The sequence below is a fragment of the Acomys russatus genome, chromosome 20, assembly GCF_903995435.1.
Source record: "Acomys russatus chromosome 20, mAcoRus1.1, whole genome shotgun sequence".
NCBI lineage: Eukaryota > Metazoa > Chordata > Mammalia > Rodentia > Muridae > Acomys > Acomys russatus.
In genome coordinates, this window is record NC_067156.1 from 27,432,073 (window position 1) to 28,008,788 (window position 576,716).

The 576,716-nt window shown below is 43.2% G+C and overlaps 2 protein-coding genes and 1 non-coding gene across 10 annotated transcripts; 2 read left to right on the top strand and 1 right to left on the bottom strand.

Moving 5' to 3' along the window:
* The first annotated feature begins 6,674 nt into the window (after positions 1–6,674).
* Arhgap26 (Rho GTPase activating protein 26) lies at positions 6,675–389,622 on the top strand. 2 transcript variants are annotated; one of them, XM_051163712.1, is made up of 23 exons: positions 6,675–7,176; positions 112,831–112,926; positions 114,729–114,790; positions 118,285–118,356; positions 126,480–126,581; positions 127,897–128,007; positions 132,982–133,086; positions 134,517–134,646; positions 137,777–137,877; positions 143,691–143,785; positions 160,741–160,819; positions 216,523–216,559; positions 235,028–235,093; positions 238,113–238,187; positions 251,346–251,433; positions 253,139–253,197; positions 254,695–254,800; positions 299,336–299,495; positions 310,802–310,940; positions 322,735–322,885; positions 374,784–374,894; positions 380,285–380,376; positions 388,636–389,622. In XM_051163712.1, exons 1-23 carry the CDS (start codon positions 7,023–7,025, stop codon positions 388,722–388,724), a joined length of 2,280 nt encoding a protein of 759 aa, XP_051019669.1. In that variant the 5' UTR covers positions 6,675–7,022; the 3' UTR covers positions 388,725–389,622. The 2 variants fall into 2 exon arrangements, with proteins under 2 accessions (XP_051019669.1, XP_051019670.1); XM_051163713.1 differs by lacking the exon at positions 374,784–374,894.
* Positions 389,623–429,720: 40,098 nt separating this feature from the next.
* Positions 429,721–554,921, bottom strand: Nr3c1 (nuclear receptor subfamily 3 group C member 1). Of its 7 annotated transcripts, none has more exons than XM_051163815.1 (9): positions 554,685–554,921; positions 522,903–524,114; positions 454,567–454,733; positions 447,440–447,556; positions 444,747–445,022; positions 443,724–443,868; positions 439,607–439,737; positions 431,721–431,878; positions 429,721–430,563 (listed from the first exon to the last, which is right to left on the bottom strand). In XM_051163815.1, the coding sequence occupies exons 2-9, from the start codon at positions 524,099–524,101 to the stop codon at positions 430,411–430,413; spliced, it is 2,346 nt and encodes a 781-aa protein (XP_051019772.1). In that variant the 5' UTR covers positions 524,102–524,114; positions 554,685–554,921; the 3' UTR covers positions 429,721–430,410. The 7 variants fall into 7 exon arrangements, with proteins under 7 accessions (XP_051019772.1, XP_051019770.1, XP_051019771.1 ...); XM_051163813.1 differs by lacking the exon at positions 554,685–554,921 and adding an exon at positions 527,475–527,559; XM_051163814.1 differs by lacking the exon at positions 554,685–554,921 and adding an exon at positions 527,123–527,241.
* On the top strand, positions 472,800–472,905 carry LOC127204863 (U6 spliceosomal RNA). The gene has a single exon (XR_007832550.1). It is a non-coding gene; the product is annotated as a U6 spliceosomal RNA (small nuclear RNA).
* Positions 554,922–576,716: the final 21,795 nt, after the last annotated feature.

Here is a 576,716-nt window from a genome sequence, read left to right on the forward strand (position 1 = left end):
AGTTTGCTGGCTACTGGCCTGGTCTGAGAAGCTGTCCTGGTTTCTTGCTCTTTCTGATGCAGATCACAGGGCAGAGGCAGCCTGACCGCTTCTTACACTTTTGCATCAAGATTAAAACAAAGAACAAATAAAGTTGGCTTGACATATAATATTAATGCTGATTTTTAGTACTAATTATTCTGAAGAAATTTTAAAGATGTGTGTGTGTGTGTGTGTGTGTGTGTGTATGCGTATGCCATATGTGCGTGGGTGCTGGCTGGAGTCAGAAGAGGATATTGGCTCTCCTGAGGAAGCTGGAGTTATGGGTTGTGGTGAGCTGCCTGATGTGGGTACTAGAAACTGAACGTGGGTCCTCTGAAAGAGCTGGAAACACTCTTCATGGATCATGAATCTTAATGAATCATCTCTCCAGTCCCTAAAGAGAAAACATTAAAACTAGCTACTTTCTTTATTCATCATTTTACTTTAAAAGGGGTGTGTTTGCTAATGCCAAACACATGGACATCCCCAAATAAAACCAAAACCCCAAACTCTTACAAATGGAATATACTTCGTTTCATGAAGAAGTCATCATACTGTCATTATTTTTCTCTTTTCACCAGAATCAAAGCAAACTCCTTTCTGGACTGGCTCAGCACATCGGAGCAACCCTGGGAAGATGAAACAAAACACAAAACAAAGGGGAGGGGAAGCAAAATGAAAAATGAACAAGCAAGAAAAAAATAGGCCAAAATGTTTTTAATATTAGCTTGTAAGTTGGAAAAAAAGGTATGTTGGTGGTGGAATGCTTTAGCATGAAAATATAAGAAACATAATGATGATGCCTAGGCATGGTGGCGCATGGCTGTAATCTCAGCACTTGAGAGGCTGATGCAGGTGGATCATCAGGAGCTTGAAGCCAGCCGGGGTGGCATAGGTCAGTGGCTTCTACCATCTCTAACGCTGTGACCCTCATGTTGTGGTAATCCCAACCATAATTTTTGTTGTTACTTCATAACTGTAATTCTGCTAATTTTATGTATTGTAATGTAAATAGTTTTGGGATAAGAAGTTTGCCAAAGGGTTCGAGACCCCTTTGAGAGCCACTAACATAGATGGTTCAAAGACAGCTAGGGCTATATTGCAAGACCCTATCACAAAAAGGAAAGAGAAAAAGAAAAGCAAACAACAAGGTAAAAGGAAATGGAACCATGGGACATACTGGAAAAGAGATTCAAAGAGAAGTAAGGTCACAAATCAAAGAAGTTCATCACAGCTGCTTCTCCCCTGGCAGACATATGCCATTTGCTGGGTGTGTAGACACAGGACAGTTATTTTACTACTGTTCTTTCATGTTATACTTCTCCAGAGGCAAAATGGATCAAACACTACTTCATCTCTTGAAGTATTGCCCTATTTTCTTCCAACCACGGATTTTTCAATAAACCTGGGTAATCCCTTGTTGTGTGACTTTTCCTGGTGACTCTGAAAAAAAAAAAGTCTATTTCACTCTAGACAAGGTCACAACACACCAAAAACTGATTCCACCAAGTCCAATTTCATGAACCAGTAAGTTTATCGGGGTTACTTATAGAAGAATGGTCAGGAAAGAGACATAAGAGCTCTTTTATGCTTTAAAAGCCTGAGCTAATTAATTCTTTATCTGGACACATCAGCATTCTGTGATTAACACGCAGTGTGAGCTTGACTCCCAGTGACAATCTGCGTTCTGCCACTCAGCTGTCAGGTGACTCTCAGCGGTGCAGCTCAGTGCCCTCTATAAAACAAAGATAAATGGTAATCGTGTTGGTAAGAGACTGGGTTAATATTTATTTTTAAGTATCTAGAAGTGTGCGTAGTTCCTAGCTGGAGTGTATGAGTGCTTTCTCAATCAATGATTGATGGAGGGTAGGCAGGAGGTAACATGCATGCTCCATATAGTATGAATCATTAATTTCTCAAGGAAAAAATGGTATATAAATGTTTGTTGCTTCACTTAAAGAACTATGAGCCAATAGCATTATCAAAATGGATTTAACTTCTTTCTTTCCAGGAAAGTGAAGGCTTCATGTTTGCTGTAAGCAGTTGCTTTTATACAAATTGTAAGGCCCCAGACTTAAAGAGTAAGCAGAGCTATATGTAAATTTTGATATGTCTGAGGTATAATACAAAATCAATTCTGGAAAGACCTGCTGTGTGACAAAAATTTTCCTGGGGGAGATGCCACACGCATAGACTCACCTCAGATAGGGAGCCCATGACAAACCAAAGTACGAAGACCTTCCAAGCTCAACCTGGTGAACTAGTGAGTTTCATTGGGTTACTTGAAAGAATGTGGGTGAAGGGTTACTTACAGGAGCAGAAATGACTCAGGGAGAGCTGCATCACGATGCCCACCCCAGCATGGGTGACAGCTCACAAAAGCTGGGAATCTTTGAGTATGCTTCGTAGCCTGTAGGCAGCTCAACAGGTTGGAGAGTGTCTCTTCAAGACGGTCAGTTGGCCTCATGCTCTTGGAAGCAGCACAGCTGGCCTCTGCTTCTTGCAGGCAGCTCCCAGGCAGCTCTGTCTGGTCTCAGAGTCTCCTTTGCAGCTTGGCCTGTCTGAGAGTGACTCAGCAGCTTTTTTGTTCATTATGAGAAGGAGGGGCCTAGAGAATCTGGTCAATTTCAGGGACTTCCTGAAGCTGTTTTGAATTGTTCTCTCTGTTTAGAGAGCCTCCCCGAAGGATGGAATGTTTCAGTCTTGAAGGAAATTGTTATGCGACACACATATCAAGGTGTGATACCTTTGTTACAGGTATCTGTATGGAAATATGCTATTTAAAAAAAATTTTTTTTTAGAGATATGCTCTAAGCCTAGCTGTACTAGTAAGCTATGAAAACTTAGATACCTATTTCTCCAAGCTTCAGTTACCTTGTCTATAAAATGGCAATAGGTCCTCAGTTTCCCTTATCTGTAAAATAGTGATAATAACAGTATCTACTTTCCAGCATTGTAACGGATGTTAAATAAAATGTAATGAAGTATTTGAACCTCCTTCTACTAGACAATAGATACTCAATAAATCTCAACAAGTCACTGTAATTTAAAAATTCTTTAAGGAGGTATATTTTAAGTATAATAAGGTGGTCCCCAAAATGTTAACAAATACTATGCTTATGTGACCATCACCACAACTGAGATACAGAACACGTACACCAACGAATAATCATAATTAAAAAAAAAAAATCGGAACACTGGTGTCGTACTCTACAATGGCAGAGAGGAGTCACCGTGTGAAGTGACATACAGTATCAGCTGTAAAACAGTGAGCGAGTGAGTGAGAACTAGAATCCCGGAACCATGAGGATGCAGCCACAGGAGAGTCGCTGTGCAGGGCTGATGAAGGGTCGAGGGTGCTGCACACCACGGCATCTGCATGTCCAGCCTCAAGCCCCTCGTCTCCAGCAGCAGCACCTTGCTTAGCTTTGGTAGGGGCACCTCCCCAGTGCTCCATGTATCTGGGGGGGGGCGGTCTTGTTCTATCCTGGGCTTCTATCTTCTCACATCTACTGCTGTCTTAGAAAACTCTCTCACGGCTAATTCTTTTCTTTCTTTCTTTCTTTTCTTTTTCTTTTTGTAGTAGTAGTAGTAAAGACAGACGAGGTCAGGACCTTAAAATGTGCGAGACAAGTACTCTACCAAGGAGTTGCAGCCTCCAGCCCTTCATTCTCCTTTTGAAAATTTGAGACAAGGCCTTCAGTAATTTACTTAAGTTGTCCTTGGCCCATTTCGGCGCTCAGGCAGGCCTGGAACTCCAGATCATCCTCTCTCAGCCTACTGAATAGCTGGGATTATAGGCCTCTCCACTTAAAGCTAGGTTCTTTCTTTCTTTCTTGCTTTCTTTCTTTCTTTCTTTCTTTTTTTCTGAATACAAATTGAAGCTGACAGGGCCCATAGATAATGTAGCCACACAGTGGCTGGGGAGAACTCAGTGGGAAGTGCTTGCTTAGGGTGATGGAGAGGCTGTGTTCCATCCCCAGCACCAGCTGGACACCATTACCACCACCACCACCACCATAACCACCAAAACATAAACAAATGAGCCAACCAAATAAACCCCACAGCAACAGAAGTCCAGCTTTAGGATTAGAGACACACTATGCTGGTGTCATTTCTTTTTCGTATGAAAGTCATTGCTGACCTTAACATCATCCAGCTGTTTTCATTTATTTATTACCTGTGCACCTTTCCTGTTGGCAAAACTGCATCTTTGGAGTTCCCTTCCTCGTGGGCCTTACTTTCTAAGAAAGACACAGGCACACCCTCTCACGCGCGAAACTTTGTATTCAATATTGCTGCACTCTAAGTCTCCTTTCCTCAGAACACTGCCAAAAGAGTGGTAAGTCATTTGCCAGGACTCTAGGTTGGATTTACAAGGCTCTTATCCAGTATCTACACACTTACATATTTGTGAATGGTTGTAACAAGGACTTAGGAGCTGCTTCTCCTGCAAGTACCAGCTCTTTATTTGGGCATGCAGATGCCCGGAGGTGCCCCCTGGGTAAGTGTAACAGGGTAACAAGTTAATCATCACCTCTGCTTCCACCTAGCACCTGTTCCCTTGCTGCTGATCACTCTGCAGTCTAGTAGCTAGGACCAACAGGTCTGATGATGGCTTAACTATTTTGTCATAAGAGTTGTGGATGCCTCTCAGGCAACAGCAATTTACTTAATGCCCGAGATAATGATCAAGTAGATCACAGTTCATTCAAGGCTGATTGTTTAAGTATGTATGCTTCCTGCCTTCTGCCTCTGGCTCTTTTCTACGTCATCTGGGAGTTCATGTCAGGACCTCTGAAGACAGGATTGGCTCTTCTTTGTTTCTTCTGGTTATAGCTACACATACTGATTAAAATTTCTTTCGTTCTTTCTTTCTTCCTTGGCTTCCCCCTTATCATTTTCCCTATTTATTTATTTGTGTGTGTGTGTGGGGGGGAGTATTGTAGGGAGGGAGCTGACTTGCTAGGACCTGCGTTAGACCTGTATGTAGCCTAAGACCCCAGTAACATGGCCATAGTAATTTACGTACTTGTGAATATATTTGTGCCACACAGTTGGCTAGCTACATAACCTGGTTCAAGTTACATAGCACACTGTAGACATTAATTACATGTCAAAAAAGTATGGGTATCCAGCACAAATTCAACAAATGACAGTGTATGTATTATTTATTCATTATCCATCCATGTACTGCCACTGTGCATATTTACACCACATTCCTCAACAAGATTGAATAAATAATAACGAGTCTCATTTTGTTTCATTTGTTTAATATTTATTGGCTACTACATGATATGCCAGGCCTACTGTGGCCAAATGTGTGCTTCAGAAATGGTCAGGACAGTATTTTCTGTTCATGTTATTCTCCTATCTACAGGTACAGTTGGAGTCTGAAACGTCTCCGTTTGGTTTCCAAGCATCTAGGGCTTCCATCCTAACGTCAAGCCCCAATCTTTCAGAACAGAAGCAGACAAGTTGCAAGTTCTTTCTTGTGCTCCTGGTTCTATCCGGAGTCTGGTCCTCTGTCTACAGTAGCAGACCGATTGAAAATATAAACACCTCCCCCAAATTGTTGTTAGTTACTGGACATAGAAATAATTTAGGTAAGGACAGACCCTGGTCTTTAGTTCACCACTCAGTTCTAGACACTGGGACCCAGCCTATCAAACGCACAGAGTTAGCTGTCTGTCCTGACTCCTGTAAATTGATCAGAGGGAGGGTGGTCACCCTGGAAGGTGGAGAGAGATGCATTCCTCGGCTACACAGTACTTTATCAGGTCCTGCCGTCCACAGTGCACATTATCTGTTCTTAAATACTAGTCGCTGTTCTAGCTGCTGGGACTGCAACACCTGACCAGAGAGCTGTGGCGGCACGTGCCCTCCCCCGAACATATTCCCCCGCCCCGTGAAGCTGTGCAGCAGTGAAGGATAACAGACATTGGACAGAATTGTGTAAAACGGTGCTAGGAGCCCAGCAGGAAAATGAGGCGGCCGAATTCTTGTTAAGTACATGAAAACCACCTTCCTGGGGGCAGCGGTGGGCGCGTTTTGAGCAGGAGCAGCCAGGAGTGGGACTGACAGTAGGGGGCGAGAGGACTGCAGGCAAGGAGAGTTGGTGATTAAAAGAAGCAAACACGTTCTGCTTGGCTGGAAGCGGGGTGTGTCAGAGCGCTTGGAGTTCTCCTGGGTAAGGGGATGTATTTTGAGTGCAAGATCGACTGCTCAGTAGTGTCGGGTGGGCTGCGGCGAACAGCATTCTGGATTTTATTTATTTTTATTTTTTATTTTTTGCGTGGCACTCCGAGGCTCTTTGGTTCCTTAGATCAGCAGAAGTCTCATTTCAGGCTCCGGTTAGGGCCGCACGGGGTGGGCCAGGTTCAGGGTCGCGGGGGCGCACCCATCACAGAATGCAACACCGGGCTCCAGTTCAGCAACCACCGCTGAGCGAGAGGGGGCGGGGCTTGCTCTGCGGACTTGGTGGTGGTGTGGGCTCCGCCTCTCAGTCCAGGCCCCGCCTCTAGAACGATATGATTGGATTAGAACCGCGGAAAGGCAGGGCGTCCTCGGGCGTCCCCGGGGGTCGGGCTGAGGCAAGTACGGTGATTGGCCCTGCAGGGGATTAGGTCATCGCTAGCAGGTTCGGGCGGCCCGGACGCCGGCGGGGCGGCCGAGGCTTCTGTGAGAAGGCGCTCGAGGCTGCTCGAGGCTGCTGAGGAGAGAGCCCGCAGAGGAGGCGGGGAAGCGGTGGCCGCGTTCGTTCCCTTCCCGGCGCCGCCAAGGGTCCGCCACCGCACCTCCTGCTGGCGTGCCGCTCGGTGGCTCTCCGCTGGAGCACCCGCCGTCCGTCCGTGTCTCGGCTGCCGTCCAGAGTTTCCTGCTCCCGCTGACCCCGCGCGGGGCTAGCCGGCGCCACCCACACCTGTGGATCGGCAGTCGTCGCGGGTGTCGGCCGAGCAGCGCGCGAGGCGCATCCCTCTCAGCCCGGGTCCACGGGCAGCATGGGGCTCCCGGCGCTCGAGTTCAGCGACTGCTGCCTCGACAGCCCGCACTTCCGAGAGACGCTCAAGTCACACGAAGCGGAGCTGGACAAGACCAACAAATTCATCAAGGATCTCATCAAGGACGGGAAGTCGCTCATCAGCGCGCTCAAGAGTAAGTGCCCGGAGCGGCGCAGGAGGGCTCCGGGCGTCGTCGCTCAGCTCCGGGTTCCCGGCGCGCTACCGGCTTTTAATCCCCCCCCCCGCCCCCGTACCCTACCGTGTCACCCCCCCCCCCGCCAGGCGCAGAGTGACGGTTGTCCATGCTCACGCGAGGCAAGAAGGATACGTGAAAAGAGCGAGTCATTGCCTCAGAGGAGTCTGGTGGCCCAGCCCTCCGTATTCGGGGACCGCCGGGAGGTGGTCATCCGGGTGGCACTCTGGGTTGGGTGGGTGTGTGAGACACAGGTGTCTCTGGCATGAAGCCAGAGCGCCCAGCCTGCAGCAACCTGCCCGGGAACCCATGGCTTCCCGCTTGCAAGGCTCGGTACCCTTAAGGGGCGAGTAGTTCATTTCGGTGCCCAGCCTTGGCAATGAAGCATTCGGAGGGGGGCACTGCCCATTTCTGTGAAGAGGAGGGTGGTGACTGCTTTGAGCCCTGCAGGAGCGAGCCCTGCACGCAGCTCTAGCCTAGTCGGGACTGTCGGATTCTCTGCGTTGGAGTGGTTGGTTAGCTGCCTTCCTGGGGGCATTGACAATCATCCCTAGACGTATAGATCAGTGCGGTGTACATGTGCAGGTTTTGATTTTCGTGCACAGCAGAAGGTGACAGGGGTGGGAGTAGAGAACCAGAATGTTCCTTTACTCTAAACTGTGGGCGAAGGTTTAAAAATAGAACCAACACATCCGTCTCTCTCCTTCTCCCGCTCCCTTGCTCCATCCCACCCTCCCCTTTGGATATCCTTGGAAATTGCAAAAGCTGAGAGGCGACGTCCTTAGCCCTCACTCAGAAAAAGAGAAGTTTAAGCTCATCTAAAAGGTTCTCTGAGCTTCTGTGAAGCCATTTTTTTTTTTTTTTTTTTTTTTTTTTTTTTTTGCTACTCAGCGCCCCCCAACCCCTCCTCATCTTGGTACAGGGTGTGTGTGTGTGTGTGTTAAAATATGCATGCTGCATAACTTTTGCCCAGAGTTTCTCCCTGTGGCCAAATGAGAACATTCTAGGATTGAGCACCAAGAAGGATTCCTTTTCATTGGGTTCATTTAAAAATAGTTGAGGTGACCTTTTCATTTTGATACTCAGGAAGTAGAGGCAGATAATGGAATTGTGTTAGACTCCTTCAACTTCTCCTGTCTCTGTGATGGGTTTCCTAATAGATGGTATCTCCCAGCTAAGAATGGTTGCCTCACCGAGAGTAAGACCCTAGCTGTGAGAAGGGTCCCCAGGCTTCTTTAAAGAAAGACTTAAAAGACTGAGATGTCATGTAGTAAGCCTGTTGGCTTTTAAAGTGGAAGAGTGAGAAGATGAAATGTCAAGGGTAGCAAGTGCCAGCCTTCTTGGGGGTGAAATAAAAGCTCCGGACAGATGTCAGGAGGCTTTCCAGGGCAGGCTCTGCAGGAGCCTGTGACTTACCTGAAAGGGGGCAGGGTGGACAGATTCTTCAGGCAAAGACCAGGGCCTGTCTTGTTTCAGGGAACAATTGACGTCCAGTTTTAAGTAACGTTGGGGCCCACTTAGAAGTCAGGTCTGGAAATTTTGGTTGACTTTTATGCCTATTTTCTTTCTTTAATGGAAACAGGGTTTCCTGGTACTGCAGGCTCACCTAGAACAGGTGATCTTCCTGCCTCAGCTTCCCAGGAGTGCTGTGATTAAGGCAGGCACCATACCAGCACGGCTGACCTCAGGCCAGCTTTAATTGATCCTCTGTTTCGCTCAGAAAACATAAGAAGTGCCTGCTGTCTCCTGGGCATTACACTGCATACTACAGATGTCCAGGGACAGTTGGCTGCCCCTATGGCTACAGAGGTACAACAAATACTCTGTGGCAGCCTTGGTTTTATTTGCTTGTTAATCTCATGTATCGCTTTTGATTTTGCAAATGAGAGCACAGGCTTGGGAATCATTAGCCCAGAGTCACACAGCTTTATTCACTGGCCTGGATTTTTTGAATCTGTGTGGTCTGAAATAGAAATATAATTCTTGCCAACACAGAACTCTCAGTCCTGTCATATCCTTCTTGTCCAGAATGGAGCCTGCAGGACTGAACTTGCTAGCATTTGGACTTGCACTTTGTATTTGACCATTGAACCTGAGGAAGGTGTTCTGGGTGACTGGCAATTTGCCTTCCCCTGTTTCTGAGAAGCATGAACTCTTCAGATAGGGAGAATCTTTACAGTGTTGGGATTCAAACGTTACCTTCTGATGGATTAGTTCTGTGACTTGGAGAGACTGATAGTGACCTAAGTATGCTTGGCTCTCTGCATCCAACTCCACCCCACTGCTACTACTAAGTACTGCTTTAACAGAGCATTTAATTGATATGACCTTTTTTCACCCTTTAAAACAAGTTTTCACTGGTTTCTTTCCATTTTAGGTATTGTGTTATTGTGAAGTGCCTGCTGCATTGTATTCTGTATAAATTTATACTAAATTTCTCAATCAGATCATCTTTTAAAATTTTTTTATTTTTATTTTTTGTTTTTTTGAGACAGGGCTTCTCTGTGTAGCCGTGGCTGTCCTAGACTCGTCTGGTAGACCAGGCTGGCCTTGAACTCACAGTGATCTGCTTGCCTCTCCCTCCCAAGTGCGGGTTTTAAGGCGTGCACCACCATGCCCGGCTCCTCCAGATCATCTTGATCATTACTGTTAATGAAAAGCCAGTGCTTAAAAATAAACACATGGACGCCGGGCATGGTGGCGCACTCAGGAGGCAGAAGCAGGCGGATCGCTGTGAGTTCATGGCCAGCCTGTTCTACAAAGTAAGTCTAGGATAGCCAAGGCTACACAGAGAAACCCTGTCTCAAAAAACTAAACAAAATAAAAACAAACTACATGGCTATGTGTGCTTAAATAGGTGGCAGTGGTTTTGTTTTGTAACTAGTACAAATCTGAGTTCAGATTTCCTTTGTTTGTGAGTGAGAGGTAGTAAGAATGCCCTCCAGTGGCTGCCAGAGTTTAGCTACACCATTTTAGCATTACTTCTACTCAGTCAATGATGACACCAAGCAGCTAAGAACTTAGTCACCTGCCCAAGGGTCAAGGTATTCAAATACAAGTTGACAAATTCCAAAGATATTGACTTAATCCCAAAGCAACATTGTCATCTGGGTTAGCCTAAAACAGAGCTTCTCTTGTGTATAGCTTTTGAATCTGCCAAAAATCTTCATAAAATGACTTCATAAAAACAAGCCCCCTAAACTCTATATGGTTTCTCTGCCCCTGATACAGAGCATTAACAACATGAGCCTGGTTAATTCCCAGCTACTGTTGGTGGTCACTTGTTCTGTTTTTGAGTGGTACTCAGTCACCCAGGACCCCTTCTTCTCAGTGGCTGATTATTCTTTCAGCCAATATGATTTTGTGGGCTTAGGGTCTTGGTTTTTTTTTTTTTTTTTTTAATTTTTAAAAAAATGTATCCTGTAGAAGTGATAGGTGATGAGTGATCTTGGAGTTTCCTGGGTTCAAATCTTGACTCCAGTGTTTACTAATTGTTTAGTAAGCCAGAGCTCCTCCTCTGTAAAACGGAAATAGTCACTCTGATTTCTCAGAGACTGAGAGACACAGTGAATGCTAAAACAACAAGACCAAACCACACCCATCCCCCCACCCCCCAACAGCAACATCAGGAGCATGTCCCTTGGCAGCTCTCCGTTAGTGGTCACTAATGCTACTGTATGCCAGCATTCAAGGTTGTCAGGACATGGTGCTTCTGAAAACAAAAGGGACAGAGGTATATGTTGTCAGCTCTTGAGAACTCCAGTAGTTGTGTGTGTCAGCCACTGATGGATGCAATTATAGAATTCTGGTAATAGTGTTTGCAACAAGTTGTGTTTGATAAACAAACAAACAAACCAAAACGAAACAACAACAAAAAAACAAAACAAAAAACAAACCTCCCACAACTTTGTTTTTAGTTGTGCTAAAAAGAAAAGTGCCACAGGTTGAAAGGGAACAAAATCTGTAAGTCTCTCAATGTGTCTTCTGTTCCTGTTAACTTGTTGTTATGTGGGGTTTCCCTGTCAGAGGACCAGGCTGTCTGCCTCCCTGTCTACATAACAGGCTTGCAGAATGCGCTGGTCTTACGTGTGACTCTTGGGCACTCGACATAATGAATGTGGTTTCATAGACACGAAAAGCCATTTGTCTGAGGGGATTGGGCTTTGGGGGAACCATGTTTCTTCACAAGTTGACAGTTGATTTCTGCATTTGTCGCTGGGGAATACACCTTGGAATTCGACTTTTGCTTTCTGAGATAGAGAATCCTTATTCTGACAGACAAAGTGCGCAAAAAATGCAGTTTTTAAGGTAGTGGTATCCCTGAGATGCAATTCACGTTATCTTATATAGTTTACATGTTAAAAGCATCTAATGCAGTGGTTTAGTACCTGCTCATGGTTTGTGCAACCATCATCCACAGTCACAGAGCATTTTTGTCATCTCCAAGTGAGCCAATTGTCTATTATTTCATCCTGACCTCTGCAGTTCTGTCTAAGCACTGAGTTTTCTGCCTCTGTAGAGTTGCCTAGTCTGGGCGTTACAAGTGTGCGCAAGCCTGCAGCCACCCAGGTGGCAGTAATTGCCTCTAGGCACCTAGCGCATTTCATGTGGGAGATGCTGAGTCAATTTATTCTTTACAAGATAGGGGTTTAAATAGAGGTGAGGGCATGTTGATTTACATCCAAGGGCCGGGAGAGTGTGTTCTAGTGTTTTCAGTCTGTAGGAAGGGTATGGATTCTACCTGGTTTCATGGATGCAGAACTACTAAAGCAAAACTAAGACTCCAGCCCCTCCAGCCAGGTTAGGATGGCTATGTAATAGTGAACGAAGCCATTTTTCAGGTTGCTCTTCTGCGGAGTGATAGGTTTTTACTAAATGAAATGAATGCTTTTATGTTACACTAGCTGACCCCATACTTTTTATGGTCCTCATTGGGAACAATGGGCCTTTTTCATCGCATTCTCAGCTATTTCTGATGTTGTGATCCCTTTTCTTTCTCTTCTATCCTATTCTCAAGGTGAATTTAACACAAACAAATAGCCCAATAAGAAAGTCAGTATATTTCATTTTATTGAGCATTTAGTAAATGCCAGTTCCTGTGCCAGGGACCGCAGATTGTACCATGCTACCATTCTGTAAGATGAATGTAGTTGTCTCTCTGTATTTATGGGGGTTTGTGGATACCCAAATCCTCAGATGCTCAACTCTCTCTTTTATTGTTTACATGTAACCTGCACATATCTTTCTGAATACTTTAGGCAGCTTTAGGTGGCGGCTAATGCATACCATAATGCATACCATAATGCAAATGCTAGGGACATAATTGTTACATGCTGTATTGTTTATGCAATAATGACAGAGACGTGTTTGCATGTGTTAGGCACAGATACAGATCTTTGCCCGCCCTACATATTTTCCATACTGGTTGGTGGAAACTGCAGATATGCTGGACTAGCTGCCCTGTCCTGTTTCTGCATTTCTGGGCTAACTTGTCAAAATTCACGCAGCGAGGAAATCGTGTCACCAAGTTTTGAACCTGGCAGTGGTCTGCTGGTCTTCCTCTCAATAAAAATGCTGGTAGTGAAGATGCAGAGTTTCCATAGATCCATCTTGCAGTAGGGGAAACACAGCAGGTGCTAGGCCAATTGAGAAGAGCATACTAGCACTTTATAGATCCCCAGCCCTGAGTAGCCGGGGCTAACTGATATTTTGTATTGTACTTTGAGATTTTTCTCACCCTAATAGTCTTAAAAAGAGCCTTGAAGGCTGGAAGGGTAGATTAAAAGGGCAGCCTTTTCTGACTTGTCTTTGTAAAACATCACTTTCTTTTTGGGGACTACAGGTGATTAGCAGTGATTTTTTTTTTTTTTTTTCTTTTTCGAGATAGGGTCGTCTGTGTTAGCCTTGGCTGTCCTGGACTCACTTTGTAGACCAGGCTGGCCTCGAACTCACAGCGATCGGCTGGTCAGTGATTCATTTTTTAATGGAGTAATAGAGCATTGAACAGGGAGGCCACAAACCGATTCTTGGTCTGAATTGTTAAAGTGAATGATTCGTCTTCTTTATTCATTAGAACAACAGTAGAATAATTACCAAATGTGTGTATTTTAAGACCAGTTCAGGCTGGAGAGATGGCTCAGAGGTTAAGAGCACTGCCTGCTCTTCCAAAAGTCCTGAGTTCAATTCCCAGAAGCCACATGGTGGTTCACAACCATCTAAAATGAGACCTGGTGCCCTCTTCTGGAGTGCAGGCACACATACAGTCAAAACATTGTATATGAAGTAAATAAATAGAAAGATTTATTAAAAAAAAAAAAAAAAAAAAAAGACCAGTTAACCTTTCTCAATTCATTAGCAATTTTTTCCATGGTGAGAATGAGCCGTGTGTGTGTGTGTGTGTGTGTGTGTGTGTGTGTGTGTGTGTGTGTTGTATATGCATGTGTGCAGTTGTGTGTACCTGTGCCTGTGGTGCACATCATGTGTCTGCTCTATCAGCTCTGACTTACTCGGGGCCTTTCACTGAACCCAGAGCTCACCAGGCTGACTAACCTCAGGTGCTCCTATCTCTGTTCTCTGTAGCGCTGAGGTTACAGCTCCACATGTGGCCACACTGGATTTTTAGGAGGTTCTGGGGATCTAAACTCGGGCCCTCATGATTGGCAGCAAGAGCTCGCACCTGCTGAACCCCCTCCCTTAGCTCCAAGAACAAACTGTTTCTGAATGGCGTACACTCTCAAAAGATGTCCAGTGCCACTTCGATTTGCTTAGCAGTAATTATGTTACTCACAAAAAACCTTAATGGGGCAAATAAATATGGATCCAGGTAGCAAAAAAATGTTCCAGTTCCTTTGGTTTACTTAGCAACTTGTGAAGAAAAGGGGGAAAATGACTTTCCTAATTATTTGTAAGTGGTGGTAATTTGTGATACTGACATTTGGAGTATTACTCATACAAATATAAACAACAGTAACGCTAGCTCTAAAAACATCTGTGCATGTTTCTCTATTTGAGGTTGCATGGGATAAATACATCTAATCTCCAATCTTCAACCCTCTACCTGTGGCTTAGAACCATCTAACCCTGTTAAATAAGGAATAGACTTTGCTCTTTAACTGGCCTTGAGGTTTATAGAACATTTGAGTAGAATATATACAAGGTTCCCATCATAGCTTAGAATGTCTGTTCCTTCTGGTTTCTCCTTATTTAAAAAAAAACTCTCAAAATTCTGCTACGTCTGTTATTGCTGATTAACCAATATTAATTTAATATTGATTCTATTTTAGCTTCGTGGTGTTGGAGGTTGAAGCTAAGGCCTTGCACATGAGAGTACACTCTATACCCCTGGCCCCTGATAGACTATTTAATGAAAGTTTCCTGGTGGTGCACAGTGGATGGACATTGACAGGGTACAATGGCTTGGACCCATTGCAATGCCATTATAGTTTCACTGTCTTCTGTTCTATCATATGCCTTTTCTCTATCGCCTACCAACCGTGGATCTTTCTCATTGTCTTTCCACTTTTGCCCTTTTCCAGACTGTTAGATACTGAGAACCAGTCTGTAGCCTTTTCACTTAGTAATGAGCACTGAAGGTTCTTTCGTGTCTCAGTAACTATTGGGTCTTCTTGTTGAGTGCCAATATTTGTTTTCGTCTTTCATCTAGTGAAGGGCTCCTTGATCACTTCAAGTCTGGACAATGATGAATGAAGCCAGCAATCATTTTGTGCACAGGCACGAGTTTTTTGCTCATTTGGGTAAAGTCCAGGAATGTGATTGTTGGCTCATATGGTACGAGTGTGTGTTGTTTTATAAGAAATAATCAAACTGTCTTCCAAAATGGCTCCAGCAAAGAGAGAGGGACCCTGCTGCTCTGTACGTGGCAATGCCACTGTTTGCATGTTAAGCATCTAAGATGTGGAGGAACTCATAATTAGCCCCACTCTCCCAATTTTCTGGTGACATATGCTATTGAATAGTTTTCACAGTCTTATTTACCATTTGTGTATCTTCTGTGGTGGGATGTCTGTTCACATTTTATTTTTTGCTCATTTTTCAAGACAGGCTTTTAAAATTATTATGGTAAAATATACATGGCACAAAATTTACTACTTTAATAGCTTTTAAATACTTTTGTACACCTCAGTGGCATTGAGCATATTCACAGTGTTATGTAACTGTCTGTGTGCTCTAATTTCAGAACTTTACTGGCATCCCAAGCTGAAATTGTACCATAAAATAAGGACTCCTCACTCCAGTCCTGCTCTCGACCCTGATAATCTTTATTTGGTTGTCCTAGGCATTTTTAGAATCATACAGAAGTTATCATTTGTATGTGGACTATTTTATATGGCATGATGTTTTCAGGCTTCATCTATGTTATACCAGATACTGAGTTTGATTTCTTTTTATGGCTGTGTGTCTTAAATGTTAATTACTAGCATCCACCACAGAGAAGCACTATTCTTTCTCCAGTGAAGTCATGGAAATAATTTTCCTCGCTTTTTTTTTTTCTTTCCCTACAGAATGAGCAGACGCACCTGTATTTGATAGGCCAGGTTATCAGCTGTCTCCCAAGAACAGTCCATCAGGGTTCTTTTCAGAGTAACCATTTGTTTCAGGCCAGCATGCTTTGGGGGAGTAGTTTTTTGTTTTTAAAGTTTCAATGTTAATAATTTACTTGACAAAGAATTCAGCCGTTTTAAGTGGCTTATGGAACAATGACCAGAATCCAGTTGATGAAAATTATTGTCACTCTGAAAGCTTCCTCATACCTGTTTGCAAGTGCCTTCCCTTCTCAAGCCATAGACAGCTATGGACTCCCTCCCCTTTCTCTAAGAGTCATTGCTGAGAATTGGAGCTAAGTTGAGTCACATATTACGTAGTCTTTTGTATCCAGGCTCTTCTACTTAGCATGTTGATTTAAGGCTGGTCTGTGTTCTCGCTTTTATTAGTAGAGTGTTCCTTTTTATTGCTGGAGAGTATTCTGTTTTGTAAACTCTGAGTTGAGTTCCGGTTGTTAGCTTTTTTGAATGATGCTACTAGCAATGTTTACATATGAGCCTTTGTGTGGGTCTGCTTTCAGTTCTAACTTCATGTATTACCTCGGAGGAGGATTGTTGAGAAACTTAGCTTAGTACAATTTTGATTTAAACTCAGGTTTAAGGGAAACTTAGGTTTAACTTTTAAAAGCCTGACAAATCGCTTTCCACAGCAGAAGCACCGTATTACCCGTCAACAGTGTATGAGCCTCACCGACACTTCCTATTATCTCTTCTTGGTGGTAAAAAAACTACTGGAGTGATGTATCTCATTTGGTTCTAATTTGGATTTCACTGAATGCTAATGATGCAGAGCTGCTTTTGTTTGTGCATTCATTGGCTGTGGGGTCACGTTATTTGCTGACATGTGCATTTATACACATACCGTCCTCTTCTTTGTCCCATAAAACTTTTGATGATGAAGTGAACAGTACTTAATTAATTTTGTCCATTTGTCTTCTTTTGGAGACTCTTTGTTTCCATTTGCAGTCCTCTCACGTGTATGTCAGGACCTAAGGACCTAGGAGATTGGTTTTTAGCGGGGCAGTGGTTCAGCTGTCTGCTCTATCTACATAGGCATCTCTCATAGTGGGTCTCATAGGCAGGCAGGCATTCTAGGCTTAAGACAATGACCCAACCCCTCCCTGAGCTGACAAAGTTTGAATGATGTTAGGACCACAGAGGTATTAGAGAAAGCAATTTCTGAAGGCTATTATCCTATCAAGGCCATAGCATTTCTAAAAATTAGCCAAAGGAGGGTTACCATTATAGACCTAATAGTTAAAGCAGTTATTTTAGATTCACATTAATGATTGGCTTTGTTTTTAATTTTGAAAATTACAACTCAATCTATTTCAACTGATAGACCTTTTTACCAGGAAAGAAAACTTTCATGGACAAATTGAGAGCTCATACTCAGCTTTTGTCATGTACTTTAAAGCCCTGGACTACACTAAGGACTCGAGGGGGTGAGGGAACAGGTGTAGAAGCCAAGGGAAGATGCGTTAGTGAGACCATTTGTTACTGGAGCACAGTGGAGAGGAGTGAATGGGGTGAGGGTGCGGGGGGTGGGGGGTGGGGGGGGAGGGGTCTAGCACCTAGGTCAGAACTCTTGAGTACTTACTTGAAAGGACATCCATCCTCACTGTGATGGATGGCCATGAGAGGTTGTTACGCGATTCAGTTTATGTTTTAAAAAGATTATGTGGATCAGGCAAGCCTTTAATCCAAACACTTGAAAGGTGGAGGCAGACAGGAGGATAAGAAGTTCAAAGTCGTTTCTGCTGCATAGGGAGTTCAAGGCCAGCAGGGTTATGTGAGACAAGACAGTGGCATGAGATGGAACAAGGAGCCAATTAGGAGGCTGTTGGGATAGAAATAAGAGCATGGCACCTTGGACCGGGATAATGACATCAGAGGCTGGGCGCTTTATCAGTAGAGCTAGCATGGTTTGCTGCTTAATTGAATAGGACTGTTAGAGAAAAGAGAGAAATCAGGAATAACTCAGAGGTTTTTGACCTGAGCTATTATGTGAATGATATTATGTGAAATGAATGATTTGTCTGAAATAGAGACGAACGGAGGAAGATGAGGTATAGGGAGAAAATTCACAGTGTGAATGGATTACCTGGCTCAAAGGCAAATTAAAATGACACTGACGCATGCAACTCATGAGAATGTACTCAGAGAAGTATACAGAAAAAAAGGCTTTCTCTCTCTTCTTCTTCCTCTTCTTCCTCTTCTTCCTCCTTCCACCCTGCCCCAATTTTCTCTTTTTCCTTCCCCCTTTCTCTTTTTCTTTCTCATTCTTAGTTCTGGAGATCAAACTCAGTGTTTCACATGATAGACTAGGTGCCCTACCACTTAGTCACACACGCAGCCCCAAGACTCTTTCACTCACATTGGAACACTGTTTTCTGTGCATTATGTTTTCAAAATGGAATTTTACTACATACATTTTTGTTTTACTTTCCCCATGGCTCCTGTATCTTACTTTCTCTACGTCAGCAGCACATGTATATACTGAATACCTTTTTATTAATTCAGAGGGTTGATGATTGGGTCATCTCAGTGTTTCAGTTAGAGAAGGAGCCGCAGTGATCACTCCCATGTCTGCCTTGGTGTGTGGGTCCCAATACCTGAAATATTTGGGTCTGTTGTGGACACCAGCATCTCTAGGGTTTGCAACAGCCGTTATTCAGGTCTTTTCTTTTCCTGTAGCTAGTTGGTTTGGCGCTTCTGAATACGTGCTAGATTATGTTTCTGGAGCTTAGCTTAGTTTAATTGGAAGCATTCTGAACAGGCTGCCTTTTGAGGCACGGATACTGATACTGAAAGAAGGAGGTGCCCCCACCCCGCCCCACCCTGTGTTATGCTAGGGTGAGAAATACAGGTTTCCTTATTAGTCTTAGTCCTGTCTAATATCTTTTCTGAGCCATAGATTCCTACAGTACAGTGTGAGATGAACTGTACTTTGCTCATATCGAAGAGACTCTTCCAAACTCAAACTGTGGGCCTAGCAGGAAAAGCTGGTTTGTTAAGCTGAGAACAAAACAGCATTAGTAGCTAAAGGACTTTTTATAAATTAGAGTCACTGGGGTTTCCACATTTTGTAGAAACCCAGAGTGGAGAAAGAGAGGAAATAGTAAGGAAAACAGCTTTGCAGTGGGGGCCAGAAGCTGTCACAGCATGTTTATGTCTGGCTCATTTCACCTTGGTTGGAAGGCACAGAATGCTGCAGAGGGTGAGTTTGGAAACTGGGCAGTTGCCTACTATATTTAGAAAGAGGAGATTCCTGGGGTTGGGTGGGGTGTGCATGTACATGTGTGTGTTTTCTTTGCCAGATGGACAAAGGTTTGGGGCTTGAGAATTCTGGATCAACCCTTGTTAGCTAGCCAGGCTCTCAGGGCCAACTCAGTAGCTATGCTTTGACTCCTGCTGCCACACAGGAAAAGCCAAAATAAACTGTTTTGTATGGTTTGTAAAGACACCACAGGTAGGTTTTAAAGCTCATTTGATCTCGCTGTCGTATTGGCATTTATGTTTACTGCAGGCTTGTTGGGACACTTTGAAAATATGACCTGGCATATCCCAAGTAGCTTCAGCATGATTTCCAGGCAGCCGAGTTGAACTTTGGCTGTTTCTATGTCAGGGTCACTGTTGAGCAGATAAGACCCAAACTGCAGCAGAGTTCTGGCTGTGTATCTCATTGTTACACTTGTGGGTCAGCTGTGGACAAAGAAAAATGCAATTAAAGTAGCATATTTTCTTTTACTCATGTCTGTTTCTTTGTCAGAGCAGATCTAACTAGTTAATATCTATAAATGGTACACAGAACAGAAGGCAAAAAGGACTGTGAGTGTTCTTCCAACCGTGGGACTTGATCTTCAATTCCACTGAAAACAACATTTCAGTATTGTTTTGGATACTTTTAAAATGAAATATATGAACGTGTCAGTAAATATGTGTGTGTATTCTTTGTGCACTTATATATGCTTATTCATTTAGAATAACTCCACATGTATTGTTATGTACCTAATTGTGATTTATTTTACATGTTCTGCATGTGTACATACATTCCATCATATGGATGAAACTTAAAAAAAAATTCCCCAATTACACAATTAGATTACTTCAGATCTTTGGGCTGGAGGTGTAACTCAGTTGATAGAGTGCTTGCCTAACATGTATGAAGCCCTGAGTTTGATCCTCAGTTATGTATAAAACTGGATATCAGGACATATGTCTATGATCACAGCATTGGGAGGGTGCAGGTAGGATGACCAGAAGGCCAAAGTTATTCTTAACTATAGGGAGTTCCAGGCTAGCCCCTGGACTACCTGAGACTTTGTATACACACACATACACATGCATGCATGTATAAAAACATATGTATACACAATCATATATAAACATGTATATGTACACACAAATGTATAAATAGTTATGCATTCATATAGATGTATATAAACATGTGTGTACACATGCATTTAAACATGTTTATGCACATGCATGCACATGTATATAAACAACATGTGCACACACATATGCTTCGAGGTGTATACCTCTGGGATGGGACAAAGTAGTGATCAGATCTGTAGGATGAGTTCCTACTCTGGAACTGCCCAGCTAAAAGCACTATATATGCGTATTTTTCACTGTCATAGATATGCTGGGAATTTGTAAAAGAAGTTCTGAGTGAGCTGGATTTCCTGAGCCATGATTTTTAGAGTAGGAAGTCAGCTTCTTTACTATTTAGAAGAGCTTCTGTAATATAAAACTTGGAATTTTCTTCGGACTTGTATGTATTGTTCATCTTAGGATTAAAAGCTATAGTGAAAATTTGTCCCTAGAATGTCATATAGCTGTGTCTTAGAGTCACCCAAATACAAGGCCTAGTCTTATATTCTAGTGTGCTGTTGTTGAGTATTCATCTGGGATAGTATGTGCTCTATTCAGGAGGGTTGCCTGGTGCTGAATCTCCTGAAAAGCTTTGGTGATTGGAGGTAGTGACTTTGGGCATGTTTTATGTACAGTCTCCCCCATGGTGACTCTTCCTACAGATTTTAGCACGTCTTTGGTATTTAGAACAGCGCCTATTGGTCTATAGCAGTGGTTCTCAACCTGTGCGTCATGACCCTTTGAGGTTGAATGACTGTTTCCCAGGGGTCACCTAAGACCACCGGAAAATACAGATATTTGTATTATAATTCATATCAGTAGCAAAATTATAGATATAAGATAGCAACAAAAACAGTTTGTGATTGGGCGTCACCACAGCATGAGGAACTGTAGAAAAGAGTCTCAGCATTAGGAAGGGTGAGGAGCATTGGTGTAGAAGAATGTGCTGGTGGAATCTGTCAAGAGTGGACCAGGCACTTGCACACACCCCCCCCCCCCCCCAGTGTTCAGCATCTAGAAAGGAGGCAGGGGAATCACAGTCACACGCAGTGGCCCCAGGGCCAAGTACTGATAGTTTGGAGGAGTGCTGGGGGAGGGAGCTGAGACCTTTGGGAAAGGCTAGTTAAGGCTTATCAGGTCCAAGGAGGCCTGTGTTACTTATCTCCCATTTGTAGGTCACCTCTGCTAATTTTGCCTCACCTTCATCATTCTTTATTAACTTTGAAAAAGGTCTATTCCAAATCTCAAATTTTATTTTAGAAGGGAGGTTTATAGCAATAATAAGTCACAAGTTTGGTGTGCTTAGCTACTTTGTGTTATAAAAAGAATTGTTATCATTAAATTAAAAAGTACTTGTCATTGTATTACTTAAAATAGCCTCATGTTTCAGCAGTAAGGTAAAAATCCACTGTTTACTTAACACTGTCCCAAGGTAGACACATTGGAGAGAATGGATAGCCGTCTTACATGGTGCCCAGCAAGAAGAGTAGAGGGGTGAAGGGCTTCACAGTCTAGGATACCATTGTCCCCAAGTGGGAGGCTCTGTGCTAAGGAGGCCAGAGAGAAGCACACTCCTTCAGAAATCTGCCTGACTTAGTGGAGTGGCTAATTCAGAGGTGTGGAGAGGAACACAGGGACGGTTCTGTGCAGTTTTGCAGAGGAAATGCACTGATGCAAATGAAAAGGAGAATGCACACTCATCTGTATGTGGATGGAGAAGAGAAGAGATGAAGGCACGGGAGAGGGCGGGGCTTGGGTGCCTCCAAGGTGTCTGTTAGGTCCTAGCTGCTGACTAAACCCCATACTCCTACCATAGATCTGTGGGGTGTGATGGAGACATGGAGTTGAGTGATGCTGGTCTTTGTAGAGCTGTCCTCACGGGCATGCAGATGGAGTAGAGTGGAGTACTGGCTTGGAGCTCTGGGCGAGACTGGGGTGCTTTGGAGTTCCCCAGGTGGTATTTGAAGTCTTGGAACGAGTAAATTCATAATGACGAGACCAGTGCAACAGTTCTTGGCCTCTGGTACCCTTTGGAGCTGGCAGATACCCCGGAGATTTTGATGTAGTATGTCTAGGCTGGGAATTGTAAGTATCCACAGGTGGTCCTAGTGGGTGGTAGAGACCCTAAGAGAAGAGAGTAGAGGCTGAAGCCATAGGCTGTATCAACTCGTAGCAGGGAGGTAGAGGAGGCTTAGAGTGAGTCTGAATTGATGGCTAGGGATTTTGTCCTGGACATTTCACGTGAGAACATTCCCAGAGGCTTTTGGATTTGGCCTTTGGAGGAGAAACTGAAGAAAGCAGCCTAAATGCAAAGGGGACAGTTACTATATCACTATGAAAATAGATGAGAATTATAGACATTGAGCTTAGTGCCATCAATGCAACCTAAGTGAACTATAAATGGAAACTGTTTTCTTCATTATCTGATTGTCCTGTCCTCAAGGCAGTGATTTTACCAGTTCAGCTTGCCATGACTGTAGCCATCTTGAGTTGTTCCTGCCAGACTTTCCCAGGAGAAACCTTTGTGGATGTTTTCTGCATACATTTTTGTTGCTGTTGTTTTGGTTTTTGACAGGGTCTCACTCTGTAGCTCTGCCTGTCCTCTAACTCACTGTGTAGACCAGGCTGGCATCAAACTCACAGTGATGTTCCTGCCTCTGCATTCCATGTACTGGAATTAAAGGCGTGTACCACCATGCCCGGCCTTCTGAGTACATTCTTCAAAGAGAGAATAATGGAAGATGTTCTTGGACTTTTGACCTAGGCTTTTGATGCAAGGAGATTCTGATTCTTGAGCTCAGTGGCAGGCCTGGAAATCTGTGTGGCCCATAGCTTACTTTCCTTTCTTCTTAGTGATTTGCATGTGTGTGTGTGTGTGTGTGTGTGTGTGTGTGTGTGTGTGTGTCTGCAAGGGCGCGCAGGGGCAGGAATGTGTATGTGGGTGTCAGACCACACAGGAAGTCAAAATAGGCCAGAAGAGAGTCTATATAAACCTTGTCCTTATGTCATCTTTCCCCCTTAATGTGCCCTGTTGAACTGCCCAGCCTTACCTTGGGACAGCTCAAGTATCTGCAAGGTGCCCTTCAGCACTAATACAGGTCAGAGGATGATAGAGTGCTCCAAAACTGTAAATGTTTCAGTAACCGTGATGTCTTTGCCAGTGTGGCTTCATACCTGGCATCCCATTGTTCCTCAGCTCTGCCACCTGGGAGCCCGCTGGGACCCTCTGAGCATTGGGGATGTGGGTGGGCATGGAGAGCATCTGAAAGGAAACTTTATATTCCCGAGCAATCATGGGGCCATCAGGGTTAAAGGCAGTTGGGGTCAGAGCCTGTAATTATGTTGGACTTTTTTGTTTTTCTTTGAAAACACTCGGGAAGCACAGTGAGCTGGCTGAGCTGCTGCAGAGGGACTGCCTGGTGGCTGAAGCTTGAGGTACCCCAAACCCAGTGAGAGCTCATCTGCCCCTCCTCTCACTGCAGTACCCCCAGGCCACTCATTTCTGGCAAGGGCTACTTCCTCCTTGGGTGCCTATCTCTGTTCTGATCTCTGCAGGGCTGGGTGGAGAAGACAGCAGCTGCTGTGGGTGAGATCCCAAGATGGCACTATGAAGAAATCAGTGTTGCTTTTTGCTCTGCTGTTTGCTTAGGAGAATCTGCATGCTGTTCTTCCAGAGACAGGACTTTCCTGCTTCAGTGTCTGAGTCTCACAAAGATGCCCGAGACAGACCTTAACCCTGGGCAGCTTATCCAGTGGCTCATCAGCTGCATGCCTCCTCCTGTGGACATTATGGCTTTGTGGGAAGCTGAAGGCCAGGCAGGCCCCAGAGGTGCTCCCTTGGCATCCTCGGGCTTCAGCTCCCAGATGTTTGCCCAGGATCTGCATCTGCCAGCCAGGCTGTGAGGCTGTTCGCTGGCTCTCTCACCAAAGCTGCCTGAGTAGTGTGCAAGGTCAGCGAGTTACCATGTGCCTAGTCTCATTAGAGCAGCAACATGGTTCTTTTTGGAAAGAAATCCCTTTTCCTTTTTATGAAGCCAGCACACTTTTAATAAGTTCCCCAGCAGGGATGCTCTGCTCCGCTGCATAGGAAATTGGAGTGGAACCGATCGCTTTTGGCCTGGCTTGTCTTCTGGGAGATGTCTTTGGCTTGTGTCCTCACTCCCTCACCTCATTTGGGCAGCATCACTTCATACCATCACAGCAACACAGAGCCTAGGGGTTTGTGCTTGAAGCAGCCTAAACTCATGTAGGAAGGTGATCAGCAGCTAAAGAGTATATAAAGCATGCTTGGTTTTACAAGGCTTAGTTCTAAATGTTGGGTTATCTTCTGTAACCCCAAACCGGAGTCTCTTTTAAGAAACAAAAGTTTGCTTTTTTTTAAATGGTTATTTTACATGAGAGACTCACCAAATGCCAGCTAGAGAAGTATGAGTCATCTCTGTACATGCCATCTCAGTCAGTGAGTTCCTGGTGTGCAGTGTGGTAGGAGGCAGTGACAAGCAAAGGCCTTGGGAGTTCTTCTGAGGCTTTAGAAAGTGGCCTTATTAAACTATAGCTCACATACCACATGATTCTTTGATTTATATTATAGCACATGGTTCTATGGTTACTGCAGATCTTGTGTGTTTCTGCAGTTGTTTGGGAGAACACTCTTGTCATCTCTCTACACTGCTTACATATCCGTCTCCTTCCCACACCCTTGGCTATAGGCAAGTTCTTCCTTGGGACTTTTAGCCTTGTGTGGCTGCTGAGCATGCTGTGATGTCACTGGCTGGGTGTAGGGACCTGGCATTATTTTATCTTGTCAGCAGATGTCATTCACACTCAAGCCTGATAGTGCCTGGAGGCCTTCAGTTAGCCCCTTTTATCCTGTTTCTGCCTGGGTGCTGAGTTTGCTTTACTGGGTAACTTCCTGGCTGAGAGCAGGCAGGAAGAACTCACAACCTAGGGTGGAAATCAAGAAAGGAACTGTCAGGCTTTTTAGTTCTTTCTTACTTCTGGTACTAGGAAATGAACCTAAGAGTTTGTGAATTGTAGGCAAATGAGCTGTATATCCCCATCCTGAGGAACTTGTCTTCACAGCAGAGAACATTTCCAGCGATACTCGATTTGGATAGTCCTATTTGGAGGGCATCAGCTTTAAATAATTCTGAAACTGTCTAAACAGATGTCTCAAGTCACTGATGTGGGATGTTTGGGAGGATGTGTATGCTCTCTTTTCTCACTTAAGGCTTTCCAGTAGAGAATGTTTGCTGGCCCCGCCGGCTTGCCTGTTGCCCTTATGTTCACCCTTCTCTTTGGGTCACTTCTCTCCACCGCACTTTCTTTCACTGCGACTGCCCAGCAGAGCGTCTTCCTAAAAGGCCAAAGATGCGAGCCTTTGATATCGTGATGATGAGGAAGACAAAGCCCTCTTTAAAAGGGAGTGACCTAGGCAAATTCTGGAGTAACAGTGGTGGCTGGAAGACTGTGGAGCCCAGAAGTCTCTGCCACTAGCTTTCAGGACTGTAAATACCACCATGTAGGGCCCCTTTCCTGTTCAAGTTCCTGTGTGATGTCCAGAGGTGAGTGGACCTCAGAACCAGCGTGGGTACAGAATGTCCCGCTTCCGTGCCCTGCTTGCTTGCTTGCTGTGACTTAAGGTTCTTATTTTTGCTTCTCCAGAGGGACTAGACAAGCCTCGTTTCCCTTTTTTATCATTGGGCTGGAGCAGTGCTGTTAAAATCATCTTGAATCAAGGAGGCCATTACGTGTATTTCAGGAAATAAAAATGAGGTTAAGGAATGAGAGCATTATTTAGGTTAGTTGAACAGCTCCAGATATAATTAAGTATTTATAATGCCGCCCAGAAAACCTAGAAACCTATTTAGGACAAGTCAGGAGACTGGACATGAGACCTGATTCTCTGTGGATACTGCATTTAGAAATTTCAGGGGTGACACACATCAGACATATATAGATAAGTCCTGGATAAGATGGACAGTGGATGTCTCTCTCCCTGGAACTGTCAGCCCCACACTTCACAGAGCCATCCACAGGAATATAACAGGCTACCCCTCCTGTTTTCCCTGGAGGCTTTTGTTGCTTCTTTTTCTTCCCACGGGTCAGTTGTTAAAAATTCCAGATCAGCATTTTCTTCTGATGGTACAAATAATACATATTATTATGTGTAGTGTATTTAGAAATTAAAATTAAAGATGTAGAAAATGCAAATGATATCAGTAGCGCCAACTAGGCTTAGTCAGTTAGGTTTTATCATCTTTATGCTCAATACCTCCTGACTGTCTTTCTGGATTACTACCACTCTCTAGCTGTGCTGTGTAAGACTTCTAGGACTGATGGACTTTTGCACCGTTAGGGTTAGGCCTTGTGACTCTTTCCTTTCATGAGAATTACACAATCCTTAATTCATGTTCTTGTAAATGGGCCGCATGTCCCCTTTAGATAAATTCACAAGGCTGATCTTACCTCTTTTCTGGTTCATTACCAATCTCTTTCCTGGTATTTTTATCCCTCTGCTTTTTGCTTCTGGTTAAGCAGAATTTTGGAGGCAAAGATAGTTTTTTTCAGAGACCCACATGTTGAAAAGCATGGTGTTAGACTGACTTGAGCTGTAGTAATACTAATGGGTTATCTGCTATCATTTAAATGCTTACATCATATCTCTCAAGTATTTTATAAACCTAACTTATTTTTCAGGGTCAGGGTTTAATCTAGAGCTGTACGCATATGACATAAATGCTCTACTATTGAGCCACACCCAGACCAAACTTGAAGTTTATTTTTCTGAGTGTTTATGACAGTTTCTGAGATATGCCCAGCTATAACCCCAGAAGATTGCTTGGGGAGAGAAAGGGCAGGGGGAGACAGACAGGGATTCAGAGAGAGAGAGAGAGATAGAAAAAGAGAGAGGGGGAGAGAGGAGGGGGGAAGAGAGAGAGAGAGAGAGAGCGGGCGGAGGAGGGAGAAAGTAAGTATGTTGGGATCAGGATTTGAACATTATCAAGGCTAACCCCTTTGGCCTTGACACTGCTGACCACCCAGCTCCTTTTCTCCTTTAAAAAATGAGACCAGTAGTATTAAGAACATTTTAAAGATTAACAGGTACTATATGCAGTACCTGGTATTAATTCATAGCAGCTGTCTCTTTTAATGACTAATTTTTGGCCTCCTCACTGAAGATGAAATCTTTTTTTTTTTTTTTCCTTTTTTCTTCTCTCAAGACAGAGTTTCTCTATGTAACAGAGCCCTGGCTGTCCGAAACTCACTTTGAATACTAGGCTAGCCTTGAACTCACAGAGATCCTCTTTCTTCCCAAGTGCTGGGATTAAAAGCGTGCACCACGGCTTATTCGTATGTGAAGAATTACCTCTGGGAATCAGGCTGAAGCTTATGCTCTGACTATATAATACTGACCTTAATCTAGATGTTTTTGTTTTAAATATGCTTGGTCACAAAGAGTCTATAACATCCCAAGAGGTCGAGATACTGACTTCTCAAAAATCCTAAGTACCTAAATATGTAGTTAAAGTCTAGTTACAGGATCCACACATCACATGAAAGGTTTCTGTTGCAGCCTACCCTTGTCTACTGGCCAGAGGTGGACACCCTTAGTGGGAACTGATCCAGTTACTCTCTGGATTCATCATAGGTGCCTGTTGTGGTACTTAATGCAAAAAGGGTGTCCTGCTTAACAGTGTAATTATAAGCCCCCTTCTCCAATTATAGCCTCCACATTCCCCCACTTCCCCCTTCAATCGACTTGCATCCTGCTATTCCCCTCTCTAGTGGCCCACCCCACCCCACCCCCATCATCTGTTTTTACTTTCCTGTTTTCTGTGGTGACTTGATGTTGTATATTCACATCTACAGAGTTGGAGTTAGAAGTTGCATGTCAGTTAGAATGCGCAGCATCAGCCTCTCCATCTTTTAGGAACCTTGTCTTGATAAGCAGGATTTAGGAATAAGAGCCAGTATCCCCACCCCTCCCAGTCTCTGTGTATTTATGGAGCACTACCGTTCTTAGCTATTTAAGGGAGAAGGAAGAGAGAGTATCACCTCTTTCTAATCTGCAAACATAGTACCCTGTTTAATGACATCTGAAGTGCTGGGGACTTACTGACCTACATAGTGTAAAGGGATTTAATGCTACAGTACTTCAAAAACGTGTGGCCACACAGCTCTGTCTCCATTGACTTCTCAGTGCTGGAAATAAGCTCTGACCTAGAACAGTACAGTGGCTGGGCTTTAGAGTGGGACGTAGCTGGAGAAAGAATAGCAGCAGGGGACCCAGGAAGTCCTGGGCCTGAAACACAGGCTGTCCTGCTCTCCTGCTGTGCATTTGCCTTCTTCTCTGCTGATTTCTAGTATCCTACTAAAGAATAAAATTAAATCTGTTTTCTCTATTTTCCTACCATACTGTTTTTCAAAGCCTTAATCATCTGATTGGGGACCATCTGTAGCTGGTGCTCATTGGAGACAGAAAGGAACTTTGACCAGGGTGGGAATGAAGGAAACCTTTGGAAAATCTGGAGCTGTCAGATGCTCTGTCTGCTGTGTCCTTCCAGGTTTGTAGGAAGAATGGACCCATCTCTGCCCGCGAACTATGAGGTCATATGCAGGGCCTGCTGTATGGCCTTGAGATCTGACATTCAGTCTCTTGTCCACTGGAGTGGTCAGGTCCAGGTTGATGGCTGTGAAACCATGGAACTAATAGAAGCAGGGGATTCACTCTGAGCCCTTTGCCTTCTGTTTTCTCCTCTCTTAGAGGTTTGAGAGGTAACAGTTGTGGGTGGGTTGTGGATGAAGGACTCTGATGTAAAATACTGTCTAATGGTTTCAGCTCGAATCAGATAATGTGCTATTAAATTAGAAGCCCCTGGCATCTCCAAGAGCTTCATGTTCCTGGAACTGGTGGATGGAAGAGCAGTGAATTCCTTTTGGTCTCAATGGGAAGTATGTTATTGATGATCCACCATGAAGTAGCTGCTGTTGTCACTATCATCTTGTCAGTGTCAGCAATGTGCATGTATAGATGTGGTGCTTCCGCTCTGGCCGCAACAGCCGGAGTGTTTAACATTATGAAGGAGAGAAGACCAAGCAAGAAACTTAGTCAAAATGCGTTTGCTGTGGTGTGTAGCTAGAAATTCCAGGGCTGCTCTGATTTCACATCCCATAGGGTCCTGTAGCTCCAAAGGGTGGCTTCAGACCTGCTTTCCCTTTGTCACCCATCTCCACATTCATCTGGGCTAGCTCCATTCTCAGGTGGCCTCTTTCCTCATGTTGGCTACATGACTTATGGCCAGAAGTTCAGACCGAAGTCTGAGCTTGGATTTTGTTGCTTTATTCTTGAGTTATGTGTTCATTTTCGAGATAACCTTTGAAACTGGCCTGAACCCAGAGTAGAGTAACTGCATGTGAAATAAATGTTCTGAAAGCCAGGGATGGATGGTTTCCCCAGAGGAGTATTAGGGTGCTATAAATACAGGCGAAGTGAGGATAGTAGCCAAGGCAACCACAATTCTCCACACTGGGCCTAAGTAAATGAGCAAGGTCATCCAGGGAAGGGGAAGAGCTTTCCCTCCCAGATAGATCCTGGCTCTTATTTATGTTTAGAGAAAATAATTTGGGCTATCAACCTGTGGTTTAAAAGGTAATCTGGGATATTCAGATTTAGAGGAGGAGAAATGAGATAGTTTTGAAATATTGCACACCACTACATCTGGATAGACAGAGTAGTCTAAAAAATGTCCAAGAGCCTCATGAGTAGGGGTAGGGGGACGGGGAGCATGAAAACCAAATGCTTTAAGGGGCTGGGAAATAGTGTAACAGAGTTCCATAAGCCACAGTCTGCCATGACTGTCTTCTTGCCTAGCCAGCATAGTCTCCATAGAGATAGTTTTTCCTTAGGATGATATTTACAGTTGGGGAAACAAAATGAATCCAGTAAATTGTGTTTGGAATCTGCTGGTGGCTACTGGAGTAGATTTGACCATAGGTGTTGGCAAACTTTCTGTAAAGGGCCAAATACTAAATAAGCATTTTGGTTTTGTGGTCCACGTAGGGTCTCTGTTGTTAGTTTATTTTATTTTGTAAACATTGGTACCAGGAATTGAACCTAGGATGTCATGTATACTACCCACGTGCTCTAAATACTAATACGTTTTTGCTTGAGAAAGTAAATGATTTCTAGTTCTTTAATAATATAAAAGACATTCTTTGGTCACAAGTTAAAAGAGAGGCCAGGTGCTGAAATTGCCCCAGGCCTGGAGTGAGTTTGGAGGCAGATAGACCTGGGCTCTAGTTCTTGTTATGTTGTTTGTAAACCGTGTGGAAGTTTTAAGCTTTAAGACTTTCAGTTTTCAGGGCTGGGGAGATGGCTCAGTGGTTGAGAGCATTATCTGCTCTTCCAGAGGACCAGGATTCAACTCCCAGCAAGCACATGGCAACTCACAACTGTCTGTAACTCTAGTTCTAGGGTAGATATCTGACCCTCTCACACAGACGTACTTGCAGGCAAGATACCACTGAACATAAAGTTAAAAACAAAACAAAACAAAACAAAAACGTGTATCATTTAAAAATGGGCTTAAAAAAGACCTTTTACTTCCTTATCTGCAAGCAGCCTCTGGAAGCACTGGTCATTACCTCGGGATCAATTATTGTGAGAGTGCTCAGACAGTGGCTGCTCTGTGGAATTAGGACGTTGACCCTTATGCCTATACATGCTCTGAGAAAGAACAGTGAAGCAGTGCTCTAGGAATTTTTGCGTTACGTTGCTCTTCCTCTTTTGATACTCCCCCTTTGTCTCTCCTGGGTAATTATTCAGCAGGTTTTGGGATGTTGGTGCCAGTCTTAGTTTCATTTCTGGTATTTTCAGGAAATGATCCACATTTTAATTCATATTTTGCAGAAACTAAAATAAATTGGCTTGAGCCGTTATCAGAACGCAGATATGTACTTGTCATGCTTCCAGCCAAAAATGTCCCCCTTTTCCATTTTTATTGCATCTTAATACACTAGCCTATGTTTATTAAAACCAGGAGGCCCCACCCTCCTACACATTTTGTCAGGAGAAACATTACAGTGTGAATTTTTATTTGTTGAAATTGTTTGGTGAGTAGATGCCAGGAAGTTTGGAAGCGGGTTAGCCATGTTGCCTGCTGATCTGTACAGGTAAATTATAATGAAGAGGGTAGAAATGAGGTGATCGGGCCAGTCCTCAACATCTCTCAGCATCTTGCATACACCTGTCTTAAATCCTCCTCACGTTACTTCCTCAGAGATGGCTACCCTGATAGCTCCCTCCACCGATCCACTTCTCCTGTTCACTGCTCCTTTTCTATAGTACTAATATTGTTCTGACACAACATGTAATTTATTTATTATGCTTCTTTGTTGGGGGCAGGGACTGTCTGTCCTTATTAGACTGAAAACTCCGTATTGCCAAAGGTGTTTGGTCCTTGTTTATGCCCGACTTAGAATGCCATCTGGTACTCAGGTAAATATTTGTTGAGTGAATGAATGGGTTCTTTAGTTCTTAGATTTACTACATTCTATTTTCTTTTGAATATCGACTCTGCCACAAATTGCCTCAGTCTTTGAGCAAATCATTTAATCTCTCAAGACTATAGTTCTCTCATCTTTAAAATAAGGGGTTAGAGTATGTGATTGCAAAAATTCCTACTAGGTCTGTAGTTCTATGATTATAATCTCTGATTAAAAGAGATCATGGACTACTATTAAAATTCCCACAGATAGTTTTAAAAATTATTTTGAATTTCATTGATGGGCAGTGTGGATTGAAAGAGAGCTTGTAGGAAGTAAGTCTTTGTAGGTACCTTCTGCATTCATCAAAACGGTTCTTAATAAGTTTGTTCTAAAGAACATCTTCACTATCCTTTTTAGGATAAAGTCTAGACACGTCAGGCTTCTGGAACCCCAAGGGCTCTGAACCCTCCTTCTTCCTCTTTCTGTGAATGTGTTGACACTCTGTTGACACTTTGGAACATGCTTTGGTATGTCCAGTAGGTGACGGATTTCCTAGCTCTAGTTCACTGAATCAATCCTGTCTTTCTTTCCTCTGCCCCTGTCTCTTACTCCCTTGACCAGTTGCTAATGTGTTGGGCAAGAACTGTGACTGGCCTGGTTTGGCTGGCATATATATGCCATAAAGACACAAAGGTTGTTGGCATTAGATGATGGGAGATTTGAGGACCACAGTGATGAGTCAGCCTTATATCCTAGATACTAAGAAGCCACTTAAAATAAAATAGTTAAATTAATTAAATTAAATTAAAATAAATATTAATTAAATTAAAAATGTATTACTGTTTTAAAATTATCTGTATGCACGTGGGTATGTGTACTTCAGTGTGAGTGCCCATGGAGGCTAGAAGTATCAGGTTCCTCTGGAGTTAGATTTGTAGGTGGTGGTTGTGTGCTGCTTAGTGTGGGTGCTGGGGCTTGATTTGGTCCATTGCAAGAGCAGTATACTGAGCCATCTTTCTAGCCCCCATATACATGTTTTTGAGCAGCACAGTAATATAATTAAATCTTTACGAGATACATTATGAAGATACACTGTAGTGAGTATGGAAGGCATCATTTTCCCAGTCCCCAAAGCATTGTTGAGGGATAGATGTTAGGACTCCTGTTCAGTAGATGCGACAAGGCTGGGACACATATGGATTAAAGAACTTATTTTTGGCGTCACAAAAAGCCATGCTTTGAGCTAATGGTGTTTTTATAATTAGATGGGATTGTGATTTGCAGGTTTGATGAGTGTTGCATTTTTGAGTGAGTAGCAGTTTGACCAATTGTGTTGAACTTTACGAGACTGATCATTAAAGTTGACTGACTCTCAAATGCTTCTGGAAGCTTTGGCTGTCTAGGCTCACTCTGCATATTTGCTTATATGGTGGCAATCTGGGCCAGATCTCAGGCTGTAATTTCCCCTCCAAGCTAGTGTAGGAAGAAAGTTTTCTCATGGCAAGCCTCACCTATGAGGCTACCATACTTAAACTTTAAGGCAAATTCTTCTTTTGCTGCTTCATTGCAGACTTTGGATGAAAATGTAAAACCCTGTGGCGTGAGCAATGATCTCAGCTGCTGTTGAGCCAGAGCAGTGATTTGGAATGGTTCTCTATTACCTGTGGGGTCTTTTCCCAGTAAAGGCCCTGAGGCTGGAGTGTAGCTCAGTAGTAGGGTGTTTGTTTGCCTGGCATGCATAACGCCTTAGGTTCTAATTCCAGACACCCAAAACAAAACAAACAAAATCAAACAACCCCCCCCAAAGCCCCAAGTTCCCCAAACCCATTTTTCCCTTAGGCTCTGGCTGATGCCAGTGCCTCTGAGTTCATGTGCTATACTGAGCTTTTTTCATCCCTGTCTCTCCCTCCCTACCCCATCCCCCACTCATCCTTTTAAAACGTCTTTTTTGTTCTAGCATATCTCTTTCTATCCCTGGATTCCCCACACTCTGTCTTTCTGGAGTTCCCTTCAGAAAAGTGTCCCCATTTCGTGACTGCTAGTGTTTAACATCAGAACACACTGATTCGTTTATATGTCTGTGCTTTACACATGAAAACATTGTCATGGTACTATATCCCTCAGAGCCCGTTGGTGGCCTCCCACCCTTTTAGAACTTATCCCCAGCCATGCTTTGACTGCCCAGACTGTGGCCACTTCCAGCTTCATCTTGTATCATCTTTGCATAGCCCTGCCTCAGTGGCCCTTTTCTGCTCCCTTGGGTATCATGTGCCTCCCTCCCCCAGAGTCCTACCTCTGCACTTGCTTCTGAAGCTGCACTCTTTTACCCTTTCACCTTGCTACTCTTACTTAAATCTCTCCTGGGGTGTCTCTGGGGGCAGGCACTCTCAATCTGGAGACCTTCTGTCCTGGCCAGGTTTTTCATATCTTTGGGTTTAACAGCAGGGAAATGGGCTTGGGAGGCATTGCGGGGGTGGGGAGGATGGGAGCATTTTGGTTGTTGGGTTCCGTGCTCCCCAATCAACACTGCAGTGTTTTAGGAAGTCGTAGATTGCTCAAGAGCTGACTTAAAAGCCCCCTCTTCCTGGAAGGGTGGTGATGGTGAAAGTGTGTAGGAGAAAGAGGAAGAGCAAAGAGCTTCCACCAGGGACTGTGTCATACCACCTAAAATTGGTTTCTGAGGTTGTTTAGTACTTGGTGAATGGTCTGTGCTCCTTATCCGCTTCTCTTTTTTCTATTGTAATTTTGTAAGTGCAGAAACTATACCCCAGAGGAAGGAATTGCCTAGTTAGGGCCTATAAGATGTATGGCTGAACTAAGAACAGAGCAGGTCTGATTGTAAATTGTAGCCCCTTCTCCCAGCACATCACACCGATCCAGCTGTTGAGTGGTCTCCTTCAAGAACTGCCAGATGTTTAGCAACTTCCTTGATAGAACAGACCAGTTTAGGCAACGCCATCCCTAACCAGATGAGAAGGAATACCGTGACTGTGTTCATCACATCTAACAAACTCCACAAATTAGCCCACCTGCTAGTGTTCAGCCTTAAAAGAAATGAAGCACTCTCAATACAGAAGTACAGCTACTATTTAAACATATTTCTATTCCATTTTAGTGTGTGCTTGTGTGTACTTGTGTGCCGACATGTAGAGGTTAGATGACAACTTTGTTGCTTCTCTCTTCCACTCGGGTGTCAGACTTTGAGGCAGGCATCTTTATAGCTGAGCATGCCCATACCCAGCTATGGCTTTTTTTTTTCTCCTTATTTTGAGAACAGGTTTTTCTGTGTAGCCCTGGCTGTCCTGGAACTTACTCTGTAGACTAGGCTGGCCTTGAACTGAGAGATCAGCCTGCCTCTGCCTCCTGAGTGCTGGCATTAAATGGGTGTGTCACCGCACCTGACTTAAATGTCTGATTCATCATATATTTATTTTTGCAGATGGGATTGAACTCAGGGCCTTGCACATGCTAGTCCGATGCTCTACCACTGAGCTACATCGCCAGCACCAGCTTTGGCTTTCTAGAGGTGCTCCTTGATGTCTCTTCTTTTCTTCCTAAACGTATTCTTTGTATTTTGATTATTGAAACCTTACTAGATGCTAAGAGAGCACAGTCCACTACTGTAGCTTCAATGGTCTACATGACATAATAGCCTTCGAAGAATGCTTACCCTGAGAAATGCCATAGCTTTTGTTACGCTAGCACGTTTGCCTCCTATGGATGATCTCAGGCCAAGGGTATTTGTACCTGTGAATTCCTCAGCAAGATTTAGTCTGTAAGCTAGAGGGTAATGGCTGGACCTGCCGTCTTAGCTACTTGTTTACTTGCCTGATTCACTGGCCTGATGCCATGGGATGCTGTGATAAGTGAACAGCCTTGACCCATGCACAGGGGAAGATTGGAAAATGGTCCATTTGTTTCCATCTTATCCTTAAATGCAAGTTCTGAGAGAGCCATAATTATCTTCCATTGTCTGTGATGATGATCCAGAAAGTGCCAACTGCAAACAAGTAACTAAAAAATACGCGGGCTAAGTGGCTGCACAATGAGTGTGTTTGTCCTAACTTAAAGAGTAGAGTGTGGAGCTAGGGTGGGCTAGAGAGGTGCAGCCGGTTACAGTTGCTCTCTTTTGTGATGCCTTGGAGCTGGAGGTCCCTCTACCCCTTGCTCCTGTTAGATTAAACTGCTGAAGAAGGCTATGCTCTTTTTCTTGTCTGTTTCCATTGTGTCAGCTTTGGTGTAGATCAGCTTGCTTGTGGAGCTTTCTAACTCCCTGACTCCTGCCAAGAACCTGGCAGTGTGTTCTTCATGTGCAGTTTGAACCTCAGGGTGTGAGGCATCAGTAGGCAAACTGGAAGTCCTTAGCTTAAGGGCGGAGGAAAGCTGGGGCTGAGGCACAGAGTGGCAGAAGCGACACCAGCTTCACTTCTTGTTTCAGTCTGAGGAACTGTCCAAATCTGTATATGGAATGGCTTCTGTCCACCCTGGTGGGGAACAGTGGGCCCCAGCAGTGCCCCTGGACAGCAGCATGTATCTTATTTGTGTGAATTCCCAGCTCATGCAAGCGCTGTTTCTTGTCCTAAGGCATCTTTAATTGCATGATGGTGGCTGAGTGGTTTAGTTTATCAGGGACACTAAGTTGATTGCTTTTTTTTTTCCTTTTGAACTTTTTTTCTGGCATATGCTCTTAGGGGATAGAGCTGTGGTACTTTTATAGGAGCCTCTTGCATTTCAGTCAGTATATCATCCAGCTCTACCTCTGTACTGGCTGGTTTTGTGTCAACTTGACAAAAGCTAGAGTCACCAGACAGGAAGGAGCCTCAGTAGAGGAAATGTCTCTATGGGACCCAGCTGTAAGGCATTTTCTCAATTAGTGATCAATGGGGGAGTGCCCAGCCCTGGGCTGGTGGTCCTGGGTGCTCTGTAAGAAGACAGGCTGAGCAAGCCAGGGGGAGCAAGCCAGTAAGCAGCACCCCTCCACGGCCTTTGCACCATCTCCTGCCCCTAGGTTACCGCCCTGCTTCAGTTCCTGTCCTGACTTCTTTTGGAGATGAACAGCCATGTGCGTGTATAAGCTGAATAAACCCTTTCCTCCCCAGCTTGCTTTTTGGCCACCATGTTTCATTACAATAGAAACCCTGACTCAGACAACCTCCTATCATCTCGAAGTGAATGTCTGTGCTCTCATGTTATAGATTATTATTAATATTTAATACTGATTCATATAATTAAGGTGGCATTTGCTCCTTAACCTGCTGTTATATAAATAAATGACACAGAAACCTGCTAGATTTTTGATAAGCCTTAATGCACTGAGGCTGGGCAGATATTAACTCTTTAAGCTATCTTGTCTACTCCCTAGCCAAATACCCATGAATACTTGCACATGTTCCATTTGGGCTGCTGCTTTCCATCATGCCCGTCCTTAGAGCAACCTCCTGGCTATGTGCTTTTAGCTCACTCTAACTCATGGTGACTGACTTTTCCTTTCTCCTTCCTCTCTCCTGTCTCTCTCTGACCCCCAAAGCCCAAGAACGTTGGCTCCACATTCCTCTCTTCTGTCCAGTTCAGGCTGTGGGCAACTTTATTTAGCCAATCAGGGATAATTTGGGAGGCAATATTTATACCACGTTATTTTCGATATGTGAGAGTTTGCTCATAAGGGTCTTGGGGGGCAAGCAGTTAACATTTGACTACATAGAAGCTCCAGATCAGCCCGCAACAATCTAGTGCTACACTAAGGGTCAGTGAGAGAGAAGTCCTAGCTAATGGCTGTTGGCGATGCCCTGTGTACCAGCCCTTCAAACCCTGCACACGTTCTCATTCAGTTCTCCTCAGAAAACTGGGCATGATGGTGTATACTTGTAATCACAGCCCTTGAGAGGGAACACAGGAGGGACAGGCATTCAAGTCAGCCTGTACTCCATGAGAGCGTGTCTCAGAAAGTCAAACCCAAAGCTAGATATGGTAGAACACACCTTTAATCCCAGCACTGGAGGCAGACAGAGATCTGTAAATTCCAGGACACCCTGGTCTACTAGTTTCAGGATATCCAGTGATATATAGAGATACCCAGAACGAGACACACACACACACACACACACACACACACACACACACACACACCACAATAACAACAAAAACAAATCAGAGCCACCCCAAACCTAATACTCCAATAAAATCAAACAAACAACTAAACCTGACTCAGTCACACTAAACCAAAACACCAAAATAAAAACCAACTAGATCAAAACCAACCCCTGATACCATCACCATTGCCACCATCTCTTATTTTTTAGATCAATAACTATGAGGCTCATATAAAAGACTGAATGCCCCTTTTCAGGAAAAAATGAACAAAACAAGCTACATCCATAAAGTCTCACCACTGTGCCTGCCTAAGCATGAGCAGAATACTATAGAGAAAGCATAGGAGACCTCACCTCTACACATAGGCAACCCTACACAGGCAACCAAGGAATGCTGTGGGTGAGAGAAATAGTCTTCCCCAGGGAAGAGCACACCAATTGGTTATCTATTAAGTACCAAGTGGCCAGCCCTGAAAACACACATACAAAAATAACATTATTCAGGCTGAGCAGGCAGTATTTACGTATTTAGGGATATATACACATACAAGTATATGGGTATATATACATATACACATAACCATATGTGTATACATAGACATATATACATATATCCCCAGCTATATAACAATATATATCCCTATATATAACAACAATGACAAAGGAGACCATGAACAAGAGCAAGGAAGGCTTATATAGGAGGGCTTGTAGTAAGGAAAGGGAAGGGGAAATAATGTTACTATATTATAATCTTAAAAATGTAAAGAAATCATTAAAAAGGAAAACAAAAGCCAGCCCTCACCTCCACCGCAAGCATCCTGTAAGAACAAGAAATGGTTGGTTACCTTACCCAAAGGATGAGTATTTTCTAGGCTGCCTGTTAAGGTATAAGTTTTAGTAGAAGTGTCATTCCCCCTCCTTCCTTTTTTCTTTTTTAGAACTGTTACCAAGGAGATGGATTGCTTTTCAAAGGCAAACATGATAAAGAATACCTCGCCCCCTGCCTTTGGCTCCTCTTGTGTTTGATGAATGTTGCCATACCCAGCTATTTTCCTCAGGCAGTCAGGGAATGAAAATGCTGGTCCTGTGCTCCCGTGGCTGGAGAAGCTCGCACTACTGAGCAACAGTATGTCTTCAGCATATTAATTTAAGTAGAGGCTAGTCATGTTTGTCTTCAGTGTCATTAGTGTGTCTGTGTGGCAGGACACACCGTCCCTGTGTTTTGGTGAGACCAGCCAGTAAACAGGTCAGATTTAGTAATCTTGAGGAGTAAGGGCAAAACCTGGAGCAGTAAAGCACACCAAAGAGAATCTGTTCCCACTCTTTTTTTTTTTCTTAGTAATCTTTTTTTAAAATCTTTAAATATATTTTATTAATTTATTCATATTACATCTCAATTGTTATCCCATCCCTTGTATCCTCCCATTCCTCCCTCCCTCCCTCCCTCCCTCCCATTTTCCTCTTACTCCCCTCCCCTATGACTGTGACTGAGGGGGACCTCCTCCCTTTGTATATGCTCATAGGGTATCACTCTTAATGCCTGGCTGCTCCAAAGGCTGAGATGAAAGGAGAAAAGCTGTTCTGTAGTATTTTCTATATGAATGAGCTATTTGTTTACAACACGTGTCCAGAGTTTTGTTTTTAAAGTGGTGACTACAATTTTGTCAATTTTAGCACAGCCGGGTTACCATTGGTGATGGAGGCTGTAAATGAATGTGCTGAAGTCGGCATTGTTCCGATTTAATCTTGATTTTAATGTTAGGTCCTAGCCACCCTTTAACAGAGCTGTATGCAGTTAGCAGGTTATTGCCCGTTTAAAGTTTGGTTGTCTTTCATTTTGCTTTTGTCCTTGATTTTAGTGGAAATGACAATTATGAATTTGATTAGATGAGGCAGAAATGGAAGAGAAAAGTGAATTATGGTTGTCAGCTGGCACGGCTTTGGAGTATTTTGTGGATTAAAGTTTCAATCATACAGAGGCATTGGAAAGGAAAACTTACTGGCTTTTTTGAATTAGCTATCAGAGTGGACAGTAGGTCTCTATTTGGGGCTCTGGGGAGAGACCTCTAGCGTAATTTTTATTCAGATTGAGAGACTTGAGCCTTGGGTCTTCTCTGTCTCCATTTCTTTATCTGTAAAACAGAGATAACAATGTTTAGGTTCACTACAGTGGTGAAGTCAAGGGAGCAGTGAGTTACACGATCCTGCAGAGCCAGCCCAACGTGATCGTCAGTGCATAGTGACTCATAAAAGCTCTCACAAACTTTGGATATCCTATTTCTCTGGTTATCATAGTTTTTCTTTTGTGGCTTAAGAATAGTTATTTGAAATGAAAATATTTGTCTTATGTTTGGGAAATAAAAAGTGATCTGTATAACAGATTAAATCTGGGTTTGCCAGACAAGCTAAAAGACACCCAGTTAATTTGAACTTACGATAAGCCATGGCCATTTTTTAGTGTATCTTCAGATATTCATTGTTTACCTCAAATTTACATGACAGTTCTATGTTTTTATTTGTGAAATATGGCATCTTTAGTGTTTCCACAGTCTTTTAGCTACTTTTCTGAACTCTACAAAGGAACTGAGGAATTTCACACAGAATACAGGAATATAATTTTCTTTGCATCTGCTCATAGCTCCTGTTGTTTGTTGTTGCAGGTAGAAACCTGAGCTTTTGTAGATAGCCCATCCATCCATCCAAACACTGGTTACCTAACAGCCAAACATCTTTGTTGAGAAAGGAGCCAGAAGGAAATCTCTCTAATGATACTTCCTTCTATTTCATTGGATTGTTGTTATGTGTACATCCATGGAGAGGATGCTGCTGCTGGGAATGGAATCATAAGAAGCTTCCCACAGCAGTGTCTGGAGTTCACAGAGGAGAAGTTAGTGGTCCTTGGGTAGGATTCTCTGGTGGCCTCTGAGGAAGCGTTCAGAGGTTTTAGCAGTCAATATGGAGCCTCACCTATGGACAGGACATGTCCACATGCTGAGGGAGCACATAGGTACAAAGATGTGAAAGACCTGGCCCTGATAACTGGGAATTTCATCAAGAGAGGACCAGTGTGTGTTAGTAATTGTTATAATTCACACAATACTTCCTTTGTGACTTTTCATCAGCCTTGGTAGGTGCTTTCCACAGAATATCACTGTAAGCCCACAGCAGCCTTTAGCAAGATTCTGAAATCACCCCATTCCCATATGATGGATTGGAACTTGACTGTGCTAGAGCTTAGTGCCACTTAAGGCCTGCCAGTGTCTGCTCTACGTTGAGTCATTTGAAATGATCATTATGTAAGAATTTCTACCTATAAAACACTATAATTTCATTGAGTTCTAACATAATCCAGAGTATTAGACCCACTGCTTGTATTTACGTAAGTAGATATTATATAACAGTTATGCATAACTTTCCGAGGCTGACCGTCAAGAGACATGGACCTGGCTGAGGGTTACCAGAGAGGCCTTTGGGAAATTCACCCATCCACTTCCTCATGGACCCACTCACTAAACAGAAAACACTATACTGTGCCAACATCTTAATAAAGCAAATCAAAGAAAATTTTTATTATGAAAAATTTCTTTCCTGCTCATTTGTCTTGTTCTTTTCTCCAGGCTACCCAATAATCTGTCTATATACGCATAGTCTGTGCTGGCCTGGTTTGGAAATTTCATATTAATGGAATCATATTGTGTGGTATTTTTGTCTCTGGCTTCTTTCACATAGTTTAATATCTTTTCCAAGTTTAAATGTTGTGTCTTATATTTACTAGTTCATTCCTCTATATTACTGATTAGTATTTCATTATGATTCATGCCACATTTTGTTCTCTAACTTTTCCTTTATAGAAACTTAGGTCATTTCTATTGCATTTTTTACATTTATTGATTTATTAATTGTGTGTGTGTTTTCTTATGCACATGCCGTGCATGGCACATTCTTCTTCCATCATGTGGGTCCCAGGGATCAAAATCAGGTCGTCAGGCTTGGTAACAAGTGCCTTTCCCGGCTGAGCCATCTCACTGACCTATTCATTTTCATTAGTTAGAGTGTTTTCTGCAAGTTTTTGTGTGGAAGTGCTTTTATTTCTCTCAAGTGAATAGATGTGGAATTCCTGTGCAGCATAGTATATTAGTTACCTTTGTGTTTTTGTGGCCAAAATGCCTAACAGAAAAAAATTAAGGGAAGAAGGACTTATTTTGGTCCACAATTTGTCAAGATCTCAGTCCCGCATAACAGGAAGGGCAATTATGGCAAGGTGTAGCAGAGGCTCCTCACAGGGTAGCTGACCAGAAAGCAGAGAGTGCATTTGAAAGGGGCTAAGCACAATCTCCAAAGGTTTCTTCCCCACTGATCTACTCTGCCAGCTATGCCTTCCTCTAAAGGCTCCACAGCCCCTGAGACAGCCCCCCAGCTGGAGAACAAGCACTGTAAACACAGGCCTGTGGGGTGCATTTCACATCTAAACCACAGCATATGGGAAGCTTATGTTTAATTTGAGCAAGTTTTCTAAGAGGGAGTGTGACCAATGGGTTTGTCTGAAGACAGCAAAGGTGAGGTTTGCATCAGCCAACAATGCAAGTGTCACCCAGGGAGACGAGCCTGACAGATATGAGACTTTAATATCATGGCAGAGCAACTGGAGTTATACCAGGCTATCCTGCTGTCCAGCCTTTGCTCCTGCATATTCTGCTCTGCATATTCAATGGGTGCATCCATGAGGCAGGGGGTGGCCGTGAGGCTGGGGGTGGGGCTGAAGGCTTCTATTTCTGTGACAGTCTCTGGACACAAGAATTGAAATGACATTTTGGAACTATCCAGTGATATAATCCAGGTGGGAAAGTAGCAGTTCTCCTCTCTACACCCATCAGTTTTCCAGTTCTCTTTGGGGAGAAAATAGACTGATATATAATGAGCTTTCCATAAAGCCAAGCTTATTTGCAATCATAGACGTCTATATCTTATTCTGATACTGCATGTTTTTTTATTTTGAAGTAGATAAGACTGCTTGTTAAATTTTTGCCTTATTTTTAATTTGTGTCTGTGTGAATGTTCTGTATGTGTGTAGTGTACCTATGTGCATGAGTATACATAAAAGCACAAAGTGAAGGTCATTTCAGATTCAAACCATCACATACGGTAAGTTTAAGTTTAATGAGCAGGTTTTCTAGGCAAGAGAATGACCAATGAGTTATTTGAAGATACAGCAGTGGGACTGAGCCTTGATTGTGCTCTACCTTTAGATTTTGAGACAGGATCTCTCCTCTTCTTGAACCTGAGGACCACTGATTTGGCCAGGTTGGCTAACCCCAGGGATCCACTTACTTTTCACCCCTAAACTTTGTTTCACAGGCACATGGCACCATGCCCTACTTTTTACATGGATTATAAGATCTGAATTCAGATCCACATGCTTGCTTAACCAATCCCTAGCCCGCAATGAGGTGCCTCAATAGGGGAGGGATCTTCCTGCTAAGCCTGATAGCCTGAATTTGATCCCCAAGGACTATGTGGTGAAAAGAGAGAGCTGACTTTTTGGGTTGCCCTCTGACCTCCCCATGTACACCATGGCATGCCCATGTATACACAGACATTCAAATAAATAACTGATAACAAATAAAAATTAAGTGACAATGATACACATTTTTTATGGTTGTACATGGCATAATGAATTACAGGTATGCAAATCATACATGTTGTATGCATGTGAGGGTGTGTTTTTAAGTTGGTTATTGAAGTTCCCTTTAGTCAAAGAGCAGTGCTACAGAGGCTTGTGGGGGCGGGGGGCTTGGTTGGATCCTTGGGTTTTTGTCTCCATTCTTATTTTCTTATATTATCGTAGAGTGTGGACACCATGGGGATGCATACAACTTAAGTAAAAAATATTGGAATTAAGGAAATGTACTCCCAAGTACGTTGCTCCATTTCCTGGACAGCTGATCCTGCATAAACACATGCATTTTATGGACACATGTCATCTTGTAGCCCCTTTGGGAAGCCTGGGAAACCAAAAGCAGGCTGAGGCCAGGTTTCTTGTGCATGTTTTGGACTAACCAGCAGTTGGATCTGCTCAGCGTAAGCGATTGTTTTCTTTGGGTGGTTATTGGCTGAGGTTGGAGGCAATGGAGACGTGGCCATGATGGAGAAATGGCAGCGAGGGGAGAGTTTGGGGATGAGCTGGCGTATGGAATCAGAAGCAGGAAGAGTATTACCATAGCTCCCCCCCCCCCCCCCCCCCCCCGTTCTCTATGTTGAGACAAGCAAGTGGAAGTTTTCTCTAACATGAACCTCAAGTAGGCTTAGCAGCTTCCTCCAATTAGTAATGATGTCAGCAGTAGTGATCTGCTTGGAATCGCTAACCCTGAGATTTCCTAAGCTAACACTGGGCAGGCTTTTCAGCCTGCTGCCATTTGGCTGTAGTAGCATCTCTGTTGGCTAGGTGTGCTTGTCCTAGTTTTGTGTGAGGCAGCTTTGGGTCAGGAGTATGTAACAACTTGATAACTGAACTGGTCATCTAATGAGAGGCGCTGAGCCCACTGCCAGTGAAGGGGCAAACTCATTCTCCTCTGTAAACCAGGCTGAGTGTCTCATATCGGCAGTTTCTCCCACAGATCTTATTCTAGAGGCCCAGTATTCTGTAGAGCAGCAGAGGCTTGGCGTATGACAAGGGAGCTGGGAACAGATTGCACAGACCTTGTTGAAAAATGTCCCCAGGGCAGCTGGCAAGGCTAGACTGGCTGTGTCTTACACAGTCTATTTGCTGCCCTCTGTCTACAGCTGGCTCTATTGATTTAGCTTTGGGAAGGCTTTGCCTTGGCTGCCCTCCACACCCTTCTGTTGGTAGATCCCGGGAATGTTCAAGTTTATACTGTGTTACAACCTTGGCTCTTGAGCCTGATGTGTGTGAGAGCCCCTTGCCTTGGTGTTCATGGATGTCAATGCAACAGAAGATAGAGGACTGTGTAGATCGATTGCATGCTGGTGGCTTCCTCCTGCCCTGCCCTTGGGAAAGAACAGGGGACTTTTTACCTGCCTTCAGCAGTTCTCACAGGGTGCTTGAAATGCTATGTCATATCCTAGTGAGGGCTATGAGTAGAAAAAGAGGAGCTAGCAGCCTTTCTCTATTTCTCTTTTTAAGTTTCACAAGTGTTTTAGGAGACCATTGAACTGAGTGAGGCTTTGAACCTCTTTTTGCTTCTTAAATATTCTGTCCAAGTTTCTGGAAGTGAAATGCTGTTCATCTGACTGGTATCAAGTTCCGACTAGTGATAGTTAAACACAACCATTTGACTAAATGATGGGAGGTGCTGTGCTGCAAGAAGTGCATCAATAGGCAATTTTGTCATTGTGGGAACATTGTAGCATGACCTTACACAGACCTAGCTGGACTAGCTTAGCATATATTGTTTTGTTTGTGGCCCATCTATGACCAAACTGCTGTTCTATGGCACATGACTATAAGGTCTCTCCACTGATACTCTCACTTTCCTCTCTTTCCATTTTCTCCTCCTTATGCACTTTGACATTTGCCCCCGTTTATCCTTCTCTCTCTCTATGAGATGTAGCTAGTATTCCTCAATTTTGGTAAAATAAGTTACCAAGGCATGAAATGGTTCCATGAGTTGCGAGGTCTAGATGGGATCTAAACTTTAGGCTTTTTGCTTACTAGCTCAGCAGCTTTGTTCCCATCGTGTAAAGCATGCTGGTCATTAATGATGAGACTTGAATCTGGAGAGAATCAGCTCTTGTGGATGATGGGTAAACCAATTGGAATGTGGTCCATGTGTTTGGGAGTAGAGCTCTGGGGTAGACCAACTAGCTTTCCCTCCATCTTGTAGGGAGCGTCTCCTGGGCTTTTCAGCTGCTCTACAAGTTCAGCTGTGAAGGACAGATGCAGCTTTTCTTCTTGGGGATGAACTGGAGAATATGCACTCTAAATATATGGCTACTGGCTTATTAATAAGCTCATAGCTCTTATGCTTTCCTAATACTGGCTCCTCACCCATCAGATAGCTGCCCCCTTTTATGAGATAAGTGCCTGGTGGCCAGTGTTATGATTTTAACTCCCGAGGATTGACTCTTATCACAGACTTTACTGTTTGTTCTTCAAAGGACATGGTGAACTGAAATTGCATGAAATGACAGTGTTAAATTTTGTAATGTGTAAATGTAAAAATGTAACTACAAATTAATGCCTTCTCAGTATCTTTTTAAAATAATCTTGTATGTATTTTGTCAGTCTGCTGTGTATTTTTATTATTTCGGTAATCTATCTTCATCAAGAATGATTTAAAAATGCAGATAAGAGAAGAGAAAAAAATAAGGAAAAGAAAGGAAAAAAGACCCAACAAATAAAAGTCCCTTGAGAGAGAAGCCAAGCTGTGAAGGACTTTGAACTTAGCAGGAGGGAGCCCTTCAATCAGCTGATGCAGGTCAGCATTGCCAGGCTCGCTCTGCTCCTTTGTTTCAGCACAAAGTTGGTGTGTATGAGCAAGTCCTGGAGAGCAGTCAGGTGGTGTTTACTGTGCTGACCTATGAGCTCCGATGGTTTTGAGTTTGAAGGTCCTCCTGTGAGTCTGTAGCCTGAAAAGGGTAGATCTGGGAAGGGGAAATAATCCTCAGGGTAAGGCCTCTTTCTTTATATAGTCATCATTCTTAAGCAGGAAGGGAAACACAATCTCTCAGTCATTCACTTACTCCTGACTGCACCATCTCCATGTGTCCACCCATCCAGTCTACCTACTCCATCCATTCATCTTATTCATTCAATACTAGTTTGCTGTGTCTCTTTGGCTCTGCAAATGCAGTGTAAGGAAAACAAGTCTCTGCTCTCATAGAGCTTGTCCTAGGCTAGTGTGGGCTGGGCTGTGGTTTCCTCACTCCCGCTTTCTTTTTCTTTTCTTTTTTTAAATTGTGAATCTTAGACTATCATTCACTCATTTTAAATTAATGTACAAAGTATGAGAGTGAATGACCACCCCCCCTCCCATACACACACCTTAAGACAAGATATCAAGTATTCCAGGCTGGCTTTAACTGTAGGGCTGAGAATGAATTTGAATTTAGGATTCCTTATCTCCCAAGTGCTGGGATTACAGGTATGTGCCATCACACCACCTTTGTGCAGCACTGGGGATCCGACCCATGGCTCCCTGAAGGCGCTCTACCAATGGGTAGATTCTCATCTCCATTGCTTCCGTTTCGGCCTTTCCTCCCCTCGCATCCATATATAAAATAGAGTGAATTTGTGAATGAAAGTGTTTAATCTCTCCCACTTTGTTCTGTCCTAGAACTCAGCCTTACTCTTATATCCACAGGCTACCCGCACCTCAATAGTTTCCAGCAGGGAAGTTGAGGAGGAGGCAACACAGAGCTGAGGGAATTCTCAGAATGTGCCTTTGCTTTTGACTGGGAGAGGCTCCTGCTTTATCAGAGAGAGAGAGAGAGAGAGAGAGAGAGAGAGAGAGAGAGAGAGAGAGAGAGAATGTCTCATTGTTTGTTATTGTTGGAACAAGTTCCAGAGACCTCAGTGCACTTCTTTGGACGGGGCTGAGCTGAGCTGCCATCTCAGAAGAATGGAGTGAGACTGAGGGTAGTGTCTAAGGGAGCTCTGTGTCCCTGCGCTCTCCAGGCAGAGGGCAGGGCTTCGGCTTGAGGCCAAGGCCTGGTGTCAACAACACGGCATTTTTGTGAACATGCCTTTTGTGTTTGTACGTCCGCCCTTCCTCCTCCCTCTGCATCTCTCCCTCTAGTGTGTAGTCATCTATTAAAACATTTTGGCGGAAAATTTAGAAAATGTAGTGTCTGAAAACTCCCTTCCTTTTGAACTGTGACACACCTGGGTGGATTTGGGAGTTGCAAGGATGGGGAGGGTTGCTACATAAAGCTGAGAGAGTTCCAGGAAACCAGTGTTTTCCCACCTTTAATCACCTCCATCATTTTCTGCCACATGGATGCACATAACACCTACTGTTTTGTTTACCTAATATTGTTCTAAGTTGGAAGTCTTTGATCTTTTTTCAAAGGATATTCTTGGTTTCCTAAAGAGCCAGTCTGATTTGCCCAAATAGAAAGTTAAGTGAAAATTTGTTATGTAAACTCCATTGTCTGCGGGTCACCTCTGGTGGCTCGAGGCACCACCAAGCTGAGTTGTAGACTGTAGCATCTTGATTTAGCACATTGCAGGAGGGTCAGGAGACTATACCTGCCCCTTCTAACACTTTGCCCCTCTGTTTTCCCATCCATAGTGTGAATTAGTGGCTGTATCCCAGGCTGGTATGCAAGGTGCTTCCGGGAGTGTTGCAGAACAAGTAAGAGCATCCTTGGCTGCTCCGTGCTCTGTGTGTGTCTGGGCGGCCCCTTTCTTGTTCTTCGTAAGCATCAGACCCTGAAACAGTATAGAGCAGATCACCGTTCCGTGTATTGTGGGTGCCACTATCTCCAAATCAGGTGACTTTGCTCCCATTTCTCTAGCAAGCTGTCTCCACTCTGCAGGGTAGAAAGCAGAAGCCACGGGGATGGGTTCTCCAGAAAGATCAACTACCTAGACTCCAGCCCTTGGCCTGTTTCTTTTATGGCAGCTACTTGTTTTTTCATTCATCTAACAAGCATTGGGTGCTTATGAGTCAGCCTCTGCTTATAGGCTCTTGAGGTAGTCTAGAGAGGAAAATAGGAAGTAGGAGGTTGGGGGTCTGTTAGCCTAAGCAGAGCTTATATTCATCTCTTAAGTGGAAGTAGAAACAGACTTATCAGCTGTGGTTTCTGTGAGGCGTACACGAGCTAGTGCATATGGAGTTCACTGAACACTGCACCTGACTCATAGCCACTGCTTGATGACTGCTGCCTGTTTGCTTAGGATGCCCACACATTGAGCATTTCTCCAGGGGTGCAACTCACTCTGACCATTTCACTCCTGCTTTAGCTTGAGAAGCAGCTAGCTGACACCTCCTCTTTGCCTCTCTTGGCTGTTAGTTATTCTGGAAACGTCCCAGCCTCTTGGAATCTCTCACGGCCTGCAGCCTCCTCACCTGATCATGGGATTCTCAAAAGGAAAGTCACTGCTGAGATCCTACTCACGCATCCCTCAGCTGCCTAGTCCAGCCGGCGTTCTCATCTCCCACGTCACGTTGCTCAGAAAGGGTCTTCTGTGGTAGAGTTCCTCGTCTCCTGCCTTGCCTGCTTCGTGCTTCTTCCTTCCTTCCTTGGCGTGAGGGTTATTTGGGCAGACATCCTGACATGACAGTTGCTTAGAGCATTTGTTTAACAGTTATTTACAGGAAAAGCCCACCACAACTCTGTCTGAAACACATTTTCAAACCCAAGTGCTTGTTTATGGAGAAGTTTAATTGTGTTTTAACTTCATTCACTTTTTAAGAGAAATAGTCTATTTATCACAACTGCCTATCTATAATTCCAGCTGTAGGAGATCCAAGAACACACACAAACACACACATACAATTTATTCAGAGGCTAGAATGTCAAGGTGTTGGCAGGGGCATTTATTATTTATTTATTTATTTATTTATTTTTTCAAGGGAGGGCCACACTGGCCAGTTTATTGCAGTTAAATACTGCTTTCTCTATTTTTGTCCATTTTCCATAAAAAAAAATTAAAACACACACACACACACACACACACACACACACACACACACACACACACACACACACACACACACCAAGAAGGGAGCAGGGATCCAGAAACAAGAGGGGTGGGGGACATGGCCTCCCTGCACAGGTCCAGGCCCTAGGGCCACCTCTACCCTGAAGCTCCCTCCTTCCCATGAGCACCCTGTCTCAGTACCTCTAGAGACCAAGGAGACAGCGGGCAGCAGGGCCTCTGCCCTTCTCCTTTGCTCCCCCTGGTGAGCCCACTAGACATGATGGGCATTTTTTTAAACCACTGTTTCTCTTTGCCTTGAGGGTGAGCACCTTCTCTCAGAGGCTTCACATTTTCTTTCCTTTACACATATTTCTGTCTTGATTTTCTTATGAAGTGACTGGTCATGTTATATTAAAGTCTACCTGCATGACTGCAGTTTATCTTTATTACTTTCTTAAAGGCTTTGTTTCCAGACACAGCTATAGTTAGCATTATGAATTTTAGGTGACAAAATTGAGCCTATAGCAGCATGACTCAAGAATGCTGTTGTAAAGCACTGACTTTACCCCAGGACCTTGAGTTGGTCAAGCCGATCTTTGAGGACAAAATGGGAGGACTTGGCTGGCTTTGAACTTGGGTGTGGACACAAGGCATAATGAAGTCTCGTTGGTGATTCAGGGCAGTGGACTGGTCCTCAGGAGGGTTGGCAAGGCTGGAGGTAGGTGGACAGTTGTATGCACAGCCAGCATGCTAGCTCCGTTTGTTTCTGTGTCCTCCCTTCTTCCAGGCAGGACTTGAGGGAGGGGAGGAGTGGTCGTTGGAAGGACTGCTGGCAGTGAAAGTGTGATACTGTCCTCCAGAGAAAACTCAGAAATGTGTCAAGAGCTGGAAAGGCCAGAGCTACAGCTTCCCAGTGACCTGTGCCCCCACTTTCCGGTTCAGTGTACTGCAAGACAGCTTTGGAGTCTGTTGACTTTGGCTGTGAGGCTGTGATGTACTTTAAGGAGATTCATCAGTTTCCAGTTCCTGGTCTCTCAGGACACTGAGTATTGCCATGACCTGGAAGACTGATCTTTATTCAAATTGGAGGAAGAGTTGGGCTGTTTTGGGGGAGACATGGAAGGGCGGGAACAGATAGCAGCAGTTCCCCGCCGCATCCCTCCTGAGATGATCTCTGACTTGCACGGTAGGTGCTCAGTGCCTTAGAGCCTTGGCAGGGCAAGGCCCGCTAAGTAAGTGAACAGGAACTGTGAAGTAGTGGCAGGGCAGCCCTGTGATGCACTGGAGGGTAATGGTCAAGGTTGCGGGTTGTACTGTCCCAATGACTTGGCTAGTACCTGCCTTTGTTCCTCCTCACATGGGTAAAATTATCCCAGTTTTACATGTATGCTTCAGGTTTATTTTTTATTTTTTAAGAACTACATTTATGCCAGCTGTGGTGATAGTTCCGGCACTCAGGAGGCAGAGGCAAACAGATCTCTGAGTTTGAGGCAAGCCTTGTCTACAAAGGGAGTTTTAGGACAGCCAGGGATACACAGTGAAACCCTGCCTCAAAACAAACAAACAAACAAAAACAAGGGGAAAAAAAAGAACTACATTTTGTTATCAGGTGTGGCGGCACATTCTTTTAATTCAAGCACTCCAAGGCAGAGGCAGCTAGATCTTTGTGAGCTTGATCTATGTAGTGAGTTCCAGGCCAGCCAGGGCTACAAAGTGGGACCCTGTCTCAAAAGAAACTTATGTTTGTTTATTTAGTGTGTGTGTTTCTGCACTCACATGCAAATATGTGTACATACCAAGCATATGGAAATCAGAGTACAATACAGGAGTCAGTTTTCTCCTTGTACCAGGTGGATCCTTGGGGATTAAACCTAGATTGCCAGGCTTGGTGGCAAGTAACCTTACTTACTGAATCACTTTCTAGTCCTGAGTTTTAACTTTTAAACAAATTTTGAAATAAAAAACATATCGGGATGTTTGAAAATCCAGTGAGGCCGTGATTGTAGCACCTTTCATTAATGCCCAGCAATTGGTAGCTTCTGTCCTTCTTACCAGGACAGGATAATTGACAATTGACAGGTCATTTCCCCATTCAGTTGCTAGCTTCTGGTTCAAGGTCAGATCGACATTGTGCAGCTTATGAAATTACATGATTTTTTACCAGGGTCCAACCCATTTGCTTTTCTATTGCTAGCAAGGAGAATGTATGTTAATTTTTTTTTTTTTTAAGAGAAGAACATTTACACCGAAAGAGAAAATTGTTTCAAGTGAGAAAGAAGGCTATTTTGAATTATAGTTAGTATGTTTTTTTCTTTTTTCTTTGGTAGATGTAAGATTGTTTAGTTTGATGGACAAACTCATTCCTTGTCTTTTAAATTTTTATTTATTTGTTTGTTTGTTTGTTTTTCGATCAGGGTTTCTCTGTGTGCCCTTGGCTGTCCTGGGCTTGTTTAGACCAGCATAGCCTCGAACTCACAGAGACCTGCCTTCCTCTGCCTCTCCAAGTGCTGGGATTACAGGTATGTGGCACTGTGCCCTTGTTTTAATTGAGATTTCCCTTTCACTATTCAGCATCGTTCCCTAGCTTTCTTTATTGTCTTTAGACATACTGTCCCTCTGCTTTTCCCTCAGGGTTTTTGCACAGGCTTTTCCAGGACCAGGAATCACTTTGCCACTTCTGTTCACTGCTGGCCTTTCAGGGTCATTCTAGCTATGTTTCCTCAATAGTCTTCCTGGTCCTTTTGTCCCAGTTCTCCCTAGGACCCTGATTTTTTTCTGTTATAGCACAGAGCTAGGTGTTGCCAGATACACACTTGGGTAAGGTTTGATTGACATTTATCTCTCCAAAAATGAGAAGCCCAGTGTTTTAGTTGTTTGTGTTGTTGTGGTAAAACATCTTGACCAAAACAAAACAAAACAAAAAACCCCCAAACAAAAAACAAAACAAAAACAGAAAACTTAGAGAATAAGGGGATTTATTTCAGCTTACAATTCCAGATTTCATTTCATCACTGTGGAGAAGTTAAGGCAGGAACTTCACATAGCCAGTCATATCCCATCCACAGTCTTGAGAAAAGAGAGATGAATACTTGTATTCACTTGCATACTTGCTTGTGCTCAGTTTGATTTCTCTGTTCATATAGTTCAGGATCACCTGCCTAGGGACTAGTGCCAACCACAGTAGGCCAGGTCTTTCCATGTCAGTTAGTTTAAGACAGTTTCCTACAGATGTGCCCACTGGCCAACCCACTGTAAAGAATCCCTTATTGAGACTTTCTTCTCACTTGAGTTTAGATTCTTTCAAGCTGATAATTAAAACTAATTACTCAGGGAGGTAAGAACTGTGCTTTTCTTTTTGGCTCCTTAGCATATGGTGAACACCTTGTAGCAGTATCATGGTGTACAGTAGATGCTGGGTATGTGTGTGTGTGCCGAGTCTATGGATATTGTTTAAGTGATGCATCAAGGGCAATGGAGAGTGCAGAAGTAAAGCACATGCAGTCCCCGCCCTAGGGATTTGCTACTCTCTAATAGAACACAGCTAAAATAGTGCCCTAAGAGAGGAAGCTTGCATGCCAGTAAGAGTCATTTTCTACTGTAGGAGAAACATAGGCATCTTTTAGGCATTGCTTTCTCTGTGTCTCATGGGACAGGAGAGAGAAGTACGTGTGTCAGGTTTGAAGACATGGGAGGAAAAGGCATGCAGGCTGGAATGAACTATGTGAGCAAGGGCTTGGAAAGTTCAGCGAGCTGCCAGGGAAGGGAATCATGTGATTTGGCTGGGGCCCAGCAGGCTTGCAGGGAAGTGGTGGGTAGGAAGTTAGAATGTACGTCAGAGCCAGGCGGTGGCAGCAGTCCAGTATCAGACGAGGACATAGGTTTGTCTTGAGCAGCTCAGTGATGGGAACATGCACATGGGAGGAAGAGTGGCAAAGTGGGATCCCAGGAGAGGCTATATAGTAAGAGAGGAGAAAACATTGATGGGACTTGAAGGGAGACAGAAAGGATGGTGGGATTTTGCATCCCTGGCACTCAAGAATATGAAAGGGCCCAGCATGGTGCTTGGCAAGTTCGGGATGTTCACTGACTGTCAATTCTCTTCTTTGTGCCAGAGCTCAGGTGGGCGGGGAGGGATAAGGATGGAGGTGCCAGCAGAGCATTCAGGTGCTGTGGTGCCGCAGGTGGCTGGAAGAATAGGAGCTGCCAAGGCAAAGTGTCACCTTCCTAGAGGCATTGTTGGAACAAGGAACTGAAGAGTGTGGGAAGAACAAGGTGGGTTGGGGTGAGGGGATGTCTTCCTTTGAGGTAAGATAATTGAAAAAGAGTCAAATGAAGTGGGCAGTATAGGGTTGGGGACATAGAAAGTATAGTGCTGTGAGAGCCTTAGTTCTTGATAGTGCCTTTGGATGGGCTTGGGTCTTGGGCTGGACTATCATATCAGCCTGGCATCTTTGTTCCTCCTGTTTCCTGACCCTGACTGCCCATCCCAGATAGCTCCGGCTAGTGCTGCCTCTCTAGAGGTGGTGTGGACAGATTAACCCCACCATGTGTGTTTGCCTCAGTGCTGGCCAAGAGGGCCACTTCATTCATGCCTGTCAGAGTACTTTTGTTTACTGCCTTGGCAGAGACAGTGGCAGGTGGATGTGTGAGCATTACTCTCTTAGGGTCAGTTGGCTGTACTAACACTGAAAGAAAGGCTCAGGTGCTGTGTACAAAACTCCTGACAAGGCTTGTGATCTCTTTGAACTTTAAGGGTCCCAGGCTTAAAGTTTCCTGTTAACTTGGGCAGGTCAGTTGTCTGCTCCAGGCTTCCAGTCTAACAGAGGGGTCCCAGGGATGTCAAAATGGGCTCTGAGGCTGTGGTTAAGGTTGCTTTCTTAACATACCATATAGTCACAACCCCTAGAATGGGGTTTCTTTGCCAGCATTTGTTAGGAGTTTTGACAGCTTGCCTCTTGGCAGACTCATTTAGTTCTGTCTGGCTTGCGAGTTAGTCTTCTCTTCTACCCGATGTGGGACCACAGAGGAGAAAGCCCTACAGGGACTACTGCTTAAAAAAAGTCACTCTAATTTAGTCTCCTGTCTGTGGTCTGGGCCCATGCCAGCTCCACAGGTTCTTGTTCTCGTCAGCCACTCCATGTCTTGTCAGGGTGGCAGAGTCTCAGCCTCTCTCCCCACACCTTTCTTTCTTGGTGCAGTGCCCATAGGCATGGTGCTGCTGGCTGGGGTCATGACCTAGCCCAGGAGGCAGGTTGCTCCTTGCTGAGGTAGAGATGCTCCTTTGGTGACTGCACTTCTGTCCACTTGTTTGTTTTGAGACAGAGTTTCGATGTATAGCCCAGGCTAGTCTGAAATTATGTTGTGTAGGTTGTCCTTCAACCTGAGGTGATTGTCCTGCCTCAGCCTCTTGAGGGTTTGGATTGAAGATGAGAGTGACCTTGTTGGGCTCAGTGGGTACCTTATGATGTCACACAGACACTAGGTTTCCTAGAGTTTGTTGTGGTTGTTGTCCGAGACTAGTAAGGCAAGGTAGCGTGATGCTTAAGAGCTCAAACTATAGGGTTTGGATCATATATTTCTTAGCTGTGCCACCATGACAGTCACTTAAAATTCTTGAGTTGTAGTGTCCTCAGGTATAAAATAAGGAAAAGAATACAGCCAAATCTGAGCTTTCAGGAATATGAAATGTGATCATTGTTAACATGATGTCTGTTAGCTGTGTTTGCCACCATTCTGACTCTTCCTGCCATCCGAAGGAGGGAGGATTTCAGGTTACTTTGAGTCAGCTCCTCTTTCTGGTACCTCTCACTAGGAGTAACACGGAGAGAGCTTCACTCGAAACCCCTTTTCCACCATAATCAATCTCTGTTCCTGCTCAGGGTATGTCTAGGAAGGATACCCATTTTGGTTCTAAGTTTAACTTTGCTTGGCCACCTGTGGTCCAGAACTGAACATCACAGTAGATTGCAGCTAGGGGTGATTTGGTAGCAAGGAGCAGTTACATGCTCAAACTGCTTGAAGCCCAGGGCAGGGAATGGAAAGTGGACCATGATGCATCACAAAGTCAGGGAGTACCCTGGTCTAGAACCAGGAGTCAGACAGTCAGGGACTCGGATTGTTGGTACTTTCTTCTGCTTCAGCATATGCATAAGACAAAAACAGACCCAGAAAACGCTGATTTTGTATGGTTAGCGTCAATCAACAAGCTCCTTTGGGCCCTAATTACAAATTCTTTGAAGAGAAGCAGACTGGCCCAGCTAGGCGGGCTGTCCACTCTGGTCCATAAAGTGAGAGGGTTGAGCTGGGAGGTGGGGTGAGCATGCCTTGTGGAGCAGAGAAATCCAGGTGTCTGGACATGTTACCATCTCTACCTGTGGCACAGGTCTTGTCTTTTCTGTAGGCTGTTCTACAAGGTATACACAGATGGAGGATACAAGCCAACTCTTATGGAGTCCTTTAGAATAGCCTCCACTCCATCCCATGCCATACATGCCCTTAAACTGTGGGCAACATCTTGCATGTGCTTACTGGTTTGCCTATATATATATATATATATTTTTTTTTTTTTTTTTCTTTCTTTCTTTCCTGGCTTGGGTAGACAGGTCTTTGCTTTAGCATTGGAACTTTCTGGGGGAACTTTATTAAAAATTGCAGTTCACTTCCTGAGCAGTTTTGATCTGGCATTTGGAATGGCAGCCATGAGTGTGCGTTTCAGCAGTGTTTAGGTGACAGGCCGTTCTTGGACCTCATGTTGAGCAGCATTACTTAGTTCAAAGACCTGCGTGTTGAGAATCCAGTTCTGACCTGTTCCAACATTCTTAGCATATTTTTGGATCCTGATACCATGTTCTTGTCAAGAGCTTCTGAGATACTTGGACATAATGTTGTCAGATAAATTTGGATTGCAAATTATTAGGAGATTCTTATTAAGGTGGTTCTCTTTTCTCTGGACAGCTATATTGTGTTTGGCTTTGGCCCTTTTGTCCAACATGTTAAAAAAGAACAATATGAGACTCAGGAGCTGGAAGGCTTGAATGATCTTAAATCTGACGTTAGAGAAAAACTTGCCTGACCACAGTGGCTGTTAAAAGGCAATCACTACACAGAGAAATCCTGCCTCCAAAAACCAAAACAATAACAACAACAACAAACAACAACGGCAGTCAGAGGGAGGTGGAGAAATGGCTTAGTGGTTAAGAGCACCTACCATTTGTTATCCAGGTCCAGGATATCTGACCCCCTCTTCTGGCCTCTGCAGGCACTGCATACACATGGCGTGTAGACACATTTGCAGGCAAAACACCTAGACACATAAAAATAAGTATCTTTTCAAAAGGCAGCGAGGGACATTTGTGGGCAGCAGTAGAGGCCACCAATATGGTTCTCAGCCAGCAGACATTAGATACGCGTGGCAGGAGGACAGACAGAATTGGGCTTGGCCCTTCAATTGAGAAACGAAAGAAACCTTTCTTCTGAATGGTTCTTGGTTGCTTCACCTCCATAAAGGTGTAATGATAAAAACGTAACTAGACTTCAAAGTCCCAGGTATAACATGTATACATTTTCATCTTCCCTGGATCTATGAAACAGAGTCTGTTCGTAACAGGACCCTCAAGCATAACTAACACGAGAGCTGTCATGGCTGGTGTTCTGCCCTTAGGTCTAGACTAGACTTGATGTTTCCATGGAAGGCTGTGCCAGGACATGGTGGGTTTGAGCAGCCTCTGTTTGCCTACGACAAACAGGAAGCTATTAATAGAAAGTGAGATTCATTGTGATGGAGCTCAAGCCCAAAATGAGAGAACGGTATGTTGGAGCCAAAGTTCAGAGTTGTGTTGTTCTCTGCCCATTTAGCCCCTCTCTCACCTTCAAGGGGTCCCCTATGTTACTATGGACCAAAGGCAAGAAGAGATGGTGAACAGCTTACATGTTCGTCAGAGCGGCCAAAGGCAGATATCCCTCCACTTTCCCCTTCCATCCTATGGGGTTGGCAGTAGTTCATGCCAGACTTCTTAAGGCAGAGCTCATCAGTGTGGAATTCATGCTTCTCTCATATCCTTCAGTGCCCTGTAGTAGAATTGGAAAGTTCATGTGTCTGAACCCACACCTGAAAATGCATAATTGTATTTTCTTGGGTAGTCTAGCCCCTGGTTCCCACTCTGTTCCTGGAGCCATCAGTCACTCTGAATAGTTGCCTCACAAGAAGGGAATGTTCCATCACTAGACTGTGGCTAGATGGTCAGGGTTTCTTTGCTTTCCAAAGTATGGCTCATGGACCAGCAGCATCAGCACCACCTGGGGGATTTGTTAAGAATGTAGTCATGGGCTCCATCTGGTCCTTACAGAATTGGAGGCTTACCAAGATCCCCAGGTGATTTGCCTGAACATTAAAATCTGAGACACACTTGGTCTGATTAACTGTCCCCATCTGGAGAGTCTGTTTCCAAAGCATCTCTGTGCTAAGAATTTTAAAGAAAAGCCATATTTCCTCATAGCCCTATTTAGAAAACAGGGTACTTCTAAGTAGAATATTTCTTGTTTTTTCTTCTACATATTGGTGCTCAGCAGATCATAAATTGAGTCATACCTAGATAAAGGGATTTTGACCTACGTGAGTTAGCTATTAGGTTAACCATACACTGGCAGCTGACCTAACCCTTTGAGGGAAATACAAAGTTGGAGGTGATAAAACATTATCTGTCAAACACGCCCTGCTTCCCCTTGCCCAGTATAGTATTCTGTTGAGAGTTTTATTTGATGGTAAATGATGGCTGTGACTTCTCAGCTGATTGTGGTTATCTTGGAGAGGTCTTTGCTGGTCTTCTATGTCTCTCTCTTCTTCTCTTCGCGCCGAGTTGGCTCATGCTTCATCATACTGCACTAACTTTTTTGATGAATTGTCAACAATGGGGCCCTTTAGTCACACATTTACCCGGAGAGTTGCTGATGACTCATCCTCACAGTTAATGAGTGCAGTCAGCTGGGTGTTCATGTACTTTAGCTTTTGTGAGCCTATGTTTTCTGGCTACTTACACACTGACTCTGTTCATCTCGGAAGGGGTAGGCTGCTTTCATTTTGTTGCGTATTTATCTGACAGCTCCTCCAGCTAGTGCTGAACTTTAACCCATTTTTGAACATTAACTCTCTGTGTGTGGCAGGATTGAATCTCATTGTAAGGGAGCAGATGTAATGTAGTACTTGACACACATGCATGGATGCATAAGTGTACACACACACACACACACACACACACCCCACAGAGTTGTATTTGTACCATTTTGTTATATGTGGTTATGTGCTTAGACTTAGTCCACATCCTTAAGGGCCATATTGGTTACATGAGCATGTCACTATCAGATTGGGACTCGTTGCACACCTAACTTCCAGAATGGTGCTTAGCACACTGGGGAGAAATAAGTACTGATCAATGAACAAGTAAGCCATGTAGGGATCAGCCAGGGAACTGGCTTATGGGTGAGCTCTCATTTTATTGAAGTGTTGATGGCACTCACAGTGGCAGCTGTCATACTTTTGAGGGCCGCTTATGAGACATGCACTGTGCTTAGCACTTGACATTCTGTTGTTTATTTCTCTCAATGACTTTATGGAGCAGGTGGTGTCAGCCTTCTCAGTTTACCTTTGAGCAAACTTATAAAGTAACTTGACTGGTGCCATTCAGCCGGTAAAGGTGGAGCTCAGTTTTTAATCCTCGCTTAGACAAATTTAATGCTCGTGCTAAACACACAAGCATCTCATTCTCCTTGGGCCAGAGCACTGACCTTCAGGAAGCATTTGGGGGCTATGCAGAAGCTCCTCTCTTCTGAGCGTTTCTCTTCTCTGCAGCAGCAGAGGCACTGGCTGAGTTCACTCGCAGTTCTTCCAGTGTCTACCCTAAGGTCTGGCTGCAGGGACTTAGATGTTGCTCTTTTTGTATTAGGAATGAAGTGAGTCACTTTGCCATAATCAGTACTAACAAACTGATTTCAAAGGATTGGTCATAAATAAGTACATTGTGTATGGGTGGTGGTGGCGGTGGGTTTTGGAAATCCAGAACTGAGAGTCTTATTTGGAACATTATTTTAGGTTATTTTAAAAATTGGTGCTCTGAGGCCTTATTGTAATCAGAATGTCACGGTGTGCATGTTAGCATGAGCTTGACAGTGGTAATTGCTGTGACAGCTCATAGCTTGCTGGTGGTTATTTAAAGGCAGCCTTGCCTTAAGTTTCATCTCTTCATTTCTTTTGGCAAAATGATTTGTCCTTTCTTAAAGCTTGCCTTACCAGAATCTGTCTAAAAGTGGACACCTTCTTTGTAACCCTGAAAAACACTTTTCTTTTTGTAGTTTATACAGAACTTTCTTTTTTCTTTTTGGTATTGTAAATAGTCAGGGAGTATTTCACATAATTTCCTGTTGTTTTGTGCTGGGTGTGACTCACACACATTTTGGGACAAACTCCATGATTAATTTCATGTAGTTTTGTTTTTTTTGGAATGCTGCATAACACTTCAAGTGGTTTTGGCATATGCTGATTTTAGTTTGCCTTCTCTCTGGTCTTTCATAGCCGTATCCTGGCATGTTGGGAAGCCAGACTCCTGCAGTACATGCCATTGGTTATTGAACAAAGCTGTCTGCTGATTTGTTCAATATTTGCCAGAGTGGGAATGGAAATCCTCAGGTTGCCGAGCCTGGGGTAGTAGTCTCCCAAGCTCGTCCCTACCAAGCATCTGCCCTATGATAGGACAGGTTGGCAAGTGTAGGGGAACAGTGGTCCTAGTACCTGCTAACATAGCCAGCACCCCATGGGGATGCAGTCCTCACATTGGCAGCTGTGAAAAGCTCAGAGTGAGTGTTCCTGGGAGGAGAGCCGGACAGCTGAGTCCTTAAATCACCCACATGCAGAGCTAGAAGTGTGGAGCCCGGCAGGATTAGGAGACTGGTTCCCTAGTCAGCAAAGGTGGGAGGAGGCTACATGCTGTCTCTGCTTCACTGTTGAGACACCACAGCAAGTGGTCTTCATAACAGTGCCTTAGTGGGACTGCAGATCAAATAAACATGGATGATTCAAGAGCAATGCACTGACTGCAATAGGCTTTTGGAGACCTTGTTAGCTACCAGAACACCTGTGGACTCATGAAGTTAAGGATGACTTTGAACTGTTGAACCTCCTGCCTCCACTTCCTGAATTACAGCAATTGCAGGTGCCACACGTGGCTTATGTTCTGCATATCAAACTCAGGCTTTCTGTGCGCTAGGCAAGCACTGCTTTTTCTGAGCTGCACCCCCAGTCCACAGGAACTATATTTTAAGAGCTGGGGTGAATGTGGCAAATGTTAAGTAGTTACTGAGGGTTTCTATCCCCTGCAACTGCAGACAAAGAAATCAGCTAATTCTGTTACTGGTAAATAGTGAAAATGGGCTCTTTTCTCCCTTTATAATTCAGTGTCTCCTGCGAGTGAAGTCTGTGTTCCAGACGTCCTTGTGAGAACAAGACGCACCTATCCTCTCCAGCAAGCTCGGAAGTGGGCTCAGCCCAGGGAAGTAGTGGTGAAGAACCCTATTGTCCCTATTATCCGCGTGACTTTGGGGATTACAGTTCTTAAGGACTTAAATCAGTTAACATATGTTAGTGTTTCCAACAGTTTCCAGGACACAGCATCGACGAATTCTTGCTACTTTTACATCATGCTATTGACCAACAAGGGCTTGTTGCTCTTTCAGGGGGAGGCTCCTCACTGGCCCTTCTGATGGAGATGGGTGTGGTGGCATGGTGGTGGGCACAGAGATTTCCAGGGCTCTCATTGCCCGGCCCAGGAGGGGGCCTGTGTCAGTAGCCTCTCCCTGGAGACTGCCTGGCCTTTGCGAAAGGAGAGTTGGCTCCTGTGATTTAATTTCTCCCTGTCCACCAGCTACCTAACGTACAAAGGGTCATTATTTCTCTATTGTACTTCCTTAGTGGGATGCTATTTTCTCCCAGGACATAAAGGACTTGTTATGTTTGAAATAAAGGTAAATTGGCCACAGATGCTAAAGGATAAAGTAAGAAGTGCTGAGGGGCCTGTATTCTAGGAGGCGCTCTAAAAGACCTTTCTGTCCACATGAGATTCCTGAGCAGAGGAGGGAACTTCTTAGAGCCAGGAAGCGTCTGTTATCTGTGTCCTTGGCAGGGGCCGTGCTCAGACATGGTCAGTTGGTTATAAGTCTGCTGGCGACAGTGTTGCTTCTCCTCCTGCCTTCTGCTATGCTGGACCTTGAGGAATTCTATATATGCCTTATCTCCCCTGGCTGTAGAGATGGTGAGAAAATGGCCAGAGGATCTAGGTTACCATGGAATTGACACCCAGGAGAAGCCCTTCTGGTTTAACCTAGAAAATTAGAACAACACTTTCACAGGGCATTGAAGGCAGTGAGAGTATATTGAATTTAAGGATTAATTAGAGAGGAAGGGAGTGCAATATTTGGTGAATATATGTTTCATGCATTTGACAGGCCAATGCACAATTGCTTTTTCTGTTGTCAGAGAATGGGTTGTTGCATCCTAAGAGACATTTCTAGAAAACTGAATGCTGGCCATATGACTGCCTGGGGTAGCAAAGGTCTGAAAGATGAGGTTTACACCATTAACTCATTTAGTTCCACTACATAGGAATAATCACCACACCATTGGCAGAGCAAGATACGAACATTTAAGAAAACAGTCACTTATTTGGAGTGGCACTCATTTGTTGATGAGCTGCTTCCTGAGTGTGCACTGTGCATGGGCACCAGTGATGTCTTGGTGAGCAAACAAGACAGACAGGTTAGGTCCTCCAACCTCTTCAGGATGGTCTGCCTTCACACCATGTCCGTTCTCAGTGTTAGAAGTGGGAAGGACAGGGTTTCCTGGAGAACCCTGCTGTTTTGGCAGTTCCTTTGAGTCTCTGGCCACATTTCTAGGGATGGTGTAGCTTTTAGCCTAAAGCTCACATCATCCCTAGTCCTCTCTTTTTCTTTCCACCAGCACCTCTGTCTCCTGTGATTGCAATTGAAAAATAGTTGAAAAATTGTTAAATACTTGAGAAAAACTTTGAGTAAGCATCGAGCATGTACCTGCTTTTTTTTTTTTTAAAGATTTATTTATTTATTATGTATACAGTGTTTTGTCTGAATGTGTGCCCGCACACCAGATCTCATTATAGATGGTTGTGAGCAACCATGTGGTTGCTGGGAATAGAACTCAGGACCTTTGGAAAAGCAGTCAGTACTCTTAACTTCTGAGCCATCGCTCTAGCCCAACATACCTGCTTTTTAAAAACAGAGGAAGCTGCAGCAGAAGCCCACTCCTGTCCATGACTCAGGCCTCCTCTTAATTCCTCTTCTTACGCATCTCGTTGCTGTACTGTATCCTTTGTGTCTGTGCACGTTAGTGGTTCATCTTCTTCCTCTGTGTATCAGTTGTCACCTCATCTATGGTCACTGAGCTTCTTGCTAAGTGTTTCACTTTGCTTTCATCTGATGAGAGCAAGAAAACAGATTCTTGGGGTTTGTATTGTTTCTGCATTATGAAAAAGCAGGAAGTTGCTGGATAAGATCTGAGGAAGGCTTTGTCCCATCCCTGATGTAGCTGGCTTCCATTGTTGGTTGTGTGGTTAGTCCCATGTCCTGTGGTCATGATTTGATGACAACCCTGCTTTCTGCTGAGGGACTGAGGGCTCAGGTGCTCACATCCAGTATACACAGGCCCAGTCCTTTGTGGACTACTTTCAGTTTGGGATCTGAGTTAACCTCATATCTTTGGTACAGGACCCTTCTGTATGCGGTCTTAACTAGACGGCAGTAGTGCGATTGCACGTTTCTGTGGTTGGGCTCTGTGGGGCACAGGACCTACCTTCTCATTCACCAGCTGGCTCACTAATAAGGAGAGGAGAAATATACTATAGATTAATATCATGGGCACTGGCTTACTGTAGAGGTTCATTCATGGCCATGTCTGACTCTCTTGGAGACACAAGCTTAGAAGGTACTCCAGTTTTCTCAACTTCAAGTCGGGGATGATAATAGGGCCAGGTGAGGGCTAGATCAGCAAATGTACACAGGAATTCTAGAAGAAACTGGCACATACAAACACTCACACATGCTAGCTCGTCCTAGCTACTGGCTGCTGTAGCCTCCAGGAAGTGGTGTGGATATTCATTCTTTGCATGCTGTCATTTAGTTCACACTGTAGGCCTTGTCTAGGCGTGTTGGATTTCATGATCACATTTCCTAGGCTTCGTTTCCCTCCCATTTCTCAGTCTATCGAAGCCAGAAGTAGGACAGTGCATGGCTTACTCTGGAAAAAGCTACAGATCCTGCTGCAAGGGGCTAGGTGCTTAGCTTTGTGAGGTTCCCAGTCTTCCTCCTAGGCTCTGTTACCTGGCACAGCCTGGACCTCTCTGGGACTCTGTGGCCTGTTAAAAACATCAAAGCAAGTGGGAGTAGAGGGAAGGGAACAGTAACTAGAATATGTTGTATGAAAAAAATCTATTTTCAGTAAAACAAAAAAAGTTCTGTATATGAATTTCCATTTTTTAAAAGGAAAAACACCTTTTGAGGTTTATTTCTGTCCTTTGTCCTCGTCTACATTTACTCAAAAATTTTTTTACCATGTGTACCATGAAATGAGTCATTATGAATTGACAATTTATTCTCCTTTTGTTTCCTTACATCTAACAAGTAGATAATGAAATAGGATCCTTTCCAGTCAGTTTTGAAATGGTTGGAAATAATGAAATAAAAAGGAAAAGTATTGAAAAGGAAATTAACAAGTATATTATTTTTTCCCCAGGTTTTTATCTTCTTTTCCTTTTCCTGTTAACTTAGCCAAAATACTCTTGTCTATGGGAGAATTTAAGAAGGAAGATTTTTGTCCTTGTGAAGTATCAATCATATGATTGATAGTTACTGTGAGAAAGGGGATGGTTTGGTTTTGTGGGAACCTTTTATGTGAGGTACTGTTTCTGGGTTTGGGGGAGCTGGAACATCCCTTGGATGTTCTTCATCCTCAGGAAGAACCACTGCCTGCTCATTTGCTGAGGTGCCCAGATCTCTGGTCGTTGCTTCTCCTAAGTAAGATGTGGACCAGTGTGCTAGTTACTTGTTACAAGTCTCACAAGCCTAACCTTGACCTTGTCCAAAACAGCTAGAATGGCCACATGTGGGGTTTACCCAAGGAATGTCCCTGTGTGCCTGGTCTTTACTGCCAGTGTGTTACTGGAAGGTAGTTTCCGTGCTTCAGGAGAGAGGCCTGGTTTGATTTTATGGGCCAGTGCTGGTTGGGCATGTGCCTGTGCTGGGCCAGGGCTGCTAAAAGGAGGAGGCTCTGAGGCTCTTGAGACTAACTGTCCTCTAGATTTCTGGGGTTGCAGGTTGTTACGAGAGAGAAAAGGCCATATTCAACTTTATTGCCTGCAGAGTCTGTGCTAGAATGGCTTGGACATGTCATATGTGCTTCAATATGGTTATTGATCCTACTCATTTTTCCAAGAAAGCCCAGTTTGCATTTGGCCACTCCATCTATCGATCACATGAGTTTCTTTGATGCCTTGGTTAATGGAATGACCACAATCATCCTGTGTGAGGCTGCCTCCTCCACCATCTAAGTCAGAGGAAAGCATGGTTCTGTGGGAGCCATCACAATTGCCACCCTCATTCATCTAAAAACACCACAAGCCTGCAGAGCAGAGGGTACTTGAGATTGACTCCACTGTTGATATAGCCGATATAATGGTGTGCACTTGCTTGCCACAGAGGATTAGAAAAACAACGCAAAACAACAACAACAACAGAAAACAAAACAACAAACAACAACAAAACCAAAGACCCAAAAACAAAAAACAAAAACAAAAAAACCAAACCTTCAAAGTTAATTGGCTAACTTCAGATGTGATAATTTGGAAGAGAGCAAAACCTGAAGGAAGTAATGATGAACGAAGTAATGGTGATTGAAAAGGCAGTGTTTGTGTGACTAGCTGTTCAGTGGCCCTTGCTGCCTGCTGTATTGGCCTAACATTTTTAGTTCTTGACTTTACTGTGGTTTTATTCCTATCATCTAGAGGAGAAGTCAAGTCAGAGCATGATTCATTGTTCTAACCTCATCAGCTAGGAAGTGCAGAGGCACGGTGTAGGCTCAGGGATTTAGATATTTGTTACCTTGGGGATGGTTAGAAAGTGCATGTTTTTGATCTGATGAAGAATGGGAGGAAAGGTAATTGGTATGAGGAAATACTGGCCAGGGTGAATCTTTCCAAGTCTGAGAGTTAAGTCATTTCCCTAGAACGTTGGCTAAGCCTCCGGAACACAGCACGTGGGGGATGTTATTCATGTTCAATAAATGGCAAACAGTATTCACAGATTTATGGGTTTGTAAAAGCCAAAGGAACTGTTGTTATTGGGTTTTTGTTGCAAGCTCAGGATTTTTAACATTTTTTCCCTGAACATTCTAATAAAATTACTATCAAATATGATATAAATTGCTGGCTGAGAAAAAAATGAGGAATCTAACGGTGAGTATTTGAGTGACAGTGGCAGTGATTAAAAATGACTTTGTGCTGATTATGAATTGTGGTAGAAGATTAGAAGAGTGAGTGAAGGATTTTACTGCTCAGGCTTTTCGTTCTTCTCACGTTAACATCCCAGGTTTGGGCTATCACTGGGAGTATGCCACAGCAGCCATCCTGGTGGACCAGACTTGTGATGGCCTGAGTGAAGATCTGAGTGTGTAAGTTTATGATCTTGTGACCTCAGATTCTTTAGGCACTGCAGCTTCAGCCTTCAAAAAATGTTATCTACAGCAGCACCTATTTGTGCTGATGCTGACTGATGAGACTAACATGGCCTTTTGGATTTCTGCTAATTGGTTTTTGTAGAAGAAAAAGAAAAAGAGAAAGAGAGGGAGGCTCTAGAAATACGTGTGTGGGCTAGACAGACAAGGAGAGAGAGAATGATTGTGCATACATTAGGCGTCAAATCTGTTTGCTATCAGGAATACTTTGGCCACTGTGGCTGGTCACCCAGCCAGACTTTCATTTTTCTTGCTATCTGATTCCACCTACATGTCTGCTTTCATATCTCCATAGCTACACAAAATATACAAGAGAGGCTTCTATTGTCTCTCCCACAGGCAGATATGACCTTGTAGATGTGTTTCTTTAATTGCTAGCTTTTTCATGGAATGTCCTGAATATGTTTTCTATTAACTCCTACCATGGTGGGGTTCATGAGGAGTAAAGTTGATGATTCATATACAGTTCCTGTCATGATGATGGGCACACACAGATACTCAGCCAGACAGGGTCCATCTCTCTGTTACTTTTTTATTTCTTGCTTCGCTGTGGCCACCTGTTGATAGTTTTATTGAAGATCCCATTGGCCATATAGGCACCCAAAGCAAATGTTGAGCTGTGTGATGCCATGTGTCTCATAATGGTGCCAAACTGTCCTGGAAGCATTTCTGTCCTGTCGTTGCATTATCTCATTATCTTGATACTCCTCCCAGCTTTCTTGCCTTTTGATTTTATTATCTCTGGCCCACCCCAGCCAAAGAAGACAGTCTCAGTTTCTGTGACCACTTAAGATTTCTTGTTTACTTATATTGATAATAATTTGCCAAATTTCCTTCCTGGGATTACATGTATCTTTTTCCAGGTACCTGCTTACCACCTCTGCCTGGATGCCTCCTGGTAGCTCAGAGTTAACATTAATAGCAGCTACCCTTCTTTTGCTCACATCCTTGGGTCTTTGGCTGATGATGCTCTTCTTTGACTCTCCTTGTTTCTAATCTCAGCACTGCCTTTGTCTCTGCTTCCTGCCTCCATCACCCAGTCTGTGGCAGTTTCCTATGGACCAGACCTTGCTGATGCACCATGTACCTACTCTTTCTGGTTTCTCTATGCAACTGGCATCAGAGCTGTTTCTAACACCCAGCACCTAACAATTTGCTGACTTTCAGTAGCTTCTAACAGTAGTTCTCACCCCGGTTTCTCCATCTGGATCCTCACTTATTGCTTCCTCATTAATCTTACCAAAACAGGTCTGGCTAAATCATAGTCTTCCCTAAATCCTTTGTTGACTTTGTATTGTCCATAAAATTAGGAAGATACACTCGGACTTGGTATCTGTCCGTCAGTACCCTATTGGATGACACAAGATAGGTCATTGTTCTGTGGTATGTCAACTTGGTGACCCACAATTAATGTGAACATGGTTTCCTTCCATGCCCATATGTTGGAACCCCAGCCCTTTATGTGACCATAGCCTATTTAAATGTGAGTGAGGTTGAATGAGATCATATGACATGGTGGGATCAATATCCTTTTAAGGAGAGATGCATGAAAGCTCCATTTTCTCCTTGAATGTGCAAAGATGAGGTCCTATGAGCACACAATAGGAAGATGCCTCCTACAAGCCAGGAAGAGCAAGGTACTGTCTTATCAGACTCCCCGCCTTAAGTATGGTGAGAAGGTGAGTTCTGCTGTTTAAGCCTTCCAGTCTGTGGCATTTTGTCATGGCTTCCAGCCTGACTAACACAAATAACAGGTACTTATGTTGTGTCTTTTGTGTACTGGGCTTGGGGCATGTAGTGGGACATGGCATCTTGTAACACTGGAGTTAAGTAAGCCCTCCTATCCTCATCCTGATCCAACAACTTTCTGTCACGTGTAAGATGAAGACAGACACTGAGTCTACAAGGGTAAGTAATTCAGAATGTACGGTAAGAATTAGAAGTAGATTAACAACAGGTTGAATATCCCTTATGATAAATGCTTTGAGTAACTGTCTCAGATTTTGGAATATTTGCATATAGATAATAAAATTTCTTGGTCATGGGCATCAAGTTGAAACATGAAGTTTGTTTATTATCTCTATATACCTTGTATTTATAGCTTGAAGATAATTTTATGTAACATTATTGTGCATGAAACAAACTTTCATGGTCCAGATCTTTCTGTTTGTAGAATCACATCACTGTTTAAAAATTTTGGAGTTTAGATATTTTAGATTGGGAATGGCAAACCTATATGTAGCTAACTGATGATTTTTATCAAGGAATTTTAAGTAATGGACGAAGTTAGGTGTATAGGAAGAAAAAAAGAGTTATGCTTATCACGTCATTTTAACATTTTTTCAGGATTTTACTTTTTATTTCTGGCTATAAAAGTAAATTCACACACAAATCCACAGCCATGTACTCACACACACATCATATTGATGTCATTTTAAGTATCCAGAGGGTCCTAGAAATCTACAAGTAGAACAATATGATAGGCAGATTTGGGCCCAGGGGTCCCGCTCAAACTAAGGCACCAGCCAAGGACAATACAGGAGGTAAACTTTAAACCCCTTCCCAGATCTAGCCAATGGTCAGAATATTCTCCACAGTTGAGTGGAGAGTGTGATACGACTTTCTCACATACTCTGGTGCCTCACATTTGACCATGTCCCCTGGAGGGGGAGACCTGGTGGCACTCAGAGGAAGGACAGCAAGTAGCCAAGAAGAGACTTGATACCCTATGAGAATATATAGGGGGACGTAATCCCCCTCAGGAACAGTCATAGGGGAGGGGAATAATGGGAAAATGGGGGGGGAGGAATGGGAGGATACAAGGGATGGGATAAACATTGAGATGTAACAAGAATAAATTAATAAAAAAAAAAAAAAAAAAAAAAAAAAAAAAGTGTCTGTGTGCTACCTCTGCACCTTGTAGAAACTTCGGGATGTATAGAAAATTATGAAGCAATAGGATGAAGGAGAATTTATATTCTCTTTAAATCTTATTTTATTTTAGTTTTGAGACTTTTATTATATAACTGAAGTTGGCTTTCAACTTACGATGTATCCCAGGGTGACCTCAAACTCCCCATTCACCTGCCTCAGTCTCCCAGGTGCTGAGATGATAGGCATTATAGACGTGTGCTCCGGCTCCCTCCACCCCCACATTGCTTTAACAATTACGCCAAGGGCTGGTGAGATGACTCATTTCATGAAATGCTTACTGGACATGCAGAAGAGCCTGGCACCTACGTAAAAGATCTGCGTATGGAGACACGTTCCTGAGGATAGAGTACTTGTGTACTGTGGAAAAAAAAAATCTGGCAATCATGGTAGCCATCTTTAATCCCAGCACAGGGGAGGCAGAGACAGAAGAACCTCAAAGGGCTAGATGACTGTACAACCTCATCATATTGGTGGGTTCCAGGTTCAGTGAGAGACTGTATCTTAAAAGAAAAAAAAAAAAAGTGGGAAACAGTAGAGGAGAGCACCTGACCTTCCTTGACCCTTGGCTCCCACAACACATATGCATATACACACAAACCCACAAGCATGTACACACCCACACACTCACTCCCACACATCCTATTGATATCATTTTAAGTATCTGTATGCTACTCCTGTTTTATAGATGTAAAACTTTTTTTTTTTTCAAGACAGATTTTCTATGTAGCATTGGCTGTCCTGGACTCACTTTGTAGACCAGACTAGCCTCTGCCTCCCAGAGTGCTGAGACTAAAGGTGTGCACCACTGCATCTTGCATAAAACTTTTTTTTATATTAGCTCTTGAGAGAGAGAGAGAAAGAGAGAGAGAGAGAGAGAGAGAGAGAGAGAGAGTGTGTGTGTGTGTGTGTGTGTGTGTGTGTGTTTTGCATTTCTATCTCTCACTGAACCTGGAGTTCAGTGATTTTAAATAGTCTAGCTAGACAACTTGCCCCAGTAATTCTCTGTCCCCGCCTCCCGCCCCCCTGAGATTTCAGATGGCCATCATGCCTGCCTGGATTTTCCCGTGGCTTTATGGGCGTCTGAACTCTGGTCCTCAGGCTTGTACAGCAAGCACTTTATACCCTGTGCTGTCTCCCCAGTCTCCTAGTGTTCCTCCCTCCCTCCCTCCCTTCCTTCCTTCCTTCCTTCCTTCCTTTTAAATAACCATTTCAAAACTTTGATGTGTAGTTATGTACACATGCCTTTTTTCTCCATTTAAAATAATTTCCTTCAAACAGATACTTGAAGAGAAATTACTTGGTCAGAGGGCACAGGCATTTCAGAGACTTTGGGGGATGTTCTATCAACTACAGACATTTACTGAGCCCTTGTGTCCCTGAGCCAGTCTGTTTTGGCTTTGGTGCTGGGAGGGGGAGGTGGCACAGTGGCCACCTTCTGGGGTGTATGTGATCTAGCAAGGAACACACATCTGTGAGCATGGAAGCTTAGAAGACCACTTGCCTTGTGACTTATTTGCATAGTTTTTCTGAAATAACAAGAATATTTCAAACAGCACTTGAAACTTGTGTGACTTTCGCTCATTATCTCTTGGGTTGATTTAAAGGTAATGCTTTACCAACATGAGAACTTTCTGGAGTTGAAATAAATTCTCTCCCAAGCATGTGGTTCCTAGAAGAGCAGAGGTAGGAGTTATGGTATGGAAGCCTCTTCTCATTTTACCTGGTCATAACTCCAGTGTGGGAGGGTAGTCTGACCTTACCTGTCTGACCTTACTTCTGCATTCTACATTCTGTGTCAAATTGAAATATTCATTCTAATATAAAAGCTCTTTGACCCAAGGAGTCTAGAAGAAAATCCTCAGGAATACATGATTGGCAGTTGCCCAAAAAGATGCCTGTATAGTGATGAAGCTTTATTTTCTTTGACTTATCTTTTGCCCAGGTAACTTTTCAAAACTGGCAAACTGGTGTTTTGGATTTGGATTGCAATTTGATAATAGCAAGGAATAAGTTCCCTATGTTGAATGTTTCTTACGTGCAGAGAAGGCACTGGGCTTAGTTTTATATACATTGTCTCATAAGGTTTGGGGGAACAAATGTGGTTATTATGTATTGTGATGTAGTTAGCATATTTTAGGTATATAATAAAAGCTAAAATGTTTAGCTAGCAGCAGTAAGAGGCAGATAATAATAGCTTTCACTGATTTGATAACTTCATGAGATAAACTCTGTATTTATAATAAACCCTACATTTCCTCTCAAACCCTATAAGCTTCCTTCTAGCATTGAACCCATTTTATAGATCAGGCACAGAGAGTTGAACATAGTTCTGAGCTAGCAAATGGCAGAGGCAGGATTCAGACTCAGGTGAAGCCAATTGAGTCTAGGCCTTGGCACCCTTTCTTGGTTCTGAAGAGGGAAATCCTTATGAACATTGACATGGTGTCTGGATTGTTGAAGCCCAAAGGCAGGTTATCTGATCCTGTCCTAGAGTGCAGCTTTCTTCTATTGTTCACCCCAGGTGGGGGCTATGAACTTGCTTGGCCAAGTTGTTGCTTCCCTTGGCTAATGATCTCTCTGGGGCTTTGGCTTCTCAAGCCAAGGTTCATTCCTCCCCTCTGAAGAGAGGAGATGGCCTCCTTAAAGCCCAGCAGCTCTTTCCCCTGTGGTAAACCAGTCAGATAAATGATTTACAGCTTATTCTTTAGGGGGATATTCTTTTCTCCCCATGGTAGAATTCAGTGGACTCTGGAAGGCAGGAGCCCAGTGGCCTGGCGTGCCTTGTTAATTAGGCCACCTGCCCTCTCTGCTTCAGAGACTTGTGAGTCTCAGATGCTGTCTGAAGGAGTTGCCATGGTTTTTCTTGGCAGTGGGGGTAATTTCCACACGTCTCGAAGGCCTTTGTTGTTACAGAAGTTGGATGTAGGCTTCTGGGAAGAATTAAGATTGGAATAGAACTGTGGGTGCCCACATTTAATTTCCACACAGGGTAGCTGAAAGGAGTTTGAAACTATACAAATATAAATGAGACTTTGTGGCTTAGTTTTCACATGCCTTTTCTCCCAGTGCAGAAAAACTGGGTCAGATGCCATGGTCACATTTTACACCCAGTATTTTGTTTACCCTACACAAGAGTTGCCTGCGGATGGTGCCACGCTCCTTGTTCCATAAATGTGGAAACCAAAGGAGGATTTGCTAGCCCATCTTGGGCTGGGGCTAGCTCAGGTGAGCTGCTGCCAGGGCTCAGGGTCCCTGGTTAGACATCCTGTCCTTTTTCCTGTGTGGCCTACTACACGTACATGCCACACAGCCTTCGAATATACTTAAAATGTCTCACAAAACAAAATTTGAGGCTAAAGAGTTTTTTTGTCTTAAAATTTAGTTTGGGAACTCACCATAATGAGTGCTCTGTCTCCCCCTCTTTCTGTTTGTTCTCTGAGCTCCCAGTGAAGTAATGAAGTTTGGAGGCAAGAAGGCCTGGGATTAGGTTCCCTTTAAATTACTTGGCGAGAGAAAACAAAAAGGGCTACGTCATGAGAAAGTCTCCCATTGTATCTCGAAGCTCAGTGGAGGATACGGAAAGTTCTGTTCTTCCCACGAGAGGAATTAAGAAGGGGAAGAGAGGGCTTGGCAAAATTCTGTTTCTTCACCCTCTCACACAGAACAGCTCCAGCATTCTGCTCACTTCTTGCTCGCATTTTCCACCACCTATAGTACTTCTCATGCTAAGTCCATCCTTGTTAAGGGCTGTCTGGTTGCTCTCAGTTCTCACTTGGCCCTGACTTTGAGATGCTAAGAAGGCTTGCCATCCAGGTTGCAGTGCCTGGTGCGCCTCCTCCTCTGTCCTGTGCATCCCTTTGGCAGTGTGGAGCCAGGGAGTTGAGGGTTGAGCAGGGCTTGCCTTTGCTCTGCAGTAGAAGATAGTTTTGCATGTGAAATCACCACAAAGTATTTTCTCAGATCCCTGGTCCCTGTCATTCCTTTTTGGAACCTCTGAATTGTGGTGAGTTTTGGATTGGAAATCTTACTAAAGTTTGTTTATATTCCAGTTAACTTCCTATTTTTTTAAGATTAACTCTGGTGATACAAAACATTACAAATACTTGAAATGAAATCAGGTTTAAAGGATGTAAGTATTTTTGAGTGCTGAAGATAAAGCTCTGGGAAATGAGGACGATAGGAAAATACTTATAGCATTGAACTAAACCTTCAACCCAAGAATAATTTGTCATGTATGTAATTTTATGCTCAAACTCAGGACTTGCACTTTTCCATAAAGCAGTATCAGCATATAGAAATCTGAATTTAAAATGTCACAGGCAACATATTGGTACCTTCTGTAGCTTTGTCTGAGGTGCTAAGATGGAGACAGAAGTTAAGTTTTGCGTTTTCTTCATATTCAGTGGGAATTACCTACAGCCAGGCATTCACTATTGACACCTTTTGATTGGATAAAAATAAAAAAATTCAAAGGATGTGGGTTTCTACTATGATGGCCAGAGGCATAGTAATTGTAAGAGTAAGGTTGCGTCAGGTGAGCCTGGGATAGAATCCAAGCTCTTTATTTACTGGCTGTGTTAACCTCTCTGGCGTGGCTTTGTCATTTCCTGTAGTAATGCCTACACTTTGTTGTGAACATCAGAGTTAAGTGAATTAACACCTCAGTGCCTTGTAAGGTCTTAGTAAATGATAGCTCCTATTCTGTTTGCTTTAAACACTTAAAACAAGGCAGTCTGAGAAACTGGTGTCCAGTAGTCATGTTGTGGGATCAACTTTGGGAAAAGAGGGAGCCATGGGATTATCTGATCTGAGATAAAGAGAAGGGAATGGAGGCACAGAGGGGCATGTCAGAGCTGTAGGATGGGTTAGGGCAGAGCTGACACTTAGGCACAGTACCTTGCTGGCTTTTGAGTTATAGTCCTTCTATTGCAGCAGGACTGATTTGGTCCACATACTCATACCAGCATCTCTAGGGCAAGGTTTCCTGGAATCACCTGTGGAGGAAGGGAAGTGGGACCTTGGTTAGAAATGTAAATTCCTCAACTTGCCAGTGGATTAATGAATGAAATCTCAGAGGTATAGCCAGAGATTTACTTTTCGGTATTCTGATTTTGAATAGAATCTTACTTTGTTGCCCTAACTAGCTTGGACTTCCTTAGGTAGACCAGGATGATCTTGAGCTCTCAGAAATCCTCCTGCCTCAGTCTCCTGGGAGCTGGGATTAAAAGCATGCACCACCATGTCTGGTATGGAGTTGCACTTTTAAAACACCACAGATGATTTGTTAGATACCTTATGAACTTACGCTTAGTAGTTTTGAGATGAGCAATGAGTTGACTGTGGAATTGAGCCTCTTTTCCTTTTTGCTATACTTAAGAGTTGGTCTTCAGAGTCAGCCCAGAGGCATGACCTCAGCCATAAGAACAAAACCTAGTCTGGTGACGTTAGTAATTCTGTTGCTGAAGGTAGTTACGGCCTGTGGAATGCCTGTTATGTGCCAGGTGTGATCTGAGTACCCGTAGGTGTTTGAAATGGCCTAATACACACAAAGTGCTTCATAAGTGTTGTAATAACCCAGTTAATGGTCACAGCAATCCTTTGAGGGTTATTATCGGCTCTTTTATGGACACAGTGAATAATGTACTAAGAATTGTAATGACTTGCCCGTTGCTGCCCAGCCAGTAAGTGGCCGAGTTGCTACTTGAACTAATATGTGTCCGATGTTAAAATCCCTGTGTATAGTAGACATTGTGTGTGAAACATTTTTCAATAAATACTAAAAAATAGGGAATTTTCCTCATTAGATGAATATTCAAGGATTTTGTTGATCAGTCTGTTGAGATAGATCTCAGAGAAACCTCATGTGGGTAAATAATACCTGTTCTAGTTTATTCAAAACCAAAATGTTCTGGAGTGGTGCTTTCCTGACTATGAAGAAGTCAACACAGAGTTTGTTCAGGAGGGTCGCAGTCTCACTTTCCACATCAGGTGTACAAATAAAATAGATAATAGGGGGCAGAAGTGACAGCTGACAAAGAGCTAGATTCTGATGTTTCTTAAGTCTAAAGAGCACACACACTTGGAAGCTTGGCCAGTCTTGTGTGCGGTGTGACTTCCTAGTGTTTCTGCTGCTTGTTTTATGATGTTTATTGACCTGCAAGTTGGGGGTGGGCAATATATCCTGAGCTTGAGTGCTGCTCATAGGACTGAAGGTGAGGTGACTTTTACTGTAGTGGCTAGGCATTGCTCCAGTTTTCAGGGCTGAAAGCAGACTGCCTTGACACTTTGTGGGGTTTTAGGCAGCTTTGCTGTCGTCAGTGTGTGGTCTGTGCACGATATCATGATGAGCATCCCGTTTCTGCTTCTTTGGCTTCAGTTGGGGTTGCTGGAGGGTTGCAGTCCTTCCCAGCCTTGCACACTCTGAGCTTGCCTCTGGATTGAAAGGACTGAACAACTGGGAAAGGGAAAAAGTACAGTCTTTCCAGCATGGTGGCCTCACCATACAGGTGACTCCACTTCCAAAGTCATGGGTATGGGGAGGAATCACAGCCGCCATGTTGTCTCTCATGACCTAAGTGATTGCAGTGTCGCGTTCACCTTGCTCATTGTTTCAATTCCAGGTTCCAGGAGAGGGATCAGGGACATTGTGGTTGGTGGAGAAATGCCTATATACTTCATTTAGTATAGGAAGAGTGTGTTTGGTGGGATTAACATTGGCAGGGCTATTTGGGAACTGTAATCTTCTGCATGTGTTGATTTCTTTCCCACTAAATAGGCTTATTCCAGACCTAAGTATGTTATTGAGTCCCTTTATTCATAGTTTGTATGGTTTATGAATTTTCAGATGTTAAAAAGGATAGATTTAAATACATTTTTGGTAGAATCTGAGCTGTGTTTACTCAGGACCACGTAAATATATGAAGGGGAGTGGCTGGCAAACCCATACCTCACCACAGAATAATAATACACAGATTAATTTTTGTTTCAGAAGGAATAAATCTTTAGGCTTTGTCTGGAAGCTTAGGCAGTGGCACTGACGTGCACAATCATGCAAGGGTTGTTTGTTTATTTTTAATCTTTTTTGAAGGATGTTTAATGAGGTCAAAAGTATCCTTGAGGTTTATGATTAAGATAAACAGAGTCTTATTTATATGAAACTTGGAAAAGACAGACCCTGAATAAGAAAATGTTTAAAAGTATAGGTGGAAGTCAGGTAGCCATAGGTTCTTAAATCAAGGGATGGGGAGGGTCCATGGCGTGTGGCAGTGTCTGTGACACTATATGAGCTTCTGCACAGAATCATCAGGGGAGAGAAGTGAGCACTCCCACTTAGCCCTCCCATGTGCTGCTTCTGACCTGAAAGAACAGTCAGGAGAAACTGGGCTCCTTCTCAGCATCATTCCTTTTAAACAAACTTCAACAGAGGTAATGGAGGAAAAAAAGAAATGAGTATTGTATTTACTTATGTGGTGGGCAGTAAAGATAGGGGAGTTAATTTTCTTAGACCCAAAGTGTCAAAGAATATAAAAAGAAATCCTATGAATTCATAAAAACAAAAAGATTGTAACAGGTTATTTGGGGGTAAATTAGTAACATTAGAGTTTGTATTGTTTGAAACTGTATCAGGTCATTGTACATGATTTCCCCCTTTTATCATTACCCTGTCCACACAGTGAAAAACTGTGTATCTTCTTTGTAAATCAGCATATGGATTGGTGAAATAAAATAAAATAGTAACCAGGGTCTCTGTTTCATATAGATTAACTGTAAGTCCTAAAATGGCCAGGCAAGACATTCTGGGTAAGAGGACTTAATTATTTATGTATTTTAATTTAATTTTGAGCTTGGGTTAGACTCAGATTTACTATGTAGTTGAGGCTGGCCTTGAACTCCTGGTCTTCTTGCATAATTACCTTTCAAGTGCGAGGATTACAAGCATGTTCCACAGTGCCCTGTGGGACTGACTTTAAATGTGGTTTTAAGATAGTCTCAGAGGAGATGACCACACGTGCCAGATAACATAATGCTAAGTTAGAAAACTGTTCTGAAAGAAAGATGTGTAGGGTCAAATTGAGAACATCATTACCACGATGCTCATATTCTAATTGAGAGATGGATGACAACTGGGTGGGGGCAGGGGGATACCTTAAAGTTTAGCAAAATCTCTTTGTCCTGATTGTCTGTCCAGGTAGCCTGTTGACATTGAGGGCAGTTCTGCAAAGTTCTGCAGCCCCTGAGCCCTCCACCTGCTGAAGCTGGAAACTCTTGGCCCTGTTCGAAACACATCTATGACTGCTGAAGAGCAAGAGATAGCACAAGCCTGACTTCATCTTGGCTCCTATTTTGGTTGGATGGTAGTTGCTAAGCAACAGATCTCTCTGGCTAGAGCCAAGATGGCTGATTAAGAAGGGTGGAGGCAAGCAGACTTGTGTTTTAGGCCTCTTGAGTGATGACTTCTAGGAACAAAAACTCAACAGTTTATTTCAAAGGGAAATCCTAGTACAAATTTTCCCTTATTTGTTGTACTTGCCTCTTTCCACATCGATTTTGATTTCTGCTCCTGGATTTGGGTGCATAGATTTGTAGATTTTGTGTTGTGAATACTTTGAGGTCTGGCACTAATTTCTGGATCAAGGTGGCCTGGTGTATAATAGTGTACTTCCTCTTGTACAGCTCTTCAAGGAGGAAGAGTGTTTAAATGAGAACATTTGGTTCACATCTATTTTGATTTGTATTAATGGGTTGTTTCCAAAGTCATGTCTGGCTGTGGGAAATCTAATGGAGAACACTTGGAGGATGTTGTGTATTTTCAAGAGAGAGTTTGCTACATTCTTTGCTGGCCACCTTTATAGAATACTGTTCTTTAGGTATTCTAGTAACATTTTCAGAATTTTGATGTCTTTTATTCAAACTTGAAAAGAATGGGGCAGGGGAGTTCTAGAGTTATCGAGAGTTCTAGGTATGCCAGGCTGCGGAAATAAAGTTCATGAGCATTAATTATCCCGGTCTCCTTTTCTGTTAACATGCACCTTTCACATGCCTTGTCTCATGTGTGCTTCTGCCTTGTATATTCTAAGTGTAGCTGGCCCTAGGTTAGTGCACTTTGTCTTGGGCTCAGCACCCAGCATAACAAACCTTTTGGATCTACTGGAGAGGCCGTGGGTGTAATTTAGGTTATATAGTGCTTGGCTAGAATGCATGAAGTCCTGGGTTAAACCCTTAAGCACGCCATAAAATCAGTCATGTAATGTACATGCTGTAATCCCAACACTCAATAGGAGGAGGCAGGAGGATCAAAGTTCAAGGTCATCCTTGGTTTGTACAGAGTTTGAGGTCAGATCGTATTATATGAGATTCTACCTTAAAGGAAAAAAATAAAGGTAGACTGGAATAAATTAGTTCTCTTGCTTCTGAAAGGAGTAGGAGAAATGGTTGACCAAAAGTTTTAAGGCCAGAATTCACTAATCAATCTAAAACTAATAGAGCACGTGTCTCCTCTCAGCCCTGTAGCCCTGTATGCAACATTTCTGAGGCCAATTCCCAGCTAGGAAATGGGCCTGGGAACAATCTCAAGCACTATAAGAGACGACAACTGTAAGAAGCTTGGTACCTAGTATAGTTGTTAAATAGTTGCCGTCTATTATTACTAATGATTGGTGTCTGTGTGGCCTCCATAGATTATCCTAGAAATATGCAATTCTGGCTCTGAAGAGTAGGACAAACTCATGAGGAGGATAACTCCTCAAAAGATCTCACTTATTAGCTGGATTTCTTTTTGTTTTTGTTTTTCGAGACAGGGTCTCTCTGTGTAGCCTTGACTGTCCTGGACTCGCTTTGTAGACCAGGCTGCCCTCAAACTCACAGTGATCTGCCTGTCTCTGTCTCCCAGGTGCTGGGATTAAATTAGCTAGATTTCTTATAGGAATGAAGGGATTGTGCATCAGAGGTCCCCCAAACCTCCATTCTCCCTACAGCCTGGCCTACCCCACTAAGGTTTTTATCTCGTGGCCTACGGTGGACAACTCCTTGAATTATTCCCCCCCCGCTCCCCGCCCCCGTGGTTTCTTCCTAACTCTGGAGACACTTGCTATGAATGTTCTATACTCCTTATAATCACCTCGGAGGTTTCCAGGACCTCTCAACACCTCGGGTGATACTGGAGAGTTGGCGCTGGGACCCAGGCATGCACCCAAGTCTTGCTGGCAGCCGCTGCTGTTGGCTTCACAAGCATGCAGCTGAGAGGAAGAGCATGCTCATTCTTGGGAGCCAGAGAAACATCTCCCTCCTGGCAATGGAGCAGAGTTAAAGGATGCAGGGAGATGGGCCTCTCGGTGTAATTAGAGTGGAGTCACGGATGAAGGGTAATATTTTTGGACATGGTGTTTGACTAAACTCTGATTACAGTGATGCCTACTATTCATTCAATTTGTACTCCATGGCAGACATGGTCAGGCAAAGCCAATTCCTTTTCATGTTTTGCTTTGTCTTATATCATTTAATTTTAGTAGTGTACCCACGGAGTGGTGACTTAAAAGTCTCATTTTTTTATAGCAAAAAATTGAGGTACATTGTACTTACATACCCATTTACGGCTTTTTTCCTAATGTCTGCAACTTTCCTGAGTACTAGTTGCGGGAAGACGTGTGCAGAATATGTATGGTAGAAATGGGGTTTAACTAAGCCTAGGCTTTGGCCTCATATTCATGGGTTTTGGTGTTGGCTCTGCCATTTGCTAATATTTGCCTCTGAGCCTCAGTTTCCTTATCTGGGGATGCTATTTCCCTCCATTGCTGTAGGTACAGCCATTTTACTGTAGAGCACATGGCAGAGATAATAGAAATTTTATATTTTCTTTTCTCAGACATGATTGTTTCCCCTGAATGACTTTATAAAGTGGCCCTTCCCTTCCTGGTGAGGGTAGTGTCAAAAACTCTGCTGAATGGCCTATCGAAAGTCCTAGATTCTTTACCAAGAAAGTACATGCCAGTCAGCTGATTACAACTTGATTCCCAGGGTACCACTCTGTCTGATACAGGCTGGCTCTTAGTGGTGGCAAGCCATGTAGATGAGCCCTCCAGGAGGCCTGTCAGGATGCACTTCCTTTTTCCTCTTCCTCACTGGCAGGCAGTCTCCTGGTTAGTCTGGTGACTAGTCTGAGCAAGCACTAGGAAGGTCCTTTAGGAGCTGCGGCTCTTCAGAGACCAGAAGAACAAGGAAAGCAAGGCAGAGGGGGAGGGAGCAGCAGAGGCTTGGATTTCAGCAAAGACCAAGGTGCTTTGCATTCATGCTTTCTAACCTTTACAAGAATGCCATCAGGTGACTTCTGTTTTCCCCATTTCACAGATGAGCAAACCAAGAGGCAGGGAATTTGAGGAAGAATAGCAGGTGTTAAGGTGGGAACCGGTTCAAGCGTGTCTCAGATTGAAATGCTTTTGGTGCCTTTCTGTTTCTCAAGGTAGATTCAGATCTTGGGGAAAGAGTAGCTTCATGCCCTTTGCCTTTGGTAAAGGAAATGCCTTTCCTCCTAGTGGCCAGACTTCCGCAGCCACTGCCTTTGTTGTGTGTTCTAGATGGCCTCAGCGCCAAACTGCCGACTCCTGTATTTTCAGAAAAGGAAGAGACTTCTGTGTGTACTGTTTATATACAGGCACAGATTGGCTTCTGAATACTAGAGTCAGCTAAAGCCATTGTGTATTAGCCTGCTTGGTGCCTGTAAGCTGAGGGGACCTTTTTCTGTCTGGCTGTTGCTGTGCTGGGTTAGGCGTCTTAATTAGTAAAAACTAAGCTCATTGAGACCACAATAACGATTTGCTTCTACTTCCTCCTAAGTCTGAACTTGCCACCAGCACTGTTCCTGTTATATCAGCAGCTGCTCAAGCCATCACGACATTTCTGTACTTGCACTGCTCTCTTTATGTCTTCTCTCCCATCTCACTCAGATGCCTTCCCCACCCCCACGCTTTTAAGAACAACAACATTTTGAGTTCTCTTGTTCTGTGCACCGTGCCGCAACTGATAACTGGAAGTCTCTCTGCGCTGGTTGTTAGGAGTTCATGGGGCTAGGCTGCTGTGTACAGAAGGTAAGGGTTGCAGCGTTGAGGTTTCTGCTTTCTTCTTGCACAGCATCTGTACCGTTGTCACCTAGCTGCATTTGTAACCAACTGTTACCAAGTGCTTGCTTTATGCCAGACTCTGGCTGCACATATCAACCACTGAGTCCTTTCAGTAACACTGTGAACATGATTCTGTTATTGTCTGATAGGCCTGGGACCTTCCCAGGGCCATTGTGTTTATGGGGAGCTAAGGCTGCTGTGCCCTGAACAGGAGTCACCACAGCAGGGAGGAGGGTGTGGCATGCCAGCCTTTTTGCCTCCCCTTTTCTCCAAGACCATGCCCTTCAGTGCAGTGTAAGAGAGCCTGAATTTCAGGCCCTTTTGTGTATTAGTGTCTGTGACTGCCCTCCCTCTCTAACAAAGAGGATTTGGATGGGATTTTTGTCTTAGTGAGGGCTGCAGAACCGGGCGTGCTGCTTCTGTATTGTGCTGTGTCATTCCCCCTCACTCCTGGGCTGAGATTGCCTCCACTTTCTCTCTTTTGAGCCCTGGAAAGAAGGCTGGACTGCAGAGACATCTGGGAGAAAAAAAGACAGTAAAACTGCACTGTTCTGTGAGGCCCTGAATACAGGCTCTTGAGGAGCCATCTGGAAGACACATCCTGACCTTATTTTGGTGGTATAGCAGAGGTCTTTATTCTTTGTTTTCTTCATTTGTCCACTTGATACCTCTTGTGTAGCATGCTTGAGCACATGTACATGTGAATATCTCAGTAAGACCAGAAGAGCCAGTGTGCTATGGCTTCTCCAGTGCTGTCTCAGCATAACCCAGGGTGGGTAGAAAGCTAAAGAAAGGGATGGGCTATATGCAGTAGTGATCAAGGGAGGAAATGATGTTTGTTGCCAGATTAAGAACCTCAGCTCCGATGGTTGCAATATTGATAAATATGCCTCCACGTAACATATTTGTTATAAGGAAATTTATTATAGAGGGGAGGACGGGAGAAAAGAAAGAAAAGGGAGACAGAAAAAATCTGAGGAAGTGACAGAGAGGGGGGTCAAGGGTTGGGGTGGCAGGTGTGTTACATCCCACGTGCCTGGCACAGGTGATGACCCTAAAGGCTCCTGAGAGCAGGGTGGTTGAATTGCCTGCACACCAACATAACACTGATCCTTGTTTTCTGAATCTTGGGAAAATTATGGATTCTCTGGTTCTGTTTGTTCCTCTCTGAGACAGTGCCTACGCCACAGGATTCTGAAGGCCTGATGGGATATTATTCATGAAGTTCACAGCATTTCTGTTGTGTAGTAAGATCTCAATGCACAGTGGCTTATTTTCCTTTTCTCATTAGTAAGTGTTATCTCCACCCTTTGATAGCCGCAGAAACCAAGCCTGGGCCACCAAGCAAATGCTGCAGAGAATGGTGGTGCATGAGTTGCCATTAGGTGGAAGAAATAGAGTGTTATGAAGAGGCTCATGAAGACAACGCCTGCTTTGTGGGTGGAGACAGGTGCTTCAGGGTGGACGCCTGCCTGGATCACTGGAGACTGGGAAGCTGAGCATTGCTGGAGGAGGGAGCAGGAGCAGCAGCACAGGCAACAGTTAACAGGGGGCGTGGCTGAATTGGTTCTGACCTTGCTGTGTTCCCCAACTGGGAGGGGCACTACAAAGATTCATTGACTCTGTCACTGTGGGGTATGGGGCAAAGCTTTAGTTGTGAAGGTCACATGGGAGAAAGCAATTTTGAAGTGCAGTTGGGAAAGGCTTCAGAGCAGGACCTGGGCCTATGTGTTTCCATGCCAAAGGGCCATACCCTTACCTGTCTGAGACTGAATTAATTGGTTTTATCTGGGCTGTGAGTAACCTACTTCCTGAGCTGTTTGGTTCCCACTGCTAGCAGCGATAGATTCTAGGTCTGGATGACCATCTCTCCCCCATAGGATCACTTAAATTTGAGACCATAGAAGCTGAACCAAGCAGGTGCCTTTTAAAAGCAAATGTGTATGTGACCCTGTGCTTTCCCAGTCCCATTTCCAAGTTAAAATAGAATCACACCACTTTCTCCTGCTCTTTCTCTCTCCAACTTCTCCTAGGGACTCTCCCCGCAAACCCTCATGTACTTCCTAAGCCTCTCCCATGTGCCCTCAGATGGAAAAGCCTTTCTCTTTGATTATTATTGTTACATATATGTATATATATGCACAAATATATAAATACAACTTGCTGAGTCTATTTTTTTAATTGCATATGTATGATTTCAGGCCTGATCACTTGGTGGGTCTGGGTCACTTCACTCAATATCATCATTTTCAGGTCCATTCATTAACCTGCTAGTGATTTCATTTTTTACAGCTGAATATTATTATTTCATGTGTGTATGCACCACATCTTCACTAGCCATTCATCTCTTGATGAACTTGAGGTTGTTATAAAAACATCATACTATTATCTCAATAGATATAGATAAAGCCTTTAACAAAACCAAACATGCTTTCATGGTAAAACTCCTAGATAGAGGACTGGAGAGAACACACCTCAACAAAATAAAGGTTATACATGATAAACCCACAGCCAACGTTATCCAAAGTGGAGAAAAACTTGAATCAATCCATTAAATCAGAAACAGGACAGAGCTGCCCACTTTCATCAATCCTTTTCAGTATAGTACCACAAGCTCTAGCTCAAGAGTAAGGCAAGAGAAGAAAATTAAAGGGATATAAATGGGAAAAGAAGACATCAAATTATCTTGACTTGCAGATTATATGGTATTACTCATAAGAAATTCCTGAATACCACCAGAAATTAACAATTTCAGAAAAGTGTTAGAGTACAAAATCAACTTAGACAACCCAGTAACCTTTCTCTAATAAACAATAAACACACTGGTGAAAAGATCATGGATACACTGCCATTTATAATAGAATCAAAGACAATAAACTGTCTCGGATTAAACCTAACCAAGAAAGTGAAAGACTTCTACAATCAAAACTTCAGATCTCTGGAGAAAGTCTAGAAAATGGAAAGATACCATAATACTGTGAAAATGACCATCCTGCCAAAAGCTAGTCAGTGCAATCCCAGTTAAAATAACCCACAACATTCTAAACAACATCCTTAAATTCATATGGAACCGGAAGGCTCCAGGCAGCAAAAGCAAACCTGAGCAAAGAAAGACTACGGGAGGAATTTCTTTTTCAGAGTTCAAGTTATAATAGAACTACAGCAATAAAACCAATGTGGTCCTGGCACAACTATGGGCATGTAGATCAATGTAATAAAATAGAAGACCCAAACACGAGTTTTCATAACCACAACTACCTGACACTTCACAAAGGGGCAAAAACCAAACCAAACTAAACCAGGTCTCAGGACTGGAAGCCCCTTACAGTAAGGACCTGCTTCCTAGATTTGTGTTGCTCAGTTGTGGTTTGTGGGAATCAGCCAGTGGAATCAATCAATTCATGGGGCAGGCAACAGCTCATTCCCTCCTCTTTGGCAAATGTGCCTGTGTTAGCTATCCCAGAAGCAGTCTGTTATTTTTGCACAGCATTGTTTTTGTCTTAGAGGTGGTGATCCAAGGCATACGCTGTAAAGTCTCCATTGTGCTGGTTATTGGTTTCATGGTAATTCCCAACTCTAACTTCATTAAAAAAAGAAAATGCTTTCATCAGTCTTCCCTGAGTCTAATTGTGTATTACAAAAGCACAGCGGGATGGCTTGGTTGGTAAAATACTTGCCAAGAAGGCATGAGAATCTGAGTTCAATCCCTAACACCCATGGGTTGTGGTTTGAAAAATGATTTCGATGATTGAATCCCATTAAGATTTCAGGATAATTTTCTTACTAATCAAAGCAGTTGAATTTGGGTGTCATTGTGAGGTAGGTGTGGACTTTGTTTCCTTACCCTTGGATGAGATGGATTCTCATTTGAGAAAGCAAAAACTCCAGGAGGGTAAATAAGAAAACGCAGGACTTCAGAACAGATGAGGCAACTCTGCCATACCCTTCTTTCCCCTTTAAAGTGTGTCCCATTGTATCCTTCTTGTCTTTTAGAAAGGTGAATAGTGCTTGAGAAGATCTGTTGTTTTCAAACATTGCCTGCCAGGTGGCCTTTAAATATTATGTGCCATCCCTATGGACAGGAGGAGGGGTTTGTTTCCAGCTGTGCCTGGTAAGTAGCTGGAGCAGCCAGCTAGCTCCCAGCGCTGACCTCATGCCCCCTTCAGTGCCAGCCCTCTGACTTGGAATTCTTTTTGCCCCTCTGGACACTTGCACCATTTAGTGCCTCTGAACAGCACCCCATCCTCTCTGTGGCAAACATGCCGAAATATAAACAATCTTTAAAACAGAAAAAGTAAGCCAGATGCAACAAACGTCCCCTTTGTACCCCTCCCGTTGATGTACCTTCTGTGTCCCGGCTTCCTCAACAGTAGACTGCTATGCAGACTATCTCATCCTTATTGTCACTTCTCCTTTACCACCAAAACGCTTGTCATTTGTTGTACCCCCATTCCCCGGGTCTCTTCTGAACTTGCTGTCTCAAAGGCTCAAGGACTCTTCTGAACTTGCTGTCTCAAAGGCTCATTGACTGAGAGAAGGTTCCAGGCTTCCTTCATCTCTTCAGAACACACATCCTTGCAGTCCTGGTGGGTTTTTAATTTTATTTATTTATTTTAATCAACTTGACACAAACAATACTTATCTGGGAAGAGGAACCTCAATTAAGAACATACCTCTGCTTGTAGATAAGTCTGGAGGCGGGGTAGCATTTTATTGATTGCTAATTGAGATAAAGGACCCAACCCACTGTGGGTAGTGCATGTTCCTGGGCAAGTGGTCCTAGATGGTATAAAAAAGAAGGGTTGACCATGCCATAAGGAGCAAACCAGTAAGGAGTGCTCCTCTGTGGCCTCTGGCCCAGTTCTTTCCTTAGCTTCTCCTCATGGTGGACTCAACCTGTAAGTCAAATAAACCCATTTGTTCCCAAATTGTAATTGGTGATGATTTTTTTTTTTTTTTTAAATCAATAGACACTTCATTACATCTTGGTTCTGTGTGTCTTCCCAAGGCTTTTCCTTTTGCCTCTCCTCCTACACCAGGGTCTATCTCTTTTTGCTACTCATCTCTCCAGGCCCTGGCTTCTGCAAGCATATAGGTATCCCGCCCAGTTCTTTCTTTTCCTGCTGTACACAGGAGTCATGCCTTTATCTAGTGTCTCCATCTTGACCACTACCTTCAGTCTTCTAGCTTGCTAATAGTGTTGAGAATCAGACCTGTCCTAGACTACACACATTTGAAGTTATTAGGTGTGTAGCTAGAAACCATGGCATCCTTGAGCCTGCATTTCTCCACAAATTAGAGAAAATAGTATCTGTGTGATCTAGCTCTTGGGAGGTTTAAAGGAGACCATGCAAGTTGACTGTCTCTTGGGCTCTTACATCTTCCTCTGATCAGGACTGCTTGAATCCTCTCGTTTCTGTGTTGTGAAGACAGCTAACATAACGAGTAGCTATTAGATGAATATGCAGTAGGTTTGAAGGCCCCTTCAAGAGTGTTTATTATAACTGTTCCTTTAATGCAAGTGCCCAGTGTTAGAAAAGAGGGTAAGTATAGTGCATGGCATGCACCGCAGGGCAGATTTCCGCATCACATCAGAGGCATGAGTAGTTTGTTTATTTTATTTTATTTTTTAGAATTTCATTTCATTTTATTTATTTATTTTTGTTTGTTTTTAAATTTTTTTATTAATTTATTCTTGTTATATCTCAATGTTTATCCCATCCCTTGTATCCTCCCATTCTTCCCTCCCTCCCATTTTCCTATTATTCCCCTCCCCTATGACTGTTCCTGAGGGGGATTACCTCCCCTATATATGCTCATAGGGTATCAAGTCTCTTCTTGGTAACCTGCTGTCCTTCCTCTGAGTGCCACCAGGTCTCCCCCTCCAGGGGACATGGTCAAATGTGAGGCACCAGAGTACGTGAGAAAGTCATATCCCACTCTCCACTCAACTGTGGAGAATGTTCTGACCATTGGCTAGATCTGAGTAGGGGCTTAAAGTTTACGGCCTGTATTGTCCTTGGCTGGTGCCTTAGTTTGAGCGGGACCCTGGGCCCAAATCTGTCTATCATAATGTTCTACTTGTAGGTTTCTAGGACCCTCTGGATCCTTCTACTTTGCTATTCTCCCATGCTTCTCTCATCTAGAGTCCCAATAGGATGTCCTCCCCTCTGTCCCAGTTTAGATTAATCAGGGCACATTTGATGATGAGATAATTTAACTATTTCACACATGGGCAAATTTTGTATTTTTGTTGACATGGAAAATATATTTTGATGCTAGATAACATCAGCTATTAGGTTGTAATTAGAAACTATTCAACTATGGATGGGCTTGAGATTGCAGTTTGAGTAACTTGGCTTAGTTGTTCTATGGCCAGCCATTCAGCTTCTCACCCTTCATTAGGGCATAGAAAAGAACTGGTGGATTTTCCTCTAGAAACCAAAAGGTGACTCCAGCTTTTTGCTAGCTGTGGAGAATTGGTTGTGGCTCTGAAGGCCTTACGTGGGGCCCCTTTCTTTTATCTTATGCTGGCCCGTCCCCCTGCAATTCCTTTAGTATGGGGAGCTCTCCCATCTCCCCAGACTTCTTGAGAGGTCTAGAGCGATTAGAGGCTTGTCTGGGGCTCCAGAAGGTTGTTGAGGGAGTCTGTGATTCCAGAGCCTGAGTCTGTTCTACACACATACCCAGCCTTGGATTCACTTTGGCCAGAAATAGACATGAGAATGTTTCCTACCAGTTGGACTTGTTAGCCTTCTCAGTCCTTTGATGAAATAGTGATAGTTGTTTGCTATCATTAGAGATGCCAGACAGATAAGATGCTAGACAGGTAGATAAATGGACGCCTGATCGGTGCAGGAGGGCTCTCTGTGTTTTCTGTGAAGAGGCAGAAAATGCTGTGCAGGGAAGCATTCAGTCAGGGAACAGTCTGATGAGGGAAGTAGTGGGGCACCACTATGGGGAGATGGACTTGGAGCAGCCCGACACAGCATATAAGCAACACGTCCCACACGGGAGACTTTTAGCTTCTGAAGCTTCTGGTGTGGCCACACACGTCAGTGCTGTTGAGGGTACTTGTCCTCCTGGGATAAGAACTGGCTCTCATCCCATCCACTGCCCAGTGCAGCTGCTGGCCATTGCCTTTATCTAAAGGCATTCTTGGGAAAAGAAGCCAGTGTGGCAGGACCTAGATTTTTTTTTTTAAATAAATCTTTTGTAGCTCCTAGGAAATGCAAGAGTTTGAGTTCTTCAAGGAGGCTTTCTTGGAGCATATGTATTTCATTTTACTTTTCCTTAAATGACTCTGTAGAGAAGTAATGCTATTAATCTTGAAGCCTGTGTCTTGTAACAACAGGGATTTTTTTTTTCCTACCTCACATGTATTCTCACATAACCATGCATTTGGACTGCTTGCTGCCTGTGGACTGCTGGCAGTTGGATTGATCCTGCATGACTTGGCTTAGTGTCCAGGGCAGGGCAGTGGGGAGTTTACTTCATCTAAAGGAGGTGAACATTCCTCTGGTCCTCCATCTTCATTTAGAGCCGTGATCTTATTCAGGATGTTGGCATCTTATTTGGTTTTAAAAGACTAACAGCATAGAAAATATCCCCATCAGAGTATTGCATACAGCTTAGCCTAGAGGTTGGGATTCGGAGATTTTAGCTGCCGTCTCACCTTGTCTATTGGATATGTCTGAAGCCTTCTTTTGTCATGGGCAGATGTCAGAGTCTGTGCCTTACAGAGGTACTGCAGCATCGACACCTCTTTCCGTTGCCTTGTCACACCTTAGATCCGGGAAAGGTACCCTGAGGGGAGGCTCGGAATCTGGTCAGTCGAGAACAGTGCTGCTGCGTCTCAGAAGAGAACACTTAGACCATGAAGTAGCTTCTGGGGCAACTGATGCATAGCTGGACCTGATGGTGTTGGAGCTGGGACTTTAAAATGGTAAGTTAACAGAGTCAGGCTTTTGGATGTTGTCCCTGGCAATTTTCCCTTTTGTAGAGTTTAAACAATAGTGCCTACCTCCAAAGGGATTCGGAGAGAATTAAGTGACTAATATATTTAAAATTCTTAGACATTGGTCACACAGCAGACTTTCAATAAAGCTTATTTATCACATGGTTGAAATATTCTAACTATACATTCTGACATGCTGCAGTCTCTCTTGGAATGTAGACAGCTCTTCATTTAAAAAAAAAAAATCTGGGTCCACCTCTGTAGGAGGCTGCAAGCTCCAGGAGAGCTGGGTTGGGAGTATACGTGCATATGGTGTTATGAGGAACACAGATGGCACATTGTAGGTGCTTAATGCATTCTTCCCGAGCACATGGCATAGTAATAGAATGGTAGGGTGTGGGTTTGGTGAACTTTGTTGCTTTGTGACCTCAGGAACCTTCATCATTCAGGGGGGTCATTGGTGTCGGTAGCAAGATAGTGGGCAAATTATTTTTGGAAAGCTTATTGTCCACCATAAACCCTTTATGTAAGTATATAATCTGATAACACCTATGTGCAACTCTGAAGCTTGACCTGCAATATGAGGGGAGACTCAGTGCCTGTCTTTAATGTTTTTCCTCTCTCTGGAGTTGATATGCCATTTCCAATTTGGCCTGGATTTAGTTTTTCATGTCATTCTCTTGTAGCTTTTATTACTTTTCATTTGTTTGATTTTTTTCCCTCCCCTTTGATCACCCATGATGGCTTCACTTCTGTCTTCCCACTTCTCCCTCTTGAGGGCGTGCTGGGATTACAGGCATGTGACACCACCCTTGGCTTATATGTTAACCTTCGTGTCACTAATACTTTTGGTGTTTATAGTGTGACCATGTTGTGTCAGTACTAGGTTGTGGGTTTGGGGAACTCAGGGTTATGGCAGTTTTATTCATTGTTATATTCTTATTGCCTCCCACATTTTCTGACGTGTAGGAGGAGCTTAATAAAGAAGTATGGGATGAATCTATTTTCAGAATAAATAGGTTGTACACTATGGTGGGCCTGGGTTGTTCTTAGTGTAAGTTAATCGAATGTATCCCTCAAAAGTTCAAAGATTAGTCTTCAAATGTCTGTTATTTAAAGGTGAGCTTTTAAGGGTAGTTAGAGTCTGATGAGTACATGAAGCTTGGGCCCCCCAAAACTCTCTGCTGGCCTTGTAAGAGGAAAAGAGACTGAGCTTACACCTGAACTTGACCTCACAACATGTACTCTGCTATATTGTGACTCAGATTGGGGCCGTGCTCTTGAACTTCCCAGCCTCCAGTGCTATGAATGAACTTCAAAAAAAAAAAAAAAAAAAAAAAAAAAAAAAATAAAAATAATATTTTTTTTTTTTTTTTTTTTTTTTTTTTTTTTTTTTTTGAGACCAGGTCTCACTATGTAGCCCTGGCTCTGCCTGCCTGTGTTCTGAGTGCTGGGATTAAAGGCATGCACCGCCACACCCAGCAAACTTCTATTCTTGATAAATTATTCAGTATGTGTTATTCAGTTATAATGACCCAAAGAGGCTAAAACAAAAGGCCTTGTGGGATCTGAGTTATTTAAACTTTAATACTGATGTGTGAGATGAAGCAGATCCTAAAAATAGGACTCTAACATGACACAAGCCAGAGCCGAAGATAGGCATATGGAGACCTCCCCTGTCATTCTGGGAGGCGGCTGCTCTGTACAGAGTTAAGGGTTTCTGTTCCGGCTTTGGTCTTTTAATTGCAAACTGGTTTCCTATTGAGCTGCCATGCAAGGGGACTATAATTGGATATGCTGTTAGAAGGAGCCCAGATCCTTTTCTCCTCCAGCTTGTGGCTTTCCCCACCCTTGTCCAAACATATATGACAATAGAATGGCCAGAGTCTGCTTTAGTTCCCTAGAAGAAGCGTGGTGGCGCACGCCTTTAATCCCAGCACTCGGAAGGCAGAGGCAGGCGGATCGCTGTGAGTTCAAAGCCAGCCTGGTCTACAAAGTGAGTCCAGGATGGCCAAGGCTACACAGAGAAACCCTGTCTCGAAAAACCAAAAAAAAAAAAAAAAAAAAAAAAAAAAAAAAAGGAAGTAGATAAAGACTCATAAAAATGACAGTTAAAACCAACATGACCCTGCAGTGCTATGTGTTGTGCCTTTTGGGCATGAGGAAAGTCAAGATTTTAGAACAGTAAAGGCTCTCTGTGGTGGAGGACTGGCAAGACAGGCTTTTAAAAGCTCTGTGTAGAAAGAACAGGGAGGGATAGAGAATACTATAGTGTGTGTGTGTGTGTGTGTGTGTGTGTGTGTGTGTTGCTGAGTCTGTTTTTCTGCCCAGTGGTTACAGGTGAGGCAGGATGCAAGACTCATTTAGAGCCAGCCACTGCTTCTTTCAGATGCCAGAGCAGCTGGATATTCTGAGAGATGAGGTGGGTCGTGCACTTTGGTGTCTTTTGCACTTCCAGTCTGTGCTTTAAAGACATTCCACCCCAGGTGCTTTCATGTTTAGATATCCATCCATCTGTCATCTGTGCAATTGCCCATTACGTCTGAGGTACTCGTCCATCTGCCCATTCACCTACCCATCCTTGCATCCATCTGATCTGTACTTCTTCCTCCATCTACATCATCAAGTGTCTATATGTTATGCATTGTCTAGACATTAGAACTGTGCATTAGGTGGAATTTAGGAGGTAACAGGTTTCTGAGCAAGATTGTGCATTACATTCCAGAGGTTATTAATGAGTGACTTATATCCTCTACCTTCACTTGTAGTGCTATAAAGTCATAGGCTGCGTCTACTTCTTACCTGGCTTTGTTTCTCCTGGGGTTTATTTGCTTGATGGTGGGCACATAGATAAACAATACATCTTTTGAATGAGGAACTGAATAAATCAGTCATCTTTGTAGCAGTCCACTTGTTTAAAAGCAGTATTCTCATAGCTCTGAGAAGACTGTTTTTCTGGCCCAGGCATGAAGAATGAAAGACATTTGCATTGGCCTGTTCAGTTAGATTCACCTTTACTCCCATGGGCTGAGCTGTGGGGACAGCTAGCTGTGGCACTGTATGGGACTTCCCTGTCTGAGCTCTCTTGAAGCAGTCCACACTGAGGAAGTAGGGAAAGTTCAGGGAGAAATTCAACTGCCTCAAAGGCTTATCTGAGCTGGTGGAAGGGTGTTTGTGGCCGTGTTTGTGAAAGGACACCTTACAGGGTTTTCTGGAGGGAGCTGGGTTTGAGTAGTGTTCAAGTTGGAGAGAGGGCTTTCACATCCAGGAAGATCTTGTGTAGGCACTGGGAAGAAGTTAGGCCTCCAAGTGGAGAGCTGTGGCTAGGGCCTCCCTAGTATGAAGAGGTAGGGCTCCATACGAAACTGGCACACCTTCTGTGTGAAGACCATTGATTTCTTCCCCTTTATTGTTGCAGAATGGTTGGATTTGGTAACAATATGATGTTAAAGCCCAAATTTGTAAGAAAGGAGGTTTATTAATTTCTTAGGGCAACTGCAGCAAACTTCCACACCTTTATTCCCTTACATTCTAGGGACAGGAATCTGAAATCAGGGTGTGAGCTCGGACACATTTACCCTGAAGACTCCAGAGAAGATTGTTCCTCCCTACACTGTTCTAGGTTGTAGTGCTTTGACAGGCCCCCTAGTTTCTGCCCTTGCTCTCAGAGGGCATGCTTCTCCTTTCCTTCTTACATAGGGACACTAGTCATTAGACTAAGGGCCAACCTCCATCCTGTATGGCTGATTTTTAATTGATGACATCGTCAGAGACTTTCAAATTGGGTCATGAGGCAGGTTTTGGGTAAACACAGATTTTGGGAACTGTTGCTAAAATTCCGTCCCTAGGGGAGACATAAACAGTATCTATTTCTCCTCTTGAGGTCCCCGTAACAAAGCAAGGTATGATTCTACTAACGTCACCTGGGAGAGTCAATGAGTTATTAGACTCAGGCACAGAGCTCTGGGTAAGGACCCTGGAGCACAGGTGGAAGGTTTTCTCTCATCAGGGAAGATGGCTTCCTCATGACAGAGTTGATGGAACCTGCCCACTCCCAAATCTTTCCCTATATACTCTGGCCCCTCCTAGAGGCCCACAGAGCATGCACAATAGGACAGAGGGATGGCTGGACACTCAGTGAAGACCCCCTCCTTCTTGAGGGAGCATCAGTAGTCAATGAGCTCATCAGCCATGATGATGTGTGGTAGATAGTCCTATCATCTCAGGGTAGGAAATGGTCTTTTCGTTCTTCTGTTTCTGATGGGCGGGCATAGGGAGTCTGGCCAGGGCTAGGTGGATAGAGAATGGATACGGTACCAACAGCAGGAGTTCCTGACTGTGATCAGGGCACACGGGCACAGACTCCTTTCTTGCATACTCCAAGGCAGCTGTGAGAAAACGAAGAGAGGCCTGTCATGTTGACCCTGGCCTTCCTGCAGCAAGGGGAACACATCAAGATTTCTTCACCGTTCCAAGTGCACCTTGAGGTAGGAGGAAATGCCCATGAGAGTAAAATAGCTGAAATAATTAATGACCCAGCAAACAATGGCCTAGGGTTTTTCCATGCTCCTTCTTTTCTGTGGGAACAGCTTCCTGCTGCTATCTTGGAGGCGTGTTGCCAGGGACTTTCCAGGTCCACAGGAGGCCGTTGCTTTCCTTTTCTTATTTCCCTTCTTTCCCAGCTTCACCGTTGTTAGCTTCTTCCAGTTCTCTGGTATTTAGACTTGGGTGCAGTGTCTTCCTGGAAGTCCTTCAGTTCAAGCTGCTTAAGAATCATCTGGAGATGCTATTAAAAAGGCACAGCATAGATTTGGTTCTCAGACTTTCTTATTCATTAAGTTGGGATGACCTGCTTCAGGTGAACTGCCAAAGGCAAATTAAGAAACACTTACTCAAAGGGCATGCTTATGGGTGTGTTTTCTTCAAGCAGTGCATGGTGCATCAGGAATGATGGCTTCTCATTTACCTGATGCTAATTGGCACAGTTTGCCGCTATATTAGATATTTTAAAATCTAGCCTCATCTACTCCATTCACTCAGGTGCAAGTTTGCTCCCATCATTTGCTGTAGCCAAAGTGGTTTGAAAACAGAACTAGTGGTATCTTGAAGATATCAGAAGCATCTTGTTGGAGGAAGAGCAGGTGAGAGGGAAAAGCATGTTTTGTAATTTCAAGACTGAACCCAGGATATGGGTTCAAATTGCTTTGTGTGCCATGAAGGAATGAAACCTCTATTTCTGTACTCAACTTTCTCTTTCTTTTAAAAGATAAATACAGGGCTTGCCATTTTATTGAATGAACTTTTAAAAGTCAATATTCTTACGGTGTTAATCTGTTTAGACATTTAAAGGTATTGCTGGCCAACCAGAGAGGTGGCTCAGTAGGCAAAGGCACTTCCTGATAAGCCTGAGAACAGAGTTGTATCCCCAGGACCCACTTGGTGGGAAGTGAGAACTGATTCTTCCAGCTTCCACACATGGACCATGGTTCATTGCGCTCACATATGCATGTGCACTCACATACAAATAAATAAAATACAGGTAATGTTAGACAGTTAAAAGACATCATTGGGACCTGGGTGGAGGTGAGGAGAGCTGCAAGTAGAGGGAACAGGCCAGGCATGTGGCTGGAGGAGGGTTCATGGCACATTTAAGGATCAATATGAATGTTGACCAGGGACATCCAGGCACGGAGGGCAAGACTAGTAGGCCATGCAGACAGGATTTGTCTTGAAGGGAGTGGGAACGGTTACATTTGGAAAGGTTGGTGGGAACAGCGACAAGATCGGCTCTGCCTTAGGAAGCCCTTTCTGTGCCGGGGAGTGAGAAGTGGTCTGGATGGGAGGAAGATAACTGGGCAGATGGGAAGTGGCTGAAGATGGTGATGTCACAGAGGCGGTATTCCTTAACGTGCCCATTGGAGAGAAGGGGGGTTTATTTCAGTTATCAAAGGAATCCCAGGGCTGTGCTGAATAATCTTTGTGGCTCCTTGTTAAAAAATGCAGACATCAAAGCTATAAAAGATACGAAAATAGAAAGCTTCTTTCCTGTTGACTTGTGGTGTTTTAATTTGTAATGTAATGTTCTAAAAAGAGATGTTTAAATTATTTGTATGCATTTCCTGTTTGTCTTTACATTCTGCAGTGCCCATCTTGAGTGTAAGTTTAAATGACTCATATGCAGCATCACCAAAATGATACAGCCCATACTTTGTATGTCACGTGTGTGTAGTGCCAGTGACAATGGAAGTGCTGCTTGTCTTGATGCCTGCACATTCCCAGCATGCTTGCTCTTACTGACAAGTAAGGAGGGATTAAAAAGAAGGCACCATGCCTGGTCTTTCCTGTCCCCACTGTCCTTGTCTGCAGAAGTGCCTGGCCTATCTGGGGCGGGGGGACATGAGTAGAAAGACTCTGCTAATGTCCTAGGGTTGCCTGAGGCCCTTCAAATGCTGTTGCCTTCTTAGAGCAGGTGGTGTGGCCTTTCACTACTGGCAGTGTATTGCCTCCCCCTCCCCCTCAACGCTGCAGACCTATCCAGTGTCTTTAGTACTCATTTTGCTTTCCACACACCATGGGTTTCCCCAGAATTGTGGACATCAAAGCATTACATACCAGGAGTAACGTAACATTCTAGCTGTACATATCTGTGATCACCCATGTGCCCCACATCCTACTGAACTTCACTTACCAAATAGTTCAAAATCAAGATCATTTAAAGTTTTAAGACAGCTACCACAAAGCAGTGGACGTCAGAGCACAGGATTCTACACACTGCAGACACTACATGCCAGTGCCTCAGACTCTCCTCCCATCTCTCATCTGACCCGTGAGCCTCTTTCTTAGATTCATTTGGTCCTGTGTGTCAGAGGAAAGTGACAGGGACAGAGCCTGTACTGACAGCCCAACCAGGCCTTGTGGTTCAGGCATGCTTAGTTCCCCAGATGCTGAAGGCAGCTGTGCTTCTATGTGGGTTTCTGTGCAGCCAGCACTGAGTCATTTATCAGCTCCAGGTGCCATGTGCTGAGCTGTAGAAAGTGGGCACCAAACATGGCCATGGTCCTGCTGGCCTTCCAGTGAGACAATGAAGAACATTACTTATGAATTGATTGGTTAGTTGGTTATGTTTGTCATGTTTGCATGTGCCCACATGTGCCATAGCACATATATGAAGGCCAGAGGTCAACTTGTGGCAGTCAGTCCTCTTCCCACCATAGTATTCAGGCTTGGTGGCAAGGTTCTTTGCCTGCTGAGCTATCTGGCCAGGTCCTGGTGTGATTGTTTATTTCAGAATGTAGCTTTGGAATATGTGTGTTTTAACTTGAATCATATTCCCTCCTCCCACCTCTGCTGTTACCATGGTTTCTCTTGTCTTGAACATTCCTACTCTTGGAACACTTGGCAGACCTACTGTCAGATATTCAGTGAAGCGCTTGGCTTCAGGAGCTCCTCTCTAACCACCAACCATTCCTTTGTTGGTGCCTGGTACTACACGGTTTGAAGTTTTAGTTCATGGCAGTTCTTGAACTTTAGCAGGCATAAAACTGCTTAGTACCATAATGGCATGATAACCCCAAGGGTACAGTAGTGGTACACAGTACACTGGCAGTAACCAACAGCTTTCTAGTCGATCTTGAGCCCCATTCAGCCCTTTGTCAGGGAGACCTAGCCAGCTACCAGGGATAGTGAAGTAAACCACCACTTACTAAACCAACATAATCCCTAATTACATTCTAAATATTTGCCCTTATACCCTCAGATAAGTGTAGCTGTCTTTGAAATAGAGACCATTATTAAAAAACAACCTATTAAAACATAGAGTTAAGGAGCCCAGTCCCAAGGGATGCATCTCTAACACAATTACTGCCCCTGAGGCTCAGGGATCATTTTAGAAGAGGAGGGTGGAATGATTGTAAGAACCAGAAGAGCTGAGAATTTGCTGTGAGGTTTCTGTATCTGAGAAATACCAGAAGGCACAACTATGAAGTCTCATGAACATGACCCGAACAAGAATGTCACCACTGGACACGCTAGCGTGGATGGGGAAGCGCCAAGGGTCCTCAGCCCCACACAGAGAACTACAGGCAGCTAAGGGACGGGAGAGTGGGGCATGCATAACCCTCCTCAGGAGAGAGCCCACCAACTAACTGGTCATCCAACACCAAATGGTTAGCCCTGAAGACCGAGTACATATGGACACATGTACAAGTAACATACAGACTTAGCAGGTCATATTCACATATTTAGGAAAACACCCCCCACCCCCACCACCACCAACAACAATTACAACAATTGAAAAGAGGCTATGAATTTTAAATAGAGCAAGGTGTGTGTAGGTTCCTGGAGGAGTTTGGAGGGGAGAAAGAGAAGGGGGGAATGATGTAATTATATTATACTCTAAAAAAAATAAATTAAATAAAAGTTTGCCTGGGAAGCTCACTTATTGACAGCCCCTAGACCTTGTGATTGAGGTGGCTGAGTGGGCTCCCTAGGAAAGCCTAGTGGAGATGGCACAAGTTGGAGAAGCACTAATCTTTGGCCTCCTGTCCACCACACAGTCGGTGCTGGGGCAGAATGGGTTCTGTGTATAAGAAGAGGTTCGCCTCCTCTGAGTGAAGGGGATGTTTGCCCACCTGGGCCTCTCTGTTTTGTCACCAGAACACAAGTTTCCATTGAGCTACAGCAGCAGGGCATGGGATAAACGTCACTACTGAACAGGGGATAGAAGGAAGTGAAACCGATTTCTGAGACGGTTGTTAGGTGTGGCTCTGTTCTGAATTGCTGAGTGCCTTTTTTTTTTTTTTTTTTTTTTTCTTCCTCTTCAGGAAATGTTTATTGAATCCAGGAGGAGACAATGCTTTTTTTTTTTTTTTTTTTTCTTTTTAATTGAAGTCATTCTGGTGCTGGGGCGCTGTGGCCTGGTCTCCTGTGGAATGTGTTGAGAAGCACTTGAGCTGTGCGTGGGATTGGGTTGATGCAGGCTAGATCTTCATCCTACTGCAGGGAGCGTGAGGGAGGGAGGGCCAGAAGTCACCACGCTGCGACCACTTGCATGACGAGGAGGCAGCTGCGTGGCTGGCTGGACCTCTTTATGGACATAAATCTGCCTTGCGCTTTATTTATGACATCATTATACAAAGCTGTCTAATACTAATTCCTCTGGTTTATTGAGTGCTTACTGCAGGCCAGGCCCTGTGCTAAGCGCTTCCATGTGCCATTTCTCTTCTCAGAGGAACTTGGAGGTGTAGGTCTTCTTTCAGCTCCATTTCACACAGGTGGAAACTGAACAACTGTGTTGTGAGTGGTGGAGATGGGACTTTGCCTCCTGGGAGCCTGTTCCAAAGTACGAGCACAGACACGGCTAGTTGAAGACCTTAATTTACTTCCTGTGCTTTCCCTCGATTTCTTTCTTTCTTTCCCATTTAAATGTATTTATTCATTTATTTATGTAATTTATTCAGATTACATATTATTTGATATCCCCTCACTTGTATCTTCCCATTCTTCCTCCTCCCTCTTTTATCCTATTCCCCTCCCCTAAGTCTGTGACAGAAGGGGACCTTGTCCCCCACTATAAGATCACAGCCTCTCAGGTCTCTTCCTGGTAGCTTGCTTACTCTTCCTCTGAGTGTCACCAGGTCTCCCCACCAAGGGGAAGTGGTCAAATAGGGGGCAGCAGAGTTTATGGCTTTTGCTGTTACTGAGTAACTGCAGAGTGCTAGTTAGACTCTGATTCTTTGGGCAGGGTTATCTGCTCCCGCCCCCCCCAGCTTGTCCTTTGCTAGAAAAGCTTCAGAGGTGACAGGGAGGAGACTGCCCGTGGCATCACCGGTCCTGTTTTCCCAAGTGAGGTTCTTGCTTGTCTGGATTTGTTCAGTAGCAGGTGTGACTGCAGAGACCTGGGGGCATGGAAAGACAGATGACTGTTGGATTTGTAGATGCCGAGGTTTTCATTGCGAGCATAACTCCAATATAAAGACCTTGGACGGAAGGGTCCTTCCTAAGTTCTGGGGAGCCTTTACCAGCCTGAACCTGATCTTTTGCAGTCTTCCGCTTTGCCATTTAAAAGCTTTACTGTTATTTAGGTAAACCTCTCTGAAGAGGTCTCTGAGGTAGCAGTATTTGTTTTCCCTTTACACTATTCATGAAGGAAGGCACAGAAGGAGACAAGATGCCACTTCGTTGGTAGAGGTAACTGGCCTTCACTTGTGACGCTAATAGGCTGAGTTTGTACAGGGGGTCTGTTCTTGCAAGCCGGGGGGGGGGGGGGCAGGCAGAGCAGCACTGCTCCAGTTTTTCACCTGGACTTTTTTTCTGGCTCCATGTCCTGTCTTTAATTTATTGGCAAGGCTTTTCTTTTACTTGCAACCCTTTCCAGGAAGGTCTGGCTTTTGCTGGAAGTTTATCAGCATAATTTTTCAGATTGTACACGTCACCCTCTTAATCTAATTGAGCCAGCACATCATTGAGAAGACATCATTTTATTCGGCTGGATTTAGTTGCTATGGTTATTTGCCGAAACTAACGGAGTCTGTGTTCCCTCAGTCAGCTTTATGAAAACTGCTCTCACAGAACAACAAAGAGGTGTATGCCTTGCTGTAGGGGCATGCAGAAAATACTCCCACCACCAAGCAAAGAAGAAAACACAGAAAAGGTTCTTCAGTGGGATCTCTGAGCGCTGGTTCAGCCTGTGGTTTTCAAATGATTTCTTTTTAGCTGGGCATGTCAAGCGGCAACTCGCTCTGGATTCAGTGTGTGTGGTGGCTACTCAAGGTGCCTGCTATTTCTACTTCTGATACAGGTTCCATGATATTTGCAGCAGTTGACATTTTCTTGTGCATCTGTCCTTTCTGAGCCTGTTGGGATCATCATGCCATCGTTGTGCTACAAGGACAGGCAGCGTTGGTCTTTGCTCTCAGGTCGTAGGTGGGAGTCCAAACCCTAATGTAGAGAGTGTGGTGCTTGGAGCAGCACCATTGGCATCATCTGGGGCCTCATGCAGGCATATAGATTCTGGCTTGCAGGGATTCTGGATCAGAGTACACATTGACAAGATACGCTGGTGATTGTAGCACAGTAAATTTTGAGAAACCCTGTCCTGGAGGGAATGACTTTCTCTAATGAAAGACTGGTGACCCAAGCCAGGGCCCCATTCCTGCCACCTCCCGCTCTTGCTGGGCATCCCACAGTACTCCTGTGGCTCCGAGAGACAGAACTCTTTCACTCTCTCTGGTTTTCTTGGCATCTTCGTGGAATTCTCAGTCCTAGTTTGATTTGTTTACCTGCAGACCCCTGCTCTAACCTGTATGCTTTTATTTTTTCCCTTTGAGGCAATAACCCAGGCTGTCCTAGAACTTGTGATTTCCCTTGCCTCAGTCCTTAATTCCTCTTTTCCATTCTAAAACATAATCATCTCAGGACAGTTTGCAGAAAAGCCTGTCCTTCTCAAGAAGCCTAGCACGCTGGCTTTATATGTTGGCCTGGTCCTTTATTTGTCCAATCTGGGGCTGCAGCTGCCCCCATCCCAGGCAATAGACAAAGGGACTTGATGGCACCACCATTCCACCACACTTGCATTTAAAGATTCACTTGAACTATATTTGTTTTTTTTTTTTTTTAAATAATAAGCTTAGAAAAAAAAATCACAGTTTTTGAGGGAGGATGGCATGCTAGGTAGTTTTATGTTTAAAATTCTCTAAACATCTGAAGAAAACCTTTAAACTCCTAAATCAGTTTTTAGTAATTCATTGGAATAGTTATTTGATTACTTTGGTGGTCCAATGAGGCAAAAGAGTTTAATCATCATGCCACTTAATGCTCCTTTTTATTACCCTCTTCTTTCTAACCTGCTAGAGAAGTTCTGCTCCATCTCTGCTCCTGGGCAAGAAGGTCAATCAGCAGCTGCCCTGTGCGAGGCTCTCTCCACTTATATTCTCAGGACAGCTCTGGGAAGTGTATGTTGTCTTACAGGTTCATAGACTCTTGGAAAGGTTGAATAATTTGCCTGAAGGCGCAGAGCTAGGAAATGGGAGACCTGAGGCGTTTATCTCTATTTGTGAAATCCAAGCAAGTCAGACTCTTGAAGTGGAGACAGACAGACAGACAGACAGACAGACAGACAGACACACACACACACACACACACGGGGAGGGGGAATGTGTGTGTGAGAGAGAGAGAATATGAGAATTTGAGAGAAAATACCCTCTGTGTGTGTGTGTGTGTGTGTGTGTGTGTGTGTGTGCGCGCGCGCGCGCGCGTCCAGACCCTCACTGCGTTAGTTTTCAGATCACATTTCTTTGTTTTTAACTAACCAAATACCAGTTTTCCTTGAGGGGCTTTTAGGGGAAAAGTCACCTTATTTTTGCCTTACTGTACGTTATTGTGAATGTAACTCTCTAGGTACAGCACCCACTTCTTGTGTCCACTTCTTCATGGCTAGGCTCTTGCATCGTTGACCTGATACTGATTAAATCGCTTAATGCCTTGGTTGCAGCAACAGCTGATGTTTACTAAGCACTTTACGTAACATACTGTCTATTAACATGTTCTGGGCTGTGGGTATAGCTCAGTGACAGAGCTTGCATCTACATGTGTGTGGCCACAAACAAAGCAAACCCCCTAAACTCAACCCAGCATGCTCTTAACTTTCTCATGTAAAAGCCCGATCATGGAGCTGGAAAGATGGCTTAGTGGTTAAGACCACTGGCTGCTTTTGCAGAGGTCCTGAGTTCAGTTCCCAGCAACCACATAGTGGTTCACCACCATCTTTAATGAGATCTTGTGCCCTCTTGTGGTGTACATGTAGACAAAGTACTTATATAAAGTACATAAACTCAAAATAAATTACAAAAAATTAAATGGTCAGTCATTATCATTAAAACTCAAGGGTTGCTATGGGGATAAATTACTACTTATAAAATATAAAGTACACAGATAATGTAGAAATACAAACATATTTGTATAGATATGATAGCTCAACATGTTAAAGCATATACAAAGCCTAATAATACTTGGGAAATACAGATGCGTTTATATACATCATCTACATACATAATTCAGTGAGTCTAACGACTGTGCCTCTGATCATTCTCTAGAGGACTTGGGGTTTTCAGGAGGATGCAGAGCTTCTTTGGTGTCACCCACTGTCTTTACCGGCTGTCCAGGGATCTACACACACTGTCCATGTGAGGTGGCCTCTGTCAGTGGCTCTCCCTCACCTTGGTTTTATGATCTCATAGCACAGTGAGATATGTCAGTTAGAGTGGATGTCCTAAAACAGTTCTGGGCAGCTCCTTCTGAAAGACTTCATCAGGGTTGAAGCTAGTCTTGTTATGCGGAACTTGTTCCAGTTTCTGGGACAAAGTCAGGATCCCTTTGGTTAACATGGAAGCCCTTCTGGCTTTCCTTTGCAGTCTCAGAAAGACTATTTACCTGAAAATCAGTTTGTTTCTGGGTGGTCTCCCACCTTTGTTTTTGTTTTTTTTCCCCTCCATTTTTACTTCAGAATACCTTCCTGAGCCTGCCTCATGCTGTGTACCATGTACCTCTTGCTTCCTGCATATCCAAACAAGACTCAGCTCAAATGTCACATTCCTATTTTTCTCTTTGCCCTTTGTCCCTGTTTCTAGTGGTGGAAAGAATACCCCACTTGTACTTTTCTGTAGCTGTCCCCCATCTCTGATTGCTTTAGTGCATGCTAACTTAACTTAGAGTTTTGCATGCACAAATTGACCCTTCTACCCTGAATTCTCTTTACATGGAGCATGTATAAGCCATCCTTCTATTTCTCCAAATTCACTGACGTCACAGCCTCACATATTTGAGTATACCAGAGCAAAGAAGGAGCAGGTTGCTTATACTGTCAGATTGATTAACTTTGTGGCCCTCAGAAAGGTTAGGCCTTTCTGAGCCTCAGTCTCTCTAACTGCAAAATGGAGGCGGGGGGTGGGGGAGGAATGGGGAGGAGGCACAAAACAAAAACTCCTAATTTATAGGCGAACTGATCTGATCACCTGGTTCATGCTACACAGTTAGAGATCAGTAAGTGCACAGCTGTAGCTATTTTGATGTGTAGTAGTGTGATGTGAGATTCCTTTTCTTTAAGGGTATTTCTATGTAAGTAGAATTTAATGCAATTCCCTCATCTTGGGAAGAGTCACACCCTTCCCGTTCTACCTGATTTCATTTCTAGAATGAACCTTGGACATTTTGTTAGCATTAATACTCCAGTCCAAAAACTAGATTCTTCTGGCTTAGTGCTGGCTGTAGCCTCATTTAGGAAATACAGATTTAGGGGATAGCTTTAGGAGAAGCACACAGATGTATAACCAGAGTGCATGCCATTTAATGCAGTTGGCGATGTGCTTGGTGTGCCATCTTCTTTGGTGAGAGGGCAGGTGTTCCAGGTTGATGACAACTGGATCTGGAAGAATAAGAAGCCGTTCATGGTTGGCAGTGACTTTATAAACTATATCCTGTTTGGAATAGTCCAGATAGCATCTACCCTCTGAGTATCAGAGTATGTCTTCCCACTGGAGGCCAGGACCCTCCTAGAGTTAAGATCAAGCTTTCCTTTCAGGTTAGCAAGTCTTCATCAAAAGGGCCAGGACTTTTCCTAGGTACTGTCTTTATGTGGTTGGTCGCCACCTAGTGGTCGTAGGTAGCATCATGTTTGTGTCACACAATGAAGACAAATGTTTTCTTTCCTGACTGGTCTGAGATTCAACATAGTCTTCTTGCTGATGTCATAGAGGGATTCAGGCTGTAGAATGACATTTAGCAAAAACCCTATCATCTTTTCTATCTACAGCTAAGCACACTGTACTGGGTGTGCAATGTCATGTTTGGAGCCTGGGAACCCATCTTCAGTGTGATTTCTGTGAGGAGGGCTTTCTCACTCTGAGAACACTCACATTGTTGACTTGAGGCTTGGGGACATGTTGGGACTGGCATCTCGCTGCGAGTAGCTCTTAGTCTGCGCCTAGTTTATCTCTCCCAGGTCCTTGGTAGAAAGTTTTGTCTAATGCTCCTGCTGACAGTGGTTCTCCCTTCAGCCTTGTGAGAATTGTCCTTGTTGGCAGCATTAGAGGAGGTGGTCCCATGGTGGTGGTGAGCGCATCCTGTATACACCAGACTCCATTTAGGTTCTCATTGGTCAGAAAGCACCTACTGACTTAATCTTATTTTCCCTGATCTAACATGGAGTTGGGAGGTTCGCCTTTAGTGACTGCTGGTACATCTGTGGGGTACCCCACGTCTCCCTTCCATTGTTCCTTCTGTAACACATGTTCACAGCCAGGCCTGAGCTGAGTTTTGGAGAGAGAAGGGAGAGGCACCAGGGGGCACTATCCTGCTTGGGCAGATCTCACTACTTTAAGGCACATCACAGAGACATGAACTAACACGGAATTTCTATGATGGAAGATTTGCATAACAGTATTCAGGAAGTGGAAAATAAGGTCAGATTTGGATTGCTCAGAAAAGCCAATGAAGGCTTCTTGGAGGAAGGGACTTCAGATCTGTAGACAGAGTGGCAGGAACTGTCCAGGCCAGCTCATGAGGTGGCAGGTCACGTCCTTAGGGTCTCTGAAGCCTCAAGAGGGCCTCTAGTGTTCTCTCTAGCTATCACAAGGCTGAAACGGTTGGGTACAACATGCCAAGGGGATGGAAGTAGATATGGGGAGAGCTAAGAGGAGCCTGGGGCAACCATACAGGCAAATAATAATATTCATTTGGGATAGAGTGCATTGAAGACTGTGGGAGGAACTGTAAAACTTGAGAGCCACTCACCACAGGATAGACAGGCATAGTGCATGAGGTTGACAAGCAGGTGTCAACTTGTGTGGCAAGACAAGGAGGCCATTCCTTGCCCTTGGCTGATCTCAGATGAGGATGTATGGGGGGTGTTGAATTTGACTGTCTAGAGTTTCACTTGTAGGTGGAGATGAAGAGAAAATGGTAGTCTTTCAGGAACCATGTCTCTCTCTTTCAGTTCTCTCTCTCTGGGGACCTGTAAGCTGGCTTGTGTCACTGTGTCCAGACAAGGCAGCACAGCATATTTTGGAGGTGACTGCCTAGGGACCTTTGTATGATGTGAGATTAAACCACTCAGACAGTGGCTTAAGAATCATCCCAAGGAAACTAAACAACTCTCTGCTAAATGACACCTGGGTCAGGGAAGAAATAAAGAAAGAAATCAAGGAGTTTCTGAAATTAAATGAAAATGAAGGAACAACATACCCAAATTTGTGAGATACATTAAAAGCAGTGCTAAGAGGAAAATTCATAGCACTAAGTGCCTTTAAAAAGAAATTGGGAACATCGCACATAAGCATCTTAACGACACAACTGGAAGCCCTAGAAAAAAAAGAAGCAGAAACACCCAAGAGGAGTAGATGTCTGGAAATAATCAAACTCAGGGCTGAAATTAACAAATTAGAAACTAAGAAAACAGTACAAAGAATCAACAAAACCAAGAGCTGGTTCTTTGAGAAAATCAACAAGATAGACAGACCATTAGCCAAACTAACTAAAAGGCAGAGAGACAGTATTGAAATAAAAAAAAAAAAAATCAGAAATGAAAAGGGAGACATAACATCAGACACTGAAGAAATACAAAGAATCATAAGATCCTACTTTGAAGGCATATACGCCACAAAATTTGAAAATCTAAGGGAAATGGACGATTTTCTTGATCAATTTCACTTGCCAAAGTTGAGTGAAGAACAGATAAACAAGCTAAATAGTCCCATTTCCCCTACAGAAATAGAAGCAATCATCGATAGTCTCCCAACCAAAAAACGCCCAGGGCTAGATGGTTTCAGTGCAGAATTCTACCAGACCTTCAATGACGAGCTAATACCGATACTCTTCAAGCTACTCCAAAAGATAGAAATGGATGGAAAATTACCAAATTCATTCATGAGGCCATAGTCTCATTGATACCTAAACCTCACAAAGACTCAACAAAGAAAGAGAATTTCAGACCAATTTCTCTTAAGAACATCGATGCAAAAATACTAAATAAAATACTTGCCAAACGAATACAAGATCACATCAAAGATATCATTCATCATGACCAAGTAGGCTTCATTCCAGGCATGCAGGGATGGTTTAATATATGGAAATCCATCAATGTAATCCACCATATAAACAAACTGAAAATAAAAAACCACATGATCATCTCTTTAGATGCAGAGAAAGCATTTGATAAAATCCAACACCCATTCATGTTTAAAGTTTTAGAGAGATCGGGGATACAAGGCACTTTCCTCAACATAATAAAGGCTATATACAGCAAGCCAATAGCCAAAATCAAAGTAAATGGTGAGATACTCAAGGAAATTCCTCTAAAATCGGGAACAAGGCAAGGCTGCCCACTCTCTCCATATCTCTTCAATATAGTACTTTAAGTTCTAGCCAGAACAATAAGACAACAAAAGGAGATCAAGTGTATCCAAATGGGAAAGGAGGAAGTCAAATTATCCCTATTTGCAGATGATATGATAGTGTACATAAGTGACCCCCAAAATTCCACCAGAGAACTCCTACAGCTGATAAACACCTTCAGCAAATTAGCTGGATACAAAATTAACTCAAAAAAGTCTGTAGCCTTCCTATACACAAATGACAAGCTTGCAGAGGAAGAAATTAGGAAAACCACACCCTTCACATTAGCCACAAGCAATATAAAATATCTAGGAGTTACTCTAAGCAAGTGAAGGACTTGTTTGAAAAAAATTTCAAAACTCTGAAGAAAGAGATTGAAGATGACCTGAGAAGATGGAATGATCTTCCTTGCTCATGGATTGGGAGAATTAACAGTAAAAATGGCCATCTTACCAAAAGCAATCTACAGATTCAATGCAATCCCTATCAAAATACCTACACAATTTTTTAAAGACATTGAAAGTTCAATTCTGAACTTCATATAGAAAAGCAAAACACCCAGAATAGCTAAAACAATCTTGTACAATGAAAGGTGCTCTGGAGGAATCGCCATACCTGATCTCAAACTGTACTATAAAGCAATAGTAATTAAAACAGCATGGTACTGGCATAGCAACAGGCTGGTTGATCAGTGGAATCAAATCGAAGACCCAGATATGAATCCACACACATATGGTCACTTGATTTTTGACAAAGAAGCCAAATCCATTCAATGGAAAAAGGATAGCATCTTCAACAAATGGTGCTGGTCTAACTGGAGGTCTATGTGTAAAAAAATGCAACTGGACCCATATTTGTCACCTTGCACAAAACTCAAATCCAAATGGATTAAAGACCTCAACATAAAACCAGAGACACTAAGTCACTTAGAAGAAAAAGTGGGGAAGAGCCTGGAACATATTGGCACAGGAGACAACTTCCTGAACAGAACACCAACGGCCCAGGCCTTAATGTCAACCATTAATATATGTGACCTTATGAGGCTGAGAAGCTTCTGTAAGGCAGGAGACACTGACAAGAGAACAAAGCAACAGCCTACAGACTGGGAAAAGATCTTCACCAACCCTACATCTGACAAAGGTCTAATATCCAAAATTTATAAAGAATTCAAGAAATTAAACACCACCAAACCAAATAACTCAGTTGAGAAGTGGGGCTTGGAACTAAACAGAGAATTCTCCACAGAGGAATATCAAATGGCTGAGAAACACTTAAAGAAATGCTCAACCTCCTTAGTCATCAGGGAAATGCAAATCAAAACAACTCTGAGATTCCATCTTACACCCATCAGAATGGCTAAGATCAAAAATTCAAGCGACACCACATGCTGGCGAGGATGTGGGGAGAGAGGAACACTCCTTCATTGCTGGTGGGAAGTAGAGTACAGCTACTTTGGAAATCTATCTGGTGCTATCTTAGAAAAATGGGAATAGGGCTTCCTCAAGACCCAGCTATTCCACTCCTTGGAATATACCCAGAAGATGCTCCAGCACACAATAAGAAAATTTGCTCAACCATGTTCATAGCAGCCTTATTCATAATAGCCAGAACATGGAAACAGCCTAAGTGTCCCTCAGTAGAAGAATGGATAAAGAAACTGTGGTACATATGCACTATGGAATACTACTCAGCTATTAAAAACAAGAAATTCCTGAAATTTGTGGACAAATGGATTGAGCTAGAAATGATCATAATGAGTGAGTTAACCCAGAAGCAGAAAGAATCAAATGGTATATACTCACTTATATCTGCATACTAGCCCAAGGGGCATGTCCCACGAAAGCCTTCACTTACCAGGAAACTGGGACAGAGGGGAGGACATCCTATTGGGACTCTAAATGAGAGAAACAAGGGAGAATAGCAAAGTAGAAGGATCCAGAGGGTCCTAGAAACCTACAAGTAGAACATTATGATAGGCAGATTTGGGCCCAGGGGTCCCGCTCAAACTAAGGCACCAACCAAGGACAATACAAGAGGTAAACTTTAAACCCCTACCCAGATCTAGCCAACGGTCAGAACATTCTCCACAGTTGAGTGGAGAGTGGGATATGACTTTCTCACGTACTCTAGTGCCTCACATTTGACCATGTCCCCTGGATGGGGAGACCTGGTGGCACTCAGAGGAAGGACAGCAGGTTACCAAGAAGAGACTTGATACCCTATGAGCATATACAGCTGAAGTAATCCCCCTCAGGCACAGTCAGAGGGGAGGGGAATAATGGGAAAATGGGAGGGAGGGAAGAATGGGAGGATACAAGGGATGGGATAAACATTGAGATGTAACAAGAATAAATTAATAAAAAAATAAAAATAAAAAAAAGAATCATCCCAAATGCAGGATGATGAGGCAGAGGAGGGGGACCTTAGCAAGCAGGGCTTTGGTGTTCTTGAGCTTTCCCTGGCCAAGAGGCCAGTTCCTAGCCAGCTGTTATCTCAGGAGTCCACTTTGAGGAACTGCAATCCCTTTCTACATCTGGAGAGAAAGACGTGACTAAAGGAAATTCCTAAGGGTAGTTATATGCAATTAGAATAACTTTGAGGGCACAGAAGTGCAGTACATCTACCAAGATGAAATGCAATTATAAGGTTACCTGAGCTCTTCACTGTGTGGGTGTATACATGCATGCACAGTTACATTAAGTTTTATCCAAGAAGGGAGAATGGATCGACTGTGATATCATTGATAAAGATGTGTGAAATTAAGGTGGTTTTCTAAAGTGTTTGAAAAATGACAACACAAATGTTTTAAGGAAGCACCACACTTAGGTTCTATGCATAGGAGAATTGCTGAGGTGGAACTTGGTGTTCTCTGGAAGGGAAGGGCACTTCTGTGTGGCCCAAGTGAGTAGAAAGTTTTGGGAGCAATTTCTCAAGGTCCAGACTTGTAGCTGTTTCTATATCCTTATTTCCTTTGTCTCCTTGCGGGTCTTGTAGGCAGTGATCGTTTTGCCCTGCCCTGCCCTGCCAGCATCCTGCCTTTCTGCAACGACAGTTATGCAAAGTAAACATTACTGACTCCACTTTGCTCCTTGCTGGGTCTTGTGCTGCCTGAACATGATCCAGCGAGGTTATATGATTAGTGACCATGGTGCATGGCACTCACCCAGCCCTCGCACCAGCCTTCAGTCCTTCTCACTGGAACGTGTATGATTGAGTCTTGTTTACATGGAAGTGAAAGTTCCAACAGAGTGATGGTTTACATCAAGAATCATATTAAGAAGCAGTGATTTTTAAAAAATATTCTTACTTTATGTCTTCACCACTGTCCCAGATACCACAGGGGGACTGTATTAAGGAGGTGAGCAGTATGGACTTCACCCACATACTCCAGGGACCTCAGTCTAGAAGACTTATGGGTCATAAGTGTGCAAAAAATGCTTATATAGTAGGTCTCCCTCATCTGCGTGATGACCCCAGGCTCCATCCAATGGGTGACACTTTATGACTAATCTGGGGTCAGTAAACATGGCTAATAAGTAGGTAGCTTGGAACTTGTAGCCAGGATCCAAAGCTGGTTGCAGTGGAAGCCAGCGTTTGGGATTGATCGGTCTGTAACCAGTGTCTTATAGGAGGCAAATGGAAAAGGACAGTTTGCTTGAGGAAGCTGGAGAAGCTGCACTTCCGGCCAGGCACGGATGCCAAGCAAGGCAAATAGCAGGTGTCTACTGTAGTTTCCCTGACAGACTTCTCTTCTAGGTCCAAGGTACCTTCCCTTCCAGGTTCCAGAGTCTGGGATTCTCATTCCATTCAGCTGTCCTCCCTGGCTCAGAGCCCTGTGTTGACTGTGTTGCAGCTCATTACCTCATCTTCCACAAGGCCCAGATCTTGCCTCTCATCTGCTGTGGGCCACCAGGCAGTGAAATCGGGTTGCCTTCTGCCTGTAACCTGGCTGGGCAGCCTCCCGTAGAAGGCCCCACAGAGGCCCGGTTGTTTGTGACGAGCTGGTGCTTCATCTCAGTTGGCAGCTGCTGGCAGCACAGCCTTTCAGGTGCACCCTGGAAGCTTTCCCAAACTCAGTCTGCGTTTCACTTCTTTCTGCTTTGCTGAGGTGGTTGTCAGCATAACTCTTTCTTGTGCTGTGGGGGCGGCAGGGGACTGCCAGGCAGAAGGCAAAGGGACCCTAATCATACTCTTTGCCCAGGCCTTATTTTGTGAGTTCTGACTGAGGGCGCATTTGGACTAAAATGTGACTGTGTGCAGCCACACTCACACATTTGTTGTGCTTGTGTTTTGGGGCTCTTGGGAGCCTTCTCTTCCACTTTGAAATAACATCCTTTCTTTTTCCCCTCTTGCCTGTCTGGAGTCTTGAGTTTCCTTCCTCCCCACTGTGTTCCGACTTTCCGGCTTGCCAGGCATGGACTGTGTCCTGCAGGAGACTCTCTGCCCGAGAGGCCAGTTGTGAGAAAAGCCTGGTGGTTCCTTGCTGTCATGTCTGGATGATTTAGTTGACCCTTCCATGAAAGTGCCTGTACCAGGGAGGGATTTGAAATTGGATCCTGTGTTCTTTTCCACCCTAAGTGCCTCCTATTGTGCTGTGGAACAGAGTGTTTTGCTTAGGACCCATGTCATCTGAGCTGTGGGAAGATGGCCCGTAGTCTGTTCAGTAGCATGAGTTTCAGACCGAGAACAGCAGCACCTCCTGAGCCCAGCACCCTTTTATCAGCAGCCTGGCTCAGAGGGGACCTCAGGGACTGGATTTGTGTATCATGCCCCTTCATCATTTGTTCAACAAACCCTGAGCAGATTACACTGCATGTACCAAAAGAGATAAACCTAGTACAGTCTCGTGTGTGTGTGTGTGTGTGTGTATGTGCGCGCGCGCGCGCGCGCACGCATGCACATGCCCATGCCCCTATCCCTCAAACAAGCTAAAAAACAAAAACAAAAACAAAAACAAAAAACAAAACACACAAATCTACCACATGGACGCAGCTCTAACACTCCTTGGTCATAGGGTGAAGGGACCTGTCATCCTGTACTCCACAGATCCTTTCGCAGGCATGTTCACTGCTGCTCTCTTCCATAGTAGCTAAAGAATGGAAACAACCTAAATGACCTTCAGCTGAGGGAAGGGATGCTTTTATTTAGCAAGTCACGTTGATCTGGAAAGCCAGAACCTCCCATGTTATTAAATCCAGGCCTTGTTACCAGTTATGCCTCCTATTACCCTCCAGTGGGAGTTTGAACTTAATGCCATTTCCCTTCACTGAGGGAAGCCTGGATAGATGGTAATTTGAATGATTAGCTTAATCTGCAGGAAGGCTGCATGTGGAATTAAGTTAAGCCTTGTCTGTCAGAGGCCACTTAAAGGTACCTTGGTGATTTCATGCCCTGAACAGAAGCTGAGGGCTCAGGAAGGATCATTAGCTTTTATTACTGTCTTAAAGGAAAGTTTAGTTTTTAATTTTGACAAGGGCCCTGGAGAGTTGTCATTATAGATACCGTGTGTAGGGTTGGCTTCTTAAGAAAACCCCAGTACAAAACATTGCCAGGGCTCTATTCTTCTGATGACTATGGAAAATGGCTCAGATGGAAAGTTGTCAAGCTATGGGCTAATGAGAATATGTCTGAGAGGGTCTGAGAACTTGAGCCTTGTCTGTCTTTAGCTGGAAGAGGAAGCCAGGTATGCTTATGCCTTGAGGCAGGACAGCACAGGCTCTTCCTGCTTTCTCTTTTGGATCTACAGAGTGTATTACAGAATCATGCATGTAGGGTTTGACAGCATGGACCTGTAGCTATGGGAACTGATGTGGCTTCTGAGCCAGGCCGCTGCTTGGTGTCCTGAAGTGATGAGAGTTCCATGGGTCAAGTGGAGATGATAAGTCTTAGTGTGTGGTTGGAGGAAGCAGACGTGGGATGTATACATACATACATACATACATACATACATACATACATACATACATACATACATTGTGGTGCAGAGACTCAAACCCAGGACCTTGTGCATGCTAGGCTAGCACTTTACTACTGAACTTTATCTCTATCACATATAATTTGAGTTCTTAAAGCAACTGCAATAAAAATGTTAACTTGTAGAGCAAATCAATACTTTATGTAAACTATATAAGTATATAAAATATTGTTATAAACAAGTATTTATTATTTTGAGTTAACATTTCTTCTGTGAAATGATCTGAGGAACAAACCTTGCTAAATATACACTGAATGACTTAAAAAGAGCAACAACTAGGAAGGCCAATTTAACTTCAATAATTTGTGTTTTCCTCTTTTTCTCATTAGATTTGTCTTCAGCAAAGCGGAAGTTCGCAGATTCCTTAAATGAATTTAAATTTCAGTGTATAGGAGATGCGGAAACAGATGATGAGATGTGTATAGGTGAGTCATAACCTATGGAAGATAAAAACATTTGTTCATCTCAGCCTTTGCTTGGGCTAGGAAGCCCCTAAAACTGGTAAGGGTAGAAACCCAGCATGTAGTGGAAAAGCACAGATGTGCGGGGCAAGATGGGGCTTCTCCTGTGCTGGTCTCATTCACTGCTCAGTGGCAGAAGGAGACTGGGGTTCTTTAATAAGATGCTGCAGCCTTCCTCCCTTCAGTGTTCTTCTGGCTGATTGTGTGACACTCTCCTCCCCATCCCTCCACCCCTTAATTCAAGTACAGCACTAAGAACCTAGGGCAAGAGTGAATGCAGGTGATAAAGAAAATCGGATCAAGGTTGCGCAGTATTAGCTAATGGACTGATGCATAGTGCTACTATGGTTTAGTGGACTCAAAAACAAAACAAAACAAAAAACCAAACAGAGTTAACATGTAAACTGAACTTAGTTCAAGTTCTAGGCTTTTGTTTTGTTTTTGTTTTTCCCCCGAGACAGGGTCTCTCTGTGTAGCCTTGGCTGTCTTGGACTCACTTTGTAGACCAGACTGGCCTTGAACTCACAGTGATCCACCTGCCTCTGCCTCCCGAGTGCTGGGATTAAAGGCATGTGCCACCATGCCCAGCCATGTTTGTGTTTCTTTATCTTTTAAAATTTCACAGATTTGATCTAGTGGCCTTCCATTCTGGCCTGGTAACAGTTAGCTGGAGCCACGTAACTGTCACAACCCTCAGAGCAGGAACCAGGGCTCAGTGACTAGCTTCCTGTGTTCCCAGCTCTCCCTTCTTCCATTTCTTCACTGAGAAGTTGAGGGGCGCTCCTGCTACCCTGCTTTCTCCCGTAGGCAGTTCTGAGCACAGAGCACCGGCACAGTCAAGACGCATCACTTTGCTAAGGTCTTATATTCTAGTTTTTTTTTTTTTTCTTGCATCTTAGTTGATGCCGTGAAGGGAGAAGGGACTATGGAAAGCTGAGGCTGGGATTGTATGTAGCCCAGGAGTAGAGCATGTGCTCTGTGTATGTGAGGCTTGGGGTTCAGTTTCCAATACCAAAGAAATAGAAAGAATTGAGAGACATAGGGTTGTTATTAAGCCCATTAGATGTTTTTGAGCCCATTGTCAATCAGAACACCAGGATTTGGGTTTGGGCAAAGATAGCTGAGAAGTAGCCGAGAACAGTGAAAAAAAGCGTCCTCCTAAGTCATGATGCTTTTCCAGCACTGGCCAAGTGTTCTTATGCCCTCAGGGCTCCTCCATTAGGTGCCTGTTGCCGTCCTGAAAGATTTGGGCAAAGACCATCTGTGTTAGACTGCTGTGCCTCAGGCTGCATTCTGTTGACGAGAGGCTTCAGAACTCAGAAGAAGGAACCCAAGGGGATGGCGGTGATGTGGCTTCTGTTGCCCGCAGAGCTATTTGTTTAGTTGTCATTGCCAAAAGAAAGGTTGGATTCTGATGCAACCCAGCAACCAAGATTGAAGAGGTTAAATCCTGGACAGGAAATCCTTCAACTCCTTAGTGGAGCTCTGCCCCTTCCAGCCTCAGGGCTGGGAGCCTGCCAGCACCTCACCAGTCCTGGGAACTCTGAGGAGTAGGCGAGGCTTTCTTTTTCTTGGAGAAATCCTCTAGCTGATGTTCCAAATGCAATTATCCTGAATTTCTGTCTTTAGGGGTTAGTGGTTAAAAGATGAGGGAACCTGAAGCCAGCAACATCTGACTTAGGGCATCTGTTTGTATAAAAGGAATTTAAACCTGCAAGTTGCTCTTGCACACTGCTTTCACTTCATGGCCTCTTTCTTTCTTCCAGCGAGATCCTTGCAAGAATTTGCCAGTGTTCTCAGGAATCTTGAAGATGAGCGGAGTCGCATGGTGAGCATCTGGGGCTCTTCTCAGTCCCAGGCTGTCTGTACACTGAGGGAGTGAGGGATTTGCTGCCAAAGACCCAGGCTTAATCCTAGACTCTGCCTCTGGAGTGCTCGGAGGCTGTGAACCCTTGCAGCATTTGAAGCTTTCTGTGAGTGTTAAAAAACACCGGTGCACAACTAGAAGATCACCATTGTCCTCAAGAGCCACTGCAGGTCTAGGGCAGTGATCCAGTCACCAAGGCTGCATAAGCATCCCAGCGCCCATATTAAAGAGCTGGGTTGGTGGGGGCATGGCTGTCATCCCTACAGTTTGCTAGCCACTGGGTCTGGCCAAATTGGTGAGTTCCAGGTTCAGTAGAAGACTCTCAAAAAGTAAGTTGGAAAAGTGGACAGATAACTGTGGTATAACATTGATATCAATCTTTGGGACACATGTAGAAGCATGTACAAGCAGCACAACACACACACACACACACACACACACACACACACTCAATGCTTTTGACTGAGCTAACTTTGAAGAACTTGCTAGAAAGAGAAAGCATGTGTCACTGTGCCTTCTTAACCCTGTCCACAGCCGTCTGAGGGAAGACATCACTGCTTCTTCGCTCTACCTCTAATTCCAAGGCACCTGCCATGTAGATGCCACCCAGAAAATACAACCTGGCAAAGGAATGTAACTATGGGAGCTCCTCAGAGAGATATTCTGAAAATTCAGGAAGCAGATGCTCACTCACCTCTAGGTTCCAAAGCAGTGCTTTTAACTAGCATCTGTTGTGAAGTCGTTGATGGCTGGGGTCCCTCTGCATTCCCCGCATCCATCGGGTAGCAGGAGTGAGGTCTGAAAGAAGCCCACAGCAGGTTTCACGCTGGCTTGTCCCTGGGTTGGGCTATAGGGGCTCATTTCCAGGTTGCCCCAGAAGGATGCCAGAATTGGAGTGTTTTCCTTCTCTCTCTGTAGCAGTTGCTGATCTCCGAGTTACCAGACACTATACAGCCTGGGCCCCACCCTGTTGTCTGTAGCTCCTGTGATAACTCTGAAGTCCCACCCGTAGCATTTTCCAGATGAAGATACTGAGGTTTACCTGTCCAGGCTCACATGATTAATAGGCTGTTCAGTCTTGGTTCAAATCCACGTCACCATTAAACCAAAAGATGTGGGAATTTCTTTAAAGGCCCCTAGAGTACAGAAGCCTCCCAGTCTTTTCCTGGCAGAGACCCCACCCCCACCCCTCCTGCAGTTTGCTAGAAATGAAAGGGGAGCATCTGTGGCAGTGGCAGGTGTGGTGGTGGGTAGAAGGAGGTGAAAGCTTGAGTGTGCACATGCTAGTGCCCCAGAAAGGGAAATGGATCTTCTGAGTCTGATTCTTGGTCATGTCACTATTTGGGGGTGGGAGTGTGGTAAGCAGATCACCATGACTATCCTGCAACTTGCTGTAGCCTGCAGTAGGGAACGATGACCGGAGCATACTTCTTTCAACTTGCCTCTGCAATTTTATTATTACTCTATGCTGTCTACAGCGCAGTATCTTCCCACCCTGGGGCAGCTTTATCATTAGTTCAGCTTAGCTCACCAAAGCTGTGCCCTTTTGGGGGAGCCATGGTTCTCTGGGATATTTGGTCATCTGTTGTGTTATCTGAATATCCGGCTCATTCCTCAGATTCTGCATTTATCACATATGCCTGGACAATTACTGCGGGCATCTGTGTGGCTAGTAACTATGAGTCCCTTGAGGGCAGAGACTGGCCCTCTGTGCTGTGCCATTAGTCCTTACCGACTCCTTACTGTCTGCAGTGTCTCATTTGATCGACACTAGACAGGATAGTGCTAATCGCACTGGAAGGGGGACTTGGCTTGCTTCCCACATGAGCAGGCAAGGGCTAGCATATTCCAAGTCTCTTTAGGACTAGAGTCTCAGCATGGGCACCTGCTGGAATAACTCTGGGGACTTCACAGACACAGATGTGGTCTTGGGACCAGGACCAGAGATTGGTGGTCTAAAGTGTGGCCTGGCTACTGAGATTTGTAAAAGTCCCGCTGGGGAATCTCATGTGCAACTCAAGTTGGAAACCACTTATCAACTGGCTCAGTACACCTCTGTAAAGTTCAGAAACTTGCAGTTGGTTTATGGGAAAGACTTACATAAACTAATTAAACTATACCAGTTAGTTAATAAAATCAGGTAAGTTTAATACCATTGCCATGCTGTGGTGTTAATGTGCACTCTGCAGGGGTGAGTGATTTCAAAACGAGGAAACAGGTAAATGGGAGGAAAAAACTGAGACAGTGGGTTTTTTTTTTTTTTTTACTGTGTCCATCAAGAGCCTCAGGCGTTTACTGTGCTGTTGGCATTGTGAAGGGCATGCATATGATTTAGAGAAAATAATACGTTGTTGAAGTGGGATCCCTGAGATAATTAGTTGAGAGATGAGTGAGCAACAAAGATCGTAAAACAGTGTGCTGCTTTAGAAAAGACCTTAGAAGCTTAAAGAGCGGGAACACTTTAGCCCCCTCATTCTTTGGATTAGGAAATTAGAGCCCAGAGAATTGAAATGTTTTGTTCATGGTCACACGCTTGGCAGTTTGTCAAGAAGTCCCTCATTCACGCCTTTGGCCATTCAGAAGTATTTGAGTGTGCCTTTGTTCCTGATTTCTTCACTGCTTTGGGAGCACCAGGGGATGAGTGAGTATTTACAGGGTGGTGTGTGTCTGTAGATAGTGCTCAGCCAGAAAACTCCCCGGCACATGTGTTCTCAAGGGCTGGGTTTACAGACAGCTCCTCTGAACTATATTTTTGGAAGTCAGAGAGGGCCTCCACAGAGCGGTGACCTTTAAGCTGAAATCTTGATTATAACCTGTATAAGCACATCAATGGGAAAAGCCAAAGGCACAGGTCCTGAGGTAGGGCAGATCTGGTGCAGTTCAGGTCCATTGGTATGGCAGTGACTCAGAGTGTGGGAACTGATGGCTGAGCCCTGTAGAATGCATTTGGGAGGGCAGCCAGTGGTCAGGAGGCAGAAGTCTCAGCCCCAGTTAGTTCCTTAAGACAGCTCATCACTTGAAGGGTCTTTTCTATGGAAGATGCCCAAAGGTGTTTTGTTTTTAACCAAGACTCAGTACTGATGTACGTTGCCTGCAGCTTGGGTGAGTGGTGAACTTGAAGTGAATGGTCACTTGAAGCTTGAACCTTAGACTCCCTCTGGTACCAGGTCTCTACAACCTGTAAATGGTTGCCTGCCATCTGAATTCATGTTTTTAAGCCTTGGAAGGCTGGGGGTGAGAGGATTATATGTTCCAGGCTGTCCTGGGCTACACAGTGAGATATCTCTAGCAATAGCAAAGCTTACAGGAAGAAGGCCACATTGGGAGCTTGCACATGGATTCTGTCTTAAGGAGCTGTTATACAGTGACACATGGGCAGTGCTGGGAGACATTTTGTGGAAGAGCTGCTGTTATTCATTGCTAACTTGCCTCTGCCCTCTGCCCTTCTTCATCAGATTGAGAATGCCAGCGACGTGCTTATCACACCCTTGGAGAAGTTTCGGAAGGAACAGATCGGGGCCGCCAGGGTGAGGACTTTGCAGACTTTGTTCTTATGCGTTAGGGTGGAGGTCTGAAAACCGAAGAGTTTCCCTTAGAAAATCTGAGGAGTGCCTCAAGGAATGTTAAACTCAGCTGTCCTCCACAGACAAGAGCCCAGAGTCTCTGCACTTTGCACGAGGCTGAAGTGCAGCCATCTGTGGCCATCATTAACGGCCATCTTAGTGTGTTGTTACCTGATTGTTTGCTGCTGCTTTATAATCCACTTGAGGTAGAGGCATCGCCTCTTTGTGCTGGGTGACTGTGTACCTGGACAGCTGACTGACTAGTCAGTCTTCTCATTTTTGCGTCACTATGAGTGTGGAGGAAGGCCAAAATTGTGTTTAAGCAGAGTTATGAATTAGGCTTTGGGGCATAGGACTTCTCTAAGCCTCACTAAACAAAGTACATTTATGTGTGTATATGGGGACGGCATGCACAGTGCTCATGTGGAAGTCTGAGAAAACTGTCACTGTAAGGGTCCTGGCAACCGAATTCAGGTCAGCAAGATTAGTGGCCAGCACCTTTGAACAGCTGAGCTATCTTGCCAGCCTAGTCCATTTCTTGTTTTGTGTAGAAATGAGCCTGCTTTTGCTAGCATCTTTGATTCATCAAGAGAAACTGAAAAGTTAGAGACTAATGGGAGATTCCCATGGATAAGTATTTTTTCTCCATTTATTTGTTTTTTAATCACTTTATAGCCTGATTGAAGCGTTCTCCCCCTTCTCCTCCCAGTTCCTCCCTCACACCTCCTCCACTCCCCTTCTTCTCATAGAACGAGAGGCCCCTCATGGGTACCAACCTGCCGTAGCACTTGAACCTGCAGCAGGATTAAGCACGTCCTCTCCTACAAAGGCTAGACAGGACAGCCCAGCTAGGGGAAAGGGAGCCAAATGCAGGCAACGGAGTCTGAGACAGCCCCTGCTCCCATTGTTAGGGGACCCACATGATGACCAAGCTGCGCATCTGCTACATAGTCTAGGGTGTCTACATCCAGCCCATGCATGCTCTTTGGTTGGTGGTTTGGTCCCTGTGAACCCCCATGGGCCAAGATTAGTTTTCTCTGTAGGTTTTCTTGTGGTGTCCTTGACCCCTCTGCTCCTTTAATCCTTCCTTCCACTCTTTCACATGATTCCCCGAGCTCTGCCTATTGCTTGGCTGTGGATCTCCAAAGAGAATTCATGTCCTTACTCTAGGTAGGACTCGTAACTGCTGGCCTACTTTGGCCCAGAGGTCACCATTAGTTACCATTGACCTAGAGACACTGAGCCCAAACAGCCATTATATTCTGATCATGGTTTCCCTTGCCATAGCCCTTCCCAGATCCTTCCCACATCTCCACCTACCCAAATGCACACTCTTCCTTTCTCTCTCATTAAAAAGCAAGCAGGCAACTAGAGAAAGAATAACTACCCTAAACCCAAAAACAAACAAAACAGAATAGGACAAAACAAATAGGGGGAAAAAAAAAGAGCCAAAGAAAAAGCACATGGAACACAGGCAGAGACACATACACTTGCACTCTAAAATCCCATAAAACTCAAAATCTGAAACCCAGTTATATAAACAAGCTGTAAGGTAAAATAATGCCCAGAGAAAGCATTATGAGACCAAGAGGGGGGAGCACTATTGAGCTTCTTTTCTGTTGGCCTGCCCTTACGCATGGTTTGTATATATAGGGAGATCCTGTTGGAGGAGACTAACGTTTGTTATGTGTTACTGGAGAGGGCAGAGGGAAGCCTGCTTCCTCACCTTGACTTAAGTCACTAGCTATACTAGTTGGCTGACCCTCAGCAGAGTGTTAGAGGCTGCCTGCAGGGGAGATGTTTCTGTCATAACCAGTGGCAGCAAAAGGCTGTCTGTCCTCACTTCCTGATAGTCCAGAACTGTGGATGAAGTCAAACACATCCCCTTGCACCACCAGCAGTGGAGTTGAGGCCGTGCCACATGTACTGTAGATTCTACTTTGGAAACTTTCCTGGAGAACTCATTAAGAACATGCTTCTATTGGAGAATTGGGTCCAACTAAAGAGCATGTATGGACCGGATCTTGGCCCCCTACACACATATAGCTGATGGGCAGCTTGGTCTTCATGGGCGTCTCCTAGCAGGTGGAATGAGAGCTGTCTCTGACATGGACTCTGTTGCTTCTTGTAGATCACTTTATCCATAGCTGGGCTGTCTTGTCTGGCCTCAGTGGAAGAAGATGCTCTTAGCCCTGATGTGACTTGATGGCCTGGGGTGGGTTGGTATGGGAAGGGGGGCTCCTCTTTTCTGAGGAGGGGAAGGGGGTAGAGGATGGGAGGATGGGACCGGGAGGAGAGGATGGAAGGAGATGCAATTAGAATGTAAAGTGAATTTTTAAAAAAAAGAGCATGCTTCTTCCTCTCCCTGTGGCCTCCCTGCCTTCCTGCTCCCCCCTCTGCCTTCCAGTTGCGTTCTAGAAATAGACACGGTTACTGAAAGGACCATTCTTGGTCAAGGCTTTCAGATGGCTGTTCGGCCTTAGTGAAGGAAAGACCATGGAGGGACTTCTCTCCTGCTTTATAGCACATTTGTACCAATTTAAGTTTACATCTAGGAAGAAAGAACTGTGCATTGGTTTTGTTTCAGAGATGGAGGAACACATAATTTGAAGGAAGCCTGTTCTAAGATCTTGTCTAAGATCGACCCTCTGTGTGGTGATGTCTGAGACTGTATGGCCAAGGAGCTGCCTTCTCCTGAGTGGCCTGGGCCTGTGTTTTCCCATGCCCAGATACACATGGCAGAGAGTGCCTATGAGCTGTGGCGGGAGGGGGCCGAGTGAGTGTTTACAGGGGTGGTGTGCGTGTGCCTGTCTTCTTTACACTAGCTACTTCTCCTGAGCACGGACCCCCTCCCACTCGGACAGTTACCACAGTTACCAGGGAGGAGAAGCACAGCTCCCTCTGGGCTTAATATCACAGGATTCTATGACAGGAATACACACCTTTGCCTACAGGTGGGACACATGTCACTGCTCTAAGGTTCACCTGACGCCTACTGATTCTCTTAGTCACCAAATCATTAATAATTAATTTTGATACTTGGGGTGATTTCTCATCCCTCTCCCTTTGTTCTTTCTTGTTTTCTTTCCTGGTGTATATTCCACTCCACCCACCCATACATTTATATCACAATATTACATAACACAAACAAAGCTTAAAGGCAACCCAGGGAGCAGCCTCTGAGACACCCATGGAGCCCATAGGGCTCTATGTTTGTTTTGGGCAGTGGCTTGTTCATGAACTCTGCCTATTTGATGCTAAAATTGCATTACTTTTCCTGCTGCCTCTCTGCTGCTCTGGTTGCTATAACAACCTGTTGCACAGGGGTCCACGTGAAAGCTGCCAGGAAGGGGAGTCTGTCCTAGCTTCTTTGTTGTTGTTGTGACCAAACACCCTGACAAATGCAGCTTAAGGGAGAAAGGGTTCACTTCAGCTCACAGTTCCTGGGTACAGTGCATCCTGAGTCGCAGGGGTAAGAGCTTGAGGCACCCAGTCACACCATATTCACAGCCAAGAAACAGCAATGTATCCTGCCTCTCCTCCCCAGTCCTCGCTATACAATGCAGGATCCTGCTCTGACTGGTGCCTCCCACGGTGGGAGGGTCTTCCCCACTCAGTTAACATAATCAAGATAACCACCATAGTTAGGTTGAAGCCTGCCTTCCGCGTCATTCTAGATTCTGTCAAGTGGACAGCACTAACCATAACAGGGCCCTTGGGAATTCTTGTACTAGAAGCCATTCAAGAGTAAAGTGTGAGGCCAGATCTTGACATAACTGTGGCCCTTAGTTCATGTTTCTGAATTGAGCAAGCTGGCCTTTTCTGCACAGGAGATAGTGTAATACCGCCGTGCTCTGTAGTAAGTAGACTAGACATCTGAGAGTAGTGGTTAAGAGTTGGCCTAGGGTTAGGCTGCTTATTCCAAATGTCACTTCTGCAAAGTTGCCTGTGAACCTCCACATCTCCATTTCCTCATCTTTAAATGGGGATAATAAGACTTCACCCTGTAGAGTACTTATGAGTAAATGAGTGAATTCATATGAGGCACTTACAGTAGTATGTATCCTATAGCTATTTGAACAGAGGGACAGTGTTTGTAATTTTGTCATTCACCTGTGGTTATGACACGAGGTATATACAAACCGTTAAAGAGTATGTGAGAAGGGCAGAAGATATGACTCAGTGGATAAGTGTGTATTTTGCTTTTGCAGAAGATGTCAGTTTCATTCTAGGACCCATATTGGGTTGCTCACAATTATCTGTAATTCCATCTCCAGGGTATCTGATGCCCTCCTCTGGCCTTACATGTGTACCCCCCAAAATAAATAAATAAAAATAAAAAATAAAACAAAAGAACATATGTGAGAGTTGAGTAGTAAGGGCTGGTGAATAACAAGAGGGTATGGATAGAGAGGAAGGCATCAGACACAAAGCTATAGACAAGTCTCTTGTTTCAAATTGTGGTGCATGCTTAGTAGGGTTGCCGTCATCAAGCTAATCCTTGCAAGTCCAATGTTGCATTTGATGAAAAGGAAGTGGTTGAAGGTGGCAGATACCTTATACCAACATCATCACCATTACCACCGCTGTTAACATTATCATCATTACTGTCACCATCACCAGCGACAGCAGCAGCAGCAGCACTACCATCCAGGACCACCAGCATTATCAGTACCATTACTACAGTTACTACCATTGTGTCAGTTAGAGTTTCAGTTGCTGGGATAAAGCACCATGACCAAAAGCAACTTGAGGAAGAAAGGGCTTAGTTACCCTACACTTCAGAAGGTGTCACCAGAGGAAGTCAGCAGGAACCTGGAGGCAGGATGTGAAGTAGAAGCTGTGGAATAACATTGCTTACTGGCTTGTTCCTCATGACTTGCTCAACTTTCTTTTTTCGTTTTTAAAATATATTTTATTAATTTATTCATATTACATCTCAATTGTTATCCCATCCCCTCCCATTTTCCCCTTACTCCCTTCCCCTATGACTGTGACTGAGGGGGAACCTCCTCCCCCTGTATATGCTCTTAGGGTATCAAGTCTCTTCTTGGTAGCCTGCTATCCATCAACTTGCTTTCTTAACAATCCTAAGACCACCAGCTCGGGAGTGGCACCATCACCCACATAAATCAAGAAAATGCCCTACAGGCCAATATGGTGGGGGCATTTTCTCAGTTGAGGTTCTGTCTTCATAAATGGCTCTAGCTTGTGTCAAGTTGACACAAAATTTGCCAGCACAACCATTATCATCTCCACCAAGCATTACCACCACCACTATCACAAGTACCATCACAATTACGATGACAGTTCTACTACCACCAGCCCCATCAGTACCACCACCAGTACTACCAATGGCCTCTCTCATTGCCATTATCATAGCACCATCACTGTTGGCACCACAGCTATCACTCCTCACCATCATCACCACCAATGATATATGCTGAGAGCTCTCCATGCTTACTAAGTAGTGTATGTAGTTTAGCTCATTTAATCCAGGTAACTGTGAAGAGTGAGTACTCTTCCTTTATTGCAGAGTTGTGATCTGGAAGACAACACCTGAGCAATGGTCTCATCTACATCTACCCTGTGCTTGTAGATGAGAAAGCTGAGTCCTAGAAAGTGGTGGTAGTTCTTAGTCTTGCCACTCTAGAGTTTGAACTGTATTCCAGGATCCTGGCCGACCCTGTTCCTCTGGAAGGTAGAGACTGCCTTTAAGTCCTAAGTGCCCAGGTAACGTACCGCCCCACCTTGAGAATATTACCTTATTGTGGTGGTTAGTAGTGACTGATGCTGGCCTGACATGATGTCAAACCTCCAGAGAGGTGGTCCTCTGCACGTGCCTGGGAGGGGTTGCCTTGATTAGGTAGTTGAGGCAGGCACCATCCTAAATTGGGGCAGCAGCTCCTAGGCTACAGAAAAGGGAGAAAGATAGGCTTTGGATAAATGGTTTAGCATGTGCTGAACTTTGAGAGGACCCAGGTTCAGCTACTGGCACTCACGTTGGGCAGCTTATACCACCTCCAGCTCCAGAGGATCCAACTCAGATGCACATTTACATGGGAGTATGCACCCCTCCAAATAAAAAATACAACAAATCTTAAAAAGTAAAAGGGGCTGGAGAGATAGCTTATCAGTTAATAGGCTATATAGTGTTCTTCCAGAGGGCCAAAGTTCAGTTCCCAGCACCCATATCAGACAGTTCACAACAGCCTGTAACTCCAGTTCCAGGGCATTCCAAGGGCACCTGCACTCACTTGCACATATCCATATGCAAACACCCTGAGATGCACATAATAAAAACAGTTCTTTTAAAGAAGGAAAGGAAAAGCTGGCTGAGCGTCAGCACGCGTCTCCCTTTGCTTCACTGACTCTGCATGCAGGGTGGCCACCTGCCTTGGACTTCAGCACCACAGCTTCACTGCCGTGATGCGAGTGAGCCAGAATCCTCCCTTTCTTCCTGAGCTTGCACTTGTCAAGTATATCCTGATAGCAGTGAGACAGGGCACTGGCATACCATGTTTTAAGACTTTCCCTGTGAGCCCTGGCACTGTCTTGGCATAGAAGCAACTGCTTTTTCTTTCTCTCTTTCTCTGTGCTCTAATTATGGCTATCCATTGGCCATGGACTATGGAGGCACCAGTCGCCAGAAAGTTACAAAATGCCAGTGACTCATGTTCCCCAGTCTTTCCTAATCTCTGCAGTGGCACTGCCTGGCCCTAGGGTGCTCTGTGGGGTTGCTGGCCACTAGGCTGGTGAGAGTAGATGCCTGTGATGTGAACATTGAATGGAGCTGGAAATTGTGGGCTAATGAAGAAGAATTGCTGGGGCAGTGTTTCTACAAGCCTTGTCTTCAGTTGCGCTTGCTTGCTTCATGGCTGGAGTATGAGTAGGCTTTTTAGCCAGACTCAGAAGTGTAGGAATAGAGTCATGCCTGCTCAGAGGGTGTGTGGTCATCTTCTGCTCTCCTTGAGGCTGAGGATCTTGCTGTTAACCAGATAAATGCTGGAGTATGAGAGAACTCAGTGTTACACCCTAGGGCATTAACATTGCTGCCTCTCTTTTCTGGGAGTCCTCTGTCTCCTCAGGGGTTCAGGAGGTCTCAGTTTCCCTTTTTGTTTGTTTTGTTTTCTGTAGCCCTTGCAGTAGTAGTCTGTAATTACACTGCTTATTTGTTTCCTGGTTAATTTTGTTTCTCTTTCTGCTAGGGTACTCTCATCACAGTGGAGGAATCACTGCCCAAAGCAGAGCTGAGGGCAGAGTGGTTGCTCATCATGAACTTGTTAGATGAAAAGAGAGAGGGCTTCTTTATCTGACTGGAAAGAGCTTTCTCTTAGAGGCTTTAGAACTGCACACAGTATCTCCTCTGCGCCCCGGATGAGTCAAAAGCAGACTGACAAAGTTAGTGTACCTGAGTGTCCCTGTAGGACTGGAGCAGCTTCCTAGCCCCTTGACTTGCCCTGCCCACTGCAGTGTGGAGAGCAAGGTGACTGCAGGTGACTGCGTCCCCAGTGAGCAGAGCGTGGGCAGAGCATGCTAGCTTGATGTCAGCATTGTCTGTCGTTCTCAATGACATTTTGCAAATTGGCTTCCTTCTGAGATTTCTTACCTATAAAATGGGAAATAAAAATAGAACTTTGGTGACTCAATAGCTTGGTGGGAGAGCACAGGTTGATATGTATATTATGAAATTAATTTTTATTTTTAGACAGTAATTTAAGCTAATAGCAATTTCTCAGCATAAGGAAAGAATTTTTGTGTCCCATTTTCTCGACTCACGTTTACACGGGCCACACTAGGTTTGAACCGTGCCGTCTCTACATTCTAGTCTGTTACAATCCAGGCCTCTATCGTATAACATTTCCTGGGTGTCCTATGCTGTCACCATCACAGGTCCCATCCATGGGCAGCAGTGATGGTTCTGCTTTTGTTTTGTGAGTTGTCTGCCTCGATGGACATTGTCTGAAGAGCATTGATCACTGAGGGTAGAGGGAGCTGTCAACGTGAGCTCACTAAGGCCTCGGGGGATCCAGCTACCTTTCTCCTGTAACCTCTTGACTCTTTCTTTTCTCTGCCCTCGCCCCCAGGAAGCCAAAAAGAAGTATGACAAAGAGACAGAGAAGTATTGTGGCATCTTAGAAAAGCATTTGAATTTGTCTTCCAAAAAGAAGGAATCCCAGTTGCAGGAGGTAAGCCACCACAGAGCTCCTGCATGGTGTTAGTGTGTGCTCAGTGCTGGGGGTAAATGCTGGTTGCCATGTGTGAGTCAGGTCTTCTGGATGGAAGGAGACCTGAGTAAAGACTCAGTCCAGAAGCCTCCTCCAGGGCATGCCCCCCACCCCCGTCCTCCCACCACTTCCCTGGGCTCTTAACCTGCTAGTGGCCGAGGGGCACAGTGGTGCCCACTAAGCAGCCGAGCCTCTTTCTGGGTGTGCGTCTTCATTTCAAGCTGGGATTTGCCTTGCCCTTCTCTCACCCTCAGCCTTAATGTGGCATTGTTGCCCGTCCTTGGTAAGCTTGACATCCTGCCTCATGTCAGGACTGGCATCTGAAATACTTTAGTTATGTTTCCTTTATAATAACATTTCTTATAGTTTCAATACGGCATTCAATACTTATCCTTTTCTCTTTTTAGTTTTAACAGTATTTTACTGTCATACATGTATTTTGAACATTGTTAATCTTTTTTCTTTTTTTTTTTTTTTAAAAGAAAATATTCGGGTGGCAGAAACCTGTAATGCCAGCACTTACTAGGCCACTGAAGGAATATTATGAATTCAAGGCCAGCCTGGGCTACATAGGAAGAGACCCTGTCTCAAAATACAAGGAATTTGGGGTATAAGCTTAGTGGCAGAATGCACGGCATAGGTCGATCCCCAGCACCACCACAAAAAAAGAAAAAAATTTCCTGACCTGATCATGGTTTTCTTGGATTTGAATTTAAAAGATCATTATTGGAAATTCCTTTAAAAAGTGTTAATTTGGGAAGAAAAGTCAGTGTGGCATCCATGGAGCTACTACCATTTTCACTGTTTGTGGTGGAGCTTTGGGCCTTTAAGTCCATGGGGGAGAATGGCAGCATCATGGAGTAACGCTGCCACCTAGTGGATGGTGGCGATATTTTAAAAAGCAATGTGTTCTTCAAAGGCTAAGGAGTTTGCACCCAAAATAGTATTTGTTCTTCAACTAATATTTACTGGGTATTTCTATGAATGTTTGCTCAAGATAAGGCGTATTTTGTGGGAGTGAGATGAACTTATAGTTCTGGAGAAGCCTCTCTCAAGAAATGCAAAATAGTTGCTTGATAGGTCAAGCTGGAGTGGTGTGTCTGTCCGTCCGTCCCGTAGACAAAGTGTTTGGCATAGTGTCCAGTATCTTAACATTTTTCTTCCATATCATGCCATTTGATTTCTTTTAAAAACTCACCTCGGTCTATTTTCTCCTTGCTTACTATAGTCTTTAGGTAATGACTTGGTTCTCTGTTGAATTCTATCTTGTTTGCAGGCAGACAGCCAAGTGGACCTGGTTCGGCAGCACTTTTATGAAGTGTCCCTGGAGTATGTCTTTAAGGTTCAAGAAGTCCAAGAGAGAAAGATGTTTGAGTTTGTGGAGCCTGTGAGTAGCTGTTTACTTTCATCTGAACTAGCTGGCAGGTAATGGTACTTTCCACCCCACAGGAGGATGCTGAGCAGCCCCAGCCCAGAGCTGTGCTTTCTTCTGAGTGGCAGGGCCCTGGGAGTTTGACTCCCTGCACTCCTCCCAGCATGGGAGCATCACAACTTAGTGATGGAGATAGCACAGTCAGCATCCGCTCCTGCCTCTGGATGCCTGCGATTATACTATTTGATCTGCAAGAGCAATGTGCAAGTGGGAGTCCAGGGGGAGGGGCACCCATCTCGCTCGATAGGAAATAGTCACAGTCTAACAGTTCTACTTTGTCCCACTCTTCCATCAATAATCCAGATGTAGGAGTCATTCTAGGAAACAGTGGGATGTACGCTATAGTGTTCTCATTCTGTCTCTGGCTTCAGAGCCCTCTCTGCCCCATCGAGTTGTATGTAAGGTGACTTCTCAGTAGATTTGTCATAGGCTAATAGAGCAGCACAGAGATTCTACTCAGGGACCATGGATGGAATTCAGACGTGGCCAGTGTCCCATAGGGCATGAAAGTATGCCACATAGAAAGAAGTCTGACCTTTAGGTTGTACTGTCATTGTCATGGTTCCATTCAGCTGTGGCACCACTCTGCCTACGGTGGCATCTGAACATGGAATCCACAGCAGGAAGAATTTATGGAGGCTCCAGGCTAATAAGAGCCTTAGCTTAAAACCCATGAGCTCTTTGATGTTTTTAGCCATAATATGGCCTCTGATTTAGACTTAAACTTAGGGTCTCTGTATAGATAAAAGACCTGAGTTTTCCTGGTTGCCTATCGAAGACCCACACAAGGTCAAGCTCATCAATATTCCTGCATGGGGCCTCACATGCCCCACTGCCAGTTGAGAAGCTACAGGTAGTCAACAGTTGTAAGGGGAGAGAATGCTTTTTTCAGGCTGGGGCCCCTACTAGATTGCCCATGCTGCTGTGGACAACTCTGACTGACTCAGTTGGGTGTGCTTGTATGTGTAAGAGTGTGTATGAGTGAGTGTGCATATGTGAGTATATATGAATGTGCAAGTGTGAGTGTATATATGAGTGTTTGTGTGTGAGTGTATATATGAGTATGTTGTGTGTATGTGAGTGTGTACATGACTGTGTGTGTGTGTGTGTGTGTGTGTGTGTGTGTGAGAGAGAGAGAGAGAGAGAGAGAGAGACAGAGACAGACAGACAGACAGACAGACATGAAGTTGGGAAAAAGAGGAAGGGATGGGGAGAAGTTAGGGCAGAGCGGATTTGCCAAAATGCATTCATGTATGAGGAATTTCAAAAAACATTTAGCCATAAAAAAAAGACCTTTAAAATATAGAAAATAGTATTCTTAAGCAAATATGCTTTGATTTTTGGTGAATATTTTTCTAGCTGGCCCATCTGACTTTTGAGTTTGATCTTTCAGTAGACATGTTCATCAAATTAGATATTACACCTACTAGTTTGGGTTCAGTGACAATCACAAACCCATCACACAATAGATGCTTAGTTCAGACATGTTTGTCAGGCTTGGCGTGGCTCATCTGGCTGGGTTTTCCTCTCCCTCTTGTCCTTCCTCTACCTCCTCCTCTTCTTCTTCACCATCATTGCATTTTTGTTAAGAAATTTGCAGAGGTACTTTCATCTCTGCTACTTACTAGATGAGACCTTCTACAAGGTTACATCTAAATGTTTCTGTTTCTTTCTATGACAATGGGGATAAAACCAATACACCTCCCCAGATATATTAAGAACTGAATCCTATATTGAAAGTAGAGCAGAAGCATGGGGTTATTTCTTGTTGTCCTTCTGTACAACAAAGTTTCAACAGCACTATGCAGCACATTCTCCTGTGGCTCACTAAAATGCAGATTACAGGCCCTACCCTTCAATATCATGATCGGGATGCAACAGGACTATTGAGTGTCTGACACCTTGAAAACCACTCTGAGGAATGGAATGGCCTGGCTGTTCATTGTGAAATAGTGCATGATTGATTACAGGCAGAAAGGAAGCTACAAGAGTCCATTGAATGAGATTTCTGGGTCTGCAGGTGTCAGTCATTGGGCATTGTAGGGTCCCTGGAAGGCTGCCTTACATGCATATTGACCATGCTAATTTGTTTCTTAGAAAATAACTAAAATTAATGATGTATATTTATGGTTGGCTTTCAGGAAACAAACATAGGAGAGGCGGGATATAGCTCAGTTGATAAAGTGATTGCCTAGAATGCACAAGATCCTGGGCTTGATCCCAAGCACTGCAGAAGCCAGAAGTGGTGGCACGCACCTGCAGTTCTAGCATGTGGGAGGTAGAGGCGGGAGGCTCAGAAGTTCACAGTCATCCTCAGTTATATAGTGAGATCTACACCATGTGTCCCTCCCTTCCTCCCTTTTCCCCTCCCATTCTCCCATTCTTCCTTCCTTCCTTCCATCCGTCTACCCATCTGGTATGCATGCCTGAAGTCTTTATCTTTTTGCTCAGACATCACATGTTCTAGAAGTATGGAATGCAGATCTGATACCTTGACTTGATAAAGCTGAAGCCATGTTCCATCTATGCCTTCAGTTTTCATAAATGAAAGTCTCCTGGCTAGAGGAAGGCTGAGCCATGCTTCCTCTGAAGCCTTTTCCTTTCCTAACTCAAGTGATTGACCCACAATTCTTGGCATTCCATGATTACTTTTATATTTTATTTATTATTTTATATAAATTATTTTATATTTCCTATAAAAAATAAGAACAAAGTAAGTGAAAGGCAATATAAATCTTATCAATGCGCCCCTCTTTTGCCTCCACAGGATTTGGTGATGCCTAGATTGAGCTGTTTGGGAAAGTGTAGACACTCACAGTAAGATAGGGAGGGCTGATCCCACAGCAACAGCTTTAGGTTTAGTTGCTCATCTTGTGCATCGCTCTTACAAAGCAGCTGCATAGGGGCTGGAGACACGGCTCAGTGGATGAGAGCACTGGCTACTCTTCCAGAGGAACCAGGTTCCAGTCCCAGGACCCATGTAGAAAGCAGGTTTAAAGAAGTGCTGGGCCAACATTTCAGTTGCACATGGAGGGAGGAAGAAGAGGGAAGGACAGCCTTTCCTATGGGTACCCAGACTTCCGGGGAGCCCAGAGGAGTTGTCTGGAAGGAAGTGGGTGTTTGCCTTCTTCTCAGGAAGCTGTCATGTAGGAAGCCCTAAGGCTTTCATCATCTTTGAAGGAAAGAGTTCAGTACTGGCCTTTGATACTTTAGGGCTTTAATACTTACTGATTTGTGTCAGGGGTTTATGAGGCATATGCTACTGCTAGATGCTTTATAGACAGAGAGCCCTGCAGTGCCTACCCCTGACCTCTCATGAGAAATAGACAAACAGAGGGAGGTCAAGCTACTGTTTTAGAACAGTGTGGGTTTGATTTGACTTTCTGGAGCTGTTAGGGACAGAGCCTCCGTGCTATGTAGGTTTCTGACCTGTCCTCAGTATGCCGGTTAAAGAAAGGTAATTGCGAAAAGCAGAAAAATGAGATTTATTCAGTGTGGCAACACTGGGAATAGGAACAAATAAAGAGTTCTAGTGAACCTGCCAAGTTCATCTTTGAGGTTCCGAGATGAGGTTTAGATTTAAATAGAGGGTAAGAAGAAGGTGGACGTAATGCACAACTTAGGATTCTTGGTCAAGGTGTGATCCTGCCTGCATCTGTCTCAGCCTCTCCTGCACGGTGATTGGATGGACTGTCAGAACTGTATGAAACCTAGTCTCACAAAACAGCTTTGTCCTCCAGCTGGCCCTAGGTTTAAGAAACACCCACTCCTTCTTCCTGCATGAGATTCCTCTGGAAATTTGTTCTAGTAGTCTGGTAGCCAGACGGAGGGGTACAAGTGGTTCTTCCTAGAAAATACTCACTCTTGCCATTGTGGCTACACAGGTACAGAGTTCTCTGGTAGGCTGGGCTGGGCATGTGCACTCCTCCACTGGTACTAATCACTCCTGCCGGAAGGAAGCAGGTGCAGAGCACAAGGTACAATCCCTCCCCAGGCCTCAGAAGAACTGCCTCTGAAAAGCAGAGAGGGTGAACATACGCACAGGTGTGTTTGTTGAAAGGCTGAAGTGCTAAATACAACAGCTCAAGGGAAAACATATGCATTTCTGATGGGTGTGTGTGTGTGTGTGTGTGTAGCACAGGTCCTTCTCAGCTCTGTTCTTTTTTTTACCGCAGCCCCTTCTTCATGTCAAAACTGTGAATGCAGGAAAATCTGCAGAGGACTTGGGATGGGGCTGGGAATTTTGTCTCTCAGCCTTGTGAAGAAATATGCAGGAATGTTGTTGGTGGGTGGTTGTGGAGAATATGAAGGTGTTCATGTGAGACCTGTAGTGAGCAGGTGTTTTCACCTCTCAGCGTGTAGGAGATTTAAATGAGCATCAAGGGGCCTGGCATAACAGAGGCCAGCGAGGTCTGCAGACACTTCATAAAGGAGCTCTTAGAGTTTACTGTGGGGAAGCTGAAGAAGGCACAGACATGCCCCTCTGCTGAAGTCTATTCTGGGTGGTTTTCTGTGATCTGACTTCACTCATTAGATTACAGGCTCAGGGCACATCGCTCCTTATCACGTTCTTAGTCTGTGCGGCCACCTCATGTTGTTAATGTTCTAGAAGGCAGCCAAGGTATAATGCCAACGTTTAGTTCTGAAGAGGTGGTGTTCTTGGGCAGTGGTAGACATTGTGCCATGGAAAACAGTTTTCAATACCAGGTAACAGTCACTGAGCATTGAGGAGCAAATTAGTGTCTGGAGGTGCCTCCTCATTCCTAAGGGGGGTCCTATTAGCACTTAGGGTGATTGTGAGCTGTCAGTGCCACACACAGAGCTGTTCATGTGTGGTGGTGTTAGCACTGCCTGTGCTGCACTTTGCAGACAGCATTGAAGACTCATCCTTCCGTCTTGAGTTCTTCTGCCTTTCTTCCCTTTCTACAGCTACTGGCCTTCCTGCAAGGACTCTTCACTTTCTATCACCATGGTTACGAGCTGGCCAAGGATTTTGGTGACTTTAAGACACAGTTGACCATCAGCATACAAAATGTGAGTGGGGGCAGGGACAGAAGAGGGAAACTGGAGAGGGTGTGCTTGCTCCAGAGCTTCCCCTGGAGCATTGGGATGAGGTGTGTGAGGCAGGGTCCTGCCTGGGTTTAGAGGATAGCCGGGCCCTGATGTTTCTAGAATGCAAGATGGCCCAGATCCAAGCACTGTTTCTGTTCCCGGAAGTGTTGCTGCCGGCTTGGTGTGTTTTTCATAGCGAGCTCAGGATTTCCTTTGGCAGTGGAAATCCCAGCTCAGCCCAGCCCTGCCTAGCTGCCTTCTGTGCAAGCAGCTGCCTGGCCACTGTAGGCATTACGTGAGTGTCCAGGAGTGGGAAAGGGAGTTGGCCTTGAGCTCAAATAATGTGTTCTTATCAGGCTCTTAGGAAGACTGACAGGACATCTAAGTCAGTGCCATCAAAATGCAGCTACCTCTATGGCTTAAACATGGGGCCTTTGTGTGCAGGGTTGTTCAGGGTGCTTGGGTCATACATAAGCCACGGGACAAGCTCTCCTCTCAAACTCCCGAATCTCAAGGGATTCCTGTGTAGGAATTAGATCCAAGTTTTTCTGCATGGCTTGTACGGCATGGCCTTTAGAGGCCTGGAGCTCACATGGTTCCTTGTTGACTTAGAGAACAGGAAGTTAAAATATGTCAGAAATGGTTTCACAGAGCATACCCCTCCCCCCTCCATTTCACTCTGGGGATGAGACACAAGTCTTCATACATACTAGGCAAGCTGCACCCCGGTCCCAGAGTTCTTCTGAAGGCAGGCTTGAAACAGAGATTCTCTGTGTCTCTGAGAGGGTGAGCAGGGAGTGTGCTGGGCCACTGGGCCATGATGCAGCTGCAACTATAGCTGGAGGCTTCAGGCTGTGCTTTAGGGGTTCTGAGTGGGCTTGGGTAGAAGCCAGGGGTTTTACCCTGCTTTCGGTAAGTGAGTGACCTAGAAAGCCAAAGCACCCCTCTTAGGAGGGTGCCATCTGTGAGCCATCAGCAGGCTGTTTGCTGCAACTAGAGTGGTGAGGACCATGATCCTAAAGGTGTGTGGGCGACCATCTAAGTAGCGATATGCTGGCTGGTCTGGAATGCTCATTCAGACGCCCTCTCCTGCGCTTACATTCAGGGATTAGGCTGGGTGTTTGCATGCTTTCTAAATGTCCCAGGTGATCTTGGTGGTTGCTAGAGTTTGAGTCATCCATGTAGGGCTATAAAGCAAAGGTGTGCTTTTGTAAGCAAATATTTGCCCATTTCCTAGACCATTGAATGCCCTTTTGTGGCTCTTAGATGTAAGGTTTCTGCTTAGGCTGATCTTCTGAATTATCTAGAGGTTTCATTTTCTTTAAAAAAAAAAAAAAAAAAAAAAAAAAAAAATTTTTTTTTTTTTTTAAATTCTTCATTTGATCATTTGAGTAAAATTCCTTTCATCCCAGACAAGAAACCGCTTTGAAGGAACCAGGTCTGAAGTGGAATCTCTGATGAAGAAGATGAAGGAAAACCCCCTTGATCACAAGACCATCAGCCCCTACACCATGGAAGGGTACCTCTACGTGCAGGAGAAACGTAAGTGCGCTGCCTGGCGCATGGGGTGCACTCGCAGCCTTGGGCAGGCCTTGATTCTGGCAGTGCCTACTGATCTGTGTTCACAGTCTTTCCCACCTCCAACTGATAGGGTTTATTTTCTTTGTGCTAGGATTTCTCTGCACTTGTTCCTTTCTTCCTAGTGTCACTCCCTTTTGAACCTCCATGCCTTAGTGTGCTTTTCCTTTCTCAGCTTCTGTCACCACAATACTTGGATTTTATGGAAAGTAAAAACAAAAATGAGAGTCAGGGAGAAGGCCCATCTCCTTGTAATGCATCCAAGGGAAAAAATACCAGGGGCTGCTACTTGAATGCAGCGTTTAGTAAGTAAGGACTCAGAGTTCATACCTTAGGCCTTGGGGGAGGCTTAGAGGGTGTGCTGCCCGAGCAGCACCCTCAGGTGCCAGGAATAAGACATCTTGAACATTTTCTTTTCTTTAATGGTAGTCCAGGCTGGCCTTGAACTCACGATCACCCTGAGTTTTCCTTCTGAGTTCGAGAGTCACACATCTGAATGCCACCATGCACAGCCTTTTCTGTGGTGCTTTTTAGTAGGATGCACTCTGCTTCTCATTGGTGCTGGGTTTGTGTTCTCTGTGGTCCTCTCAGGCAGTGACTTCACTCCTGAAAGCTCCAGGTGGAGTAGGATAGAAAGAAACATGCTGTTTCAGTGATTATGTTCTTAGCTCTAATGCTCACGCAGACTCACTTGGGTTTAAAATTGTTCTCTTCTGACAGTGGGGACTGCAGTGGGGTTGGAAGCACTGGTTACAGGAGGGATTTTATATCCCTCATTCTTTCAGGAATGAGCTTGAGGAAGTTTACCGGAAGCGGAAGCCACTTCATTTGTGTGTTTTATTCCCTGAGCATGGTGTGATGCCCTCTTTGCCCCATGGATGGGCTCCCTAATCCCATCCCACTGTCCATGGTTGGAAAAGACAGAGAGGCAAACTCTCAGGAAGACAAGGGCAGGGTTCCCTCTGCCCCTGTAACACAAAGGCTGCTGTCACTCCTCAGACATGCCTGCACAATCATTTTTTTCACAGTTCTCTTCAAACATGTCACATGCTCTTTGACACTGAGATGTTGCTTTTTGTTAGAACTGCCTTTTGCTTTCCTAGCTCATTGCTTCAAGCATTTTATTAGCATATAGTATAGTTCTGGAACCCAATATTTTTAATAATTTCAAGCTTACAAAATAGTTGCAAGAATGGTATTAAGAAAACATGAATTTACCCAGATGCACGATTTCTCAACACTTTGCTTTAATCACCCACCTTTTTATTTCCTGTGTGTGGGTGAGGATATCTGCACTGCTATCCTGAACACCCAGTTTTCCTGAGCTATTCTGCTCCAATCATCACCGTGGAGCCCAACAGTTCCCTGACATGTTCATGTCCACCATCTCGTCAAAACGTGTGCAGCCTCCCCACTGTATGGTCATTATTTTCCCTTCATAACTAACTCGCATTCTATGGGAGTCACCTTACAACTGTGTTACTATCTTTCTCCTTGTCACACTCCTCTCCATAGACTTGTGATGTATTGCTCTTGCCTAGGCTGATCTGTACTGTGATGAAGACTTCCCACTTTTCCCGTGTTGCCATTTTTATTATTTTTTACTCATCCTGCTTATCCACCCATCTGCCCATCCCCATCTTTCCATTTTCACTAAAATCTCAAGATTCACGTCACTCTGGGGTTATAATATGTTACTTCATTTACCTTGACATCCACACTGTCTAAGAAAAAGCACTTTCTGGAATCTCTGTGTTGTGTTGTCACTGGAAGATCCTCCAAGCTCTGAGAATGTTTAGTGTTTTTAAAAATTACCTTCAATGACCCAATGTAAACACTACTGTATCGCTGTGTGTGTGTGTGTGTGTGTGTGTGTGTAAGGGGGGGTTGTATGCATACGTGTGTGTGTTCTTGTGGGTATATATGTGTTCCCGTACATGTGGTGGCCACAGATTAACCTCAGGTTTTGGTTCTTACGTGACATTCCCCTTGGACTTTTTTCCATGGCCTGACTAACAAACCTCAAAGATCTGCCTGTTCACCTTCCCAGCTGTGACCCACTAAACCTGGCCTTTCTCTAAACATTCAATTTTAATTGACTAATTAATTTCCATGTTGGTTTTGGGCATCTGACTGGGGTCCTTATGCTTGCAAGGCAAGTGCTGTATTAACTAAGACATGTCTCTCTACCCCCTATGTTGCATTTCCAGATTATTAAACAATATCCAATACTTACATTTGGCAACCATGCCAAACCATTAGTAGTTACTAAGTGGCTGCTTACTCTCTTTACATGGTGTTAATGTTCACCATTTCTATTGTGCGATCTTTGTAAACATCTAAAATTAGTATTGATTGAAGTCCTTGCAGGCTGATAATGTTTTTTCCCCTCTAATAGCACTTTGTTGTTGAAAATAAAGTGATTAGCCAGGCACCAGGTACAGTCAGAGGCTTTGGTGGGCCGTGGTGCTGTGCTGGGATTTTGAGACAGACCTCCTTAGATTGCATTTAGCTGTTGAGTCACTTCCAGTCCGCATCTCTGGTGTCTCTGAGGTTTCCATGTCTGCTTTTCAGATCTTTCTGAGTTCTGCTGAAGTAGAAATTAGAGGTTTGGAAGTAGGTCAGAACCCCCGAGGTTAGGCCCTGGGCAGCTGTGTGGGAGGCATGATGTCACCATCCCAGATGGAAATGGCAACTGACACTTCGAAGAACATTTCCTTGTTCTTCCCTCAGTCACGTCAGTCAGGGAAGAGGATGGGAATTTCAAGTGGAGACTGATGATGGGAACATTAGCTTGTTTCCCCAGGGAACCCGTGTTTCCCCTGTGTTTGAAGGCTCACTGGATATGGTGTTAGTGGGAGGTGGTGATTCTAACTGTGCGGGGAAAGCATTGTTTTGGTTTACTTTCAGCACATGGGATTAGATTTCTGTTTCCTTATAGCTATATAGGGAATGCATTACCCCCTGACACAGCATCAGGCCGGACAAGAGCATGGTGTCTGAGCATTGTGGCCTGTCTCTGTGTTATAGCAGTTAATGGTGTGCAGCACACAGTAGCTTGCGCAGATGCTCACTGGGCAATGTTCCCTTGCAGGTCACTTTGGAACTTCTTGGGTGAAGCACTACTGCACATACCAGCGGGATTCCAAACAAATCACCATGGTTCCATTTGACCAAAAGTCAGGAGGAAAGGGGGTGAGTACACTGTGGATGTTTCTTGCCTGGTTTGCTCAACTAACAGGTAATGATCACGATACGTGCCTCAGAGTCCAGTGTTTCACTGTAAAGCTCTCGAGTCTTGTGCAGTAATTCCAGGAGGCCTACTGCCCTGGAAATGGCTAGAATAACCATTGCTAGCCAAGTAACTATAATTCAGATGCTTTTGTTTTGCATGTACACATTAAATGTGTTAGAGTTACTGGACAGTCGGGGTTGATTGTCATTGTCCTGTGAAACTGATTTATGCCTCTCCTGCTCAATCCCTAGAGCTGCCAGTGGGCAAGTTGGATGAATCAGCTATTAATTTCTGTGTAACAGACTACCCCTAAACCTTGTAACTTTTCAAATCATACCAGCTATGTTAATATTCTGCATAGACTTTGTGGATCAGGAGTTCGGGGAACATTTGATGGGTAGGCTCAGTTTGGTCTGGTAGTAGCTAGAATGGAAGCAATATGGAGCTGAGGAATCTCAAGGCTTGTTAGACACAGCTCTCTTCCTCTTCTCACTTTCTCTCTCCATCCTCCAGCTCCACCCTTGCTCCATTGGCTGTGCTTTAGAAGAGACTGCCTGGTTAGGGCAGGCTCACTGGCGCCTCCTCCAGGGTTCATCCCTTTACAGGGCTGTTGCCTTTTGCCTGCCCTGACTGTTGTCTTTGCTTGTGCTGTCAGTAGTCAGCCATCTTCCCAGTAGAGGTGATCTGTGTCTCCCCTGGGCTGCCTTCCTACTCATTCTCCCCTTAGTCCTCTATATTTTATCATGCCGTAGCATGTTTTTTTTTTTTTAAAGTTGATTGCTTGGAAGTTTTTGTCCACCTTAGATTTAAGGTTTTACCTTAATTCAGAACTGGAAAAAATTCTCCAGTTATCAATTTTGAATTTTGCCTCCTCCTAATTCTGCTATTATTTCCTTGTGAATATGTTTAACTGTTTTCATAAGAATATTTATATTTTCCCTCTTCTGCCCATCCCTCTTTGTAGGACAGAGCCTCTCTTTGTAGCCTAGGCTGGCTTGGAACTCATGTGCAGTCAGGCTGCTCTCCATCACTAGGGTTCTTTTGCCTCTGCCTACATTCTCAGCCTGTATGGTTTCAATCTTTTTGAATGTCTGGAATATATTTTGAGAAATTTCTCTAGTTCTATCTTTGGTTTAAATAGTTTTTTTTCAGTTGTGTCTAATATTTTGGTAAGTTAGTACTTTGCTAACCCTCCATACTTGGCCTTCTATGGACATTTTTGTGCACCATGTTGAGCTAGTGTTTGGAGAACATTCAAGTGCAGAAGTGCAGAGAGCACAGGCTCTGAGGCTGGACCTGCCTGTACCAATACTGTGTAGTGCTGTGTGGTGCAGTGCTGTGCAATGCAGGGTTGCGCTGTGCAGTGCTATGTACTGCAGTGCTGGGCTGTGCTCTTTGCTCCCTTCAACTCCCAGCTTTTCTTCAGTGATAATAGTTTTATCAGCATCAGTAAGAAAGCCCCTTTGGTTTGGTTTTGTTTTTGACAGGTGGTTTTGACTTACAAATAATCTCAAGAAAACATACGTTAGCAGGCAGAGATAGAATAGAATATTAGAAATTATACCTGAGTCACTAGGTATGCCCTGGTCAGATTTGTTTGGATCGATCATAGTCCTTTCCTACCTGTCACTACTTGCAGAAACCAGCCAACAGATCCTTCTCCTCCACAGGCTTTGCTTCAGGACTCCATCTTGCATCTCTCCATGTCTTTGATGAACTCAGTTGTGTTTTTCAGTTCCTTTCTTATTACCTTTGCCAGCGAAGGGTAGAGATCCATACAGCGGCCAGTGTTTGAGCTTCTAAGGACTTCTGTGAGATCCTGCAGAGGACCTCACTGGGATGCTGAGCGCATGAGTGTGGGTCAGAGCCTGCTAAGGGCACCTTAGGAACGTGCTGCTGCAACAAGTCATTTTCCTAGTCATACCTGGTTATATTTATGCTCCATTTTGTAGTGGTCTGCACTCTTATCTTGTGTTGTGCTGTTTGATCTAGCTTTCACAAAGGGAGAAATTGATCATCAGAGACATCAATTTACTTCTGAGTTTATACACCTGAGTTCCAGAATGAGCATACCAAACCTTCAGTCTGGAGTTAGAACTTTCTGTTTTTGAAGCCAAATCTTTTTATGATGACACTGTTCTAAGTTTTCCAGCGGGGGTTGGGGAGATAGGAGAACAACTATCTATCTAGGAGTCTGAAGGCGATACCCTCGCAGGTGGGACAGTCACATGATAGGTCGGTAGTGTTGTTTATGCCTAGTGTAGTTAGTATGGAGCCTCTTAGGCCCAACATGATTCTTCCCCAACCTTTCTTGCCCTTTATGCTTCTTTCATTTGGATTGTTCACCTTTAAAAGTACTTATTCTCTTCTCTAACCCCGCCTCCCCTCAGCCTCAGGCTTGATTCTGTGAGCAGATTTCTTCCATCCACTTGGAGTCCAGGCTTCATGTGGGGTTAAGAATGTTTCTGACTCCAGGCCCACGGCTATAATCCCAGTACTGTGGGAGGCAGAGGCAGGTGAGTTCCTTGTGAGTTCCAGGCCAGCCTGGTCTACAAAGTGAGTACAGGATAGCCAAGGCTTTACAGAGAAATCCTGTCTCAAAAAAACCAACCAACCAAACAAACAAACAAAAAAAACAACCCCAAAACCAACCAAACAAACAAAAAGAATGTCTCTGAATTGAGGCACCCTTGAAGCCTGCAGTAGTTGTCAGACCTGGCTCTATCCTTGTCCTTGCTTGCAACCTTTCATTACTTTCCTGATCCTTACAGGATGAAGACTGTAATACTGCACCACTGGCTCCTGCTCTCTCTCAACCTCCTTCTCCTTTCTGCCTCTTACTGTGAACTTCTAGCAGTGCCTAGCTCTCCTCTGCTCCTCCCAGAATCCCTGGACCCTGACTATACTTAAGGAAGGAAGGAAGGGTTTCTTCTAGCTTATGCATCAGGAGACGTAGCCCACCATGGCAGGGCATGCAGGGCAGCAGAAGCAGGAGGCGCCTGGTCTCACTCTGCCCACAGCCAGGAAGCCGGCAGCCAGGAATGCTGACACTCACTTTCTTCTTTTTCTCCTGCAGAGGCCCCAGCCTATGGAATGGTTCCACCTATATTTAGGGTGGGTCACTCCAGTTTAGTTAATTTAACTGAGAAAATCCCTCAAGGGCATGCTTAGAGGACCGTGACAGGACCTAGGTGATTCTAGATTGTGTCAAGTTGACAGTATATAACCATCATAGTTGAGTCACAGTGTTTTAAAGTGATTACACTCCTGCCTTTTAAAACAGTAAGTAGTTCAGCAGATAATCTATAGTTTTTTTCTTGCATCCTCAGAACAAAATCTCATACTCCTCTTTTTAAAAATTATTTATATTTTCATTTAAAAATATTTTTTAAGTTTAAAAACAAGTTCTCACTCTGTAGACCTGGCTGGCCTGGAACTTGTTAAATAGAGCAGGCTGGCCTGGAACTCAACAGAAATCAGCCTGTCTGTGCATTCTGATTAAAGGAGTATTAATCTGCTGGCATTATAGGTGTGTGCCACTGTGCCCAGCCCTTTTTCCTTTTGTGCTTATGTCTGGTGGTCCTTTATAAATCTGTGCTACTCACTTTTTCCCTATGGCACTTCATCTAAACTTTCATAATAGAATCTGTCCCATAGTAGTTATTCAGTCTGAACTCTAGTGGAACACAAGGTCAGATTTCTTATGTTTGGGTGAGCATGCTTATCAAAGGACAGCCTTGGAACCATTTACTTGAAAGATGTTAACTGGCTTTATTTTCAATTCTAGAATTAAGCATAATTATTACACACAACAAAAACAAGTGTTGTGGTAAGGCAAGCAGTAAAAATTAAGTTTTAAGACAGAGGAAGGCTAAAGAATTTAGAAACAGCACAAAATAATTGGTCATTTCAAAGTGATTTCCCCTGGTCGGGGAGGGTAGCTCAGCCAAGAGCTCTTGCCTTCCTTGACAGTTGAGTAAGTCTGTTTGAGCAGTTGGGCAGTTCTGGTTTCTTTGAGACCAGATAAACAGCTTATTTTCCTGATGGGAAATATTTGTTTCATGTTTTTTTTTTTTCTAGACCCAATGTAGGACCAGTGTCCCCTTGTGATGTTGGATATTGAATCAAACACCTTGATTACAGAGGATTTGATTGTAGGCACTTTATTACAGAGCTAGACCCTTAGCCCTTTTTTTCTGAGGTAGGTTTGCTAAGTTGTCTAGTCTAACCTTGAACTCAGATGGCTCAGGCTGGCCTTGAGCTTACGGCACTCCTATATCAGCTTCCGAAGTAGCTGGGGTTACTAGGCAACCGTTTTTAGTTTTTATTTACTATACTTAGGCATCTTACAGAGTGCATACGGGTCAATTATCAATCTCAGGAACTAATCTGTGCTACCCAGTAAGTGGGTATAGATGTGAGACGCGTGAGCAAGAACGTCTCTTCCTAGAGCTGTGTTTGTGTGCTCTTCGGATTGTAGCGGGTGGTTACATCCACCTTCTGAAGCTGCATTTCATCTTACGTCATCAGGGCAGGCACATTTGTTAATTTCCCCTTTTATGAAAAAAGGAGGATTCCTCAGTGACAGAAAAATGTTGAGAGAGCCTGCTGTGTTTCTAGGCAGTAAGTACTGTGAGATTGTCACACCCCACGTACAGAGCGGTACAGCACATAGCAGGAAGAAGGAACAACTCTTGATATGCACGGTCTAGTTCTCAGTAGGAACCATAGACTACCATGCTTAGTGAATGAACTAGGTGCTTGCTATGCGCCTGCTTTGGGTCAGGTTATAGAACATGCAGGAAGCAGACCCAGTGGCTGCTTGGAGATGAACTAGGAGGTGAGTGCATCACCAAAGGGCATGAGAATATTTGGTAGGTGGAGCTTGGGAGTGATGGAAAAGTTTATCATAGATTTACTGATAGTTTCATGGGTCTCTACAGATCTCAATGGTTAAGAACACTGGCTGTTCTTCCAGAGGTTCTGAGTTCAATTCCCATCAACTACATGATGATCATAACCATCTGCAATGAGATCTGATGCCCTCTTTTGCCGTGTAGGTGTGCATACAGACAGAGCACTCATATATTTGGTAAATGCATAAATAAAATAAAATCTTAAAAAGATGTCACAGCTACAAATTGTATACATTAAACATACACAGTTTATCATATATTATATACCAGTAAAGCCATTATATGTTGAACTCCTTTCTATCCATGAGCCAAGTGGGCCCAGAAGAAACAATAATAGTAAGCAAAGACAAGTCTCTATTCGTAGAGTGCTTTCAGTCTTATAAAACCACACTTGATAGGAAGACTTTTTTTATTCCTCATCGACTTTTTGCTAAGTTTGGTACCATGGGGCTGGGGAGGTTTACTGTGCCATGTGAATGCATCTTAGGGATCTTTGCCTTGTTTGAGAAAAGTTCTTGAAGAAGTGATGACTAACCAAGGATCACAGATGCTCAGTTAGGAGAGGACTGTTATCTTCAACTCTTGTCACCTCTACATATCAAACCTGATTAAAACAGTAGGACCAGATGTGTGCTATGTAGCAGCAATCACGCTCTACCTAACTAAATATTAGGGTGTCAGATCTTAGCTATAGGAGATTTTTGTGTGAGAAGCTGTATGGTGAACATTCCCTCTCAGTAGGTTGTGAACACAGATTTGAGAAGTGAAGTAAGATTCCATTTATGTTCCATGTTCGTCCTGGAGGGGAGCAGACCTGCCTTCTGGCCTTGTCTTGACAGTCTGTGTGTTCCCGCTAGGGAGAAGATGAGTCTGTCACCCTCAAATCCTGCACGCGGCGGAAGACGGACTCCATCGAGAAGAGATTCTGCTTTGATGTGGAAGCAGTAGACAGGTGAGGGCTGAGGCATTCTCCTCAGGAACAAGTTAGTACTATATTTAGATTTGTTTCCTTTCCCTTCAGTCACAGTGCTTATACCCCTGCCCCCAACCCCACTTTTGGGTATCCAGTTTGAACTGGATGCTAGGTCATTGCGGAAGGTCAGTGCAGCCTCCAGTTGTTTAATTCAGGTCTGAATCACTAGGTTTGTTTGGCTTTACTTTAATGCTAGTCTTCAATGCTCAGGAATGTGTGCTATGTCTCCAGGAGGTGGGATAGATATTTAAAGAAAGTGGTCTGTTCAACAGGATTGTATCAGATGTTTGGTTATTTTTTTCTTTAAAAAAATTAATATAATGATTAAATAAGAATTGGGATGGAAAAAGTTTTACTCAAGTAATTTTTAAAAATTTGTAATTATTTTATGTGCATACTCAGAAAAGACACCAAGTCATTTGTTTAATCAACGCTTAGATAGATGATAGAGAGCTAGATAGATGATAGATGGTAAGTAGATGATAGGCAGATGATGATGATAGATGATAGATAATAGATGATAGGTAATAGATGATAGATAATAGATGATAGAAAGAAAGACAGATGGTAGATATAAAGGTAGGTAGGTAGGTAGGTAGATGATAGATAACTTGTACTGTCTTTCTTGAAATCTGTAGTGTCTCTCACTCGTACTAGGCTTGTTTCAACAGGATTCCAGGTCTTTGATACTGCATTTTCTTGGCAGTGGGTTCTTTCAGTGAAATCAACATGTGGAGCTTATATGAGCTGCCTGTTCCAAGTCTTCAGTGTTAGCACCAGGGCCCTTAAACTTCATTACAGTACCCATGCAATGCCTGGTAGTCTCTTCCTTAATTTTTAAAACGAAAATCCACAGCCTCTCACTAAGCTCCACTATGCTTTCTGAAGCTAAAGTGTCTACAGAAGACTCTCTAGAAAGCTGTAGGGAGTTACTTTGGGGACAGTTAAAATTCCTTCTGGTGCCTCTATCTCATGTCAACTCTTGATAACACATCTGTTAGCGTTCCTTTGTTTATCATGCTCAAAAACTTTTGCTAGCCAGGCATGAGAGTGCGCACCTATAATAACACCTTGTCAGGAGATGAGGCAGGAGGGATTTCTTGAGACTAAGAATTCAAGACAAGACTGAGTCTCTAGTGAGACTCTGTCTCCAAAACAGAAAAGAGAGGGAGGGGCCCTTGCAGGCTAGAATTCTGAGCCGAGAGTAAATGTTTCACACCCAGCCTACTGAGTAGATCTGGAGAGTCCATTTCTTCCCAGAGCCTGTCTGATTCATCAGTGGCATGACGCAGATGATGTTGGAATGGTCTAGAATGTGACTGTTGAGTCTTCACTGAGGAGCAGGGTAGGTTGGTAGGAGCATGAAGCCTTTCCTTTTAGTGTTCCTGGTGGACATCGTGGGTTAGGGCACAAGTTAGCATTGCTTTTTCCCCTCTTGTTTGACTCCAGTGTATTATAGATTGCTCACATACAAGAAGAGTTAGACTCTGTGAGGGGGAGCTGTGAAGAAACTGTCAGCATGATCAACATGACCAAAAAGGAAGATTTTTATTGTAGATGTAGACAGAGAATGGCCAGAGGTGTCTGGAAGAGCCTACAGAGTGGAGAGAAAAAGTAGACTGAGTACAACCAGCAGATTGGACATGGCCAGGGCTAGGGAAGTGGGAGACAGTGTGGAGACAGTGAGATGGTGAGACATGGAGAACAGAGCATGGTGAGAGCTAGATAATATATATGTATGTATATATATGTGTGTGTACATATACATATATATGATATATAGAGAGAGACAGGGAGACACACACACACACACACACACACACACACACACACACACCCCGGGGGGGGGGCGAAGAAGAAGAGGCAGACTCCTGAGAAGAGTGGGTTATAAGGAGGGTGAGTATCAGGGTGGGAGGCAGGAGACTAAGGTAGGGGCTTTAAAATGTCTCACATGTACTTGTGATACTAAGGGAGTTCCCCTACCCCTCCGGCCGTATAAGCTTTGCTATACAACCACAGGTAGCCTTTCTGCCCCGGAGGTAAGGGGAAATGACACCTCTTGACAGATGGGAACCAGTTTCACAAGTTCATGAGAACTTCTGGCTTTTATCTAACCACCAGAAATCCTCCTGTAGCCCAAGTTGAGCTCCTTTCTGTGTATTTGGACAGCCTGGGGCTTGACATTGGGCAAGAAGCAAAAGGCATTTCTGTATGCCAAGTGGCAGCTGCCTGGTGAGCTCTGCTGAGGTCCTTTCTCTGGAAGACTCCCACCATGTCCTTTTCACCAGTGCCCATCAGCGGGGAGTGGCTGGTGCTAGATACTGGTCTTCTGGACTTTGTCTTCCTCAGTCTCCATTGTCTCACTTGCTGTGCCACAGAGGCAGGGGTCAAAGGGCAAGTTAGCACCTAGGAAATGGTTATAGAAGAGGAAACAACAGAAGGGCTGAACTGTTCCCAGAATGTGTTGTGGGTAGATTAGATAAACTACTACATAAAAAATTGTGTAGTAGCTGCTAATGTGATGATTTATCAGGATACAAGTGTGATTTGTATTACTTAGACTATGAAAATATGGTGTGAAATATACCAGCTGTGTAATATGTGGTGTTAATGGTTAGTTGTAACTGTCAGCTTGACACATTCTAGAATCATCTGGGAAGAAAGCTTCAGTGAGGGGTGGTCTAGATGAAGTCGGCTTGCGAACATGTCTCTGGGGGAATGTCTTGCTGATGTCAACCGATGTGGGAAGACACAGCCTAAAAGTGGATTTGGATCCTTGACTGTATAAAAAGCAAGCAGAGTGAGCTGAACATAAGCAGGCATGCATTCAGGGCTCCTTGCTTCTGTACTCTGCATGCAGTGTGATAAAGTTTGTCTTGAGCCCTGTAGCTGTAATCTACCCTCAGCAGTGGAATGTAATCTAGAGCTGTGAGCTAAAACAAAGCCTGTCTCTCCTAAGTTGCTTTTGCTGAGGATATTTTATCACAATAACAGGAAAAGAAATCAAGATAGGCCCCAGTTCACCATAGCCAGCATCCTAGTCAGCAGGGAGTGACAGGTCTAGAGGCAGACACACATGTAGAGAAATGACCCATGACCGTGAAGACAGAGACTGGGGTGCCAGTGATCAAGCGAAGGAGCACCCTGACTGCTAGCAGTTCATCAGAGAGGAGGAAGGCATGGAGCAGATCCTGTGGACTTCAGGAGTCTACTTTGCCAACACCTTGCCATCCTACTGTGTGATCCAGCACAGTATTGGCAGGGAGGACCTGTGAGTGAGGTGGCAGCCCATCCCACCAAGGCCTTTTAAGCGGTGATCCAATACACACTCCTGCACCCTACTTTACAGAATAGACCATGTGTGTATCAGTCACCTTACTTTTTCTCCTGTCTTCTCCCTTCCTGCTTTTCCCATTCCTCCCTCCTTTTCCCCTTTCTTCATCAGTAGCTTCACGTTGGTTAATTGACTGGATTTAACTTTTTTTTTCTTGAAGTGGATCAACTGTGTTTTGTGACAGTTCAATGTAAACCTTTTGGGTTAAAAATGAGCATCATGGAAAAAACAGTCCTCGGTAGTCCTAGGTGGACCATTAATACTATCCAGGGTCTGTGTTCAGTCACTTGAATAATTAAATCCATCATGCACTGTCTTATGGAAATTACTGAGCAAATGTAGGGAAAATATTTGTTTAAGCTGAAGAATCACGGTGGTAGTTACTTGCCAGCATCCCTGGATTGGTTTGTTTTAAAGAAATGTCTCACAGATGTAAGTGATGCATAGACGATTTTCTCCCTAATGTCTTCCATGAGGGGCCACTAGACCATATGGGGAATAATAGAAATAGAAACTAAAGGATCCTTTTGATTCACTGAATCAGTGTAGTGGGGGTGGGTAATGTTTATACTGAGGGAAAGGAAACAATTAGACTGTTCTATTTTTCTTTTCTTTCTTTCTTTCTTTCTTTCTTTTTTTTTTTTTGAAGACTAGCTGACTCCAACAGAAACTCTGTCTGTGAAATGCCTCTCTCCAGCACTACCAAATCCAGAAGCGTGGCAAGGACAGCATCCTGAGATGTTGGAGGGTGGGGTCGGGTGGGGAATGGGGACCACAGGTGGAAGAGAGACACCTGCAGTCTTGAGTTCACTGTCTCCTGTCTCAGCCTTCCAAGTACATGCAATTACAGGCCTGAGCCACAGGCCTAGCTTAGGCTCTTCTGACAGATGTCCCATGTCGCAAGCTGTAGCAATCTAGTGGTTTTTCTTCTGTAAAAGCCTCACCTGATTTTTTTATGGCCATTTTGAAGTTCTCCTGTAAATATTGCACTAACAGTAGTAAGTTAGCTTTTCTGTTCCTTTCTCAGCGCTCTCTCTCTCTCTCTCTCTCTCTCTCTCTCTCTCTCTCTCTCTCTCTCTCTCTCTCTCACACACACACACACACACACACACACACACACACAGAAACACACATTGTCATTTCTGCTCTCTCCTTCTCCACAGGTACCCTGCATTAGCCTGGTAACACATTTTCTTTGAATTGGTTGGCTAGCTGTTCGGTTTGGAATGTTTTGTGCACTTCTGTTTAATCCTGTTTATCTCAGATGATTTGCTTTTAGAGGCAAAAAAGAAATCCATACTTTTTGTAGCCTTTAATATAGTATTATGTGTATATGATTGCTCAATCCTATTTTATATGATGAAGACAGCTTTAAATGTATATTAATTTTCTCTTTGGGAGTCTAGTGATGAGGCCAGAGAACATTAGTTAGCTGTTAATTAAGTTAAAACTCTAGCAAGTACACACATGACTTGCTGTTGTGTAGAGGGATGGTGGTATAGTTGAAGTCAGAGTAGCAGAGGCCAGGCATTTATGAAAGACCTGAAGAAACAAATCAGTACCCTCTAGTCAGTCAGCAGTCATCTTTCCAAGTTGTGTTTTCATAGAAGGTTGCATATTGTAGGTTAAATAAAGGATAGAAGGAGCTCTATATTTGGACATAGAGCCTGACCCTTACTAGCCGTAGGGCTGGTAGTACTAAGATGGGGCTGATCATGGCTGCCAGGATTGTTTTGAAGATGGGATATAGCACTATGGCTCTGTGATGGAGCCCCGTGAGTGCAACTGTTGTTTTTGTATGCTCCAACTCTGGGACCTAATTTTTCTTATGTTTTTATCTTTGCTAAGAACTCTTTTTACCTGCCTTGCTGTGAGCTAGCATCTTTTCCCATAGTGTTGTCGATTTATCTGTGATATGAGAGTGAGTACAGGCACAGAGAGGGTCCACGTGATGAGGCCCACTAGGGGGAGATTCTGTATGCAGTGCTGTGCTTCATAGCTTGATTCCCACAAAAGATAAAGACTTATGTCCGCATCCAGTTGATGCTCTCCCCAGGAAACCATGCTAATTTTAAATGAAGGTAGTTTGTGGTCTGGCTTGGTATGGGTGTGTGAGTGACTTGTTTTGTGTGTCTTTGTGAAATGGTGTGACTCTTGAGGGTTGTTTTCTGAGGAGAGTTGGTCTTATGTAACAGCCTGGTTGAACATTCGGCCTCTAGATGGCAGTTTTGTATACGCATTGGTTGTTCTCTGGTCCAGTTGAACAGCACTTGCCGTTTATACACTGGTAATTCGGAGCCGGCTGTGCCTGAGGGGTCTGTAGATGCGACCATTTATATAAGTATTAATACTTAAGGCAAAGAGTATTTTCAGTGACTCATTCTTTCTCTTGAAGCTCCTTCCTCTCACCCTTCGGAGGCTACTTCGTACCTACTCTCTGGCAACAGCTAGCTGGCCTGCCCACTTAGTCAGGCCTCTTTAAATCTTGCAGTTGAGTTGGCTGAACTAAGATGCTGGACTCTTCGCTTTGGGCAGCAGGTTTGTCCTTCTGTCCAGCCTGTGCTGAGAACCAAGCTTCTCCTTCCAGTTGCAGCCTTTATCTCACGTAGCAGATGAACTGTTTTTCCTGGTTCCAGGCTTCCCGCCCCTCCCCTTCTCACTGCTTTTTTTGAACTGCTGTTTGACTTTGCCTTCCTGCCCACTGGGTTGGAGTGCTGGTCTCAATGCCATTGACCTTTCAGGCAGGAAATGGCTTTTCCTTCCTTAGAGGGTGTTATGCTGCTCTGACTAGGTGGCTGGGGGTGGGGTGGGCAGTGGTGGAGGGTGCGTGCGTTGTTCTTTCTGAATTGCTTCCTGGCTCTTAGGGATAGGAAACTACCAGAGAAGTTCTCGGACTCTGGAGTTTGCTAAGTCAGAACTTACTGAAGGTTTGGGGAAGGGAGGTTTTGTTCTGGCTCCTGATTAAGAAAAGCCTTGGCTGTTTGAACCTGTTTTTAAGTAGGATTAGGTTTTGGGGGTTAGAGAAGTGGATGGGAGAGTGAACTAGCCAACCTGATTTCTATTCTCTAACCAGTGCAGTGAAATCTGTTGCTTTGTTGGTGAGTGCACACATTTATCTGCCAGTTTCTCAATATAGGATTAAAAAAAAACCCTCAACACCAAACATTTGCTGTTACATAAATCCCAAGAAAGAAAACAACCAGACCAGTAACTTCACTTGTTCTGTTCATTGTGAGACTGCAGAGTCCAAATGGTGAGAGGGGGTGGCAGATGAGCCTAAAGAGAGATTTGTCTTGCTTTGGCGTCAGTAGCAGTAACGAGAATTCACATTTACCTATCTCATGGACTAGTAATTCTTTCTCCTGATGCATTGTGGTAACTGTGGCTGGCACATGGTACACACTTGGAAGTCAGTATTAGTTACACTCATGGGTCATGCACTTTAGTATGCTAGAAATTCATCTGGTGTTTACGACTCAGATATCTTTTAAAATAACCCTGTACAAAATTATCTGACTGGGGTGGCAATATTTACTCTTTAGACCAATATTCTTGCTGGTGTCCTACTTATTCTGACACCTTTTCTCTCAAGAGTCAGTGCTGTAGGCTTTAGTTGGTTGTGTTCCATTCATTCATTAGTATCAGATTCTTTCTAAATCATTGATTAGAAGCTGCATAGGAAAACCTCTTGGGGTGTGTGCGGGAGGAACTTTACTCCCTTCCTCTTTCCAAGTTGACAGTCTTCGCAGATTCGAGGACCACTCACACTCATTATAGATTAGGTTGCTGCAGCATTATGTAGGCCTTGTTTTAGTCTCTGGCCCACCTGGAAACAATACTAGATTTAGTTCTTAACAGCAATGGGCTACCTTTCACGTTGAGAAAGAGCCCCAAAGGACTAGGAGTGTAGCTCAGTGATAAAAAGCTTGCCCAGCATGTCTGGGGTCCCAAGTTCAATCCTCAGCAACACAAATAAGCCAACTCAAAAACAAAAACCAAAAAACAAAACAAAACTAAAAACACTAACTAAGCAACTTAAGTAAGTTAAAGGAAGCCTAATAGTAGCACTTAATTCATGTGTTTATTGTGAGAAATAAAGTACAGTCTGGCATGGAATAAGCAGTAAATCTTAGCTAGATGTGGGAGCCACCAATTTGTGACCTCTGGTTTCTTTCACTTGTGGGGACCCCCCTGACAGGTGGCAGCTGCCTCTGTGACCTGAACTTACACTGCTGCTTCTTTACCCCTATGGCTCTATCCACAGTGAAAATGAAGAAGAGATAAACGGCTACAGGTTTTAGAGAGAGCAGCCCAAGTCTATTTTCCTTGGGGTAGTAAAGAGCTTCTTGCCCTTGGTTTGATTGCTTACCTGCTTTCTGTAAGCAGACATGGGTCGAATGCCATTCTGCAAGGCTGTTCTGCATGGCTTCGGGCATATCTGTGCAGATTTGAGCCCTTTTTATTATATAGAAAGTATCAAGAAGCAGTATTCCCAGCAGTGCTTCCTCTCTCTGGGATCTGACAAGCCCCTTTTACCCAGGAATAGAAAGCCCATTTCCCGAGCCTTCACTTTTTCAGCTTTAAGAGCACAGTAGGACACATTTCACACACAGGCTACCATAAGTTTCTGTGGGTTCCATAGTCCTTCTTTTGCCATTAACTAGACCCTTAAATGTACAGTGGTGTGGATGGGAGTCAGGAGTGAGCTGTCGCCAACGGGAGACTTAGTCTCATGAATGAGTGAGTAATCCCTAGATCTTTGGAGGTTGATTTAGAGAGAACACTACTGTGAAGTTCTGATTGTACTTCTCTCGGTGAGGTGGAGTCAGTCCTAGCATTTCCTTGTCCAATAGGAAGTAGGTCAATTGCCAAGCCACTGAGATCACTATTGTTGACTGATTCACGAGTAAGATTAGAAGCAGAAAGCTGTCTAGGAACCCCAGAATCTGCCCTGATTGTGGGTTTGATTGTTCTTGGCTGACGAGAGGACTGTGGATGACATTGGTGGTCCTGGCTTTCTGGATAGAATGCTCTCCTGGTTAGTGAGGTTGTTGGTTTGTTTGTCAGCTTGACATTGGCTACTGCTACCTGCGGAGAGTAACCTTAGTTGAGAAAACACGTCCATCAGATAGGCCAGTAGGCAAGTCTGTAGGGCATTTTCTGGATTAATGATGGATGTACGAGGGCCTAATCACCATGGATGGCGCCACCCTTGGCTGTGGATGGTGTGCAGAAGCAGGCTGAGCAAGCCCAGAGGAACAAACCACTAAGCATGTTTCCTTCATGATCTCTGCCTTAGGCCCTGTTACCATGTTTCTGCCTTGCTTTCCTACCTTGCCTTCTCCTGAGGGTGGAGTGGGACCTGTAAGAGAAACACTCCCTTTCTTCTCCATGTTCTTTGTCTCCCCAGTAGAAATGTAACTAGAACAACCACAAGAAGTTGTGTTGCTTTTCTGTGGGCTCTTTTCGGAAACCAGCATCGGAAGAGACGTAGGGATGACTAGCAGCGTGCCTTGAGATAAATGAAGATGATTTTCTCATTATTATTATTTTTTTAAAGAAAGTTTTCACACATACACACTTTGCATGCTGACTGTTCTCACGTCCCACTTCTCTACCACCCCTGTCTCCACTCTTCCCTCCCCATACATTTTTCTCTTGGTGTTCATTTCTATTCAAGTTGGATCACTATTTTCGGCGTCACTCTTAGGCTGTGAGTGTAGCAGTGTTGAGAAACCTGCAGATCCTCATTCATGCTCCACAGGCTGCCCCAGCTCCAGCACTAACAATGTATTCACAGCTAGGAAGCGCCAGCCTTTGAAGAGATGCATTTTAGGTCTGGGCTCTAGAAAGGAGCCCTCTCTAGAGCCTTCTCTAGAGTTGGTGCCCTCTCACATCTGGTGACTAGAGGGAACTTCTCCGAAGAGTTTCTAGAATTTGCTGAAGACTTCCTTTCCCTGTCCTTATCAGTTATCAGGCATTAGTTTTAAAAGGGAGTAGCAGTCCACTTGTGCTGGGGAGGGAAAAGGAAATAGCTATGATGTCAGACCTGGTGTTTTCCTTTAGCCTGGTGCTTGTGGTAGAAGTGTGATTTTCAGGGTGAGCATATTGCTGGTTAGATGGACCATAGCACCAGCAAGTCTCTTTCCCTTTCTAAACTATTCTTCTGCCCTTCTCTAGGCATTTCTTTGATGCTACCCCATACTTTCTATTGTCCCTCATTTGTCCTTGTGGTAATCACTAATTTTGGGGGCAGTATTTACCTTGTGTTTTACCACTTGGAAATGTGCAGTGCACTTCTTCAAGTTCGTGACATGGCCAAGGGTGCCGTACCAACCCCGAGAGAAAAGCAATTGAACTTCTCTGTTCTACTTTCCTGAAAGTGTAGGTCACACATGCAACAGAGAACAGCTACTGGTTCTCCAGAATCACACATCTGGAATAGTAGGGAGGCTCATGTGTTGACAAGAGATTGTAATTGTTGGTGTTTAAAACAAGTTCCTAATTGAGGTACCACTGTAAACATCTCAAGCCTATGTTTTGAGGACTTTTTATACATATATATGCACATGCACACACATACAAAGACCCTGATCAAGATGGACATTGTATCCTTGAAGTTTCCTTCATACTCCTTCCCAGATACTGCCATGCCCCTTCTTGGAGGTAGAATAACTTTTCTGACTTAAGAGTTTGAACACCATGGAACTGTAGTCAGTCAGACTGTAGGTCTTCATACCTAACTGCTGTTTCTAGTTGTTGTTGTATGCATGGTGCCCCAACATTTAGATCTACTACAATTTGTGTGTCCTCTTTTGTTAGACATTTTTAAAAAAAATTTTTATTAATTTATTCTTGTTACATCTTAATGTTTATCCCATCCCTTGTATCCTCCCATTCTTCCCTCCCTCCCATTTTCCCATTATTCCCCTCCCCTATGACTGTTCCTGAGGGGGATTACCTCCCCCTGTATATGCTCATAGGGTATCAAGTCTCTTCTTGGCAACCTGCTGTCCTTCCTCTGAGTGCCACCAGGTCTCCCCCTCCAGGGGACATGGTCAAATGTGAGGCACCAGAGTACGTGAGAAAGTCATATCCCACTCTCCACTCAACTGTGGAGAATGTTCTGACCATTGGCTAGATCTGGGTAGGTGTTTAAAGTTTACCTCCTGTATTGTCCTTGGCTGGTGCCTTAGTTTGAGCGGGACCCCTGGGCCCAAATCTGCCTATCATAATGTTCTACTTGTAGGTTTCTAGGACCCTCTGGATCCTTCTACTTTGCTATTCTCCCTTGTTTCTCTCATTTAGAGTCCCAATAGGATGTCCTCCCCTCTGTCCCAGTTTCCTGGTAAGTGAAGGCTTTCGTGGGACATGCCCCTTGGGCTAGTATGCAGATATAAGTGAGTATATACCATTTGAATCTTTCTGCTTCTGGGTTAACTCACTCATTATGATCATTTCTAGTTCAATCCATTTATCCACAAATTTCGGGAATTCCTTGTTTTTAATAGCTAAGTAGTATTCCATAGTGTATATGTACCACAGTTTCTTTATCCATTCTTCTACTGATGGACTTAAAGAAATGCTCAACCTCCTTAGTCTTCAGGGAAATGCAAATCAAAACAACTCTGAGATTCCATCTTACACCCATCAGAATGGCTAAGATCAAAAATTCAAGTGACACCACATGCTGGCGAGGATGTGGGGAGAGAGGAACACTCCTTCATTGCTGGTGGGAATGCAAACTAGTACAGCCACTTTGGAAATCTATCTGGTGCTATCTCAGAAAAATGGGAATAGGGCTTCCTCAAGACCCAGCTATTCCACTCCTTGGAATATACCCAGAAGATGCTCCAGCACACAATAAGAAAATTTGCTCAACCATGTTCATAGCAGCCTTATTCATAATAACCAGAACATGGAAACAGCCTAAGCGTAGAAGAATTGTCAGACATTTTTGCTGCTGTAGTTTTGGTTATTGTGAATAAAATGGCAAGTGTTCTTGTACGTGCCTTGTGGAGGACATAAGCACTCATCTTTCTTGGTGATATATATGGAAGTAGTATGGCTAAGTCACATATAGTGTTTAGTTCTAGTTGCTATTGAAAAAAAAAGTTCTTAATTTCTCACCAGCAAAGTCTGAAAAATCACATCACTAAATTATCAAGTAACCTTTTAATGTTCTTCATTCAGGAGGTGCTGGGTATACTCTGCTTTTAAATTACATCTCCTCAATGAATGATCATTTGATGTCTGTTTCTTATATTTGTTGGCCATTTGGGTCTCTGTTGTTCTTTGTCTGTCTGTCTGTCTCCGTCTCTGTCTCCCTCTCCCTTCCCCCCTCTCTTTCTGTGTCTCTGTGTGTGTGTGTGCGTGCAATGTTGTATGTGCCTTATTTAATATTTTAGTGCTGTGAAAAGACACCATGACTATGGCAACTCTTACAAAGGAAAGCATTTAATTGGGGCTGGCTGACAGTTCAGAGGTTTAGCAGTTATAGTCACGGTGAGAAGCATGGTGGCATATAGGCAGACATGGTGCTGGAGAAGGAGCTGAGAGTTCTATATCTTAATCTACAGGCAGTGAGAAGAGACAGTAAACCTCTAGGCCTAGCTTAAGCTGCTGAAACCTCAAAGCCTACCACGCAGTGACAGAGTTCCTCCAGCAAGCCACACCTCCTAATAGTGCCCGTCCCTATGGGTCTATGGGGGCATTTTCATTCAAACCACCATAGTATGTATGTGCCTACGAAGGCCAGAAGGGAGCAGTGGGTACTATGGAGTTGGCATTAAAGGTAGTTGTGAGCTGCCTGATGTAGCTGCCCAGAACTGGAGAACAGCAAGCTCCCTTAACCACTGAACCAACTCTCCAGCCTTCTATCCTCTTTTATGAAGTGCCTATTAAGATTTTTAATTGAATTTCATTGTTAATTTTCTCCTTGTTTGTTAACATTCCTCACATATCTGGAATATTGGCTTACAGGAGATGTATATCTTAAAAATACTTGCTCTCACTTTCATTCTCAATGTATTTTTGATTTGAGATTAGTTTTTTGAGACAGGGGCTCATGTAGCACAGGCTGTCCTTGAGGTCAGTGAAGATGACTTTAAGCTTCTGCTCCTCCTTCCTCTACCTTCCATATGGTAGAGCTGCAGATGTGTTCCATTCTGCCTGGTTTATATGGTGCTGGGATGCCAACTCAGAGCCTCATACATGCGGATACCTACTGACTCGGCTACACTCCTAGCCTCTGTGCTTTCATTCTCTTATTATTATCTTTTAATAAATGTGTCTTCTTTATTTTGGTGAGATCTAACGTACCAGTATTCATTTTCTTCTTTCCCTTCCCTCTAGCCCCTTTCATGTACAGCTCCCCCCTCCCCCCAGTTCATGGCCTCTTCCTCTTATTCTGTAGTTGTTACACATATGTGTATATATTCCCTAAATATATAAATGCAGTCTGCTCAGTCCATATAATAATGGTACTTGTATGTGTTTGATTTCAGGGCTGACCATTGGTATTGGATAACCAGCTGGGGGAGTCTTCCTGGGGAAGACTTTTCTTCCTTCCCACTGTCAGCGTTCCTTAGTTGCTTTTAGTTCTTTGTCTGTGGTTGGGGCCCTCTGAGGGTTACCCCATTACATGTTAGCATGATTGTTGTTCTTGCCCTGTTCAGGTCTTGGTTAGGCAGCCATGATGATGAGATTTCATGGATGTAGCTTCCATGGAAGTTTTAAGGGATACAACCTCACAGCAGACATCCCAGTTCTCTGGATCTCCGAGTCTTTCTGCCAGCAGCACCTGTTTTGTTCTATTTTTGAAGAAATCATTGCCTTTTCTTCACTCGCTGTTTTGAGGGAGGAAAATGTAAAAAAAAAACACACTGCTGTGGAAGTCAGTCCCAGTCATACATATAGGTATGACTGGGTTCTGGAGGGAGCAGCCTGGGAGACCCCTGGGGGAAGAAGAATATTTATGAAGCACTTTGGGTTTGTAGAGCCATTCATCATTCTGTCATGTTTATTCCATGCGGGAACTCTTAAAGGAGCTGTAGGAATTCTCGGTCAGTTTCTATGCCAGAGGAATTGGGTAGTACACACAAATTCCCTGGGGCTCTTTCTGGTGCCTCCACATTGGGATGGCATCATCTACCTGGGCTAGGAGTCGGATTGTGGTCATGTACTAGCTGTCCTGCTGACTGGCTGCAACCAGGGGAAAGTTCTTACCTCTCTGACTCCTGGTTTTCTTGTGGAGATAGTGAGAATGCACTCACCTCACATCTAGGCGTGAAGACTAGTTTGTAGAGTGCTCGGCACAGCAGGTGTGCTCCATGCTGGGCTAGACTGCTGCTCCCCATCACTGTGTTGTGTAGAACCAGGAAGATCTCCAGGCGTACGCCCCAGCTGCCTTTCACTGTCCTTAGCTCCCTTCTATGTCCCATGTCCCCTCTCTCTTCTCCTTTACTCTCTCATCTCTGTTATGGAAAACCAACACACACCCCAAACATGAAGTAAATAGACACACTGCAAGAGGAAATTTGAATTTGGCTGATATGGAAAGTATCACGTCACAGAATGTTTTTCTTATTTTGTTTAGACATATGTTGTTAATCTAGGAAACGAGACAGTAACTAGAGGTACAGTTTGATTCCAAAATAAGGTTGACCCTTTTATCTTGGTGTCATAGGAAAATAACACATAGGATTTATGTTAGTATTTTAATTTAATAAAGGAAAATTAAAAATATTTCTACCTAGAAAGTATAGTGCTGGATCTAGATGAGAAAATTGTCTGAATTTGGGGAATAGAATTACAACTAAATGTGTTGTATGTCATTCAGGGTGTGCCACCCCTCATACAAAAGTAGAAAGACTGCATGTGGGAAATAATTTGTATTTTATAGATCTATTTGAAGTGAAAACAGCTCATTTTGACTTCCCTAGTTACTAAGCCATCCACCCCTTTACAGCCTCTGAGTCTTTCTGAACTTCCTCTTGGTGGCTTTGGGTGGAAATATCACGCCATAGGCCACGAAGTTGATGTGACATCTGTGATACCTCTGCACTCTTGGTGTTTGGGCACCCCTTGTGTTTAAAATTGTTTTCTTGCAGGACAGGGATGGGGCATGTGTTGGCGGTGGAGCAGGTGGTTCAGGGCTTTTACTCTGATTTATCAGGCCCAGAAATTCAGTTTCAGTAGGGTGGGGTTGGGTTGGAATCTACAGTTTTCTTTTTCTTTTTCTTTTTTTTAAAGATGGATTGCTCAACTTAAACAGGTGGTACCAGCAAACCAAACAAGACAAGCAAATAACAGAAGCTATAGCTGCACCCTGAGAATGGAGGCTGGGCTCCTGTGGACTTGGCAGCTGGCTATAGCTTTTTCGACTTTTGATTTCAAAGCACCACGGTGCTCGGTTTTGTTTTGTTTTTTGTTTTAAATTTTAATTTTATTAATTTATTCAGATTACAACTCAATAGTTATCCCATCACTTGTATCTTCCCATTCCTCCCTTCCTCTCGCTTTTACCCTATTCCCCTCCCCTAGGTCTAAGACCAAGGGGACCTCCTCCACAACTATATGGTCATAGGCTATCAAGTCTCATCTTGGTGCTTGGTTTTGAAAGGAGGAAAGGGAGCACCGACTCTACACTGCCTCCAGACCACAGGCTCAGTTCTGAGCAGCCATGTCTGGGAGAGAAATGGTCATTTGGGTCTGAGAAGAGTAGGGAGCGATCTGGAAGAAGCAGTGGAAAGACTCAGCATTCTCGTGTGGTGCTAATACCCAGTGTGGCCTCAAGGAATGATGTCCTTTTCAGAAATCAGTGTCTTCCGTCCTCAACATACCCACCTCCTTTAAACCTTATATTCCTGTCTGCCCCAATGGAGATAGCCTTGTTGGGGCATCTCCTCTCCTCCCCTTTCTCTTTCACATCCCCTTCTCTTTCATATCCCCTCCCACCTCATGCTCCTTGCACCCCTGACCTCTGTACTCTTCACGTGAGGTGACTTTGCTTGCTGAGGTAGGAAGGTGGCTGGCAGGAGCAGAGTGTGGTGTCTCTCTCCAGCATCCTCTCCTTCTGAAAAGTGGGTATTTCTTAGATATTGTAATTACAGCTTTGAAAACTGTAGATGGAAGGCAGTGAGGGGGGATGGTGGGTGAAGAGGCACAGCTGTCTGCTTAAGCATATGTAAGTGTATCCTGTTGGTTGAACAGTGGACACTAGCCATGAACAGAGGTGACGGAGATTGGCATGAAGATGCTTCCTGTCTTGATCCCTGGTTTTGGGGGTTGTAGTACCACACTGAGGGGATGTGTGCACAAAGGGCAATTGCACTTTCGTTTTTGATCATTTGATCTCTCTTCCTGGCTTTCAGGATTTCTGAAATTTTGGAGATGAGGGCTTAAAAGAGCTATTCTTAAACTTAAAATTTTTTTTTTATTGTTTGAGGATTTTATACATTATATAATATGTTTTGATCAATTTCACCTTTGAGCCCTTCCTTTCCTTCTGGGTGCTTTCATGTCCCTCCATTCTATATCTCTGACAACTTCAGCATGCATTTTAAGCTCACTGAGTCCACTTAGTGCTGTCAGTGTGTGCATGGGTGTAGGCCTAAGCACTAGAATATGGGCAATTTGTCGGACCACCTCCTCCATGGGGAGGCACTCTTATCTTCCAGCGGCCAGCAGCTGCCAATAGCTTCTTAGCTAGAGGTGGGGTCCACTGGTGTTAGGATTTCTGAGGGTGGCTGCGCTCTTTATCAATTTCGTAGACAGTAAATTGTTGCAACAGAATGCACATATGTCTGGAGGGTAATGGTTTGTGGGCAACATGCGGCCAACACTGAGTAGGGAAACTCTGCCTTGAGCAGTGTGTGATATTCTCCTTGAGTCACTTTGCTGCCCAGTGTTTTCTGTAAAGGTCTGGTGTTTTCTGTGAGGCGTACCATCTGTAAAGGTCTGGTGCTGTGTGTACTGTTGGGAGAGCTTGTGCCCATTGTGAGTATCAAGTAGATTTCAACGGGAGCACGATAAGTGAATGCCTGTGCGGCACAGCTTCTGGCATGTGGGCAGTCATTAAAACAATTCACATGCATTTAATATAATTGTAATTGCGAAGCCTATCCACATCATCAAATTTCGTGACAAAAGCAGTTTAGGAGCATTGGAGTTGATACAAGAAATCCGAAGACGTCAACATGGGTATGTCTCTCTTCAGCCACAGTCGACTCAATTCACTTTAGAAAACACTTGACTTCATTCCCTCTTCAAGCAAAACACCCTATTAATTAAGCAAATTGGTCACAATCCAAGGAACAAACAAGCTCTAAAGTTAGTAATTTCTGTCCTTTACCTCTTGTCCCTGTGTGAGAGAAGAGCGCGCTGAGAAGGGCGTGAGGAGCTGGCTTTGCCCTCTGAGATGGGAGGGTGGCTAACAGGAGCCGGTGCTATGCCTCTCCTCATGCAGTTGGCTTCAGCACCCTCTCACTCTGATAAGTGAATATTTCTTAAATATTCTTTTAAAAAATCATCTAAGAATACTGCCAATGTCTCTTTGTATGGCACTGTGGTCACGTCTGTGTGTCTCCTTTCTCTGTAGGCCAGGGGTTATCACCATGCAGGCGTTGTCAGAGGAGGACCGTAGGCTCTGGATGGAAGCCATGGATGGCCGGGAACCTGTAAGTAACAATTCAGGGAAGTGGAACAATGCAGACCCCAGCGAGCAGTGTGCTGCTTCCCTGCAGAGAGGCTGCTGCTGCTCTAAAGCCCTGGGTCCTTGAAAGCAATGTCTCAGGGGTGTTTTTAATTTGTAGACTGATGTTTGTTAGTTACTACAGTCCCCCCCCCACCCCCCGTATGTATGTAGCTCCGTAAGGTAGAAATTCTTTGTGAAAGTACAGCAGCTTTGCCCCATTATAGACACAGGTGCATTGTTTCTGGGCATCTTGAAGAGGCAGAGTTGTCTGGATTGCTGGATGGCTATTGACCATATGTTGCCTCCACAGAGCCTGCTGCAGAGCCTTAGGCCGGCTGCTTTTAATGGGACATATAGTTGTAAAAGCATACATAGGCTTCGCAGCATCTTTATCATTGTCATCTGGCTAGGTTTCCCATTGCTATGGTGATTCACACCTCATGGTAAGCACTGGGACATTATCAGGGTAGATGGAAGCAGTTAAGCCTGGTGACGTGATCTGTGCTCCCATTTCAGAGATGCTGGCCTCAGCAGGGTTGTTGTGTGATCTTGTGGTTGTTATGCAATGTGTGATGTGTAAAGCCCATCTGAGAGCTCTGGGGTAAGTCCCCAAATAGGCCTTTTAATCTTGATTCTGAGAATCCCAACTGCAGTTTTACAGTAGTAAGGTCACAAAAATCCTAAGAGTAAAGTCTAGCTAAGTTCCATCATAAAAGATAAAACGACTCTACATGGATAAGGCCGTGATTCAGAGAGGGAAACGTGTACCTGAAAAGGCAGCTCATGGCTTCTGCTGCCTAGAGGACACTGTGACCTAAACCACTTCCCCTTGCAGATGAGCTCAGTGCGTCTGCGGCTTTTTCCAGGCTATGCTGGTTGGATGATCTGTCAGTATAGACGCATATGCTGCTGCACCCAGCTGCATGCTCTGTAAACACAGGACTCAATCTAGTTAACAAAACATAAGCAATAACTAGTGTTTGTATAACTTTTAATAATACAGATCCATATTTAAGCAGCTAGTTACAAGTTGGGCAAAGTTGGATAAACTATAATGAAACAGCTGTTTAATCTGAATTCTTTCCTTGGGCCAAAATATAATATAGTCTCAATTTTTCCTATGTACATTGTTATCTGTAGAAACACCCCTAACTGAGTACCGTGTGTGTGTGTGTGTGTGTGTGTGTGTGTGTGTGTGTGTTATACAAGATTTAACATTTTAAAATCTACTTGTTGTCTTACTGTCTTAGGAAATAGGTGTTGTTATTCAGTGTATAGATGAGAAAACAGTCTGAGAGAGATTAAATAACACACTGCCAGCTTCACAGATAATAAGTAGCTAGCTTTGTAGAGAACAAGCCGGTATGCTGTACAGTGCACGTGTGGATGTAAGTGTGTGTGCCTGTCAGAGCGCTCACTTGGGCCCACACCCAGACTCTGATACCCCAACCCATGGTTCCCTGGCTTGTTCTCTCAGTCCCCGGCTTCAGCTTGAAACTGGGCTTGGAAGCATCCTGGAAAAGCACTGTGAAGTACTGCTTCACAATGTGCTGCTTCCAATAGTCAACATGATGTGGCCATGCCTGCCCTCACATGAGGATGAAGAAATCCAGATGCACACAGGTGGCCACTGGCCTTGCTGGTCAGTTTCTAGTGCACTTCAGGGAGGAGGAGGACAAGAGGTGTCGTGAGCAGCTGCCAGGCTCCGCTGCAGTGGCACAGCTGAGGCCTGTCCCTGGGTGGACTAGGTCTCGTCTTTAATAGAGATACATTTTCAGCCTGTCTTTTAAAGCTTCATGCTTAGTTCCTTCTGCAGTACTGACTTTCTCTGGCTCTCTTGAGGTACTCCCCAAACTCAGAGAGTAGGAGATCCCCAGAGTGAAAAACCCTCTCATCGTGTGATAGTTTTGGTATGACTTTAAAAAAACCAAACCAAACCAAACCAACAACAAAAAACCCATCCCTCATGCCCCAGCTCAACTTCTGATTCTGTGGTAGCAGCATCTTAAGCCCCCTCCTCCACGCCTCCTCCCGCCACCTGATAGCGGTTCTGCATCTGTGTGTAGTTGGCCTCTTCCTAGCCGCTCCAGCCTTCCATAGGTCAACACCTGGCCTCTGCAGATGAGATGGAAAGTGTACTCTTGGAGGAAAAAAAAGCACATTTTTGCTCCAGAATGTACACATTAATAATAAGACTAAACATAAGACAGTTTTGTCTCTAAACATTCTATAAGCCTGTTGCCACAGAGGAACGTATAACTTGTGTTGGAAACTACACCTCTGTGTGCTTTTCAGTGTCCTAAAGGGAATATATAAATACAGACAAATGAGGACTGTGTAATTGACAGTAACGTGAGGTGTAATTTTGTCTCCCGCTGCTGAGGGCATAGTAGACAATTAGCAGCTCCATTTTAATCACCTTCTCCCTAATTAGTTAAATGTGTCCCCTTGGGAGTTTTGGTTTTCTCTGGTTGGCTTTTTCACAAGCTGATCTTAGAGTAATTTCTTAATATTGAGAGGTTTTCTTAGGGAGATATAAATATGGACACCTGCTGACCTACAATATTACTCAGTATTAGAATGTTTTTGGAGGTGGTACTGCAGAATTTTTTGTTGTTGTTCTTTAATTGTTCAGTAAATATTGAGGATGGCTTGCAGGGGGCATCTAAATAAACCACACCCTAGTTGATTTTATAACATGTTAATTATTATATAAACCACAGTTTTGGCCAATAGTCACATTGTAAAATAAATTGAATATTTTCATGGTATTGATGGATATGTGATAGAGGAAGAAATTGGAGCTGTGTTTCAACATTATACATTATGGATTTTATCCACATATCAGTGAGATCTTTCAATTCAAATGATGAAGCCCTAGTTCAGACTTGCTTGAGAAAGAGCAGTGTTTGTTGGATGGTGTAACTGAAAATGGCACAGGGTAGGTTTGTTTGTTTGTTTTTTGTGGCCCATTTGAATCAGTTACATAATGTTTGGAGCTGGCTGCTTTTCTGCTAGCTGTATTTTCACATACAGCAAGAGGCTTCCTAAGTATTCTAGGCTTATATCTTCTATCAGGTATGTATCATCATCATTACCATTATCATCATCTTTATCATCTTCATTTTCTGAGGTATTCTCACTGTGTATTTCAGGCTTGCCTCCAATTTGCAGTGTGTGTGTGTGTGTGTGTGTGTGTGTGTTTATACACAAGTGTACATGTACTCGAGTTTGAGCCAAGGGCCTTGAGCTTGCTATGCAAGTGTTCTGCCACTGGCCTGTATTTCTAATTCCTACATCTTATTAGGAATTTGTGCCAGTAAAATTTGTGAAACAGGCCAGATAGTATTTCAGACTTTGTGGGCCACATAGTGACTGTTACAGCTAATAAGGTTGCTATATTTGTTCAAAAGTAGTCAAAGACAGTATACCAACGAATGAATATGGCTGTCTTTCAGTGAGATTTTTGCTCACAAAACAAGTCAGTTGTATTTAGGTTAAGTTTTTGATCTGTACATACATTGGTAAGTTTTTTTCAAAATAATTTTAAAGGAATTTCATATTTGCATTTTATTAACATAAGCACTTTGTCCAGAGGATGCCATAGGTGAAGAGACCAGACTTGACATGTTCACTAAAACTATTAGTGATGAATATTGGCATCCTCTGAAGAAAAAGGAGGGCGGGGATGAGATTGGGAAAAGGAGTCATTTCTTTACTCTGAGACCCATCTTCTAAACCCTATCTTTTCTCTGGTCTCTGGTACTCGATCACGTGTCCAACACCAATGTCACACTTAGCATAAAAGACAAAATGCCTCCCCCAAGACAGGGACAGACATAGGCCTACCATTCATTCACCTGACCAGCCGACTAGCTGGTGTATGAAAGCAAGAAAATAATACAAAAGGGATATATTGGAAAGGAAGATGTAAAATTGCCACATTTTCATATAACATGATTATGCAGGAAATGTGAAATAGTCCAAAAACAAAACAGAACAACAAAACAAACCAAACAACCCCCCCCCCCCCAAATAGCCACTAGGAATTAGATGGTAAGTTCTCCAAGATGATGAGGTATTAGTGTCTCTCTCCACTCTATCATTGTACTTCCGTAACTTAGCAACAAGCAAATGGGATCCAAACTTGCAAACACATTGTAGTCACTTGCCTCCAAAATAATGCTTAAGTACAGATTTAAGTAAGCATTGGAGAGTGTCAGTGAAAACAGAGCTGAATAAATGGAGAAACCTACTGTACCAGTATATCTGGGGTTCAGCTTGTAAAGATGTCAGCTCTCTCCAGACTGATCCATAGGATTAATGCAATCCCTATCAAGCCAGTAGCAAATTCTCTCTAAAATGTATACACAAAGGTGCAGAAAGTAGAAGAGCTAAAAAGAATCAAACCATTCTCTTTTAAGACTCCCTTTATGGTGACACTAATCAAGACGTTGTTGTATTGACAGAGGATAGACACCTAGATCAATGGAACAGAATAAAGGACCCAGAAATAGACTCCTACAGAAATGCCCAATTGATTTTAAACAGAAGTGCAAAAGCAATTCAATTAAGAAAAAAAGCATTGTTTTTTCTTTTTTTAAATCAACAATCCCCCTTCCCCACATATGGTGCTTTTTGAAAATAATAGACACCACAGGGAAAAAACCAGGAACCTCAACTTAAATCTTATGGTTTTACATATTAATTAACTCAAAATCAATCATAGATTTATGCATAAAATGTAAAACTATAAGACTGTTAGAAGACTAAGATAAAAATGTTTGGATGTAGAGCTAAGTGAATTTTTCAAAACAATACCAAAAGTATGGACTATAGATTTAGGTGGGGAAGGGGATAATTTTTTTTCTTCAGCAAATTTAAGACTTTTGTTTGTGTACATGCAACATGCAAGATCCTGTTGAGAAGAAAAGAGGGTTTCTAGACTGGATAAAAATGTTTGCCAGGCATTTTCCTGTTAAAGGACCTGCATATAAAAATGTAAAAAGAACTTTTAGACAGTTAGACACACAATTAGGATATAGACAAAAGACACAAAGAGCTGTTTTAAGTTGAACTTATATGGCCTGAAGAACATGTCTCAACAGTTCAGAGCATGGGCTGCTCTTGTAGAGGGCCAGATTTTGGTTCCTAGCACCCACCATAAGCAGCTTACAACTGCTGAGAACACTAGCTTTGGGCATCTGATACCCTCTCCTGGCCTCCACAGGCACCTGAATGCACATGCACACACATAAATAAAAACAAAATAACTCTTAAAATAAAGTTATAGAAATTACATAAAAGCACACAAAAAGATCTTTCATATCATTAGCCATTTGGGAAATACAAATTAAAACCATAGTGTGTAGAGGTCATTACAGAAAACCATAATCAATTAAAATTGTAGAGTTATGGAGCCCAGTCCCAAATGATAGATCTACAATATAATTCTCTCATCTAAGGATCAGGGATGATTGCAGATGAGGGGTGGAAAGATTGTAAGAGCCAAAGGATCAGGGAGGTTGCTATGACATAGTGTTCTCCTTTGAATGTCAGAAGCTACACCCATAAAGTCTCACCAACATAACTACCTAAACAAGAGCTGAACAAGGAAGACCATAATACACTAATGTGGGTGAGGAAAGCCCAGGAGGCCTCAGACCTACACAGAGAACTACACGCAACTAAGGAATGCTGAGAGCAGAAGAAAACCGTCTCCTGGAAAGAGCACACCAGTTGGTCATTGTCTCAGGGTTACTATTGTTATGATGAAACAGTATGACTAACAGCACTTTGGGGGAGGAAAGGATCTATTTATACTTCTACATTGTAGCCCCATCACTGAAGGAAGTCAGTACAGGAACTCAAGCAGGGCTGGAACCTGGAGGCAGGAGCTGATGCAGAAGCCACGGAGGGATGCTGCTTACTGGCTTGCTCCTCATGGCTTTTTCAGCCTGCTTTTTTAAATAGTACCTACGACCACCAGCCCAGGGATGGTGTCTTAGGGTTTTATTGCTGTGACGAGACACCACGATCATGGCAACTCTTATAAAAGAAAACATTTAGTTGGGGCTGGCTTATAGTTCAGAAGGTTAGTCCATTATCATCATGGCCGGAATCATGGTGACATGCAGGCAGACATGTGTTGGAGAAGGAGATGAAAATTCTGCGTCTGGATCTGCAGACAGCAGGAAAAGACAGTGAGCCAATAGGCTGGGTCTAAGCTTCTGAAACCTCAAAGCCGACACACTTCCTCCAACAAGGCCACACACCTACTCTTAACAGGGCCAGTCCTTAAGAGTCCACGGGGACTGTTTTCATTCAGACCACCCCAGGTGTCACCACCCACAATGGCCTCAACCCGCCTTCATCCACCACTAATTTAAACAATGATTTACGGCCTGCCTACAACCTAATCCTATGGAGGTATTTTTTTAAATTGATGTTCCCTCCTCTCAGATGACTAACTTGTATCAAGTTCACATAAAACTATGCAGGACAGTTATTCAATACCAATTGGTTAGCTCTAAAAAACATGCACAAAAGTAACATTAGACTGAGCAAGTCGTATTTATTATGTGTTAGGAATATGTATATAACAACAATTAATATAAAAAAAAGCCAGTTTGAAAGAGGGCAAAGAAAGGGGTGTCTGAGAGGGTTTGGAGGGAGGAAAGGAAGGGGGAAATGATGATGTAATTAGATTATAATCTTTAAAAACAGAATAAAAAACCACAATGTACTGTCAATGAACTCCCTACGTGAGAGGTTGAATTTTACATTAGTACAAACAAGAAATGACTGTGGGGACCTAGAGGAAATTGGTCCACTTATACATTGTTGTTAGGAGTGTTAAGCTGAAACAACTACTTTGGAAAGTTACCGGCAGCTTTTCGTATGTTGATAAAGTAACTATTACCTTGCCATAGGACCCTCCAATTGCTTTGAAACATTTTCTCCAGAATGAAATGTGCAACACATAAATATGTACACATATTTCAGAGCAACTTTGTTCATGATAGCTCCAAACTGGAAATAACCCAAATCAATTTCTGGAGTAAGCATTTTTATTGGCTGCTACATCCATAGAAAGGACTATTATTTTGCTATAGAGAGAAACAAACTTTTGATACCCCTCCACCACCAGCTGTATGCACCTCAGGGTATTATGCAAGTCGAGAGAGCAAGTCTGGGCATGGATATATAGTGTATGCTTCCACTTTGTAACATGCTTAAAGTGACAGAGAATTGGAGAATAAAGCAGTAATTCCCAAGGGGTGGGGACACTGAGGTTGGAAAACAGAAGGGGTAGCACAGTTTTGTCTGATGACTCTAGTAGTTCTATGAAACTATGTCAAACTGTATGTGTCTACTTCTGTGTAGTTTAACACACACACATACACATTCACAAATACCAAAAATCATATGCCAAACCTGGTATGAATGGGGTGTGTAATCTGGTTAATGCTATGGCACTGACGGTAACTTCCTGGTTTAGATGCTGTAGTAGTTACAGGCGGTACTATCGTGGGGGAAGTTGAACAAAACAGTCATAGGACACTTCCAACTAATCTTGCTGTTTTATATCATTTGAAAACAACAAGAAAAGCATGTTTGCTAGTCACATAAAGTTTTTAAACTATTCTTCCAAATTTCCTTTTACTAAGTCTAGGTTGACAGGCAATAGAGTCACTATTGTAGCCATATTAGTTTTTACTTTACTGTGCTGTGGCCATTGTTTAAAGTGTGGTAGTAGGCCACTTTCTTTATTAAATTGGACATGGAAGCCACACTCAGTTCCATTTCAGCCTGAACTACAGTATGAGTCCCTGTCTCAAAAAGGTCAAGAAACAAAACAAGCAAAAACATATATTCTCTTCAGTATCATCAGCGACTTACATCTGATGCTGCCTGCAGCATGCCAGTTGTTACTTTGTGGATTCTTCTTTCTTCTACCCTTTCAACCCCCTAACACTAAATAAGAGTAAAAAGGATAGAGAGGAAAGGAAAGAGATCCTTGAATCAAGCCTGGGCCTGGAAAGGGGGTGGCATCACAGTTAGACTACTTCCTGCCGATTAGGGGTGAGTTTGAACTTCACAGTCAGGATGTCTAGTTTCTTGTTGTTGTTTCTTCCTTGCACACAACTACTTACCAAACTGCACCAACAGCAACCAACAACAAACAACTGCCTTTAGGAGCACAGCCAAGATCCATGGCTCTGGAGAACCTGTGATTCCCAGTGACATCCCGAGCCACCTTTCCACAGATGCCGCAGACACAGGGGTACAGTTGTAGTGACTCCAAGCTGCTTGCTTTTAGCAAACATGCCTAGCCACAATACATAGAGGGAAGTGGGGGACAGCTCTGGGAACAAGGGTCATGGCAAAATGAGATTTACTTTCTGAAGGTTCTCCAAGCTGTACTGTTTACACAGTTTGGAGGAAGATTTCATGACAAATGTATTTGCTTGCTTTGTTTCCTGATCTTCTAGAGACATGGTCTCATAGTGTAGTTCAGGCCGAAATGGAATGCAGTGTGGGAGTTATGGGTGTCAGCCTTCAAGCTCTGCTGGGCAACCAAGAGCAATGGCAGTAGTCTGTAGTTTTTAAATGTCTCTAGGGCACCTCTGACCAACAGCCCTAAGAGAATTATCACACAGCTGGCACTAGGCTTTGTGTTTGGCAACCTGTGGCTTCTGGACGTGCATACGTGCGTGCGTGTGATGGCTTTTTACTTGTAGAGAGAGGTACAGGGAGCAGTGTGTGTGTATGCATGTGCACATGTATAAAACGGTAGATTTACATGTTGCTTTCTACATATCCCACCATTCCTACTTTCTTTACCCTCCTACACCACTTCCTTCTACTCTCTTATCCTCCTTCCCACTTAAACTTTCTTCCCCCTTTCCTGTTCAGATCATTTACATTCTATTTTGTAGGATTTTCCCACATAACTCTATTACACTTTTAGTTTAATTACTTTAGTAAACCTTCAGCCAATCTTGAAAGTTTAATATATATATATATATATATATATAATTTCCCATATTATTGCCAAATTGGTCTCTTATTATAGCATGATTCATACTTTGGCTATAAAATGCTATAGAAACATAAAGTGTGATTCATACTGTATAAAGCAGTTTAAGTCCTTTTTCTCTGACCTAGAGGTGATACCCATCAGTTTTATTACCTCTGCCTTCAAAGCCTAGTACAGTCCTAGCTTTTCCACTAGTTTCTTCTTGCCTCGTAGGGCTTTTCTACTCATTTCTGCCAGTATCTCTTGTCTCCTAGCATCTCCACTTGTTGCTTGGGTCTGGAGTCATAAGTGAGAGTGGCATTGCAGCCAAATGGGTACATCTTGTATCTGAGCTGAGATGTGGTTCTCCTAGCTCCTTGGCTACATGAGGTGAAATGTGACCTATGGGCCATCTGTACCTGTGTACTCTGGCAATGGTCAGTATTCTGTTGGTCATCCCTAGGTCTGTCAGAGTCCTTTAAATCTTCTAGGAAAGAAGAGGAAGTAGCTCCTTCTGGGAGCCACTGTTGTGGTGCCCCATGACCAGAAGAGTTCTCAGTCCCTAACACCCATGACATGTGACCAGTAAGCATTTCTACCTGGAGTTCCATCCAATAGAAAATATGTGCTACAAATGTCTGTGTCTCCTCTATAGGACAGCCATTGTTCTGTTCACCCTATTTTGTTAACTTTATACCCAGTTTGTTTGCTCTATAAGTTCCTTACTCTAGGTTTGTGGCTTTGTTAACTTTTGCCTAGCCTTTTTGGGATGGGGAGCAGACCGAATGAGATTGTTACACTGAAGGTTTTTGTCACTAGTTCTGTATTTGAATTTCGATTCAGACTCATATAACGGTCCCTTGTTTCACTTCCTACATCTGGATGATGACCTGTTGGCAAGTCAAGATGTAATTGGAGCCTCTGGCTCTGTGTGTATGTATGTATGGTTTCAGTAGCTCATTAAAGAGTTAAAAGGTTTTGAGCCTTTAAGTATTACGAAGAATTCCAGAACATTCTTTACCTAGATAGCCTAAATGTTAATTATGAACCAAGGAAATTAATATTAATGCATTAGTATATATTTTAAAAATGTCCAGTTATTTGACTAATCCATGTCTTTGCTTCCTAGTCTGCTGTCCAGTCTGGGATAGCGCATTGCTTTCAGTGCTTATATTACTTTAATTGTATTTGGTGCCTGCTGTGAGACTCCCCATAGGGATACATAGATAGATACCTATTCATGACAGATAGAGCGTATGCACTACTGACCAAAGAAACAGCCCCACCCAAGTCTATATTAGTGGTCCTGTTACTTTATCAGGATTGCGTACAGAAGTGTGCAATTGATTGTTGTGATAAACATAACTGAAAGCAACTTGGGGAGGAAAGGGTTTATGCTGCCTTACAGGTAACAGTCCTCGCTGAGTAAAGCCAAGGAGTGCTGTTACCGGCTTACTGCTTTGGCTTCTAAAGCTCAGATCTACCTGCCGAAGAAGTGCACCACCTATAGAGCGCTGGGCCCTCATATATTAATTGGTAATTAAGAAAATGCCATCAGGCATACTCATAGGCCAATCTGATAGAGGTATTTAATCAATTGAATTTACCTCTTCCCAAGTGACTCTGACAAAAACTACCCAGCACAAAGGGGTTACTTAGAGGAGTATGGTTGACAACTCACAGTGCTGCATCTCTGCAGCTCCCTGCCCCACCTGCAGCTAGCTTTGCTGAAGAAGCATTTCCTCTCCCCAGAAAGTGTTTCCTGCTCTTACAATGGCAATGGTGAGGGGCTTTACAAACTTTCTGAGCTTCCTGAGTCTCCGAAGGTTCACTAGCTTTCCGAGTCTTACAAGGCCCCCTCCTCCTTCCGCACAGAGAGGGTGTGTTTCCAGTCTGAGGAAATAGCAGTACAATAATGCTTGGAACAGTTAGCAGCTCAGCCTTTGAGAAGGGCATTTCCACTAGCTGCTATGCATGTAGTTGAATATTCAAACAGTATCCCGTGTCTGTTCTCACCTATACTGCCCCGTGTGTAACCATGCATAGCTTTGCACAGTCAGGGTTCTTTCTGTCTTTCTAAAGCTTCCTGTCGTGTATTCCATCTCAGCATCGTAGATTTCCTTACAGTACGTCTTCTTTCCTTATAGTATATTTACCTCTTTTAAAAATACCTTTTAATTTTTGACATATAATTTTGCATGTTTTGGGGGAACAGTGTGACATTTTGATATGAGCACAGTAGTTACTGATGGTTCAATAAGAGTGATTGATGTCTTATTCATCTATTGAAAGTGTTGAGAATCCTCTCTGCTAACTCCTTTGAAATAGTTAGTTGTTGTGAGCCATACTTATCCTGATGTGCTACAGAACAACAGAAACTATTCTTGCTCTACAGCTGTACTCCTGAAAACAGCTGTTCTCCGGAATGCAGCTGTTCCTGTAGAACATTTGTCTTCTACTCTGTCTGCCCATACCATGTGTTCAGCTTTGTGCAGTTCTCTGAGTTTACTATGTATGTTATAGTCATTGGTTTAGACACCTGAATCCATCGATACTAGACATTCTGTATGTGACTCCTCAACTCTAGTTGTTGCACTACTATTGGCACCCTTGCAGGTATCGTAGGAGTGGTTTATGGGATGGAGATTAGCTTCTGTCCCCTCTCAATCCCCAAAGGCCATTGATGACAGAGTGACTGCATTCACTTAAAGAATGGTCAATCTAGATCTTTTGCCATTTTCTCTTAGACTCTAAAAGTTCAAAAGTGGTTGTATGTGTTAGTGAATCAAATGAAAAGTGGTACTTTAAGCAGTATGTTGACAGAAGGCCTGGAGCCATTGTGAATAATAGAGAGTCTATAAATTAGGCTATTTGCTTTGTGATGAGGGGTGGAACAAGGTAAGCATTAAAAAACAAACAAACAAACAAACAAACAAACAAAAAACCCTATGTTTTGGATTGCTGAATTGCTCTCAAGTAGAGATCAGTCAGAAAGGCTCTCAGTACCAATTTTCACACTCCTTTTAGTTTTATTCCAGAAATCCTGCCTTTCAACCCTAGAAGAAAACACCAGAGCAAGTAAACATCCCCTGAAAACAAAGTAATTTTCTACTATGATTCTAAAAGCTCTTCCTTAAGAGCTTTTTAAAACCTATGAAATACAAATAGTAGACTGCTTAAATAAGACCTGGACAGTGACAACACTGGTTTACATGCCGGCGTGGATGAGAGAAGTAACATTGTTCTCCGTCCGTGAATGAAGAGCTGCAGGCAATTAAAACCTGTGGAGATTGGGAGAATTAGTCTTCCCCAGGCATGAGCACTAAATGGTTGCCCAAGCAATACTATAAATGGACCCATCAGGTTGCATTTACACACACACACACACACACACACACACACACACACACACACACACACACACACACACACTATTTGTACCTATGTGTGACAGTAGTTAATAAAAGACCATGTTTTTGAAAGGGAGGGGGAACATAGGATGATTGAGAGGGAGGATTGTGTAATTATATTTTAACAAAAATAAACCTATTAAAATATTTTTAAAGAGAAAAAAGGGAGTTCATCTTTGTGATTATCTGGAAAACAATGCAGATGCTCGCTATGGTGTTCACAGCCAACAGAAGGGCAGGACTTCAGCTCTTAGCTCTCAGCTAACCACTGTTGCTCCCTCACACACTGTGTGGTCTTGACCCATTGCCCAGAAACTTGAGGCTCCCTCACTCATTATCTCTTTATTTTTAAAAGCAAAGAAGGACAAGGAAGGGTGTGGACTAGAAGCTGAGTAGGAACTCCGCTGGGCAGAATACACCCTTTTATAGCAACTGCTAATTAGTTTTATTTTCACTATAAATCTTACAAGCTTAGTTAGAGTATAGAAATCCATGTTATTAGGGCACATTAATGCAGATTTGTTGGAGTGGTAGTATGGTCTGGTACCTAGCATCTGTCTGTATAGCACAGGCTGGCCTTGAATTCACTGCCCTCAAGTTTATGGACATCCTCCTGTACCACTCTTTTGCATGCCTAGGTCACAAGCATGGGCAGTCCATCTGGCTTAGGGGACTTTTTAAGCTTTGTTTCTTGGAACTTCTCTCATGAGATGAAGGCTGTCTTTCTTCTGGAGTTGTTGGTCACGCCAGACATTAAGATGAATGCCAATCCTCTGACTATTTCTTTACCTGGTTTACATCTCTTCTTGTTGGCATCCTGGGAAGATGTCGAGTTGCTGAGGACAGGGGCTGGTCTTGACCTTTATGTCTTATGAGGCCCTGTTTGTGGTTCTTAGCAGAGCACTGTGAGGTGTCCTCAGCGCTCTCTGCACCCTGCATCAACCCAGGGCACTAAATGAGAAAGCTTCCACAAGTCAGTCTTGAGCAGAGCACCGCTCTTTAGTGTATCGGTTCTGGCAGGTGCTGGGCTGCTCTAAATACAAGCCTCCGGAGGCAAGGGCTTTACTTGCTTGCTCTTCACCACATCTCACACTGCTCAGGGCTCCTGCCTTGTTCCCCAGGGTTGGTGGTATGTGTTAGCCCAGTGTGCTACCTTAGGGAAGTCTCAGGTCAGAAGGTTTATGAAGGCTAAGGAGCAGGAATTGGTTAGCATCTTGCCAGTGTTAACAGAGAAATCAAGACGTGTTCTGGTTTGCTTTCTATTGCTATGACAAACAACCATGACCAAAAGCTATTTCAAGAAGAAAGGGTATAGTACACCTTACAGTCTATCATGAAGGGAAGCCAGAGCTGAAGCAGACAGAGGCCATGAAGGAGTGCTTCTTGCAGGCTTGTTCGTTGGGTTCATGTTCAGCTACCTTTCTTAGACCCCCCAGGACCATATTCTCAGAGGTGGCAACACCCATGGTAAGCTGTGCCCTCCCACATCAATTGTTAACCAAGAAAATGCACCGCAGGCAAGCCTGAAGGAGCCATTTTCTCAATTGAGGTTTCTTTTTCTCAGGTGATTTTCAGGTTCTGTTAAGTTTACTGAACACTAACCAGTAGCAGAGATCTTTGCACATATATGTCAGCATATGCCCATAGGGTGTGTCTGTGTGTGTATGTGTGTGTTTATGTATAGTGTATATATGTGTGTGTGTGTGTGTCTGTTTATCTATCTATCCATCCATCCGTCCGTCCGTCCGTCCATCCATTAACTTTGTGAAGGACATTAGCCATGCTCAGAGCTGGGTTACTAGTGATTTTCTGCTGCTTTAGTGGACACCACAAGCTGTAGTATAAGGAACATACGAGGCATAGACTCCAAGTCTGCTAGCCTGAGTTTAAATCTTGATTCTGCCGTGAAACTTGGAACAATTTACTTAGTTTTTCTGAGTGTCAGTTTACTCAACTATAAAATTATAGGGAGCGATAGTTCTGGTGAGATTTGAAACAGTAACACATTTGCTTTACCTAATATGAGTAAAGGTTAATTGGTCAATTGACAGTAAGTTCTAGAGTCTCTAGATTTTATATATTCTTGCATACAGGCTGATTGTCATTTAGAGAGTGATGACGGCTGTGGACTCTGCTGCTTGCCTTTGGGCTGGCGTTAGTAGAACTATAATGATTTATTAAACACATGAAACCATGTCTGTTTCTTTGGTACTTGGAAGGAGGGCATATAAAGCAGGAAAGCAATAATAATGATAACAATACTTAAAAGTCTCAGGATACTTTTTAGGGACATATTATTCTGAAACTGTTAGGCCTCTGGTTAACTTTATTTCCACATGAGAACAGTGCATGAAGCAAGCAGAGAATGATCCCATCAGGATTTTAATTTCCAGAGAGAGATGCTTAGGAACAGTGATTTCCAGTGTCTGTATCAGAGGGCAAGGAGTAAGCATACTTCTCGGAAAATACCCAGATTCCAAGTATGCCAAAATTTTTTGGTTATTTTTTTGAGACAGGGATTCTCTGTGTAGCCCTGGCTGTCCTTCAGACCAGACTGGCCTCGAACTCAGAGATCTGCCTGCCTCTGCCTCTCAAGTGCTGGGATTAAAGGCGTGTACTACTATGCCCAGCTGTATGTCAGTCTTACCAGTTCTTTTACGCTGTAATTTTTACTCTTACTTCTTGAGTCTTAAACCTAATCACAAAGACTATAGCTTTTCTTCCCTTCTGTTTTGATGTCAGTATTTCCCAGTGTTTTTGAGGTCAAAATCTACTGTACCCACAGTCTGGGCTGTATTGGAGTAGATTTATCAATTGTGAGTCTTACTTGCGTTCAAGACTACTAATTATAGTGTTTTAAACTTCAGCTACTATGTAGTTAGCCTTGCCTGTTTTCATGAGACTGAAAATAGAATTGTCAAAAGCAGAGGAAGTGGACACTGAGAAACAAGTTCAGAGGTGAAGGGAAAGGAAGTCAGCTGGGCCAGACGTGAATCCCACAGATTCAGAGAAACATGGCTTCTCACTCTGTTATCTATGGATAGACATGAGAGGGTGGTGGTAAATAGAAACAGTTAATAAATATTTTTAAAATAAATATTTGGAGAGAGTGCTCTGTTTTTAAAACCAGTAAAGCAATGGCATATAATTTCTCCTGGGACATGTGAATTTGCGGAGACTTTGGAAGGCTTAGATAAGGACATATGTCTACTGTCTGCCTTCATTTTCAGCTTGCCCAGTGTCTTAAGGTTTTATTGCTGTGAAAAGGCACCATGAAGATGGCAACTCTTACAAAGGAAACAGTTAACTGGGGCTGGCTAACAGCTCAGAGATTTCGTCCATTATTGGCATGGTAGAAAGCATGGCAGCATGCAAGCAGAAAAGGTGCTGGAGAAGGAGCTGAGAGTTGTCTATCTGGATCCACAGGCAGCAGGAAGAGACAGTGAGACACTGGTCCTGGCTTGAGCTTCTGAAACTTCAGAGCCCACCCCCATGACATACTTCTTCCAACAAAGCCACACCCACTCCAACAAGGCCACACCTCCTAATAGTGCCACTTAATGGGCCTGTTGGGGGCCATTGTTTTTCAAACTACCACACCGCACAATACAATAGAAAGTTATTCCATCTTAGATGAGTTTATAGAGAGGGCAGACTTTGAGAATGGAGGTAGAGGCAGAAGAAATTCACATGTTAATTTTCGCGGTTCTGTCTTTCTCACTGGTGAGTTCTGTATCTTTCACAGATGTCTTTCAGCAGCACTTCTGTTGACCTTCTCCATTGCAGGTTGGATGTAGCAGTGCTAGGGTCACACACCTCAGGTAATGGTCTTGTCGCCTTGAGATCACCAAGCAACAAATTTCTGTTTTGGTAGAAATAGGGGATAAGATAAGAAAGTGTGTTATGAACTGGCAGAGGGTCTGTTAGCAAAAGATTTGAAAACATTCCGTATTCTGTTCCTCAAGCCTGTATTTGAGATTGTTGACATGACTGTTGTTAAAGTTGGCTCGACAACCAACACAGTCTTTTCAGCTCACTCTTTCTGAGAAGAAGAAAGGTTCTGGGTGTGAAGTTTTCCCCCACAGGTTTGATAGAGCCCTTACTGTGAAGAGCCTACCTGAGGCTGTACTTGTGTTCTCTGCTCTTGTTGGAGGTTTTTGTTTTTGTTTTCTTGAGACAGGGTTTCTCTGTGTAGCTCTGGCTGTCCTGGACTCACTTTGTAGACCAGGTTGTCCTCAAACAAAGATCTGCCTGTCTCTCCCTCCCGAGTGCTGGGATTAAAGGTGTGCATCACCACTCCAGGCCTGTGGTTTGGAGTTTTAGCTTACCCTGTGTTCCTGACTTCTGGCAGAGTCCTTCTGCAGTTGAACATTGCCAAGGTTATCTCTTTTTATATAAGTATGGATCCTAGCAAGTTGACAACTTCTCTCCTCTCATCACCAACCCTTCTGGAGTCCCGATTTTCTCTCCAGTTCATGTTTTTTTGTCAGGCATAGCTTTCCAAAATTTAACCAGAATTATGTCATTCTCCTGTTCTGGAAATTTGCCAGTTCCTATCTAGAGTCTTAACTTTCCCCATGGTATGTATCTGCATACTCACATTTGGTAATGGTTGGCTAGTGTCCAGTGGAGAAGTGACATTATCACAAATGTATCTCAGGTGTTTTGGTACCAAGCTCTGTGTTCTCACAAAGACACTGAAGAGTCTCTGTCTGTCTTCCCCCCTTCCCCCCCGTGTTGTTGTTGTGGTGTGGCATTTGTTCAGAAGCATACAGGATACCTTGTAAATGAGTCATTTGATTATTGCACTGCTTAAATGACTAATTATTAGATAATCTCCATTCAAAGATACATCACTAATAATCACTTTTAGAAAGTAAGAAGGTAAAACTTCATTAAATATAAGCAAAGATTACAAAATGTATTCCAATTTTAGAAAAAAAAAAAAAAAAAAGATGTTTTAGAGTCCAGGAAATCAGAATCCCCATGAATTGCTAGTGATGTGCTAGAATTATTCTGTGGGAAAATAACATACTCAGAACATTCTTTGGTATGATGAGTATCATCAGACACTCAATGAAAGGCAGAGGGATCCTATGGGAAAATGAGTGTACCTACCAAATGCTGTTTAGTGTAGCATTTGTAGGTAGGAACTTATGGATTCACTAAATCTTCCTAGCCTGCAAATCTTGGCACCAAGCATCATTGAATAGCATGTCCTTGTTTGACCCTGTCATGGAACTGCTCCAAATGACTGAGAGTGCAGTTTTGTAATGCTATATATCAAGAACCTTGTTTAGATTATTTTTAACAAAGCATCCTTTGCCTCTTTAATAGGGAAAATGGAAATAGACAAAGGCAAGTCATAAGCCTTAGCCCTTTTATAGCCCATCCCCCAGGACACATTTTATGCCGTCCCCTCACAGCATTAAACACTCTCAGTGAATCCTTGCTAAGCTTGCTGCTTGCTTGCCTTTGCTTACTTGGAATGTCTTGAGTCTTGGCTACAGCAAGGAGTGGAGTCCAGCCAGCCTGATTTTTTTTTTTTTTTTCTTTAGAACAGTCTGTGGAAGCTTCTCTTACTTAGGATTTTGAATAGAGCAGAGGGTTAGTTACGGCTTAAGCCCACATTGTATGATGGAACCACACTTGGATGTGGGGGAAGGGGCCTTTGTTTATGTATGCTGTCATTAAGTGAACCCCTGAAGTCACTACTCACCTAGTGAAGCAGACATTCTGCTGAACTGCAGTCTGCTTAACATAATCCCAGCTCAAGCAGTCCCCCTTGCTCAACACCTTCTGCCTTCCTTGGGATAACTTCTGTGCTCATCTATCTTTAGGTTGCAAGTCAAGGATCTAAGGCAGGGCCAGGGGCAACGGAGGTAACTCTTGCAGGAGACACAGGGGTGAGCAGAGTGCTATTAGAGTGGGATTGGAGATGCTGGTGGTGTTTGTGTCAGTGTACAGAGGAGGGGCTAGCCGTAGCAGAGTAGCTCACAGTTGCCAGGAGAGACCAAGACCCAGAACTCATAAGCAGGGGAAGAGGCATGGCTTGGATCCGGTTTGGGGCAGACACTAGGAACACAGACCAGGCTCTTTAGTTTTCCAAAAGTTACTACTTCCTCCCCACCCCTGAAATGCTATGGTGCTCTGGAAGTCAAATTTAAAGATTGTCTGGCCGGGCAGTGGTGGCACATGCCTTTAATCCCAGCACTTGGGAGGCAGAGCCAGGTGTATCTCTGTGAGTTCAAGGCCGGCCTGGTCTACAAAGTGAGTCCAGGACAGCCCAGGCTGCACAGAGAAACCCTGTCTCGAAAAACAAAACAAAACAAAACAAAACAAAAAATCAAACAAACAAAAAAACCCCAAAAAACCAAACCAAAACAAAAAAGATTATCTCTGTGTAGCATTACCATTATATTTTGGGTGTATCTGATCCACTTCCTTTTTCAAGATTTTGTGCACAGTCGAAATAATAAAATTTACACAGATCTAGGGGAGCTTATTTTGACTTTCCGTTTTTCGTTACTGCTTTTTTTTTTTTCCCTACTCAGCTCTTCAGCCTTATTTCAAGACTAGCATTTAACTCCAAAATGCTGGTCGTCATGCTAAGGGATTCACCTAGGTGGTACATTTCTGTAATTTTAGCTCTGAGAGACAGAGGCAGGAGGATGCAGAGTCTGACCCTTGCCTAAACTACATATGGAGAAAGCATGCTAAGACAGCTAGTTTAACATAGATTCTTAGCTCCTCCCTTCTGTGGATTCTCTCTTCTGCTTTAATCTTCATCTTATGTGCACTGCTCTTATTTCCTGCTGCCCTCCTCTCTCACTTCGCTCTATGTGCTGCTTTTTCTAGGTCTCGCTCAGCACTCTGCTGTGACTCAGAGTTCAACCTAAGTACAGGGAATTGAGCAGTTGATTGTGGAAACACCACAAGCCACTTGCTCCCAGTTCCCTTTCCTTTCCTTCTGTCTTTTCTCCCAACCCCCATCCCTTCCTGCCCATGCCCTTCTCTGCCATGTCTCTCTCTCCTCTCCCTCATCTCCTCCAGGTACCCCCAAGTTCACTCTGCCCTTTATACAAGCTTGAGTTCTCCATCTGTAAAGGTCCTGGGAGTCCTGATCCTTTGGAATATACTGTTGGCCCCTTTTCTGGAGAGCCTGTGCATCCATCAGGGTTCAGTTTAGGATGATGTGCAACTTGAATGTAGCTCATATACATTTGAAATATCAAGGTAACGTGTATAAGGTTTATTTTAAAATCTAAACCAGTAGTGAAAAGTTCAAAGGACAGGTATGTAATTTGCAAAAGAGGACTCCCAATATGTACAGTTAGGAACTGTTTAGGTGCCTCCTTCCTCCATGATTTTGCCCTCAAGTTATGTCTTAAATAAGTTGTAAGATCATGTGCACTTAGCTTTTTTGTAGTGATAATTTCCCCAACCCTGGGTGTTTTGAGATAGGGTTTCTTTGTATAGGCCTGGCTGTCCTAAAACTTGCTTTGCTTCCCCAGTACTAGGATTAAAGGCATGTGCCACTACATCCGGCCTGGTGTAAATTCTAAAATGCCTAAATGGTTAACTGTAAGATTGAAAGCCTCTCCAGGCATGATAACATATGTTTTTAATCCCAGCACTTGGGAGGCGGAGGCAGATGGATCTCTGTGAGGCTAGCCTCGTCTACAGAGTGAGTCCAGGACAGTCTCTGTGTAACAGTCAGTGCTTGTTTCACAGAGAAACCCAGACTCAAAAACAAAACCAAACCAAACCAAACCAAACCAAACCAAACCAAACCCAACCCTACCCAACCCAACCCAACCCAACCAACCAACCAACCAACCAACCAACCAACAACCAACCAACCAAACAAAGGATTGAAAGCCTCCAAGGCACCCTTATAACTAGAACTAAAAATAAATTCACCAACCACATAGTGAATATATTTAAAATAAACAAGATCAGCGTTTTCTTTTTTTCAAAGGCCATGCTTAAATATCATGACCTTGAAATGCAGGTGTGCTCTTGTTCAGGGCAGAGTGAGTGACACTGGAAAATTAAACAGTGAAAAGACTGCATGCCTCCTTTTAGTTCACTTTTCTAATATAATAGAAATACTTAAGCTCACAATGGGGAGGGCTGGGAGAAGCCTTTGCAACCAGGAACATGTCTCTGACTTAAAGGAATAAGGGTCACAGCAGGAAAATGAGTTTCCTAAGTCACACATGTAGCTGGTGACACAGAGCCAAGACTAGAACCTGGGATTCTTTACTCCCAATGTTATAGGATTTTTTAAAGACATGCCATTGTGCAGATATGGGCAGAATGATGTAATGAATGCTCATTAATAAATGGGTCGTGCTCACTTATCCTCATCTGGGAGGCTTACTAGATGCCCCCTTCAGCTTGTGTATGAGCTTCCTACCTAAGTAATGAATCATCACACTAATCGGTAGCTGTTGACCCTGTAGCCTGGTGTCTTAGGTTTCTGTGCTAAAGACCATGCAGAAAGCAGAAAGAGATGACTTGGCTTACACTTTCTGATCAGTCCATCACTGAGGGAAGTTAGAGCAAACACTCAAACAGAACAGAGACCTGAAGACAGGAATGGAAGCAGAGGCCCTGCAGGAACACCACCTACTAGTTTGTTCTCCCAGCTTGCAGCCTGCTTTCTTACAGACCCCAGGACTACCTGCTCAATCGAGACATGAACCGCAGTGGGATGGCCCTTTCACTCAATCACCAATCAAGAAAATGGCCCCAAGCATTGTCCCAACCGAGATTTCTCTTCCCAGATATGTCAAGGTTTGTGTCAGATTGACAAAACCCAACAAATTAGACATAATACCAGCTTTCAAAAAGCAAAAAACAAAAAACCTCTCTGTTTATTGACTGTTAGTGGAGAAGGCTCATTGTTTTTTGGTTTCTGACCACCTCATTTTGGCAGTGCTTTTGTACAGTTATAGAACCCTTATGCTTGACTGTGTAGACAGTCGGAGTCCTGCCTGGGAGGCATGCCTGAAGTTTGGTAGTGGAGACCACAGGATATAGTGAGAGGGATTGTTGATAGAAGGGTGAAAAGAAACAGAGTGCTTCATTAGATGAAGAGCTGCAAACAATTAACAATTACTGAGAGAGTGAGACTTAGTCTTCCCCAGGAGTGAGCCCCCTGATTGGTTATCCAATAGCAAGCTGTTAGCTCTAAAACCATACACATGCAGACAACACTGAAGCTGTGCTTATATGCATGTGCAACAGCAGTGGTTAAAGAAGAGGGGGCCATGGATATGGGAGAAGAGTGGAGGTAAGTGGAGTAACATGGGCGGAGCAGGACAGAGGGGATAAATGGTTTAATTATATTTTAATTAAATAAAAGTTCTGTGTTCTCAGTTCCAGAAGAAGGAATCTATGATAATAACATGAAAAACAACTTTTTGAAAATAGCTTATCTCATTAACATTTACCAAAGCTAAGATTAATAAGAACAGTGTCTAGTGCTGTCTCCTCACATAGGAGGAAGCCCGAAGCCGTAGGACAGTTAGAAAGGCCAGCCTTATCACCTGCTTCTATCTCCCAGCATGCCAAGCTCTTTTGACCTATGGACCTTTACATATACTTGGCTGTCAGTCAGTCTGAAATGCTCTTTCTTCAGCTTTAGGCCCCCAAAGTTCAGTTTTTCATCACATTCTCAGCCTTCTCCTGGTTGCTCTTTTTATTGTATTCTCCCCACCATTGCTGGCCACTCTTGGATCACCTTCTGATCTTCTCTACAGTTTATCTTCTTTTCCTTCCCCTTTTAGGCTGTTACAGCTTGACTAGGACTGTCTGTAACTCACCTCTTAGTTACAGTGTCTAGGGCAGGGCAGGGCACAGGTGGGCCATTTGGTGGATACTTAAAAAGAGGTCCAGATAGGTTGACTGTTCTGTTGTCACAAAGGGCAACCATATCACCACAGGAAGTACCGCTGTGTTTTAAGAAACTGTAGCCTGTCCTTTGAGCAATTGGTTCTCTTGATCACCGGCTTGGCAATTGGCTTAAGAGTCAGTGGCTTGATGACTAGCTCAAGGTCACATAGTTAATCTCATTAATAAATAAGTTTAGCTCCCTTACCAGTGGGTATTTTTAGCCATTCTCTTTCATAAGCAATTGGTTTTTGTTAAAAATATTCAACTTTTAGTGTTCTCAGCTTTTAAAAATAAAATTAAATAAATAGTATTCTTCAGATATTAACTATTTCCAATTTAGTCTTTACACTTCATATTTCTTTGCATGTAAATTATGTTGCAATATTTTCCTTTAAATTTTCATTGTCCAAAGTCGTGGCTGACTCATCCCTTGGTGTAAACTATATATCATTTGAATTCTGACCCATGGTCTGAACCTTCAGCATTTTGTTGGAGTTGTTAATGGGCTGGGAAGATGGCACAGTAGATAAAGTGGTTGCCATGGAAACACAAGACCTGAATTTGAGTCCCTAGAACCCACCTAAAGTCTGGATATGGTGGCATTTATCTGTAACCACAGCCCTGGATAGTGGAATGGGATGAAGACAAAGATTTTAGGGGCTTGCTAGCCTGTCAGCCTACCAAAATGGTAAGCTAAGTTTAGTGAAAGACCCTTCCCCACCCCTACCCCCACCCCAAAATAAGGTGAAGAGTGATACAGGAAGACACTTATGTCAATTTTTGGCCTCTACATCCACACCCATGGGCATGTACCCTTACATGCATACAGTGTATGGTCACAAAAAATACCATTGACCTTTGAAGGGCCTGATATAGCTGATAATTGAAATTGAATTTATAAGAATCTCCAGAGATTCCAGTCAAGCTTAAGACTTGAATGAAGGGAGGGAAGGCAAAGTATAGTAAATGATTTCCAGAGGACCACTTGCTCTGGCCTTATCTTCTACAGATGAGAACTGACAGTTCGTTCTTTATTGAGATGCAAATGAGGCTTGTTTCACTGGGTAAAATCCATGTGTAAACCAATTTAAAACTATTGTTGATTTGTGTTTCCTACATTGTAACCACCCTTCGATCTCAGTCTTTAGGACACAGGAGTCTTGATGCACTATGTAGCTGGAATTGCTTCTGGCTTTTAATAATTAATGCAGAACAACAAAGCATAAAATGAAAAAGAAAAAACCAAGTGAAGTCAGTACTCCCTTTGCCAAGTATTTTTGTCATCTGCATTGTCACACTGGAATATGCTGGCTAATGCTGGATATCAGCCTTTTCCAGCTCTGGCCTGGCTAGCCTGAAGCCCACAGGTTTTCCTTATTTGACACACAGCCATAAATGGTGAGTTTGTTGTTTGTTTGTTTGGTTTTGAAGTCTCTGATGATAAAATTCTATGTACAATTGCTTTTCCTTCACATGGAAGAATTAACATGAGCTTGAAACAGCCAGCCAACCCCCCTGCAGAACAGAGGGAGCCCTCTGTGTCCTCACTCAGGGTACTTGGCTCTAAATAGCTGGGCACATTACAGACAGATTATTTAGTGTAAGGTAATCTGTGTCAGAAGGAGTGTTCTTATCCCTGGATTATAAAATGGATTGTTGTTGTTCTACTATTAAAAATCTGCCATATGCTTTTCAGTCTATCAAAAACTTAACAGGCAGGAACTGATGGCTCGGCTGTTCTGAGTCATTAAGGATTAAAAAGCAGTTGGAAGTCAAGACAAAGTTAAGTCATAATGACTTTTAAATGGATGCATAGATCAATGAGGGAAGTCAAGATAAGGCAAATATGAAATTCTCTCATGATGACTTAATGTATCTAAATGTTTTATTTAATGGATAGCTATCTGAAGAGTTATACTTTTGCTTCATATAGGATACATCACAAATGAAAAAGACATATTACAATATTCACCTTTTCCCCGTAAGGATAAGGATGCAATAGTCAAGCCAAGGAAATCAAGACCATTATTACTTAACCAGGATAACTATAAGAGGCTCCAGATTCCCCCCTACAACCCCTCTGATTTTTTACTATTTTCCTATAAGAAATGTATATATAGTTCAATATTTTTGTTGACTTACTTTACTGAAAAAATTACTTTAGAAATAAGTGCAAATTTTACTGCATAAATCAGTTTCACTTGTTATGTAAGTAATACCTAACAACAAATAAAATCAAAGAACTATATTTTGTGTGTATGCACATGTATGTGTGTGAGCTTGCACATGGAGGCCAAAGGTTGATATGGGGTATCTTCCATAATTGCTCTTCATTTTATTTTTTGAGGTAGGGTCTCAGGGAACCTGGGACTCATTGATTTGGCCTAGGACGTCTGGCTGGAGGGCTGTCGTGATCTGCCTGTCTCTACCTCCTCAGCTCTGGGATTACAGTCCTTCTATGCCCAGCCTTTATGTGGGGGTGTGAGGGATCTAAGCCCTGGCCCTCATTATTACATAGCTGGCACTTTACTGATTGAGCCCATATCTCCCACTCATATTTTTAAGTTGTACCTTGGCACCTTTGCTTACTAAAGTCTTTGAAGTTATGGCCCACTTTCTTCTGTCTTAGTGTACAGAAGCTTAAACTTTTGTTCTACAGGCTATGTGAGTGAGTCTGCTGAAGTAAGCTGACAGTTGAGAGGAACCAGAGAAAAGAGCACAAATTTATTACCAGGAATGTGTGTGTGTGTAAGGCCCTCAAAATGTGAAACTCAAATAAGGGCCAGACAGTTCAGGCTTGAATAAATTTCTTCTTAGGGGAGAGAGAAGTGGCAGCTGTAGGCTCGTGTGTGTGTGTGTGTGTGTGTGTGTGTGTGTGTGTGTGTGAGTGTGTGTGTGTGTGTGTGTGCGCGCGCACACACACACACACACACACACACACACACACACACACACAAGTCTTAGAGGAGAAGGGAGATTCGAAAAGCAGACAGTGTGGGACAAAGATCCTGCGGGCTCTGGGTGCAATGTTAGAGGGTTAGTCTCCTCCTCTCTGATGGGTTTCATCTCCTTGGCTTATAAGATTTCAGTGAACAGATTTAAAGGCAGTTCGTTCCTGTAGCCCAGGTTGTGACTGACTCCTTTGTCGAACCCCTGTATTTACATTATGATTCATAACAGTAATAAAATTACAGTAATGAAGTAGCCATGAAATAATTTTGTGGTTGGGGGTCATCACAACATGAGGTACTGTATCAAAGGGTCACAGCATTAGGAGGCCAGGGAGTCACTGCTCTAGCCACAGACTTGGCCTTTCTGTAGGTAGCAAGTCTTCAGGGAAAGCTCACACTCACATTCTCTGCTCCCCAGGCACTTTCATTTTGCTGTTCTTTTCTGAGCCCCAAACGCTAGCAGCTGTTCAGTGTTAGACATATGCTGGTATCAAGTGAGACTTGAACAGTCGGATCAAGTGAGACTACTTATAGATGTATCACAAAACTTGATTAGCATATATTTCTCAGGTTGTGATTCCCAGTCCAACATATACTCCAGTTGCCGGGGATCATCTCTTGCATGGATGGTATTGTGGGATGCAGCCTTAGCAAAATGTCCTGAAGTCCTTAGGGCCAGTGCTAGCAGTACAGCCAAATCTTCCAAAGCTGTGTAGTGTGAATAAGTGGAGCGTGGCTCAGTGATTTAAACTAAACTGTAGTGTGTGTGTGTGTGTGTGTGTGTGTGTGTGTGTGTGTGTGTGTGTGTATACACATACATGTATATGCACACATGGCCATGTGTGTGAATATGCATGCATGGAGGCCAGGGTTTGACCTAATTACTCTTTACCTTGCTTTTGAGGTAGGGTCTTACTGAACTTGGAGACCATTGATTTGGCAAGGCTAGCTGGCCAGAAACTTGAACAGTCTTCTCATCTCACCTCTTTAGGTGTCTAGCTTTCCACAGGCTGGTAAAACATGTATGGTTAATCTTTAATGTTAATTTATTTTTAATGCTGTACTAGGTATTGAACATAGGGTCTTCTACATGGCTTGCAAATTTTCTGTCACAGACCTGTAACTTCTGCTCTGTCCTTAGATATTTCTAATGTAAGCCTTTTATTTTGTCTTTCCTCATTTCTCCTTGTATTTAGGGATAGTCTGATTTCTGGTTTGCCCTCCTGCCCTACCCCTCATTCTGAATACTAATTATAAGATTGGGGTGGTGGAGAAAGTACTCACAAAGGTTAAATACTGCCATACATGTTCTTATCTTTCTTTCTTTGCAAGGACTCAGCTTCAAGTGGAGTCACAAGTAGGAAAACTGTTGTAACTGTACTTATAATGTGGTTTTAGGTGGGGATCTATAGCAGCGGCATTGGGGTGTATAGGAGAGGCATGGGGATGTATAGGAGAGGCATGGGGATCTATAGGAGAGGCATGGGGATCTATAGGAGAGGCATGGGGATCTATAGGAGAGGCATGGGGATGTATAGGAGAGGCATGGGGATGTATAGGAGAGGCATGGGGATCTATAGGAGAGGCATGGGGATCTATAGGAGAGGCATGGGGATCTATAGGAGAGGCATGGGGATCTATAGGAGAGGCATGGGGATCTATAGGAGAGGCATGGGGATCTATAGGAGAGGCATGGGGATCTATAGGAGGGGCATGGGGATCTATAGGAGAGGCATGGGGATCTATAGGATTGAGCGTAGGCATCTGTGCAGAAAACTCTAGAGATTTTTGTGGGAATGATTTTTGGCCTCTGTGGAATTCCAGCTTGCTTCTGCTCCTGAGTAGGGTTCATGCTTGTCTTGTTTAATAATACTTTGAGATTTATTTTATTTTTAATTGTGTGTATGTCTGTGTGTCTGTTTTGGGTGCTGGAAACTGAATTTGCCTCACAGGAGCAGCTAGTGCTGTTACTCTCTGAGTTCCTAAAGAGTTTATTCTACACACCTGCTTGCTGCCCACTCACCAGCCTTCCATTGTGCCACGTTTAGAGAAGCAGTCCTTAAACGTTTGTGCAAAGAGTCAGCATTAGCCTCCTAGTTGCAGAGAGGTAACTTAGCTTGGTTTGATCTGCTTTCTTTCCACAAGTGAGTAATACAATGTTGATTGTGTTTGTATTTCATTCTTGAAACTTTCATCATAGCCATCTGACCACTAAAATTCTATTTTTTCATAGTTTAGGCTTGATAATCTCAATGCTCAAAATTATTTCAAATCAATTAAAATGAAAAAATATGGAAGGTCATTCATTAAGGAGCTGTATTTAATTTAAAATATTTAATTAAAATATTTAATTTAATTTATTTCTTAAGAAATAATCCATGCGCTGGGCGGTGGTGGCACATGTCTTTAATCCTAGCACTTAGGAGGCAGAGGCAGGCAGATCTCTGTGAGTTTGAGGTCAGCCTGGTCTACAAAGTGAGTCCAGGACAGCCAGGGCTACACAGAGAAAGAAAGAATCCATGCTTCTACCAGTAGGACCAGTGAATGCTTTTCCCACCGTTACAGCAAAAATACAGAATTAAAAAAATGCTTACTCTATATACGGAAAAAGTAATGTGAGAGTGTGTGCATCTTATGATTAAAATTCTGTGTTTGCATAAATATGTATACACAGTGAATTGAGTGTATTATACATCATCCACCTATCTATAAGACAACAAAACATTTGATGCTAAGGTTGTGATTTTTTAAAAACAATCTTAATATTTGTTTAATTAATAAGTATTTGGAAAATACTTTATCAGAAACAAAATGCAGATACAGAACAAGGAAAAAGAAGAAAATAAGAACCGACCTTGCATGAGAACAAATGCCAATAAAGTAAAATGAACTTTAATTGTCCATAGAAATAAGTAAATCTGACTCTAAGCAAGGCTTGTTAAATTTAAGGCTGTAGAAGGCAGGTGGGGCTTCAGATGGTAAGGTTCTTCTGACCTCAGACGCATGCCTGCCTGTCACAGAGTCTTCCAGGCTAGAGTCAGAGCTCTTTGACTTGCCTTTGGGCCTCTGTTTTCTATCAAGACTCTGCCACATTATAGCTACTTAGCAAATATCTCCTGAATCAGGCTGGTTCCCTTCTCCTGAGGCATGATACTAAGTTCATGTCTTTTTAATAACACACTGTTTGCTCTGGCTTTCACTATTATAAACTTGGGAAACTTTGGTGGCTTTTTATTGCAGTTCTGAAGGACATGATGCCGTAGATACACACAGAGAATCACTATCGATGGTGTAGGCAGTGAACAGCCACCATGTAGGTACTTTTTAAAGAGGCATTAGTGACGTTAAGTTCAAGAAGAGGCACGTGAAGCACTTGATAAAGAGGAGAATTGTTTGAAGATAATTCCTCCAATCCCAGCGCTGCCTGTGTACTGGCCACCTCTGAACCAGCTTTCTGCTAGATGGTGGGCCCACAGAGATAATGAAACAAAATCTCAGCCCTTTAGGGGCATATGATACAGAAGGAAATAGACATGGGAAGAAATAAAAATGAAGCAAAGCCTTATTGTTTTAAGATATCATGTGTGTATGTTTGAAATTATGTGTGTTGTACATGAGCATATAGTACAGACACATGTCTACATGCCCTTGTGAATGTCCTAAGTCCAGGGGAAGAATGTCAGGTGGTCTGCTCTCTCACTTCCTGCTATTCTTTTGAGCTAGGTCTCTCACTGGGTATGGAGGTAGGCTGGTAGGCAGCAAGCTTTAGCCATCCTCCTGCTCCTACAGCACTGGCTACAGGAGCATGTTGCCATGTCTGGGTTTTCACGTGGATGCTGGGGACTTGAATTTAGGTCCTCACACGTGTACAGTAAGCACTCTTATTCACTGAGCCATCTCCCCAGCTCCTGAAGCAAAGCTTTACTAGTTCAAGGGGAAACTGGAAACTGAGGGCTCATACATCTGAAAATTCCAGAGACAGACTGTGTCTTGTTTCCCTGTACATACATCTCATTCTCAGGTTGCCTTTCATGGTGTGTGCTTCACAGCCACAGACCTCTGGTGGCTGCAAGCTTACTATTGTCACCTGTTGTGCTGGCACTTCTATTGAAAAGACCTATGTGTCTCTTGCAGTAGCAACCAAAGACTTCAATTTAGGTCATATGCCCTACCTTGAACCAGTCATCTGCCAGGGAGGAAAACATGCTAGTTGGCTAGATCTGGGTCACAAGGAGGGCTCTCCCAAGGAGGATTTTAAGTGGTGTTAGTGTTGAGTGGATTTTAAGGGAGAGTGGGTGTAGGGCAAGTCAAAACAAGGACCCCCACAGTAGCTCCAAGATAAAAATCTCCATAAGATTCAGGTTAAGAGAGGGAACGTACTTGAGTCACTCACTGGGTGCCCTGGAGGTGGTGTATAACCAAGTCAGGAGTGAATGAGTGAGTGAGTGAGTGAATGATGAGTAAATAAGGGAATCAAGAACAAAAGTAGCATTTTTTCAGGATATCAGTTCTTTCATATGAAACATAAAGCACGAATATGTTAGTTTAAATTCTTTTTTAACTCTTTTGGTGAAATCTGAGATTCTGTAAGTTCCTTGGGCAGCCATGGAGGCTGGAGTTTAAATTATTCTAATTGAGGACTGAAAGAGCAACCTAAGTGTCTTCTCCCCACCCCAGTATCTGTTGCTATGACTGGCATGATGGGTATGTGTGTTTGGTGCATAGTCTAAGCAGGAGGGAAGTAGTCTCAGTTTTAATGGCATCTAGCACCTTTCATTTGCAAGGGTGCTATGTATAGGACTGTCAACTCATTATTGGTTGGGTGGAACAGGATAACTGTGGTTAAAATAAGTAAAACAACAGTTTTACAGTGAAATGAAGTTGAATAGGAAATAAAGCACCTCTGATTTGGAAGACTGAAGTGTTGTGGACCTTGTCAGTCACTATTACTGTCTTTCTGACCAGGTGGGTCCTTGCCTCCTTGCTTCACTGGATTAGCTACTGTCTTCTGGGCTGGGGGCCCCAGGAGTGGCTACTTAGCGGTACTTCAGAAGCGTGAGAAGGCTCAGTCAGATTCTAAGCAGGAACTCTGTTTCTACTGGTACTCAGAGGAAGAGCACTCTGCCACATGTGCTCTTTTTCAAACTGAGGCTGGTGATGTAAGGTGCTTTCTGTTCAGCACCAAGTTGATCCCCAAGAGTGTGCGGCCTGCTCTGACATGGGCTGGGATCAAGAAGGGGGCTCACTTCACTTCCAGCTGATGTGGCATATGTGGCATCTGGGCTCAGCATATTATCTCTTTGAGTTTTGCATGGTCACAGCTGCTAAGCTGGAACAATACTTGCACTTATCTCATTGAGCCATACAGCATGTGATGTATTCTGGGCTGAAAGAACGCATCAAATAGTCCAAAGCAGTCTATGTCTCACATCAGCAGTTGCCCCAAAGCACCCAATATCCAATACTTACAATTTATCTTTTTATTTTTATTTACTTCATATGTAAGTACATGTATGAACAACATGTGCATGCCAGAAGAGGGCATCTGATATCCTAGAACTGGAGTTACAAGTGCTTGTGCGCCATTGTGTGAGTGCTGGGAACCAAAACCAAATCTGCAAGAGCAGCAAGTGCTCTTAACCAATGAACCATCTCTCCAGCTCCATTGATTTCTTTCTAATTACTACAAAGAAATCTCAGCCTAGGAGGGAACTTGAGAGACAACAATGAAGGGGTGCTTTAAAAGATGGTAGTCTTTTGGGCTTTGAAAGCATGCTTTCAAACCTTTGTATATTTATTTAAAATATTTCTATATAGTAGACAGGCTATCCAAGTAAAATTTCCTTTTATTTTATATCACATTTTAGTAAGTTTCAGCTGATACCAGGTACTGGTTTGGCATGTGTTTAACAGAGGGTATCCCAGCTCCTCCAGTCCGGAAGTCACTAATTGCAAACCTGTAGTGTTTAGAGCATCTGGGAAGAGTGGCAGTCCCGCTAACAATGAATCTGGGGTCCCCCTTTCCCACATCTTCACCAGCATTTATTGTTCATTGCTTTGTTGATTTAAGCTATTCTGACTGGGGTAAGATGAAATCTGAGCTGTTTAAATTTTAATTTCCCTAATTGCTAAGGATGATGAACACTTTATGAAATATTTCTAAGCCATCTTAATTTCTTTTATGCACATCGCATTGCTGATGGAAAAGTGGGTTGTGTGAACAGATAGGTAAAATGGTATTTTGAGAAGTGCCCTTCTGGTTATTGGGACTAGTGCCATCTGCCATCAGGTGCATCCATCATATCGACCTTGATCACACTATGAAAAACTGTGGGTTTGATAGGAAAAGCAGGGGGACACTAGGGACAACCAAAGAGTTCTGAGAGGCACAATCTAATTTGATATAAGAAGGTGTTTATGAGGTCTGTGCAAGTGCTCTTTCTAGTATATAAATAATTTCTTGGAGGTGATACTCAAAACAACTATAGCCACCGGGGAGAGAAAACACCAAGTCTTAGTTAAAGTAAAACTATGACTGTGTCTTTAGGAAGTTAGGTGTTCTTGGGACATAGAGAATGTCCTTTCTCCTCTCTCCCCTCCTCTGGGCTTTCAGAAACTATAGGTTGTTATTCCACAGATGATCAAAAAGCAGCTCAGAAGCAGACCAAAACGTACCTCTCTGTTAGTTGAGTGCTCTCTCTCTTCCTCCCCCTGCCTATGCCCCCTGCCGTGTGTGTGTGTGTGTGTGTGTGTGTGTGTGTGTGTGTGTGTGTGTGTGTGTGTGTGTGTGTGTGTTTGTGTGTGTGTAGCTTTCCCTCTTGTGTTTGGTCCTGGCTCCTAGTTACCCATGTCCCACTTCGCACATATATTTAGAAGGATTTATTTTATCTGTGTACGGTGAGATTGTTTTCAGATATCAAGGTAATTTGGTGTCTTTGACCCATATAATGAACAGAGCTTTTCTTAACCTTTCTGTTTATAGCATTTGAGATGATAGAACCAAGAACCATCGAGCAGGAGTGTCCTGGAGTTGTATGTTCTGGCATCTCCATCTTGAAACGATGATGCCTTTAGGCCTCCTGCTAAATTTTGAAATACCCAGACAAAAGCCCTGCTCCTGCTTCATGGGGGCAAGATGAATTTTTTTTATATCTACTGCTTAATGCTTTAATTTTTAAAGCAGAATTGGGATCTTATTAAAGACATTTTAATACAGGCTTAAGCATGAGGGCTGTGAGAGAAAAGGATGCTCACAAAAACACCAGTCATTACCTGTATGTACTGATTAAGGTTTTTTTTCTTTTCTGAGACAGGGTTTCTCTATGTTATCTTGGCTGTCCTGGACTTGCTTTGTAGACCAGGCTGGCCTCGAACTCACAGTGATTTGCCTGTCTCTGCTTTCTGAGTGCTGGGATTAAAGGCATGCGCCACTATGCCTGTCTCTGATTAAGGTTTTATATATATATACACACACACACCCACACACACCCCGTATACTTTTTCCAGAACTTAAGCCATAATATCTTGGCTGTAGCTGCTTTTTTCATTTGAGGACAAGCCCACAGCCCCCTCTAGGTGCAGGCCTGCTAACCACAGGGGCTGCAGCTTGCAGTGCTTGCTCCATCATTGTATTTTTCCCAGTACAGGAAGTACATGGCAGGCTTTCGTTCAGGAAGGTGATACTCTCATTGGGCAGCACTTTCTTTGCCTACGTAGCCTCACTAGTGGTTCCTCTTAGCCTGTTTCTCCATCTCTATTACCCAGTATACTTTCAAGACCGTCTCCTGAGCTCTGCTTGCCCCCTTTCTACCCCACACTTGCATTCAGTTCTCATGTTTCCTGCTTTACCTGAAGAATGAAAATCAGCCGTTCCCACTACTGTGCTCCTCACTTGTTTTTCCTGGAGGGTCTAGACCCAGCCTCTCCTCTTCCCAGAAGTCTTCCTGACCTTGTAAATCCAGCTCTGATGGGTTCAAGTCTCCATTAGCTCTTTCCACGTAGTTTTGAAAGATCACGTCTTACATCCTGTGTGAGGAGCAGCTGGGGAGCAGCTCTGTAATACAAGCAGTACAGACCGACCCAGGGAGTCCGCTGGCTACAGCATCACCACTAACTTGCGTAGCTTAGGAGAAGCTTCAAGTCCTGGGTTCAGCCACGCAGCAGTCACTGTGTCCGAGGTCACACTGGAGTCATATACTGGCCCTAAGGGTAGCTGTAGCCCACATAGGCAGAGATGAGGTCATGGGTCACCTTCTAAGGGAGATTGAGGTATGGTTAGTATAGAAAGGGACAGGACTGGATTCTTGGTAGACAGAAACGACAGATTGTCTCATACTAGGCCGTGGAAAAGAACCATACACACCAGTTTCAGAGAGGGTGGTGGTGGGTAAAGAAAATTATGGAAAATTATAAATAGTTCTGATTTTCCTTGAGATTTTTCATTTCTCTTACTTACAGTTGTTGACCTTTGCTTTATGAAGTTACTGGTTCAATAACTTTAGATACATATTAAGCACCTTACCTTACCGCTACACAGGGCATCATGGCTTACTCTTAATTTGAAAAGAAAGAAGGCGGAGGAAACGTCCTGTTTTGGTTTCTCAGTGTGTGGAGCAGGCTGACTAGAGGTCCTGGGGTAGTTGCAGAGCAGCGGGATATGGCTCTCCAGATGTTTGCCTCAGGTTTCTCTGCTGACCCCAGCAGTTCCTACTTGATACCCGCCCTTGCCTTCTCAGTTCCTTCTAACGCTGCTGTCTCCAGATACCCACAGCTATCCTTGGGTTAGGACATAAAAGGGAAGGTGGTAGGGAGAGGAAGCAAAAGCACTTCACACTCGCCTCCCGCCTCCCTCAAGACAGATGCTCGCAGCCTCCCTTGACCGCAGAAATTAACTGAGGAAGTCAGCGTAAGGGCTGTGCCAGGCTGTATTCATCAGTGCCTTTCAGCCAGTCTCCTGGGGCTGGGTGTTCTGCTGTGTCCACAGCATGAAGAAGCAGTCAACACCTTGAAAGCTGGCCACAGCCCATAGCTGTCCAGGTGGGCAGATCACCCACGGAGTTACTGGGTCATAGCCACGTGCTTCTGGACCACTTGGACTTTTTGTTCAGTGATCCCAACAATATTCAAAATATTTTCCTTTTTGTTCCCAGATTCTTGTAGATTTTCCCATAGAGGAGTATGTTCAGCTTTCAAGTTTTTATTACCTGCATGAATTAGGACAGGGTCAGCGTTTGTCTTGCTGATTCCCAGGTGTATTCAGAGAAGACATCAGGACATGCCTGACACCGTCAGGCCATCTGTGGTATGTCTTCATGAAAGGCTGTGTCCTTTTGGACAACAGCATTGCTACCTTGAACTTGTCTTTGCATTGTTGTACCTTTTTCTCCATTGATAAGGAATTATGGGAAATGTCTGAGAAGTCCCGGACTCCCGCTGGAGAAAGTACACAGTGCATTTCTACTTGTGTCCCCAGCTATAAAATATACAGCCAGGGTCATCCAGTATCCCTTCCTGTCCTTGAGCTACTTTAAACCAGGTGCAGAAACACCTGTGTAGAATGCTGGCCAGGAGCCACGACCTGCTGTCAGACTACCAGGTTTAAACTCAGGCCTCATCCCTGGCAGCTCAAAACAGCTCATGACCTGGATTCTCACCTGTGGAATGGGATGGCTTTGACCCTGACTTCACAGAGTTCTCAGAACAGTTCACCTGTGAGGCCACCTGGTGCAGTGCTTGCTCATCACCCATTTGGGCAGTCAACCAATGTTAGCCATTGCCGTGTTAATCCTGGACCTCTGTATCACAAAGAACGTTTGTTGTTATTGTAACCATTGAAAGTTTTCTAGGTAAAACTGAGGAGAGCAGTGCCAAGAAGCTGCACGAGTGAAGGAGTGAACAGCCAAGTCCTACCAGTCAACACCACCAACTCTCTGTCCTCTAGCACACTGCCATGGACTTTTTTTTTAAAAAAAGGAATGAAAGCACGGCATATTCTTGTCTTTTGATAATATGGTGCTGTGAAAGGGAGATGGAAGAAGAGAGACGGAAGGTGATGGGGAAGTCAGTGTCATGTATGCACCCAGGCTGGGATTAGAACTGAACAAGCCTGTTGCAGAAGGATACCTTTAAGACCGTTTTGGAAATATCAGTGTGAGTTTTCTACCAGAGGCTATTCAGGGCTTATCATTGATTTTGTTAAGTGCACTGTCTGAACTTAGGTGCAAATCCATTCTTTTCACGTAATTGTCTGCTTGGACAGGTTTACAGAACTTTAACAGCACAGATGCAGTCTAATGCAGCCTTCGCCTGCTATTGCATGTACCCACACGGTGCAGCAGGGCCTGTACTTGACACTAGGCCCCCTGAGTATCTCAAGCCTGAGATGTAAGTAAATGCTTGCCTAGTGTTTTGAAGGCCCAAGTGTGCTCTTGAAAATCATTATTTCACATTTCCTTCTTCGAGGGCAGGATTGTCCTCAGTCAAGTCATCTTTCCATAGTCTTTTTTTTCGGGGGAGGGGGACATTTGTTTCTTCTTCCTGTTTCCTTGCCTCTTAACTAGAACTATCCCCAATCAATCTGGAGATGCTTGTCCCTGGGTGGGGAGAAGGTTTATATTATTTACCCATGGCACCAGCACATCCATCCTGGCCCTTTCCACCCCCCCTTCAACCTCGGCAGTTCCTGACTAAGAAGGCAGCTCCCACTTCCTACCCTGGGTTGCCAGCATGTTACTGTGTTGTTTGCTGACAGGCAAGGAACTCTTAGCCATTCAGTTATTTTTTTTTTTTTTCCTCCAGTCTATTTGACCACAATCTGATTTTCCCAGTTGCTGCCTGTAAGCAGTCTGTTCCTGTTCACTGTATGCTACCCTTGAAGGTTGAAAAACCCTATGACAAATGCTTAGCAGGCTGTTCAGGCATGGTGGATTGATGGCTGGGTATGTTTCCTGCCCTGAATGTTTCTTCTCTTCCCTCAAGGCGAAGGTGGAAAGCCCAGCAAGTTACATAAGTTCCTGGAGCAGATGGCTGGCCGCCCGCCCAGGCCTGCTCAGCTCTGGAGCTCCCGGGTGTGCCTGCACTGGCCGTAACGTGTGGGCTTCTTCTTCTTAATGAGGACACTCATTTTGATTAACCCTGTGACTCAGAATAGTGGAGTGAGAGCACGGCTGTGATCCCCTACACATGGCTGCTGGCTTCTTTCAGGCTGGATTTGGAGTGTTTAGAGGTGGAGGGTGTCTGTCTTTTCTGTTTGAACTTTGCTGAGCAGGGAAGTGTGGGCGGGGCTGCAGAGCAGTGCGAGGAGTCTGTGTGGAGGACCAGAAGGAATCTGGAGAGGCAGGGTCAGAGCACTTGCCAGACACAGGATGCCTTACCCTTCTTCTGTCTGCGCCGTGATCCCACCTCACTCTTCTGTGTGCTGTGCATTCCATACTCTTTGCTGTACAGTTATCAGGAGATTTTAGAATGGCATCTTTTCCTCAGCTTTGGAACCCTACCCATCTTCAGTTATGTGGTCTATCTTCAAACCACAGGCTTGGATCGTTAAACTCACCATTTCTACACCAGGAAGAAGATGGTGGACTTGTATCCCTGGTGAGGCTCTGGGACCTGTCTGGGCTACCATGGTGTGCCTCACAGGATAACTGTTCTAGGCTCTGATTCTCCCCATGTGTTGCCCAGGTGGCCTGAAAAGTACTTCTGCTGTACATTAGGGACACACGCATTGAGCATTGGTGTCTTATTTGACCAGGTCACCAGAGAGCTGTCTATAATCGCTGGGCCTTCCCCTGACAGCAGCCTCAGAGAGCTTGCCTGTCTACCCCATTGGTGGTTGGTGGAACAGAATGACCTGCTATGGTCACTCACCTGAAGTGGAAATTATAAATATGTCTTGGTGTTGGAGGCTAATCTTTCTGTGCTGCCCCAAGGTGAATTAGCCTCCAAGATGTGAATTCTTTGTTCTTGTTTTCAAACTGTAAAATAGAGGAAGCCAGGTGCTATTTTCCAGCCAGTTCTTGAATGGCTCTGAGGTTCTTCTGCTAACTACTGGGAAAAACTGAAGGCAGTCTCTGCAGCACCCACATCTCCTATGTAGGGGACTTTTACATCTATTACCATCTCTCAGTGGCCTCCATCTATGATTCTTCGTGTAGCATAAATTCATAGACTTCATTTGCATCCCAAGCATATATAGTCACCGCTGAAGGTTCTTCTCCGTAAGTAGTACACCAGTTTATATTGTTTCAAGCCTCCTATGGGACTGTCCAGTACTCTGAGCCCACATCTCTACCACGTGCTACTAACTTTTAAAAATAACTTATTTTTCAAAAAGGAAAACTATCACTAATGTTATAATTTGATTTTCTTGTTGACTTTGGATATTTTAATGTTCAATAACTATGTCTCTGCAAATAGTTCATCGTTTGTCCACATTTTTTTCTTTGGGTTCATTTTCATTTCTCATATTATCAGGGCACTTTATGTAAAGCTGGGAGCTGCTTTGTTTATTCTGTCTTTCCTTGAATGAATCCCCATTCTAAAATAAATGTGTACCTGGGATCTATTTTGGCATTAGAGTGTAAAATAAGGTGGGGGTTTACCTTTTTTCCCCTCCAAATGATTGCTGTCATCACAACCCTATTTGCTGAATAATTCATTATTTCCTGTGGCTTGAAATGCACCCAGGTTGAGGTCAGAGAGAGTTGCCACACCCCTGGGGCATGTGACAGCTTCTGAATTGCAGAAGCCTGTTAGTGGTCACACTATGAGAAAGGCCTTGTTCTTCTCACACCTGACAGGAGGCTGGCACTGCTGGAATTCCCGTCTGTGCCTGGCCCTGCTGCCTACTGCTTAATTTGCTTGATGTGAGCACAGCTGTAAGTGAGCAGCTTGGTACTTAAAATGCTGGTAGGCAGATGGCAGTTTGCTCTCCCCAGATTTGAAGCGCTCCTTTAAGTCTTGCTTTCATTTTTAATTACATAACTTCTTTGGGATTGACACCTCTTAATGCTAATGTAAGTGGATCCTGGCGTGTACGTATTTAGCACTGTCTGGGCCCCTGGTTCACTGTGTTATCCATCTAATGCCTTGTAAATAACCTACTGTGTGAAGGCACTCTGGGGTCTGCAGGGATGGGCTTCTCTCTGCTATTAGACTTGTGCACACTGATACAGTGCTGCTGAAATGAAGAGGTTGTCTGAGGCTGGGAGAGCCTAAGGCAGCACCTCAGAGGAAGTGCATACATCAGCGAACAGAAGGGGATGTGTCCAGGCAGCAGAGGGTGGAAGGGCTTTCTCAGGAACACGGCAGGAATGAGGATACGCAGCCCAAAAGATAGCCAGTAGTTGCACAGTGCTGTTCATAAGGTGAAATTGAGAAGTCACGTCAGAGATGCTGAGGCCAGTTTGCCTGAGGCCTCACAGAAAAATCTGGATATTATGCTGTAGGGAGTGAGAAGGCCAGCAAAATTTCTGAGCAGAAGTGATTTCAAAGATGAAATCACACGATGAGTGTGAAGACCAGGAAGAGGTAGAAAGAAAGACATCATGGTGGGTGTCAAGCCCCCATGCTTCCCTTCCACATGGGAAGCCTGGAATCTCAGGCTAGGAGCTTTCCCACTACTGTGTAAAAGGCTAAAACCCAGTTATGGCTACCTAGCCTGAGGTAGAAATAAAGATGCAGGACTTTGCAATTGTAGGTTCAGGTTATTGGGGTAAAAGTGATGCCATGGACTGGGATGGTGATGATTAGTGACTTTATTTCTGGGACAGTTATTAAGTGCCAGGCACAGTGTCAGCCACCGGGTGGGCACTGTCTATGTCCTTTGCTTACATGGTACAGCCTGTGTCTTATGGATAGGATGGTGAGGCACTGACAGACAAGATGTGATGTGTTGTTGTTGTAGATAATTCTTTTCTGTTTGGAGCAAAAACTATCTAGAAAACAGTGAAGCGGCCTATATACGTTATCCTGTAGCAGTCTGCTGGAGCTACTTAGCTCTGCTGTGGTTCCACAGACACAGACACAGACACAGACAGTGTGTGAGTGTGTGAATGTGGCTATCTTCTACATACGTACGCATGTACGTACGTACATACATACATATGTTTACTGTGTATATTAATGAGCAGATATAATTCCATATATCTGTTACATGCCTATATCCACACATGAACAGTTGCTTCTCATTATTCATGACCACAAAGTCATGTCTTTGGTGCTTTCTCACTCGTAGGCATGTGTAGACTGATGAGATGTGCTTTCTCCAGTAGGTGTATCCCCATCTTGTATAAGATGATACCTGATTTTGTGCTTTCAGTTCTCCACCTGGAGATAATTGTCCTTTTCCTGGTCTATTTAGTTCCATTTAAAAACATACATGTTTTCTCTTGGTGACAGTTTAATCTAAATTGATCTCTTAAGCGTAGTGTTCAAGTGCACTTAGTGTCCGTACGTGGAAGAAGGCTGTTCTGAGATGCACGTACGCCTTGGATGAGCTCTGCTGGGGGAATAGAATGCTGTTGGCTGTGAGTGGGAAATTAGTGAACCAACCATGTATTAAGTAGCTGTCTTTAAACAGAAACACACATAAAACAAGGTTTTATAATGATCAGTTAATGAAAATATTATAACCAGAGGCTCCTAGACCTTAGGGACAACAATCTACTCAACTTTCTTGTTTGCTAATTTAGTCTGTGTACATGTACTTACAGGACACGAACAAGAGCAAGCGTGCGCTCACGCGTTCTCTCTCTCTCTCTCTCTCTCTCTCTCTCTCTCTCTCTCTCTCTGTGTGTGTGTGTGTGTTTGCGCGCGTGTGCATGCGTGTGCACAGGTTTTATGTTCACATGCCACAGTGGTTAGTATTGTCAAATTGACAAGATCTAGAATTACCCTGGGGACAAAGCTCTAGGTCTGCCCCTGAGGGACTGCCTAGATTAGGTTAGCTGGGGCGAGAAGACCCACCACAACTGTGGGTGGCACCATTCCCAGGGCTTTGGCCCCTGACTAAATGAAAAAGAAAAAGCAATCTGATCATGAATATTCATTCCTGATTTCCTGACTGTGGACTCAGTGTGACAGCATCCCAGGCTCCTGCTGCCATGGCTTCGCACTGTGATGCACTGTGTTCTTAATTAAACAGAGTCAGAATAGGCTTTTCTTTCCCTAGATTGCTCCTATCAGATATGTTGTCACCAGGACAAGGTAGGTAACTCAGACTCCTGTTGTAGTGACTATATATATATATATATTTTTTTCAAGTTATGAAAGTTACACAGAGCAGAGGAGCCTGTGGGGCAGGGCTGGGTATCAGGAGTCAGGAGAGGACGGAGGTGAGTCACATATCCTGTGTGACAGTAAAGAACACAGAAGCCATCTTTGGACCTCTGTGTTTACCTGCTGTGCTTTCAAACTCAGACCAGAAGAAAGGCAGAAAGACGTGCTGCAGTCTAAGCCCAGCCCTCCCCTCTGGGCCTGGTCTTCCCGTTGAGCTCTGCAATCTTTGTGCACTACAGAGAAGAGGCAAGAGAGGCCTGGCCTAGGAGTGTTGTGCTTAACAATATTTATTTTCTCTCTTTCTCCCTCCCTCTCCCTCTCCCTCCCACTCTCTCTCCCTTCACCCCCCCTCCCCCACTCTCTCTGGGGTGTGGGGGGTGTGGGAGTGTATGTGGGTACACATGTGGTCAGAAGATAAGTTTTTGGGTTTGAGTCATCCCTTCCATGGTGAGTCCCAGGATTTGAACTCAGGTTGCCAGGGTCATGTGGCAAATGATTTAACATGTTGAGCCATACCTACTTTGTGCTTTTGGTGTGAACATTGTAAAGGCCTCTTCTATCCAGGTCTGGAATTTTTTCTTTTATTGAAAATAGATTTTTTTCATACAATATATTCTGATTATATTTTCCCCTCTCTCTACTACTCCAAGCTCCTCCCCACCTCCCCTACCATCCAGATACAACCCCTTTCTGTCTCTCTTTAGAAATAGACAGGTGTCTGAGAGATAATTATAAAATAAAATAAGATAAAATAAAACAAAGATGAATCAGAATAGGACAAAACAAACAGAAAGAAAAGTGCCCAAGAAAAGGCACAAGAAATAGATATAGACACACAAACACATTCATTGACATTCTAAGAAATTTCATAAAAATGCAAAACCAGAAACTTGTAGGATAAAAATAATAACAATAATAAACTGAATATGAGATAATATTAAAAAAAATAAAGAAAAAACTCTGACACGACATTATGAGACAAGGAACATCCCAAGATGTTCTGTTGGAAATGGAGCCTAACTTTAAAAATACTTTGTTTGCTCGGGGAAAAAACTAAATTTGCATTTGGAAGTGGTTATTGTTTGGAGATAGCTTTTGGCTTAGGGACGGGAGCGTGTATCCACTTCTCCTGTAAGCTCCAGGATCCCGTCTTGTGCTGACCCTTGCAGGCCCTGTGCACTCTGACACAGTCTCTGTGAACTCACATGTATGTCTGACCTGTTGTGTTTAGAAGGCCTTGTTTTCTTGTTGTCCTCCATCCCCTCTGGCTCTTAAACCCTTTCCACCTCCTCTTTCTTGGGGGTAGGGTGGTTCTCTGAGCCTTGATGGGATGGATTTGATGGAGACATCCTATTTAGGGCTGAGTGTTCAAAGGTCTCTCACTCTCTGCGTAAAGACTGTCTGTGGGTCTCTATATTTGTCCCATCTGCTGCAGGAGGAAGCTTCTCTGAAGATGGCTCAACAAGGCACTGATTTATGAGTACAGTAGAAAATCATTAGGAGCCATTAATTTCTTCTTTCTTTCATTTTCTTTTTCTCCTGGCTATCTACCTACTCTCAGGCTCTTGGTCATCCAAGCAGTGCTGGGTTTGGGTTCTATATCATGTAGTTGGTCTTAAATCAAATCAGAGACTTTTTTGATACTTAAATCAGATACTCCCGGGGGCTGGAGAGATGGCTCAGTGGTTAAGAGCACTGTCTACTCTTCCAGAGGTCCTGAGTTCAATTCCCAGCAACCACATGGTGGCTCACAATGCCCTCTTCTGGTGTGCAGGTGTACATTCAGGCAGAACACTGTATATATAATAATAAATAAATCTTAAATCAGATACTCCCACAAGCTTTGTGCCACCATTACACTAACATATCTTGCAGGCGGGCCATCATTGTAGATTGGAGGGATTTTAGCTGGGTGGTTTACACTTATCCTTTGGTAACATGTAGGGTACCATCTAGTACCAAGAGCACTAGTCTGTAGGGATGAAGGCTCTACTTAGGTGCCACGTCAATGTCTTCATGTTTAATGTGTTACATAGGTGTTGTCTTCAGTAATAGGGCTCTGCTATCAGTTTGTAGAGAACAACCTATAGCCTCAACAACAGCCCAGGTTGTTTGGGGGTCCCCATAGAAACCCTTTGGCCAGTGACTCAATTAGATGCAACCAATTCCCAGTACTGAACGCTTCAACTGGTGACAGTTGGGGCTTTGTCTCCCCTGTTATCTGTCTATTTCATTTAGATTGCTTTCATATATGTATCTATTTTAGGAAGCTTCTACTGTATTAGGGTTCTATACTACCACTCAAATGGCCCTTGATTTTAGTTGTCTTTCCCCATATTCCCATCCTCATCTGCTCCTCCCTCCCTATCCCTGCTTGATCCTCTCATTACAGTCTCCCATCCTATCCATTCATAACTATCTGTTCTAGTTCCCCTTCCAAGGGACAGCTATCCCTCCCTCCATAGTCCCTTACTATACCTAACATTTATGGTTGTAGGGATTGTGACTTGTTTATCATTGACTTAACAGCTAATATCCACATGTAGGTGAATGCATTACCATGGTTGTCTTTCTGCATCTGGGTTACCTCACTCAGGATGATATTCTTGTTCCGCCCATTTACTTGCAGATTTCACAACTCCATCTTTTTAATGTCTGAGTATTATTCCATCGTGTAAACGTGCCACATCTGTTGATGGGTATCTAGGTTGTTTTCAGTTTTTGGCTTTTATAAATAGAACAGCAGTAAACATAGTTGAGTAAATGTCTTTGTGGCAAGATGAATTGTCCTGTGGGTCTATGCTCAGGAGTGGTAGTAGAGTTGGATTTTGAGATAGATTGATTCCCATCAACCTGGGCGAACTGCTACGCTGATTGAAATGGTGGGTGTTCAAGTTTGCAGGCCCACCCCCCAGGCCTACTTTGGTCCTCATGACTTGGTAAGTTGAGTGCTCTTCGGTCAGCAGTCCCCTACTCAGCCTCCCTTTCTTCTTTGTTCCTCTTTTTTCCTAACCAGTTGCTAGCAAATCTCAATTTAGCTGTTTGATGGCGAGACTTAAGGTTTTGCCTTCCCAGGGAAATATAAAACTTTTAAAGTGCACACACTTAAAGTGATCCATTCTTTTTTCAATTAAGATTTATTTATTTGTTTGTTTGTTTAGTGTATATGAGTATCTGCATGTACACCTGCCTGCCAGAAGAGAGCATTAGATCGCATTATAGATGGTTGTGAGCTAGCATGTGGTTGCTGGGAATTGAATTTAGGACTCCTGGAAGAGCAGCCAGTGCTCTTAACCACCAAGCCATCTCTCTAGCACAACTGATCCATTCTTGATGATGGGATATTAAATATGATAGAAAATGGTAGTTTAGAATATCACAGCTGGTCCATTTAAGGCCCTTTTTGATATATTAGTAAAATATGCTTCAGAGACAAGGAGGCTTCATTAGTCAGTGACTCAGTAATCAAGAACACCAAACATGTCAAGGTTCACAACTCCCTCCCTGTCCAGGCCACAACCACAGATAGCCATGCAGACAAAGGGGTATCCTGAAACCTAGCCTCAAACACCTACGTTCCCTGTGTGCATTGCTTGTTTTGTGATCTGAGGTGGTAGGGAGTAGCTAAAGAGTCTATGAATGTATTCTAGAGTTAAATAACTTTCTGGGAGAGATAGAAGGAGAGTCAGGAGGGAGAAGAAAAAGAGAAGCTAGATAGGCTTGTGTTTTGAGACAGGCCCCTGCTATGTCGTCCTGGCTAGCCTGGAAATAACTATGCACACCTATGGTGTCCACCTCACAGAGCTCTGCCTGCCCCTGACCCCTAAGTGCTAGGATTAGAGGTATGTGCCACTATTCCCAACCTGAAGTTTTATTTTTAAGTCAGTGAATGTCAAATGTGAGCTGACTAATTGTGTTTACAGACCTTCAGTAACTAAGGGAGAATTAATTCAAGATGGATCATAAGCATAAAGGCCAAAACTATAAAGTCTTTAGAAGGAAATATAGACAAGATCTTGGCAATCTTAGATTGTTTAAGGATTCTTCATAGGACACAGAAGGCAGGGACCCTGCCAAAAGTTGGCCTTATTAAAATTAAAAACTTGTGTCTATCAGAAGGCAACATTAAGAAAGTCATAGGCTAACCTGCAGGATGGCGAAACACACACTAGACAAATGAGAAGACCAGGGTATGTTGAGAATTCAAAAGCTCTGGGGTAAAAAGAGCAACCCAATTCAAAAATGGGAAAATATTTGAAGAGACAGACTGTGAGGGAAAGCTAAGAAAGCTGCATGCGCACATGAATGAGGCGAATGGCTGGATGGCCGGGAACTGGGTTTGTTTCCAGCGGCCGGGTGGCTTAGTAGCAGTTGTGTGCAAGTCCTGGGATGAATCCCTTCCATATCACATGGAGGCAAAGACAGACTCAGCTCTTTTCTGCTGCCTTTAAATTGTCACCAAAATCCTTTCTTGGCTTGAACACAGATTTCTATTTTCCTCCTTTGCAACTAGTTTTTATTTATATTGGCAGTGATACTGATCTTCAGTTGAAAGCTAGGGAAGTTGCTTGTTAAGGAGTTTTTAGGATTTCTGAATATGAAATGCAAGGAAATTGCATAACATTGCAGTGCAGTGTTTCCTCTGCTTGTTGCCCAAAATACAGTAGTTCCTTCTAGAAGCTTGAAAGAATTTGGCAGTTCTTACCCCCCTGATGGGTCTTCTGTGGTGTTATCCTGATTTGAGATCAAGTTTTTCGTGAGGTCAAACGACAAAGCTTCCTGAAGTATAACTATGACAACAGTGTTTATGCAACACACAAATCAAAGCCTGGGGCCAGATCTGTACCCACCCAGAATAATCAGTGTAACTAACCCCAGAGACCTTCTCTTTATGCTTAAATCACCAGGACTAGAAATACATGGAATAAAAAGCCTAACTTATCGCCAGGCTCAGATTGTCACTGTATACTCCAGAGGGCACTGTCCCACCTTTCCCTTCCAAATTACATCATCTTAAATGGTGATTTCTCTGACTGAGAAGCCCAAGAGCCAGCAGCACTCAAAACGGGAAGGCATTAATAAACAGAAAATTCATGCACCAAACTCCTTACATCTTGCGTCTGAAGCAAAGAGAAGGACCCCATGAGAGAATGCCATCTTCTGTCTTAAGCCCCCATCCTCTAATTACCAGTGATTTCTTAGACACTGGTTCTAAGCTTGGCACTGTGTTTGATGCTGTTTCCTCCCACCCTACTTCCCATACACGAGGAAATGTAGAATGGTCTTCTCTTCAAGGGAGAATGGAAATAACGAAGAATGGAAAGCTGTGCTCCCAAGTGTTAAGTTCTATAGAACTGACTGTAATGGCAGTAAGAGGTCAAAGAGGGGAGCCATTAGGGTTGTCTGTGACCATCAAAGGAATTGGGAAGCCTTGTGGAGTAGGAAAAGGCAAATAACATATTGGAGCGCCTTCAGGCACCAGGAAAGCTATTTTTAATTCTCACAGTGCCCTCATAAATTGCTGTTAGTTAGCATAATAATAATAATAATAATAATAATAATAATAATAATAATAATAATAATAATAATTAATAATAATAATAATAATAATAATAATAATAATAATAATAATACAGATTGAGAAATGTCAAATGATCCTCTGAGGGTATACAGCTAGAATGTGGTAGAGCCAGGCATTACTGTGAAGTCTCTCAAGCTCACAGTTCACATCTGCTACTTGACTGCCTCAACAAAACTAATTCCCCTGTTCTGGAATATGCCCAAGGCCTAGAGTGTGCTTAGCCTCAACAGGTGCAGCAGCGTGCACCAGCCTGACAATAGCAAGGACTGCCTTCTAGATGAAGACAAGCCCAGCCCTGTAAGAGTGACATCACCGTGGCCCCAGGGCCCTAGGGGACTCAAAGCTCTGCATCACCAGTGAGGTATAGGTGCTTGCACTCTGCCTTTCTGGGACAAAACACACACACACACACACACACACACACACACACACACACACACACACACACACACACACACACACACACATACACACCTCTTGACGTTCATTTTATTTGGGAAAGTGAATATTCTTTCTTCCACATGACAACTTTGGAAGTTGGAACAGAGATACTGTGATGTCTTGAAGGTTTTTCTTCAACCAAAGCTGTGTTTTAGGGAAAGAGTGATACAAACCTTAGATTAGAACAGAGACAGAGGTGGTGGAGCCAGTAAGTCCTGAGGCAAGGCCAGTGTCAAGGTCCAGGTGAGAAGGCAAAGGTTATGTGACAATAGAAAAAGAAACAGGGTAAAGAACTGGCTCTAGATAAATGATAGCAATGGAACATTTTGCTCCTATGGGATTTTGTTGTTGTTTTGCCTTGTTTGCCATAACTCTCAGCTGTAAGTTACTGAGTCACAATTTTAAAAAGAGTTAAGACACCACTGGTGCACTGTGGAAAGATCAAGGATGAACAGTGTACATGTTTAGATGAACAGGCTCAAATGACACTGGAATCCAGGGCCCCTTCATACTGTGGCTCTGTTTTCATTTGTCTGGCCAGTTTTACCTAAGCTTTATTTCCACGATGGTGGAGCTGTCCATAAAGCTTTAGATATGTATCTCACTCTCTTCAGCAGTACAGCATGCCTTTCTTTCCGATGGTGGTTGTTGTTGTTATTATTATTATTGTTACTGTTATTATTATTGTTGACTGTTACGATTATTTAAATAGTAAGATCGAATAATAGGGGCTAGGTTTTACTTGGCATACATGCACTAGATTTTAGAGTCTGGGTTACATGGCTGGACCTGAAGATGTAGTCAGGGGTCTTGGGGACTGTGGCTTCTTTAAGGATGTAAACATGAACCCAAGTCAAAGAGAAATTAAGCAGTATGGAAGGTGCAGGTACTGTTTGTTTTTCTCTAATGTGGCTGAGGAATAATTCAAAGAGATAAGCCTTTTTGTCTCTAAAGGTACAAAATACCTGGTAATGCTTGAACTAATGGGAAACTAAGTTTAGGTTTCAACCCATCATCCTTGGCATAGTCATGAGATACATAAAGATCACTGCTGTTGTGTTTGGTGTACAAAAAGGCTTCAGGCCTGTCAGCAAGCTGTCTATGGCTGTAGGAGTCCAAGTCATCTGGTCACCTTTTGCTGCACTCCTCTTAGGAGATTGCCTGGGTCCGAGTCACATACAGTTGCATAGGAGAGGGCACTTAATACCATCATGCAGAAAACCCCCTTTTCAGCCCTCATCCCAGAACTCCCCAGTGGCACTGTGGACTCCAAACCCCTCTGCTGCCTGATGTCACCTGCAGGGTACAGAGCCAGCCTGAAGCAATGGGCCATAGAGAGTAAATAGCTTTGTGAAAGACTTTTGATAACCTTGAGTTAAGCCAAATAAGAAAAACCTGTTTTCTATTTTTTTTTATCATCCTTCTGAGTTCTATATTTACATTCCCCTGTCAAGTAAATATTCCTAGAGAATTTTACAGAAGAAAGAGACATAGTCCCCAGGAAATGGTAGAGCTGGCTTACTGTTTAGGTTTAGACAAAACCCTGTCCTCATCAACTGTAACACAGGGATTAAAGGGAAAAAAATCAATTTCTCTCACTCTTGTACTTAAAAACTACCCTCCTAATCAATGCTTTTTTAGCAACCTGCTGCATGCTAGCTACTGGACCCTGTTTCCCGGTAGTTCTGCAGGGCGGGAGCTGGGGTTTGATGTTTGTTCAGGGTTAGATTCTTGCAAAGTACTGCCAAGTATGTTTACATTGGCTTTACTTTGGAGAGAGCCTCCCTAAGATGGCAAGTGTAACCCTGAAGCTCTGGAATGGGAAAGGCAAGGGGAGGGTGCCCGCTGAGGGATGGAAGAGTAGCGAGGGCCATTTCTTTTGCTTTTTGAGCGTGTCTGTCACTCAGCCTGAAGGTAGGAGAGGCGCAGTTGAAGCTGTCTTCTCTAGTAGCTGCTGTCCTACCTTACTCTCAGTTGCTGCATTTCTCCATCCCTGCTTCACCCATGGCTACTTCCCAAGCATTTCTCTATATGGCCACCCCTATAAAGAGAGGTCTTCCTGGTCCAAACAATTCCTGTCTTGATGGGATTTTATGGGTGACATTCCATGGGTGCATGGAGCCTGACAGGTCACTTCTCAAAGGTGACGTCACAAGTCGCTACATTGGTCTGTACCCAGTCTGCTGGGTATGTCAGTGTGATATTCCACTGAGAATCCCTCCGCCTCTCTTCTCTTAGCATTGCTGGCTACCTTTCTTTGTGTGCACATCAGGTTTTTTAAGGAAGATTTTTCTTGGGGGGCAGCCTAGAATATCTCAGTTTGGTTGTGGTTTTCATTATTTACTGCCATGCTTGCATTAATTGGACGTTTGTATAATTACTGTTATGTGTAAATGGATGGAAACTGTGCTTACATAACGGTTGCATTGTTGTTATTTTAATTACTGCTTAGCTTTTGTTTTTATTCTTCCTTTTTTAATCACCAAGATATTTGCCAAGCTTGATTGAGTGTAGAGATTGTGGCCGGCCTGAGTGCAGGCTTGAGTGTAGAAGGCCCAGCCTACTTTATTCTGGTTCAGTAACTTCCTGCCTATGCTAGCTTGGGATGGCAAAGAGCCTGTGTGAGATGAAATAGATGCAGTGGTGGTGTCCCATGCACTCAAGGATGAAGTAAATCAGTTCGTGCAAACACTGACTGCAGAGCCTGTCATCTAATCAGATGGAGAAAAAAAAATAGATGGTAGGTGGTAGTTATTTTATTTTAGAAATCTGTGTGAAAGAATTAAGAATAAGTCCTGTGGTAGACAGATCTCTGGGAGTTTGGGGCTAGCCCGGTCTACAAAGCGAGTCCACGACAGCTAGGGCTACACAGAGAAACCCCGTCTCGAAAAACAAACAAACAAACAAACAAAAGGAAAAAGATAAAAAGAATAGTTCTTGTAAAAGTTGCTCTTAGATGATGTCTTCGCTAGTCATTTTTTAATTAGTTTCCATTAGGTATATAACATTGTTAATGAGGTACTACACAGTAACTCAAACTGCTCTGTCCTTAGCCTTTTACCCCTTAAGTGATGATTTCTCTTACAGGAAAGATAGTTTATATTTGCTTGTCTGTTTTAAGCCAAACATGTAAAGAGGAGAATAAAGATGAAGCCACTGCTGGCAGTGTTCTCTGGAGATGGCTTTGTGGCCCATCACATTTGCATTCTTTGGGTAAAGTAGTCTTCAGCCATTATTCCACCTGATTTTTATAAAACCCTATGAGGCTGGAAAGATTAGTGTTGGCTCTGTTTCTTAACAATTAAACTTCATTGTACAACCCAACTATCCTATATAAGAGGGAAAAAAGGTTAAAGGGAAACAAGAATAAACCTTCCGATGTCTGCTCCACTGGACGGGTCCCTAGGTGTCTGTGGCCTATGCGCTGGTCCTTTCCCTGATGCATGTGTGCTCCTGCTCTGAACTTGCAGCCTTCTTCTCTCCTCCCCGCCTCCGTCTCTCTCTGGAGTGCAATGGCTGGTCTCACTCTGGATCCCTCCTCCCATCAATGTTCAATTAGAAACACAATAGCCTGGCCAGAGTCTCTGGTCCTTTTCCTGAATTCTGGACCCAGGATGGTTCCTCCCAGCCTTCAACAATGTCCATCTCAGTGGGAGTATCTGTGGTGTTTCCAAGCAGCATAGCTGGAAGCAAGACCCACCCAAGCTGCCTTTATTTGAGATAATGTCTACAATCCTTCCATAGATTAGTACTCACCTCCAAAAGTTATTTATTTTATTTTATTTCATTTCATTTTATGTGCATGAGTGTTTTGTCTGCATGTATGTCCTTATGCCTGGTGCCTACAGGGGTCAGAAGACGGTGTTGGACCCCCTGGAACTGTCTTTCCAGACATTGTGAGCCACCATAATGAGTTCTGGGAAATTGAACCCAGGTCCTCAGCAAGAGCAGCAAGTGCTTTTACCTGCTGAGCCATCTCTCCAGCCCCCTTGTAGCCCCCTTTTACAGATAACAAAACTGAGGCCCAGGAATACAAAGTGATGGATGTGTAAATGGTAAAGTTAGACTTTGAACTGAGCAACAGATAACTGTGAGCTTGTTACCACTGATGGGGAAATAACGCAAAGTCCAAGTTCAAGGCCATTGTGGCCGTGCATACCTGTAACTGCAGTATTCAGGAAGTTGAGGCAGGAGGATTAACAGTTCTAGGGTAGCGTGGGCTACATAGAGAGACCCTATCTCAGACAGGCAGACAGAAAGACAGACAGACAGACATTGTAGGCCGTAGTAATGGTGGGATTTTTGTGTCACAGGTAAAGGACTTGATGGTGTCTAATGATACAGAGCCCTCCTAAGCACTGTTCTAAGCTATTGTCTCATTACTTTGTTTATTTTGTCCCCACATTGGCATATCAGGCGAACACTCAGGTGGGGTGAGCTTACATGTCTTAGATTACTTGGAAAAGGTCTCAGGGAATCACAGTTTGGGGCTGATTTCAGATAAATTAGTGCAGTTTATGTAGGAGCAATAGTTTTAAGTGTGTTTGCCTATGAGCCTATTTCTCTAATGCCTTCATTTGTATAGATGTTGTTCTGAACTGTGGAGCCAAGTACTAATACAGCTATGTGTCCAAAGGAAAAGTCAGCTTGGTCCATCTGATTGCTGTTTTACATATGCCTTCATTAGTATATTTTTAAAGAAGTACTTGTTTGTGCTTTCTCAATTTGTCTTAGATAATGGTACTAAAAGGTTAACCACAAACAATTCTGAGAATCCAAATGACTCTGTGCATTTTCTTTTAATTCTCTAGGGACATGTAAATTGAATTGGCTCAGCAGTTTAGAGAATTTATTGCAAAATCACATTTGCTGCAGAGAAAGCATATGAAGGCTTCTTTGTGTGTTATTAAATTGTTCCCCCCTGTAGTTTCTGGGTAAGGACACAAGCACCTGCAGGGCCCTGTGTCTGTGTGAAAGTCCTGCCTTGCTGGTACGGTGATTACTTCAGGATGGAGTTGCTGGTTCTGAGAGGTCACTTCCATGTTAGCAGCCAGTGGGTGCCACAGGCTGGTGGTGGGTATATCAGGCTGGAATCTGAAGACAATTCCCAGTTTCATTTTCTCTCTGACTCAGGTAAATTGTTCTTCTTACGAATCACTTGTTCTGGCTGCCCTTGATATCACTTTACCTTTATCTTCCCCCTCCTTCTCCTTCTTCTTCCTCTTCCTCCTCCTCTTCATCGTGTCTGCTGTGTCATGGGGTTTGTATGTAAGTGCCTGGGCTAGGAAGAGAGACTGGGGAGTTCTAGTCAGGCCTTTTTCCAGTTCTAAATTCCTTACCTCAAGTAACTGACCTCAGGCCTCTAGATTCTCAGTTTTACATTCTGTGCTGGGAACTCCAGGGTGGTATGAGGACAGACTTCGACAATGCCTATAGAATTCTTATGTCTCACACAGATGAGGGCCCTTGGCATAAATTATTCTCTGTTGGGATTGTTCCTAATGACTCACAGAGGACTCTGATAAGATAAACACATGCAATTTCTGTTCTCTGGAAACATGTGTGTAGAAATAAATATTCATTGGTATGGCTGTCTACCAGGCCCTCATGTTCAGTAGCCAGCAGATGCTAGCGTATGCCTGCCTCGGGGTCACTAGTGCTGCGGGTTCAGACTACTGTGGCCAGGTCTTGGAGTATCCTAGCCAACTTGGACAGACAGATTTTAGCTTCGCCTGTGTTGTTGAAAAGCTGTGCTGTTTCTGTCCTGTGAGCCATGATTCGGGCCTTCTCTATTGACCTCCTTTCCCTCGAATTGAGCAGGCCTCTCCCCTGTGAAATAAGAGTTCTCAAGGGGCACTCCCGAAGGCATATTCATCCAACGTAGCTGCTAGTCACTAGACAGAAGCCATGGCGAAAAGATCTTCTACCTTAGGATGTTGTTCTGGCCTGTGGACCTCAGCCACGAGACAGATGGAAGAAGGACGAAGTAGGGCTGGCTAAGCATTTTTAAGGGTGCAGTGGAGTTCCTTTTCTTCTGCTAGTATATGAACCATAGTGCTGACCACTGAGAGGCATGGTACTTATATGCATTAGCTGTTACCTGGATTGATAAAGAGGACTGAAATATCCTTGTCGAAGACCTGTAGAAGCAGCATTGCGGCCTCAGGCACACAAGAGCCTCAGGTTCCATACATGTACAATGATAGTGACACTAAAGCTAATCCATTTGGTGTTTCAAGAATGGGATACTGTTGTGATTGGCACTTCGTAACTTCTTTGTATGCAAAGCCATTCTATAAGTGCTGTTTCCAAGTTGTTATCTGGTTCCTGTGACTGTGAGGTTGTGCAGCCTGCCCTGGTCTACCTTGTTGGGCCATGTGATCACATCTTCTAGGCAGGACTGGTGGTTAGCTTTATTTTAAAACTCATGGTCTTTGGCTCATTTACCCAGACAGACAGAGATTTGTGGCTTCGCCTTGGAGGACGGGGTAGCACATACTTGTGGTGTCTTTGACTCATTGATCAAACCTCTCCAACTCAGAGTGCCTGAGTGTTCCAGGCAGGGGTCTCCTGAGACTCAGGAAACCTGGAAGCTAAGTAATTGGCATGGTTTTGCCTTTTAATTAAGGAGGGCTGAAAGCTCTGTGTTTCACTATTCCTTTTGGATTTTGCCATTTACAATCTGAACAAGTTTCTCTTGGATAGGCTCTTTGGATTGAGTTGGAGAAATGCAGTGATTGGAGGGGGGCTGGAAGGAAAAAGAGAAAATTTGCCAAAATGCTGTCTCCTCCTGTGTTGCCCTTATTCTGCTTTCTGAGGCTACTGAGTGTAGTCATGATGGCTTGCTGATTCTGCGTACTACCTGGTCATCCATTTCACTCCCTGAACAAGGTTCTGGTGGGACCTGGCTCTACCTTGTAGCCTTGTCCTTATTTTTCATGCCTTCCTGCCTTTCAGTGATTGCCAACTGCAGGGACCTTCCTTCTCCATAAGACAGGTCTTTTTTCCTATCCCAGGTTTGATAGCCACATTAGTAAAAGCTATTGAAGCCAAAGGACATGGCATCTGGTTACCTGGAGTCCCTGCAGCTCTCCAAGTCCCTTTGTCACCCTTGTGCAATGCTATGGAGATTCATTAGCAAACACTGATCCAGTCCAGGCACTCCATTTATCCCACTGATGGATGCTGCTAGGGGAGCCACCTGCAGCTTTGTTTCAGATAGGAATCAGCACCTCCTCAGTGGTGACCATCACCTAGACTTTGTGGTCTTTGTGTCCCCCAAATTTTTTGACGGTTGAGCCATTCTTTTTGCCAGAAACACAGGCCACAGCAACCTCATTTGTCTTATGCTATTTTAGTCTAGTCCTCTCGACATAATCTCACTGGATGCTCACAACACACTGGGGAGGGGTTTGCTTAACAACTATTATGACTTCCATTTCTGAGATGAAGAAATCAGAATTTAGCCAAATGAAGTGACTAGTGACAAAGTCCAGGACAGAACCAGCTTTTTAATGCCATGTCTCTCGGACTTCTAAGTGTGTGCACTGATGGCGATTTAGGCATCAGAGCATCCTTTTAAGTTCTTAAGTTCCTTTTATGCTTGTTCCCTGGTCTTTGTTAAATGGCTGTGTGGCTTCAGTCTTCTTTAGAGAATAAATATAATAATATATGCGATGGGTGTAATAACAAAACAGGATGGTATCTTGGACGTGGGGTTTGACAATCCCAAGACATTCTCAGGAGCTCCTTTAATTTCCGGATAGAGCCATAAAGGCCCAAAGAAGATCAGGCCAGCTGTGGCCAAGTTGAGCCCATTGTCCAACTCTTGACTAGACTTTTCCATTTACATTTCTTAGTGGAAAACTCATTTTGGGGGGCTTTAGTGCTAAGTTTTCAGAAATGCTTGGCTTAGTTCTTTTAGGGGTTAAACAAACATTTCTCATATGAGAATGGCCATCTGAATCCCCAGAGATGGTTGAATAGATAAGTAGATGTTTAAGTTATGATGGCTGACTTTATCCCATGCCTTTCCATACCTACACAGGCACTATGATTGTTTTCTTTTCTTAAGCAGGGATTTTACCATATTTCTCATAATAGCAACAGCACTTCAGGAATATGGTCAGTAGCCCAGCCCAGCCCATCCTTTGTTTTTGTATGGACCATGGGCCACATATGATGCTTACAGAAAACTTTTTTCAGTTGACAAGTGAGAGAGACCTGTCAGTGGAGTGACTGCCTCCCTTCGCAGCATAGGCAAAGAATGTTGGTTCTGCGTATTAGACCTTTTGGGGGGGCAGTGAAAGAAGTTGTATTTTTAATTTTGTGAGTACTTGTTTTCTCTCTTGACACTTAAGCACCAATATAATACTGATTTTTACTTGTGGCTCTCAGAGCCTAAACCATTTATCGTATTGACCTTTAGTCAGCAGCTTGCTGACTCTTGTAGCATGTAATTGTCTGCATTATAGTAAGAAACTTCCCCCTTTTACCATCAGACCAATTTCTCTTTTATGATTTCTATCAATTGCTCAAGGAGTATTGTTGTAAATGTGATATATTCTCAATATAACATTCTAATCTATAAATAGAGTAAAGGGGGACTCGTCTTAGCCCTAGGGTTAGCACTCAACAGTTTATAATGTGTCTTTGCCCACGCTTTGCCATAAACTAGTTGTGAAACCTCATCTCACCTTTGTAAGCCTCACATTTTCCAGCTGTACAACAGTGGTAGCAACTACTCGTGCCAAACATGGCTGTCGTGTAAATGGAGATAATTCTTGTGAAATGCAAGGACATTGTCCTGTGTGCATTAACGCTTAATGATCTGTTGTAACCAATTTTTAGTTCTCTTCTTTAATTTATATATACAAATCAATTTGTTTGCCATTTTAAAAAGTGCCCCTACCCTGCACCGTTCCACAGGTGATTCTGATCAATGCTTATTTGATAACAGCTAAGTGCATGCTGGGGAGTAAGTTACTGAGGGGGTTCTTAAGGTGGGGAGCAGAAATTGCCTTCCATCTTAGGGTTTTCTACAGTGAATCTGTAGACTGGTATAAAATGCACACAAAGTAAAATTTTATTTCTGTTTTTCAGGTCTACAACTCAAACAAAGACAGCCAGAGTGAAGGGAGTAAGTATGATACCGGGGTGATTTTCTACAGTCAAGGGTTGGGGGGGGGGTGCCCTTTGAGAAGTTGCCACATCAGGGCTGAGCCACCAGGAGGTGCCATGGGCATACTGGGTCAGCTGTACTTAGGAGGATTATTCCCTGAGCAAGATAAGCAAGATTGTAGTGACTTGCATTTAAAGAACTCTTCATGTGCTCTATGGTGCTCTTATATGCATCATCTCATGTGGTCCCAGGTCTTATTGAGATGGTAGCTCCAGTCACCATTTACAAGTTGTTTAATACCCAGCGACCCAAGAGTCCAGTGCTGCCAGAAAGCCGCTGGTACAGTCTGAAATAGCCAAGGTGGACAAAGGCTTGCTAGTTCTGTTTTCTTTGTGGCTCTTAGAGAGGAAAAGAGAGTGGGGAGGGAAGGAGGTACTGGTCTTGATGGAAGTGCCCCCCCCCCCCCCCAGCAGAACACACTTTACTGCCCAGCACACCACCTCTTCAAGGGTACCTGCAATTGCAGAAACGGGATTAAAAGGAAACCCTTGCTGGGCAAACGCTTCAACCTGACCATCTCCTTGGTGCATATGACAAGAAGTACAGTCTTTCCAGGGTGCCCAAGAGCTTTGCTCTAGAAAACCCACTTGAAAAAACTGAGAGGTGGCCCTGCTGTGAACTGCAGTAGTGTCAGATTAGTGGAACAGGGCAGCACCTCTCTGGGTAGACAGGAGAGTGAGCCTTTTCACTTTGAGAGAGGGGGAGGGGGGGGGGAGAGAGAGAGAGAGAGAGAGAGAGAGAGAGAGAGAGAGAGAGAGAGAGAGAGAGAGAGAGAGAGAGAGAAGTGCATGTGTAAGCCATTAGCCATTATGAAACAGATGTTTCTCTCTGAAAGATTTTGCTCAAAGACTAAAACAACAAACAAACAGTCTTTAGCTCAGGCTGGTCTCAAATACCTAGCCAAGGATGAACTCCTGACTCTTTCTGCCTCCCTCCTGAGTGTTGGGATGACAGGTGTATGCTGTGATGCCCAGTTGTGCACTTATTTATATTTGGGCTTGAACCCAGTACCTGGTGCAAGAGAAACAAGCTGAGCTATATCTTCAGTCATTGCCAGAAGATGCAGATAAAATAGTAAATGATTTGTAACAGAAGATGCAGATAAAATAGTAAAGGATTTAATGGCTACAGCTGACAAATGTTTATGAGACGAAAACCAGGTTTTGTTTTCTCTTCAAAAATTGAATAGGAAAAAAAAATTAAGTATATATTCAAGGAAATGAAGTGGTTGCTTTCTCCCCTGAGTTAAGTAGATGGTTTAGAGTGTCTGAGGTTAACTTTGGCTAAGTGGCAGGGAGCAAAGCTCACAGTGTAACCTTGAAGAAGCACAGAAAGCTGCAGTCTAACTTAGTGATGCAACAGATGAGGGCACTGGCTGGCAGACAGACCAGCTCTGGAGGTGAAGTTGCCCACAAGGACGGTCTTCTGGATGCTGTCATTGCTTCACTCTCCTGAAGAGTTAGGTTCCCACAAAAGATACCATCCAGCCAATAGAGCTTGATGGATGGTTTCTAGACTATTGTAGAAATGGGAGCAGGAACACTTTTCAGGGGAAATTGAGGAAGCCACCAGCATAGGAAATATGGATACCCATCAGGCTGAATGAACAACTTCCCACACCTGGCTCCAGGCAGGGAGATAGCACTTCTTAATAAAGACTCCAAGAGACCCCAAGACCTCTGGACATGGCCTACACACAGAGAGTTCTCTGCCACATGCTCTCACATGCACTTGTTGACCTTATGAACCTGCTTCTCGGTGTGAGTATCAACAGCATGTTGAAAACATTCTATTTGGTATTATTTTATTGGTGGATATGCCAATCAGTCCCGCTGGTCTGCAAGCATTTTAGGAGTCTGTTTGCAAAGCCTTCAGAAAATGGTTAGCTTTTGGCTCAACAGTGAAGAGGAATGTTAATTCAGATCACAGCTGTTCTGGCAAGAGATCACATCCAAAGACCTTCTACGTCTATGTGATCTGCCTGATAAGAGATCACATCCAAAGACTTTGTAGGTCTGAGTGATCAGCCTGGAATACAAACATGCCTTTAGTTCAGGAGACAGAGGCAAACATCTGAGTTCAAGGCCAGCCTAGTATAGAGCAAGTATCAGCTAAAGAAAAGCTTAGTTCCAGACGTGGTGGCATATGCCTTTAATCCCAAACAGTGAAGGTAAAGTTAGTTTGTAGAAGGAAGCACCCATGTTTGAAAATGATGTCTAATTGAGTGGCAGAAAACGTGACAAATCAGAGAAGATTTGGCAGAATAGGACACGCCCAACTGTCATGAGAGGAAAGAGGAAAGGGAAGCTACTTAATGGAGCAATGGAGAGAGAGAGAGAGAGAGAGAGAGAGAGAGAGAGAGAGAGAGAGAGAGAGAGAGAAAGCTAGTTTTACCAGGACAGTAATAGAAGGGGTTCAGAGAAAGAGAACTCAGGTGAAGACAGAACAAGCCAGAAAATGAGAAGAAGCCAGAAGATAAGAGCAGATTGTTGAGTTAGTGTGAGGCCAAGCAGAGCAATTCTGGGCAAAGAGAAGCCAGATTAAATAAGTCAGCTGGGAAAAGCATTTGAGCTAGAACAACTGAGTTGAACCAGCCAGCCTAGAGCAAAGGAAGTACAAGAAAGAGTGAGCTTATTAAGTAGTAAGTCTCAGAGGCTGAAAACATTCTAGGCCTAGGTTAGATTGTGCAAAAGCTAAAAGCTTCCAGGACTAGACCTACATTAGTAGGAGAAGGCAGTAAGCCTCCTAGACAGCAGTTGAGCCAGGAGAATAAAAGTTACTTTTACACAATGGTATTTTCTAAAGTGCAGAGCTGTTTAAAATGAAGCAAAGAAGTTAAAGAATCTATCAAGTGGAGCAAATTACAGAGTAGTACGCAGCTTTTAACAAGAACAAGGTTGCGTGGTGGCTAGTTTCTATTGACACCTGGGAAGGAAGCCTCTGTGAAGAAATGACTAGCTTAGGTTAGCCTGTGGGTATGCCTGTGAGAGACTTTAATTGGATTAATTGAGGTTGGGGAGATCCCCTCTGAATGTGGCAGCACCATCTTGTGGCTTAGGCCCTGGACTGAATGAAAAGAAGAAAAGGAACCGAGAGTGCCATGGGTGTGTTCATTCCTTAGTCTCTGCTCTGTGAATGTCATGTGAGTAGCTACTTCAAGTTTGTGCTTTGACTTTCCCACAACCTGAAATTTTGAGCTAAATAAAACTTTCTTCCTTAAGTTGCTTTTATCTCAGGATATTTTATCACAGCAACAAGGGGAGAAACCGAGACAGGAAGGCTGTGGCAATGGCTCACCATTCAAAGCCCTTTTACAAGTAAGAGGACCAGGACTAGGGTTCAGATCTGTGCAGCCCACAGACATGTCAGTGGGCATGGCAGCCTGTGTGCTATTCCAGCCTTTGGAGGTAGAAACAAGGGATCCCTGAGCAAGCTGCCTAGTGAGACGAGGTTAGTTGGGAAGCTCTGGATTTGATTAATAGACCCTACTTCAAAGGATAAGGTGTAAGAATGACCCAGTAATATTCCCCGCAACAACCTTGGGCTTCTACATTCACGCACATCCCCACACATGGAAATGCACACACATGCAGACATACCACACACATAAATATGTAAAAAGAAGAAAAAAAAAAGAGCATGGAAGATCTTAATGTATTCGGTGCCTGCAGAAGATCATTAATTGAATTTTAAAAATAAGTGGTCAGTGAAACTCTTAAAGGAAGAAGTCTTAAAACTCTTCTAGGTGTTTGATAGGAAAGTATCTTGAGCTGCATTGATCCCCAGATACTAAATCAGCATGGAGAGTGGGTTGCGGTTTCTATGTAAGCTTCATTGACTACTGTTGAAGTATTTTATAGATGTTTAGTTAGCACTTTAAATGTGCTGGGTACTAGAGATTTATTAGATTAAGTTTGTTGAGAACCTTTGACTTGGATTATAGATGAAGAAATTAAGACTAATAAGCTCCGAGGATACAATTTAGTCTAATTTTTACCCAACCCCAGTGGTTGTACTCCTGAACACAAGGCAAAGTTATTCTGGTTTTCTTGAGCAAAGATGCAAAGAATCCCATGTGAAGGATGCAGACTCTGCCTCTTGTTATTCACAGACTGAGGAGATCTGCTTTTGTTAGTTACAGACTACCCCTTTATGTAGCAAGCAGAGGAGATAATGATGGGGTGAAAAGTAGTGGGCTTCAGGACTGCCTCCTTTTGTTTGACTAATTCCAGGCTGGCAAGGAATTAGTGGTCTGGGTTGGTGTTGCCTTCCTTTCTTGGTATTAATGTCTTCTGCCATACCATGCCATTTCTTACCTCCCTCCTATTTAAGAATTGAACTCAGGGCCTTGGGTGTGCCGGGCAGATGCTCTATCTTGATGCTGTTGTCCCTTGTGTATCCAGGTTTGTAGGGCTATGCTCCTGTCTCCTCAGCTGCTTCTCGTCTCTGAGTCCTCATCACCACATGGCCATCTCTGTAATGTGACCTTGTGTGATGCTGTTCTGAGGTACATTCTCTGGTCCGATTGCCAGTCCCTAGGCTTAGTTGAATAACCTGTGTTGCTCTCTACAGTGGTCTGTCTACTGTTCCATCAGCCCTACATGGAAGTTTCTCCACTCATGCCAACTCTCTATTCCTCAGCCTTGTGATTCTTGATGGACGAATACATTTACATAGTAGCACATGTCTGTCTCTGATAAGCAAAGAGTTGTGGGTGTCTGCTCATACTGCCTGCCAGTCCTCAAGGCGTCCTCGTCTCTTAATGACCTGTTCGTGTCCTTTGTCCACTTTTAGTGACAGTTGCCATCTTGTATTAGGACAATTGCCCCGTGTATTTGTGAAATTATTTCTATCTAGGTGTTAATCCTTCCTTACTAATTTTAGACATTTTATCTCATTTTCTATGGTGGTAGATTGGCTCAGAGCCTTGCATGTGCTAGACAAAGACACTAAGTAAATACCCAGCCTAATTGTAGACACTTAAAACACTTTGCCATCTTGTTACTGGTTGATGTTATTTGCACTGTCCTTCCTTGATGCTGGGGATTGAACCTAGGGCCTTGTACATACTAGGGAGCTGTACTCCTTTTACACTAAATCATCTCTCAAATTTCGTCTCTGCTTTTCTTTGTGGCTCCCAATTTTCAAATTTCATTTTGAAGAACTCCCTCCCCCTTTTGACTCAAGTTCTGATGATGTACACCCAAATCACTTTACCATCTGTCTCTTCTCACTTTTCCTCCTCTGTCCCTCTCTCCTTCCCTCCCTCCCTCCTTCCCTCCCTCCTCCTTTTTCCTTTCTTCTACTTTCATTTTAGGATTTGACATAGTTACCTGTAGACATTTAATCCTTGAGAGTAGATTTGGTAAATTCCTCAAACATGACATCTTCATTTGCATTTAGGATTATGTTAATTAACTAGCCACTTTTATCTGTAATATTATCTTCTCCAAGAACTTTGAATGCCTATTTATTCATACCAACATCCTTTTACTTTGGTTTTACTTTTCTGCCTAGAGGCCTGTGTGCTCTTGGTTGAATTTCCCCTGAAATATTAAAGAGCAGAAAACAATCTGCTATTTTTGTTACTTATCATGTATTGGTAGTTTTGTGAATAAATGTCAGAAGCACCGAGCTCCTTAGGTGGTCAGTTTCTCCTGAGCAGAGAAGGAATGGGGGGGAGTGGAATTACAGCTGCTAAGGAAGGTGCTCAGAAGCTGCTCCCTGAGCTTCTTAATGACAAGGCAGCCATTGCCAATGCCAATGCCAACGATCCAGGTTCTAGTCCCCCCTTCATGATCACAAAGGTCAGGCTTCTGCTCTAGGTCGTCTCTTCACACTCTTCCTGGCTCCTTTGACACTTTAATGCTTGGTTAGTCTTGTTCCACACTTGACCTTTGACTACAGCTTATTTATTTATTCTCCAAAGACTTGGAGAATTGGACTCAGCCCGTCAGATGCAGGAAGAGATCATGCATATGCCATGGCTTAACACAGAGATCATGCTTTTCAGTAAAGGGGCAGGGAATAAGCCCTTCTGTGGAACTGTTGCGTTCCTCTATTGCACTAGTGTGGAAGCAGCCATAGACACTGTGGGGATGACTGGAGGAGCATTGTCCAGGAGGGCTTTATGTACAGAACAGGCACTGGTGACTTTTACCCATGGAATACGGTTTGTTAACACCTCACTCAATGCATGGTGAATTTTTAAAACAAGGAGTCTGTTTGGAATGGCATGGGATTTTGGCAGGGGGAGTGGTAAGTGGCATATGAAAGGCCACCACTTACAGAAATGTTCTGTGGCATCTAGCTTTTAACTGAGCAAATGGAAGTCAAGAGACACAGTTGAGAAGCAAGAAAACACTGGTAGCCAGGGTCCTTGGTCCTGCCGCTCTTGACATGTGTTGGCTCTTTGCTTTGTTTCTTTATCCAGTCATGTGCACACTGTCATGGAGACTAGAAGGATTGCAGTCAGCAGTTGCTAACATATAACTAGGTGATTCTCAACCTGTGGGTCATGACCCCTTTGAGGGGGGTCAAACAACCCTTTCACCACCAGAAAACACAGATTATTGACATTGTGATTCATAACAGTAGCAAAATTATAGTTATGAAGTAGCAAGGAAAGTAATTTTATGGTTGGAGGTCACCATAGTAGAAGGAACTGTATTAAAGGGTCTCAGCATTAGGAAGGTTGAGGACCACTGGTCTAATCTATCAGATTCTTTACTGATGTGGTGGTCACAGCATGTGACTCTCTTTATTAGAACCATTAGTTGTTCCTAAAAACACCTGTGCTCAGTGCTGGGCGAGACAGGGCCACATGCTTTGATGGCTCTGACTTCCACAGAAAGTCTGGAACAAGCAGAGCTGCTCTCCGTTGTTTCTCTTGTTTATGCACTCTTGTTCTTTAGGCTGTCACTGAAATCAGTCCTTGATGTTGCTTTATTAAGGCTTGTCTTGATTTATGAGACAAGACTGAAGACCAGGAGAGGAGATGGGCAGGGATGTATAACCATCTCTTTGTATTTACCTAGTTTTGTCTCTCTCAGTCTTAGTTCTCTTCATCTCTGTGCCTTGGCTTCCCTTGATCTCCAGACAGAAAAGACACTTATTCTTGAAGATCGCAGTGGAAGCCTTAGTGGGTTAACACGGCCACGGTTTTTAGAAGGCTTCTAAGTTCGTCAGCCTTCATTATCAAAGGTTTACATTCTCATGAAGATAGTAAAGGACAGGGAAAGGGGATTCCACCTCCCCCTTGCTTGTGGTCACCTTCAGCCTTTTGCTGTGAGAACACCCACAGTAGAGAGACAGGAGGAGGCAGCCATTGGTAACAAGGATCCCTTTGGGATCAGAGCCATCCAAAGGCTGCCAGGTCTCCCCTGTTGGGTAGCTTATAAATAGAATATTTCCCCCTTTTAAACCTGAGAAGGGTGGAAGCGTTGACGGGCACAATGCCTGGCCTCCTGTGCACTGGTCCACGAGGCAATCAGCTGAGTGCTCCTTCCCATCCAGCTTTCCACGCTGCCTGCCAGGGATGGCCGAGACAGAGACAGATACTTCTCCATGCTGTCTGCAGCTGTGCCCTCTTGGCCCTTCTTCCCCCTCCTGGTCCATGCAGGTTTCTGTGGCACTCTCTTTTTTTGTCTTCTGAGGCTCAGTTAGAGTCAGGCAAGAGGCTGTGCAGGGGCTGGATTTCTGCGTGTTGCCTTTCGCTAGGGATCCTGCTTGTGACATGGTGGCTGCATTGAACTAGAATTATATTAAGTAAAGCAGGTACACTTCAATTCCAGAGTGTCTTAGCTATGGGCAGAGTCTGGAGAGAGGGGGAAATACTCCACAGACACTTGAGGCCCCCAGCTGTTTTCTGTGATGAGACTGTCTTCCAAGGACAGTATTGTCAACTTCGGTCCTTGGATTTGCCAGCAGGGCTCCTTGAACTTGCCCAGGTAGTCAGAAGCTTTTTTGTGTATCCTGTGAGACATTTCAGAAATCCATTCTTATCTTTAGACTGACAGAGGCAGCCAGCATATAACTTTGCCATCACCTAATGTTTGCCTTTCCCTCGCGATGTGGGCCTTGTACTGACTGACAGAGGCTACAACCTGGACTGCTAAGCCTGACACCTCAGGTTGGGCCTCAGCCAGGCAGTATGGTAAAGGGCCTGGATACCTCTCTAACCCCTAAATCAAGAGGTAGCTGAGGGTAGAGATTGAAAGATTGTCCCTACTGTCACCAAGTCCAGGCTTTTAATTATTATAGTTAACGTCTAATAGAGTTCATGCTACAGTGTGCTAAGTGTCTGGGATATACTTTATCAGTTGATGATTATTGTAAGAACCAAACAAGGGAGGTGGTATTACTGACCTCATTTGCAGATAGTGGAGGTGTCTGTCTGAGTACATGCTTGTGATCACTCAGGTAATTTCTTTCCACCCTTATCAAAGATTTCAGATTGTACTTTTTACCATGTGTGTGTAAGGCTTAGCAATGGCTGTAAGGTTTCAGATGGAGTACTGTTGAGTCATGTATGGAGTTTTAACTCTGAAATACTACATGGATTGCAATCCCAGTGCCATTGCTATAATGTTTGACTGTGGGAAACTCCAGACCTCAGTTTACTTGTAGGAGGGACATGCTTCAGTACAGACATCTTTATTTAGTAGGTAAATTAAATAAATTTGGGATAGATATCCATTGCTTGTAGACACGATCATTAAATATCACTATTTGTTGTCATTATCATCAGTAGCATCCTTATTATGCTAAACTTGTGCCCATCGCTCAAGCTACTTAGAGTGTCTTCACAGGCATTGCCTCATTTAGTTTCCCTAAAGCCTTCATCTTAAATGTGTGTGTGTGGGGGGGGGTGGTGGTGGTGGTGGTGGTGGTGAATAGATGAAGGCTGTTCATCACAGTGTGTGGTGGCACCAGAGCTCAAATCTGAGGCTTCTGAGTCAAAAATGTCATCTTTTTCTCAGATGTCTCAGAATTTATTGTGACAAAAAAAGAAAAAAAAGTCAACAATTCCTTGGACATCTGGAGGTAGCAGGTAAGTTAAAAGCAAGCAAGCAAGCAAACAAACAAACAAACAAAAAGATAGGAGAAAAGGTCTTGGTAGGCAGAGGGATTTGGCCCTGTGTTTGAAATACTTCGGTCTTTATGGATTTTTATTGGTTCAGAAATTAGTGCAAAGTCAGCACAAAGCCCCAGGGGCCTTTAATAAAAGGAATCTAAGCCAGCGGAGTAAGATGCTCTCAGGATGCCAAGTCCACTGGCAGAAGATAATGGTTCTGGTGATTCTGGGGCACTGGAGTCAGTGTCCTGACTCTTTTCTGTGGCATATGTGTAGGCCTTAACCATGCTCTGCAGCAGCTGACGAGGTGCCACCTGGGCCTCCTGACTTATGTCCGATGGGCCTCTTTCTGCAGCTGTCCTAGGGCCTCCTTAATTTAGGCAGAGGGCTAAAAGGGTTTTCCCAGCAGCAGTGATTTATCTCTGCCTTCTGTTTATGTTCCTTTTGTCACTGTAGCTCTCTTTCAGCTCCTTTTTCTGTTTGTCCCTAGAAACTGTGGAAAGGAGAGTCAGTGACTGTGTATCTGGTGGGCAGGGAAGGAAAGTTTTGGTTGTCATGGCTGTTGCCTAGAGGACAGGCTGTGAGTGGCAGGCCCCTGTGGGGTAGTCCCTGCCTTCTACATAAGCGCAGGTTCTGTTATGTTAAGTCTGTGGAGAACCTTTTATCTATTGACTCTTGGTCTCTTGGCTGGAAAAATAAGAATTTACTTGTTTCTTCATTCAGGAAATATTTATGAGCCTCTGTCCTCATAAAGCTGGCACTATCATTAAATTTTTAATTAAAAAATTTTTACTGATGTATTAAAAATACAAAATGTGAACATTGAACTGTCTAACATAAAGTGTTGATATTTGTATACATTGTATAATATGGAAGCGGTATTCTAGAGAGATTGACAACAAACTATAGACAAGTAGATCAGGATATGCTTTCTGGTAGAGGCAAGTCTTCTGAGGAAATATGAACAAAGGGCCAGAGAATCAGTGAAGGGCACTTAGTTAGGTCAGATGGCTAGCACCTCCTAAGAAGAGACATTTGAGCAGAAACCTGGAGGAAAAGAGGGAAGGATGCATGTGAGATGTTGACAGATGACTATTGCCAACGAAAGGGCCAAGCACATACAAACACCCTAAGGAGGGGGGTGAATGGAACTCTAGGGATATTAAAAAGGACCATTGGGACAGGATGGAAGGAGGCCCGGGGAAGAGACACCAGGTAGGCTAGGACTAGACCAGAGAGCGTGTAAGACTGTGTCTTTATCATTGGAAAAGCCCCAGAGCATTGTGATAAGATGTGGTGGATGACCTGTGCTGATGTCATTAAAGAGATGACCCTGGAGTTGGTAAGGAGTAGAATCTAGGGGACAAAAGTAGAAAAATGTAGGAGATGATTGTAGCAGTTCAGGAAAAGGACTCTACAAGCTTGGGTCCTGGTATTAGCTGTAAGTATAGCAATAAGTAGCTAGCTTTTAGGTGTATTTTAAGTTATTACTTACAGGCCTGGCTAATGTGTATGAATGGATATGGGACATGAAAGTAAGCAAGGATAGCGTTACTGGAACAGGTCATCTTATTGTTAGAAGACACTACCAAGTATCTCGTCCTTTCAGCTAGCTTGAACATAGCACCAGCTTGGGGCAAGTGAAATATTAGCTCAGATATGTTTTTTCTATATCATCTTTACTACATATGTTTACATATACATATGTCATATTCATTATTATCATTTTTCTTTAAATCAGTTTTTTAACCTCTTCTTAAAGATGTAAATATGTCATGCTGTGTGTTTTATGTCAAGCAGATTTCAAACACTCATTTATGTAGGTAGTTAGCTCCAAGAAATATTTGTGAGCTTCTTGGAATCATTCCATATACCACAGTGACAGAAGCTCATATTACATATTAAGACCCATCATTGGTGGCGCCTTCCTATCCTGCAGGGAAAACAGTAGTGTGGATGCGGGCAGTTGGTTGTGTTGGTAATGGTTTTTGTCTCTGGCCATGATAGTTTGAGGTGCTAGGTGCTTTCCAAAGGGTTCTTCCATTTACCAAAGCACTGTGTTTAGGAGAGGGCCTAAGGTCTGTGTGGCACGTGTACCCTACTGCTCTTGACCCCTGGAACTGACACTGCTACTAGAAGAGACAGAGCAGGATCCAGAAACCCGTCACCCAGCTCTCCACCCTTTCTGGCTGTTGAGTGAATTCACCCAGAAAGTAGTATAGAAGACAAGGAGCTCCGGCGTCAGACTCGGTTAAAACCATGGTCCCGGTCCTTACTGACTCAGCCACCTTACAAAAAGGTCCTTAATGACTGAGCCTAAGTCTCCTGTGTGAGAAATAAGAACACGAAGAGGATGATATGATGCTTTTAGTGCATAGCCCCAAGCAGTGTAGTCTGTCTTGCTAAGTGGTGGCTACTGTTAGCATTGTTGTTACCACTTAGCCTTGTGAGCCTGGGTTTTCTCATCATTAAAGTTTAGCAGAGATGTTGGGAAAATCAAATCAGCCATAGTTTATTAATTTATTTTCTAAAACTGTAATGTATTATCCCTCATTAGTGTGAAAGCACAGAAAACAGTTATTAGCAGGAAGAGGAGCAATATTTACCCAGTGGAATTATCATGAGAGCCAACGTGAACTTGGGCATGAAAATTTTCACCTGCTGCTAAGTTTGATTGCATGTAATAACATATAGTGTTGATGGTATTGCGACTCGTCAGTATTTGTTTAGCCCCAAGTAAGTCTCAGTTGCTGTCCATTTCAGTTGACTCTCATGACACTTGGTGAGTTGTCCTCACTCTGCAGACAGGAAGATGAATGGTTTAGGGATGAACCACCTCAAGGAAGCTAACCATTCAGCCAAAGGCAACAGAGACAGAACTCCACCCTAGGCCTGCTTGGCATTAACGCTCCTCATTCAGGAGCTCTTTGCGCTCTACACTGCTTCAGTGTATGCGATTCCGTAAGTGTTCAAGTTGGTTTGCGTTTTTTGAATGCATGCTGGTCAGGGAGTAGAGATAAGTACAGCTTTGGCTATAGGGGCCAGGGAACAGGAAGGGGTTCTGGTGGCTTGCTTAGAGTTTATATCTCAATGATTGAGAACGATTTTGCCAGTATTCCCTAGGTCCCAATGGAAGATTCTGATAGCTCCTCTTATAGGGCTAACAGCCCAGGGGGCTCTGGGCCCGGGGTCTCCATGTGATTTCAGAAGGGGCAATAAGCCCCATGATTTCCCCTCTGAATGTGTGAGTCCCACCCCCCCCCCGCCCCCGACAGTTGTTCTCTCTGTTGCATAGTTGGACCAATGTGGGTTTTATTTTTCCTATCCTTCCTCGCTCTCTCTCTTTTTTTAAGGTGTGTGTGTGTGTGTGTGTGTGTGTGTGTGTGTGTGTGTGTGTGTGTGTGTGTGTCTTGTAGTGTTACTTTATATTGATACAGGAAGGAAATAGTAGGATCAGGGCATTTTTTAACTAACCTTTATAGCCTCTCAGAAAATGAAAAAGCCAAAGACATGAAGCTTCGATAACCCTCTACTGTCATAGGCTTATTACTTGAACTGTAAATGTCATAGGCTTATTACTTGAACTGTAAATGGTCAGTTTGACTGTGCCATCCCCCCCACCCCCCCGCAGCTCTCCAGGACTTGTTGCTAGCTTACCTAACATGAGTCCTCTCCTTTTTCTCATTTCATGTTCACCACTATGGCACACGGTAACAGATACAGTAGTGAATGAAATTAATAACTAGAGATATTTATGAACCATTGTCTTCACGATTGCATATTTTAATTTGGTATTTGCCATTATTTTTTACAGTCACACAAACAAATATAAGCTTGACAGCTGTGCTGTCTATTCTGACGGAGGTTGATGAGACACAATGGGTATTCAGCTAGGAGGGAAGATTAAGGAGCCTTTTTGGAGGACTTTATACTTGCGGAGAGTTCTGTATTAACTGGGCCAAGCAACTTAGGCTAGACTTTTTGCTTATGCAAAGGCTAGATAATGTGGTTAATAATGAGATGCTCAAAGAAAGCCAGTGTGGTAAGGTCCTGAGAGCTAGGGGAGTGGCACCTCAGGAGACTGGAGAAGCAAGCTGGGGCTGGGCCATAAGGCCCTGCTGGTTCATGTTCAGGATTTGGGTCACCTCGTGAACAGTGTTGACACTATCCTTGACACATAAGAGTAAGAGTAAGAGTGATAGCAGTTCCTTAAAGCGAGAAATGGGCCGAGGATGATTTGGGTTTTTTGTTTGTTTGTTTGTTTTGTTTGTTATTGTTTGAAAACCTAAAACAATGGGTCTGGCTCATAGATGGATAACAATGCTTTTGCACCGAGGTGAGTTGTTCGACTAGAGGTTATGTGGTATTAAACCTAATGGGTGCATTGGCTCAGGACAGATTGATGCTGTAAATGTAAGCGATCATGTGCATCCTTTGAGAGAAGGAATGGATATCACCTGTTTTAGAATCAATTGGACAAGCCAGGGTTGGGAAGAGCTTGACAGAGTGTGCCACTGACAGATTGTAAGTAGGGAGGCAACATGGTTTGTTGTTGTTGCTGTTTGTTTGTTTGCTGTTACAAATGGGGACAGCAAGGTAGTGGAAAGGTAGTGGAATCAAGAAGGAATATGAAGAGGCTAGCTCAGCGGTTGCTGCAGTTGCCCTGGCAGCCCAGATAGCAGAGGGGGAGATTGCTATGGATTGTATGAAATGCACTACTGCCCCTGTATGCTCTCTGGTCCCAAGCTCAGCAGTAGTTTCCATTTTTTGGTTCCCAAAGGAGGAGAATTCACATTGGGACACAGGCTGAGTACATCAATAACCACGTTTTACTTCTGCCCCTAAGAAAGTAAAAATTAGAATACTTCATCCAGAGTAGAGAACACACCAATCTGTATAGCAGCCTCAAAGGGCTGTGTCTAGAGTCTTAGCCACCTCTGTTGTGGTGTGGGCTGTTCTATTAGTCAGAAGCCTTCTTAGGATCTGTCCTTTTCCACGTTCATTCTGTTAGGTGGTTGTATTAGATGTTAGAATATGTTTAAAGATGTAACTACTCAAAGTTGAGAAGTTTACTAGGAGAAAGGGCAACAGTGCCTTGCGTGTGCTCCTGGGACTTCTTTCAGAGGAGAGAGAAGAGCCTGCTGAGACCGCCTTAGTGGGTTTTCCCATCCCTGTGCTTCCTTTTCTCAGGCCAGCTTGGGCATCTCATACTCCATGGCATGCCCTCTTGTTTACTCAGGGTTTGAACTTCACCATTACTTTTCATTGTGTTGGAACCAAGACAGGGATGATGGAGGGACCTAGACAAAATTGAGAAATGTTAGGAGAGAATGGTGGGAAGTTTGGTGATGTGTTGGATGTGTAAGGAAGGCAGAAAGTAAGAGAGATGTTCTTGATTTTGTTAAGAGTTGTCATGTAAGTTCACACACTGTCACCACCACCACCAACTGCATAGTTCTTTTAGAGATAAGAGGATGTTATCTCAGATGAGGACCCAGAAGGTTGCATCAGTGGTTTTTTAATTTTTATTTTTTTATTCATAGTACAGCAGTGGTAGTTATGGTAAAACTGTGTCTTTTTATCTGGACTGCTTCAGTTTCTACCTTTTAAGCAAGAGAAGGAATTGATTGTACCTTATCTGGTATTGTTCTTATCATCGCACTGTGAGTCACCTGCATCCTCCTCCTCCTGGAGTTCATATTGGTTCAGTAACCCAAACCCATACCACTGTCAGGTACCCTTCAGGGTTTGCTCTGAGAAGCTCTGAGCTGACTGAGCATGTTTTCCCATCCTGCAGTACTTCTATAGAGTGGAGTTGTAAGACTCAGTCTCCTTTCTTTCTCTGAAAAGGAGAGATAAACAGGGCTTCAAAGTTGGGATGAAAGTTTGGATGGCTGCACCTTTATAACTTGGAAGGTCAGCCTGTGCCTTCTGTGTGCGCTCTGCCAACATTAATTATAATACATCAGTGTGGGCTGCTGATGTAAACCTGGGCCCAGGGAACTTGAGCCTAAGGAGGGGTGAGACGCTAAGTTTTAACTGCATCACAGGATGCTGAGCCTGGGAGCCACAGGTCCTACATCAACTCATGGCAAGTCAAAATAAGGGACTAATACAGACCTAGTAGATATTTAATGAGAGATTATTTCTGGCGATTATAAGGATACAGAAATTGCAAATAGATCCCTGACCTTTTTGAGCCTTGGCTCAGTGAATGAGCTGAATCACCTGCTCAAGGGGATTAAGGACAGCCGCATCCATCTGGCTGGCTACTTTCTCAGTCATTTGCAAACTCGGCTCCGGTGATGTTGTTCCAGACCTTTTTTTTTTTTTTAATTTTTTCCCTTTTTTATTATTAATTTATTCATATTACATCTCAGTTGTTAGCCCATCCCTTGTATCTTCCCATTCCTCCCTCCCTCCCGCTTCCCCCCTACTCCCCTCCCCTATTATGTCTGTGACTGAGGGGGACCCCCTCCCCCTGTATATGCTCATAGGGTATCAAGTCTCTTCTTGGTGACCTATTATCCTTCCTCTGAGTGCCACCAGGCATCCCCATCCAAGGGACATGGTCAAATATGGGGCACCAGAGTTTGTGTGAAAGTCAGATCTTCTTCTCCTCTTAACGGTGGAGAATGTCCTGTCAATCGGCTAGTCTGGGGGCTGGGTAGGGGTTCGAAGTTTACTGCCTATATTTTCCTTGGCTGGTGCCATAGTTTGAGGAGGACCCCTGGGCCCAGACCCGCCTGTAGTTTTCCAGGACCCTCTGGATCCTTCTATTTCCTCATTCTCCCAGGCTTCTCACACCTAAAGTCTCAATAGGATGTCCTCCCCTCTGTCCCACTTTCCTGGTAGGCAATGTTTAACTGTGGTACATTTATACTATGGAATACTACTCAGCTATTAAAAACAAGGAATTTCCGAAATTTGTGGACAAATAGATTGAACTAGAAATTATCATAATGAGTGAGTTCACCCAGAAGCAAAAAGAGTTAAATGGTATATACTCACTTATATCGAGACACTAGTCCAAGGGGTACGTCCCCATGAAAAACGCTCCAGACCTTTTAATGGGAACTCGCTTTGCAGACTCCATCTCAGTTGCTTAGGTTATGAACCCACTGGGCCAACATCAGAAGTGATGTTCTGCTTATGTATACAGCGGAATCCCTGTCTCATTAGCAATACTTAGTCCAAGTTAAATAGTATGCAGTTGTTAATAATTAGTAACCCCATCATGATGTCAGCAGGAGATTCAAGTTGATGAGAGTAGAAGTCAAACTGTGTATTTGTGTGTGTGTGTGTGTGTGTGTGTGTGTGTGTGTGTGTGTGTGTGCACATGTGTGTAAGGGAAGTGGACAGGACAGAGGGACAGATGGAAAAGTGCAGGGAAGTAACACTGCAATAACATGTATCAGCTCTAGTTTAGAAGTTCAGGACAATGGTTGGTAAACTGTATTTTAGGAATTCTTGTTTCTTAACATAATTTTATCTTTTTACAAAAACAAAGTAGTTAACACAACATACATCTCTGCCTTAGCAGAGTTATCATGTAATAAACTAGGCTTAACAGAGTTATCTTGAGCTCCTGTTTGCTCTACAGCAGGTAAATGCTATGTACATATGACAACTAAAATACACTGATAAATATATTATCTGTATGAACTGTAAGGATTTTTAGTTTAACATCAGTATAAAGGGGATTTGCTTGCTTTTTAACAAATTGAAGAAATTGCACCAACATAGGGAAAACCAATCCGAACATTGAGTGGGATCTTTGCCATTTTCAAAAAACAAATCATAGTTAATATAACTTGGTAGAATTTAAGTTTTTGGATATATCAGGAAAGTTCCTTTGCATTTTTTCTCACATTACCACTTGCCTAGAGATGAGTCTCACTTCCTAGTTGACCTGGTGGGTCATCTAAGCTCTGGGACTTTCTCTCTCAGTTGCCAAGTTCTTTCCACTTTTCTGAAACTTTTGTTGATGTTTCTGGGGTAAGGAAGTGGTTTTTGTCCAAGATGAAGCTCATCTGTGTTTAGAAGGAAACAGTGTTCACAAGCCTCCTCTTAAAACATCCAAGTTCGGAAGAATCTGTATCAACAGCTCCCAGAGTTCAGTGCACAATAGTGGTTCCTTTTCCTCAGACTTCTGACGACGCTTTGAAAAGATACTCTGAAACACTTCTCTAAAATTAAGTAAAGGGTTCTGCTGAGAACAGGATGACAGTCATAAATGTTTTGGGAAGTTTTTAAGCACAAATAGATAATTCCCTGCCCAACCCATACTTTCCTAGTGGCTGCATTCTGAGCACTTCACGAAAGAATAAGAAGTGTGATCTGCACATGGAAAGGTGCTCAGTGTTCTTAGTCATCTGATGCAAAACAAAACCACAACAAGAAAGCTCCCACACCACCGGAGAGGCTGTAATGAAAAGAGACAGTAACTAATGTCCAAGGTGATCAAACAGACTCACTCCTTCGTGAATTGTATTTGTGGATATCCAAAGCTTGGGGCCGAGTTTTGTGGATGTCTGTCCTCTTACTGTGACTTAGAAACTAGTTTTCCCTGGGAAAATTGTTCCTGTGGGTTGTTTCATGTTCTGAGTGGCATCAGAAGGCACAGGAGCAGAGAGAAGACCTGTTGCAGTGCTGATGTGCTGCAGAGAGGGGCTCTAATGCTTCTGGGGCTCTACCTCAGGGAGCTTCGTGGTTCTCAGCTGCCTCAGTGTTCCTCTGGTCACTTTTCTTTCTTTCATTTCCCACTTGATTTTCTGGATTTTCTAGTTACCAGAACAGAATTATCTTTAAATTCAAAGTCATATTTAAAGCAGTTTGGCGATCTGGCCCCTGGAACGTGTCTCTACATGTTAACTTGGCAACTTTGGTCATATTTAGCTTTTCTAAGCCTCAGTTTTTTCCACCTGTAACATGGGGCTGATACCACTATCATTCAGGAAGATTTGCTGCCAGTGCAAGAGGTGATCTAGGTAAAGCACTCGCCTACTTTTCCGGGGCCCTTCACATTTGCTTTATACATGGCTGCAAGCAACTATTCCTGTGACTCAAAGTGGAAGGTGTCTGTCCCTCTGTGCTGCCATTTCTTAATAGAAACTGAGGATAGTGCCAAAGTTACTGTGAGAACTAACCAAGATAGTACATTCATAGAGTGGGCTCTTTGTCAGTATTACCTATTTCTGAATTATTATTTTACTTGTATTTCTTTGTCTTTGCATGAGAAAGGGAAGAGCTCCTGTGACCACACCATGGGGTCGGTTCCCAGTGTACGCACCTTACACTGAGCTGACTTGCACAGGCAAGGCCTGACTGCACTTCTCTTGTTCTTTCAGTGGCACAGTTGGACAGCATCGGCTTCAGCATAATAAAGAAATGCATCCATGCAGTGGAAACCAGAGGTAAAGTGGTCTACCAGATGGACAGATGGCGTTGTTCTCATGGAAGATCACATATCTGTGAGGCAGCAGACCTGTTAACCTGCTGTTTCTGACTTTAAGTAACTCATTAACTCCCCTGTGGCCACTATTGGTGTTTTTGCTGGTCACATTGGTCTGAAGGAGGAGTTCTCCACCTGTTTCATGTCACCCACATCTCTGTTTGATCACAAGCATGTCTTATATGTATACAAATAGAATTCTTAGGCCTATGGAAACCAGTTTTGAAACCCAGTTATTATTAAAATAATTGAAAATATAGCTGAAGTAGAGCGGCAGATACGCTTCTGTGTTAAGAAGTTTGTTCAAACTTATAGTGGTAGGTTCCATAACCAGCATAATCTGGAAATTGCAGCATTCTGTAATAGTGTAAAGAGTTAGGAAAATACAGTGAGTTTCAGACCATGCTGCAGGCATTGCTAGTACCACTGGGATTTGGCATCCGTAAGGGAGGGAAGTGTGCAATGCCACTGACAGTGAAAATAAGGCTCTTTTCCCATCCACTCCATAGATCCCTGGAATCTATCCAGGGGTTATCGCAGAGTCTGTGGGCACCAGGGAAGGATCTCTGCTCTACAGACCTGGATCTGAGAACTATCAAGGACAGAGAAGGAAGGGCTTTGCAGGACATGAAAGGAGAGGTTGGTTTATTGCAGTCTACCACAAACCAGAGTCCTTAGTTCTGGCATCACACAGTTTTAAGTGCTGGATCCATTGTGGCCCTGAGAAAAGCTGTTAGCCATCTCTCCACTCAGCTTGATCAAAACCAAGATACTAAGCCTATTTAATTTTCAGCATTCTACCTACTTGCACCTTTATTTTTTGAAAGGAATTCTGACTTTTAAAGAAGAATTGTAACCTTACCAGTGAATAAATAGAAAGGGAGGGGGGATACACACACATGCACCCACGCATGCGTGCACACACGCACATGCGTGCACCCACATGCATGTGTACAGGTGGGATACAGTAGAATATCTTGAGTTCTTATGTCTGTGTGTCCTAATGAGGGTTCTTGTTCCAAAGAAGTTACTTTGACATGTACAAGCATCTGTGTGTTTTGTTTTTTAATGTTTGATTGCTTCTCCTCAACTTCCTTCAACAAAAAATTAAGACAGATAATATGTACCCAGAAAACATCAAGTAGACATGATTGGAAATTGATTTTGGAAAATAAGGATGTTGGTCATGTTGAGCCAAAGTAGTGTTTTATACACAGTGGTGTGTCTAAAATGCAAAATCAGGAATCAATCAAATTTGGCTAAAGCAAGGGTGGTTCACTTGTGCCATAAAGTCTTGTGAATCACTAAAAGTAGAAATGTTTTTGACATCTCATATTTACATTTATTAAGTGAAAAATACAACTTAAAAAGAATGGCTCTCCTGCTTGAGCCCATTCTATGGTGCTCCTGAGAGGACATCCTCTGCACAGGTCTCAGTGTGGCACTAGTGGCTCTCTGCTCTCTTTTAATTTCCTCTTTTGCTACTCTGTTTGCCTTTGCTGTAATTCCTAAGTTTTTAAAGGGCTTATATTTTAAGGAAATTTTAGAGAGGCGTATTTTTTTCTTTATTATTTTAAAGGGAAAGGATAAAATCACTGTGTTCACCTGTAATCCTGCTGTTCAGGAGGCAGGAATTGCACAAGGCCATCCTGAGTGACAAGAGTGAGGCACTGTCTCAAAATGAGAAGAATTAGAAAGGGCAGGAGAATAGGGTAGGCAAAGGTGGAAGCACATACATCCATACACAGCTTAAGGTGGGCTGTGTGTCCATCCATCTGAGCAGCCCGAACCAAGAGGAAAACCTCTTCAGCTAAAACTCTCCTCAGGGTCTATGATCACTGTAAACCTGCAGCTTGTGAACCTCGTAGGCCACCGTAAGAAGTTCTGAATATTATGTACACCTAAGAACTCATTGGAATGTCTTAAGAGAGGTAGTATGAACTAGCTCTCACAGTAAGAAGCTCACGGGGGAACTATAGAAGGAGCACACAAGCTCCTGAGAGGTACCAGGTGTGATGGACTTGGGCCAGCAAGAGGAAAGCCATTTTTAATCCCTCACTCTAAATTGTTCTTTGTTGGAGCTCAGGAGATAGATCATTAATAACACATGAGGCCTTGGGTTTGATCCCCCAAGTAAATATGCTGGGCATGGTGACAGACATTTGTAATCTCAATCCTGGGAAAGCAGAAACAGGAAGCTCCATGGGCCTCACTGACCACCCAGTGATGCCACGTTGATGAACTATAGGCCAATGAAAGAACCAGCCTTAAAGGAAGCAGATGGCATTCCCAAGAATCTGAGGTTGTCCTGGGCACCATGTGCATGTGCATACATGTGGACCCACACACATGAATAGACATAGACCACATGCATTCACCCGGGCATGCAGATCTTCTCTTGTAAGTGACACGGTGGCACTCTAATTCACACACTTAAGTGAACAGAAGTTCTGTCTTCAAGTATTGCACAGTAAACACCTTTGCTCTAACTGTGATGGATTTTCTGATTTCTCAGTCTTGACTAACATTCCTTAAGATGGAAAACATACTTACAGTTTAGTATTTTTATGCTATGTGTAAAAATAGATGGAAAGTGATTTATCATTTTATGTGAATGAATTTTTTAGTCATGCTACTTTGTACTTTTGAATGTAAGAAATGGTTAAATATTACAATCTTAAAATAATGCATTTTTGCATCTTTAAAAATCTTCATCTGTTGCCTTTGGCAAGAGGAAGGGAAGTCTACTAATGACCTGGGTAAGGTGAGGGCTGGAGTGTACGGCACACCCGTGAATCCTAGACAGCTGTGCCAAATCCCACTCCTTTGCTAAAAGCTGAGCTGAGTGGCAGGGACTTTAATTACAGCAGCTTTTAGAAGGACAGAGAAAATGAAGGAAAACTAGGAGAGCGTTTAGCCTTGTGGGCCTGACTCGTGTTCTGATGTTCACCTAATTAAGTCATCGTCTTTTCTCTTCTCAGGGATCAATGAACAAGGACTCTACCGAATCGTGGGGGTCAACTCCAGAGTGCAGAAGCTGCTGAGTGTCTTGATGGGTTAGTGCAGCAGTGGCTTTCTCTTGGGCAGCCTACTCAAGGTCTCCTGGTTTCTAGGTAGCCTTAGAGGGAGGAATCAGGGTATGCAGGTGCTGCCGATGCCCAGTAATCTGCCCTGCTTGCTAGTAGTGGCTCTGGGCATTAACAAGAGAGGCTCTGATCAGGCCTTCGGGAGACTGAAGGAAACCAGCAGGGCAAGCATTAATTCAGTCTTCAGACTCAGCACCCCAGTCCAAGCAGCACCTCATCACGTGACTGCTATGTCCTACTCTGTCTTTAATACCTCATGACTCCTCTGGCCTCTTTTGAGGCAGGTATCCAGTAGGACACACCTCATGTCCAAGAAAGGGCATCTTTTCCGCCTGTGAGGACCTCAGGGCTGCATGTTCCTGATACTGAGGTTACTATGTAGCTCAGATAAAATGCATATATGCAGATAAGACCCAGGATCCCTCCTGCTTCTAGATTTCACGCCTTCACTTGATCCTCTTTCCCTGGCTGATGTATAAATAGAAAGCCACTACCTCCAAATGTGCAGTGTTTGAATCAAAATCCATGAGACGAAGTTGCCTAGGCTGCAGATAGCCTGTATTTTTAGCTGTGCAGCCAGCCTCAGCGAGTCACATGGATCTAAATGGCAAACCGATCAGATTTCATACACCAGTGCCTGCTGTCCATGTCCACAAAAGCCCTAGCCTGGTGCTTGGGAAGACCAACTCTCGTTCATGCCTCTAACTTGGCATTTTAGGCAAGGGCCTTTATCTTGTGTTTGTCACTTCTTCTGTCGTCCCAGTTTCTGAAAATAGCTTTCATATGTGCAGAAATCCATTCCTTTATATGGGCCAGAATGAGCTACTTGCTGCTGTGGTCAAAACTCCACGGTGTTAGGAGTTACACCAAGGCCTGCTATTTGAGACCACAGCGTCTAGGAGGCGCTTCTACATTTGCTTTCCACTTTTAAATTCAGATGTGGGATACAGTTCATTTTTTACATTAATTTTTTAAATGTTTTTGAGATAATTGTGAGAGACACATGTGCTGTAAGAAACAAGGGATCTTTCTTACCCTTGACCCAATTTCCTTCAATGATAGCATTTTACCAGGCTTCATTTCAATATGACAGAGAACATACTGACATGGATATAGTCAAAGCACAAAGTGTCTCCACCCCACTGAATGGCCTTGTGATACCTTTTGTTTACTCCCTGCCTTACCTCCTCACACATAGTCCCTAACCAGTCCTTGGTGACCAGTAGTCTTATTATTTTTTAAATTTTCTTCTTTTAACTTTGTCATTTTGAAATTACTTGTTATATATGTGGAATAATAGAATGTGTAAGTTTGGGAGTTGAGTCTCTTTTTTTAGTAAGCTTAATTATTTCCAGAATTGAGAAACTTGTATGTATCATTACTTGTTAATTTCTTTTTAACTATTGCGTAGTATTCCACTGTCTGAGCATACCACAGTCTCGTCATTCATTTGCTGCAGTACTTCTGGGTTGTGTTCTCTTTTACACTCATATTAGTAAAGCTGCTGTAGATATTTGAATAGTGAATTTTTATGTGAGCATATGTTTGTTCTCATAGAACAAGTGCCCAAGAGTTCTATGGTTGGGCCATATGGTGATATGGCTTAATTTGGAGAAATTCTAATATAAGGAAGAATTAAGAGCATAGCAGGTGTCAGCGTTCAGTCTTCCATTTCTTCTTAGGATCTGGAATGAGTTTCTAGGTGATAGTGATATTAAGGTCTAGAAAGAGCTCCCGCCTCTCTATGAGTCCTAGTAGGGAGGAGATACGCATGCTCCTGAAAGCTGTTAGGTACTCATGTGGTGTTAGTACTTAGTCTGCCCTGAATCTAGAGATGGAATAGTGAAGGAGAGACAAGAACTCAGATTAAGCAAATGTGAGCAATAGTACAGGCAGAGGCAGGCTGTGCAGGGCAGGGGCAGAGCCTATGGATGCCGTGAGATTATTCATTAGTATCTGAGAGAACCATGTGAGCCTGAAAGAGGACAGTTAATGCCAAACAGCTAAGGTGGTCTGTTTTGCTGACAAACCTAAGTACAATGCTAAGGAGTTTAGAGACTTATTTATTTTTTTAATTGCACTGTTAAAAGTTCTAAGTGGTAGAGTCAGGAATATAATTTAGAATAATTCAGAGGAGAAAGGGCATTTGCTTATGTGACTGGTCCATCCACTATGACAGCGCATGCAGGGTCAAGGGACTCTTGTGCCGTTCTTACTTCAAGCCCTTCCCCCCTTTTTTTTCTTCCTCTAATTTTTCATTATTTGTGTCCTCTGCTGGCCTTGGCCTTGGCTTTGCTCTCTCTCTGGGAGTGTCCCAGATAGACCCAGGCACTGGGAGCTTGCATCACTCAGAAGAGTGTCTCTAGGGTAACAGTTTTGGCAGAAGGCCACAGGGAGGGCTGTGATTGGCCAGTGTGGGCCATTCACACGATAAACTTTTCAATTCGGAGCCAATCACATTATCCTCAGCAGATGGATGCAGATGGCCTGGAGCCTGTGCCTGGGCCTGGGCCTGGGCCAGAGAGTAGGGATGAGGCTAGTCCATGGATGCCCGTGGGCTGAACAGGATCATTGATGAGAAGGGGAGGGACCCTTCCCTGGAATAACGGTTGTTGTGGTACTAATGAAGTGCATCCAACACAGCAGTAGCAAGGTTAGGATTAGGTGAACAACATAACAAAACATGGCTCGTGCATGTGATCACAGAAAGGGCCCTATAACAAGGTAATAGGTAAGGCAAGAACTCCTTCCTCAGCTAAGGCTGCACCAAAGAGATGGGGCTCAGTGTCCAGTATTCTGTGTAGAGAGACCAAGGTGAGGCGTCAAATAGAATTCAAAGACGACAGTGTGAGGCCGATAGTATTGGAAAGAAATGCAATGTTTTTGAAGTCTACAGAGATCCACGTTGGGCAAAAGAGATGCTCCAAAAGGCGGCGGTTCTGATCACTAATCTCAGCAGCCCCCTCACGAGGTTCTGTTCTTGTTCTCTTCCTCAGCTGTCTTTAGATGTAGAGGAAGATAACCATGAGGATGAGAAGAATGTCATGAAGGAGGAATAGCCAGCAGCTGAGAGTCAGAAGGCTTGCTGCCTCTGCCAGCACAACATTCCACATAGGCTGGAGTATAAATGAGCCTCCCAGGAGTAGAGCTGAGCAGAGTGTAATGTGTAACCTGACGCTGAGAATGGGGCCTGTGGGTCTCTGTCTCCCTGTCAGTCGGAGGAATCTTGTACCCTTGCAGTTGTCAGGCCAGTGCACTAGGTCCAGGTTTGTCTCCTGTCCCTCTTTTGAGTGTGCTATTGTGTCATCCTAATCAATTCTTGGTACTATTACTAGTCGGGGCTAGCCAATGCTATAGACTGAATTCTGCACCAGGCCACAAACCCTCCAGGGCTCAGTGTGAACCCCATACTCACTCTCTTCCGTTCTCACCCTTTTCATACCCAGCGATATGCAGACACATTGCTTTTACTTGTTCCAATGCACTAAGTGGATTATTGTGTCTTCGTTGTTACGAACAGGGCTCAGGATTAAAACCAGACACTAACTTTAATGGGAAATAAGAGCCAGTGTGTTTAGGATGTCTTTGTTTTACTGATGAGAGTTCCTTAAGACAGCTTGTTAGAATTCCTCCTAGCCACTGCAGTGTCCGCTGTACTTCACACTGCTGTCCTGCCAAGAGCCACTCTGCTTACTTCCTGGCAACAGAGGTCGGTAGTCTCTGGGTAGTAAAAAGGGTTCAGGGAGACTTACAGGGTATAGGTATTGACCCCCCAACCACTAAATGAGGAGAAATGCTTACAGATCTTCTAACACCCACACTTTGTTGCTCATTACATGTCTGCTTCTCTTCCTTTCTGACTCTTTATATATTTTAAATAAAGCTACTCTGTGTGTGTGTGTGTGTGTGTGTGTGTGTGTGAGAGTGTGTGTGTGAAGGAAAGGGGATAACTTGTGGTTATCAGTTTTCTTCTACTATGTTTGTCCCAGGTGGGAACTCACATTCTCAGGCTTAGAGGCCAGTGCTGTACACTGAGCCATTTTGCCTATCTCCACCCACTTTTGTGTATTTTAAGCAATTCCTTTCTCCGATTAAAAATTATGAGTAGTCCTTGGTGAGATTTCAGAAAAATACAAAAAGCATAAAGAAGAAAATAATAATCCTTTAGACCAGATACAGCCTTTATTGTATACAAGACAGTTTAATCATAGCCCTTTTAAACCACATGCACCAGCATGTAGTAAGCAAGTAAGTGTAGCATACTGTATTAATATGCTTACAGCACTGGGCACACATGCTCTATGCTTTTTAACAGGCTGTATTCTCACAGCATTGTAGTGTCTGTTTTCCCATGTTAAGTCCTCCTATGGTGTCACTCTTAACAGTGCCCCAGTGCCCTGAATCGACTCCCTGTCCTAGTACAGCAAAGATGGGTGCCCTGTGAAGTAAGGAACAGAGGCGAAGAGCTTGTACTTTGGAAGCAGACACTCTGTTTATCCTCTTCAGTTTAGATGGATGGTTTTGGTGGCCTGTTCTTGTGTCTCCAGTTGCAAGTGATAGCCTAGACTGCACAGAAATAGGATGGTGAAATGAAAAGATGCACAAGTGTTGCTGAGTCTGAGCATGTTATGAAGTGCTTGTCTGTCTTATTCTCTTACAGTTTACCTTACAATGCTGAATTGCTGGCTCAGACTCTGTATATGGCTTTGGCCTCCTTATCTGCTGTTACCAAGCTCACTGTCAGCCAGCGTAAGGAGAGTGTCCTATCGCCCACAACGGCCATGCTCTGTACTTGGTTTTTCATATAAATAGTACACAAAAATGATGTATTTTCCTCTTATTGAACCTTGTTTTCATTGGTTTTGGATTAAATTGGCTCTTTTCAACATGTTTATGGTGCTGACAGAAGTGGTTTCTTGCCTGCCTTTATTCTTAGTATTATTTCCCTAATTTCTATTCTGTTTGATGTAAACATTAAATTTTACAGCTGTATTAGCAGCTTTTTAATCCAAATTTTCATGCCCTAAAATTTCCCCCTTTTTCTTTTTGTCCTGCATCTTAAATTTTTATGAAGCCAATCTCTCATTTTTTATCTTTGACCTTCATGAGTACTTGAGACTGTCGTCATTCCAAGATTATGAAAACATTTTGTCTTTCTTAAAATGAATTTGGGGACTGGCAATACAGCTTGGCAAGTAAAGGGACTTGCTGCCAAGTCTGATGACCTGAAACTGATTTCCCTGAACATGGTAGAAAGAACCAACTCCTGTGAGTCGTCTTCAGAACTCTGTACACATTCAGCAGCACTCGCGTGTGTGTGTGTGTGTGTGTGTGTGTGTGTGTGTGTGTGTGTGTGTGTGTGTACACAGTTTCCAAAAGAAATAAGTGAATTAATAAATGAATGTAAATTTTTAAAAATTCATTTGGATTATATTGACACACACAAACTGTAAACTCTTCTTTCTCTCAGTCTGTATACTGTTGTCCAATAACTGCACAAGGAGAAATCTTTCCACTCTCACCTACTTTCAGCATCACATGAGCACCTCTAAGAGTTACCGGGTCCATGAGGGTGCTTTGATAGGTAGTTTTTCTAAAAAACATACTCCTTACTTGTGGAGTTCATTGCTGCCCTTATCCTTTGTGTTCCCAGGCTTGCCCCAAATCCCTATCACTTATTTAACCTCAGTTAATTACTGTTGTGTTCTTGACATTAGAAACATGATTTGGTAGTTGACTTTTCAGTGTCTTTAATGGCACACTTGGCTGCCTGATGTGCTCCTTCAGCCATTGCCTTTACTATTTCCTGTCTCTCTCGCTTTCCTGGCCCAATTTTGTTGTGAATTTCATTTACATTATAGAGTAGATGCCTTCAGATGCTGTGGTCTCTGTATACCAACAAACACTGGGTAGGCTTTCACAGGAAGTGTAAAGCTCTTTGCTGAGGACTTTTCTCTGAATAGATTCTCCGTGGTCTACAAACACTTCCCTGAATCCTGTTTCAGACTCACTTTCTTCTGTGGCATTGAGCGGATGTTGTATGAGATGCTAGCCAGATCTCAGTCAGTCGTAAGTCTTTTATTTTGTTGGCTCTGTAGTCCTGAATAATTCCTCCTGGCACCACTCTGCTTAAGATTGTGGAAGAACTGGAGTACATAACTCTGAACCTAAAGTCTGCCGTTCTTCTCGTGTTTCTTTGCTGATTTTTCAAGGACTACCTCTGCCTCTTTTTTGTGTTTGCTTTGCTTTGTTATTGGATCTCTCATGTAGCCATGCTGAAATCAGACTTACTACACACATATGTACACATACACTCACACACATGTATACACACACGCACATGCCAGCACATATTATATGTACATATTTTGCTAAGCTAAAGATGACCTTGAGCAGCTCACCCTTGGCCTCCACCTCTGGATTGCTGGTATCACCACCACACCCTGCTGACTTTTCTCTTTAGAATTCATCCCTCGTGCTGTAAAGGTGGTCTTGCGCTCTGGCTGCCCAGCCTTTTTTCACTGTCTAGGTCTTGTTCTCAGGGCTCTCGTAGGCCTGTGGAAAGCAGACTCCTCTCCAGATGTGCAGGAAAGGAAGGAGTGTGACCTCATTTCCCTACCCAGGATGATTTGTTATGTTGAAGGCCATCATCTACCATTTCTCTGGGCCTTCACATGAGCCTGGCGTCTGGCAACAGGAGAATGTAAATAAAAGGCTTTTCTTGCTGTGCTGGTGAAGCTTCCTGCCCCTTTCTTCTGTGTATCTTTATTAATGTTTAACTATGGTGGCAAAGAAGTGCAAATTCAGCATTGCTGTCTGTCTCCTCCCATGCAGTCACCTCTTTCTAGGTTAAAATGACAGAGGGCACAGGGAAGTGTTAAACAGCAGAGCTTTAAATCAGATTACAGGCAGCGCTCTTCCCTCCTATCTCCAGCCATGAGCCAGCCTGCCCTGTCTGTCAGGAACCTTGAAGGTCTGCATTCCTTTCTTCTGTGCCCTTATCCTGCACACATTTTCACACATTGTCATAAATAAAAGCAATTGAGGACTTCTTTCTGAAGAGTTCCTCAAGTACCAGGTAATTCTTAATGATGACTTCTGAGACCTGAAGCTTATTATGTAATGAGTGGAAACAAGCCTGACTGAAGATTGTATCCAAGAGAAAGTAGGGGACAGAGAGAAAAGAAACTTCAGCCAACCCTAGTGAAGGGACCAGACAAACGACAGACTTGGGGGTAGTGATGGTTCTGGGAGCCAAGCAAGGGCTTGTGTGCCACCATCTTGAGTTCTTAGAGAGGAGGGATCACAGATGGAGGCTCACCTTCCCCCACTTTTGTACCTGTCACCATCCTTGACTTCAGGTGTGTGTTGGTCCTATTTGTGGGCTCTTATGTTTGTTGCACTGATTTACATATCTACCTTCCAAAACACCACCCAATCTTAGTCAAAAGCTGAATCTTGTGTTGTTGTTGTTGTTTATAAACAGTTTATAGCCAACAACACAAGATTCAGCTTTTGAAACACTTGAGTCTCGGATAAGGGGTCAGGATAAATAGCCGGAGAAAGGAGTCTTGAACAAGTAACATAGCACAATTTGCTGCCCAGAGCGGGGAGGATGAAATGAGCTCTCCTTTGACACTATAGCTTGAAATGTATCCTAAGAACTGGCACAGTAAACCTTCTAATAGAAAACACAGAAGGAATGTCTCCGTGATCTTGCCTTTAAAGAGCTTCCTTAACTAGAATACAAGAATGAACCATTAGAGGAAAATATGTGAAGTTGAACTTCATTTAAATAAGACACTTTCTCTCTAAGAAAGATATTGTTCGTTGTGGACCTACTGGTGCAACCTACAACCCCAGCTATTTGGAAGGCTGAAGCAGGAAAATGACAAGTTCAATGCAAGCCTCGACCACTTAGTATGACACTCTTTTAAGATAAAAATACAAGTCTAGAGATACGATTCCATGGTACATATTTGCCTGACATGCATGAGGGCCAAAATTCAAACCATAGTACTGTAGAAAAAATTCTTTTTCAGAAAAAAAGATAAGTTATAGATCTGTAGAAAGCGTTTATAAAAATGTTTATAAAATTTTTATCTAGAATATATTTGAAAAACTCTTGATCCTTAAGGCAACTACCTCAATTTTAAAAATAGACAAAAATATTGTAAAGAGTAGTTGATTAAGGAAAATACACAGAGCAAATACCACATGTAAAGTTGACCCACACCATAGAGCGTTTGAGAAGATTGTTTACGTCGTCAGTCAATAGTGATACAACTTGAGAAGTGAAGTACTCCTAAATACAGCTAAGGTAAAGTGACTGGATGACCTCGTCATGTGTAAGAGGAAGTGAAGCTGCCAGAGCCATCCCACTCTGTTGGTGGGAATGCAAATGGCCCTAACATTTTGGAAGACAATTTGACCATTTCATTTAAGGAAAACATTCTTATCATTTGATCTATTCTTGCAGATTTTGACCTAGTCCTGCTTGTTGATGGCAGCATTTACCTAAGAGATAAAAATGTAGTCCATAAAAAGCCTCTGGGCAAATGTTTGTAGTAGCTTTATTCATAGCAGCCACAACTGGAAAGCACCCAGATGTCCATCATCTAGGGAATGGGTAAACAAATTATGGCATATCCAGAACATTGAATACAACACAGTAATAAAAGGATTAAACTACTGTACATGTAACAGTGTGGATGGATTTCGCAAGTATTATGCTAGCGGAAGAGGACAGACTATAACGGAGCATCAGGAGTTCTTGGGTGTTGGAGTACCTGGGCTGTGGAGGTAGCTCCTTGACTATATATGCACTTCAGAAAGTATAGAACTATACATCAGTTAAGTAATGTTCAGTACTGTTCACTTTTAACACTCACACGTAGAAAAGCATTATGCATTTGTCCTTCTTGTCAAAAAATACAAATTAAAACATAGATATGACTTTAAAAAAACCTTTTGTGGGGGTTGGGGATTTAGCTCAGTGGTAGAGCGCTTGCCTAGCAAGCACAAGGCCCTGGGTTCAGTCCTCAGCTCTTGAAGGGAAGAAAAAAAACCTTTTGTGACTGGTAAAGATCCAAAGTTGGACTGCATGTAGTTTGAGGGTGTGAGCAGTTGTCACTCAAGATTAATCCTCTGAGGGAGCTTGAGTAGTATTCTCAGAAAGCCAAATGGCACCGATGTTTGATCCAGAAAGTCTACTTTCAGGAATTGTTTCTACAAGAAAGGTCTGCAAAGGAACATTAGCTTATGTCTGTGCTTATCTAGCAACAAGGATTCAACCACAACTTCCTTTAAAAGAGGACATTAGATCAAGACTGGCGCATATGTAAAGTGAAGTACTGGGGAGTCCATATATTCATGTGTGGGTGTGTTTTGTGGAACTGAGGATCGAACCCATTTGTTTTCTAAAAAGGAACACACACACACACACACACACACACACACATACACACAAAGACTGGGTGGAATATATGCAAAATGTTAGATTAGCAGTTGCCTGTGCTGTAGAAAAGATTTGCTGTTTAATGCACATAAATGTTTTCATTTCTTTCTCTCTTGTTGCTGTTGTTGTTGTTGTTGCCGTTTGTGTGTGTGTGTGTGTGCGCGCGCGTGCGTGTGTGCAAGCTGTATGTGAGGTCAGAAGTTGATGCTAGGTGTCATCACTTCTCTCCTCATCTCTTTTTTTTTTTTGTTTGTTTGTTTTTTGGTTTTTTCGAGACAGGGTTTCTCTGTGTAGCCTTGGCCATCCTGGACTCACTTTGTAGTCCAGGCTGGCCTCGAACTCACAGCGATCCGCCGGCCTCTGCCTCCCGAGTGCTGGGATTAAAGGCGTGCGCCACCACGCCCGGCTTCTCTCCTCATCTCTTGAGGCAGAGTCTTTCTACTGAACCTGCAGCTCACTGATTGCCCTAGACTGCCTAGTCAGGGAACCCCAGGCATCCTGCCTCGGCTTCCCCAGCAGATTACAGGCTTTCACCTTCATGCCTAACTTTTCATGTAGGTGCTGGAAATATGAACTCACGTCTTTGTGCTTGCGTCTTAAGCACCTTAACCATTAATCCATCTCCCAAGACTTCACTGATTTTTAAAAAAAAATACGTGTATATATTAGCCTAGCCAAAGAGGAAAATATTTAATTTGCATATAGTACAGTGTGTCAGTTGGGAAAAAAATAAGCCTGGGTAAGGACTTTGAGTTTCTTTCACTCTTGGTGTACCAAGTGGTTCTCAGAAACTGGTTTGGTGTGACCTAAGACAGCTTCCTGTTAGTAGCACAGCTTCCGTTCTGTGTTCCCTGATTATCTGGATTCACGTAGTGGTGGGTGGAAGAGAGTTCCTAGTCACTGCTTGTCACTCGCATGTCCTATTCAACACCGTACTGCTGCCCTTGCAGTGGGTGTTCATCTCCCTACGCTCTGCAGTGATTAAGGGGCAGGATGAGGAGAAAGGTCCCAGTTCCTCAGAGATGGCTCAGATACCACTGGTACAACCCATTCAAGGAGAGCCCCAGGAAAGAGAGATAGAGATAGGCCACTCTTTGGGGAACTGTGGTAACTTTGGTGGTTCTATTCAATTTAGTTGGCTATTAAATACATTAAAATGGACACATTCAAGTTATGAGCCTTGCCTCATTGGTGTTATAAAAAGCATTTCAGCCGGACTGTAATCTGACTCTCCTCCCTGTAATGTTATGCAATATTCCTATGGTTACACAGCCCAAAAAAAGTGAAAGCTAATGATTAGTTTGCTCAATGTGGTTCGTGGAACAGTTCACAACTCTCAGACTTGCCAACTGCTGCTGATGTCGATTCATGTTTCCCTTTCTGGGGTAGAAGTTGGATTGGTCCTCAGAAAAATGTACAGTAACATTTGTCTTGATTCCAGAAACCAAGGGGTGAGCAATGCTCAGGTGCCTTGGGAACAGAGTGGGTTGGGGGAGGTGATGCCAAGTAGGGTGCCTGGATGCCTTGGGCGTCAGCAGTCTGTGTCTGTCTACAGGAAGGAAGCATCAAGTGACAGAGAAAGAAAAGAATTAAAGTCTCAGAGATCAGGACAGTAGGAAAATCACCTTTTTACACCTTTAAGGACATTTGCAATAATAAAACCATGTGGGATTTATCATTCCATGAAAATGACTCTTTGTTATTTGTTTGTGTGACGAAGTCTTATTGCCCATGGTCATGTGTGAACATTGCATCGGCATCCTTCCTGTAGGGGCTGTAACGTATATGAGATAAATCCCTTATTTGCTTCATCTGTAGATATATGTTTGTGGAACGCTCTGCACAGTATGGAACAGCTGCAGTTGTGTGCTCTGTCTTGAGAATTATAGGTTAACTCCTTAGGCCATTCATGAGTATTTGACCTCATCCCACTAGGGTGAACGTGGGTTCTTTCTCATCAGACAGAAAAGTATGCCTGGTGACTCATCTCCTGTCCCAGTGGAAATGCACGTAGCCCTGTAGGCAGAGACTCTTGCTTGGTGTTCAGTCTTTGGAAATATTGAGAAAGAGGTAGACCAGTTTCAGTCTCTATTTACTTGGCATAGCATCTAAATATCAAACTGGAAAACCAGATCTAAATCACCATGAAATCTTTTCTTACTCGTTCAATAGATGGGGAATATGAACTAGGGACAACCAATTAAAAACTCTCCACTTCACTGATGTCCCTGTGACTGGTTCAGGAATGTCCCAAGATCTGAGCCCGTCCAGCCACTGTGAACTTAACTTTCCCAAGAGACAATGGCTTGTTTGACTGAAAAGACATTCCTAGGTTCAAGTGCTGAACCCACTGTGTCTCTCTTTTCTGGCTTTGTTCTAGAGGCTTTTTCTAAGACTTAATGGTAGCACTTGACACTTATATAATCTTCCAGCACCCAGCACACTAAACAGCAGCTTGGCTTCTGGAGAAGTCATGGACTTTGTGATGACTAGAGTAGGTCAGGTCCTAAGCCATCTCTGAGGTTCACAGTACCCTGAGTTGTGCCTTTCTTTGAGCTGTCTGTCCTGACTTCACTTCTCAGCCCAAGAAGGAATAATAAAAGCGAAAGTCCTTGTGAAAAATGAGGCACTGTGCAGAAAGGGAAGAGAATGTGAGCTGGGCTGGCTGGACATGTTGGTTTTAGGCCATATAAGAAAGGGTGGATTTTGCCTCCACACACCTAACTACTGTACTGCTTCTCTGTCCCGTTTGTATGTGAACTGACCCGTCTTGCTGGGGACAGCGATCCCCATTGACCCACGAAACTGTTCATGCGCCTATCCTTGCCTTTTATTCTCATGTCTTTGTGCTGCTCAGGACAGCTACGGGGATTTCTCCTTTAGTAATGCGTTTACTTAAAATACGTTTGCTTAAAGTTGCATGCAAGAAGAGGATGAAGAAGTAATTGCGAGCCAGCACAATTATGGTGTGCTCATTGTACTCAATTGAAAAATTACTATAAAATAATGGAATCAAACCATACATGACTCAGAAAATATCAAACCAAAATTCTTACCACTTTAACACAATTATTATTATAATTTGAAAGTGTTTTCTTTCATCCCTTTTTTAATGTTTCTCAAAAAATGTTTGGATCTTGATTTTTTTAACTTACTGTTATATAATACAAGCATTTTCCATGTCATAAGTCATCAGTATTACTGTAATGTTAAATTTAAAAAATGGCAACCTAATATTCCATCAGGGAGTTGTGCTGTAATTCACTTAACCACACTCCTCTGATTAGGGTGGTCTCTTTCTTTCATTTTCCCCACTGTTTTAAAGAAGAGTGTGAGCTGTATGTGTCTGGTCTGCAACTTGCTGCATGCTTTGTCTTGTTCTGGGAGGCAAAATGTTGAGAAATGGAATTTCTAGTTTGGAGGATGTGAACATTACCAGACTCTGGGTGATACATATTGTCAAATTCCTTTGTGATGTGTTGCATCGCTATTGGCTGCCTCTACTCTTCTAGTGATGAATACTTGGATTTTTAAGTGTTTCTCTGATGCAACAGGCATAAATGTCTTCTTTCTTAACTTGAATGTGATGAGGTGGAGTGCTGTTGCGTGTGAACGTTTGATGTTATCGTGTCCCATACTTTGTTTTGCTCATTGTCTTTTCTCCATTTCAGACCCCAAAGCGGCTTCTGAGACGGAAACTGATATCTGTGCCGAGTGGGAGATAAAGACGGTCACTAGTGCTCTGAAGACCTACCTGAGGTCGGGATTTCCACTTGTGAACAGCAAGCCACCTAGTTAGTGTGCTGTCAGGGAGAAAGCAGTTTTATTTGCAGCCTCTAGAGAGCTGCTGGGTGGGTGTTTGAGATGTGGAAACTGTGTCTGTGTGGGAGCATTAAGTTTGAGCTGTTCAGGCCAATCGTAAATTGCCCAGGGCTGATGGGCTGCCACTGTGCGGGGGTGCTGGGAGTGATTTAGAAAGCCCTGCTCTTAATAAGATGCAGTAAAATGATTAGCTTTAGACCTTCTCTGAATGATCTATTAGGAAACTAAGAACTCAATACGGCACCTCGTTGAGTGGACTTGATCATGTACCTAGTTTATATTGTGACTCTTTTGAGTTTTATATAGAATATATGACTTATATTGGTCTTCAAAAATGAGAAGATAGATGTGGGAAAATTGCCATTGGGAAACTCCCATTTGGTCTCTGCTAGAATGGTTAACTAAATAAAATGGAGGGAGAAAGGAAATATTACCTTGTACTGCGCTATTATATACAGTATCTTTCTTCCCTTCTATCCATCATTTGGACTGTTGGCTCACTACTTACCCCGCTTCCGCTACCCTCACAGCCCTACAACTCACGCTCCTAGGAACACTGTAATTCTGTGCTGTAGTCACGTGGGAGAGTGGGTTGTAGTCTTAAACAGAGGAGAACTGGGATCAAGTGTCAAATAAGCCACTATACAGGCTTCATGAAGATTCATTTGGCTAGGCAGCAAGGGAGGTCACAGTAAGGAGTTGGTAATGCCAGCTTTATTTGGGGCATTGCAAGTGAGATGCAGTGCAAGGGGTGACTAGGAGTTGAGTTAAGAAGCTAGGGACACTGATAGAATGAAATTTGAGACAAAGGATGAAGAATTTTTTTGGTTATTGCCTGGATTATCAGAAAAAGCCCATTTGTAGTTAATCATGTGTGCACACAGCTGGTACAATGTCTTATAGCTGTTTGGTACTTTAAGTAATATTCCTTTTGGAAGCAAAACACAACATTTTTCATGGTTGTTTCTGGAAGTACTGATTCCAACAACAAACTTCCATAGACGTGAGAGTCTAAGGCCAGCTGATGCAGAGATGCATGTAGCTAGTTGCTTATAGCTTATTCATGTCCTAAAGTGCTCTTGTTCATGGGTGACTCTGTGACTGAGAGGATATCTTCAGTTTGTGCTGCCCTTGTCGTTCTGTGACTGATGTAGAGTTGTAGCTGTCCCCTTAAAAAAAAAGAGGCAATCCCAGCACTCTGGGAGGCAGAGGCAGGCAGATTGCTGTGACTTCAAGGCCAGCCTGGTCTACAAAGTGAGTCTAGGACAGCCAAGAATACACAGAAAAACCCTGTCTCGGGGCGGGTGGGGGGGTTGGGGGGGAGAAGAGGGGCAAAGTGGTACAAACACTTGTGACCCCAGTACCTGGGAGGTGGAAGAAAGACTGTGACTTCCAGTTCAGCCTTGGTGACATGACAAGATAATGGTCGGTGGCAAATATAGGTGAGGAGAATGTTAGCCTGAGGATTTTCAGAGGATTTCCAGTGAAATGCCACATGCTGCCAGTCGTTCTGCTCCATGGAGCTGTGCTCTGTGTGGTTGAGGTGTGCCATGCTGTTTGGCCGTGTTCATGGTGCTACTCGGCAAGAGGGGTCATCCTACTGTGAAACTGACTTTTCTGTGTCTATATATTTTTATTCTAGAATGCTTCCAGGACCACTCATGATGTACCAGTTTCAAAGAAGTTTCATCAAAGCAGCAAGTAAGCATCTTTTAGTTGAAGTTTTAAGGAGAAAAGAATAGATTTTTCTATTTTGAGGAACACTCAGAATCTAAAAATAAATGCTACCTGGGCTGTCACAGTCTACATGCAAAATGTCTGCATACAAACTTAGGAGAGTCTGTCACAGAATAAAAATGAACCAGAACCATGACTGCCAGGGGCCTTACTTTGACTTTACAGTAAAAGAGAAAAACTTGAGAGGTATTTTTCTTGACTGGAAGGGAGGGTGGAGTAGAAGGAAGGAGAGATGAGACAGAAAAGCAATTTTGCCTTTCCAGTTTTGATTATTGGAGTCGTAACTTCTTAGAGCTTTTGTTTTCCATCCTTAAAGTAGCACTTTGCAAAATGAACCAGACATGTACATTTCCTGAACTGAGCAATGGAATTGCTTCTCTGAGCATGACACCATTTATGTAACGTCGCAGACCTTTTTCCACCATGTCTTCCATTTACAGCTTCTGATCATTCTTGGCTCTGCCATCTAGGTTCCTAACTCCCATTACTAGTATTAAAGTACATAGGGATTAGGTTCAAGCTGCTCTAAGTATACTGGAATCTGTCTACGTGGGGCTGACCAGCAGCAATGGGGCAGTTAGATTCTCTATCAGATTTAAATCTGGCAGGATGGCCGTTCGTGTTATGATGCCCATAGCGTGTGCCTCTCACTGGCTTCTTTTAGCCTTTAGGTTTGTTTACCCTGGTAACTACTCCTGGCCTAATTTTATAGTACCTAGTGTTCTACTTGCCTTACATACTTGGCCTTGTCTTCTTCAGCGGGACTAGAGAGGCATGGGAGAAAGCTGGGAGCGAACACGGTGTTTATGTGAATTCTTTCTCAAGAGAAATTCCAAACTCACAACAACCATCCTCTAATTAAACTTCCTATCAGTTCTATAAATAGGTAGGGCAAGTATTAGCGCTGTTTCCCAGAGAAACAAAGCCACTTCCCCAAGTTTAATCAAAAGGTGACAGGCTACGTTATAGGTTAGAGAGTGACAGAAAGACAAATATTTTATTTGCCACTGTTCTCTTTTTACTGGGCTGGTGTGTTACACGTAGCTTAAGCACAGTTGTGATTTCTTTGTTGCATCTGGATACATGATTTTGAAATTTGAGATTTGTGTAATGCTCACATAAGATCTGTTTACCACTTCGCAAGTGCATAAAGTTCCTTCTTTCCTTGAAGTGAAGTTGGCCCTCTAGGGAGCCAGCTGCTCCCATGGTGGTTCCTTCCTTGGGTGTGCAGTTGACCAGCTCCATTTCATCACATTATTTAGATGAACTCTGATACAGAAAGCACAGTGAAAGGCCTCCCAGGGCCAGCCACTCTAGTCCTAAGCACGCACACAAGACAAGGCTGTAAATCCTCGAGAACCTTTTTCCTGTGTTAGCACCAAGGCTTTAGTTCCCCGTGGTCTCGCCTTGTCCAGTGACTTAGCTGTAACTCCATTAAATCATTGCCCCTTGCCTTGACAGAGCTTGAAAACCAGGAAACTCGAGTCTCTGAGATCCATAGCCTTGTTCATCGGCTCCCGGAGAAGAATCGGCAGATGTTGCAGCTGCTCATGAACCACCTGGCAAAGTAGGTTCCTCTCCCATTACTGCTTTTTCTGTCACCTCACAGAGTTCTGACCTTCACAGTGAGGCCAGTGTTTCTTTCTCTCACTGTTGCATCAGGTAGGCTGGAGGTTCAGGAGGGAAGCATGTGCAGTGCTAACTGCAGAGAACACACTTAGTGCCAGGCGGCCTTTGCTTGCAGAGGGACACGGCAGGTACCCAGAGGTTGCAGGGGGAATTCTGCATCCAGCCATTATTCCAGCTTACTGTGGAGTTTTCAGGGTTTAGACGTTCTTTTGATGACAAAGGAAAAGCAATATGTTAGAACTTGGATTTAGATGCACAAGAAGGCTGGCATTTGTGAGGTGTCTGTTCTTAAGCCACTTAGCCACCATTGGACAAACCACAGGTCCACCCACACCTTAGCTTTCTCCTCCTATTCCAATCTAACCAATGGACAGCTTGTTCTCCACGGTTGTAGGGGAAGTGGGGACTGCCTCTGACATGAACTCTGGGGTTCCTGATTTTATCACTTCTTGGTGGAGAGCCTGGCAGCACACAGAGGAAGGGGAACCAGGCTATCTGGATGAGACCTGATAGGCTCATATGGGGGGAGGAGGTCCCCTTCTGTCAGAGGTCTGGGGGAGGGGAATAGGGCAGAAGAGGGAGGGAAGGTGGGAATGGGAAGATACAAGCCAGGAGATAACAGTTGGGATGTAATCTGAATAAGTTATAATAAATTGAAATAACAAAGTGTGGATAATGGAGTGCCTTCATCTGTAAGGCTGTTTGTTTGTTTGTTTGTTTGTTTATTTATTATTTTTGGCTCTTTCAAGACAGGGTTTCTCTGTGTAGTCTTGGCTCACCTGGACTCGCTTTGTAGACTAGGTTGGCTTCAAACTCACAGATCTGCCTGCCTCTGACGAGTGCTGGGATTACAGGCATGTGTTATTGTGCCCAAAGGCGATTGATTTTTAAAGTTACCTTACTAAAGCCTTTGAAGAAGCCTTGGGAACAAGGGACTTATTTTTGTTCAATGTCCTCTTGCCCTGAACATCATCAAAGCATGGATTGAGGGCCTGGTTTTTATGCTAGGAGTTTTAAGGGTATCGTGATGCTTTTGACTTTTAGTGGATACTGTTGCCTCTCCAGTTTCTGAATGGCTGTGATGAATTACTTTGTGTTAGTCGTTACCTGTATGCTATGTACTGACCTTCATTGTAGAATGGCAGTGGTGTTGGGGCATGAATGTGTAAATTTTACTCAGTCCATTAAGTTCCAAACTCGCTGAACTGACGTGATGCAAATCTGCTCTTCACCAGTGCTTTGCTCATGTTGCTGAACCAGCCCTTAGGGATAAGCGCATTCTTGTCTGTAGAAGATTGTTATGTATGGTTCAGTTTCATTCATCTGTTAAGCACTTGATGTTCCCTTTCATTGGGGGGCATACATATGTCTCTCATAAAGAATTACAAGGCTATCACCAAAAATCAAGGATGTTTTGAGAATCATGGTTATTTTGAATCTTGGTGAGAAAGAAGTGGGTAGAGTCAAGGAATTTTCCATTACTGATCACTTTTCCTTTTTGTGATGACGTATCTGAACTAAATATTCAGAAATTACTAGGAAGCATAATTGAGGACATGTGAGTTTGCTGGGAGCCCCCAGCATGTTGAAAGATCCCCCATGACAGCCGCTTAAAGTAACGAATGGGACCATGGCTTCAGAAAGCAACTCCTGATGCTCTGAGACCAATTTGCTGCTTGTTTGGTACAACCTGAAGTCAGTCATTTGCCATCCTAGGAAGCTGGTTTCTACCATTACAAACAGAACTTCTCATATTCTAGGGAGGCTTTACGTGCATGCTCTGCTAAGTTTGTGAGGGGAGTTGTGACTCCTGATGGCCTCTGCATCCCCAGGAAGCTGTGAGGCCTGCCGGGAAAGGGAAGGGCTGGGAACTAGCTGAAGGCAGTGGCTCTTTTCATGCCATGTGATGAGAAGGAGCTCAGGTGGACCAGGAATTAGTGGCGATCTACCAGAACTCATATTGAAGTTTTCCCATTTGCACATTGCCCCGAGGAGTAAGAATCTTTAAAGAAGAAAGCAATTAAAACAAAAAGTCCATTTTCTTTTCAACTGTAAATGTAATATAGCTAGGGAATATACAAGTTGTGCTTCTGGTCTTGACTTCTTGCCTTTTGACCAGTTTATACCAAGGTGTTTTTCCCTCCCGTGGTTGTTTATTCCTTTGCAGATCTGGAGCCTTTTCTGTTATTTAGTGATGGTTGACTTGGCCTTATGCCATTTCTTTGTTTATTTAAGTATCAAGATGTCTACCAATCAGCTGGGTGTGGTGGCAGATCTCTGAGAGTTAGAGACCAAACTGGTCTACAAAGTGAGTCCGGGACAGCCAAGGCTATACAGAGAAAACTTATTTGGAAAAACAAAAACAAACAAAAATGTCTACCAGGCATCTAGCTTCTGCACCCTCCTGTAGGTTAGAGCTACTGAGGTGAAACAGACTCCCACTCTCCACTGTGCTCTGTGCCCATGCTCTACAGAGCTTCCAGATTTAAAATGTCCATGAGAGAGATGGATGGAGGAGCCTTGCTTGAGAGTGTCTTCAGTGCTCAGGGGAGTTCTCAGATCATCCTCTGCATGCACTGCTATCCTTATTTTAGTGCCCAGCTGTGGGGGAAACTGAACTTGGGGCAGAACTTTTGTATAATTCCAGTGTTCTCAGGTTCAGAGTTAGCCCAGGACTGGCCCCAGGTATTGTTCCCTGGCCGCTTGCTTACTGGCCAGCTTCCTTCCTAAGTTTTGGTTTCAGGGCTGACTGCTGTAAAGCCCAGTGTTTACTTCTTTTTTTACCTACTCTTTGCCTGTGTGTCTCAGCCTCTGCTTCAGAGTCAGATGTTACATATTGTGCTTTTTTGTTTGTTTTATATTTTATAAAGTTTTATATTTATATTTATATAAAATTTATAAATTTTATATTCAATCTCAAGAAAAAATACACTTGAGGGATTGGTGGGGGCTTGTAAGGAAAAGACAAAACTCCTGACCTCTAAAGGCAAAATGATGACTAATATGGATCCAAGTCACAAAGAAGTTGGGTTTCTTCCAGACCTCAGAGAGAACATCAAAATTACAGGCAGCTATGCACATGTTTGTGTTGATCCAGCGTAAATCTACTACAATAATTAGATGTTTTCTATGTGTGTCTTGGGATCTAGTATGCAGTGTAGAGTCACTTGCCTACAAGTGTGGTTGGAGTCACCCTTGGTGCTTGTTTACCCTGGCATTTCTGCGCCATACCGTGACTGTACTAGCAGCTGCAGCATTTCTGTGGTGTTTTCCAGATTGATAATACACAGACAGACAGATCTTTGAGAATCTCTGGCCTGCAGGAGGGGCCACATATAAGTATTTTTAAGGGAGAGAGATGGTATTGAAAAGGCATATAAGGCGGAATTTTGGAGTATATTAATGACAGAAGAAGAAAACTGACTCTTCAAATACAGAAGACACTATTGTTATCATTAAATTGTTATTTAAATCCTGTTTTGATTTCTCCAGATTTTGCATTAAATTGAGCTCTAAACACATTAATTTTATTTTAAAATAACACACAAAACATTTTCATTATGAAGGAAATCATGCCTGGCTAGCTTTCCATCTCTGTAGTTCTGCCTTCTTAAATCTCAGTTTTCTGAGTGTGGGAGATGGGAGGGTGGGAAGAGAAAGAGAGAGACGGGGTTTCTGTGTCTTCAACCAGGTAGGCATGGGGCCAGGTATGGCTCATAACAGAAACAAGAAAGAAAATTCCTGATCTTATAATTGTGGAATAAAAGATAAAAGAACAGTGGATGAGTAAGAAAGACAAACCTCATGGTAATTACCTAATGTTTACATATTTGATGATCCAAGTATGTTGGCTCTCCCCACACATATCATTCACAGTGGCTCATCCTTAGCTTTATTACAGTGTCTGTGCTCTGTAGGTGGATTTCAAAGCACTCTCTATACATCAGGAGTCACTTTTAAACAATACCCTTTCGTAGCTCGTTTCCCCAAAACACTTACTGAGAAGTAAAGCTTTCTCTTTGATGCAGTCACCTCAATGTGGGAAGGCCCATGGAGGCAGAAGCTTGTCCTTCTTCTCATAGTGGTACTGTGTTGCCGAGGAGGCTTTGGGCTTCAATAAAGATAAAACCTAATTCAAAATGGATTATTAAAGGGATCTGGTACGTTACCACAAAAAGTCAGTTTTGAGAGCTGGTTAACCTGCGGCTTCTGAAGGACCCAGGTTATTTCCTGCTTAGTCAGCCTCCTCTCTCTCGGCCATCAGATGCTACTTACGTCCCTGGATATCAGTGCGTGGCAGAGGCACTTTGGGAGTTTTTCAGAAGATGCTCTCCGCATACTTGCCAGTGTTTGTTTGCGGTTTGTTTGTTTCTTTGTTTTTTTCTTGGTCCGAAGCAATTGTCAGCAAGAATGGAATCCTCATGACTAGGTTACAACAGTCAGGATTTACCTGAACTGCCGGAGAAGGGGGCACAGGCAGCCTCACTTTGGAGCCTATAGTGTCTTTTCCAAGCAGCCGTAGCAAAATGCATTCAGCAGATGTTAAGTTCACTAATGATCCTTCTGTGGTGTCACGACTCATCAGGACATGTAGGACCAAACAGTCAATTTCTGTGATTTTGCCTCATATATACCAAATTGTGAGATTTGAGGGGTAAAGCAGTAATAAAGAAAGCAAAATTAACTCTGTGCTTATATCCCCCCATTCCCCAGTTCCTTGTTATTTTTATTACTCTATTATCTGGTATTTATTTTTATCATCTGTCATGTTGTGACTTTGCAAAAGGACAACAGTCTAACAATTACAGGGATCATGAAAGAATAATGTGGGGCAAATGCTTGCCATGGAAGTAAGAAAGGCTTTCTTTTTGGCAGAACTTTATTGGGATCTGGTGGCTTTGGTTTTCCCCTCAATCCTATGACTGAAGCCTGAGCACTTGCATCCATGGAAATCAAGAAGAAAGTATCGTATTTCTTTTAGGATCCAGACGCAGTGGGTTGAGTTCAGATAGAAATGCTTGTGGACCTAATGGTTAAATAGCACTCCGTGACACCCTGCAGGGTCGGAATAAAAGGAGGTGGGCGCTAATACACAACACCAGCACATAGTTCCCATATAACTCTACTACGTTTTCTCCATCCCAGGCTTCAAAGACAAAGTTCAGAATGAGCTGCCGACCACATGAGAAAAGCTAGTGCTTTCTTTGCCACCAAGGGTACTTCAGACCAGATAGCTGTGAGCTTTTACAGTCACAGTCACTGCAGTTAATGGTTCTGATCCAGCAGCTGTCTGGGATGGATGCTCCTGTGGGCTCTTGGGCTGCTGTCCATCAGCCATTGCACCACATCTCCCAAACCTATGTTCTCTCTAGTAGCCATTAGACATTTTACTGCTGCCAGTACAGAATTGTATGGCTGCTGGGCCACTGGTGGTTGTGGCTTGATAGCTCATGGAGCCGTATTATGGCCAGTAATCCCAGGTTGACCTCACCCTTGATGTCCTTCTGCCTCAGTCTCAAAAGTAGTAGCATTACAAGCATGCACCACCAGGCCCAGCTAGTTTTGATTGAACTGCTCTTTTTTTGCCCTTGAATCCACGTACTTCTTTCCGTTTCTATCAGTGACTCCCCATCCCAGGCTGTGTGCAATGCCTCCTTCCTGGTTGCGTTGCCTGGCTCTCCTCCAGGCCACAGAGTTAGGGCCCTGGAGGTATAGAACTTGGAGCACAGTATCTTTCAACTTGTGTAAATCATCTATTTAAAACAAACAAACAAACAAACAAACAAGCAAACTGAAATGATAAAATTTCAAAAGCAGTTTCTCCATTGCCATCACAAGGAAACCCTACATACAGTCTTCAGCCCCTTTGGACTTTGCAGCCCTGTCTGTGTCTCTTATAATCACCCTTGTCTATCATGGGATTCATGGTAGGCCGACGCTACAGGATATTGATTGAGCTGGACCAGGAACAGTCTCTTGCTCATTTCTCAAGACGTCTTCTCCACTCCATCTTTTCCCTCTCGTAATCATTTCCTCTCTCCTGGAATGGCTGCTGCCCAAAGCTACCTCATTCTCTAGCTTGAGCACAGATCACATGCTTCAGTCTACAAGATCCCTTCCTGCTTTAAGGTCCTCTCACTTTCCTGAGCTCCCATTATCTCCTCCATTTCTCTTTTTACATGTATCGCTTTCTGCCCATGGCACAGTTGGCTGAACGTCCCTTTCGTCCTACCATCGGAAGCTTCCAGGGGATGGGCAGTCCGTCTTCCTTGTCATTCTCTTACCTGTACACTGCAAGCAGGCCTCTAGCTGGAGCAGCCCATGTGTGTTCTGTTTAGTGGCACTGCCACACAGTGCTGAACAGGTTTTCAGACACTTGAAAAATTTCAGGGGAGGGGCTGGAGAGGTAGCTCAGAGGTTAAGAGCTCTTCTGGAGGTCCTGAGTTCAATTCCCAGCAGCCACATGGTGGCTCCCAGCCATCTATAAAGTGATCTGATGCCCTCTTCTGGCGTTCAGGTGTACATATATACATAATAATGAATAAATAAATCTTTAAAAAAGAATTCAGGGTCCCTGTTAGCAGTTGGCTAGCTGAGGAGGAGCCACACTATCCACCAGGGGGTGCTTCTCCAGTTTTCCATAGCCCTCCACAGCTCTACTGTCTCCTGGGAGTGGCCCACTTCTTGTGCCTCATCCCTGCCTGGTCATGGTGTAGGCATTTGGCCTTTATCTCCAAAGAGAGCACTTGGTAAGCAGGTAAATGAAGAAGCAGGAATGGGCTAGGAGCACTGGTGTTCTGACTGCCTTTTATTCTTTTCTCGTGAATGACCTGCTGTTGGTGATAGGTTGGGGATCCCAGAAGGAACCAGGCCATCTTGTTTTCAATCCTTTTTGTGCTTACAAGGCAGGGAGACACTATTCTGTTCTCTTTTGTTTAATTCAAGACCAATGATTCTCAAAAGACCCGCTGCAGCTATTCTTGGTAGAACCAGAGGAAAAACTATTTGAATGGACACAGCAGAGAGGACTGCCACTTAACTTTAAAGCAAACAGCCTAAGAATATCATGGTCTGTGGCCGTCAGGATGAGGGTAAAAGAATATAAGTTAAGTCTAATTTATTTTGTCTTAAAAATGAAAAATGTGCAGTCTTTTTGAATTCACCTTTCTCATCCCATGGAGCCCCCATCCCTCAAGGGGAAGTGCCTGGTGTCAAGCTACCGGCTCTCTGCAGTCTGTACTCCTTTGATCTGGGCCTTGTGTTGGTTTTACTTGTTCCACTCACATTTGGATTTATTTTTCAGTGACCTTTCTGTTTTTATAATTTATCCTCCTTAAACTCAAGGAGCCGGCTCTGGAGTTGCCTCTCACAGTTTGGAAAGGGCCCCTCTCCTTTGTCATCTTAGTTTCTATGGGCTGTGTGGTAAAAGCAAGAATACCAACAACCTGCTGCACTCGTTCCTCCTCTGTTAGATCTAGCGGAGCCTGGAAGCAGTGATGAAGTCTTTGGGGTGGGGAGGGGAGCTGAAGGCCTCTCTCACCAAGCATCTCATACTGTCTGCATTGCATGCTGAATATCTCCTGAGAGTTGATTGGTTTTTTTGTTTGTTTGTTTGTTTGTTTGTTTTTTAAAGATAGGTTCTTTTACCCTGGTTGTCTCCAGTTCCCTGTGTTCCTAAGAATGACCTTGAACTCTTTTGAGGGGAGTGGTGAGGGCAGGTCGAGGTAGTGTCTTATGGAATCCAGACTGGCCTCAAACTTTCTTTGCATCCAAAGATGACCTTGAACTCATAATCCTACTATTTTCACCTCCTGGGTGCTGAGATTATTGGTATGTGTCATTATATTAGATTTGCATGGTACTCGTGATCAAAACCAGGGCTTTGTGCATGCTAACCAAACATGCTACCAACTGAGTTACATCCCAACCACATAAGATACATATATTTTTATACTGACTAGTTTCTCACCAATTCTTCAAGTAGTTGTGGTTTATATGTGATCAGGCAGACTTGTATGAATTTGAAGTTCATCTGTAGGCACTGTGAGCACAGTGATAAACTGAGAACATACTGGAGCCAGAGCGCCTGATTCGGATCTGTTCCCTCCTATAAAACTGCTAGAATTAGTTGCTCCCTCAATCTTTCTCTGTATATGAATGCATATATGGTGGTACTAGGGATGGACCGTGGGGCTTCATATATGCTAGACAAGTGTTTTACCACTAAGCTATATCCCCCAGCTCCATATGGCATTTCACTATATCATAAACATTTACATTAGAAAATCCTCTAACTCACATTGTACAACTGTAACCCTCATAGTTTCCTGATCATAGTCCCAGACTTTCATAACTTTTAACAGTCAACACAGAGAAGCACAAGCTAAACTGTTGTCAACATATACACAGCACTGAAACCAGGCTAATGTACTTCAGTGGGAAAGCCTGCGGGGAATGGGAGGTGGCACATGGGTGGGGTGAGTGATCCCTAGAGGCAGTCTCTATATAGCCTCATTTATAAAATAGGTCCAAGAGCTTGGACAGATGTTGGTTGTAGAACCTGTGTGCTTAACTCTCGCTTCCTTCTGCCAGAGCACCTTCTAGTAAAATAGCTTCTTATTAATGGGAAAAACAAAGTAAGATGATAATAGTGCCTGCTGTCCTGGAGTTATTAGAATTAAATTAAATGCACATAAAGCTCTTGAGCATGTGGAACATCTTCTGCAGATGTCATCTCTTGAAGCCTGAGAAGTGAGGAGATGGGAGGAAGATGGGACAGTTACTGAGGTAATTAAACACACGCCAGTTACTGTTGTTGAGTGGCCGGAGCTTTCTTCTTAGTTATGGGAAGACTTTGGGGTAGATGCTGAAAAGGGTGCACAAGGCTCCTTCTGCCCAAGAGACTTCTGTGTGTGTACACTTTGCTTTGCTTCTTTTTTTCTTGGTTCCTGGTGTGTATTTGGACCAAAGGACTAAGCATCTTACTCTTCTAGCGAAAGATGAGCTATCCCAGGGCCAGCTGGGAGAAAGAGCTGTTATATCTGGTTTCAAATCCCACCTTATACCAGACCTCACACTTCTCTGTGAAGATTCAGGGCCTCCAGGGTTCAGTGCTGGGGAGCCAAGCACCTGTTCAGCAGAGCAAGCCCAGCAGAGCTGATTTCCATGATGCTCACTCTCCCCCTCCCCTCCCGCTTCTTAGTGTCATGAGGCTGATTTCATCTCAGAAGCAGCTGTGTTTACTGCAGTTTAATAATTCTTAATTTCCTGAAGGGGGACACATTATATCATGAAGACTCATCTTAGTCTGCATGATCTGGAAATTTCCATGTCTCTGTCTGTGGGAGACCTTCTTTGTGATTCAGCTCTGCTGCCCTCTCAGACACATGCCTCTGTTGAACACTGCTGTCCTCCCTCTCCGCTGCCCAGCCTGCCACTGAGTGCAGTATTTTTAAGTCACGAAATGTGCGTGTATTTGTGTGCAAGACTGTGCATACATGTGCAACTTCATTCTCCCCCAGTAGATACTTTGTCCTTTTTCCACTTTAACTCATGAAAGGCTAGAAGAAAGGGTAATATGTTGTCAGTCCTCTGCTTTGTACAGGGATGTTTTTCTTTGAGCATCTCAGCATCCTGATCTTGTGTTTCTAATTCTGTAATATAAACATACTTCTGTTTTGCCTCATCCTATTCAATGGGGGGAGTGGGGGGAGGGAAGGTAACCCAAAATAATTGGCCTTGACAGCATACTGCAAGATCTTCCTTAGCACTTGAAGGCACAAAAGACAGGGTCCAACTTTGTTCAAGTCAGGCTTTCAGTGAGAAAATAGAGCACCCTGGACTTCAACATGGAGGTGGCTGGTTTGTTGTTGTTGTTTGTTTTTTGTTGTAAGCAATAAAAGTTAGCTTTGAGCAATTTAAGCTACGTGTAAAAAAAGGAAGTTTATTGGGCAGTGACATAATTGGATGCAGAGTTGAACATCTGGTCCTGCTAAGCAGTCTTGAGGCTCCTTGTGCTCTCTGCCATCGCCCTCAGCATCTTTCTCAGCACTGCCACTTCTCTTCTAGATGGTTATCTCAGATGTTACTTCTTATTTGACAGGAGATGTACGTTCTCTCACAGGCTCCCCAGGCTTCTGTTACCAGATTAGCACCTATGCCTGTGTTTGTGCCAGCCATCCTGTGTTCCCACTTCAAGGCAGTCTGTCACTCTCAGCCCATGGCTGCAAAGCCAACCAGTTGGGACCGCATTCATTCAGACTGGGATGTACCATTTCCTCTCTTCCTCCTGTCCTCCAGGCTTTCACATTGGCACATATGCATGTAATTTCCTTAAAAACTAAGAAAACAAGTACTTAAAAGAGCATCCTCCAGTTCACGTCTTCCGTGGACAGTGTCCCCTTTCCCACTGTTCTTAGAGCTTCTCAAGTAGCTGTCTGTGCTGTTGCACCTTCCTGTTTGTCCTTCTTGAATATGTGCAGGCTTTCCTGCCCAGTCCTTCAGGGAAGCACCACGTAAGGTGTTGCCATGACTTCATGTAGCTGAACAAACTTCAGACTTTCCTATTCTCTTTCTCTTTCTGCCCTGAAAGGCCTTTTTTCCCCTCAGAAAGCTTCTAGGACATCACATTCTCAGCTTTTTTCAGCTGCTGGTTCTTAGGCTTGCTTGCTGTGTCCAGGACATGGCTGGTCAGCCCCTCCCTTACTTCTTCCCCCCTCTAAGATGCCTTCCTCAATTGGTCAGTGAATTTCATCCTTCTGTCCCAGCATTCCCCACCCACCTGACTTACTTAACCCCATCTAGCCACATACAGCATGTGTCACCATGCTCCATATGTGACCATCTCAGTTATTTATTATTGTCATCTTCTCCTGATCGATGAGCTTTGTGAGTTGACAGTGTCCTCTGCTCTGTACTGCTGTATCCCTGGCATCTAGACAATGCTTTGCCCATAAAATTATTTGATGGTCATTTATTGAATAATTAACTTATAAAAAGTGTCCAGGGAAAGTATTTTGGGGGGTTCACCTGTTTGGAAAGCTGACTTTGCAGAATCTCAGCCCTATCCCCTTTTCTTCTCTGCTATCTTGCTAAAAGTCAGCATTTTTAGCACTGCTGTCACAGATGTCCTTGGGCACGTCAGTAGCGTGTTCACATGTAATACGAAAGTAACCCAATTGGAAACTTAAAAAGACACCATACTTGCCAGCCACAAAGGATGCTTGACAAAAAGTGTCAGGTGTTAAGAAGTTTGTTGCTGACTAAAGTTCCATTCTTTACCAGAAAGAATCTCTAGTTTACACCAGAAGCTTCATGGCCTGGCACAAATACTACCTGTTTTGGGGACCTGAGCTACCATAGTGTATGTCATTATGTGAAGATAGCACCACTGTGATAAAAAAAATACAGCACAGCACTTTCTTACTCTTCTCATTCCTTGGCATATGTCTGTGTTCCCCAGAGTGATTGATTCCGATTTTACATTAGCTGGCACTTCACAAAGGTCTAGCTTCCCTTCTCTACTTACCTTTGAGCACACCCTGGACCTAGAAACCTCTCCAGCGATATTTGACTGATGGACTGAAGATGGATGCTAGCTTGGTGCACCAGTCCCTCAGAACCAGGCGCACAGTTATATTTGCGCAAGTCACTAGTAAAATTACCCCTTCCCATGTTTTCCTGACGGGCATCCTGGTGAGGCTCTTTCATCCTCTTGAGTCATCATTTTCCTTCTTTAAGGAGCACACACTCTTTCTAAGCAGAGCTGTCATATAAAGTACTTTGCACACCACCTACTTATGAGCTTCTTTCCCTAAGTTATTCCTGATTTATTACCATGTTGCTCTCCAGCCTTAGCCAGATGGTTAGCACAGCAAACAACGGGGCAAAAATATAACGTCTCTGTGTGACATCAGTGTGTTGTAACTCTTGACATGAGCAGCACATCTGAAGTTGTTTCACTCATGAAATGGAAGGTAAATCTTCTACAGATGTCTGGCCCCTTTTTCCCCTGCATGTGCCCCTTTCGGGTGGGAGTGGAATAGGAAACTCAGTTGTAGCTTGTTAGTAAAGGTACTTTTTACACAGGAAGCCAACAGTTCCAAGTAGAGCGCTGCTTCACAAGTGCAAAGTCTCTGTGGCATACTCTGTGTTGTCAAATGGCTGCCTCCTATCTCCCTAGTCCCCCGCGTAGCTGTGCCGCCCAGCGTTACTGATGACTGAAATAATCTGTGAGGAAGGAGGGCCTGGCTGGAGCTAGAGAGGAAGACTTGGCCTTCTGATCCACTTCAGTGTTTATTAGTCTGTTGCAGCATTTGCTGAGGACAAGGCAAGGTGCTAAGTTTTTATTTCTACTTGGGTAATAAGGGGAAATTTGGCCTGACTGACTTTCTCCTCCTGAGTTCCCCCCCCCCCCCAAACTCATTTTATATTCAGTTTTGAGCTAGTTTACCAATCCTTCACCTTCTTTAGCAATAAAATTAGGATTCTTTTTTTTTACCTTGAAAATGCACACCTCCCCCCCCCCCCCACACACACACTGCACTCGAGAAAAACAATGTGCAATGTACCCATGATATTCTAACTTGGGTTTTCTTCTCTGGGCTTCTTTATTTTGGAATTTTTATATAATAACCATGTGTGCTATTTAAACAGTTATAATTATCTGTAATGAGAGGAGTAGACTCTGACTATGAGCCCCTTTTAACTTGGGAGACATCTCTAACTTCATGTAGTGGGGCTGGGTGGGACAGAGACAGGACAGTCAACCTCTGGTTGTTCTCAGACAGAATCCGTTTGTCCGCCTTGTCCCTTGTCCTTTGTCTGCACCTCTGCCAGGGAGTCGGCTGGGAGCTAAGCAGGGCTAGAAATCACAAAACCTTGTGACTTTTGCATTCTGTTTGCCTGCTTGATTTATCTCAATTATTGTTACTGTGACTGTTAATGATGCCAGTTTATTTTTTTACTTCTTTAGCCATTAGAGTTATCTATAATTAGTTTCAAATTAAAGTAAAATAACAGTTAAACCACGCTCTTTCTTATTTCCATTTAAGTACTGTCTCTTTTGGTCCTGTTGATAGGTACTATCAGGTCAAACTTGCTTTTCATCTATCCTAGACTCCTCTTCTTTTTTGGTCTGTCCTGGCTAGTGAATCCTCTGTTTTTCTCCCATCTACATCTCTGTCACATCTGCTAGAGTAGGAATTGGACCCCCTGCTGCTTATGTTGGTATGACCCATAAGCTAAGAATACTTTATTTTATAATAATAATAATTAAGAAAAACATTAGAGTATGACAGTATTTTATGACACATGAAAATTATATGAAATTCAAATTTTAGTGTCTATTAAGTTTTACTGGAGCACAGCCTCACTCATTCACGTCCGTATTGTCTGTGGCATCCTTTAAGCTACAGTGATGGGTTCAAATATTGCAGTAGAAGGCATGTAGCTCACAAAGACAACCATATTTTCCACTCGATCCTATAGAAAAACACTTATGCTGTAGGATCTTTTTCTATTGGATGCCTTGTTGCTAAGACCCATCCAGAAAGGCTGACTTCTTTATCAGCACTTTGATTGACTGGTGGACTACCTGCTGCTAGGCATGCTGTGCTATACAGATCCCCAAAGATTATCATGGCACCTTTCTATCAGACACAGGTACTTAGCTCAGAGGGGAATCAGGTCTGTCCACAGATAAACTGTACTACAGTTCTAGATATCAGTGAAAGCTCAGGGAGTCGGACTCGACTTGATGTGGCAAAATGCAAGACTACATGGCTGGAAAGGGGGTGGGATAGGGGCTAAAACTGTATTTTCCTCTTGGTTAGTTTTAATTATAACATTAGAATTGTTCTAATTATTACCTAAAGCAAGAGTTGTCATAATCTTAACAAGTGTTCCTTTAACATTTCAAATGTGCATAACAATTACCGTTGTGTTAGAGGACCAACATTTTGCAGAGCTATGCAAATAAGCATTGTATGTCCTGAAGCTTAAAAAATATATATCTTGGTTCATTTAACATTGACCATACTACCAGAAGTGTGTGTGTGTGTGTGTGTGTGTGTGTGTGTGTGTGTGTAGAAAGGAGCTCACTAGGCCCATTAATGATCCTCAGTCACAATGTGATGAAGAAGGCTGGACAAAGTTTCTCTTTTTAAAGAGTTCCCTTGGATTTCATTTACACCAAGGTCTGGGTGCTACTGCTAAGAATGATAGTGACCAAAGATGTACTCTGAACCTTGGTATTGGGCCTACCTTTTTAACTGTTTTGTCTTTCCTATAATCCTCTGTCCTTGAAGTACTCACAAGTTTCTAAGCTTTCTTGACACAATGTGAAGGAATTCTTTTAGTTTCTCAACTTGTCCCATCTCCTGACTGGCCATGGCTCCAAATCAATGACTGATTCATTGTGAGGAATAAATTGGCAGTATTGAGAAATGCATAAGCTCTGCAAACCTTTGCAATTCTGTTATTGGGCATCTTACCTTGTCCCACATGTGTGAGAGGGTGCGTACAGTGTTGTTTTGAGCATTCAAGAAGGAAACAACTCCAAGTGCCTATTATTGTGGAAAGGGATAAATAATGCTGGCCTGCTTACAAGGCATTTGAAGGAATGAATAGCATTTCTCTTAAAAAGATAAGATGGGATGAAAAACACAAGTTAAAAAGGCTGCTTTGATGCCATTTTTGGAAATTACTTCTCCCCCCGCCTCTCTCTCCCCAGATGTCTCTAATTGGACACACAGAAATGAGTTTTAAATTATCAAAAGATGGTTCAAAAGGATCCACATGGATTGTATTAGTTAGTCTTCTGTTGCTGTGATAAAACATGTGGCCAGGTAACTTATAGAAAAAAGGATTTGTTTGGCCTTAGGTTCCTGAGGGTGTGGGATAAGAGTCCATCATGGCAGGGAATTACGGCAGCAAGAACAGCTGATAGCTCACATCTTGAACCACAAGCAGGAAGCAGAGCGAGTGGACTGGGAATGGCATAAGTCTTTGAAACCTCATAGGGGGCATCCAGCAACACACTTCATCCCCCACCCCCAAAACAGCACCGCCAACTGGGGACCAAGCGGTCAAATGTCCTAGTCTATGGAGGACATGCCATTCAAAGTATTACTACACTGATATTCATGTTAATGTCTTCCCCTGGAAGTCAGGGAATCGTTTACATATGAACACATACATGAAAAGTTTTATCAAACGTGTGTGTGTGTGTGTGTGTGTGTGTGTGTGTGTGGTGTGCCCACACGCGAAATTATTTTCTGTGCATCCTGATTTAGTGTTTTTAGAAAAATACATTAAGTTTAAGAGAGTAGTTAATTATCAGTCAACCTGTATGCTGAGTAACCAGGCCGTAGGCGCTGGTGTGGAAGTTGGTAGAATGTATTGCAGGCTAAGAATTGGAACAGCCTAACTTTAAACCTAGACTATCAATGGAAATAAAGAACCAAGGAACTAAGGTGTCAAAGGGATGAATCTCTTCGTAGGATTCCTAGGGCTGATGTTAAGCCACCCAGAGGGAGATGACACAGAAGCACCGTGGCTCCTTGCCACATGGTCCTAGCTGGGGCTCTGGCAGGTTTTCTTCATTCCAGAATATATGGTCTGGTAAGCCTCTGTGACACAATGCTTATAAAGGACTGACTGCTCCTGGATGCACAACTCACCTCCCTCTATAGTGCCATCATTTCTGGCCAGCATCTTTTTAGACGTCTCGTTAGAGGATAGGTCTGATGTTTCTGAGTGGTGTGAGGAATTTCATGAAGTGAACTGTATGGTCAAAGAGAAATCTCATCCCAGCACCAAGGATGCAGAACTCGGATGACATAACAAGACCTAGTCCCAGACAAACAAGCAAGGAAACAAAATAGAAAAGTCTCTTTCTAATTCTGGATGCACATAATTGCCTAAGATGGAGGGAAGGCTCCTGATATCATTGTTTAGGCTTCTGGGGTTGTTTTTGTTTTTGTTTTGTTTTGTTTTGTTTTTTGTTTGTTTTTGGTAGTCTTAACATTTTTCCTACCCAGCACTGGTTTGCAGTGAGATCTTTAAGCCATGGTTGCATCTCACCTCCGTTACCTGTCTTTGAAGGCCAGAAAGCCTTTACTTGCCTTCTGTTTTAATTCCACTGCAGTGAACCAAGAAACTGTATTTTCCTACCCACTGGTAATGGACAGGAAGAAGAAAACTAACAAGGTAGCTAATGAAGAGAGAAAGGAAAGTCTCATTTATGTATTACCTAGCTTACAATACTGTGGGAACTAAATAGAAAGGCTGTTTAGGCCTAGGGATGCAGTTCAGTGATATCATGTGTGTCTAGTCTGCTCTCAAGGCTCTGTGTTTTATCACCACAGTGGGAAAGAGGTTAGTTTAACTGGAGGTAAATCAGTCTAGACACAAAAATGAATGGTCTCAGAGCTGAACCTTGGGTGAAGCAGAAGAGATGTCTGAGTGTAAAATTCAAGGGGGCAATAATCCTGACATTGCCAAGAGGTAGGATTCCATTGAATTCTGCACCTTGGCTGTGTCTCATACCTCAGCGAAGCCATACCCTGGTTTGGTTGAGGTTCCCATGCTCTGTGTCTATGCCAGCATTAGAGTCTGACCTCCTTCCAGAGTTGTAGACCATGTGTCATTTGGTCTGTCTCTTACCTTGGCATTTCAGACTACATCTGGAATGGTAGCCACTGGGGAAACTGGTCTCAGATACAGGATTGTGATTTTGTGATTTTGCCATTTAATGTGTAAAATTGAACTTTGTCCTCTCCATTAATATCAGTAGTGCAAAGCTGGCTCTGTAGCACTGTGGCAAAATACGAGCAGGTGGGTTCATTTGCTTAGGAACCAAGAAAGCATCTCTGGCTTCCTTCCATCTGCTTTCTGTGTCAAGTGCTTTACTGATGCTGTGTTGATAAAGCAGGTGCTTATAAAGGAGCCTCTAAATGTGTATGACATTTCTGTCTCAAAGAAGCTCATGACTTCCTGGCCATGCATTGCAAATGAAGAGCTTGAAGGAAAGTTTCAGCTGAACTGAGCAAGAAAAATATTGAAAGGATAGAGGGAATATATCTATATCTGTATATCAATACCTATCTCAAAGTGTGCATAATAGGTATAGAAGGAAAAGAGAGCCAGATCTACAGCACAGGAAATATATCAATGAAATTATGAAAGAAATCTTTCCTAATATGTAAGAAGAGGTACTTATCAAGGTATAAGAGGCATACAGAATGCCAAATAGACAGGACCATGCCATACAAAAGTTAAAACACTGAATGAATATAACAAAGAACGAGTGGTGAAGGTGACAAGAAAGAAAGCTCAATCCCCACACAGAGTCAGGCCCATCAGATTTTATAAAAGAAATACTGCTAGATTTAAAACCATGAGTGGACGTCAACGCAGTGATACTGGATGACTTCAGCATCCCATTCTCACCAATAGACGGGTCATGTGGGGAAAACCGCAATGATAAACACCCACCCACCAAAAGAAACACATGATTTCCATACACCGCCCCCAAAACACACCACCAGTGATCTAACTCCAGATGCCTAGGTTTCATTGCACGTACACAAACATGAGTAACCAAAACAACACATTTCCACCAAAAATTCATGACTATCAATTCAAAATAACTAAAACCAAACATTATCAAAGGACTCAAAGAGGATATGAATAAATGACACAAACAGCTGACTTAAATGAAAATAGAACTTAATAAAAAGAATTTCTGAAGAAAAGCCAAAAATGAAATAAAACTTTCAAACATAAATTCAGAGAAAAACATCACCAACAGACTGGATCAAGTGGAAGAAAGAATATCAAGCTTGAAGTGAAGGGAGAGGAATAAAATCACTCAGTCAAAGAAAATGGCAAACCCAGAAAACATAAAACAACCCAGGAAGCGAATATGTATGAACTCTGGTTTGAAGCTCTGTTTCCTGTTAAACCCATTTTGTCAGGTGACTGACAACTGTATGAGACTTGGGGCTCAGTCTTTGGACAGTTTGGTGTTGATGTTCACATGGAGTCTGAGAAGTGGTCCTGGTTTAACTAGCAAAGTGAATTTTCTAAGCCCCAAATCAGACCTTCTGTAAAGTTACAAGCTTCTCAGAGCAGACCTTCAGAGGAAGACTTCTCAGGAAAAGGGTACTAGGTGATATGAGTCTAGGATCCCTACTTAAAGAAGAGGGCAGAGGTGGTTGGGTTGGAAAGCAGGCCCAGTTCATGTGGACCTCAGGTAGTTACGTAGGGGTGGTTACTAGTGTTAGTCTAGTGACCCTTCTGTGTAGAAGCAGGAAGGTGGAGTTGGTGGTATCCGTATAGAGAAGGGGCCAAATATACACAGTGGGGATGAATGAAGGGTTGGTCAGAGTCAGTGTTAGGAGTTAGATTTCCTTCCTAGGGATAGAGGTTGGCTAGAAGCAAGGGTGCTCAGGGAGGTGGAGAGTTACCAGAACAAGTTGGACCTTCTGTGAAGGGTGTGCTTATAAGGGATGCTGGAAGGCAGGTGCAGGACAAGTGTTCCTCAAGTAGAGTATAGGATCCTTTATAAAGGATAAAGATACAGGTGAAAGGTTACTTACCATATTGAGACCTTAACAACTAAGTATTTTTTTCATATGTGTTGTGAAAAAGATCTTCATTGTAGAGTATACACTGTATTGGTCATACCAATAAGATGCAGTTCCCATGAATCTTAGCAGAATATATTCAACAATTGATGGCAACTTTGCTGTACTTGGGGAAGCAAGAGCTAAACTTTTTTTTTTCTCCTCTTAGATGATGCATTGTTTCTAAATGTTATCAGTTTACATTATTAGTGATTTGCACCATAGTCAATATTCACCTTCTTTGGAAGCTACAGTACCATTTAGAAACAGTACTAAAACTCTGGGCTCATTTCTGCCTTATGTGAGCACTTTGATTATGATCAATTTTATTCTAGCTGCCTTTTCCCATTTATCTACTCTGCTGTTTTGTGGGTTTTGATTTATTTTGTTTTGTTTTCTGATGTGGGTGATTGGATTTTGCTCCTCTGCGTATCCCCAGTAGGAACTCTGTTTGCCATATACATGGAGTATGGGAAATATATTCTCTTACTTCTTAGCTGAAATCCAGCATAACTCTATCATGTCTTTTACATTGGGGCCTCCCTCTCTGATAAGAAGGCCCTGAGATACTTTATATGCAAAGGACCAGTTTTAAGTCATTACATATAGGAAAACTAAGGCCTGGCTTTACAGAAAAGAATGATAAAGACGAAATGAGGCCTGTTGACACTTTCTGTCTTTTCTTTATTGAACTGCTGTCCAATTAGTATTCAGTGGTCTATCTCCTTGATGTTTCCATCTATCATTCTGTCAGTCTAGCCAACTGGGAGATATTCAGAGTACAATGAGAACTCCAATTGGGTGGGAATTCCACAGCCCCAGATAGTGCTGTTAATGACCTAGCTGTAGGGGATGGGCTCCTTTTCTGGGAGATACAAGATCATTCCATGACCACAATACCATTAAAGCTTAATTCTACTCTAAATCATTTAAAGGAATTTAAAAATTTTTCCTCATAATATGCCTTTAAAGTAGAAAAAGAGGGAAGAAATGAGAGGAAACCAGATTCCACTATCTGCCTGGCGGTGATCTCTGGGCTCTCTTCACCCTGTACTGATTGATTTGTGATGGCCCATGCAAATGCACTTGGAATGCATGAAAAAAGCTGCTTGCTCTTTTTGGAATGCATGGAGTGTTTACAGGAAAATTGGCAAGAGCAGAGGAAAGCTTATGGCATACATTTCCACAGATTTGGAAGGAGGCACGATTTTAGGGGAGTCTTGCCCTTTGGATTGCCTTCATCAGAACCTAAGGCTGTCTTCTCCAACATTCCACACCCTAAGCATGCAGTTATGGGAATCACCACCACATCCAGTACACCTACACATGCCTTCCTGATATTGCTTATGCCAGTGTCTCCATCACAAAGGCTCCAGCCCTGTGTACTGTGCATGCTATGGCTGTGGCCCTGGAGATACCAGTTGATTTTCCTTCCTTCCTTTCTGTTATTGTACAGGCTTCTTAACAGTAAGCAGGGTCTGCTGCATCATTAGTCCTACGGCACTCACTCTCTGTAAGTGCTTCAGAGAAGAAACTTGTAAAGGACCAAGAAGTCGACTATGCTCTTGGTGGAAAAATGTTTTCTCTCCAGAGTATCTGGAAAAAGAATTATAAAGATGGTTGTAGCCATCTGTGTGGTTAGGAAAAATACCAGATCATTCTGGCTTTGCTTTAGTGACAAAAAAAATCCATTTTGATCACATATCCAGAATCTTGACTATAGAAGAAAACTCTTGGGCATACATTTTGGTTTTTTACTGCATCATATAAAAACCAGCCAACATATGCAGGTCATCGAAGCTATGAAAAAATACTGAAGTGCCATAAATCCTAATCTTGGATTCCCTTTATGTTTCCCCATTAATTTCAAGAGTGAACACTTACTGCTCTGTGGTCTGCTGATTAGAGACAGAGCTGGTCTTTCTGAATGGTTTCTGCTCTTTCTAGCACTTTCCACTGCTGTGTGGTACTTTAAGTTTAAAATCTTTTGTTAAGCCTAAGCTCACATCATGATTCTCCCCTCTCAGTGGGGGGTCCTGTTACCATAAAACTGTTTTAGTTTGTATACAAGGGGTTGCCCAGCATGACTGGCTTTTCCTATGCTCAGGCAACCATGAAGGTCTGGAGCCACATTAGTGTTTTAGATTCCACATTCTCTTTCCAAAATATTTATTGACATTGTCTCTTTAGTGCAGCTGCTTCTGTCCTGTCTGCTGAATTTTATGTGCTGGGTTATGTTCCAGTAAATTTCTCAAGCACCAAAGAAGGTATTCAGAAGGGTCATTGGCATCAGGACCTGTGTTTGCTCTCTAGGGTCTTGGGTACCGTTTGCTTCAAGGTCTGGTAGAGTTCAGGGGACTAGAGACTCTCTTCACCCTTCTGTTTTCTCATCATCAACTTTAGCATATGCCAGAGCCTAATGCTGATGACATTGTTTCGAGAGCCTTTGCCTTACAATCACAGCGGCTTCTTCTGACTTATTCAGAATGCCTTCCTCTCTGTGACTCTGAGGCCTCTGTCCCTCCTCTGGGCCAGCAGATGACTCCTCCCTCCTCCACGTGATAAACCTCTATGGTTCTGTGTCTCAATGCTAATCAACTGGGAAGCTGAGGAGCCAGCAGAATCTGTAGGGGGTCTGAAAGGGACTAAGATCCGATATTCCTAACAAGCTTTCTGTGGAGTCCAGGCCACAGTGCCTTGAGAACACCTTCTCTAGTTTCTAGTTCACAGTCTTGTATTTAGTGTGCTTCTTTCCACAACTGTATGTTTTATTAATGCTGTTTTCTGATTCCTGTTTGTCTCCTGTCTGTTTTATGCACTGTGAATAAGTATAGGGACCACCTACTGTTTGGTCTCATTCTTCAAAAATTTTGTATTAGTTCTTTGAGCATTTCCCACAATATGTCTTGAAAACACACACACACACACACACACACACACACACACACACACGCACCCTTCCTTTCTCACCCACTTTTGTGTTCCTTTTTTCCCTACCAAGGCCAGTCTGTGCTGCTTAAATATCCCTCGATATGTGGCCTTTTACCAGTGCCTGGTCAACTTATCAAGGCCTTTCAGAGACCTCTTCCAGAAGCTAAGAATTTGCCATTCTTCATGCCTAATTCTCGTCTTTATGCTGGTATTTGGTCTAGTTTAGGCTTGCACTTGTTGGGTTGGCTTTTTTTGTTTGTTCCTTTGGTTGGTTGGATTGGTTTGGTTTTTGAAGACAGATTTTTCTGTGTAGCCTTGGCTGTCCTGCACTCTCTTTGTAGAACAGGCTTCTGCCTCCCAAGTGTTGGAATTAAAGGCGTGAGCCACCACCACCCCTTGCATGTGTCTTTATGCATGCTGTCAGTGAGTTCGTAGCTATAGCTTGGGCTCACCCTTTTTATTACCAGGACCTGTCACAGTGTGGGGCATAGGATTGCACTGTCTGTGTTTTAGGGATAGACAATTGATGGCATGTATTGGCCATTAGCAGAATAGTTAAATAGATCAGATTGAGATATTATAGGCTATTATAAGTAAAACTTGAAGATTTGAGCTAAATTGTAATCTTAAAAAATTGGTCACAGTGGTCATTTTCAAGGGAAAAGGCTCTGGAATAGTTACATTTCATGAACAAGAAAGGCATAGAATAGTGGAAAAACACTATCTCTGGTGGATAGTGCATTGTCTGTTGGCCTTCATTCTGGAAAAAGAATTGTGTCAGGTCATTGAAGTCTCAATATGAGGGTACCAAGGCACCAGGTTCTTTTTAAAACACACGTTTTGTGAAGAGTTTTAGAACCGTCTTGAAATGCTCAGCCTGGTGCATTTAACATATTGGCAGTGCCGCACGCACTTCACCCTGACTTAATTCCAAGCCGTTGTCTTCATTCCCAGTGGAAGCATTGCTTGAGGCACCATCCCCTTAGCCAGTATTTTTAAGCATTTTCGTCTCAGTACCTGAGATTACCAACATCTTGGTTTACTTAAATGCCATCTATTGATATTTACAAGGTTAGAAATGAAAGGTTAAAAACCTGTTTAAAGATTTATCTAAGAATTCATCAACATTATTTTATGTTAAAATTTCTTAATATCTGGCTTAGTAGAGGACAACTGAATAAATGGTCTTTTGAACCTGTTCAGTCTATAGCAGCCCAGCCTTCAGACTCTTCCTCCATTTCCAGTAGACAGCTAACAATGGCCCAAAAGGATGCAGTGGGCAAACTTAGGCTTTAACTAATTATGAGCTTTCAGGTACATGTCACTCTAAGTAGCATGGTAAAATCAAGGCTTAATAAAATCAATAATTTGCTTTCTTATTAAGAGGCTCTCAAACCAGGCTTATTTTAGTTTAGTTTTAAAGTTGTGAGTGTGTGACTGAAGATACATTTCCTGTTGGTGCTCGGCCTCTACCAATGCTGAGGTTTCAGGTATTGTCTCTGTAACTCCACCTCATCCATCTCCTAGGAGTCCTTGGATCAGGACTTTGAGAACTGCTATTCTAAGTAGTGAGTAAGTAAAGAAGGAAACACACATAGTTTCACAGTGTGCTCAGTCCAGCCAACTCATAAAGGATACCTGACAAGCCAGAAGACTCTGTTGGCCTATTACAACATGTTCACTTGATGCTACAGAATTTGAGAGATTCTATCATAGTGGAGTTATCCTGAAAGTTACTCCTTTGTCATGTACAAAACCAAAAAACCAAAAAACCAACAACCAACATAAACCAAACTAACATTTGTGATTCCAATTCCTTTAATGTGTTTAATTTGGTTGACCATTTACTATACTGTATTTGAACGAAGTGTAAAAACTTAGAAATTTTTGTTTTTAATTTTTATGAAGAATTCCAAGTCTTAAAAAATTATAATTCATCCAGGTGTGGCAGTATACACCTGTTACTCCAGTACTTAGAAAATGGAGGCTGGAGACTCTGGAATTCAAGGTTATCCTCAGTTACATAATGAGCTTGAGACCAGTCTGTGCTATATGAGACCCTGTCTCCAAAACAAAAGAGGAAACAAACAAAAGAGTTCAAACTCAGATTCTTTTTTTTCCTTTCCCTTTTGAGACTAGCACTACTTGACAATCTAAATAAAGTGGACTTCAAAGCTTAGAATCCTCCATTTTGGACTCCTTTCAATTCTCCTTTTTTCTAGAACTAAGCTTGATGCTTTTTTGTCATAAATTATACACAATTTATCAGGAATCAGGACATACATTTTCTCTTTATATTGGGTAGAATAACATGTATTTTTCTAATGTTTACTGCTTTCAAACATAAAGTTTCTGATCCGTCATTTTAATCATATAAATAGATAATTTTAGAACTTATTATTTTACAATTATTTTGCTTTGTAAAGTATTTTACTTATTCCTTGAAAATTGTATGCACGTGTACAGTATATCATGATCATGTCTACCCATTGCTCCCCCTCCAACTTCCTCAGGATCCCCTCCCACTACATCTTCCCCAGGACCCCTCCCACTACATCTTCCCCAGGATCCTGTCCCATTACATCTTCCCCAAGATACCCTCCCACTGCATCTTTCCCAGGATCCCCTCCCACTTCATCTTCCCCAGGACCCCCTCCCACTACATCTTCCCCAAGATCCCCCTCCCACTGCATCTTCCCCAGGACCCCCTCCCACTGTATCTTTCCCAGGATCCCCCCTCCCACTACATCTTCCTCCATACTTCCTGTCCTCCTTCTGGATTTGATATTCTTTTTAACGACTGAGTTCAACTATCATTATCCATATGTACATGGGTGTGGGGTTACCCACTGGGACTTGGAGAACCTAATGGGGGCCTCACTCCTAAAGAAAAGAGACTTTCTCACCCCAACAGCATCACCTTTCTACAGCTCCTCACCTAAGTAAGGGCGGGGCTCTAGAAACCTCTCAATCCACACTATTTTGCTCTTGATGAATTCAAACTTACCTTAAAACCAAGTCATACCAATAATAGGGAGCTTAGTTGGCTGTAAATTGCCTACTTTCCAAAGCTAGAATGGTTTTAATCTATATTCTTGGATAGTTTTACTTAAGAGAAACAACACCAACTCACAGTCTTTTGGGGGGGGTAGATATGCTTTTATTCACAATAAAATGCTTTTCATTTTTAAAATTAATTTATTCTTGTTACATCTCAGTGGTTATCCCATCCCTTGTATCCTCCCATTCTTCCCTCCCTCCCATTTTCCCATTATTCCCCTCCCCTATGACTGTTTCTGAGGGGGATTTCCTCCCGCTGTGCATGCTCATAGGGTATCAAGTCTCTTCTTGGTAACCTGCTATCCTTCCTCTGAGTGCCACCAGGTCTCCCCCTCCAGGGGACATGGTCAAATATGAGGCACCAGAGTACATGTGAAAGTCATACCCCACTCTCCACTGAACTATGGAGAATGTTCTGCCCATTGGCTAGATCTGGGTAGGGGTTTAAAGTTTACCGCCTGTATTGTCCTTGGCGGGTGCCTTAGTTTGAGTGAGACCCCTGGGCCCAAATCTGCCTATCATAATGTTCTACTTGTAGGTTTCTAGGACCCTCTGGATCCTTGTACTTTGCTATTCTCCCATGCTTCTCTCATCTAGAGTCCCAATAGGATGTCCTCCCCTCTGTCCCAGTTTCCTGGTAAGTGAAGGCTTTCGTGGGACATGCCCCTTGGGCTAGTATGCAGATATAAGTGAGTATATACCATTTGAATCTTTCTGCTTCTGGGTTAACTCACTCATTATGATCATTTCTAGCTCAATCCATTTGCCCACAAATTTCGGGAATTCCTTGTTTTTAATAGCTGAGTAGTATTCCATAGTGCATATGTACCACAGTTTCTTTATCCATTTTTCTACTGAGGGACACTTAAGCTATTATGAATAAGGCTGCTATGAACATGGTTGAGCAAATTTTCTTGTTCTGTGCTGGAGCATCTTCTGGGTATTTTCCAAGGAGTGGAATAGCTGGGTCTTGAGGAAGCCCTATTCCCATTTTTCTGAGATAACACCAGATAGATTTCCAAAGTGGCTATACTAGTTTGTATTCCCACCAGCAACGAAGGAGTGTTCCTCTCTCCCCACATCCTCGCCAGCATGTGGTGTCACTTGAATTTTTGATCTTAGCCATTCTGATGGGTGTAAGATGGAATCTCAGAGTTGTTTTGATTTGCATTTCCCTGATGACTAAGGAGGATGAGCATTTCTTTAAGTGTTTCTCAGCCATTTGATATTCCTCTGTTGAGAATTCTTTGTTTAGTTCCAAGCCCCATTTCTCAACTGAGTTATTTGGTTTGGTGGTGTTTAATTTCTTGAGTTCTTTATATATTTTGGATATTAGACCTTTGTCAGATGTAGGGTTGGTGAAGATCTTTTCCCAGTCTGTAGGCTGTCGCTTTGTTCTCTTGACAGTGTCTCCAGCCTTACAGAAGCTTCTCAGCCTCATGAGGTCCCATTTATTAATTGTTGGTATTAAGGCCTGTGCTGTTGGTGTTCTGTTCAGGAAGTTGTCTCCTGTGCCAATATGTTCCAGGCTCTTCCCCACTTTTTCTTCTAAGTGACTTAGTGTCTCTGGTTTTATGTTGAGGTCTTTAATCCAACTTACAATCTTAGCATCAGCTAGAAGACAAGATAGCAAAACAATAGAGAACCCACTGTGTCTGAAGAGAAAGGAGCATCAGGACTGGGTTTGGAGCTCATATGAAGCCAACAAATTGTGCATTGTTTTAAGTTTGATAGACACACAGTAGGGTTGATAATAAAGTATAACTTTCAAATGGTTTTACTTCAACCTTTTGTGTGTGTGTGTGTGTGTGTGTGTGTGTGTGTGTGTGTGTGTTTATGCACACGCATCATTACAGGTCCTGGAACTAGTTATGTAGACCAGGCTGCCCTCGAACTCACAGAGATCTGTCTGTCTCTGCCTTCCGATGCTGGGATTAAAGACATGTGCCATCACTCTGGCAGCCCAAATATTTTTTTTAAGCATAGCTTTATAAAAGTGTAAGAAGAACACGTCAGCATTTATGAGACTTCAGAAAGAAATATAAAAGAAGGTAGCAGAGACTAATTTTACTCTACAATATAAGGTTTGAATATAAGACATCTGTACCTGTCATATTGTAAGGGCAGGTAACCCTTAACTTTGAAGATTACATTTTTTTTCTAGTTAGAAATAGTTTACAAACTTACCATCATTGACACAAATTGAAATCTGTCTTTACAGAGCATATACCTCATTGGTATTAAATATATCAGTGAACAAAGAGCCATGCAGCCCTAGAAAATCACTATATACCCAGGACATGGACGGACAGTGTAGCTGGAGATATGCCTAAAGGAATGAGAGTTGCCAGTGTTATTAAAGTGGGCTTACAGACCGGGCAGCAGTGGGGTGGAAGCACTGGGCCATTAGAAGATGGAAGCAGTGTGAACTGAGACCCCTTCCACCTAGGCAAGGGACTTGACATGTTCCCCTAACATTTGAATACGAACGAAGAAGAGTCTTAGCGTAAGTATACCGTAGGGGATTTACTTTATGATCCCAGCATGGGATCAGTAAAGAAATTGATAACCACATGCAAATTCATCCTGGAAATATTGCTCAGTATTACCTCTTAACTAGGTTGAAGACCAGACAATCAACTTAGGTCCCCTCGGGTTTTCACACTAAAGTGACTCTGAAGATAATTTCCGTATCATAAGCAAATAAGGAATGTACTACAGCTAGAGTCACTGCTGCAACATATGCAAATATTAACAGCCTAGAGCTTCATACAATAAGACAAGAAGAGAAAATTCTTAATAGAAGCCAAAAATAATTGTTTAAAATAACTAAAAATATAAAGAAGGGATTAAAACCAAAAGAACAGGCAGATTTGAAGGAAACTTGTGGTGATCATAAAAATAGAAATTATCATTAAAGTTTAAAATTGTATTCAAGAATAAAATACCAAACTAAACAAATCTGAGGGGAGACAGGGAGATCGGTCTTAGAAAATTACCACAGCGTGGTACAGGGAAATAATAAAATGGAAAATATTTGAGAAGAGGGGTCGGAAGCTAGCTTAGAGGTGGAGCACTGTGTAGCATGTGTGAGCCCCTGGGCTCCAGCCACGCACTGGAAAATGAGTGGGAAGCTCAGAATGAGGAGATCCACGTATAGTCTCCTATATGGTTGAAACTACAGAATATGAACAGAGTTAGTTGTATTAAGTAGTTTTTCGTGTCTGAAGCAGGCTACTTCTCAAGAAAAGGGTGTGTGTTTAGCTTACAGTTTTGGAGGTTCTAAAGCCACGGTCGTTAGCTTGGCCTATGGTGAGAGAGTGGATAGCTCACCATGACCAGGGTACAAGTAGGAGTGAATGGTCATAGCTTGAGAAGGAGAGAGACTAGACTCCCACAGTCCCAGAAGTGCACAGTGACCTGAGGACCTTCCACTTTGCCTCACTCTGTGAAGGGTTCAGAGCACTTTCCGATAGTGCATCATGGGCAGCAAGCCTCTAATGACAGTGAACTGCTGGTGAGCACAAATCATACCCAGCAGTAATTTTTTAAGAGAATGGTTGGTGACTTTCTGTATTTGACAGGCATGGAACATTAGAGACAGTGGTCACAGCCACTTCTAAAAACAGAACAGAGTCCACATCCACACAATTGTACACCTGAAAGAAGCTGCAGAACAGGATAGACAAAGGGAGATTTCCCAAAGAATATTGTAACTTCTGAGATCCAAACCCTGCTGGCCTGCAGTGTGTCGGTTAGTCCCCTAGTGGTGCAAACATGTCACATAATGCAGAGCTTTTCTCCTTCAGCTTCTTTGCTGTGGAGCAGTTTCAGACTGCTGAGCCCTCAGGTGTAGGGCTGGACCATACTCTCTGTGTGCATCATCACCTCTCACTTCAGGCGTAATCACATCCAGTGATCTGAGGCCGAGGAGTCCCTCCCTCTCCCCTCTTTCCCCTCCCTTCCCCCCTTCTTTCTTTCTTTTCTTTTCTTTTTTTTGGGGGGGGGGGGTTTGGTTATACAACCAGAATAGTTGCTGCTCTGCTCCGCCCTTGGGATTTTTCTGCCCTTTAGACAGGAAATGAAATGCCTGGACTTGATTTTCCCAAGCTCATTCCCTATTTGCGGCTGGATAGAGACATGATGTCTATATCTTTCGGATGTAAACACAGATCTGAAGCAATCCCTCGGTTGGGAACCACCCCTGGGAGTGAGATGTGTATGCCAGGACCCCTCACTTGTGGAACTCTGAGCACAGAGAGATGGGAGATGGGCAGTTAGAGTGAGTGTAGACAGGAGGGAGGGTGTACAGATTTACAGTTGAGGGTGGTACACAGAACTGCTCTGGTCCTTGAGAATGCCCAGATTCTTCACCATTTCTGTTCTGTGTTTGATGTTTGGTCCCAGTTGGTCTCTTGATGTAGACTCCTGACTTTGTGTGCACCTTCTCTAGCCTTCCTCAGGGGAGGGATTGCACACCAAGTCTTCCTGGGCCTTCAGACAGTCCTTCATGTCTATAATAGAGGGTGGATGTATCAGCTCCATGATAGACATCAGAAAGTGCTGTGAAACCTTTACAGTGAGGCAAGTGGAAGATCCTGAGTCACTGAAGATGCGCCCTCATGGGATAGTGGGGCCTTGGTCTCTCTTCTTTTTCTTTTCAGTACCACTGAATGTTCCCTCTCTTTTGCTTAGTATTTGACCACACATTGCTTTGACATCTGTCAGAAGTCATATTCTTCAAAGCTGGCTTTTATTACTTTTATCCCTTATTTTTTTCTTTATATTTCCCCATGCTATAATTCAGTGTTTCTTTCCTATACTCTTTTGTCTAAAAACTAGATTATAAAGTTTTGTTTTGCCTTTTTTTTTTTTTAAATCTCATAGTGGGAAAGGCCACATTTCAATTTCTGCTACATCTTCTGCCCAGAATTTAATATTTTTTAAAAAGTGGGAAGGGAATCAGGTGAGGATCTTGCATGCAGCATGAAAACATTTGATTTTTCATAGTAGTATGAAGTGTTCCCTCCCTGAGGGGAGAATACATCAGCTGTGGCAACAGGATATGGAGTTTTGGGTGCTCATGTTCTGTTTGTGAGATAGCAGGGTGAGGGGTGTGGATGGGCCTGATGCCTACTCCATCCCTCATGGAGAACCTATCAGAAAGCCTGCTTTGCCCCCTCCCCCATAGATGAGCCTCCATCCCACCTGTCTTCTCCACTCTCTGCCTCTCAGGCTGGGGTCTCTCCTGATACTCCAGTCTGCTCCATTGGCAATTAGAGAAGGGTGGACCTCTCCTGGGAGGACATCCTGGAAATGTCATTTCAGTTGCTTACGGAAGTTTACTTTCACCCAAGAACTCCAGAGTTGGCCCCAAGCCTGCAGATAGTGGGTATTGTGTATGACTGCTCCCCAGAACAAGTTCTTACCACAGGTCTTTCTCTTTTCCTCCCCCAGTTCAGGCTGGTGATTCTAACAACGCTTCTGTGACAGTGCTGCCTTCTGCTAACAACTACTTTCTATGGAACCCAGCTGGGCCACACAGCTAAAAGAGGCCTACTTATATACCCGGTGCTTGTTCCATTGCTTATCAGCCTCTAGGAAGGCACCCTCCTTGCATAGATTATGGATACAGACACAGAGAGCCTATTTCTTGCCTAGCCTCTTGTCTCTGAGAGCCTCTCCTACTGAACTTACAGGTCCTGCATCATCTTCCTCCTCCCCATCACTATCCCACTTTGTGGAGCACGTGATGCATTTCTAAGTTCTCACCATCTTCACCTGACCCTTCAGTGAGCCCACCTACCAGGGAAGTAGCCTAGGCCTCTATAGCAACAAGGAACGTGTGTAATACTCCCTAAGTGCTATGGTACTCACTGGAGCTGGATGGGATACTATGGATCTGTTTGAGCTAAAAATTTGAAGCTCTTGTCTTTTTAAGCCCATTGTGATAGATCCCCAGCGACAAGCAAAACAGACCTGATTGTCGATCAACACATTGGCATTGTTTCTGTCTCTGCCCTAGCCTGCCTTGTGTGTGAGCAGAGCAGGGAGAGTCTTCCTTCCCCAGCCTCTGAGCCACTCGGGTTTTATCATGTGTATTAGATTATATAAAGGCTATGTGAATTCTAAGACAGAAACTCAGTAGTAGTTCTAAAGCTGCTTAGTTCTCATCATGCAGAATTAAGATGGAGGGTTACCCAATAAATCTTATTATTTACCTGTTACTTTTGGTCACATCTGCTAATTGTCATATGTATGGCCTTTAAGAAGTCGTTGTGCATTTGAGAAAAGTCATGCATCGTGGAACATTTGGAAAGGATTCAGTGTCATGACTGATCAAATAAATACACTGTAAAATGAGACAGCCACAAAATTATCCACTACTTAAAACAACTTTGAAAATAATAATACTTTATTTAATACAAGGAAAAAAGGACTTAAGAGAAATAGGTACCTAAAATATTGCATGTAGGTATAGGTCTTCTGGGTACACATTGGCAGTATGTATTAATAATCCTTATAGTACATTCTTTTTCCATGAATTTATTCTGGAGAAGTATATGTGTAAGTATTTATGTACCTGGAATTTTGCTAGTTTTGGGAGTGGCTGAGGATTGGGAACAATCTGAGTAGCTGATAAGTGGGCTTTGTCAGAACAGTCTCCCTGAGTGCTAGCCTTTCATCGAGCAGGGGAACTCCCTGAGCTTCATCTCTTCTCTCCCCTCAAGTTAAGGATCAACTCTAGGAATCTTTTCAAAGTTTCACTCTTTTTGTTTGCTTTGTTTTCTGCCTCTGTTTAATGATCCCTTAGCTTTTAACATAGCTCAAGGGAGTGTGGTTTCATGTAATAGATTTCCAGTGTTGCTTTCTCCTGGTATAGAAGTACCATCTATCAGTGACATGTTTTGGGAGGAGCCTCTTCCTAAATGTGTTGAGACCACAGATATGGGAAACAGTACCCGCTAGAAGCCACAGGATGTTCTCACCAGCATGTGGGAAACCACAGGGGTGACAAGGATGCCCAGGCTTCCAGTTCTACTTAGCAGCTGTTTATACTGCCTTCAGAATTCCTATGGAACTTGCCTGGAACTTGTCTGGGATGTAATTGGTTTTAGTTCATTATAAAGAGATCCTGCAGGAAGGCATCACCAATGCTTGCGGTTGGAAATCCAACCCGTTACCACATTATGATCCCTTGTTCCTTTCAGGCTGTGGGGTTCTACTTGGCACCCTTGGGCACAGAACTGCCATCCCCTCCCCATAGAAGTCTGCCCTGCCCAAGTCGGTCCTCCTCACCTCTTTTGGTCCTGTGTCATTTATCAGTGGCATGGCATAAAGATAGAATGCTAGACCTTGGGGGTGGGGGAGCGGGAGGAAAGAGGAGGTCAAGCCATGGGGTCCATAGAGAAGAGCTGTGTTTACAGAAGACTTGCTCTTTTTTACTTTGTTTCAGCTCTGTGGGTTGACACATACCCAGATTGGTCTGTTGAAGCAGACCACTGAAGATTTTCTCCCAGCAAACATGCATAACATAGTTCTTAGCATGCACGTTACACTTGGCCTCCCTGTCCCTGCTACCATCACTGTGACTGGCTTCTGCCACCTTGCCTGATGAGCAATCAAAGCAAGATGACAGCAGCTGAGGCATCAGGCTTTGATGCTTGCACACTGCAGACATTTTAGCGTTTTGTCATTAAATGCTTCTACTTCTCCTTTGAAAGCAATCTGTTTGATCTGGGCTTTGGGAATGGCACTTGCTGAGAGTCTGACTGTTGGAACTGAGTCTCAGATCTAAGCTTCCCTCTGGGAATCACCTGGTGTCCGTTAGGAAACACTACCTTGCTATGCTCTGCCTAAAGAAAGGTCCATTTTCTCATCTTTGATCTACACTTCCTGCTTGTTGACTATATACCCTAAATTTTACTTCCAGCTATTTGTTATATATTTAAATAAATAAGAGAAGCTGTTGTTTCCCTTGAATGTGAACTTGAATTCAAATTCAAGGCACTTGACAGCTGGTTGGACCTGGGGCTGTGGGGAAGCTGATGCGCAGCATTGTGGGGCATACGAGGCATAATCCGTTCACTTTCTCCCTCATCTATGGGCTGTGAGGCTTCTTTAATGTGTTTTATTCACTCAGGATGAGTGCCTGTGTGAACGTTTCTCCTTCTTGCTAGCAGTCTGCCAGCCTCTTTCTTTCAGACACATAATCCCTAATGTAGATTAGAGTCTTGGTCATTCCTCCATTACAGTGATTTTCATTCCCTTGAGTAGCTGCCTTCTTTGATTTTTCTGTCTCTGTTGCTTTATCTGTAAAATAAGATGAGTATTAGGGGTATCTTCAAAGGACTGATTTTTCTTTCAAATAATTAAAGTTGGTTGCACTGATAAGTTCAATAGATGCTGCAAATGATTCTCTGAAATGTTTAATATTGGCCCCGTACCTGGTGACCAGCCCTTAGAGGTGCCTTTCCTGCCCCCATACTTCCTCCCCACTGCGTCCTACTAGACTACCATTTAGGTCAGTGCTTTCTCCATGCAGTGCAGCCCTTCCACACAGTGACTGGGCAAAGGACAGCAAATTGAGAGAATAGCAGGCACAGGGTTTGCCACATTCAACTGCTCAGACACAGTACCAACAGTGCTACATTGTGGTTTGTATGTCAGGGTTTTCTACCAGATTTGATGGCAGTTTGTAAACACCCTCTCTCTCTCTCTCTCTCTCTCTCTCTCTCTCTCTCTCTCTCTCTCTCTCTCTCTCTCTCTCTCTCTCTCTCTCTCTCCTCTCTCTCCTCTGTGTGTGCGTCTCTCCCTCTGTCTCTGGAAGATGAGAGACCCTGGAATTTGAGCATTTTAGTCCTGGTAGCTGGGGCCTTTCTGAGACTGAAGAGAGGCACTGCTGATATTGGGTTTCCCCCTCTGATGAGCATTTTCTAATTGCTTTTCATCTCACTCAGGAAAGAACAAAACACTCACAGTGGCCTGCAAAGCCCTCTAGCTTTGCTGCCCCAGGTCCATTGCCTGACTTTTGTTCCTTTCCCTCTGCTCACTCTGCTCCAGGTGACCCTGGCCAGCATGCCATGCACCTTTTGTCCTTAGTGTGTTCACACCCTCTGCATGTGATTTCTCAGGTGTCCCCAGTGCCAACTTCTTCACTTCCTCCAGTTTGTTACTGAGTGCCTCTTTCTAGCCATACTTCCCAGATGACTTTTTAAAGATGTCCCCAGTATTCCCTGTTCTCTTTCCCAGTGTGCTCTTTACCGTAGGACCATACACTTGATAGTCTCTACTCTGCCATACAAAGTGAAAACTTTTCTGAGACAAAGAACCAATGGCAAAGGAGAGGGGCCTGTTTTTGTTCATGGCAGTTTCTTCAGTGCTTAAAGCAGTCCCTGGCACAAGGCAGACATGGGGAATTTCTTGATCATGGTATAATAGGTGAGGCATTGAGACTTCTTGTCTGGATCAGTCCTTGGTCTGCAGATTTGGACAGTGGTGGCCTGAAGGCAGTGGGCCTCATCACCGAAGAAAGTGTCACACCAACAGTGCTCTCTAAATCTGGGCACTAATTTTTTTGTGGTGTGATAGCACATGTGAAAGTATTTTATAAGACATAGAGTGCTTTGCAAGAATTAATTACATTGGGCCTTAGAATCAATTGTTTGGTGGCTTAGAATAGCCAAGTAGTTTTCCAGAAAGACAGTGTTGTAGGTCTCCTCCTCCTTTCTTCTGCTGGTGTCCACTAGGGCCTGAAAACGGGGCCTAGGTGCATGGCCTCTTATAGCTGAAGCCTATTCAAGAAAGGTGACTCAGGGATCTTAGACCCAGATCCTTAGATCTAAAGAATGTACTTTCTTTGTATAAGAAAGAAATAAGAGAAATAAATAAAACCCAGGCTGACCATTTTAGAGACTAAAAGAGGGTGTACTCAACTTCCAAGTGGCAACAAAAGTTCCAGTTCTTAACCGGAGTGAGCCAAGCCCATTCCACAGAAGTTAAGTTTGTATATTCCCAATAGAGAAACTCGGGGATGCTCTACACTGTTACTGGGCGTAGATGAACTAATATATTGGATTGCTTTCAGCAACTTTCAGACAGGACTACCCAATCTGGTTTTCCTTTGTCACATGATCTCCTTACATCGACCATGTAGGAAGGAAGAGCAGCTAGTGAGGTATGCACCACACCCACACATCATCGCCACAGAGCCCTGCGGATCCGAGGCTCTGCGGTCAGACTGCAGATGGCTTGGCTTCCAGTCCCATGTCTCCCACTTACTAGATTTCTGAATTTGCCAAGGTTGTAACTTTTTAGTGCTGAACAATATTGCAGCCTAATTCATGGGATAATTTTAAAGATCAAATGTGGTGCTTGATGAAGTACTTAATGTCGCTTCCCCCCAAACACTTGGCTAATATTGCTGTCAGTTATTAATGACAATCATGGTAATACTTAAAGGCAGGCAGAACAGAAAAGGATTTGAGAAACAGATACAATGAAAAAATTAACCTAGGATATTCTGTCCTAGAAGCTATGATAAATGCTTGGAAGGAGACCAGCATAATAAATTGTGCATTATGCTGTATTATATAATACACATTGAGTAAGTCATATAATAATGGTTGTTATACCCTATAAATATTTTAGGGCCTCATATCTTGCAGACAACTGTAGCTAACAGTGATACCTAATTTGTCATGTAACATGGCTGTCAGGGGAGCTTCCTGTTCACTGGCATGACCAAAGGTCTGAGACCCTGGTTTGTTACATGAAAATTTGAAGCAGGAACTTAGCATCTGTGCATTTTAAGATGGCAGCCTCCACAGCATCCACATGGTATTTTGTTCTTCACCCTCAACAAGTTATATGTCACACTGTTCTAGATACTGGGCTGGTGGGCAGGAGAATCCCACCGTCCCTCTACTCTCAGAACTTTTGGTAAGTGGGAGAAACAGGCATGGACATGAATGGTGATACATTTATTGTTCAGTAAGTGCTGACAAGGAGTAACTGGGGAGCTAGAAGTTTAGTGCAAGACCTGGCCAACTGTGGGTGGCCAGAAATCCCCCTCTGAAGAAATGATAGTAGTCTAGGAGAGAACCATGTAGAGGGCTGTAGGACTTCCAAGGCATTGAAGATCAGAATTAGGAAGAAAGATACACGGCCCAGAGGTCAAAGAGCAAAGGGAAATGTGGTAGAGGAGGGTCTTGAGAGCGCTGACTCATAGGACTTGATAAAGGTTTCTTGAAAACCCTTTTCTCTTCTCTTTTGATTAGCAATTTTTACTATTACAAAATATGTGTAAAATTTTAAAAACATATTTTATTACTTCATATTACATCTCAATTGTTATCCCATCCCTTGTATCCTCCCATTCTTCCCTCCCTCCCATTTTCCCCTTACTCCCTTCCCCTATGACTGTGACTGAGGGGGACCTCTTCCCCCTGTATATGCTCATATGGTATCAAGTCTCTTCTTGGTAGCCTGCTATCCTTCCTCTGAGTGCCACCAGGCCTCCCCATCCAGGGGACATGGCCAAATATGGGACCATATTAGCCATTTTAAGAGTATAGTCAAGTGATAGTAAATACATTTATGCTATACAGGTGTCACCCCTGTCAATCTGCAAGTGTTTTATCTTGTAAAACAGAAACTCTGCACCTCAAAACAGTAAATCCCTCTGTCTTCCCCTCAAAGACAGCTCACAGTTCTTCTGTCCCTGAGTCCATCTACCCAGTACTCCTGTGCATGAGTCAGTATTTACCCTTGTGGCTGGCTTGCTTTACCCTCAGTAATGTCAGCAGGGTCTGTCCTGCTGTGTTTGCCGGGGCCGCCACTTCTTTTGAAGACTATGCAGCATTCCACTGCAGGTGTCGATCACATCTTGCTGAACCATCCATCCACCCACAGGCCCCTGAGTGTGTTAACAGCTGTGAATGACAGGTGGTAACAGTCATAACAGTTGTGAATAGAGTGGTCCTGAAGGTGGATGTGCAGATACCTCAAGACCCTGTGTGAGGAGATTCTTCTGCGTGGGTGCACAGAAGTAAAATTGCTAGGTCAGATGACAGTTTTGTGCGTGATTTTTGAGAGCCTACCACACTGCCTGCTAACAGTTTTCAGCTTGAAGTCTGAAACAGCCAGAGGACCTTTGGTGGATTTTTTTTTTTTTTTAATTTATTCTTGTTACATCTCAATGTTTATCCCATCCCTTGTATCCTCCCATTCCTCCCCCCCCCCATTTTCCCATTATTCCCCTCCCCTATGACTGTTCCTGAGGGGGATTACGTCCCCCTATATATTCTCATAGGGTATCAAGTCTCTTCTTGGCTACTTGCTGTCCTTCCTCTGAGTGCCACCAGGTCTCCCCCTCCAGGGGACATGGTCAAATGTGAGGCACCAGAGTATGTGAGAAAGTCATATCACACTCTCCACTCAACTGTGGAGAATATTCTGACCATTGGCTAGATCTGGGAAGGGGTTTAAAGTTTACCTCCTGTATTGTCCTTGGCTGGTGCCTTAGTTTGAGCGGGACCCCTGGGCCCAAATCTGCCTATCATATTGTTCTACTTGTAGATTTCTAGGACCCTCTGGATCCTTTTATTTTGCTGTTCTCCCATGCGTCTCTCATTTAGAGTCCCAATAGGATGCCTTCCCCTCTGTCCCAGTTTCCTGGTAAGTGAAGGCTTTCGTGGGACATGCCCCTTGGGCTAGTATGCAGATATAAGTGAGTATATACCATTTGATTCTTTCTGCTTCTGGGTTAACTCACTCATTATGATCATTTCTAGCTCAATCCATTTATCCACAAGTTTCGGGAATTCCTTGTTTTTAATAGCTGAGTAGTATTCCATAGTGTATATGTACCACAGTTTCTTTATCCACTCTTCTACTGAGGGACACTTAGGCTGTTTCCATGTTCTGGCTATTATGAATAAGGCTGCTATGAACATGGTTGAGCAAATTTTCTTGTTGTGTGCTGGAGCATCTTCTGGGTATATTCCAAGGAGTGGAATAGCTGGGTCTTGAGGAAGCCCTATTCCCATTTTTCTGAGATAGCACCAGATAGATTTCCAAAGTGGCTGTACTAGTTTGCATTCCCACCAGCAATGAAGGAGTGTTCCTCTCTCCCCACATCTCGCCAGCATGTGGTGTCGCTTGAATTTTTGATCTTAGCCATTCTGATGGGTGTAAGATGGAATCTCAGAGTTGTTTCCTTTGGTGGATTTTAAACAGAGTAATACTGACTTCCAGGGCAAGCTGAGAAGAAGTGGAGACGTGTACGTGGTCCTCAGAACACCTTGCCTTAGGGCATAAGCTATGAACACAATGGCTCTTGTTTCTGTTTCCCTATAGTTCTCCTCTCTTCCTCTAAAGACTATTTAGGACCAAGTGGTTTTCTGTAAATGGCCCCAATGTTGACATAAGTAGTTCTGGCCAGTAGGGACAGCTCAGCAGTCATCGTGCCCATCCGGAACATAGTCATTGTGCCCCCGGAAGCAGAGAGAAGTCACTCATGCTCATAGAGCCTTGAAACATCCCAGAGGAAAGCAGTGTAGCCTGTGTTGCCACCCCCATAGCTGTCATTTTTTCTTTCTTGGGCTATAAAAACCATTTTGCCGGCTCCCTTCTTTCAATTTATCTATCTGATGGCTTTATTCTTAGACCATTAGAAAGCAGCTCTCCGGCTGTGCCAGCCAGCTATAAATACAATTCTTTCATACTCAGGGGTCAGCTTGTCATTTTGCCAAGTAGGCAGCCACCTTTATGGAAGGGAGGGCAAGAAGCGGTGTAGTTGGGTACTGCTTTCAGACTTTGAGAGGTATTCACATGGGTCATTCCCTTCCCGTTTCAGCGCAGCAGGCTTTGTCCACCAGAGGAAGGACCCATCCTCCCCCTCTCATCCCTCCATCATAGCCCCTGAGGCTCTCCGCATGACTCTCTGACTCCTGAGTTCATTTTTATGGGGTTTCTGAGGAACAAGGATACCTCTTGTCACCGTTTGTGTGGGAGCAGCTGAGGGCCATGGCTAAGAGGACAGGCTCCACTGGCTTAGTTCCATCCTCGCTGTATGAGCACAGGTGGGCTTCTCAGTGTTTCAGTGTCTCCTCAACTTTATAATAATGGCAAATACAGTGCCTGCCTGGAAGGGCTCTCATGAAGGGTAAGTGAGACTATAAAAAGTACGTTGAAAAATAATACTTCATTATTTATTCAAAGCTAAGAAGTCTGGCCATTGGCTAGATAAGCATTCCCAGCAATGAATGTGACCACGGGAACCATACAGAGCCGCTTAGTTCCTCTTTCTTTTGAGGACAGCACAGAAGAGCTGTATTAATGACACTGGTGGGCTTTCTTAACAGAGTCCCCCAGCACCTCCATACTGGTTCCTCCTCAAAGTCTAAGTGGAATTGAGGCAACACACACTCAGGAATTCAAAATTGGTGAAAGCAACCAAACTAACAGCCCTGGAAACTTAACACTTAGCTGGTTAACCACAAAAGAGCAGCCTCATTTCTAGTGAATCCTCAGCTCAGCCTTGGGGCTTCCCCAAGAAGGTGTTAGCAACTAAGGTGATATTTACTGTTGCTTGATGTCCCACCCACTCTCTTACTTTCAGGAGTGTTAGCCTTTGGCTTGCTCAGTACCTGTCTGCATCCTCCAAAGGAGGGACTTCAAGGTCATCATCCAACTTTCAGTCTTGTAACACTTGTGAAAAGGAAACCACTAATGTAGAAATGACCCCAAGGGATGGATTGGGACAAGTGGTTTAAAGGAACAAGGTTGCTGTGGCAGCAGTAGGCATGTCTACCCAGAGTTGGCCTTACAGGGGCTGAACCGTGCCTTCTTAGTGGGGAGATCTTGAAAGGTAGGTTGGGGCTTGAAGCTGTTTGTCCTGTGAAGCAGCATGAGCTTTGAGTCTCTCAGCCTGTGGTGTGAGAGATGCTGAGGAGGAAGCGAAGGAAAATGAGCATGTGGTTTTCTGAACATTTCTGTAGATTTCAATTATGTCATAGATTTTTAAAAAACACAGTGAGATAGGTACTTATCCTATCAGCTACTAGCGGCTGATTAGCAGCTACTAAATATTACCGTCATCTGGCTTCAAACTGGTACTTGCAGTGACCCGCTCCTGTGCCCTAGCAGCATGACAGCAGCCACTGTCTTCTATTAGGCTGACATACTAGGCTGATATGCCAGGAGATTGATAGTTAACAATGTTTTCTCAGTCTTTCAGTGTTGCATTGTGGGTGTCTTTGCTCCTGTTTCCTGTGTGGGGAGGCTGCAGGACCTGCTTTTTGTCCAGTTGTCTCACTTATTCCCTGGATTTAGAGCTAGGGTGGATTTGGGTACAATGTCCCTATGGTGGTGTTTTTCAAATTGTAGTTCTTGATGCAAAAGTAAGTTTTAAAATTAGGTTAGTAGGTTTTAAAAAGAAATATCAAATACCAGATGCATCCTATGTGCTGTTGTGCATGTGTGTATATAATGTATGTATGTATGTATGTATGTATGTATGCATGTATGCATGTATGTATGCATGTATGCATGTATGTATGTATGCATGTATGTATGTAGGTAGGTAGTTTGTATACACTTTCTATTTTATAGTAAGGAAGTTTCAAACTATTATTCTAGCGTTATTATGAAAGCCAAATGTACATAATGCATTCTAGGAGTTTGTGTAAAGCCTCCATCATCCTGTCAGTCTAAGTATCCTATTGGTTGACACTGAAGGCTAGAGCAGGCAAGGCAGAACAATGGTTGCATGCTGTTACTACAGCCTTACCACAAGCATGGGGTCTGCATAGACCCTGGTAACCTGCAGCCACATCATGTCCATATGCCACGTTATAAACTAGGCTTGGCTTTGACTTCCTTTTCTCAACATAGCACCCCAGGCCTCAAATACAGCCAGGTTGCAAACCCTGCTGTAGGCTCACAGATATCTGGAGGCCTCTGTGGCAGTCTGTGGTTGTAAAAAACATAGCACTTACAGAGCCCTGATTCTCATTTAAACTCAAGGAAAACAGATGTGATCCCTATGAAGTATTAGGAGCTTTCTTAATAGGCCCTAAAGGGGATGGCTACTGTCTCACCCCTCATGATGCTCTCCCTGTTACAGCCACACTCTTCATCTGGAAGAGATTTCCCCCTTTCTATCTCCCAAAGGGTATTACATCCAGACTGTCTAGCTACTGCCCCTTGAAACAAAGATGGCAGCAGCCCCTCTAGCATGCCCACTTACATTGGAACAAGCTCTTAACTTGTTACTTGCAAACCAGTTGCAAGAGAGAAGAGCCCCAGCACCTTCCCTGGTGCACGTGCCTTAGGAGGTGCGTTGACTCTCAGTATTTGCAGGGTCACAGAAGGAATGGTGGCTTCCTTCCCTACCAACAGAGGTGGAAGCCCTCCTTTGCATCTTCGAAGGCAAGCTTACAGAAAGGTAGCTCTATCTGCAGTGTCTGTGGAAGGCACCTCAGCAGAGTAGCCCATGTGGACACAGGGGCCTGAAAGGCATGTTTCAACGCAGAGTTCACTGCACAGAAAGCACCTCTGTCTGTGTGGACTGTAAGACAAGACTCAACCTGACATTCTGAGCGGTGTGAGGAAGAGCACAAGCCGTACAATTAAGAGAACAGAAGGGAGGCTCAGTGTTTTATGGATCTCGCTAATGAATGAGTCCCGTGGCTTCTGCTGGACTGCCTTCCCAGTGCCCTGCCAGCCTGCTTCCCACACATCTGTAAATCCATCAAGCTATAATTTATGGCTGGTGCCAGCAGAGACTGAGGTCTAGGCCTTTCTCTCTGGAATACATGGAGATCTCAAGTCATTAATACTTCACTCTGGAGTAGTGAACAGAGCTGGACCGTGTTGTGAGCTGAAGTAATCAAGTGACAGATCAATTTTGTTCTGCAGTGCCTACATATAATGGTAGCAACGAGAAGGTGCAAGCTTGTCACCGAAAAGTTTCTCAGGACTTAGATCAATGGGTTTTAAGTTCCAGAATAAAATGGATCATTAAACAGGAAATGAATTTGTTGGGTAGTCTCAAGCCTGTTTATAATCAGAGTTGCCAACTCAGAATTACAGTACTGTTTTCCCAAATGCCTTTGGGCCTCAGAGCCTGCAAATCAGAGTAGTTATTACTCATTAATTAAATCTAAGAAGTGGAACACAGCTTGAGACTTTGAAAAGGGAGGTTGGAATAGTACAGGTACAATTATCCCCATATTATTGATAGAAATTAGAAAGTTTTCGGTTGGGCTGAAAATATTTGTCTTATGTCCAAGAAGTTCCCACCATGCTTTAAGTTTCATTGAATGTGATCCTGGTTGTCCCGGGCTCTTTCAAGTTCATTACCTCAGTCTCTGTGTTCAGTCCAGTGATGGAGACATTAGCACTGAGTGAGAACCTCACAGGCAAGCCAACTTGTCTGTCTGAGTCTAGGATGGAGGACTAGGAAGAGACCAGGGCAGGTACAGAAAGCAAGGGGACTACGTGGGCTGAGCCTTACAGAGAAGGTTTGTCAAGTACAGAAATAGTAAGAAATTCTAGGCTGGGGAATGACATGAACAAGAACAGAAAGATGGGAGCAGAGGAGTAGGATGTGTAGTAAGTTATTCTCATCAGTACACTTCCTGTGCTTGCACATTCAGTCTGCACCACATGACGTAAAGTAGCTGTGCCATCCACTCTTAACACTCCTTTTAAAAAGAGAGGGCACCCAATGCCTTTATATTTGATGAAGGAAGTTACTTGAAAGGTGACCCACAGCTGGGAAGTCACAGAAACTTAGAGATGAGTTGAGAAAGGGGTGGTTCTTCTGTGAGTAGCCAACTATGGGCACAGCCACAAAGAGCACCTGCTTAGGGTATCCAAGGCCTTGTATTGTATCCTCAGCCCTAGAGAGTCAAGCAAAATAGAAGGAGCCAACCATTAGCTTTCCTTGTTAGAAGTATTAACAAGAGAAGAATTGCTAAACTCTTCAGAGATGTGACTTTGCTCTCTCCAGGAGCAGCAGAAGTGTGGGAATGTCCTCTTCAGCAGAGGAGGGCATTGGAATATGCCTTAGCACCTGAACTGGTCATAGCTATGGGGAAAGTTGGGCAGAGCTGGTAGGCAGGATGGCTAATGAGAAGTCTTTTCTGTCGTCAGGGAGAGGGCAAAAAGGCCAGATGGTAGCAAAAGGATCACAATCCAAACTGTACATTTTTATATTAGTTGCAGTTTGAAAGTGTTTTCAGACACAAACAGCTTGTTGATTTCATTTTTTCAAGGGACTTTCATGCAAACAGGGATACGTCTAATAATTCGTTCGGGAAAAGTGCCATCTCTGAATTCCTTTCTCACTCATGGCCTGGTGGAGAACGTGATGATGGAGCAGTCTGAAGGTGTCCGAGCTTAGATGATGGGCCCAGGCCCTGGCTAAAGGCTGTCTTCTTTGCCTTGTCCCTAGTTGACCATCCCATTAACTCTTTCACATGGTCAGCATGATGTAGCTCTGGATATTATGGAAAAGCCCAGAGGACCAATGCGGAGCTAGACTGTGCTTAGAGAATATCCTCATATGGACCAGAAAGAGGCCAGGCTTCTGTGCAGCCCTCACTGCTAGGAGTGCTGCCTGCACTCAGGAAGCAAATCCTCTTGCTTGTGGCACCAAGCCACAGTAACGTGCCATAGCCCTAAACACACCTGGCCCCTTTCAGAGAAAGATGTTAACTTGAAGTCTCTGCCTCAGAAACTTGAGAAAACATGTGCATCAGAGGTTAAGATTGATTGAAGTAGAATTTCAGGAAAGGCTTAGTTTAAAGACAGGCATTTGAGGTTGGTGCCTCTCTCCTCCTCCTCCAACCCTTCCCCCATAATGGGCATCTACAGGAGAAACAGTGTGGACATGGGTGGGATTGTATGAGAGGTACGAAGGGTAAATGGCACTAAATGCTAGGGAGTCAGTCTGTGAAAACTCTCTGCCCAGATTTCTCTCTAGGTTCGAGTTAGTAATGAGTAGCTTCCTTCTACCAGCAGGTGGGTGATTAAGGAGGCTTCTAGCATTTTCTAACAGTGCTGAATGGCATGAATTATTTATTGGCAGCAAATGATTCCTAAGTTTTTACTCAAGGGACTGCTTATGAACCATTGGGTTTTATAGCTCGGGCATAGAGTTCAGATATACATATTTTGAATGGTTATTTACCTATAAAATATGCATGTATGTTTAGCAGATTACTCTGACTTAGCCACTACTGACCTCATATCTTCTTTAAAATTTGAGTATAAGTGTAGTATAAACACATGGATATAAAGTACTGAGCTTTTTATTTCCGTTGATGTCACATTTCACTTAACGTGAACCACCAAATGGGCTTTTAAACACCAGCTCTTTCCTTTGGAAAAACGGTGTGTATTTTGTGCTTTTGTTTACAAATGAATCAAAACCAAAAACGTCTTGATCTACATTGGAGGCAGTGCAGAGGGAAAAACCCCCAGTGCTTTAAGCATCAGAACAGGTACAGGAGCTGTAACCAAGAGGGATGGACAGTTTCCTAGACATAGAGAGTAGTGACTCAGGTGAGCACAACTCATCATGTGGAGGATGGCCTTGACTACTTGGTTGGCTGGCTGGTTGTGTTAGGCAAAATGGAAATTGTATCCTGAAGGGAATACTGAATTCAGATCTGTGAACTCTGTAGTTGAAGATGTAAAAGAAACTTGCTCTTTAATTCATGACATCCACGGCTTTCCAAATATTGCCTTCTATACATGCAGGCAAGAAGGTCAGAAGCACCCATGGAGGTCAGCCACTTCTGCACGCATAAGTTTTCTCACTCCTTTTTCCCCCTTTCCAGTGTTGCTAGCAACCACAAGCAGAATTTGATGACTGTGGCAAACCTTGGGGTGGTGTTTGGACCCACCTTGCTGCGACCTCAGGAAGAAACAGTGGCAGCCATCATGGACATCAAGTTTCAGAACATCGTCATCGAAATCTTGATAGAGAACCATGAAAAGGTAACGCATAAGAGGGCCCTTGCAGTAAAGAATTGAGTTGTTTGGCTGTGGGTCTCTGTATCTGTTTCCATCAGCTGCTGGATGAAGCCTCTCAGAAGACAGTTATGCTAGGGTCCTTTCTGCCAGCAAAGCAGAGGATCATTAATCGTGGCAGGGGTTGGCTTTCTACTATGGGGTGAGTCCCAGTCATTGGTTTGTCATTCCCTCAATCTCTGTTCCATCTTTATCCCTACATTTCATGTAGATGAGACAGATTTGTGCTGAAGGTTTTGTGGGTGGTTGGTGTCACCCTCCCTCTATTCAAAGTTCTACCTGGCTACAGGTAGCCACCTTGACTTTAGCTGTCCTGTGTTTTTTGTTTTTTGTTTTTTTTTTTTGTTGTTTGTTTGTTTTGTTTTTGACATATCAGATACACTTCTATTTTGTGTCCTTTGTATGGGTGTTCCCATCCCCAGGATGGAACAACTTTCCATCTTGAAATCTACATGTGTTTCTTCATCATCTTCAAGTGTCCTAAGTGGGGCCTACCCAGACCTCTGCACTTAAAAAACATAGTAACCCTAACCCTTTAGCATGCCTTTCTCTTTCTGTGTCTCTTACCACATTTGCCAAGCTGAGATGTTACTTACTCATAAGACTAATACCTTTCTGACCTCTGTGATATTTGTGTTCAGGTTGAGCCTTGTGATTAAATATTGGTGGCTGTGTAAAAGATCAGAAGGTTCAGCAGACAGTCTCTGTCTCTCTGCGTCTGTCTCTCTGTCTCTGTCTCTCTCTGTCTCTGTCTCTCTCTCACTCACATCTGGTGCCGTATACCTCACCTTTCAAGAAGGCTGCCATCAGACAGTCTCTTGGCCTTAGATCTAGAGAAACGATGAACCAGAACAAGTTTCTTTTCTTTCAAAAGTTAGGTAGCCTCAGATATTTCACTCTGGTAATATGGAATGAGCTAATACAGTCTACACATGTTCTAGACAATCCCTGTGAGTGTAGAAACTTCCTTTCTTTTTATTGAGAACCCTCATGCCTCCTTCACAGGAGTCTTAGTGGTCACCTTCACGCTGGCTGGGGAAAGCATATGAGCCACACACTTGGTGTTTCTCAGCAGTCCAAAGCCATTGTTCCAGCTGATCTGGGAGGGGGACAGTATTCTGCAAAGTTATTATGCAGCAAATGTCCCTGAGTAAGAAGAGATACAGCAGAAAAATTCAGAAGATACAGTGATGTCTGAAGATCCTTAGTTTTTTTCTAGTTCATGTAAGTAGTATGTACTGATTTTAAAAAATTCAGCTGAATCAATAGATATTTTTAATAAACATAGTCCAAAAATATAATTTGATAAAAAAATATAATTCACTTTTACTTACTACTTATTCACAAAATACTGTATCATCTCACTTAATTTTTCTAGCAGTAGTCAAGGAAAAAAAAATCAATATCTTTATCAGGAAAATGCAAATTAAGATTCGCTTGAGATTGAATGTCACCCAGCCAGAAGAGCTGTCATCAAGGAGACAAATAACAAGAAATGCTGGCGAGGATGTGGGGAAGGAGACACTGTACGGTGCTGAGAGACACATATGCTGGTGCAGCCAGTGTGGAGATCAGTAGGGAGTCTCCTCAAACACCTAAAATTATTGTTATAATTCTCCACCAGGCATTGTATACCTGGAACTCCATTTGCATCATGTGGCCACTAGAGAAGAGCAGAATTGAAAGTGTTTGAGTTGAAAGCTCAGAAAGCAAAGGTGTTGGCTCTCAGCACGCTTACCTTACAGTAATGGTTACTTCTTTAAAATTTCCTCTCTTCTCTCCTTTTTTCCAATTCTGTATGAGTAGAGTCCACCCCCACCCCAACTCACAGTTTAATTACCTTAAGGCTTAAACTATCAAGTATACAAATACTTACGATTATAGTAGAAATAATATTCATGTTTCTAGTTAGGAATAAAAACCAAAATACTATTGCTAGCATTTAAAGTACCCCAAGTTCCAGAAATTTAATAATTTCTTACAAAGTTTTCCTTCTAGTCACTTTGTAAAGGTTAATGCGTTAAAAGAACAGCCTTGTCAGGAAAAGACACTGCCTTCTTACTGTGCTTTCTGTGAAGCCTGAAGCTCCGGGCTGCTTGTGTTTGTCACACTGCACTGTTAGACACAATAGGAGGATGGATGCCTTGGATCCTGTAACGGCTTCTGGCATTTCTTTTTTTCTGTGGGCTCTGGAGGCAGTTTCTGGAGAAATAGCAGGATGTCTCTGTGTAGACATGCCCGTGAGTTGTGTGCTATGTCATCGTAACCCTCAAGACCTATTCAGGTCTGTAAAATGTGAGAGTTCCCTTACAGTCTATCAGGGGATTTGGGAGAGATAAGAGAGTAGACCTTTAAACCATTAACTGTCAGAAAGGTATCCTTTTAATGTACGCTAGCTCTAAATCTCTTGTGCCAAAGAGATGAGCTAGCAACCCTAGATGCCCTTCTTGAATGCCTAAGGCGAGAGGCCAGTTCTGCGCGGCCTTGTGTAATAATAGTCGCCCTCCATGCAAGTGGTGTCCACTAAATTGCATTTACTTGCCCTTGCAAAAATGTTGATGGCACCAAACTTACTGCACTACTGTTTAACTTCATACACATTTTGTATGAGTTGATATGTAGTTGAGTCATCTGCAGCAGGCAGGTGTTTGGCATTTGCCTTTCATTTTCTTAATGTTTGACATTTGTTGATATGCAAAATTAGCACTAATAGTGGTAATATGAGCCCAGATTCACTGAAACTCTCCTGCTGTTGTGTTGTTTTTTATCCTGTCTTGGTAAATCTGAGGAAGTGAAGCAAGTGACTTGTATGTTGGAATGACTGCTGCTCTTTGGTCCTAGAATAGTTTCCTTCTTAATGAAAAGTGCTGTGTAGGACACACTATTGAAGCAGTGGGTCTGTCAATCTGAGCACACAGTTCCCCTATTTAACTCCAGGTAAACTAACAGTCATTTATATTAAGAAAGTCCTTTAATATCTTTTAAATGGGGCTTTAATTTAATGTTGCAGTTTATATAATTCCTCTCTACTAACAGGTGGCAGGAAATAGGCTCTTTCTGGAGATAGGGAAAATCACAGTGCGCGCGCGCGCACACACGCGCGCGCACACACACACACACACACACACACACACGCATGCGCGCACATCCTAAATTACTAAAGATTATGGCTCCTTTTGAGAGATTTTAATAAAATTCTCCAAACTACTACCCAAATTGTTGATCTCTGCCCCCATCCCAAAATGGTGACAGCAGCAAGGTTTTGGATTTCCAACCGTCCTTCAAAAACCTCACTGTGACTACAGCCTCTAGAGTTGGCTTCTTCACAGTTAATGACAAATAAGCCCTGTGGTGGTGTGCCTGAGTCACAGGCTTGAAGTTGCAGGGTTTCAGGCCCTACCCGCCCCATGCAGGGCAGCTTCAGCAGATCCAGTGAGCAGAGGAGCTGTGGCCTTTCCCTTCTCAGCCAGGCATTCCTCAGCTGGTCCCAAGTCACCAGAGACCCTGATGAGTCTGTGCCTTAAGAACAGCTCTCAGTGTCAGTTGTCAGCTAGACTGCTGTTTCACATTGTGGTCACCAAGTCTTGGGTGTGGTCTGTTGTCTTCCCAGCTTCTGCAGCTATGGACTCAGAAGCTCTTCATCATGACCTAATTTTCCTCCTATAAAAACCACACACATAATAAAGAGAACAGGGCACACTTACAGAGAGACTCCTAATCCTTTTAAATTTCAGAGCTGTGTGACAGCTGGGATTAGAAAAGGTGTAAAAATGTGTGTGCAACATAGCTAAGAACAAATTCCACAAGTGTTAGGGCTCTACAACATCAGCAAGGGCCAGAGAGGAACCACAGCTCTGTAGGTGGCATGTGGGAAAAAGAACGTCAGGTAGTAACATTGCTGCTGGTAGGGAAGGCTGGTAGTGTGCAAGGAATGTAATTAAATTTACACGTACAGATTGAATTCTTGTGTCTTGACTGCAAATAATTCATTTTCAACACCCACTTATTTCCTTCTCATTTTCCTCTCTCCCTCTCTCCTCCTCCCTCTCTTCCTTTCCCTCTCCCTCTCTGCCTCTCTCTCTCCCTCTCTCTCTCTCTCCCCCCTTCCCTCTCTCTTTCTTTCCCTCTCTCTCTCTCCCTCTCTCTCCCTCTCTGTCTATCCCTCTCTCCCCTCTCCCTCCCCCCCTCCTCTGCACAGCAAAGGCTAAACTACTAGGTGTCTTAGCCCTCACCATGATCCTGGGCCGTTTTGTGGATGAGACGTTTGGAGGTCAGAAGCTCACATAATTTGCTCAAGGTCACGGACTTTAACAAAAGCCTAAAATCTGAACTGACAGTCCACAAAGTGGTCCTCGTGTTCTGTCGCTTGTTTCTCAATAACACAAGAAGACCCAGCTAGCTAAGCCTCAGTCAGCCAGGCAAGTCTAGGTCTTTGTCTAGATGTATAACTTTGGACAAATAAGTTAACTTTAATGAGACTCATTTCCTCATCTACAAGATGTCGATAACTGCATTTCCCTCATAGAGTTATTGTGAAAGAAATAACTCGTGCCTTTAATTGATGGAACTAGAACAGCATGGTAAACACCCAGTGGGTCCTCGTCATTTTGCTGTCACTTATACTACCACACTTCCTGCCCATGTTTCACCAGTGTAATGTTCTGGTACATTCTTTATTTGTTCAAAAGTTCTTCATGGCAAGTACTATATGTGCGTCTTTACAAGGGAAACATGCTCAGAGGGGTTAAAGACCTCATCTGAGACAGTACAGCCAATAGGCGGCAAAGCCGGGATTTGACTTCAGGGCTTTGTAGCTTTGAAGCTTGTTTGCTTTTTACCCTTCTTCTCTTTGATAGGATGATTTGGCAGTAACTTAGCTGTCATGGATGGGAAGGCCTGGTGATAGTGCATTAGTGTGTGTCAAGACTTAGTGCTCACACAAGGCTGGCTGACTGCAGAGGCCAACCCTGACACTGTCCTGCCTGGCTTAAGGAGGCAGGTGTTTATGGGTGTGTTAATTCCACTCACAGGGAACTTGAAATTGGGGATGCTTGGAAAGGTTCCTCACAGTTGCATTTTTATTTTATAATTTTATTCTCTAGTGGCTCCTAGCAGGGTCACAGTATTCCTAGCTTTTATGCAAAAAGCATCCCTGATTAAGTTGGAATTAGTTTGTAAGTCAGACAGTATGAACAGGACACTCAGGGCACAGAGTAAAGTTTTCCTCTTTGTGTTAATTTGGAAAGTCTCTGTGAAGTGAGTACATTGTTCTCACCTCGTGGTAGAGCCTGTAGATCGTGTGACTTAATGCTTATAGATTACAGGTTCCTTTGTGAAGCAGCCTTCACAGCCCAAAGGAAACTCCGTTTGTGCGGTAGAATTGGAATAACCAACAGAGTGTGTGTAATTCAGACTCACAAGAATGCCAACTTAAACTTTTAGCACAGACAAACCCTTGGCAAGGCCAGAGGTAGCTGGAAAATCAACTGGCATATGTTGAAAACTTGAAGTTAAATGAACACCAGCCATGTAGACAATAATTTTCACATTCTTGCTGTGTATCTTCCACCTCGAACTCATTATGTGGCTGGGCTTTGACTTGAACCTATAGCAATCCTCCTGCTTGAGTATGCACATTAGTCCTCTACCACCAAGCCAACCCCGACTTCTTATTAAATGCTTGTGTCAAGGTAGTTTCACTTATAAAGGTGCCCTTGCTGTAGGAAAGCACTCACAATAATAACATGTTGGTCCTATGCCTAGCACTTTATATTTTGAAACGTGCTCATGTGCGCATTGTATTTGATCCCAAGAACAGCCTGATCAAATTCTTTAGAAGCCCATGACTGGCTCATAATCAGACCCAGAAAACTGGCCTTGGGGGCTGAAGTGCCTACCCATGGTGAAAGTTTCCTTGAAGAACTGATTCTGGTCTGCTTACATAACTTTTTAAAAATTATATTTCTTCTTTAACATATACATTTATATTATTACATATGAATAAAATAAACTACATACAGCAGGAAGAACCATGAGACAATCAGGAGTTATATAAATGTTACATTCATAGTGATTTGGCTATTTGTATTTGTCAGACTTGAAGAAAGCATCTTTCCTATCTTGTCAGGCCTAAATTTCTGAATGAAAAATCAGTATCTATCATATCTTATCCCTATTAACTTAAAATATCTATCTTGATCTAAAAGCATCTTAACCCCTAACCAACTACACTTAATTGTAAGACTAAACTATCTGGTCTTCAACCCCGTCAGAGACTTGAGAAGGATTAAAACTTAATTACCTGTGTGAACCAGAAGCTGCAGGTTAACAGCTTCCACAATGAAAAAAATGACTGAAATCTATCTGGTGCTATCTCAGAAAAATGGGAATAGGGCTTCCTCAAGACCCAGCTATTCAACTCCTTGGAATATACCCAGAAGATGCTCCAGCACACAACAAGAAAATTTGCTCAACCATGTTCATAGCAGCCTTATTCATAATAGCCAGAACATGGAAACAGTCTAAGTGTCCCTCAGTAGAAGAATGGATAAAGAAACTGTGGTACATATACACTATGGAATACTACTCAGCTATTAAAAACAAGGAATTCCTGAAATTTGTGGGATTGAGCTAGAAATGATCATAATGAGTGAGTTAACCCAGAAGCAGAAAGAATCAAATGGTATATACTCACTTATATCTGCATACTAGCCCAAGGGGCATGTCCCACGAAAGCCTTCACTTACCAGGAAACTGAGACAGAGGGGAGGAAATCCTATTGGGACTCTAAATGAGAGAAGCATGGGAGAATAACAAAGTACAAGGATCCAGAGGGTCCTAGAAACCTACAAGTAGAACATTATGATAGGCAGATTTGGCCCCAGGGGTCCCACTCAAACTAAGGCACCAGCCAAGGACAATAGAGGCGGTAAACTTTAAGCCCTTACCCAGATCAAGCTAATGGGCAGAACATTCTCCACAGTTGAGTGGAGAGTGGGATATGACTTTCTCACGTACTCTGGTGCCTCATATTTAACCATGTCCCCTGGAGGGGGAGACCTGGTGGCACTCAGAGGAAGGACAGCAGGTTGCCAAGAAGAGACTTGATACCCTATAAGCATATACAGGGGGAGATAATCCCCCTCAGGAACAGTCATAGGAGAGGGGAATAATGGGAAAATGGGGGGGGGGGAGGGAAGAATGGGAGGATACAAGGGATAGGATAAGCATTGAGATGTAACAAGAATAAATTAATAAAGAAAAAGAAAAAAGAAAAAAATGACTGAGACAGTTTATTGCCTGAGCAGTCACCCAACACTCTCTATAACGTTAGAGCATCATCTTCAGCCTTCTGGCCCTATATCCCTGACAGACATATTTGTGAGGCAGGAACTATTGAAGACTTGCTTACCCTGTCTTGGCAGAGTTTGGCCATTGACTCTGCCTGCATCTAAGCTTGCCCATTTTTAGGCAGAATTCTGTCTGTGGCAGAAACATGGACATGTTGCTCAGTGGCTTGTTTGCTACATTTGAAGCCAACTCCATAAGGAGGTTCTTTGATGTTGATCATCTTCTTTGAGGGATGTTGCCAGGAGTTAACTTGTCTTGTTGTCAAAGAATCTTTAGAATAATAAAAACATCTTTAAATGCCGTATTCAATAGGCCTCTGAGGCTTTTGAAGACCTTATTTAACTATTTTACCTTATGTATCTATAGAATCATATCTATCTGTTAGACCTAGGATATATATTCTTGTGACAGAATTAGAGTAGTTTTTGACATGACCATGATTTGCATTAATATACAAATTTTTTTTGAGAGAAAAATGATGAGGAGAGAGATTCTCCTTCATGTGCTCCCATCTCACTTCCTACTATGTTCATGGGCAGCTTTTCATATATCTGTCTAAACATGCGTCTCACTCAAAACTTATCCTGTGCCTAAATTAACATCTGCTTCACTTCTTAGAAAGATTAGATGTTCTCCTTCTTATTGACAGGTGAAGTTAAAATGCATACCTCCTGTCTTCTCTCATTGCACTATAGTGGATAGTGGATATATTTTCCTTTGTTGGGAAGAAAGATAATATCTGGATGCCAAAGGCAAAGAGTCATGGGAGGCTACTAGGAGCTGGCCTGTCCCTAACCCTGGGTTCATTTGTAGATGCTCTCAGCAAGGGATTGCTGTAGGTACTACATTCTGGACCAGAGGCAGAGTGCAGTTAAGAACACCACTACAAGTTAGAAATCCATTCACATGAAATTCAGACAGTGTCTGAATGTGAAGTTGGGCCAGAAAGGATGAACTGATTGAATGGCGACTGTAACCAACACGAGGGCTTCACTTCTGGTCCCTGTTGTCTCACCTAGACACAGGGTAGGATAGGAGATCGCTCTTGTGACATGGTCATGCTGTGCCCTTTGCTGAGTTGACCTGCAGCCTAGGGAGTCATCATGTGAGATGCCCAGCTTAGAGCTGAGCAGGCATAAACACACATATTTAGGAGCCATTTTAAACTTAGTGATGATACTCACTGAGATGTCACCTCAGAGTGGCCAAGGTTCAGCAGGGTTGGCAGAACAAAGTCAAGGGAAAGAACACTTCTTAGAGGTTGCGGCTCTTGCACTCAGCAATAACCACAAGCCCCTCCACTTTTGTTACATTATAAAGGCTTGCTTCAAGAGAGTGCAGGAGTGAATGACGTCATTCAGCCTGTTACTAGGGCTTCTGGCTGTTCTGCAGATGAAGGCTTCTTTTCCTTTTCCTACTCCTTGCCCCAGTTGATCTCAGCTCTGTACAGTTACTCAGTTTATCTTGTTTCAAGTTTGAGTTAACTAGGGACAATGTAGAGATGGTGACGCTGCCTTCCCTCTGACAGCTGTGCTTGGGACTGAGACTGGCCTAACCGGCTGGCTGACATCCTCAAAGCCAAGGACCTGCCAACCCAGGGAGAGCCGCTGTTTGTGCTGAAACTCTCATAATTCCTATGACTTCACTTTCTGCATATCAGCTTTTGGGAGTTTCTTTAAAATACATACATGGAGAAGAGGGCCACAAGAACAGTGTGGAACAACTAGAGCCATCAAGGGAAGGGGCTATGGGGAGGGCTACTGCTATCCTCCTGTGACTTTGACCATTGGAAAGAGGATATCCAGGAGGCTAGTGTCACTGTGTAAGGGATTATGACAAAAGGATCTGTCAGCCATAGTATCTCAGCAAAGTGAGGAGCTTATGTAACCCTTATGACTCATCTTTGGAGGTGTTTTTCATTGAAGGGAGAAGGCTGCACTATAATGTTATGTGAGATACATAGCATATAATACTATGTGAAGAATATAATGTCGGCTGTGGAAATGTGTGCTTAGCATTAAATGAGAGCTTGTTCAGAGGACTCAGCTCCAGGCTGCAAACACTTAGTCTATCACAGCTACAAGATTGTAAATCCTCTAACCACAGGGAGCACATTTGTCTCATTCACTGCTACACGTAGGGTGCCTTTGTAAAGTGGATGTTCAAAAGAGTTTTGCTGATTGTTTGAATGAGGGCTATTATCATATGCATTTACAAAGGAATCTGAGAAAAAGGGAGCCTGCGTTATCTTCGGTAATTATATCTATAAGCGTGACGGCTTCATTTTGTATGCTTTGGTTCTTTGTAATGCTGGGACATGAGAAGCTATGCAGAATTGCCGGGAATTGAGCAAACTGCTGCTAAAGCACAGAGTGCTGTGACTAGCCCCCCAGGACCCACAGTGAGTGGCAAGCTACTTTTATATGGTAAGCACCTTGTAAGTGCTGGCCATAAGGAAATTCTGTAGTAGGCAAGTAAGAGTCAGTAATAGTCTCGTCTCGCTGCTTTTTACTTTGTTGACTTGAGTGTGCAGTGTCCCCCACAGGCTTCCATATGAAACTCTTGTTTTGATAGTCCAGGGTATTTTGGGATGTAGTGCATATCTGGAAGTAGAGGTCACTGGGGGCAGACTTTGGGGATTATAGCCACACTCTCTTCTCCCAGTCTCTGTCTGGGATTTCTGATCCATTGAGATGTGAGCAAGCAACCACGTGCTCCTGCTGCAACAGCTATTGGCCACTCACAGCAGCATAACTTTCACACTGTGATAGACGGCACCTTGACATCATATCCACACTGTGATAGACGTCACCTTTATATGACATCCACACTCTGCTAGACGGTACCCTTACCTCATATCTGTAATGTGATAGACGACACCTTTACCTCACGTTCCACACCATGATATATGGTATACTTACTTCATGTCCACACTGTGATAGACCTCACTTGCACACTAGGACAGCTGGCATCCCTACTACACATCTACACTATGATAGACAGTATGCTTATCTCATGTCTGTGTTATGATACACTGCACCCTTATATCACAAATCCATATCCTTAAGTTGCTTCTTGCCTGGAATTTATCACAAGAATTAAAAGAGAAACTACTATACATGCTCTTAAATAATAACAACAAAGTGATTTTTAAAACTTATTAAAACATAAAACCTAAGTCCTAAAAGTTATAATATGTAAATAATTGAACTGAAGAAATTTTCTGTTTTCTTTAGACTTTTCTACATTTTCCAAAATGGTGCGTGTTGTGTGCATATACCTGCATCTGTGCATGTATCTGTGTGCACGTGTCTCTGTGTGTGTGTGTGTGCGTGTGCATGTGCGCGTGCGTGTGTGCACGCACACCTTATGGGGTCACCCGCTTCCATCCTTTGAAATAAGATACAGCTCACCTTCACAGTTAACACAGAGCTGCAGGATGAGTGAGGAGGGAAAATGTTCCCTGTTCTGCATCAGTTTGGGAACATAATTCAAATATGTTTTATGATGTGAAATAAAATAGTGAAACAGTTGTAAATAACTGGGGACAGGACCCAGTGAAGAAAAGAAAGGCTTTTGGATTAATTGGTTCTGGAGAAAAGCAGTAAAAAACCTTCCCTGTCAGCACACAGTGGCCTAGGTTGTCTCTCTGCTTCCCGTTCCCTCACATACAGCAGAGGAGACCCATAAAAACTGGGGTAGAGGAGATTAAAAGGAGAAGTGAAGTCTAGGGTCGGCTGCTGGAGGAAATGCCCCAGCCCAGTTCCTAGAAGGTCCCTGAGGAGGCCTGTAGGTCAGGAGGCCTTGCCCAGCTTTCCTTCCTTGTTCTTAGCCACCACCATGCTCCCGGTCCTAATGCCTCAGGCCTGCGCTTTCTTCCTAGTTCACATAACTGTGTATCTTTTTGTCACCCTGACGTGTAGATATTCAACACCGTGCCTGATGTGCCCCTCACAAACGCCCAGCTACACCTGTCCCGAAAGAAAAGCAGCGACTCCAAGCCTCCATCGTGCAGTGAGAGGCCCCTGACGCTCTTCCATGCTGTGCCATCCACAGAAAAACGTGAGTCTGCTGCCCGGGGCCAGTATGGGCTGTGGAGACATCCTTAGCCTTGTTGTGTGCTGCTGGCCTTTGGTGTCCTGAAGACTCTGTGTCCTGCCTGGTTCAGTGGCTGAGCAGGAGACTCATATGTGTCTGTGCAATGATCGGTGCCTCCTCTCTGCTGCACAGCAAGAGCCTGGCTCTGTCCATGCCTGAGGCTCCTCCTTCCTTGGCAGCTCTCATAGAAACAGTTCTTCTCCGCTGACTTGGGTTGACGTTATTATTGGAGGGAGGCACATGTCCCATTAGAGTGTGCTTGTGGAAGCCGGGTCTCTGCTTATGCTTTCACTCTTCTATATGTTGACACTTTAAAGTATTTGGGATTCATTATTGAGTCAGAGAATAATTCCTCTCTATCCAAATAGAAGAGAAATGTCACTACAAATGTAGGAAACGTTTTCATCTCAGGACCTCTGAGTTCTTTGCAATAGTTGAGTATAAGGCCCTAAAGTATACAGTCATATTTCAGTTTTTGTCACAAGAAATTGGTGTCTCAAGAGTTGGGGGCCAGGGGCAGCAGAGGAGGATTTCTACACTTCTGAAACTAGCCTGGTCTACATAGGAAAGTAGCAGGCTAGCCAAAGCTACATAGCAAAACATGCCTCAAAACAAACAATAAGCCGTTAGTCAATGGAGTGCAGGCCTGATGAACTACTGGAGGTCAGTTAGCATTGGGCCTTAATACCAGCTTTACCACAGGAGAAAGCTTTTACCTCTTTCATCCTCATTTTGCTTGTCTGTAGGAGGCATAGCAGTGCTCACCCCAGAGGTTAGACATGAGGACTAACAAAATTAGTCATTGCAGCATCTGGCATATGGCTGCTGCTACACATGGACACCAAGACTGGTTCTACCATGCAGCTGGCATTTGCATGGTGCCTTCACAGACTAGAGATATGAAAACAAGGCCAGTCTGTAAGGTGCTCATTTTTGAGTGAGAGAATTACTGTACTGCTTACAACTACTTTTGTAAAGGAATGTGTATTAAGGGAGGCCACGCAATGCCCTAGCAGAAAGCTCTAGATTGCCCCGGTGGGAATTCTGCCTCCATGGATGACGATGGATGACTTTTGGAGAGCCTCTGTCTCCTATTCTTGACAGTTAAGGATGGTGGTTTTTCCAAAATCTCAGATCTCTTCGGAGGTCTGGGATTGGGCCTGAGTTCCTGTAACAAGAGACTTGTACAGTGTAGTAATTGAGGCCTTGAGCTCTGCTGGGAAGCCGACGGCGTTTGTGAAAATGTAAATGTGTCAGATATGCCAGCGACAGAGTCAGTCCTCAGCAGACACTTGGATGTCGACGACAACTGTGGCTATGAAGATGGCAAAGACTGATGAACTACTGCAGCAAAGGCACAGAGAGGATCGTAACCTAATTTACCTTAGAAAGCAAAAGATTCATAGCTGCACTGTGTTGTTTTATTTTCTTCTCTCGAGGTTTTATGTCCTTTTATATTGAAAAGTAAAGGCCTTTTTCTTACCATAACTCATGGAATCAAACCTTTTCTGCTGTCAGACCTTACTGCATTTAAAGATGTTTTGATTTCCCATAGGAAGGCTATACCTTGGAAGCCAGCAGCATTTGCTTAACAGCAAGTACTTTGCTTTCATAAGTAAAGCTACTGTCATGTTCTTATATTTAAATCTCTTCATTTCTACTCAGACCATTCCCTTCATATCAGTTCCTAGAGGAGTCCCTAGGCCATGGGCATGTTGGACTCCGCCGTGGCATTGGCTTCCTTTCTAACAGAAGCCTGTATTCTTCTTAAACATCTGGTGGGGTTCATTCTTTCCATACTCGGCTCAGAACCTGGGCCCCGCTGCGTGTACCAGGGAACACTAGGAACAGGACTGACCTCATCCCCATCTTCTGAGAGGATAAGGCATCAGGCTACAGGGTAATGCACTTCTCAGGTTTCCAGGAGCGCCAGGTCACCTAAGGTTTCCTGCTGAGCAGTGTGCAGTGCAGACAGGGACAGGGCACACTGTTTCATTTCCGCAGGCTTCAGGTACTGCCGGCCTGTGGTCATCCTAGAGCAGCAGAAACCCTGGACCTGGTCCTGGAGCACACTTTACAGCACTGAGGAGAGAAGAGGGAGAGGAGGAGGCAATCTCTTAGCTCTTTGCCTGAGATTAGAGCTTATCATAGGAGACGGGGGCCGAAAGTAAAGGAAGTGTGAAAGAAGGCATGTCTCAGCTGCAGAACAGACTACCTTGTCCTGGGTGCGGGCGATGAAGCAATACAGCTTCCTCCCAGTGACCAGAAGTAGGGCTGCAGTCTCCACGTGGATATTAGTAGAGGGTCTAACATCTATAAAAGGCATTTCAGTAGAAAACTCTGAATATGCACGTGTGTAGTACTTATATCTAGTTGTGCTTTGTTTGCACAGTGTATGTGAATATAAAATTATGTGCATTTTATAGTAAAAATCAGTGCTCAAACGGAAATTAAATGGTGCCTAGGCTTCTGTGGAAAGCTCCCTAGCAGGGACTAGGAAGTGGGTGGTGCAAGGAGGACTGGACCAGGAGGTGGCAAGTTCTGATTTAATCGTGCTCCATTGTCACTGTCTCCAGGAGGTGACAGTGCCCTGTAAAGTTTCCGTGCAATTCAAGCTTCTTTTTGTTCAGCTTATGGACAAAGGCAGAAAGCTTTGTTAGAGCAACCTTTGGAGTGAAAGCTCAGGTTCAGGGTGATCTGCGAAAGCAGACTGCGTATGTCCATAGACTAGCATCCTTCAAATAAGGCCTCCTCAGTGCCTTAGTTCAGTCATTTATACTTTTACTGTTCGGGCTGTGACCACATTATTTCTGTATATTCCTTCTTTAACACATTTTAAATTGATCTAATGGCAACACTTCTTCACATGCCCTCAATTTTGGTGTTTCAAATATATGAAAACCTGAATTTTGATTTACTCGTTCCATTATTCGATGCCATATATTAAAATAAATGCCTAGCTACTAAGTTAAAGACGTCCCCCCACATTCCACCTCAGACCCACCTGTGGAAGGCATAATGTCCACAGGCCTGGGTCTCAATTTTGATCAACTTCAATCTTCCCTCTTAATTTGCTCACTTGGCTAGAATGGAGCTCAGATACTGACTGTAGACACTTGTTCATCTAACAGTAAGGGACTGTCAGATGCACTTAAATGTCCTGTCTGCCACAGAGCCGAAACCATTTGAAAGCTTGTGCTGGCTGAGTATGCACATGTAGTATGTACACATGCATGCACACCTCGCCGTTTTTTTCACAACGGACAAATCTGCTTTATGGAAGCTCATCTCCTCTTCTGTCTGTCTGATCTCTTTCTTGTTTTTGTTTGTTTGTTTGTTTGGTTTGGTTTGGTTGTTTAGTTTTTTGTTTTGTTTAATTTTGTTTTGAGACAGGGTTTCTCTGTGTAGCCTTGGCTGTCCTGGAACCCTTTGTGGACCAGGCTGGCCTCGAACTCACAGAGATCTGCCTGCCTCTGCCTCCCCAGTGCTGGGATTAAAGGTGTGCGCCACTGCACCTGGCATTAGTATAAGGATGTCAGATCCCTTGGAACTGGAGTTACAGACAGTTGTAAACAGCCATGTGGGTGCTTGGAATTGAACCTGAGTCCTTTGGAAGAGCAGACAGTGCTCTTAGACCACTGAGCCATCTCTTCAGCCCCCTGACTGATCTCTTTTGAGCCTCATTATTCTCCTTTTTCTTCTCTGCAGTGCCTGCATTTTGATAGCATTGTATTGCGTAGCCCTGCTATCCTCAAGTAAGGTACTTTGCAGGAACATTCAGGAACCTTCCTCTGAGGTCTGGTTGTAGTTTTCCATAGACCAGCACTCCACTTCATGGGCCCTGGTCTACAGAAGTTGAGGCCCATTCCTTTCTCTCAAGACAGAAATCTGGGCCAGTGTTTGTAGCCTCATGTTTTCACTGGCCTTTTTTTTCTTAGAGGACAGTCCTAAAGGTCACATTGAGAGTTTATAAGCCTGGTCCTGTCTTTGCACCTTTACTTCTGACTCACAGAATTGTCTGGTGGAAGTGTCCAGAAGCTTGAATGGAGCTAGAATGGGCATGCATCTCATTTTCCAGGAGGAGCTTTCCCTTCTGCGTACCCAGTACCCACACATGACTTTGAGCTTCCATTTATGGAGTGAGTGAAGACTTCTCCAACTTGCCTTTTCCTTTTCCCCAAACCTAAGGCTGCACTTGTGATGATAATGGCCTCTTTGCAGGACAGGGAGCCAGAAAGTTCCTCCTGCTCTGATCTAGGTGGAGAACTGGGTCAGTCTGAAGGCTTTATCGGTGTGTGGTAGAAGTAGGGCATGGGAACAGCCCCTGAGATGGAGATTCTAGAAAAGAACAAAGAAAGTGATGAACTTTAGAAGCCATTGTAGCAACACATGCAAATCATCAGAAAACCACTGAATAGTCGTGAGGAGGGGAAGGACTAGCTGGCAGAGATGTCTGTAGTTGGCCAAGGAGTGTTTTCTGAAAGGGGGAATTTTGAGAAAGATACTGAAGGAAATGGGGGTTCAAATCCGGGCAAAGGCTGCAAAGGATGTCTTTGATGCAGAGCAGCCTGAGCAGGGCTGTAAGTCCTAGCCGGGGCTGTGGAAATATAGTTTCCCCTTGAAGTAGAAGACATTTATCCATTAAAATCTCTTTTCCTTTATCTATGTTTACTATATAGGAATATAGGGTTATTGGTTTTTTCCTCCATGCTAGGCTCTGTGTATAACACCATAATTTTAACCTTAAAATTATGTGACACAGGTAATGTCCCTATTTTCCAGCAGAAGGAAAATAAAATTTATATTCAGCCATGCACTCAGGATCACCCAGGAAAAAATAAGTAGGAGATTTGTACCCATTCACTGTCCCTCAAAGCTAAACCATTAACCACCCTGACCCAGAATTTCAGTTTTAATGTGTGGGCTAGATCCTGGGAGACATGGTTTGGTTAGGGGTGACTGCTGTGGCCTAGTCTGGAAGAGCAAGTATTTGCAGTTCTTCTCGTGGATCTGCAAGTTAAATTGTGTTAGGCTGGGGATCCAGTGTGGAAGAATAAATGGATACATTTTATAAAGAACCCTTGAGACTAAGCTTCATTTGAGCCTCACTCAGTAACGATGATAAAAGCAATTCTAGCTCAAGTAATGTGCCAGCCATCACGCTAAGCCCATCATTATTTCTTCTCCTGCCCCTAATTGGTAATCCTCTGAGGTAGGAAGGCACTCAGCTGCAATTTATAGACAGATAAACTGAGACTGGAGGCTTTAGGCAGATAGCTAGAGTTTGTCACCCACATGGCCTCCCTTCCCTATGCCATCTTGTCTTTGCAAGGAGACTTTCATCAGTTTTTGAGCCATAGAAGTGAAAACCTTGCTAAGTTGAGATTCGGAAGTAGGAAAAGCCATCTGTCCCAGCTTCCATGGATACTTCTGGGGCAGCTGAGCCATATTGAATGAGTTCTTAATATGCACACTGACAGTCTATAGCCAGGTGGCAGCCTTCCTTCCAGATCCAGCACCAGTACTGCTAAAAGCAGTTTGTATGGTTTTAACATGCTGGGCCCAGGCACTCTCATTTGTGATCACCTCTGAACAGATGGAAGGAGGTTTTTCAACTGTGCCACCAGACGGAGGGTAGCAAGGGGGATTACTGTGTAACCCCTGGGTTTCCACACCAACTGCCGCCCAGCAGAAACAGGACTGGTATATTCCAGTGAAGAGCACTAACACCAAGCTGTACCTCTGCAGGACAGCTATGGAAAGCAGAGGCAGAAGAGCTGGAGAGAGCCTGCAGTAAGATCTTACACCTCTACCATCTCCTCCAAGAGGCTGCAGATTGACAACAAAGAGTGATCTTATCCCCAGTTTTTAGTATTGACACAAAGATGTTGAGAGGAAGTCCTTGGAACAATGGTTCTTAGACATCAGCAAGCATTAGACTGTAGGACACTTAGTGACTGTGGATATGCTTCATCTTCTCCAGGACGGTCAGAGGCAGGAGATCCACGCCCTGGTCGCTGCACTAACTCAAGGTAGACCAACAGCAGCTGAGTGGGGTAGGGACCTTGAAGACTGCTGGAGCTTTGTCATAACCAGGCTGCCTCTTGGGCTTCCTGTCAGGCAGTAAAGGGGCCTGACATGGTGACTGGGACGAGAGACTCTGTATTCAGAGTTAGTAGTGCTGATACCTTGAAAGTATTACTCTGCCTTTCTATACTTTTGTTTTCTCATCTGTAAACCTGATCATTAATAATAGCTGTCCTGCAGGGTAATTCCCATAAATAAATGAGCCAGTGCGTGCAAAGTTTGTAACATGAGGCTTAGAACACAGTAAGCACCTAATAGCTGTTTTCTGTGATTATGGCCATTATCACCAGGTCATAGTGTCACCTTACTGTTGAGTAGGAATGTAGTCCCTCTTTGGCCCTGCAGATTCCAAAGGGGAGGCATCCAGCATGGAAATGTCGCCACCCTGCTTCGAGAGTCAGCTCCCTTAACACTCATGCACAGGCACATCAGAAACCTTGGCATACGTTTCTGGGTTGGTAGGGATGGATTAGGCACAGGATGGATTCTTGGGCATTGTTTCATATGGATCGTGTTAACTAGCTGCTAGGATTATAGCTCTGATTAATTCTTTTAGCTCAGCTAATGCATCCTGGACCCTCTCCCAGACAGGCTCAGCAAGAGGCTAAGAATTTAGCTTATATACTTCTCATATGTGTCTTCCTTGGTGAAAAACGACTGGGAATTTACACACTTAAGAATGTCTTTCTCTGAGCAGTCAAAGCTTCAGCATGTGCCATTTCTCAGGTTGCCTTTGGAGATTCTGAGTGCTCTGGACACACATGTTTGCTTTGGCAGATGACGTGTTTGTCCACATGGATTCTGGTTGTCACAGAAGCTCCAGAAGGTGTAATGTAGCTCTTTTTGTTTAATTATGTGTGGTTTATGTGTGTGGCTGAAAAGCAAATAGTTGATGTTGCCATTTAAGCTGATCTGGAGAAGACAGATGAAAATAAGAAGAGTGTTAAGATAGGCCATTACGAAGGATGTCATAGGCCTGCATCTGTGCATTGTCATTACGAGAACAAAGCAGATAATACAGCACTAGGTGTGATCTTTCCGTTAAAAGACAGCTAATATCTCTTTGTGTGTATATGTGTGTATCTGTCAGTCTGTCTGTGTTCTGCCCATATAGCACAATAACTGAATGTTTAAATAACAAAATGAATATAGCTAGAAGATAGCACATATTGGGTATTACTATATGTATATGCTTCTTTGTATTTTCTATATTGGAAAAGAATACCTATTTACTATGTATTGACTTTTTTTTTTTTAATCACAAACAAAGTTCCCTAATTGTATCATCTATTTATTGTCTCAAGCCAATTTATAATGATTTGTAGTATAAAAATAGTTTCTTACCAGCAGTCCGCAGCAGGGTAGCCAGCAAAGTTGGCTGTGGTAGGTGTGGTAATGAGTCCAGTTACCCCTAAACATTCAGTGCCCAGCACAGCCATTAAGTGGAGCCTCTGCTGCCTTCAGTATGGGAGTGTGGAGGCTCAGGGCCATGCTTCTCCGTGGGGCCTCCATGCCCCATTCTATGAGTCTGTGCATTCCTAGCCCAGCTGCTGTGCCTTCTCCACCCTCTCACAAAATCTACCTGTGTTGGTGTTTCCTTCCTTTGCAAAGGAAAAAGATATTATGAGCACCACAGGAAGAGAGTTTATCAGTTAGCCAGTCCACTCTGGACCAAACTAGAGGCTGTTCACTGCAGACAACCTGGCAAAATCCGTATTGGGTGCTGCACAGATGATCAAGCCTTACACTGGCCATACTTCTTTCTCACTCACCAGTCCCTTGTTTATGCCACCATTCATTGCCTGAGCTGCTGTTCTGTAAGCCGAAGCATACTACACAAATCGTTTGGACCATTATTTTTATCATAGGCACTGAGACCGAGTGAGCAGGAAGCAGACCACCTTGGCTTTTCTGGCTTGCTCTGCTCTGTTATCAGGAAGGAAAGCTATAGTGCAAAAAGAATCTGCATTGCACAGTCACAAAGCCCGAGTCTAAGCTTCCCATGTACTTGGGTGTTTCCCAGAGATGGCAAATTCAGAAACTGCTGTGCATTCATCATTTTTATTGCAAAATTCATTAAGCTGCCATGCTATTATCATCCTATCTTGTCAAGATGATGCATTACAGACTTCATTGCAAAACTCTTAACTAGCAGAGGAGAGGGCACCTCTCTCCCAGCTACAGCAACAGAATGCCTACGGGGATTGTGCTTGTGCCTCCCTGCTCTCTGTGGAAAACTCTGGGCCTGTGGAAAGTCTCTGACTGTGACTCCCTTTTCTCCTCATGTTGGAGTGTGAAGAGTGTAGTGGTGGAGTAGAGAGAATTGTCTCTGAGGAGTCTTGAATCCTTCTCAACCTCTAGTTTTTGGGGTTGTGGAAAAACAACATAGTAGCCCAAATTTTGACAGGCCTCTGCAGAGTGGGAAATATCCCTGAAAGTGACAAGGATCTGTGCTTCATGTTTATCCTTCATTTCTGTGTGTTTATAGAGCCAGACAAGTTCAAGCCTGCCAAGACCTGTGCATTTGGCTTGGCTCTGTGTTTCCCAGCCTTCGCCTGTGGGCTCTGTGATAAACAGATCCTGCCTCCTGTGTTGGATGAGGTTGCCATTAGAGTGAGTTGCAGTCACTTAGTAAATATGAAAAGTGCAGGAGCTTAGCTTCCACATTTCCATGGCAACCCCAGAACAAGTACAACATCACCAAAATTGCTCTGTGGCTTTCCTTTTTTAGTTGCAGTGATCTGGTAGCATACTTGTGTTTTCCACTCCTGATTTGTACAGAAAACATAAGTGCTGCCGACATTCACCAGTGCTTTGGCTTCAAGGTCTCTGCCTGAAGCACCTGTACAATTCAGTCCCACAAAACCGCCTTGCTCCAGTCCAGCAGAAGAAATTCTGATTGCGTATTATTCCCTTCTATTTGTTACTTAATGTGTGACTGTTCTCTGGGTTTTGGTGTGCAGAACGTATGGGCTATTCACCAGAAACGTATGGTGACCTCTGACCTCACAGGCCATTTTAATAGGTACTCTGGGGTCAGATAGCCTATGCTAACACTTGAGTAGTTTGTCTCATTAGGGACCAAGCCTATATCTACTGTCAGTGCTTTAAGATATGTTTTCATAAAAGTATCCAGCTCCACATTCCTGATGTGTGTTTTATTACTGGGAATTTATTGCACCATTTCCTCAATCCTGTGCTCTGGCTTTTGGTGGCTGATATACAAAGAGGTATTCGCTGACAACCCATTAGAGGAAGGAGAACATTCTTACCAACTTAGCCAGCTTAGGAGCACCCCTGAGAGCTGCATTCTTTCTCTTCTTGTCATTCACATAGTCCTCTGTGAGCCCATTGGCTTGACTCATAACTGGTTGTTGATTTCTTCTGAAGTCCACTAGCATGTAATCCTTTCTTCTTCACCAATCTAAATGTCCCCATTCTAGCTTCTGATGGGGCTGCCACAGCTGGCCTCAGTCAATTTGGACTCAGGTGTCGAGCTCCCTGTGTGAAGGGGGAGTTCTTTTTCATCGGAGGGAGTCTTCTAGCCTTTTCCTTTGCTCCCAGAAGCAGGTATTCATTTGCCTACAGCGGGCAGGGCCTCCTGTCTTAAGTGACATGACTGAGTCATTTTCCCTTGATTTCTTAATTTATTCCAAATGCTTTAGTTTGTCTTGGTGTAGTTTGCTGGAATCACTGAAACATTCGGTTTGCTTTTGATTTTACTCCCCGACCCTTTCTCTGGAATAATCTTTACTTTCCTATTCAACTACTTACCCTCAGTCAAGACTGTCACCATATCAGAAGAGCTTCTACCTAGAAGTTTTAAGCCTTCTTTTCTGTGCTCTGATGCTAATCTCCCTTCTGCTAGTGTCGAATTCAAGTACTAAGTGGTCACTAGTGTATGTTGCAGGAGTTCTTTTTCTTCTGGATAGTAAGTTCCTGCTCATGTTCCCTTCCCTTATTCCCTTTCACCCCCAACTTCCCTTCCTTTCCTTCTCTTCTTCCTCTCCCTCCCTACCCCTCCCCTCACCACACCACTGAGCCGCCTCTCCAGCCCCCAAGGGACAGTGGTTTTTTTTTTTTTTTTTAATGCTCTCATTTCTTTCCTGACTAACAGAGATGCAGGTTCGAAGGTTCATCTATAAATGAGAATGTCAGTGATTCCAATCTGTCCCTTTGACATGTAGCATGCCCCTAACTCATAAACGAAGGCTCCAGAAGAATTAGCCCACTTATTTCTTGACAAATGAAATAATTGCCAGCAAAACCAGCTGACTCCACTCCAGCGTGTCTGGAATGAGGGAAGGGACAGACATTCCAGGTCTACAACATGCTGCTCCATCAGTAGTACCCATGCCATTTAGCTACACCACCAGCCCTGCCAGATCTTTCAGTTCTTGTTTCCAAGGCTTTTAAGATGAGAAGAAACAGAAAGTTCTTCTCTTTGAGCAGTATTCCAACGTTTATAAAACACATTCCTGCATATGATCCCACTTGATCCTCAGGACAGCCCATGAGCTGTGCAGGGCAGTTCCCATTCTCCCCGTTTCATAGATTCATTTGCACTCTGAGGTCAGGCTGGAGCAATTGCTCCATGGTTACAAGCACTGGCTGCCGCTACTGAGAACCCAGGTTCAATTCTCAGCACTCACGTGAGGTTCCAGGAATCCATCAGGGCATGCATGTGGTGTACAAGCATACATACAGGCAAAGCACCCATATATATAAAATTAAAAAGTCAACCTGAGGTCAGGTAATCTGAGGTCACATGGGATGTCCCTGAAGTCACATGGGATATGCCAGAGCTCTCATTGCCAGTCGGAGGCAAGCTCTTAGAGAGACTTCAGGTTTCTGTTTTCTAGATTAGTAGTAATTAGTAATTTCCAGATACAAATGCAATGGCTTGGACCATCAATATTTTTGTATTGCATTTACAGACAACTGTGTTGCTCTTACATGTCTGCTTATTAAAGAATTAACTTGAAGTTAAATCTCAGATGTGTGACTCCAGAAGTAGACAGATGTTTCTAGGGTGTGGCCTCAAGTTAGTCTGGAAATTGATGGCCAAATTAATATTCTGTGGTGATGCACTGTAGATCTGGAGGTATAACATGGCGTAAGCAGTCAGGGTGACATCAAAGGCAGGGGTTTTAGAAAAAAGAAATGTGGCTGAATGCAAGCAATCTATGAGGTCCTCTCTGTGTCCTTACCATCTGGGAATCAAAAGAAGGGACAAGTTCAGATGAAGTGATGTGAGAGTGCTGTTATAAGGAAAGAGCCCAGCTTATACTAAAGATGGGTTATGTCACTTCAGCACGAGAAAGGGCCTTTGCTTTAAAACCCACATGGCCTGTTGGGTTTTGGACCTTAACTTTTCTACTCTTTCTTTGTTTCATTTTATATTGCTTGGATGACTTGTTTGTTTTTGAGACAGAAACTTATTCCTATATCCCAAGTTGGCATTCAACTCCTAATTCTCCTGCCTCCACCTTCTGAATATTAAGATATAGTCACGTGCTACTGTGCCTGGCTCCTCTGTACTTTTTCAAAGCTTCAGATGTTTCACTTTAGTCTCCTTATTTATAAATGTTTGTATGTGTGGGAGGAGCCAATCCCTATTCTATTAGCGTTCATATGGGGCTTTATGTTGTTGTTTGTTTTTTCTCTTCAGAGGAGCAGAGGAACAGCATCATCAACTCCAGTTTGGAGTCAGTCTCCTCGAGTGCAAACAGCATCCTTAATTCCAGCAGCAGCCTGCAGCCCAATATGAATTCTAGTGACCCAAGCCTGGATGTGGTCAAGCCTACTCGGCCCAGTTCACTGTAAGTATAATAGCCCCCGTCTGCTACCCACTGGCCTTCAGCATCTATCCTATGAGAATGTCTCTGGCTCACCCTGACTTTGGGTCATTACTCCATGAACATGATTTCAGCCTTCTCCCCTGAACTTGGAACTTGGCTGACTTTGCTGTGGATTTTTCTTAAGCATTATCAACTACGACAGAGAGTCTTAACATACTGCTTCTTAGCCTTGGTCTGCGATGCGCTGTCTTGCTGAGATGGCTTGGCTGATGGCTGTTGCCTGTGCTGGCTCCTGGGCATGAAAAGCAATTTTCTCCAGTGTTACAACACCAAGGATTAAGTAGATGAGTAACCGAGTCTGCTCTGCTCATCCACGTTGTCTCAGCTTCCCTTCCCCTGGCAACACCGGCAGTGTCTGCTGCTGCCCCTGTGTCTGCTTCCACGCAGACGAGCACTTGGTGTGGAGTAGCCCTTTGTGTCTTCTCCCTATCAAACCCTCATGTAATTGTGACCTCTCACTAGAGACTATAAAAGGGAAGAGCCATTTCATTTTTCATTCCATCTGGGGCTCTGAGCATCTGTAGCCAAAATAAAGTGTTGGGGCTAGTTGTCCAATCCTCCCCAGAAACTATTCAACCAGGGCCAGAAAGTCCTGTCTTGTGACTCCAACCCACATTGCTCAGCATGCTTCTTAGACCACCCTATAAATTGTGTCAGCTAGGGTCTTTGCAGAAAGAATGTGAGCTCTGGCCAGAGCAGCTGGATGCTCAGCCACCAGCTGCAGAAGAGTCGGGGAAACAGTTGACTTTGCTTTTCTCTAGTGAAAACAGATTCAGGGCTCAGCCCCGGGCCGTCTGCAGACAGTTGTTTCTCTTGGTGAGGCACCAACCTCAGGAAGACACAGGACAGCAGCACCTTTTCCCAGTCTGTCAGTGTGGTGTTCTATGATGGCACCCTAAGGTCCCCCTCTATCTCAGGTATTTGTCACCTACAGAATGGGTTCAATATTTGTTTTAGAACAAAGTAAGGGTTATGAAATGCTTAAGAAGGAAAACAACTGCAAAATGGACTTACAACTTATTTATACTGAAAATGTAACTACAGCCTGAGGTGGAATCTAAAACCATGCAAGGTAGGGAGTGCTCTTCTTGGTTGTCAGCAGCTTTAGATCGTAATGTTCAGGGAGTTCAATTGCTGGTGTGCTATCTGATCCATAGTATGTTTGCTCACCAAGATGTGGAGCAGTAGCTTCAGAGCTTACACTAGCTGAACTTCTCTGGTATGTGGACGCAGAGTCTTCTCTGGTTCTCCGTAGCTGGACTTGCCCATGGGGACTCCTGGCCTTGCTGGGTGCTTTCTCCAGCTCTTGTGCACGTGCTTTTCTAGGGGCCATCAAGCTCCTCCTTTGCCCCCTTTGTCCTCCAACCCTACGAGCTACTCCCTTTCCCTCCTCTTCCTTCTACTCTATCCCTGCCTTGGTCCTCTCGTCTCCTTTTTGTTTAAATCAATGAACCTAGCATATGTTACAGCTGTTCCTTGCACAGTTGAATTTCTATTCCAGGTTGTTTTAATACTCTGATCTTACCAACCAGTCCCAACCAGTGATCTTTAGTCTTTGTTTTTCTGCAGCTGGTAGGTTGGGCCCCTGAGTCACCACTCAGTACAGTGTATACCAAGCGATTGTTTAGCAGCTAAATGCAAAGGGGATGATAATGTTTTTTAAACTGGGCTGGAGGGGGCGCCTTGGGATATTTTTAAGGATATGTATGCGATTTGGTTTTCATCGTTTATTGGGATCATTTAGCCTGTTTCATGAAAATCCAAGAGGGTTTTGTTGTTTTGTTTTGTTAGTTTGTTTGCCTAATTCCGATCCAGGTTTTCTCCAGGGAATGGAGGGTGACATCAGGAATAGTTGTTCCTGTTTGTCTTTAGAAGACACTAGAGTAGAACCCTGGCTGTATTTCCCACAAGGCTGCTGTACGCAGGCTGAGTGAGTCACTGCTCATTCCTGTGGATCTGGAGGTTAGGGAGGACGGATGCAATAGAGCTGCCAACAGAGTACCCGCATTTGCCCATCCCTTTGTGAAGGCCATGCCAAAGTCCCTAGAAACCCTGCAATGGCTTCACTGCCATTTCCTAAGCCCCCAATTCCTGCCTTTCCAGTTTCTCTTGCCTAGAATTTGCATGGGAGGACCAGAGATGGAAGTTAAGCAGTCCTGACAAATGGAAGTCACTGCTTTCCTTGAGTAAATGGGTTCTCAGATGCCTGTCAGCACTCAGTGCTGTGGTGTTTGGGCTGAGTCACAACCGATCCTTTCATTTCTCTCATCTTTGTTCCTTTTGAGATGTTTAGAAACATTTTATGCAAGTGGAAACAAAAATGTGGCCAGAGTTGGGGTGGAAGATTATCATTCCTTTGCCTATTAATTAGGCATAATATGAGGACCAAGTCACTAGGAAACTACCTGTTCTTTTTAGTTAGCGCATTCTTTCCCTGTTTTCCATAACACACTAGTTGATCATCATGGCTATGTAGAAATCGTAATGAAAGAAACATGTTTATTACTCACCATCCGCTCTTACTCTGATGATGCATCTAGTCCTCCCAGGACACTGAGGCCCTCTTGTTAGTGTGAGCATAAAGCTACACTGAACCTCAAAGTCAGAGTTGCCAGCTCTCTATCCATGTCAGGGTTCAAGGCTGCTATATGTCAGTCCTGGCCAATTCTTCACTAAGCTTCCTGGAGTAGCCAGGTTTCTCCTGGGGACCCAAGGGCAGTTGATAATCTGGAACCAAAGTCTAGCTGGTCTCTGAATGTCAGCAAACCTTGCTGATCCTATTTCATGCCTAGCTCTGTAAGTCTACTTAGAGTAAAACAGAATAGCAGAATTCTTGCTCTCCCTGAGTTTGCATTCTGGCTAAGAAGAGTAGACAGTGGCACGGGGGCAATGCTGAATGCAAAAACACACTTGCAACTAACTCATAAGTGTATTCAAACCAGTAACTATCTGGTTAAATTTATCAGAGGAAAGTGGTGAGAAAAGTGAGGGAGAGAAAGTGTGAGCTAGGTGGATGCTAGGGAAGACCTAGGTGGGGGTTGAGGGGAGACAAGGAAGCCCAAATGATGCAACATAGATTGACAGCCTATTGACAGGTGTGTCATAGTAGCTGGGCTGGGGGAGGCACTTAGCCAATCATTAAAATCAAGAATTTTATATAGAAATCCAGATTTCATTCTGGGTATGGGCATTAAAGACAAAACTTTAATCTAGACACAAATCTTCTACCTTCACCTACATTAACTACAAGGGAGTTATAGTTCTGAATATAAAATGCTAAGCTGCACAGCTTAGAGGGAACCTGGTTGACCTTGGCTATGATGGCAACTCACCAAATGCATGATATGTAAAAGAAAACATTGTTGTTATAACTTCCCTTAAACTAAAACTTAAAAAAAAAAAAAAAAGCTAAGAAAACAAATAAATTACAGACTAGGAAAAAAAATACTTACGAAACACATATCTGATAAAGGACCGGTGTCCAAGACACACAAAGATCTCATAACTCAAGGATAAGTAAACAGCATGGGCAAGAAATCCAAAAAGATACCTCCCCTCTCTTAAAACGAGTATCCAGATAGCAGAAAAAGGAAATGGAAAAGTGTTCCAATCATATGTCACAGGGAGATGAAAACAAAGACAAGATACTGTACTCATCAACACGGCCAACATCCCGGAACAGCGACGTCGATGAAGATGACAACAGCAGCAGCTTCCACTCCTTGCTGGTAGGAATGCAGAGTAGCATGGCCACTTGGGAAGAAAATTTATGTTTTTTACAAAATTGAGGATACCTTATCATATGGTCAAATTCAGGCTTCTTGGTGTTTCATCAAGTTAGTTGAAAACTCACGGACACAAACATCCCCAGGGATTTTTAAACAGCCTCATTGCTAACTGCCAAAGCCTGGAAGGAATTGAGGATATCTGTCAGGAGACGTTAGTGGGTCCATTGTGTAGTAGCGTCTCCGCCTCACTATCATTCAACCAGAAATGGATGTGAGCTGGAGCCTGAGAATTGTCTCAGTGTGTGAAGGTAATTGCTCCCAGCTCTGACGATGTGAGTTCTAACCCAAGGTAAGGAGTTGTCCTTACCTGCATGTGTATGTGCAAAAGCAAACTAAATAAATGAATGTTTAAAAAAAAAAAACAAAACAATATCATGATCAAGCCACAAGGAACCTTAAATGCATATTGCTCATCTAAAGAATTTAGTCTGGAAAGACTTCAATGGTGTGATACCAACTCTTTGACTTTCTGAAAAATGCAAAACTATGGAGTCAGTAATAATGATTAGTGGTTGCCATGGATACAAGGGGAGAGGTGAGATGATAAAGATTTATTGACAAGGCATTTTCAGGGCACTGAAACTATTCAATATGGCACCTTAGGGGTGGATACAAGATACTTTGTTTTTTTTCCAAATCAATAAACCCTATAGAACACAAGGAGTGAATCCTATCCTAAACTAGGGGCGCTAATTAAAAATACCATATCAGTATTGCTTCATCCATCAGAACAAGCATACTACATCAAGATGCTAAAAATTGGAGAAACTTAGAAGTAAATCCTGTACCTCTCTAAAATAAAAATCTATTAACATATACTTTTTAAAAGTACAATTTTTCCATTTCTTTTCAAAAGAAGGAAGACCGGCTGCATGTAACCCATATCAAGTCTGACAGGAGATGACATTCAGTGTTTACAGTCTCAGAAGCTCCCCACATCACTCCTGATGCCTCTACCTGTAGGCCTTTGGTGGATTAAACAAGGGTCAGCATCTTTGCTGCCTTTCTTAAAAGTTAAGTCTCCAGAATCTGGCTACCCTTCATACTTAGTCAGGTAGCCCATAGGATGTGGTAAAATTGACTTAGAATGACTCCAAGCCTTGGCCAAAATGCCTTGCGATTTCCTACGTCACGCTTCTGGAACCCAGCTATCTTACACAGCAGTGGTAACCTATCTCAGAAAGAAGCCCAGTGTGTCAGCCGATCCCAGCCCATAGCCACAAGTCATTTGAGTCCAGCCACATGAATTAGTCCAGGCAAGACCTACGGCCAAGCTGCTCATAGGTTTGTGATGAATCATGTGTCATGTTGTTTTAAACCATTACATTTAAGAGTGCTTTAGTCAACAGCAATGGTTAACTAATGCATGGCCTATGGCTTTATGACCTCAGACTGTCGTATGGAGCTGAGACACGTGGTAGGATAGAAATGCTTGTAGCAGAGCGCTTTGTGGAGACTAGCACCTCGGATTTTAGAGCCTTTTAAAGAAAGAAAGTGTCTCATCAGTGAGATTCCAAGAAATTAAGAAAAAAATAAAATAAATCTGGGACTAATGGTTGAGGCTAACAAAAAGGATGGCTCAACCACTGAAATGGAAAGTAGGGAACCTTAGGTTTTCATCCTGACACAAACATAGATTAGCCAAACTACCAGCCCATAGCCCTGAACACACCTACCCTCAATCTTAGGGACTTATGGAGATATGGGACTAGTACACCTCCAATACGGAGGTTGTCCAGTAGCTGCCTAAAGATGGCTTTCAAAGTAAAGAGCCCTCCTTCCACAATGATCAAGAGACTTGGTATCTGCCCAGGGCTTATAAGGTGATAGTGATGTTTTAAAAGGAAAGTAAACAAATACTAAATAAAAACTAAGGGGATGCCCCATCTTGGACATTACATTGCACCTTGATGCCGCATGTTAGAAACTGTTAGGTGTATGCTTTCTTCAGACTGGTCAGGCAGAGAGAGAATGTTAAGAGTGAAAAGCCTTCAGCGTGGGGACAGTTAGAACAATGGCAGAGGCTGGCCTAGGCATTCTGGCTGCCTTAGTGCTCTTAATCCCTGTCTCCTCAAATAACTCACTGGTCAGTGACTTCACAAGTAAGATGAATTTTCTTATCATTTCATCTTAACACATGCACACATACACATTTCCTAATTGTTTCCATTGACCTAAAAATTGTGTACATACTAAATACTTCCATTGTCTGCTAGAGTCAGCTGACCTCACATAATAGGTCCAGCAGCTGTGGGCCAGTGGGCTTAGGAGAAGATTGACACAGCCCGCCTCTGGATGTGAGCAAAGTAGCAGGGATGCAACAAAGGGGCTGAAGGAGCAGCGAGGTGCACACCAGACCCTGGGGTCAATGCTAGCATACCCTCCTCTGAAGCACAAAGGAAGCAAGGTGATTTCTGATTTTTGTGGATTTTATATTCCATAGCAAATGAGACAGGGGGGAAAAAAACCAAATGAGTTCTGTGAAGAAAACCCAGAGAGAGTAAGGAGATAGATTTGAAGGACAAAAGGAAGGTGATTTTGTCTTTCTCTCTGAGTTTCTGCATCTGCAAAGAAGGGTGGTGTGAGCATCAGTGAAATCACTCTTTGCATCACACTCCTATACTCCCACTGTGAGCAATGCTGCCCTTGATAATATTCTGGAGCCCTCCTCTCTGCACACACACCCTGTCCTCTCTGTCCCTCAGTCCCGGCATACACTTCAGCTTCATGGAAAAACATCCCCAGTGTTTTTGCTCACTTCCATGCCCCACCCCCAACTCCTTGCTTAGAATCTGATCCTGCAGGGAGGAGCTGACCATCTTAACCCAAGACCTTCTCGGGTAGCCATTTCTTTCCCTGGAATAAACTTCCAAATCCATGTGCACAGCTATTAGTTGAGATGAGATAATTTACAAAATGGCATTTTAAAAGAGAGTTGTATCCTCAATGTTGTATGCCAGGATCGTTACACCAGAACATACAGTTGTGATTTTCTTGAAGTGTGGTTATTAGCTACATTTTGGATTGTGGACTTTGAAGAGAGGAATTTTCCTCTGGCTGGACTGGCTTTCTATAGAGAAAAATGTCGCTGTTAGATTGAAGATTCGGCCACTCACCTACGCGCAGGCAGGAACCATCTCTGCAGACTTCTGCCTTCAAATGCATGGAATAGCTTTCACAGAATGGCCTTCTCATGATGACTCCCAACATATTCTCTGCTGTATCTGGGACATATCTGAAGCTCCCCTCTGCTTTCTTAAGCTTCTAGGGCTGCAGAGGCCGCAGCTCCTTGAGTGACTGGTCATATATTGTCCTGACATGGCTAGAGAATATTACTGCTGTGGCCTATTGTCATTTTACCAAATCATCTTTTCTCTTGCCCACTTTTTCCATTATCCTACACAAGATCTCACTCCCTAATTGGAAGTCCTGCTGGGCTTCCTTTGTTTAGGGTGTGGCTTCCTGCCTGGTTGGACCCATCTGAATTTCACTGGATAAATGTTTTTGGTTATTAGCCGGTCATCATTTCTATAATAATATAAAAGCTGTTCAAGGCAGCCATCACACTTGGTGACCCAGCAGAATTTTTCCCCCTGCACCAGGGCAGCCAGCAGCATTTGGATCCTTGCAGCCTGTCGTCAGAGGGGTGTGGGAGGGCAGGTGGGCACCATCCCAGGGCCCCACTGCATCCTTGTTTTCTAGGAACATGGGAATCGCAATGGAAAAATGCTTCACCTCACACATATTCCTTTCTTTTCCACTTTACAAACTAAAATATATAAAGTGCCTGACTCTTTTCTGTAGACTTACTAATCTTATTCAGTCATCTAAAGTAATTTCCCAAATTGCCTTGACAGTACAGTGCATGCTTTAAGCCTCGGAGTTTATAATTAGGAGTCTGAATGAATGGATTTCTTTTTGAGTTAGCTGTCCTCGAATGCCTTCTGACACTCTGTTTTGTAGGTATGTGGGTGTTAGACATCTTGAATTTGAACTCTTTGGTAATGTCCTGGCTTTTAGCACTATTGTGCCCCTGAGGGGACTTTGGAGGAATTCTGAAATGCATTTTTTTTTTCTCACTTAGGATTAATTTGGAATCATTTCTCTAAACACACACACACACACACACACACACACTGCAAAGATGTCATAAGTAGATTCTGAATCTACCTTGGGTAACCTAAATTAAATTAAAGTGTTTTTTTTTTTTTAATTAGTCTGGGAGGCAGATGCTTCCTTGGTTAGAGAAACAGTCCCCAGGCTCTTGTGTTAAACCCCTTCCCTGTGCAGGATCTAGAAAGTTCTGCAGGATCTCCCAGAAACTTCATCTGGCCTCAGTTACACAGGTCCTGGAACAGTCTTAGTGCAATGCAAAGGCTTATCCTCTCACACATGCCCCTACCTCAGACATGGATGAAATTCTCCAGTAAGGGTACTCAGCAGTCTCTGATTTACCAACCCTCACAGGTAACTCTGACCTTGCTAAAGTCTGAGAACCACCATGTACAGTGACAGAAGACACGAGGCCAGTGGACTGCCATGGGGAAAAAAATCATGGTTTAGCTCATCGCAAAGCTCTTTGGGCTAGGCTGCATCATCACTACACTGGCTCATTACCTATGCAGGGCTGACAGTAAGGGGTTTTGCAGAGCCCTGCCCTGGCAGAAGTCAGTACACCTTATGTGTCCGAGGAAGAGAAAGAATTACTTTCAGAGGAGCACTGTTTGGTCCCTAGAGCAGCATTTTCAGACCCACCAAGGAAGCCAGCCAACCAGTCTCAACTGCATGCCTCTTGATCATAGAGAGGGTGGATGAGTCCTAGGCCATCCAGTTCTTTCCACTAATCATTCCCTGTGTGTGACGTGGTAAGACCAGGATGCAGGTATTGACAGAACATTTCTCATAGTATACAGTACTAAACAGAGTAGATCCCAGTAAACATGGACAGAAAATCTGAGTCAGTTTTTCCCGAACTGCAAGAATGGGTAGAGAGTGGAGGAATTGAGTAGCTTCTGCCTAGAGAGGTCAAGCCTTGGCTCTGCCATTTTCTGACTACAAAGTTGGGCATGCTGGTTACCTCTCTGACCTAAACCTTGGCTATGAACTGATAATACCACCTACCTTTAGCCAGGCATGGTGGCACACGCCTTTAATCCCAGCATAGAGGAGGCAGAGACAGGTGGATCTCTGAGAGTTCAAGACCAGTCTGGTCTGTAGAGTGAGTTTCAGGACAGCCTGATTGATGTTCGATCCCCCCCCGCCTCACACACACATAGATAGATAGATAGATAGATAGATAGATAGATAGATAGAAAGAAAGAATACCTACCACAGGTAGGTGAGATGATGGGTAAAGCTATCATAACAAAGTCCATAGTTCAAAGTAAGCAATCAGCAAATATCAGCTGCCAGTATAATTCATAATACCAGACAGCCAGAAGGTGTAGCATCTGTGGCAATCTGGCAGTTCCAGGTTATATCACCTAGTGACATTGCACATTGAAGTTCTCTTAGTTCGTATAATTGCTCTCATCATGTTTCCACAACAATTTAGTGGTACATTTCTCAGAACCTGTCCATGTTGACAAGCAGTGTATGATGAGTTCTTGATTTTGTGATTTTGATCTTTTTGAGGCAGGATCTTATGTTGCCCAGGCTAACATTAAATCTTCTATCTCTGAAGCTGTGAACATCTTCATCCATCTTTATCTACTTCGCAAGTGCTAGAGTTGTAGGCATGCGCCAACACTGCCAGCCGAACACATGGCTTTTTAACCCTTGTCCTTTGCCATTGCCAACAAATTTCGAGCACCGGTTTGTTCAGTAGTGGCAGGTACACACTCTACACTCTTGTTTTTGTTCTCACTGTGATGTGACACAAAGCAGCTCAGATTAAAAATGTTGAGACAACTTTAAAAGTAAAATGAAATATCTCCAACTAGATTAAATGTAAATAATGAAATACAACGGAATCCGTAGAAGTACTTCGTTATAAGATAGGCTTCAAGGTGTTTGCACAAAGTCAGCCAACAGATGTACATGCTCTCCCGGAGGAGCCTTGTCAAGCCACCTACCACGTTGTTTCTCTGGGTAGAGCCAACTGGAGCCACACTAATTAGGTTAGAAACTAATTGCAGTCTCAAGTCTTCACCAGGGAATAATTTAGCCTCGGGAATTCCTCTGAAGCTTCTGATTCTGTGTTGATTTAACTGCCATTATGGCAAAAAGCAAAACAATTTGTGAAGAAAAAAATCATTCTGAGATGAAAGGTCTTAGTCATTTATTCATTGGCTTCTCTTCCAATGCCTCCCAACTTCCTTCATAAGGTAGCAGTGTGCTTCTTGCAGACATTGTCTCCATGGTACCCCAATACTCTCACAAATTGAAGACATCTGGTGACTTCATAGATATTGTCAAAAACGCTTGGAAGAGGGATAAAATAGCTATGTTAAACAGTGAACTGTTGCTTCTACTTGCCCTACATCAGAAGCCATGTCTTCTAGGAAAAGGAATGGTGCCATCCATAGAGAGATAAAGGTAGAGCTGTCTATCCAAGGAGAAGTTTGTAGCCCTTAGAGCACTACTGATATAATTAAAACAGCATGATCCGATAACGGTGTTGTTGCAGCAGAGTCACATTAGATCGATCATACAGAACACGAAGGCTAGTGACTACCAACCAGTCACCACCCTGAGGCTGAGGGAACATCAATGGACAGTGATACCTGTGATGGTTGATACTGATCATCAACCTGACAAGATCTAGAATCCCATAGAAGACATGCTTCCAGGTACTGCCCATGAGCTATTGTGTAGTTTAGGTTAATCGAGAAGGGAAGGTCTACCTGAGTGTGGGAGGGGCCCATTCCATGGGCTGGGGAGCTGGGTGGATGGAGGAGAAACTAAGCTGAGCATTATCGTCCATCAATCCCTGCTTCCCGGCCTGGATGCAATGCCACCAGCCGCCTCAGGCTCCTGCCTCCATGTCTTCCCCAACACAGTGAACTATAGAATCAAACTGTGAGCCAGAATAAGCCCGCCTTCCCTCCTACACTCCCTCCCTCCCTCCCTCCCTCCCTCCCTCCCTCCCTCCCTCCCTCATGTCTTTTCATGTCCTTTGTCAGATTTCAGTGAGACAATAGCTAATAGCATCAGACCCCACAAGTGGGGAAAGTTAGGTAGAGGCAGAGACATGAAAGGAGCAGAGACCCTTGTCAAGGGACACAGCTAAAAGGCAATGACTTCAAGGAACTAGAATGCATGCTTGGGCCCTGTACTTCCTCTCCTGATGGTCTTCCAGAGAATCTTCCTGGTAAACTCAGGAAGCAGGAGGGTGCAGAAGCTCTACTGCTGAGATCCATGGCAACTGTACCCAGAGTGACGACTCACACCATCAGCATAGTTGTGCAAACAGCCGAGAGGGCCAGCACTGAAAGATGGCCGTGCATCACAGGGTATAGAAGTAGCCAGTGTAGGACAGAGAGTCAGTGCTTTGTGCACTGGTACCCAACAGCCTGCAGATGTACACTCGTGAGAAGAGGTACAGAGCAAGACAGCTGGGGGCTCACAAGCCATCCCTCCTAGCAGCATCACTTTAGCATCCTTAGGAGAAAGGGTAACTGACATCAACACTCTGGCCCAGTGCCTCAGCTAGTTGATCCATTAACTGATCTGGATGGGCCTTCAGTGATTTTGATACACAGCTAGATTTGGAAACAGTTCATGTGCATTATGTAATACCACGTAGGCAAGAACCCACGGGTGTAGACATAAACAGGTATGTGTAAATGTCTGAAATTTTTTCTGGGAAGATAGAGGGAAATGAATCTGTCTGGTTTTCTCAGAAGGAAGCAGATGAGATGAGAGCTTATGGTGGAAAGAACAACTTTCAACACGCTTAGATAGTGAACAAACTTATTTTTTACATGTGTTGTGGTTTTGGCCAAAGACTTGGTTAAAAATCGATGGAATTTAGTTTTGAAATCATCTTGTATTCATTCTTTTACACCCTTGTAGTATGTCATTCTAAGGAATACTTCTATTCCATCCTTTAAATCATGAGCTGAGAGACAAGACAGTGTTTGAACAGCATGTCTTGTACCAGGAAGTTCAGCCCTACTGACTCGTTCTTCCAGTGGCCTTGTGACTTCTCTCTTGGCTCACCCAGGGCTCCAGGTTGGTAAGCAGTGGCTTGGAACAGTACAGGAAATCTGTTATGGAAGAACCTGAGTGCTATCTCAGGCAGTTAAGTGGAGTGCATTCAGTTAGAACCCTCTTCCAGACTATTTCAGAGTTCATGCTAAAACTGGGAAGCTGTAACTTAAAAAAGAAGGTGTATCTTACCATGGCAGCTACTCACGAAGTCCCTCACAAGGCCTAGTCACCTGATCTGCCATTCCCCGTCTGCATCTACCCAATTTCCTCTAAAAAGCTCCATTTTGAAGTTGAATGTGTAATGGAAAAAGACTTCACTCCTGACCTTTATGGAGACACCTTAGAGTTACTCAATAGTGGTCAGCAGTTACCCTGGTAACCTCAGACACACCAGTCACATAACCTGCATTCATCACCATCCACCGCCTTGAGCACAGTGAGGTCACCTGCTTAGTGTTTATAAAGAGGACTTCGGTAAGTTTTTCGTCCTTCTCTTTTGAGAAGGGAGGGGATATTGTTTGATTACTCATTAGATGATTTTTGTTTTGTTTCTTTCAAGGCTAAGGCACTGAGATAGAACAGGAAGCAGCCTAGGTTGTTTTCAATTTTGAGCAAATTGAAAATCCTGTTAGTTGTCTTGTTGAGTGATGAACTCACTCGCTGAGAAGGTTTGTGTGATGAGCTTGACAAGTCCGTCCTTCTGTCAGATCACTGAAAGGATAAGGGCCACTAACTCTTTGCCTTTGACTTGAAGGACCTAGCTTGAAAGTTGGCAAAGCCACAGCCGAGGCAGAAGGGCATCTTCAGACGAGCTGGTGGGCTCCGCAGTCTCAGAGAAGCCTGCATTCTGTAGCGTTTAGAGGCAATGCCTCCTCACGTTGCAGACTCCATATGACTCCACTTTGGGGAGGAGAGAAACAGTCCCTCCACCCCTCAGTCTCACACATCCTCTTTCCTATTCTTTGACCCTTTGTATGAAAGTGGAAATTAGAGATATGTCCTTAGTCACCCCATGGCAGCACTCAAAATGTTCAGTTGTCATAGTTAAAAGAAACTGGCAGGAGGTCAGGAATCCAGGAGGGACCATGGGAATCCTCAAGACAACACCCACTAAACGTGAGATTCACATGTTGGTGACTGACTTGGTTGATGTGATGATCATCATCATAGACAATAATTAGAACCCTTATTGTCCATAGAAGTCTACAGACACTCAATTTCCCCTCTTTCTCTCCCTCTCCCTTTCCCCATTCCCTTTGCCCCACGCCCATCCACAAGTTGTACTTGCTTTCATTTCTAGTTTCCTATCCCCATAGAATACTTATTTTCATTGTGTTCCTGTGGAGCATGGAACTACCTGCAGGTGTTTGCTGCTATCTTTGCTGCAGGCTGGAACACTCAGTAATCTAGAATCTGCCAGGTCGGACCCGCAGTCACTTCTCAATAGGTTAGACACATACTCAGACCTCCTGCTGAGGTCATCATTCCAGGCTCACTTCTGCTCAGATCCTTTGTTGCCCCAATATGGAGATCAGACCCACAAAACCGACAGCACCCTGCTATGCAGTTCAATAGCCCAGAAACCCTTCATGTTGAGTGAAGCATCTTTACCTCATGTTTGCAGGGTCTCCACCCACCGTTCACCTGTGTTTTCTGGTCACACCTTCCTTGTGTGCCTTGGGACAGCTTGCTTCAAGCTAGGGAGAAGGGTTCTAGTTTGTGACCTACCCAGCTTAGCCTGTTCACCAGGAGGCTTCCTCCCACTCAGAATCTACAGACTGTCCAGCACAGGCTTAGAAATGATCAGACATTGCATTTCTAATCGTTTCCATATTTCTGATACCTTAAAACTTATTTTTTCAGCCGGGCGTGGTGGCGCACGCCTTTAATCCCAGCACTCGGGAGGCAGAGGCAGGCGGATCGCTGTGAGTTCGAGGCCAGCCTGGTCTACAAAGTGAGTCCAGGATGGCCAAGGCTACACAGAGAAACCCTGTCTTGAAAAACCAAAAAACAAAACAAAAAACTTATTTTTTCCATTAAACAACAATGTAGAAAGAAAGAAAAAATTTTAAAAAGAAGTAGAAATCTGGAGTCTAGTAGTTGAATATATTACATACTTAAAGCCTCTTCCTCCCAGTATTTCCACAGGACATGCTTACACACTCACACTGTTTTCTCCCTTCCAAGTAACAGTTTATTCATAGTTGTAGTGGCAAAGATCTCTATCAGTTTTCTACATAGAATCGTACGCCAGGCATCCTGCTAAATTGGTATTGACTTCAGACCATGGTGTTGTTTTCTGACCTTCTGTGGGAGGGAAGGTTTGGCAGGTCACACACAGGAGCCTCAGTACTGCATTGCATTCGATAACCAAGTCTCTGTATGAGGCTAGGGCCTTTATTCTCACCTTTGCCATAAGGAAATTCTCAATTAAATTCCCTCTTCTCCACAAGCCAGTTTTGATGTTCTACCTTGAGTTTCATCATGAACCCATAAGACCCTGTGTCCACAGCAACTCCCCTAGTACAGCGTTACCATGGAACTAATTCTCTTTGCTGTTTTTCTTTGCATACCTGGCTGACTTTTCCAGGTTCTTCTTCCGCTTCTAGGAATTTCAGCCCCTGGAGCTTCTTTGTTTCAACTGTGTGCCAGTTCCAGGGGCAACACAAAGGGAGGCTTAATAAAACCAGCACTGAGTCGGTCCTTCAAACACAGCTAGGTCTAAACCAGACGGAGGCCTGCCTAGCCGTCACCTGAATACTCCTGTTGCAAGAGTCTGAGCCAGCTTTCCACCTTATGCCCTGTTTTTTGGTTATGGTATAAACCACCAAACTTGGCATGCCCCATAAAGGATTACCTCTCTGTGTGCAAAAACATTCAGAGAAACCTTAGACCCTCACCTAGGGTCTGACTATGTAACCAGAGTATTGGCTCCCAAACGGGAGAGCAGTGGGAGGTCATGCAGACTCCTGTTTGTGTGTTGGAGAGCCCTATGTTTCACTCTACTCTAGAGTAATGTAGAAACACAGCAGTTTGAAGTAAATAAGGGAAGGGGAGGGGGAAGACCCAATCTCCGTTTAACTAACCTGACCCATGGTCTTCCACCTAAGAGACAACCCCATTTCTCTGTAAAGACTGCCTTTCTGTGTGTCACTGTGGGGCTGGCACAGCTCCACCCAGCTGCCATGAGACCAAAAGTATCTATGCAAAGCTGGGCCTATAACCAGGACCCTGGAGAACTTATGAGTTGAGATTTTGCGTGATATGGTGGAGGAGAGAGGGGGAGGGGGCTCAGCTGTTGTTTGTCAGGGAGGAACTTTGGAGGAACAAAAATACCTAAAAGAAAGTCAGGCAGGCTGGCACACACCTGTAATCCCAACACTCAGGGGGGAAGAAACAGGCAGATCTCTGTGAGTTCGAAGCCAGTCTGGTCTACAAAGTGAGTCTAGGATAGCCAGGCCTACACAGAAAAACCCTGTCTCAAAAAAAATTCAAAAGGGCAAGTCTAAGTGAAGGGTTTATGGGATTTCATATATATGGCATGGGAGGTAACCCTTCATACATGTCACCTCATGAAATTTCTCAGTAAAAATGAGTCCTTGGGGCTGGGAGGATAAGTTAATTGGTCCAATGCTTGCCATACAAGCCTGTGGTACCCACAGAAAAACCCAGACTCAGTGGCTTATAACCCAGAGCTGATGAGGTGGTCGCTGGCAGGTTACTGAGGCTTTCTGGCCAGCCAGCCTAGCCAACTCAGAGTGCTCTAGGTCCCACTGAGAGCCAAGAACCAAAATGGACACAGATCCTGAGGAGTGACACTGAGGTTTAGGCTCTGGGCTTTGTTGCTCACCAGTTTTGAAAGAGGCAGATTACTTGGTCTCTGTATGTCTCATCTTTTCAGTACAAATGATGACAGCAGCTGCTTCATAATGTTGTGGTAGGGTTCAAATGAAGCAGCATGTGGAAAGCCCTTAGCATAGCTTCTAGCACATACATGCTCGATAAAGGTTACTTGACAAAATTATGGTCACAATTACTCTTGTAAAAACAACGGAGCCGTTGGGTTGTCTTTGGAGGAGGTTTTACTGAAATGTTGAGTCCTGCTTCATGACACAGTCCAAAGAGAGGCCACCTTCTGAGATCATTAACAGCCTCCACCATCATGACTACACCAATAGCGATCAGATATGTGGCTGTGCACACTTCAGCTCTCTATGTGCCAGGACATCCACAACTCCATCACATCTTGAGCCCAGTTGGATGTTTGTAGGTCACAGTCAAGGGGGTGTAGTTAGGCAGCTCAGTCCAGGTGGCTGAGTCCAGTAAGAACATAAATGCCAGGCAGGTAGGGCTGGTGGAAGGAAGGCAGGAAGCGGAAGTTACGGGGTATGTTGGTCCTCTTGGTGTCCAGTGTTTGTCTGGTTCTTGTCACTGAGTCCCTTTCCTATCCTGTTGTGTCCATTCTCTTTGCGCCAGCTCTGCTTTCTCAGAACTTTGCATTGCTGGGCCCCTCTGTGGCAGCAGTCCCATCCCATGGCTCTCCTTAGAATTCTACCCAAAGCCTCTGGTAAATATTCTGCTTCCTGTCTGCGCTTCCTGGGAATCTGGTTGCTCGAGCTCAGTTTTCTGCTGAGCCAAGTCACTGTTTGTGTGGTCAGTTTATGGACCAGTGGCTTGGAGGCAGGAAATGGAGTTTGGTTGCCTGTGGCCTGATGGAGCTTGGTTTACTGAACTGGTTAGTGGTGCCTGGGGCAGAGCAGGGGCTGAGGTTGCAGGTCCTCCATTCTCACACAGCTAGAACCTGGCTCTGGAGTGTTCCATTCACCCAGTGTTCTGGAAGTCCTGCTCACATGACAGAGGTAGCCACACTCACAGAGCAGAAGTATAACTAGGATGGTCAATGAAGGCTTTGTGACCAATTTGCACTTGAACTTGTTTCTTGAAAGATGGATTCAACTTAGGAACGGGACAGCAATGAAAAGCTAGGAGGCAGAACACACAGGCGTGCTCACAGCCAACTTGGAGCATGAGCCTTTCATCTGCAGTACCACAGTTTGTTGTGAGTCTGGGAGAGCCTAGTCATACTGTCCTCTCATCCCAGGATTCAATGCTAGCTGGATCCTCACGTAACATCTTCTCTTAATTTATCTTATGTAATTGACTTGCCTGAGATGGTCCCTATTTTCATCACAGCTTTGCTTCACAGTCAAATAGGTCTAACCATCTGGAACTGTTCTATTTTCTCCCACAGAAAGCCTGTTTCCATTTCCAAGTGTCACATAAGGCCTCGTGATACATTCCTTGTATTAGTTAACCTCTCTGTTTCTGTGGTAGCATCATAACCAAAAGCAACTTTCAGAAGAGGTTTATTATGGCTTACATTCCAGAGAGATAAGAGTCCATTGTGGCAGGGATGCATGGCAGCAGATGCACAGAGCTGAGAAATCACCAGGGGCCTGGGGGGGGGGGCAAGGGGGGGGGGGGGGAGAGAGGAAATATGAACATGAGAGAGGCCTCAAAGCCCACTACCAGTGATGTAATTCCTTCATCAACTCTGCACCACCTCCCCAAATAGTGCCCACTCCCTGGGAACCAAGTGTCCAAATACCCAAGCCTATGGAAGACATTTCTCACCCAAACACTATACTCCTTCATTCACTCTGCTTCGAGCTGTATATTCTAAAAGCTAACCAAGTACGCTTGATAAGAAGCTGTGTTGCTCCTTCTGTTCTATGTGACTACCGAACACATCAGAGTAGTTCTGACACCAGAAACTTTCTCTAAGGACTGCTTTCCTTGGAATCAGGCTCTTCCTCTAGGAGACCAGCACAGCTCTGAGGCAACCGGGACAGGCCAGAATCATCATGGCATTACTAAGGGGAGAGTATAAATAGCCTTACAGAAGAGTCCTGCTTATTTTTACTCCTCAGACAGAATGACTATGTTTAGCCTCCAGTTACTTGGATAAACCTGCAGAAGCGCACTTGGATTTTATTTTCATTTCAATTGGTAACACCCATCCTCTTTCTCAAACTGTAAATGAACTATAGAGTGAGTGTCCCAGACATTCAGCTGTAGCTGACACAGTCACAAAATGTCATGTGCTGCTGAAGTCACAGCCCAGCCCTCTGTGTCAGGGATGTCTGCTTCCTTTTTATCTGAGACCTTCCTGGGTCCTAGAGGTATGAGTGTTCCTTCCCGGTTTTTGCAATCAACAGTGTTGGACTGAAATGGCACACACTGCCTTACAAGTGTGCTGAGCACAGTAATGTCTGTATTTCAGCAGGGCACAGCCAGGGGCTCAGCTGCTGCCCTTGGGGACATCCTGCCATCCTGCTCAGCTTCCCATACTTTACTCTCCTCTCAAATAAATTTTTCCCTTTGATTCCAAGATGATCCAGCTAAACTTCCACATAAGTCTTAAGTCCTAAAGAAAAGATGGAGGCCCTCATTCCAGCAGCGAGAACAACCACAAGAACCTAATCCTGTGTACCCTACACCTATCTGTTAGCCAGTGTCTGGTCAGGAGTAAGATGCTCTTTTGTTCTAGGTTTCAGTTGACTGCTCATTGCAGGAAGGAGAGGGATGCCATGAAAGGACTATGGGCTGTGAGAATGGAGATGGGGTGATCTTCACAGGAGCGAGTACCATACCACAGTGGGCCCTTCTTACACTGATGTAGTAAAGGACCCATTTATAATTCTGGTAAAAGTCCATTGTACCCTTACCCCACCCCTCCATACTCTCTCCACATTCTCTGAAAATGTCCCTTTTTTGAGTCCAGATGGTTGTTGCATAATGTATTTCTAGTTTGATGCCTGGATACTTCAGGAATGTATTTTATAAGTTAAGGCAGTGTCGTCTTTTAGCCTTGGAACCAGTTGGTCACTTGAAAAAAAAAACCAAGTTTCTTGGAAAAGGCTTTTATGACCAGTACTCATGACAGATCAATAGATAGAACACATGGGAAACGTGGTGTCCTGGGGTGGGCCACTGTCAGTCTTAATGACAATATTATCTTCTTTAGAATCCGATTAGCAGAGGGCAGGTATCTGAAAAGGACTGGCCCTTCTCTTCAGTAAGAGCCACAGACACGTAAGAACAGTGTCTCGTTGGGCTCAGCAGCTCTGGGAACTGAGGGGCAGGCAGATTGGTGGGGCAGTCTTCTGGAGGTCTGCCAGAGACACCCAAGACAGCCAAATGTCAGCTTACGAACTGCATGGACAGCTACAACATGTGGTGACGTTGTCTAAAACGTCTGAGTATGAATAAGAGCTGATTCTCTTGCCAGGATCACATTGAGCTCCTGGAAAATTCCACCTTCGTGGTTGGTGCCCAGTTCATAGCTCTGAGAAAAGATTTTTCTCTCTGAAGTTGAAACCAAGTCTCTATGGAGAGGATGCTGAAGACATTAAATACACATTAACTGAGCACTGGCATGTCGGGCACTTTGAATGTAATTACTTAATCATCATAAGCCAGTAGGTATTATTTTAATACTCTTGCATATAAGGAAGTAAGAACCAAGGAGTCATACATCAGAGTACAAGCTGGGATCAGAACCCAGGATACTCAGGCTGTCTGAGTCCATATCCCTATTTTTCACTTCGTGAAGGTCTTAGTGACTGTATAGGTGCAATTTGCACAGCCTCACCCCAGCACCCCAGCCACCACCTTGGTTGCTTTGATGAGATGCTTTGGTCATAACAACTACTGAACTTGGGCATGTTTTTTTTTTTTAAAAAGCCTAAAACAGTCCAGACATGCGCTCCTTTCTCAGTCCTGCATTTTCTGGTATCTGTCAGATTGAGACAGTGAGGACTTCGGGGGAGCCAGCAAGAACACGGAGAATGGTGAGCAGTAGATGTGTGCACAAGAACAAGCCAACCAACTCCAACTCAAGAGAAGAGGGCGGGAGGGGCAGGGAACAGCTGGAATAAGCTACAACAAAGGACAAAGAATATAAAGGACGCACCCAAGGAGGAAAGGGAATGTGGTGTGTGTTTACTGACCATCTCCTGTTGCCAAGAAATAGTCTAGAAGTTTAGCGTACACCATTTCGTCTTCCTTGTCCAAGACCACAGAGGTGGAAGACAGAGAAAGAATTTGAAGTGAGGCCTGTATACCTCTACTTGACAAATCTCCTGGAGTCTTAGACAAGCGTCACCCATCACTGTGGTTTGTGGTCCCAGATCCTGAGGTTTGACATGTGCAGGCAGCAGACCAGTATAGCTGTGCCTGTGCAGAAGTAGCACTGTCTCTTTTACTACAGGGAGCAGAGAGAAAGGACAATAGACAGGACCCAGCCCTCAAAGCTTAACACTCTAGTGTCCATGCTTGGTTGCTCATCTCCCCTCCAGAATCCATAAGGCTCTGCTCTCAGACAAACAGTGTTTTCATCCCACTACCTCTCCCAAACATTTGTGTGTGAATAAGTACTACACATATGTGTGTATGTGGTGGTGGTGTGTGTGTGGGAGGGGACAGAGCTCACACTCAGAAGTCATTCATTAACACACCATCCACCATATTTCATAGCCAGGGTCTCCCACTGGCCAGGAGCTCACCAGCTGAGTTATCCTCACTAGCTAGTGTGCCGCAGCCATCTGCCTGTCTTCACTGACCGCCACCACTGCTGGAAGTACAAGCACATGTCACCATGACCTTGCCTTTATGGGGGTGTTGGGCATCAAGTTAAAATGCTCACGCTGGTAAAGAAGGCGCTCTATTGACTGAGCTACTACCCCAGCCCAGAAACTGTGTTTTCTCCTATGCTGGTTTCCCTCACATTTATTCATCTTCCATAAAACAAGCAGCACCTTTCCACAAAGAGCTGACCATCAGGTTACCTCTGCTTCCTTCCCCACAAAGAAGGCAGTAATGGGGCACCTGTGAGCACAGCCCTTGTCTCTGGTGTGGGAGCCTTAGCGGGGCCTACCCACCACATTCCTAGTTTATGGTAGGCTTGAGAACTGGGCTTTGAACTTCATTTTGCTCCCTTCCTTTCCTTTTAGTTCTTGGAATTCAGGTAGCCCTGCATCCTCAGGGCCGAACTGCTTCCAGTATCCTTGATAAGGGAGGGCTTTCTTTCATGGGCATCATATTTATTTCAAACTCTGCCCATCACATTCACACTTATCTCTTGCCAGCAAAAACTGGGGCAGCATTTTGAAGATTTGCAAACCTATTCTAAGGACAGGCATTTGTTTGCTATTTCAAGTCGTTGTGTGCTAACAAGTTCTCTGTGTGTGCATGTCACTGGAGCGCAGTTGAGTAACGTGTGCCAGGTATCTGGTGACAACTGCTTTCTGAGCATCGTTGATAACAAACACAATCCAGGACCATAACATTTGTTAGTCTTTTTAAAAATATACACAACTCAGTAAATTTAGAATAGGAAAAAAAAAATAACGTGACAATTAACAGGCTGAGAGAGAAGAGAAAATTTAGTGTAAATCTGTCTCAGCCACTTAGCTGCCATGAAAAGGAGGAGGAAAATGCAATATGTACCATTCTATTGTCTGTTCAAAGAAGATAAAACAATCCATCCAGTTATCAGTTTGTCTTTAGAGGGGCTTATACTAATGTTTGTGAGGAACAAACCAGGCAATGTCTTGATAGCAGCTTGTGCGAACAGTACAGTGAGGTTCTCCATATAGAGTTGTTTCTCCTATCTGTTCTGACTGTCAATGGGGTGTGGTGTTAAGTAGTGTCTAGAGAAAGCATGTTGTTTCCTGGTGTGTGCCTGGTTGTGTGCACTAGATGCAAGGCAGGGTCCCTTTTAGAAGGTCAGCTCACTAGTTGCCCAGCCTTGCTTCTGAGAGGAGCTATGCAATGGCTGGTTCTAAGCTGAGTATTTTAGGAGTGATAGATACTTACAGTGCAAATGTTGTGTTATTGGCTGAGATAGAATGCCAGAGATGTACATCGGTTATCAAGGAAATGTGGCTAACCGGAATCCTTATGGGTACGGAGCTCATCTGAGTTCACCAGGCACTTCCCAGGTGTCTATGGAGTGCCACCACAGTGACGAGAGTTTCGTATTCAGTGCCTATGAAGACTTGCACCCAGGTTTCTTTGGGGAAACAAGACAATTCTACGAGGGAGATGGGCTCAGGATGCAGAGGGCTCCAAAGGAAAGACGTTAGGTTCCTCCATGGTTATATCTTGGAGAAATGGTGTCTGTGTGAAGGAGGGTACTGTGGGAGAAAAGAAATGCAGAAGCATTGATAAGGAGACAGATTTACTGAGCACCAAGAATCTCTTCTCCTATATAGGGTGTTCACAAAACATGGAGTACAGGAAGCACAGTCAGGAAACCAGACAGTCGCCCCAGACTAGGATTCCTAATATAGATGTATCTGGAGGTAGAGCTAGTCATGCCTGTCACCAAGGTGGCTTTGGGATATTTTACTAATAATGGTTAGCTTTCCCTCTTCTGTCCTAGAGACTGAGCCTTGGCATTACTAGTAGGTGCTATACTGCTCCAAACCCGTTTTCCTATTTTAATTTTGATACAAATATCCACTAAGCTGGACTTGATCTGTACCTAAGATGGACTTTGACCTTTTAGTTCTTTGTCCTCAGCTCATATGTTTGAATTTTTGGTCACCTTGTTAGAACTGTTTGGGAAGGATTAAGGACTAGAGCCTTTATTGGAGGACATGTGTTACTGGGAGCCAGGCATAGAGGTTTCAAAAGCCCATGCCATGCCCACTTAGCTCTCTCTCTCTCTCTCTGCCTCATGCTTGTGGATGAAGACGTAAGCTCTCAGTTACCATGCCCCCATACCTGCTGCCATGCTCCCCTCTATGATGCTCATGGACTCACCCTATGAAATTGTAAGCCCCAAAGAAACCCTGTAAGCTCTGTAAGTCATCTTGGTCACGGTGTCTTATCACAGTGATAGAAAAGTTAAGACAGAAATTGGTACCAAGGAGTGGGCTATTTCTGTGATGTGCCTGACCATGCTGTATTTTGGAGAAATGTGGGAGATTTGGAAACTTTGGACTAGAAAAGAGGTCGAATGATATAAGCAGGGATCAGTAGGCCATCCTGGTAGGAGTTTGGACGACAGTAGTACTAAGTGTAGTGTGGAAGTGAGGACCAGTGTGAGAGTTTCAGAGGAGAACAATATTACAATTGGGCTAGAGACCAACCTTGTGACATTTTTGTCAGAAGATGTGGCAGCTTTCTGCCATGAGACCAATTTGAAAAAGTATGGATTAGTTTTCTTAGTGGAGGAGATCTCAAGACAGTCTAATATTGCCTCTGTCATGTGGCTAGTAGTAATTATCCTTATGCAGAGAAAAAAGAAATAGAAAATATATAGTTTGGGGGGGAAAAGGAGCACCAGGAAACTTGATGTTAGAGCCAAGGCTTAGGCTGGATGAGATAAAGAGGGGCCTGAGCAAAATGGGATAAAGGGAGTGATATTCTCAAGGAGAGACACCACCCAGCTAATTCTGCAACTTGTAAAAGGAGAAAGGCTAAGGAATTTTCTGTTCCTAAGTAACAACAAATCAAAGTTTATGCAAATGAAACTCAAGGGAGTGGACAGGCTCCATCTTAATGGGGCAGCCGTACTTGGCAGCATCTGGCAGGTGGTTCTGGCTTTAGAGTCCTTGAAGGATACAGGAGTAAAGGGATTCACCTGTGAGGACAGCAGTACTGCATGGTGACCCTGACAGGCTGCTATGTGAAGCTGTGAAAGTGAAGCCAAGATTCTATTTTAGACACTCCAAGATGTTGGAGATGCTGGATCTGTTATCTGCAAGGAGAGCTGCACACAGGGATTAGAACCAGCCCAAGAGAGAGAAGTGTGTCACAGTCAGCAAAGGTGAAAGGATAGAGCCATCTAAGCCTTTTGACATCAGGTATAGAGCCAGGATCCATCTTACATTGGTCCAGTATATCCTCACTATTCTCCCTTTCCTTCCTTTTGGAGTGGAGGTGTGTGTGTGTGTGTGTGTGTGTGGGTGTGTGTGTGTGTGTGTGTGTGTGTGTGTGTGTGTTTATTTCACCAGGACCTACAGTTAAGTAATGAGTCTCGGAAGAGACTTTGAACTTTTAAACTGTTTTGAGACTCTGAAGGTCCATAGGAACTTTTGAAGCTGGATTAATTAATACATTTGCATTAAGATATGACTACAAGCTTATAGAGACTAAAGAGCAGAACGTAGTTGTTTGGATGAGAAGAGCCCCCATAAGCCTATATGTTTGATTACTTGATCCCCAGTTGGTGGGACTGTTGGGGAAGGATTAGGAAATGTAGCCTTGCTGAAGGAGATGTGTCACTGGTGGCAGGCTTTGGCGTCTCAGTAGCCCACGCCATTTCCAGTTAGCTATCTGCCTCTTGCTTGTGGCTCAGGATATGAATCTGAGCTACTGCTCCCGCATCAGGCCAGCCTGCCCGCAGCTGTGTTCCCCAACATGATCGTCATGGACACACCCTCCCAAATAAGTTCTTCTGTAAGTTCTGTAACTTCTATTATGTAACTTGGTCATGATGTCTTATCAAAGTGATAGAAAAGTAATTAAGATACACTATGAGTGTGTACCACCAGACTGGAGTAACAGTAGTTCCTGTTGTCTTGAACTATTACTAACGTCACCGTTGTTGTCTGCATTCTTGACTTACTGCTGGTCTTTCTCTGAGGTAGGCATTGTTTACTCTCACTTCACAGACAAGCAGGAACTCTTAAGTCCTGTGAAGAAGAATGGTGCCCAGAGCGCAGACAGTCTAGCTGCAGAGGTGTTTCACGACCTCACTGTTTGGCATGTTTTTGTTCAAAGCATGGGTCCTAAGTCAGAGGCCCAATGGCTTTAAAGTTCTGTACTCTTGGGCCCCATATGAGGCTCTGTAACTGCAGAGATTAGCTCTTTGCAGGAGAATCTGGGTGCATGTGTCAGGGGGCGGCTGCCAGTCTGCTCAGCATGAGGACTCTGGTTGTTGCCTAGCTGAGGGATTTGGTGAAGTTGGGGTGGTTCTGGAGTTGTAACAACTTTAGAGAAACAAAGGTTTTACTGTCCTGAGAAGAATGGCAGGAAGGTTAGCAGCCTCATCTTCCAGTAGTGTCCGAATCATATTTTGACATCTGTATTTTTTTCAAATGAGAGAGACCTAGTAAGACACAATGTCAGTATTCATTCTGCCTTTCCTTTAACCTGCTCTGAGACTCTGTCCCAGGAAAAAACACAAATTGGAAAACAACTTAGCATACTCGTTGATAAGGAGCTCATTGAATGGATGGCTACGCGTTTTTGCCATAGCATTCCAAGTGCACAGTCACAGAGCACAGAGGAGCAAATTCTGAAGACATAGAGCAGTCAGGAAAGCAAATCTGTCTCTAGGTTCTGCTGTTATGGTGAGGGTAGCAGGTAAAACACTGTGCCCTGCTCACAACCACTTGTGAGGGGATATATGAGGTTACCTGACAATACTCAAGCTGCCATGGTCACACAGTATTCCTAGAAGGAACAGAAGAAACTGACAGCAATCATTACTTCTGGGGAATCATCACTAGGAAGAGAGGCTTCTCTTTCCTACCTAGACTTTTACACTGTTTGACTGATACTAGTTATTCAAAGCAATAGATTGATATGAAAATTAATAGGAAACTACGTATCACCCTACAAAGTTGAAAGGTATTCAAACATTTTTATATTTACAGGTATATACTGTACTGCCTCATGGTTGTCAGTTATCCTTCATAAAAGTATTTTGAATCTGTGGTTTATCTCCAGGCAACCCTGTAGCAATATAGGATTACCTAGGATCAGAAGTAATTGGAGCTCTCATCCAAATATTTGCTGATAGACAACCTCTGAGCTCCTAAACAAGTGAGCAATAAAGTCCTCCATCGCATTCCTCAGCCTCATACCTGTCAGAGACTGATAAGTACACATGGGCAGGCTCTTTGATACGTGTCCAAATCCACAATCAGAGATAAGCAAGCTTAAGTACAACCCCGTGAGCTAACTGCATTTCACATTTGATAGGGAGTGGCAGGAAGGATCCCAGACGGAACCCTATGTGCTCAGAATGCATCTGTTGCTCCAGCTCCCCAAAGGCCCCCCTTTCCTGTGTAGGGAAAGAGCCTAGAAGTTCTGCTCTGTCTTCTTTTTGAGACTGCTGAGGTGACCTCAGGGCCCAGTTTTATTTCTTGGTGGCTCACAAGTGACTAAGCATTAGCACTGTTTTTTCCATTAAAAATTAGATATTAATTCAAGATCTTGCTTGCAGTTGGCAAATTTTCTAAGCAAGTAGGATTAGGAGGCATAAGGCAAATGCAGGGGAACCTCCAGGGGCAGAGTGTGGCACCCAAGGACAGTGCTGGACGGTGTGCTTACAGTTCAGGTGAGAGAGTTCTACTGCACCTCGGTGTAGCTCTTTAAAAATATAAAAGACAGGTGATAATACTTCCAGAACTGTTTAATGAAAAAAGTTTTGTTTCTTGCCATATTTTTAATGTTTTTGGAAAGGGCGGAAAAAAATGAGACATTTCTTCTCTTGAAGAATAATGGATACTATTTGCTGACAAAAACCCATCTCTGCATAGTAAAGTGCTCTTTGCCTGGCTGAAAAGTTTTATAATATTGGATATTGTTATATGGAAGGATAATCTGTGGGTTTGGGGTTTTTGAAAAATCAGAACTTGATGTCATTGTGATTCTTATTCTAGGTTTAGGAGCCCTTAAGGACATTGTTTAACCCGTTTTGAATGTTTTCCTTCATTTGTAGTGCAGCACGTGACAGGGAGACAAAATGACTTTCCTGAGATGTCTGTCTCTTCCTCTAAGCTAGAGACTAGCCAGAGGCCTTGCTCCTGGAGGCCAGGACAAGTCTCCCCACCGAAGCTGTGTGCACTGCTGTGGAGTCTCGCCAGCCAACCAGGTGCCATCCTTGTGAGCACAGGCCCACTGTGGAGACAGTAGGAATTCCACAGGAGCGCTTTGCTTTGAAAGTGAATTTCACCCAGGAAATTCCTCCATATACAGCAGGCAGGTACCTGAGACAGGAGAGTGATTCCCAAACACTGTCGTATGAACACTTCTGAGAGGATTTTGTATCCTCCTCCAGCTTGTCTTCTGGGAATAACACACCCAATATTCACAATCTTTAAGAAGTCCTTTCACCACTGAGTATAAAGAGCTGGGCTAAAAATGAGAAATTATTTAGCTTAGCTGTAGTGTAGCTTAGAGACAGCCTTTAAATGCTAATGTTAAAAAGTGCTTTTGGAGTCCAAGGCAGCAATCCTTTAGAGTTTAGCGTAGAGCTAAGTAGCTGGGAATTAGGCAGAAGTCTAGATTTGGCGTGGAGCTCAAGTGCCAATACTATAATGGAAACTGTCATTATAAAAAGACTCAGGTGTCTGGTTATTATCCTTATACAATTTTCAGCTCACAATCTTAAGAGATCACTAATACTTTTAGGATCCAGTATGCAGAGAAAATTATAGATTGTGAGAAACTATTAACTAATTTCATGGAAAGCAAAGAAATGAATGACACCCAATGAGGTCACAGTGTTGGTTCTACAGTAACTTATCTGTCATATTTTGAGAAATCATTTGTCATTTACATTCCAACTAGGGGCCATATATTTTGGTCTGCCTGTTCATTCTGTTGGCCTGGTGTAAATTTCCTTGTTCACTGTTCGACTGCCCAGTTTTGGTGATAAAACATGTCATCACTCATTATACACAGTCTTGCATTAGGCATTAATCATAGTCCGTCATTGTATTAATTTCCTTGAATTTCTTTTAACTAAATTGATCTTCTTCAGACCAGAGACTATTCCTGTTTGTCTTTATACCACAAGCCTCCCATTTTCTGTAGTATTTGTTGAGTGGGGAATGTGGTCATGAGACTACATAATACACCTGTATGGTTTAGTTCCATGAAAGGTATGTGAGATCACCAACCAAACCACCCCCTCCCCAGTAGTAGCAGGCATGCCATGGTTGGTTCCAGACTACCGAAGCCTGTGCCTGTGGTCGATGTACACATTGACCCACAGTTCCCCTGGAGTTGAACTCCATCAGGCAGGCCACAAGTCATGGAAACTGCAGGAAGACTTGGGATCTGACTGGCTTTGATGTCAAGAACAATAATAATACTGCAAAATCTATTTAAAGTGCTTTCCGGTTTCCATAACTGCTTCAGTTGTATCACGGGCTGCGCTGTATCCCCGTTGCCTGCCCCCTTCTTGTGATTACTGGACTAGCACATGCACACTTCACGTTCACTACGTTTTTCCCAGCATTTTACAGGGCATCATAGAAATGGGTTGAATGAGCGAGGAGCGTAGAGCAACTGTCTTGCATCTTGCAAATGACAATACAAGCACCTGGACTGAGAGCGCTTCAGTAGTCAGTTAAATCTAGCACACAGTTTTGGCCTGGAAGCTTCTGTTTGAACCTGGACCTTCAAAGTACGAGTTCTGTGCTCTTTCTGTTGGATTGGCACCTGGAAAAGCAGCGTTGTATTTGTTGTGTGAAGATGGAAAAGTAGGAGACTACATGGCCTCCATCTGAGGTTCTCCTCCACTCTACACTAGCCTAGTCTTTATTTCTTTGAGGACCCATTGGATGTGTCTGGGGGTCAGTCACCAGCTTCCCTTTCCTTGGATGAATTTGATGTGCTCTTCAGCCCCATCACAATAGGCAGACAGATTGTTTTGTCACTAAACAACAGCTGCTCCTGATGTTCCAAAGGGTCCCTCCATGTCACACCCTGAGCAGGGGCCTTCACAAGCACTCACAATTATGCACAGGAAGGAGGTGATTGGTGACTTCTCTTGGGTGGAAAGGCTCAGAAGGGCCATCTCTCTGGCTCAGCTCACACAGCTTATAAGTGGCAGACCTGGAAACCATCGTAGGAGTGAGCAGATGAGTGTTAGCTGTTTAGATATCTCATATCCTCTCTTGTCTTTAAGCTGTTTCAGGATCAGGACTGGGTCTGTCTTCTCTCCGGCATGTGGTACCTTCCCTGGCATTAGGGCAATGCATATGAGTTATTGGGGAGAGGAAGAGAGGCTGTAAGTCTGTGTGTAAACGGTGACCCTGGCAGCTTTGGGGAGCTTCCCTGGCCCACCTGTGCCATGCTTTTCGTGCCTGTTACATTCTAGTGTGATAGTATGACCGCTCCTGAATACTGCACCAAGAAGACACACTGAGTCTTGGAATCCTAGGACCCCTGAATCACCTTCTAAGACCTGAGGCCTGGCTCACTCTGGGCACTATGGCATTGTTCTAATATGTACATTGGAACACTTACTCTCCAGCATCTACACCTCCAATGGCTTCCCATGAGCCGGTAAACTTGATGAACCTCTTACTCTTTAAGTTGCCTTGGGGATCTGCTCCTGGTGTACACTGCAGCTTTTGTTCAAACTCTCCTTTGGCCCTACTGACTTGTTTCACTTCCTCAACCTAGCCCTGTTTCCTCTAACCACCTGGGAACGCGATGTTTTGAAATGTCACTTCTTTCAGAAAGCCTCTCATGGTCCCTCTCCTCCTTCTCACCTTCTCTGCTGTCACTCTTGCTTATGCCAGGAGCATGTTTGACAGTATATTGCTTGGCTATCTGTCTCCCCACCTCTGTGAGCACCACATCTTCTATTTCATACCTTCTGAATCTAATCGCAGTACCCGGACATAATGATAAAAATATTCGTTTGCTAAACACATAAGATGCACTGAAGAGATTTCTTGACCATTCTCTCAAGAGGGGGTTTCTGACTCCCTACTTAGGAGATGGCTCCATCTGTAACGTAAGGTGTTTTATTTTATTTTTAAACTCTTAAACACTTCACATTTCTAGCAATGTCCCAGATTCAAGAAATTGTTTATCACTCCACAGTGCCTTCTGTCTGCACATAGATTGAAATCTAACTCTTCCTCAAGGCTTGTTTCATCAGCCCAGCTTACCTTACTTAACCTTCTGTGGCCACCTCCTTTGCTCGTCAGGCTCCTGTGTTACGTGTCTGTCTACAAATGCAGTTCATTCTTGCCTCTGTGCCTTGGCTGCTGTGAAAGGTGCCTTGCAGTCTGCGTTCTGCAGCCTGCCCTGCACCTGCTGACCCTCACATGTCACCATCTGCCACATGGTTTCCTCAGAGCACTTTCCTACCTGGCAATTTATTGCCTCATTTTACCGTACTGAGAGCCTATCAGAGAAAGAGCTGCCCTGCCTTAGGCATTACAGGATTTCTAGCATCTTGGGTAAGGCCTGGCTCTGATACCTTAGGAAGACTTGTTAGATGAATCCCTTAAAAAATAATAAAATTGGAGCCAGGCATGGTGGCGCACGCCTTTAATCCCAGCACTGGGGAGGCAGAGGCAGGTGGATCTCTGTGAGTTCAAGGCCAGCCTTGTCTACAAAGCAAGTCCAGGACAGCCAGGGCTACACAGAGAAACCTTGTCTCGAAAAACAACAGAAAATTAACAATAATAATAATAATGATAATAATAATAATAATAATAATAATAATAATAATAATAATAATAATAATAATAATCTATTGATAAGCTAAGAATTCCAAAGCCTGTCATGCACAGAGGATGTTCAAGGTCATGTCTTACTCATCTTATGCAACTGGTCTAGGAAATAATTCACATAGCGTTGAGCTTTATATACTTATAGTGAAATTTCCACCCTATCCTACATAAAAAAGTAAATATTTTGTTCTGCACAGGGTAGCAACTCTTGTGTAGTCGCTGTGTTATTAGCATTCTGTTCTCCAGATCAGGTCATGGGTAGATTGTTACTTCCAAACTAGTTGTCATTGATTGTGCAGGCCTCCCACCACTGCATAGCACAGGTTCTTTGGAAAGTCGGTGGTGCCTGTTGGTCAGAGTCCTTCCAGCACTGGGCTTGGCTGTGTTTGTTGACTGTTTGAATCCAGCATTCTGGCAGCAGACTGGCTGCTCTAGCTTTAGAGTTATTCTTCTGCTGACTTGTGTAATTTACAAGTGACCAGGAAAAAAAGTCCTTCCCTAGGTAAGGCCTGTGGGGGAATTTGAAGGTTTTCTTGGTGGCAATATAACCTTTCAAAAGATATGTAAACACATGGCTGTGACAAGTATTCACAGAGGTGAAGGGTAAGAGGCAGTAGACTGGCACAGCCCCAGCGAGGGTTTTCTATGATTACCTAGAATGCCAATTTCATGAATGACAGACTTTTCTATGATGTGACCTGCTTACTGGGCCTACTGTGGGGAAGTGGATGATGGAATGGGCCGAGCGGCCCACCTTATAAGGGGCCCTCAGAAAATGCTAGCTATGACTACTAGCTACACCGTGAGGGCAGCTCAGCGCCTGGTCTGGAGCACATGAAGTCCTACGTTGTCGTGATTTACCATAGTAGTCTGCCCTGTCTTGAGCAGTAGCAAAACTCTCCCATAATCCAGAGTCTGCCAGGGAGCAGCTTGTTGACTCAATTGACTCTCAGAAATTCGTTTCTGAGCTCTTCTCTGCCCACATGTACCGTGACTTACCCAGAAAGCAGCTGCTGTTCTCCCCAGTGGAAATTCCCCCAGGCTCCCCTAGGAGGCCACTCCCTGGTTCTGGTTTGGGTGAAAATGTACAGGGAAGTGGCTTCCTGTACCAAGTTCTCATTGTCCATGGTAGGTCTGTAAATAATAATCCGTGGCAGTCTTCCTGTTCCTCACAGTGTTTCAGTAGCCTCTCGAGTTTTACAGGTAGAATATAGGGCAGAAAGATAGTAGATAGAAGGACTATTAAGCTTTAATGAAGTTTTTTAAATGCTTTTACTTTTATTATTTTGTGGGATGGGGAACACATGTGGCTGGAATACAAGTGGAGGTCAGAGAGTAACCTCCATGAGTTTTTTATTATCTTCCACCACACGTGTCCTCGTGATGGAACTCAGGTGTTCAGCCTTCATAGGCAGTGCCTCTACCCTCTGAGCTACCTCACAGGGCTCTTTGTGAAGTTTTTAAGGTAGATCCTTCTATTTCCCTTTATTCATGGCTTGAAAGTCTCTTTGTCTATGGCTAGAGAGACACTTTCTAGTAAGATGGTAAGGTATTGAGATTTTGGAAGTTTCCCAGAGGAAAGGGGGTTAAAGAAAGGCAGTGCTTGTGGGCCCATGCTGACAGTCTGAGTATTACATTATCTGTCTCAGCAAATACCTTGGACCATGTCCATCTGTCACTGCAGAGACAACGTTGGCCACTCAGGAGTGATTTGCCAAGTCTGAGATGCCAGCTGTCCTCTCCTGCCTGCTGTGGGTAGGGAATGCTTTATAACCAGCTAAAGTAGTCAGTGCAGAGGCACAGGCCACAACGCAAATCACTTTTATCTCTTCTCTCTTGCCTTTAAAAGAAAATGAGCAAGGAAGGAAAGAACGTGCCCCATTGGTTCCATGGCCTGTGGGGGATGTTTGACCTCTCATGTGTGCCCAGCCTTGCAGCTGGAGGGGCAGAGGCCGTGTGTGCGTGCATAGGCAGCATGTGGCCCGAGCATACATGAGCTTATTCATCCCCTTGCCTCTGTTCAGGGTTCACGTGTGCTTTGCTGACTTGCTCACTGGAGGAAGCTGTTCATTCTCAGTTCAGAGTTGGTACTCTATACCATTCAATACTACAGAAATTCAGAGAAATTCCATCTGAGAACTCAGATTTATTTTGGAGGACTGCTGCAGCTCCAGACTCGATCTGCTCATTTTTATCTGAACTGTCGTAATGGGTTTCTCTCACAAGAGCAGCAGAATCCATACACCTGAGAAATAGGGAGGAGGGAAGAGGAGGGGTGGACAGGGATGAGGCCAAGTTGCTCCACTGTGACCAAGATTCTAGATCAGCAAGACCTTTCCTGGGAACAGTGTGTGGGGGCAGCGTTACTGAAAGCCACAGGCCTTCCTCTGACTTAGCTCTTGTTCCTCTGCTTTCTGTCATATGGAGATAGTGAAAGATCTCCACAAAGGCAAATAGGTTGTCATTATTTATAAGAGGAAGGGGAAGAGGAAGGTTTTACACAGTGAATTATAAAACAACTGATTGCTGATTATTGACATGAGGTAGTTTATATTAAATTTATATTATGGGGATAGCATAATAAAATATGCAAAACACATATGGATACCTATGTATATAAAAATAATCAAAATAGTCTTCAGCATGTTGGTGAGTGGGCATTTTGATAACTTGTTTGTTTTGGGTTGTGCCTATTATTGCTTCCTCATTTGTGCATTAAGCTTGGATTTCATTTGTAGCTAAAAATCAACCTTTTCTCTATATTTTGCATAAATGTGTATACACACGTATTTCTGCATTTAAAGGGTATAATGAACACCTTTTTAAAAACAAAAAAAGGTGACAGAAAAGTAAAAAGAGTCACCTTGTTTTGGCTGTTTGCATTAAAAGAACTCTTGAGTCCTTCCTCCTTACCTGTACTTTGGAAAAGTACATAGGACTGTATAGATACTAAAGTTTTTGATTCCTGTCCTTAAATGCCTATGTTATCAAATTCAGTAAGTAAGAATTGCTGTTTTTATGTCAGAGATGCTTTCTGTGTGCCAGTCTCTTCTGTGTTCCTATCTCTTGTTCATAAGATTTTTTTTTTCTGGCAAGGAAAGGGGTGAAGCAGAGTTCCAAGGCTACAAGCAGAGGTTAAAGCCTCTCAGCCACACTACATGTCTCAACGGAGCATGTTCCACCCCTTCCACTTTGAATCCACTGTGGCAAGTCTCTCACTGCATGTCCTCAAGGCTTGTCTTCCTCAGAGGAGCTGCCTTACTAAGGAACCAGCATTTAGTTTACTAGCAGACATGAGTTGAGAGCAAGGAGAATAGTGTGAAAGACTGGTGATCTGAGTTCAGTCCCCAAGACCCATTAAAGACAGAAGGAGAGAACTGACTTCAGAAAGTTGTCCTCTGATCTCCACATGTACATCATGGCACTCAGGCTTTGATGCACACATCACACAATGATGGGTGAGTGGGTGGGTGGGTGGGTAGGTGGACGGACGGGTGGATAGGTGAGTGGGCGAGTGGGTGGACGGGTGGATGAATGGATGGATAGGTTGGTAGATGGGTGGATGGATGGGTGGGTGGATGGGTGGGTGGATGAAAGAAAAGAAGTCTCAATCATGTATATGTTGAAAAGGCCACATCTGATAGCAACCTTCTTGCTAGGGGATCCTGAAGTGGTATAATAAGAGACAGAGAGTGTGTGCTATAGTCTTCCTTTACAGTCCTAGGTATGCATGGGAGTCCCACTTGAATGGCCTTACCTAATCCTTTCTCTTCCTAAAGAGCTCTACATACCCTAGTCAGATTAAGTTTCCACTCTCTTAATATCTCATAGCAGGGATTAAGTTTCAACACATGAATACTTGTAAGGTATATTTAACTCATGGCAAATTGAAAACTAAAAGTATTCCTAAAATAAAATTGCATATGTACCAAACACATGCAGACCTCTATTGTTAAAAGATACTGTTTAGGAAAGAAAAACGTATATTTATATAGCATTTATATTACTTTCAGGATTACAAATAATTAGCACCTGCTTCACTAATGCAAGGGGCTTGAGCATCTGTGGATTTTGGTATCTATGGGGGTCCTGGTCTCCATTTTCCTTAGTGGGAGTGCTTCTCAGGAAGCCCATCAAGGTGATACCACTGGCTTTTAAGTGAAGAAGTCAGTGGGACAGCAAGTACCACCTCCAGTGGGGAAAGAGGCTGGGCTTCAGATGAGCCTCCCTCTCACCATGGAATCGTAATCAGAATCCGAATTGGAGCTTTTGGTGTTCTCTATGGGGAGCTCTTTATAAATATGCAGTACCCAGCCTCCCTCTCCACATGGCTAAAGGGACAGTATACATCTGTGTTCTGTTTACATCAGTGCCTTAGGCATTATAGATGGTGCAGCTACCAAGTACCTTGTCCTTTCGCCTGATTTTCATTCCGAAACAGAGAATCGTCTTCTTACAGCGTCAAGCCAAGCATAACCTCACAACAGGTGCCATCTAGCAAACACTTGGTACATGGCAAGCCTTAACAGACTAAGCACGTTTGTATGTACAGTCTACTCCTTTCTCATCAGTCCCGGGGAGGGGGATAGGCATTATTAACGATGCCCATTTTGCAAGAGAGGAAAAGGAGGCACACATAAGTTAAGCAAATCCCCCGAGGCAATATGGGAACAAAGTGGCAGAACCAGTATTCAGAGTACTTACTACCTGAGGACCACCCAATCCCAGGACTCCCACACTGAACTGTTGAATCACTATCCTTAAAATATTCTTTTCATTTAGAAGTTTGTTTATCAAGTATGACAGGTATTCTCTGAATACAGACAACCCATCAGACTATTGAAAAGTTTCCAAACGCTTTTCTGTGTAATGTGTGTTTATGAGCTCACAGAACTGGGATTTTTGCCCGTTTCAGCAGATTCTGGGGCAATTCAAGTAAATTCCCTCAAAAGCTACTCTGTTTGTGCCCACCAGGCTTATTAGGTCAGCATGCAAAGGCATGAGCATCTACAGATGCTTCCCAGAGCAGCAGGGAGTGGGGTGCAGCATGTACAGGCCTACCTAACCCTCGCCTTACCCTCTGTAGAACCAAGCCAGTGGCAAGGAGTTGCACCCAGCCCAGTCCTGGCATGTGACAGTGCACCTTCTCGCCAGGGATAGCCGGTGGTTTAGAAGTGAGGCTTTGTGTCCCTGTTGTGTCTTGTCTCACCAAGACCTAGTTAGCTCTTGACCCTGATTCTCCTTTTCCATGGCCATGAGACCAAAGTCTCGGTAACTTTAAACCCTGGAAAGGGAAGTGGAAGTAATGTGTTCACAACACAGGGGCTCAAACTACCCCAACCCTTTATTCTTTTGACAAAATGGCAGATTAGCAATGAAAGTGTATTAATTTAATAGATAAGAAGCCTAGCATACTTTGTAGATCCAAAGGTTTATTCAACAAGTTCTTTTTTTTTTTTTTAATTTTGTTGTTTTCCAAATGTGCAAAGATTGAACCTGTTTCTCCATTTTTGCCAGCAGCCGTGGCATCTCCACTCTGTGTTTCTCATGTCAATTACCAGGGTTTGTGATTTGAAACCAACTTGGTAAGCCCTTTGCTGAGTAGCTCCTTAAAAACTGGCCTGGTCAAGGAGCCTCAAATGTTCAGTCTCTCAGGGGCCACAGCTGGATGAATGAACTTACGGTTGGGAATTTGGGGACACAGTCTGTCTGTCATGTGTAGCTTTGTCAAACAGGACTAGGTTGTGGAGCCTGACCCCAGAGCTGCCTTGGGACCACCTCTTGGCCTAGCCCCCACACTTGCCTTCTGGGTCTTTGTCTTTGTTGACCAACTTTCTGGCCTTGTTCTTCTGGTCGTCCTTGGGTGACACAGCGAAGTTTGGAGAGCAGCAAGAACCATGACAGCCTTACTGAGATGTCGAACCAAAAATAAAAATGTCAGTTTTTAAGGGACAGAATTGTACTAAGCAGATTTGGACACAGTAGAAACCTGGAGTTGCTGGCTGCTCTCTGTAGCTGTTCATCCTAACCAGGAGACAGAGAAATGATAGCAGAGTCACTGTACATTCCTGGGCCCCTGATGGCTTCCTTCAGCTGCTTGCTAGCATAAGACATAGTCATTTTGGAAAGGACGTTTTGTTGTCTTTCATTTATATAATTTGCTGTATTTATAGTTTCTAATATTCTTCCCTTGGAAGGATTTTTGCCAAGGGATTCCTTTTCCATTTCCATAGCTTTCAAGGGGAGTGACAGGGAGCCCTGGTACAGTCAGGATACCATTTTGTCCTGGTGAGTCTGGATGGCAACAGGAAAGGGCTGAGAGATGTATAGTGGGGTTGGCACTGTAGAAGACTTGTTCTCACCTTTGCTAGTAAATTGCCGTGATGAGTGGGATGTGGGGTGATAAAAGGGTAGCATAAGGTAAGGGAGTGGACCACCTGTGATGTCTGACCAGACATCGCATCCCCTTGTGAACGGGAGAGGCAGCAATCTGCAAAGGAAGGAATCTCCAGGCTGTTTGGTTGGTTGTTTGGGTCTGAGGCAATTTTTTTCCAAAAAGGAAGAAGCACCCCTCACCCCTTTTAAGGGCATAGAGAAAACATCACTGATGCAAGAGGCAAGCATTTGTTCCCCAGGCAGAATGGTGTTTTAGCTTTACCAGAAAGCAAGAGCTTGCAAGATAAGTCTATTTAGCTGTTAGCAGCTACAGCTGCGAACTCTGCCACAGCCAGGCCCTTTCCTACTGATCTCTATTTGATAGGCTTTCTTTTGAAATAAGACCTTGTCTATTAAGTCCACACAGTGGTCTGGGGCAAGACTCTATTCTAAAAAGATTGTGAGGGAAGGGAAAGGGAGCTGGCTTGGTTTTGGCCTCAGCTCAGGCAGTGCCCCCAAAGAAGCTACTCCTGATCACAGGATCCACAGCACTCCCTCTGCTCTCCATCCAGGCACCTGCTTCCACTCTGCCCTGACTGTAATTCCTTCTCTTAGCTTTCAATACCATCTAAATGAATCCTTTTTATTTTTGCTTATTTGCTTAAATTGTTTTTATATTTTTTGCTTAAATTATTTGCTTAAATTATTTTTATATTTGTATCACATGTGATAGTTGCTAAACTTATAAAATCACATTAATAATCAAAATATTCTCAGACAAAATTCTTTGGAGCAAATTATTTGGTTTTGTTTTGTTTTTGTTTTTAGAGACATGGTTTCTCTGTGTAGCCTTGGCTGTCATGGACTTGCTTTGCAGACCAGGCTGTCCCCAAACTCACACCAGTCTGCCTGCCCCTGCCTCCCTGAGTGCTGGGATTACAGGCATGCACTCCCACACCCACCTGTTGTTTCTGTTAACTTACTTATAAAGTTTATCTCTACCATAGCCATTTTATATTCAATACATCAAAAAACACATGAAACAGATTCTACAAGGACAGCTACATAAGGTGCACAATCTGGTATTTTTTTCCCATTTCCTACCTTCATGAGTGCTGTCCTTGAACATGAGTGCTTCGAGGGCAGAGGCAGCCAAGGTATCTTTTCTACTGGGTTCCTGAAACCTGCCAGAATACCTGCCTCAGAAAACCACCCAGGAATCGTGGGTAAATATTTACTATTAGGAAGTGAATAGAGCTCAGTCACAGGTCCCTCTCCAGGCTCTGAGTGGCTGAGGTTTTGCTGTACCTTCGGGGTACAGGAGGAAAACCCCGGGTTTATGATCAGAAGGTCTTCCTAATACAAGCTGTGCTGACTAAGGGATTTGCTGTCATGGTCAAATCCTTCACCAAGGAAGTAATTGTACCTTCGCCGAGTGCAGCTCAAGCAGACAGACAGCTGCTTTCTCATTTTTCTTATAACAGATGGCCCCACTGGACCTGCTTCTGAGGCTTTTGGAGGAGCTATCCTCTTAAAAAAAAAAACAAAAAAACCCAAAATGTATTTTTCATGTCTTCCAACACATGCTTCCTAAGTAAATCCAGGAGCCTTCAGTAGCTCCAGGGTAAGGTCAGAGTAGGAGACCACTGTAGGGGAACGTGCTTCCCTAGTGCCCAAGCAGCCGGGCCTGCTATCAGGAACACTGGAGGAGGCCCTGGGCTCTAGTTCTTCGAACACGGAGGTGAATTAAGGCATTTCCAGGAAACTTATAGAAGAAAACATGAAAGAAAAAATATTCTTTAGGAAAAGATTTTCTAGATATGACAACTGAAGTACCATGGCCTTTTAAAAGACACTTGAGAAAAGTTAAATGACAAGATAGAGGTGGGGAATCATATTTTCAGATATCGTCACTGATAAATAACTTGTGTCACAGTCTGTACAGTCTGTAAAGACTGTACACAGTCCTTAAAAATTTGTAAGGACACAGTAGGCTTTCTTACAATGCAGTATGATTTCAGCAATAAAGATGAATTGACTAGCATACATGCTACAACATGAACAAACCTCATAAGTACACTGTGAAATTAACAGTTTACAAAAGACAACACAAGATATGCCTGCTTTGTGAAATATCCAGTCAAGGCAAATCTGTAGACCTAAAATGTTGACCAGCATTTGTCCGTGGCTGGGAGAAGAACCTAACAGTTAATGACAGAACGGGCCTTAGTAGGATGAGAGAAATTTACACGGCTTCTCGATGGCTCTCAAGGTACACTGAAAACTGGAAAATTTCAAGGCATCTAAGTCACACACCAAAGGCTCTGTTTTTAGTTCTCCCAGGAGCAATAATATTCTATAACTGTTGATAGTTATTTTTCTGTATATAATATAGACAAATAATAAAATTAAGTTTAGAAAAATATGATGGTGAGCACTGCACCTTAGTTAAATAATCATTCTTCAAAATAGTTAAATAGGTTTTCAAAAAATGTATGTCACACTTTTACAAAAGTTTTTTTTTTTTTTAAGTGGGTTTGATGACTAAAATTTCCAAACTGTAAGCAGGGTGACACTGAGAGAGCCAAACTAATTTTAAATGGTACATGGGTGAACCTTATTCGCTTCAATAATAATGACATTTTATTTAGAAAAGGCAAGAGAAGAGGTGCATGTTTTGTTACAGAGATACATTTAAATAACTTAAAAATGTTATGGATTTAAAGCACACATGTTACAGCAGTCAGGTCCAAGTCATGGTACTGGACACACATGCGGGACCCAGGGTAATGGTGCATGCTATGCAGTGGGAAGAATGAAGCCACTGGTGACTGAAACTGAACATCAAAGCCCAGGAAGTCACCCAGCATTTCTGCCTCCCTTTACCTGCCAGGAAAATAAACCAGTGTGGGACTGGCATCGCATCATTTCTTGAGCAGACTCATCCTAGGATGGTAAACAAGTGGCCAGCTACAGAGCTGCTGTGGCCGACCGTGATGAGCAGCTCCCCTTGACCTCGCTTCATTCTGATTTCAGAATGGGAAGCTCCTCTGGCTGACAGTAGTCTGCCTCTTGGTCTCTGGTGGACACGTATTTCCTTTCACAAAATGTTTTGCTTTCAGTCTGTGGAGTCTTTTACTTTAATATAGTATTTGAATATTGCCAGTTCAAAGAGACTCATTACAGTGCACAAGAAGTTCAAAGACGATATAATAATGACAATACAAGACAGAGTCAAGACTGAGAGAAAAATATAGTCAAGGCTTAAGAGGAGAAAGATGCAACGCTTTGACTGCTTGAGATATCAAAGAAGCGCCAGGAAGGAGGTGGCATTTGAAGCATGCTTTGAATAACTGGGTAGGCAGTGACTGCCACACAGGCTGAAACGTTAGAAGGAGAAGCACGCGCACCAGCAGGAGTGAGGAGCTGGGAACTTAAAGCATGCCCAAGGCACATGTCAACTACAGCTGACGTGACAACAGAGACAGCAGCCTGAGGGTTCCTGGGCCAGATCCAGACAGGGTGGGGCTACAGCTTCTGCCTGTTTGCTTACTTTGTGGCTTGTGAGACTAGAACAAATTTCAGTGGTGTGCAGTTAACACTTTAAATGGCTATACAAGGTATCTACATAATATCCTCACATTTACTTACTGGTTTGCAATCTAAACAGTTTACTTCATGGTCCTTCAATGAAAGGTTTGGGAAGGCTTGTATGGTGGCTCGTGCCTGGGAGACTCGCTCGGTGCTTGGGGCCTGCAGTTAGGGGACTCAGGAATTCACGCACATTCTCAGCTCTATATCAAGTTCCAGGCCAACACAGACTGCATGAGATACATCTCAAAGGTAAGACTGGATGGAGGTAGAATGGGGGCAGGGTAGCTAATCCTAGCATTTAAGAGGACGAGAGTATCTCAAGTGCAAAGCCACAAGGCCAGCTTGGACTATATATAGCAAGACTCTGTAACACACACACACACACACACACACACACACACACACACACACACACACACACACACACACACACACACAGGGCTTAGGGTGATAGCTCAAGATAAGAGTGCTCACCTAGCATGTGTTAGGTCCTTAGTTCATGGAACAGGGGTGGAAGCACAAAAGTGGAGTAATAAAATGGCTTCTGGGTCCTTACTATGAGAGACTTTCAAATGAGGGAAACCTAGACAGATTGGCAGGTTGGGATGAGAGTTCTGAGTGTGCATTTTAAGAAGCTTCTGGGCATATCTAACCAATTGGATCCAGGAGCTCAAATCACTATTACTATGATTGCTTCTTATCCTCTCTTATTAGAACTTCGTTTGCCGTCAAATGTTTGCCATGAGATTATGAGAAAAGATGTTTCCCCTATTCCAATCTATTTAAGGTGTTAGATCCAGGAAGGGAGTGTCCAGACTTGTGCCCTGTGGATAGATGATGATCGGATGTGGCTTGTCTGTGGAACAGTCACTGTGCTGGTGGGGAGGGTCTTCTAAGTGAAGCAGGCACACATCTTGGGGTTGAGGATGACACAGAGATGGGGGAATGGCTCTGGAGGGGGGAATGAATGTTATCAAAACACTCTGCACAAAATTTTAAAAAATTAAAATAAATTAGTATTTTGTTTCCTGTGTTAATTTTTGCTTAGTAACAGATGGTCCAGAGTCAATTGCAGTCCACCAGAAACAGAAATGCTAAGTTTTTGAGATCATAATTAATACATTCTTGCTGTATTTACTTCCATTGACTTCTCCATGTTTGGAGTATAAAAACTAAAAGGGAATATAAAAATCATATTCCTTCCATTTGTTTTTATTCATATATGTTAAAACTCCCCCCGCTCTGCACGCCTTTAATGGAAAGGTGACTTGCTAGAAAATTGTTCAGATATTTTTACAGTCAAGTCAGTAAGTTCTTCAGAACCAAGGGAACAAGGGGCAGGAAGATAATAGTCCAGCGTCATTGCAGCCCAGATGTGCGCCTACTGCTGCGCCAGCCCTCTCGGGAAGCGAGGAGGCATGGGGCGTTGCTGCTGGACACTGGAGGGGGAGGGCCAGGCACTGAAGAGAGCAACAGCAGAGAAGAAGCTGGAGAAGCTTGAATTCAGAGCAAAGCAACTGTCCACATGTGTAGACTACTGAACAAACAGCAGAGTTCAAGGGGAGTCAGCTGTGCATTTAGAAAGAAGGAAAGAGAATTGGAGAGTGCTGTCCTTTTCATCCGAGATGGTCTCTCCTCACCTCTGTACCTTAGAAGCCTTGTGTGGTACCTGCGGCACAGTTACATGTATTTAACCCTCCTAGCCGTTGTCATTTGCAGAAACCCATTCCCATTGCTAGAAGCTCTGAACACAGAGAATTGTTTTAGGCTCCTTATTTTATCTTTACAGGATTACTGTAAAGCTGAAAACTCTGGGACCACCTCTGCTAATTTTAGATACCCTTTTGTTTTCACTAAGCAACATTCAGACTCATTAAAAAATTTCCCCTGTTCACCTCTGAGTAGTCCAAACAGGAAATCTTCCCTGAGAGTAGGCTGCATAGAAAGGTGCACCAGATGGCCAGGCCTCTCACTGTGCCTTCAACATATTGTTCAGCCTACTCAGAATGTGACATCAGAGACATCCTCCCTGACTTCCCCTTGCTGCAATAAAGAAAAAGGCTGTAGATTTATTGTAATAATTTGACAATAGATTGAAAAACATTCCTAGAGTAGTCACCATGAACTTTCAGTGAGGTGGGCAGGGAGGTCACTTTGTGTGCATAGAAGCTGCGCAGTAGGACTCTTAGTTGCACTTGATTGAAAAGATGTCGAATGGAATCAGCTGGGAGCCACCAATTAGGAATGCAATCCACATCACGGATTGGTGCCACAAAATCTAAACTATGCTTTGGCCTTATCAGACATCCTAAGGTGAACACTTTGGATGGCAGGCAATAATAGAAAACAATCTAAAATTATAAAGACTATGCTTGACTCCAGACAGGGGAACTTTGGACTTTCCGCTCAATTCTACTTAAAACATAAAGCTTATTTTAACACACACACACACACACACACACACACACACACACACACACACACACACACACCAGGTTGCCTCTAATTTCAGCACCCTTGGAGAATGGCGTTAATGTGACTGTCTGTGTTTTAAGCTACATCTAAAGCATACTTTATGGTGAAAAGGTGCATAAGACATGAGACCATGACTTACTATTATCATTCAGCACCCAGGCTACAAGCCCAGTGTCACCATTGTCTGTGCAGCTAGCCTTCTCTCTATCGCTGACCTTTCTCTCCAGAATGGTGAGCATAAACCTGATGTTTGCAGTAATCAATTCCTTGTTTTGATGTCTTTCTCCCCCTAAATGTAGTTGTCACTCTCTGTAAAGTAGCCAAACTGGCTGGTGTCCAGTCTTTGATCCTTAGCAAAACACAAGTTAAAGTTTCCTGAGAACTTCTTGTCACAGTATTTTCATCAGTTAATTAATGCACACCATGTTTTATGTGTAAGACCACTTCTTTAATATACTAGTGAATAACATACTCAGTGCTTTGTATCCATGCATGAATGAAGCTACCCTGAACACATGTTCTTTTGTGAGGCCCATCACAGCCTTAATGTGCTTAAGAACAGCAGAAAGCACTTAGTGGTGTGATGAAAGGTGGGGACATTTTAGAAAGTGCTGTTTTCAATAAAGAATACAAACACACACACACACCACACACGCACGCGCACGCGCACACACACACACACAGACACACACACACACACACACACACACACACACACACGGCTCAGTGGTTAAGAGCACTTCTTGCTCTTACCGAGAAGCCAGGTTCAGTTCCCAGCACCCACATGGTGGTTCATAACCATCCAGACCTCTAGGTCCGGGGGACCCAGCCCCTCTTCTAACCTTCCCTGATGACTAGGCACATATGTGATGCAAATACATGCATGCCTACAAAACACTCACACACATAAAATAAGAATAAATAAAAATGTTCAAGAATTACAAAGACATGGCACCCCACAGACCCTGAAAGGGCACTTACAGTGTGAAAGCTGCAGTGTGAAAGGCTGAGCTTTGCCTGGTTGGAGGACAGTCACAGCACACTTCTCTTAGGCAGGCACTCCAATTGTTTGCTTGTTTTGTCTTTTCAGTGTTAGAAGTAGACTGCAGAGAGCACATAAATTTGGAAATGGGGAATCCGGGAATAATGAGGATAGCATGTTTCCATAGCAGTATTTTATTAAAATGTCTTGGGGCCGAGTCTCTGTTGCTCTATAGTTTTAAGGCCGTTCATGTACACATGACTCATTCATCTTTGTTGTAATAGAATGCGCTGTTGTATCAGGACAAAATATTTTCCATTCTTCTCTGCCTGAAACTTGAAGGTTCCACTTTTTACTCTTCCAGATTAATTGTGCTGCACGTTCTAGGCAGAGGTGGTGTAGGGACAGCTTCAGATGCAGCTCCCCAGGAGCCATATACTTTATTTTTAGGCAGGATACTCGGTCCTCATTGGCCTGGAGCGCTCCAGATAAGTTAGGTTAGCTGGACTTTGGGCCCTATGGATCCCCTGTCTCTGCCTCACCAGCCTGTTACTTCAAGTGAATGCTCCATGTCCGGCATTTTCTGGGCATGGAACTCAAGTCCTTGTGCTTTCCAGTGCAGCCCTTTATCCCTGAGCCATCTCCTCAGTCCTGCTCTGCATGCCATTCTCCCATCTCTCTACCAGGGCATACACCTACACCGCCCTTTAGGGTACTCCCTGGAAATGTAGCTGCTGGATCATCTGTGACATCGTCGCCTTGCTCAGAATGGATGTAGCTATCTGTTTCTCTGTCTCCTTTCCATATGGCAAACACTAGTATTCTCAGTATTTGATGGCCACCTTAAGTCTCTGCTCAGGTTTCTTCCCCCTTTCCCACCCAATGCCTTTTTGGTATTAATGGTAGTTCTTCATGCAGTCTAGCTATGAGTGTCACATTTATCTACGTGTCACAGACCCATAGACCTTTCTCCTATCTTTTCATGTTATCTTTTAATGAAAACACACTTGTTTGGGTTTTATCAGTGGGTGGGGATTAGGATTATCTTTATTTTTGTTCTTGTTCTGAAACAGTGTCATATTGGCATTGAACTCTTTACATAGCCCAGGCTGGCCTGTATTCACAATCCTCCTGCCTCAGCCTCTCAAGCACTGGGATTACAGGCACCTGTCTCCATACCTGGCTCAAAGTTACTGTTTTAATACAGTCAAGCACACCTGTATTTTCCCTTGCAGTTCTCTATTGGATGGACCCAACCCTGATTTTTATCTTCTATAGCCTTTATTTTTTGCCTTTGGTGTTAAGATCTCTAGTCTACCTGGAAATCATTTGACTTGTATGGTGTGAGATAGGAGGTCTGGTGTCATTAGCTGTCCAATTATTCTAGTACTATTTATAAGAGGACACTTCACATTATTTTATTTTAGAGAACTAATGTGCAAATGCTACATTTGCATCATTCTTCCCTCCTGCTTGCAAACTTTCTTTTAAGAACCATGTTTATACTCCCTGACATCAGAATAATTGCTATAACTCACTGTAGAACAGAAGATTTAATCCACTAGCACTGTGCCTTTTCTTTTTTCATGAATTTTGTTCTTCAAGTAAAAATGTTCATTAATAGACAATGACAGTTTTCCTATTTCAGCTTAAGACAGCAATAAGTCAATTAAAGGAGGCATCAGGACTTCTTAGTAGCCATTCAAATAGTTTGTAATAGCCAATGTTAAACTCTCACAGTGCTCCCTCCAAAAAAAGAGACATGCTTAAGGCATCCTACAAATAGCATTATAACTCATGAATTTTCTTTGATTGAAAGAACAAATACATTTAATTTTAGGAACCAGTTTTGATGTACTTGAGTGTGTGATTAAGAAACAGGAAAGACTGAGGTAACTGTGTGTTGTGTACCACATGCACAACTGAAGCATGGGGTGGGGGATAGACCAGCACCTTGGGTTCCTTCCATTGAGGGCTCTCTTTGTAGTGAGTGAGTGAACTAGGACTCTTGTCCAGGCATCTCATATAATTGAGAGTTCCTCTGTCTGATTTATTTCTGTACTGTTCACCTGAGAAGACTCACACTGTTCGCTGAGAGAACCTTTAGGACAATAGGCACCCTCTGCTAAGATTGTCGGTTTTCTTTAAACCCTGGAATTACTCACTATTCCCATCCACACCATCAGAGTCCAAAATGGATTAGAAACTTATCCTTCAGAATTATTTAAACTGGAAACCAGAATAGCTGTTGTGAAATAGTAAAATATTTTAGTGCAAATTATTAGAAAAGTGTTTTTGAAAGCTACTGCCCATAATTGTTAAGACCTTAAGGGAATTTTGGCAACTAACTTCATTAAAACAAGGAACAGCTCTGTAATTATCAGAATTTAAAAGTATATAAAGCATAATGGATGAGAAGAAAGAATCTGTATAAATACACAGACACACTTATAAGTCAAGAAAGAATACAGAATAAGGCTCGGCATATCCCCCCCCCCCCCTTTTCTTTTTCCTACTTGTAAAGTTGAGAACACATTTTTGCGAGTTCCTAAAGGTAGGCATGACATAGTTTCTATTATAAAAAGTTGAGTAAGGACACACATGAAGGAATCTTTTCAGTTTTCATGTGATTTTAATTTTATTTCAGTACCATTTGCTCTGATCCACTATTACCATCCTGCTGACCAGTGCTCCTTCCTGCCCTGTGTGCCCAAGTGGCTTTTAATTTTACCCTTTTTCTTTTTATGATATTCTAAGTCAAATCACAAAGGGATGTTTTCAAGGGAAGAGGCACTCACTCGCTGATCTGGAATTACTTTACCTAGAATGCTTTTGGTTTTCCATCCCCATATTGGGTAGAGGATAAGGAACGCTTCCCTCTGGCTTAAATGGTTCACATCTCAATTCCAAGTCTGAAGGAAGGAGAAAACATTCAGATCAGTCCTGGCCCAGGCCTGAACTATAGCCATGTAGGTTACAATCACTGGGCCACTTCTGACAGAGGCATAAATGTAAGTTTTATGTCTCCTCCACAGTGTGATGGTAGCTCACAGCCTTTGGTCCCTCCTCATTCCTTCTATTCACTCTCTAAGAGTTCTGGGCTAGCTGAACACTCACCACTCCCATTTCCCTTGATGCAGCCCCACCATCAGAGAAGGTGTCCAGTGCCCCTAGGTGTGGTTGTCCACCTGTCCCTGTGCTTGTGTCTTTTCCTCACTTCTTAGCCTAATGCCATTTGGAGAATTAAGTATAGCTTCCATGTAGAGGCAGAACACAGTGAGGAAATCATACTCATTTGTACTTCCCTGGAAATGACAGGAAAGGTGGGGGGGGGGTCTAAGCTAATCTTCAGTGAAAGCAACCAGTCTAGTCTTTGGACATGACAGCGTTCGAGTTGTTGGAGTGCACTCACTGGAGAGTTTTGGAAAAGCTGTTTGGCAGGATGACCCCTAAGAAAAGATCCTAACCTTTTACCCACTGAGGTTACTTCCAGGAATTTATGCTAAGGAAACAATTGGTGACACACAGGCAATGATCCTGTATAAGGATGTGAGGGAGATACTGTTTATACTAGCTAAAGGTGGACAGAAACCTGGATAGACACACAGAGAGAATGGCTACAGAAATGAGTCATACATACAATAAATGCCCCATAGCCACTGAAAAAGGTACCAAAGCCTATTAAGTAATATTGGAAAGTCTTATAGCGAGTAACTTAAAAAAACAAAACAAAACAAAAAACCCCACAATCCAGCCTGATAGCCATGTATACAATACTGTGCTGATCCCAAAAGACAGAAGTGGTTACCAGTTATAAGTGGTTACCAGTTGTGTAAATTATATATAACTTCATTGCTTTTTTTGTTTTAAGTATATTTCCATTTTTATACAAACCCATAATTTAGTTATAAGGATTTGGAAAGGTTAACTTTCTTCCCTGTCTATCTCATGTGGATTGAATCCAGGGCCTTGCTTATCCCAGATAGACATCCTGTGGCCTACATCCTCACCCAAAATAAACTTCCTTTTTATTAGTTAGCTTATGTCTCCAATAAGAGTACCCAAGCTCTATCATGGTAGTGTGAAGACCTGAAAGGGTCAGCTGCATCTCTCTTGGCACGGGGAGCATACCCGAGTAGCACTGTTCACAGCACGGCAAGCGTGTTCTGGCCGGTGCATCACCCCAGTGAGTCACCACAGAAGGGTGTCGAGCTGATGACATTACTACACACTGTACTTGAACTATCAGCTGAAACCTCACATGGTGCCAAGCCTTCAGCTTATCTTCATAAACCGTTCCTCTCGCACTGTGTGGAATGTCAAAGGAACTGCCTAGGCAGACAACTCCTTTTGATGACACTATGAGCCAGCACACTACAGCTGATGCAAGCCTTCCAATTGGATGCAAACCAGCCCAGCAAATATGTTCCTTCCTTGCTAGAGTTAAAGCTGTTACTGCTGTGGTTGGGCCTTGATGAAGGCTTGGCAAGACTCCAGGAACATTTAGGTGAAAAATGTGCTGGGGTATTCAACTGGGAAATACCCAGCTGGGCTGAAGGGTGTAAGAAGCAGTTGTAGGGGCCATCTGTTAAAATTGTAGTTAGAAAGTCATTTCCTCCCATTTTAACCTCAACTGTTTGTTATGGTTGGCTTTGTTAGTGGGAAAAGAATCGAGGACTTCTTATTGGAGGTTTTAGGGAACAGAGGTGAAATTGACCGTTTTCTATTAGCCTGATTTTTTTGGAATTGTTATGGTATGAGAATGTTTGTTGATGTTAATTTTTATCATTTTAATAAGTAACCTTTAACTAGTCACTGCTATAGTAAAGAGGAAATTGATGGTTATATACATAGGGGCCGCCGCCGCCGCCGCCACCACCACCACCACCACCACCACCATCATCATCATCATCATCATCATCATCATCCCTGCTCATCTCCAGGCTCTTCTATGTTGTATGAATTCCATCAAAACTGAAAGTGTCTCAGTGTCTCTTACATGATTACTTCTATGTATACAACCCTTCTACAGTTATAAGCACTCCAGTATATAAAAGTATGACCTGGAATTGTTGATAGGGACATTTATGATGTGTCTCTGAAGTACAAATTGAAAGGCATAGTTGCTTTAGTAGTTGAAAACATCATAAAAAGTACTGTGGAGGGTGCTTTTTATTATCACATGCGCGCCAGCACAGTGGTAATAGATTTTAAATTGTGGTCATTTCATAGCAAATAAATGTTATTGCTGTGACTAAGACAAGCAAATAAAATGCTGTTGGACATTAAAAAGAGCAGTTAATATTATGGTAGTCGACATGGGATGTGAAGAGTCACTCCTTACAACAGTTATGAGGCCCTGCATTCCAACCTCACCCCAAGATAGTTTCAGCCATGTTTTCCTGGCCAGGGACTGCTGGGATATCTGAGGATGTGGGACAACATTCAGAACCCCATATTGTATTCCCAGATGATACTTCCCTTACGGATGAGATAGTAAGCTAGAGGCATTTCCTCAATAAAGTCATTTTAAACTATTTGTAGATCCTTTTGAATTGTCCTGTGGCATGTCCACAGGAACAGATTAGGACAGGCCTCTGAGCCCAAGTTGTTCCCTTAACCCTCCCTTGGTACCATTTAGTTTTCTGGTTTTGGCCATGATTCAAGAGTCCTTTCCAGGCCTTTCTGACTGGCACAGTATGTAGTGGGACAGAGTGAGGCTGGAGGAAGCATGGCCTTAGTAATCAGCACAGTACTAAGGAAGATGGCACAGCCTAGGGGGTGTGCAGCTGTTCCTGGAAACAAAGTGCGAGTCACCAGGGGTCGATGCTGAACTCATAGCAGGAGTCACTGACCTCCCACCAAAGATTCTTACTGTGTCAGTTGTTGGTTTTCTTTTTAACCTGTTGAATCTTGTCAAGTGTGCTTTCAGCTCCTCGAGGCCAGGAACTTTGACAAATTGTACTTACTGTCTTGCTCATTCTGGGTGTTCATCAGTGAGTCTTAGATGGATTGAAGAAATGTTAATTTTATCTTTTCCCTTTGTATGAATCCCATCTACTGCATGAGTCCATCCGACGGGACACTGGAGGCAGGACTAGGGGGTCTACTGGAATTACTGTGTTGAGTCTAAGTCCCCTGCACATGTAAGTTACTAAAGGAAACCCATAAACCAGGGGTTAAGATAATAGCTAACATTGTGGCTAGGTCTGTTAAGAAGCTTTTTGTGTCCTAGGGGAACAGAGTAAGGCCAGCTTTCCCAGGGACAGAACCCTCGCAATGAGAGGCCAGGCTTTTGGTCAGGGTATTGGGTGAATCTTGGCCCTGTCCCTTAAAGGCTGGCGAGCCTCACGACTATAGCCCGGGGCATCACATCTGTGAAGTGGAAATTCCATCAGTGCCTGTCTGTGGGCTTGTTGAGTGCCCACTAGTGCATGTACCAGTTATCTCTTTAGTGCTTGGAGAAATTATATAGGCAATTTGGCTACAGCAAAGGAACAAAGCTTCCTCATGGGATGCATAGTCTAGAGATACGGTATTCATGATGGCGTTTAATGAGCATTTCATCAGATTCATTGAAGGATATGAACTTCACCCAGTTTTCTCTAAATGCTGCCACAGGTCTTCATGGCATAGCATTATGTATACATATACATGTACACGCACGCACACGTACACACACACACACGCACACACGTACTCTTTTTTTTATTTATTCATATTACATCTCAGTGGTTATCCCATCCCTTGTATCCTCCCATTCTTCCCTCCCTCCCATTTTCCCCTTACTCCCCTCCCCTATGACTGTGACTGAGGGGGACTTCCTCCCCCTTTATATGCTCATAGGGTATCAAGTCTCTTCTTGGTAGCCTGCTATCCTTCCTCTGAGTGCCACCAGGTCTCCCCATCCAAGGGACGTGGTCAAATATGAGGCACCAGCACACACACATACTCTTGCTAACGTCCCATCTATGACTGTCCTTCAGTACTGGCTCCTATCCATCTCACCTCATAAAGAGCTTTGTCTGAACAGTCCAGCACGAGCTAAAATTGAAGGCTAGTTAGGCTTCCTGTCCTCTCAGCCATCTGTATTTTCACTTTCTGTGACATAACATGATTTTTACCTAGGTGCTAAGGCATTTGTATAACTTGCAGAAATAAATCAAATGGCCAACATGGCTAATTAAAATCTACAAACCAGATTATGGTGAGTAATTTCAACCTTTCTTCTCCAAATCTTTGGTCAGCTGCCCATCAAATAATAAAATGAACAAATCTGAGGTTCTGGTTCCTTTTTTAAAAGTTCTCTTTTCACTGAACCTATTCTTTGAGCATCAAAATCCACAAAAAGAAAGGTGGAAGGCCTAGCCAGCACACCTTCAGGGAGCTGCACACAGCCATAAGTGCCGACTCTGGATGCTGTGTGTCCATCCTGCCTCTGTCCCGTAGCATGTTCCTAATGCACACTCAGATCTCCAATGGCACACAGCCCACATAGTTAAAAATGTAAACAGGAAATTGTTTTCTGGCAAAATGGCCTTTGTGGCCCAGAAAAATTGTCATTTCTGCTGAGACATAACTTTAAAGCACACAACAGTGAAGGTTAAAGGCTGACTGAAAATGAACTCAATCAACGTGTAACAGAGCAGGTATCAGAACACATGGATACCGATTTATGTATGTGGTTTTAGTGTGTGCTTACCAATGGCCAGTGGTACGGCAGATAATGGAGAAGCTCAGCTCAGCCAGAAAGCAGTTGCAAGATGGGCCAAAGAGCCATGTCTGTGCATCGAGACATCAGGGAAAATACGTTTCTTGAAAATGCAGAGGACCGATGTGGAGTACGGAGGATCCACGGCATGCCTCTGGACTTTGGTGTTCCCATGTTCTGCTCCAGCAGCCTGTCATTTGGCCTCCCATGAGCCTCCTGTGCTCCCATTGTGGTTTCCCTGTGTGCTGATGAGCTGTCCGGTTGTTGTGTCTTGCAGCCCCCCGAATCCAAGCCCAACTTCACCCCTGTCGCCGTCATGGCCCATGTTCTCGGCGCCATCCAGCCCTATGCCCACCTCATCCACGTCCAGCGACTCATCCCCCATCAGGTCTGTTGCAGGGCTCGTTTGGTTTTCTGTTGCTGCTGTTGTTCTCTCATTGGCTTGGTCCTCTCTTCATGCAGTGTTCAGCCTCCTCGTCAACTTTGTTCCCTGCCATCCAAACCTGCACTTGCTTTTTGACAGGCCAGAAGAAGCAGTTTATGAAGACTCAAGGTAAAACTACGGATGGGGACTGACCTGTCCCCATTTATGCAGAGCTGCTCAGGGACATGGGGGCCTCCTCTGCTCTCCTGTGATTCCATCCTAAGAAACCAAGCCAAGAAGCACAAAATGCATGACCTTGCATGGCGTTCTTAGCACCCTTTCTAACCCTTTACCCACATTTCTGAATTAATCTCTGGTGCCTAGATTTTGGGAACAGCGGTCTCCAAAGGTAGCACTCGTGTTGTGAATGGTTTTCTGAATCATCTGGTCCCTCTGTATTTTGGTAGAAGATAATATTCTAGGGAGCAATGTTGAGACATACACTTCCTTTCCTTCTCACATTTTTATCAGGTAGTATCTGGCAACATTTGCTGGTGGGTTGGACTAATAGTTCTGAACCCTCGCACCTAGTTGCTGAGACCAGATGCCTTGAGTGAGAGACAAATACAACACAGAATAAAAGACTGAGATCCGAAGCACTTGCTTTTATAAACTGCTCAGGCATTCCACCTCCCTACCCACCAAGAACTCCAGAAATCTTCTGGCCTCCCAGCCCACTTGTGTCTCTGTAGGTCATGAACCCTGAATACTCATGGGAACAGACACCACTTTTTTTTTTTTTTTTTTTTTTTTTTTTGAGTGGCTTGACCTAGTTCTTCTCCCAGAGGGCCATGCTGCAGTCCTGTCTTGCAGGGCGCCACAGCTAAGTGCCACAGGTTTGCTCTTGAGCTCTTTGTAGAATAGCAGCTCTTTAGATCCAGGGAGGGAAGGAACAAGGACAACGTGCAGAGTTCCTCTGCTGTTCAGGGCCCTCTCTGAGCATCTCTCAGATGTAGCCTCTGCCTTCAGCAAGCCCCAAACAGAGTCCAGGTAAAGCATCATGGGCATTCTTGGCCTTGGCGGGACTTCCGCACCTGCCTTTTCTGCTAGCAGTGGGCTCATCAGACAGGCTTGCCTAATTTATAAAGCTGACCCTCACAGTTTAGAAAAGACGTGCTGTCTGTATATGTAGGCACACAGCTTTATTCCCATGTGGGCATTTTTACATCTATTGTGTCATTCTATCCTCATGTGAGAATGAGAAGAAAATGGTTCAAGCCATATTGTGGGAAAAAAAATGCTCACTTCACTAAATGGGAGAAGTAGAAATTCTTGCCGTCTGCCCAGCATTTTCACTCTAATGACCTGGGCAGCCTCCATTAAATTCCTGTGCCACCCCAGGCCTCTGCTCTGCCGGGTGAGACGTGACTTTCCCCCTAGCCTGTTCCTGGATGATGGGAGAGAAGGTTCTGCTCTGTCTTCTTTTTCTTCTCACCCCATAAATAAAGTAAAAATTAGGTCCTGTTTCTCTAACACTTTAGCTTTTTATGAATTACATTTTAGGCAACTAGTAGGCACTTCAGGAGACATTTGTTTTCTAGCATACCAGAAAGCATATGGGTTGTCCCAGTTAGGTCACTCACTGACCCATGAGGACCTGGAGCATAACAACTATGATGGCTCCCCATTAAATAGTCTTGGGCTGGCCTACAAGCAAGTAAATGACTACTCAGTACTGCCCCCTCTGGCCTCTGTTAGAAATGCACCATTATGAAGATGTCCCACAATCCTTTAGGAATCTGTCATTTTTGAAATAGGCAAGCCACAGTAGGGCTTGAAATCGAATATCACTGAGTTGCATGTTTATGCTGAGGTAAGTGCAGATCAGGACCCTGCTGGGGAGACAGCCCACTACTAGAGCAGACATGGGTTATGGTCCCTAACTGCTGTTAAAGTGTCTAGCCAAGAGGTGGGGGCGTGTACCCAGTTCCTGTCTTGTCACCTCTCCCCAAATTGACTAAAAGAACATAAAACTTCAAAATTCCTTCCTTTGGCAACACTCTTAACAACAGATTCTGAATGAGGCCTGATTAGGGGTGCTGGAAACCTGTGGGAATGGCTTCCTCTCTCCACTCAAGCCATTTTCTGAGCTGCTTGCTTCAAGCTGAGAAGTAGAGGTGTCTCTTGCAGCACAGAAGAGCGTGGCCACTGGAGGAGCCCCCCTTTAATACTTTCTTTTTCTACTTGCCCCTCTACTTCCCAAGGAGCCCCCACATCAGACCCCTAATTTGCACCTGGGGCCAGGGAGCTGCCTTACTGATCACTTCAAGCTGGCCCCTCCTCCAGGAGCATGCACCACGGAGTGGGTTGTCATTCTGCAAGCTTGCAAGGGCATTTGAGGGAAATTCCTCTGAGTGTTTTCCTGGCCTCGTTCCATGCTCAGAGGCAAAAATTAAAAGTGAACTAGCAGAAGGCTCCAGAGTTGTTCATGCCCTTGAAGGCCCAGCCCAGAGCTGAAGTGTGCTGTGATGGGGGCTGCCCAGACCTCCCCAGGCTGCGTCCAGCTGCAGAGAAGGGAGGGAGCCAGGCAACCCCATGGGGTGCCTTCAGCCAGACCCAGAGCTTCCCATCTCAAACGTTAGCACAGGAATGCCTGCTTGGGTAGGAACCTTTACCTAGACAATTCAGAGGGAGCTGTCAGCCTAGAGCAATGAGAGACTTTTAACAAGACATGACTCTCCCAGTCAGAGCTGCCAGATCCTCAAGGCAAATAAGCACACAACCTGCTCAGTTAAATTTGAATTAGGGATAAAACAAAACAAAACATTTCTTAGTGTGTGTATGTCTTACAGAAATACACTAAAGAAGGAGTCATTCCATACAGGAAATTCCAATTTGACCAGGTGTGCTTTACTTTCTCTGGTGACCTTACTTCTGCCCTTTAAAAGCATGCCCTCTGGGACTGGAGATGCAGATTAGTAGAGGGTGCTTGCCTAGACTATCCATGGCACCCTGAGTTAGATACCCAAGCACTACAAGTGGGCGTGTTTGTGTGTGTGTGTGTGTGTGTGTGTGTGTGTGTAGGAAGGGTGTGTTTATGTACATCATTAGGCAGTTGGGGAAGGATCTTCCCATGGATTGCCAGGTTACCTGTTAGAGGAAAACAGACTCTCTCATGACCTTCATCTTTTAATACACAGTTTTCTTGGCATTCCGTTATTGAATTGCAAAATTTTAATATTTGTGGAAAGTTAATCCCTTCAAATAATAACTATGGGTGTTAGAGACCACAGCCTCTGCTTTCCACCTGCCAAACAGTCCTGCTGGTTTCCTGGGTGGCCCCTGTTCTGTTCCCTTACCTTTATTTAATGAGACTAATAAGTAACCTCTAGGAAAACCCATCCAGAGAAGCCTTGCCTTCCCTAGTCTCTATACCATGCCCACCTACACTGCTCTGTCCTCAGAGGCAGGTCGGCCTCCGTATGATCAGGACTGTGGCTTTACGGCCTGGATTTTCCCTCTACCCTGCATGTTGTGCAAGGCTCCACATGCTTGTCAGTATAATGCCTGGCTGCTTAGCACCTTCCACAGCCTCCTAGCTGTTCTCCACCCCGTGGTCAGGGCAGGACATAGGGAGAGGAGTACACTTTTTGTCCACTGTGAAAAGCTGCACACTGATTTCTGGGTCCTTCCTAGCTAACATACGGGTTTATTACTTAATGAGATTAGGTTAGAAAAGCTGTTTTCCAGCTGGAACTGATGAAACCCTAAGGCTTCTCTCCTTCACCCCCAGTGTCCCAGGATTCTTTTCTTCTGCTTCCCCAGTTCTGCCCTGCACAGGAGTATCCCTTGGCTATTGGAAAAGCAAAGCAGACAATAATAAACTGTTATTTACCTGGCAATGCAACCTGGATAACCATTGGTTCTGCTCACCGTACTGTGTAGCAGACTCCTTCAATTGTCTGTTTTCAGTTCCCATGGCCCCACTAGAAGGAATGGACCCACTCGGGTTTCCATTATCTCTGACTGTCCCTGCCAAAGAGAAGCTGCACCTGGAATCCCAAAGCAGTAGCAGTTCAGAACACCCGGGGTGCTCTGCCTCATCTGAGAGCAGAGCCTCTCAGCCACTAGAAACCAGTGCACACTGGGAGCTTCCCATGCCTCTCAGATTGTCGGCAAATTAAATGCCACATGCCTCTTGACCAATTTCTTAAGCCACAGGTCCTCCTGGGTTTTTGAAATTGTGCTTCTGAGTCCCAGAGTGTACTCCCTCAGATGACTTGGAGAAAGTCACTTGTGGCAAATAAAGAGGAGCCTTCTGACAGTTAGATGTCATTCTGACCCATGAAAAGGCTACAAGCTGCTGAGAATAACTGGGTGCCAAAAGTCAAGCTTGACAGAAAAGAATAAAATTACCCCCTTCTGACAAATGACCCTGAGGACACTACACTGGCTTGCCCCTCATGGCCTGTGATGGTCACAGTCTGCCTGTTTCTGGTAAATAATTTTTTACTGAAATGCGGCCCCCCTGATGAAATGCGGCCCCCCTGATTTGTTTGCATGTTGTCCCAGGCTGCTGTCTGCAGCAGTGTAGCATGAAGTAGTTACAACAGAGAGCACATGCCTTCAGGAGCTCAGCCTTGTCCTTGCAGAAATGTGCCAGCCTCCACTGTGACTGCATGTAAGAATCGCGTGGAGAGCGGCGCACAGATACGCCATCTTCAGTTCTGTGGCTTGTAGTTCCATCTGAAGTCCACAGGGCATGTAAATGTTCTGTCCACCTGCAACTCCATGGGACATTTAAATGCTCTAGGGGCATTCTCATAACGGTGTGTGTGTGTGTGTGTGTGTGTGTGTGTGTGTGTGTGAGAGAGAGAGAGAGAGAGAGAGAGAGAGAGAGAGAGAGAGAGAGAGAGGGGGGGGGGGAATGAACACTATTAATATTCACTGAACAAGAGGACCCAAGATTAGCCTCTGTCCATCCCTTTCTTCTTCCTGCTCCTCCCCAAACTCCCACTCTGCTGCAGATATGTGCTCACACACCACCTCATACACCTCCTCCATCCTTGCCTTCCTGGGGGCTGAAGACTTCTAGCTCTGGAATGTTGCCCCACCAGCAGTGGAGAACGTCTGGCTGGGGGGCAAAGGTCATGGCTGCCCCCGCCTGGGCTGAAACTCGGCTCTGCTGGAGTTGCTCCTCGATTCAGTGTGTGGCCTTTTCCTCACTCTTCCTTGGTTTTCTCCTGTGGCCATTATGACTTTCCCACCTCCTGTCTTGCCATCTGGCTGCCTTGTCTGGGCTCTTCCCAGGAGAGAGGAGTATGTGGCTTGCAGGAAAAGGGAAGAAGAAAGATGAACTATCTGTGGCTTTCTGGCATTGAAAACAGTGTTAAATAAACCTTTTTTCCACACAGCACACCATTCCGGAAGGCGAAGGCCTTGTACGCCTGCAAAGCTGAACATGACTCTGAGCTCTCATTCACAGCAGGCACCATCTTCGACAATGGTGAGTTTACCATCACCTCACAAAAACAGGGGAAGTGGATGAACGAAGAAGACCCTACCTGGGGACACGGAGGATCTTTCCTCAAAATCCAACTTCTGGAGGCATTACCTTGGGTAGACCAAGACAGGCATCTAGTCACTGAGTTTGGCACTCTGGGTAAGGTTGTGCCTTGGTTTGGTGTTTAACGCCTATGTCAAAGATAAGGGCGTGGAGTGCAGGATGGTGTCAAGTGGGCAGAGATGCTGGAGGGGGTTACAGCCACTTGTTCTGTCCTTGCGATCTGGGCCTGCATTATCTTCAGCAGGCAAGGCCCTCTCCTCAGATAGCCAGTTGGGCAGTAAGCCTCCTCCTGCTCCTGCTCTCTTACACCTGAGAGCACAGAATGGACTCTCTAACAGGATGTCCCCTACACCCCAGCAACAGCCCGTCCTGCCATTTGCTGCAAGAATATATTGTGGCACTCCATAAAGCTGGAGTCAGGACCTGCTTGGTGCACCATCGTCCTGTGCCTTTTCTTTCCTCCTCCCCAAAAACATATTTTACAGTGAGAAGTGAAGCTGTAGTTTGGCATCATCATTTACCTAAGAGGAGAATCTGGACTCCAGTGTGAACTCCAAGTTTCTGTGAGGGCTGTTTCCCATGGGTGAAGTTCCCCTTCAAGGATACAGGCAGTTGGTTGTGTTTGCCTCAGAGGAAGCCACAAAGGCAGCTGCCTGTTTCCAGAAGCCGGGCATTTGCTCTGGCTGCTCCTTGGCCTCATGTGGGGTGAAGGCAAAGGTCATGCTTATCTGGCTGGGCACTGCTGCCTGTCCTAGACCCACCTCTCCCCATGTGACTGAGAACCAGCAGAGGTTGAGGGCAGTCGAGGTGCCTACACAGCACAGGAGAGCCTGAACCCTCAAGCCAGGCCACAGTGTACGTCCCAGCCTGACCATTTGCTCTGATGTGACCTCAAGCAGTGACATCACTTCCCTAATTCTCTCCTCTGTCACAGGGCATGATGAAAGGACATCAAGCTTATATGTAGTATGCATATAAAATGGTTCTTAAGACACAGGAGGTATTCAATATGCTGTCCTTATTATTGTCAGGATCTTGTGTCTATCTTAGAAAAAAAACTGGTGATTGAGCACAGTGGTTCACACCTGTAATCCCAGCATGGGGAGGCAGAGGCAGGCAGATCTCTGTGAGTTCGAGGCCAGCCTGGTCTACAAAGTGAGTCTAGTACAGCCAAGGCTACACAGAGAAACCCTGTCTCTGGGGATGCGGGGGCAGGGGGTGGGGGAGGGAGGAAAGAGAAAGGCTGTGACACTATGATGTGTAAACAGGGACAGTTTCCCCTTTTCCTTTTGCCTAATCCTGCCCCAGCCCCTAGTCTATCGGCTAGCTGTAGGAACATCAGATCCAGAGTGCCTGGCACCAGGTGTCTCCAGACCCTGTGTTATGCCCACTTATTAGTCACACATGAGTAGACATAATTGGAAACACAGCACACAGTGCAGGGAGATTTCCAGCCTGGGCTCCTGTGCCAGCAGCAATTGGGACAAATTTGAAACCGCATGTGTCCCTAGGTCCACCTTGATGCTTCCCCGAGTCCAAGGTACCATAGTGGAGCTTTGGCTCTGTTGACTTTGTTCTAGGTGCTTAATAAGCAGAGCACATAAAATGGCCAATGCACCACCTCTCCTGCCAGAAGCTGAGGCTTGCAAGCCTAGCAGACTGGCTGAGCGCTGTCCCAAACCATGTCACAGCGAGTGTGCCCTGCACAGACTAGCTGTAATAATGTGATGCAGCTCCCCCAAGACAGGTCAGAACGGGCACCACTACGGGAGCAGCCGTTACTCTTGCCCTGGGTGAGCACTGTATTCAGTTATTCAACTCTCATCACTGTCTAATTCTATGATATCTCACACACACACACACACACACACACACACAGGCACACATGCATGCACGCACGCACGCACATGCACACATACATGCACTCACACATAATCATGCTATTTTTACCCCTAAGCTTTCTCTACCCAGCCAAAGGGTACCTACCTAGCCTATATTCTATCTCCAAAGATTGGTCTACTTTGGACATTTTATACAAAGAACTGCATAGCACGTGGTCTTTTTAACAGAATTTTTTTAATGTGATGTTTTTCAAAGTTAATTCATGTTGTAGCATGTATCTGCACTGTATTCCTTCTCATGGCCAAGTAGTATTTCCTTGTTTGGCCATACTACCTTTTACTTAAACATCACTTTCTTACTGTTCAGAATGATATTCTGTTGATGTTTATGTTTGAATATTTTTTAAAAGTAAGTTCTCCTGGGATTGCTAGGTCATGTGTAACTCTATATTTACTGTTTGAGGAAATGCCAGCTATTTTTACAAGGAGCTTATACCTCTTTGCATTCCCTCTTCTTTCATTTTTAAGTAATTTTTGAATAACAACAACAGAATGTCAGGCAAACACCCTATGATTTTTACTTGCCAGGGCCCTTCCTTCCCAGCGGGGTCCTCTGCCCAGCAGGTTCTGCGACTGCTCCACCCACCACTGAGTAACCATCATAAATCCCCTAAAGACACATGTAGCAAGAATGAAGTTTGGTTCCTGTCCCATGTGCTCCTGTGTTCTCTAGGGGCCATGCAGACATTGTGTGCATGCATGTGACATGTAGAAATCAAAGAACGTTCCTGGAGTCTCTCATTTCTGCTGTGTGCTCCTGATTCTAGCCAAGCTTCCAGCCAGCTCTCCCTGCCTCCCATCTTACCATAGGTGTGCTGGGGTTTCAGAAGCACACCTCGACCTTGGCTTTTAACCGAGGTTCAGAGGATCAAACACGGATCATCAGGTTTATACAGCAAGTGTTTTTATCCTTTGAGCTGTATCCTTGGCAGAAATGCTAATCTACTTTCTAGGCTGTTTTGCCTGGAAATATTTCACCGAATCCTGTTCCAAAGGAAAGACTACTTTTATTTTTTGGAGAAATCAGGCATTATAGAAGGAAATAATAAAGATGTTAGGTGGAGAAATGGCCTGCCTGTTACTGCTCCCTTGAGAGGTAAGGTAAAGCCTATGTCAGTAGCCTGGAGCTCTCTGCAGCTGTCCAATTAAAGTTTCCCTCTGACGGTTTTTGAACATGTAAGCATCGTCATGTGTGTGCTGGAAGAGAAGGGAAAGGCGTTGGAGGTGAAAGTCTGCTGTTTTGTAACCATCAATCTCTCAGCCTTGGGATTCCAGGGGCCCACTCTCAGAGCCTGGAGTGGCACCTAGTCAGCTCCTGGACTCTATGTGGCAGGGGATGGATGTGCAATACTGGGAAATATCTCTGGTGTCAGCTCTTGCCAGTCTACCAGGAAACTTTATGCTCTGCTAAGAGCACCTCAGACAATAACTGGAAGAGAAGTCATTTGTGTTCTCAGGAGCATTAGTCATCAGAAGCACTGTGAGCAGTGATACCTAGAAGACTCACACGGCAGTCACAAACGCTGGGTTCTCAGCACACCCTTTCCAGTCTTGAGATGAGGGTCTGGGAGACAGATGGGTAAGTGTAATATGCTTCCTGTAGGAGCATGAGGACCCGGGTCCCCGCCGCCAGCACCCTTGTCAAAAGCCAGGTGGAGGAGAGTACCTGTAACCACGGTGCTGGGCAAACAGGCACGGGGGCCCTAGAGCTCTCCAGCCATCCACTCTAGTCAAATTCATGGGAGACCCTATGCCAGAAATAAGATGAAGAGCAACTGAGGAAGACATGGATACTGAACTATGACTTCTACACACATATACATACATGTGCGGGCATATGTGTGTGTGCGCTCTCGCGCTCTCTCTCTCTCTCTCTCTCTCTCTCTCTCTCTCTCCTCCTCTCCTCTCTCTCTTCCAACTCTCCTCTCTCCTCCTCCCTCTCCTCCCTCTCCTCGTCTCTCCTCTCTCCTCCTTCACCCGCCTCACTACCTCTCGCCCCTCCCTCTCTCACTCTCTCTCTCTCTCCCTCGCTCTCTCTCTCTCACACACACACACACACACACACACACACACACACACATTTGAGATCAGCTAGATTCTTCATTGTAGCATAGATAGATCATAAACTGCTCAGTTGTGGGGTGACCCAATGCCTTCTCAGGCTAGTCTCAGCCTCCTTCACTGTTTCTGCTGCTCCCTCAGCATCCAGCCAGTTTCTCTTCCTCACCTGCATGTTGCCACCAGCTGCCTAGCAAGCTCTACCACTTCCACTCTTGCCTCTCAACCCATCTCTGCATACAAGATAGAGTGATCTCCTGAATCCTCTCTTGCTGTCTCCTGGTGCTCTGTGAGGTACCTCTGAGGCCCTCTACAGCCCAGCCCCTGCCTCCTGACGTGTCATCCTTACTTTATATACCACACCTTCAGAGAACATCTCCACAAGCTGCTGGTCAACTGTCTCTTTTTTAATTAATGTTTGTTGGAGCACAGCCACCCTTTGTTTTGTTTGTTTGAATATTTTCTATACTCCCTGGCCATGCTTTGTGTCTCTTTATAGGGAGTTTGCAGACTGCTGTTCTGAGATCATATCTAGCTTTCCTTGCCTTAGGGCCTTGCATCTGTTCTAAGCACTCCTGGCTGATACTGTGAGCCTTTGGGTTGTGTTTTTCTGAGTTCTCTCCTCCCAAGTTCTGTCTCTTTTTTTCCTTCACTTCCCTCTTTTTCTCCTTATTTTCCCTCCCTTCCTCCCTTCCTCTCTCTCTGTCTTTCTTTCTCTCTCTTTCTTCTTTCACTATGTTTACTGATAAAACTGTCACTCTGCTAAGGGCACATATATGAGAACCTAGCACAGTGTCTGGCCCCCTGATAGGTGCTCATAAGACATTTATGTAATGAGTAAATGCCTGCTAATCACACATGTCTGTAACTTCTTCCAAGGGAGGCATCTTCCCTCTGTGGGTAACCAGTCATTAGAGATATCCGTCGCACACTTGCCCATTGTCCAGACTGGACTAGGAGAAGAGCGTGAGCTGAGTTTGCCAGGGACTTGTGTTGTACCCAAGGCTGTAGCAAAGGGAGAGCTTGGGCCCTGTCAGCAGCGTATATTATGTGCTCACTGGGCTGGACTACCACCCAGGCAGCTCCTTACAGCATAGTGTATACATAGCACATTGGACACTGGTGCAGGGTAGCCCACCAACCACTTACTGAGTGTTTCACCAGTTAGGAGTGCTGAGGCGGGCATAAGCAGAATTCAGACAGTAGGCTGCATGCTCAGATGTCCTGGGCCTCTAGTGTAGCTCCATTGTCTACCAGCTGTGCAGTTTTTTTGGTTTTGGTGGTTGCCTAACCTTTTGAATCCTCAGTTTTTCATCTGTAAATGAGGGCACTAGCAGAACCGACCTTATGTTCACATTGAAACTAGTACAAGTGGAGTACCTGCTAGTAAAGTTTCACTATTTAGTGTGTGCCCAACTTGTTGATACCATCAAGAAACACCTCCAATTAAATCAGAGCAGAATAGAGTGGAGGAAGGGTTTGATCTCTTGGTTTGAATTAACGTTTTTACTCCCATGACTATGTACAAATTAATTTGTCTGAAATTCTGAGCACATGGCCCCCATGATACTCTGCCTTTTAAGTGCTGGCCTGTGGCATAGTGGACAACGCAGAGGAGCATGGCCGAATGTTGTTGAGCCAGGTAGTTAACAAACTGAAGTGCACTAAAAAGTCAGATGCCACAATTTCATCATTTTAGCAGTTTATTAATAAGTCCCACAGACACTATGTGGGATATGCTGTGGGTTTTCCAGAACTCAGGAAGTGGAGGAGCAGGTAGGAGCAAGTCCATAATACTGTTTATTAAAGACTTGGGCATCTGTTGAGCCCTGTCTGAGGCCAGGGAACAGATTACAGAAGGAGTTGGGTATCCGGGCTCCCTCCTCCACCAGCTAACCAGAACTCAAATTAACCCAGGAATTCCCTGTGGTGGTGTCTAGCACTCAGCTCTAAGAAACCCTGGCTTAAAGACTCCTGTGGGTCAGCAGACCCTTGCAAAGGCTGTTTCATCCCCTGCAGCCCGTGTGACGCATCTGTAGGCCTTCCTTGTCCTTTCTGAGGCCTCCGATACACTGCAAACTCCACTCAGGTTCGTACTGTACCTGTGCTGTTTGAACAGCTGTGGGAAGGCAGTGGATACACACATCTACTGAGTAACTGTGCTGCAAAATGTCAGAGCTCTTTAGGTTGTCTTTACTTCGCTCAGGTGGTTTTTTGTTTGGTTGGTTGCTTATTTGTTGTGGGTTTGGCTTATTCTAACTCATCCATTTGGGGAATGAGTTTAATTCTAAGGTTTACTGAAGCTTTGGTGGGTTCAGGTACCAATCCTTTGCCCAGACTGGATGGTCAAAGTTCCCCGAGATCCTTCTGTCTCCCCATCCCAGGGCTGGGGTAGCAGGTGCACAGTGCCTCAGCTGGTGTTTTAGATGGTTTCTGAGAAGCTGAACTCAGTCCTCAGACTTAGAGGGACCAAGGGCTTTACCCTACCTTTGTCAGCCCTAGCCCCTTGGCTGTGTTTTACTAGGAGAGAGTTCATTCCTTACTTACTTACTAACTGGTACTGGGGGTTCATGATGCACTCACAGTGACTGCTGTGATTGGCAGCAGAAGCCACAGAGAAGATTTTGCCACCATTGTAGAGGTTTAACCCTGCAAGTGACCTTGACAGCCTCAGCTGGTGGCCGGGCAGAGGGCAAGCCTATTTGGTGTTCCTTATAGGCAGCCCAGGAACATCTTCCCTACCTGGAGAGGCCAGGTCACCGCTAAGTGTTCTAGACTCGTCCCTGTCTGTCTCAGACCCTCCTGCAAGTCTGACGTCTCATCTGCTCAGGCTTCATTCTGTAGGGCTCATGGTAGGAAGTTATGCAAGGTTTTGAAGGCCAGCTAATATGTGTCAGACCACGTCCCCACCCAAGGAAGTGTGGAAATGCCTCTGCGTATATCAGTCCCTCTAGATGCCTCAGAGCCTGTGATTTTGTTTCCTCCCCATTGGCTTCCATCGGCTTCATTTCTTCTTTCCCTACAAACCGAAACTAGAATTATACAGTAGTGCTGAGGCGGAAGTGCGCTTCTAAAACAAGCACAGGAAGTCACTTAATTAGCCCAGGAAAGGAACAGGGGGAAAATCCATTCTCGCCACACAATCCTGATAACTCCAGTTTTCCTAATACATTTAGAGTGAGTACCCTGTCCCACTCCAAAGTGACCTGTCCTAGAGCAGCTGGTCCATGAGTAGGAACACCCCCACCACCCCGGCTCACAGTCCCATCCCTTCCTCCCACTACGGTGTACTTTACAGACTCAGCCACATTTGCCCATCTCTTCACCATAGAGAAGGATTGTGACACAGCAGAAACAGATCCTTATTTTGTGAATGTTGAAAAAATCAAATCGATAGGACCTTTGAAAGTTGCAGTGTAGGAAGCAGACAGCTTTCCAACTTGTTTATAGGAAAAGCTCTAGAAGACAGAAAAGGAAGGAAAGGTGTAGGTGGGGGAGAAGGGAAGCATTCAGAGTCGGCAGCATGTAGGAAGGATCTGCAAGGAAAGAAGAGAGCGTGCTGAGGATTTACAGATACAAAGCAGATAGGACAAGCTGGCCATGGTGATGCGCACTGCTAATCCAGAACTGGAGTGCTGAAGCAGGAGGAGTATTGCCCTGAGTTCAAATCTGAACTACAGATTGAGACCCAGTCTTAAAAATATAAAGACAAACATGAACAAACACACAAAATGACCAGCAGGGACTGGTTTTTCACAGGCCTGCAAGGGCACGCCTTTGGTACCTAGCTGCTAGTGAGTAGGATGGGTTGATCATACATGCATGTATGTAAGCAGGGATGGGTGGTGGATGGGTAGATGAATGGATGGATGGATGGATGGATGGATGGATGGATGGAACATCCCAGCTGTTGACCTCTAACCTAAGAGAATGTAAATCTTTTGCACACAGTTTAAAACATGACCTTCAGAAAATTCATAAAGCCCCTGAGACTGCATGTAAAATTTGACTGACTGTTTTCCCTTTTTGTTGTGGAAAGAGTTCATTCAAAACAACTGTCATCAGAAGGGTTTTATCCCAACAGAAGGTGAAGGACCTCTGTTTCAAACCAGTCCTGGAATTACATAACATAATAAACAACTGTACTCACTCCCACACCCTCCAATGTACAGCACATCCACCTCCTGCTCTGCCCATGGCCTCATCTCTTCTCACCTTCTCTCTCTCTCTTCCTGTACAGTTCATCCATCTCAGGAGCCTGGCTGGTTGGAGGGGACTCTGAATGGAAAGACTGGCCTCATCCCGGAGAACTACGTGGAGTTCCTCTAACCTGGAGCCCCAGCGGAGCTGCTCACCTTTATGTGGTCTCCATGACAACTGCTGATTCTGGTGTGGTGGACCACTTTTCATTGCCACTGAGAAAGCTGGGGGCCTGACTGCTGCTCCCTGCCAACACGAATGTACCTGGGAACTTGTGTCACCTTTCTCCATGATCATCTCAGCTGACAGCACGGTGGTGCTGCAAGAATTGAAAGTCAATCAGCAGGGAAGGCCATTGGATTTTGATAACCCAGAGGAAGGCTTGCAAAGCTGTTCTCTCATGAGTGCCCTAGATAGAGAGCCCTGCTTTCATGTCAACAGTCACCCCCAGGCTTCTGGGGAGAGGAAGCAGCATGAGAGCAGTCCTCAGTTGGACAAGGCTGGGCAAAGAACCCGGCGCAAGATGCAAGCTGCCTCTGTTGCTGTTGCTTACAGCAGACATTCTTGTTCTCTCCTTCTTTCTCCCAGAGACACGGTGCTGAAAGCAGCTGGGCCTGTCTGTAAGCACACAGGATGAAGGGGTTGCCGCACTGTTTATATAAGGTCCAATCCCTCACCATCTCTTGAGCAGCTGTTGGCCTATAATCAGCAGAATTCAGTGCAGTCCTCTCACGCAAAGAAGCACACGCCCCTCACGTTCGCTGCCACTGAAGGCTTCCATCACTGCCATCACCTAGTAACCATAGCAACCCAACCTACTCTAAGACGAAGCCAAAAATAATACTCCTCTTTGTTTGACACTCCTCCCTTTCCCATGGTCTTCCAACGATCTGAAGCAAAGGATTAGACCATTAGGGGCAGACAGGATAGCAACAGGGGACTGTTCCTTCTCTGGTAAATGTCAGCATCCTCAGAATACACCTGCAGCAAACTCTGGGGACCTGTTGATACTGAATCCTATACTCGAGTCAGCACTTCTGTTCTCAATGCGACAAGTTCTTGCTTCAGAGGGCAAGATGCTTTCTCCCTGTGGGCTAGCATCTGACCAACTCCCTCCAGCCCTCCCTTTCCCTGCTGCCTGCCTGTCTTTGCCCTTGGCAATGGTCCTCAAACAGCTCCCTACAATGCTTTTGCTACTGAGGTCCTGTGGATTTTAGAGATGATCTTGGGACAAACCTGTAGCCTGAATTTTAAAAGTACACCTATATCACTGCCACCCAGAAAAAGAGGGCCTCATTAACCAGGAAAGGCCATTAAGAATCTAGAAGACACCAAATGTTGAGGCCTGAAGGCTGGGTACCTTCTAGGAGAGGGAATTCCCAGGTAAAAGGGGCTGGAACTTAACTGCATGAGAGACCACCTGGATGAGTATCACATGACCTCAAAAGAACACAGTTGTGGTATCTTCACACATGAATGCCCTTACTAGAGGGACTCTGGACAGGCAAACTGTCACACTCTCCAGGAGCCCCCTTGGATGGCAGTGTTGCACCAGAGAGTGTCTCTGGCTTTTGGAATTCTTTAGGGATGTTTAATGAAGAAAAGAAAAACTTGAATTGTGTTGAATTACTGTATCTTTTGTTTTTGTTTTTTTTTTTTTTAGATAAACTTGTAAATAGAACGATTTGAAATATTATATGGTAAAGTTTTATATTTGATATTCTTTAAGCTTGTTGCTCAGTACATTTAGCATTTTGATTGCTGAACAAACGTGTTAAGAAGGGTATGAGAGAGGCCAGGTTAAAGAGGCAAGGTCGTGACTGGCCTCTCTGGCCCAGTGAAAGAATGTTTCTTAAGGTTCCTGTGGGTAAACCTCAAAAGTTAATTGTGTTCAGTTGTCTTTATCTACATGTGGTTCTGGGCCTTGGAGATCAGAAGAGCATCTTCTGGCAGTGAGTGTCCAAAGGACCCCCCACCTAACAGTGAGATGACACTCAGGATTTAAATAGGCGGGGCAAGGGATGACATGTTTGTTTGTGTGTGTTTGTTCTTCTCAGGTGTATTTCTTGGTACCCTAGGATGTCCAGACCAAAGGCGATGAGACAGCTACTCCTTTGCTTCCATATCTCCTAAGGTTTTATAAATATAGCCAACCTGGTTTGTAAATGTGTCTGTCAGCTCTGAGAACAAAACTAGAAAGCCATCGGCCAGGCCGTGATTCTTAATCCCTTGTATGTTTCTACAGTTCTTCACCTCTAGGTTCCCTATAGCCCCAAAGTCACAAGAACCCCGGGGAGGCATGCAGCCTGCACTGGTTCAGTTTTTAGAGTGGCTGTGAGGCTGAGAGGTCATTGTTGTGACTTGTCTTGAGTTGACTGGCTCAGGACTGTGCTGTTGTCAACGAAGGACCCAGCCAGGAGCAAGGGAGAAGCGCTGTCAGGCAAACTGCCCCTGGGGCTGGGTGCGATGGCGCATGCCCGTGGTCCTAGCCCTTAGGAAGCAAAGACAAGAGGATGGCTAAAGTCCTAAGCCAGCCGGGTTTGAGGGCGGGAGGGGTCTTGAAACTACAGGAAGAAAGAGACTAGATTCAAGTTCCAGGCCTGTTGTCCGCGAGCTTGAGAGCAAGCTGGGATATGGAGCCTGAAGGGCATGTACACTCAAGTAGCATTGCACTTTGCAAATTGAAAGAGCCCAGCATGATACTTTTAATATATCTGATGATTTACATTGTCCCCTGCCTCATCATAAATGAAGTGTTCCTGTAGTCAGGGCCCAGCATGACTGCTCGGGTACATATTCCTGAGCTGGCCCTGGTTTGAAGCCACTCTTAGATTGACCTCCTTCCGGTTTTCCTGGGGCCATGTGTGGCCTGTGACAGATGGTCGCTCTGTTTCCTTTGTCCAACTAGGCCTCCTCCTCCTCCTCCTCCTCTTCCTCCTCCTCCTCCTCCTCCTCAGCTAAAGACCTGGAGAGATTAATGTGAGCCAAGTGGGAAGGAACTTGAAGAGTAAAAATGAAACGTGCCCTCTGCTCTCTGAACCACCCCCCTCAGCTCCCCACTGATAAGGAAAAACAGCCATAGAATGTGGGGAACGAGTTGATAGCGGATGGAAGTTCATTGACCAGAGCCCCAAAGCTTTCCCAAGAGCTTTGAGTTCCTCTTGTAAGGCCCTGGCACCAGCCGGTTATGACCTGAATTTTGGGACATTGAGACGATTGGCTTCACTCCTCCTTGAGATACAGAGTTCCTTAACTAAACAGTGCCATGCCATGAGAAGATAGCTGCTTTCAAATCCCTGCCCCCAAGCGTGGGAATGGACTCACTCAGAACTGATGGAATTCTCTCCTACCTACGTGTAAGAGTGGACTCTATTCAGTGGACCCCTGAGTAGTCCATGAGTACTACTGCCAGTTTTTAGTATTTCTAATGCCAATATGTAAAGTCTTAGGGGAACTTAAAAAAAAAATTTTTTTTTTAACAACAAAGCCAAGAGAAAATGAGCAGTGAGTACTTCCAGACTGGCCCTAGTAGGCCAGGGCGCTGTGGTTGCTTGGGAGTTGCAGGCATTTACTCATAACTCCAGACATCAGTGTGCCACGCCTGCATTTTCACACTAAAAGCTGTCTCTGTATCACAGAGTTTCCAGAATCATCCATTATTGAGGTGTGCGGAGATAGGTTAAAGATGGGGTGATCCTGCGTTCCTGGCTGGCTGTTGACACTTCTCATCCTCTGGCACCTACTTCCTGAGAGAAGATTCTTCATCTAGCGTCATTGCCATGAGGCTCCTGGGTGCACCAGTGACTACCCTGACACCCCACATTTGCTCTGGCACCCACTGTTCCTAGTAGACAAAGGAGCCACGCATCTGCCTAGCTACCTGACTTTCAAAGAAATGTCCTGGGTGTCTGTCAAGGGAGTTGTCTGCCACCGCTGGCGAGCTTGACAGCGATCGCATATGTTGACAGACCTGCCCCGCAGCCCCTTTATCAGCCGGGTGCCCCTCACACCCCACAGTGGTGTTTGAAAAATGTCTTTTGTGCTCAAATATTTCCGCATCCATGCTGATCTAGTGGTTGTCTGTGAACATAGCATGAAAATGACAAGAGCAGAGAGAGAGAGAGCGGTGAACCTTGCACATTCCTCCAGCACGCCTGAGATGAGACTCCCAACAAGTAATAATTAGCTTTCTTCCTTCTGCCACCCACAGGACTTGACTAACTTCAAGAGCTTCCCAAAGCAGACAGAGATTCCAGGTGTCACCCAGAGGCAGCCTGTGCTCACGGGAGGAAAAGCGTAGGAGGAGAACACCAGGCCCAGGCAGGAAAAAGTGAACCGCACTGGGGAGCCCTGGATCTTTAAGGAGGGCTCAAGATCCTACTGGGGAGGAAAAGCTATCGCTGGAAAAAAAATATCTCACAACTAATAATTTTTCACAAGTCTATAGGACATTATAAAGCAAGTGAAAATACCCTTTATGGTGGAATGTTCTGGAGAGCAAGAATTGAGCGTAGTCCTAACCTGTGGAAGGAGAGCCTAGCGCTGCTGTGTCAGAATTCCCATCAGTGTGGTCAGCAGGGACCGGAGTTTTGGTGAATGACCCTGAACAGCTTCAGCCAGGCTGAGTGGTACCATGCCATCCTACACCCGTCATTCCCACAGGGTTCACCAACAGGCAGCAGTCTTGGGATTCAAGATGCTGGGGTCAGCTTGGTGTCTGTGAAAACATACTTCCGGTGATTCAAAGAGTTGTGTGTATGTGTGTCCGTGTGTAGCTCATACACGTGTAAAGATAACAGCCACACAAGCTGGCACTTGCAGAGCTTTTACAGCCTTGAAAATTTGGAGGGAGAACATCAGAGGAGCTAGAGGCTGTTGGTTTCCTAGCAAAAAGAGCAAAGATACAAATAAACTGCTGTCTCAAGCCTGTGTGTGTATTTGTCACTTAGTTATCCGCAGCTGTGTTTTGTGGTGACTTATGAAAAGTCACGTTAAAAACTCAAGCCCATAAATCCCCAGTAGCTAATGCTAGGTTAGTTTCAAAAGCACTCTAAAAGACACTTAGACCATATTTTGGGAAAGAAACCATCTGCATGTTTAATTCATCTTTTAGGCTACCATTGAGTATACTGTCAAGTGCTGTGTGATACAGTATCAGTAAAGTACTTATAAAAGGCACTTTAATATTTTGAAAAAAATCATAAGTAATGCACTGTTGTAAATGGCAGTATTGAATATTGATTGGTGCATTGAATCCAATTCTGTAATTAAAAAGCAACCTGCAGCTAAGGTAGAACATTTTCCTGCTATTAGAAAAAAAGTTTTGCCATGTTTAGGCTTTTAAAAAAAAATGTGTCTCTGTGCCATTGTGTGTATCTATAGAGAAAATACAATTTGTATCAGGCACCTTTGAAATGTGGCTTTTTTATGTTTGGTTCGTGTATGTGCAGTCCCTATAAAGTGAGTGGAAGTATGAGTTTTGAATTAAATGACTTTTCCATTTGATGGTGTGTTTGTTTCTTGAATTTTTTACTCAACATATTTTAATTTCTTCTAATGTGCATTTATATAGTGATCAAAGGTCACAAGTCTGGGCCCTTACAGTTAAGAATGCCAACTACAGGGCTTTTTTTTTTTTTTTTTTTTTTTTTTTTTTAATGAGCTGGGAGTGGCTCTGTGTTCTACTTAACCAAGAGGTCAAATGCTAGTGTACTTGAATCGGCTACTCGGGCCTGTCACACAAATAGTCACAGCCCACAGAATACTAATGATTTTATCTCCTGGATCACATAATAGGCTTCCAAAATTCACTTTTCTAATCAGTTAACCCTTTTCTAGAACTCAACACTGGACACAAGCAAGCTGACTGTACCAGTGAGTGCTTTTGAGCTGTGGCTTGGGACCTGGGTTTACTGTAAGCCTTTAGTTCTGCCTCAAGTACCAAGAACTCATGGCTGCCTTTGAAGAAAGGGCCCCTGGGGGCCCAGGGTTAGGCTTCTGACCAGATGCTTGCCCAGAGTGAGGAGAAGGAAGACAGGACTGCTTCTTTGGAGCCTGGATTTAAGGAGGAAGCTGTTTGAATGTGTGGGTCACATGGGAGCCGTCTATGGTGTTCTTCTTTGCCAAACTTGTCCTCGTTTGAACTCTGGGAACAGCACAGATGTCCCACACCTGTTGTCCTCGCAGGTTCTCTGGCCCTTGAAGCCTATTCTTGTGACATGTTTGGTTCTGAGGTGAGTGGATTTATTTGGTGTACATGCCCCCATCACAGTGCCATTGAGGGAAGTGAGGGCAGGATCTCACTCAAACAGAGGCATGAAGGACTGCTACTTACCCCCTCACTTTTTAAAAATATATTTTATTAATTTATTCATATTACATTTAAATTGTTATCCCATCCCTTGTATTCTCCCATTCCTTCCTCCCTCCCTCTCTCCCTCCCTCCCTCCCTCCCTTCCTCCCATTTTCCCCTTATTCCCCTCCCCTATGACTGTGACTGAGGGGCACCTCCTCCCCCTGTATATGCCCATAGGGTATCAAGTCTCTTCTTGGTAGCCTGCTATCCTTCCTCTGAGTGCTAGCCAGTGGACAGGACATTCTCCACAGTTGAGTGGAGAGTGGGAACTGACTTTCACATGAACCCCCTTGCTCTCTTGAACTTTCTTGGCTGCTTCTGCAGCTCAGGCCCAGCTGTGTAGGGATGACACCACCCACAGTGAGCTAGATCCTTCTGCGTTAATTAGAAATTAAGACCATGGCCTACAGACATGCCTACAGGCCAATGTGATGAAGCAGTGTCCCTCTTCCCCGCTGACTAATTTGTACCAAGTTTGACAAGAACAGCACCTGAGTCTGATGCTATTGCCAAGAGAGTGAAATCTGGTTATAGGTTCCTGTTTTATCTGGCCTTGTTTTTTCCAGCAGGCTTCCCAGTGATTCCGACCTTTGTGTCTTCGAAATGTGAGAGCTTTTCATTTTTTGCTTTGCTTTTCTCGGCCACCTGGAGCAGAACTGGAACGGTGTGTCCAGCGTCTGGCTGACAATACGCTCGAGTTCTGCCAATGTGGTTGGGCGGTTGGTTGATGGGTTGGTTGCAAGAGCATCGTGGGTAGAAACGGACTTGATTGGCAACTGAAATCAGGTGACTGTTAGTGGGTATCAAGAAGTATTTTCTCAGGCACCAAATAAGCTCCATCTCTCTTCTTTCCTCAGGTCTCCCTTGGACTTCCCTCAGACACCACATATCTCTCACTGCTTTTAATAGCACTAAGTTCCACTGCAACTACTTAACTATGCGGAGGTAGCCATTATTGGCTGACTCTGGCTTGCTCAGCAGGTAAGAGAAGCTCTAACCAAGCCAGTAACTGCTCAGGTGGGTGAGGCTCCTAGCCCAGGAGAGCTGTCCCAGAGGAAAGGATGCACATACGGGGGTTACTGCCCTGGGATGCTCAGCCAACATCAGACATTTGGGGACCAGAGCCATGACAGTTTTCCACTGAAATGATCAAAAACATCTCACAGTGGTTGGCTGCCATCCTACATAGCTATCCAGTCTTTTCTGTAATTGACCCCAGGAGCCTGGCCACAGCCTCTGCTAGTGAGGCTCAGCTGGCTATAATACACCTTTCTGAACCAATCCAGCAATCCCCTAAAGGTCTGAATTTGTGGGGTTCTTTCTGGAGACATCAGCATACATCTCATCAAGTCCTATGCCCACCCTAAAGTCCAAGTGCGGGTTCCATCACTATGGCCAGATATCCATTCTGCATTCATTAACTTGAATAGAGGGTAAGTGACCCCTGACAAAATGCCCTTGTTTTCTCATAGGCTCAGAGTAAAGCTTATAGGAGCAAGACTCAGGTATGCAGCTCCCCAGCTGGCACTGTTGATTAATACTCAACAAAGCATCCAGGTAGCCCACTGACCAAGAACCAAAAGCCCCTTTATTGTCATCTGGGTGCTGGTGACTCATGCTAAGCTGGAAGTCCCTTTAACAAGTCACAGAGTCACCCTCAGGATTAGAAGTACTCCTTCCTAGGGACCCATCAAGGAAATTCCACAGTATCCCTAGGGATGTGCTCTGGCATCTGTCACTCTCACTAGGGGAATTCTTTGCTTGTGACTGAAGTTTCCCATGGTGCAGCTGTAGTCCATTTCCGTTCTGGCTTTCCTAATGGTGAAGAATGAAGCAGTTACCGCCCTTTTACGGAACTCTCAGTTTGTATGCTTTCCATTCAGAGTTTCCTCTTGAGCAGCTCACATGCCGGGAGCTGCTAACACCAGGGACATACGGAATTCACACTCAGGCTTCACCAAAGAGCGGAGGTTGTGGCTAGAGGAGAGAGAAGTAAGAAGCAGACAAAGCCTGGAGGAGGTGACCTTCAACATGGACCTTGACAGCTGGAGAGCGCGAGCCACTTAGGTACACGGAGCAGTGTCCCAAGTCCTCCCAAGTGGAAAGGTGGTGAGGACCAAAGCATGACGGTATAAGACTAGGAAGTGGGGTGACCTCAGTGTGACTGGACCATGACGAGATAGGGCTTTCTGGGGGTTGCAAATGGTTCGCTCTCAGCTGCTCCCACCTAGCAGGTGGGTTTCTGTTTCAGTCTCAGTTGACAACGTCCTTTCATTCTCACCGGGCATGTCCAGTTGCTACATCCCTCCCTAAATGCTCAAGGCATATGAAGCAGTATAATTGTCCCATCTAATAGGTGATACAGCTGTTCATGGAGGTCACACAAGCTAGGATGAGATGAATCCTCAGTTCCAGCAGAAGTCTGTGTAGTTCTACGATCCCGGTGCCCTCTGAAACCCTTGTAAGCAATCCCTTCATACAGGACCGTTTCTAAGTTGCTAACAGGCAATCCTTCCCTGTCAGTTTTGGCTCTCTCACCTTGTCCCCATTTCTGTCAGTCCCATCCCCGGAAGTGATGTCAAAAGCCTCCTCCTGGCCTTCTGAGCAAGAGCCTCTCAGAGAGCACAGCCTCTGGGGATGGCGGCTGGGGTTCTGCAGACAGGATGAGAGCAAGGCCTGCTGGGGACAACCTTCTTTCCTCTTGGAGCCTTTTGTTCACTCATCTTGGCCTAACTGCTCCCCAGTTGTCGAGTTTTTTGCACATACTCTTGGTTTTCAGGTGAGCCCACCACCTTTGAGCCTGCACTGCAAGGGCAGCCCCTGCAGGGGCCCAGCCATATTTGCCTGACTGGAAATATGGCATGCAAGAATTTTTTTCCAGTTTATTCTGAAAACTGTCCCCATCCCCCACCCCCCCACACACACCTGGACCCAGTTGCTGAGGACAGAGCTTCAGGCCAAGGGACCCCACACAGGGCTGTGAGGTCATTTTGTGGCATTTAAATTCCTTCTTGAGCCTAAAAGTCAGAACTATTGGAAAGAGAGGGAACCCACAGTGGATGACATCCGAGGCCCTGCAGTACGGACAATACTGTACTTGTACTGGGCTCCTCTCCTAGAGCGGAAAGCTCGCCAGTCCCTGAGAGGCCTGAGGTATATGGCCCACCTCAGGAGTTGAAGAGGCCAGAGTAGTTCCGGGTTACAGATCCCCCCTTGCACTTGCTGGGCCTCAAGCCTACTCTTCCCTTTAGCCACTTATTTAATTCTCAAATCAACCCTGTGAAATAGGTACCGGCTGTTATTCCATTGTGCCCCTGAGGAAGTCAAATACCTGATTAAGCAACTTGTCCAAAGTCACAGAGTTAATAAGTAATGAAGCAGAGCTAACCCCAGCTAACCCAGTGCTCATACTCACAACATGCACACCTGTCACACTGGGGAAGGCCCAGAGACTCCACGGCCCCATGCCCTTCCTCCCTCCACCCTGAGAGAGCAGCTTCTGCTCTTAGCTGCTGACAGCCAGCACCCTTTGCTATTGGTAAGACTACTTCACTTTTGCTTCAAAAAGCCACACACGCCCCTGACCCTCTGGTTCCAAGGGTTTGTGTGGCCTGGCGTCAACCCTGAGTCCAGTGATGACCGTGTGCTCTGGCCTGGTGTCAGATCAAGTGTTAGATTGCTTCAGGCATGAACACAGGGTCTACTGTGCCACAGCTTTGACCTGGAACAAGGTACACAAAACCTAGGACAGCATAAGACCTGTGGAGATTAGTAACTGATATCACCCACCCTCACGTGGCTTCTCCGCGTCAATTCTTCCTGTCACATTTGCTATCTGCAAGCCCCAGGATGAGGCCCCTTCCTTCATGTGGACGACTTGTTGAGACTGGAGAGTGCATCAGTTAGACAAGTTGCCTCTGACAGCAAACAGAATGCTGTATTTGTTGTGATATAAAGTGGCCTGGCTTGAGCAATCCTGGAATTGGCTCACACCAAGAAAAGCCTAGGCCTGTCTCCATATAGCAAGCGAAGCTCATTTATACAATACTGACATTTGGTCTCCATTCTGAGCCAGGAGAAGCCATGGCTAGATCTCCTAAGGACAGGGAGGAATCATGTCCTGTCAGAGTCCTAGCCCCAGCTGATTCACCCAGTCACTGGCTGACTGGCCCTGCAGTGGTGCCTTCACTCCAGAGTTCTCACAAAGGATCCCCAGGGCAGCTCTAAGTGGAATGGCAGTAAATCTTGTCTCTCTGTGAGACGGGGATTAGGAGCTGCAGAGCTCTCATCCCGGAACTGAGCACCCCCAAGGCCGCACCCAGACCTGCTCAGCAGTCCCATGAACACAGCTCTGAGAAACTCTAGATAGCCAGTTCAGACCTTTACCTTTCCATGGGTGGGGTGGCATAGCTGGGCCTCTAGAGGGGCATGGGTGGGTGTATCTCCTTTGCCTCCCTTGGAGGCCCTGCTGTGGTGCTGTCTGTGATGTGCTCACAGTGTCAAGACTGCCAGATAAAATCAAAATTCCAGCCTTGACAGGAAGGCCCACAGCCTAGGAAGGCACTCCTGGTCCACCCAGGAGCCTACTTAACCCCCCCCTCTCTGTCTGTCTCTGTCTCTCTGTTTCTCTCTGTCTCTGTCTGTCTATCTATCTGTCTCTCTGTCTCTATATGTCTGTCTCTCTGTCTCTGTCCCTCTCTGTCTCTGTCTCTCTCTGTCTGTCTCTCTGTCTCTCTTTGTCTCTCTGTCTCTCTCTGTCTCTGTCTCTGTCTCTTTCTCTCTCATCAGCAAACTTCAAAACTCCCTAAGTGAGAGAGAGAAGAGAGAGAGAGACAGAGAGAGAGAGAGAGAGAGAGAGAGAGAGAGAGAGGAAAGGAAGAGGATGGGAATGAAGGGTGAAAGGAAAGGGTCAAGAGGGAAGAGCAGGGAAGAAATTAAACCTTCAGAAGTTCCCTATGGGAGAGGAGGAGGAGGAAGAGGAGAAAGGGAGAAATCCTAGCTCTTTGGTGTAGCATTCAGAGGTTCTTCCCAACTGAGCCCAACGTTCATTTTTTAAAGACCTCCCCAGAGTCATGAGCTCTACCACTGCACATGATTTGGACCATGCTTGCTCTTCCATGGGCTTTGCTTTTATTAGGCATCTGTGGTTTCCATGCCCAAGAGCTAGGTGCTATCCCCTACTTGTGTTCCTGGGGCTAAACTAGGTCTGAGAGCCCTTCATGTCTTTCACTCCAAGGGAGTACTAGCTGCCATGGCCTGCCTGTTTGGTTACACTTAACCTTTCTTTTTCTTGAAGCAACTGTTTCCCTTTGGGGAGGTCCTCTTCTGCCCTCAAGTCCCATGGGTTTCATGGGTTGACATTTGTATGAGTCAGGGTTCCCTAGAGTAACAGAACTTATAGAATGTGTGTGTGTGTGTGTGTGTGTGTGTGTGTGTGTGTGTGTGTGTGTGTGTGTGTGTTTGTTAGAATGACCTATAGGCTGTGGACCCACCTTCTATGAATGGAAAGCCGAAGAAGAGGTGGTTGCTCAGCCCATGAGGCTGGATGTCTCAACTGGTCTTCAGTAGACTCTGAAGATAGAGAGCAAGGATGAGCTCTCATCCCAAAGGGGTAGGTTCTAATGCCAGCGAAGGAATGGACTTGCTAGCAAGGCAAGGCAAAGGGAAAAAGCCCCCCTCTTCCTTATACAGGCTGCCAGCAGAAGGTATGGCACAGATTAAAGGTGTGTCTTCCCACCTCAAGATCCCGATTAGAAGTGATTCTTTCTAATTCAAATTAAGCAAGAAATGAAACGAAACAAAACATCTCATTGGTGTGTCCTCCATTTGTGGATCTTAACTAATTCCAGATGTAATCAAGTTGACAACCAAGAACACCTTCACAAGATCAACCCTGGCTCCAAGGTCAGTCAGTCACCTTGTGGTTGGTCAGGCCTTTGACATCGTGAAACCTACCTGGTCAAAGCACACAGGGCTAACGAAGTGTGAGGAGATTCAGTTGGGGTTTACTATCAGTGGTGATAGGCGACTTTCTCTGTCTTACTCATCCGTCCCATCAGGATGCTTGGCCGTCCTCTTGGCCCTTTGATGGCGAGCCTGCCTGAACACTGGGCAGCCTGTGTTTGGTGCACCTCATCACTGGGCCAGACACACCCCAGCCTTTGCAGTAGTACATCAGCCAGTAATTCTCCTTTTACCCAGCATGCTTTGCTGTGGGTTCTTTCACTTGCAACCACCTCTTTAGGTAAAATACTGTTGTGATCTTCACAGCTCCCAGTGATGAGGACAGGATACTGGCTTTGCTGCCATGGAATGTAGCTGTTTCCTAACTATGGAACCTACAGTCATGCCTGTGCCGCCTTTAAGTATCAGCTTCCTTATCTTTAGAATAGATTAAAAAAAAAAAAGCTTACCTTCTGAGATTGATGATTGAATCAAATAACACTAATGTGTTGCATAAAGTCCTTATTGTCAGACTTCAGTGTTGCACTATGGAGTGCTCGGATGCCTTGCAAAGAGTTGGGAATATCTAGATGCTTATATTATCTACAGCCATGACTGTGCTTGGCCAGGCTGTGTTAGGAGGCATCTGGAATCTTGCCCATTGCTTCTTGAAGTACCTTTCCACCAACACCTGCTTCTCTATTTGATCCCCTGGCCATGGTCAAAAAGGACTAGATATGAGCAGACATCTGTGGTCAAAATGCCAGTGTTCTGAAACATACATGGTCTAGCCTAAATACAGGCCACAAGCCAATCAGACCTTGGCTCTTGATAAAGGGAGCTGCCCTTAGAAATGGGGACAGAAGATGGAGAGCTAGTAGGATGGAGCCAAGACTGGTGGTCATGTCAGGTAAGGTACACACTAAGACACAGGAGTTGTGTGTGTTGAGCAGGAGGCCTTCCAGAGACAGCAGACAGAACCAGGGAAAGAGAGAAAAGTCCTGACCCACTTTGCAATTCCCTAGAGGGATCAGTTGTGCATTGACCTTAAGATCTAGAATCCTAAATGATTAAAACTAACAAGTTCATGTATTGCTTGAGTTTGAGTGACTTTGTTTCTGTTTCTTTTTCTTTTTTTAAAATATAGTTTGTGACTTTGTTTCTTATGACAGGAAGAGTCCTCCCTAGAACCTGGATGGGTCCCAACTGGCAGCAGGGAGCTTCTGGTAGCTAGGTAATTGGCCCAAGGGCATGTGGCAAAACAGGATTATACAGCCTCTTCGGTTTTGTAGGCTGAATACCGATGTCCAGGGTGGGACCTTCACATAAGGAAGTGAAGAGATTTCCAAGCAGTAATAGGAAGGATAGGCTCAGAAATGCGCATGGACTGAACCCCAAATCCCACAACCAACTGTTTTCTTTTTATTGTTAACATTACGGATTGTTTTTGCAATACTCATGTGCGCACATACACATGCACCCACAATGGGGGTAGACAAGCAGGAACCATTGCTTTCTTCTCTCTACACTCTTAACATCTTTCCTTTCATGGAGCCTTTAGTGGCTTCCCAAGAAAGGCAAACCTGAGCATTTGAGCATCCCAGAAAAATCTGAAGCCCACCACCACATTCATGGTTCCAGGATCCTGGGGAGAAAGGTCTATCTGGGGAGAAGAGACAGGAAATGCCTTTCCACAGAAGCCAAGCTGGCCATCCATCCTAAGTCAGAGTCAGCTCTGCCCATCCCCATTCAGGCTCCAAGCAAACCCGCTCTAAGTTTTCTTAGAACCCCCAGGAGCCAGCTCATCCTCGCTTTCTGCATCCAATTGGTAAATGTGCAGGAATCTTGGAGTTGCTTGTTGAACTGCTGGGAGTTTGGATGGAATCAGTGTTAGTACATGTGGCTTAGTCTGCCTGGGTGCAGACCAGATGGGTGGTGCTTGAACTTGGGTTTGTCTACAGTCTAGATGGTTTAAATGTATTAGTGGAGAGGGCTGGAGGAATGGAGGCAACTTATAGGACTAGAAAGCAGCCACACATACCTCCTATGGAGCAGCGCAGAGTGCTACAGCTGACTTGCTGTGGAGATAAAAATAAACAAACAACAACCTGGCCCCTGCCCAGCAGAGCGACACTGTGCCCTTGGGATCAACAGCTGGCTTGTGTTTGTTTGCATCAGACTTAGCAGGACCTAGAATAAGGGATTTAGTCCCCATCCCCAAAGGAAGCATCTTTAGAACTTTTTTAGAGCTACAAGGAACTTCCTTGCAGATCCTGTACTTTGGAACACACAGCAGAATGGGTTCCCTTTCCGCAGCAGGGAGTCAGCTGGGAGCCATGCCAGATGGAAACTTCCTTGAGGCCAGTACAGCTCTCAGTGACCATTCAGGGCTGCTTTGAGGGTGGAGGAACCATTCTTTCCCTTAGTGACTGCTGTGGGCAGGAGGCTAGACAGTGGGCAAGAGGCAGGATGACTGGTGAAGGCAGCAAGGTCCGGGGGGAAGGCAGACTTGTCAGAGGCCCTGGCATACCCTGCCTCTGTAGGGAGCCTTACTGTTCTGGGGCCCCTCTTTAAGACCAAATGACTTAGATTTGGTGTGGGGAGGATGGTGCCCCAGAGTCTGTGTTTTCAGCAGGCATCTAAGGTGGGTATAAGATTCCTCAAAAGTAATTCCAAGGTCACTTGGAGGTCGGGGTGGGGAGAGTCAAAGGCAGATGTGGCTGATGTGTTGACACATGTGTTTGCCTTTGATTAAAGATTGAGGCCTTCTAATTTGTTTTGCAATAGTGTTAGGAAGTTTCCTTGCCTCACAGATGTATCAGTGAGAAGTTTTGTTTTGTTTTTAAACAGTGGTTAACACAGGAGTAAGAATGGAAAAATCCATATTTACCTGGATGATAACTCAGAGGGTAACCATGTGATGAAAGACCTCCCCAGAGTTCCCTCTGCACGATGAAATGAATTTACTCACTGAAAGGAATTGACTTTCCAGTAACTCAATTGCCATAAAGTGGCTGAAACATACGAGGGCTCTGGCAGGATCTGCATGGCCACAGCTCTCTCACTTTGCAACTGATTAGAGTCCAGGCAGCTTTTGGTCAAAGCTGAAACCATCACAAATGGGTTATCAATAAGAAAGCTACCGGCTCTGCTTCCACCTGCCCTGAATGGACTCATCTAAGCAGCACTAAAGCCCTGATGTTCACATACCCCACATCTGCAGCGGAAGGGCTGTGTGGTCAGTAATGCGGCATTTTAGTGAGCCCCTCAAGTTCTCATCACAGCTTTCCTAAACACACACACACACACACACACACACACACACACACACACACACACACACACACCCCACCCCTCAAGCTTGTGACTTGGAAGTTTGGAGACTGCCAGTTCACTTTTGTAAACAGTAATCTTGACGGCCTTCTCTCCTTTTGCCTGCACAGCAGGGATAGTCATGTGTACTGACTGGTTTTGTGTGTCAACTTGACACAAGCTAGAGTCACCAGAGAGTAAGGAGCCTCAGTTGAGGAAATGTTTACATGAGATCCAGCTGTAAACCAGGTGGGGTGGCACAGGCCACTGATCCCAGTACTGGGGGTGGAGGGAAGGCAGAGGCAGGTGGATCTCTGTGAGCTAGAGGTCAGCCTGGTCTACAAAGCAAGCCCATGACAACCAAAGCTACACAGAGAAACCCTGTTGAGAGAGAGAGAAAGAGAGAGAGACAGAGATAGAGACAGAGAGACAGAGAGACAGAGACAGACAGAAAGACAGAGAGACAGAGAGACAGAGACAGAGAGAGAAGCAGAGGACAGTTTTTGTGTGTTGGTTGTGCAAGATCCATGTGGCTTGTAGGGACCAAACTTAGGTTGTCATGCTTGATGGCAAATGCCTTGACCTACTGAGCCATCTCATTGGATCTAAGACTGCCATTTAGTGGGACAAACCAGGAGACATTGAGGGGGACTTTAAAAAAAGATCACCAAAATCCTTCTAAAAATGTATAATCTGAGCTGCACCCAATGAAGGCAAGTCAGTGTAGAGATATTTAACAAATTAACTTGAGTTTTCCACTTCTGAAAATGTCAGATTTTCGAAGGATTCCGATGTCCCAGGACTTGAAAAACAGATGCAATACATAAGCTTGATTTCCATGGCTAGGAAAGATATCATAAAGACAACTGGCAAAAATATGAGGAAGGCTAATAAGCCAGATACCTACATTTCATACACGTTCATCATATGGTGGAGATAATGACATTGTATGTTGAAAGGGCAGAATTTTTAGACAGACTGTTACAGAACACATGTAACTAAGGGTAAAAAGCATTCATCTACAAAACCAACAAAAAATTAAACGGGACTGAAGAAGAGATGGCTCAGTGATTAAGAACCTGTACCGCTTTTATAGAAGACCCGGGTTTGATCCCCAGCACCCAGGTCCAGCAGCTCACAGCTGCCTGTGACTCCAACTCTAGGGGATCTGGTGCCTCTGGTCTCTGGGTGCACCTGCACTCATGTGTAGCAACCAACACAAACACATGTAATTAAAAATAAAATAAGTCTCTTTAAAAGTAAAGACATATGGTGTATGAAACAAATGTAAGCAGATGTTAACAGGTGTCTAGGAATTAGCACTGGTGTTTTTTGTTTTTGTTTTTGTTTTTTTTTTTTTTTGAAGCCTAATAAGCTTAGAGAAGAACGCAGCATATGACAAACAGCTAATAGCACGCATTGTTCTATCAGTTAATGCTGAGTATAGACACATACTAAAGAGTTATGAGGGGAAAAACGAAAATGAACACAAAGCCAACATGGGCACTCACTTTTCACTTTTAGGTTTCTCTCTCTCTTTTTTTTTTAAATATGTATTTATTTATTTATTTTATGTGTGTGTTCTATCTGCATGTACACCTACATGTCAGAAGAAGGCATCATGCCAGTATAGATGGTTGTGAGCCACCATGTGGTGGCTGGGAATTGAACTCAGGACCTCTGGAAGAGCAGACAGTGCTCTTAACCACTGAGCCATCTCTCCAGCCCCCACTTTTAGGTTTCTAACACAAAGTGTAAGTCTGCACCAGCCACTGTCATTCATCTTGATGAGTTCTTCCCTGTGGTTCTGGGAATGTGCTCCAGGGTGACTGTGTGGCCGTATGAGGTGTGTTCAGCTCTCTGATGCTCTTTTGTAGCCTCCTGTACCTGGGAGGGCTGCAGTGCACCAGACACTCGGTCTAGCGTCCAGCTCCAGAGAAGACTGTAATAAGCCATCCCAGGCTAAGGGATTAATCTTGGCTCTGGCTCTGTCGATTTGAGGACATATGCATAAGAGAGTGCTTTTTAGCAGCACAGAGTACCCTGTGAGTGCACCAGCCGCGGCATGGTGTGCCTCCTGGTAGAGCCTGTCACTTTGTGGTTAAGAAGGCAGGCTCCAGAATCAGCCAGACTGCTTCCACATCCTCAAATCACTACTGACCGGAGAGAGGTGACTTGGGGAGAACCATTTGGCTCCATCGCCCTCTACTTTCCTCATCTACAAAATGGGCATAAGGACTGTTATACGGAATTCAACTCAGCTGACAAGATCCTGCAAGTGACATGGCCTTGTGTCCCTGAGTGTCTCCACAGGGATGCTATCCTGAGATGACCCCAAATCAGTACAATTCCACTAGGCTATTTGGTGGCCCGTCCTGGCGTCCTCCTTTCCCTGTCTTGGCCAGCTTACCATCTTATGACACATATCACTGATTGAGTGTTGCCTCTTGGCACTAGGTCCTTCTGGATCCCAGGAAATCAGAGTTGGCTCCTCTTATCCTCTCTCACCTGAGGTTCCCACTCGCCAGCTGAACCCTGGGAACTCTGCTGCTTCTGCAATCCAGAAGGAACACGTCTTGCTTGGGAATCTCACCTGGAGGAAACGTAGTCGGAGACACCTTCTGTGCCAGCCCAGATCTGTGCTCTCAACTTGAGGTCTTTCCAGGGACCCTTGAGTCTACACAAGTTCTGCTCCCTGTATGGGAGCTGGAGAAGGCAGAGGCTTTGCTGTCGTGGCTGTGTAAACACACCCAGGATCTCAGAGCTGCACTTCCCCCACCAGTCCACGGTGGTGGCCGGAGCCAAACCTCAGGGATGGAAGCTGAACAAAAATGTGTCAGAGGAAAAATATGCCCTCCAAGTTCTCTCTCTCTCTCCAGTACCACGCCCACATCTCCGCCAGCCTGCTGGACATCTCTTGTTCGATGACCCATGGTCCCGTCTTTACCAAAACAACATGTCCACAGTGATGGATAGCTAACCCCCTCCTCTCATTTTCTTTGCCAGCCAAGTCAGAAACCCTGAAACCTGCCACCCCAATACCATCTACCCCTTCAGTTAGCAGGTCCCATCCCCAGAGACTCTGCAGTAATGCAGGTCTTAGTCCTCCGCTTCAGACCTCACATGCTGACCATTGGGGGCTGCGGCATCCCTGCCGTGGCATCCCTTCCTGAACTCCCAGTCACTCCAAACTAGTCTTCCTTCCTCCAGGGCATGCCTGTAAACTTTCTCTACATTAAGGACATAGTGACCCCCCACCATGGCAAAACACACATGGGCTCTCTTGCCACATAGCAACAGAGGGTGGAGTTTTAGGTAGCCATGTTCACTCAGCCACTTCCTGGCTTCCCCTTGCCCTGACCACCCATCCCACCAACACCCCAGACTTCTCACTGGGGCCTTAATTGCTTACTAGCTTTTCTTACTAGCTTTTGAGTAAGGTCTTCCCTTTGTGTGGATTTTTTTTTCTTCCCTCGGTTAACCTGCAAGAGCCCTGCTTACCTTCAAGCCAAATTGAAGGCGAGTCCCCAGTTTGGGAGAGCCTCTCTCCTCCTCTTTCCTGCCTCTTGGCCCAGGTTTTCGGCACATTGTCTATTACAGTTCACCATTAGTTTCCAGATTAGTGTTAGCAGATGCTAATGCGGTTTATGTGGCTTTCCGAGGCCAAGGGTTATTGGTTATTCCCGGTGGATTCCCCCATCCCCCATCCCCCAGGAAAGAACAGAGTATGTATTCTGGAAAGGTTGGTCACGTGCCCTGTGTATCCAGCACCTATGGTATTACCAGGCAGCACAAACAGTTGGCATGGCCTCTTAGTAGGTTGCGGCAGGTGAAGTCAAGGCACCTTTCTCTTTAGCTGAACACGGGCTTTTTCCTTGGTGTCTTCCTGACTGCTATCCTCAGCAGGCCACTGAGGGATATCTTTGTTGCCATAAAGAAAACAAACAAACAAACAAACAATGTATTCTGAATTTGCAGGCCAGGGGAAGCAGGGTAGGGTGGGGGAGGTGGTGTCCAAAGCTCTTATGTCTCAGGGACAGGAGCCACTGAACCCCACCATGTGGCTACCTGAGGTGGCCGTTCCCACGCCTCATCATCTCAGCGTGATATTTAGAGCCAGGGTTAGACTGACCCTGGCACTCAATAGCCTTCGTTCTAATTTCTTCCACATCGAGTTTCGTTCCAGGTTTCTGAATATTTCTACTTTGAAAGGCAGCCAAGGTCCCGGTGGCGGCCACCACCATGCGGAGTCTCCAGCCTCCTTTGCTGCAGGGGTTTCAGTGGCTCTGGGAATTGTAGAGTCTGCCAGGTGCAGCACACGCAGGGGGCAGGTCCCTCATTCTGTTGAGGTAAGCACCTCCTGCGCAGGGTCTCATTTTTTTCTCCATCTGTACAGCTATTTGGGCCCCAGGCCCTGTGACTCACACAGTGGCTATCCATCTGCCCGTTTACTCCAGAAAGGAAAAAAAGGCTTCTTCGCACGCAATGAGTCATCCTCTGATACATGAGTCAAGCCACCTGCCTGACTCAGACGGTAGCAGAGCTCAGTTATAGTGGGGCTTCCTGCTACACAAAAAATGACCGGTGCTCGGCTACAATCCTCCACACCGACCCCAAATGTCCACCTCAAGCCAATGCTGGGATGGGATAAGGTTGCAGAGCCCCCTGTACTTGCAGACATCCTGGTCAGCTGATGCGTCCAGTGCCGATCTGAGCATGCAGCCACGAGTCCTCACAGCTTAGCCTCAGACCTGGCCCACGGAAGGAACGGCTAGTCATAGGCTGAGGTCAGAGTTGGGGATAGGAAGGACTGTGGTCTTAAGATGGTTTGTATTCTCAGACAGTTGACTACCTGACTTAGGAACATGATGGGTAGGAAGTGAATAATACACTCACAGGGAATAAAACTTACGCTATAAACAAGAGCAACCAGTGAGATGCCCCTTTCCTGCCTCAATTCCAGAGCGCGCGCGAGAGAGAGAATTCATTTTCTAGGTTTAATATAACAGAGCGCCACAAACAATGGAATTTTACTGTCCCCTGTCTCCTGAGGCTGGAGGCTGAGCTTGGCGTTACAGGCTGTGAAAGAGGCTCTTTTCCTGTCTCTCAACTTGCTTCTGCTGTTTTGCTGTCAGACTTTGGTGGTGGCCCTTGGCTTGTAGAAACATCAAGTTGACCTCCATCTTTGTTTTCTTTTATGTGACTTTCTCCCTGTGTGTATGTCTGTGTCTGAATTTCCTTCTGCAAGGACCGAGTGTACTACTTTGTGTTCATTTGTTTGTTTGCTTCTGGCTGTCCTAGAACTCGCTCTGTAGATCAGGCTGACCTCGAACTCACAGAAATCCACCTTCCTCTGTCTCCCAAGTGCTGGGATTAAAGCTGTGCACCACCACTGCCCTGCTGCTACCCTACTTCTTTAGGACCCATCATAACACCTTCAGTTGAATTCAATGACCTCTGCAAAGACTCTATCTCCAGGTGACAGCTGGACATTTGGGTTTTAGGGGTGACACGATCCAACCCAAAAAATGCAAGGCTTTGCTTCTCTGCTTAGGTTTTTTCAGTCTCGTCTCAACCCTGTTCTGCCGCCTGCTTTTCACTGTAAGGCTCTTTTTCAGTCACGCAAATTAGTTATACATTCCAGTGGGGTTTGTTGTGGTATTTTCACCCACACTTACAGTGTACTCTGCTCATGCCCAGCCCTCTAGTCCCAGACTCCCACACCCTTCCCGGTTTCCAGTCACCACTGTCCTAAGGTTACACCAACTGTTAAGTCTCACATGGAAGTGAACAAGTGTGATTCTTGTCTTTCTGTGTCTGGCTTGTTTCACTTAGTGAAGTGTTCTCTAGTTCTATTCATTTTGCTCCAAGTGACAGGGTCTTATGCTACTTTCTGAGTAAGAGTCCATTGTTTGCATGTGTGTTTGGGTGTATGTTTTTGTGGGCATCTATGTGTCTCAATGTATGTGTGCATGTCTGTGGGTGTACCTACATGTATGTGTGTTTATGTATATCTTTGCACTTCTCTCTGTACATGTGTATGCGTGTGCATCTGTGCATGTTTGTATGTATATATGCCTGCATATACATGTGTGTGTATGTGTGTGTGTATTCATAGGCCATCTTTTCTTTATCCATTTATCTGTTGATGGGTACCCAGGCTGACCTTGTATGTTAGCCATCTCATGTATTAGTACAGAGGCCCAACAAGCCTTTTCTAAAGTCTGCGCTGAACTGCAACTGATCACCCAGGAGTGTCACTATTAACTGGTTTCCAGTATTGACAATTAAGCCTTTCCATTTTTTCCTATAAAAGTTGCCATGGTGTCCTTGAACACACGACATCCACAGCATACGTTCTTAAGTGTAGTTGCTTGTTCCTGGGGTAAGAGTGTTTTGGTTTAGATATGCAGAAAACTCTCTTTAAATGATCCTTTGTCTATGCCACCCAGAGCTTCACCTCTGAGTCTGTCAGTGTCCTTACTCTAAATCCACATGCTGGATCTAGGTACAGAGACTCTAGAACCTTCCTCATATCTGAGGCCGGTGCCTAGGACAACACTGGCCTCTAGAAAGGCTAGGTAGGAGAGGGACATGGAGGCTGGGGAGTAGAGCCACAAGCACAAGCCTAGAGTGAACATAAGTGTCATTATAATTTTTTTCCAGATACATTTCCTATGCAAAACCTGTTCAGGTTGGCAAACGCTAAGCTTTGCTGATGGCACACAGGCATCTGAAGCCAGCTGGTCCAAGGCAACATGAGGCATGTTCAACACAGCTCCCAGCTAAAGACTGGCAAACTCTCTCAGGTTCTGCTTGTTCTTAGGGACTAACTCTTAGAGCATCAGTAACTTGCTTCTTGCTTCTGGCTCTTTCCAGCTCTAGTCTCACAAATCTTAGCATGTGAGCAAGTGTGGCAGGGCAACCCAGAAGTGCAGTCTTTGGTTACTAGAGAAGTGGGGAAGTGATCGGAGCGTTCATGAAGAGGAGCAGCGGAGTCTGAGCAAGAGTTCGTCTATGTGTGCCTGTGTGGGGGCACTGAGAGTGGTGAGTCCAACAGACCTTACCCCTGCTCCCTGAACCCGCACAATCCTGTAAATTAGCCAGTCCTGATGAGGATACCTTGCATTAGTAAAATGTGCACAAATAAGGTACAGTAAAAAAATAAATATCTGTGAGTGCTCCCAAAGACATGCTGGTGGGGTGCTAGGTATGTTAACCTGAGCCTGAACCAAAGATGACCTAATGGCAGGCTGTACCCCACAGAACCCTCCCCACAGAAAGCGCACCTCTTCAGAGGTGGCCGTTTCCCTGGTACCCTGCCTGGACTAGGCAGGTAGGACAAAAGCCATTTCTTTTTCTCACCAGGAAGCAGACAATGCCTCCAATGAAGGGGCCAGACAGCCTGCCACTCAAGAAGTCTGACTTAGGAACTTGAGGGACACTCTGGAAGAGTCTTCGGGTGTCTAAAGGAATGTTCCTTGACTGCAACAGGGGGTGAAATGCCTTTGCTCAAATTCATTGTTTAAAGAAAAAGGAAAAAGCAGCCAGGATGAGTGCGGTTCTTCAAATACAGCCACTGCCTCCCGCCAGCCGGTGAGAGAGCCCTGCTGGCCTCTGCTGCAGCCAGGACAAAACAAACGTCAAAAGGACTTTTATGACTTTAGTGTGACATTTCTTAGACGCTGCTGGGCTTTTGTTGTTCTTTATGAGTATATGAAGAGGCCAGAGGACACCCTCAGATTTTGTTCCTTTTACTTGAGATGGGGTCTCTGCCCAGCCTGGAACTTGCCTGAGAGTTTGCTTTCAATTGGCCACAATTAATAGTTGGTATGTTTCTGGTACACCGGAGTCAAGCTTGGAGCCGTTCAGGACATTAACGAGCGACTGTCTGGTACCTCCTTCTGGGTCAGTGGCCCATCGAGTGGACTGTGCTACTAGAGCTAGCAATTGTGATGTGTGGCAGGGGAACTTTGTAAAATGTCATCTGAACTGGGCCTGTAATGCTAACACCGGAGGCTGAAGGAGCAGTCCTTGAATTCAAGGACATCCAGGGCTCCATGGAGACCCTGTCTTTAAAGATAAAGAGTTGCCGTGTTGTTAAGGGTGGGGCGGGGTGGGGGCATGAGGGTGGGGGCGGGGTGGGGCATGAGCTTTCTGGACTTCTTTTCCCTGCGGTGCTGAGTGAGGCTGAGACAGCCAAATAACAGCTGAGGCCAGGAGTGGCAAAGAGCTGGAAGTGACCGGGCTGGCTTTCCCATTTTGGACACGGGTCCTTGCCTGTAAGTGGTATCTAAAGCTACACAGTTCAACAGAGAACAGAGCCCGCTGACAAAATGGTGGGTAGGGCAGAAAGCAAAGATCCTCTTGTAAATTTTACAACTAACCAAGGGCAAGGGTGACTAAGGGGAAAACATATTTGGGGGTGATAGGGATTTTATTTTTCTAGGCATCTAAATTTGTGACTAAGGAGAGGCTGGTCTAGAGTCTTATCCCATGTAATGTTTGTGAACCTGCCACTGCCAGTGAGACCCAAGTGTGAACTTGCCACTGCCACTGAGATCCTAGTGAAAACCTGCCAGTGACACTGCCACTGACAGTGAGACCCTAGTGTGAACTTCTCACTGACAGTGAGACCCTAGTGTGAACTTCTCACTGACAGTGCGACCCTAGTGTGAACCTGCCACTGCCAGTGAGACCCTAGTGTGAACCTACTTTGCTCAGTTGTGGAACCTCTTCCTGGAGGCCTGGTCCTGTGCTAGTGTACAAAGCAGCCAAGCATCTGTTGATGTTTCTACTCAGAAAGGCCCTGAACCTATGTGCTAGCGCCACCATGACAGATGAAAGAACAATCCTTGGCAATGTATTGTTGTGCCCAAGTGCTTGAACACTGAAGCAGAGATTCACCAAATTGACCCAGACTCAGTGAATGTGAAGGATGTGAGGGCAGAAGAGGCGTTTGGGTTTCGGTTTTAGCACAGCCCCTGTCTCTGCTGTTCCCCCAACAGTGTGCTGCATTTCCTCACTGCTTTCAAAACAAAATAAGAAGAAATCAAACATCATGAAGCTTTGGAAATCCCCACATCTTTCCCTTGCTGTTTCTTCCAATTACTTCACCTCCTTGAAGGGAGCTACTATCTTGACTTTCATTTTTGTTGTTGGTTTGGTTTGGTTTTTGTTTTTGTGGGACAGGGTTTCACAGTTTCACTCTGGCCAGCCTGGAGTTTATAACGTAAACCAGGCTGGTTGCTCACAGAGACATGAACCACAGATAAACGAACTTTCTCCTATTTTCATAGGTAAATATTTTAAAAAAATAATTATGAACCATGGCTGCTTTTTTTATTTAAAAAAATTAGAACTTGAAGATTTTCTATTTTTCTAAGCTCTTTGTAAATATACTTTTAGTTGTTGCATGATCCTATATCAAAAAGTTAGCATAGTTTAGTTAATGATTGTTTTTTTGCTGCAAATTTATCTTTTGTGGATAAGGCCTTTGACACTGGCTAGGAAAGTCTGTAGTACACCAGGTTGACGAGAGAGCAGACCTAAGGGGGTGCTGCGGCCCACAGGTGGGATTTCTTTCCCAAATAAACCAGTGTTCAACTCTCCAGGCCTTTCAAATTATTGGCAGCCCTCCCACACATCTGCGATTTTTCTGGGATGATTTCCTTTATTTAAAGACAGGGATTCTAGACACTCGTCATTATTTTTAAAAACATCAGCTTTACTGGAGTAGAGTTTACATACGATGCCTTGTGCTCATTTTCATTAAAGGTTTTGTGAGTTTTGATGAAGCTCTATCCTTGTAGCTTGTCACTCCCACACTCAGAACAAGCATCTTTCGGGAATGCCTCAAAATGCTTCCTACCGTTTCTCCCTGCCCCAGGCCTTGGCCCCGAGTAACCACAGTCCCTTTTTCTGCAAATGTAGATTACTGTGCCTTATCTGGCATGGCAAATAAATGAAATCACACAGTATGTGCCCTTTGTGCCTTGCTTGTTTCATGATCCATCCTTGGGACTCACCGACAGAAGTCATCTGTTTTACCTCTCAATATTTCATTTTATGAATAAACCGCACTTTGCTGCTTATGAACATTTGGTTGTTTGCAGTATTTTTATTAGTATGAGCAAAGCTGCTATGAACATTTCATGTAAAAGCCATTGCGAGGGCATATGTTTTCATTTCTCTTGAATAAATATACAGATTTTAAACAGAAATCGAGCAGCAACTTGCTATACATTAGTTGGAGGGTGTTGGCAAATTCAGGGAGTCCACCGTGGCATTGTGGTAGAACTGGACCAGTTCCCAGAGTGGGCGGCCTTTATCTGAGAGTGGCCTGCCCACCTAGATTCTCTCAGCTAATACAAGGACTATTTTGATGGTTTTCATTTTATCTACTGTCTTGTATGAGTCAGAGAAAAGCCACCTTTTCTAATGTCACGTACAGTTTACAGGAAGCTAAGCGGATTCAGGATGGATTTATTATGAATGAGAATAATGCTTAAGATTTGTTAAACACTCGGCGTGTTGAACACTATGAAGTAGGAACTGTTACCCCCGTTTGGCAGAAGCCTGGAGTGGCTAGGCAACCTGCCTGAGATCGCAGACCTATTAAACAGTACAGCTAGCATTGGAAAGCTCTTGAGCCCAGATGAATTTCATTGGGAATCCCTCTGCCTTAACTCAAAGAACGCAAGCCACGTGGTCTGACTCACACACTTCACCTGGTAGTAATGGCGGCCTATGTCTAATTGCAGAAAGCTATTCCAAAGATATTTAGGAGTATACTCGGACTAGTCAGTGTTTAGTTATATAGAACTCATCAAAAGCAAGCCTTCGTTCATCCTCTTGCCTGCCTTAGAAAGAAAAAGAAAAATCTTCCTACGAGGGCACCGTTTCCAGTATATCACAGACCCAGCCACACAAGGTTCCATCCCGCCCTGCGCAAATATTTACTGAGAGCTTTGTGGTAGACACTGAGGAAAACCTCCCTTCTACCTCTAAGAGGCTGTGATTTGAGCCTGTAAGGAAAAGTGTTAGCTACCAACAGGAGGTGGGAGGGCCGCAGCTGCAAACCAGTTTGGGCAATGAGAGGTGCGCAGGGCCTTCTGGGAAGGAGTCCGCCCCTCACACGGTTCCATCTTGACCTGGCCATTTTGCCTCCTGAGGACACGGCTGCTCGAAGGCTCTGACCTGCCGGGGAAGGAGAGAGTCTAGTGTGGAGTTCTGTCTTCTGCTGCTGTGTGGTGTGAGGTACAGCTTCTGGCTTTATAATTTTTAAGCGTGGTCTAAGTGGGATTTCCAGCTATTGTGGCCACTCAGGAACCCGGTGACCGTGCTGCAGCTATGAGACAAGCATCACCAGGTGACCGCCCTTGAGCATCCTGTGCATGCTTAGAAATTGCTGCCAGTGGAGGGGCTCCGACAGTGTTCTTTTTTTTTTTTTTCTTGGTAGCCCACGGACAGGACTTGCATCACTGTATGCCAGGTGTTCACCATAACATAAATCCATCTCTTCCTTGCGACAGTCCCCAAAGACAGCTACATTGAACAGTTCTGTTTTATAGATGAAGTTTTTCACATTTGTATTTTTATATTTATTTACTTTACAGCCTGATCTCAGCCCCCTCCCTCTTCTCCCAATCCCACCCTCATGCCCCTTCCTCCTATTCCCCTCTCCCCTCCTTCTCAGAGAAGGGGAGGTCCCCAAAGGGTACCAGCCCACCCTGACTCCTCAAGTCTCAGCAGGACTAAGCATATCCTGTCTCACTGAGGCCAGACAAGACAGCCCCGGCTAGGGCGGAAAGAGTCAGAGTCAGAGATAGCCCCTACTCCCGTTGTGAGGGCCCCCATGATGAGCACGCTGTTTTTAAGGATGTAGGACCCCGGGACCCAGACAACTTAAGGCCCCATAACTGGTGCTTAAGAATAACACCTGAGAAATCTTTAAAAAGTCTCCCGCGGCTTTTTCGTAGAAGGTAGAGTGAAAACATCTTCTTAGATTCTAGTTTGACAGTGGCAAAAGGTAGATTGTGGTTTTCATCACACACTAATCAAAATATTTTTGACCTAAAATGCAAAATATGAAAATATTCCCCCAAATTTATTGAGATATAATTGGCAATATTCTATATATTGAAGTTGTATAATGTGATATTTCATTATATCAATATATTATTATAAAATGATAGGCACAGTTGAGTTGCCTCTTTTACCCTCTGCCTACGGCAACCGCGCGTTTAATTTTGGAGCTTGTGTGCAATTTCTGAGACTCAGCTTTTCAGATTTACCCACGTTAAAGCGTGTACCCCGTTCACCCCTTCGCATCACTAAGCACTACTCCATTGTAGAAATATACCACAATTGATTCTCTCATTTGCTGGTGGATTTTTTTGCTGCTCCTCTTGTTGTATACAGTTTTTGTTTTTAAGCAATGATGCAAAAATGAGTATTAACATACAAGCTAACATGTATGGGCGGATATAAAATATTTTATTTGCATTAGTATTAGTGTCTAGTTGAATGTCTAAATCACATTGTGCATATATATTTAACTTTTTAAAAAACTACCATACTGAATACATATATATCTATCTATAGACATGAAAATACATGAAAATGTGTGTGTATGCACACACACACACACACACACACACACACACAAACACATTACGTGGAAGTAGAAGGGGTCCTGTGTGGGAAGCAAAGTAGTCCAAAGGGAGGAGAGAAAAAGAGGGGACCATAGGGGAAGGTGAATTAGTTTGCGTTTCCTCTTTTATGTGGAATTCATGTTGAAATACACACACACACACACACACACACACACACACACATTTATTTTTGTGAAATAGAAGACTGAGTAGAGGAAGGGAGGCAGCAGGGTGTGGGAGGAGGGCATATTGGTTAGGGTTCTCTAGAGAGGTAGAACTGATAGAATGAAATATATATATATATGATTTATTACAGGCTTACAGGATATAGTCCAGCTGTTTGAACAATGACTGTCTCCCAGTGGAGAGTCAAAGAACCTAGAAGTTGTTCGGGGCACCAGGCTGATGTCTCAGCTGGGCTTTAGTATAGGCTGGCATCTTGAGGAAGTGGGCTCTAAGGCCCGTGAAGGAATGGACTCGCCAGGGAGAGGGAGGACAAGCAGGCAGAGAGCACTGCTTCCTCCTTCCTTGTCCTTTACAAAGGCTGTTACCAGAAAGCGTGGTCCAGATTTAAGGCGGATCTTCTCACCTCAAAAGATCCTGATTTAGGGCAGGTCTGCCCACCTCAGAGGATTCTATTAAGAAAAATCCCTCACAGATGTACTCGGCTGCTTGGGGTTTAGTTAAATTCCAGATTTAGTCAAATTGAGCACCTGGAATAGCTGTCACAAAGGGCAAGTACGAGCAAAGCACAGTGATCTACATGGACGTGTCATGAAGGAACCCATTATTTCAGACTGAGAAAACAGTTAAAACTGAAACCTTGCCATATGTTTCCCCATAGTGATCGTCCCATTGTGCTGTGCCTGCCCATCAGTGCTGAATCAGGCTTTCCTTTCCTGCGCATCCTCACTGACACTTTGAGATGTAGACACAGAGGGTTGTGAGCATCCATGGATGCTGGGAATGGAACCTAGGTCCTCAGAAAGAGCTGCTGGTGCTTGTGATCACTGAACCATCTCTCCAGGCCCATTTTTGACGAGATGATTTTTTCATGATTCTTGGGGGATTTATTTTTTTAGCTTTATATATTCTGAGTATTAATCCTTTTCTCAGATGGATAGCTGTCAGATTCTGTCCCACTTTGCACTTCCTCTTCGCTCAATTGATAGTGTTCTGGTCTGTGCAAAAGGTCTTTAGTTTTATGGGATTCCACTTATCAATTTTTGGCCTTAATTCCTAGAAAAATGGAGTCTTATTTTAAAAAATCGCTGACTAAATTTATATTGTGCAGGGTTCTGCCCATTTTCTTTTAGCAGTTTGAGCTTTTTGTTTTGTTTTGTTTTTGTTTTTCGAGACAAGGTTTCTCTGTGTAGCCTTGGCCATCCTGGACTCACTTTGTAGACCAGGCTGGCCTCGAACTCACAGCGATCCGCCTGCCTCTGCCTCCCGAGTGCTGGGATTAAAAGTGTGCGCCACCACGCCCGGCAGTTTGAGCTTTTACATTGAGTTCTTTGATCTAGTTGGAATTAATTTTGTGCAAGGTGAAAGATGAGGGTCTAGTTTCCATCTTCTACATGTGGACATGCAGTTTTCTCAACACCTTTTTTTGGAGATGTTATCTTTTCTCCAGTGTATGTTTTTGGCATATCAAATAGCTGTAATTACATATAATAATGTTTGGGTCTTCTGTTTTGTTTCATTGGTCTATATGTCTATTTCTGTGCCAGTGCCATACTGTTTTTATTACCATGGCTCTGTAATATGTCCTGAAATCTCAAATGGTAATCCCTCCAGCACTGTATTTTGTTTTGTTCAGGATTGCTTTGGCTATTTGAAGTCTTTTGTAGCTGCAGGATTCTGTGTGTTTCTTGTATGTGTTGTTTCCTTGGTTTGGAGAAGTATTATTCTGTAATATTGAAGATCTGGCCTCTGACATTGATCTGGGGTCTTCTTCGTCTGCACTTATAATTAGAAGATTTAGTCTTTTCACAGTGTCCCACAGTTCCTGGATGTGTCCCCCGTCGTGTGTGTGTGTGTGTGTGTGTGTGTGTGTGTCTGTGTGTCTGTGTGTGTCTGTGTCTCTGTGTGTGTGTGCGCCTGCATGCATGTCTGTGTACTCTGTGTATGTTTGACTCCCTTGGAAGCTGGAAGAGGCTTGTCAGATGCTCTGGAGCTGCTTCCTGGCTCCAGGTTGAAAGCTGCAGGTTGTGAGGTGAGCTCCTGTTTGTCAGCTCCAGGTTGTAAGCTTTAGGTTGTAAGCTCCGGCATGGGTGGTGGGAATGGGACCTGAGTCCTCTGCAGGGGAACCCCATCCATGCTAACATCTGAACCATCCCTTCTGCCCCTCTAGTGTTGTTTTTAAATTTTCCATATTTACTCCTGTGGCCTAATGCATTTATTTTATCTTTGAGTCCTGATATTCTATCTTCTACTTGACCAGTCAACTTGTAAGGCTTTCCTTTGAGTTTTCTAGTTGTGTTATGAGTTTTCCCATCCCATCTTCACTTTAGCTGTGTCTCTTCAAAGTTTAGCTCTTGACTGAATTTGTTTTTTCCAATGATTGTCTTTGCTGTTTCATTCAGCCTTATGCTTGAGGTGCCCTGGGCATTGCCCGCCTGGGCGTTCTCTTTAAGTCCACTGAGTTGTTTCTTTTGGTCTTTTGCAAACTTGAATTCTTTGATAAAGTTTTGTTCTTTTAAATTTGGTACCCTTGGGAATCATCTTAGTGAACCTCATTAGAGAGAAGGGGGCAGGGATTTGAAGGTGGTGTACTGTCTTGATCTTTCATATTGTTTATATTTTTGTAATGAGAGAGGGGTGTATGGACTTCTTTTGCTACTTCTGTGTAGCAGGCTGGGGCAGGGCACAGGATGTGTGGGCTTCAGCCAGGCAAGGCACAGGGGAGGCTGTTAGGATGCTCTTTTTGTGCACTGTGTAAAGGTTGTCTTTGTGTTATTCAAATGCTGATTTCTGTACAGATTGTTGAGAACAGGCCAGACGTTGGTATTTTTTGTTTGTTTGTCTTTTGTTTTTTTGAGACAGGGCTTTTCTGTGTAGACTTGGCTGTAGACCAAGCTGGCCTCTGTGGTGGTAATGCCTTTAATCCCAGCACTTGGGAGGCAGAGGCAGGCGGATCTCTGTGGTATTGTTATTTTTATGAAGCCTCACCTATCTTGGTGTTCTATAAACACATTTCCCTCACCTTCTGATTGGTGGAATAAAGAGCCCTGTAAATCCTCTGGGCTTTGTGTCCTCTCTACTTCCAACTTCTGCTTCTAAAGGCATTAAAGTCTTTATAGTTTTGTCTTTGTTTACAGAGTGTCCTGCAGTGGGGGATCATACAGAATGCACTCCTTCCCGCTCCTTTGTAATGTATATTTAAGGCTCCATGGCTTTTCTTTTTAATGTTGAATGATATTCCACAATTTGGAAATATAGGTTATTACTCACCATGAAAGCCGTATCAATGTAGTATGAAGTATTTTATGTACCTGGCCCTTTAAATGACCCTATGCCCTTCAGTGTCAGTTGGCTCTTGGACTTCTGGGAACAGAAGATGATATAAAAAGCCAGAAGAGGGATGGAGAGAGGAAAGGAGGGAAGGAATGAAGGAGGGAGGGAGGGAGAGAGAGAGAGAGAGAGAGAGAGAGAGAGAGAGATTAGTAACGAGAGAGTAAGCAGGAGCAGTTTCCAAGAGACAGAAAAGTAGGGTCAGAGAACATAGTTGATACAAGAAGGAACAAGACTGAGTAGGGCTGGAGAGAAGAAAAGAGACTGAGCAGAGTGAAGATAAGAGACATTTGAGAGTGGGCTGAGCAGTTGAGCCAGGAGAAGCTGAGCCAAGGAAGATATTGTGAGGATAGAGTTAGGAAAAGAACCCAGGAAGAGAGAGCCTACAAAGTAGATAAAAAAGATAAAATATAAAGAACCCTAAAAAGCACATCTTACTTAAAAAGCTTCACTCAGGTATTGGTGATTATGAATAAAGTTGCTACAATAAATAGATGCTTTGGTGTATATGTTTTGAAATCCTAAGTACAGACCTGGTTTTCTGAGAAACTACCACATTGCCTTCCATCACGCCATAGCATTTTATTAGCAGCAACCATCTCCAGCATTTGGTGGTGTAAGTGTTCTGGGCTTGGGCCTTTCTGCAGTATGAAGGGCTGTCTCATTTGGCTTTCACTTCCTAGGAATCTGCGATGGGACTTCATCTGATCATCACTTCTACATCTTCTCAGGCGCTGGTTAGGGCCCTGGGTTAACGTTTACACTGGCTGTCTTCTTCTTCTGGGTTTTAGGAGCCTTTGCACTTTATATTCTCAATAAGGAAATATCTCTTACAGGTATTTTGCCTCAGCATATGGCTTGCCTTTTCATATTGTCTCTTGTATTGGAGAAACATTATATTTTAATGGAGTTCTGCTTATTCTTTCTTTCATGAATAATGTCTTTGGCATCATATCATGTAGATTATCCTGTGCCTTTTGGAAATTTGTAATTCATATTTCACTTTTAGTTTATATTCATGAGGAATGTAAAGTTTGTGTCTAGGTTCATCTTTTGCATGTGATATGCCATTCTTTCCAGCATCATCTGTTGACATATTCTCTTTGCTGTGTAGCCTTTGCTCCTTTGTCAAACACCAGTTTTTATGTGGATTCAATCCTGAGCTCTCTATTCTACTTAGATTACTATTTTATCAATTAAAAAAATAATTTTGCTTATTTACTGCCTGTACTACACCACTTTGATTATCATAGCATAGACATAAAATTATTTTTTATATTGATCTGATATTCAAAGAATCAGTAAAGATGGCGGCAGTACTTTTGACTTTGTAGACCACATGGTCTCTGTTGGAGTGACTCGCTTCTGCAGTTCTAGTAAAGTTGGCTTGTTGGCCCCACTGTATCCTATAGCCATAGTCAACTGTCATTACTTGTTATAACTTTTTAGAAATAATGCTTATTGAGGTGAAAGTCATAAAACAAAGCAAACTACTCAAAAGCAGACAAGTTGGCCTAATACAGTGTTACACAACAACCAATTGTGCCTGATTGCAAGACATTCCTGTCACTTCAGTGTAAAACCTTTGCACATTAAGCAGTATATATGGACTCCTGGGGAGATTGAAGGTTAAAAACATGCTTATTTGGGCACAAGTTTTCAATTTTTTTGGATATCTACTTAGGAACAGAATAGTGGGTTAAATGGCAAATCTTTTCAACATTTAGCAGCATTGTTAAAGGGCTGGAGAGATGGCTCAGCCATTAAAGGCTAGGCTCACAACCAAAACAATAGCATTATTTAATATGTCAACCAAAAATTCTACATAAATGATCAAACTTACAAATAAAGAACTTTGCTCTTTACCTTTCTAATTTAGACATCTTTTTTTCCTTTTACTGTGTTATATAGTCTTCAGCCCTCACATAGACTATTTCAATGGCAATGGTGAAAGTAGATGTTCTTATTTTGTTAGATTTTAAGAGGGAAGTTTTTCTTTTTCCATTGAGTATGATGCTGACAAGATACCTGATGCTAAGTGCTTTTCAAGAAGTCTAGGAAGTGCTTTTCTATTCACCGAGTGCCTTTAAAACATAATGTAAGGTGTGGCATTTTAGCAGCGTGCAGTGGCGCACACCTGTAATCCCTGCACTCAGGAGGCAGAGGCAGGTGGATTTCTCTGAGTTTGAGGCCAGCTTGGTCTACAAAGTGAGTCCAGGACAGCCAAGGCTACAGAGACAAATCCTGTCTCAAGTTAGTATTATATTTTATTGCTAAGACTTCGTTTACAATTTTTGCCATCTGTATTCATAAGGGATATTAACCTATAGTTTTGTGTAATTTCTTTAACTCTGATGTCTGTTGACCGAATCTAACTTACCAGGAGAATGCTAAAGTAGACTGTAGAGTTTGGGATTATATTGATTTCTCCAAGCTATGCAGCCATCACTGTAATCAGCTTTAGAACACTTCATCACCACTAAGAGCCTCTCTACTTACTCCCCTGTATTAGGCTACCCCAGAGGCTAGCCCTCGCCGTAGGCAACAACCGATGAGCCTTCTGGATGTGCAGACTTGCCATACATGAGTCTAGGTTCCTCTAGCATGTTCTTGAGGCCTATGTGTATTTACAGAATGCATCAGTGTTTCACTTTTGACGGCCATGCATAGTAGCTGCCTTGTATGTTTACCTGTTCGTCAACTGACAGACGTTAGATTGCTTTCATGTTTCGCCTGTTCTGCTACTTTGCACATTCACATATAGGTCACTGAATGATTAAGATTTCTTGTTGGAGTAGAAAAACAGAAGCGGTAATGCTGAGTTATTTGGCCTTCATATATAATTATCTGAGGATAGGGATGTGTTTGTGGATTTTCAGTAGTGCCTTGGTGGTCTTTGAATTAGACGAGTTACATGCTTGCCAGCATCATAAGGCCACTAAGCTGGCCGGGAACTATTTGTGGCATGTTCTCATGTGAGCCTCTGCTTTTTATAAACTATGTATAAGAAGCCCTCCCCACTTTAAACTATTTTTCTTGGTTCCTTGCAATCTTATCAGCCTTGGAGATTTTACATGTCCTATATTCCCATCAGAACCCCATGGCTGTCCCAGATAGTACTTAGTAAGACAGAGCCACGTTAGCAGAACAGAACTTGGCTCTTGTTAGCAGTGTTGCTGTGAGTGTGTGCACGCACATGCATTGCTTGAGCACTCATTTTCAGTCTTTTTGTGCTTATGTCTAGGAGCAGGTGATGGGGACAGATTAAAACAGCTTGAGCAACAGAAACAAATTAAAAGCAAATATCAGGACCAGTATGATGGCTGCCACGCTTGACAACCTGAGTTTGATCCCGGGGACCCACATGGTGGAAGTAGAAAATCAGCTTCTACAGGCTGCCCTCTGACTTTTGCAAGTGCCCTGTGGCATGTGCACACCCACCTCTCCCCAAAATGATGCAGTGCAGACATCATACCCAGGGTGATAGATGGCACACAGCAAGACATGGTGGTAGCGTTAGTGGCTGTGTGTGTTCGTCTTTTGCCACTGTTGTTGTTACTTATGGAGTGTGTGTCGTTATGAGCACACAAAAGTCTAGGGAGGAATAACATAAGGAAAGCAAAAAAGAAACATTTCCCAGTGAAGGGAAGGAAACAGACAATTGACATAAAGCTCGGAGTTCTGATTCGCTCTGCAGTTCTGCAAGCTTGTTTCTGACATGACTATTGAAAACCTCCTGGGACTGCCTCATGGCCTAGAGCTTCCACGGCTGCACTGCTCTTTCTGACGAGGGCACATGGGGTGAACAGAGTGTAAGCGTCCCTTACTCCAATGGGCTGGGTCGGGGGAAGAACTGTTTGGCATCTGTTGTAATCTACATGAACTCCTCTGTTTAGAGATTTGGTACTGGAAACAAGCAGAATGAAATGTTTTCTTAACCAAGTACTATTTCATTTTTACTAAGACACAGGAAGCTTGATTGGGTCTGTAGGCAAAGACCTTTAGCAGAGAGAAGGTACCATGAAAGCTGTTGGGAGCCACTCACAGGGTGAGCTAAAGTCTAATGACTATTCAGTGGGTGCAAAATGGCTCTGGAGTTTCAGCCTATTATTATTATTATTATTATTATTATTATTATTATTATTATTATTTTTTTAATATATCAATGGTTTAGATAGTTGTTTTTTGTTTTTGTCACAGTACGGCCAGATTTGACTTGCATTGTTGTTTTCATCTGCTAACAAGTTTCCTCCTCAACTTAACTGTAAGCTCTTCACATCCCTTTTCGCCCAGAGGATCACTGATTTGTTGTGAGTGCTGTTAACTGGCACACAGATTCCTTGTGTATTTGGAAAAGCAAAGGGTTTTTGGTAACCTCTCTGGAATTTTTCACCCTCAACCTCCCTACTAGGAGTCCAAAAATGTTCAGCCCTGAAAACATACCTACAAGCCACATTTAATAGACTGAGCAGGTTGTAGGCACATATTTAAGAAAGAATGCCCCCCCCAAGTGTAACAATAATGAAAGCAAGAGGCCATGAATTTGAACGGCAAAGAGGGTTATATGGGACAGTTTGAGGGAGGAAAAGGAAGGGGGAAGTGATGTAACTATAATCTCAAAATAAAAGAAATAATTAAAAGCTGATGTAGTACCAAACTGGATTATGTCAGAAGACAAGGACTCAGAAAGCTCAGCAGATGCAACCAGGGGCTTTGCATTCCTCCTGCCCAGGAAGTTGTTAATAACATGAACTCTGGAGCCAGGTGCCCAGGGTCAAGTTCTACTTAGCCAGTTCCAAGCTTTGGAAGCTTCAAAAAAAGTCTTCAGTTTTTAAAGCCATTCTGTCCTGGTATGTATGTATGTATGTATGTATGTATGTATGTATGTATGTATGAATACTACTTCTTTAAAGGGCTGCAAGGATCGAATAAGGTAATACATTAAAAAACACAGTATCTGATGCATAGTAAGTTCTTGGTGGAAAAAAAAAAGTAGAAAAAAAAAAAGTAGAAAAGAAAGTAGAAAATATCAGTTGTCTGAGAGGCTGCCAGAGACCTGCTATGTGATACCTGGTAACTAAGTGGCCTCATTACAGACGTTTTCACTGTGATTTTTGTAAATGACTTACTAGTATCACTTGTCTTCGTTTCATTTATTCGACTGTAACTGGTGTCGTGCGTGTGAAGGTGCTTTACAAAAACAGGGTTATACCAGAGAGCAAACGGTACAGCAAGGATGGGTGTGGGTGAACCACACGGCTCAGAACTGCTCTTCACGCATGAGCAAACGACTGTAAATACCCAGAAATCTGTGTAAACAGTCTGGACATGGCCACACATGCCTGTAGCCCCAGCACTGCATGGCACACAGGCAGATCCTGGGAACCCACAAGCTAGTGAGCCTCAGATTCAGTGAGAGACCTGTCTCAAGGGAACAGGCAGAAAGCAATGGAGGAAGAACAGCAGTGTCTTCTGGCCTCTGCATGTACGTGTCCAAAGTGTAGAGAGCGGGGCCACATCTAATGTATCCGTGGCTTTGGATGTCTCAGTCTCATAGTCCTAAGTATCTAATTACTGCCATTTCCTTATGTTTATATGGTAGGCATGCAGCCAGGAGCTGCTGCACAGAAGGCAGAGAAGGAAAATGTACTCTTTAAGTTAGGACGGTGCTGTTCCTGGTGACAGCACTGTGCCGTGGACAGGCACACACGAACACAATGCCTTAGCTGGCACTGAGCAGAGGGCACAAATAGATGGTTGCCCTTCTCTCGCTGTATCTTGCATGTTGTACATTTGCTGTGTTTACCTATTTATTTTTCAAAAAGCAAGTGCGGACTTTAAGCTATTCTCAGATGGCATCTGTTTACATAAAAATGCCACCTTTTGGGATAAAGACAGTTACATTTGAAGCAGTCACAGAAGTCAGTTTCTCCTGCCCTAAGTACCCTGTGAAACCATAAGCACGTGCCCACTGGACACACGGGGAAATAACCTTTAGGGATTTTAGCCTTAGGGTTATGCTCCGTTTGAATGTCATTGGCATTTACATGCCCACCTTACCACCGTAAGTGTCCTAAAGCGGGGCCTTTGCTGTGAGGAGAGTGAGGAGAAAAGATGAGGAAGGCTGTAACTGCATACACTCTATGAAAGCATGTTGGGAGTCACATAATGAAAAAGCAGATATTTTTATTATGATGTTTATCCATATTTGGCATTGCTGTAAATGGCTGACTAACATTTACTGCCAATTCAGTACAAATGTGTGGTTTGGTAATACCAGAACAGCAAATTTAAATGAAAAATAAAAGTTAAACATTTCCACACAAAATTTTACAGTCTGACATTTCACTGTGTAGGTAAAAAGACAGTTTTTTAAACTACAGGTTATTCAGCATGAATAAGAAACTACAACTTTTATTTTTAAACAGGAGTCACTGGTTTTTAATTTTTACACATTTAAAAATTACTGTGATAAAAAATAATGAAAAAGCTTTTTAATAATGCCATACACAGTATAATATAGATTTGTCCCCATTATATAGCATTTGTTTAATATACAAAATAGAATATCGACACACTGAAATCTATATGTAGTTAAGCAGGTTATTTAGGAGGGTATTTTTATACAGCCATTTATCAGAAAATAAAATCCTTTTAGGCATGTTCTAGATAGAAGCCAACCCTTTCCTGAAAACCTGGTCAGCAGTCCTGATAGGCCAGGCTGACTGAAAACAGTCTGGAAAATGAGAGAACCTCCATCTGAAGAGGTTTGCAGTGCCCTCTGAACACTGTAGTTCACCTTCGAACACTGAAACCAGGCACATAAGAAACACATTCAATTACAGCTTATGGTTGGGGTGACCAACCAAGATCTAAAGTTCCTGAAGGCTACCATGATCCTCGAATGCATAATACCATGGTTCATCCCACAGTGATACTGTCTCACAGTACATAAGAGGGAGAAAATACCAATAACCGGGTCCAGCTGGAACTGCTCATCCTGTCTGGTTCCAGCCCTCTCCTGGCCCTACTCTGCTGGTGGCGCTGGCCTCTCCACAGGCTCACCAGAGTTCACCCCACACTCATCGCCAAGGGTCTCCACATGTCCCTTGTTCCTTTGCGGGTGATCTGGCTCGTCGTTAGGTTCCCTTCCCTTCCCCAAGCTTCCAGTTACCTCTCTTCTGCTTATACGGTTTCCCAAGTCAATGCCTAAAATACCCAGAATGTCCTTTTTTTCCCTTACCAGTAATTAAAGATACTTTTCAAGATCTGTTGTGAGTCATGTAGACATATCACCAACTCTCACTGAAGGTAGTATAGAAATCTGAATAGTTTGGAACGGTATGAAGCCACAAACAGAAAATAAAGCTGTTCTCAAACAGTACCGTATCTTTCTCACTTACACTCAATCCGAATTATGACAGCTTTCTTCTTTCCTACATACCAAAGGAGCACAGCTCTTTATACATTTAATGGAAAACTTCCTATAGTAGTTTTATGGATGTCTGTTCCCTTCTATTAATAAGAAAGTGCATATATCTTTTTCTTTTTTGGAGCTCTATTTTTTGAAAGCCAAGCTGGTTGGGACTGAAAGTAGATTTATGTGTGATGTGCTGTCTGATTTTAACTGTAACATTCCATAAATGTACACTAATCTATTTTTGAGAAGCTCATTTTGAAACTTAACACTGTCATTGATAATATTCAAGTGGTATTTCTTAGGCACCATAGATCTCACATCCAGCTGGGTTACAGTTATCTTAAAGTCCTCTGAGACCAATTTAAACCATTACAGGGTGAACATCTCTTTAGAGAGAATTCAAAAAGCAAATTATTACACTTTTTTTTAATTAAATAATTTCTGAAAAATACTGAAAATAACAACATTCAAAAAGCATTCAAAGAAAACCTGTCCTTGTTTTACTTGGAAATGGAGCACTGTAGGGTAGAAAGGATGAGTGTATTCCTGGCTTCCTATGGGATTCTGTAGTATTTACATATTGCTGGTGCCTCTGCATGTTATTGCCAAGCTTCTAAAGCCTCTGCCTCTGTCAGCCTGTGGGGAGGCTGCACGTGAAGATGACCCTGTTACTAGATGGTGCCCATAACTACATAAACACCACCTCTCTGTCCTGTTTATTACGTCAGCGCAAGGGGAGATTTAATAAATCAGCCTGCAGTGACAGGCTCGTGGTTGGGTAAGGATGGTTAGAATGGGAGGTGGGGATCTGGTTGGGTCAAAGCCTCAGAATCTCCTCACCCAGGGCCAGTCTCCAGCTCCCTCTTCCCACCTTACAGCAAACCTGCTTTGATGGCTAAGAGCACTGAGGCCTGTGTGATGCTCTTCCACACTATAAACCATACAGGACAGTCATCGACATTTCTTTGACCCCCTACAAAAAATATAACATGTCCTGATAAAACGATCTCATCTAAAAGTCATTCTTATTTTACACTATACAGCTATTTTACAGTCATTTTAATGAGTTGCATGTAAAGCCACGGTAGCCCTTCCCTTCCCAGATTAGTGAATACCAATATGATATATATCTGAAACTATAACTAAATATAAAAATATATTAGAAGTTTCATATTTTTACTATTAGATTTTCAGTTTTCTATTACACAAATAATTTGGCCACCTTAAGTAGAAATCAGATCTCTTGTGGCTTAGTAAGTGTGTTAAACTTTGAGTTCACAGAAAGTTGGTAAGGTGCACACAGAAAGGGCTACTACAGCTTCTGTTCTGTTTAAAATGATAATTCTCAGTGTGAAGAAGTTCACAAGACTTGTGTTAAATTCTATGGCACATGTAGGGATGTGTAGTTGGACAAACATGAATGCCTGACATTCAGTTCTAAGTAACAAAAATCAGTAGCTGATGTTCCTGTACCACCAGGAAAGCTGGACCAATTGGTGACAGGTGGGGATGTGAAAATGGGTGTCCAGTCATCCTTGCCATCTGAGAGATTTAGTCAGGGGTAAAGTCTAGTGAGAGAAGTCCCTAGGTCTGATTACAACACTCTCTCAGCTCCATCATAGCTGGTTATCTGGAATAATAAATTTTAAGATGTTACACAAACCACCCCAGAAGGCCCTGAAAGAGTTGATTTACAGACATGGTTGCTACACTGTAGAGATGGGGCATTAGGTACAGATAGGGGCCTTTTGGTAGTTACTGTTTTACAATTAGTCTTTTGTAACTATCATCCACAGTTTACCCAGCAGGTCACTGGACCAGGTGCTCTATACCAGTTAGGACGGTTAATCTGCACAGCCTATCTAATTCTCCATGGAAGCAGATATATACAGAATACGAGCTGTTGACAAGAATACTAGAGATCTGAGTCAATTTCTGTGGTCTTCTGATAGCTGAGCGCCATCAGGGTAGGAGCACCGACCCATTTTCACACGGAGATTAATGTTAGCGTATAGGAGAGCTGTGAACCAGCTGCCCATCTTAAACAGCTGTACAATACTGGAATACAAAAATTATTTAAGAAAAACGAGCAAGCGTAGTTCACTGAATATAAAGGAAATTGTTAAAACCAGACAGTAATAGCTATAAAAGGCACAACTTCCCTTTTCTGATGTACACTTGTAAACTTTTTTCAGGTTTCCATGCATAAATCAAAATGCTATCCTAACTATACATGGGAAAAATACACCAACAGAAAAGTCCAGAAAGGTTTATCCAGCCAACTGAAAGTATGAGCAGAAAGTTGATCACATGGACTTTGGGCACTGGTGGTTTAGGTGCGGTCCTTCTCTGATAGTGGATAAGCCTCCACGTAACTGTTTTTAGTTTCTGTACACCAACCAATACACTTCACTGTCTGCTTTCCCACCACTTGAAAGTGATGACTCATCTGCTTCTGTTGCCAAGTCTTGGCCCTCTATAAACCACATGTAGTGCGTATTTAAAACAAAACAAGACAAAACCAAAAAGAACAACAAAACATCTACAGACAAATTGATAAGTTTGTACAGTAAAAGCTATAAACTTTCTTTAAGGCAACCTTTCTTAGTAAGGCAGTCACTTTTGATGAAACAGAAGCTTTTTGATATTTCCATTTGAATATTTTGGTATCTGGTTAGTGATGATTTCAGCTAACATCTCTGGGAATTCAATACACATGGTCTTATCCAAAAATGTCTGGAAGCAGTAGGAAAGGAGACTCTCAACCACCTGCAGGAGAAGACATGGTGACGGTGAGGCTTCAAAGCACAGCAGAGTGATAGTGCTTAGCTGTCAGCCTGGCCTCCCCTCCCCTCCCCCCTCCTCTCCAGTAGTCTCCCTCCCCTTCCCTCCTGTTCCCTACCTTCCCTCCCCTCCCTGCCACCCTGATTGTGGTTTTCCCTCTACTCCCCCAAGTTCCTCTGCACTGCTTCTCTCATAGAAACGAACATGATTCTAAGAGACAATAATGAACTATAACATAGCAAGATAAAAACGAAAGCAATCACATCAGAATTAGACAAGACAAACAGAAGAGAAACCCAAGAGAAGGAGTAAGATTCATGGACCCACTCATCCACACACTCAGGAATTACATAAAAACACTAAACTGGAAGCATAATATATCCGCAGAAGACCTGGTGTAGATCTTATGCTTGTGATCTGTTGGCCTTTTTTTTTTTTTTTAATTTGATGGAAAATACACCAATTTTTGTTGGAATTCCTCAGATTAAAAATAATTTACAGAAAATAAACACTTAAGTACAAAAGGCATTTCAAATTTCTTGAACTGTGTGCAGAATGAAGGCCTGGCATGCCCACAGTCCCAGCATTTAGTGGACTAGGTGACAAGACCAAGGCAGATTATGAGTTTGAAGCCAGCCTGGACTAGTACTGAAATATAGGAAGATGAAACTTGCATGATGTACTAGCTTATTCATGTAGAACAGGGAATTCCTCTTTTAAAAAAACAGCACTATTAAACTCTGAGCTAACATGGTAATTTTTATGCAAATCAGTAGACTAATAAGACTTAAGAAAAATGTGTACAAAATTGAAAGTTTACAAATTTAACTTGAATAATCACTAAAATATATAAATACATGGAAGGGATGACTTATTGGTATGTTATTATATATGTATAATATATATTAATTAAAACATATCTTATGGCCCACAAAATTCGTATGTTTCTCTGCCTCTGTCCCTTTGGACTTTCGAGACAGGGCCTTTCCCTTATGTAGGTAGCTCTGACTGTCCTAGCACTCCCTATGTGGACTAGCCCGGCCTCGAGCTCTGTCTTTGCTGTGATTTACAGGCATGTGCCAATACACCCAACCTATATTTTTCTTTTTTGTTGTTGTTTTGGCTTCGTGTTTGGTACTTACATCATGCATGGAGTCCAAAAGTTTTGTCAGTTGATAAAACCGCTGCCAGTTCTGACTGGAATTTCCTTCTCTTTTGACAATGGCTTTTCCTAGCTCTTTGATATAGGTCATTCGAATTTCATCAAATAACTCTTGGCTCTTCAGACCATCCTTAGGAACTAAAAGGGAAGATGAAGCCAGTTGAAGGATTTCCTTTCTGGAACTTGTCATGCACCAAGCAGGACATTTCATGCATAGCTTATTGTTACACGTACTTTTTTGTTTGATTGCTTTTTCGCTACAAGGTTTCTCTGTGTAGCCTTGGCTGTCCTGGACTCACTTTGTAGACCAGGCTGGCCTCGAACTCACAGCGATCCGCCTGTCTCTGCCTCCCAAGTGCTGGGATTAAAGGCGCGTGCCTCCACCGCCTGGCTGTTACACGTACTTTTAATGCATCTAAAATCCATGCATTTTCAAAGGACTGTAGGACACAGCTGAGTGAAAGTACAGGGTAACTGACAACTGGGGTCATAGTCAGGGTTGAGCCATTTGTTTTCTGTCTTGTAAAGTGGGGGTTGGTAGTGACACTGAGAGTGCAAACGCTCTCAGCCTGTCCGTAGCTAATTTGTGATGTACACCAATGAGAGCCTGCTTTAAAAACCTTTCATTTTACAGTCTTCTTATTGAATTAGGTGAGGTTAGTAACTACTGAAAACACCCCCAGGAAAGGGCGTCTAGGGCGTATTAGGTGGTGTGCTAACTATGAAGCAGAGGGCTGGGGAGTTCAAAAGCAAAGCCTCCACAGTCTTTACCTTCATTTAGTTTTAAAAGGGAATTATTTAAGTACTTTATTGAGAAGAAAAAACTTAACTAGACCCACTTTATTGTTAATCATCATCTTCCTCTTCCTCCAATTCCTTGGATTTTTGTTTGTTTCTAAGCTTCACAACTGTCCTTTTCACTGACTCTGTTCCCACCCCCCCAAGGGAATACTCTTCTTGCATTTTTCCTGCAGTTCAGCAGGCTCTTCCTAAATTGTATCAGTGTGGTCGTCCCACACCTCCCCGGCTTCTTTGCAGTATCACCAAGAAATTAAGTCCAGACATTCCCCTTGCAGGCTTTCTTTTCTTTTCTCTCTCCTTTACACTGGACCTGTTTTCTGTTTCCTCTGCAGGTGACACAGGTTTTCACGTCTTTGTCTTTTCCTTTTCTCAGCTGGCATGCCTCCCATGAGCACATTTTAGAAACACCCAAGGAGCTTCCTAAAGGTGCTTGTGCTCCTCTTGGTAATTTTGCGCCAAGAATCCATTTTGCTTTTTAGATTCTGAGGCTTGCCTTTGCTCATATTTAGTAGTTTTCCCTCCTTCCCCCAAGAAGGGGAGGGAGAAGCCTTGAGCTCCTGCCGGGCCCTGAGTTGTACTCCTGCTCTGGCCAAACACATTATTAGGTTTGGAGTTACTCAAGCGAACAAGGACTAGCGACAGAGCCACTCTTGCTCGTGGCCCAGCAGCCCCGCCCTGCTACCTGGGAGGAGGGATGTGCGTTCTGAGGTTTGGAAATGTTGAGGCGTCTCACACATGAGGCCAACTTCTTAGAATTTGGCCTAAGGCTTACTGGAGGCTGTCACATCAGCCTGCAATTTCCATTAAACATTTCCTGATTCCTCTGCAGGGGAGAGACTTTTAAGAGACTGTTGCATCATCTTCACTATATATTTATCAGTAAGCTACCTTCCCTTTCCAGACACACTGCTCTAACAGGCAAGGCCAAGGCCGGAGTGTACCCGAATCTTCCCTCCTCACTCTTACCGTCATTCCTTATACATAGCCATATATCTAACCACCCAGTATGCGATTATTAATGAAAACAATTGTGTGTGTGTGTGTGTGTGTGTGTGTGTGTGTTTGCCTGATGTATGTTTGTGTACCACAAGTATGTAACACAGAAGTCAGAAGGCACTGAATCCCCTGGGACTGCAGCTACAGACAGTTCTGAGTGGCCATCTGAGTGCTGGGAGCTGCTGAGCCATCTCTCCAGACTATTATTACTGTAACAGTTATGTAACATTAAGAAGAAAGATGGCATTTTACTTTACTCTCATGCATCCCTTTTCTGTTATACTTCCTTTCTTATGTATCACATTAATTTTGTCATATATTTTCCTTTCTTTTGAAAAATTTTAAAAATACCTCATGTAAGACAGATGGCTTAAAAAGCCTGTCTGAGGAAGTTTTTACTTCACTTACTACTTTGTCTCTTGATACAGTCTTGATAGTAGCCTTGGCTGGCTTGAATTTCAGCCCTTAGCCTCTGCAGTGCTGGTGTCCAGGTGTCAGCTACCATGCCAGGTCCCATCTGAGGGTGGGCGGCAGTGGTGGCTTCCTGCCCCTCCCCCTTTTCAGCTTTGTAAATATTTACTTCACATTCTTCTTACTTGCATGGTTTCTGATGAGAAGTTGATGTAAGTTATAGAGGGTTTCGGTGTTGTCATTGTTTGTTTGTTTTCTGTTTTGTTTTTCGAGACAGGGTTTCTCTGTGTAGCCTTGGCTGTCCTGGGCTCACTTTGTAGACCAGGCTGGCCTCGAACTCACAGAGGTTTGCCTGCTTCCTGAGTGCTGAGATTAAAGGTGTGCACCATTACTTCTTCCCCCTTGTCTTTGGTGTTCTGTAATTTGAAGAGGATATGCCTAAGTGTAGATTTTGTTGTTGTTGTTTATCTTTGCTTGGTGTTCTCTGAGCTTCCTGGACCCACATTTTGGTGTATGTCACTAATTTTAGAAATTTCAGAGCTTTTACTACTTAAAATATTTCTTAGGGTCTCCCCAAACCCTTTTTATTCTTTTTCCTCCTTATAATTGAGTCTAGGAAATTTTTGTTGGCCTTGTTCCCTCTCTCCCTGGCTGCACTACAGCTGATGATGTGCTTGGTAGAAGCGTTTTTATTTCAGCATCTTTTATTTCTAGCATTTTTAAAAAGAATTATTCCTTAGCTGTCTGTGAATCTTCACCTCTGCTTATAATTCTCAAGCTGTCTATATTTTTCCTGTAGTATCCTTAAGAAAAATATTTGGTTATTTTAAATTTCTACCTGATAATGCCAATGGTCTGAGATCAGATTTAATGCTTGCCTTGTTTCTTCAGAATATGGCTTTTTAGCATGGTATTAGTTTTTGTTGAAAGCTAGACAAGATGTATCAGAACTGATGAAATTGGGCATTTTGTGGAAGACAGTATGCTAATCTGGCTAGCCTTTGGGTTGTATTTAATATTGGTCATGCATACTGTGGTGGCTTGAATAAGAATGACCCCCATAGGCTCTTATAATTGAGTGCTTAGTCACCAGGGAGTGGAACTGTGAAAGGGTTAGAAGGATTAGGAGGTCTGGCCCTGCTGGAGGAAGTGTCACTGTGGGGTAAGCTTTGAGATCTCAAATGTCCACCACAGGCCCAGTCTCTGTCCCCACTTCTCTGCTTGCAGATGAGGATGTTGCTCTCAGCTCCTTCTCCAGCACCATGCTGTCTTGCCATGATAATGGACTAAGGCAAGTCTTGAAGCTGTTAAGTAAGTCTCCAATTAAACGCTTTCTCTTATGATTACATTTCAGGTTTACTGCACCCGAACGGTTCCTGGAAACCCATTTCCTTTTTTTCCCCCTTTCCTGTGAGTCAGGAAGGCTATTATAAGGGGTCTAGAATCCTCTATTTGCTTTTTCTCCAGGTCAGATAAGGTCTTGACGGGGCAGTTTCTCTTTTAGGGCAGGCTTTGTTTTTGTTGTGGGAAACACTGTATGTAGTTCCAGTGCTTTCACCTCCCTTTCTTACTGACATAAACACAAAAGCATTATTCTCCTATCTTCACCACAAGTACCTGGTCAAGTTTCTGAAGAAAGGCTGGATTGCTGGGCATGTCGAACTTTTATTTTAAGCCAGTCCTCATCAATCACCTCCATCAGTTTCTTGGAGTTGGTGAGATCCCTTTTAAGAGATTAGCTTCTTTCTTTCAATAGTGCGTATTCAAGGCTCACTGATCTTTTTTTCTTGGTGTAATGGCCCATTTCTTTTCAGTGTTGATTAATACTATCAACGTCAATTTATCCTTTGCCTATTGGAGGACATCTCCTTGCTCCTTGGTATTGTCAAATACAGCTTGGCTATAAATATCCATACTGACATAAGTTTTCAGTTACTTTGTGTACTGATCAGGGAGTTGCTCCATCAAATGGTGAGACTATGTTTGGCTTTATAGGAAACTGCAAAACTGTCTTCTGAAATGGCCATTCCACTTTCTAGTTCTCTTAGCAGTGAAGGAGAATTCCTGTGCACTAGGCCCTCGCCAGAATTCCATATGCTCACTATTCTGAATTTGTTCATAAGAGACAGGCCCCTGAGGAATGTGACGGGCCCATATCATGCTGACTTGCTGTCTTTGTTCTGTCTTCTTTGCTAAAGGCATCTTTGCATATTCTTAGGTCTTAAAAGACAGGTTGTTGTTTCAATTGTTGACTTGGAAGAGCTCTTTGTATATTTTAAGAGAATATCAGGTATGTATTTCCTTTTACCACTTCTTTGAGATACCAAGTAAACAAATATTGACTAGATTCTTCATACTTAAAATGTTTTTTTCTAGTTTTATTATTTTTGTTAGCTGAAAGCGATCTCATTAAAGTCTAAATGTCAGTAGTCTAGTTTAAACAATTGGTTCTTTTGACAAACTGTTGGTTACTTTTCTAGGCTATTTTCCAGACATGGTAGTTGGTTTAGTTAGGGTTTCCACTACCGTGAAGAGACATCATGATCATGGCAACTCTTATAAAGGAAAACAGTTAAATGGGGCTGGCTCACAGCTTCAGAGGTTTAGTCCTTTATCATCATGGCAGGAGCATGGCAGACATGGTGCTGGGGAGGCCAAGAGTTCTACATTTTGATCTGAAGGCAACTAGGAGACTCAATTCCACACTGGGCAGAGCTTGTGTCTATCTATGACCTCAAAGCCTGCCTCTACAGTGACACACTTCCTGCCTCTACAGTGACACACTTCCTGCCTCTACAGTGACACACTTCCTCCAACAAAGCCACACCTACTTCAACAAGGACACACCTCCTAATAGTGCCACTCTCTACGGCTAAGCGTTCAAATACACAAGTCTATGGAGGCCAAATCTATTCAAACCATCACAGTTCACTCTCTGGACCCCATAGGCTTGTAGCCATAACATATTACAAAGTGCATTTAGTCCAACTTCAAAAGTACCCATAGTCTATCACAGTCTTAAGAATGTTTAAAAGTCCAAAGTTTAAAGTCTCTTCTGAGATTTATGCAATCTCTTAACTGTAATTCCATATAAAAATCAAAATACAAAAAGCAAATTACACACTTCCAATATATCATGGCACAGGATATACAACACTATTCCAAAACATCATAGTGAGGAAACACTGGACCAAAGCAAGATCAAAAACCAGCTGGGCAAACTCCCAACTCTGTGTCTCCTTGTCTGATCTTCAACTCCTTTCAGCTTTGTTGACTTCAACATAATTTCTTCTCTTGGGCTGGTTCCACACCTATTAGCAGCTTTCTTCGGCAGGTATCCCACAGTTCTGGCATCTCTAACATCTTGGGGTCTCCAAGGCAACTTCAACTTCACAGCTTCTTGTTGCATTGTCAGGGATCCACAAAGATCTTCTGGGCTCCTCCAAAGGGCTTGGGCCACTTCTCTAGCTCTGTCCTCTCTAGCACTCTAGGCTCCAGCTGCCTCTGCTGTTCTTGGTGGTCATCCCCTGGTTCTGGCATCTCCAAATGCTCAGGTTTTCCACTGCAACTAGGCTGCACTTTCACCAGTAGCTTGTTATGGGCTCTCCTCATAGTGTCAAGCCTCAACTTTATCTGACACTGAGACTACACCTTCACCAATGGCCGTTCCTAGCCTCTCATAGTGCCAAGACTTGGCTGTTTTCCATGACCTTCTTCAAGCCTTCAAAACCAGTATCACCTGTGATTCATACACATTTCCAAGTCCGTCTGCCTGCACAAGGCACAACCTTGGATGTATCTGGAACACAGCTACTTTGTACTCTGAGAAAACACTTCCCAGAAGATTTCACCTCAGTGATGCTGGTCTCTCCTTAATCACCACTAATGTTTTAGTTCTTGCCACCCAGCATCAATTGTCCAAGTAATGCTTTCTATTCCAATGTCCCTAAAGCCAGGACTACATGGCAAAGCTACCAAGTTCTGGTGCTGGAACACTGTCCCTTGTTCAATTACATTTTCACCAGTTTTCTGTTTTCACTGGTTTCCTTCACTGCCTAAGTTTGGCCATTCTGAAACTTGCTTTGTAGACCAGGCAGACCTCAAACTCAGAAATCTGCATGCCTCTGTCTTCTGAATGCTGGGATTAAAGGTATGTACCACAATGCTTGGACCCAAGCATTTTTCTTTAATTCCTTTTCACAAGATCATTATAAGTTCTGGATCGCAGTTCATTCCAGATAGAGTCAAGTTGCCAACCAAGATCTGCCACCACAATCTATCCTTTGTCAATTTGACACACAATTATAACTCCTTATATCCAAATTAAAACAATAACCAGGTCATAATAATGCCTAACATGATCCAGCTAGCCCTCAGGCAACTGCAAACGCATACACAATATGCTTAGCTGGGTTGGAACCTTGTGTCAAGGTCAACACTCCCTTAAATTCCATTTAATATCCTTGAACACAGGATTTAGCTCCATTTTACTTTCTGGTGCCCCTTTAATTCTTCAACCATATATTTTGTATTTTTCCTTTCCAAGCTTAATCAAAAAGCTCTTCATTAAGAATGAACTACAGGACAAAGTCTATGCTAGGCTTTTCTGAGATTTCCTTTGTCAAAGCAATTAATCTAAATCTCTTCACCTTAGCCTCAGGCAGACTCTTAGGACAAGGGAAAAAGGCAGCCACATTCTTCAACAAAATATCACAAGAACCATCTATAGGTAACATACTAAATTTCTACTCTGAGACTCCTTGAGCCAGGTCCAACAGTTCAAATGACCCTCAGCACCACTATTTTCCACGCTTCTACTAGTATGGCCGATTAAGCCCTAGTTTATAGCATTCTACTTTTACAATCCAAAGTCCCAAAATCCACATTCCTACAAACAAAAACATGATCAGACCTATCAAAGCAATACCCCAGTCCTGGTACCAAATTCTTCATTAGGGTTTCCATTGCTGTGAAGAGACACCATGATGAAGGCAGCTCTCAGAAAGGAAAATGGCTTACAGTTTCAAAGGGTTAGTTCCATTACTGTCATGGCAGGAAGCATGGCATCGTACAGGCAGACATGGTGCCGGAGGAGCGGAGAGTTCTACATAATGACCTGAAGGCAGCCAGGAGACTCAATTCCACAGTGGGTGGAGCCTGAGCATATATATGACCTCAAATCCCACCTGTATAGTGATGCACTCCTCCAACAAGGCCACACTTCCTCCAACAGGGCCACACCTCCTAATAGTGCCACTCCCTATGGCCAAGCATCCAAACACATGAGCCTATGGGGGCCATACCTATTCAAACCACCACAGTAGTACTCATTATTAAACTACAAGTAATAGTGCAGTAGAGAAACAGAATCATTATTGTTGGCACATACAAAAGTATATACATCATAGATTCTGATTATCTGAGATTCCTGAGCAGATCTCGTACCTATTTCTACAATACTTATTTATCTTATTAACATTGATAACATGTAATATAGACCCTTTTTACATTTTGCATTTCTGAAAATCATCTGACTAGTAAAATAGTGGAATTGGTACAATTACTAAAATAGGTATACAATACAATAGTTTTCAAACTTTCATGTGCATTTGCCATATTTAGATATGAATCTTTAAAGTGAGTAGATGATCCACTAACCTGAGGAGAGAAGCAATAAGGTTTTCATACAGAGATACTCTTCATAGGATACCTGCAGTCTTTGTAGCTCAGAGGAGATATACAGCATGTGTTTACATTGGTCATACATGCAGGGGAGAGTCATTCTCTGCCTATGAAACACAAATACAAGTGTGAGTTAGAAAGAAATAGTGCTGGTCTAAAATAATAGCTGAATTTTGATTGGGTTTTTAAATTTATGAACTCATGATTGGAAACATACCTGCTGCTGTTAACAATAACCCTTGTAGAACCAGCATATTGAGAACAAGGAGAGGCTGTTCCATAAAAACCCTTTACCTGAGACACTAAGTTTTCTTTGTTTCAGAACTATGAATGTTAGAACTTGGTAAGCTATGTGGTTCTGGCATCCCTACAGCATACTTTAATTGAATCACTGGGGTTAGTTATTTTTATAGATCTTCAGGTCTGCTTATTCCTTTTAAAATTATTTCTTTTATTTTTTGGAATTACAATTACATCATCATTTCCTCCCTCCCTTCTCTCTTTCCAAATCCTCCCAAATACCAGTTTTGTGCTTCTTCAAATTGACGGCCTCTTTTTGCATTAATTATTGTTATATATGTATGTATATTTATATATATTTCTAAATACATAAGTGCAACCTTCTCAGAATGGATAATGTTACTTGTAGGAATGTTTCTAGGGCTGACCAGTAATACTGGATAATCAGCTGGTGTGTTCTTCCCTGGGGAAAACTATTTCTCCTGTTCTCAGCTGTCTGTAGTTCACTGTGTAGGGTTGAGGCCTTGTGGGATTCCCATCATCCATGTTAGCACACCCAGTGTTGCTGTCCTTGTCTAGCTCCTCTTTAGGCAGAGACACTACTAGTTTCCTTCACACATGGCAGGTATTATTTTATTTCATTTAGCATTCGGAGGCAGTTACCACCTATTCATTTAAGTCAACATTTGACATTTGAATAAAGTCAGATCTACAACAGTTTCTGCTGTCACCCTTTAGCCCTCAGAAGCCCCTCCCTGTTAAGCAGCAGCTCGTCCTGAAGACAGTGATGTGTGAAAGTTCTGCTCAAGGTCAGTATTAGCACCTAACATCCTGTCAGCATTCATCTTATTTTTGAGATAGTTTTTATTACTGAGCCTGGAGCTTACTGATAGACTATAGTGTCTGGCCAGAAATCCCCAGGGATCCTCCTGTCTATAACTGCCTAATGTGTGTCTCCACAAGTAAACAGTATAGAACAGGGGCATTTCTGTATTCTGCTGGGGTGAGGGGTGCAGCTCAGTCAGTAGAGTGCTTGCCTAGCCCAGGCTCCCTTCCCACCGTGACTAAGAGCACTACGCATCCTTATCAGCCTTCTTGGCCCTAGCACAAAATCCAAAGTCCATTTCACACATGCATGATTTTTTTTTAATCACTATCCACTCCTCTAAACTTTACCGTATTCTTGAGGGCCTTCTCTGAATCCCTCACCTTTGCCAAGCGTGCTTCAGCTCTTCACACTTGTTTCTTCTGCCTTGAATGCCCTACACTTTCAATTTTGGGGGGGGGTGGGGGGTTGTTTTGTTTGTTTATTTTGTGTTATTTACGTTTTTTTACATAGTGAATGGTTAGCTACAAAACTTCTGGGCTCCAAAACCCCCACCTTCTCCACCCTACCCTTCACACTATTTTATTATGGCTCTATGAAATAATTTTGACCTTTTATTTGAACCCCCCTCATCATATCGTTCTAAGAGGCCTTTTCGATTTTGCCTACCATTTTATTCCAAGTTTTCATAAGAGTGCTTGGCTGTCTTTAAGTGTGTAAACACCACTTAAATATGGCATTTGAAAATTATAAGAACCACCAGTGGAGAAATATTAGTGTTAATTGGGATGATTAACTGTTTCCATTAGGTTTTTCACTACTATTTTGCCAGCTTTTGGGAAATCTCTGCTTTATCTATCCTCTGAGATGTGTCCCCAAACTTACACAGTACTAGCTCAAAGAACAGGTGTCTTGAGATTCTAGGATTACCTCATAACCCATGGCTTCTGGCATATTCCCTAAGACTTTCTCCTTACAAATACCTGGGCTATGTCATCTGGTACCCACTGAAGCACTTAAAAAGAACGTCCTTGTGTCATTCACTCCAGCCTCCCCTAACACAGCTCAAACAGATAGTTTTTTTTTTTTCTGTAAGTCCTACACATTTTTAAAAAACTTCAGTATAATAAGGAATGTTTGCTCTATTTTCAGACAACATCTTTAGGCCATCCCAAATGCTCTCCAATTCCCTCTCTCTAAACATTGTATTCACCAGTCATCATTAGTTTCCAAACTGACTGCCATTCTGGGCACGTTTCAGGTGGCCACTGTTACTCTCATGAAGTGTGGTTGAACTACTATTGTGATAATGGGGCTTTATGGTGTTATTATTTTTGGGAGGAACTCTTTTTCCCTCGTTTTGGTTTTTTGAGACAGGGTTTCACCGTGTAGCCCTGTCTGCCCTAGAACTACTTTGTAGACCAGGCTAGCCTCAAACTCACAGAGATCCACCTGCCTCTGACTCCAAGAATCTATAATTAAATACAATACAAGGTAATCTATTTTCTTTAGAGAATACCCCTTGGACTCTGTGTGTGAACTTATCATACAGTCTAGGAAAGGATAAGCTACTGGCACAAAGGCTACTGACTATAAACAGAAAGTTAAGAACAACCAGGGCTGTGTGGAAAAGAGCTGTATTTAGTCTCATTGGGAGTTAAGAGGTTATGCTTAAAGACTGGACAGTTTATGTATCAACAGAGAACATTTATAAAGAATAACCAGAAAGAAAGAGAGGACACACTGGGTGGTCAGGGAGGTAGATTAGAACTGTGTTTAAGGAGAAAACATTAGTCAACACAAGGACAGTTATAATGGAGGTAGAAAGAAAACCAGTGAGCGAAACAGCTGCATGAGGCCAGGGGGGAGGCACCTGCCGTAAATCAGAAAGACTACCATAGGCTTACAGGTTAGACGATGGCTGACCTATAAAACTGTGAGTTGTGACAGTTACCCAGTTTTTAAAAGTCACAATACTATGTTTCCTCATATTCATTATTTTCTGTTTTGGAAATGATCTCATGTGGCCCCGGCTGGCATCAACCGTGCTATGTAGCTAAGGGATGATCAAGAATTTGTGATCTTCCTGTACCCACTTTTTCAGTGTTAAGAGTAGCGGTATGCACATCACACCCAGCTTGTGCTGTGCTGGGGATCAAATGGAAGGATTCATACATGCTAGCCAAACATTACCAACGAAGCTACATCCCTAGCATAGTGCTCGCGGCCTTTGCCTTGTCATGAGAAGAGATGCCTCTTGTCTCTGTGTCTGTACCACCACACACCCACTCAGCGGGGGCATCCTCATTGTTGCTATTGGCCCCAATCGAATTTTTATCAAAATAATTTTGTTTTCTAGATCAGGGTTATATAATTAAAATAACAGTATAATAAGATAATTGTTATTAATCTCAGACTCCAGAAATGCTCAAGGTGTAAAGTTTTGTTGTTGTTGTTATCACTTTGTTCATTTGTTTTTAAAAACAGTTCTTCTATTATGTAGGCCTGACTGTCCTGAACTCAGTACGCAGTCCTGGCTGGCTTGGAACTCACAGAAATCCACCCGCCTTTGCCGCTGGAGAGCTAAGACTAAAGGTGTGCACCACCACACCCAGCTGGAGTAAAGGTACTTTTAAACATGTCCTAACACATTAATAATGGCATGTATGCATATTTTCTATCTTACAATTAATCTACCCTCTACCCCAAGCACTAATGAACAACTGCTTCTTGTCTGTTTGGATCCTAGATAGCTGGTAAAACTGATTCAGCCCCACATTATTATGACAGCCCATTGGGAAAACATCAGCTGGTTAAAGTACTGTATGATTTGAGCTGGGCGTGGTGGCGCATGCCTTTAATCCCAGCACTCGGGAGGCAGAGGCAGACAGATCACTGTGAGTTTGAGACCAGCCTGGTCTACAAAGTGAGTCTAGGACAGCCAAGGCTACACAGAGAGACCCTGTCTCAAAAATAAACAAATACTGTATGAATGAATACGGGGCACATGATGCACCTGTAACTTACTCATTAATAACCAGATCAGGAGCAAAGCACAGCAAGTTTCCACTTGACTGTTTGTATGATCTCCAACCCAGAGCAAATGCCATGAGAAACATCCATGAGTACTGCAGGAGGGTCATTTGGTCATCCAGGTGTAAGTTTCGGAATCCTAGATTGGAAATACAGGTTATAAGGACACATTCTAGTTGACCAGTTGGCCTCGTTTGTGAGTGAGCTTTAATAGATAGCCTGGGAACTCAGAAATCTTTAAAGGTTTAATAAAACTTACGAGTAGCTATTTTTTTAGTCGTTTTTGTCTATTTAAGTGTACACAAAGTAAAGGAGAAAGCCAAGAGTCTTTGCTTAGGATATTTCTTAATGGCTTGAGGTTTTTAAAATGTCTTGCTATCCATCTTCTTTTCCTTTGCTAAAGTGGTGGGGGTGATGGCAGCTTAGGCGTGTGCAGCTTGCCAATCAGCCTCCTCTCTGTAAAGTCAGGCTGATGCTGCACTGACTCCTGCTGCACCCCAGCTCCAACATGAAATTTTTGTTTAAAAATACCTTAAAAATGAGATGAAAATTCATATTCAACATGTGACATCTCATTTAATGAAAAGCTAAAATAATTTTGTGTTAGTAAACTTTGACAAAGTCAGCACACCACTTGTCAACTTCAAAAACAATCTGAATGAAAATAAATGGAATTCCCCAATGTTTTCCCCTAGGTGTTCTGACGATACAAGATCTTATCTAGAAAGTGTGACCTGAAAACAGGGAACGGTGTCTACAGTTTACTATGGACCTCTTATATGTCCTTATGAGTAAGAGAAACAAAATTTGCTGTGGTATCAGTCAGGATGATACACAGCCTAAAGAGTCCTAGGGTAGCTTTATTTGGCGGGGTGGGGGGGGTGCTACAGACTGGCTCCATGGCTTGTGTATGATAAGCAAATGGCATACCACTAATTTATATATAAAACATTGAGCGCTTTTGCTCAAGAAAATACAAAGATTTATGTTGTAGCTCTGCCATCGTTCGTGTCTTACCTGGTATCGCCTTTGCCCATTTCACTGCTGCAATCACTTGGCGCCCACCTAACATGTTGAGCGTGGACAAAATTCTCCAGGACGTATCTGGCACAGAGCTGTCGTATCCTGCGTATAGTATCTCAGGCTCAATCACCTCCAGCAGTGACACCAAGGTAGGAGTAAGCTGTGGTAATGTTGCAGGAACTATTGTTTTGTTAGGATTTTCAGAAGTGTCTTGTGAGACTCCTGTAGTGGCTTGCTGAATCCCCTTTATTTTTTTCTTTGTTTTTCGAGCTGTGGATATTGGGGGGGGGGGAATAGAAACACACTAAATCATCTTTGTAGCCCGACTTTTCAATTGTAAGAGGTGTTTATTTTCTGAAACTACTTTTGAAAGAAGTAAGCCATTTAAAACATTTTGGCATGTATATGTGAATACTTGTGCACACATGTGTGTCAGTGTACTGTATGTGCATATGCATGTGTGAGAGTATACACCTGTGTATTACTCAAGGCCACAGGAAGAACTTGGGCGTCCAACTCTGTCACTCCCCACCTTCTTCCTTTTGAGGCAGGCTCTCTCATTGAACTTGGAGCTAGGCTAGCGGCCAGCAAGCCCCAGAACGCCTCCTGTGCCCCCTGATCCCTCACAGTGCTGTGGTTAATAGGCATGAACACAGCTCTACCTGGCTGCCTATGGGTACTGGGATCCAAACCTGGGTCTTTATGCTTCCTAACAAGTGATCTTCCTACTGAGCCATGTCATCAGCTCAGAAACCTGCTAGCAGTAATTCGATGATATGGAACGGAAAAGGAGAACTTTTGTTTCTGGACGGGAAAGATCTAGAGGAATTCACCCCCGTAACTTGTTTCTTCTACAACTGAGCCTGCAGTTTGCTGTTCACCTTAAACTTCTGCTCCTCCTGCCTTTTATTCTTCTCAGATTTTATTAGTTCTTTAAGAATTTCATACAACATATTTTGAACATATTTGCTCCTTTTTTCTAACTCTTCCCAGATCCATGCCCCATTCCCAATGCACTCAACTCTGTGTTCTCGCCTGTTTCATTTTTAAACCCATAGAGTGCAGTCTGTGCTTCCGTATCTATGCTCTTGGATGTGTGGCCTTCCACTGGAGTGGGGTGACTTAGCAGGGCCCACACTCAGTAGCTGCTTACTAGGGTATGGGACTGGGTGCCCACTCCCCTTCTCCACGCTGAGAGCTATGGGGCTTGAGCCTGCACAGGTCTTGTGCATGCTGTCACAGCTACATGAGCTTATATGTGTAACTTTCCTGCTGTGTTTGGAAAATACTTTCCTTCTAATCATCCAGGGCCTCTGGCTCTTCCCACCCTCTCTTCCACGGTGGCCCCAGCCTTGAGGGGAGGGAGTATCACAACAGATGTCCTGTCTAGGACTGAGCACTCAGCTGTCAACTCTAAATAATGTGGATGGACTTAGAGCTCTGGGGATGGTCTGGGGGTTTGCACTCTTTATATTTAGTAATACTCTATGGTAGGCAGTATCCGGAGTCTCTCTGTCAAGAGAAAGAGATACCATTCTCTCAGTATCAGCATCTTTTATCCAAATTATTGCTACTTTCATTTCTTTGGTCTCTCAATATAAGATTAGTCTTCTTTTTTAAGGCTCAGTTTTTATTTTTAACTGTGTAAGAGTATGTGTACAGACTGCAAGAATCCACAGATACCAGAAGAGGATGTCAAGTCCCTTGGAACTGAGTTATAGGCAGTTGTGAGTTGCCAAGTGTGAGTGCAGGGAAGTGAACTGAGGCCCTCTGACATTAATCCATTCCTCCAGCCTACGAACTAGTTTTTGTAAAATACAAATCAGACCAAGTCCGCCATTAATTCCCACTTAGTGCCTATGTTTACAATTCAGTGCCACTTCTTCCGGGATTATTTTCTGACTTTCAGGGCAGAGGAGATGCCGTTCCGTCTTGATTCTGTAGCATACTCCTTTTGTGGCACGCCATGCTGTTTTGTGATAGACTTTGTAGCCTAGGTGGAAAGTAAGCTGCTCAAAGTCAGGTTCTGAGTTCGTCTTCTCTTCACACTTGTTTAATATGTGCTAAATGAAGGAGCACGGGAGCAACATGAGCTCTACAAATGCTGCTTTTAGAGAGCTTGCTGTTTCAACTACAGCAAGATCCCAAACTTTTCCAGAGGAAAATTTTTTCAGTAAGATAAGTGTATCAAATTATAACTTTCAAGTAATTGTTTGTTTTCTTTTATACTTAAAACACAAAACAACCCATCCAATGCCTCTTACAATTTTTCTTGGCACAGCTGTAATAAAACATATGTTTTCAAGAATAAGGTGTATTTTCTTGAAATGCAAAAGAAAGAGAGGAAATGAAATAGATCTCATAGACAATACTATTCCAACCTTAGGGACTGGTTTTGAGTTTTTAAAAAGCAGTAAGAAGGATGAAAACAAATGCTTTGAGTTACATAATTTTCAATACTATGTAATTTTGTTACCTAATATATATCCTGGCTGTCCTGAATTTAATGAATATAGAAAAAAAGTGAATGAATTAACCCATAAAATGATACTGTCCTAGAAACAATCCTATTTTACTGGACAATAATATAACATTATGCTAATTAAGGATATATAGAGTTCATTAAAGGATTACATCTGCTTGCCTTTATAAGAAGTAAAGTGCTTAGTTTTCATAGTTTCCATTACCTTCGAGGTTCATTCCAGCTTGAAGACATTTTCGATAGCGGCATGCTGGGCAGTTTTTTCTTCGAATTTTATCAATGATACAGTCATTTCTTCCAGCACAAAGGTAATTGTGCTGTCCTATAGAGACAAAAAGGGTATTGTTAAAAGTCCACAGATCTGAAAGGCTATTTTAATGAGAAGCCCAGTTTCTTTCTATTTTTGTTTTGAGCAGAGTATGATCAAGACACAAAGTCACCGGTGAAGGAAGGTAGCAGTGGGCTTTGTCCACACAAATTAGTGATGAGATGGCTTGTTCTGTTCACCAGATTTAAAAGTCAATTAAAAACAAACCTTCCTGAAGCATTTCATATATACATGTGTACAGATCATAAGTATACTCTAAGATCAAGAGACACAATTGTATGCTAAAACCCCCTCATACCCAAGGTCAGTACTTTCAAAACTACTTCATATAGTTCTTTTAACAGTTGGAGATGGTGTCAGTAGCCATTGTTTTCATTAGGTCCCTACCTCTGCAGGCATGGCTGGTTTCCCTGCCTCCTACCTAGGGGTGGGACTTCCCCCTCCCAGAGACCCTTCACTACATAATCCAGACATTTTGGTTCCTGTATCCCCTTTCCTTACTTCCTGCTCTCTCCTTCCCTTCCCCCTTCCTTCCTGCCTCCTCTCCCTCTTTCCTCTCCTCTCTCCTTCTGTGCATGCACCTCTTTCTCTCTCTCTCCCTTCCCCCTGCCTGCTGCTCCCTATAAACCTGCGTTTATATAATATAACTCCATCTTGATCATTAGCTCATTCCGTTTTAATCAATCGTCTGGTGCTGTGACTTGGGGGTAGTTGAGCCCCACCCAGCCCAGCAGGCAGGACTGTGGGGCCACTCCTTTTTCCTCATCCTTCTCAGCCTCTTCTGATTGATTATCTTTAAACCTGGGAGAAGTTGAGTACCAAGACTGGTGATATGGGATGCTTCTCTCCTCCCATTCCTTCTCCACCTCATGCAACTTTGTACTTGGTGAGCGACTTGTCTGCCAACTTATGTCAAGAGGCATCAGATGCCTCTTCGGGGTCCAGGACCCCTTGGACTTGTTCTGTGAAGCCATGGCCATGCTAGATGTGAGAGCTAGTCCATCCAGAACAAAAAATCAGGTTTTGTTCTAGTGTGGGCCTTCAGTTCAGAGACCTCTGACCATAAGTTCCCCGGCCCCCAAAACCATGCGATTCCAGATTATCGATTTGGGATGCCACTTCAATAATCTTGGAACTCCAACAAAGGCTAGAAGAGATGGTTGCCACTGAGTGTCTGCATGAGATTCTCCAAATTACATCTGTCCAGGTTTTGGGAACCAAGCTCTCGCCCCTCCCCCACTTCCTGTGGCTGCTTTCTGCATACTTGGCTCCAGACACCCTCCCCCCCCTTTATTAAACTCCCCTCACACCCATATATCGTCTTGGCGGGTGGTGATGACTGCAGAAGGCCAAGTAATAATGGCACCAAGAGGACACTTTTAAATTGCTTGCTGCCAGCCACTTACAACACATGATTGATCACCATGTTGATTTTGGGATACTAGGGATGGAGTTATGACTTTGTCACCATCTTTATTGAGGGCTGCCAACTGTGTTCAGTACCCTGCTGACTGCCAAGTACAACTTCTGTCTTTTAAGCATTTGCTGTTTAGTCTGTGTGGTAGGACCAGTAGGACTGCCAGTCTCTCTATGACCTGTACCTAGGCTGGAAATTTTTGCTTTGATATTAGTTCAGAAATATATTTGAAGTGATGCTAAGAACTGATGCAGTTAATTACAAGATTGAGCTTTACCTAGTTTCCTGTTTTATGTTTTCAAGGGGAAGCCTAGATGGGTGACTAAAAACAAAGTTTGTTTAGCTTAGTTATATTTAATAGATGATAGTCCTCAAAGCTGTCAGAAAAGCTGTAAAACAAGTACATTTAAATGCTTAATAAAAAAGTTTACTATGACAGAGATCCCAGTTTCAAGTGGTGACCCCAAGGGCTCCAAGAAGATTTGTGCACAACAGCAGATGACTCTACCTGGATTGTGATACTGGGCAAGACTGCCCCAACTCCAACTCGCATGCTGCTAAGGTCAAACAGGACACCCAGAGAGTTGACTGCCCTGTTTTGCCTAGATAAAACAAGGTCAGTCAGTTTCCCAAGTTCCTCCTCCACAGAAATTTTTTCTCCTCTAAATGAGGAGAAATTTCCTCCTCTCAAAATTTCTGGTCCTGGCAGCTGAAAACTGCCTAGGACCTCTGTCCACAGGAGCCTACTGGGAAGGCTGCCTGGATAATGGGTAAGCCTCTGTCATATTCATCAATACATAAGCATCCTGTGGTAATTTATCTTTCTCAGGTCTCTAATGGGTCTGAAGATCGGTTTAACAGCAAAAATCAAGGTTTCAGCTGCCTTCTCAGAAAAGTATGACGTTTATACAAGGTCTGAGGATCTAAGAAGTATTTGAGGGCTTTAAGGTTGGTAATAAGAAAGTGATTTAAGGTATATAAAAACCCTACTGTGCTACTGTTGTATTAAGATTTTAAAAAATTTAATCAGATTTTAAACTATATCTCAAGCCAATTCATCTGTTTTTGTAAATTTAAAAGAGATTCTTGTAAGCTCCAGGAAATCTATTGGAATCCACAGGTCACACTCCAGATAAGTTTCCATGTCAACCAACAGCCTAAGTTTCCCACCCATTTCCTATTTCAGAGGGTGAGATTCCTAACCCACCCCCTGGTTTTGGGACTCCCCTCCCCCAACTACTAAGACCATGGGCCTATATGTACAGGGGCCTAAAAGTTTATCTTCTGTCCCTAACATACATACATACGTACGTATGTACGTACATACACACACACACACACACACACACACACACACACACACACACACACACACACACACACACACACACACACACATTCATATTCCAGTATCCTGCCAGGTGCTGCATCCAGAACTTGGGTGCTCTGGTCAGCTGGACCTGCAGTTTCCCAGCCACAGATGGTCTTACAGATCCTGCACAGTAAATACAACAGCCTGCTCTTCCTGGACTTAACCAACATTTCAGCCTTTTGCACCTCCCCCAAAATCAACGCCCCAATGTTAGCCGGAAGCAGCCAAAGGCTATTTCTATGCCTGTTATCCATTTATTATCAACAAAGTACTGGGATGTTAGGTCCCTACCTCTGCAGGCATGGCTGGCAGACCCTGCCATCTACCTAAGGGTGTGACTTCCCCTCTCAGAGACCCTTCACTATATAATCCCAACACTTTGGTTCCTGTAGCCCCTTTCTCCCTTCCTGCTCTCTTTCTGTTCCTTCCTCTCTTCTCCCCCGCTCCCCCTCCCCTCCCGCTCTCTCCCTTCCCCTTCCTGGCTGTCCCAATGAACCAGCATTTATATAATATAACTCCATCTGGACCATTAACTCATTCCATTTTAATCATTCAGTTTTATTATAAATTATGACTTATTGCTAAAGTACCTAAATTAGGAAGCAGGCTTAAAAATATTTGGGAATCCCTAAGGAGAAAATGACTTTTCTGTTTGTTTGTTTGTTTGTTTGTTTGTGACGACTGGGTATCTCTGTGTAGCCTTGGCTGTCCTGGACTCCTTTTGTGGACCAGGTTGGTCTTGAACTCACAGAGATCCACCTGCCTCTGCCTCCCCGAGTGCTGGGATTACAGGTTTGTGCCACTATGCCTGGCTAGGAAAAAAAATGACTTTAATTCAACACTATACCTTCATGTGTAGGTAAATATGTTCTTCCAAATTTTAACTGTAGCAAAATGTCACAAATTACCAGCAACTAGTTAGGTTAAACTAAACAAACTTACAAAGATTATTATTTAATATGCTTTTAGAATATCAGGATGTTTGGAGTCACCTTTGGCCTCAAATACTGTCTTAAAGAGCTGTAGTGTAAGAAAGAAAGAAAGAAGGAAAAGAAGGATGGAAGGAGGAAAAAAGAGAGATATTGTCTAAATTTTTTGGTACCCAGCACTGAAGAACATACTAAGAACTGTAGTTCTCTCCTGGTTAAAATTTCAAGGACTACTAAGAAAGAAAAGGCTAAGAGTCTTTCCATCTCCCACATGCACCTTCTCATTTCTTCTTTTAATGAGTATTAAATGTTGATAAAAACAACTGAAAGATCTTTTTGCCTGGGTGGAGGAAGTAGACGTTTCCTACACAAGACATGGTTGTCTACATTGATACAGCAACAATTAACATTCCATGTTTCTTATATTAGATGTGATGGCAAAACATTGACAAATGTAGTACATTTCTCAAGAATAAATCACATTCAAAGAAACGAGAAAGAATTATAATGATCAATTTACCAGGCTGAACATACCGAGACCTGATTTCTAAGAGACTTTTTTATTTCATTAATGCTTAGAGCAACCTAAGACTTGGGTTAAAAAACCCCAAAACATTTAGTTATTTCTGATAACGATAAATCAAGATACTGTTAAATAGGAGTTTAGAGTACATGAACTGTATCAGTTTAATGTCTTATGAAGATAAAGCTAAAAAAGTTGACTAATGGTTTATTTATATATATTAGTTATATACTTATGTAATAGTTTACTTCAGGGTTACTCTCCCATGTCAAATATCTGTGGTAGTTCCTTCAAATATTTCCCCCCCCCTGGGATATTTTATTTTTAATTTCTTTTAACTCACTGAGTTAAATCTTTTTTGTATTCTGTAAGCTTTCTGGTTTCCTGGATACAAAATGGAAGAACTAATGCAAATAAAATCATATTATATGGGATTGGAGAGGTGGCTCAGCAGTTGAGAGCACTTCTGCTCTTGCAGAGGACCTGGCTCCAGTTCCCAACATTCACATGGCAGCACCTCACAACTGTCTGTGACTCCAGTTCCAGGGGATCAGATGCTTTCTGGCCTTTGCAGGCACCAGGCACACACATGGTGTTCACACAGGTAAACATTTATACATATAAAATAAAATTAAGTAAATACTTAAAAAAAAATCCCATCATGCAGCAAAAGGAAAAACAACACACTGCAGCCACAACTAAAGCACTACACCCCTGTCTTGTAGAATAGCCAGACATCAGTGTTCAGGAAAAAATGGGGAAATTTTCTAATCCCTGTATCAGTGTCCTGCAATTGCTGGAAGAATGGGCAAAAATTACTTCCAGAGTAGAAATCCAGTGTTTCTTTTATGTCTAACTAAAAGCTTGGGCAACGAGTGTCATGCTGATATTGGTCTCTTTATCCAGGGTGTGGTGTAACCGAGAATCTTAGCTACGGGCTCAGGTTATTGTATCAGTATGGTGTTCACCGAGTTGACTCCTTCCTTATTACAAAACAAGCGATTTGAGCTCGTGTTCGCCATTTCACAAGGAATGGCCACGTATTTCTGATTTCCCAACCATCCTTCTAAGACATAAATCTGGAGGTCCTCTGCTTTCTGCCACCTGATAAATTTCTATTTTAACTTCTTGATGTTATGTGAAGAGCCTCTGATGTCGTCTGAAGCCTCTTCATACTGCTGTTTACTGGTACTTTGGGCTAAATCTACTTTTAGCATGTGACTGGCTTGCCATTCATGAGAGCACGATAGGTGTAGCAGGCAGCCTACAAGACACCCAGAGCTATCCGTCTCCCAGTACAGAGTAGTCCCTGCATATCTTACCAATGCTGGATTCTGTGACCAACAAAATATTGCGCAGGACAAAGGTGTATAGGAAATGGGAAACACAACAACACAGAGCACGAAGTGTACTGCGAGTATCTAAGGGTCGGGGATAAACAGCTCTTCTTAGTAGCAGTGGTATGGTGGACGTGTATTTGCGTGGCGTCAAGAAACTAATCTTGGAAACATCAACTTTTTGGAGTTTGCTCTCTTACAAAGTGTTGCCAACCTTAGAGGTAATTATGAAGATGATACAGTGTTCAACACAACAGAAGTACGCAGTGTGTGGTGTCTAATGGTTAAATCCCTTGTGATTATTTTTATTTCAGTATCTGCCTACATTGTATCTGGCAGGTAGCAAGGGCTTGTCATAACTGTCTTGAGAAAGACCTTACTTAGAAATCACTTTGTTGGAATCCAGCTCTACAACTTCAACTTTGCAAGCCTGTTTTCTAGTCTGGCAGGCAGAGATCCTAGCACAGTCTAAGTGCTCACAGGGCTACTAACTGATTTGGAATGTCTGTACTTCACACACGGCAAATGAAGAGTCATTTAGATAACTGTCTACCTTATGGTCTACCCATATGGTTATAGACACTTGTGGGTAAAATGGATACAAGAAAAAGGGATCAGGAGGGCAGAAGAGAGTACACAGAATCTTGAATTAGCCAAGTGATTTACTCATTAACATATTACACCTTTAAAGGTTTTCTGACTAATGTAATTTAGCCACCATGCTTTACTGAAATGATTAAATGATAAACATTTAAAAAATATGTAGCTAATGCTCATTTTTACCTAAAAATAAAAGAGTTAATTTTAAGTAAGAATTAAGAACAGTGGAGTGTGTTGGTATTATATTTGAGAGGTAAATTTAGCTTTATTTTCTGGTTTAATTCCATTAAGATGCTTTTAGGTAGAGTGTGTAAAGCTCCTGTAGTACTGACTGTCCCCTCAGGAGTGTGCACTCACCAGTGCGTGGCCACCCCGAATCATTCCTATAGTGCAATCACTTTCCAGACATCCCCCTATCCAATAATCTCTGTACCTGTCATTGCTAACTCAGCCTTTACTTAGCAAAGGATCTGAGGGCAGAGCAGGTCTTAATGGTGACTGCAGTACTTTAACATGGCAGGAAAAAAAAAATGTAGCTGGCAGCTTCAAAACCTACTTGCTTATGGAAAAATAAAAACCCACCCAGACTTAGCATACTGCCAGGTCACACAGCAGCCTTCCTTACCACCTTTTCTTTAGTTCTTTCTCAGACTGAACTTTTATCAATTTCTTCTAGTTTGGGTCCTTACTCCTTTCCTTTCCCACCATGGTTGTCCCTGACCTGATGTCTAGCCTTGGTGGACTTTGCATACCATGGACAGTTCAAATTTTACTGTGAGAAATACAAACAAAATAAAGCAAAAATGAAACTCTCCAAAACACACACTACCTTCCACTGCTCTTTTGAAGAATACTTTGCAGCTTCCACATGTCAGCACACCATAATGACACCCCGAAGCTTCATCAGAGCACACCAGGCAGAGTTTGGGAGGTGGTCCCGTCGCTGTTGAGGAGCTAGATGGAGGAGAGCTTACATCTGGTCTCATTCCAGGGCTAAAGGAGGAAGAGAAACAGTGTTACGATTGTCTGACTATGAAAGAAATGTCAGAATGTATTTCTTTCCCTTCTCATTCCACATCAGCATCCTCACAGTGAATTCTGTCTTTCTAGGGCTAACGGCCACCAGAATACCTATTTCAATATGTTGAAACATTATTTTTCTACATAAACTATGAAATGCAGGAACTGGCAAGATGGCTAAGTGGTTAAACTCATATGCCCAGCAGGAATGAGGTCCTGAGTTCAAATCCCTGCTACCTTCTTGAAAAGCAGAGCATAATTGGGCATGCTTATAATGCCAGCATTGGGAAACAGAAACAGGTGGGTATGAAGGGGGTACCCCAGACAGACAGCCTAACTAAAACTGAGGTTCCCATTCAATGAGTGACCCTGTCTCAAGGCAGAAAGGTGGAGAGTGACAGAAGATAACCTATGTACTGGTCTGGTCTCTACATACCTGCATACTCCCATGCATGTAAACACACACACACAACAGTAAATAAAAATACGAAGGGCAATAGACAGATTGTTTTCTGGCTCTTGAACAGAATGATGCCGTTTACTTAGCATAAAATTGCTATGTAAAAACACATTATTTTCTAAGTGTGCAATAGGCAAGATTTAAAACAAAAAACTGCATTAGACCTTTCATTACCATTAAAACCAAGAAATGATATTTCTACCACACCCCCAAAATTCCTTCTAACCCTTTAATTGCTCAAGACATCCATCTTCTTTTCCTCTTAATTTTAAGATCTCACATTAATTAAGTCTTATTATTATCTATCCATGCTCTCTGCTATAGAAAAAAATTATATAACAGCTTGAGTTTGATCGTAGCTGAAACAATAGTTTCTTACGGCTTGGAAAAGATTATTCCAGAAGCATTACAGTGTATATTGAGGACACCCTCTAGTTTTCTATTCGAGAACAACCACTGTGCTCTCTCTCAATCAAAATACCCCAAGGCAAACAGTAGAAAGCATGAGTCTGATGCTCTGACCAACATTCATGTTCCACTCTGCAAATGTCTCACCAGCACAGAACGTATAAGGTGTAGTGTTGTTATTAGTTTAACGTTATTACTGGAAGTTTTTAAATTTTCAGAGAATTTGAGAGAACAGTGGATGTCTATCTTTTTACCTAAAGCAGTGAAGGTAGAAGACAAATTAACTAATGATTTTTAATATTAAATTGTCCTGAGAAACTCTTATCACACATGCTGACTTTGGAGCAAAAAAGATATATATTGCTAAAAAGAATATCCAGCCTTCTGCTTCAGATTATGCTACCCATTTCTTATCTTGATATGTATTTTCAAACAGACTTTGAATAATATGGACAGAGCTGGGTGTGGTGGCGCAGGCCTTTAGTCCCAGCACCGAGAGAGGCAGAGGCTGGAGGATCTCTGTGAGTTTGAGGGCAGCTTGGTCTACAAAGCGAGTCCAAGACAGCTGAGGCTACACAGAGAAACCCTGTTTTGAAAAACCATAGATAGATAGATAGATAGATAAACACATGGGCAGCATCACCTCACTGGGTATGGGACTCTTCATGTTGAAGTATGTTGTTTATCACTTATATCAGAAAGTTCATAAACACAAGCACTGTCTTTCTCTGAACTTTGCTTATTTTATTCCCTAAGGATTGATATTTAGGAATAAGCTAGCCTATAAGTAGGTTGTCTCTTCATTCTTTATGCATGCTTTTATTTCAGCCTAGGATAGTACTAAATCTCAAATGCAAAAAAAAAAAAAAAAAAAAATTAATACATTGATATCTAAAACAATTTCTTTAGTTTGCTCTATTAGTTAGAAATAACAAATAAGGTTTTCCTATTGCTTCCTTAGGAATGAAAAATTTTAAATAGCAACTGTAGTTTGGAGTTGTTACATCTCTGTAATCGCAACACTTAGGGGACTGAAGCAGAAAGATTGCTACACATTCGAGCCCAGTCTGGGATCCGCCAGTTCTGGGAACCCTGTGAGACCCTGAAGAAAAAGAAAAGAAAAGGAAAGAAAGAAAGAAGGAAAGAAAGATGTGTTATAATGCTAGTAAGTAAGTCATTAAACCCAAAGTTCACCCTAAATCTAATCCTCAAATGAAGGCTCCTGCGTGTTGCTGACTGTCTGTCTATCCCATGGCTTACTCAATAGGGCAGCATTCCCACCACCTAGTTCTGGGAACAGGTCTGGGGGTCACATTGTTCTCTGAGCACTGTCAATAGACTTTCTGCTTGTTTCCACATCACGGGGTATTGATCCTTCCTAGATCTGGGCAAGTGTGTGATGAGAATCTCCTGAAGTGACGCTGCTGTGGTTGGACACAGGCTCCGGTCAGTGTGGCCTTGGAGGTTAGAGCTGCTTCTCTGGGCCACAGTTCTACATTGAAGTAGGGAGGTCCTGCGATGAGCACAGAGAGTAGCAATGTTTGAGGGGAGCAAAAGCTCCCTAGTGTCTGTTCTGACCATGTTTCTCTTCTCATCTGACATCTATTTTTAGAGACCAGGAAGTTGCTTGTATATGTAGTTTATGGAAAAATGAGCACACTGTTTAAAGATTATTAAGGTCAAGTCTATAATGTTTCCTTTACTGTTTTATATATAGTGTTCACATATGTATAAAATATATGTATATATTTAAAACTGAACAGTATTTGTGGTGCATCATGACTTCAGAACACTTCCATAAAAAGAATCTCATTTATCCTTTAAAGAACCTTGTGATAAGATGTCACCATCCCAGCTGGGTGGTGGTGGTGCACCCTTTAATCCCAGCACTGGGGAGGCAGAGGCAGGTGGATCTCTGTGAGTTCGAGGCCAGCCTGGTCTACAAAGCAAGTCCAGGGCAGCTAAGGCTACACAGAGAAACCCTGTCTTGAAAAACCAAAAAAAGAAAAGACGTCACCATCCCTAAACGAGGTCATACAAATAGGGGCACATGGCTGACCAGGGAGATACTGGTTTATTTCAGATCTCGGCGGTTCAGCGGTCCCATTTGACAGCCAGCAGAGCTTTTGAAAGTGGCTGCTGCTGTCAGCTTTAGGTTTTCATCAGGAGGCTGAGAGGTATCATAACAGCGGAGGCTCTAATATACTGTTCTTACTGGCAGCACGGGACTGAAGCATGCATGCTCATTTTGTTCTTAAGGAAAATAAAACATAAGTCTAAAATCTAGGACAGTAGTCCCCCAATTATCACATAGTAATTAGAATATATGCAAAACATGTTCCGGCCACTCAAGTGTGATCTATATAGATGGCAAATAGGAGAGAGTTAAAAGTAAACGAGTGAGTAATCTAGAGCCCACGTCAGCCATCAGGGAGTCACCTAGACACAGCAGACAAGAACTCAGCACATGGAAAGCTGCATGGAAGGCTGTGTACCACAGGCATCAGTGGGGAAATCAGCTTTTGTTACACAAAAGGGAATTGATTGGGCTATACTGACCATTTTTGTAAGAAACAGATGAATACAGCTGCAAATGTTATTAGCTATGACATTGCTGAACCAAATGGCTAGTTCTCCAAGGAAGATAACAGACACCATTTAATAAAAAGCTATGGTAGAAATCAAAGTTATACTGTAGTATCTGCATAGTCCACTTGCCTTTCTTATGACCACTATCAATTCTAATAGCGTATGCCTCTTTCTATTTTATCACATATTAAAAAGATACATGTATCTTTTTACAGGCTGATATTTACAGAACAATTTATTTTTTGCCTTCTCGAACATGTTCAGTAGACTTGACACCGTTTAAGTATGAAAGAACAGTGAATACCATGACTATTATATGTTAGGTTCATCAGGGCAAGCATCACTACCAAAGTATTTTAATAGGGTCTTGGGGACTCTGGGGGTCCTTAGAATACACTGTGAGAATTGCCCCCATGGAGAACATGGGGTGAGAATACAATAGCTTTGTAATTATTTAGTATCTATAAATTCTCAATTGTCCTGTTTCGAAATGGGATATTAATGAACTGAGTAAAAGGAAATGACATTGTGTACTAAACTTGACACTTTTCTCTATAAGATAAGGACATGTTAAACTTTTACAAACCCAAATGCTGTGGCCTTCAATTTAGGTGATTTTAATCTAGGTGATTTTAATCAACATTTTTTTCAATGTAGTATAAGAACTCCACCTCACAAAACAACTATTAAGTACCATGGGAAAATCTTGGAAATACAGCTGCCATCACTGGATTAATTTTTAACAACTACTAATGGAACTGGTATCTTCTCATTGGCTGATCAGTAGTTCTCAATAGGGGACAGTCTTGTTCCTAGGGGATATCTGGTAATGTCTGAAGATGGTTTTTTTTTTTTTTTTTTTTTTTTTTACTTCTCACAAATGGGGTGGGGGGATGACATTTGTAGGGGATAACAGGCCCCAGATGTGGTAAACCTCTTTCAGTACACAAGATGACCCCATAGCAGAACTATGTAGTGTAAGGGTCAGCGGTGCTGAGAGTGAGAACCTTTGCCAAAGCTTGAGGCACAGAAACTCGCACAGATAGAGAAAAATCATATAGGACCCATTTTTAAAGTGTGTGGTACCCATTCTGGATTGATAACTCTAGAACACAACCCCTAAAGCTAAGACTCAGAGACTATCTAGGAAGAGGGAGCAGGACAATTGTAAGAGCAGGAAGACAGAACATCCACCGTGAGATGGTATCTTCCATGTGAACAGGAAAGTTGTACACATGGAACCTCAGTGACATGGTTGCCCAGATAGGACCTGAATAATGACCATACCAGCTGACATGCAAATGTGGAAGGAGGGTCCCACCTCTAGATGAAAAGCTACAGGCTGTGACTGCTGAGAGAGAATCAGTCTTCCTCTGTGACATGCCCTGTCATTAGTTATCAAACAGCAAGTAGTCATCCCTAAACAGTACACATCTGAGCAACAGTAATGTACTTAGCAGGTTATATTTCCCATACACACACACAAATAGTAACTGGAGAAAGAGAGGCCATGAATTTGAGAGGGAGTCGGGGCAGGGGGTTGACATGGTGGAGCTGGAGAGAAGAGGGAACTATTATAAATAAAGTATTCATAATATGAAATTCTCAAAAAAAAAAAAAAAAAAAACCTCAGTAAATGTTTTTAAAGGGATGGTTGCCCTATTGAGGCAGCCACTGTAGTCTTTGAGTTCAGACAAGTCCAAAGAGAGGTTCAAAATGGAGTTGAAGCCAGAGACTATACAGGTCTGTTTATCAACGATAGAATTAGCTTGAGTCAGTAATTTAATTTTACCCTCTAGGGCTAGCAGTAAAAGATGGATTTTACATATTAAAGTCACCTGTACTTTTCTTATCTGCTCATTAGGAAAAATGTAAACACTCAGTTAAACACACCAGCTGACTATATTTTCTGACTCTCTGTTTGCTTTAGCCGAAAGATTACTGGTTTGCTTAATAATATGCCAGGTAGTAGCTTTCATACCAAATAAAAAAGTACTCAAGGGGAAGAGTTGTACTGCATTTTTGTCCTATGGTTTCAGTAGGACATATTTTACCTTATTTCAGCAATGCAAGAAAGCCTGGTTAATAGGTTTTTGTTGTTGTTGTTGTTGTTGTTGTTTGCTTTGCATTTATGGAGAAGTTTCAATTATAAAGAGTTTTTCTCTAAGATTTTGATTAGGTAGGAGGGAAAAAAAATCAGTGTCTACTTTGAAAACACCTAATTTCTCATGTTTGTTTCATGGCTCAGAAAGTTATTTGACTAGGATTCTAAAAATCAAATGATTTATATCCACAACTAAAGGTGGAATCCGATTCAATTTTCTCCCCTGATCTTTCCATTTAAGCTAAGAAATTATAGGTTTATGTGGAATGAAACCATCTGTATATGTTATTTTCATTTATCAAATGAGTTGTTTAGATGTTGTCCAATTGTATATGAAATGTTATTAACATTAATAAAACACTAAATAAAGCAAACGAAGACCCTAATTCCACACTACGCATCATTTATACTCACGTGTAAGTTAGAAGCAGCAAACATGGGCCACAAGGATTTTCAGCAAGGATGGGCAAAGGCGGAGGTTTCCTCTCTGACCTCTAACACACAAAAGGGCTTGTCACGTCAGTTCTCTGGGCTTACTTTGCTTGACCATAAGCCGGCTATACTTTCCAAGTAGGGTTCAGTAGGAAAGAATATACCTCAATCTGTAAATGACTTTTGGGGTCCGGTGTATCTTTTTACATTTGGGAATAAGCGGTCACCTAAAGTCTAATCTACTTCATAGAAAACAATTAATGTATTTCTTCTTCACGAACAGTTAGTCCTGAGCCTGGCCAGCATGCTAAGTAACTTATCTCTTAATGACTGTGCTGTTGTTCATAGAGGGGAAACGTTATAATCTTGTAAACTCCGCACACTCTCTTTCTCAGGCTGTGCTCTCAGGTGCATTAGCTGAGTTTGTGTGAAGGAACAAGGAGGAGCAATGGTGTTTTAAACATTAGATGAAGACTGCTAAGGACAATGAATGAAAGTTTTTATTACATGGTTACTTCTCCAGTGAAGATTTGCTTTTATTCCTATTGGATGTTTGCTCACACACGGGATAATCAACGATTTGCTAGGACCTGAACTGTAAATTATTTCATATAAGATTATAAACATGACATCTTCACAGAAGGTCCGAATATGGTAGAGGCAATGGTTAGTTATTGCTAGCTTCAGATACACCCTCACATTTCTGACGTGCACTTCCATTCAAAATAAGATGGTAACTTGGTTCCATTATTTTTAATCTATAGAATAATTTAAGCAGCTAACAGTCTAGTTGTCTGTGAAATCATATGAAGAATATAGCTATCATCTTGCAAATTAACACTTTGTAGACAAGGCTGGCTATGAACTATCAATCCTGCTCCAACTTCCTCCTGAGTGATGGGAATATATATGTGTTTGTGTGTGCGTGTGTGTGTGTATGTATGTGTGTGTGTATGTATATATATATATATATGTATGTATATATATTATGTATACCGCCACATCCAGCTTTCTTATTTGACTCTTAAAAGAGATTTGAATTCACTTATCTATGCTAGCTAACATAAATACAGAGTTTTTTTTTTTTTTTTTTTTTTTTTTTTTTTTTTTTTTTTTTTTTGCCAATTTTGGCCATTTCTCATATCCTACCAATTACCACTTTTTTGGTTTTGTTTTGGAGATAGAGTCTCACCACCCAGACTCTGCTTTTTATTCTTATGCACCACGCCAATTTCATCTTTCCTGGCACCTCTATGACCACGTTAAATATATGCACCTTTCACCACTTCAGTGATTTATCCTAAGTTGCCCCATCCTCAGCCTTTTTTCTTTCCATTACAACCAATCTCATCACTGCCGAAACAGTCGCTCCTGCCCCAATTAAAAGTCCAGGGGCTTCTCCAATGTGTACAGTATAAGCACAATATGGCTCACAGTCTGGGCCCTTTCTTTTTCCAATCATGTGTCTTTCTATAAACACCAGCCATGTGGTGTGCCATTTCAGAGAACCTGTGTTGTATAAATATTTACGAAGTGCCTTGTATGTACCATGTTTCTCCTGGGAGTCTTCGCTAAGACCCGTCCCTTATCTAGAAGCATCGACTGTGTCATTTCTGAACCATAACGTTGGGGACTCATACCCTGCCGTGTAGCGTTTCACACAGGTGGCCTTGGCACCTTTTGATACATGTGTGTTCTTTCTAGTAGTAACTCCTTTGAAGACGCACAGCGCCCATGTCTTGCACCTCTTCACCCAATGCACCTCTTGTATGTGGTTCTAATAAAGATATAAAAGTATAAATAGGCTAAATAAAATATCCTAGCTCACCTGGGAAAGAATTTGAAGCATCTGATAGGCGTTTATAAGATTATATCTAATGTGCCTGAGTACCATAGTGTGTTCTATGAAAAGGACTAAGCAAATGACATAATCTTATGATACGGGTGCCATTGTCCGCAGTACAGATTTAGACACATTGATTTAATCAGCAAACTCCAGCCATGTCTTCCTGCTCTCCTACACCCCTGCGTGGCCTTTCTTACATTACAGTAACCCTGTGAACCAGTACCCCCACCATGATAAGGCCATAAAACTGTGGTCTTGAAATTGAGACGCACTGCTTTCTACTCTATGTCTTAGTAACACAGGAAAAAGTAGCAACTTCTCTGAGCTCATTTCTAATCCCATTTTTTTTTTTTTTTAAGGCTAAGAGTTAGTCATCTTACAACTGTGTTAAAAATTTAAATATTCTATAAACTAATGGGCAGCTCTGGCTGCACAATTAGCGTAGCTCCAAAATTTTCCAGAGGTATTTCTAAGAACAAAAAGAAACACAAAAAGAATAGTATGTGTATATTTAGCAAAAGTACAGGAAAACTCCCCCAGAACCTAGTCTCTACCCCATCAAAGGCTACAGCTTAGTTCTCATGTTAGCATGAGCTGCTAGGGTCAGTTTACAATCTCCTAGCAGATGAGTCTCTCCGAGTCCTCCCTGGCTTCCTCAACTCCTCAACACTCACAGAAACACTCTCACTACTAGATCAAGAAGTAAAAAAAAAAAAAAAGTAGTCCTTAGAATGGATGGAAAAGCTACTCAAAGGCTGAAAAGATTTTCAGCAGGTTATAAACAAACCTAAATAAAATGCCCCATCACAGCAATAGCCATATTACAAATTACAGATTTTAATCCCGTACAGCAAGCTCCATAAGTAGGAATTTACACGAACAGTACTAAATTTAGTTTACAGATTGAGAATAAAGAAAGTAGGCTATTTGCTTATCAAAGTTGTACCATAAAATACCATCTGCATCTGAATGCAGCAGTGCCCGACAGTTGCCTTGTATGGATCTAAAGGGTAGAAGGCTTTACGGTTGATAATCTTTTTAAAGATTATGTTGGGCCTCAAGCAGATACCACTTAGGTAAATATGAAAATTCAATTCTAATTCATCCTGCCTTATCTGTGAATAGGGTACAAATTATTGTTAAAAATGTATTTGTAACAAAGTACAAATGCATCTAACTGTTTACATTTTCCTTAGATCCTTATTATATTGAACTAATTCAGTATAATGGCTCTCACAATTTTGTTTTAAAACTCATGTGAGTCATTAGAACACTGTAATCATGGAGACCAAATAGCAAAAGTACAGAAACAGAGACATGTCGTATAGACTCAATACCATACTTGGTCTCAGAGGAGATTTGAGTACACTATATGTTAGACTCCTGTACTGGGCCCTGGAATTTTCAGAGTACATGTTAAAATAGGATGTATTGCTCCACTAAGGGATCAAGTTGGACATGAACAGCTACAGGGAAGTCATTTTCCTGAACTATAACAGAAATACTAGTTAATTGAAGTTAGCTTTGTTAAGTAAAATGAAGTTAGTATTTACGATTCAGCTGCCCTGGAGAGGGAAGCATCTTAATCACGCTGTCAGATCTATAAATGGAAGATACATCTACTATTAGAAAAACCATATGGGTATGTCCATTTGTTAACTGATGTTGAACAGATTGATAAAACCAAGTGATTCTCATTATTAAGTTTAAAGGGTATCAAAGTACCATATTTTATATATCCAACTCAACTATAAGGTAACAGGCACCATTTGTTTGGAGGGTTTGTGCTGGGTACTTGATACACAGATTCTGTGACCCATGCAGCAACCTGAGAGGAGACGCCACATTTAACAGTGTGGAAACTAAGACACAGGGATGATTTTAAGGAACACCATCTCTAGAGGGTCCTGCACATAATACAGGGAATACCTGAATTTCAATTCAAGGTTGCAGGCTGACTGTTGTTTCACTTTTAGCACATACCAGTTACAAACACTTGGCTAAGTACGGCAGGGTAACGTGGAATACGCACGCACTTTAGCCTAACTATGGCAGAGCAATGCAGAATATGTATAATACGGCAATAACCGCACGACGGAAATCTAGTCCACAGACCCTAGAGTGAAATGACAGCCAAAGAAACAGCGCCAGGCTCTAAAAGGAGCACTTCCCTGTACTCTGCTAAAGTCCTCTTGGTAAGTTATGTAAATATCAAAATGCAGAGGCAAAGATTGCAGCATATACAGGTTGTGCCATGGTTTACCCACATGTGTTCTCAATAATTCAGAAGGTAAGAAATATAAGCTACTATGTAGTTTTTACTTCTGTAACTTTCAAAATGGAAAACAAGTTTTGTTTTTGTTTCAGAATCCTAAAATGTGTAGATTACTGCAGTTCAAATTAGAACTGTTTCTATGATAGTAACTGTGTTTCTTTTAAAACTGAATCCATTAACATTTTAGGAACAACACAGGAATGGAAGGAACTTAAAAATAACAGATGAGTGTGCTTTTTGCTTGAGAGAAATTTTTCTGAGTGCAAAAGTTCTATGGGCACAGATGCTTGTTTTCGGAAGCACTGTGCATGGTAATGCAATGGAAATATGGCAACTTTGACAATGATGTGCATTTATAACCAAATGACAGTATCTCTGCTTGCTTTTACTTGTTTTCTTTCTTTCTTTCCCTCTAAACTATTTTGAATATTTAAGAGTAAACCCAGGGCCTTGGAGAGTTGGCTCAGGCATTAAGACCACTGGGCACTCTTGCAGAGGACCCAGGTTCAGTTCCCTGCGCCCACATGGTGCCTCACCACCACCTGTAACTCTAGTTCCAGTGGGATCTGACACACTCTTCTGACCTCCATGGCACCAGGTATGCACACAGCATCCATACACACATGCAGGTATGCACACAGCACACATAGACAGACACATGCAGGTATGCACACAGTACACATACATACAGGCAGGTATGCACACAGCACACATGCAGGTATGTACACAGTACATATACATACATGCAGGTATGCACACAGCACACATACACACATGCAGGTATGCACACAGTACACATACATACATGCAGATATGCACACAGTACACATACACACACGCAGGTATGCACACAGCACACATACACACACGCAGGTATGCACACAGTACACATACATACATGTAGGTATGCACAAAGTACACATAAATACACACAGGCAAACATCCATATACAAATTAGTTCAATTAACTTAAAAAAGTAAATGTTGTCTGAAACAAAAATCTTAAAGCTCAAAGTTTAATAACAATGAGCAATTCACTATTTAGGAATTCATGCCATAGCAAGCAGATAAAAAATGGCATGCTGCTTGTACTTTGAGAAGAAATGGTTAAAAGCCCTTTGTGGACTATGGATTAGTCTACAGGAAAACAATCTGCCACAAATGAAACAGGAAGGTGGAAGATTAATAGGAACTTCAAATGTAAAACATGGCTCTTTGGACAGTGAAGGTTAAGGTTTTTTTTTTTCTCGATTCCTTAATTAAAACAATATACATATAATTCAACTATTTGGCTTACATGGGCTTACTGAGAAATGTTATCATTTTTACTGTTTTATACAGAGAAAATATCTTTGAGTTAATCAAATAACTCAGTGAACTTTTGAATTATAGGCCATTTTTTGTCAAGCTGTGTAGTTATTTCTCTGCAATTGTACATAAAATGTTTTCACATTAAAATGAGTTAATGTATAAAGTACTGCATTACGCTATAACAAAGTAAAAAAGCAATGCAGAGGTTTTCCTGGGGGAGGAGGACATGGGAGAAGAAACCAAACAACAATGGTTATTCTGAATATTTTATTCATAGTTTGAAACAGAATACAAAAAACTATGTGCTAAAACATAGATCATATGGTGTATGACGGACCAGCCATTCATTTAGAGCTTAAATCACAGACAGCCCCACACTAATGTTTGTTGTTGGCAAGTGATTCTCCTGCACATCATTACTGTTGAAAACTGACAACTGTTTACCACATAAAAATATGACCTGGTGGACTGTGAACTGTCAGGTGACCTCGCATCACTGCAGGAGCAAGGCTTTGCCGAGACTGCAACAGTTTGAGTATTTCCTTGGTGTGTTTTTCTTACTTCGTTGTTTTGTTCTGTTTGTCTGTTTTTCTATAAAAATCACAGATTTGGTGGCATATGGCTGTAGCACCAGTATTTGGGAGGCTGAGCCAGGAAGACTGAGCTGAATCTGAGGACAATCATGGCTACAGAATCATGGACTTGATATGTAACATTTGAACCATTAGACTTAAGAGTATGGAAGAATGGAGGGAAAGACAGAAGGACCGGGAGGGGACAAGAACTCCACAAGACCAACAGAGCCACCTAACCTAGGCCTATGGAGGCGCACAGAGACTGAAGCAGCAGCCAAAGAGCATGCATGGTCTGGACCTAGGTCCCTGACACATATGTAGCAGATGGGCAGCTTGGTCTTCATGTGTCCCCTAGCAAGAGGAGCGGGGGCTGCTTTTGACATGGACTCGGTTGCTTGCTTTTTGGAATACTTTCCCTTAGCTGGGCTGCCTTTTCTGGCCACAGTGGAAAAGGATATCCTTAGTCCTGGTGTGACTTGATCTGCTGTGGTGGGTGTTGCTCCCCTTTTCTGAGAAGGGAAAAGGATGGGACAGGGAAGAGAGGAAGGAGGTGCATTCGGGATGTAAAATAAATAAATGTAAAATTTAGAGTACAGCGAGCAATGGCAAGAGACTATTTTAAAATTACATCGGGGTGGTTAGGAAAGATCCCTAATCAGCATTAGGAGGGAACCTGCCAGTGCCTCTTCCAGAACAGGGAGGGGGCAGGAATCCTGTCTGAGCACCATCCTTATTTAAAATCAGAGTACTCCAGAATGTAATCCAATGCATGGAAAAGTTACTGTAATTGTTGAAATGGATACAAGCTCTAAAGCCAAAAAGAATGGGGGACAGTAACTGCCTTGGAGCCAGTAACTGCCTTGGAGGACAGTAACTTGGGGAAACTCACAGAAGAGGAAACAATGGCTCACATCTTGCCACTGCAGTGGAAAGCTGAAATCAGCTGGGAAACTATATTTATGGACTATAGGATTATATTTCGAAAAGGAGACAAGTTACTTTTCTTCTCGCTAGTAATAAATATACTGCATACTATAGAATGGTACATGCCAAAGCAATTGCAATTTTTTTTTTACCTAGGTAAGAAGAAAAAAAATGGAATAAACTCTATATAACTGTCACCCTGGCTACTGAACCAGAAATCTAAAACCTTTTCCTTGTGCCTTTGTATCCGATCCATAATCTACTCCAAGAATAGTTTATCAAATCACTTAGAAACATACCATGGGAAATAATGGAATAATCCACCACACAATCAACCTAAGCTGAACTAGAATTCTAGTTGAACATATAGAAAATGAGGCCACCTCCACTCATCTGTCAGAGACCAGCAGAGTCTTAGCCACACATAGTGCTCATCTTTCCACAAATTTGCATGTACCTGTTTGGTATAAAACTAGAGGCAACTGCTTTGTACCTCACTTTCTACACGTGGGATGATGTTTATTTGCTTAGTTAACATATTGAGAAAATATAGCTATACATAATTTTTTATTTTTTTCAGGGTTTCTAGCCCAAGCTGGCCTTGAACCAAGAGCCAAGGTAGCCAAGGACCAAACTTCTAATCCTCCTGCCACTACCTCCCAAGTGCTAGGAGTGTACACATGCACTGCCATCTGTGGTTCCTGGCCATCAAACTCAGGGCCTTGTCAATGCTACAGAAAAGAGCTCCACTCCCAGATCACAGGATGCTAAGGTGTAGGTTAACCATCCTCCAGCGTCTGGTCATGCTTTGCCTTCATTCTTTTCACTAAGTATCACACGTCATCAGTTTAAGTTAAATTTCTAGAAAGGTAAGGAAATCCAGTTAACCAGCTTAGGATTTTCTGTATGTACTACACTGTTAATTTGTTCTTGTTTCTTTTAAAGAGGGTCTTCCCATATAGTCCAGATATGCCTTGAACTCACCATGAGAAATAATGGAATAATCCACCACACTATCTTCTGCCTCTGCCTCCTGAGTGCTGGGATTATAGACACATGTCACCATGCCCCGCATTTTAAAAAGGCATGCCTTGTTAAACTGCCTCTTTTACCATCCCAGGAAAGCAGGCAAAGAGTGAGCATGTACAGATCTTTGCATACATTTGTTTCTAACAACAAAAGCCTGTTGAACTTTTAGTGAGTGAGGATGGCCACTTCATACATTTTGGGGTGCTTGTCTTCTCTTGTAAAGAATCAGCTTGTTTAGAATTTATTCCATTAAGGATATGTCTATAAAGTCTCATCTTAAAATTTAAATTGTTTTTAAGTCTGATGGTGAATCTCTAATGCTTAGAGCTATTACTATTGATATTGAATATATGAAACCAGTATTTGGTTTTTGTTTTTGTTTTTCAAGATAGGGTTTCTCTGTGTAGCCTTGGCTGTCCTGGACTTGCTTTGTAGACCAGACTGGCCTCGAACTCACAGCGATCCGCCTGCTTCTGCCTCCCGAGTGCTGGGATTAAAGGCGAGTGCCACCACCGCTCGGCTGATCCCAGTATTTGTTAGCTACATTACTATTTGAAGTGCAGGGACCTTGAAAGTGAAATGACTAGCCAGATATTGTCCTATCTAAAACCGACACCATGTGTAAGCTTTACTCTCACTTTAGTAGGTTCTGGGGAGAGCCGTGTCATTTGTCTTTATTCTTTAAGTTCACAAGCAGCAGTCTACCTAAGGGTAGAAAATAGATTGGCAAGAGCTTCTAGGATTTTAAAAACAGGAATAGCTAGGAAGGAACCTAATTATCAAAACAAGAAAGATTGACCAGAAATTTAGTTATAACATTTACAGGTTTCTTTTTAGAGAAATGGAAGGCTAGGTTACAGGTGTTCAATTCTTACATGAAAAATAAAGTACCTGTGAGCAGACAAAAAGAACCAAGCTATGTCTAAGAGATAGAAAGCATTCCAACTATATAGAAATATTTTTAGGTTCAGTCAAATAGGAATTTCAAGTAAAATAGAAAATTCACTTGAAAAATGGACACTCTTTCCCCTATCCCAAACAAACAACACAAGACATACAGAAATATTTTACAAAACAGGAACTCTAAATAGCTAAGAAAAGGGGGGGGGTGTTATTTAGCTTCATTAGTAATTATGGAGTTTCTAATTTTAGCCTCATTGAAAGCCCATTATATTCCCAGCACCTTGGTAGAAACGAACATTTTACAATAATGAGGGACGTTTAAAGGGTACAATTAGTTTGGAAGACAGTTTGGCATTATCTTGTCAAGTCTGATAATCCAGCAACTTCATCAATGTAGAAGTAGCCACAAAATAGCCATGTATAAAAAAGCATATAAGGATGTTGGTAGTACCATTTTTCACTGGAGACTCAAAAACCGGAAACTAGTCAAATGCTCACAATTGTGGAACAGATGTCTAAGCATTTGTATGTTCTAACTCTGAGGACATAGTTTTTTACTCAAATGAACAACCACCACAGTCTGCAGTGTTGAGACAAAGAAAACAAAACAGCATTGTATTCTTAAGAATTCAGATAGCTACTTACATGAAATCCACAACTAAAAGCTTAAGTACATACATATGGATTAATTAAAAAGCTAGAAACACCCCAGCATTTGGGAGGCAAAGGCAGGTGGATCACTGTGAGTTCGAGGCCAGCCTGGTCTACAAAGTGAGTCTAGGACAGCCAAGGCTACACACAGAGACCCTGTCTTGAAAAACCAAAAACAAAAAACAAAAAAACAACAACAAAAAAACAAAACTAGAAACAAAGTATCATATTTGTTAGGGTGGTGGTTATTTCCACAGAGAAAGAGCAAAGTGTGATGGGATCTTACATAGTTACTCTGGAATCCTCCAGGGTGTTGGTAGTGTTCTGTTTCTTGCCCTCGCTAGGAATTCCAAAATTGTAAGGTTCATAACTATTCTTATATATAAATATGTTTTGGTTCACAGAACTTCTATCAGTAGGTGTTTTTAGTTTTGTCTTGGGTATTTATTTATCTGAGGCAGGGTATCATTGTGTTGTCCTGGAACTCTCAGAGAGTTGTCTGTCCCCAAGTACTGAGATTAAAGTCATGCCACCACTACACTGTGCTTCACTGAACTTTTAAATTCAAAATAAATAAGCAGACAAATCTCTACATTATCTCCTCTACCCTAGTTTTAATGACTTCCTTCCTTCTATTGTCCTAAGTCATTTTACGTATATTCTTCCTTGAATTCTTAGACTAGTCTTATATTCTTTCCCATTTATCTTATTTCTGGGTCATCTTATTTACTGTTTCACTTGTTCTATTGAGATTTTCAATTGTGTCACTGTCTTGTCGTTCCCAAGGTCTCAGTCGTGACACACTATTATTTGATGAGTGCTGCTCTTACATCTGAGCATAAACACAATAGTTTGAGGGAAATTGCCTTTTCCCAACCTGTTTTCTATTTTCACCCAGATGGGTTTTTCTTTTGGTTTGATCTCTGCTGCACACCTGGAAGCTCTCCTTTTGTCACCGCACCCGCCCACAGTCCTGTGCAGCAGGCAGGAAATTCAAGGGCTTTGTCTATGAAGACACAAGCAGCACCAGTGGAGGCCCCTGACATAGGAAGCTCAAGTTCTACTCCTTGCTGAAGGCAAAAGCTTGGGATGTATTAAGCAAGTTATATCTCCAAACAAAGAAGGAACAAGGAGATAATGAATGTTAAAGGAAGTAAACTAAGTTAATGTCTACTTTACCAAACACTTAGCTGATTGTTAACTTAGTAATTAGAAGTGTTCTTAAATCACAAAGTTTTACTTTGACTACATTAAACATGAATCCCAATAATAATATGAAAGTAACCAGTCCTTTAAAAGCCATTTATACACAAAGATCACAGATACCAAGTCTCATCTCTATCAAAACAAGCTGGCACATCTTCCAACTGCAAACTGTTCTAATAGGATATATATCTTGTACCATATGTTTCTAACCAAAAAGTTGAAATTAAGACGACATTACTCAATATTAACTCATTATTAAATATTCTTGAAAAAGTATTATCCAAAGTGTAGACGTGTTAGGAAAGAAAGGCAAAACTATTTCAAATTGTTGTAGAAAATAATATTACTTAATTTACAGTAAATAAATATGGGCAACTGCCTTCAATGTTTATTATCAAATCAACTGAAATGTTACTGCTATGGGCTCAACTTCAGCAGTTTCATAGCAAAGAAAATGGAGAAGTGGAGGAAATGTATTTTATCACGTATCCTGGCACACATCCAGCTGATGTTTGTCTAGGATGATGCAACGGTTGAGTTGTAAGTGGCTCCAATGATGCCATGTTCAAAAGTACATCCACAGTCAAAACAGTCGGAACAACAAAGACACATCAGGTAGGTGAAAATATATTATGCTTTAAGAATTTTTAATTACATTAATTACTGCTCCACAGCCAAGCATTAGGCAGAGCTCCAAGAGCCTTGTGGAAGAGTCAAGGAAAGGACAGAAGGACCTAGAGGGGACATGAATTCCACAAGACCAACAGACTCAATTAACTGAGGACCACGGAGGCTCACAGAGACAGAACCACCAACCAAAGAGCGTGCATAGACTGATAGGCAGCTTGGTCTCCATGTAGGTCCCCTAGCAAATAAAGTGGGGCCTGTCTCTGACATTGGCTCTGTTACCTGCTTTGGATCACTTTCCCTGGGCTGGGCTTCCTTGTCGGGCCTCAAGAGGAGAGGATACATTTCCTGACAGAACCTGATGTGCCAAGGAGGGTTGGTAGTGGTGATGGGACTCCAATTTTCTGAGGAGAGGGGGAGGGAGGAAGAGGGTGGAAGGTGGAACCGGGAGGACAGGAGGGAAGGGACGTCAATAGGGAAGTGAAGTGAATAAATAAATAAAAATTTAAAAAGAATTTTAAATTACTTTCCTTTTAGTTATTTTATCTGACCGGTTAATGAATTGGTGCTAACTCTAACCTGGTGTGAGGCTGGCAGGCTATACATGCTTCAACATCAATTATCTCATTATTTTTCCTGGACATTATCTCTGAGAATGAGTTACACTAATATCTCCATTCTGAGGATAAAGACAAGATTAGTGCTTGCTTCAGCAGCACATATACTAAAATTGGAACGACACAGAGAAGATTAGCATAGCTCCTGCTCAAGCATGACACGTACAGGGGGAGGAGGGCCCCCTCAGTCACAGTCATAGGGGAGGGGAGTAGGGGGAAAGCGAGAGGGAGGGAGGAAAGTGGGAGGATACAAGCGATGGGATAACAATTAAGATGTAATATGAATGAATTAATAAAAATATATATGTAATTATAAGACTGAAACATTCAGATGAGAGACCTGTGATAAATACGAGTCTTATAAATATGTTTGTTAAAAAATATTTACTTATACAATCTATTTACATTTTTTGGTATAAAATTAAATTTTATATAAGTTTTAAGTTAAAAAAAAAAAAGACAAGATTAATAAATAAGTTCTGGGGGTCAGAGTCACCAACTTAGTTGCTTCCTGATAAGAAACCTATAGCCCAGGAATTTATTGCCTTCTATTAGTATTCTCCATGTTGATGTCACACGGATACAGAAGTTACCATGGATGTATATGTGACAATCACATTTGCAGAGAAGTTGGAAATAGCAGGTAATGGTTTTAATGGCAGTACATCACCAACACAGAAACAACAAAAGAATCCTTTGTAGCGAGAATTTTGTAATTTAGGTTTCTTTAAAATACACAGAAATGCAGTAGTTGGGGAGACAGAGGCAGGCAGATCTCTGTGAGTTCAAGGCCAGCCTGGTCTACAAAAGCAAGTCAGCCAAAGGACAGCCAAGCCTACAAAGAGAAACCCTGTCTCAAAATACAAAACCAAACCAAAAACAAATAGAGAAATATCATAGGAACACGTTTTCATTTTAATGCCAGGTGTGGGGATATGAGGCTGTTTTGCGGCAGCTGACTATGATTTTCCTCATGCTCTGGCAGGGGTGTGGTTTTGCCAGCTGCAGTGTCTGTAATTGTGTGACATTTGGAGTTCTCTGGGGACTTTTCAGAGCGTACATAAATGACAAGAGCCCTGGTATGCGTTGCTGCTGGTTGGATGCTTGCTGTGGACTGTGGTTTGTTAAGTAGTCATGTGCAAAGAAAGAAACAACAAGAAATTAGATATTGTGACTGTGAAGATCAAACATGGCCCCAAGGAACTCGACGCCCCTAACCATCAAGAAGTAGTCTAAAGAGAGCGTCACCCCCTTCCCCTCTACTGTTTTTTCTCTTCTATCCAGTGTTTGGAGCTAAAAGAGTGGAGAAGGGTAGGAGAAAAACCTAACCCACAGAGAAGTATAAAATCTGGCTACGAGTGGCATCCAGACCAAGAGCGAGGCAGAACAGGAAACTTGATTTCAAATGCCATAAATTAGGAAACAGAGGAGATGCAGGAATGGGCATTTTATTTCAAGACACCAGCTAAAAGTTTACTGTGGCTGTTTCCTCTGGGCTATCCCCAGCTTTGCTCCAACCCCTCAAACGGTTCCAGGTCTGAATCACAAAGTCCCGAGCCAAAGGTACAAGAAAACCCAACCAAGTTCTGCATCCAAAGCCAGGAAACATGCTGTGTGCTGAGGACCATAGATGTAGCTAGTAAGAAATGAGTTTGGTTTTTTTATAAAGCATCTGTAGCTCACTGTGGATGATATAAAGAAATGGTAAGTTATGTACACTATGAAAGGTATAGCGGGCCTTAATAGCAGATACTAGCACAATCTATAAACCCAGAAAATTAAAGTTTTCTAAATATGGACATTCTCTGTATTAAGAGAGGGAAAAAACTGTCAGATCTCAGTTGTGGTCAAAATGATTTTGTTTATTATTATTATTTGTGTGTGACAGGGTCTCTGTACATACTGGAGACCAGGCTGGCCTCAAACTCATAGAAATATGACTGCCTCTGCCTCCTAAGTGCTGGGATTAATGGGATACACCACCACACCAAGCTAAAATGAAATAGATTTAAAATATGTCAACAGAGTCTACTAGCAAATTTAAAATGATGATATATAAAATCTCCAGCACTTACAGGGAAACTACTGTGAAAATAAACATTGCAGTCACTCCGGGTAATATAAGGAGTGGCATACTGTCATCATGAACAGAAAACACTTTGATTCCGATAGCCAAGTAAGATGGCTTGGCAGGGACATGTTACTTGCCTATTGAAAACTGACTTCTGTCATTTCTAAAGCAGCATTAACGAGGGTGGCTTTGTGTGTGATAGGTTTCTATGGTTTAAATACAGGCTGTGATTAGTAACTTTGTAGAGGACTTTGTAGAGAGTGAGGCAGTTACCTCCCTCACAATGAGGTATTACTTAAAATGCAAATACATGTTCAAAGATATGCAAACACGTTTTGTAATAATTATGGTTTATTTGAATTGTTTCACCAAGGTACAAAGTAGAAAGTTTAAAACCTTCTCATATTACAAGAGTGGGTGTAATTTGTAACATTTTAAGTTGCGGGCTTTAAGATATTTTCATATACATTTTAACTGATGTATATTGCCACAAAATAATGGGCTTCGTAGTGACACTTGTCTGTCCAAGTCTGGTTTACTTTGCTTAACAATTTCATTTCTTAGTGGAGGTACAATACTCAAAGAATAGATATATATTACATATTTTTCATCCTTCCACTGATGGGTGACTAGCCTGATTCTGTTGACGTGGCTGTTTTGGGTAGTGTCAAATTAAAACCCTGATTTTTTAGGCACCCTTGTTGTATGCTGACTTTGTTTCCTGTGAGTATGTGCTGAAGAGTGTTCTAGTTGGATGCCATGGTGGTTCTGGTTCTTTTTGTTTGTTTGTTTGTTTTGTTACAAATGGCCATACTGATTTCTGTAGTGGCTGGCCTAATTGAGAGGGGGTAAATCTTACAGGGAGGTGTGACTTAGGTGGTCAAAATACAATGTATGAAGTTCTCAAAGAATTAGAAAAGTATTTAAAAAAATGCTGCAGCAACTCAAAATAATCTCCACAATATAACAATATATAAGGGTACCCCACCCACCACCCTTGCCAGCATTTGTTATGGGAACACTGTGTGTGTGTGTGTGTGTGTGTGTGTGTGTGTGTGTGTGTGTGTTTGTGTGTGTGTGTACACACAAACAGATGCACATGTACTGAGGTTGGGCATCTTTCTCAATCACTCCTCACCTTTCTTTTTTGAGGCAGGTCTCTCAATGGATTTCAAACTCACTGATATGGCTAAATTGTACAACCAGCAGGCACCAGAGATCTCCCTGTATCTGCCTCTGCAGATGTGGGATGACAGGCACATGTCATCATACTTGCCTTCCACCCACTACCCACCCTCCCACAGATGCTACAGAAAGACCCAGTCTTCATCGACTGCAAGGTAAGTACACAGCTATGTTGCTTGTTTTGTTTTTCAAGGTCCAATCATTGAAAACAAAGACTTAATTTTGACTGGACTCAGACTAATGAGTAGAAGCCTTAAGTGAGGAGAGCCTATGTCTCTTGGCAAACTATTCCTGGCATTGTTTGGCTTCCTTCATTCTCTTATTCTCTTGGCTAAACGTTTAACATATTCCTGTTGTAGATATCTAATAATTTGGAGGGCTTTTCTAATCACCTGCTCTAGCTCCCAAATAAATGACGGAGACTTATTACATTTATTAATAAGCTTTAGGCTCAATAACTGGGCAGATATTCTTTCACCCTAATCCTCTAAACTAGTCTGGCTACTTCCCAGCCACACGCCACAAGTTACTTGCCATATATTCTATCTGAGATGTTTCTGGTCCATCACGTCAACTCCTCATGACAACGGCCTGTCTCTATCTCTTCTTCCTTTCTTCTCCCTCCTCATCATCCCTACCTGAGACCCCAAGCCCAGGAACAGAGGCCCCGCCCACCTCTCTTCTGCCCAGCTACAGGCTGTCCAGCTTTTTTTTAATTAACCAATCAGAGATATTTTGGGAGCAAAGTTCATACAATGAGTATGTGGCAGTGCACTCTTCTGGAGAGCAATGAGATCTCTGGGCCCAGAATTCAGCATTTGTATACAAGAACACCAGACCAACCCCAACATATCCCACAGCCTCCTCCTCATTTTTATCAGTGTACAGTTTCTTCAGAGCAGTACAACCATGTTTGTGTTACAGGACACATGGAGTGACAAGAAACTGGTCCTTGGGTGCTTTGGTCCTGGGCTTCTTACCCTTTGCTTAAGGGCTTTCTCACAACACATTGGTGAACATCACCTTCTTTAGAGAGACTGAAAAGTGTTCAGATTCTGTCAGTTCTTTTGGGACCACTGAGCCACAATACTACCTGTCAGGCCAGGAATACCCTTCTCTGTCTGTCTTTGTCTGTCTGTCTGTCTGTCTGTCTGTTTCTCACTCTCTCTCCAAATTGAGAGCACTGGGCTTGCATCCACAGTGCACCTGTGAACAGACCTGTGCCTCATTCTGCCAGTTCCTCCTGGTCTCTAACAGTGTCCTTGCTCAACAGCAGGCACACTGTGCTCCAGGTCAAGATGCCTTGCTTCACAGGAAAATCGTTTTTGTCATTCCCATCGCTGATTCAGCTCTCATAACCCTTCCACTAGTCACCAAGAACATCAAGGCTCTACTTCTGTGGCCATGTGACTCTGAAAGTGTGAAGCCTGTCACAACCTCACTGAAATGGATGAAAGCTTCACACTTTCAGGAGAGAGATATTCGGCTTCATCTTGTCTCAGCCAACCCTAGGAGGCACCACACAAACAAAGGAATGCTGTTTTCTTGATGGTAGTCATCCTGAATGGGATAAGCTGCCTTTCCCAAAATCTAAAGACACTGAACATTTTTTCTCATGCATTTATTGGCCACTTGTACTGTTATAATTATTTTTAAAATAATTGTTCAGATATTTGTTTCTGATGTTTAGCTTTCTGCATTCTCCCTATATTCTGGATTGTATTCTCTGGGGAAGAGCTGGTGAAGTCTTCCTGCCACTCTCTTCATGCTGAAGATGGATTCCTTTCCTATTCTGCCTTCCAATTTCAGGCACTGCAATAGCCAGTTTTTGTTATTACTTCTTGGATGTGCTGGCTAGTTTTATATCAATTTGACACTAGCTAGAATCCACTGGGGAGGAGGGTACCTCAACTGAGAAAATAACCCACTCAAACTGGCCTGTAGGAAAACCTATAGGGACATTTTTTTCTTGGTTCGTGTGGAAGGCCTCAGCTCCCCAGCTCACTGTGAGCAGTGTTAGGCACCGCATGTGGCCATGGGGTAAACAGGCTGAACAAGCTACTGGTGGGTGGGCAGGTAGGAGAAGTAGAGGGGACAAGACAGTAAGCAGCATTTCTCCATTGCTTGTGGTTCAGATGCTGCCTGCAGGTTCTTACCCTGATGATGGACTATAGGCTCTAAGATGCAATACACCCTTTCCTCCCCGGGCTGCTTATGGCCATGGTGTCTTATCACAGCAATGGAAACCCTAACTAATACATCAAGACTAGCACAGTCCATGTCTCCCTTTGTGCTTTCCTGTAGTAGTCTCAAAGGTGTGGATTGGTCTTGAATCCATTTTGTACAGGGTTTGTACAGGGTGAGAGGTACAAAATCAAGCTTCAATATTTTACATGTGGATATTAAGTTCTCCTAATAACTTGTTAAAGAGACTGTTTTCCTTCATTGTATGTTTTGGCCCCCATGTGGATCAGAAGGCTATGTTAGTGCCGGCTTATTTCTGGGTGCTCTATTCTGGTTCACTGGTCCACAGTTTTTCTCTTCACACCAGTATACTGGTGGTTTGTTCCTTTGGCCCTGTATATGATTCCAAGTGAAATATTTTGTTGTCTCTTACTATTTCCCCCTTCTCCTTTTAACTTTGCTTTGGCTATTTGGAGGTTGTGGTGCTTTCGTGTTAATTGTGTATTGCTTTTGTCCCAGCTCTGGGAATGTCATTGGGATTTGATGGGGACTGATTGTATCAAATTTGCAGATAACTTTCAATAACACAATCATGTTCTTTCATCCATCACGTCTAGCATCTCTGATTACATTTCTCTATTCTGTGCATCCTCCTTTGCATTCGATGATTTAATTTGCCCAAATGTCACATCTCCTTTTACTCCATAGTTAACAAGTTCTGATCAGCAGAGCAGGAGGTCCTCTAAAGTTTGGGGGGGTCCTACAGCAACGAAATGATGAGCTCCCATCTTGAGCAAGGGAGGGTGAGGGCAGAGGACTCCCCCATTCTACAGTCTCACCTTGAAGATTTAGAAGAAGTGAAACTAGAAGCAGTGTCACATCTCTTTGCTTCTATTTTAAAAACACATAACATTTGCACCTGCGAACTCACACCTTAAGCCAGTGCTGTAAGTTTAAAGCCCTGCCTCTGATAATTATTTTAAGAGTATCACAGTGGTAAAGGGCTAATGGTCTTCTTTATTTTTTAGTGCCATTGTACTAAGCATCATTTCTAATATCTATTAGAGGACGCACAGTGACTCGTCGGGGAAACTCATCTTACTATACAAACAAATATTAGCTAACATAGCTGTTAGCGTCCCGTGGCTTGGTGCTCAGGGAACAACTTCAAAGGCTGTTCTCCCTAACAGCATTCCTATTTAGAGACTTAGGCTAAGCTAACCTCAAAGACTACAGATCATTAGCGTGAAAATGCACTGATGAGTTCAGGCCTGTAACTGTGCATTTGATAAAGCTAACATGCTGCCTGTGTGCAATTCCTCAAACTGTTTGCTGTTGTGGCTTTGTTGTTGTTTAGAGAATAAAGCCTTGCAGTTAGCATGACCATGCCCCTGTCTGTCCTGTCTACCTTTCCAGAAGAGCCTTCCTTCAAGCACACATCACAGTGAGGCTTTCTGAAGTCTTGCCCATTTGCTGCCCGTGAGTCTGAAGCCTTGTGTCCTGCCGTGGGTAACATGAAGGAGTTCAACGTGTGGCCCTTTACTGTTCACCTCAAATCTGGGCGTTCAAGGAGGTTTCCTCACCATTCCAGTCAACAACATTTCCCTTTAATGTTGTTCTCTCACTAGCGCAGGCAGGCTTTGAACTCTCAGTGTCTCCTGTCTCAGCCTCTTGAGTCCTGGGATTACATGTATGCAACACAGCGCCTGGCTGTCAGATTCTCTGTTGGCTTTTCCTCGCGTACTGGCTAATTTCCATGCTAGCACACTCTAGAGCTCTGAATGTGACTTCTGATAAAAAAGTTTTGAAAATGCCCACTGAAAGTATAAACTGTAACACTCAATTATTAACAAGCAGAGTAAGGTTAAAACCCAGGCAGTTGGTGAGTGCCTACACTTGCAAGGCACAGGCAGGAACACAGGTACTCAAGTTCAACCTCAGTTACATAATAAGTTTGAAGCTAGTCTGAGGTACATGAGCTCCTGTCTCAAACAAACAAAGAAACAAACAAACAAAAAACAACCCCCCCCCCAAAAAAAAAAAACCAAGAGGAAGGATAGCAGGCTACCAAGAAGAGACTTGATACCCTATGAGCATATACAGGGGGAGGAAGTCCCCCTCAGTTACAGGGGGGTAGTAAGGAAAATGGGAGGGAGGGGGGAATGGGAGGATACAAGGGAGGGGATAACCATTGAGATGTAATATGAATAAATTAATAAAATAAACAAAAAACTAACAACAACAACAAACAACAACAAAATCCCCAGACAGGACAAATTCATAAAATGTGGCAAACTTACTTTTAGACACTGAAACAACAATTACAATTTATTTTAATTATACCTTGATTTCATATTTGCAAGTTTGCCTATATGCTAAAATTTATTTGAAACACCCAAAATGCAGTGTCATACACAGATAAACAGTGATGGCAATTTTGACTTTTTGCAAGAGTACATTTCTAACAAAGAGACAAGAGATACATTGCCTTCCTGTTTTCAGGCTCTCATACTAGAAACGTCTTGTGTACTTAGTAGCACCTTTAGAATTTAATTACCATGACTAATGAAAGTCAGCTACATAGCTAATATGATACAATGTTCAACACCTACTTAAAAGGTGGTAGAGATCTCAATCAAGGCACACCTGTCAGCAAAGGACTGCACGGGAAGAGGTTTGCGAGCCTTACGTCATTCCCTTCTTGTTGTATTTTATAATCCTTAAAAATGTTCATTCTTAGTTCATGGTGAGTTTAGGGCCTGATGGATCCGGAACTATAGCCTACCGACTCCTGATACAGATTTAGCTGCAGTACCATGAGAGATCACCACAAAATTACTACATGAATATAAGGAAGATAAAGAGCTTAATAACTAAAACACGAGGGGGAATTGTTTCTTCATTTGCAGGTAGATACCTTATAAACATATGGGTGCAGAGAAGTAAGGATATCTAGGGTGATTGTAAAAAATTAGAGAACAAATCAGAGAGCTTGTACTGGCTAGCTTTATGTCAACTCAACACAGGCTATGTCTCTTTTGGCAAAAGTGAACCTCAGCTAAAAAAATGCCTCTATCATACTGGCCTGTGGGCACCACTGTAGGGCACTTTCTTGACTAATAATGATTGATGTGGTTCACACCACCTTTGGTGGTCCTGGATTCTATAAGAGAGGAGGCTGAGCAAGCCATGAGGGGCAAGCAAGTGCGCAGCACCCCTCCATGGCCTAGGCACCAGCTCCTGCCTCCAGGTTCCTGCCCTGTCCTGCCCTGACTTCTCTTGGTGATAGATTGCAAATGTAAGATGAAATTAACTCTTTCCTTCCCAAATTGCTTTTGGTCACGGTGATTTATCACAGCAAGAGAAACCCAATGAAGACTGAGGGATCTGACTTTGATGTTATTTTTTTTGAAATATGTGTATGCACGATGTATGTACATGGGGAGAGGAGCGTGCAGGCCTATGCATGCGCTAAGACTAAAGGAAGGTGTCAGGTGCCAGCTGTATCACTTTCTGCCTCATTCCCTTGGGACAGAATTTCTTACTGAACCTGAGCCAGGCTAGTGGCCATTAAACCCTAGTGATTCTCCTGCCTCCACCCACCACAGCACTGGGGTTACAGGTTCATGCAGGACCACAACCAGCTGAGACTTAGATTCAGATCCTCATGTTGTGCAGCAAGCAGTCTTACCACTGCACCATCTCCCTAGCTCCTCAGTTGTAAGTTTTACATTAAATTTTATTTTCTTTAAAAATATTTTAAAGAAGGTAGTAAACTTTACTCCAAAGAAAACTTTGCTAAAAGTTCTCTCCCATCTACCCCAGCACATTCCCACGTGTTCATCTATTTATTTATTTTACCAACTCTTCATTCCACAAAGATTTTCTAAACATGTACTTTTTGTTAAAATAGTGATATCTTCAATACACATCAGATACTTTGCCTGGGGCTTGGGCTGTTGCCCAGTGGCTAGTACATAGAAGGCCCTGAGTTCCATCTCTAATCACTGCAAAAAAATAATCAATAAAAACTTGAAGAGTACAACTTAAACTTGATATGTATGTATATATATATATATATATATGTATTAGTAAGTATTTTCCCTGAATCTTCAATGGGTGGTTAACACAGAACACCCTCCCATGTCCTTCTTATACAATCCCACCCTTAGTGACATTTTATGTGAACTCTTGATTACTGTACAACTGGAGGTGTGAGAGAAAAGGCCTCTTATACTGTTTTTTTTTTTCTTTAGTTGTAAAACAATGAAATAAATACTAGGATAGGAGGAATGCCTGGTGTAGTGATGGTATAGATAGGGGCATCAGGGATAGTAACCAACAGATGTCTGGTTTGACTCCATAAGATAGAACCTCTACCTGATACTGCTTGGGAAAAAAAGAGAGAGAGAGAGAGAGAGAGAGAGAGAGAGAGAGAGAGAGAGAGAGAGAGAGAGAGAGAAGGAAGAGGAAGAAGAAGAAGAGGAGGAGGAAGAGGAGGAAAATGTATCCAATAAAATACTTACCAAATCATGACACTTGTCCCATTTTGATTTTTGGATAGTTTTTTTCCCTTTCTTTTCCTTTTTGTTTTCAATTTGACACAGAGTTACCTGGGAATAGGAAACCTCAATTGGGAAATGCCTCCATCAGATTTCCTGTAGGATTTTATATGAAAGGGCCTAGCACCCTGTGGGCGGTGCCACCCCTGAGCAGGTGGTCTTGGGATATACAAGAAAGCAAACTGAGCAAGGCAATCAGCATCACTCCTCCATAGCTTCTGCTCCAGTTCCTGCCTCCAGGTTCCTGCTTTGAGTTCCCTTCATGATGGGCTAAACATTTCCCCTCCAGGTTGTCTTTGATCATGTCTTTATCTCAGCAACATAAACCTAACTAAGATAGCATCTTATAGGCCACATAAAAGTGTTTAAGTGACCTGAGGGCGTGAAAGCTATAGGTGCAGAATAGAAAGCACACTAAAGATGAGGAGGAGACCAGCCAAGATGTTTCGGTAATCCACTTAAAAATCACTGTAGCTTGCCTTAAGGTAGGATCTATTGGGATGGCAAGTAGGAATTAAGGCGTTGAGTGTACCTCAGTTGTAGATTTTGATCCCTGGCACCACCACCACACACACACACACACACACACGCATGCATGCACATACTATATGAGGGAAATATTCACACCTTCAAGACTATGGGCAGAGAGGAGAAGGGGAAAGTTGAAGATTACCCAGATTCCTGCTTTGGGAAGGGGGCTGACAATACGTAATGTACCTGCCTAGTACTGGATGTGGGAGCAAGAGGAAGTGGAGATTAAGTAGGAAAAGCATTTTGGACATGCTGAGTTTGAGAGACCTGTCAGTAAGATAAGATACCCAGTATAGGTAGTTATACATATAGGTCAGGCAGGGAAAGAGACTAGATTTAAGCTGGAGAAACACAAGATAAAGGGGTTCCTGCCTCTGAAGCAACTGAGGGTATTTGTCAGGAAGAGGAGTGAGATGACCAGAGGGCCTAGGATAGAGCTCGGAACACACTGAAAAGCAAAAGAACTTTGTGTAGTAGAAGAGGGTGCAGAACCAGAGATTTGTGCTTCAACATTTCAGGAAGAAATCTTTATAAACAGGACAGTGGTGTGTAGCCTGGGGCTGCTGCATAGTAGGGCATGGGATAGTGTGCACTGAATCTCGTGGCAAGAAGATGACTTAGCTTTAGAAAAGCCAGTGTCAATGAGATAGAAACCAATGATCCTCCAAGGTCAACCAGCTGCCTCTGAAGCCTTCTAAACCTACTTCCTGTCTCCTTTGCTGCCAACTCCAGCTCATGCTCTCATTATATCTTATCAGATCTTTGGCAGCCACTCTTACAGTTACCTTGCTGTATAAAACCACAGTCACCTCCCACCAAACATACAGTTTATCCTATATCCAACTGCCAGTAGTAGTTATAAGGTACAGCATGGAGCAAAACAGTGTAGCTCAGAAGCACAGTCACTGTCTATGCACAGCACCCCTGAACTTGAGTGTGTTCTGTGTTCTGTACCCTTATTATTTACACATACAGATATGTCCAACCATTGCTGCCTTTAACGCATTAACAGTCCTCACTGCCCTCAGTTGTGAGACGATTTTATATGGCTCATAAGATATCACAGTATTGGTAAAACCGAAACCCGTTTACATGATATTTAACCCCCTACCCCATTACTTGTCTCAATCTTTAAGCCCATTTATATTTCCTGCAGTTCAAAAATCTGCCTCAAACTGCTAGCTTGAAAAAATTAACTACATTTAAAGAGTCAAGATGTAAATTATGGGCTTGCAGATGAGAATAATTTTCTCCTTAAGGTCTGGGTCTCTATTTAGTCTAACAGACTGGATAAATAATACCTAAAAGAAAAATTGTCATAAACTGTATTCCTTTTTGTGCTGTGAAACATGTGGCTAACAAAGGGGGAGGTGTTTAAGAATTTAATAATGGATGTCATAATATTAATCTGTTACAGAACACATTTCCATCCTATCATCACTGGTTCTCTATTCTCAGCTGAGTAGAATGACAAGAAAACAAGAGAGAAAAGACACACAGACTTCCTCTTTTAAGGAAAAAACCTTCCTAGTTGGAAGTTAGTAGTCTACCACACTGCACTGAGCTAGCCAGCCTCACGACTTCCTAGCTGTAGAACACACAAGGCACTGCAACTGCAGCCTGATCAGAAGCCTCTAGCAAATCTGAGAGGTGATAAAGATGTCACAGGCCAAGAAAAATATGTGATATAATCATATAACATATTCCATGTCTTTAACTTTTTAATGTTTGCTATACTGCTTTACAGCATTTTACAGAGACACGTGTGTGTTACATAAACTTCATATAGTGTACTGATGGTAGAATAAATACACTTGGCAGAAGTGGCTCTTGTCTCTACTTCCTCTCTGGGCACTGCACTACGTGGCTGACATTTGCAAAGGACTCCTAGGACCAGTCATCTGAAGATGACTCTGCACTTGTAACAACTATGAAGAATCGTCTTTGCCAAGATTGATGCTTTGAAATTTTATCATAGTGAACTCAGACATTCATGAAACAGCCAGACAGAGCTATCCCAGATGGGTTTTCTGGGGTTTTGTTTTTGTTTTTGTTTTTGTTTTTGTTTTTTTTTTTTTTTGGTTTATAAAAGAATGTGAAGAGACTTTTTCTTTCCTAATTAGAATTTATCATATTCTTAATTAGAGAACAGGTATTTTTTATTCATATTTTAGAAATCTTAACTTCTAATGTTTCTTTGTTTTTATCAACATACTCTTTAAGCCATAAAATAAGCAATATAGGCCACTTTTGTCACAGATCCTAGTTTCTTGTCAGTCTCAGAACATTTTGAGGGTTTCTGGAAGCCAATCTCCCAGACCTTCCTTTGGAAGTCCTGTATCTACTAAGGAATTCTGAATTGGTGACTAGCTGTGGGATCCACTTTGCACTCACATAGTCTTTCACACACTTAGAGGTGACAGAACATGTACTTCTTAGGGACAGACTACCAAAATAATTTCTATTTGGTGTCTCTGGCAGAATTAAAGTCAAATCAAGCTCAGTACCTTAATTTATGTCCCTACATTGTCCACTCCTGTGAAAAATTTAGAAGTCTAACAATTAGTTTCTTAGAGTCATTTACATCATCACCTATGCTACTTATGCTAATTTAAATAAATAATGCATTAGCATATGAAATGACAACTGCTAATGCAAATTTTGACTTACATTTCATTCTTTTCTCCCTCTTAGGGAAATGGGAGTTTTACAACCCAAGAAAGCTTGTTTCTCTAGCTTAAATACTGGCAGAAAGCAGACATAAAAGTTCACTAAAACATAATATATCCTCTAAAAATAATTTTCATATTTTAACACTAAGCAGAAAAAAATGGCCATCTAAAATCCAGTGTCTTTCATGTGCATCTAGAAACTGTATTAATTTGGAGTCACTGAAAAGTACACTAACTCATGTAGTTTTAATTTGTTAATAATCCAACAGGGTCTTTTAAAGTTTCACTGCATGGAACAAAGTGTTTAAAAGTAAAAGAGCTGTAAATTACTACATTATATCATCATTAAAATCTGACTGCGAAAAAACAAGTGCTTTCTTAGATTTGGAAATTTCCATGTGGAAAAATTCAAGTCTCTTTTTTATAGTACACATTTATACATGACTTTACTTCCTATTTCTGTAAATAAATCTATGACAATCTTAGAAAACATCTAGTCAATAATTTGGTACCATGAAACTTCTCTAAGTATAGAGTTTCCTGAGTTGCAAAATAATTGATAGAATATTCAGGAAAACAATTATCTTTTGACTAGTTTTTCATCATCAGCAGCAACAATAACAACAACAGTAACAACAAATCTATTCAGAATCAAGGCTCCCACTTTTTACATCGTAAGAGTGGTACTCAGCTGGTGTAGGTAGTTAGAGCAGTTCACCAGCTCTAACCTAAGTTTTGGTATGGGTGGTAGCATAAGCCTTTAATCCCAGTGCTTGGCAGGCAGAGGCAGGTAGATCTCTGTGGGTTTGAGGCCAGCCTGAACTACAGAGCAAGTTCCAGGACAGCCAGAGCTCAGAGAAACCCTGTCTTCAACAACAACGAAAAGAAAAAGAAAGAAAAAAATTAAAGAAACACAAAGTATTTTCCTCTTTTTCATATTTAAAATATGAAAATAATTTTCTCAAGATAGCTGTTTATTACACACACAAAAATGGAAAAATCCTCCTTTCTTAAATATCATACAATTTTCCCCCCAGAATAGTGCTAGGCATAAAGTAAATATATTGAAGACAGGTCACAGAAATTCCCAATGACCCCAAGTACATTCAACAAGATGAAGAAGGGTAAGCAGATGTCAGAAGTTCTTTTAAAAAAAACTCCTCACTTTCATGTCAGAGGAGTTCAGATTTAGTGAAATCACTGATAACTTCTACAACATTCCTAAATACTTTGTAAGCTTTACAATGTCTTGTAAAGTACTTAAATTAGTGCATTTGTGCCTCTCCTCCCATATTTAAAAGAAGCGGAAATGAACAAGTTAAAAAGTATTTTCCTAGCCCTGACTGTAAGTCACAAGCTTGATGCTGCCTGGAGCCAGCTGGCATCAGCCCATTTACAGTAGGCTGTTTACTCCCTGTCTGCCAATCACCACAGAGAAAGAATGCTTACAGGCACAATTGGAATGCTCTCCAAAATAGGCTACCAGAGAAAAAGGGCTTAAGAGCTTTAGTAAACTTTATAGGTATTATTTTGAATTCTCCAACATTTTTGAACCCACCTTTAAAACCCAGCATTTTAAAGTGATCCTCAACAAACAACCTTAAAATGAACTCATTAGAGGAATGGGTATGTTTTCTACATTTTAAGTAAATGTAACTATAATTTTAAAGACCACAACATCTACCTTAAAATAGATTTTGACTTCAAATAACTTAAATAAAACTGCTTTTGATAGTAGTTATCATAAACACAACAGTAAGAAACAGAAGAACAAAATATGTAGGGGGGAGTGGGGGAAGAAAAGCTCTTATTATCAAGAAAGAAGTAGGTAAGAAAAACAACCAAGTGAGCTGGGTCAACACGTAAAAGCCCCAGTGACTGGTGTTCCACCCTTGGTGAGCCTCTTTCACCCTTCAGGGTCTGGTTTAGTTCAGGGGTAAACGGGTAATAAAAAACCTTTCTCTGTTATGGTGTTTCCCAAGTTTGTCTTCTCAATGTCACACACTATTTTTGGTATTAGCAACTAGGGGAGACTTCAAAACTTATTTAATATATATTATTGGATATTAGTGAATGTTAAAATGAGTGACAGGCAGGAGGCTATATCTCAGTAGTTCATAATTTAATCCTAGAATCAAATCAACAAATATCAACAAATTCCACCCAAAGGACATTAGGAATCAAAATTAGTTTTTACGCCGTATGTATTCAGTGAAAAGATGATGAACTAGAGAAATGACAGACACCATGAACATGTTCTGTAGAGAAGGAAGAGGCCTCTAAACCCTCTGGAGCATCCACAGTTAACTAGTGAATGACAGAAAGAAAGCACTACTTTGGAGTATTTGGGTTTTCTAGCTTCTTCTATATATATATATGTATATATATTATTTTGTTGTTGTTGAATTTTCCATAGATTTTAGGAACTTATACACCTTATTGTACTATAAACAAATCTTTCCACGATATCTATGTTGTTGTATATAAGCAATTATATTTGATAACCAAGTTCAAATGGTAAAACAAATTCAGCAACACGTTGAGTTTTAATTTTTGAGACCCCCCCACAGCTAGCTGGCACATTTTTTTCATTAATTATCCTGAATAATCTGGTGGTTTGAGTTCCTATAGTACTTTAATCAGTGTTTCTTTATCTGCTTTTACTTTTGTGTTCTTTTTACTCATGATTTATTTCTTTCAAAAAGAGAGAACATGAAAATGCAGTCTACTTATTACTAAATTACAGCAAACTATTTTCTAAATATTTGTTTTCTGAAAAAGCTAATTATCGTATTTAAGTTAAATTTTCATCCTTCCTCCCCCATCTTTTTTCTCTCCTCCCTTTTCTCTTTCTCTTACCACTCCTGTCTTCGTGCATGGACTTCACAGCTGTACATGGTAGGCAAGCCTGCACTCTACCAGTGAATTAAATCCCTAGCCCATTTCTTTTAAGATCTTACAAATAAATATATACCTAAAGTGCTAGGTTTAGTTTGTAATCTATAATGTATAGGTCATTTCTAGATTATCACAAAGACTTCGGTCCCTAGGTAAATAAAATAGTGCTTCCAATAGTTAGTACCTGAGTAGGTACAACATTCAAGACCCGGAGAATGCTATAATTTACAAAGAAGACTGAAAAGCTATTTCCATGGCAGGACTGGAGTAATGGCTCCGAGGTTAAGAGCACTGGCTGCTCTTCCAGAGGACCACGGTTTGATCTCTAGCACCCACATGTCAGCTCACAACTGTCTGTAACTGTAGTTTGGAGGATCAATGCCCTCTTCTGGCCTCCTCAGGTACCAGCATGCAAGTGGTGCATAGAAACACACACACAGGCAAAATATCCGAACACATTAAATAATAAAAATACTACTGCAACAGCAATAGTGCTTACTCAGACCCAAAGGACTACAGAAGCATCAATTATTCATTAAACGAGCTAAAAGTTTTCTATTTGCTACAGGAAAGCAAACTGGTTTCTCGACACAAATTCTATGTATCTGAATTTGTACAAAGGAAATTGAAATTTGGCTCAGTAAATATAATAGTTATGGCAGTAATTCTACTTCTTAGACACATTTCTAGCTTCTACTTTTCAATTTTACACAATAAAAATTTGCTTTGGAGCTGGGCACGATGGAGCAGACCTGTAATCCCAGCACTCAGGGCAGCAGAGGCAAGAGTGTCTCTGTGAGTTCAAGGCGAGCCTGGTCTACAGAGTGAGTCTAGGACAGCCAAGACTACACAGAGAAACCCTGTCTTGAAAAAAAAATTTCAAAATTATAAAAAGAAAAGAAAAAAGAAAAAAATCACTTTGGTAGATGAATGAAAGAATATATACTTTATATAAAATTCAGTATCGTTGCATGAAAAGCTAAAACTTGATAATTGGAAAGATAATATTTTACTCAGTAAGTGAAAAACCCTAAACAGTTTTAGGAGGATTGTATAATCTTCAAGTTTAACTGAATTACTGAAAGGCAGCTTAACCTCATCTCCTAAACTACAAATGGGGAATGCCATCCCCCTGTTCTCCTCTCACCGCCCCCACTTGTTTCCCTTTTTAGTTTTACAGAATACCACCTCTAAAATAGCACTTCTAACATTCAGCAGAGCATAAAATGCTGGGCTAATATCTAATCTTCACTGGAAATATGTATTTTCACAGTTCCATCATGACGTAGGCCTCTCTTAAGCAGTACAGCCACCACAGTTTCTAAGGTTCCCAGGCCATGTCCCCAGCTTCTGTTGACAGTTAAGACTTTCAGAATCAAAACTGACTCTGAAATGTGGTTAATGGCTGACTAAAAGCCCCAAGACCCACAACAGAAACCAGCAGATGCTGTGTTGACCAAACATCTGTCTAAGCTGAATGAATAATGGTGTTCTCTGCAAACAGCTGAGCCGCCCTCCTGTTCTGGTTGCTTGCCTTCACTAACCATCCTGAGATTCCGGCTGTATCTCCTGGGGCCGCATCACCATTCCCTTTTATCACCTCAGTAAATGAAATATTTACATATTTAAATTTTGTCCTTTCTCTTCATTAATCCTCTCAAACACTTTGCTTGACACCTAAAAACCTTTTTTAAAATGTATTTTATGTGTATAGGTGTTTTGTTTGCATGTTTGTCTGAGTACCACATGAGTGCCTGGTGCTCACAAAGCCCAGAGGAGGGCATCAGCACCAATGGAACTAGAATTATAGATGGCTGTGAGTTGCCATGTGAGTGCTGGAAACTGAACCTTCTGGAACAGCATCTAGTGCTCTTTACCACTGAACCATCTCTCTAGCCCTTTCTGACACTTTTAATAGACATATTAAAACACTTACACTATACAGACAGAATACCCTTTACCAGAGATGGCCTTGTCCCCTTAATCCTATCTACTGAGACTCATGATAGCTTGTTAGTGGACAGGCCAGAAGAGGACGGACACCATCTACAATACAAATGAGTACAACAGCAACACTATATAAAGCAACTTCTCACACTAGCATGCAAAAATCTATACCATCTTAAAACTAATGTAACAGTCCAATAGAAACAAAGGAAAATGTCATTTACAGCTGCAAGGGGGAAAAAAAAAGGAATAAATTTAACCAAAGAAGTTAAATATGTATGTACTGGAAACCATAAAGCCATGAGGACAGAAATCAAAGACATGATGCAAAGATTGTGTATGTTCCTGGATGGGGTGAAACCAATAAAGATTTAGGGCAATCACTCAAAATTAAAATTGTTATAGTCATAGAAAAAAATCCCAAATTTCATAAAGAAAAAAAAATGCACATCCAAATTAATACTAAGAAACCAAGTTAGAAGCTTAGAGTACTACACTGCAAAGACACAGTAAAAACAATACATCACCGCAAACAAACAAACAAACAAACAAAAAACAAAAACAGAAGCAGGTTGGAAAAACAGAATGGAATACCTAGGGGAAAAAATGAACTTTTGACAACAGCAACAAAAAGACATAGGCAAGACCTGGGAAAATCTGGTTTCCACATGCCAAAGGAAAGGAAGGAAGGAAGGAAGGAAGAAAATAAAAAGAAAAGAAAGAAGTTTTAGCTATATTCTTACAAGATATATAAAGGTCAACTTAAAATAGGACAAAAAATAAAAAATAAAAAAAAGCAGGGGGTGGAGAGCTGAAAAGATGGCTCAGCAGTTAAGAACACCATCTGCGGGGCTGGAGAGATGGCTCAGTGGTTAAGAGCACTGCCTGCTCTTCCAAAGGACCCGGGTTCAATTCCCAGCACCCACATGGCAGCTCATAACTGTCTGTAACTCCACGATCTGACACCCTCACACCAATGCACATAAATTAAAATTAAATAAAAATATTAAAAAAAAAAAAAAAAAGAACACCATCTGCTCTTTGAGAGGTCCTGAGTTCAATTCCAGGCAACGACATGGTGGCTCACAACCATCTATACAAGGATCTGATACACTTCTGGCTGGAGGTATACAGGCAGAGCACTGTATACATTAATAAATAAATCTTAAAAAAAACTCCAAAACAAAACAAAACAAAAACCCTATGATCAAAAACTATAAGCTTATTAAGAACATAGAGGTAAAGGCCCTTGACATTTGTCTTTATAGTTATTGTTCATATTACAAAAGCAAAAGTATATAAATATAATTTCATCATATGTAAGTTTATTCATAATACAGAGGTAAAAATAAAAAAATAAAAAACAGCTATAAACTAGTAAAGAATATTTGCAAGCCACATGTATGATGATGTCATAACACTTGTAAAATTTAAACCAACATGATCCCTAATGATATAAGTATTTGTCCTTCTATCCATTAGGTCGTCTTCACCTCTTAACAAAGACAGTTCACCCTGCAACAGACAGAAAACCACAACCAATTAAATTGCAGAGTTATGGAACCCAGTCCCAGTGGATACATCTTCAAGACACTCCTACACCTAAGGCCAGGGAAGACTGTGGAAGGAGGGGAGAAGGGGAGAAAGACTGTAAGAGCCAGAGGATCACAGAGTTTGCTGAGATTATGTATCTTAGTAATGTCAGAAGCCACACCCACAACATGTCACCAACATGACTGTCTGAACATGCACCGAACAAGGGCTGTACCAGTGGACATGACAGAGTGGACAGGGACTGAGGAAAGCTGGGGATGGTAGAGGTGGTCTCCCTGGGGGAAAGCACACAAATTGGTTGTCCAGTGCCAAGTGGTCAGCCCTGAAAACATACATACCAGTAACAGATGAGCCAAACAGATTATATTTAGGAAAGTATATGTATATACATATATGCACACAATAGCAATCAAAGGAAAGAGGCCACAGATTTGAAGTAGAGTCAGGAGGAGTTTGGAAGGAAGACAAGGAAGAGAGAAATGTAATCTTTAAAAGGAAAAAAAATCTTGACAACTCAACAGCAGAACAAAACAACTAAGTTTGAACAATGAGCAAAGATACACACACACACACACACACACACACACACACACACACACACAGATGCACCCACGCACAATGGACATAATTCTCCTGAGAAAGCAGGAGACTGCTGAGTTTGAAATCAGCCTGAGCTATCCAGTGAGATCTAGTTTCACAATGGAGGTGGAGGGGAGAGGAGAACACAGAAAAGGAAAACAACAAGGCAGACTGAGAGGCACTATTTTTTCACCCTAGGGATGGCTCCTATAAAGAAGAGATAGGCAAATACTGGTACCCATGTAGAGAAAAGGGCCCCTTAGCAGGTCAAGGTGTACACTGGCATAGCCATGTGGAAAATGGTATGGAGTTCCTAAACTTACAAATAGAACTGCCATAAAGTCCAGCAATCATTTCTGGGTGATGGAATTAACCTCTGGTAAAGATGCCCGCACTGCCACGTGCACTGCAGCATTACGCAGCCAGGATGTGAAAACAGCCCAAGTGCCCATCAACTGATAAGTGGGTAAAGATAACTGGCCACACACTCCCAGACTACCATTCACCCCCACGAAAAAGATGCTGCTGATGCCTACATCACAGGTGGACCAAGAATACATTATGCAAAGCAAAATAAGCAGATGCAGAAAGTAAAGCTTTGCAGGATCACATGATAAAAACCAAGTTTCAAATATATACAAGGAAGTAAGAGCAATGGAGAGGTGGCCAAAGGATGCAAAATAATACGTTGAAAGAACAAGTTAAGACTTGTATGCAATATGAAGTCTATATTAAGATTTTATTTATTAGAAATTTTGTTTACTGTGGATTGTATTGCCATTGTTACATACAATGCTATGTAAGATGGCAGATAGTATCCATTTTATTTTCTATGTGTATTGTAATAATGTGTTACAAACCTCAAAAACACACACTAAAATTATTTTGAATAAATTCATGGTAGTCTCTGAGTTCTTTTTTGTTTCTCAGGATTAAACTCAGTGCCTTACCCATGCTAAGTAAGCCTTCTACTATTGATTAAGCCCTTAGAGCTTCTTTTAATTTTGTAAGAGAAACTAACTAAACAGTGACCACGTGACATAACATACGCTTGGCCTGTGGTCATTTGTCTCCACCACAGGCTAAAAGTCACTGCCATAGGGGGCCTGAAAATGTTCATCCTGAACTCTAGTGAAAACAGAAACAAGGCAAAACCAGGCAGCCTAAAAGCAACACATCCTCCACACGGAACAGGGATGAGGCAAAATGACCAAGTTGCAAGGCAATTCTTGATGAAGCCTTTGCTCGGCAGTAGTATTAACTCAGAAGTGGTTTCTACCTGTTTCCCCGCGCACCTTTCCTTTCTTTTTTGGTTGTAGGACTGATCTAACTGTCAGTAGTAAGGAAGCTGTCACCGAATGAAGGCACCTCAGCAGCTGCATGGTGACCCTGGTTCCTGCGGTTGGCGTCTGCTGGGGCCTGGAGAACCGCATAAGCTAGACACCTTTACAGTTCAAGAGTCACAAAAGGAGAAGGAATAAGAGAACACTCTGGAAGCTTCCTACAATTTATCTTCTACGAAATGAAGACTCAACTTAGTCCCAAAGAAATTCTCTACTTCTAAACACAATACAATCATTTGTGAATGGTAAGGAATATCCCATTTCAAAAGTCTTGAATATAACAGATTTACAGAATTCCTACTGTTTAGATATAATCTTCAATGACACATGTCTACATTTCACAGATTGTTGCCCATTATAGTAAACAAACAGTTCGCTGAAAACATAGAAACTCTTGCTTTTTAAAAGAAAATTGACAGGTTTTCATCCCATAGTTTAGGCTGTACTGGTGATCCAAGTTGCTAGGAGTAACCAGTCTTATTGTGCCCACAGAAACCAGGCATTCATCTTATCATTAGCTTCCATACTTTAAATTTTAAATATTCCTTTCATTAAAAATAAAATAAAAAAGCTCCTGGGTATAAGGTAGTTTTCCCTAAGACTTTCTGAGTTATCACTGTAGTTCCTACTAGTTCCTCATAACAGTCTGGAAAATATAAGTGACTGCTCAAATATTATCACAAAACAATGGCACTCCTATTAAAACTAACTGGTCCCAACAATATGTCTGTCAACTACTCTAAGAAAATTCCAGATATTCTATGGAAAAGTATATGTATCAGAAAGGGCATTTTGATCATATTTAAAATTTGGTGGGATTTAAGTCACCTCCGAGCCTACTTCCGGGGCATGTGTGTGAGGGCATTTCCAGAGTTTTCCCTGAGGTGGGAAGGCTGGATGTCATAGAACCCTCCCATGGTAGTTCCCAGCCGAGCACTCCCATCCACCTCTCTCCTCTCTCTGGACAGAGTGGCCAGCGACCCCATGCTCTGACCACTATACTTTCCTGCCATGACGGACTTTCCCATCTGTAGGCTGCCTTTGTCCGGTATTTGTTCACAATAACTAGGAAAATAACTAACAGAGGAAACTGTTGTTGTGATAGGACCAATCCTGTGGATTAGAGACCTTTGGTCTGTGAGATAAATGTTTGGAGCTGTAACCCAAAAAGGCCCTGGAATGCGCTCAACAGAGCTTACTGGATCACTCTTGTGGGCGTGTAGAACAGGACACCCAAAGCTGGAGAGCAGAGGTCCCTTAGTTTTCAGAAGGCAACACGGACTCTGGAGAAGTAGGCTACAGAGCATCCGTGTTGCATCCTGGCACAGAATCTACCTGTATCCTGCCAGTACCCTGAGCACTGGAGTGAGGCAGAATTTAAAAGCAATGGACTAGTTTGTTTGACAAAGATTTGAAAACAGCACACAGCACTCCAGCCATGATGTGGTCACTGCTCGCAGTGTTCTTTTCCAAGTCTATAGTGGGAACACTGAATGTGCAGTTTGCTGAGGAAAGGTTTGCGAGTGAGTTTCAGACAGGGCAGGATGAAAAAACAGCAACTGTTTAAAAGTGTAATAAAAAGCTTTGCCCTGGGATAACAGGGAAGGTGCCAGAAGACAGCCCCATGGATGCTCACTCCCTCTACCTCCACTGACGATCTGGAAATGAACTCAGGACACTGACAGTCTGGAGGCAAGCACCTCTGCCTGCTCAGTCATCCCACTGGATCCTGACTCTTCTCAAGATCAGTAAATTCTTGGGGTCCCATCCCCTGACTCAGTGCAGCAGTAGCCACTAAAATATCCCATATTTTCCTGGTATTGGAGGGCAGCAGAGTAGGCCTCAGTCACAAAGATTTGTAATTATTTCTTCTGATCTATCTGGTAGCTCTATGGACGGACTCCTCAAAAGGACTGCCGTTATTCTGCTTAGAATGAAGCTGGCTTGGTGTGAGGTGCTGTACTTGGAGAGGAGGCCTAATGAAGACGTCTACAAGAGTGTCTTAGTGTGTGCGCCCCAAGTGGCAGTCACAGCTGGAATGAATAATAAACTAAGACCCTTGGGAAGAAAGGCTGAAGGGTCCAGCTTTGGAAAGGTCCAGCATTCCCAGAGCTCTAAAATGCTGCCTGCACAAGTAGAGCTGCATTACACACCAGAAAGACCTGGACAGACCCTTGCTGTGGGTCCCTACTGACTTTGAGAACCCAAAGCCCTCAAAGTAGGGTAAATCAGAAAAGAACCCTTGGCGGACTGGAAGCTATTTTGTTCCTGGGCATTTAATGAAATCTCTGCACAACCATTAAGTAACTACCAAGTGAAAAAAAAAATGTCAGGATATTTACAAAGCACACGAATATAAGCTTTACAGAGCACTCGAGAACAGACACTGAACAATGCAACGCTTATCGACAGCTAACGACAGCTAACGACAGCGAGGCAGGAGAGAGCACCAGGACTGCTGTCACGGTACTACAAGTGGAGCAGCCGTGATCTGAATTCCCTGCATCCAGAAGCATTTCAGATCTCAGCTTCTCCACATTTCAAGACACAGCCATGCTAGCTTAAAACCTCTTAAACAAAAATATGAAATCTGAAGTACTCCCAAATCCATAACTATCATGTTATCACTCAAAAATAGTTAGATTTTGGATTTCAGTTTACGGATCAACCCATATTAAAATGTCTCTTTCAACAACAATAAAAGATATAAAAACTAAGCATAGACAATAAACAAGAGAAAAATAAATCAACAGAGAAATATTGCCTCAGAAAACTTATGCACTGTAGTATTTCAAATATACACACTGGCATAATGAAAATCATGTCTAAAGAACTGAAATATAAAATTGGTATCTCCTTACATTGAAAATATTAATACAGAGACGGAAAAGATGAAACGGAACCGAAACAGACATGGTATAGCAGGTAAGTGTTAAGACAGTATGTTCACTGGAGGAGACCCACAGCATATCAGCAGGCAGAGGGGGAAGCAGCGTGCCTGCAGACAGATCCCTGGAGATCATGCAGCCAGAGGAACTGGAAGAAAAGAATACAGGGTAAAAGCCCTCAAAGTCTTGGAGATCTGTGGGACAGCATGACGTATAATGTCATAGAGGGAAAGTGTAGCTACCTGAATGAGCAACAGCAACAACAACAGCAACAACAACAACTCCACGTGCAATGAAAAACACTCTAGCATTCAACAAACTCCAAATATGTTAGAATTGTTTTAAAAGATCCACACTTAGGCACAGTATAAGTAAATCATCAAATGTGTAAGCAGAAAATCCTGTAGGCAAAAGACGGCAGGTCATCATATGCAAGTTGTGAGCCGCAGAGCCTCCGAGAGAAGACAGCCGGGTGAGATATTTCAAGTATGAAAAGAATTAGATGTCAAAGACCTCTGTGCCCAGCAATGCTACACTTTAAAAGTGAATAGGAAATTAGACTATTCTAATTCATGTAGGACAAGAGTTTTATCATTTACAGATCTGCCCTCCAACAATAATACTAAAGAGATTCCCTCAAACTTGAGTTGAAAGAAAAAAGTAATTATTTCACATAGAGACCACCAGGGAAGGGCTGGGTAGATGGCTTAGTTGGTAACAGGCCCGGTATACAAATATGAGCACCTGAGTTCAGAGCCCCAGAGCCCACCTAAAGAAGTAGGCAGGGTGGCATACGGATGCCTGTAACCCCACAACCCTTGTGAAGAGGGGTGAGCTCACTGGCTGGCCAGCCTGGATGACAGTGAGTTCATTCAGCTTTGCTGAAAACTGAAGGGGAAGAGCAAATGGCAAACACGGGAGAGTGCAGTACACTTCTGACCAAACAGCAGGGCACTGGAGAGACAGGAGAAAAAGGGATGAGAACTAGAAATGCAACATTCCAGAAGACCACGGGGGTGGGGGGGGTGGGGGGGTGAGGAACGCAATAAGAATGGCACCGAGAGGAAAGTTTATAGCTATGATGTCATACATTAAGGATACGGATATGACAAATTATTTAATAATAATACATCACAAAGCCTCCCAAAATACAAACAACTCAAAACCAATAAAAAGAAACCAGATACAAGATGAGAGAATCAATATAAGAGATAGAACCTAAGAGAATAATCCAAGGCATAAGAGAAAGACAGAAGCTTGGCTCTGGAGAGATGGCTCAGTGGTTAAGAACACACACGGTTCTTGCAGAGCACTTGAGTTTGATGTCCAGCACCCATGTTAGACAGCCCAAAACTCCCTGCAACCCCAGCTGCAGGGGAATCTCATGCCCTGCACTCACGTCCACATGTGCACATACACACGTGTGAGCATGCGCACGCACACATACACTTTTTAAAATCATAAAAAAATGAATCTAGAAAAAAGATTTAGAGCTCGACAAAAAAAGACAACCCCTGACAACCCTTAAGCCAACTTTACTGAAAGACACAACAATATAGGGACAAAAATTAAAATGTAACAACAAATACTACTGAAATTCAGTGTTACTAGAAAATGTTCTAGAAAACTTTATGCCAATAGATTGAAAAATCCTAAAGAAACGGTCATTTTTCTGGATACATCTAACAAAATAAGAGCCTAGAAGATATAAAAAATATAAACAGGACAATAATAAGCAATGAGATCAGAGCAGCAATAAACCTCCTAAGAAAGAAAAGCTCAAGCCTACTTGGATTTTTCTGCTAAAATTTAGCAGACTTCTCTAGAAGAAGCAAATGTCAGTACGCCTCAAAACTATTTTGTGAGACCGCTAACCATTTTCAAACCTCATTCTATGAAGCTAGTGTGACTCTGCAACCAAACAGATCAGTCAGACAGAACACAAACCCTGTAGGCTGTACTCCTTCTGAACTCCCTACAAAAACCGTCAGTAACGTTCTTGCAAAGTGAATTCAATAGCACATTAAAATGATCAAATACCATGACCAATCTTGTTTCATTCCTAGAATGTAAGGATTATTTAACACACGCAAATAAATATAATACAGAACACAAATATAGTCAAGAATAAAATGCATACGATCATTTACAGATGCAGAAAAGGCCTTTGATAAAAATCAACACCCTTTACAGTAAAAATCTAAATAAATATGACATAAGAAAGTGATAGATCAGAAATAATAAAGTCTACGTCTAACAAACCCATAGCCAACATCTTGCTGGATGGGGAAATATAGGAGCATTTTCCTCCAAAATTAGGAACAAGAGAAGGGTGTCCACTCTCATCACTTTCATCAATATAGCACTTGGAATTTTAGCCAGACCATTAAGGCTAGAAAAAGAAAATAGCTCTACATAAGAAGGAAGGAAGTAAAACTGCCCTGATTATAGACAGCATGTGTATGTACCTTGAACACTGGGAAACTTCAAGAGACTCTTGCAACCGATACATAAATTCAGCAAAGTCACAAGAAACAAAGCTCAGTACTTTTCCTATACAACATTAATGCATTTGCTGAGGAAGAAATCTGAAATAGCTGGCACAATGAGGGACAACTCACAAGAGGGAAAAAAATGAAGGAAGGAAGGGGAGAGAAGCGAGCTGGAGAGGGAAAATAAGAATTAATGAAATTAAGAATAAATCTAACTTAGGGGGTAAAAAATCCTTACAACCAAGCTGGCTGCAAAGTTTTAATGAGTTTCTGGGGCTGTCCTTCTAAGTGTTGAGACTGAGGGTGTGTAATAGCACACAGGTCTGCCAAGGCAATAGTAACCATTAATCAATAAATGTCATGATACAGACATCACATAGCTGATTTCCATGCCCAGGTTGTACAGTACAGTACTGGTACCAAAAAAGCACACAGACCAATGGAATAGAACAGAGGACCCAGAAATAAACACACGTTGCTGCAGCCCACTGATCCTTAGCAAAAGTGCTAAGAGCATCCTCTGGAGAAAAGGGGCTAACGAGTGCTACCAGGGAAGCTGGAGCCACAGGCAGACTATTCCGACTGTGCTTTATTGCTCACCCTGTATAAAAAGTCAGTGGAAAATAGAATAAAGACCTCAAAAGACGACTCCAAACTTTGAAACTACTAGAAACACATCTCGGGAAAGTGCTTCAAGAGTTCAACTGAAGGCAATTCGTGAATGGGCCTCCAACAGCACAGGAAACCAAAGAATTGAAAAATTAGATTATAAAACTTCAAAACGGCTATGCACAGCCTAGGAAAACAATCAACTAAGTGAAGAGAGAGCTCACAGCACGAGAGAAATAGCCTTGCCAAATATTCGTGTGGCAGATGATTAATTTTCAGACTGTATGAAGATCTGAGAAAAACTTAGTATCAAAAGAACAAAATAGTATCAGTCAAAAAAAACTTATAAATCACCTCAGCAGTCACCCCTTAACAGTACAGATGGCCCCAACAGTACCAAAAGACGCTCAGTATATTTACTCAGCAGGACCACAATGACATTCCATCCCCTAATCAGAGTAGCTGTTACTCAAAAAAATGGGGAGAAAAGGCATCCTTGTGTACTAATGGTGAGAATGTAAACTAGTAAAACAGTATGCATGTTTCCCTGAGGCAGAACGACTACATGATCAAATCACCTCACTCCTGAGTATACACACAAGGAGCATCACGCCTGTATGTGGAAGAGATGCTACTGTTCATAACAGCAGGGCTGCGGGATCAGCCTAGGTATCCATCAGCAGATGAGTGGATAAAGGAATACAGTGTATCCACATGTGCTGTACCTCCAGAAGGGGGGCATTATTCAGGTATAAGAAAGTTACAGTCATGTCATTTGCAGAAAAACTGATGGAACTACAGAACAGACGTTATTCAAAATAAGCCATCCAGAGGAAAGCAGGTGTTGCATGTTTCTTCCTCATATGGGGACACTTAAAGTAGTTGTCCCCCCCCCCCCCGACAGTAGAGGACAAGCTGGTCGGGGAGCAGAAACTGCGTGATTCACCTCTCTTACCTCTACCCGTACTCTACTGTAAACGAAACCTTCTAAAGCCATCACTGAAAGGTATCATAAATGTGAGTGTTCTGCAGTGGTAAGAATTCCTTGCAACCAAAGCCCTAGCATTTATCTTTGCCATTGCTGCCAAAGTAAACACTGTTTGCCTCACCCAACCTGCTGACTCCATCTCTTTTCCTGTTTCTGTTCCTTTATTTTCATCTAGGATTAAACTGTAAAATCTGAAGTCCTTTGCAGGGGGTTCCCTATGTTTTAGCATATCTGGTCACTGGTGTGCTTACCTGACTTGAACTCTTAACCTTTCTCATAAATTCTTGATATAAAAATTGGGGGATAAACCTGAAACTGACATACACAAGTGTTCTTGCACAGTGGGTGCCAAAGCTTCTTGCTCTCATTCTGCTCCAAGCACAGCGGCTAGCACACCAGGCTTTACTCAGCTACACCAAAGAGCTCCGGGATCCATCTCCCATCCTCCAGGCCCCGCACCAATGGACACTTTACAGCAATGCTTATCCCACCAAGTAAGCACTTTGCAACAATGTTTACCCTAAAGCCTAATCTCAATTTCTTCACTAAAATGGAATGGGGTGCAAGAGGATAGGGGGAATGGAGGGAGGGAGTGGCCCAACTTGATTTGTAAACTTTTAAAAGTGCTATTTAAATGGTAACATGGAAAAGGAAATGTGAGTGTTTTATACCTCTGATACTACCAGGAGGGGAAAAGACTACTAGTAACTACTAGAACCACAGTTCAGCACCACATACGCAAGCACACACACGCAGGAACACACACACACACACACACACACACGCACGCACGCATGCACACACACACACGCACACGCACACACACACACACACCCCTCTGCCTGAGAGCACTTTACAGCAGCTAGTATGAGCTACTGGTGTTCCACTCTAGATCAAATCCCCTTGGGGTAAAACTCAACAGGCATTTAACAGGAGACATTTTCATAGCTACACTATTCAAAACAATACACCAAAAAAGACAAATACAAACCCTGGTAGCAATCCAAGTGTCCACTGAGAACACATGTGTAATATATTCATAAAAAACATATCTGCACAAATGTTTCTTTTTAGATGAATGGATCTTAGGAACATGTTTAAAACATAAACAAAACTACCAGATTGTGACTGAGAGGGACAGTGCATGCCTGTAATCTTACCACTTGGGAGGCTGAGGCAGGGGGATCACTGTGAGTTTTATGCCACCATGGGCTTCAATGCCAGAGTCTGTCTGAAAACAAACATTGAATCAGGCAACAACAAACACAGCTTGTATTTGACATGATTCCATAACATAAAGTTAAAACTACCTAAACATAACTAATGAAAAAAGTTATAGTAGGTGCCAACAGCTGTTGCTTATTAGTCTTTAAATAATACACAGAATTTATAGGTGCTTTCCCCAATATGTATCATTATGCATGATAAAAATGTTAAAAGTAGTATCTGTGGTAAAACAGAGCATGTTTTAAGACAGTTCATCCGGCTTGGTAACTGTTCTGTCGTCACCCCGTGCAGTGATTTCCCTTTGGCATGGTAGTAAAGCATGATGTACTGTAACACTGCCCTTTCAGGATGGTAACGAATCAGTATTTATTGTCTTTTGAATCTTTCTTTACACCATTATTTATCTCAACCTCAGGCCCACTGGAGGATTTTACCAACCAAGTGATTAAAAAGCAACATAAGTCAGAGAGACAGAAATAGCTGTATTCTGTCCCTGAGATTTGAATTTTCAAGTCATATTTTGTACCATCATCTACTGTTTCTCCTGAGCATCATGGGCCTTCACTATTGTACCTGTTTTCTACTGAGACATCTAATAACGTAGGATGAAATGTTACAAAGCACAGGTGACGTCAGTGCTAAGGTGAACAACTGGATTTAGTGCCTCACAGGACCAGACTCCAGGCTGGAGTCCAAACTATCTCACTTAGTTTACAGTTGGAGGTTTTGGAAATTATGTGTATAGCAAATTAAACAGCTGACATAGTTTAATTAAATGAGTAATGGGATAAATTTATGATTAATGCTTCTGATGATACTTAAGTCAATTTCAAAGCTTTTATAAATTTAAAACTACACAAATTTGAAATAGTAAAAGGAAAGTTGTGTGTCAAAAACAAAACAAAACCAAAAAAGCCATGAACATAAAACATAAAGATAAACATACACACAACCCAGAATTTTGGAAGTTGAGACAGGAGGATCATGAATTTGAGGTCAGTATGTAACAAGCAAACACTAATGTACCCAGAAACACTGTAATAGTATTAATAGGTTATTCAGATTCCTTTAATATATGTCTGGTTAATTTTTGAGGAAAAAAAAAAAGATTTCTTTTAACGTGGAAAGATGACCATCATACATTTTAATGAGCTAACTGCATAGATATAGTCATATCTTTAAAATGATCATGTAAAAACAGCAAGAAGCACCATCTTCCTTCTCGTACAGGAATCATTCCACCATACCTATTGTGGTCCCCCCCCCCATTGGTCGGCACCCTTTTATGTGCCCCTGTTGACTCAGGCTCTTGGCAGATTATCAAGACAAAGGCGAGCCCACAATGGTGGGCCTCCCTCAAGAGCAAGAACCCTTCAGATCCCCTGCTATAGGCTTAAGTAACTAGGGACAGGGATTGCTTTGCACTTGTAGGCTTCGCTCCCTGGCTTTGAAGGTTACAAGTCTTGGACTGAGATCCTAGGCACCAGAGCACGTTGGCACTTTCATTGTCCTATAGAGTTATTGTTCCGGGCGTAACTAACTGGTGATCTGAAACTTCTGAGGCGTTTTCTAAAAATACTCACAGTCCTAGGTTCTACCTCTGCAACTCTGCAACACCTGAGTGTGAGGGAGAAAGGCGGGAGAGCAGGAGAGGTCGTAAAAAGAAACTGTTTTCCTTCAGGAATACCAGGAAAAGTGTGACTTATGCACACCAGGGTGTAGGAAAAGAACAGTCAGTATATGACTGGAGATGAACGGTAGGGATGCAGAGACAAGCAAGGCAGCTGCTGCTGCTCCACAGAGGGGACATACATATGAAGGAAGTGCTCTGATCCCAGGTACACAAGGAGGCTCTTTTGCCGCAATTATATCTAGCCTTTCACTACTGCCTAAAATTCCCTCGTTATGATGACACGCTTTCTTAAAACTGGTGTCATTCATTAAAGCAGAACTAATCCCTTAATATTCAGCTTCTACTTTTCACTTGTTAAAAACCAAACCAAACCCAGGGCACTGACCCTGGCGCACGGTGCATGTCTTTAGTTCCAGGCATTCAGGAGGGATTTCTGTGAGTTCAAAGCCATCCCTATCTGGTCTACACACTGAGTTCTGAGAGTAAGACCCTGCTTTGAGAAACAAAACAGCAGCAAACTGGCCACTGGAACACACAGCAAGTTTATGGAGGGCATTCCCCTCCTACCAAAAGGAGGTGCCAAGTCTCTGCGTAGGAATCATGACTGACCTAGGCAGACTGTGCAAGCTGATTCAACCACACCACACAGCATCTAGGGGACAGTTCTGTCTAGGACGAGGGCTGATGCAGGAGAAACTGAAATGCTAATTTGCACGAGGAGGACTCACCTGAAGACCCATCGACTTTCTTCTTACACCAGTTTCTCATCCCCTGACACCAACTCCACTGTATTTGTTTTGTTTTTAACTATTTAAAAATCTGCAATCGTGACCTCTACACAGACATAAGCCCTTTGAGATTGGAAAAAATACAATTTCTCTTTTCTACTCCTCTGCACCTAGCACAGCACTGAAGAGACCTCTGCAGTATTCCCTGATAACATCCAATAGAGAGAGAAACACTTTTACCACTTTATTTCCCTGACCCTCCATTGCAGAGTTCTGACCCCTAGTTGTCCCTCAGATTTTCTTTTTTCCAATTAATAGACCTTCCCAGAGTAAAACCCTTTCCTCAGCAGTCTCCTACAAGATCTGGAAAGAAAGAAAGGAAGAAAGAAACAAAGAAGTTTACTGCCCGTATTGTCCTTGGCTTATCCAGATCTAGCCGATGGACAGGACATTCTCTACCGTTGAGTGGAGAGTGGGGACTGACTTTCACACGAACTCTGATGCTCCATATTTGACCACGTCCCTGGGATGGGGAGGCCAGGTGGCACTCAGAGGAAGGATAGCAGCCTACTAAGAAGAGACTTGATACCCTATGAGCATATACAGGAGGAGGAGGTCCTCCTCAGTCACAGTCATAGGGGAGGGGACTAAGCGGGAAAAGGGAGGGAGGAAGGAATGGGAGGATACAAGGGATGGGCTAACAATTGAGATGTAATATGAATAAGTTAATAAAATATTTTTAAAAAAGAGGAAAATAAAAAAAGAAACAAAGCAAAAAAGGAAAAGGCATGAACTGATATGAAATTAGTGTTGCTTGTTTGGAGAAAATATTCTTGGTTCCCAAATATTTAGAACAGCTGGTGTTTCCCTTGACTTATGGTCAGTTCTTCTAAAGAGCTAAATTAGGAAATCTGTTTCAAAAAGCAAAGACTGAAATCCACTCAAAATGTTTTTATTCTCAAAAAAGTCAAGTAAGGGTTTTTTATGCTATACTCAGTATCTACACTGAAACATGTTGTTTGTCATTAATTAAAATCAACATTCAAACTTTCTTCCCTGAGAATATTATAACTAAACATAGCGACTCAGGTGCAGAAAGCCAGGTGACATGCCTGAGTCCACAGAGGCAACACCAGAGGAGAGTCAGAGAGTATTTACCTGGTACCTGTCCTGATCAAGGCTTTAAAAGTTCACTTTGTATTTCTGAATCCAGATTCTGAGCTATCTGGGCCCTTATATGCATTAAATTAATTCAGTTTTGCCCTGTATGGGTTTCACGCTTTTTTTTTTTAATCCTTGCTGAAAAATGAAGGGATTAAAATGTTTAGTCCTCACTCAATATGACAACTATTTGTAATGCGCTGGAAGGAAATCCATGCTGTTTTATGTTTAAAGGCAGCCAGGTGCACATCTTTGATCCCAGCACTTGAGAGGCAGAGGCAGGTGTATCTCTGTGAGTTAAGAGCTCCAGGGCAGCCAGGGCTACACAGTGAAATCCTGTCTCGAACCGCCCCCCCCCCCCAAAAAAAACCCAAAAAGAATCTTTACATGGTGAACATTTTGTTGGACCCTGACTGGAGCAGATAATAACTCTAGCTGTGCTGTCTGATCCCTTGTTGAAGACAGCAATTGTTGTGTACTTATATTGTGAAAGTAAGCACATTCATGGTGCAGATATAAAGTAAATGTCTTGTTCTTCAGACAGTTGGGCCGGACTGGATTGAGACTGACCAGATAACCTGGAGATCTGTAACGATTAATAAATGAATGTTATGTGAAAGCCACTAAGTTTTAACCTGGTTTCTTACAGAGCAAATATTAGCTTACACAAGTTATCAGACAAATCTACTTTGAGCAACCGAGTAAACAGAGGGTTGCTTCTGAAAGTCTCCAACATGGAAAAACTTGACACTGAAAGAAACGTTTGCTAAATCTTTGACTTAACATAATAAGGCTGAAACAGATAATGTCACAGATGTTTAGGCAATAACACGAACTGTTACGTTTTGAAAACCTACATCAGGAAAGTAAAGGCTTTTGTTGTAGGAGCCACTAAATGGTGCTGAGGACCAAAACTGAGGTCCTCTTCAAACACAAACGAGCAAGTTCTCTCAACCACTCACCCCCAGGAAAATTTTGTTTGTTTGTTTGTTTGTTTTTTGGTTTTTTTGAGACAGGGTTTCTCTGTGTAAAGCCCTGGCTGTCCTAGACTTGCTTTGTAGGCCAGGCTATCCTTGAACCCACAGAGATCCACCTGCCTCTGCCTCCCGAGTGCTGAGATTAAAGATGTGTGCCATAATTGTGGGATTTAATTTATACTGAAGCACAGAAGGAAAAAAAAAACTTTAAATGGTCCTTTAATGGGGTTGTGCCATAAGACTTTAAAAGATTTTTTTTCTCGTTAGAAGAAGCTGACGATATAAAGAGACCAGACAACAGCCGTGAACTTATTTAGAATATTCTAAGACTCTGTGAAGAGAGAGAGAGAGACTTGCTCTTCTTCAGGCTGTGATTCCGACTTACCTTCCCTCATGTTCCTGAGAGGGTCAAGTAGTTGTGAGTGATTCTCCGCAAAGTTGTTGAGTGAAAGGAAGCAGGAAAACAGGGAGAGGCAGACAAGAAGCACTCCTTCTAAGATCTATCACACTTACACTTCCTTAGCCCCCCTTCAAATTTAAGTTAAAACATACACCGATAACAATACCAGAGGTGAGAGTCTCTGTTACTTAATATGCTACTTACTCTGAAAGCTAAAAGTAATCCATGAAGCCATCTTAGGCACTGTCACTGACTCACTTAGAACAGCGGTGTGGTGCAGCGTTTAAGCAGCAAGCAGCTCTCTCCTCTGAAGGAGCACTGCTAAGAATAGGAGCCAATGCTTCGTGAGTGCTGTGTACGTGCCAGACTGTAGTGCATGATTCACCAGCAGGATCTCCTTGTGCCCATTTCAAAAGTGAAGAAATGGAGGTTTATAGGTTGTAAATTTAATCAAGGTCACACAGATTTTAACAGATTCAAGCCACAGAAGTCTCACCTACAATATGATACCAATAGTGCCAGGTCTCAGTTTCCTCATAGAAATGATTACATGCCAAGCCTAGTGCCCGCTGGAATTCCATGGTTCTACAACTGTGATAGAATACTCCTTAGTGAGGTGTGCACTGGGCATACTGAGGAAGCTGGAACCTTTACTCACTGGCACACTCATCACCATCTATTCATTGTCTTCAAATGCAGGCAGAAGTTAGTGAGCTTCGTCCGCCCCCCAAGCAGTTACTCTTGGTAGAACTCTTGGGCTTTCTCTTCTGTTCCTGGCAGAATACGCACTAAGCAAAACAATGGTCTATGGTCTCCATTGAAAAGACAACTAAACTGGATACCCTTTAAAGTCTGTTTCTTTCTTTCTTCTTTTTTTTTTTTTTCCGAGATAGGGTTTTCTCTGTGTAGCTTTGGCTGTCCTGGACTCACTTTGTAGACCAGCCTGGCCTCAAACTCACAGCAATCCACCTGCCTCTGCCTCCCGAGTGCTGGGATTTTTTCCTACAAATACTTTAAATGTAACAACGTCCATAGAACACAAGCCAGAGGCGGGCAGACAGACATCACACTGACCATGCATTCAACTCTGCAGCTGTGAGAACTGTGCCTCACAAACAGGAAGTGCTCCATAGGGCTGCTGATTGTTGTCCTGCTGTTAGTGATTCTTAGGAGTTCCAATCTTCCCTAAAAGGGATAAAATGCAGTTAAGGCAACCCCACTCTGTGTCTTCCTCCTCACTGTGGATCTTGTTCAAGCAACTAATCTGAACTGAATATTTCACATGCAAAGGCGCTATAGTGAAAATATCCCTTGTCCTTCAGAAGACTGGGAGTCATTCAAAAGAGAGGCCAGGCACAGGCATGCACACATGTGCCCCGCCCCCTCCAGTTTTGGAGGCGAACACCTGTAGTCCCAGCTACTCAGCAGGGTAAGGCAGAGAAAGATCATTTGAATCCAGAAACACAAAACTAAGAAAAACAGTGACATCACATCTCAAAAACATCCAACAGACTAACAAACACATACCCATATACATGTATATAAGAAAACTGTATCTAAAGAGCCATCTTCCTACTGGGCACTTGCTATGTACTAATACTGAGTCAGGTGAGGAAAAAAAATCTGCATGGTCAGCAGTTACTGTTAGAGTAGCAAACACAGGCCTGTTAAGGAAAGAATTCCATCTAGTCAAATGAACAGAATCTCTGACCTGGGTGGAGACCTAACATTCCAGCTAGGTCAGGTCAATCATCTGGCTAAAGGACGCCCCTAGGAGGGTAGGCTTACCTTATGCCAAAGAGATAAGAGGAAGACATTTTTCCTCTAATGGTAGAATGTACTTTTGCTTCCATGAAATCCCACCCCTAGCACAGCAGCATACAAGCCATGCAGTTGCAGGAGTCCGCCCACTTTTCTAAACTACTCAGAAGTGTAGTTCTTTTCTCCTTTCTGTTCTCCAAGCATGCTCTCAATACCACGTATGTCTGGTCTCTGTGCTGACTTAAATGCCATGTCCTTCCCTTCTCCAGTCTCCACAGCTGGGCAGCTGCAAAGATTACAGTTCGTCCGCGCAGAGGTTTTCTTTTAAACTGAGCAAAATCACTCACGAGTTTGAGTCCATTCTTTTATCAGTGAGACCAAGAACCCCAATAGGGGCCTCTGATTTCCCTTGTGTCACCTGGGAACCGTAAGGCGAACCTACCTACCTTCCAGTAACATTACTACAGGCTGTGAGAGTGGATTGCTGCTGTGGCTGAGCAGTACGCGAGAAATGTACAAACCGTGTCATTACACTGACCTAAAAGGGTCACTAACATCTAAGCTAACAAAGAGGCTGGGCTCAAGGCTGCAACAAGTATCATACGGCCGACTGGGGTACTATAATTAGACTTGTGGCAAGAAATTAATTTGTAATCACAATGCATGTGTTTTTATTATAAAGAAAAGAATAAAGACCACCGAGTGACACTTGATGCCTTGTGAAAAGTTAAATTGTAATCTGGTGTGGTGGCACGCTCCTCAAGTCCCAGAGCAAGGAAGGGAGGTTGAGACAGGAAAAATCAAGAATTTAATGCCGGCCTGGACCACACAGAAAACATTAGTTGGATACATCTCTTATGGTTTTAATGGCACAGAACTCTGACAGTGACTCAGTTTTGGAATCTAATCTTTGATGGGCAGTCAGGGCTACACTGAAAAGGGTATTTATTGGAGCTTACAGTGCCAAAAACCATCAGGCAACCTGAATAGAATATTGTACGGTTATTAATGGGATCCATACTCGCTGATCTGGAAGGAAGTCCAGAGTATATTTGTTAGGTAAGGAAAGTAAGCTGCAGAGAAATGGGTAGAGGATGATTCCACTTTCATTTAACAGCACACAAACCAGAGCGACTTGTACGTGTCTACCTACAACTGTATAGCCACAGAGAAAGGTGCAGGCACAGGAAAGAGGAAGAAAGAAGAAAGGCGTGAAGAGGAAGTAGGAGTTTACTAACTACTTTTGTTACAGTTTACCAAAACAAATAATCCCATTAGAAGTTAAACTTTAAGAGGCATTTGCCAAAGTAACTAGGAGGAGCCAAGGCACAGATAGCCTCTATAATCAGCAGCACTTGGAGCAGACAGGGAAGGCATGCTATGCATCACCTGGCATACAGGTGAGCGAAACCGCCACAGGTGTTTCTTGATTGGGGGAATAAAACTGAGAGCAACGTTCTAGGATGACAGTTATCTGGCGGTAAGCTGCAGGATGGACTAAAGAGAGGAGAAGGGACAATTAGGGAAACAATTTGGCCAGTACTGATAAGTAATCAAAGTCTGAAAGGAGGGTGTTGTCAGTTTTCTTTCCTGTTGTGCTAGCTTCTCAAGGAGCGAAACCTTAACTACCCCCTGCATCCTAGTGTTTGCCCTTACTTCAGTGCATCTCAGCTTTCATGGTCTCAAACAAACATTATTTTCTATTTGATGTTTTAGCCTATATGTCAAACTAAAAGGTCTGGTAAAGTATAAACTAGCCTCATGTTTGCTGATCCGTTCAGGACCTAACTGTTGGGAACATTTTTGTATGCTTGAAGGACTGAATCCAACAGCGATGTAATTATCAAACTCTGTTGTGTCTTTAGCCCAAGCTGACAGGACGTCATGGAATACTTTCTCCTCACCCCATTTTAAGGTTTTTGTCTCTTAATTCTCCAACTATTCACTGGGTGGTTTTGTTGTTTGCTCTGTGGCTGCCTCCTGAATGCCCTTCAGCACCCTGTCCTTGGTCCATCCCCCTTTTCCTTGAACACTAGAAAAGTTCTTCCTTAAAAGCATTCAGCTAAGGCCGGGTGTGGTGGCGCACGCCTGTAATCCCAGCACTCGGGAGGCAGAGGCAAGTGGATCTACAGGATCTACAAAGTGAGCCCAGGACTGCCAAGGCCACACAGAGAAACCCTGTCTCAAAAAAAAAAAAAAAAAAAAAAAAAAAAAAGAAGAAGAAGAAGAAGAAGAAGAAGAAGGACTTCATCTAATTTTCTTTCAATAGTTAAGCTCTACATGGGCTTGGTTTTATTTAGTTTATTATTATTACTATTATTATTACTATTATTATTATTGTCTGTCTTTGCCAAATTAGACTTATTCACCGGTGATACTTAGAAGACATCCTTCTACTAACCTCTTTGGTTGATGACATTCACTATTGGACAATAAATCAAACTCAAAACTTCCATAAGCTGAAGAAAGATAATCTAGAAATTGAGAGAAAACGAGCCACTCCTCCTCTGCTAGAATAGTCAGTGTTTACAAACATATCTATCTGAAAACAAAATAGGACACCACACTATTTCTTGCCTGATTTTCTAGGTAAGTTGATATAAATGTGTACATTCGATTCATCTGCTAGAGTAGTCTGTTCTCAACGGGAAACTTAGCCCTCCAATGGCCATGTCACATGGGAATCTCCGACTGGACATGGAGGGCTGTTTTTACAAGCAGAGGACTTGGGGGACGTAGAAAAGGAAAGGATCCAGGAAGTGGTAGAGGGAGGAAGTGGGGGCAGGTATGATTAAGACGCATCCAACACATTTGTGAAATGGTCAAAGAATACGTAATCAATGTAAAGCAGAAGATTATACAATGGGAAGGGGGAAGCAACCAGCCAAACCAAACATCCTCAAGAACACCAGTCACAGGCTTTGATTGCTCTCATTTGTTAAGAAACTGAAGAAAAAAAAAATCGATACAATTTAAAGCTTTAGAGTAAATTTGGAGGTGGATAACAATTAAACATTTATTTATGCATGCTCTGTATGTACCAACCCCTACCCGCTCACTTGTGCCCAGTGCCCAGCTCAGCAGACATTTGCTGATGCAAGTGCAACTAGGAGGCATCTGTGACCCTTCCACTCAGTCTTCTCTGACCTGCTTCCTAGAATGCCTTTGTAGCTCTTCCTTTTACAGACATAATGGCATCACCAGGATTCTTATGCAGAAGCTGAGGCACACAGAAATAAAGGTTAGCCAGTCACTAGCCAGAAACTTAAAATTTTTCATGGCTTTCTAACTTCTCCTTCTGGCTTCCTTATTTTCTCTTTTGACTATGTCTGTGGTATTATTAGAGCACCAAGGCTCTCTCTGTTTAATGACACTGTTGATTAAATGGTCATCTGTTCTAGCCTGTTTCAAGTACAGACATAAAAAAGTTCTCAGACTATTCTCAATAAAGAAGTTCTCTCAAAAAGAATTTCAGTCCTTGGAAAGCTACTAACCTGCACTCCCGGCATACTCAGGTAATCAAGTTTATTCCTTCTCAAGTCTCTGATGAAGTTGAAGACCAGGTTTTCATGAAGCTTAGTTGTTTAGAGGTTAAGATGTTATTTGGTCTAGATAGATGTTTTAAGTTGATAATGATAAGATGTGATGGAGATCGATTTATGTTCAGAATTTTAGACTCACTAAGATAGGAAAGATGTTTTCTTCAAGGCTGTCAAATACAAATAGCCAATACTAAGAATGTAACATTTATATAATTCCTTAAAAAAAAAAAAAGGTTGGAGAGATGGCTCAGAGGCTAAGAGCACTGACTGCTCTTCCAGAGGTCCTGAGTTCAATTCCCAGCGGCCACATGGTGGCTCACATCCATCTACAACCCAATCTGATGCCTTCTTCTGTATATACAATAAATAAATACATCTTTTAAAAAAAAGAATTCCAGTCCTAACACAATGGTTACCCAAAAGACGTGCTACTTGAATGGTCCAATGTATGTCATAATTTCAAAGGCCAGAATCTATTCATCTTAACATTTTGTCACCAAGAAACGGAAAAATAATGAAAGTAGGACTTGAGATGAAAACTCCTAGGTTTCTAAATAGCTGTCAGGAAAAGCAAAGTCTCCTTTTTTAAATTCTGAGGAAGAAAGTAGAAAATATTTGAATTTCACATTGAACCTGTAACTCAGACTATTTTATTAGTATAAATAATTTTACTGTACCTGAACCGCTGGCTATAGTGACTGTCAAATGGCTAATTTTCCAGAACATGGAGGAGCTGGAGTAAGGACATCAAGTACTTTGAAAATTACTATAGGAATTCACACTGTATTTACTCCATATCTGCAGTCACCAAATTCCTTTCAGGCCCAAGTCAAAGATAAGCCCTTCTTTCTTGAAAATAAAGTAAACACGAGGGAGAAAAAGTCAGGCTTAGGAGTAAGTAATTTTTACTTTTGTGCACTATACTAAAATAAAGAAATATGTAAGCTGTTTACATAAACTCCCTTATAACTTAGAAGAAAACACAAACCAGGACTTCCCCACTAAGCACCGCCTGCTCGAGGGCAGTCCCAGGGAAGCACACTCAAAACACACTCAGAAACGCACTCAAAAATGCAGACCTACACATGAAGTGCCTGCAGAGCCTGGCAGGCTGAAATGGTAGGGCGAGTCTGGGGCAGCCTGCGCTATACAATGTGAGCCTAGTTTATAGAACAAAGAGGGGAGGGGGATGAGGTGTAGGAGGGGAAGGAGACACCCTAGCTGAACTCTTAAATAATCCTCGACGGAATCAAACACTATAGCCCGAGACAGGTTAAATTTCTGAAAGTAGTTCATTTATACATAAATAAGTGATCGAACTAAGGAATAAATACATTTTCTTGATTACAAATATTGATATAGTTAATACTATGGTTTAATGAGTTCAGTTTCCCTTTATGGTTTACAAGGCATCTCCAGATGGCTTCAAAAGAAGAGCACTAACGACACAGCCTCCCAAGGTAGGGGCTCACAAATAAAGCATTCATTCTGGGTTTCCTATTTGCTGGTGGGTGGTGGGGGCGGGGCAGTATTTTAAAAAATATGTTCTACTCTCATATTTTGTCCTTCATAAATCCAGCTTGAATTCAGATGAGATGTTTCTTATAATGCTCTAATTAAACCTTTTCAATATTTCTTTTTACAAACTCAGGTTTTTCAACAATGTATCTATCAATTTAAACTGCCATTTAATTATTTCCCACATGTGTCAACAGACATGAACACACACGCACACACACACACATACACATACACACATACATGGTTTTCATGAAACTTCTAAAAAAGATGATTTCATTTTCAGTTATGTGCATGTGTGTGTGTAGGTGCACACCTGGGCAGGTGCCTGAAGATACTAGAGGTATCAGATCCCACTGAAACTGGACTTAGAGGCAGCTGTAAGCTGCATGGTATGGGTGCAGAGAATAGAACTCAGGTCCTCTGTCAGAGCAGTAAATGTTCTCAACTGATGAGCCTTCTTCCCAGCCCTTATTGCACCCTTTTTTTCCCCAGTTTATTTTTTATTTTATGTGCATTGGTATTTTGCCTGCATATATGTCTGTGTGGGGTGTCAGATTTCCTGGAACTGGACTTACAGGCACACATGAGCTGTTGTGTGGCTGCTGGAAAATTGAACCAGAGTCCTCTGGAAGAGCATTCATTGTTTTTAACCTCTGAGCCATCTTTCCAGCCCCACTGCAGCTTTTTTAACCATCAAAGAAAAAGTAACTGTCTTTAAGTAAGTTTCATAATCCTCCCAATTTCATGTACCTAGAAAGTTTTAGTATTTATGATTCTTAAAAAATTGAAAGCTTCTTACTACAAACCATCTTTGCATTCATGACTGCCCAAGAGCATCAGACAATAAAAGTAGAAAAGTGATAGATAGCCTCATGTTTATCAACAACATGGTTTAAGTCATCAATATAGCTAAGTTTAGACGGTATACCTAATGTGTAATAAAATCCATGCAAAAGGGTTACTGATGGAGGTACTCCTCCTGCATCAAGATAAAAAAAAAATCTTGAAAAATAAATTATTATTAAGATAATTATCTGGGTTTTAAATACATTAGTCTAGATAAAACGGATTAATGACCCTTTGGGGAACTGCACATAGTATGCACTAAAAAATGTCTGGTGCTTTTTAATAGGCAATACCTACACTAAAGAGGCAGATACCTTAACTGTTAGCAAGTGAGAGTGATTCTGGTTTAAGTTGCACTGAACTACCAGAGCTTTAAAATTGCCACCTTGCATTTTAATAAAGTTTTTAAAAATTTTCAAAGTAAACTCATATCTACAGATTCTTTTAAGTTTTTATTTATTATTATTTTTATTGTGTATGCATATGTACACGTTGAGGGGGTTGCCACAGCATGTCTGTGAAGGTCAGAGGACAACTTGATGGAACAGATTCTTGCTTCCTGACATCTCCATATTCTGTTGAGTGGGAGTACAGGCTGCTCCAAATGGAACTTAGAGGAAACGGTGGGTGACTACACACACACATACAGAACAGAGGCTTGGCCATATTTCTCCTTTACATATTGTTTTAAGATTCACTGTTGGACAATTAGTATTAAAGACTGTTGAAGGATTTCTTTCTTTCTTCTTTTGATGTTATTTTGTTTTGTTTGATTTTTGGGGCAGGGTTTCTCTGTGTAGCCCTAGCTGGCCCGGACTCACTTTGTAGACCAGGCTGGCCTGGAACTCACAGTGATCCACCTGCCTCTATCTCCCTGAGTTCTTGGATTAAAGGCGTGCGCCACCACGCCAGGCTGTTGAGGGATTTCTAATGCATCAACTATTAACTACTTCCTTTAGATCACCATTAAGATTTCCTATTCTTTTTTCTTTAAATTTCTTAAATTTCCCACTTGCAGAACTCAGGTACCAGCTGCTTTCGTCCTACATTGACCCTGACAGACTCAGAAACTTAATATAACAAGTAGAATAAAGAATGCCAAAGAGTTAAGGCATGAAATGAGATGAATGCGTGAGAAGTGTATAGCACGGACTCCAGCATAGTGTATGTAGCATAGTGCTGCCAAACAAACACAGTAACAATAGGAAAGAAAGGATCAATGGCTTTTATGAAGCACCTGCCTGGTCGATATTATATTGATTACTTATTGTTTTTAGGCCCTAGAAAAGCCCCAGATGCCAAAGCTTTGATAACTGCCAATAGGGTGGTTCCAGCTGGTACACAACTCGTAAAGTGTTGTGACCTTTCCCTGAGTACTGGCTATGATCTCAATTTCTCATCTGAAAGTGAGGGGATGGGAAGAGATGATCATCTCTTACCTAACACACAAAACAAGCTCTGCGAATTCTAGGCCTCACTTCTTGGGTCCAACTACAATATTTACATTTTATATGACATCAAAAATAGCATTTTAAGCCAGGTGTGGTGGTGCATGCCTGCAATCCCAGCACTCAGGGAGGTGGAGGCAGGTGGATTGCTGTGAGTTCAAGGCCAGCCTGGTCTACAAAGTGAGTCCAGGACAGAGAAACTCTGTTTTGAGAAACAAACAAAAGAAATGGAAACCCGAAATTCCAATTATAAAACAAAACACGAAATTACAACAACATAAAATAGTGTCCATAGCAAACCAGTAAAGCATTAATGTTCACATGACAACCATAAGGTCATAAATCAGTGCACTGCTCCAACACGAAATGATTAATCATGTACTAAACTGCATATCATTTCACAATAGCTTTCAAAATTTGGCTATCAAATATGCTTTCATAATAGCCATGGCTAAATATTATTATGGAAACTTATGAAATAAACTAGAGTAAAGGCTAATTTATTATTTAATAAACATAATAAGCTATAAGTTTATAAATTTCAAACACTGAATATCTATTAAACCCTCAAATTAGTAACAAAAAATAGATATTCAAGGGACAATATTTAGCCTTTCCCTTCTCCATATATATGTGTATGTATGTATGTATGTGTATCTACACACACACACACACACATATAATACTCCTATATGTGATTGGAAAAAAAATCTAAAATAAGAGGTACCTTCTTAAACACATTGTCTTACAGACACTAAGTCTCATTGAAGCTTGCTAAAATGAAAAGTATTCTGAAGTACTTAAAGTTAAGAGCTGGGCTACTCTAAATAAGTATGTTTAAGCACATAGCTCAACCAAGATAGCACATTAATATTCAAATTGTCCCAGAGAGTAAGTTAAGGGATGACAAGCTTTCATTCAAAACTATTGGCTTTAAGGACTCTATTGAAATACAGTTTAAGTAGCTACCTAGTACTTACAGAATCCAGTAATTTATGTTGTCTGTTTGCCTACTTTACTAATATACTAGCAGAAAACCGTAACACATGGAAAGAGTTGCACCCCACAGTCAGTTGATAATTTATTTATAAAAGTGCACTATGACATATGAAATGGCTGTAGCAACCATGTAGGCCCCGTGATTATCTTAACTAAGTTCAAGTCATTGGATTTTCTTTAATAACCACTTAAAGTGGGACAAATATGAAATTAATTTTGGCAGAAACAAAAGCATATTGCAAAATTTTCCTTAGTTTGATAATAAAGCATCACTAGAAACATTACTTCGCCACTCTTAGCACCTCACGTCAAAGCAGCATTGCGGTCCTCACAGGTACACTCCCTTTAATCATTTAAAAAGCAACAGTTGATCCAGATTTTTAAAAATTGCCCTTAAAAATTATGTTTCTCCCTCTATTACGTGCCTCTGTTGCTTCTCTCTTTGTCCCCCTGCCCCGATGGTGGGATTTGGGGGCCTTGAGGCCACTAGCTGCAGTTAACCTTGTAATGTATAAAAATTTTAATATGTAAAATGAAAAAGATATCGTTAAAGGTTACACCCAAATATAGAAATGATCACATGATTCAAAAGGAAGGAAGAAAGCACTTGAGATTCGTTTTAAAATATAAGTCCCCCTAGGAGAACTTGAAAAATACAAAACCAAGGGGGAAAAAAATGAGAGCAATTGGCTGAACAAACCTACAGAAACAAGTAATTGATCTCTTCTGTAAAGACCAAAGATAGATATTTTTTTCTTGTAACTTAACCCAACAACACATTTCTTAAAAATTCTTTATGCAAAGGGATTCACCACCTTATATTCTGCATTGCTCAGAAATACAGAAACAAATGCTTATTAATTTGGCAACTATTTACACTGTATTAAACAATTACTTGTGGCAAAAGTATTACCAAAATGGCTTCAGAACAGTGGACAGTACTCAGCACGAGCCTCTTCTGCCTGTTTAATATATTCACACAGTAGGACCCAAACCCTCATAATAACTAAACGTGAACAACTTTTAAAGAGAAAAATGTCTTTGAAGATTTATGCTGCAGACCTAACTGAAATATAAATGAAGGCTTCCCAATATAACCAGGCTAGAGTGCATGGCGACGGACACAACTCGCCATGAACTAACTCAGAAGCTCAGGCTTTCAGTCTGGCACCCACAGAAAAGATACCATTTACCACAGTCTCTCCTCAGTCAAATCCCAAAAGACCTCTAAAGTGATCTGTACCTTCCTATTAGCTATTTACTGCAACTTGCATCCTTTTTTGTTTGTTTTTGTTTATCTTTTTTTATTTTATTTTTTCATTTTATTAATTTATTCATATTACATCTCAATGGTTATCCCCTCCCTTGTATCCTCCCATTCTTCCCTCCCTCCCATTTTCCCCTTACTCCCCTCCCCTATGACTGTGACTGAGGGGGACTTCCTCCCCCTGTATATGCTCATAGGGTATCAAGTCTCTTCTTGGTAGCCTGCTATCCTTCCTCTGAGTGCCACCAGGTCTCCCCATTCAGGGGACGTGGTCAAATATGAGGCACCAGAGTACGTGTGAAAGTCAGACCCCACTCTCCACTCAACTGTGGAGAATGTCCTGTCCATTGGCTAGATCTGGGTAGGGGTTTGAAGTTTACGGCCCGTATTGTCCTTGGCTGGTGCCTTAGTTTGAGCGGGACCCCTGGGCCCAAATCTGCCTATCATAATGTTCTTCTTGTAGGTTTCTAGGACCCTCTGGATCCTTCAACTTTGCCATTCTCCCATGCTTCTCTCATCTAGAGTCCCAATAGGATGCAACTTGCATCTTATCATCATGTGTGCAAAGCATATGTAAGAACAAGTCATAGAATTTATAAACATCTAATAATATATGGAAAATGGTCAAATAAAGTATCTGTAGCAGAAATGAACAAAAACAAAGTAACACTATGAATACAAGTTAAACTGTCAATTAAAATATACAGAGATTAGCGAAAGAAACATTACAGGAATTTCATTAAGAACTGACTAACGGCTTATTGCACATTTCTGTATTAGTCATTCCATACTAACTTGACACACCTGAGTACACAATAGCTGAAGTTCCTCTTAAAATCAGTCATACTGATCTTTAAAAAGAGACAACAATCCTACCATAAAGGTAACTATATATAAGCCAATAAATATATGCTCAAAAGCAAACCACACCCAGAGGTCATTTCATATAATGGATATCAAATAACAGTAAGCTCACACCAGCACTGAACACCCGCTGTCACAATCTTTGGAAGGCAAGGAATGAGGTAAGACATTAAACAAGTACCTATCAAAAGAAAAGGCTAAGTGTGGACAAAATAAACCCAGTCTTTCCTTTATACTTTGTTTCCCTCTCAGACAACATCTAGTCTTGAGTTAAGCAAGATGAAAGAGGGACAAAATATGTTTCACTCAGCCCATACTCCTACAGTTTTTCAATTTCATTACTTTTGTAAAACTCAACACAGATATAACCAATAATGAGAGATGTCCAAATCTCTTAAGTGTTAGTGGCGTCATTAAAAATCAAACACCTCCCCCAAAAATGGATACTCAAGGAAGACTGAATTTATAAGCCCATCTTGCATTATTCTTTTTCTCTAATCATCCTAACTTGCAAACAAAATTTCAACACTATCCCTAAAAGCTCTAATTCCACTGAAAACCGTTAACTCTCTCCACTTGTTTTCTGCAATGCACACTATTAATGTAGAATTGAAACACGGTGGAAGAAAATCAAATTATACAGAAGTGTGTCTGCTTTGATTATGTCTATGTTAAGCTTACTGAATTTTAAATTGTACCATTAGAATTGGGTGTTCATTTATTAAGAATGGATCTGAGCATTAATCACCTTTACTGTGCTTTACTGCCAATGAACTTAAACCTTAAAAAACAAAACAAAAAATTCTTAATCATGATATTCACAAGTTTACAATTTAATGTGCTAACCTAGCCTATCTATAGAAATTGCCTTCCTCCCCAAATTTAATGTGAGGTAGTTTGCACTAACATTCTGAGGAGAAAATATTTTAATTATTTAAGAATTCAAATGAAAACATATGCTTTCTTTGAAAATTCCATGTGCTGTTACTAGTGGCGTTACTATTTTCTATGTAAAGTCAGAGTATTCAATCATGCTGTGGCCTCAGCATGTTGATTTAGTGGCTCATGACTCGGGGTCACTGATCACAGCTAATGTTTGGCAACCACCATGCATCATATACAGAGAGCAACCAATTTCAGTTCTGCCAGGGCTGCTGCTGGGAAACAATAGAAGAATTCAATAGTGGTCAGAAAGGAAACATTGTCTCAATGGATTGGGTGAAGCTTTGTTCTGGGTAATCCCAGGTCCCAGTGCTAAGAGTCAAAACTTTCAAGCACAGGGCATGGTCCTGTGTATTCTGCCTTGTGAAAAGACACTGGTGATTAAGATCTAAATCATATGTCATTATAAAATTAATCATTTCCTGGACATTGAGAAGAACTTCTGAAGCACCACACCATCATAGCCTTGCCTACTTTTGTAAGGGAAGAGACTCAACAAAAACGTGAACATTTTATATGTCACTAAGTGTAAAAGTTAAAGCATTAAAATTATTTAATGATTTAAGGGTAAGATTTATTATTCATGTCCAAGATTTTATGCCTTATTGACAAATCATAGTACATGCAAGTTAAGTCTTGGTTCCACTAATATATATATATTAAAAAGTGAAAAGTTTTATGATAGTTTTCAGGGCAAGAAATTTCCTAAATGTATAATTTTCCTTGTGTAATCATGTTTATAAATCAATTTAATAGCTCCCTCTAGATAATCAAATCAATTATAGTTACTCTTTTATGAGACTTAACCACATGAAATCTACTGTTGAAGATTTAAGATTGGAAAATTTAAAACAGAGCATGTGTCTTAACATCTGAAAAACGGTTTATGCAATAAAAAAAAACCTATTTAAATTTCCTTGTTGGAAGTATCTTAAAGCTCTAATTCAGAAATAGTGAAAATACTGCGGTCATTTGTCCCCAAAATAAGAGACAACTAATTGTTGAGTAATAGACTCATAGTCACTACTATTAGTCAATACAAATAGTAACTACCTATCTCTTAGGACACACAAGAACAAAGGTGGTTTTCCCTCCTCTTGATAAGATATAACTAAGCTGCTTAGAAAAACAGATCAGAGTCTAAATCTAATTTTTTTCCAATAAAAGCTTCCTACATGTGAGGGAAAGAGATATCTTTTGTGTGTGTGTGTCAATGTCAGGATAATGTTCAGAGAAAAGGAATTTTAAAGAGTTGTAAGGATATATAGCTCAGTGACAGACTATTGAAGGCATTGCCTATGAGTTTTAAGTCAAGTCTCTTCAAATGACTAGTTAATAGGAGCAATGAAAATGACGTATAGTTAGGAAAACTTTGATGGGACTACACACAAGGATGGGACTCCGTTTAATTAAAAAACAAAACAACAGCAAGCAGCCCAGTGATTAGTCAGCCTTGGATTACTACAATCCACTTCATACCTAAAATATAGAAGCCAGCATTTACACGACTTGACGATGAGGGCCCAGCGTAGAGAACCCAAGCCTCTCAGCACATTTATCTTAACTTACAAGTTGGCCTCAGTAATTCCACTGTAACAGACCTTTGTGAGGTCAGACAGAAATGTCAGCGTTCTTTATAACGGACTGAGAAAAAAAGAAGAGAGATGTACACGGTGCCGGCTAACAGAAGCCTGGAAACTATAATCACGAGTTACCTGCCAGAGCTCCTGCAGGGGCAACTCAGAGCATGGTGGCAGCAGCGCCTTCTCTAAAGCGGCTGCGAAGTGGACACCAACCGTCTACCTTAGGCTATTCTAACACCAGTCTAGCTCACTGCTCGCTGCACTGCTTTAACAGTTTCACAACTCAGAATGTTCAGACTGAACACCAGGGCTCAGTGCTGCTACTTCCAGCCCTTAGCCCTTTAACTGCACGATAACATTTCACACAGTACACGTACAGCAATGGCGTAACATGCAAGCAATTTCTAGTAATAACATATTCTAAAACAGCTAAGTTAATATGCACAATAAATGCATATACGAATAGACATATTTTCTTGCTTTCATGTTAGTTTTACTTAAGATACTTGTTACTGAGCAATTCTGATTTAAAGTTTCCAAATGCAAGTTTCAATATGGACCGGCAAGAAATGATTACTATTTAACCAAACAACCAAAGTGCTTCTGTATAGAGGAGTTCTTCAGATTTTTTTTCTAACATGCCTACTTTCAAGAGACCAATTCCGCTCAGTTATTTGCAAAAGTATACAAATCTCTAGGAAACACTTACTAATGAAATTCTAAAAATGTATCAAGCCATGTTAAATGCATCATTCTCATGAAACACAGAGAATTGTTAACTTACCTTGAATACCCATCAGAAAAAACCGATCGGCCTGGGAAGCTCATAGTCCCCAAGGAAGCCAGGCTGTCCTCTCCAGATCCTTGGCACCTATTCCAGTTTTCAGAACCAACGGGAATTGGTGGAACGACATTAAAAACAGGCTTCTGATCCTGCTGTTGAGAAAGGGACGCCGTATTCATGCCATAGTGGTACATCTGTCCTCCAGAGGTACTCACGCCATGAACAGAAATGGCAGACATTTTATTACCAATTATATTTGTCCCAGAAAAGCTTGCCTGACAATAAGCTGGGCCCAGCTTCTCTTGCTTAATTACCCCAGGGGTGCAAAGTTCAATGAAATCGTCTTTTTCTGTTTTCACTTGGGGCAGTGTCACACTGCTGGGGCTTGAGAAGATCGTATCTCCAGTCTCCTTAATTTTAGGTTTAGTGTCTGGTAAAATGAGAGGCTTACAGTCCTCGTTCGCAGCATCCCCTTCCAAAAGGAATGGATCATCATCTCCAGCCAAAGGAGAAAGCAAGTTGTCATCTATCAGCAGGTCTGACCTCCAGGGGCTCTCGTTTGCCTCTTTACCTGGGGACCCGGCAGAAAATTCCAAATCCTGCAAGATGTCAAAGGTGCTTTGGTCTGTGGCATACAATTTCACGCCGCCACCGTTGGAGCCAGCCTGGCTTTTTAGATTTTGCTGTTCTGAGGACCCATTAGAGGGACTTTTGGGGATCTCTTTCTCTGTGGGGGCAGCACACCCAGTCGCAGACTTTGAACTCTTGGGGTTCTCTGGAACACTGGTGGTCGACGACCTATTGAGGTTTGCAATACTTTCTTCCAGGAGCCGAAAGTCTGTTTCCCCAGAGGAAAGGCTAATTTGGCCCTGCTGTGGGTATCCCAAGTCATTTCCCATCACTTTTGTTTCTGTCTCTCCCATGTACAGTCCCATGGACAGTGAAACGGCTTTGGACAAATCGGGCTGCTGCTGCGCATTGCTTGTTGAGCCTTTTGTAAAATCAAGGAGAATCCTCCTCCGCTGCTTGGGATCTCTCTGAGAGGCGGCAGCCAGTGAGGATAAAGACGCAGAAACCTTCACTGTAGCTCCTCCCCTTTGGGTTTTATAAAAGTCCATCACATTTCCCCTTTCCTGGCCAAGCAAACTGCTGGGGACTTCTTCTCTGCCAGAGGGAGCTAAGGATTCTTTGGAGTCCATTGGTAAATATTAACTAAAAAAGAAAAAGAAAAAAAGAAAAGAAAAAAAAAGAGGGCATAATAAGCTATAAAAGCACATTATCTCTGATCCGATTAGTAGAGACAGCCTATTAAAGGAACCCTTTAGGTAACTCCCAAATCAAAGTCTCCATCATCAGAAGAGTTCCCACCTTCTCAAACAAAGCTACACCCCCTTGCTCCCATCCAGTGTGCCACATTTTAAAAAGCACAAGGCAGCTAGCTCATTTGCAAGGCCGAGGACAAAGTTATACTGAATTGATTAGAATTTGGCTATTTATCCTGCCACTCACCAAATGTGTAACTCTGGTAACAACTGGAACTGTAATTTGTTATATGTGATTATTCTAAAGGTTCAAATTCTTGTCAAAGTATTTACTCTTTTTTTTTTTTTTTTAAATGACATGATCTTTAAAATTCCAACCCCCCTTTTCAATCAAGGGTGATTGCCTTCCTGGAAACCAATACATAAAGCGTTTGATAAATACTACAGTATAATTGTTTACACCTTATGGCTCACAATTTCACCTGTGCCAACCCCCATGTCTAACCTTTTCAAGGTGCAACCTACTTAAGAATTATGCATATTTTATTTGAAAAGAGTAAGCAGTTCTGATCTGCTTATCTTGTAATAGGCTAGGGAAAGGCTCCTATTTTTAAACAATTTTTTTTCCAACTAGATATGCCCGGCTAGCAGTGCCTACCTTCAAACTTTGGACATAAGAAATGCTATGTATTGTATATAGCCTAAAATGTGTATTTTTAAAAGTAGAGTAGAATTTGTGCTAGCTTTTCCAATACAATTTTAACTTATTTAAATAGTTTAATAGAGCAGAGCTTATCAAAACTAACACCAAGATTTATCGAGTTACATTTCTTTTTTTTAATTGATCAATACAAAATACAAAATACTTTATCTCTAAATCTAAGATAGTTTTCTTTTCAAAATATGTAAATACTAGAAAAAAATTGAAAAACTGAACTGTAGAATCACAGATAAAAGCAAATAAAATCCATTCAAGAAAATGTTCAGAATAATTATCTCTGCAGCTTTAAGCCTTTATTGTATTCCTCCAGATTGCTAGTAGCTTATTAATAATCAAAATGTTTTAGGAGGCGGGCAAAGACTACGATTAAGTATATTTGTGATTTCCTCTCATAAAACGGTAAACTTTTCCTGTACCAAGGCACTAAAAAGTATGACTATCTTCACTTAGAGGGGAATTTGAGGAAGATGGAATGAGGTGGGATCTGACCTAGGCTTCTTCCCAGTACAAGGTTTCTGTCTCAGAACCCAGGTCCTAAGCATCTGATAAGGATCTCTAAACATGAGATATCAAATGGACCAGAATGAATTTTCACACCCGCTTTTTTTGACAGCTGCCTTCAAGCTTGAAACCAAAACAATACTTCATAAAACGAGAAGCTCCCTTAAACGACATTTATCCCCCTAATTAAACTGTAAATAACCCTGCGACATTAGCTGTCCCTCACGAACTGTGCCAAGGGTCTTAAGTGGTAAACCCGCACTTATAAGGCCTTCAACCTCAAACGTCAAAGCAGCACTTGTCAAAAATCGCTGCATTAAAACAAAACAAAATTGCTGTTAGGGAGGGTCTCTTTCTAAAAGCGGACCACTTAGAAAAATCAGGCGCGAAAGCATGCCTGTGTCCAAGTCCTTGGCGATGGGGGCGGGCGGGGTGGGGGGAGAAGGAGGGAGAAAGGTGGGAGGTGAAGGGAGAAATGTGTCCAGACCTGTTGAGTTCTCTGCGGCACGCCCACTTCTAGCAGATAAGGCCAGGCGGGCGAAGTCTCGGCTGCAGGCTCCGAGCCCCGCGTCCGCCCCACACGCCCGCAGCCCGCAGCCCGCAGCTGTGCGCCCTGAGCCCGCGGATCCCAGCCGCCGCTCCGCCTTCCCCCGGGAAGAGCGGGTGTCCGGGCGGCCCCCGAGGACAGTGAAGACCGGAGGGCTCAAGGCAAAAGCAAAAGAAGCAAAAAAAGGACGCCAGACTCCCGCCCCGGGGCGCGCGAGGCTCCACCGCGGGGCAGCGGACCGGGCCAGGGTTGGCCGTGCGGGGAGAGGAAGCGCCGCCGCTGTCACCGCCGAGGCCCTTTCGTCACCGCCACCCTGCCCTCGCCAGCCTCCACCCCCAACCCCCTGGCTGACAAAAGTTTGCCAAGTCCGGCCGCCCAGCCTGCCGAACCCCTCGGGGGAGCGCGCCCAGTCCCGCTCGCCTCACCGCGGGCGCCCGCTCGGCCGCCCAGCCCCCGCTCACCTCAGCACCCGCGCGCTCGCCCGCCCGCCCGCGGCTCCCACCGCAGCCAGATAAACAAGTCGGCGTGCGGACGCGGGAGGCGCGCGTGTCACGGAGAAGGAAGTCAACAGTCGCCCCCTCTTCTCCATGGGGGAGGGGAGAACCCCTAGCGCGGAAAGTCGCCCGTTCCCGGCTGACACGCGGGGCCCCGCGCCGCTCCCGTCTCCAGAGCGCGTCCCCCGTCCCGGCGCCGCGCCGCCGGGCTGCGGCGTCTCGTTCCACCCACTTAGAATCCGTCCCCGACGGGCGGGCGGCGACACGGGCTCTAGGCACTGACTCGAGCTCGCAAAATGGAGGAGGCGGAGGGGGGGGGTAGGAAGGGAGGGAGACGCGGACACGCGAAAGGGCCGCCCGGCCGCGGCAGGCGAGCGGGACCGAGCGAGGGGCGGGCGGAGGCGGTGCCACAGCGCGCACACACTCGCACACACGCGCTCCCACTCCACCCCCGGCCGCTCCCCGCCTGAGGGGCCGCTCGGCGGCCGCGGGGAACGGTGCAACCTGTTGGTGACAGTCGGCAACTGCAAGGGCGCCCGCGGCCCTCACCCCCTTCGCCCAGCGCGCGGGCCCCGCCAGCCCGGCCCCGACGGCGCCTGCAAGCCCCGGGCTCCAGGCATCGCCTCCCCTAGGGCGAGCGTGGCTTCACCTTCCCTACCCAAGAAAAGAGAAAAAGTACGGCGGCGGGTGCCGACCTGGCCTGGGAGGGAAACCGAGTTTCTTTAGTTTCTATTCTCCTAGTCTCCTTCCCTCCCCCGCCCAGCTCCGCGGCTTGGAACCGCTCGGGAGCCCGCCCGGTGGGTCTGCCGCCAGAACCCCCAAGGGTGACAGCCAGCCAGCCGGCCGAGCCGCACGGGTGGTCCGAGCCCGCGAACTGCCGAGTTGCGCGAAGTGTGTCATACTGGCGGTGGGGCTACAGGATGGCACGGAAACGGTGCCGCAGCGCCTCGGCCGCTTTCGGGGCAGGACGGCAGACACGCCCTCTAGGGAGGATTGGGGACGGGGGGGGGGGGGGGGGCAGAGGAGAGAGGGTCAGTGCATACGTACTGTGAGCCCTGGGGGGACTCGCGTGCTGGCAGGTCCCCCACCCCCGCATCGTCTGGGCGGCCCCGTCTGCAGCCGCCGCCGCCGCGCGCGCTCGCACCCGGAGAAGTTGCAAAGCAGAACCCACCCTCCTCCGCGCCCCGACCGTCCCCCACCCTCTTCCCCGAGTCTGAGAGGAGGCGGCGGCGGCGGCGGCGGCGGCAGCAGGAGGCGCCGCCTGCCAAGTTCAACCCCCACCGCTCCCTCCCTGCCTGCCAGCGCGCTCACACTCGGAGGAAGTTGCATGCCGAATGCAAAACCTCTAGCGAGCTGGATTTCTTTGCACTTTAAAAATTGCGATTAAGGAAGCATTGGGGGGGGGGGGGGGCTGAGGTGTGTGCGTGTGCAGGCCTAGAAGCAAGTTGCAGACGGAATAGTAAGTTGCTGGAGAAGTCCGCCCTCCTTTCACCCCAAACTCCTGACCTCTCCTTCCAACTCCTCCGAGGCTAACATCCAAGCTCCCCGCAGGGGCCCCTCCCCCGCGAATCTTGAAATTTGCTGTCTCGGGCTCAGTGCGGTTGCTTTGCCTTCTGAGTTCCAGGGACCCCTCTGCCCCTCCAAACAAAACACAACACAACACAACACGCAGCTTTAAAACGTCAGCGTTTAGCTCCCACCAGCTGTTCCCGGTACGCTCCTCCGGGTCTCCAAGGGAAACACGTGGCCGGTCCCCCAGGACAGGAGAGGGGCGTGGTGTGACAGTACCGCCCCGCAGTACCTGCCCCTCTGGTGCCCGCAGCGTTGGGCAGGCTAGGGCGACGCCGGGACCCCACCTCCTCCTCGCGCCACACTTGCTAGGGTTTGGGAGACCAGGGGGAAAGGTGTTGCGGTGTTGCTTTGGGGTGCGGGAAAATAACTTTTACGTCCCCACAGGTGCCAGCGTTTGGTACTTATGACAAGAGCGGAGGCTGAGGTGACTCCACCTCATCCCCTCCCGGGGCGCTCCGCTACAGCCCTTCGCACCACACTTGGACTCCGAAGCTAGCCGCCTCTGCCTGACCTCTTGGAGATCCCTGATTGGGGAAGCGCGTGCCGGAAGTCTCTCGCCGCCATCTTGGTAAAGAGCGGTGACGCCGCGCTGCCACCATCTTGGCAAAGGTGCCCAATGCCGTCAAAACGGAGTCGCCCCTCCTTGGTTGGAAAGCATAAACGCTGCCCAGTGTGTAGTCTGCTATGCAAAGGGAGAACGTGGTTGTAAGCAGGAGCCTTGTACAGAGAAGCTCCACAGTGGCTACCTCTACGGGATCCAGGGCTGATGACATCTTGGCAAAGGAGCAGAAGCTTGGCGCCTCGAAAAGGAAAACTGGTACCTGTGTTTATGAAGAGCCCTTGAGCCACTTGAAGTTGACAAAAAACCAAAAACAAACCTTTTTAAGTCGAGAAGAGAGAGTCAACCAGGCTCATAGGGGACACTGAGAACTTAGACCCATGGCTCTACATTTCTTGCGAGCCTGTTTTCCCCACCTGCTGAGGCTCAAGTATTGGGATCAGATATCTTGTGAATTTGGTCCCCAAACTTCCAACAGATTCCTGTGAGGGGAGTGTACCTGATCCTATAATAAGTTTCATAATAATATGATTATCCTTGATGTTTGCCTTTTCAAAAAGAGCTAGGAATCGTGCGTATATACCATATTCACCTGCGTGTTTCCATACCACAAACATTCTAAATAGCTGAATCACTCATTGAAAGAATCTACTTCATTTGTCTTGTATGTTTGAATTGTCAATGGTAGGTGCTTTTTATTTTTGAATAATTTATAATTTAAAAGAATTCACACTTAACAGTTTCCCTTTCCTTTTTTTTTTTTTGCATGTTTAACAATTTTTAATGTAGACAAACACTTCATTTTAAGTTTTGAATATCTTTTGCATATATTTTCAATTGACCAAAAATATGAACTTTTCTTATTCTCTCTCTTTAGTGGGCCAATTATGCCCTAGTTTGTTACTTTAATAGAAAAACGCCCCATGCTTTAATCTGTCATATTTATTTAAAAATATGCTTAAACTCTCAATAATTAATCATTTGCATAGTAATAAAGTAGTTATGAGTTTTGCTTAATACTCATTGATTCTTCTGCCCAGTTTTGCTGGAAGTGTTGAATGAAATAGATATTATTTTATTATACTTCTTGGGAAGTACTAGCCTCCCACATGCTAGGAAAGCGCTTGGCTAACGAGCTATGCCACTAGTTTTGTTAGTGAGGGTTACTATTGCTGTGATAAAATACCATGACTAAAAGCAACTTGAGGAGGAAAGGATTTATTTCACTCACAGTTCCATATAAACAGCCATTACCAAAAGCAGTGAGGACAGGAACCTGGAGGCAGGAGCTGATGCAGAGGCCATAATGGAATAGTGTTTACTGGCTTGCTCTGCCTACTTTCTTTCTTCTTCTTTTTTCTTTTTTCAATTTATTTTTAAACTTATTTTTATTTTATGATCATTGTGTTTTGCTAGCATACATGTCTGTGTGAGGGTGTCAGAAGTCCTGGAACTGGAGTTACGGACAGTTGTGAGCTGCCATGTGGGTGCTGGGAATTGAACCCAGAACCTCTGGAAGAGCAGCCAGTCCTCTTAAGCATTGAGTCATCACTGCAGCCCCATTTGTCTACTTTCTTATAAGACCCCAAGACCACCAGCTCAGGGGTTACACCACTCACAATGGGCTGTGCCCTCTCTCATCAATCATTAAGAAAATACCCTATAGACTTGCCTATAGCCCAATATTATGGAGGCATTTTTCTTCATTGAGGTTTCCTCCTCTTAAATTATCTTAGCTTTTTGTCAAGTTGACACAAAACTGTCCAGCACACTTGATTATGCAATATGAGGAATTGAAACTTACAGACCTTAATCCAATGTCACATAGTTCCTCAGTGTTAAGAATGGAATTCAATAGTGTTAAAGAGATTTTCCTCACTGATCTCATAATTTACTTGAAGTAGCATTACCAATTCTTGAAAGACTTAAGGGCTCATGGAATTTAGGTGATGAACTTCAAATAAATAATTTTTAAAAAAACGAATGTTCAGTGTACAGAGGTGAAATTTAAAATTCTGATTACACATTTCTTATGATAGTTAATAACTATTAAGCATCTACTGCCTGCCAGACACTACTCAAATGTTTTTGTACAGTATATTTTAACTATTAACATGGTGCTTACTCATCAATAACCCTAGGAAATTAGTATTACTGCAAGGTAAGAAACAGGATTAATTCTTACCTCAGAGATCATGTATTTTATTATCTCTTAAGAAGAGATGAGAATAAAGTTGACATATTCTATCTTTATCTAACAAAGCCTTAATCTATATTTTTTCATTATGTTATGTCCCTGGAACACATGTAACAGGCTTCAGATAATATTTTACAGAGTTATGAGAACACTGAGTTAGTCAGTCAACTGGGCATAACATCACTTCAGGTTGGTTGGCTAAAGACTTAATAAAAAAAAAAAAATATAAGAACATTACTCAAGATCTTTATGCTTGCTTCCAGAGATTTTAACTTCTGGGCCCACTTTACCCAGAACAAGTAGACCATATTATATTGTGAGAGCTTCCTGCACAGTTTGATAGTGTATTACAAGATAGTTCATTTGTTGTGTGTGCATTTGCTATGTTCTTTCTCCTCACTAGAATATAAGCCTGAAAGACAGAGACTGAGTCTTTCCTATTCAACACCGTATCTCCAGTGCATACTTGATGCTAGTGAGGGTTAGTTGAGTGAATTGATGAATATGTATTGACTATTATGTCCTAAGACAAACAAAATATTAAGAAGCCCAAGCTGCAACCAGATCACCGTAGCATTTGGGCTACGGAGATTGTTCAGAAAGTAAAAGCATTTTTGATTCAAACAGGTCCTCAGAACCCACATAACAATTCTGGAATATGGCACCAGATGCTTGTAACTACTTCCTCCACCCACCCACCCTCACCCTCCCTCCCACCTTCCCTCACCACAGGGATGTGGGGGCAGGGGTACAGAGATAGTGAAATAAACTGGGACTTGCTAGTCTCTAAGCTCCAGATACAGTGAGAGACCATGTTAAGGGATTAAGATAGAGAGTGGTACAGCAGGGCAAGAAAACTGCTCCTCTGGTCTCCATGTAATCTCACAGATATATGTACCTGACACGGGGATTGGGGGAGGGAAGGTGGGGGGGGGCAGGGAGAGGAAGAGGGAGGGAGGGAGGGGAAGGAGGAGAAAAAGAAAGCAAGGAAGGCATTTATATAGCACTTGGTATATTATTTAAGTGAATTATTCTTTTTTATCTGCTTTATTATCTCTATTCTCAAAGGAATAATCCAAGCCACAGGGCCAGATGATCCCCTCAAAAGACATCAATGCATCTTTTGAAGCTCTGCTCCAGGGTGCATAGTGGCTCCATTACAGCACTAGGATGGTTCCAAGTCCCATTCGGCTGTTTAAGTCCATCATCTTCTGTCTGCTCCTTTAGAGTAGGCACAGCGCTCTAGCAGTTGTGATTAGTCTTGCATGTAAACTTGATAAAATTAGGGATAACTTGCAAGATTTTTATCTTCCGAAACCTAAAACTCATCATCATTGATCATTTCGTGGCCTCACCTTGGATGAAGGTCTAAAATTTTTTTTATGAGTTCCATTTCATCTTCCCTGTGTGGTCTATTCCCTTGGTGTACTGGGACTAATGCCAGTATCTACATAGGGGTCTGTAGTCTTGATCAATCTCCCTAACTCACTACACATTAGTTTTGACCCTTTGTAAAATTGGAATAAATAATGGTGATTTAAATTACAAAGATTAAACAAGTTTGATATGTGTGAGATACATTAATTTATGAGACATATTAAGTATTCAAATATCATTAACAATTATTAGTCCCTAAAATTCTGAATGTAAGTCAATATCTATCATATCTCATCTCTATCAGCTTGTTTTCTTCAAGGTTGCCAAATTCAAATAGCCAGAACACTATAAATGTAACATTTCTATAATTCCTAATTGTTATGTGGTTCTTCTTGCTATATATAGTTCATTTTCTGTGTATGCAATAATATAAACATATATAACAAATAAAAATAAATAAATATAAAGCTTCTAAAAACACTTATTAATCCCTTTAATTTCAAGTTTCCCTAGTTCTTAAGAAGCAGAGAGAGAAATTAAAGGCATTTATAGAGTAAGTCAGATTCTACTTGCTTATGATTCTTTCTTCCTGCTTCCCTCCAGTCTTTTTGAAGTCTCTCCCATGCACACTATTGATTGAAATCATTTGTAGCATCTTTCCATTTAGATTTTATGAAATAATGATATATTTTCATGCTCACATTTCATTCTTAATATGGAAACACTTCTGAGGGAAAAGCACAAGGGCGCTGTGGATCGTTTAGCTGGTGGTAGGGAAATCTACGCAGGAAACTTGGCTCTGGCTTCATCACCTCCTGGACACAAGCGTAAACGTTGCACGAAGACTACATAATTTGGATTTATTGGGATGAATTGACTGGCTTTTGTTTGAAAATATCTCATTCAAGAAAAGGCCCCTCCTAGCACTTTCAGGACCACCTTCACTATTGGTTACCACACATTTTGTCTTATAAAAGGACACTACTTTGAAACTTATTTTCCTATACCTATGATCACTTTTCATGGTTCAGCTTCCATTTATTTATTTCTTACCCATTCCCTTAACTTTGTGATGTCAAGTGTAAATTTAAGTCAAATAAATGTTCTTGTTAATGGATGGTTTTGAAAATATTAACTATATGGTAATCAAGTACGACTTTTCTTGCTGGCTGCCAGAACTTACTTTGAAATATTTCCTGAAGCCGTCATAGCTACTAAATTCCTCTAATATTGTTATTTTTAGGAAACATGTTCTTTGTGCTTTATAGGTAACTGGTTGGAGGAAAACCGAGCTAAATTTGAGAGTCCCATTTCTGTGTGTTTTAATATTTCCATTTACAAGAGACATGATATGTATACACACACACACACACACACACACACACACACACACACACACACACACACATATATTCACCTGGGTGTATCAAACTCTTGACCTGAATCAGTTCTGCTTTGGTATATGTTTCTTTTCCCCGTTGGAATTAACATAGGAACTTGGTTACATCTTCCCTTCGTCATTGTTTGTTTTGTTTTTTTGCTTTCATCATAAGCAACTTAAAAGACCAGCTTCTGTTCCTGTGTATCAAGTGTTTGTGGCTGTCCCTGGTGAAACCTATATCCTCTATATTAGCAGAACTTGGTTGAAGCAATCAGGAGTTAAAAAGGAGATAAAACATCAGCTGACAAATTAGATGCATGTTGCCATAAGCAAAGATCTAATGTTTTCAGCGTTTGGAGACATTAGAACAAGCACACGGAATAGTTGCAACGATTATTACGTACATTGTTTTTCATTTGTGGCATTTGTGGCTGGCCATTATGTCATTAGCTTTCTTCCTTTTCTGATTTAATCTCTTCTGTTCCATGCTCCTTAGGTAGGCAGTGTGTCAGTCTGCCCCATTTGTCAGTGGCTGGCGTTGCTCACTCAGTTCTGAGAGGTTTGGTTCCCTTCCACATCGTTTACTTATTTAAATTATGCATATGTGTGTTTTATTTGAAGTTAAATTGGAGGTCAGATTTATACACACTTCATTTTTCAAGCAAAGCTGAGGCTTACCAACGTGTTTTAAAATCTATTTAAGCACGGGTGTTAAAAAGAGACACATGTAAGAGGGCAGTTTAGCATGCAAGGCAGATGTGGGCTTCTTAAGGGAGAGCAGAATCTAAGTCCTTCAAACCATATTCTAAAGTGCTGCGAATGGCATTTGCTACATGTTATAAAATAGGCCCCACATTGGATTTTTTTTTTCTATCCTCTTGTTTAATTTTCAACCTAAGGTCTGCATTTGAAACCTAACTCACAGTTTATACACTTGAACGAGCTTGGGTCAGTCACGTGGCCTTTCAGTTTGTGGCAGGAGGTAATGCCTACCCGTGCATCTCACAGGAAATGGGGTTGAAAAGGAGATTTTAAACTTCAAAAAGTATTCAGAAAACAGGAGAGGCATACAAGTACTTTTTTTTTTTGCACCATCAGTAAGTTGCAACAAAAGTACCCATTATTATTACCCCTCTTCACTCATGTCCCAGATCTCTAGTGCCCTGGGAGATAGAGTTTTAGGCAAGAGAGTGCCAATGTGGTCTTGTATTAGAGCTATCTATACCAGCTTGTAAAATATGCTTATTAATGTTTCAAAGATTTTGTTAGTTACCAACCATGTTCATTACTAAATTCATTACTAAAATTACTAAATGTATAACTAACCATTTCAACAGCAATGCTCAGGAGCCGTTCGCCTTCTGATTATTGTGCTGTGGTTTGATATGTTTGCGGTATCACGGACATCTTCTGGTGTGTCATAGCATATGGACCCCTAGCATTCAAAAGGGTGGCTTTGGTAGTTTGAAATCAACCATGGTGAAGGTTTTGCACCGTAGAAGTTGGAAGAACTGTAAATGAGATCTTTATTTGTTTTATTGATATCCAGACTTCAGTGCTAGATGATATTTTGATACATATTTCAAAATATATAATCTTATGAATAATTATTTTCCAGTACTTGAAAACCATTATCTGGTTCATATTCATGGGGGATGTTAGTCCCAATACATATCTTTGTTGCTTTGCTGTTAGTGCACTCATTAGTATAAAATTTTCAGCCAACATTCAGGTTAGAAGTCTAACAGTATCTATCTATTTTGTTGAACTGAATATTAATCAAATATTCATTTGTAGTCTGACTTTACCAAAGAAGTTGTATTAAACCATAGATTGGCCATCAACACCAGTCTGGGAAAGACTATTGAAATCATTCTTTGAAAATCAGTTGTCTATACAACAGAAGTTAAAGAGTTTTCTATACCTTATTGTGTTTTATAAGTTGTGTGATATATGTCCTTTATATCAATAAATTTATTTTTAAAAATGGATTTTCATCTCTCACCTAAATGGCAATGGAAGTGACAACAGAGTGGAATTGTCTAAGATAGAAAAGCCTTTGGAAGATGAACCAAAGGACAAACCAGTCACGGTGAAAGCGACACCTGTGTGGGAATGGAGGCGGGAGACATGCAGAGGAGTTGGGGATGGGAACCATAGTCAGAATATATTGAATGAAAAAGATGTATTTTTTAATAAAAGAAAAAGAAAAGAAACAGACTCAGAGAAATAGTTTATGCTGGGGGTGCTGAGTGGGGTACAGTCTGTCAAAGTCCAAGGAAGGCCAGTGGTAGGTGGGGTAGGAAAGAAGTCCAAGGGAGGCATGCAGTAAGGAAGAAACAGGAGAAGCTCTGGGCCTTCGTCCACAGGAGTTACTAGTTCACCCTGTGCCTTGATCCCATCTCAGATCTATGGTGGGTAGTTTTCTAGTGTTGGCTTGTTTTAACTGTAAAGTCTGCAGCTCCCTGGCACACACAGCCAGTGCTGCATCTTTGCAAATTGCTCGTACTTTACTCCCAGTATTTCTTAACTATGCCACAAGAAAGACAGACAGGCAGACCCACAGACAGATGGACAGACAGACAAAGAAACAAACAAACAGGCCACATGGTTGTCCTACCTAACAATTATCAGCAAGCTGCTGACTGGCTGTCATGATGTGCCTCGGTTCATTCATTATAACTAAACGACACTACTCTATATTATAAACTGTTGTTGTCATTTTAGCATTTTAACATATATAAGGAAATTTATCAATTTTATGGAATTTTTTAAAAGTAGTAAATGTTTTCACAATAGAACTGCCTTTCCTAATTCACTCACCTTAAGACTATAGTGACCTGAGAAAGAACTTCAATTATTTAACTACCAAGGGCTGACACGTTGAAGAGCCCCTTTAACTACGCTAGCTTGTTTACTTCGGTTTTCTGATAGATACTTTATAGGTATCTTCAATGAATCACAGGATATTAATAGAAGAAGGTCAGAGCAGGGGTGTAGTGTCGTGGCTGAGTATTTTCTTATCGTGTATAAGACCAAGATAATCTTCAACAATGCATAATTAAATTTCCTTTAGACTAATCTAATAGAAGGAAGGGGCTTTTCTCAGCTCATTTCCTCTTCAATTCATGCTTCTACTCATTCCTGCAACCATTGCCTTCCACAAAGTAGCAATAATTAAATGTTAAGCCCCAGCTTAAGGCTGCAAGAACATAAAAAATGATTATGGGTTTAATTATTATGTCTACAGAACCAAACCCAAAACATGTAAATGCTCATAAATTAAAAAGATTGAGCTATAATCCCTGCTTTAGAAGAAAGGGAGGTGGAGAGGGTGACAACTTATCCCGCATTGTGGCTTTGTAGGGATGTGGCAGTAGCTACACAGGCACTCTGATGTGCATCAGGAAGTCATCTGAGCGTCAGGGGTAGGAGAGTTGGTGTGAACACGGAGCGGGTGGACAGGTAGGGTTGCCTTCCAGTGGTTTGGCTGTTTCTCAAGGAGAGGCATTCACAATAGAAGATTGCCATTTGTATTCGATGAGGGGACACACACACACAATTATAAGACACCCAACTGTTAAAGCAAGAGTCGGTTGGTTAGTTTACATAAAGTTTGCTTTCAAGCAAGGCTCCTTGTCAAAAGGGCTTGAGTTCTATCTCTTAGTTTTATTTCCCTACTTTGGTTTTATTCTTAGGAAGAGCTTCTCTGCCTGGTCTGTGGTGATGCCTACATTAACATGTGCTACAGCAGTGACGAAGTTTCCTCTCTTGCAATGATCTCCTTGTCCTTTTCCTGAAAGAGGCTTTATTGCTTTAGTTGGACCACATGAGCCAAAAACTATGACCAAAGAATAAGCAGCATGTGCATTCTGCATGGTAACCCCTAGGTCAGCTACCAATGTCTGAGGGGTGAGTGGGAGAGAGAAAGAAATAAGTTAGGAAGGGAGGAGGGGAGGAAGGGAGGGAGGGGAAAGGGAGGGAAGGAAGGAGGGAGGGAAAGAAAACGATAGAAACATAGAGAGGTATCTTATAATTATTGGAGTGTTGATTGATTTATTTTTAGGTTTTCAAGACAGGATTTCTCTGTGTAGCCTTGTCTATCCTGGACTCACTTTTTGTAAGACAGGCCTTGAACTCTCTGTCTCCCTGAGTGCTGGGATTACAGGGGTGCACCATCATGCCAAGCTTTTATTGGGATTTTAAAAAACAGGAATAAAAGAGATGCTGAGCATGCAGAATACAACGGATGACCATCTTTGCAGTTATAGTTATTTATCAAAACTTAACAATGACATAAACATCCTTAACATTTTACCTAAAATGATTGTCACAATGGAAAAAGGAAAAAGAATAAATCCACCCTGAAAGTTAAGTAATAGTTGTTACAAGTGCTATTGGTTTCACTTGCTGACTCTAATAGCAATCAGATGCTCCTTTGTACTTTGAAATTTCAGATAGTGCACAAATGAGTTGACTATTGCTTCAGAGAAAGAGTGCCTGCATATCACTGGGCTCTTTTCAAGTGATGTAGTGATGTCTTAAGAAAGCTTTATAGTCTTCCATAGAAGGAATTCATCTTTTTGACTATGGTTTTAACAAACACAAGGGGTGCAGAAGGCTGCTGTGAGTCTCTGCCTGCCCATTCTGCTCTCTCTAGCCTGACAGGCTGAATGTCATGCAAATGTCTCCAGCCTTGGCACTAGACAGGCAGGCCGCCAGGACCAGTAATAGAAACAGGAGGCAGTCTGAATGCTTGCTGATTAATTTTAGCTCCATAGGCTTGATGGGTTTTCCATCCCTATAATTATCATCAGCAAATAGTTATTGAATGATGTCCAGCATATTTTTATTCTCCTTTCTTTGGTCCTAATTTTTCTTTTTCTATTTTACCTCTCAGTGTGAGTTCATCACACGTATTTCTGTTCATCAGACCAAGAGTCTCCCGTGAACAGTGGGTAGGGACTCAGTTATATCCCTCCTATGAGATTATTTACATAACTTGTATCTCTCACCTGTCTGTCTGTCTATCGATCTATCTGTCTGTCTATCTATCTATCTATCTATCTCTATTATCTATCTTTTATCTATCTATCTATCTATTATCTATCTATCCATCATCTATCTATGTATCTATGTGTCTGTCTATCTATCTATCTATCTATCTATCTATCTATCTATCATATATATATATATATATATATAATCTATCATTTGTCTACCAATATAAGTTATCTTTGTTATAAAATGGCTCAATGGAAATAGTGAGACAATGTATTGTATGTGTGAGGAGATCACGTAGGTGACTGAATAGCTGCTCTGTACGCCTGCTGTATTAGTAGATCCATATCTGCTTTGTAAGTTGGAACTTTTATTGGAAATGATGTGCCACAAGGCTGTAATCTCTGACTGGGCTTGATCTGTGGAGGAAACGGAGAGCAGAGATGAGGCTCTGAGTTATGACTGTAACTTCTGTCAGAAGACTTTCTAGAAGGGAGATGATGGGCATCCAAAACAGTTACCTTTGTGTTTGTGTCACTAGAAGGATGAGCTGTCACTTTAGAGACCACTTCTATCTTTAAAAAATGTAGAGTAATAGGTTCTAGAAAATGGCACACACTTATTATAAGATCCCAGGCACGTATAAAAGAATGATACATAAATTCCCTCCCCTCTGTAGTCCCGTTTTACATATGTAACCAGTGTGTAAGAGCTGCTACTTCCTTCAGCCTTTTGCCAGGTCATGGGTTCATGCATATGTACTCCTATAGTTTAGTATTAATCTAAAAATATTACTGTGTGTATATGTGTGCATAATGTGTGGGCATATGTATTATGGTGTGTGTGTGTGTGTGTGTGTGTGTGTGTGTGTGTGCACGCGCGCGTGTACAGCTCTGTGAAATGGCTCTCTCCTTCCATATTTATGTGGGTGAGTTCAGATTATTGAACTCAGGTCACCAGGCTTGCCTGGAAAGAATCTTTATCTGAATAGCCTGTTTTTCTTTTAAAGAAAAGTGGGGTTTTATTGTATACACTTTTCAATTTCATTAAATGTTTGTGGGGGGGGGTTATGTCAATATTTCTAGGTAACTGTGGCATAGCACATTACAATGTATTATTACTGCCTAATTCAATTATTTCCACATTTTACTGTTGCAAGCCATATGAAGATGAATATCCTCGTATTTATACTTTCATATCATTATGCAAGTACTTTGGTAGTACTTAGTCATGGAGTGACTAAGTACCCAGGGTGCCACACTGATGGAAATGCTCATTCATCCTGCTTTACTCTAATCTTCCTTTGGAGAGCCTTGCAAAATCCAGTTAGTAGAGCTACAGATGGCTGTACAGCACAAGCTCTGCCTAAACATCCCCACATCTGCCTTAGTCATGCTTTTGCTAAAACTATCCTTACGTTAAAGATAAGCTCAAGAAAATTAGTTTATTGGGCTGGGAAAAGAAACCCACAGGGGATTTTTTTTTTAAAGGAGCAGCATAATGGTCCTGCTGAGCAAACTTCGATCTGTCAGGGTGCCTCTGCCACATGGTGAGACAGTGTCGCTTTCCAGCCAAGAACCATCCTTTCCCAAATCTTTATTGCAAAGTCTCATAACATCAGTCCATGAGTTTGTGGTGCTGTAACTGTCTCTCACCTTGTGAGTGGGGCAGACTCAGCCTCCCAGGAATTATCACAAAGATGGGCACAGGGTAGGGGGCATATGAGCCTTATTCTAGGTCTTCTGGGACCACTTACAAAAAAAAAAAAAAAAAAAAAAAAAAAAAAAGAAAGAAAGGAAGGAAGAAAGAAAGGAAGAAAGAAAAGTAAAAACAAAAGATAGCATGCAAGTTTGAAACAGCTGGAGTCTACCACTTAGAGACACCAATGAAATAAAGAGAAAGGGGGAGGGGATGGAAATTTGGAAGATAGCTGGGACCCGCATTATCTAGTTTGAATATCTATGTATCCTGAGTCTGGACAGCTCTGGACTTCCGTGTCACATACTTCAATAAGTAATAATAATATGCCTCGCCTTCTCTTTGTTTCCTGTCCCCTTTACCTTCCTATGTTTTTCTTCTCTATTTTTTTTTCTTGAACTGTTTGTTTGTTTGTTTTACTCTAGCCAGTCAGAGTTAGGTCTAAGTTTTTGCCTCTAAACAAACACTGGTTGCAGAAGCAATGGTGTAGAACACAAGAGCGCCACTGCCACTGGAGCAGAGTGGCAGGCCAAGGTCGCTAGGCATCTAAGATGACCTCTGGTTGGACTAGAGTTTCCTCTTAATGATTAATTGGGTGAGATGGGTAAACTGCTTTATTTAGAATGTGTACATAGGGAGGCTGTCACCCTGAAGGTAATTTCCTGATTCTGGCTACATTTGCCTCAGAGTTTCACTTTTAAAACGAAATCATATAGGAAATGCTTCTCCATTAGGGGTGTGTTTCAAAAGAAAAAGCAGAAACAAAACCATGGCAGCCCATGCCAATAGGTTATCTAGCCTCAATGCAAACTCTTACATTATTACTCTGCCTTATGCATCATTCCAGGATTATATTTGATTGCTCTATTTACAGAGGACTTGATAATACATCAACTTATGCTTTATCTGTAGACTTAATCTACTGGAATTATATAATAAAACATCAGCATTTGTTTACTTCAAACCAAAGCCTGAAGTCTCCACTGATATGAAAATCAATACCACAGTTTAATTCTATCTGCAATCTTTATGCAAACACTATTCATATTTTATGTACATAAACTTTACATTTCCTTATATCTGTAACGGGAGCATGTGGTGTAGGTGATTACATTTATTTGTTTATGAACAGCTACGACTCAATCTGAGGAAGTCTTCAGACTGGGTATCTTGGTAGGCCTGCATCCTGGACAAATCACTGAACTTCTTTGAGTCCTTTGTTTCCTTATCTGAGAAATATATGTGATAAGAGTATTTGCCCTAAAAAGATACTTATACAGAAGGAACAAGATATTCCTTACATAGCCTTTAGCAGTTGCTGGCATGGAGCAATGCGGAGTAAAGCAAATGTGAGGTGTCTAGTACCACATACCCCATATATAGACACATGTGCATGACATCAGCTTCCTTCACAGGAAGCCTCTGTCCTCTTCATATCGTGGGCCACAAGTGAAGCTGCTGCCTACCTGCTGATGGTTTTGTAAAAGAAGTCCAGGTACCGTCTGGGAATTCCTAATTGTCCCTATATGGTTCTCCAGGCCTATCACAACCACAGGATCCTGTAGGTCTAGAAGCCACACAGTTACACATCTCTGCAGTTTGATCGTTATGAAACCTAAGAGGACTATAGATTTCATCATCTGACTGAGCATGGTCAGATAAAGACAGATATATATTTTTTAAAAACAGAAGTTGATCACTGTCCTCTGTAAGCAGCAAAGTGCTACAGCTAAAAGGGGGGGGGGGGGGGGAATCATGGAGAAATGGAATGGTTTCTCACCGACTTACTAAAGACCAAAAATGAACATGAAAATTTTCTAATTCCTTGCCAAGCAGTTTACACGGGGCCTAGAGTGACACATCTTCAGATGTCTCTGTTTACTCAGAATGACTTTATTGGCAGTGACATTAATCCACAAGTTCACTTGTTTATTTTTATTATCAGAGCCCTCAAAAATCCCTTTAACTTCCAGAGTCAAGGATACATTTATATCCTGGTATCACATTTTTGTTATTTTTTAAGGTATGTGTGTGTGCGCGCGCGTGCGCGTGTATGCACGTGCTTGCTTATATCTCTGTGCACCATGTTTTTACAATTATCCACAGAGAAAATGGTGCTAGAACCCCCAGAACTGAAGTTACTAGCAGTTGTGAGCTGCTATGTGGGTTCTGGTAACTGAACCTGGGTCCTGTGCAAGAGCAGCAAGAACTCTTCATAGCTAGTGCTTAAAAATATTTTTAATGACACTCAAGTCCTTGAAGCACTGTGAGTTAAAAAGGAAGCAGAAAGAAAGAAGCGGCTAGCAAGATGACTCAGCAGGTAAACTGAGGTAGAGAGCTTGCCACGTGTCCCTTTTCTAAATTGACAAAGCTAGAGTTAGCTGAGAAGAGGGAACCGCGATTGAGAAAATGGTTTAATAAGACTGGCAAGTCTGTGGGTCATTTTCTTAGCTCGTGATTGGTGAGGGAGGAGCTAGCTCACTGTGGGTGGAGTCAGTCCTGGGGAGGAGGCCTTGGGTTGTTGGAGAAATCAGATGGGAAACAGGAAGAGTGACTAGCACTCCTCCATGGCTCCTGCTCACTTCCTGCCTCCAAGGTCCTGCCTGGAGTCCTGCCCTGACTTCCCTTTGGCCTGAAGGTACATCCTTTCCTTTCCAAGTTGCTCTCTGTCTGTCATGGAATTTCATCACAGTGACAGAAGAGTGACTAATACAGTGGGATGCTGCTAAGTAACCTGTAGTGCACAGGGTGGTCCATTGCAGCAAAGAATTATCTGAGTACCAGCCAGTGTTGAGGCTGAGTCCTGTCCTAGATGTAGCTCATTCACCACTTATTTTTCAACAGTCATCAAGAAACAAGAATTATCAGGAATGCTTCATCATTCACCTGCATAAGCATTTACTTTTGGGCATTTTATACATTTTTCAAATATTCAGCTAAGGTTGAATTATTTAGGTAAAAATAAGCACATTTATCCCATTAGCATGCAAACATGCTTTTCTTTAGCAAATTACGAAATTATATATGTACGGAAAATTGGAGATATCTTTATAATTTCATGCCCACAAATGTTTGCTCTGTGCACATATTTTATATACCTGGGGTCATGTGAAAATGGGGAAAATACGAGTAGCCCAGACTTAGAACACTGACAGCTGTCCCTCACGAGTCATTCCTGTTTGCTTTGAGGGATCAGTCACTTGCCCATGAGACTCTCATACTCTCCTAAGCTGCTAGGGAGAAGTACATGTTCCTGAAGGACAGGCGACATGGTCACAGGTGAGGACAGAAAGGCCAGGGTAGGGAGCTGAAGTGGTCCCTGATGGCCAGTCAGCCCTGCCCCTTTGCTAGCTGCCAATACCTTGTGTTTTCCCTCCCTGCCTTCCCTTCACCTGTGCACAGTTTTCTTTCCACTTGCCTGGCATCTCTCCCAAACATGCCACCATCACGCCAAGGCCTTCCCTGATTTGCTTTGAACTTGCATGCTACTTTGCATGGCCATCCCTTCAACACCGATTTCCATTCAAAGCAGCGGAGAGTTTGTTTGAAGTGCAGCTCTCCAAGGCCCACCTCAAATTTCCTGCCTAAGGGCAGAGTCCAGGAATCTCTATCAGAAGCAGTGTGACTTAGTATCTAAGAACATGGCCTAGAGAGCAGGCTGTAGAAACCATTCACTAGTTGTGTGGCCAAATTATTTAACTGTCTCGTGGTCCCATCCTCATTTGTAAATTGGCTCTGAAAGAGAAGCTACTTTGGCTTTCAGAGCTGGAACAGAGAGGAAACCAAGCTAGTCCACAAAATAAATCACTACACACAGAGCAGAGGTCTCCACGCTCCCTGGCCTTGCCTTCCTTTGTTGAGTTGCAGCTTCATCTTTAACTTGTTGTCTTAAGACGTTATTAAGCAAAAACAACAAAACAATTTTTTTGAAGAGCAGAATTGGAGAAGTCACACTTACCAACTTTAAAACTTACTGCAAAGCTACATGGATCTAAATAGTGTGGCATATGAACAGGCATTTAGATGATGGGACAGAATTAAGAGTCCAGAAACATAGGTCTTGGCCCAACTGATTTTTGACAAAAATGCTAAGACATCCAACCTTTTTCAACAAATGGTGTTAATATAAAATTCTTAGGAGAAAACATACAGGTAAGTAACCTTGGATCGTATAATGGTTAGATCTTATACTAAAGCTCAGGCAAACAAGGGAAGAGCCAAACTGAATTTCATCAAAATTAATCTTTTCTACCTCAAAAGAAAGCATGAAGAAAGTAAACAAGGGAACTATTGCAAATCATGTATCTGATAAAGCCTAGAGCTAGTATATATAAAGAACTGTTGCTACTCAACAATGAAAAGACAACAAGTGACTTGCATCAAATTCTCTAAGGGAGACAAATGACTAATACACATATAAAAGATGCTAAAAGATGCTCTACTTCATTAGCTGTGAACATAGGAGATATTGCTCTATATCCACTAGGTTAGGCATATGTTTAGAAAAGGAACATAATGTGTTGGTAAGGATATGGAGAAACGGAAGCTTTCTCACAGCAATAATAGAGTTCAAAATGGTTCAATCTTATGGAAAACACATCACAGTTCCCTCAAAAAATTAAACATAGAGTTACTGTGTGATCTTAAGAAGTTCCCTGAACAGTTTGAGAGACTCCAAAACAATACAAGTTACTGCCATTGCCCTCTGTTGCTTCCCAGAACTAGAAGATAAGACTTCAGTATAACTGAAGACACCTCTATGTCATGAACAGGACTTGGAGGAGTCGGGCTGGGTCTGATCTGGAAGCTTCTTCCCTGAGGACTAGCTCTGGTAGCATCAGAAGCTGTTATGCAGGCTTCAGGGAGAAGGGCAATCGATAGCCTACCTACACATAAAGCCAGCAAACCACAAGAGTAGCCAGATGTCCTCAAAGGTACAATAGTGGCACTTATGTCTTGGGGTAACCAACAACTGTCTAATTAGACTCAATATCTTCTCAGTGGGAGGGAATTTACATCTGGTCCTGTAAACCTACCCAATTCCCTGTGACTGGTGAGGTCACGGACCCTAGAGGATGGTCTACTACTGCCACTTTCCTAGGCCATTGTAATTTCTAACTACCTTCTAAATATATATTCTTATATCTACAATTAAGTATAGCTCTCACTCCTCACTTAAAAACCTACTTTTTTTTTTTGCAGCAGATGGAGCGCATTACTGAAATCTAAAATTGGTCAAATTACAGAGAACAATCCCAATTGGTGTATCCATTTCACAACCCCTTCACGGAAGGCTCAGGGGACATCCTGGAAGAGGGAAGTTAAATGATTGACAGAGCCAAGGAAATGAGGGCGTCTCCTGTGAGATAGCATCTTTCACACGTGACACGGGAGCTGCGTCCTTGAAATCTCAACAGTATGGTTGCTCAAAGAAGCTCTGAACAATGACAAATGTCCATGTCAGCATGGACAGCACAACTCTCACATGCCCTCAAATCTAGAGAAAGAGCTACAGGCAAGTAATGGCAACCGAGAGAGGGAGAATCAATCTTCTCTAGGGACAAGGCCATGGACAGGTTAGCTAATCCTAAGTGATCAGCCTCAAACACACAAATGTACAAGCAACACTAAATGAACTGTGTCTTAGGGTTTCTGTTGCTGTGATGGAATGCATGACCAAAAAGCAAGTTGGGGAGGAGAGGGCTTATTTGTCTTACACTTCCATATCCCTGTTCATCACCAAAGGAAGCCAGGGTAGGAACTCAAACAGGGCAGGTACCTGGAGGCAGGAGCTAATGCAGAGGCCACAGAGGGGTGTTGCTTACTGGCTTGTTCCCCATGGCTTGCTCAGCCTGCTTTCCCAGGGATGGCACTGCCCATGATGGGCTGGCCCCTCCCTCACTAATCACTAACTTAAAATATGCCAATATGCCTTACAGCTGGATCTTATGGAGGCATTTTTTTTTTTTTTTTAATCCGAGACAGGGTTTCTCTGTGTACCCTTTGCGGTCCTGGACTTGCTTTGTAGACCTGGCTGGCCTCAAACTCACAGTGATCTACCTGCCTCTGCCTCCCGAGTGCTAGGATTATAGGTGTGTGCCACCATGCCCGGCAGGTTTCCTCCTTTCAGATATTTATAGCATGTGTCAAGTTGACATAAGACTAGCCAGCAGAGTATACATGTGTGTATGATTGTGCACATATGTAATAATAATTGAGTAAGAGTGGGAGGGTATGGGAATGAGTTGGTAGGAAGGGAGGTGAAATGATGCACATATGCACATACAGTACTCATGAATGAAATATTTTTTAAAAACTTAAGGAAAAATATAAAAAAAGAAGTCGCTTAGCTGGGCAGTGGTGGTGGCGCATGCCTTTACCCAGCACTCAGGAAGCACAGACAGGTGGATCTCTGAGTGCAAGGCCAGCCTGGTCTACAGAACGAGTTCCAGGACAGCCAGGGCTGTACAGAGAAACCCTGCCTCAAAAAACCAAAATTCCCCTCAAAAAAAAAAAAAAAAAAAAAAAGTCTATTGAGTGAAGTTATGCATTTCTAGACAAAACTTTATACTTGAGTGCTTACAATGCCATTATTCCTATTAGTCAAATGATTAGAACCTAAATGCCTGTCAGGTGATGAATGAGAAAACAAATGTGGTCCCTACAGCAAGATGCCCTAGAAGACGCCCTAGATGCTCTGGATCTACAGCAAGGAGTGATGTGCGGCCAGTAGCATGCAGGGACAGGCTTTTAACACATTGCTCTCCGTCCGTGGTTCTCAGCCTGTGGGTCCTCAACCCCTTTCCCAGGGGTCACATATCAGATAGTTACCCTACAATTCATAACGGTAGAAAGGTTACAGTTATGAAGTAGCAACAAAAATCATTTTATGATTTGGGGTCACCACAACACGAGGGGCTGCCACTGAAGAGTGGCAGCATTAGGAAGGTTGAAAACTACTGTTCTGAGTGGGGTAAAGCCAAACATAAATGACAACATATTGTATAATTCTAGTTACCTTTCAGCACCGGATGGGAGTATAGAGTTTGGGGATTCTGCTTTGTGTTCCTACGCGGTGCTTGATTTGAATGCAGAGCGTTGGGCACACTAGGCATGTTCTCTACCACTGAGCTACATACTAAGCTGCCTGGGAATGCTTCTGCTAGTGAGAAGGCTATGGTCAATATGGAGGCGGGTACCACTGTAACCAAAGGGCATTATAAGTTGATGGATCTGTTGTTGTGCCATTCCTAGCAGAGATGGATGTATCAGGCTATGTCCTTGAGAAATCAGAAAGATATCCATCTGCCTTTTCCCTATGCCTCTGTTGCTTGACTATCCATGTTATACTGGTTAAATGCCAGACTCTGGCTTACACCATATGAGTTCAGCTCTTATTTCTACCACTCACTAGCTGTGTGTTCTGGAGTTACATAATCTCTTTCTTTGTATATGAACAGGACTTAGCTATAGTTTTGACCTAATAGACTTATTTTAAGGTCTAAGTAATTGCATAGGTAGATCTATACTGTGCTTGGTAGCACAAATAATAATAAATGTTAACCATCATGGCTGCTGCTATTGTTTCTCTAAGGATGTAATTTATGTTATAGATGAGAAAATGAACTGCTCTCATTTGGCATCTGTATTTGTCATAGAAAATTACTTGGGCAAACAAAGTACAATGATACACATCTATATTTATATATGAAATGTCATAATGAAGCTCCACCCACTAATTATAAAATAAATTAAAGACGGAATTAGTAAATTGGGCTTTTAACCTAAGGTGGGAGGCACTTGAACTTGGAGTATAAGTCTGGCCGAGAATGAGGACAGTGTGTTGGCAGATTGGGGTTCCTGGTCCACTAGGCTGTAGATGACAGCTGCTTCCATGGCAAGTTCACCAGTGACAAATGTCGCCTTGTGAGGCCCCTGCAAGCTGGTCTTTCCCTAGAGATGCTACCTCACGAGCTTTAGGGAGAAACTCCACACAGGAAAGGACAAAAGGGCCCCTGTGCCCACACCGTGAATGAAAGCTGCAGGTTGGCTCTCCAGAGCTGAGTTTCCGACATTGAGACACACTGCTTTCTAAAATGCTTGGCAGCCTGCTTCCTGCTGGTGTAGAAATGAAGTGGTGCTCTGATCCCAGGGTGCCTCCCGACTGGCTCCTGTCTGTCTTTCAGCTTCATTGTGCAACCTCCCTTGGCTTATTGTGCTCTCATCCAGGAGCTGGCAAACCATAGACAAGACACACACACACACACACACACACACACACACACACACACACACATGCACGCACGCACATGCACACACACATATATAGTTTTATGGGACATAACACACCCATATGTTTATATGTCTCAGGTGGCTGCTTCCACACTGCAATGGAAGAGCTAGACCATACAGACAGAAACCATATGGCCCACAATGTGAGCACATGGTAACACTTAATGAAACCTGGGAAATGAGGTCTGGTTGGGGGTGCAAGGAGGAATAGTATGGCTCATCAGCTAAGAATTTTTACTGTTAAATGAAAGCTGTATGTATGGGGGGGACTGAAACCCTAAATTTCTTACCCATCTGATCCTCCTCCTCCTGTGACCACCAAAGATCCTTGGAACACACTCCTGCAGGGCTTATGACTTCTTCGGGGAGCATATTTTGCAAAGACTGACCTCACTACTCTGATTTGATATTTTGGCTAAGGTGACTTTGTGTTTTTGATTGCGCCTACATTTATATGCTGCAGACATTTTCCTACCACAGTTCTTAAGGGACACATAATAAGAAGCCAAGCACTTGGCGTTGTACCCGTGCCACCTTCTTCATCATAAGTAATGATGATAATTGCAGTGGACACACACTACTCACATGTAGCAGTGTCCTGTCTAGTGCTCCATGAGGAGGAAAGCACTTGTCATCCATGTTACAGATAAAAGGGCTAAGGAAAAGAGAAATGATGTAATTTGTCCGTGAGGTGCAATAATGAATGAGTGACTGGTCTAGGACTAAACACTTTCTCTGACAGCAACGCACCAGTAAATTTGCCTTAGTGATATATCTGCCTCATATGGTCACACCAATGCTTCATCCTTGGGGAGAAGTTTATAGTTTATCAACTGGGTGAGAGAATCCTCATTTTCTAAGCAAGTAAATCGAGGTATGAAATGTTAAGAAGCTTCCAGTGTTATAGAAACATTTATAAGGCAGAAGACTATCAGGGCTTGTATCTCTCTGCTCTTCCTATTGCAAACAAGAGGTGAAATGGAGCTGTATGCAACTTCTTTGCAATGGAGTACCCAGGATTCTGGAACCTACTGAATCAGAGCATGCTATCATGGATGCCCTAGACTGCACATGCATCATATATGTCAATCACATACATACATTCTCTAAGAAAGAAATTCTATTGAGAATATGTCCTGAGGGAAGAAGAGGAAGTGTAATAATAATAAACACCAGAGACAATCTCACTATTAACCAAAGGTCACTTAAGTCTATCTTATCCTTAAGTGGAACAATCCCATCAAAAATCATGATCTGGAAATGCTCACAGAAAAATAATATGTATGCATATGTACGTACTTATATATACATATGTACAATGAAGTCAACTTTCTTTTAGGTATCTCTGCTGTTTTTACGCTTTTATATTAGGTTATATTTCCTGTGAAGTATTAATATATACTAAATAAATTTACAGAAAACATAAAATTTTAACTGTTTGTGGGAGGGAGGATGATGGTGGATTGTTATTTTCCTCTGTATTTTTCTTTACCCTTTTAAAAACCCTTCTCCAGTGTCACTTTAGCTCTTACCTTTTCCCTCTCTTCCTCCTTTCTTCTTTCTTTCTCATTTCTTTTCCCTTCCTCCCTTCCTTCTTTTTTTCCCTCCTCCTCCCTCTCTGTCAAGGTCTCATTTTGTTTCCCAGACTGATCTTGAAATACCAAACTCAAGCAATCCTTCTTTTCTGAAGAATATGTTTTTTCTCTGAGAAGAAAAGTTTCATGATGCGTGTTGCTATACACTAAACATTTGCAGCCCCTCCGCACATCTATAGGTTGCAGCCCTAACTTATTACAGACTAGAAGAAGGTTAGGCCTTTGGGAGATGATTGGCAGGAGGATGGAACTTTGACATGTAGGATTTGTGTCCTCATAAAAGAGACTTCAGAGAGCTCCCCTATTCTTCTGTCATGTGAAGACACGTGGCAGACAGTTGGCTATGACCAAAAAGTGGCCATGAGTAGACTAAGAATATTTTAGCCTCTTTGTCCTTGGCTTCCAATCTCTATGACTGTGAGCAAAATGTTGTTCAAGGGCCCAGTCTGTGGTGTAATGGCAGCCAGCAGAGATTTAGACACAAGTGTTTTAGGGCAAGAAGCTGGTACACTACTCTTTGGGGTCTGCAACCTCAGCAAGGGCCCATACTGGTTGGGGTAGAGCCTTTAAATACAACTGCTTACAAGATGTCCCCAGTTTTGACATACTTTAAAAACTTATTATGTTTATTTACTTATGTGTGTGTGTGTGTGTGTGTGTGTGTGTGTGTGTGTGTGTGTGTGTGTGAGAGAGAGAGAGAGAGAGAGAGAGATGAGAGGCTAACTCATGGGAGTCAGCTCTCTTCTTCTACCATGTAGGCACTGGGGATTCAAACTCAGGTCATCAGGCTTGGCAGCAAGCATCTTTACCTGCTGAGTCATGGCACTGGCTTTGGATTTAGAACACTAATTTGCAGTTCCCAGTTTGCCATCACCACCTGCTATGTGCACCTTGACCCAACTATCAGCTTGCTTTCCCAGAGAAATGGAGAGGTGGGATGTTTAGTATTAACCGTCAACCTGACAGGATTGCCTGGGAGAGGGGATGCTGAGCATGCCTGTGGGGGAATCATCTTGATTCTATCAATAGACATGGGAAGAGCCATCTTAATTGTGAGTAAGAGCATTCCCTGGGCAGGGCATCTTGGACTGTCTAAGTAAATAATGGGATCTGAGCAGCTACATATACATTAGCCACCACGCTCTGTTCTTGAATGTTCTTGTGGTGATTTCCTCACTGTGATAGACTGTGAGCCAAACCAAGTCCTTTCTCCTTCAAGTTGCTTTGGTCAGGGTATTTTGTCACAGCAGTTGGAGGAAAAAACCCTAAGACACAAAGGGAGAGGAGAACATTTGATCTCTCTGTGGTCTTATAAGGTGTACTGTTTGGTCCCTTCAGGAGAGAAGAGGGGGAAAAGAAATGCTTGGAGTGAGAGAGTGTCACGACCAGGTAGGAACTATGGCTCAAGAGTCTCTAGGGACCAAAATGAGGCCAAATGTGCCTGGTGCTGTTCTTTGTATCTGCTTTCCAACAGGGCTCTGGACCCTCCAGAGAAAGACCAAAATCCTCCTCACTGACATGTTGCAAATTTTTGTAGGAAAAACTGGGGTGTTCCCAAGTGGAGAGCTGATGGAAAGGAGCACCCCATGGACAAGGTATACATTGACAGTGCAGTTCCAGTAAGCAAAGGTTGACTCCACAGCCTTGAGAAAAAGTAGAGTGTGTAGGATTTGAAAGAATGATAGGTCATATGAGGTAGTGACACTTTGGGGTTCACACAGCCTTTCAGCAGAAAGCTTAGACTGGCTTCCAGGAATTACACTTAGCTTTGAATAATAGTTAGATTAGCTGTCCCTGAGGTGGGAATGGTAGCAGCAAAGACAAGTAGAGCAGAGTAGAAACACATAGTCCTTGACTAGGAGTGGGACTGTCTAAGGGCGGCCTGCTGTGAACCACCTGAGACTGAGCACATGGGCCTGCTAAGGGCAGCACCACTCTGCTGAGAGGGGGTGGGGGGGGGACAGGGAGTGGGGGTGTAGGGGGTGAGAAGCTCTAATTCAGACATTGAGCAGGCACTCTGAATTCACCAGCTTGGGTAGCAGTGACTGGTGGCAACAGACATGGGGACAGATTTCTAGTCCTGAGTACTATCTTAGTGGACTCATGTGAGCCCAGCCCTGTGGGCACCTGCTTTGGTGAGGATACTCAGCACAAGTGTGTCTAGCCACATGTTAGCATCCCTGGGCATTTCCAGAAATACTTAAGGGAAAAGAATTTATGAAAGGCTGAGGTGAAGCAGGGACATGCGTAACTGGCGAAATGTGAGGTGTTTGGGAAGAGATTATTTAAACAACTCTGGCTGGAGGTTATTAAAAGCATACGATGTTCCATGGGTTCAATGCTCTTCTTTAAAGAATGTCACCTCTGTGGCTACTGGTTGTAGCAATTCCAAGGGTCTACCCTGAAAGGACTTCTTCTTCTTCTTCTTCTTTTTTTCTTCTTCTTCTTCTTCTTCTTCTTCTTCTTCTTCTTCTTCTTTCGTCTTCTTTTCTTCGTCTCTTCTTCTTCCCCTCCTCCTCCTCCTCCTCCTCCTCCTCTTCCTCCTCCTCTTCCTCCTCCCCCTCCCCCACCTCCTTTTTAGATTCAAGAAACACCACACGTAGCATTTGCCATGCTTGGAGGCACTCGCTCTGGGGACCATCTCCACCTGCCATTGCTTGACTATGGCCTCTCTCATGCATATTTAGTCTTTCTTTCCTCCTGTGTGAGGCAGAACAGCAGACAGACGTGTGATACATAAATTCACCAAAGGTGATAAGTGACTGACAGCAGCTGGATTTGGCTTCTGTCTGTGGAGGAGGTCTCGCGTTCACTGTGCCTTAGTAGAAAGGCTAATTATGAAAGGCCACTGAGGGGAGGCAGGGGGACTTCCCGGAATCTGTTAATAATATATCTCAAAGGCAGCACAGTGACTCATGCCCTTATTAATAAGCCTCAAGCCATTCAGCCTGAAGATCATCGTTTCATTCAACACATCCTTAGGAGGGAGACAGAGGAGAAACCATCATTGCTGACATAGCAAACATATGGAGGATGGGAGACCCTCCTCAGGTGCCCATCTCTCAGGCAGTAACTGGTGAACCAGAAGGAAACATAACTGTCATCTCGCACAAACCGAATAAAGCCATGCCCTAGAAAGACAAAGGCCGTTATCTATAACAGATACCAGGACTGGTGTCTGGGATAACAAACATCCAATCATGGGCTTAAAGGTCAGCTAAATGATCTGCCTCCCTTCATGCCCAGGTCAACCCCTTGGCCTCCTGTCTTCACTCTTTCCATCACTGGACATCTGCTGTTTGATAGAGATGCTTGAGGACGCCAATGAGAGCCACAGAATCATGAAAAACAATTTATTTAAAATTTAGCTATCGAGGGGATTTACCAAAACTGGCCCAAGCATATGTCATAGAATCTCATATAATTTTGATTTTTAATAAGTTATTCATTAGTTGGTACAGCAGAGAGAAAGGATAATCAACAAAATCCAGCTAACTGTACTTTGTATGAGCTAATTCAACTACCTGAACACACTGTAGGATATACATGCTTTGGGGAGTATTTGATTGCTTGCTGTTTTTTCAGCCCTGTATTAAACAGCCCATAGCTAGGAAGATCCACTCAGGTATCAGGAAGATGGTTTGAACTGATGTGAAGAAAAGCAGTTTATTACTTTGATATCACATTTCACCATTTTTCAATGCCATAAAGTGAAAAAGGCATAACAGAAACAAACTTAGAACAAGTTAGAACAAAACAAAATAGCACCTCTCCATCTCCCCTTCAGATAAGCCCCCTCCCTCCCCTCCCCAGCTAGACAGCTCTTCTGCTTGCATGCATGCGTGCTTGCCTGGATAGACTAAGCTTTGCCTCCAGCCACAGAGATCCCATGAGCCTCTAAGCTGCACTGGGTAAAGCCATCCTTGATACCCACTTCACCTGGTGCGAAAGCCAGGGCTGTCCCTCTCCCAGCTGTCTGTTGCGCCCCCCCCCCCCCGCGTCTTTCCCTCTGCCCTGCTTCTCTGCTTCAGTGCTTGCATTGCTGTTCTTCAGACTTTCTCTACTCCTGCCCATCTCGCAGCCTTACCCGTGATATTCTTTGGGGATCCCTAGACAAACACATGGCCTGCTCCTTTACTCGGAGCTCTGCTAAATTGTGTCTCCTCACAAAAGCCACCCCTGGTTTTGTTCAGGGTACTTTCCATCTGATGCATCTCACACATGCGCATGCGTGCACATACATACATACACACACACACACACACACACACACACATACACATACACACACACACACACACAAATGCCTCATTAGTCCTTATTTTATTTGTTGTTTTCATTGTCATAGTAGCACCCAGTACATACTTGCTGAATAAATGAAACTAAGCTATTCAGAGCAACACACTTCTTTTTAGATAAACCCATGGAAAAATGCCCTCTTCATTTCTCTGTTCAGACTGTTCGGGGCACATCAAAAAACCTTGTGATCCTTTTTTCAGATGCTCTGACCTCTGTGTGACCTTCATCTAATGTCATTAGAACTCACATTATCCAGTTGTAGAATGCGAATCAAAGTGCCACTTACCTTCCTCCCAGACACTTTAATGAAGCAGGCTCTGCAACGTCTTCCTTGCCAGGAAGACTGCAGATGATCAGGCTGCAAATGGAACCCCAGGAGGGTGGGAGCTGGGCTTCTCTCCTCTCCATTCTTGGGCAGAGTAAGTGCACATGCACTCTTTATCAGGGTTCATATCTGTGGGACCCACACTGCACCTGTCCCTGCAGCAGTTGTCACGGAAGCCCGCCCCTCCACTGGGCTAACCGCTCTCAGAGCAGAGAACCAAATCTGGCTTCGAAGTGACGCAGGCTGCTTTTTTCTAGAAGAAGCTAAGCCAGCACCACGTTTGATGTGCAAGCTCCTACTGGCGCCTTCCTTCCTTTGAGTACGAAGCAGAGAATTTCAGACTGGAGAATTCTGCCGCTTGAGTCTAACTTTTTTGAGAGACCCTGACTAATACAGTGACTCTCCTCTTTGGGGCGAACTTCCGGGTTCTACGGAGATACTGAGTCAGCAGTCGAGTCAGACTCGAATAGAAACCATCACAACGGGACTAGAGTAGGGTGCCACATCACTCTCAAGAGGGATCGGTAGAGTAGATAACTCACAGACGTCCACCCACCTCCTTTTTCCCTCCTCAACTTACTTGTCTCCTTCATCCCTACTCACACCCCAGTGCTCCTCTCAGACTCATGTACATTTTACAGTCCTGCTGGTCCTGACAATACTGCTAACCCTCCGAGGTCCAACCATTTGGTGTCAGACATCTGTTTTCTCTTTCTCTCTACCGTTTACAGAAGCATGCTGTAATTTCCTCAGCAGAAGTGAAAGTGGGCAGCGTCTACCCATGGGTCCATGCAAGCCCTAAAAAGAGCAAGAAGGAACCAGAAAGGAGAGAGAGGGGGACCCAAGAGAGGAGTTAAGACCAAACCTCACAGCTTTGCCCACTTGGTGGAAGGAAATGAAAATAGCTTCAGACAATTTTTATCATTGATTATAATCCTCTGCCGTCAAGCAGATGCCAGTAAAACTTTCATTTTGATTTTACATATTACCTTTAACTGGCACTTCCTCATTTGCCTGAAGAGAATTTATGCCAGGGTGCACAATTTAATCTGCTGATTTGAAAACGAGCGAAATATATTAGTGCGCCTTTTGTTACCTCTGACATAAGACCCAAGGTAGTTCAGGGTCTTGGTCGACATTTGGGTTGTAAACAAGTGTGCCATTTTAAGTACATCCTTAACAGTTGAGCAGTGAGAGATGTATTACGTAACCAACGTGGTAAGAGTGACAGTGGCCTTCAGAAGCAGCATGCCGGGATGGGGGGTGTGGGATGGCTTGAGCACTCACAGCTGAGCCACTGCTCATGACTCCACCGTCCCACCAGAAGGGCCTCACCCAGTCCATCCAGTTATACTGAACTCTAAATTCAGTAGAATCCTCCCAACAGACTGGTTTACAGAACATTTTCTCCAGGTCAGTTAAATGGCAGAGTTTTTAAACACACACACATACACACACACACACACACACACACACACACACACCCCAGTGATTTACATAAAATATCTGTAGGAACTACACAGAAACTTGCTGCTACAGTAACTTGGGGGACACAAAGTAGTTGCTGTGTTGAACTGGTCCATGCTGGCAAGCATCGCTTTCTGGGACATGTGCAATTGTTCTCAAACATTTACTATGAAACAAAAAGCTATCAGGATCACGTAGTGATTGTTGCTTGAGGAGTGGAGACCATTTACAACTTAGCAAGAACAGAAGATTCAGACTTTAAGAAAGTAGATGTTCTGTTTGGTGACAGAATATTGGCACAGTCCTTATCATGTGCTTCTGCCAGACTGTCTTTAGACTTTCATGTCCACAGAGGTTCTGTGTTAGTTTCGAGAAACTGTAGGCTTTTAGCTGTGGTCATTTTTGTCTTTCTAGGCTTGATGGGTAGGACGATGCGACACCAATGGACAGGTTCTCTCCAGTGACTACAGAGTGTCTGTTTGATCTTGATTTTCTTTCCTATTAGGGCAGTATATGGAAGGTATACATTAACTCTGCCTCTGGCTTTATTTTCATCCCAGTATTTCCTCTTTGCTTCTGGTTCTTTTCGATGGTTTTATTTTCCCTTTCCTGTTATACAGTGTTCTTAAGAGCTGCCGCAGCAGGAGATGGAATACAAGTTATATAAACACGCCTGGTCTTAAAGTGATACATGTCTAAAGGTAGCCCCCGGGGTTCTTTTTCCTCACGCTGCAGAACAAGCCATTTAGATGTGTCCTCCCTCTTTATGCTCCGAAGCAGCTAAACTCTTCTACTAAACTTGAGTTTTTCCCGGAGCCTTTTGCATTGTGTGTCTTCTTGTTTAAATTCTTTTAGCTAAACAAGAATGAATGTGAACTATGACCTTAGCTTCTATTAGTTATCATCGAAGGGATGAATACCACAGCCTCGGTCATGATGAATCTCTTGTCCTGACAGTTCCGGGAGGCCTGATTAATCTCCTCAGATTCATCATGCTCTTCCCTTCTGCCCAGTGACTGTGTCCTTGCATTTATTTTTCACTGTCTAACCCATCATAATTATTTATTGTTTGCCCACTCCATATCTTTTCTCATTCCTCCTCTTGCTTGCTTGCCCCCTCTCCCACCTCTAGACTCTGCCTATCTTTATCCCTCCTGTATTCATCCGACAGTCGACCCATTCCTCCTCCTCATCTGAGCTTCTCCAGAGGTTTGAAAGTAACAGCGAGACTTGCATATGAGCTGTTAGAATCTACGTGAAGTTTTGGGAACTATTGCAGAGGAAGAAAAAAATAATCATTGCAACAGAAATCCACCTAGGATTGTCACCCTTAACTCAGTTTGGGCTGCCCACATTCCCTTCAAGAGGGCAGAATGGATTCTGCAAGTCCTAATTGCAGAAAACTTAGATTGACAAGTTGGCTGTAAATACAGCTGGCCTGGGGTAGATAAAGGTGGAGAAATTTGTAATGAACAATGGTGGTTCATTTGAACATAAGACAGAACAAAGATAACCAGATTTATTTTAGAATTAAACCTATGATAAGAGTTGCCTATGTTTATAGTTTCTGATTGCTCTATTCATATTCTTTCTTGAATCCATTAAAAACTAGCCTTTGGGGCCAGACATGGTGGTGGACATCTTTAAATCCTAGAACTCAGGAGGAAGAGGCAGATTGATTTCTGTCAGTTTAGGGCCAGCCTAGTCTACACAGAAAGTTCTAGGCCAGCCAGAGCTACAAACAAACAAACAAACAAACATGAACAAACCTAGTCATAACTCATTTCTATCCTCATCTCAAACTGGTTTTAGCAGAACCTCCATTGGATTGGTTAACACCGTGGGTTATTTACCCAATGGGCAGCTCATGAGCCTATCCCAGCCTGCTCATCACCCATGGTGAACGTTGCTGATTTACTCCCCTAGGAACACTGCTTACCTGGCTTCTTCTATACTATATGCCTTTAGTCTATCCCCTGCCTCACAAGCCCAGTGGATCTCAGACTTCATCCCTGCAACAGAATCACAGGGAGAGTTTGGTCAAATGCACAGAGTGCAGGGCTCATTCCTGGGACCTCCACATCAGTGTGGCTGGAGTGAGGCCAGATAACTTCCCAGAGGTGCAGTTTTGTGGTCCAGGGCTGTCGTGTTCAGAATCACAGAGCTAGCTTGTAGGTGTCCTTTCCTAGGTCCTCATCTCTCCCAAGCCACAATATGGGAACCCCTTATAAGGCCAGTCCTTAGGGCACTTCATTGTTCCATAAACAACCCAGCTTTGGGTTTTAGATAAAATTTCTTCACCAAAATCTGGTATGTGTATCAGTGACCTGAATGTCACTCCTGAACTTTAAAGTCAGATTCCCAACTGTGTACTCTTCACACCCTAGAAGGGTGCCCAGAGGCAGCTCAGAGGCGCCGCTTGGTCATCTCCACTTCTAGCAAACACACAACCCTGTTTGTCATCCAGCCCTTCTCCATTTCAGTTCGGAAGTCTGACGCCTGCATCCTTCCAGCTGTTTAGGCCAAAAGTCTTAGAATTACCCTGATTCCTCTCTTTTGCTCATATCTCACACCCCATCCATTAGTGGATCCTGTTATTTCCACCTTCAGGGTAACATCCGGAACTACCATGTGTTCCCTTTATTGCTGGTGTCATGATCAATCACGACCATCTCTTTCCTAGGGCTCTAACTCACTCTGTAGTGTCTGCCATCCTCCTACCCTGCAGCCAGTGTGACAGCCTGAAAATTCACCCCAGGGGTGAAGGAAGGCTTTGCATCTCTCAGTGAAAAGCAAAATGCTCACCTCCACCCACTTGGCCCTGCAGGTCCTGGACACCCTCCTCCTCTCCCCTCCTACCGCCACTCCCGGGTCTATCCTCAGGCATAGTCCCTTTGCCTACACAATGTTTCTGCCATCTTTGTATCCCTCGCTGTCACCTCTAGGTCTTTGCTCAAGCTTTGTGCCATCAGAGAGATTATCCTACTTACGGTCCTGTTCACCCCACTGACAAGGGTCCTTGTCTCACCCTGCGCATGCTCTGTCCAGCTCTTATTTTGCCCACTACCTGAAGGGTTAATGCTTCATCCAAGTTATTATTTTACCTATTTTCTTTCTGCCTTCCACACCTACTGGAGCCCGAACTCTCAAGGGCAGGCTCCTTTATCTGTGTTGTTGGCACAGCTCTCACAACAGGTCCAGTGTGCGGGTAGCTCAATGAGAGTGATTGAATGAATCACTTACTCTGGCCTCATTGGCATGAATTCTAAACAGCTAAGTGGATAAAGCAGAGTGTCATCCAGGATAAACGAACGGAATGAAACTCGGCCTCCACAGACAGAGCAAAATGGAAAAGACAACAATAACCAGTAAGTTAGTACAAAGGAGCTTTTTAATTGTTATAGGATCCTACGGAATAAAAGGGATTAAAAAAAAAAAAAAAAAAAAAAAAAAAAAAGTCGGAGCCCAGGCTCGGTCCTGCCTCTTGGCTGAAAGAATGATGGGCGGATTAAACCCTGCAAAGTGGACCTTTGCTGTGTTCAGGGGAATTGTCAGAAGCATGGTGTTCTCCAGGGTCGGTCAGGAAATTTCCCTTTTCAATACTAGATAGCTCACACTCGATTTCCTTCTCAAACACAGCCTTAAATCACTCAGAGAGGAAAATGGCTGACTGTGCAGATCCCGGAGTCCCTTGGACTCTATGGCCCCGGGCAGGCCAGGAAAACAGTAACCCTGGAAATGTCACCAACTATGCTGAGGCTGTGAGCCCTTGCTGAAGTTACTCTAACTTTCTTTGCCATACACTTTCTTTTGTAAGGCACCAACAGCCTCCTGTTTTATTTCATTAGGAAGTAACTCCTAGCTCATCTGCTGATTGCAAGCTTATACACAGCAGGTCAGATTCTGATACAGCACAAAACAACAAACAAACAACCCCCAGCACTTTCACAGTTAAGAGTTTCTAGTTTCAAGGAAGGCCTATTTTCCTCTGAAAATATAATTTATGTTGGATATGTAGAAATATGATTTAAATGGCAAGATTTTTTTCTAAATTAAAAGGGTTGCAGTAGGAAAGGAGGTAGGTGAGACAGTGCACAGGGGACAGGGCTGGAATCCTGCCTGGTACAAAGCTGCCGTGTGAGCAGCAGGCAAATGATGTGCTGGTTCTAGCCCACTGCTTTGCAAAATGGAATCTCCTGGGACGAGGGATTTCTCTGTTCTTCTCCACTCCCAGGGTTTGTGTGGTTGAAATCGATTTAGCGTAAAGTCTTCTAGACTGTTGACCTCTGCTACTCACCCCTCCCGTGTCCACCCTCCTTCCTGCCACCCACTCAGAACGCATGCTTGCAATTAGTTTTTAGTTAGCATACGAGATAATGACTCTGGTGGCGTTTCACACCGTCCACAGTGCTCCTTTCTGCCCTCCTTATCTCGTGTGTGTGTGTGTGTGTGTGTGTGTGTGTGTGTGTGTGTGTGTGTGTGTACATGCAGATAAATACACATGTATGCATATATCACACATCTTAATGGATAGATGTGTGCATATATAAAAATAAGCAACATTTTGGTTTTTTCTCTGTTACTCCTTTGTTGTCATCTTTATATTTCTTCCTCCCTTCATATTACTCCCCTTATACTTTCATGTCATTATGTATATTTGTGTTTACATCTAAATTCTACATATGAGAGAAAACATGAAGTATTTGACCTTTTGAATAGAGCCATTTTCATGTCATATGATCTCTGGTTCTAACCATTTTCCTGTAATATCACAGTTTCATTCTTGCTATAACTAAATAAAATTCCATTGTGCATGTGTGACACGTTTTCTTTACCTGCCTGTCTGTTAATGGGCATCTAAGCTGTTCCCTTTGATCTATTTAAAAATTGTATTTTGTGTTACTTTTTTCTTCTTTTCTTTTAACCATGTATTTGTTCACATCTTTCTGTTTCTTCTTGTTTTTTTCTCCCTTTTTAAAATTTTATTCTTTCCTTTCTTTTTCTCATTTTAAGTTTTATCTTCTTCCCAGCTTCCTTTCCTCTCCTGTTCTCCCATCCAGCAGTAAGTCACTTGGCATTTCAACAGGCAGCAGTTTTATGGGCTGGCATTCACACCCCTTAAGACCAGCAGGGCATGGCAACCTGATGTGAGCTCTGATAACGTAGTTTTTAGGCCTTGCAAGGACAGTAGCCAAATCTGCACAGGGCTATTACTTAATGATTCCCAGATCAAACAGGAAGCTTCCCATGTCTTCTCATTGGCATGAAATGAATTTGTGAAACTAGCTTTTGACATCCAATTTTTCCTCAATTATTGGATTATCAAAGCTATCTTTCTAAATTGGGAAAATATTGATAATATGATGAAATAGAAAATCAATATTCCATGACTTGCAGAAAACGGTTGCAAATGATTTATGTATACATACATGCTTTGATAGGAAATGGACAACAATGTGCATAGATAATTCATAAAAAGAGGGGGGGAGCGGCCAGCAGAGGTCTTCAAGCTGAACAATGAAAGAGTTTCCACTTGAAAAGGCCCTTCCCCACTCCCTCCCTCCCTCCTTCCCCCATCCTTCCTCCTGCCTTACCTCCTTCCTGCCCCCATCCTTCCTCCTGCCTTTCCTCCCTCCTCCCCATCCTTCCTCCTGCCTTTCCTCCCTCCTTCCCCATCCTTCCTTCCCCCATCCTTCCCCCCCCCCCGACCTTCCCCTGTCCTTCCTCCCCCCCCCATTTGAAACAGGGTCTTAAAATACAGCCTAGGCTGGCTTTGAACTTGATATGCACTACGTTTTAAGATAAAAGACTCAAAAGTCATTTTTGAAAGTAAATGTATTACTTTTAGCAAAGTATGATACTTCAGACTAGCTGAAAAAAAAAAAAGCGTCATTCACATATCTCCTCTTTTAAAATTTAAGCTTATCATGAACATTTAAAAATGTTTTCTCACAAGAAGACATTTTGCCAAATAACTGTCATGTGATCTTAAAAATTATTTTAGTTTCTAGGGTATAGAGAAATTGGGGGTTGTATAAAATGTTTTTCCTTGGAAACTGAGAGATGATAATTACACATATCTTTGGCATTTGGCATGATGGTTCAATACTTCAATGGACGGTGTAATGACAAAATCAGTAAGGTTAGCTTATTAACAAGTCTCTGTAACCTATAGTCACCATCCTGCACTGCAGAACACCTGGGCCCACTCTTCCTGTCTATCTTGGGAAGTGCGTATGTGTGTGTGTGTGTGTGTGTGTATTTAAAGAGTAAAGCTTTATGTATCCATTGCACTAACCAAGGACAATACAAGTAGTAAACATTGAACCCCTACTCTGATCTACCCAATAGACAGGACATTCTCCACAGTTATGTGGAGAGTAAGGACTGACTCTGACATGACCTCTGGTGCCCCATATTTGACCACTTCCCCTTGGTGGGGATGCCTGATGGCACTCAAAGAAAAAATAAGCAGGCTATGAAGATGAGACTAGATAGCCTATGACCATATTGTGGGGGAAGAGGTCCCCCTCAGTCATAGACCTAGGGGAGGGGAATAGGGGGGAAGCTGGAGGGAGGGAGGAATATGAGGATACAACTGAATTGTAATCGGAATAAATTAATAAAATTAAAAAAAAAAAAGAAAAAAAAAAAAAGAGTAAAGCTTTATGTATCCAGATTCTGCCAGACTGGATTACCAGTTTTCCTCTTTACTCCCAAGTCCTGAAATGCTCAGAACAGTGGTAGCATTGCTTTTATTTAAGTGTTTGCTGTAAAACTGGAAGGAATTGGGCCTCTTTTTTTTTTTTTATTAATTTATTCTTGTTACATCTCAATGTTTATCCCATCCCTTGTATCCTCCCATTCCTCCCCCCCCCCCCATTTTCCCATTATTCCCCTCCCCTATGACTGTTCCTGAGGGGGATCACATCCCCCTATATATTCTCATAGGGTATCAAGTCTCTTCTTGGCTACCTGCTGTCCTTCCTCTGAGTGCCACCAGGTCTCCCCCTCCAGGGGACATGGTCAAATGTGAGGCACCAGAGTACGTGAGAAAGTCGTATCACACTCTCCACTCAACTGTGGAGAATATTCTGAACATTGGCTAGATCTGGGAAGGGGTTTAAAGTTTACCTCCTGTATTGTCCTTGGCTGGTGCCTTAGTTTGAGCGGGACCCCTGGGCCCAAATCTGCCTATCATATTGTTCTACTTGTAGATTTCTAGGACCCTCTGTATCCTTTTATTTTGCTATTCTCCCATGCATCTCTCATTTAGAGTCGGAATTGGGCCTCTTTTGAGATCTACCCCACCCTACCTCTCTCTCAAGATACCACGGGAAACTAAGCACACAGGATTTATAGTCAAGTTGAACCTGGGCTCTGTCTTAGCTTTGGTATTTAACCCTATGGTCCTTAAATAAGTTGTGTTTCCTTTTTCTTTCTTTCTTTCTTTCTTTCTTTCTTTTTTTTTTTTTAACGCTCCTGAAACCTCTATGCTCTCATCTGAAAAACAGGTCTGATAACGAGACCTCTTTCATGAGAAAGAACCTCACAGGGTAAGATCAATAACTAGCAGGGCCAGTCAAGATGGTAATGGAAGCTGAGCAGAACGAAAGAACTTTTCAGGATGCAGAGGCAACTCTTATACCACCCATAGCCACACAGTTAAAAAGAAGTCTAGGCAGGCATGGTGGAGCACACCTTTAAACCCAGTGCTCAGGAGGCACATGCAGGGACCATCTCTGTGAATTTGAGGCCGGCTTAGTTTATATAGTGAAACATTGTCTTTTAAAAAAAAATGCATAATCTCATGTGCGTTGGTAAGAAAAGAACTTTCTAACTTATTCTCAGTGTGAATCCAGATCCCTGGAAGTCCCACTGAGTCAGTACAATGGAGAATGAGCTCTTATTCTGGTGAATAGGCCAGCCGTAAAGTCTTTTTATAAATTTAAATACAGTAGAATGAGGGAGGCAGACCAGAAAAGAGAACAACAGTTGGAATGGTAGGAGAGGCAAACACACATCAAGGTCTATGTACAGTTTTGATACAATGTGGGTCAGCATCTAATAATATTCCAAAGATGATGAGCTGTAACCATGACAACCCAGCTGATGCAGGCACCGAAAGACCGAGAGATTCAGACAGACACAGAAGAAAATAGGAGCTATTTTTCTTGGCTTATTGCTGGCTTATACTTTTTTACTTTGCGGAAAATTCCTTATAACATGTAGACCAAACACTCTTGCTTAATCCACAAACATCCATTAAATGCCTATAGTACATCCAGAAAGTGCCCTGGGCTCTGGGGAAAGGTCGATAATCTCTATCAGCAGAAAGTTTCCCAGGGAGGACGCTACCACTCACAACCAACCAGGATGCCACTCTAGCTGTGCAGCTGCCATGCTGGGTCAGCAGAGAGGGAGTGATTGATTTTGATTGGTATAATGCTGTAGCGGCAATAGCACCAGCAATAAGGATAAGAAGAAACGGGCTAGGTGTTCTTACAGCTGCACTCAGTCTCCAAACAACACATTTTTCTGCCTCAATCATGAATATATTCGGGGAAACTTGCAGAGATCCGCGGAGCGCTGATCGCTGCCCCCCAGTTGCCTTGACTGAAGCGGCAGAGAAGTAGAGCTCAGAGAATGCAGCGCTGGCCCTGGAGTACCATCGGCATCTAAGGGTGTCTACAGCTCATTGGTCAGACCTTGTCACGTGGCCCCACTTGAGGTTGAGATCAGGGTGAGCCAAATAAAGTACACTTTTAGCGCATCAAATTCTATGAGGCTTTTACCTTGTGAGACATACAGTTGTAGGGTTGTAGTTTTTGCCCCTTAATGGTGGGGTTTGAGCCCAGGACTTTCGTATGTTAAGCACATACTCTACCGCTAAACACCACCACCAACCACCCAACCACCGGACGGCTCCTTTTAAGAACAAATGGTTTCTTGTACTTCTACCGTAGGATCTCGCAGAAATAAGCTCTGGGCGTGTCTGTGGAAGCTCATCTAGATCAAGATCATTACGGTGGGGAGATCCTTTCTAAGCACAGAGGCACTGTTCAGACGGCTGCCATCTGGCTCGCACAAAAAAGAGAAGGCTATTACAAGTAAGGCTATGAACATGGTTGAGCATATGTCCTTGTTGTGTGGTGGAGCATCTTCCTGGTATGTTCCAAGGAGTCGAATAGCTGGGTCTTGAGGAAGCCCTATTTCCAGTTTTCTGAGAAAGCACCAGATTGATATTGATTTCCAAAGTGGTTGTACAAGCGGGGGGGGGGGGGGGGCACGGTTGGGGGGGAAGGGTGTCTGCTCAAACTACTGTATCAAGAAAGAACAATGCATGCAGTAAACCTAGAACCCCTATCCAGATCTAACCAAATGGACAAAACATTCTCTGCAATTGTGTGGAGAGCAGGGACTGACTTGGACATGAACTCTGGTGCCCCCTACTTGACTACTTCCCCTTGGTGGGGAGACCTGGTGACACTCAGAGGAAGAGTAAGCAGGCTACCAGGAAGAGACCTGATAGGCTGTGATTTTTATTATTATTATTATTATTATTATTATTATTATTATTATTATTATTGTTGTTGTTGTTGTTGTTATTATTGTTATTATTGTTATTGTTATTATTATTATTATTATCATTATTATTATTATTATTATTAGGCTGTGATCTTATAGTGGGGGACGAGGTCCCTTACTGTCACAGACCTAGGGGAGGGGAATAGGATGAAAGTGGGAGTGGGGAATGGGAAGATACAAGTTAGGGGATAACAACTGAGATGTAATCTCAATAAATTACTTAAATAAATAAAAAAGTGAGAGAAGGCAAGCTGAGCATGCGCATTCACCTCTCACTCTTTCCTGACGGAGGACTCCTCGTGAACAGTAGCTTCACACCCCTGCCACTGTGCCTTTCCAGCCATGATGGAGTTTTTCCCTTAGACTGTAAATCATCAAAAACCCTTCCTTAAGTTGTTTTGGTTCGGTGTTTTGTCTCAGCAATAGGAGAAGTGAACAACACACCATCTACTGGTCAGGTCCTACTCATTCTCGTAACTGCTTTGAGGATGTGCCAAGGATAAGACGCTCTAGATTTTCAAATGAGAAAACCAAGGCTTGGGGAGATTCAATAATTTGCCCAAGATCATCATTCACAACAAGTAAAGCTAAGATTTGAACTCATATCTGGTAAAGATGGCACACTCATGGTGGGAGCTCACACACATTTTATATTCCACATCTACTGAACCAGCCCAACCCAGTGAGTTAGTTGGAGCAAAAAGTGCTGTCTGACAACTTGGTAGAAGCATATAGAAGCCTCATTGTCAGTGACTTCAAGCCTGTCACCGGTAAAATGTGATTTTTGTTGCTGTCGTATGTATGTATATATATATGCATATATAAATATGCATATATGTTTGCCTATGTGAGTGCATTTAGCAATGAGGTTAATGTTAGAACGTCTTCCTCAATTGTTCCTCAACTTGTTATTATTGTTGTTGTTGTGTATATGTGTGTCCCAGTTTGGGTCACTATTGCTGTGATGAAACACCATGACCAAAGCAACTTGAGGAGGAAAGGGTTTATTTGGCTTACACTTCCACATTACTGTTCGTCAATAAAGAAGTCAGGACAAGAAATTCAAACAGAGCAGGAACCCTGAAGCAGGAGGTGATACGGAGGCCATGGAGACACGCTGCTTACTGGCTTTCTCATCATGACCTGTTTAGCCTGCTTTCTTATAGAACCCAGGACCACTGGCCCAGGCATGACACCACCTACAATGGGCTGGGTCCTCCCCCATCAATCACTGATCAAGAAAATGCCCTATAGGCTCACCTACAGCCCAGGCTTTATGGAGGCATTTTTCTCTCCCTCCTCTCTGATGACCTTGTGTGAGGTTCATGTACAACGAGCCAGCACAGTGAACACGTGCTTACGCATGCTCATGAGAATGTGGAGGTCAGAAGAGGACAACAGGTGGCCCGCTCTATCACTCTTTACTTGTTCTCCACCCCCTGCAGCGCTAGGGTTACAGGTGAGCACAGCTACGCCTAGCTTCCTTATGTGAGTAACGGGGACTTGAAGTCACACCCTTATACTTGTGCTCTTGCCTACGTCATTAGGTATTCTTCTATTGCTGTGAAAAAACACTATGGCTAAGGGTAAGGAAGCATTTCATGGGCTTACTGTTTCAGACAGAGTCAGTGATGGCAGAACAGAGGATGTCATCAGGAACAGCTGAGAGCACATATCTTGGTTCACAAGCAGAGGGTAGGGAACACACGTAGAATGATATGGCTCTTTTCAAACCTCTAAGCCCACCCCAGTGGCACGCCTCCTCCAACAAGGCCACACCTCCTGATCCTTTCCAAATAGTTCCACTAAGTGGGGACCAAATATTCAAACATCGGAGCCTATGGAGGGCTGTTCTCATTCAAACCTCTGCACATACCTAGCCTCTCCGCCTATTTTTTTGAGATAGAATCTTTCACTCTATCCAGTACTCCCTGCTTTGGCTATACTGGGGTGGCCAACAAAGCCCAGGATCTGTCTGCCTCAGCCCCCACCCACAGCACTAGAGATATACATGTGTACTGCTATACCTGGCTTTTTCATGGGCTCTGGGGATTTGAACTCAGTTCCTCATATATACCAGTGTGTATGTGTGTGTGCAAGAATGTGTGTATGTACATATCATCTTTTACTAACTAGATATAGGATTATTCTCAGTTGTTTGGCCATACACACGATACGGGGATAAGATAAATTCTCTCCTCTCAGTTTTTGTTTTAATTATCAGCTAAGAGATGAACCAGCCACTCTAAGGCATACAATATTCTATGTAAGGTAAGGTCGTAGAGAAGAAAAAAAAATTTTTTTTAACATGAAAATATTCTGCAACAAATCTCAAACACTCAGATTCCCAAACAAAATAAAAACACAATGCTTGTCTGTTTGTGCTCAGGAAAACTGATGATCATGTTTTCAACACTGAGCCATAGAATCATTCCCTAATCATACATACGTATAAGCTCAACTAACTGGAGACATAGCAAGGGCGCTCCATGTAAATCTGCCTGTGATTCCGTTTGCTTTGCTGAGACTGCTAATGTGTTTGTTCACTTGAAGTTTTATTGGGTAGGAAAGATGGCGTAAGAGTGTGAAGACAAACAAAATCTGGCTCGTCCTGAGGCTACGCATGGCTGAGCGGGACCTAAAGGTAATAGATGCTCCCCACAAAGAGGCTGGGAAGACTGATTAGGTTAATTAAGGGGAGGAGGTGGTTAAATCATCACTGTAGATGAAGTCACCTATGCCAGAAGTGCATGAAAAACTTCACAGTTTTTGGTGGAAACATCTGGCAAGACTGTCGAGAAAAGAAAACTTTTCTGCTGGTGCTGTGGGATCTCACCCTGTGGAGGTGGAAACCTCAGCTAGTTACAGGATGCCTGCAGAAAGGGCCTGCTTTATATTTTAGAACTTCTCCCTCCCCCCACCCAGGGAAGACTAATGCAAGAGCAATGATATTCTGTGGTAAATAAATATGGGGTAGATACAAAGGCTTGAATTTAATTCATAATACTGTGCCACGAAGGTTGTTAAAATAGAGTTTAATTTATACTTGTTTTTATAAGTATGTCAAGAGGGAAATAGAAAACTCTGAAATCCATATGATAAAGGCTACAAGGCCATGCATATCTGATTGTGTAACATATCCCAGACCTTTTATTAAAAATTCCTCAGTTATTGTCCAGTGTAGGAGTAAATAAGGCACACTTTGGAATGCTGTTTTGCATCTGTTGTTAATGACTTCACCATCCTCCAAATCTTTAAAGCCTTCCCTTTTCTGTCTCCCTTTAGCTCCTTTCCCCATGTCCCCTTTCCCCCACTTATGTTTATTCCTTATCTTTCTCTGAATTTTTTGGGATTCTTCAGCCTCCTCCAAAGAGTAAATCAAAACAAGGGAAATTGGGTCTAGTCTAATCCGGGTCTCTCTTGGATCACACAAGTCACCAAAGACAAGACAAAAGGACAGGCGCTCAGAGGCTAAGCTCTAGTCAGCTAGCAAGCCCTCCAGAGAGTGTCTCTAAAGGCTTTGACGATGTAGAATGGTGTTCATCTCTTAGCTGCTTCTTGCAGTAATGAAATGCTTGAAATAACCCTGGGGTGGGGGTGTTTTCTTTTTCCCCTTCAGGAGCTGAGAGAACATAAAAGGTAGGCTTTCTCAACCTGACTCAACCTGAAGAATCCAATTGAGATTTTCGAAAAAGTTCTTTGTGTGTGTATGAGAGATAAAGAGAGGGGTGAAGGGGGAAAGAAGAGGGGGTGGTCTCACTGCCTGGAGCTTGCCAAGTAAGCTAGAGGGACCTACCCTTCTATTTATTCTTCACTAGAGTTGGGGTTATAAGCCCCTCCCACATGCTTCACTGTTTTTTGTTTTTGTTTTTTAGTATGGGTCCTAGAGATGGAAGCCAGGCCCTTGTGCTTGCAAAACAGGAACTTCCCTGGCTGATCCATGCCCCAACCCATTAGAAGTCCTTTATTGAGAGTTATGGAGGTCACTGCCTAGTTGTATGACATCACCAACAATGTCATATATCTGAGACTTAGGGCCTCAGAGGCTCAGGGAATCTGACCAGCTGAGTGTCCTGGGGACCATTCTTTACCCAGCCCATCTCCTTTGTGACAACCCACCATCCTTCATTGCCGATAAGCATCTGACTGGCAGAAATAAGTTCATAAGCCAAGTAAGGCAGGGCATGCTTCCAATCCCATCACTGGGAAGGCTGAGGCAGGAGGATAGTGAGTTCAAGGCCAGCAGGGGATACATAGCAAGACTTTGTCACAAAACAAAACAAAGAAAGAAAGCTGTTTCCCCTGGTGTTGAGCTGGGAATCTCACAGCTCTTTGCAGAATGTGCGTCTTCACAGTTGTCCTGGATCAACAGTGGCATTCTCTCCAGTGTCTCATACTTCCTGTTAGCTTCTGCCATCTCTCCAAAACTAAAGCTGCACCATTTGTCACTCAGTACCATTCATGCAATGTTAGTTTTCTTAAGGTTGACAGTTAATTTATTGCTCTATCACCATGGAAGGATTATGAAGGACCAAAAGGTTGGGTAGAGTTTTCTGACCTGGGCCTGTTTCTCATGAGTCTTGATTGGGTCTTTGCAGATTCTCTGAGCTCTGTGACTGTGCCTGATTCAGGCCACCTCTGCTCCTACCTGCAGAGTCAACAGGTGCATGTGATCTTCAGTCATTCTACATGTCAAGCAAGGAATGGCCATCCCTGCCTTGTGCTGGGTACTTTGAATATGGATATGAATGAAGCACAGCTCTTTCCACCGAGCCCTGGATAAAAGGGCAATATTAAAAAACATCTGTCTGGGGTACTGTTGTCTTTGAACAAAGCAATAGAAATAGAAGTTTCTATTAAAGACAGGGTTAGAGATACTAGGGGCAACACTTTCTCTGAGGCCTCTTTCAGTAGCCTGGCAGCACATGGTGTTTTCTCTGTTCGGTAACAATGATCACAGCACCAACAAATGCTTATGGGTGCTTAGGCTAGTCTGAGCTTTGTACGAAGTGCCTTGCATATATTCTATAATTGAATTCTCACAATTCCCTATACGAGATGTTTTCTCTCATTTTATTGGTGAAGAAATCAGAACACAGAGGTTATGTGCCCTATTGTCATATACACTCTATGGCTGGTAAGTGGAAATAATTGCTTTGAGCTCTGGCTGGCTAGAATTTAAAGACCAACCCTTCAAACATGCCCTGTTATGTCTGTCATCCTTCTTTTAGGACAAAGCCATTTTTGTCAGGAAAAAGCAACACATCAAAAAGTAGTTTGATTCAGTCACTTATGAGAAACAAAATTGTGAACATTTTGATTTATTTTTCCAATCTGTCACTGACCTAAAAAGTATTATATCCCTATTGTGTGAATGAGAAACTTGGAGCCCCTAGTAGGTCACAGTGGTGAGAGAGACAGCCTGATGATACTGTTCTCTCCTGTGTGGGGAAGGAGAGTCTGGGAACTTCAGAAAGACATTTTTTATTCCATGTTGTCCCCAGTACATTATGGTTTCTCTCTATCCATCCAAAATGCTGTAAGGGTACCAAACCGGCAAGTAGAATAATTAATGATTAAAGAGATAACAAAGTTAGCCTCACCGAGGTCTGCTTTCCTGGAGGTTGTGAGGGAAACAGTCTGCCTACTAGCTTCTATCTCCTGCTAAACCCATGGCTAGCCAGGATATTTGATAATGCCTAGAGCCAGTTTCTGTGTGGTTAATAAATTGGGGCTGGGTGTCTGCTACCGGCTGTGAGCAGAGGTAGTGGTGGGGGTCAGGTAGGCGGATGGGGATGTGTTGATAACATCCTCCCATGAATAGGATTCTCTTCATCAAAGAATTAATTGGTCCACGAAATGTTGCTTTAAAGCTATGTTCTGTCAATTCTCATACAAACATCCTTATGCCTCCAAAAATATAAGAATTAGACCTTTGAACAGGCAGGATGTCTAAATCACATATACAAGTTGTAGAGGACCCTGAAGCAAAGGAGAGGGCTTACTTATTTATTTGAATATGACGTTCTTTAAAAATCATTTCCCTCACTCCCAAAGAGAAAGGACTATACAGTATCATAAATGAAAAAAATCAATGGATATTTAAAAAATAATTCTTATACCACGATTAATAAACAATCACCCGGCATTCTGCTTTCGGAACAGAACAGTAGCATCAAACAGATGGGCATGAGCATGATAGAAACAACTTCCTATGGACTGTAAGAAATATGAGGTTAATGTAAACCTTTGCTTTAGTAGCTTCCTTCCAAGGCTCTGAGCAGCATCACTTACATGGCCCCTCATCCCTGTTTCTTTCTCTTCACTCTTGGTTGTGGGGACACACATGGATAACCAAGAAGTCATCATTTTCATTCCCAAGCACCCTGAGACACACATTGGGAAGAAGAGAAATGTCCCTGCTTGGAGTTTTGGGCTTAGTCACCCCTCAGTCCTGCTCACGGACTTGGGACTCAACAGCGGTAGTCCATTCCTTCTGCGTCCCAGTCTTCACTTCAGCCTTCTCCTCAAGCCTGTGTCCTGAGCAGAGAAAAGGCTCTGCTTGCGAAATCGGTCCAGAATCATTTCCTAAACTTCACCAGACAGGAGCACATACAAGGAGGAGGAACGAGAAAAGATGGTCTCTGCTCTGCGGAGCTTACAGCCAGCCTGGGGAGGAGACGCAGCTCACAACCTCACAGGTACCTGTTGGAAGGCTTGTGGTGGGTGTGTTTGGGAGGATGATCCAGCTCTAAAGGGATGGAGGATGAGGATGGAGAATAGTGGGTAGCGTTGAGGCAGCTGGAGAGCTCTTTCAGTGTGGAGCATGTGAACTGAGATGGGCAGGGGCAATGAGCAGCCCAGGGAAAGTGTGTTCCAGGCAGCACAGACCATCCTGGAGCTCCTGCTTGCTTTCATGTTCGCTTCCAGCCCTCAGAAACATTTTGGCTGCTCCTCCTGTTGGCCTTGTTCTTAGTATTCCCTCCTTCTCAATTATAAGAGAGGGACGTTTGTGTCAGTTAGCTGTCACTCCAGGCTTGTATGACTTTTAAGTTATTTCTCTTTCTGTTGCTACTGTCGGATTTCTTCTGGATAGGAGCCAGGAACCCCAGACAATGTGCCCTATTCTTGCATTTCCTGAAAGGTTTTCTGGCTATTGCAATGCGATAGTCTCTTTTTCATATGGAAAAAAAAATGGAACTTTGGTTCACATGGTATAGTCACACTGGGCTTTCTGACTGGTATATATAATTTACCCTAGTTACATGGAAAGGATGAAAGCATAGGGCATTCTCTGTCATATTCACATTTCACTCCACATCAATTATTTGGAGTGCTAAAGAGAGCCATACTCTCCTTCCCCATACCTTCTACCTACCATCTTCACTGAGCAAGGCTGTGGGTGGATTTGTCTGTGCTTCTTAAAATAAGGCATAGTCTTATTTGGACTTCTTGAGCAATTTGGGGGAGAGAGGGCTTATAATGGAAGGCTAAGAAATACTGTGGACACTACTTGATTATAAATATTATTTTAACTAGAAAATAAAAGGGATAGTGCCCTGACACTACTTTAGGTCTATGAAAATAACTCATTGAGCAAAGCTTGCCTCACAGCCTTGCAGGCCTGAGTTCAGATCCCCAGCATCCAAGCCAGGATTCTGTAAGCTCAGTGCTAGAGGCTGGGGTGAGAGGGAGACAAGAAGATGCCTGGAGCTTGGGCAACAGCCTAGCTGAAGTGATGGAAATCCCAGGTTCAGTGAGAGACCTTGTCTTAAAGGATACGGTAGAAAGCACACATGACACACACAAACGCATACACACACATGTCAAAAATACACACACACACACCATAAGTATACACACACACCACAATATATACACACACAAACACAAACATATGCACACACATGCCAAAAATACACACATACCACAAATACATACACATACACACACAAGCATGTACTTACATATATATACACATGACAAAAATATACACATCACAAATACACACATAGATGTGTGTGTGTGTGTCTCTCTCTCTTTGTATGTGTGTGTGTGTGTGTGTGTGTGTGTGTGTGTGTTTTCATATCTCTGGATGTCAGAGGAGAACTCATGAGAATCAGTTCCTCCCTTCCACCATAACAGTCCTGAGATTGAACTCAGGTCCTCAGACTTGATGGCAAGCATCTTTCCCCTCTGGGTCACCTTACTTCTAAGCACTGTGTTTGACTTACCTATTGCAGCTTTATCATGTTACACCATAATCAATACTGCTGCCATTATCATTATCATTCTGACTCTTACTTTAAGTTGCCCAGTAGCATGGCAAGGTATGTTAATGGGTGCAACAGCGGTACAGATGTTATGGGGGCAATCACAGATTCCTGGTTGGGTTCCAGGCTTTCTCTACTGGAGGAAACACATGTCTGGTACGGAAAGTCTGGCCAAGAATGAATGGTTGGGGAGCACACAGTGCCCAGGTGTGGACCTACTGCTACGGACATAGTCTCAAGCTGCTCTCTTAAGTTCTTCTCTCTACTCATATCTTAACGCAGCTCTTGGACCTCATCAAAAAAAAAAAAAAAAAAAAAGACTCTTTGTGCAGTGGATGGTGGTTAGTGCAGAAACTAGCAACTGGTCAAAGTGCAGAGAATCACAGGGTGCTCAGACACAAATAAGATGTCTATATCACATTCCCTCCCCAAGGCTCAAAACCACTGCCGAGGAGGGAGTGAACAGATCTTAAGAGCAGAAAGTTGGAGAAGACTTGAGTGAAGTATAGTCTTCCGGAGTGGCATGTCCACTGCACTCCTGCACTTGCAGAGGCTGTGGCTGGGGGTGGGGTGGATCTGGAAGGAGTTAAGGAGAGAAACTGGGGGCGATAATGATCAAAATACACTGTGTGAAACTCCCAAAGAATTTACGTGTGCGTGTGCGTGTGCATGTGCGTGTGCATGTGCGTGTGTGTGTGTCTGTGTGGGAATGAAAGAAATTCTAAGTACTGGATATATTTCTTGATCTTAGTACTCAGGAGGCAGGAAAGTGTGAGGCCAGTCTCAGCTGTGTAGTGGCCTTCTGTCTTCAAGGGCTGGCTATATAGCTTAGTGGTAGATCTCATGCACAAGATGCTAGATTCAATTCCCAACACACACAAACAGACAGACACACAAGACACACACACAGACACACATGTACACAGACATACAAACACACACACAGACATGCACACACAGACATGCGCACACACACACAGATACACACACAGACACGCACACACACACATAGACACGCACACACACACAGACACACATACAGAGACACACACTCAGAAACACATGCACACACACACATACAGACACATACACACAGACACATACACACACAATGGGGGCAGGGCCAGAGAGTGATGATTTGTGAACCTTCTCAACTTGTGTTTCTTCTCAGCACCAACACAACTGCCTCCAGTATGATGACTGATTAATAAACACATTTGCCAATGAGTCATTGAAATTTTATTTTTCTAGCTCTTAGGAACAGGTGAACAATACAAATTAAAAGAGTCTCCATAAGTAACTGTAGCTAACATCAACTCATCTCACCATACATGGGGAAAACAGAATACAGTAACAGTGAAAGGAACAAATGGGAACCAGAAGGAGGAAAAGTGGGGACCACACCTGGAGTCAGACACTGGAGTTCTTCATGTCAACTCCATCATCTCTGGCTTATGATGAGCACTTCCGCCATGGCACAATGAGGACAAACTGACAAATCATCTCTTACTTAAGAAGGGGTCCAAAGCTTTCCCAAGCATTCAAAATGTGTCAGTTAAGTCAGACTCAGTTCAAATTGTCACACCTATCTCCCGATACTTCTAAGGGCTCAAATATTACATTTAATTTGTCCACTCTTTGAGATGTGAGCTAGTGTGCAATTTTATACCCAACACAAAAAACAAACAAACAAACAAACAAACAAACAAACCCCAAAACCACAATGCCTCAAAATCTAGAATTCATTAAAAAAGATTAATAAAATCTAAAAATTCAAATGCGTTGGCTCAGTAAACACTGTATGTGGAGATAAGTACAAACAATAACCTGGAAAACGCCCAGCTCATCAGTCCATATTAGAATGTATTTATTTATCTGATACATGAGGATAATTTGTTGCTGACAAGAAAAGGACCAAACTCAATGGAAATGCACAGGCGAGGGCTGCCAACCACATGGAAATGCACTGAGTTGCTACTTTCTCCCTATCGCCCCGGCAGAAACAGAAGTGCGTCACCACTAATTCATGGGTAAGGCTGTTGGGAAAGAGATACTCCTGTTCACTGCTTACAGATATAAAAAAGGCTAAACTCTTCAGGAAGACAATTTGACTGTTCCAATTGCCAGTACATACTCTCTTTATCCCAGCAATCTACTCCTAAGAATATTTCCTATCCAGCTTGACTTGCTTTTCTATCATTTGTTATAGTATTTTCTTTTGGAAGACACAACTCAGGTTACACAAGCTGAACCCAAACCTACTATGTACCCAAGGGTGACCTTGATTGAACTCCTAATCCTCCTGCCTCTACCTTCCAAGTGTTGGGGTCACAGGCTTGAGTTGCCATGCCTGGATTATGCTCTCTTTTTCTATTTTTTCCCCCATGTCAATTTTTATAAGCCACACTTTTGAAGAATTTGTCCAGTTAATACAAGACATCAAATACTATTGGTACATAGTTGTGTATTTTCTCACCATCATTTTAATATAATGCTATACTGTCTTTCATGCTTGATATTGGTAATTTCCATTCTCTTTCTTCCTTAATGGTCTTCCTAATATTTATCAGTTTTGTTAATATTTTCATAAAATAAGCTCTTTGTTTTGATAAATATGGCAATTATTTGAAAAACTCAATGTCAGTATTTATTAGGGAGTATAAAA

Bases quoted from the DNA above. Each gene is read 5' to 3' on its own strand.
- Arhgap26 (XM_051163712.1), top strand. From the start codon at position 7,023: ATGGGGCTCCCGGCGCTCGAGTTCAGCGACTGCTGCCTCGACAGCCCG. The intron at 7,177-112,830 runs GTAAGTGCCCGG...TTTTCTCATTAG, and splicing joins GCTCATCAGCGCGCTCAAGA to ATTTGTCTTCAGCAAAGCGG. The intron at 134,647-137,776 runs GTAAGTGCGCTG...GTTCCCTTGCAG, and splicing joins CCTCTACGTGCAGGAGAAAC to GTCACTTTGGAACTTCTTGG.
- Nr3c1 (XM_051163815.1), bottom strand. From the start codon at position 524,101: ATGGACTCCAAAGAATCCTTAGCTCCCTCTGGCAGAGAAGAAGTCCCC. The intron at 454,734-522,902 runs GTAAGTTAACAA...TTCCTCCTTTAG, and splicing joins TTTTCTGATGGGTATTCAAG to CCCTGGAATGAGACCAGATG. The intron at 430,564-431,720 runs GTAAGTACCAAA...CTTCTCCTGCAG, and splicing joins TTTTGGACTCCATGCATGAT to GTGGTTGAGAGTCTCCTTTC.